Source organism: Antechinus flavipes, chromosome X, assembly GCF_016432865.1.
Source record: "Antechinus flavipes isolate AdamAnt ecotype Samford, QLD, Australia chromosome X, AdamAnt_v2, whole genome shotgun sequence".
In the NCBI taxonomy this organism is placed as follows: Eukaryota; Metazoa; Chordata; class Mammalia; order Dasyuromorphia; family Dasyuridae; genus Antechinus; species Antechinus flavipes.
Genome location: NC_067404.1, coordinates 11,781,539 through 12,346,994, shown reverse-complemented (window position 1 = coordinate 12,346,994; position 565,456 = coordinate 11,781,539). Strand labels below are relative to the sequence as shown.

General features: G+C 39.4%; 4 protein-coding genes and 2 long non-coding RNA genes across 8 annotated transcripts; 3 read left to right on the top strand and 3 right to left on the bottom strand.

Annotated features, from left to right (window-relative positions):
* The first annotated feature begins 59,241 nt into the window (after positions 1-59,241).
* LOC127542583 (uncharacterized) lies at positions 59,242-72,355 on the top strand. Its single transcript, XR_007948740.1, has 2 exons — positions 59,242-59,352; positions 68,681-72,355. It is a non-coding gene; the product is annotated as an uncharacterized LOC127542583 (long non-coding RNA).
* Positions 72,356-115,304: 42,949 nt separating this feature from the next.
* On the bottom strand, positions 115,305-128,267 carry LOC127542812 (uncharacterized protein C8orf48-like). The gene is made up of 4 exons (XM_051968641.1): positions 127,838-128,267; positions 122,446-122,739; positions 119,519-119,644; positions 115,305-115,456 (listed from the first exon to the last, which is right to left on the bottom strand). Exons 2-4 carry the CDS (start codon positions 122,735-122,737, stop codon positions 115,305-115,307), a joined length of 570 nt encoding a protein of 189 aa, XP_051824601.1. The 5' UTR covers positions 122,738-122,739; positions 127,838-128,267.
* A 15,285-nt stretch (positions 128,268-143,552) lies between these two features.
* LOC127542585 (uncharacterized protein C8orf48-like) lies at positions 143,553-164,516 on the top strand. Its single transcript, XM_051968314.1, has 6 exons — positions 143,553-143,647; positions 148,656-148,949; positions 151,757-151,882; positions 155,945-156,180; positions 159,391-159,543; positions 164,266-164,516. The coding sequence occupies exons 2-6, from the start codon at positions 148,658-148,660 to the stop codon at positions 164,368-164,370; spliced, it is 912 nt and encodes a 303-aa protein (XP_051824274.1). The 5' UTR covers positions 143,553-143,647; positions 148,656-148,657; the 3' UTR covers positions 164,371-164,516.
* Positions 164,517-191,050: 26,534 nt separating this feature from the next.
* ZC4H2 (zinc finger C4H2-type containing) lies at positions 191,051-202,441 on the bottom strand. 2 transcript variants are annotated; one of them, XM_051968342.1, is made up of 5 exons: positions 202,255-202,441; positions 196,751-196,922; positions 194,817-194,989; positions 194,193-194,355; positions 192,695-192,895 (listed from the first exon to the last, which is right to left on the bottom strand). In XM_051968342.1, exons 1-5 carry the CDS (start codon positions 202,305-202,307, stop codon positions 192,782-192,784), a joined length of 675 nt encoding a protein of 224 aa, XP_051824302.1. In that variant the 5' UTR covers positions 202,308-202,441; the 3' UTR covers positions 192,695-192,781. The 2 variants fall into 2 exon arrangements, with proteins under 2 accessions (XP_051824303.1, XP_051824302.1); XM_051968343.1 differs by lacking the exon at positions 194,193-194,355 and having other exon boundaries at positions 191,051-192,895.
* A 99,678-nt stretch (positions 202,442-302,119) lies between these two features.
* Positions 302,120-563,873, top strand: ZC3H12B (zinc finger CCCH-type containing 12B). 2 transcript variants are annotated; one of them, XM_051968988.1, is made up of 7 exons: positions 304,138-304,252; positions 304,349-304,442; positions 544,203-544,972; positions 548,285-548,424; positions 552,061-552,295; positions 553,140-553,246; positions 557,506-563,873. In XM_051968988.1, the coding sequence occupies exons 3-7, from the start codon at positions 544,377-544,379 to the stop codon at positions 558,954-558,956; spliced, it is 2,529 nt and encodes an 842-aa protein (XP_051824948.1). In that variant the 5' UTR covers positions 304,138-304,252; positions 304,349-304,442; positions 544,203-544,376; the 3' UTR covers positions 558,957-563,873. The 2 variants fall into 2 exon arrangements, with proteins under 2 accessions (XP_051824950.1, XP_051824948.1); XM_051968990.1 differs by lacking the exons at positions 304,138-304,252; positions 304,349-304,442 and adding an exon at positions 302,120-302,282.
* On the bottom strand, positions 527,912-534,420 carry LOC127543027 (uncharacterized). The gene is made up of 3 exons (XR_007949113.1): positions 533,811-534,420; positions 533,632-533,704; positions 527,912-528,184 (listed from the first exon to the last, which is right to left on the bottom strand). It is a non-coding gene; the product is annotated as an uncharacterized LOC127543027 (long non-coding RNA).
* Positions 563,874-565,456: the final 1,583 nt, after the last annotated feature.

Below are 565,456 nucleotides of genomic sequence, written 5' to 3'. Positions count from 1 at the left end.
ATTGCTGGAAAATGGCCAAACAACAACAAAAAGAACCTGATCACAAACAACTACTATGGGGACAGGGAAGCTCAAGAAACAAAGTCAGAAGAATTTAATGATTTGAAAACATCTCTAAGTAAAGACTCAAAGAAAATGCAGATTGAGCATAAACTCACCAAAAATTCCTAGAAGAAATAAAAAAGAAAAAGATTTTTAAAATTGAGAGCAAACAAAATGATTTTTAAAATCAAGAGCAGAAGAGGAAAAATTGGGAAAGAGGAGCTATGCTAGAAATTATGAAAAGAGATTTAACAGGTTAGTAAAAGAAGTACCAAAAGTACCAAAAGAAATAATTCATTTTAAGTCACAACTACCCCAATGATAAAAGAGGTACAAAACTTCACTGAACCTTAAAAATTGGAACTAATCAAATAGAAACTAATTATATCAGAGACATCAAGAAACAGTAAAACAAAGTCAAAAGACTAAAGAGGAAGAAAATGTAAACTATTTCATGTGAAAAACAACTGATCTGAAAAATAAATCAAAGAGAGATAATTTTAAGAACTACTGGAATACCTGAAAGCTATGAACAAAACGAACTGGCATCTTAGAACCTTAGTGCAAAGTAAAAATTGAAAAAGCAATTAACATCACACTCTGAAAGAAATTTCAAAATAAAAACTACATCTCATAAATAGCCTTTGAAGCATAGATTAAAATTAATTGAAAACTAAATAAACTAATGAGTGAGTCAAATAACAAATCATGGGAACAATCAATTTCATCAACAATAACAATTATGAGACAACATAGTAAAATTTGTGAGATGCACTCCAAGCAATATTCAGGAGGAAATTTATATTTCAATACTTAGAACAGTCAAAGAGTTTTCCTGAGATCAAAGAATCAGCAACAATAGCAAAAAAACAACAGACCCTAGAAAAACAAATTTAAAAGCCCCAAATAAACATCAAAATAGTAATTCTGAAAATCAAGGGAGAGATGAATAAAATTGAAAGTTTAAAAAATGGTCTAATAAAAACAGGAGTTTTTTTTTTTTTGTTATTGTAAAAAAAAAAAAAAAAGATAAACCATTTGTAAATTTGATTTAAAAGGGAGTGGGAGGACAGCTAGGTGGCAAGTATATAGAGTACCAACTTTGGAGTCAGGAGGACCTGAGTTCAAAATTGGCCTTAGAGACTTACTAGCTGTGTAAACCTGGGCAAATCACTCAACCCAATTGCCTCAGACTATCACAATATATCACAAAGATCATACACCATGACTATATGTATACCATGGGATGTATACCAAAAATGCAGGGTGAGTTCAATATTCTTTAGACTATATTATCAATAAAACCCAGCAAGAAGGGCAGCCCTGAAATCAGGAAGACTGGAGTTCAAATCTGGCCTCAGACACCTAACATTTCCTAACTGTGTGACCCTGGGCAAATCACTTAACCTCTATTGTCTCAGGGGAAAAAAAAAAGCAGGAAAGGAAAGAGAAATTCCATTTAAAATAATTACAGACAATATACAATGTTTGAGTCAATCTGCTAACACATATACATACACCCAAACTATATGAACACATTTATAAAACACCATGCAAACAAACATCTAAATAATTGGAAAAATATTAATTACTAACAGGTAAGCCAAGCCAATATAATAAAAATGACAGTACTACCTAAATTAATTTACTTAGTGTAATACTAATCAATATATTTTATAGAGGTAGAAAAAATAAAATTCATCTGGAAGAATAAAAGGTCAAGAATATCAAAGAAATCGATGACAAAAAATCAGAAGGGGGCTCAACAGTACCAGATCTTAAGTTATACTACAAAGTAGTACTTACCGAAACAGTTTGCTATTAGATAAAATATAATAATAGAGTGTTGAGTCAAATGTATAAAAATAATAGCCATTCCAAATTGTCAAATAGCCAAGGAATATAAACAGGCAGTTTTCAGAGGAAGACATCAAAGATATAAACAAACATGTAAAATGTTCTAAATAGCATAATTAGAGAAATATAAATGAAAATAACCTTAAGGTATCACCTTACATTCATAAGATTGACTAACATAACAACAAAAAAATGATATTTCTGTAGGGGATGTGACAAAACCGTTACATAATAATGGTGAAACTATGTATCACAACTATTCTGAACTATAAAAACATGCATGCCTTTTGACTTAGCAGTTTTGTTTATACCACAACGAAATCAAAGAAAAAGGACAGTGACCCATATGTTTAAAAATTATATAGTATCTCTTTGTGATGGCAAAGAAATGATAAAGGGGACGGTTCCACAGAAATATGGGAAGACTTCATGGAATAGATGCAAAGTGAAGTAACAGACTCAGGAAAGTGATGTACACAGTAACAGCAATTTTATAAAGATAATCAACTATGAAAGACTTTTGTAACTGATCAACACAATAACCCACCACAGTTCCAAAGGATTCATGATGAAGCATGCTATCCATCTCCAGATAGAACACCAATGGACTCAGTATAGACTGATGCAGATTTTCTTTCTTTTTCTTTTTCTTGTGTGTATGTGTTTTTTGTTTTGTTTTGTTTTGTTTTTCAGAACATTGCTAAGGCAGAAATTTGTTTTCAATGGCTTCATATTTGTTAAAAGTTTTGTATTTTTACCTTCTCATTGGATTGGGGAAGAGGGTGGAGGGGAGGGAAAAATTTTGAAAATGAAAATAAAACTGAATTTAAAAAAAAGAAAAGTAGAATTCCTGGGTTTGAAAATGCCTTTCAAGAGAACATATTGGAGAATTCTAGCTAGAACTTAGAATGGAGAATTTCAGTGATGGGATGGCAGTTCAGGCTTAAAGTATCAAAGAAACCAGAATGAGACTTTAAGAAGATATGTACAACATAGAATGTGTGAGCTTGGAGGCAATTTAGAATCAAGGGGACCTGAGCTAAATGGACCCTTCTGACTTAGAATATACCACTTGAAAGGGATTTTAACATAGAGAGTGGAGGTCAGAGAACTTGTTGGAGAAATTGATTCTATGGGTTGTGAGCCCAAAATGTAAGACCTGGGAGAAGTCTTAAAAAAGAATGTTAGAGCTAGCAAAACTTTTAGAAAGGCTATCAGCACAAGGAACGCCCTTAGAATATATAATTTCAGGACCAGCAGTAGCTATAAAACCAGTGTCAAAACTGGAAGGGCTCTTAGAACAAAGATGATCAGATCACAAATGGTTCTGAGAATATTAAATATTGCTGGAAAAGTCTTGTTCAAATGTCCAAGTTATGGGAGAAGCAAGTTAAATTTTAAAAGCATTTTTACAGCATGTTTATTATATAATATGCAACATATAGTTCGATACAATATCTGAGATCACAAAAGTGATCGTCTGAAATAAAACTCTTACCTTGAATTACAATAGCCAAAGTAGAAATTTGTATATGTAGTATCAAATCAGAAAACAGCGAAACGAAAAATAAATGACTAAAATGTTAACATATGCAATGTTTTCAAGGGGGCAGGCATACATGTTGTTGTTGTTGATGATGATGATGATGAATTGGGTGTATTTATTGAAAAAAAATAAGGTAAGTAATCAAGTTTCTCGAGAGAAATAATTTGTGATCTTAACCAATATGAAATAAACATTGTAAAATGTTTACTATGTGCCAAGCATCGTGTGGTTTGCCTCAGGGGTGCAAATACAAAAAGAGAAAGTCAGCCTCAGTCCTCTAGGAGTTTAAAATCGAATGTGGGAAGATTAAATTATAAAAGGAAGCCCAGAGGTGGGGATTTAGGAGAGAGAAGTTAGGAGCAGGTTGGGGAGGGGGAGGTACCAAGCCCTGGGGCATAGTGAAGTCTATCAGACTATCCCATCCAGGTGGAAAGTCTGACTTGGCACCTCTCCTGAAATGGGTTGGAGTTTATGATCTTGCCCTCTAATTAGAGAAGTATAAGTATTGGTGAGATCTCACAGGATAATCAAGGTCCAAAAGTCGTACAGCTAGGTGAGAAATCAATATACTTCTAATATATGTATGTCATTATGCAAAAACTGATTAAATAAGTGAAAAGGAAAAAAAAAGCCAGGCATATGAGTGGCTGGAATGGCTTTTGAACATAAAATAACTAAGATAGGATGATACTATACAGTGTCTGAGTTGGAGGTACCTTCCAAGAGAACACTAGAGGGTGGATAGAGTTTAGGAGAATTTCAGAGTTGGGATAACAGGCCAATACCTTCAAAATTGGGTGTGACATGGAAGCCAGAATATGAAACTTGAGAAGGTGTGTCCAACATAGAATGTGGACATAGAAACAATTTTACATAAATGAAGTCTGAGCCACATGGAACCTCCGACCTAGAAAATCAATAACTTGAGAGAAGGCACTTTGAAATTACACAAAATGAGACACAGAACAAAAATTGATTCCATGAGATTATAGAGTATCAATTCAATACGGAATATAACACATAGAATGTACAATCTGAGAGAAGAGAACGTTAGAACAGACAGGGCACATAGAAGAAAGAATAAAAGAACTAAGAAAGGCTTTTTAGAACATTTGATTTGAGGACTACCCTTCGCCATGAAGCTAAGAGAGAGCTGTTAGAATGTATATTTTCACTTGGTGCTGAGAAAATGCAGCCTCTTTTCTGGGAAAAAAATTTGTTTCTGTACATAAAATTATAGCTGATAAGCAGGCAAATTATCATGACAAAAATAAAGTTTATTTAGGGTATATGCCACCTCAATTTCAGCACATTGTGTTATCAGCAGAATTGAGAGTGATGCTTTCAATTAAAACTCATGTATCACACAAAGAAGTAAACATATGGTGCTTAACTTGAGAAAGAAATAAAAGGAAGAAAAGAAAAAAAAATAACCATTGACACATTAATTGGATGAAATGTCTTGAAGAATTAAGGCTGCTATAGATACCAATATTATTGTTACTCCTTAGTATTCATTGAAAAAAAATACCATACACAGAATTCAAAAGAAAAAGAACCTGTGCTCTCAAATAAGTCAACGAATCAATAAACATTAAGTTCCTACTGTGTACCAGGTACCCTGTTAAGTGCTGAGGATACAAAAAGAGACAAGAGACAGGCCCTGCTATCTAGTCGGGGGAAACATTGTGCAAGCAAATGTATACAAAGGATAACTAACTCAAAGAAAGTATTATAATTAAGGGGGGGTTGAGAATGGGTATTTCCATAAATGATGGGATTTTAGCTGAAATTTAAAGGAATCTAGAGGCAAAGCTGAGAAAGGAGACCATTTGAGTCTTGGAGGACAGCCAGAGAAAACACCAGATGCCTAAGGATGGAATGTCTTGTTTGTGGAACACGGAGGCAAGTGTTATTTGGATTGAGTACCTACTAGGGAGTAAGATAGAAGACAGCTGAGAAAGTGAAAGAGAACTAGGTTATGAAAACTTTATCAAACAGCATTATGTATTTGATCCTGGAGGTAATAGGGAGCCACAGGAGTTTATTAAGTAAAAGAATGAAACGACCAGAGATCTGTGCTGTAGAAGAATCGCTTTGGAGGCTGATGGGAGAATGATTTGGAATGGGGAAGATTTAAGACAGGCATGCCCATCTGCAACTATTCCAGTAGTCCAGGAGTAAGGTGATAACCAGCTAAACTAAAGTGGTGGCAGCATTAGAGGAAGGGGGGGGATATTGTAGAGATTAGCATTTCTACCAGTTTTGTCTATATCCTGGATCTGGGAGGTGAGAGAGAGTGAGAAATCTAGGAAGACTCCTAGGTTGTTTGTGACCCTGAAGGATAGAAAGGATAGTGTTGTCCTAGGCAGTAGTAGTAGAAATAGAAGGGGAAGAGAGTGTAGGGGTTAAGATCACGAGTTCTGTTTTGGCTATGTGTAGTTTAAAAAGTTAACTGGATAGCCAATTTGAGATGTCTGAAAGGCAGTCAGAGATGTAGCAGAGAGACTGGGTCAGGACTGGTAGATTTGGAAATTATCAGCATAGAGATGGCACTTAAAGCAATCACCAAATGGAGTTGTGTGGAGAGAGAAGAGGACCCAGGACAGAGCCCTGAGGGACACCTATGGTTAGATGGTATGATCTGGAGGAGGAGGAGGAGAATGCTAATACATATATGTAATTATATCTATTAAAACTGAAGGAATAAGTAAAAAGGAAAAAGCAATCCTGGAATATTGGGGATTGTATCCTTAAAATGATAGGCAGGGAAGTTCTTTAAAATGAGAATGCATGGCTTGGAGGTGCTTTCCAAGAGAATATTTGAACTGTACTTCAGGTTCTCAATATTAGAACTGTTGCCACTGAAACCAGAATATAAGCCCTGAAAGAGTGTCTATTACAGAATGTCTGAACTTGGAGCCAGAGAATAGAAATGATCTAATTCCATGGAATCTGAGCACTCATAATGTCAGTCTCGGAAGAAATCCTAGAGAAGGAATGTCAGAACTCTCAAAACCCTTAGAATAGGCAAGTTTAGTATGAGCTTTGACTACACAGTATCAGAATTGAGAGGATCTTAGAACCTTGGTCTCAAAATGGTCCTGAGAATCCACAGTGTCATTAATGAGAAGTTGTTTTGTTTCAGTGCTCAGAGGTTGAATTAAATTACAAATAAATTTAAAACAAAATAAAATATATTTTTTCTTTATTGTTCAATTTTTGGTTCCAAATTCTCTTCCTTCTCCCATACTTCTCAGCAACTGAGAAGGCAAAAAATGTAAAATCCATTATAAATATAGACACATGCAAAACAAATTTCCTTGTCAGCCATGGAAGCAAAAGGGTTCAATTTTCACTCTAAGTCTCTCTCTGGGGATGGATAGAATTTTTGCCCATGAGTCCTTTGGAATCATCTTAGATCATTGTACTGATCTGAGTTAAGTCTTCCACTACTAATTATCTTTACAATATTACTGTTACTATTTAAATTGTTTTCCTGATTCTGCTCACTTAAATTTGAATCAGTTCATGCAACTTTCCCCAGGTTTTTCTGAAACAATCCCCATCATCATTTTATATAAAACAATGGTATTCCATCACAATCATATAACACAGGAGATTCTGTAGAATGTAGAATGTTTAACTTGGAGATGCACTAAAGCAAAATATCTCAGAGGATAGAGTTTCAAATGGACAGTCTTTGCACTGGGATGGCAATCCAAGCTCAGGATGTTAGAAATCAAAATTTTTTTTATTATAACTTTTTATTTATAAAGCATATGCATGGGTAATTTTTTCAACATTGACACTTGCAAAACCTTCCATTCCAAATTTTCTCCTCCTCCCTCCCCCTCCCCTAGATGGCAGGTATCCCAATACATGTTAAATATGTTAAAATATATATTAAGTTCAATATATGTATACATATTTATATGGTTATCTTGCTGCACAAGGAAAATTATATCTAGAAAGAAAAAAATCTGAGAAGGAAAGCAAAAATGGAAGCAAACAATAACAGAGTGAAAATGCTGTGTTGTGGTCCACACTCAGTTCCCATACTCCTCTCTCTGAGTGTAGATGACTCTCTTCATTACTGAACAAGTGGAACTGATTTGAATCTTCTCACTGTTGAAGAGAGCCACATCCATCAGAACTGATCATTGTATAGTCTTGTTGTTGCCGTGTATAATGATCTCCTGGTTCTGCTCATTTCACTTAGCATCAGTTCATGTAAGTCTAGCCAGTCCTCTATGAAATCATCCTGTTGGTCATTTCATACAGAACAATAATATTCCATAACATTCATATACCATAATTTATTCAGCCATTCTCCAATTGATGGGCATCCGCTCAGTTTCCAGTTTCTAGCCACTACAAAAAGAAATCAATTTTCATATAGAAGACAGGATATCAGAACTGGGAGGGGCATATAGAATACAGAATGTCTGAGCCTGGAACTGATTAGAGCTTATGGGCCCCTCAAGTCATAATATCAAAGCTATAAGGGATTTTCAAACACAGACTGTGAGAGCCTGAGAAATGGAACAATTTAGTGAGAGGTGAATACTCAGAATGTCAGGCCTGGGAATGTCAGCCCTAGTAGAAGAAGGCATATCAGAGCCAGGAAAGTCTATAGGATTTCAGGAATAACCTGGGTCATAAAACTGCAGTATCAGAACTGGGAGGACTCTTAGAACATAGATGATGAGAACATGGATGGTCCAGAAAACAGTATCATTGCTGGGAATTTGTTTTGTTTTGGTTTTCCCTTGTGCTCAATATTGTGACTTATGGGGAAAGATAGGACTATGTAAACAAAAATTACAAAATATATTTAGGATATGAAATGCCACATGTATTTCAGTACAATTGATAGCATAATGGGAATCTTCTGAATTAGTTTTCATGATCTTCATTATACAATTAAATATGAAAGGTAAACATACAGTGGATAATCTGGTTCTAATAAGAAGAAAGAAAGGAAAAATAAGTGACAGTAATCTCAAAGGGTTAATGCTGCTAAAGATAGCACTGCTGTTGTTAATGAATTATCAGTATTTATTGAAAAAATAATTACAATTCGAAAGAATTTCTACTCTCCAATTGTTGTACATTATTAATACATATATGTAATTTAATGTAGTAAAATGAAACAATTGCCAAATGAAAAGAAAAAAAAAAACCTGTTTTAGACTATCAGATGACCCAGCTGAGAGGGAACATCGATAATAGTGTCTGAATTGGAGGTTCTTTTCAAGAGCACACACTGGAGGTTGAAGAAAGCTCAGAATACAAATTTCTAGCACTGGGACTGCAGTCCTGGCTCTAAATGTGAAAAGCAGGAATTGACAGAAAGCCAGAATATTAGAACTGGGAGAGAATGTAGAACATAAAATGAATCATTTCTGAGGCAATTTACAATCAAGAGTACTTGTACCAGAAAAGTGGAATCAAGATGGCAGAAGGAAAGGTAGAAATTTTGCCTTACTTTCACATTCTTCTCAATCATCTAGAAAATGCACCAAATTGGGGGCAACTAGGTGGCACAGGGGATAGAGCACTAGCTGTGAAGGCAGAAGGACCTGAGTTCAAATATGATCTCAGACACTTAACACTGTGTGTGTGTGTGTGTGTGTGTGTGTGTGTGTGTGTGTGTGAGAGAGAGAGAGAGAGACAGAGACACACACAGAGACAGAGACAGAGACCGACCCGAGGGCAAGTCACTTAACCCCAATTGCCTCGCAAAAAGAAAGACAGAAAATGCACCAAATTAAATTCTGATCAAAACCTCCCTCACCTAGCTCAGTGATTCCCTATTGACTCCAAGATCAAATGCAAAATGTTCCATTTGGCATTTAAAGCCCTTCATTATCTTGCTAAACAAGACATTCCATCTCTCCGGTCTGAGGATTTTCTTAGTCTGTCACCCATGGTTGAAATGCTGTTTCTCCTTTGCTGATGGTTGACTTCCTTGGCTTCCTGTAAGTCTCTACTAAGATTTCATTTTTACTGGTAACCTTCCTTAATCCCTCTTAATTCTGGTGCCTTCCCTCTGTTAATTATTTCTTATGTGTATGTCTTGTTTTATATATGTGTTCTTATGTTGTCTTCCCCTGAAAGGGATGGCCTTTTGCTTCATTCTGTAACATAATTGATTAATATATTGCTGGGAACATAGCAGGAAATTAAATGTTAATTGACTTGAAAGCCATGAAAGGGGAGGGTAGACATCCTATATCTAGAAACCACAAAGGAAAAGTGCCCCAATATCTAAGAATGAGAGGACAAATATGGGAATTTAAAGAAGCTGCCAATTATCTCCTAAAAGAAAAGACAAAATGAAAAATTCCAAATAATAGCCGACATCCAGAATTTTGAAAGAAAGGGAAAAAAAAGTACCCAGAAAGAAATAATCCAAATACCATGTAGCCACAGTCAGGATCACATGATTTTAGCAACTATTACTTTAAAGGAATTGAGGTCTTAGAATATGAAATTCTAGAAGGCAAAAGAATAAGGATTACAATTAAGAATTACCTAGCCAGCAAAATTTAGCATAATCCTACACTAGAACAATTGACATTTAATAACACAAAAGACATGAAGGATGAATTTTATAACCAGTAAAGAATTTAAAAAGCAATTCTTAGCTATTTTGCCCAACTATGTTGATGTAAATTGTGTCCCCTTAAATCTTTGGGGGTGGAAAAGTCAGAAAGGAACCTGGGGGAAGGGTGCTCCTGGCTCTCAAACACTCCTGGTCTCTGAGAGGGACTACACCCATTCAAGATAAGTAATCTCATTCAATTTTGAATTGAATTGAATTGAGAATCAGTCTCTCGGTTGAAATTGGCCCCTGACTTGGAGTAAAGAAGCCCCAGACCTCAGAAGGCTAATAAAAGATAACTGAAACCCCAATCTTTGTTAAATACCCCTCTTGACTTAGCCCACTGATGAAGGTATTTTCTTCTCAGTGTAAACCAATCTTTGCAAAATTATCCTAACAGGATTCTTTGCCCACTAAGAAAGCTGTCTTCTTAGTGTAAATAAATCCCCTTTTTGCCACAAACTTCATGCCTGTATTTATTGGGGTTTGTGAGTTTTCACAAAACCTGCCATCGGCCAAGGGGATCCCATTGCTGTTGGTGTATCTCTTACTCTCAATTCTTACACCTCATCAATATGGCAATAAAGCTGACAATCTAAATGAAATGGATGAATATGTACAAAAATAAAAACTGTCCAGGTAAACTATCTAGGCAACTAGCTAGTGTAGTGAATAGAGCACTGGACTCAAAGTAGGAATGTTGAGCAGCCTCAGATTGAGAGAGAGAAAGTGTGTGTATAAATAGAAAGAAGAAATAGAATATTTAAGTAACCCTATCATAGAAAAAGGAAATGAATAAACCATAAATTAGCTACTTAAGAAAAACTTTTGGCAAGGTAATTGGGGTTATGACAAACAAATTCTTAAAAAATCGAGTATTGCATCAACTGCTTGAAAAAATTAGGTAAAGGAGTCCTACCAAATCCCTGTTATATAAATATGTTCTTGATACCAACATCAGGTAGAGCCAAAAAAGAGACTGGATGGTTTACAAAAAGAATCCTAGAAAATCAAAGATACTAGTCAAAACAATTAACTTCAGCAAAGTTGCAGGATATAAAATAAACCCATGAAAAATCATCAGCATTTTTATGCATTGCCAACAAAACTCATCAGGAAAAGCTAGAAAGAGAAAGTTTTAAAATAGCTGTAAACAGTATAAAATACGTGGGAGTCTATCTGCCAAGACACACACATGAACTATGTAAACACAATTACAAAACACTCTAAATAAAGGCAAATGTAAATAATTGGAGAAATAGTAATTGCTCAAGAGTAGGCCAAGCAAACAGAAAAATGATATTACCTGAATTAATTTACTTATTAATTGCCATACCAATCAGACTGCTAAAGAATTACTTTATAAAGCTAGAAAAAATAACAAAATTCATCTGGAGGAATAAATATTCAAGAATGTTAGGAGAATCAAAAATAAATCAGAAGGAAGGAGGTCTAACAGTACCAAATCTCAAATTCTACAAAACTGTAATCATCAAAACAATTTGGTTATATAAATTTTTCTTATCCAGAAATAAGAAATAAGAGTGTTTAATCAGAGAAACAAGATAGGTATGCAATGTACAGAAGCAAAAAAGCACAAGTAACCCAGGATTTGATCAATCCAAAGATTGCAGCTATTTGGGACAAGAATTCACTATTTGACAAAAACTAATGAGAAAAGTGGAAAATAATCAGTCAGAAACAAGGCATAATCCTACCATATACAACATAAACTCAAAATGTACCCATTATTTAGATATAAAGTGTGATAGCATAAGCAGCCTAGGAGAGTATGGAAGAAATTGCCTGTCAGATCAATGGGTTGAGGAAAAATTTATGGTCAAACAAGAGATGGGGCCATGGGAATAAATTAATAAATAAAAGGAATAAATTTGACAGCATAAAATTAATATTTTGCATAAGTAAAATCAATACATCCAAAACTAGGAAAAAAGCAAAAACCTGGAAGTAGGTGGGGGGAGGGGAGAAGGAATTTGTGTTAGCAAGATTCTCTGATAAAGTTCTCCTTTTTCAGATCTGTAGGGAAGTAAACTAAACTTATAAGAATAAGAACCATTCTCCAATTGATAAAAAGTCAAGGAATATAAGCAGGCAGTTTTCAGAGGAAGAAATCAAAACTATAATATGAAAAAATGCTCTAAGTCACTAGTAATTAAAAAATGCAAATTAAAAGAATTCTGAAGTATCATTTCACTATCAAATTGGCTAAAGTAACAGAAGGAAAATGACAATTGTTAGAGGAGATGTGGCAAAATAGGCATATTAATGTACTACTACAGGTAGAACTGTAACTATTCTAATCATATGCACAGTAATTTGGAACTGTTCCCCAAAACTTATTAAACGGTACATACCTTTGGCTGCAAAATTCTATAAGGTCTATATGCCCAATGATCAAAGGAAAAGGAAAAAAAAAAACCTCATATATAGCAGCTCTTCTTGTGGTGGTGAAAAATTGGAAATTAGGGGATATCCATTAATCCCACTAATGGCTAGAAAAGTTGACTTATTTGAATCTGATGGAATACTATTATGTTATAAGAAATGATGAAGGGGATAGTTTCAGAAAAAAAAAACATAAGACATATATGAACTAATGCAAAATGAAGTGAGCAGAACCAGGAGAATATTGTTTGTCCTTCATTTTTGAAGAGGATCAGTGACATCATAGAGTCATGTCTTTAATTGTATATGAATTGGATTTAGGTGAGGTAGATTTGCACAAAGTTGATAGTCTCATTCTGTCTTCCCAAGTCATCAAAGTTCAATAGCAAGACAAAAGTCAAGACAACTGGCAATGGCCTAGGATAAAGTAGAAGATTTTGGAAGCTCTTAAGTGGTCCACAGTACCTGCTTCAGTTGCCTTCATGGCTGTTGGAACAAATTGTTCTCATCCATCCATTCTGCCAGGGCAAATTTTCACATGCTTGTAGTAAACATCCCCCAATTTGCCAATGGGTTTGAAGCCCATCAGTTACCCTCAACCTGATTTATCCCATCTGCCCAGTAGGTTTACCAGGGTATGGCCAATGTGCATTCTACAGGTTTCTGGAGCTTCAGGTGAGAACTGAGTGCTAGGTAGACAACAGACATGGATAAGCAGCCTTAAAAAAGAGTTCAAAAAGCCTCACACCAAAGGTGCTGGTCCTCCCTGATCACTTCATACATCCCACCAGGTGAACAATACACACTAACATCAATATTGTAAAGATAATCAATTGAAAGGCTTAGTGACACTGATCAACACAATGACCCACCACAGTTTCAAAGGACTCATAATTAAAAATATTACCCACTTCTAGAGAGAGAGCTGATGGACTCGGTGCTAAGTGAAGCAATTCTCTCACTTCTTCCCTCCCTCCTTCCTTCCCTCCTATGTTAGGAGACAAAAAGTTAAAGAAGGTCAGACAAAAAGAACAGAATTTGTCAGCTTTTGTGGGATTCATATTAACCTAATATTAGGAAGGAAGGAGATCTATCTATAAGGATAGTTTCAGAGAATGCAGAAGACTTAGAAGAAGAGATATCAGAGACCTTATCACAGGAACTTAAGAACAAGTTTTGACCATAAAATAGCAGTGTCAGAGGTCAGAAGGCTCTTATAACAAAGATTATTAAAGTTTGGATGGAGCTGATAACACAGGTTTTAGTTCAGGTAAGCAATCTTACTTTTGAGTTCAGAGGGCCAGATTACTGAGAAGGAAATTTAAATTAAAAAAAAATTAGGTACATTTAGGATATGAAATATAACATTCATGTTAATATATTTATAAGCACAATTTTGGACCTCTGAATTCAAACTCACAAACTAGAAATTTGAAGATACATTGCCAGATATGGATTAAAAAGAAAGAAAAAACTTGACAAAAATGTAAATGCATTCAGTGTCTTCACATAATATTAAAAAAAAATCCTAGTATAAGCATAGCAATAATAATAATATATTGTTATTGTTAATGAATAGATCATACTTACTGGAAAAATTTTGATAAGTACCCAGGAATCATAAGAGAAACAACTTGTCATCTTATGTAATTGTTTTGTTAATAAGGGGTAGCTAGATGGCGCTGCAGTGGATAGAATACTGGTCCAAGTCTGGAAGACCTGAGTTCAAATGTAAACTTAGACACTTAGCAGCTATGTGATCCTGGACAAGTCACTTAACTCTTTTTGCCTCAGTTTTCTCATTTGTAAAAAAAAGAAAATGAAATATCTGACTTGAAGGTACATTCCAAGGACAGTTATAGGATGGGCCTGAAAACACACAATTTCGGTGTTGGGAAGGAGGGCTGTATATGTACTCAGGCCTCTAAGTTATAACAAAAGCAAGTTAAATTTAGAAAATACTTTCCAGAGTATTTTGTTATAAAATACAAGGTATATGGAAATTTAATATTAGTAAGCATAATGATGATCCTCTGGATTCAAAATACCATCCTCAATCTACAGCCAAAGTAGAAATTTGAATATGTCATTCCCCATCTGGATTTTAAAGGAGGAAAAATAGGGAAGAAACTGATTTTAAAAAGTAATTGCCTGCAATGCTTTCAAAAGGAAAGGCTGATAGATATTTTATTGTTATTATTAATGAATGGCCTGTGTTTATTAAGAAAAAGGTAATTCACAGGGCTCACAAGGGAAGCAATTAGTGATTTTAAATAATTGTACTGTTGAGTAACCATATGCGGTCTATGATTAAAACTGATTAAACAAGAGAAAAGAAAAAAAGTAACCTATTAGATGACAGAAAGGCTTTTAAAAATAAAAGTTCCGGACCAGGAGGGTAGAAAAGAGGATATCTGACTTAAAGATGCCTTGAAGAGATAATAGAATTGAAAATTTGAGTGCTGGAATGACACAGTAGGCTCTTGATATTAGAACTGAGAGGAGGTAGAATATAAGACTTGAGAATGTATTTCCAGTTCCTGAGCTTGGAGGTAATTTGGAATCAATGGGGCCTCACATTGTTGGATTTTCAGGCCTAGAATATCAAACATGGGAGGGATTTTAAAGCACAAAGAGGGAAAGATAGAGACAGAACTGAAATTATCTGATTCCATGGGATTTAATTAAACAGTATGGCAGACCCAAGAGAAGATACAGAGAAGGATATGTAAAACCTGCCAAGGCAGGTAGAACAAGTAATGTCAGAGTCAGAAATGCCCTCAGAATGTATCATTTTCAAACTAGTTCTGCCCAGGGTTAGAACTGGAAGGACTCTTAGAACTTGGATTAATAAACTCAAAATGTTGGGAGAAAACACAATGTTATTCCTGGGAATAAGTTTTGGTTTTGGACTCAGATTTCTGTGTTAGGAGGAAGGGCAGGAAAATTTATTCAAAAAGAACCAAAGTAGATATAGGGCATGAAATCATACATGTCAGGATAATAAATACCAGCACAATGAGGATCCTCTAAATGAAAATGCATTTTCTATATCACCCAATCAGAGATGAAGAGTAATTGTATAATGCCAAAACTGCTTGAATCAAATACCCCTCCAAAATTTTTTTTAAAAAAGGAAAGGAAAAGATAATAGACTTATCATACCTTGAAAGATTAAAGCTGCTGTAGATGCCACTATAATAACAATATTTCATGAATGGTCAATTTTCATTAAAAAAGTAAACAAGTCAAAGGAGAAAAAATTTGTACTTTGAAATGATTAGACTGCTATGAATATGTACACATGTATAAATTAAAATGCATATGTAATTTAATACATTAAAACTGAAGAAATAAGTCGATAAAAAAAGTCAGAATATAAAAGGTGAGAGGGATGTTTAATCTTAAAATGATATGTAAGGGAAGGTTGTTAACAAAATTGAATGTCTGCCTTAGAGGTACATTCTAAGAGAATTTATTTGGCCTCATTCCAGGTCTTAAATATCAGAACTGAGTATTCAGCCTACTTGGAGGGGACACTCTAGTGGAGAATATAAAAAAATGGGAGGAACTTAAAACACTCAAAAAGAGCTGAAGAAAATCTTTGATTCCATGGGATTGAAGCCAATTGAATGACAGAATGAGAAGTCATAGAGAAAAGATTGTCAAAGGTGGAAGGTACTTAACAAGAAAGAATATTAGATTATGCAAAGTCCTCAAAACATGCAATTTTAGAATTAGCTTCGGCCATAAAACTACAGTATCAGAGTGTGAGGGTTCTTAAACAATTTGGTATTCAAGGGGCCTGACCTAGATGAGATCCTTTGCCATGGAATATCAAACTTGGGAGGAACTTTATATCACAGAAGGTAAAAGATGGTCAGAGCCAGATAACTGAAATTATCTGATTCTGAGTATTCTGAGCAGTTGGGCAGACACCTAGAAGAAAGGATATTTGACTTTGCAAAGCCTTCAGAAAATGTATTTCAGGATTACCTTTGGTTATACAACCACACAGTGTCAGAGTTGGGAGAGTTCTTAGAACATGGGCTGTCAGAGCTCAGATGAGCCCAAGAAAACACAATAGTGTCCTTGGGAAAGAGTTTTGTTTGCTTTATAAGGAAGGGCCAACAAATGAACACAACAAAACACAGTGTATTTAGGGTAGATGATCCTGTATATGTAGTACAATAGATACAGTGGGGATCTTCTAAATCAAAAGTCGTGTCCTGGATTACCTAGTCAAAAATAAAAGGGGAACATACATTACCAAAACTGTTTAATCAAAACAACAACAAAAAAGTGAAAAAAAGGAATAGATAATGGATAGCATTTATTAGTTATGGCACCTTGATGGTATGAAGTGGTCAGTAATCATTAAACAAAATGCAAAAGGGGCAGCTAGGTACTTCAGTGGATAGAACACCAAGCTCTTGAGTCAGGAGGACCTGAGTTCAAATTTGGGCTCAGACACTTACTGTGTGACTCTTGGGCAAGTGACTTCACCACAATTGCCTCCCCCCCCCCAAAAAAAAACCCATAAAGTATAAAAAAAGAAGAAAAATATAATAAGTACATATATGCCAAAAGAAAAATAATTGTGTTCTTGAATAATTATACTACTAATGAATATATGTAATTATATGCACTAAAACTGAAGAAATAAGCACAAATGAAAAAGCAAATGCAGAAAATAAAAGGTGGAAGGATGTTTAACCTTAAAATGACATGCAAGGGAAGGGTCCTTAGAAAAGCAAATGTTCATCTTGGAGCTGCCTTCTCAAAGAATGTCTTTGGACCTCATTCTATGCTCTGAACATCTGAAATCTGAAGCCATGCTTAAGAACTATATGTAACATAGAAGGTTTCAGCTTGGAGGCAACTTAGAATCTCTGGATTCTAATCCAGATGGTTGCATATAGTTTAGATTATCAACTGTGAGAGGAACTTTTGATCACAAAAAGTACAAGGTGGTTGGTTAGAAACAGAGATCAGAAATTGTCAGGCTCAAGAAAAGTCAGAGAAATGAGAATATCAAAGCCAGCAGAATACTTAGAAGATGGAATATCCGAGCCAGGAAAGCTTTTTGATCATAGATCTAAGAAGACTCTAAGAATAAAAATGATCGCAATTCAAATGGGCCTAAGAAGACACTATCATTGCTGGGACTTAGTCTTGGTTATGTATTCAGGGTTATGTGGAAATTATAAGGAAAACAAGTTTAATTTTTTAAAACATTCTTTTAGTTTCCAACATTTATTTTTATAAGATTTTGCCATTGTTTTCTCCTTCCCTCCTTCTTCCCCTCCTCATCAAGATAGCAAGAAATCTGATACAGCCTATGCATGTAATATCATATTAAACATATTTTTACATTAATCATTTTGTAAAAGAAGAATCAAATAAAAGGAGAAAACCACGAGAAAAAAAAAGTGAAAATAGTCTGCCTCAGTCTGTATTCAGACTCCATAGTTCTTCCTCTGGGTATGGTTAGCATTTTCCATCATAAGTCTTTTGGAATTAAGCTAAGTGAAACTTTTAAAACTTTAAAACATATGTATGGTATTAAGTGCAACATATATCAATATAATATCTATAAGAAAAATTGTCACACTCTGAATTAAAATTCACATCTTGAATCATACTGCCAAAGTAGAAATTTGAATATGAAGTATCTAATCTTGATTAACAAGAAAATGATTTTAAAAAACCTGCCAAAAATGATTGTGAGCTGTGTTTCCAGAGGATAAGACTGCTATATACATTGCTATTATTGTTGTTGAATATTTACTGTATTTCTAAAAATATTACAGTAAGTACCCAGAATTCACAAGGGCAAAAATTTGTGATTTTGATATTTTGTGATATTGCTAAAACATAGATATCATTTAACATACTAAAAACCAGTTTAATAAGTAAAAAAGGAGGGAATTCCTTTAGATATTTTGTGGGTATCTTTAGAAAATACAATGTCTGACTTAGAGCTGCCTTTCAAGAATGTATGCTGAAGGATAGATAGAGGATGAAAATAGAATAGAATGGAAAATATAGAATAGAAATTGTAGTTCTGGGATAGCAGATGAGGCTCTGACTATTAGTACTGGAAGTTCACATAGAAACAAGAATAGAAGACTTAAGATGATGTCTAGCATTGAATTTCTGAGCTTGAAGGCAATTTAAAATCAATATGCCCTGGGGTAGCTAGACAGCACAATGGTCCTGGAGTAATGAGGACCTGAATTCAAATCCAGCCTCAGACAGCTAATTTTTACTAGCTGTGTTTACTACCTGGACAAGTTACTTAGCCCCAATTATCTTGGAAAAAAAAAACTCTTAATATTAAAAAAAGAATCAATGTACCCTGAATTGTCTGGGGCCCTCCAACCTAGAATATCACACTGGGGAAGGACTTTAGCACATAGAGAGTGGAAGGTGATCAAAGCCAGAGAATTGAAATTGTCTGATTCTGGGGGATCTGAATATATAAAATGTCAGGCCCAAGAGAAGCTAGAGAGAAGTGAATGACAGAATTGGAAGGCCTATAGGACCAATGTTATCAGATATGGGAGAGTTCTTAGAATATACATGTTCAGAACTAGAAGTAGCCTTAAAACTTCAGGGTATCAGAGTTGGGAAGAAACTTAGATTATCAGTTCTAATGATCCTGAAGAACATAGCATAGTGGGACAGCTAGGTGGCACTGCAGTGGATGAAATATTGGTCCTGGAGTCAGGAGGACATGAATTCATATGTGGACCTCAGATACTGGACAAGTCATTTGATAGCCGTTTCTCCTCATTGCCTCAAAAAAGGGGGGAAAAACATATAATAACCCAGTTTAAAAGAAATTTTGTTTGATCCTGAGTTCAAACATAAAGGGATTGGCAGGTAAATTTAAAATATTAAATAAGTACATTTAGTGTAGGAAGATACAAAATGTATTTCAGCATAATTTATGTCAGCACAATGGTGACTATTAGTATTGGAATGGAAGTCCAGGCTCTGAACATCAGAAGTGGGAGATGACATAGAATCCAAAACATGAAACTTGAGAACGTATGTTGTGAGCCAAGAGTCAATTTAGAGATACTGGGGTCTGAGTTGGATGCAGCCCTATGATGTAGAGTAGCAAACTTGGGAAGAACTTCAGATCACAGAAAGTGAGAGATGATTGGAGCCAAGAGAACTTGTGTGATCTGAATGTGAATTGTGATAGAATATATTGGAAGCTGGAGAGAACTTAGAATGGGTGATTTCAGTGTTGAGATGGCAACACTGGTTGTTAGAAATGGGTATTCAAATGAAAACTAGAATTACAGACTTGGAAGCGTATGCAGATCTTAAGACTCAGAATGTGGAAGATATTCAAAACCTGACAACAGAACTTGTCTGATTCTGTTGGATAGAAGCACAATGTCAGCCTGAACAAAGCCAGAGAAAAAAGAATGTTATAACTGGCAGGGAACTTGGAAGGAGGGCTTTGAGAGCCAAGAAATGTCTCAAAACATGTGATTTCTGTACTAGTTCAGGCCATAAAACTACAGTATGAAAGGTGAGAGATCTCTTAGAATATTCAGGGGTCCTCAAACTTTTTAAATAGGGGGCCAGTTCACTGTCCCTCAGACTGTTGGAGGGCCGGACTATTCTAGAAACAAAAACTTTGTTTTGTGGGCCTTTAAATAAAGAAACTTCATAGCCCTGAGTGAGGGGGATAAACATCCTCAGCTGCCACATCTGGCCCACGGGCTGTAGTTTGAGGACCTCTGATATAGATGATCAAAGCTCAGATGATTCACAATATACAGTATCATTGCTGGGACTGAGTTTTGTTTCTGTTATCAGAACTGCAAATTATGGAGAAGTGCAGGTAAATTTAAACAAAATTTTAAAAGTTTATTTAGGATATGCGATGCAACTTCTATTACTGAATAATTTATATCAGCACAATGGTCCCTAATTAAAACTAATGTCCAGCATCTCTAAGTCAAAGATAGTGGACAGGGCATAATTTGGTTTATTTTTTTTTAATGAAAAGGGGAAAAATTTTCAATATCACAGTGATTACTAGCAATGTCTTGAAAGATTAAAACTTTGGTAGCTATGACAGTTATTGTTAATGAATAGTCAGTATTCATTTTAAAATAAATACAAAGAAATTCAAAAGATAAAGACTTTGTACTTTCAAATAATTGCATTACTACTGCATTATTTAATTAAATATATTAAAACTCAACAAATAAGTGAAAAGGCAAAACAACTTTAGAATATAAGGGGTAAGATGGAATTTAACTCACAAAATGATAGGTCTTTAGAAAATTCAATGTCTACCTTTCAAGAGAATATATTTAGAATGCATTCTAAGATGTGATTATTAGAATTGATCATTGACAAATAAAAACCAGATGAAGAGGCTTGAAATAGAATGTCAACTGAATGTCTCATCTTGGAGACAATGAATTCATATGAATTAGATGGGGCCCTCCAATCTAGAATATCAAACATGAGAGAAGCCTTAGATTACAGAAAGGAAGAGATGATCAGAGCCAGTGAACAGAGCTTGTCTAATTCCCAGAAAATCAATTCCTAGAGGAAGCATAGAGAAGGAATTCTAGATATAGGGGAAGAAATGTCAGAGTAAGGAAAGCCTTTTAAACCTAATTCCACATAGTATCAGAACTACCAGGGCTCTTGGAACTCAGATTTACTAGGACTTAGTTGTTTGTTTTCTGTGAATACAAATTATCACTGCTGGGAAGGAGTTTTGTTTCTAAAAGGTTCAATTTTGGGAGAGCCATAAATAAATTTAGGGACAGCAAAGTGGTGCTGCAGTGGATAGAGTGTTGAGCCTGGAGGCAGGAAGACTCATCTTCCTGAGTTAAAATTTGGCCTCAGGCACTTAACTGTAAGTTGTATGACCCTAGGTAAATCACTTTACTCTATTTATCTCCATTTTCTCATCTGTAAAATGAGCTGGAGAAGGAAATGGCAAACCACTCTAGTATCTTTGCCAAGAAAACCCGACATAGGGTCACAAAGAGTTGAACGTGACCGAAATAATGAACAACAGATAAGTTAATTGAAAAATAAATATCAAAATATATTTAGGGTGTGACATGCAACACGTTTCAATATAATGTCTATTAGTACTATACTGAGGATGTGACTTAAAAGTCAGGTCCTGAAACATAGCCAATGAGGAAAGGTAAAAAAAGCTAAATGGCTGGATGGAGAAAAAGAAAAAAAAATATGCTGGGGAAAAAATCCATATACTGATTTAATCTTGTTAGGTTGCTATCGATTTTTCAATTATTGGCAATGAATGGTGACTTTTTAACAAATTTAAGCGCCCAGTTTTACAAAGGAAGTCATTTGTGATTTTAAATATTTGTGTTGTTTGAACATCATCATACTGTATAAATAAGTAAAAATGAAAAAAAAAATCTTTGATTTGTACCTGAGGGCAACAACTTTGAACAAAAAAAAGTCAGAACTGATAGATTCTATAGAACATAGAACATCCATCTTGGAGTTGCCTTGAGTAAATATTCTGGAGACTGGAGAGAACTTAAAATGGAGAATTTTTACCCTGGGATGGAAATCTAAGTTCAACATGTTAGAAACTGATTTTCAAATAGAAGGCAGAATATCAGACTTGGGAAGGCTTGTGAAAGAAATTAAATTTAAATATGAGGGACCTTTAAAAACATTTTGTGATTCATTGAGATGTGAACAAATAGAATGTTGGGCTGGCTACTAATCCTAGAGAGGACAATGTTAGAGTTGATAGAGATCTTAGAAGAAGGGATGCAGAGCCAGGAGAACTCTTAGAACAGGCAATTTCAGGACAAGCATGGGCCATCAAATCACACAGCTGGAAGATAGTCTTCAAATAGGGACAATCAGAGCCCAGATGATCCTAAGGACATATACTGTCGTGCATGTACTTTGCTGAGAAAGAGTTGAGTTTCTGTACTCAAAGTAGCAACTTATGTGTAAGGACAGGAAATGTAAACGTCAAAACCAAAATATATCCCCTCAACAATGAAAGGTAAATATACACTGTTTATTCTAGTTCTAATTTTAAAAAGAAAGAAAGGAAGAGAAAGGAAAAAATAACTAAGAGTACATTAATTTCAAACAATGTCTTGAAGGGTTAAGGTACCTGTAAATATCACTATTAGTGTTAATAGTGATTGTTTATTGCAAAAATAAAACAAAGACTCAATTCAAAAAGGAAATAATTTCTGCTCTCAGATTACTGTATTACTTATATATGTGTGTATATATACATATATATATATATATGTGTGTGTATGTGTATGTGGTTTAATATAATAAACCTAAAGAAATAAATGAAAAGTAAAAATAACCTTAGAATATCAGAAGAGGAAGGGGACTTTGATCATAAAAAGACATTGCTGAGTATCCTTACATAGAGATATCTAATTTGTAAGGCCCTTTGAAGAGAATATATTGGAAGTTGGAGAGAGCTTAGAATAGAGATTTCCAGCATGTGACAGCAGTCCTGGATCTAAGTATGAAAGGTAGGAGTTGACATGAAAGCCAGAATATCAGACCTGGGGGAGAATATATAACAGAATGAATGAGTTTGGAGGTAACTCAGAATCAAGAATGCCTGAGTTAGATAGGGCCCTGCAATCTGAAATATCAAACATAGGCGGGATTTTAGAAATACAAAGTGAGAGGTGGTCAAAGCCAAAGAAAAGGAAATGTTTGATTGATTCTGAGTGATGAGTGGGGAGAAGCTACAGAGAAGAGATTTTTAGAGAAGGCACTTAGAAGAAATAGCAGAACAGGGAAAGCCATTAGAATATTTAATTTTAGGACTACATTAGGCTACAAAACCACAGTGTCAGAGTTGGGAGGGCTCATAAAATAAAAATAATGAGAGTTCAGATAGGGCTGGGAAACACAGTTTCTTTGCTGAGGACTCTCTTTATGTGCTCAGGGCTCCAAGTTATGGGAAAAGCAAATTAAATTTTAAAAAATTTAGAAATATATATTTATGATATTAAATGCAACATATATAGCAACATAATGCCAGTATGCACATTGGTAATCCTTTGAATTGCAAATCACACAGGCAAAGTAGAAGTTTGAATCTGCCATTTCCAACCTTGATTTAACCAAAAAAAAAAAGAAACTGACAAAAAATATATAATTGTCTATAGTATTCTCAAGGAGAAGGCTACTGTGCAAATTACTATTTGTATTGTTAATGAATGGGTCATAGTTTTTTAAAAGGCAAGTACACAGAATTCACAAGAGAAAAATTTATATTTTAAAATAATGATATTGCTAATATACTTATGCCATCTAATATTCTAAAATTGATTAAGAATTGAAAAAGCAAAAAAGTGTAGAATATTAGAGGATGAAAAGGTTTTTGAACATAGTCTTTAGAAAATAGGATATCTGACCTGGAGGTGCCTTTTAAGAGTATACTCAAGGGTGGATAGATCTTAGAATGGAGAATTGTAGTGCTAGGCTGTCAACACAACAAGCCCTGAATATTACAACTGTAATGTAAAGCTTGAGAAGATATGTGCAACATATAATATTTGAGCTTGGAAATAATTTAGAATCAATGGGGTCCAAGCTAGATGAGGTCCTCCAACCTAGAGAATATCAACTTGAGAAGGACTTTAGATCATAGAAAATGAGAAAGAATTGGAGGCAAAGAATTGATATGAGCTGATTCTAGGGGATCTGAGCACTCAGGATGTCAAGCCTAGGAGAAGCCATAAGGAAAAGACTTGTCAGAGCTGTCAAGTCACATAGAAGAAGGAATATCTCTTGGCCAGCTCTTAGGCCATGCAGTTTCAGGAATAACTCTGGCCATAAAACTGCACCATGTTAGAGAGATGAGGGCTCTTAGAAAATAGATTATCAAAGCTCACAGATGATCCCGAAGACACACAGTATCATTGATAGTTTCATTTCTGTGCTACGCAGTCCAATTTGGGGGGAATGAGAAATTAATTTTAAAATCATTGTCAAAATATATTTAGGAAATGACATGCCTCATGTTTCAATATAATTTCTGTAAATACTATGTTAAAGATCTGATTTAAAGATTAGATTTCAAATATTGACAAGTAAGGAAAGGTAAAAAATATTTTATCTGAATAGGATGAAAATTAGAAAAAAAATGATGAAAAAAATATTCCATGCACTTCCTTAATCTGTTAAGACTATTATTGACATTTCTAATATTTGAAAGGATAAGGGAGTGTTTTTTACACAAACAAGGTATTAAAGATCCAGTTTTAAAAGTAATTTCATTAGATATTTAAAATAATTATGTTGCTAAGATATACATAATTTAATATAATAAAATTTAATAAATAAATGAAAAGGGAAAAAAAAATCCTTGAATATCACTTGCATAAGGGGCCTTTGATGTTGAAAATGAAATGAAAGAGTCAGTAGATTCTTTTAAACATCAAGTATTGGGAGTGAGTTTAGATCATAGAAACTGAGAGATAATTGTATTCTAAGCAAATTATCAGAGAGATTGGCTTGAGCCTAGAATGGAGAATTTCTGCCCTGGGATGATAGCCTGAGCTTAAGATGTTAGAAATAGGTTTTCAATATTGAGAAACCAGAATTATAGCTTGGTAGGGGGCCTGGAGAACATAGAATGTCTGAACTTCTAGGGAATTTAAGATTTGGGGCATACAAGAACACACAATATCATTGATAAGAATGAGTTTGGTTTCTGTGCTCAGAGGGGCAAGTTGTGAGGATAGACAGATAAATATGAAAAAAAAAGGTTATTTAGAATATGTTACATTATAATTTCTATTGATACAGTGATTCCAATTTTTAAAAAAGAAAGGAAAGGAAAGGAAAAAAATAACTGAAAATGATTATAAAGCTCAAGTATCAGGCATAGGGGAGAATGTAGAACATAGAAAGAATGAGCCAAGAGGCAACTTAGAACCAAGCTAGTTGGTTCCTGAGCTAGATGGGATTTGAACATGGAATAACATGGGAAAGCTAGAACACAGAAAGTTAGAGATGGTCAGAACTAGAGAGTATAAAGTTTTGATTCCATGGGATATGAGTACATAGAATGGAGAAACTGGGAGAAAGTACAGAGTACAGAGTAATGAGTGTACAGAAAGTACAGAGTAGGGAGTGTTGGAATAGACAGAGCATTTAGAAGAAAGAGCTAAGAAAGCCCTTATAACCCATAATTTCAGGACTAGATTGAGCCACAAAACTGCACAGCCTCAGACCTGGGAGGGCTCTTAGAACAAAAATTATCAGAGCTTGGATGGTCCTAAGAATACACAATGTCAGTCCTGATGAGAAATCTTATTTATATACTTGGGATCCTGGTTTTCCAGGAGGCAAGTTAAATTTAAAAAAAAAAACACTGAAAAAAAGAATATCTATGCTATATATAGGCAACATATTTTTAATATAACATCAATAAGCACAATGGTGATCCTCTGAATTCAAAATCATGCCTTAATCACAGGCAAAAAGAAATTGTGAGTATTTTATGCCTAATTAGGGTTTAAGCAAGCAAGGAAGGAAGGAAAGAAGGAAGGAGGAAAAAGGGAAGGAAGGAGGGAGAGAGGGAAGAAAAAAGGAAGGAAGAGAGGGAGAGAAGGAAAGAAGGAAGGAAAGAAAGAAAGGAAGGAAGGTAGGAAGGAAGAAAAAGAAAGAAAAAAGATAATTAGTGAAAAAAGTAATTGTATGCCATGTTTTTATGGGGAAAGGCTGCTAAACACATTACTATTATCATGAATGAATGGTACATATTTTTTTAAAAAAGAAATGATATAGTATTCACAGAGGAAATGATTTGTGAATTTAAAGAATATATTGCTAATAAACATGAGCCATTTGCTATACCAGATATACTGATATACTAAAATTGATTAAATAAGTGAAAAGGAGAAAAAGAAATGTTGAAAATTAGAGAAACAAAATAGAAAGGCAGCATCTTTAGAAAATACAATGTCTGACTTGGAGGTTCCTTTCTAGAGAATATATTGGAAGATGGATAGAGTTTATTTTTTTATTACAGCTTTTTATTTACAAGATATATGCATAGGTAATTTTTCAGCATTGACAGTTGCAAATCCTTTTGTTCCAACTTTTTCCCTCCCTCCCCCACCCCTTCCCCCAGATGGCAGGTTGACCAATACATGTTAAATATATTAAAGTATAAGTTAAATACAATATATGTATACATGCCCAAACAGTTATTTTGCTGTACAAAAAGAATAGGACTTTGAAATAGTGTATGGAATTCTATGTAGTGGTTCATAGTCATCTCCCAGAGTTCTTTCTCTGGGCGCAGCTGGTTCCATTCATTACTGCTCCATTGGAACTGATTTGGTTCATCTCATCATTGAAGAGGGCCATTCAATCAGAATTGATCATCATATAGTATTATTGTTGAAGTATATAATGATCTTGTGGTCCTGCTCATTTCACTCAGCATCAGTTCATGTAAGTCTCTCCAGGCCTTTCTGAAATCATCCTGCTGGTCATTTCTTACAGAATAATAATATCCATAACATTCATATACCACAATTTACTCAACCATTCTCCAATTGCTGGGCATCCATTCATTTTCCAGTTTCTGGCCACTACAAAGAGGGCTGCCACAAGCATTCTTGCACATACAGGTCCCTTTCCCTTCTTTAAGATCTCTTTGGGATATAAGCCCAGTAGTAATACTGCTGGGTCAAAGGGTATGCACAGTTTGATAGTTTTTTTGAGCGTAGTTCCAAATTGCTCTCCAGAATGGCTGGATATATTCACAATTCACCAACAATGTATCAGTATCCCAGTTTTCCCACATCCCCTCCAACATTCTGCATTGGAAGATGAATATAGAGTTTAAAATGAACACTTGCAGGGCTAGGAAAATAGTTGAGGCTCTGAATATCAGGATTGAGAGTTTCTATAGAAGGCAAAATCTGAGACTTGAGAAAGTGTGTTTAACATAAAATGTCTGAGCAGAGAGGAAATGTAGAACCAATGAGGTGTGAGATAGACGGGGACTTCCAATCTGGAATATTAACCTTGGGAAAGACTGTAGAACCTAGAGAAGTAGCGATGGAAAAAGCTAGAGAAAAGAAATTGTCTGATTCCATAGGATGTGAGCACCCTGAGGGGAGGGCCTGGGAGAAACCATAATGAAGAGAATGTCAGACCTGGAATGAACATATAACATTTAACCTACTAAAACCAATTAAATAAGTGGAAAAAAATGAGAATATCAGAAGGTGGAAAGGTTTTGAACAATAAATATCTAGACTGGGAAAGTCTTTAGGAAATAGGATGTCTGATTTGGGGGTACTTTTCAACAAGTTATATCAGAGATAGCAAAAACCTTAGAACATGATATTTCAAGACTAGTTTTTGCCATAAAATCATAGTGTCTGAGCTGAAGGGGCCCTGAGGCCACAGGTTAACAGAACTCAGATGGTCTTGATAATATAAAATATTATTGCTAGGAAGAATTTTTTTCCATATACTCAGGGTTATAAGTTATTGGGAAGCCAAGCTAATTTTTAAAATTAAGTATATTTGTTGTATAAAATTATATATATATATATATATATATATATATATATATATATATGTATGTATATATATATATATATATCTCAATGTAATATTTATAAGCAAAATGATGATCCTCTAAAATTCATGTCCTCAAACACACAGCCATAGGGGAAGTTTGAATGTGTCATGATTAATCTAGATTTATGGGAGGAAAATAGATTAAAAAGTCCAGATCAGGGCAGTATATTCAAGGGGGAAAGACTGTTATACACATTACTATTATTATTAATTAATGTTATATTTATTGAAAAAAAATTAAGGTCAACCAAAAGAATTCACCAGAGAAAGAACGTGTAATTTTAAATTAACCATATTGATAATAAACATATAATATATATACACATTATATATATAAATAAATTAAATCTTAGAATATAAGAAATATTCACAAAATGATATGCCTTGAAGAATCTTTAGAAAACTGAATATCTAACTTGGATAGTCTTTCCAAGAGAATGTATTCTGGCTCTGAATATTAGAGTTGATTGCTAACATAGAAAACAGATAAAGACACTTAAGAGGGTACATCCTACACTGAATGTCTGAGTTTGGAGGTTATTTTGAAGCAACAGGGCTTCAACTGGATAGAACTCTTGAGCCTTGATTTATTAAACTTGAAAGGAACTTTAGATCACAGAAAGTAGAGATGGTCAGAAAACTGGTTTGCTCTGTTTTCCTGGGATAAATCTCCTTCCTCCCTACTGGGGGTTAGGTAGAGTTTCCAATGTAGAACATCTCTGCCTTAAGGTGATAGTCTAAGTTCAGGATGTTAGAAATGGGTTTTCAAATAGAAAATGGAATTGTGACCTTGGAAGAGTCTGTAGAATAAATAATATCAAATGGTTGAGAGAGGGATTTAAAACACCGAATGTGAGAGACATTCTGTGTCCGAGAACATGAACATACTGATTGAATGAGATGTGAGCACAGAGTATCTGCCCAGGGCGTAGCTGGAGAGAAGAGAAGGATAGAGCTGCAACAGAACTTAGAATAAAGGTTAGGAGAGGTAGAAAAGGGCTTAGACTATAGAAGTTCAGAGCTACCTTGGGCCATAGAACCACAGTGTCAAAGGTGAGAGGGGTATTAGCACAAAAGTTGTGAGTGGTCAGATGGTGTTGAGAAAACAATATTAGGGCTGGGATTTTGTTTATTTGATTAATTTTTTTAATTTAGGGTATAAAAGGTAACATATAATTCAATTTAATATTACACAGTGGAGATGCTCTAAAGTAAGTACACTAAAGGGAAAGTCTAATATGAATTTAAAGGGGAAAAAACCTCATAATAAATTCAATACAGTGTTTTCAATGAGTGTGATGCTCTATATAGTAAAAGAATGACCTGTATTTATCAAAAAAAAGTAAGCTAAGTACACAAGATTTACAAGAGATACAATTTCTGATCTTATTGATAATAAACATTTATTTTACAACATAAAATTGATTAAGTGAATAGGAAAAAAACACCTCTAGAATGTCAGAGATTGTAAAAGCTTTTGAACACAAAATAACTAAGGTTCAGGTTATTATTTCAATGACTAAGTCCCTTTTAAAGGTGTTTAGGAAATAAGAATTTCTGACTTGGAAGTGCCTTCCAGGATAATGTTTTAGAAGATGAATAGATCTTAGAATGGAGAATTTCAGGGTGTTGACAGAGAATCCAGAATGTGAGATTTGAGAAAGTATGTCTGTCCAACACAGAAGGTCTGAGCTTGAAGAGAATTTACAAACAAAGGAAGCTGGCTTAGATGGGACCCTCCAATCTAAAATATCAAACTCGGAAGAATTTTAATCATAGAAAATGAGGAAGAGAAGAGAAATTGTCTGTCTCTGTGGTATGTAAGCACATAGAATGTCAAGCCTGGCAGAAGCCATTGAGAAGAAAATGTCCTATGTGGCAAAGCAGATAGAACAAGTGATAATCAGAATCAGGAAAAAATCTATAAAACATTTAGTTTGAGGTTGAATTGTGGTCAGAAAATGGCCCATGTCAGAGCTGGGAAGACTCTTAGAATATCAATTATCAGAACTCAAATGGGCAGGAGTACATGCAATAACATTACTGGAAATAAATTCTATGCTGAAGGGTCCAACTAATGGCAAAGAAAGTTAAATTTGAAAGACATTAAAATTGTATTTGGGAAATAAAATGCATGTTACATGTGAATATTCTACTTATGAATACAGTGGTGATCCTCTGAATTAGAACTTGTGTCCTGAATCACACAGCCAAAGGGAAAATTTGAATATACAATACCTAATCTGGATTGAAAGGAAAACAATGAAAAGGAAAAAATGACTGACAAAAACATAAAAGCATATGATGTTTTTCAGGCTGCTGTATGCTCTTACTCTTACTATTAATTTACCATTATTCTCCTGTTTATTTTTCTAAATAATCATATAACTAATTTATATATGTCATTGAAAATATTAAAACAAATTAAGCGAAAAGGGAAAGATCTTCTAGAATATCAGTCAGATGTATTTTTAGAACATGTAATTTTAGAGCTAACTTGGGCCATCAAACTGCTCGGTGTCAGAATTGGAGGATTCTTCAAACATGGTTGATCAGAGTTGACATAATAGCACTGCTAGGAAGGAGGCTTTTTTTTTTTTTAATGTGCTCATGGTTTCTAGTTTGGGGGAAGGCAAGTTAAAATTGTTAACCGTTTAAAATGTGTTTTTATGGTTTAAAATATAAGTCTTTTGCCAAATATTATCTATAGGCCAAATGGTGGTCCTAAATTAAAACATGTCCTGAATCACACAGCAAAAGTGGAAATTTGAATAGAATGTCTTAATTTGTATTAATGGAAAACATTTTTAAAATGGCAACCAAGTAAAAAACGTGGTGTTTTCAACAGGTTCAACTGTTCATGAATGGGGGCATATTTATTGAAAAAATAGTATAAAGTGTACAGGATTTACAAAGCAAATAATATATGCTCTTAAATTATAGTATGGCATATATATGTATAAGTGTGTGTGTAATGTGTGTATGTGGTGTGATTGTGTGTGTGTATGAATCCCCTCCTGGATCACTGCCTTGCCGTGGCGGAGGGGCTTGTGTAACTCAATGAAACTATGAGCTATACCATGCATGGTTACCCAGTGTGGAGAGGTCATAGTGCAGAGTTCTGACAAAAAGTGATCCACTACAGAAGAAAATGGCAAATCTATTCCAATATCTTTGCCAAGAAAACCCCATGGACCATATTAAAATTATAAAAGATATGACACCAAAAATATGACACTCAGGTCAGAAGGTATCCAACAAGCTACTGGGGAAGAGCAGAGGACCACTACAAATAGCTCCCTAACTAATGGAGCAGCTGGGCCAAATCCCAAAGGAAGCTCAGCTGAGGATGTTCTTGATGGCAAAAGGACAGTCCGATGCTGATGCTGTACAGATTAATATTGCAAATGTATCTGGGATGTAAGATCTATGAACCCAGGTGAACTGGATGTGGGCAAGCAGGAGATAGAAAGATTAAACATTGACATTTTGGGTGTCGGTAGACTTCAGTGGGAAGATGAGAATGAGAGTTTGATTCAGATGACCACTACAAATAATAGTGTGGTCAAGAATCCTTTAAAAGAAATGGAGTAGCCCTTGTAGTCAATAAAAGGGTGATGAAAGCAGCATTGTGATGTCATCTCAAAAATGATAGCATATCAAAGCAAACTGTTCAACATCACAGTAATACAAGTCAATGCTCCAACCACTGATGTTGAAGAGGTCAAAGTTGATCAGTTCTATTACATTTTCTGGAAATAACACTCCAAATAGATGCCACATTGATTATAGAATATTAGAGTGTTAAAATAGGAAATCAAAAGATAATTGGCATAGCAGGAAGTTTGGCCTTTGAGTACAAAATGAAGCAGGCCAGAGGTCAGTAGAGTTTTATCAAAACAGCTCCCTGGCCATAGCAGATGCTGTTTTTTCAGCAACACAGAAAGTGCCTCTACATATGAACATTTCCAGATGGTCAAGAGTGAAAAAGAATCATGTATATACTTTGCAGGCAAAGGTGGAAAAGCTCTATATAAGCAAGTAAAACAAGAACTGGAGCTGACTGTGGCTCAGACCATGAGTTTCTTATTGCAAAATTCAGACAAATTGAGAAAGTAGGGAAAACCATCAGACCATATGGATATGGCTTAAATAGCATCCCTTATCAATATGAAGGGGGAAGTGATGTATTGATTTAAGGATTTAGGTCTGGTAGAAAGAATGCTTGAATAGGTATGGACAGAAGTTCCCAATATTGTACAGAAGGCAGCAACAAAAGTGGGAAACCAAAATGCCTCTATGATGAGGCTTTACAAATAACTGAGGCAAGAAGGAAAGGAAAAGGAGAAAGGGAAAGATAATGCCTTTCTGAATGCTGAATTCCAGAGAATAGCAAGGAGAGAGAAGTTTTTTTTTTTTTTTAATGAACAATATAAAGAAATAAAAGAAAACAATAGAATGGAAAGACAAGAGATCTCCTGAAGAAAATTAGAAATACCACAGGAAAGTTTCATATAAAAATGACCATGATAAAAGATAAAATGATAGGGAGCAATGTTAGATTTTATATTCTTGGACTCACAGATCACGTCATACTGTAACTAAAACCATTAAAAGACACTTCTTGGAAGAAAAGCTATAGAAAGTCTGCACAGTATACTAAAAAGCAGAGATATCATCTTGCTGACAAAAGTCCATATAGTCAAAGCTTTGGTTTTTACAGTAATAATCTGGGTCTGTGTAATTTGGACCATAGAGAAGCCCTGAGCTCCACAGAATTAACACTTTTGAATTGTGGAGTTTGAGAGTCCTTTGCACAGCAAGTGGATCAAATCTGTCTGTACTTAAAGAAATTGATTCCGGTTGTTCACTTGAAGAACCAATACAGACACTTAAGGTGAAATATGTTAGCCAAATGAAGAGAAACTAGGACTCATTGGAAAAGACCCTGAATTCTGGGAAAAATTGAAGATAAAAGGAGAAGGGGAAGACAGAGGATAAGATGGACATTATCACAGAAGCATAGTTTGGACAGACTTCTGAACATAATGGAGGATAAAAGGACCTGGTATGCTATGGTCCATGGGGTTATCAAAGCAAATATTTGTGTGTGTGTGTGTGTGTGTGTGTATGTGTGTGTGTGTGTGTGTGTACTTAAACACACATATATATGTCATTTAATATATTAAGTCTGAATAAATAATTGAAAAGGAAAAAATTTCCTCAATACTCTAGTGAACAGATTTTAAACATAAAAGGACATAGATTAGAAAGTCTTTAGTACTTCACTTGTCTGACTTGGAGATGTGTTTGAGGATTTTGGAACTGGTTAAAGCTTAGAATTTCAAATTTCTGCACTTGGACAACAGTCTAAGCCCAGGGTATTAGAAATGGATTTTCAAATAGAAACTGGAATATTAGACTTGGGTGGGATCAAATAGAACAAAGAACGTTTAAATTCAGAGACAGATTAAGATCCTGAGTGCCCCTGGATGGGGCCCTACAATCCATGATGCCACAGGTATGACACATTTCAAAAGAACTTTATGAGGGAAATTTTGAGACCCAGGGAAGAGAAATTATCTGGCTCCAGAGAATATGACCATTCAGAACGTTAGGACTGGAAGGAGTCACAGAAAAAACAAAAAACAGAAGGAACTGGCAAGGGCATTTAGAAGAAGAATATATGAGATGGGGGAAAAAAAGACTTTGTAAGATACAATTTCAGGACTAGATTTGACCATAAAGCCACAGTGTAAGAGGTGAGAGGGCCTTGGAAGTAGGCTCTATGGAGCACAGTCAAACATTAAAGATGCCAAGATCATCCATTGCATCCCAGGCCACCACAGTCCTCTTGACTTTTGTTTCTCATAAGTGAAATGAAAAGATCAGGAAAAAATACATGAAAACACAATAAATCCATGCAGTGTCGTAAAAGGTTAAAGATGCTATAGATGTAACTATAATTGTTAGTTACTAGGATGGTCACTTATTGAAAAAATGAATTATGTACATAAAAATCAAAAGATAAAATCTGTGTTCTTAAATAATTGTATTGCTAATATATAGATTTAATTCAATGTACTAAAACTGAAGAAATAATTTTTATAATTAATTTATAAATAATAAATCATTTTTATTTTGAAAAAGAAAAAAAGAAAAATATATGCTCAGAGTTCCCATTGAAGAGGAGGGACAGGTAAATTTAACAAATAATGACAAAATATATTTAGTGTAGAGTCAGTGCCATAGTGTACATAGCATTCATGTGGAGAAAAATGTGATTTTAAATAATTGTATTGCTAATATACAGATGTCATTTAACATAATGAAATTGAGAATGGGCTTTTAAATATCAAATGACAGGGCTGGGAGGGTCTTAAGAAAATACAGTCTTTGACTTAGAGGTACCTTTCAAGGAATATATTGAAGGATGGATAGAACTTAGAATGGACATTCACAGTTTTGGAGTGGCAGTTGAGGCTCTGAATATCAGCATTAGAAGTTGCCATATTATCCAGAAAAGGAGACTTGAGAAGACATGTCCAATGTCGGAATATCTTAGTTTGGAGGCAACTTAGAATCAATGAGGCCTGAATTGGATGAGCCCTTCAAATCAGAATGTCAAACATGAGAGGAATTTTCAAACACAGAAAGTTAAAGATCTAACCCAGAGAGCTAAGATCTGAGGGGAAATCATGTCAGGACCCAGAGAAGCCACAAAGAAGGGAATGTCAGAACTGCCAGGGCACTTATAACATGCAAAGCCAAACTTGAAAGGGTAGGACTTCAGTCCACAGAGAATGAGAATAGCCCAAGCCAGGAACAGAAATGCTCAGATTCTGTGGAATTGGAGCACATAAGATGATGGGCTCCAAAGAAGCCAAAAAGAAGGAAATTTCAGAGATGGCAAGAAAAGCAGAAAAGTTGATATCAGGGATAGCAAAGCACTTAAAACCCAGCCTTTAAGGACTAATTTGGGAAATCAAAACAGTGTTAAAGTGAGGAAGGCTTGTAGAAACATAGATCATCAAGGAGACATAGAAGCCCTTAGCACATACAATTTCAGGACTAGCTTTTGGCATAAAACCAAAATGTTAGAGATGGTGGGAGTGCTCTAAGAATATAGATTATCAGAGTTCTGAGTCCTGATTACATACAACATCCATATTGGAAAATACTTTTATTTATTTGCACAGGGTTCAATGATACAGGGAAATCAAGTTAAAATTTTAAAATATTTTAAAAGTATTTTATGATAGGCACTATATATGTCAATGTAGCATCAATAAACACAATAGTAATCCTCTGAAATAAAATAAAACTTATGCCTTGAAACACACAGCCAAAGTGGAAGTTTGAATTTATTATGCCTTATCTGGATTTAAAGGGAAAATACAGAAAAAAAAAAAAACCTGAACAAAAAATTAATTCTATGCAGTATTTTGAAGAGTACATTTGAAGAGTATTATGGTGCTCTGCATAGAATGATTATTGTTAATGAATGGGTTATATTCATAGAAAAATAAAATAAATGCACAGGATTTACAAAGTGTAGAATATCTGGGCTTAGAGCATATTTAGAATAAATAAGATCTAAGGTTGATGGGACCCTGCAATCTAGAATATCAAACTTGGAAGATACTTAATGACACATAAAATATAAGGTGATCAGAGTGAGAGAAAAGAAATTGTCTGATTCACTGAGATGTGAGCTCGCAGTTTATCAGTCCTGGGAAAAGTCAGAGAGAAGAAAATGTTAGAGGGGGAAGGCAAGTTTAAGGTTAGTAATTATCACAGCCTAGCAAAATCCTTAGAAGATACAAATTCCAAACTAGTTTCGGCCATAAAAGCATACCAAGTCAGAGCTGGAAAGGTTCTTCAAATACAGATTCTCAGATCTCAGATGATACTGAAAACAATAAATCAAGAAAGCTTAATTAAGTGCCTACTGTATGCCAGGCACTGTGGTAAATAGGAAGCAAAAGACAGATCCTTCCCTCAAAATGCTTACAGCCTAAAGGGGGAAACAACATATAAGCAAATATATACAAAGCAAACAATATACCCAGTAAATATGAAATAACAGAAGGAAGACACTGGAATTAAGAGGAAGACTTCCTATAGAAGGTAGAATTTTAATTAGAACTTAAATAAAAAAGGGAGGTCAGTAGTCAGGGCAGAGGAAAAAGAACATGGGGGATAGCTAGGGAAAGTATCTGGAGTCAGGAATAGAGTACCTAGTTCATGAATTCTAGTCAGTAGTCTGGGGTCACATGATTAAAGAGTATAGGTCAGAAAGAGAGCTTAAAAAAACTGGAAAAATAGGAGGGGGCTAGGTGATTAAGGCCTTTAAATGCCAAACAGAATATTTTGTTTTTATTTTTTTTTATTTTGAGGACAATGGGAAAAGCATCTTAAATTGGCTGAGAATGAGTTTTATTTCAGTGCTTAGAATCCTAATTTAGGAAGAGAGAGAAATTTACAAAACCAAAATATTGTATATTTAGTTGTGAGATGCAAGTAGCTATAATTACTGGAAATGATTTCTTTTACTATGCTCAGAATTTAAATTTATACAGAATGACAAATACATAGAAGTCACAACTGTTAAAATTTGTATCATTTGTATCAGTAAAATTGTGATCCTCTGAAACTTAATGTCCTGAAGAACAAAGTCAATGAGGAATGGTGAACATCAAGTATCTAATCTAGTGCCAATTTCTTTAAAAAAGAAAAATGCCTGAAAACAAAGAAAGTGCATATAATCTCTTGAAGGGTTAATTAAGACTTAAGTATCACTATACTTTTAATAAATGGTCACTACTGAAAAAGTATGCACACAAAAAACTGAAAAGATAATTTATATATGCAAAAAGGTTATTGTTTATGATAGATGTAATATAATACAAATGCATTGTATTTTTTGAAATAATTGATATCAGCACCATGAAAATACTCTTTTATAAATGCCAGGTACCGAAACACAGTCAATGAGAAAAGAGAAAAATATATTACTTTGGTGAGATGAAAATCCAAAACGAATGTTTGTATGTATATGCATATATGCAGCCTAAAATAAAGTCCCTATACAATATTAACCTCCCAAAACAACTGCTGATGATCTCAGCATTGAAAATAAATGATGAGATGCCTTTTTAAAACAAGCTATTAAGAACAACCTTTTAGAAAGTACATCATTTGTGATTTTAAATAATGGGTAATATCAATATGTAATTGAATAAAATTCATGAATACAAATTTTTGGTATATCCTTTTCCTTTTTGACTGATGGAAAAATTTATAAATTTTCCCTGAAATATTACTTGATTATCATCTCACAGATTTAGGATTTCTCATTTTTATCATTGTCTTTAATGAAATTATTGACTCCTCTAATCTTGGCTACTGTGCCTCATTTTTTAGGAATAGATTATTTGGTTTCTAACTAAATTTTAATGTATGCTTCAGAAACTCTTTCTTTAGTGTACTTTTCATTCATTATGGTCCCCAAATGGTGCATTTAATATTTTAATTTTCTACATTACTTTCTGAGGTGTTTATGCCCAATTAAAACATCAGTAATTGGGACGGTACCATGCAGAGCTGAGATAAAAAGGGATAATCATTTCTGTTGCCATTCAATATTCTTCAGAAGCCTAGCATGTCTCACATTTTTAAAATTCCATACCTCCTTAAACTTTTTCTTAGTTATATATTAGTTAAATATTTTCTTAGTTATTGTATTAACTCTTTCAAGGAAAAAATGGAGAGACCCTATCGTTAAAGCTTTATTGCCTATTTCTTGTTGTAAGGCACTTAAGCTTTCCTTTAAGCACTTGGATGTTGTGCCACTTGATGCATATATATATATATATATATATATATATATATATATATATATATATATATATATATATTCAGTAACTATGGCAGCTTAAAGAAAATATAGTTTCCCTGAACCTATCTTTGAATCGGATCTATTTGTACTTTTCTTTGTCTAAGATGATGCTTGCTAACTCTGCCTATTTTAATTCTGTAGAAACATATTAGATCCTGCCCCAACTCTTTCTTGTGACTCTGTGTGTCTTTTTGTTTCATGTCTCTCTTGTAAACATCGTATTGTTGGGTTCTGATTTCTAATTCACTCCATTATCCTCTACAATTTTATAGGTGAGTTCATTCACATTCACATTTAGGACTGCTAATGGTATCTTTCTTTCCATACCATTCTCTACTCTCTATGCTTCTCTTTTTTTAATCCCAAATAGGAAGTATTAGTAATATGAATTAACAATACAAAAGTCTATTTTGCTTCTGACCACTGCCTCACTTAATATTCCCTACTTTTTAATACACTCATGTCCCAGCCCCATCATAGATTTTGCAATCCTAATTCTGTTTTGGGAAATGCAGATGAATTTCTTTACTTAACTGTGTATGTATATATACTCTTCTCTCATTGAACTAGCTCAGATATGAGTGGAGGCCTCTGTCTCTTATTTTCCCTTCCATTGTAAAAACTCTTCTATGAGAGCCGCCATTATGTGAGTGAAATTCCCTATTTTTTAGGTTTTGTTCCCCTTCTCCTAGGGCATCTTTTTTAAAATCATCCTTCAATTCTTCTTTGGAGGTCATCCTAAAACAATATTCCCACATCCCTACCCACTGGTTAAGTAGACTCTTTCTCACTGACGTAATGATTGTGTTCTTATTGGTTTCATGTGTCATCTTCCATATGGAAATGTTAACCATTTAATCTGGGTAAGTGTTATGATCTCTCACTCTAAATTTTTCTTAAATCACTCTTGTTTTCACGACATTGTCTTCTGAGTTCATGCTCTGAGTTGTCCTTTCACCGTAGTAACTTTATGATCAGGGTTTCTTTTGTTTGCTCATTTCTTTAGTCTCCATCTTCACTTTGTATTTTGTGTTCAAGTAGGGCTCAGCTCTCCTCTAGAGGGGAGCACTGGCAGGAATTTCTATTATGTTCTGCTTTCACAAGTGGATCTATGCAACTGTCGGTTTGGGGTGCTTCCAACGTGGTGTGATAGAGGTCTTGTCACTGTCCTTATGAACTGGGCTGTGGTCATTACTCAGGTAGGACGCCTGCTTTAGCAGGACCACCACCACTGCTTTCTATCTTGGAACTGTAACTCAGAACTGTAATGGGTGACAGAGCTAATAAATGATACCTGATCCTGTGCCTAAGTGCTTGTAAAGGCATCCTCTTGGTAGTTTCCTTTCCATTTCTGAGCACTGCTGCTGCTGCTGCCACCACTACTGGTATACCTCACTGCTGCGTGCCTTCAAGCACCTTCTGGGGCCACACCTGCCAGGCCAAGAACAACTGTCACTCCAGCGTCTGCAGTCTTTCTTCCATCTTCCTCTTCTGCCTTATGTTGGAAAAAGGACTCACTGTGAGTTTTTCTTGCTTTCTCACTAAGAAATCTATTTAGTATTTTCTATGGTTTCTTTGTACAGGAGGTAAGAAAAAATTTAATGAAATGCAGTGTTTTCAAAAGGACAGGTAGTTTTACCTATTATTGTTATAAGTGAATTTGTATTTATGGATTATATTTATGGAAAAAAACAATGTGGCTATATGCGATTGAGAAGGGAAGCAATTTCTGATTTTAAATAATCTATATGTCATTTAATAAGCCAAAACTTGTTTGACAAAAATTTATTTAGGTTTTGAGATATAACATAAAATACCATATAATTTGTATCTGTAAAAAAAGTAATCCTCTGAAAATTTATGTCCTAAATGACATATTCAATGAGTTTTAGAATTAGCATCAACTTCCTTTTGTGATCCCAATTTTTTTAAAAACAGAAAAGAAATCCAAAAAGAAATAAAGCGTATGTGATGTCTTGAAGGAATAAGATATCTGTAGATATCACTATTATTCTTTAAGAAATCATTACTATTTATTGAAAAAGTTAGCACACAAAAATCCAAAAGATACAATTTATGTGTTTTAAACAGTGTACTGCTCCAAACATGGTTATAATTAAATATACTATAATTGAATAAATTAAAAAAAAAAAACAAAAATGCAAGTATTTGTCCCTGCTATGAGGAGAGACAGATGTATTTAACAATGAAAAAGTCTATTTTTTGAAAAATAGTAAATCAACACCATGCTAGTGCTCCTTAGTAAAAACCCAAGTCCTAAAACAGAGTAACTGAGAAAAGGAGAAATATATATTCCTTTGGTGAGATAAAAATATAAAATATACATTTGTATGTATGTTAATATATATGTACACATACAAAGAAAATAGATTGCTGCACTGCCTTAACGTGTGGCAAGACTTTTGCTAAAGTTCTCATTCCTATAAATACTTGAAGAAGTCTTATTTTGTTTGTTTGCATGTTTTTGACCAATAAGTTGTTCAGAATCTACTTTTATGAAATATACCATTTATGATTTTAAATAATGGCTAACACAAGATATAATTTAAAACAATGCATGAATACAATTTGTTGAAGTGTTCTTTCCATGTTTTATTGACATAAGCAGTTATAGTTACAAATGTTCCCTTAAGTATTGCTTTGTCTCCATCCCACATTTTTGCTATACTATTTCATTTGTTTCAATTTCTTTAATGAAATCATTGATACTTGCTATCATGGCTTCTTTGACTCATTCTTTCTTTAGGAGTAGATTATTTAGTTTCAAGTGAATTTTTAATGTATACTTCAAAGGCCCTTGTTAAATGTATATTTCATTGTATTATAGTCCCAAAAGAACTATATATAAAGCACTTAATATTTAGTTTTCTTCATTTTATTCTGAGGTGTTTATGCCCAAATACAAGGTCATTGTCTATGAAGCTATCATGTAAAGTTGTGGGGGAAAAGGTATACTCATTTCTATTGTCCTTCAATATTCTTCAGAAGCCATACTTATCTCACTTTTCTAAAAATATACACATCTCCTTAAGTTATTCAATGAATAAATTGAATGGTTCCACTGTGAAAACTGCTACCTTTTTCCTATTGTAAGGCATTTAATTTTCCTTCAAATATTTGAATGCTGTGCCATTTGAATGCATACATATATATATATATTCAGTACTGAGGTTAATTCATTATCTATGGCAGCTTTAAGCAAAATGTAGTTTCCATAAAAATCTCTTTGAATTGGGTCTATTTGTACTTTTCCTTAGTCTGAAATGTTGAGTGCTAATTTTGCCTATTTTATTTCAGTTGAAACAGACTAGATTCTGTCCCAACTCTTTATTGTAACTGTGTTTTTTTTTCCGTGTCTCTCTTATAAACAACACATTTTTGGATTCCGATTTCTAATTTTTTCTACTATCCTCTACCATTTTATGGATGAGTTCATCTATTCATATTAACAGTTTGGATTGCTAATGGTCTCTTTACCTCATACCATTCTCTACTATTTGTGCTTCTCTTTAAAAAAAAATCAGATAAGAGGTTATAATAATAGGAGGTAACAATACAAAAGTCTTGTTGCTTCTGACCACTGCCTCCCTTTTTCTTTACTACCTCTTATTAAGGCCTACCTACCTCCAAGGCCCCTTCTACTCCTACTTTTTTGTTGGTAAATACATATAAATTTCTAAACCCAACTGTGTATGCATATATATTCTTCCTTCACTGAACAAGTTCTGTTTTCCATGAAGGCTAAACATTACCCCCTTTTTTCCCTTTCTTTGTAAAAACTCTTCCATGAGAGCCTGTGTTATTTCAGTGAATGTTTCCCATTATTTCTCTCCTGTTTTCCATTTTCTAGGGTTTCCTTTTTTTCCTCCCTTTTCCATTGTTCTTTGGAGATTATCCTAACACAATATTCCCACGCCCATACCTGTTGTTTAAGTAGACACTGTCATAATGATGATTATGTTCTTATGGGGTTCATGTGTCATCTTCCATCTGGGAATTTAAATAGTTTAACCTTTATAATTGTTTGTGATCTCTTATTCACAATATTCCTTATATCACTCTTGTTTTCAAGCCATTGTCTTCTTCTAAATTCATGCCCTGAATTGCTCTTTCACCATAGTAGCTTTGTTTGCTCAGGTTCTCTTTTGTTTGCTCATTTTTCTAGCCCAAATGATTATTTTGGATTTCATGTTTGAGTTGGGCTGTGCTCTCCTCTGGATGAGAGAACTGGCTAAAATGTCTATTATGTCCTTCTGCTTTCACAAAATGGTCTAGAGGTCTATAAGTTTTTGGTATCTCCAATGTGGTGATAATTAGAGTCCAGTCACTGTCTTTATGAACTGGACTGTGGTCACTACTCAGGTAGGACACCTGCTTTATCAGGATCACCACCTTGGAAGCTTTCCACCTTGGAACTGCGATTCAGAACTGTGTAATGGGTGACAGAGCTAATCAATGGCACCTGATCCTGTGCCTAGTGTTTGTAAAGGCATCCTCTTTGAAGTCTCCTTTGCATTCCTGGGCACTGGTGCCGCTGCCGCCACCACCACTGATACACCTCACTGCTGCGTGCCTTCAAGCTCCTTCTGGGGCCACACCTGCCAGGCCAAGAGCAACTGCCACTCCAGTGCCTGCAGGCCTTTCTTCCATCTTCATCTTCTGCCTTGTGCTGGAAGAAGGACTCATTGTGAGTTTTGTTTGACTTTCTCACTCAGAAATTTAGTCTTTTCTGTTGTCTTTTTGTATCAGAGGTAGAAAAAGAGAAAATGTACTCCAGTGCAGTGGTTTTAAAAGGACAGGTTGTTTCACCTATTATTGTTCTAATGAATGAATAGGTTGTATTTATGGAAAAAGCATATAAGTATACATGATTGACAAGAGAGGTAATTTATGTTTTTAAATAACTTTCATGGCACTTAATCAACTATTACTGATTAAACCAAAATGTATTAAGTTATGAGATAGAGTGTAAAATACCATATAATTTGTATCTGTAAAGAGTAATCCTCTGAAAATGTATGTCTTGAATGACATATTCAATGAGTTATAGTTAACATCAATTTCTTATTGTAGTTCCAATTTTTTAAAAAAACAGAAAAGAAATCTGAAAAAGAAGGAAATTGTATATAATGTCTTGAAGGGATAAGGTTGCTGTAAGTATCAATATAATTTTTAAGAAATCATTACTATATATTGACAAAGTTAGCACAGAAAAAATTCAAAAGATACAATTCATGTGATCAAAACAGGGTACTGCTCAAACCTACATTTTTTTTCTTTTTCCTTGGACATGAAGTAATAGTAATAAGAAATGAAAATAAAAGTCTGTAATAAAATACACTAAAAATTAAGAAATAAGTGAAAAAAAATACAAGTGTTTTGTCTCTTCAATGGGTAGAGACAGATGCATTTAACAATGAAAAAGTCTCTTTTTTGAAAAATAGTAACTCAGTATTGTGCTAGTCCTCTTTAGTAAAACCCAAGTCCTGAAACAGAGTTACTAAGAAGAAGAGAAAAAATGTATTCCTTTATTGAGATGAAAATATAAAATATCTGTGAGTATGTAAATATGTATGTATACATGGATATAATAAATACCTGCACTGCCTTAATCTGGCAAGACTTTTGCTGAAGTTCTTGTCCCTGTAAATACTTGACAAGATCTTATTTTGTTTGTATGCTTGTTTTTTGACAAATAAATTGTTCAGAATTTACTTTTACAGCATACAGCATTTGTGAGTTTAAATAATGTCTAAGATCAATATAGGATTTAAAATAATGTATGAAAATGATCTGTTCTCTTCAGAGATAGCTTAAAATGTATTTTTCGTGACCATTGATTCCCAAAAGGTACATTTAATATTTTAGTTTTCTACCTTTCTTTCTAAGGTGTTTATATGCAGATATAAGGTAAATTTCTGTGAATCTACCATGCAGAGCTGTGAAAAAAAAAAAAAAGGTATGCTCATTTTTGTTGTTCTTCAGTATTCTTCAGAAACCAAGATCATCTCACTTTTCTAAAATTCCACATATCTCCTCAAATTCTTTCTTGGTTATTTTATGATTATATTTATCTAAGGCTTTCAACAAGTAAATTGAGAGGCTCCATTTTTAAAACTTTCCTAGCTTTTTCCTGTGGTAAGTCACTTAACTTTTCCTTAAAGTATTTGGATGTTGTATCATTGGAGACATATATATGTTCAGTATTGCTATGAATTCATTCACTAAGTCAGCTTTCAGCAAAATGTAGTTTCCTTGAACACCACTTGGAATTGGGTCGATTTGTAATCCTTTGTCTGAATTGATGATTGCTAACTCTGCCTATTTAAATTTTTTGGAAACACACTAGATTCTGGCCTAACTCTTTATTGTAACTTTATATCTTTCTGTTTCGTGTGTCTTTTGTAAACAACATAATGTTGGGTTCTGATTTCTGATCCATCCTTTTATCCTCTATCATTTTATGAGTTCATCCATTCTAATTCATAGTCAAGACTGCCAATGGCATCTTTCCCTCCATATCATTCTCTACTATTTCTGCTTCTCATTTTTTTCTTTTTCCTTGGATATGAAGTAATAGTAATAAGAAATAAGAGAATAAAAGTCTGCTTTGCATCTGACAACTTCCTCTCTTTATCTTTACTACCTCTTATTATATCTCCCTTCCCCCCCAAAGCTCTTTCTCCTCCTACTTCTATGTTGGAAAATACAAATGAATGTCTAAACCCAACGCTTTATGCATATAAACTCTTCCCTCACTGAATTAGTTGAGATATGTGTGGGAGGGCCAAACATTGCTTTTCTCTGTCCCTTATTTTTCCTTCCATTGTAAAACTTCTTCCATGAGAGTCTCTATTATGTGAGAGTACTTCCTCCTTTCTTTCTCTCCTGTCCACATTTTCCTAGGATTTCTTTGATTTTTTCACCTTTCTTTTTTCTTTGGAGCTCATCCTAACACCATATTCTCATACCCATGCCCGCTGCTCAAGTAGACTCCTCCTCACTGTCATAATGATGATGTTCTTATGGGTTTCATATGTCATCTTCCTTCTGAGAATGTAAACAGTTTAACCCGGGTATTGTTATGATCTCTCACTCCCAATATATCTTATCATTCTTGTTTTCAAGACACTGTTTTTTTCTGAGTTCATGCCCTGAGTTTCCCATTCATCATAGTAGTTTTGTATGCTCAGATTCTCTTTTGTTTGCTCATGTTTCTAATCTTTATGTTCATTTTGGATTTTATGTTAAGAGTTGGGCTCTGGATGGAAGGACTGGTCAGAGTTTCTGTCTATTATGATCTTTTGCTTTCCCAAGGTGAACTAGGTGTCTTCAGGTGGTGAATAATTAGAGTCTAGTCACTGTCCTCATGAACTGGGCTGTAGTCACTTCTCAGGTAGGACACCTGCTTCTTCGTGACCACCACCACTGCTTTCCATCTTGGAATTGCGACTCAGAACTGTGTAATGGGTGACAGAGTTAATACATGGCACCTGATCCTGTGCCCAGAGTGGAAAAGGAATTCTCTCAGTAGTCTGCTTTCCATCCCTGGGTACTGATGCGGCTGCCTCCAGCACCAGCACACACTTTACTGCTACATGCTTTCAAGCGCCTTCGGGGGCCACACCTGCCAGGCCAAGAGCAACTGTCACTGCAGTGTCTGCAGGCCTTTCTTCCATCTTCCACTTCTGCTTTATGCTGGAAAAAAGACTCATTGTGAGTTTTTCTTAGCTTTCCCAGTCAGAAATCTATTTTGTATTTTCTGTGGTCTCTACAGGAGGTAAAAAAATAAAAAAAAAAATAATGAAATACATTGTTTTCAAAAGTACAGGTTGTTTTACCTATTATTTTTCTAATGAATGAATAGATTTTATTTAAGGGAAAAAACAATATAAGTACACCTAATTTATAAGGGAAGCAATTTCTGATTTTGAATAATTTTTGTATGTCAGAACTAAAACTAATTAAACAAAAATGCATGTATGTTATGAGATGCAATATAAAATACTGTATAATTTGTATCCATAAAATAGTAATCTCCCGAAAATTTGTGTACTGAATGACATATTCAATGAGTTATAGTTAACATCAGTCTCTTATTGTGGTTTCAGTTCTTTTAAAAATGGAAAAGAAATTTGAAAGAAGGAAAGTACATGCAATATCTTGAAAAGATAGGGCTGCAGTAAGTATGAATATTATTTTTAAGAAATCATCACTGTTGACAGCACACAAAATGCAAAATACACAATTCATGTGTTCAAAACACTATATTCCTCAAACATAGATGTAATTAAGCATACTAAAATTAAAGAAATAAGTGAAAAAGAAAAAGACAAATTGTAAGTGTTTGATCTGTCATATTGGAACAGATAGATGCATTTAACAATGAAAAAGTCTATTTTTTTAAATAGTAAAGCAATTCCATGCTAGTGCTCTTTAGTTAAACCCAAGTCCAGAAACTGAGTCACTGAGAAAAAGCAAAAAATGTATTCCTTTGCTGAGATGAAAATCTAAAATACATATGTATATGTAAATATATACACGCACACATATATGAGGAAAATAAAACTCTGAATTGCCTCAATCTAGCAAGACAATTGCTATCTCATTATTGTAAATAATGATGAGGTGTTATTCTGTTTCTTTGCTTCTTTTTGACAAATGAGTTTTTCAGAATTTCCTTTTACAAAGTTTATACCATTTGTGATTTTAATAATGGCTAAGACAAATATATAATTTAAAATAATTCATGAATGCAGTATGTTGAACTCTTTGCTCCATCTTTTAGTGATATAAGCATTTTCAGTTACAAATTTTCCCTTAAATATTGATTTGTCTCCATCCCACATTTGTGGTCATGCTGAATACCATTTACCTCATACCACTTGCTATCATGGCTTCTTTGAGTAGATTATTTGATTTCGAACTAATTCTTAATCTATGTTTGAAAGGCCCTTTTTGTTAAATATATTTTTCATTGCATTATGGTCCCCAAAGGCTACATTTAATATTATTGTGAAGATACCATGCAAAGATGTGAAAAAGGGTATACTCATTTCTGTTGCCCTTTAATATTCTTCAGAAGCCAAGCTTATCTTACTTTCTAAAATTCCAACTTCTCCTCAGATTTTTTTTCTAGTTATTTTATGATTACATTTATCTAAGCTATTTTTGAGTAAATTGAGAGCCTCCCTCCATTGTTAAAAGTTTTACTAGCTATTTCCAACTATAAGGCACTTAACTTTTCCTTCAAGTATTTGGATGTTGGAGACATTGTAGAAATATTTGTTCAGTCCTGATATTAATTCATGATGTATGGCAGCTTAAAGCAAAATGTAGTTTCCCTGAACATGTCTTTGAATTTGATCTATGTGTACTTTTCCTTTGTCTGATATGATGATTTCTAACTCTTCCTGGTTTTAATTTTGTTGAAACAATTAGACCCCGACACAAAATCTTTATTGTAACTCTGTGTGCCTTTTCATTTCATGTTTTTCTTGAAAACAACATATTATTGGGTTCTGATTTCTAATGCATTCTTTTATTCTCTACCATTTTATGCGTGACTTTATCCATTCCCATTCACAGTTAGGACTGCTAATGGTAGCATTTGTGCTTCTCTTTTTTTACCCTGTATAAGAAGTAATATTACTATGAAGTAACTGTCAAAAAGTCTTTTTGCCTTCTGACCATTACATTTCTTTTTCTTTACTACCTTTTATTACAATCCTCCCCCTCCCCTACAGTCCTTTCCCCTCTTACCTCCTTGTTGGGAAGTATAGATAAATATCTAAACCCAAATGTGTGTGCATATATTCTCTTCTCTCACTGCACCAGTTCAGATATACATTGGGGTCAAACATTGCCCCTTTCTGCCCCTTATTTTCCTTTCCATTGTAAAAACTCTTCCATGAGAGTCTCTATTTTGTGAGTGAACTTTTCCTATTCTTTTTCTTCTGTCCCCCTTTTCCCAGGTCTTCCTTTTTAGACCTTTCCATTTTGAAGGGGGAGGTCATTCTAACACAATATTCCCATATCCATACCCACTGTTTAAGTAGACGCCTTTTCACTGCCATAATAATGATGATGTTTCAAGTACCATCTTCCATTTGGGAATGTAAGCAGTTTATCCCTGGTAATTGTTATGATCACTCACTCCCAATTTTTCTCATATCACTCTTGTTTTCAAGACATTGTTATGTTCTGAGTTCATGGCTTGAGCTGCCCTTTCACCATTGTAGCTTTTTATGCTCAGATTCCGTTTTCTTATTTTGCTCATTTCTTTAGCCTATATCTTTATGTTCAGGTTGGGCTCTGTTCTCAGAATGGTAGTACTGGCTGAAGTTTCTATTATTTCTTTTTGCTTTCACAAAATAATCTAGGGGTCTTTGTAATATTTTTGGCACCTGCAACATGGTATAATAATTAGAGTCTGGTCACTGTCCTTATGAACTGGGCTGTGGTCACTACTCAGGTAGGACACCTGCTTTATCAGGACCACCACCACTGCTTTCCACCTTGGAACTGCGACTCAGAACTGTGTAATGGGTGACAGAGCGAATAAATGGCTCCTGATCCTGTGCCTAGTGTTTGTAAAGGCATCCTCTTCTCAATCTCCTTTGCATTCCTGGGCACTGGTGCCGCTGCCGCCACCACCACTTCTGCATTTCTTCAGCATCTTCTGGTGCAATACCCACCAGTCCAAAAACAACGACCACCCCAGTGTCTGCAGGCTTTTCTTCCATCTTCTTCTTCTGCCTTTTATTGGAAAAAGGGCTCACTGTAAGTTTTTAATCTTTCCTATTCAGAAATCTATTTAGTATTTTCTGTAGTCTATATAAGAAATAAAAAAAATGAACAAGTAGTGGGATTTTTTAAAGGTTGTTTCATCATTATTTTTCTAGTTTATGAAGATGTTGTACTTATGGGAAAAACAATATAAGAACACTTGAGTGAAAAGGGCAGAAATTTCTGATTTTAAATTTTTTTTAAATTAAAGCTTATTAAACCAAAATGTATATAGGTTATAAGAGACAGCATAAAATACTGTACAATTTATATCTGTAAAAGAGCAATTTCTGAAAATGTAAATCCTGAATGATATATTCAATGAATTATAGTTAATATCAATTTCTTATCATGGTTCCAATAAAAAAGAAAACAAATATGAAAAAGAAAAATGCATGTAATATCTTAAAGGTATAAGGCTACTGTAGGTATCACTATGATTTTTAAGAAATCATCATTATTTATAAAGTTAGAACATAAAAAATTCAAAAGATACAATTTATGTTGGGGGCAGCTAGGTGGTGCGATGGATAGAGCACCAACCTTGAAGTCAAATCTGACCTCAGACCCTTAGCACGTCCTAGTTGTGTGACCCTGGGCTAGTCACTTGACCCCAATTGCCTCAAGAAAAAAAAAAAAAGATACAATTTATGTGTTCAAAACAGGGTACTGTTCAAACATAGACGCAATTGAATGTACCATAACTGAAGAAATAAGTGAAAAGGAAAAAACTCAAAGTGTAAGTGTTTTGTTTCTCCTACAGGGAGATATAGATGCATTTAACAAAGAATGAAAAAGGCTGTCTTTTGAAAAATAGTAAATCAATACCATGTTACTGCTCTTTAGTAAAACCCAAGTACTGAAAGAGTCACTGAGAAAAAGAGAAAAATGTACTCCTTTGGTGACTTGAAAATATAAAATATATGTGTGTGTTTATGTAAATATAGACTTATATGTGTGTGTGTGTGTGTGTGTATGTGTGTGTTTGTGTGTGTGTGTGTATACATGAATAAAATAAATTGCTGCACTGCCTTAATCTGGCAAGAATTTTACCAAAGTTCTCATTATCGTAAATACTTGATGAGATCTTATTTTGCTTGTTTGCTTGTTTTTGACCAATAAGTTGTTCAGAATTTACTTTTACAAAGCGTACCATTTGTGATTTTAAATAATGGCTAAGATAAATAATGGCTCTTGAACTGTTCTTTCCATGTCTTGTTGATCTAAGCATTTATAGTTACAAATATTCCCTTAAGTATTGTTTTCCATCCCATATTTTAGTTATACTATCTCATTTTTTCATTTACTTTAATGAAATTATTGACACTTGCCATCATAGTTTCTTTGATCGATTCTTTCTTTAGGAGCAGATTATTTGCTTTCAAACTAATCTTTAATGTATGCTTTAAATGCCCTTTGTTAATATTTTTTTTTGTTGCATTATGGTCCCAAAGGGATACATTTAGTATTTTCACCTTCTGCATTTTTTGAGGTATTTATGTCCAAAATACAAGGTTCCATGAACGTACCATGCAGAGCTGACAAAAAGTTATACTCATTTCAATTACCATTCAGTATTCTTCAGAAATTTATCATTTGTCACTTTCCTAAAGTTCCACACATCTCCTTAAAATTCTTTCTTTATTATTTTATGATTATGTTTAACTAAGTTTATCAAGGAGTAAATTGAGAGGACTCTACTGTTAAAGTTTTACTTCCTATTTCCTGTTATAAGGCATTTAATTTTTATTCAAGTATTTGGAGGTTTTTCAGTTTGATATATTAATTCATTGTCTTTGGCTGCTTTTAACAAAATGTAATTTCCTGCTTTTAACAAAATGTAGTTTCCCTGAACATTTCTTTAAATTGGATTTATTTGTATTTTTCCTTTGTTTGACACGATAATTGCTAATTCTGCCTGTTTTAATTTGTTCACACTATAATCTGCTCCAACTCTTTATTTTAACTGTCTTTCTATTTCATGTCTCTCTTGTAAGCAACATAATGCTGGGTTCTGGTTTCTTATCCATTCTTCTATCCTCTATATTTTTCTAAGTTCATCCATTCATGTTCATAGTTAAGACTGGTATCTTTCCCTCCATACCATTTTCTATTATTTTTGCTTCTCTCTGTCTCTCTCTCTCTCTCTCTCTCTGTCTCTCTCTCTCTCCATCTCTCTCTCTCTGTCTCTCTCTGTCTCTCTGTCTCTCTCTTTCTCTCCCCACTCCAGATATAAAGTTATAGCAATGTGAAGTAACAGTACAAAAGTCTGTTTTGCTTCTAGCCACTGCCTGTCTTAATTTTCACTCTCTCTTATTACAACCACCCTCCTCCCCAAAGCCCCTTCTATTCCTGCTTCCATGTTGGGAAATAAAAATGAATTTCTATAAGCAACATATGCATACATACTCTTCCCTCAGTGAATTAGTTCAGATATGAATGAGGTTCAAACGTTACCCCTCTCTGCCCTTTATTTTCCCTTCTATCGTAAAAACTATTCCATGAGAACTGAATTATGAGAGTGAAAGTTCCCTAATTTTTCTTTCCTGACCTCTTTTTTCAGGGCTTCCTTTCATTTCTCACCCTTCCCTTCTAACACAATATTCCCACATCCATGCTCATTGGTTAAGTAGGCACTCAATGCCTTAATGATGATGATGTTATGGATTTCATGTGTCATCTTCCATATGGGAATGTAAACAGTTTAACCTTGGTAATTCTTATGGTCTCTTGGAATTTTTCTTGTATCACTCTTGTTTTCAAGACATTGTTATCTTCTGAGTTCAAGTTCTGAGTTACTTTTTTCACCATAGTTGCTTTGTTTGCCCAGGTAATTTTTTTTTGCTCATTTCTTTTCCTACTTCTTCACTTTAAATTTTATGTTCAAGTTGGCTCTGCTCTCCTCCACATGGAAGGACTGGCCTTAATTCCTGTCTATTATGTCCTTCTGCTTTCCAAAGATAATATATGTGTCTGCAGGTTTTGGTTGCCTTCGCGTGGTGTAATAATTAGAAGTCTGGTCACTGTCCTTATGAACTAGGCTGTGGTCACTACTCAGGTAGGACACCTGCTTTATCAGAACCACCACCACTGCTTTCCACCTTGGAACTGCGACTCAGAACTGTGTAATGGGTGACAGAGCTAATCAATGGCACCTGATCCTGTGCCTAGTGTTTGTAAAGGCATCCTCTTTGAAGTCTCCTTTGCATTCCTGGGCACTGGTGCCGCTGCCGCCACCACCACTGATACACCTCACTGCTGCGTGCCTTCAAGCTCCTTCTGGGGCCACACCTGCCAGGCCAAGAGCAACTGCTACTCCAGTGTCTGCAGGCCTTTCTTCCATCTTCTTCTTCTGCCTTTTATTGGAAAAAGGACTCACTGTAAGTTTTTCTTACCTTTCCTACTCAGAAATCTATTTAGTATTTTCTGTGGTCTCTTTGTTAAGAATTTAAAAATATGAATAACATGTAGTGGGGATTTTTTAAAGGTTATTTTATCTATTATTTTTCTAGTGTAAGAATATATTGTACTTAACGGAAAAACAATATAAGAACATTTGATTGAAAAGGGAAGCAATTTCTCATTAAAAAAATTATATGTAATTAAAACTAAAGTGATTAAACAAAAAACTATGTAGGTTATAAGAGACAACATAGAATACTTTACAATTTGTATCTGTAAAAGATCAATCTCTCAAAATGTAAATCCTGAATGATATATTCAGTGAGTTGTAGTTAACATCAATTTCCTATTGTGATTACAATATTTAAAAAAAAAAACAGAAGAGAACTCTGAAAAGAAGTAAAGTATCTGTAATGTCTTGAAGGAATAAGACTGCTGTAGGTATCACTATTATTTTTAAGAAATCATCATTATTTATAGAGAAAGTTAGCACATAAAAAATTCAAAAGATCCAATTTATGTGTTCAAAAGAGGGTACTGTTCAAACGTAGATGTAATTAAATGTACTCTAACTGAAGAAATAAGTGAAAAGGAAAAAACTCAAAGTGTAAGTGTTTTGTCTCTCCTACAGGGAGATATAGATGCATTTAACAAAGAATGAAAAAAGTCTGTCTTTTGAAAAATAGTAAATCAGTCTTCATTTTCACTATCTCTTATTACAGAAAAATAAGACAACCATGCTAGTGCTCTTTAGTAAAACCTAAGAGATAGTTACTGAGAAAAAGAGAAAAATGTATTACTTTGGTGAGATGAAAATCTAAAATATATGTGTGTATATATGAGTATATACATAAAGAAAATTAATTGCTGCACTGCCTTATTCTGGAAAGAATTTTGCTGACCTTCTTATTCCTGTAAATACTTGACTAGGTCTTACTTTGTTTGTTTACTTGTGTTTGACCAATAAGTTATTGAGAATATATTTTTACAAAGTATACCATTTGTGATTTTAAATAATGATTAAGATTAATATATAATTTAAAATAATTCATGGATCCAATTTGTTGGGCTCTTTTTTTCCAACTTTTATGGAAATATGCATTTGTAGTTAAAAACGTTTCCTTAAGTATTGTTTTGTCTCCATCCCACATTTTGGTTCTACTATTTCATTTTTTATCATTTTCTTTAATGATATTATTGACACTTACTATCATGGCTTCTTTGGCCCATTTTTTCTTTAGGAATAGATTATTTGGTTTCCAACTAATCTTTAATCTGTGCTTCAAAAGTCCTTTCTTGAATGTATTTTTCACTGCATTATGGTCCCCAAAGGTTGCATTTAATATTTTATTTTTCTGCTTTTCTTTCTGAGGTGTTTATGTCCAAATATAAGGTCGGTTTCTTTGAAGGTCCCATGCAGAGCTGTGGGGAAAATCAAATATACTTATTTTTGTTGCTTTTCTTCAGAAGTCACATTTATCTTACTTTTCTAAAATTCCACACATTTCCTCAAATTCTTTCTTGGTTATTTTATAATTACATTTATCTAAGGCTGTCAAAGACTAAAGTTGAGGGCCTCCACTTTTAATATTTCCTAGCTTTTTCCTATTGTAAGACATTTAACTTTTTCTTCAAGTATGGGAATGTTATACCATTTTATGCACATATGTTCAGTCTTGATATTAATTCATTGTCTATAGCAGCTTTAAGCAAAATGGGGTTTCCTTGCCCATCTCTTTGAATTGGGTCTATTGCTACTTTTCTTTTGTCTGAAATGATGATTGCTAACTATGCCCGTTTTATTTCTGTTGAATTGTACTAGATTCTTATTGTAACACTGTCTTTCATGTCTCTCATGTAAGCAACGTATTGTTGGCTTCTGATTTATAATCCATTTTCCTATCTTCTATCTTTTTATGCTTGAGTTCATCCATTCACATTCATAGTTAGGTCTGCTAATACTATATTTCTCTCAATACCATTCTCTATTATTTGTGCTAATGTTTCTAGTTGTTTTTTTTTTTTAATTTTACCCTGGATACGGAGTAATAATGATATAAAATAACATTTTAAAAGTCTGTTTTGCTTCTGTTCATAGCCTCTCTTTTTCTTTACTACCTTTTATTATGGCCCACCCACCCCCAAAGCTCCTTCCATTCCTACTTTTGTCTTGGAAAATATAAATGAATTTCCATACCTAATTCTGTGTGCATACATATTTTTCCCTCACTGAACTAATTCTGATGTGTATATGAGGGCCAAATACTGTTCCCCTCTGCCACTTATTTTTCCTTTTCCTTATAAAAATTTTTCTGTGAAAATCTGTATTATGTGAGTGAACTTGTGCTATTCTTTCTTTCTTGTCCACATTTTTCCAGGATTTGTTTCTTTCTCCCTCCCTCCCTCCCTTTCTTCTTTCCTTTCTCCCTCCCTCCCTTCCTTCCTCCCTCCTTCTCCCTCTCCCTCCCTCCCTCCCTCCTTTCCCTCCTCCTCCCTTCCTTACTTCCTTCCTCTCTTCCTTCCTTCCTTCCTTCCTCCCTCCCTCCCTTTCTTCCTTCCTTCCTTTTTCCCTCCCTCCCTTTCTCCCTCCCTCCCCCCTCCCTCCCTTCCTTCGTACTTCTTTCTCTTCCTCCCTCCCTCCTTCCTCTCCTCCTCCCTTCCTTCCTTCCTTCCTTCCTCCCTCCCTCCCTCCCTCCTTCCTCTTTCCCTTCCTCCCTCCTTCCTTCCTTCCTTCCTCCTTCCTTCCTTCCTTCCTTCCTTCCTTCCTTCCTTCTTCTTTTCCCCTTCCTTCCTTCCTTCCTTCCTTCCTTCCTTCCTTCCTCCTCCCTCCCTCCCTCCCTCCCTCCCTCCCTCTCTCTTTTTCTTTCCTCTGCCCCTCCCTCCCTCCCTCCCTTCCTTCCTTCCTGTATTTATTTATTAAAGCTTTTTATTTTCAAAACATATGCAAGGATAATTTTTCAAGATTGGCCCTTATAAAACTTGTGTTCCAATTTCTCCCCCTTCCCTGCACCCCTTTTCTTAGATAGCAAGTAATACAAAATATGTTAAGCATGGTAAAAAATATATGTAAATCCAATATAGGCATTTTGTGTCCAATAATGAGCTCCAGTTTTGCTTTGGTCACAAATTACTTCCTTTTCCCCAGATCATACTATCCTATGTTCTTCTAATTTGCTTCTAATATCACTCTTTATGTCTAAATCATAAACCCATTTCGACCTTATCTTGGTATATGTGTTAGATGTGGGTCAATGCCTAATTTCTGCCATATTAGTTTCCAATTTTCCCAGCAGTTTTTGTCAAATAGTAAGTTCTTTTCCCAAAAGCTTGGGTTTTTGGTTTGGTCAAACACCAGATTACTATAGTCATTCATTATTTTGTCCTGTGAACCTAACCTGTTCCACTGATCAATTACTCTGTTTCTTAGCCAGTACCAAATGGTTTTGGTGACTGGTGCTTTATAATATAGTTTTAGATCTGGTACAGCTAGGACACGTTCATTGGCATTTTTCCTTAAAATTCTTGACATTTTGTGTTTCTCAGAGTTTCCTTTCTTTTTTCACTTTTCCATTCTTCTTTGAAGATCATCCTAACACAATATTCCCACATTCATGCCCATTGCTTAAGTAGACACTGTCAATAATGATGATTATGTTCTTATGGGTTTCATGGGTCATCTTCCCAATGGGAAGGTTAACTGTTTAACATTGTTCATTGTTATGAACTCTTACTCCCAATATTTCTTATATCACTCTTGTTTTTAAGACACTGTCTTCGTCTAAGTTCATAGCCTGAGTTACCCTTTCACCATAGTGGTTTTGTATACTCTGGTTCCCTTTTTTTTTTGCTCATGTTTCTAGCCTACATATTCATTTTGGTTTTTATGTGTGAGTCTGGCTCTGCAGTCCTAAGGATGGATGAAATGGCTGGAGTTTCTCTCTATTGTGTCCTTCTGATTTCATAAAATGTTCTAAGGGTCTGTGGGTTTTTTGGTGCCTCCAGGATAGTATGATAATTAGAGTCTGTAATTGTTCTTATGAACCAAGTTGTGGTCACTATATAGGTAGGACACCTGCTTATCAAGACCACCACCACTGCTTTCCACCTTGGAACTGCTACTCAGAACTGTGCAGTGGGTGACAGAGGTAATAAATGGCACCTGATCCTGTGCCCAGTGTGGAAAAGAAACCCTCTTAGTAGTTTGCTTTCCATCCCTGGGTACTGATGCCGCTGCCTCCAGCACCAATACACACCTCACTGCTGCGTGCCTTCAAGCTTCTTCTGGGGCCACACCTGCCAGGCCAAGAGCAACTGCTACTCCAGTGTCTGTAAGGCCTTTCTTCCATCTTCCTCTTCTGCCTCATATTGGAAAAAAGACTCACTGTGAGTTTTTCTTGGATTTCCCACTAAGAAATCTAGTCTTTTCTGTTCTTTTTTATAAGTGGTCAAAAAAGAGCAAATGTACTCTAGTGTAGTGGCTTCAAAAGGACAGGTTGTTTCACCTATTATTGTTCTAATAAATGAATAGGCTGTATTTATGGAAAAAACAATGTAAGTATATGTGCTTGACAAGGGAAACAATTTCTGAATTTAAATAACTTATATGTCATTTAATAAACTAAAACTGATTAAACAAAAATGTATTTCAGTCATAGATGCAACATCTAATTTGTATCTGTAAAAGAGTAATTATCTGAAAATATATGTCCTGAATGAAATATTCAGTGAGTTATGATTAACATCGATTTCCTATTGTGGTCCCAATTTTTCTAAAAACAGAAAAAGAAATCCAAAAAGAAGGACAGTGCATGTAATATCTTAAAAGAATAAATCTATTATAGGTAGCACTACTGTTTTTAAGAAATAGTCACTATTTATAGACAAAATTAGCATACAGATAATTCAAAAGATACAATTTATATGTTCAAAACAGGGTACTGCTCAAACAGAGATATAAAATAAATATAATGTAACTAAAGAAATAAGTAATAGAAAAAAACTTAAGTGTGTTTTATCCCTCCTATGTGAAAACACATAAGCATTTAACAATGAAAAAGTCGCTCTTTTGAGAAATAGTAAATCGGAGCCCTGCTAGTGTTCTTTAGTAAAACCCAAGTCCCAAAACAGTCATGAGAATAAGAGTAAAATGTATTATTTTGGTGATATGAAAATCTAAAATATATGTGTATGTATGTATGTAAATATAGAAATATATGTACATGAAAAAAAATCAATCACTTGCCTTAATCTGCCAAAACGTTTGTTGAAGTTCTTGTTCTTGTAAATACTTGACAAGATCTAATTTTGTTTGCTTGTTTTTGACCAGTAAGTTGTTCAGAATGTCCTTTTACAAAGTATATCATTTGTGATTTTACATCATGGCTAAAACCAATATACAATTTAAAATAATTCACGAATACAATTTATTGTGTTCTTTTTTCCATTTTTTTTAATATAAGCATTTACAGTTACAAATGTTTCCTGAAGTATGGCTTTGCCTCCATCCCACATTTTTGTTATAATATTTCATTTCTGTCTTTTCTTTAATGAAATTATTGATACTTGCTATTACGACTTCTTTGACCCATTCTTTGTTTAGGAGTGGATTGTTTAGTGTCCAACTAATTTTTAATCTGTGTTTCACAAGCCCTTTCTCGGATGTATTTTTCATTGCATTATGGTTGCCAGAGGATGCATTTAATATTTTACTTTTCTGCATTTCTTTCTGAGGAGTTTATGCTCACATACAAGATCAATTTCTGTGAAGGTCCCATGTAGAGTTATGGGGGGAAAAGGTATACTCATTTTTATTGCCCTTCAATATTCTCCAGAAGCCAAGCTTATCTCAGTCTTCTAAAATTCCACATATCTCCACTAGTTCTTTTGTGGTTTTTTATGATTGGATTCGTCTAAGGCTATAAATTGAGAGGCTCCACTGTTAAACTTGACTAGCTTTTTCCTGATGTACCTCTTCTAACTTTTCCTTCAAGTAGTTGCATTTTGTGCCATTTGATGCATATATGTTCAGTACTGATATTAATTAATTCATTGTCTTCTATTAGATTTGCATCTTTAAGCAAAATGTAGCTTCCCTGAACATTTCTTTTAATTGGGTCTATTTATGCTTTTCCTTTGACTGAGATAATGATTACTAACTCTGCCTGTTTTACTTCTGTTGAAACACACTAGAGTCTTATTTTTACTCCGTGCATCTTTCTGTTTCATGTCTCTGTTGTATGCAACATATTGTTGAGTTCTGATTTCTAATCCAATCTTTTATTCTATACTGTTTTATGGGTAAGTTCATCCATTCACATTCATAGTGAAAATTTCTAATAGTATCTTTTCCTCCACACTATTTTGTCCCAATTGTGCTTCTGTCTCTTTTTTTACCCTGGATAGGAAGTAATAGTAAGATGAAGTGATTATATAAAAGTCTGTTTTGCATCTGACACTGCCTTTCTTAATCTTTACACCTTCTATTACAGCCTCACCTCACTCCCAAGGCCTATTGCCCTCCTAATTCCCTGTTGGGAAGTGCATATAAATTTCTATAGGGAATTATGTGTGCATATACATTCTTCCCTCACTGAACTAGTTCATATGTGTGTGAAAGTTAAACATTGCCCTTCTCTGCCTCTTATTTTCCTTTCTATTCTAAAAATTCTTGCATGAGAATCTTTATTATGAGAATCACTGCAATCACTGCACTGTGTCAATCTGATAAAACTTTTGCTGAAATTCTTGTTTCTGTAAATACTTAACAAGGTTTTATTTTGTTTCTTTGCTGTTTTTTGTCTAAGACCAATATATAAAATAATTAATGAATTTTTCCATCTCTTATTGATATAAGCATTTACATCTACAACTATTTCCTTACTATCTCATTTTTGTCATTTTCTTTGATGAAATTATAGACACTTGCTATCATGGCTTCTTTGACTTAGTCTTTCTTTAAGTTATTTAATTTCCAACTAATTTTAAATCTATCCTTCAAAAGCCATTTCTCAAATGCATTTTTTCATTTCATTATGGTTCCCAGAGAGTGCATTTAATATTTTGCTTATCTGCATTTCTTTGCAGATTTCTTTGCAGATTTCTTTGAGGTGTTTATGCCCAAATACAAGGTCAATTTCTGTGAAGGTCCCATGCAGAGCTATGGGGAAAAAAGATGTATGCGTTTTTGTTGACCTTCATTATTCTTCAGGAGCCAAACTAATCTCATGAGTCTATAATTCTACACATCTCCTCAAAGTCTTTCTTGGTTATTTCATGATTACATTTATCTAAGGCTGTCAAGAATGAAATTGAGAAGCTCTACTGTTACAGCTTTCCTAGTTTTTTCCCATTGTAAATCATTTACTTTTTCCTTCAGGTAATTTAATGTTGCGCCATTTGATGCATATATGTTCAGTATTATTAATTCATTTTCTATGGCAGCTTTAAGCAAAATGTAGTTTCCCTGAACATAACTTTGATTGGGTCTATTTGTACTTTTCCTTTTTCTGTAATTATGACTGCTAACTTTGCCTGTTTTACTTCTCTTGAAACACATTATGTTTCATGTCTCTGTTGTAAGCAACATATTGTTGAGTTCTGATTTCTAATCTATTCTTTTATTCTCTACCATTTTATGGCTGAGTTCATCCATTTACATTCATATTTATGACTGCTAACAGTATCTTTTCCTCCATACCTTTTTCTGTTATTTGTGTTTCTCTGTGTTTTTTTTTAACTCTTAATAGGAAGTAATAGTATGAAGTAAAAGATTAAAAGTCTATTTTACTTCTGACCACTGCCTCTCTTAATCATTAATATTGTTTATTAAACCCCCCACCCTACAGTTCCTTGTCCCTCTATATCCTTTAGGGAAATACAGATGAATTTCTATATCCAACTGTTTGTGCATATATATTCTTCCCTCATTAAACTAGTTCAAATATGCCTGAGAGTCAAACATTGTCCCTCTCTGTCCCTTTTTTTTCCCTTCCATAGTTAAAACTCTTCCATGAGTGGCTCTATTATGTGAGTGAAATTTCACTATTTTTTTTTACTCCTATCCTCCTTCTTCCAGGGATTTTTTTCACTTTTCATTTATCTTTGAGGTCATCCTAACACAATATTCCCATACCCATGGCCACAGTGTAAGAAGACTCCTACCATAATGATAATGATGTTATTATAGGTTTCATGTATCATTTTCCATCTGCAAATATAAATAGTTTAACCTTTATAATTGTTAAGATCTCTTACTCCCAATATTTCTTTTATCATTCTTATTTTCAAGACGTTTTCTTCTGAGTTCATGCCCTGATTTTTTCGATCACCATAATAGTTTTGTATGTTCTGGTTCCTTTGTTTGCTCGTGTTTCTATTCTACATACCACTCAGCATGTGTGATAATTAGAGTCTGGTCGCTGTCTTTATGAACTGGGCTTTGGTCACTACACAGGTAGAACACCTGCTTTATCAGGACCACCACCACTGCTTTCCACCTTGGAACTGCGACTCAGAACTGTGTAATGGATGACAGAGCTAATAAATGGCACCTGATCCTGTGCCCAGTGTATGAAAAGGAATCCTCTTAGTAGTCCACTTTACATCCCTGGGTACTGATGCCGTTGCCTCTAGCACCAACACACTTCACTGCCACATGCTTTCAAGTTTCTTCTGGGCCACACCTGCCAGGCCAAGAGCAACTGCCACTCCAGTATCTACAGGCCTTTCTTCCATCTTCATCTTCTACTTTATGCTGGAAAAAAGACTCACTATAAATTTTTCCTGGCTGGCTTTTCCACTCAGAAATCTGTTTAGTCTTTTCAGTTCTCTCTTTGTAGTAGTTGGAGAGAGAGAGAGAACATACTTTTGTGCGGTGATTTCAAAAGGACAGGTTGTTTAGCTATTATTGTTCTAGTGAATGAATAAGTTGTATTTATGGAAAAAACAATGTAAGTACATGCACTGGATAAGGGAAGCAATTTTTGAATTTAAATAACTTATATATCATTTAGTAAACTAAAACTGATTAAACAACAATGTATTTAGCTCATGAGATGCAATGTAAAAATACCATATAATTTGTATCTGTAAAAGATTAATCCTCTGAAGTTATATCCTGAATGACATATTCAATGAGTTATGATTAATATCAATTTCCTAATGTGGTTCCAATTTTGTTAAAAACAAAAAGATATTTGAAAAGAAGTATCACTACTATTTTTAAGAAACAATCACTATTTATTGATAGCACACACAGAAGTTCAAAAGATACAATTTATGTGTTCAAAATAGGGGGCTGTTAAACACAAATTTAATTAAATGTATTGTAACTGAAGAAATAAGCAAAAAAAAAAGTGCAAGATTTTTGTCCTTATGGGGAGAGAAACCTGCATTTAACAAACAAGGTAAATTCTCTCTTTTGAAAAATAATTAATTAGCACTATACTAGTGCTCTTTAGTAAAATTCAAGTCCTAAAATAGAATCACTGAAAAACAGCAAAAAATGTATTTCTGCAGTGAGATGAAAAAATCTAAAATATATACGTGCATGCATGTATAAGCACACACACACACACACACACACACACACACACACACACAAAGAAAATTAATCACTGCACTGCCTTAATCTGGCAAGACATTTGCTGAAGTTCTCAATCCTGTATATAATTGATGAGATCTTACTTTGTTAGTTTGTTTGTTTTTAACCAAAAAGTTGTTCAGAATATAATTTTACAATGTGAACCATTTGTGATTTTTAAATAATGGCTAGGCTCAATATATAATTTAAAATAATTCATGAATATAGTTGTTGGGCTCTTTTTTCCATCATTTATTGATTTATTGATTTTCAGGTAGAAATATTTCCTTCAGTATTGCTTTGTCTCCATCCGATTTTATAGATACTGTCTCATTTTTGTCATTTTCTTTAGTGAAATTATTGGTGCTTATTATCATAGCTTCTTTGACTCATTCTTTCTTTAGGAGTAGATTATTTGATTTCCATCTAATTTTAAATCTATGTTTCAAAAGCTCTTTCTCAAATGTATGTTTAATTTCATTATAGTCCCCAACTTGTTTGTATTTCTTTCTGAGGTGTTCATTTGCAAATACAAATTCAATTTCTGTGAAAGTCTCATGCAGAATTGTAGGGGGGAAAAGTATAAGCATTTTTATTGTCCATTGATGTTCTTAAGAAACCAAGCTTATCTGACTTTGCTAACATTCCACATATCTCCTCAAATTCTTTCTTGGTTATTTTATAATTACATTTATCTAAGGCTGTCAAGGATGAAATTGAGGGCCTTCACTGTTAAAGCTTTCCTAGATTTTTCCTGTTGTAAGTCATTCACCTTTCCCTTTTCTTCAAGTATTTTAGATATTGTGCCATTTGATGCATTCAATACTTATATTAATTCATTATCTATGGCAACGTTAGGCAAAATATTGTTTCCCTGAATATCTCTTTGAATTGGGTGTATTTGTACTTTTGTCTGAGATGATTTCTAACTGCTTTTCTTCTGTTGAAACATATTAGATTCTTATTGTAACTCTGTATGTTTCTTTCTGTTTCATGTTTCTCTTTTAAGTATTGTCTTGTTGGGTTCTGATTTTGAATTCATTCTCTTCTTCTCTACCATTGTATGGGTGAGTTCATCCATTCACATTCAGTTGGGACCGCTTATAATATTTTTTTTCCATACCATTTTCTACTATTTGTGCTTCTCTTTTTCTCTTTTTTTTCACCCTGGATACAAAATGATACTGATATCAAGTAATATTTAAAAAGTCTGTTTTGCTTCTGACCACCGCTTCAAAATTTACTAACTTCTATTACAGCCCTCCTCTACCCCCACAATTCCTTGCCCTCCTACATCTGTATTGAGATGATGAATTTGTCAACTCAACTGTGTGTGCATATATACTCTTCTCTCGCTGCACCAGTTCAGATGTTCATTGGGGCCAAACATTGCCTCTCTCTGCCACTTATTTTTCCTTCCATTGTAAAAACTCTTCCATGAGAGTATCTGTTATGTGAAGGAACTTCCTCCATTCTTTCTCTCCTGTCCACTTTTTCCCAAGATTTCTTTTATTTTTTTACCCTTCTTTCTTCTTTGGAGTTCAGCCTAACCCAATATTCTCACACCCATGCCTATTGCTCAAGTAGACTCCTCCTCATTGTTATAATGATAATCATGTTCTTATAAGTTTCATATGTCATCTTCTTTCTGGGAATGTAAACAGTTTAACCTGGGGAATTGTTTTGATCTCTTACTCGTAATTTTTCTCATATCATTCTTGTTTTCAAGATATTATCTTCTTCTGAGTTCTTGCCCTGATTTGTCATGAAACCATATTAATTTTATATACTTAGGTTCTCTTTTGTTTGCTCATCTTTCTAGCCTACTTATTAATTTTAGACTTTATGTTCAGATGTGGCTCTATACTCCCATGGATGGGAGGACTGGCCGGTGTTTTTGTCTATTCTGTACTTCTGCTTTCACAAAATAATCTAGGCATCTGTGGGTTTTTTGGGCTCTTCCAGCTTGTTGTGATAGTCTGGCCACTGACCTCATGAACTGAGCTGTGGTTACTGCTAAGATAGAACCCTTACTTCTTCATGACCACCACCACCGCTTTCCACTTTGGAACTGTGACTCAGAATTGGGTAATTATTGAAGAAGTTTAGACATGGCAATTGAATCGGTGCCCAGTATTTGAAAAAGAAAAGGAATCCTCTTAGTCCACTTTCCCAAAACTAGGCACCGATTCCGCTGCCGCCACCACTACACACCTCACTGCTGCGTACCTTCAAGCGACTTCTGGGGCCACACCTGCCAGGCCAAGAGCAACTGCCACTCCAGTGTCTGCAGGCCTTCCTTCCATCTTCATCTTCTGCCTTGTGCTAGAAAAAAGGACTAACTGTGTGTTTTGTTTGGCTTTCTCACCCAGAAATTTTTTTAGTCTTTTCTGTTCTCTCTTTGTATCAGAGGTAGAAAAAGAGAAAATTACTCCAATGCAGTGCTTTTAAAAGGACACATTGTTTCCCCTATTATTGTTCTAATGAATGAATAGGTTGTATATAGGGGAAAATGTAAGTACATGTGATTAACAAGGGAAGCAATTTCTGATTTTCAATAACTTATATGTCATTTAGTAAAGTAAAATTGATCAAAGAAAAATGTATTTTGCTGAAGAGATGCAGCATAAAATACCTTATAATTTAGATCTCTAAAAGAGTAATTCTCTGAATATGTATGGCCTGAATGACATATTCAGTGAACTATAGTTAACATCAATTTCCACTGTGGTTCCATTTTTTTAAACAAGAAAAAAATCTGAAAAGGACAATGCATGTAATGTCTTGAAGGAATAAGGTTGCTGTAGGTACCCTTATTATTTTGAATAAATCACTTTTTATTGACAAAGCACACACAAAAATTCAAACCGTACAATTTCTGTATCCAAAACAGGTTATTGACTAAACATAGATATAATGAAATATACTATAATTGAAGAAATAGATGAAAAAGAAAAAAAAAATAATGTGTGATTGTTTTGTCCCTCCTATGGGGAGAGAGAGATGCATTTAACAATGAAAAAGTCTCTGTTTTGAAAAATAGTAAATTAGCGCCATGCCAATTTACTAAATCACAAATATAATTCGTCAAACCAAAGTGCTGAGTCACTGAGAAAAAGAGAAAAGTATTCCTTTAGTGAGATGAAAATCTAATACATATGTGTGTATGGAAATATATAAGTACATATACATGAAGAAAATAAATTGCTGCACAAGCTTAACCTGGCAAAACTTTTCCTGAAGTTCCTGTAAATACTTGACAAGGTCTCATTTTGTTTGTTTGCTTGTTTTTGACCAATAAGTTGTTTGGATTTTAGTTTTACAAAGTACACATTTGTGATTTTCCATAATATCTAATACCAAAATGTACTTTAAAACAGTTCATGAATACAATTTATTGAACTCTTTTTTTTCACCTTTTATTAATATAAGCATATATCGTTACAAATGTTCCCTTAGGCATTCGCTTTGTCTCCATCCTATTTTTTGGTTATACTATCTCATTTTTGTCATTTTTTAAATGAAATTATTGACACTTGTTATGTTTACCTTCTTTGATCCATTCTTTCTTTAGCAGTAGATTATTTTATTTCCAACTAATTTTAGTGTATATTTCACAAGCTGTTTCTTGATTGTATTTTTATTTCATTATGGTCCCCAAAGGGTGCATTTAATATTTTACTTTTGTGCATTTTTCCCAAGGTGTTTATGCCCAAATATAAGGTCAATTTCTGTGAAGAAACCAGGCAGAGCTGTGGGAGAAAACAGGTATTCTCATTTTTGTTCCCCTTCAATGTTCTACAGAAGACAAGTTTATCTTGCTTTTCTAAAATTCCATGTCTCCTCAAATTCTTTCTTGGTTATTTTTATGATTACATTTATCTAAGGCTATAAGGATGAAACTGAGAGGCTCCACTGTTAAACCATTCCTAGCTTTTTCCTGTTGTAAGGCATTTAACTTTTCCTTCAAGTATGTGAATGTTGTGCTATTTGATGTGCATATATGTGTGTGTGTGTGTATTTGTTCAGTACTAATATTATTAAAATGTCTATGACAGCTTTAAGCAAAATGTAGTTTCCCTGAACATCTCTTTCATTTGGTTCTATTTTTAATTTTGTTTTACTGAGATGATAATTTTAACTCTGCCTGGTTTATGTTTGTTGAAACATGATAGATTCTTATTGTAACTTTCAGTGTGTCTTGTTTTTTTTTTTTTTTCTCTTTTGTAAGTAACGTATTGTTGGGTTCTGATTTCTAATCCATTCACCTATCCTCTACCATTTTATGTGTGAGTTCATTTACATTCACAGTTAGGACTGCTGATAATATCATTCTCTCCTTACCATACTCTCCTATTTCTGCTTCTTTTTCTCTTTCTCTCTTTTTTATTACCCTAGATACAAATTAATAATGATATGAAGTAAAAGCACTAAAGTCTATTTTGCTTCTGACCAATGCCCTTCTTAAACTTTAGTACCTTCTATTACAGCCCCCCCAACTCCCAGCCTCTTTTCCTCCTACATCCATGTAGGAAAATACAGATGAATTTCTGTACCCAATTCTTTCTATATATACATGCTTCCCTCACTGAACTAGTTCTAAGATGAATGAGGAATAAACATTCCTCCTCTCTACCTCTTTTTTTCCTTCCATTGTGAAAACTCTTCCATGAGAGTCTCTAATATGTGAGTGAAACTTCCCTATTCTTTTTCTCCCCTACCCCTTCTCCCAGGATTTTTTTTTCTTTTTCACCTTTCCATTCTTCCTTGGAGGTCATCTTAACACAATATTCCCACACCTGTACCCACTACTTAAGTAGACTCCTCACTGCCATAATGAGGATAATGTTCTTATGGGTTTCATGTGTCATCTTCCATCTGAGAATGTAAACAGTTTATCCTTGGCAATTGGTATGATCTCTTATTCCCAATATTTCTTATATCACTTTTGTTTCAAGACATTGTCTCCTGAAGTGGTTTTGTATACTCTGGTTCCCTTTTTTTGGCTCATATTTCTAGCCTACATATTCATTTTGGTTTTTATGTATGTCTGGCTCTGCAGTGCTAAAGACAGGTGGAATGGCAGGAATTTCTATTTTGTCCTTCTGATTTCATAAGATGGTCTAAGGGTCTATGCTTCTAGCATGGTGTGATAATTAGAGTCTGGTCACTGTCTTCATGAACTGGGCTGTGGTCACTACTCAGGTAGGACACCTGCTTTATCAGGACCACCACCTCTGCTTTCCACCTTGGAACTGCATAATGGGTGACAGAACTAATGGCACCTGACCCTGTGCCCAATGTGTGAAAAGGAATTTTCTTAGTAGTCTACTTTCCATCCCTGTGTACTATAGCCACTGCCTCCAGCACCATCACACATCTCACTGCTACGTGCCTTCAAGCGACTTCTGGGGCCACACCTGCCAGGCCAAGAGCAACTGCCACTCCAGTGTCTGCAGGTCTTTCTTCCATCTTCTTCTTCTGCCTTGTGCTAGAAAAAGGACTCACTGTGAATTTTTCCTGGCTTTTCCACTCAGAAATTTTTTTAGTCTTTTCTGTGGTCTCTTTGTATCTGATGTAAAAAAAGAGAAAATGTATTCCAGTCTAGGGATTTTAAAAGAACAGGTTACTTTATCTATTATTGTTCTAGTGAATGAATAGATTGTATTTATAGAAAAAAATCTATGTAAGTACATGTGATTGACAAAAGAAACAATTGCTCATTTTCAATAATTTATAAGTCACTTAATAAACTAAAACTGATTAAAGAAAAATGTATTTAGGTCAAGAGACGCATTAAAATATGTATTATTTGTTTGTATAAAAGAGTAATCATAAAAGTTATGTCCTGAATGACCTCTTCAATGAATTATAATTCAGATCAATTTTCTACTGTGATTCTATTTAAAAAAAAAAAAAAAAACAGAAAAGAACAGTCTTATTGGAATAAGGCTGCTGTAGGTATCACTACTATTTTTCAGAAATGATCACTATTTATTGATTAATTTAGCATGCAAAAAATTTAAAAAATAGAATCTATACATTCAAAATAAGGTACTACTTAAAGATAGGTATAAGTAAATGTACTATAACTCCATATATAAGTGAAAAAGAAAAAAGCCCAAGTCTTAGTGTTTTATCCCTCTTATGAGGAGAGACAGATATCTGTATTTAACAAAAAATGAAAAATTTTCTTTTCAAAAATATTAAATCAGAGCTATGCTAGTGCTCTTTAGTAAAACTGAAGTCTTCAAACAGAGTCAGTGAGAAAAAGAGAAAAATATATTTCTTTGGTGAGATGAAAATTTAATATATATATATACACACATATATACATACACGAAGAAAATAAATCATGGCACTGCCTTAATCTGGCAAGACTTTTGATGAGGTTCTTATTCATGTATATATTTGATGAGGTCTTATTTTTTTTCTTTGCTTGTTTTTGACCGAAAAGTTTTTCAGAATTTCCTTTTACAAAGTACACCATTTGTGATTTTAAATAATGGCTAAGGCCAAGATATAATTTAAAGTAATTCATGAATACCATTTGTTGATCTCTTTTTTTCCGTCTTTTATTGATATAAGCATTCACAGTTACACATGTTCCCTTAAATATTGCTTTATCTCCATCTCACTTTTTTGCTATCCTATCTTATTTTTGTCATTTTCTTTAATGAAATTATTGACACTTGCTATCATGGCTTCTTTGACCCATTCTTGCTTTGGGAGTAGATTATTTGACTTCCAATTAATTTTTAATCTATGCTTCAAAAGCCATATCTCGAATGTATTTTTCATTGCATTATGGTTCCCAAAGGGTGCATTTAATATTTTATTTTTTTCTCCATTTCTTTCTGAGGTGTTTTTACAAGGTCAATTTCTGTGAAGGTACCATGCAGAGCTGTGAGAAAAAAAAACAGGTACATTTTTTGGTTGTCTTTCAGTATTCTTCAGAAGCCAAACACTCACTTTTCTAAAATGCCACACATCTCCTCAAATTCTTTTTTAGTTATTTTATGATTACATTTATCTAAGGCTGTCAATGATGAAATTGAGGGGCTCCACTGTTAATGCTTTCCTGGTCATTTAGCTTTTCCTTCAAGTATTTGGATGTTGTACCATTTGATGTATATGTGTTCAGTACTGGTATTAATTCATTTTCTATGGCAGCTTTAAGCAAAATGTAGTGTCCCTGAACATTTCTTTGAATTGAGTCTATTTGTACTCTTCCTTTGTCTGAGATAATGATTGCTAACTCTGCCTGTTTTACTTCTCTTGAAACACACTAGATTCTTATTTTTACTACGTGTATCTTTGTGTTTCATGTCTTTGTCGTAAGCAATATATTGCCAATCGTAAGTTGGGTTCTGATTTCTAATTGATTCATCTATCCTCTACCATTTTATGAGTGAGTTCATTCATTCACATTCATAATTAGAACTGCTAATAGTATCTTTAACTCCCTACTATTCTTTACTCTTTGTGCTTCTTTCTCTCTCTTTTTTTCACCCTGGATAGAAAATAATAGCAATATGAAGTAAGAGTACAAAAGTCTGTTTTGCTTCTAACCACTGCATCTCTTAATCTTTAATGCTTCTTATTAAATTCCTCTACCCCATGGTCCCTTGACCACCTACATCTTTGTTGGAAAATACAGATGAATTTCTAAACCCAACTTTGTGTGCAGATATATTCTTCCCTCACTAAACCAGTTCAGATATGAATGAAGGTCAGTTATTGTCACTTTCTGCCCCTTATTTTTTCTTCCATTTTACACACTCTTCTATGAGTGTCTCACTTATGTGAGAGAAATGTCTATGTTCTTATTCTTCTGTCTCCCTTTTCCCCAGTCTTCCTTGTTTTTACACTTCCTTTCTTTTTTGGAGTTCATCGTAACACAACCATATTAATTTTGTATGCTCAGGTTTCCTTTTCTTTGCTCATGTTTCTAGCCTATATATTCATTTTGGATTTTATGTTTGAATGTGACTTTGCATTCCTATGGACAGGAGGACTAGACGGAGTGTCTGTGTTTTATGTACGTCTGCTTTCATAAGATAATCTAGGCATCTGTGAGTTGGTTTTTTTTTTTGGCTCATGTTGTGATAATTAGAGTCTGGCTACTGTCCTCATGAACTGGCTGTGGTCGCTACTGAGGTAGGACCCTCACTTCTCCATGACCATCATCACTGCTTTCCACCTTGGACCTGTGACTCAGAACTGTGTAATGGCTGAAGAAGTTTAAACATGGCAATTGAATCAGTGCCCAGTGTTTGAAAAAGAAAAGGAATCCTCTTAGTCCACTTTCCCAAAACTAGGCACCGATTCCGCTGCCGCCACCACTACACACCTCACTGCTGCGTGCCTTCAAGCAACTTCTGGGGCCACACCTGCCAGGCCAAGAGCAACTGCCACTCCAGTGTCTTCACGCCTGTCTTCCATCTTCATCTTCTGTTCTGTGCTGGAAAAAGGACTCACTGTGAGTTTTGCTTAGTTTTCAGACTCAGAAATCTGTTTAGTATTTTTGGGGGCTCTCTTTGCGTAAGAGGGGAAAAAAGAAATGTACTCCAATGCAGTGGTTTTAAAAGGACAGCTTGTTTCACTTATTATTGTTCTAATGAATAAATAGGCTGTGTTTGTGAAAAAACTAAGTACAGGTGATTGACTAGGGAAACAATTTCTGCTTTTCAGTAACTTATATGTCATTTAATAAACTAAAGCAGATTAAGCAAAAATGTATTTTCAATGAGTTACAGTTAACATAATTTTTTTTTAATTGGGATTCCAAAGTTTTTAAAAGCAAAAGAGAAATCTGAAAAGAAGGAAAGTGCATTTAATATTTTCAAGGAATAAGGCTGGTGTAGATAAAACTATTATTTAAAAAAAATCATCATGATTTATTGACAAAATTAGCTCACAAAAATTCAAAAGATATAATCTATGGTTTTTAAATAGGTACTGCTTAAACATAGATGTAAGTAAATATATTTTTACTGGTGAAATAAGTGAAAAAGAAAAAAAAAAAACAAAGTGTGAGTGTTTTTCTGTCCTTTGGTGACAGACAGCTGCATTTAAAAAACAATAAAAAAGTCTCTCTTTTGAAAAATAGTAAATCAGCACCATGCTAGTGCTCTTTAGTAAAACCCAAGTCCTAAAACAGAATCACTGAGAAAAAGAAAAAAATATGTGCCTTTGGCGAGATGATAATTTAAAATATATGTGCGTGTATGTATGTAAATATATAAATATATATACACACAGACTTCTGCTGAAGTTTTCATTCCTGTAAATATTTGACAAGATCTTATTTTGTGTTTCTTCATTGTTCAGAATCTCTTCTTACAAAGTACACAATTTGTAATTTTTAAAAAATGGCCAAGAACAATATATACTGTAAAACAGTTCATGAATACTATTTATTGAACTCAATTTCCACCTTTTATTGATCTAAGCATTTACCGTTAGAAATGTTCCCTTAAGCATTGTTTTGTCTCCATCCCATGTTTTGGTTCTCCTATCTCATTTTTGTCATTTTCTTTAATGAAATTATTAACACTTGCTATCATGGCTTCTTTGACCTGTTCTTTCTTTAGTAGGAGATTATTTGGTTTCCAATTAATTTTTAATCTATGCTTCAAAAGCCATTTCTTGAATGTATTGTTCACTGCATTATGATCCCCAAAGAGGGCATTTAATATTTTACTCGTCTGCATTTCTTTCTGAGATGTTTATGCCAAATACAAGGTCAATTTCTGTGAAGGTCACATGCAGAGTTGTAGGAGAAAAAAAGAGATACTAATTTTTGCTGCTTTTCAGTATTCTTCAGGAATCAAGCTAATCTCACAATTCTGTAATTCCACACATCTCCTCAGAGTCTTTCTTGGGGATTTTATGATTACATTTATCTAAGACTGTGAAGGACAAAATTGAGGGACTTCACTCTTAAAGCTTTCCTAGCTTTTTCCCATTGTAAGGCATTTAACTTTTCCTTCATGTATTTGCATGTTGTGCCATTTGATGCATATATGTTTAGTATTTATATTAATTCATTGCCTATGGCAACTTTGAGCAAAATGTAATTTCACTGAACATCTCTTTGAATTGGGTCTATTTGTACTTTTCCTTTTTCTGAGATGATGATTGCTACCCATGCCTGTTTTAATTTTGATGAACTAAAATCTTCTTGTAATTGTGTGTCTTTCTGTTTCATGTCTCTGTTGTAGACAATATGTTTTGGGGTTCTGATTTCTAATCCATTCTGTTATCCTTTATCTTCTTCTGTGCAAGTTTATCCATTCACATAAATAGTTAGAATTGATAATAGTATCTTTCCCTCTATACCATTCTTTACGATTTATGCTTTTCTCTCTCTTTCTTTCTCTCTCATTTACCTTGGATAAGAAATAATAGTAATATGAATGAAGTAATCATACAAAAGTGTTTTACTTCTGACCAATGCCTCTCTTAAACTTTACTAACTTCTATTAGAGCCCCTCCCTCAGCCTCCTGGACCTTTATCCTCCTGCAGCCATTAGGGAAATAAAGATGTATGTCTCTACCCAACTCTTTGTGCATATATATTCTTCCTTTATTGAACTAGTTCAGATGTGCTTGAGAGTCAAACTTTGCGCCTGCTGACCCTTATTTTTCCCTTCCATTGTAATAACTCTTCCATGAGAGTATTATGTGAATAAAATTTCCCTGTTTTTTCTCCTGTCCTACTTCCCCCAGAATTTTTTTCTTTTTCACCCTTCCATTCTTCTTTGGAAATCATCCTGACACAATAATCCCACGCCCATGGCTACAATTTAAGTAGACTCCTTCTCACTGCCATAATGATGATGGTATTGTTATGCTTTTTCATGTGTCACCTGCCTTCTGGGAATGTTAACCATTTAACCTGGGTAATTGTTATTATCTCTTACTCCTAATATTTCTTATATCACTCTTGTTTTCAAGACATGGTTTTCTTCTGAGTTCATGCCCTGGTTTTCTCAGTCACCATATTAGTTTTGTATGCCCTGGCTCCCTTTTGTTTGCTCATGTTTCTAGCCTACATATTCATTTGGTTTTTATGTGCGAGTCTGGCTCTGCAGTCCTAAGGATGGATGAAATGGCTGGAGTTTCTCTCTATTATGTCCTTCTGATTTCATAAAATATTCGAAGGGTCTGTGGGTTTTTTGGTGCTTCCAGCATAGTATGATAATTAGAGTCTGATAATTGTCCTTATGAACCGAGTTGTGGTCATTACATAGGTAGGACACCTGCTTATCAAGACCACCACCACTGCTTTCCACCTTAGAACTGTGACTCGGAACTGTGTAATAGGTAACAGAGCTAATCAATGGCATTTGATCCTATGCCTAGTGTTTGTAAAGGAATCCTCTCAATAGTCCACTTTCCATCCCTGGGAACTGATGCCACTGCCTCCAGTACCACCACACACTTCACTGCCCCTTCTGGGGCCACACCTGCCAGGCCAGGAGCAACTGCCACTCCAGTGTTTGCAGGCCTTTCTTCCATCTTCCTCTTCTGCCTTGTGCTAAAAAAAAGGATTCACTGTGAATTTTTCTTGCCTTTTCTACTCAAAAATCTATTTAATCTTTTCTGTTCTCTCTTTGTATGAGAGGTTTTTAAAAAAAGGAGAAAATGTACGTCTGTGCAGTGGTTTCAAAAAGACAGGTTGTTTTAGCTATTATTGTTCTAGTGAATGAATAGGTTGTATTTATGGAAAAAGCAGTGATTACATGTGATTGAAAAGGGAAGCAACTTCCTATTTTTAATAACCAATATGTCAGTAAACTAAAACTAATTAAAGAAAAATATATTTAGCCCACGAAATGTAACATAAAATACTGTATAATCTGTTTTGTAAAACAGTAATTTTCTGAAAATGTATGTTCTGAATGACATTTTCAACGTATTGTGTTTAACATCAACTTCCTATTTTGGTTCCATTTTTTTTTCAAATCAGAAAATTAATCTGAAAAGAAGGACAGTGCATGTAATGTCTTGAAGGAATAAGGTTGCTGTAAGTATCACTACTATTTTTAAGAAATGATCACTATTTATCGATAAAGCACACACAAAAGAATTCAAAAGATATAATTTGTGTGTTCAAAAAGGATACCGCTGAAATATAGATATAATTAAATGTACTATAACTGAAGAAATAAGTTAAAAGAAAACCCTAAGTGTGAGTGTTTTTGTCCCTCCTATGGAGAGAAAGATGCATTTAATAAACAATAAATCTGCCTTTTAAAAAATATAAATCAGCAACATGCTAGTGCTGTTTAATAAAACTCAAATCCTGATACATTCACTGAGAAAAAGAGAAAAATGTGATGAAATGAAAATTTAAAATATATGTATGTATGTATATAAATGTATACATCTATACACATACACACACACACACATAGAGAGAGGCAATTGATCACTGAACTGCATTAATCTGGTAAGACATTTGCTGAAGTTCTTTTTCTTGTAAACATTTGATGAGCTCTTATTTTGTTTGCTTTAATGAAATTTTTGACACTTGTTGTCCTGACTTTGGTGACCCATTTTTTTCTTTAGGAATACATTATTTGATTTTCAATTAATTTTTAATCTATGCTTCAAAAGCTCTTTCTCAATTGTATTTTTCCATTGCATTATGGTCCCTAAAGGGTGCATTTGTTATTTTATTTTTCTGCATTTTTTTCTGAGGTGTTTATGCCCAAATACAGGTCAATTTCTTTGAAGGTCTCATGCAAAGTTATTGGGGGGAGGGGAAGTATACTCATTTTTGTTGCTCTTTTGATATTCTCCAGAAGCCAATCTTATCTCACTTTTTAAAAATATCACACATCTCCACAAATTCTTTCATGATTATTTTATGATTACATTCATTTTAGGTTGTAAAGGAGTAAATTGAGAGGTTCCACTGTTAAACTTGCTTAGCTTTTTCCCCCTTGTAAGGCATTTATTTAACTTTTCTTTCAAGTATTTGCATGTTATGCCATTTGATGCATACATGAATACTGATATCAATTCATTGTCTATGGCAACTATAAGCAAAATATTGTTTCTCTGAACATCTCCTTGAACTGAATGTATTTATACTTTTCCTTTTTCTGTCACGATAATTGCTAAGTCTGCCTGTTTTACTTCTGTTAAAACACACTATGTTTCATGTCTCTATTGTAAGCAGCATATTGTTAGGTTCTGATTTCCACTCCATTTGTTTTATTCTCTACCATTTTATGGGTGAGTTCATCCATTCACATTCATAGTTAGGACTACTAATAATTTCTTCCCTCCATACCATTCTCTACTATTGTTGCTTCTTTCTCTTTTCTTTTCTTTTCTTTTCTTTTTTACCCTAGATAGGAAAAAAATAGTAATATGAAGTCAGAGTAAAAAATAAAGTCTGTTTTGCTTTTGACTACTGCCTCTCTTAATCTTTAATATTCTTGTTAAAAAACCCCTATCCCACAGTCCCTTGGGTCCATATTGGGAAATAGATATAAATTTCTAAACTCAACTGTGTGCGCATATCTATTCTTCCCTCATTGAACTAGTTCATATGTATGTGAAAGCCAAACATTGCCCCTCTCTGCCCCTTATTTTTCTTTCCATTGTAAAAACTCTTCCATGAGACTATTATGTGAGGGAACTTTTCCCATTCTTTCTCTCCTATCCTTTTTTCTCCAGGATTTCCTTTCCTCTCTACCCTTCCATTCTTCTTTGAGGATCATCCTAACACAATATTCCCATACTCATGCCCACAGCTTAAGAAGATTGATCACAGTCATAATTATGATGATGTTCTTATGGGTTTAATATGTCATCTTCCTTTTAGGAGGGTAATCATTTTAACATTGGTAATTATTGGGATCTCTTACTTATAATTTTTCTCATATCACTCTTGTTTTCAAGATATTATCTTCTGAGTTCTTGCCCTGATTTGCCATGTAACCATATTAATTTTGTATATACAGGTTCTCTTTTGTTTGCTCATATTTCTGGCCTACTTATTAATTTTAAACTTTATATTCAGATGTGGCTCTATCATCCCGTGGATGGGAGAATTGGCCAGTGTCTGTCTCTTATGTGCTTCTGCTTTCACAAGATAATCTAGGTATCTGAGTTTTTTTGGCTCCTCCAACATGTTGTGATAATTAGAGTCTGGCCACTGACCTCATGAACTGAGCTGTGGTTACTGCTAAGATAGAACGCTTACTTCTTCATGACCACCACCACTGCTTTCCACCTTGGAACTGCGACTCAGAACTGTGTAATGGCTGAAGAAGTTTAAACATGGCAATTGAATCGGTGCCCAGTGTTTGAAAAAGAAAAGGAATCCTCTTAGTCCACTTTCCCAAAACTAGGCACCGATTCCGCTGCCAGCACCACCACTGATACACCTCACTGCTGCGTGCCTTCAAGCGACTTCTGGGGCCACACCTGCCAAGCCAAGAGCAACTGCCACTCCAGTGTCTGCAGGCCTTTCTTCCATCTTCATCTTCTGCCCTGTGCTGGAAAAAGGACTCACTGTGAGTTTTGCTTAGTTTTCAGACTCAAAAATCTGTTTAATATTTTTTGTGCTTGCTTTTTTGAGGGAAAAAAATGTATTCCAGTACAGTGGTTTCAAAAGAACAGGTTGTTTCACCTATTATAGTTATAATGAATAAACAGCTTATATTTATGGGGGAAAGTGTAAATACATGTGATTGACAAGGGAAACAATTTCTGGTTTTTAAATAACTTTTATTTCATTTAATAAACTAAAACAGGTTAAACAAAAATGTATTTAGTTCAAGAGAGGCAACATAAAATACCATAAAATTTATATCTGTGAAAGAGTAATCCTGTGAAAATGTATGTCCTGATTGATATATTCAATGAGTTATATAGTTAATACCCATTTGCTTTTGTGATTCCAATTATTTTTAAAAAACAAAAAAAGAAATCTCAGAAGAAGAAAGTGCATGTAATGTTCTGAAGGAATAAGGGTGCTTGTGGGTAAAACTATTATTTTTAAGGAATCCCCAATATTTATTGATAAAATGAGCATACAAAAATTCAAATGATACAATTTATGTGTTCACATTGTGATACTGCTGAAACATAGTTTTGAGTAAATATACTATTACTGAAGAATAAAAACCCATTATTTGAGTATTTTGTCCCTTCCTTGGTGAGAGGCATTTAAAAAACAATGGAAAAGTCTCTCTATTAAAAAATAGTATATCAGCACCATGCTAGTGCTCTCTAATAAAACCTAAGTCCTGAAATAGAATCACTGAGAAAAAGAGAAAATTTTCTTTAGTGAAATATATGTGTGTATATAGATAAGCATATATACATAAAGAAAATAAATCATTGCATTGCATTAATCTGCCAAGACTTTTACTGACCTTCTACTTCCTGTAAATATTTGACTAAGCCTTATTTTATGTATTTGCTTGTTTTTGACCAAGATATTGTTCAGAATCTCCTCTAACAAAGTATACAATTTGTAATTTAAATAAAGGTTGAGGCCAATATATAATGAGAAATAATTCTTTAATACAGTTTGTTGAACTCTTTCCCCCCCCCATTTTAATTGATATTAGCATTTACATTTAGAAATGTTTCTTTATGTATTACATTTGTCTCCATTCCACATTTTTGTTTATATTGTCTCCTTTTGGAGTTTTTCTTTAATTAAATTACTGACACTTGCTATCATGGCTTCTTTGACCAATTCTTTCTTTAGGAGCAGATTATTTGGTTTCCAATTAATTTTTAATCTATGCTTCAAAAACTCTTTCTCAATTGTATATTTCATTGCATTATTGTCCCTAAAGGATGCATTTAATATTTTACTTTTCTACATTTCTTTCTGAGATGTTTGTTCACAAATACAGAGTCAAGTTCTGTGAAGATACCATGTAGAGATGAGAGGGGAAAAAAGGTATACTCATTTTTTTTCCTGCCCTAAAGTATTCTTCAGAAGCCAAGCTTATTTCACTTTTCTAAAGTTCCACACATCTCACATTCTTTCTTGTTTATATTATGATTACATTTATCTAAGGCTATCGAGGACAAATTTGAGGGGCTCCACTCTTAAAGCTTTCCTAGGTTTTTCCCATTGTAAGTCATTGAAATTTTACTTCAAGTATTTGTGCCATTTAATGAATATATGTTCAGTACTGATAATAATTCATTATCAATGGCAACTTTAAGTAAAATATAGTTTCTTTAAACATTTTTTTTGAGTTGTGTCTATTTGTACTTTTCCTTTGTGTGAGATGATAATTGCTAACTGCCTGTTTTACTTCTGTTGACACACGCTACATTCTTATTGTAACTCTCTGTCTTTCTGTTTCATGTCTCTCTTGTTGTAATCAACATATTGTCCGATGTGATTTCTAATCATTCTTTTATTCTCTACCATTTTATGGGTGAATTCATCCATTGACATTCATGCTTGGGACTGCTTATAGTATCTTTCTCTATATACCATTCTCTTCTATTTGTGCTTCACTCTAGCTCTCACTCTCACTGTTTTTTACCCTAGATAGGAAAAAAGAGTAATATGAAGTAAGTTTCTTTTTGCTTCTGACCACTGCCTCTCTTAATCTTTATTACTTTCTATTATAGCCCTCTCCACCCCCACAGCCTACAAGCTCCTACAACTGTATTGGGAAATACAAATGAATGTCTAGACCCAACTGTGTGTCCATATATAATCTCCCCTCACTGCATCAATTCAGATGTACAGGAGGGCTAAACATTCTCCTCTCTGTCCTTTATTTTCCCTTCCATTATAAAAACTCTTCCATGAGTCTCTAATATGTGAGTTTTCCTATTCTTTCTCTCTTGTTTTCCTTCTCCCAGAGTTTTTTTCTTCCTTTTTCACTCTTCCATTCTTCTTTGGAGCTCATCCTTATACAATATCCCCACGCCCATGGCCACAGCTTAAGTACACTCCTCACTGACATAATAATGAGGATGTTCTTATGAGTTTCATGGGTCATTTTCCTTCTGAGATAGAAATCAGTTTAATATTGTTAATTCTTATGATTTCTTACTCCCAATATTTCTTATATCACTCTTGTTTTCAAGACATTGTCTTCTAGTTGCCCTTTCACCATATTAGTTTTGTATGCTCTGATTCTCTTTTGTTTGCTCATGTTTCTAGCCTACATATTCATTTTGGATTTTATGTATGAGTCTGGCTCTGCAGTCCTAAGGAAGGGAAAACTGGCTAGAGTTTCTGTCAGTTATGTATTTTTGATTTCACAAGATGATTTAGGTGTCTGTGGGTTATTTGATTGTGTGTGATGGTGTGATAATTAGAGTCTGGTCACTGTCCTTATGAACTGGGCTGTGGTCACTACTCAGGACACCTGCTTTATGAGGACCACCACCACTGCTTTCCACCTTGGAACTGCAACTCAGAACTGTGTAATGGATGACAGAGCTAATAAATGGCACCTGATCCTGTGCCCAGTGTATGAAAAGGAATCTGTTAGTAGTCCACTTTACATCCCTGGGTACTGATGCCGCTGCCTCTAGCACCAATACACACCTCACTGCCACGTACTTTCAAGCGCCTTCTGGGGCCACACCTGCCAGGTCAAGAGCAACTGCCACTGCAGTGTCTGCAGGCCTTTCTTCCATCTTCCTTTCTGACTTTTGCTGGAAAAAGGACTCACTGTGAGTTTTTCCTAGTTTTCTCACTCATAAATCAATTTAATCTTTTCTGTGCTCTCTTTGTATAAGACGTAAAAAAAGAGAAAATGTACTCCAGTGCAGTAGGTTTAAACGGACAGGTTGCTTCACCTATTATTATTTCAGTGAATGAACAGGGTATATTTATGGAAAAAAAAAAACATGTAAGTACATTTGAATGACAAGGGAAGCAATTTCTGATTTTCAATAACTTATAAGTAATTTAGTAAACTAAAACTGATTAAAGAAAAGTGTAGTTTGGTCAAGAGATGCATCATAAAATGTCACATAATTTGTATCTAGAAAAAAGTATTCCAGTGAAAATGTATGTCCTGAATGACATATTCAAAGAGTTATAATTAACATCAATTTTCTATTGTGTTTCCTTTTTTTTTTTAAACAGAAAAGAAATCTGAAAAGCAGGAGAGTGCAGGTAATGTCTTGAAGGAAGAAGACTGCTGTAGGTATCACTACAATTTTTGAGAAATTGTGACTTTATTGACAAAGTTAGCACACAAATTCAAAAGAAACAATTTATGTGTTCAAAACAGGGTACTACTCAAACATAGATATAACTAAATGTAGTATTAGGGAAGAAATAAGTGAAAAAGAAAAAACCCAAAGTGTGAGTATTTTGTTCCTCCTATGGGGAGAGACATGTGAATTCAGCAAACAGTGGGAAAAAAATCTCTTTTGAAAAATAGTAAAACAATACTATGCAAGTTCTGTTTAGTAAAACCCAAGTCCTGATACAGAGTTACTGAGAAAAAAGAAAAATATAGTCCTGTGTGAGATGAAAATCTGTAAATTATGTTTGTGTATGCACTTGTGTGTGTATATACACACACAAAGAAAATAGATTCCTGCACTGCCTTAATCTGTTGAGACATTTCCTGAATTTCTTGTTCTTGTCAATATCTGGCAAGGTCTAATTTTGTTTGTTGACTTGTTTTTGACCAATAGATTGTTCATAATTTAGTTTTACAAAGTACACCATTTATAATTTTAAATAATGGCCAAGACCAAAATATAATTTAAAGTAATTCATGAATACAATGTATTCTGTCCTTTATTCCATCTTTGCTGATTTACAGTTACAAATATTCCCTTCAGTGTTACACTGTCATTTTGAACCTTTTCTGTAATGAAATTATTGATACTTGCTATCTTGCTTTCTTTGACCCATTCTTTCTTTAAGAGATTATTTGGTTTCCAACTAAGTTTAATGTATGCTTCACAAGCTTTTTCTTAAATATATTTTCATTGGATTATGGTCCCCAAAGTATACATTTAATATTTGATTTTTGTGCATTTCTTTCTGTGGTGTTTATGTGCAAATATGTCAGTTTCTGTGAAGGTCCCATGCAGAGCTATAGGGAAAATCAGATATACTTACTTTTGTTGTCCTTCAGTATTTTTCAGAAACCAAGCTTATCTCTAAAATTCCACATATCTCCTCAAATTCTTTCTTGTTTTTTTATGATTAGATTTATTTAAGGCTGTCAATGATGAAATTGTGGGCTCTACTTTTAATGCTTTCCCAGGTTTTTCCCATTGTAAGGCATTTAACTTTTCCCTCAAGTATTTTCTTTTTGTGCCATTTGATACATATATGTTCAATATTAATTCATTGTCTGTGACAGCTTTAAGCAAAATGTAATTTCCCTGAACATTTCTTTGTATTGGGTCTTTTGCACTTTTCCTTTGAGATGGTGATTGTTAACTCTGCCTGTTTTACTTCTAATGGAACACATTCGATTTTTATTGTAACTCTATGTGTCTTTCTGTTTCATGTCTCTCTTGTAAGCAACATATTGTTGGGTTCTGATTTCTAATCTGTTTTCCTATCTTTCATGGGTGAGTTCATCCATTTACATTCACAGTTAGGACTTCTAATAGTACCTTTCCCTCCATATATTTCTCTACTATTTGTGCTTCTTTCTCTTTTTTATCCTAGATAAGATTTAATAATGATATGAACTAAGAGTACAAAAGTCTTGTTTAGTTTCTGAGCATTACCTGCCTTAAACTTTACTACCAGCACCATTCCACCACCACAGACCCTTGGCCTTCTACATCTGTATTGGGAAATACAGATGAATATCTAAACCCAAGTGTGTGCATATATACTCTTCTCCCACTGCACCAGTTTAGATGTGTGTTAGGATGAAACATTGCCTCTCTTTGCCTCTCATTTGTCCTTCCATTGTAAAAGCTCTTCCATGAGAGTCTCTAGTATGTGAGTCAACTTTCTCCATTCTTTCTCTCCTGTCTACTTTTTTGTAGGGTTTCCTTTATTTTCTTACTCTTCCATTCTCCTTTCAAGATCATCCTAACAAAATTTTCTCATACCCATGTCCAATGCTTAAGTAGATTTCATCATAATGATGATGATGTTCTTATGGGTTTCATATGTTCATCTTCCTTTTGAGATAGTAATCATTTTAACATTGGTAATTTTTAGGATCTATAACTCCCAATTTTTCTCATATCACAATTTTTTTCAAGACACTGCCTACTTTTGCTCCCGTTTCTTTTTGTTTACTCATGTTTCTAAGCTACATATTCATTTTGGATTTTATGTTCGAGTGTGACTCTGCAATTCTATGGATGGGAGGACTGGCTGGTGTTGCTGTCTATTCTGTACTTCTGTACACTTCTGCTTTGACAAAATAATCTAGGTATCTGTGGGTTTTTTGGGCTCGTCCAGTTTGTTGTGATAATTAGAGCTCATCAAATGAGCTATGGTTACTGCTAAGATAGGACCCTTACTTCTTCATGACCACCACCACTGCTTTCCACCTTGGAACTGCAACTCAGAACTGGGGCTGACCAAGTTTATAAATGGCAATTAAATCGGTGCCTAGTGTTTGAGAAGGAAAAGGAATCATCTTAATAGTCCACTTTCCCAAAACTAGGCACCGATTTCGCTGTCACCACCTCCACCACTACCACCACCAGGATCATCACCACCACACCCCACTGCTGCGTGCCTTCAACACCTTCTGGGGCCACACCTGCCAGGCCAAGAGCAACTGCCACTCCAATATCTACAGGCCTTTCTTCCATCTTCATCTTCTGCCTTGTGCTAAAAAAAGGATTCACTGTGTGTTTTGCTAAGGTGTGTGCATTCAGAAATCTGTTTAGTATTTTTGGGCTCTCTTTGAAAAATAAGTGCATTCCAATACAGTGGTTTCAAAGAAACAGGTTGTTCTACCTATTATTGTTCTAATGAATGAATGGGTTATGTTTATGGAAAAAAACAATCTAAGTACATATGATTGACAAGGAAAGCAATTTCTGGTTTTCAATAACTTAATAAACTAAAACTGATTAAACTAAAATGTTTTTAGATGAATTTTTAATCTGTAAAAGAGTAATCCACTGAAAATGTATGTCCAGAGTGACATAAAATGTGTCATTTAACATCGATTTCCTATTGTGGTTCCAATTTTTTCAAAAACCAGAAAAGAAATATGAAAAGACGGACAGTGCATGTAATTATTTGAAAGAACAAGGCTGCTGTAGGTATTATTATTTTTAAGAAATGGTCACTATTGACAAAGTTAGCACATTAAAAAATCAAAATATATGATTTATGTGTTCAAAATCGGTACTGCTCAAACTTAGATATAACTAAATGTAGTGTTACAGAAAAAATAAGTGAAAAAGAAAAAGCCCAAAGTAAGAGTGTTTTGTCCCTCCTCTGAGGAGAGACACATGAAATTAACAATAAAAAACTCTGTCTTGAACAATAGTAAATCTGCACTTGTGCAAGTGCTTTTTAGTAAAACACAATCATGATTTTACAATTTGCTGGGCTCTTTTTTTCCATCTTTTATTGATATATACATTTATAGTTAGAAATGTTCCCTTCATTTTTGTTATGCTATCTCATTTTGTTCCTTTTCTTTAATGAAATTATTGACATTTGTTATCATGGCTTTTTTGATCCATTCTTTCTTTAGGAGAATATTATTTGGTGTCCAAGTAATTTTTAATGTATGCTTCACAAGCTGTTTCTTGAATGTATTTTTCATTATTGTATAGTCCTCAAAGGATGCATTTAATATTTTACTTTTTTACATTTCTTTCTGTGTTTATGCCCAAATACAAGGTTAATATCTGTGAAGGTGCCGTGGAGAACTGTGGAGAAAAAAAAGTTATACTTATTTTTGCTGCCTTTCAGTATTCTTCAGAATCCAAGCTTATGTTATTTTAATAATGATTAATTATTAAATAATAATTAATAATGATTAATAATTCTTTTTTTATGATTTCATTTATCTAAGACTGTGAAAGATGAAATTGAGGGGCTCCACTGTTAAAGCTTACCTAGCTTTTTTATGTTGTAAGTCATTTAACTTTTCCTTCAAGTATTTGGATGTTGTTCCACTTGATGCACATATGTTCAGTACTGATATTTGTCTAAAACAGGTTTTAGTAAAATGTATTTTCCCTGAACATCTCTTTGAATTGGGTCTATTTGCACTTTTCCTTTGTCTGAGATGATGATTGCTAACTCTGTTTTATTTCTAGTGAAACACAAAAGATTCTTATTGTAACTTTCAGTGTCTCATTTCTTTTGTCTCTTTTGTAAGCAACATATTGTTGGGTTCTGATTTCTAATCCATTCACCTATCCTCAACCATTTTATTTGTGAATTAATCCATTTACATTAAGTTAGGACTGCTAATAGTATCTTTCCCTGTATCCCATACTCTTATTATTTCTGCTTCTTTCTCTCTTTATCTTTTTTTACCCTTGATACCTATTAATGGTGATATGAACAGAATACAAAAGTCTATTTTGCTTCTGGGCACTTCCTGTCTTAAACTTTACTACCTTCTATTATACCTCCACTCACCCCCACCCCCATAGTCCCTTGCCCTCCTACATCTGTATTGAGATGATGAATTTATCAACTCAACTGTGTGTGCATATATACTCTTCTCTCGCTGCACCAGTTCAGATGTTCATTGGGGCCAAACATTGCCTCTCTCTGCCTCTTATTTTTCCTTCCATTGTAAAAACTCTTCCATGAGAGTCTCTGTTATCTGAAGGAACTTCCTCCATTCTTTCTCTCCTGTCCACTTTTTCTCAGGATTTCTTTTATTTTTTCACCCTTCATTCTTCTTTGGAGTTCATCCTAACCCAATATTCTCACACCCATGCCTGCTGCTCAAGTAGACTCCTCCTCATTGTCATAATGATGATGATGTTCTTATGGGTTTCATATGTCATCTTCCTTCTGGGAGGGTAATCATTTTAACATTGGTAATTATTAGGATCTCTTACTCATAATTTTTCTCATATCACTCTTGCTTTCAAGATATTACCTTCTGCTGAGTTCTTGCCCTGATTTGCCAAGAAACCATATTAATTTTGTATATACAGTTTCGCTTTTGTTTGTTCATATTTCTGGCCTGCTTATTGATTTTAGACTTTATATTCAGATGTGGCTCTATCCTCCTGTGGACAGGAGGCCTGGCCAGAGTGTCTGTCTCTTATATGCTTCTGCTTTCACAAGATAATCTAGGTATCTGAGTTTTTTTGGCTCCTCCAACATGTTGTGATAATTAGAGTCTGGCCACTGACCTCATGAACTGAGCTGTGGTTACTGCTAAGATAGAACCCTTACTTCTCCATGACCACCACCACTGCTTTCCACCTTGGAACTGCGACTCAGAACTGTGTAATGGCTGAAGAAGTTTAGACATGGCAATTGAATCGGTGCCCAGTGTTTGAAAAAGAAAAGGAATCCTCTTAGTCCACTTTCCCAAAACTAGGCACCGATTCCGCTGCCAGCACCACCACTGATATACCTCACTGCTGCGTGCCTTCAAGCAACTTCTGGGGCCACACCTGCCAGGCCAAGAGCAACTGCCATTCCAGTGTCTGCAGGCCTTTCTTCCATCTTCATCTTCTGCTCTGTGCTGGAAAAAGGACTCACTGAGTTTTGCTTAGTTTTCAGACTCAAAAATCTGTTTAATATTTTTTTGTGCTTGCTTTTTTTTTTCCTCAAAAAAGGGAAAAAAATGTATTCCAATGCAGTGGTTTCAAAAGAACAGATTGTTTCACCTAGTATTGTTCTAATGAATAAACAGATTGTTTTTATGGGAAAAAGTGTAAGTGGGTGTGATTAACAAGGGAAGCAATTTCTGATTTTGAATAACTTATATGTCATTTAGTAAACTAAAACTGATTAAAGAAAAATGTATTTTGGTGAAGAGATGCAGCATAAAATCCCTTATAATTTATATATATAAAAGAGTGGTCTTCTAAATATATATGACCTGAATAACATATTCAGTGAACTATAGTTAACATTAATTTCCACTGTGGTTCCAATTTTTTAAACAACAAAAAAATCTGAAAAGAAGGCATGTAATGTTTTGAAGAAATAAGGCTGTTATAGAAATCACTACTATTTTTAAGAAATGGTAATTTTATTGACACATTTAGCACAAGAAAATATTCAAAAGATACAATGTATGTGTTCAAACCAGGGTAATGCTCAAACATAGATATATGTAATATAATAAAGAAGTAAATGAAAAAGAAAAAAACAAAGCATGAGAGTTTTGTCCTTTTTAAGGGAAGAGACAAATGCATTTAACAACAATGAAAAAGTTCCTCTTTTAAAAAATAGTAAGTCAGAACTATGGAAGTATGCTTTAATATAATCCAAGTCTAATATATAGTATACCCACACCCACACACACATATATATATATACAATATATATTTTTATATATTTGTAAAATATACATATGTGTATATATATGTACACACACACACACACACACACACACACAAAGAAATTAGATCACTGCACTGTCTTAAACTGATAAGACATGCCGATGTTCTCATTCCTGTAATACTTGGCAAGGTCTTATTTTGTTTGTTTGTTTTTGACGAGTAAGTTGTTCAGAATTTAGTTTTACAAAGTATACAATTTGTGATAATGGCTAAGATCAATATATAATTTAAAATAATTCATGAATACAATTTGTTGGGCTCTATTTTCCCATCACTTATTGATATAAACATTTACAGTTAGAAATGTTCCCTGCAGTATTGCTTTGTCTCTATCCAATATTTTTGTTATACTATCTCATTTTGGTCCTATTCTTTAATGAAATTATTAACACTTGCTCTCATGGCTTCTTTGACCCATTCTTTCTTTAAGAGAAGATTATTTGATTTCCAACTAATTTTAATGTATGCTTCACAAGCCATTTCTTGAATGTATTTTTCATTGCATTATTGTTCCCAAAGGGTGAACTTAATATTTTATTTTTTACGTTTCTTTGTGAGGTATTTATGCCCAAATATAAGGGCAATTTCAGGAAAAGTCCCATTCAGAGCTGTGTGGAAAGAAAGGTATCCTCATTTTTGTTGCCCTTCAATATTCTTCAAAAGCCTGACTTTACTAAAATTCCATACATGTCCTAAAATTTTTAGGTTTTTTATGATTACCTTTATCTAAGGCTGTCAAGAATTAAATTGAGGGGCTCTATTAAAGCTTTCCTAGCTTTTTCTTGTTTCAAGGCATTTAATTTTTCCTTCAAATCTTTGGATGTTGTACCATTTTGTGTATATATGTTTAGTACTGATATTCAGTCTATCGCAACTTTAAGCAAAATGCACTTTCTGTGAACATCTTTTTCAATTGATTCTATTTTTCTTTTTCCTTTACTAAGATGATGATTTTTAACTCTACCTGTTTTACTTCTCTTGAATTGGCTTAGATCCTTATTGTAACTCTGTGTCTTTCTGTTGTTAGCAACATATTGTTGTGTTCTGATTTCTAATCCATTCATCTGTCCTCAACCATTTTGTTTGTGAATTCATCCACTTACATTCATAGTTAGTAGTACTAATAGTTCCTTCTATACTATACTCTATTTCTGCTTCTTTCTCTCTTTTTATTTTTTTACCTTAGATACAAATTAATAGTGATATGAAGTAAGAGTATAAAAGTCTGTTTTGCTTCTTTGCACTGCCTCACTTAAACTTTATTACATTCTATCACAGCCCCCTCTATCCCCACAGTACTTTGCCCTCCTGTATCCATATTGGGAACTACAGATAAATTTATCAACTCAACTGCGTGTGAATATATACTCTTCTCTCGCTGCACCAGTTCAGATGTTCATTGGGGCCAAACATTGCCTCTCTCCGCCTCTTATTTTTCCTTCCATTGTAAAAACTCTTCCATGAGAGTGTCTGTTATGTGAAGGAACCTCCTCCATTCTTTCTCTCCTGTCCACCTTTTCCCAGGATTTCTTTTATTTTTTCACCCTTCTTTCTTCTTTGGGGTTCATCCTAACCCAATATTCCCACACTTATGCCCACTACTTAAGTAGACTCCTTCTTACTGTCATAATGATAACGATGTTCTCATATATCTTCCTTCTAAGAATATAATCAGTTTAACCTTGTTATGATCTCTTACTCCAAATTGTTTCTTATATAACTCTTGTTTTTAAGACATTGTCTGCTTCTGAGTTCATGCGCTGAGTTGCCTTTGAACTCGATTAATTTTGTATGCTCAGGTTCCCTTTTGTTTGCTCATGTTTCTAGCCTCCATATTCATTTTGGATTTTATGTTTGAGTGTGACTCTGCACTTCTATGGATGGGAGGCCTGGCCAGAGTGTCATTCTCTTATGTGCTTCTGCTTTCACAAGATAATCTAGGCATCGGTGAGTTTTTTTGGCTCCTCCAACATGTTGTAATAATTAGAGTCTGGCTACTGTCCTCATGAACTGAGCTGTGATTACTGCTAAGATATAACCCTTACTTCTTCATGACCACCACCACTACTTTCCACCTTGGACCTGTGACTCAGAACTGTGTAATGGCTGAAGAAGTTTATACATGGCAATTGAATCAGTGCCCAGTGTTTGAAAAAGAAAAGGAATCCTTTTAGTCCACTTTCCCAAAACTAGGCACCGATTCCGCTGCCGCCACCACTACACACCTCACTGCTGCGTGCCTTCAAGCAACTTCTGGGGCCACACCTGCCAGGCCAAGAGCAACTGCCATTCCAGTGTCTGCAGGCCTTTCTTCCATCTTCATCTTCTGCTCTGTGCTGGAAAAAGGACTCACTGAGTTTTGCTTAGTTTTCAGACTCAGAAATCGGTTTAGTATTTTTTTGTGCTAGCTTTTTTGAGGGAAAAAAAATGTACTCCAGTACAGTGGTTTCAAAAGGACACGTTGTTTCACTTATTATTTTTTTAATGAATGAATAGGTTGTATTTATGGAAAAAAACGATGTAAGTACATGAAATTGACAAGGAAAGCAATTTCTGATTTTAAATTACTTATATGTTATTTAATAAACTAAAAGTGATTAAATAAAACGTATTTAAATCAATAGATACAGCATAAAATACAACATAATTTGTATCTGTAAAAGACTAATCCTCTAAAAATATGTGCTAAATGACATTTAATGAGGTAGTTAACATCAATTTCTTATTGTGGTTCCAATTTTTTTTAAAAAACAAAACAAATCAGAAAAGAAGTACATGTAATGTTTTAAAGGAACAAGGCTGCTATAGGTATCACTATTATTTTTAAGAAATTGGCACTATTTATTGACAAAATTAGCACACAAAAAATTTCAAAAGATATTTATGTGGGGCAGCTAGGTGGCGCAGTGCATAGAGCACCAGCCCTGAGTCAGGAGGACCTGAATTCAAATGTGATCTCAGACACTTAACACTTCCTAGCTGGATGACCCTGGGCAAGTCACTTAACCCCAATTGCCTCAGCCAAAAAAAAAAATGATATTTATGTGTTCAAAACAGGAAACTGCTGAAAAATCGATGCAATTAAATATACTATAACTGAAAAAATAAGTGAAAAAGAAGAAAATCAAAGTATGAGTGTTTTGTAAAAAGCATGTAACAATGAAAAAGATCTCTCTTTAGAAAAATAGTAAATCAGCATTATACTAGAGCTCTTTAGTAAAACCCAAATCCTGAAATGAGATTACTGAGAAAGAGAAAAATGTATTCTTTGGTGAGAAGAAAATCTAATGTATATATATATATATATATATATGTGTGTGTGTGTGTGTGTTTTTATGTGTGTGTGTTTACATATGTAAATAAGAATATATATATATGTATACAAATAAAAGAATATATATATACAAATAAAATAAATTGTTGCTGTGCTTTAATTTGGCAAGGACTTTGCTGAAATTCTTGTTCCTGGAAATAATTGACCAGGTTTCACTTTGTTTCTTTGCTTGTTTTTGACCAATAGATTGTTCAGAATCTTCTTTTACAAAGTACACTATATATGATTTTAAATAATGGCTAAGACCAATATATAATTTTAAATGATTAATAAATGCAATTTGTTGAACACCTTTTCCCATCTTTTATTGATATAAGCATTTGTAGTTACAAATGTTCCCTTAAGCATTGCTTTGTCTACATCCCACATTTTGTTATACTATTTCATTTTTGTTATTTTCTTTAATGAAATTTTTTTACACTTCCTATCATGACTTTTTGACCTATTTTTTTCTTTAGAGTATATTATTTGATTTCCAATTAATTTTTAATCTGTATTTGAAAAGCTGTTTCTCTAATTATTTTTCATTGCATTATGTTCCCCAAAAGGTGCATTTAATATTTTAATTTACTGCATTTCTTTCTGAGCTGTTTATGCTCAAATACAAGGTCAACTTCTGTGAAGGTTCCATGTAGAGCTGTGGGGAACAAAACAGGTATACTCATTTTTACTTCCTTTCTATATTCTTCAGAAGACAAGCTTATCTCACTTTTCTAAAATTCCACGCATGTCCTCAAATTCTTTCTTGGTTATTTTATGATTACATTTATCTAAAGCTGTCAAGGACAAAACTGCGGGGCTCCACTGTTAAAGTTTTCCAGCTTTTTCCTGTTGTAAGGTATTTAACTTTTCCTTGAAGTATTTTGATGTTTTTGATGCATATGCTCAGAATTGATCTTATTTCATTGTCTATTGCAGCTTTAATTAAATGTAGTTTATTCAAACATTTCTTTGAATTGGGTCTGTTTGTACTTTTTCTTTGTCTGAGATGATAATTGCTAACTCTATCTGTTTTACTTCTGTTGAAACATAATAGATTCTTATTGTAACTCTATGTGTGTTTTTCTGACTCATGTCAACATATTGTTGGGTTCTGATTTCTAATCCATTCACTTATCTTTGATATGTTATAGTGAATTCATCTATTCACATTCATAGGTAAGACTACTAATAGTATCTTTCCCTCCATACCATTCTCTATTATTTGTGTTTCTCTCATTTTTTTCTTTTTTTTTTACCTTGGTTAGGAAATAATAATAATATGAAGTAAAAGTATAAAAGTCTGTTTTACTTATGACCATTGCTTCTCTTAAACTTTTCTACCTTCTATTTCAGCCCCTACCTGCACCCCCCAGATCTCCCTTTCCTCCTATATCTGTGTTGGGAAATACAGGTGAATTTCTAAACACAACTGTGCTTGCATATATATTTTTCTCTCACTGACCTTTCCATTCTTTTTTGGAGATCATCCAAACAAAATATTCCCACACACGCCCGTTACTTAAGTAGACACTGTCATAATGATGATTATGTTCTTATGAGTTTCATGTGTCATCTTCCAAATGGGAATATTAACCATTTAATATTGTTAATTGTTATGATCTCTTACTCCCAATATTTGTTATATCACTCTTGTTTTCAAGACATGGTCTTCTTCTGAGTTCATGCCCTGGTTTTCCCAGTCACCATATTAGTTTTGTATGTTCTGGTTCCCTTTTATTTGCTCTTGTTTCTAGCTTACTATTAATTTTGGTTTTTATGTGTGAATCTGGCTCTGTAGTCCTAAGGACAGGTGGAATGGCAGGAATTTCTGTCTATTTTATCCTTCTGATTTCATAAAATGTTCTAAGGGTCTGTGGGTTTTTTGGTACCTCCAGCATGGTGTCATAATTAGAGTCTGGGCACTGTCCTTATGTACTGGGCTATGGTCACTACTCAGATAGGACACCTGCTTTATCAGAACCACCACCACTGCTTTCTACCTTGGAACTGTGACTCAGAACTGTGTAATGGGTGACAGAGCTAATCAATGGCACTTGATCCTGTGCCTAGTGTTTGTAAAGGCATCCTCTCAATAATCCACTTTCCATCCCTGGGTACTGATGCCACTGCTTCCAGCACCACCATACACTGCACTGCCCCTTCTGGGGCCACACCTGCCAGGCCAGGAGCAACTGCCACTCCAGTGTTTGCAGGCCTTCTTCCATCTTCATCTTCTGCCTGTGAATTTTTCCTGGCTTTTCCACGTAGAAATATATTTAGTCTTTTCTGTGGTCTCTTTTGTAAACAAAAGAGAGAGAAAAAATGTACTCCTGTGTAGTGGTTTCAAAAAGACAGGTTATTTTAGCTATTATTGTCCTAGTGAATGAATAGATTATATTTATGGAAAAAGCCATGTAAGTACATGTGATTGACAAGGGAAGTAATTTCTGTTTTTCAACAACTTTTATGTCATTTAATAAACTAAAACTGATTAAACAAAAATGTATTTAGGCCATGAGATATACAACATAAAATACTATATATTTGTATATGGAAAAGAATAATTCTCTGAAAATGTATGTTCTAAATGTCATCTTCCATGACTTATAGTTAACATCAATATCCTATTATGGTTCCATTAAAAAAAAAACAAATGAAATCTGAAAAGAAGGACAGTACATATAATGTCTTGAACGAATAATGTTGCTGTAGTTATCACTAGTATTTTAAAGAAATGGTCACTATTTATTGACAAAGTTAACACACAAAAATTCAAAAGATACAATTTGTGTCTTCAAAAAGGGTACTGCTTAAACATAGAGATAACTAAATGTACTATAATTAAAGAAATAAAGGAAAAAGAAAAAAAAGTGTGAGTATTTGTTTTGTCCCTCCTATGGGGAGAAACAGCTGCATTTAACAAACAATGAAAAAGTCTCTCTTTTGAAAAATAATAAATTATCTCTTTAGTAAAACCCAAGTCCCAAAATAGGGTCACTGAGAAAAAGAGGAATTCCTTTGGTGAGATAAAAATTTAAAATATATGTCTGTGAATGTATATAAATTGATAATATATTTACATGAAAAAATAAATTGCTGCACTGCCTTAAATGTGGCAAAACCTTTGCTGAATTTCTTGCTCCTGGAAATACTTAACACAGTCTTATTTTGTATGTTTGTTTTTGACTAATCAGTTGTTGAGAATTAACTTTTACAAAGTATATGATTTGTGATTTTTAAATAATGGCCAAGATCAATATATAATTTAAAATAATTCATAAATGCATTTTGCTGAACTCTCTTTTCCATCTCTCTTTGATATAAGCACGTACAGTTAGAAATGTTCTCTTAAATATCCTTTTGTCTCCATCCCATTTTTTTATGTTATAGTATCTAATTTTTGTCATTTTATTAATGAAATTACTGACACTTGCTATCAAGGCTTTTTTGACCCATTCTTTCTTTAGGAGTAGATTATTTACTTTACAATGAATTTTTAATGTATTTTCAAAGGCCCTTTCTGTAATGTATTTTTCATTGCATTATGTTCCCCCAAAGATGCATTTTATACTTTACTTTTCTGCATTACTTTCTGAGGTGTTTATGTGAAAATACAAGGTCAATTTCTGTGAAGGTTCAATGTAAAGCTCTGGTGAAAAAAACAGATACACTCATTTTTGGTGCCCTGCAATATTCTTCAGAAGCTTATCATATTTTCTAAAATTCCACACCAAGTTCCTTTGTTATTTTATGATTTCTTTTATCTAAGGCTGTCAAGGTCAATATTAAGGGGTGCATTTTTTCCATTTGTATATCATTTAAATTTTCCTTCAAGTATTTAGATGTTGTGTCTTTTGACTGAACATATGTTCAGTACTAATATTAATTCATTATGTATGGAAGCTTTAAGCAAAATGTTTTTCTGAACTTCTTTTTGAATTGGGTTTATTTGTACTTTTTTTGAGATGATGATCCCTAACTTTGCCTATTTTACTTCTATTGAAACATATTCAATTCTTATAGTAATTCTCTGTGTATCTTTATGGTTCATGTCTCTCTTTTAAGTAACATATTGTTGGTTTCTGATTTCTAATCCATTTTTTAATTCTCTACCATTTTATGGGTGAGTTTACCCATTGACATTCACAGTTATGACTGCTAATAGGTGAATTTCTGTACCCCACTGTTGGTGCATATATAATCTCCCCTCAATGCATCAGTTCAGATGTGCATGAGGGCTAAACACTCCTTCTCTCTGCCCCTTCTTTTCCCTTCCATTATAAAATCTCTTCCTTGAGAGTCTTTGTTATGTGAAGGAACTTCCTCCATTCTTTCTTTTCTCCCTTTTCCCAAGGTTTTTTTTCTTTTTCATACTTCCATTCTTTTTTGGAGGTCATCTTAACACAATATTCCCAATATTGGCCACAGCCACTTAGACTCCTTCTTACTGACATAATAAAGAGGATGCTCTTATGGGTTTCATGGGTCATCTTTCTGAAACAGAAATCAGTTTAACACTGTTAATTTCTATGATCTCTTATATGGTATGATAGAGTCTGGTCACTGTCCTTATGAACTAGGCTGTGGTCACTACTCATGTAGGACACCTGCTTTATCAGGACCACCACCACTGCTTTCTACCTTGGAACTACAACTCAGAACTGTGTAATGGGTGACAGAGCTAATAAATGGCACCTGATCCTGTGCCTAGTGTTTGTAAAGGCATCCTCTTCTCAATCTCCTTTGCATTCCTGGGCACTGGTGCCGCTGCCGCCACCACCACTGATACACCTCACTGCTACGTGCCTTCAAGCTCCTTCTGGGGCCACACCTGCCAGGCCAAGAGCAACTGCTACTCCAGTGTCTGCAGGCCTCTCTTCCATATTCCTCTTCTGCCTTGTGCTGGAAGAAGGAAGAAGTTGAGTTTTTCCTAATTTTCTCACTAATAAATCTATTTAGTATTTTCTGTGCTCTTTTTGTATGAGAGGGGAAAAAATGGACAACAGTGCAGTGATTTCAAAAAGACGGGTTGTTTTACGAATTGTTGTTCCAGGGAATAAATAGGTTATATTTATGGGGAAAAGTGTAAGTGCGTGTGATTAATAAGGGAAGTAATTTCTGATTTTCAATAACTTATATGTCATTTAGTAAACTAAAACTGATTAAACAAAAAATATTTAGGTGAGGAGATGCAACATAAAGTACCATATAATTTGTATCTACAAAAGAGTAATCTTCTGAAAATGTATGTCCTGAATAAATACACACACACATACACACACACACACACATAAATATATATATATATATTCAGTGAGTTATAGTTAACATAAATTTGTATTGTGATTGCAATTTCTTTAAAAACAGAAAATAAATCTGAAAAGCAGAAAGTGCATATAATGTCTTGAAGGAATAAGTCTGCTGTAGATATCTTTAATTTTTAACGAAATCATCACTATTTACTCATAAAGTTAAGTGTACAAAAATTCAAAGATATAATTTATATGTTCAAAACAGGGTATTACTTAAACATAGATGTAAATAAATATATTATAACTTAAGAAATAAGTGAAAAAGAAAAAACTCAAAGTGTGAATATTTTGTCTTTCCTATGGGGAGAGATAAATGTATTTAAAAAACAATGGAAAAAACCTCTCTTTTTTAATATAGTAAATTAGCACCGTGCTGCTGCTCTTTAGTAAAACCCAAGTCCTGAACTATAGTAACTAAGAAAAAGAGAAAAAGATTCCTTTGCTGAGATGAAAATCTAAAATACATGTGTATATGTATGTATGTATGTAAATATGTAAGTATATATATACATAAAGAAAATCAATCATACACTGCCTCAGTCTGACAAGACTTTTGCTGAAGTTCTTTTTCCTGTAAATATTTGAAAAGGTTTTATTTTGTTTCTTTGCTTATTTTTGACCTTTAAGTTGTTCAGAATCTCCTTTAACAAAGTATACAATTTGTGATTTTAAATAATGACTAAGACCAATACATAAAATAAATCATGAATACAATTTGTTAAACTCTTTTCCCATGTTTTATTGATATAAGCATTTACAGCTACAAATATTCCTTACTATCTCATTTTTGTCATTTTCTTTGATGAAATTATTAACACCTGCTATTATGGCTTCTTTGACCTATTCTTTCTTTAGGAGTAGGTTATTTGATTTCCAACTAATTTTAAATCTATGCTTCAAAAGCCATTTCTCAGATGCATTTTTTTCATTGAATTATGGTCCCCAAAGTGTGAATTTAATATTTTACTTGTCTGCATTTCTTTCTGGGGTGTTTATGCCAAAATACAAGGTCATTTTCTGTGAAGGTCCCATGCAGAGCTGTGAGGGGAAAAAGGTATATGAATTTTTGTTGACCTTCATTATTCTTCAGGAGTCAAGCTAATCTCATGAGTCTATAATTCCACACATCTCCTCAAAGTCTTTCTTGGTTATTTCATGATTATATTTATCTAAGGCTATCAAGAATGAAATTGAGAAGCTTCACTGTTACAGCTTTCCTAGTTTTTTTTCCCATTGTAAATCAATATCTTTTCCTTCAAGTAATTTAATGTTGTGCCATTTGATACATATATGTAAAGTATTATTATTAATTCATTTTCTATGGCAAAATGTAGTTTCCCTGAACATAACTTTGATTGGGTCTATTTGTACTTTTCCTTTTTCTGTAATTATGACTGCTAACTTTGCCTCTTTTACTTCTCTTGAAACACATTATGTTTCATGTTTCTGTTGTAAGCAACATATTGTTGAGTTCTGATTTCTAATCTATTCTTTTATTCTCTACCATTTTATGGCTGAGTTCATCCATTTACATTCATATTTATGACTGCTAACAGTATCTTTTCCTCCATACCTTTCTCTATTATTTGTGTTTCTCTGTGTTTTTTTTAACTCTTAATAGGAAGTAATAGTATGAAGTAAGAGATTAAAAGTCTGTTTTACTTCTGACCACTGCCTCTCTTAATCATTAACATTGTTTAGTAAACCCCCCACCCCACAGTTCCTTGTCCCCCTATATCCTTTAGGGAAATACAGATGAATTTCTATACCCAAACTGTGCATATATATTCTTCCCTCATTAAACTAGTTCAAATATGCCTGAGAGTCAAACATTGTCCCTCTCTGTCCCATTTTTTCCCTTCCATAGTTAAAACTCTTCCATGAGAGGCTCTATTATGTGAGTGAAATTTCACAATTTTTTTACTCCTGTCCTCCTTCTTCCATGGATTTTTTTCATTTTTCATTCATCTTTGTAGGTCATCCTAACACAATATTCCCATACCCATGGCCACAGTGTAAGAAGACTCCTCACTGCCATAATGATAATGATGTTATAGGTTTCATGCGTCATCTTCCATCTGTAAATGTAAACAGTTTATATATTTTATAAATAGGTTATATTTATGGGGAAAAGTGTAAGTGTGTGTGATTAACAAGGGAAGTAATTTCTTATTTTCAATAACCTATATGTCATTTAATAAACTAAAACTGATTAAATAAAAAATATATTTAGGTGAGGAGATACAACATAAATACTCCCAATATTTCTTATATCACTCTTTTTTTTAAGATATTGTTGTCTTCTGAGTTCATGCCCTGATTTTCCCGATCACCATAGTAGCTTTGCATGCTCTGGTTCCTTTGTTTGCTCATGTTTCTATTCTACATATCACTCAGCATGGTGTGATAATTAGAGTCTGGTCACTGTCCTTATGAACTGGGCTTTGGTCACTACTCAGGTAGAACACCTACTTTATCAGGACCACCACCACTGCTTTCCACCTTGGAACTGTGTCTCAGAACTGTGTAATGGGTGATAGAGCTAATCAATAGCACCTGATCCTGTGCCTAGTGTTTGTAAAGGCATCCTCTCAATAGTCCACTTTCCATCCCTGGGTACTGATGCCGCTGCCTCCAGCACCAACACACACCTCACTGTCCCTTCTGGGGCCACACCTGCCAGGCCAAGAGCAACCGCCACTCCAGTGTTTGCTGGCCTTTTTGTCCATCTTCCTTTTCTGCCTTTTGCTGGAAAAAGGACTCACAGTGAGTTGTCCTTGGCTTCCCTACCCAAAATCTATTCAATATATTCTATATGGCAGGTTTTGATGAGGTTTGGCTATCATAACCTTTTCACTTTGCCACCTTCACTCTGTTCCTCAATATGGAATTGTGATTATATGATGCCTAATCTTAATGTAAACAAAAAAAAAATTTAATTATCAAAAATTTAATCAAATACAGTAGTTTCAACAAGAAAGGTAATTTTGCTTATTATTCTTGGTGAATGGGTCATATTTATAGAAAAATTAATGTAAGAACACATGATTGAAAAGCAAAGCAATTTCTAATTTTCAATAATTATACTTCTAATAAACACATGCATTTAATTACTAAAACTGATTAAACAAGTAAAAAGCAGAGAAACAACCCCATAATATTAGATGATCAAAAGTTTTCTTGCATAAAATAGCTATGGTAGCATGAAATTTAGAAAATACAATGTCTCATTTGGAGGTGCATTTCAAGAAAATTTACAGGAGAATGGAAAGAGCTTAGAATGGAGAATTTCCATGTTGGGATGAAAGTCTTTGAACATCAGAATGGGGAATTACAAAATATCCAGAATATAAAAATTCAAAGGTTATGGTCTACATAGAATATGGGAACTTTGGGGCAATTTAGAGCAAATGGAGCCTGAGCAGGATGGGATTCTCCTAACCTGCATCATTAAATTTGGGAAAGAATTAGATCATTGAAAGGGTTAAACGATCAGAATCAGAGAACTGAAATTGGCTAAGTGCGTCGGATCTGAGCACCCAAAATGGCAGGCCCAGGAGAAACCAAAGAGAAGGAATTTTCAGAGCTGGCTAGGCCTTTAGAGGAAGGAATATCAGAGCTCACAAAACCTCGGAATTTTAGGACTAGATTAGGCCATAAAACTAGAATGTCAAGTTGCTCATTTTCTTAGGGCTCGGGTTAGAGATCAGATGATTGTGATACTATATAAAATCATTGCTTTGTTTCTGTGATCAGATTTCCAAGTTGTTAGGAAGGACAAGTACATCTGAAGGAAAATTTATAAAGGATGTGAGATACAAGCCAAGTTATCCTATAATTTACACCTACCCAATGATGATTCTCTCCATTAAAACTTATATCCTAAATCAGCCTAAGCAAAATCTGCATATGTAGTCCATAATATGGTTTAAAAAGGAAACAAAAAACCCTAAAAAACAATAACAGCTTGTGATGTTTTCAAAGGGTAAGCTTGCTGCTTATATTACTATGGCTACTAATGAATGAGCTGTGTTTATTTAAAAATAATGTAAGGACACAGATTTCAAAAGGGAAACAAACTGTGACCTTAACAATGCTAATATACAGATGTCATTTAACTTGCTAAAATGATGAAATACTCTAAAAGAAAGAAGCACATGATATGAGAGTAAGGAGGCAGCTTTGATCATAAAATCCCTAGGCTGGGAGGGTTTTTATAAAGTATAAACTCTGACCATGAGTTGCCTTTCAAGGGAACATCCAGGAGAAAGGTTAGAGTTTAGAATGGAAAATTTCAAAATGCTGGGACTGTAATCTGGGCTCTCAGTCTAAATTGACATTGACACAGAAACCAAAATATGAAAAGTTGAACCATGGAATGCCTGAGCTTGAAGGCAATTTAGAATCATTGAGGACTGAGTTAAGTGGGGATCTCTAATTGAGAATATTGGAAAGAACTCTAGCAAATTGAAAATGTCAGAGTTAGAGAACAATTATGTGATTCTGAGGCTTGGGTACAGTAGGTTAGGCTACGGAGACACTATAAGGAAGAAAATGTTAGAGATGGCAAGTTAGAACAAGTGTTATCAGAACTGGCAAAGCCCAAAGCATATATAACTTTGGACTAATTATGAAATTACATACATACTGTTAAAGCTGAAAGGACTTTTAGAACATGAATTATAATACAACATTGTTGCTGAGAAGAAACTTTGCTTATATGTTCATGGTTACAAATTATTCAAAACAAAAGTTAAATTAAAAAAACATCAAAAAAGTTTATCATATAAAATGTAACATATATATATATATATATATATCAGCACAGTATCTATAAGCACAATGGTGATCCTCTAAATGAATATTCATCTCATGAATCACAAAGCCAAAGTGAAAATTTGAATATATAGTACCTAATCTAGATTAAAAAGATAGCACTGGGAAGAAAAAAAAAAAGTAAAAGCTCATGATATTTTCATGGAGTAAGGTTGCTGTGTATATTCCTAATGAATGGGCTGTATTTATTTTTAAAATTAGGTGAGTTTTCAGAACTCACAAGGGAAATAATTTGTGATCTTAAATAATTATATTGCAAATATAAAGATGTGATTTAGCATACTAAAACCAATTAAGTAATTGAAAAGAGAAAAAGAAACAGGATATCAGAGGAAGGAGGGAACTTTGACAATAAAATGACAGAGCTGAAAGGGTCTTCAAAAAAATACAATGTCTAACTTAGAGGTTTCTTCCAAGAGTGTGTGGGTATGTGGGATTAGATAAAATTGATTTTAGAATGGATAATTTTATTTTGGGATGATAATCTAGGCTCATAATATGAGAACTGGGAGGTGATATTGTTGAAAATAATGAGATTTGAGTGGGTATGGCCATCATAGAATGTCTGAGCTTGATGACAATTTAGGGTCAATGGGGCCTGAGCTGTATGGGGCGTTTCAACTTCAAATATCAAACATTGAAGTGACTTTAAATCATGGAAAAGTGAGAGATGATCAGTTACATAATGAATGTTGTCTGATTCTAAGGGCACACAGAAGCTATAGGGAAGGGAATGTCAAAGCTGTCAGGGCCTCAGAAAAGGAGATAACAGAGAAAAAATGCTGTAAGAACATAGACTTTCAGGACAAGCTTTGGCCAAAAAATGGTACAATGTCAGAGCTGGTAGGGCTTTTACATTATAGATTATTAGAGGTCAAATGGTCCTAAGACTACACAGAATCATTCTAGGGAATGAGCTTTGTTCTGTGCTCAGAGTTGCAAGTTATGGCAAAAGAGAGGTATATTTGGAACAATAATGAAAGTTAATTTAGGATGTGAAATGCAACCTATATTATTTTATAATTGGTATCAACACAAAGATTATCCTCTGAATTAAAATGCATGTCCAGCATCACTCAATCAAAAATAAAAAAATTCTGGTTCTGATTTGAAATGGAGAAAAAGAGAAAAAAGGAAAGAAGAAGAAACAAGAGGAGAGAAGAAGAAAGGAGATAAGAGGGGAGAGTGGAAGGGAAAGGAGAAGAAAATAACTGAAAACATAGTAATTGCATACAGTGTCTTGAAGGGTTGTCTGTAATGGATATTACTATTATTGTTAATGAGTAGTTATTAGTTACTAAAATTATACAGAATTCAAATAAAAGCAATTTGTGCTCTTAAATGATTATTTATATATATATTAATACAAATATTTAATTTAATACATTAAAACTGAAGACATAAGTGAAAAGGAAAAAAGAACCTTAGAGTCAGAGGAAGAAGGGGATTTTCACCAGAAAATGACATGGCTCAAAGGTATTTTCCAATGCAGAAGGCCTGAGTTAGATGGAACCCTATAATCTGTAATGTCAAACATGGGAGTGATTAGAGAGAAAAGAGGGGCCTCCCAGACAGTAACAGGTGGTCCAGAAAGTTTGAGTCCATGCCATGTGAGCCCATAGAAGGGAGAGCCTAGAAGAATCCAAAGAGAAAAGAATATTGGGGAAGGAAGGGAAACAAAGCTAGGAAAGCCCTTAGGACATAACATTTCCAAAATATTTTAAAATGTATGTTTATGGTATTGAATGCAACATATATGAAAAAATATATTTTATGTGCTCAGGAATCCAAATTCTAGAGAAGATAAGTTAAATTTTTGAAACATCTTAAAATATATGTTCCCAGCATATAATGCAATATATGCTTCAATACAGTATTTAACAGTCCAATGCTGATCTTCCAAATTCAAAATCGTGTCCTGAATCATATAGCTGAAATGTAAATGTAAATGTGCCATGACCAATTTTGTTTTAAAGGTTTTCGAAAAACTGACAAAAAATTAATTTCATGCATCATTTTCAAGAGAAAAGACTGCTGTACATATTACCATTATTGTTAATGAATGGACCATATTTATTAAAAAAAAAATAAGGTGATTGTAAAGGCTTCATTTTTATTTTAAGTTTTATTTTATTTATTTTAAATAATTGCATTGCATATGCTATTATATAGGCTAAAACTAATTAAATAACTGAAAAAGGAAAAGAAAGCCTGGAAGATCAAAGTAGGGAGAGGCTTTTAAACATAAAATCAGTAGACTGGAAAGATCTTAGAAAGTAAGATGTCTGATTTGGAGATGTCTTTCAAAATATTCCATTGAAAGGTGACAGAACTTAGAGTGGAGATTTTCTAGACTGGGATGGCAGTCTAGCCTCTGAATTTCAGAACTGGGAAGTGACCCAATCAAATATATGAGATTTGAGAGGATATGTCCAACATAAGATGCTTGAGAGCTTGGAGGCTATGTAGAATTATTGGGAACTGAACTGGATGGGACCCTCCAGCATAGCATAATATCAAAGATGGCAAGGACTTTAGAACACACAAAGTGAGAGATGGTCAGAGCTAGAGTATAGAAATTCCATGGGATTCCGTGAGCTATGTGCACAGAAAATGGGAGGAGTCATAGAGAAGAGAACATCGGAGCTGTGAAAGCCATTAGGACACATGATACTGTTGAAGAGAAACATCCTAACAAGATTGGTTGGTGGTGTGGGTTTGACAAAAGGATTCATACACAGTCTCCAAGTTAAGGGGCAAAGATTTACTATGCTACTTGATAGTGGGCTAATTTTCAAAGGAGTTTAGCAAAGGGTCAGAATCAAGAAGATAAACTTTATAGGAAGAAGAAACAAAGATTAGGTTGATATACTAATATGGTTTAGAGGTACAGTTGCAGAGAGGTAGGAATGGGGTAGTTCCCATCATTGAGTTCTACAGTTCACTGACCAACAGAATCAGTATTAAATTACTGCTATTAGCCAGCATTATTTGTGGGGCTCCCAAGGCCAGCTAGCCTTAGGGTTTCTCAGGCCTTGCAACTTTCTCAACCTCATCAATAACACAGCCAAGAAATCCCTTAGAACGTACAATTTCAGGAAGCGTTTTGGCCATTAAAATATAGTTTGGGAATTTGGAGGGTTCTTCCCACATAAATGATCAGTCTTCAAGTGATGCTGGGAACACACAATACCATTGCTGGGAATGAGTTTTGTTTCTATGCTCAGAGTTCCAACTTATAAAAAAAGCTAGATCAATATGCACAATAAAACCAATATATTCAGGGCATGAGATACCGATATATTTCTGTCTAATTTATATCAACACAGTAGTGACCCTGTGAATTAAAACTCATGTTCACAGTCATATAGGAAATGTAAACATACAATGCCAAATCTGGTTCCAAAAATTAAAAAAAGGAAAAATTAACTAACAAAACAATAATCACATGAAATATTTTAGATGCTATGGATATCAATGTTATTGTTGATAAATCATCAATAGTCATCCAGTCAGTCATTGAAAACAAAGTAGGTTTCATTGTTGGGAATGAGTTTTGTTTCTATGCTCAGAGTTGTAACTCATAGGAAATAGCAAATAAATATAAACAATAAAGATATACTTAGGATATGAGATGTGCCATATAATACAAAATTATTTATATTAACATAATGGTGATCCTTGAATTGAAAGTTGTGTTTTGCGTTATACAAAGAGGATAGGTCAAAATCACGTAACTAATTTAGTTCTGATAAGGTGCAAATGATGATGAAGTGCGAGAATAGAGAGAAAGAAATCCCCTAATACCAATGGGATCCCCTTGGCAGGTGGCAGGCTTTATGAAAAAATTCACAAACCCCAATGAATATAGGCCCGAGGTTTGTGGCAGAGAATGGGTTTTAACTACGCCAAGAAGCCAGCTTGCTAGGAAGTCAGCTTTCTTAGTGGGCAAGGAATATAGCAAAGGTGGGTTACACTGAGAAGAAAATATCTTCAGCAGTGGACAAGGTCCTGTTAGGATGGCTGTGAATATTTGGGGTTCAGAGTCTGTAGAGGGTCACAGTCAGTGGGGAAATTCTGGGTGAGGTATAAGACCAATTCCCAGAGGGAACCTGCTGACAACATCTGGTTTGACTCCCCATCTCCCCAGAGGGCTCTCAGCCTTCCTGAGAAGTCAGGGGGAAGTGGCAACCTGTGTTGTGATTGAAGCAGAGTGATACCAGGTGGCAAACATACAATAGCAAGTTGTTTATGTGGTCCCACATGCACAGTGCTGTTTTTGTTACATTATATAAAAGGAATAGTCCTTGAAATAAATGGACTCCATTTTCCCATCATCTTTGGGAGTTCTGCCTTATCACTTCTCCACTAGGAAGGTATATCTTAATCACTCTGGTAGAAAGCAGGACACAACATTTGGCGCCCAACATGGGGCTCTAGGTGAGGTCCTATACAAATCAGCTCAATTGACACAATCAGCCAAGTTCAGTGGAGAAGTCCCCATGACCTGGAATAGAGTAAGTATAAAAATAGGCAAGTGGGAAGAATCTGTAAGAAATAGTCTAGTCACTTTTGTTTTTCAGCCAAAACGGGGCAGATACTAAGAAAAGAGCCTCCCCTCCAAGGGAAGTATGTAGCATGCTTAGCTAGATTAACAGAGAGCAAGGTTTGTCGGTAACTCGGAAGCAAATCACTGAGTTCTCAGATGCTCTGGAGGGCATGTCTCTATGGCTTTGTAAGAAGGAGCATTTGGAGCCAGAGATGTAGAAGTTAGTGGGAGAACAACTAACTGAATACAATGGAGTAAAATTGGTTTTAAAAAGAGGGAAGATTTTAACTTGGGTGGTCAAACCAGGAAGTATGAGGAGAAAAATAAGCAGAGAGTTGGGGCTGTATCATGGAGGGTACAGCACGTGGGACAGAGCTAAGGAAGTTTTTTTTTTTTTTTTTTTTTAGTATTTTATTGATTTCACTGGCCAAAGATTATGGCAAACACCTATATGTCTGGCATAGGAGGATCAATAGCAGCTGACATTGGTACTGCTCCTTTGGGGTGGAGATTTGATGATAGAGCAGGGGATTTTGCTCCTTTTTTAGTGTTAAAAAAAAGGTTCTCCATCAATCTATGGGGAAGAGACATCTTAGAACAGTTAGGAAACAATTAAGTACTTCAGCTTTTTAGGCAGGGCTGCTGTAGAAGGCCTGCCAGCACTCTCACCTGTTCCCATTCAATGGAAAATTAATACACCGGTGTGGGTGGAACAGTGTTTCTTAATCAGTGAAAAAATTCAGGCCTACTGATACACACTCCTGAAATACAATTTGGTGATATTTATCCAGATTTTGACTCCCAACAACAGAATCCAGGATCAAGATGATCCTCCAAAAATAGAAAAGAAGGGGAGCCACAGATAACCCTAGAGAACTTCTGAATTTAACTTTATGTATTAAATTTTTTTTTGATTTTTGATGGAGATGCACTGGCTCCGGCAGATAGGTTTCATAACATGCTAGAAGGGCAGTGTCCAATGCAAGCAGCTCCACTATCTTTAGATGATCACCAGGTAATGTGGAAAGATACAGAAAGTGGTGAATGGAAGGTACCAAATAGGTTAACTGCTTGGGGGAGAGGGTTTGCTTGTATCTCAACAGATGGAGAAGGAACTTGATGGGTGCCAACGAGCCATATCCACCTTGTACATCAGAGAGAGATGGAAAACGAGAAGACTTTCAAAATGAAGAAGAGGACCCAAGAAACAGCAATGTTCGCATTGCTGACTGTGCCCACCATTGAAAGAGCCTGGAAGTTAGCCCTTTGTGTACTCATGAATATAAAAAAATAATTCTCTATGAGTGATGCAGGATTTGAAAACCTGCAGTAATCATTGGATTCCCTGACACATGAAGTGATGGACAATAGATTGGTTTGGGACTATCTCTTGGCTGCTGAAGGTGTATGTGTGGTTATGAATTGAGAGTTATTTTTTTATACCTTCCTTCTGGAACTCGTGGAAATCTTTTATCGTATTTTGTTTATTCATGTTGTTATGTTACTACTTGCTTGTATGATATTACAACTTGCCTGTGTGATTCCTCCTATACTATACTGATAGATTTAACCACTGATGTATACCTGCTTCAATTAAAACAAAAGAAAGGATGAGATGTAGAGGGTCACAATCAGTGGAGAAGCTCTGGATGAGTTGTAAGACCCTTCAGTTCAGAGAGAACCTGCCCACAATGTCTGGTTTGACTCCCCATCTCCCCTAAGGGCTCTTGGCCTTCCTGAGGAGTCAGGGGGTGGTAACAACCTGTGTTGTGATTGAGGCAGAGGGATAGCAGGTGGCAAACACACAATAGCAAGTTGTTTATGTGGTCCCACATGCACAGTGTTGTTTTTGTTACATTATATAAAGGGGAAGGTCCTTGAAATAAACAGACTCCATTTTTCCACCCTCCTCAGGAGTCCCACTCATCACTTCTCCACTAGGAAGGGATATTTTAATCACCCCGGCATGGGGGCTCTAGAAAGCAGGACACAACAAGAGTCGCCTTTTATTTAGCCTTCTGAGGCTGTTTTGGGGTTTTCCCAGGCCCCTAGCTGGGAGTATCTACTCCCAGGAACTAATCTCCAATTCATTAGAGGGTGGTGATTATGTCCCTGGCCAAGATCTCCAATTGAATAAGATCACTTAACTGGGTGTTTCCCCCTCCTAGGGGAGAACTTGAGACCTTGAATCAACCTTTCACAGATTAAAGGGGACACAATTTCAGGGCCCCCCAAAAATGGTTAAGAGGGACACAATTTACATCGGTTCCAATTTAAAAAATGAAAAGAAAAAATATCTGAGCACACATTAAGGCCATGCAACATCTTGAGATATAGGTATGTATATATGTATGTATGTATGTATGTATGTATGTATTAAGTGTCTGAGGCTGTATTTGAATTCAGGTCTTCCTGACTTTAGAGCCAGTGCTCTATCCACTGCATCATCTAGTTGCCCCTGCTGCTGATATTGCTCTTATGTTTATCAGTGATCACTAATTATTGAAAAAATAAATTAAGTACACAAAAGTCAAAAGGTACAATTTATACTCTCAATGTAAAATAATTTAATATGTGAAAATAATATATAAATAAACAAATGTATAAAAGAATTTTGTTTCTGTGTTCAGAGTTCCTATTGATAGGAAGTAAATTTAAAAAATAATAACAAAATATATTTTGTGTAGAACATGCAATAATTTTTTCAAAATAATTTACATCAGCCCCACCTTGATGCTCTTATGTAAATGTCAGGTCCTGAAACAGGTAATGATAAAAGCAAAAAAGGTATTATTTTAGTTAGATTAAAATTGGAACACAAAATAGCCTGAGGAAAAAAAAATTCCATGCACTACCTTAAACTGATATTCCTATTATAGGAAATGAAAGGGGAGGATTGTTTAAGCATATAAGGTATTAAGTAATGAAGGGACACCATGTGTAATTTTAAATAATTACATTGCTCAAACACATATATAAATCAATATAAGAAAAGGAAAAAGAAAAAAAAAACATTGAATATAACTGGAGTAAGGAGATTTTGAACCAAAAAACAACAGAGCTGAATCTTTAGAACACAGAATGTTCATATATTGCAAGGGAATTATCTTGAAAGCTAAATAGAGCTTAAAATGGAGAATTTCCATATTAGGACAGCAGGCTTGGGTCTGAATATCAGAACTGGAAATTCCCATAGAAGCCCATATATCAAACTCAGGAGCCCATGTGATGCGGTTAAACGGTTAAAGCACCATCACTGCCCCCTCGACCACCATCCATCTCCCTTTGGACGCTGACGGGGACCGTTCAGACCCCTGAGCCCCCGAGCCTTGGAAACAGCAGAGCTCTCTGCAGAGACCTTTCCACATCTTCCTGGGAAGCTTCTTGGCAGTGGCCCCGAGGACCCAGAACAGAAAGTTCTCCCCGCAAAGTCCGTGGCGGCGTTACATGGTTCAACATCAGAAAGTGACACGGTGAAAACCACCTTCAAGAAGAGGCACTGTTGCCACGTCTGGGCCACTCCATCCCAAGAACCATGGGACTTTTTCGCTTGATTGACCACAGAAAATGTCCCAGTGTCTTGCCTCCCCTGGGACAAGGTGAACTCCTTGATGGCAGGGACCCATTTTTTTTCCAGGATGTTTCCTGTTCTTGGAATATTCTTCTCCCTCTTGCGTGGTAGAATATAATCCCTTGAAGGGTGGGACCTCATGTGGCCTTTCACTCTACTTTCCCAATACACCCCAAATGTATTTTTATTTCTTATACTGCTTGTGTCCTAGCTCCCTACCAGGTTGCAGGTAAGGGAGAGGTGACTGTCTCCTCTGAAGAGGGCCTCCAACCCCGGCCCCACGGTGCAGCACGGGGCCGTGTGCCCAGGAGCTCCTTGGGGAGTCTTTGGGGAAGTACCCAGGTCTGCACAGAACCCCCAAGTGGACGTCCCTGCGTAGCTGCGGGAATAATGATAGGGAATCAAACATATGACAGAAACATTTGTTTATTGGCCGTGTCATTCTTAACAGCTAAATATCTAACATTCAGAACTACCAATAACAGGAAGAAGAGATTTTTTTCTGTTTTGAGAATGAAGAATGTTTCCCATCATAGTGGAGTTTAAGCACGTTCTCCACGTATGCGGCGTGCTAGCTGGATATCTTTTGGGCGGCATCGAAGGGCTTTAGGCTTCAGGGCCGAGGGTAGAGACGAGAGGGCCTATTATTGCAATCCAACCTCCTACTCTGGGGCCAAGCTGAACCATCCTCTACTCAACCTGACCTCGAGCATTCAATCTTTTCCAGATGGTCTCTGGGTCATCTGAAAGCCTGGGGAGGCTCTTGTGGATTTCCCCAATGAAGCTGAGAAAGTCCTAGAAGGCAAAGAGACAGGAAACCAGTAACAAGAACAAAGACCACGAGGACTTCTAAGACAAAGAGGAGGACACGGTCACTTCTCCTCCTTCAGTTCCCGGAGCACCAAACACTGATCAAACCTGCCGGGTCTTCTGTGTGAGCACCAGACGAGCCTTGGTTTATCCCTACAAGGATGGCAATTGGTGTGGAAGATTTTGGCCACAACCGTCAGGAAGCACTGCAAGGAAGGGGCAGGGGAGGAGCCTTTCCATGCGGCTCCTGGGGGCCAGATGCGGACATTCTAATTCCACAGAAGGCAAGTTCAGTGGATTTCTTGTTCTTCCTTCCATTGAAATCGTTATTGTCTATACTGGTTTCCTGATTCTCCTGACTTCCCTCTGCATCCATTCAGGTACATTTTGCATCGAGACTGAATTCCTCATACTCATTTGATGCAACCCACCAGCATCCCATTACTCTCCTACGTGACACCCGGGTGACCTGTATCACAACCAACAGGTACCGTCCCAGTTTCCATTTCTTTGTAACTCTACAAAGTGCTGCTCTGAGTGTTTAGTGAGAAAAAGTATAGATTAAAGTCAACAAGGAATCAGGGAGCAAAGGGAGAATAGAAAGGTGACTCAAGAGACAGAATAGGGTCAGGGATTGGTCAGAAGCAAAACACAATCTTACTCTGAAGGGAGGATCACAAACTGGAGAACAAAGAAAAGAGAGAGATGATAAGGATCTATAACCAGGGACAGGTTGAGAGGAAGAGGAGGGACAGAAGCAGACTGCACCATGCATATAACTCATTAATGTTCAGCACCTCCCCCTTCCCCACACCTTTGCTGTTAGTCTCTGTAAAGAAAAAGTGAGGTCAAAGAAAGGAAAAAGTATAAAAAGGATAGGGCAAAGAGAAATGTACAATAAATAATCATAGCACTGAATCAGAATGGGAAGAATTCACCTAGGAAATGGAGAAAGGGAGCAGAATGGCCTAAAGATCCAAAGATATTTTAGAAACGAGAAACACACTTAAACAAATTCCATCTGAGTTACCATAAGGGTCAGGAGCAAAAGGCTGAAAACGCAAAGGAGAGAATAACACAGCTGAAAGCAGCTCTTCTGCTGCTCTGAACTGACAAACACATAAGACTAGAGGTTGGGTGCGAAGGGGAAAAAATGATCCAAGGGATAAATCAGTACTGTATCTGCTTTATAGAGGAGAGAAAAAAGCCAAATGGCCAGCACAAACATTAAAAAGAACAAGTCAAAACAGATGATGGAAATCAGTGAAGATGATTTTTGTTCAACAAAATACAAATGAAATTGACAATTGATTACAACGGATTAGTATCCACATATAACTAAAGTAGTCCAAGTGACAGAACAAGAAATGAAGACTTTCCATAGCCCAATCTTTGAAAAAAAAAAGAAGTTACAAATGAACCCTGAATGAAAAATAAATTTGACAACCAGATGGATTTATCAGTGACTTCTATCAAGCATGAAAAAAAATATGATTACAAAAATGAGAAGCTTTTATACACAAAACAGTGGCAGTATTGCTTTGATTATTATTCCACTTCCCAGGAAGAAGTGGAAAGGGAAGGAGGTGTATATATAGTATCTGATCTGGATGGGATTCTTCAGACTAGCAGGTTACCGTGGCTGGGAGGATGGCAATATGTCCCAAGATTTCCAGGGTGGATAAGTGCAATGTGTGGTTTGGGGCCAGCTGGTTATCAAGAACTAAGAATAAAGCCAAAAAATCCTCTGGGAAAAAAATGAACACAACTAGAGTCTTGATACCTAAAGGAGAAAGAATCATAATCAGAAAAAGAAAACTATAGGCCAGTGTCCGTAGTGAATAGCAATTTTCAAATTTTTAAAGTAAAATATTAGCAAGCAGCATACAGCAATACATAAAAATAAGCCAGCAGAGAGATTGAGAACTTCAAAGAAATGCAAAAAAAGACTTGTAGCATCTTGTGATGTCTCTCACTTGGAAACTTGCTGTTTATCCAGCAGAAAGATAAACAAGAAGGAAATTACACAGGGAATATGGAGACTTTTGAGTGAGAATTTTAGACCACAGTTTTCAGACTCCAATGAGCCTAAAAGCACAAGTCTTAAAAATATCCTTTTTGTTTTTCATAATGTGACCCCAAAATGGTCACCAAAAATGCAAGTAGAAAGAAAAAGGTCTAAATGAGAGATGAAAAATGTTATCAATGATGGGGATATCAAAGATCAAATCACAAAGACAACATTAATGAGGATGAGAAACACGAGACAATGTCAGAATGTTTATGGGCTGAGACTTCAATGCTTATTAGAGGAAAATTAATACCTTAGCTTAGACCATCTCCATTAACATAAGAGTAAGAGAACACTAATGACTTAAGGGGCGCGCGATGACTTGAGCAGCACAAGGTCAGGGAGGGAGGGCAAGGCCGGGAGTCAGGGACACCTCTGACGTGTGTGGCCTGTCACGGAAACTCTCGGGGACCCAAGGGACTGTCTGAGACTCCAAGTTACAGCTGAGTTCTTGACTGGCACTTGGATAAGGACTTCCCAGGCTGAGTGTTCCCTATCCTGAGGAAACTGCAGCTGCTGATGACACATAAAAAGTTTTAAAGGAACTGAGCACATAAGCAGCGAGTTAATATTCCCAGGGGTGGCTTAACCTCCAGGACCAAGCAGACTTGCGAGTAATGTGTACCACACGTTAAAAAACCAAATCTCTGTACGCCACCGCCAAACGCTTTTCAAGAACAGAGGAGGAAGGCACCAACCTCCATCTAGAGGATACAGAAAGAACCCCAAAGTAATATAGCTTCATAAATACGGATGCATTAATACCAAACAGGTAAGGACACAGCAGCTAGAGATAGGGCGTATGTTTGTTTGTTTTGCTTTTGTTTGAGATGTGGCTAATAGGAAAATGCATTTTGCACGATTTCACATGCATGACTGATAGCATCTTGTTTGGCTTCTCAATGGGTGGGGGAGGAGTGAGAGGGAGAGAGAAAGTCTGTGACACAATTTAAAAAGGAAAGAATATTCAAAATAAATCGCAAACTTTTCAAACACTAAAAGGAGGAGGACACTGCAACTGCTCCTGCTAGCTATTCCTTCAGAACCTAGCGAGGACAGCCCTCCGGCAGCCGGCGAACCCCAGAGAAATACGGCTTATTGCCAACCTGCGCCCAAGGGCCACTCACTTTGGTATGACGATACTCGTCCATTTTCTCTTTGAGCAGTGCTGACTCGAGGAAGGTCTTTTTCTGGCGCACAAAGGTCAGCTGGGAGAGTTCTGCTCTCTTCTTGGTACACTCTGGGCACCGGGAACAGTCGTGCTTCTGAACCGCTGACACCTTGAAATGAGAAATTGGAAGGAGAAATGACCGGACGCCATCAGCCCTAGTTCCGTCGTCGTCCGACTCCTTTCTGAAAGTAACGATCAATAACCCATACGTGGAAGCAGAAGGAGTAACGACAGCTGACATCTTTATGGAGCCTAATGGGAAAGACGTACTTTTGCTACATTAATCCCCACCATTATCTCGTCAAGTGAGGAGAGTGGGTTTCCCCGTTTGACAAATGAACACATTGAGGGGAACCGTGTCCGCTGAGGTCACAGAGCTGGTTCAGAGGCAGAGATGAGACACGAGCCTAGGTCCCGGGGGTTGAGAGAGAGGCGAGTTATCCTCTGATAACAACAGGAGCCAGCATTCATACAGCATTGTTTGCAAAAGCCTTCCCAGAAAGTAGCCCAGGTTTTCCTTACAACAACATAGGCAGGGGGAGACTATCTCACTCTCCCCCTACAGGTGAGGAGCCTGAGGCAGAAAGAGGTAAAGTGACTTGCCAGGGTCACCCAGTTACTGAGTGTCTGGGCCTGGGTGCGAAATCAGGTCTTCCTGTCTCTAGGCCCAGCCCTCTATGTACCGGACCACCAGCTGCTCCAAAAAGGGAACTAGAGCACTGACTGCACCCTGCACCGGCCATTCTGACCCATACTGGCTACCGGCCTTTAATCCCTTTCGGAGGAATATGACATTGACCTCATCCAGCAGAGAGATGGGCAGTTGTCAAGGCAAGGTATATCTTCCTCGCATGGGGAGGGGTCTCTAGAAAATTTTGATCAGTACCGAGGTCCCCGGAAACAGACGAGAGAAGGACAAAATCTCCAAGTGGGGAAGGAGCGCCGAGTCTGTGGACTTCCTGAACAAGACGCCGCAATCTAGGCCCCTTCTCTCTTTGCTGCTTTTGGCCTTACTCCCCATCTTGCAGTCTTTGATTCAGTGACCCTGCCCTTCTGGCTATTGAACAAGACAGCCCGTTTCGTGATGCCGGGCGTAATTTCTGGCTACGCTCCACGCCTGGAATGCTCACCCTTGTCATCCCCGCCTCTCGGCTTCCTTGGCTTCCGTCAAAATCCCACCGTCGGCAGGAAGCCTTTCCCAACCCCTCGTGATTCTAGTGCCTGCCCTCTGCTCCACACTGCTGATTCATCTTCTACCCGGCAACGTGTTTGCTTAGTGTCCCTTCCAGTAGAGTGTGAGCAGGGGCTGCCTCTGCCTCCCTTTAGTTTCCCAGCACTTCGCACAGTGCCTGGCACATAGTAGGTGCTTAATCAATGTATACTAGCCAACCAACTGACCAGATTCACCTCCTCATTGCAGCCCCTACTCCCCACCTCCCAGGTTCCTTTGGGATCCTAATTCTCTCATTTAATGTGTGAGCTGCCCCTGTCAGCTTGGTCATCTACCCTCATCAGTTGAGAAAATAAGTCATTTGTGCCTTTAGCCAAAGCTTTCGGGAAAATGTTGGCCGGCACAGAGACAGCTGCAGACCCCGAGATCCTCTAAGAAAGACCTCGATCTGGGCTCCTAGCAAACCATTCTTGGCTGATGTCTGCCATTCAATCGGGCCCAGATCCACCCAACTGGACCGGCACCGAGCCAATACTTGCCCATTTCTTTCCCAAGAAGGCCTTTCTGAAGGAAAGGCCTTACAAAATCTGGATTCCAAGACAATAGGTAAGCAGACGTTAGCAGACGGCACACCCCAAACACAGACGGAACAAAACTCCTTTCCAAGATCCTTTGGTTGACCTCCTGGCCTTAGTTCATTCAAAGACTTAGGCCCTCTAACACTGTTCCTACATGCTATGCTTTTCTCCACCTTCTCTACGATTCACTGTTGCTTCTCCCCCCCAAAAACATAGTAAGTGAGGTAGCTATGGATTTGCATTGTTCTCTATGGACCACATCCTCTCTTCTTTCTCTTCAGAATTGTCAAAATTGAGCAAGAGCTTCCTAAAAGGAGCATTTTAGTCCTTCCTATCCCACAGATCCACTCTGACTCCTTGGAAACGTACCCCACCCTTACCAAGTCTAGGGTGCCTAGCAGCCCTGACTTGGCACTGCCCTCCTCCCTCCCCCAAATTCTAAGCTGGCTGGGGGTGGTGCCCATACGTGGAAATCCTGACAGAAGAGGGGCTGAAGCAGGTGAATCATTTGCGCTCAGGAGTCCTGAGCTCTGGTGCCCTGAGCTGATCCAGTGTCCAGACTATGTCTAACATGGTGAAGCCCCAAAAGCAAGGGGCCGACAGGCTGCCCGAGGAGGGACCCAGGTCAGAACTGGAGCGGGTCAGAGCCCCAAGCAAGATCGGCAGTGCCGTCGATCCAGAAAGGGGTCGCCTTATTTCCAGTCCAGGTGAGACTCGGAGGCCAAAGTCTCAAAATCAAACCAACCAACCAAAAAAGTCCCACTTTTAAGATGGGGAGGTCACTTCTTCCTATGGTTCCCATCATTCCCACCAACACACCCACTCGCTACCCCAAGCAAAGTTCCTGGAAAGAATCAGATCGGGAACAGAATTTCCCCTTGTAGGCGCTTTGGCCTTTGAAAACCTCTTTGTTGGTATCCCCTGCTTTCGTACAAACTTCGTTGCTAAAAAGTACATTTCCCTCTCCTCCCCTCGCCCCCCACACAAGTGGCCCTTGGAACAAAGGAGGACAGGAGGGTTAACGGGCAGTGGCAAAACAACCCAGACTCACAGCAGGTGAGTCTGACTGGACCTGCCCAATGTTCTCCCCACTGACACCCCACACACACCACCTAAGAGAAGGGAGGGAGGGACTGCATTATCTCAACTCTTCTGGGTCAAGCCAGAGCATCCCAATTAGGCAGAGCTCACTCTGAGCTTGCTGGGTGTGTCCTTTGATGCTCCTTCGGGATTCCTGGTAACCAGCCCCTTCGTCCTCACGATGACTGCCAGCCCCCCTCCCCCCAGTGTTCTTCCAGGCTGGCAACTCTAATGTGGCTTCCCTTTCCTCCCTTTCCTACACTGAGCAAGAAGAGATCAGCCATTCCTTGGTGACTCCAACTGTGCTGCGGGCCGCCTTACCTTGGGACTTCCTCATCCCCACCCCTCACCTCCATCTGCCTGGCTGTTTCCATGATTGGTTTTCATCAAGCCCAATGTCACAAGATCTGGGAGGCGGGAGAAAAACATGGGTCCCTTTGAGGATAAACACATCAGAAGGCTTTCCTTTTCTGGTGCTTCCAAGCTCCAGTCACTGTACCTGGCTGGGTGCGGCCCTCAGGTTCTGCTGAGAGATTCTGTTTATCAGCCGATGAGGAACGACACAGTCGTTCACCTCGTCCGTCACTGGCTTCTCCGCGACCAATCCCTGCGGCTGCCTCTGACGGCCGCTGCCGTTCGCCTCCCGGAGTTCAGCTGACGACGGAGCAGGTTGATCTTCGTGGCACAAAAAGCCTGCACGGCATCCCGCTCACTCTTAGGTGCTTCCGTGACATCTGTCAACAACACATGCCCAAAACAAAAATGTCAGCTACGAGCGCAGGTTCAGGAGGGTCACTTATTTTCTATCTTCAGCAGCTTCTGTTTTTATCACTTCGGAAGGAAAAGAAGAGAAAACCATAGATTTCCTAGAGTGACAGGCAGAGCGCACCGGAAGGGAAAGCATCATAACATGGCAGAAGAGACCCGGATACCCAGGTTTTGGAGGACCTGGGTTCAAACCTGGCTCTACCACTTCCTGGTGGGGGAGAGGGGAGAGAGAGAGAGAGAAAGAGAAGGAGGGGTGGTCAAGGAACACGTCACTCTCTGGCTTCGGTTCCCTCTTCTTCAGAATAAAGTGCCTACGTCACATGGTGGCTCACATGTCTATTCAACTCTGCCGGGAAGTACCCCAAAATGCCACAGAATCACATTAGGGCACCATCCGCATCCGACGGCCTCGGTCTCACTGGAATCAAGGTCTTCTCAGTCTTTTTGGAATAATCCTTGTTTCACCCATTCATTCAAGTGCCAGACTAAGATAATACAGCACATGTGTGTCATGGGAGGTGATCAAGCGAAGAGTAGGAAGAGATCCTGAGGAATCCAACTCTGCCTAGACTGGCAGGGGAATCCTTAGAAGGAGCTTAGGTCAGACAGGGAATGGCTGGTTTGGGGAAGATCTATCTCTGAGGCTGCTGACGCAACCCTTGTCCCACTCAAGAGAATAAAAGGTCCCTACACCTCAGTTCTGCACATTGCTCGGCCTTGTGCTTAGCATGCTGCCGACTGCTTCACGATAACTATCACTGTGAGGAGACGTTGGTTGGGGAAGAAGACCATTCAATTAGGGGGAGAAACATGGCTCACTGGATCTCCCTCCCAGCAAGAATGATTGTAGAACTCAACGAACTGTCTCTGATAGACATCATCCAGAAAAGCACGGGACGGTTGCTGTTTCTCTTCCGGGTGAAAGAATCCTATGGATCTCTCCCAGAAGTCATCTACACCACCCCTCCTCTCCCTCGCCGAGAAGGGCAAACTTTCTCTGTACAGTTCCCAGCCAAAATCCACCTCTACTTCCAACGAGCCAGTCAAGGAAAGCTCCTTCAGTTCTAAGGCTGCCCCTAAGGTACTCTCACGTTGTAAAACAAGAATGTTAGAGAATTTGGAGTTAATTAATGCTCACAGTCATGTTCCCATGTCCCTGAGTTCCTTGGAGCTGCCTTATGTGATGATCCTATGTTAGGGTCTGGTAGAGCTTTCCCAGACATTTCTCCATCACTGGGCACAGGTCATCAGCCCACTTGGTTACCCCAGAAGTACTGCTGGGAACGGTCTGGGGTGGAGACAGGGCCTTTGCTTTGGGCTTTATGGCACATACTTCCAAGTCTAAAAGGACATGGAATCACCCCTCTATCTCTAGTGATATTTATGTCTAGGGAAGAAAAGGGGATCGGAAAGGCCCAAATTTTACTCTTTGTCCATTCCTTGTGCCAAACGGTGCAGGCCTTTGAGTCACTGAACTTGACGGGCTTTAGAGAAGAAAAGGATGTCAGACATCAGCTGGCAGATGGATAGTTTTAAGGAGAAGGAGTCTGATACCATTGCACGCAGAACTCCTGACTCCTCTCCGCTGATTTCCTGCTGCCTTTCCCCTGTTCTCTCACACATTTCCCATGTGCTTAAACCTCACCAACGGACAGGGACTCTTCCATACTGACGCTGGCCTTCCTGGCTGCTCCACCACCAAGACCCTCCATCTCTCACCGCTGGCCATTATCTCTCCCTGTCTCCCAGCCCTAGAATGCATTCCATTATTCATTCAACTCTCCTCAAAAATACCAGCATCTTCAAGAATCCTTTCACGACCCCTCTTAATGCTAGGCCCATCCCCCTCTTAATTACCTCCTGGTCGGTTAGCCTGTATGTGTGATGTGTGCATGTCTGAACGGCAAAGTCCTTCAAGGCAGGGATGGAGTTTTGGGGACTCTGTGTACGCTCACGGCTTAACGGAATGCTTGGCACACGGGGGGTGCCCGAGAAGCGTAGATGGACGATGATATACCCACGGGGAAATGCAATCTGGTGCACAATAAGGGAAAAGAATGAAACCAGTTCTCTTCATGCAAAAGAGGAGCAGAAAAATTCTATTTCGGGTGGTCGATAGAACTAAAATCTAGGAGAAAGAATCCATGAGAATGTAGATGAAGAAGGCCGTGCAGAGGTCCACGAGGATGGCATCAAGAACAGGGCCATTTTTAAGATCATCAAGCAGAAAAGTAAGGAAATTCAATGCATCTTGAAAAATAAAGGCATGGCAATGTTCTTGGCTACGAGGGATAGAGGCTCACACACACTGAGAAGAGGAAGACAACCCACAGAAAGAACCCTGGATTCCGAGGCTGGACGCCTGCTTTAGCCACCTAGTATCTACGTGCCCATAAGCTGGTCACGGAGCTTCTGAGGGCTCAGTTTCCTCCGCCGGAGAACAAGAGGGTTGGATCAGCTGTCTCTTTGAGCTCTAAAATGTCAAAGTTTGTCCACAATGAGGAAATGGCTGATGCTTCTGGGCGCTTCCTTAAAGTTCACTCTGCGATACCTGGCCATTACCTTCCCTGTCACAGGACTTGCCCTGGGGTTCCAAGTCGAAACCACAAGCGTTTTTAAGGCTCACACGAGCCAACGCTGCTCTTCCTTTCTGAGAAGCGCACTGTTGCTTCCAGCCCCATTGGAAGTGGAGCTGATGGCATCCGTTCACGTATAAAGAGCAGGGGATGCTGTCTAAGGAGCATGTGCTTAACATCACCTACAGCCAGAAAGAGGGGATCGAGGCAAGACAATTACTGGACGTGGGTTTTCCTTTGCTGGAAGCAAGTGGCCTTATGGTCTTGGAAAGCGAACAGAGCAAAGCTGTTCATTTCCAGATGAAATCTATGGTTGTGTTGTTGTGTTGTGCACAGCAGGAAGGAGCCTACCTGCCATTTACCCAGAACAAAACAGATGGAGAAAATGAGCCACCCTGTGACAAGGGGGGTTTCCATACTCCCCGATCACATGCCTCACTCAACTAAGGAGAAGTAGTCAAACTGGTCCAAAACACAAACCCAAGGTCAAGAACACTTGGGGTGGGGGAGGGGCTGGGGAAGCTGACGGTAGCCAAGACAGTTTCCAAGTCGGCCGAAGCAGGCGTCCCTGGGCCACCAACAGAAGCCCGGGGGGACGAGGACCGCTGGCTGATGTTGGCATCAGGGCACCCTCCCCACAGCTCAGTGATGCATTTGAGCCAGGACTGGAACCAGATCTCCTGGGCTTGAGCACCAGGCCTCTTTCCACTCCATCACACTGCGGCCAAGCAGAGAACCCAAGGCCTCAGTCTCCAAATACGGTTCTATCGGAACTCGAGACGAGCGCCAGCACCGGAGTTACTGCAGCGCAGAGAGAGGAACGTGGGAAGGCCGAGCTAGGTTCGAGTCCTGAGTCTGAAGAGCCGGGGGACTCACAGGGGGTGGAATTCAGAAAGAGATCACCCATCCTCCACACTCCACAGAGCAGTGGAGTCAGGCCTCCTGGCCCTGCTCCTCACCACCCCCTCCCTGGGTCCTTTGCTATTTGCCAAAGCAAGGGAGGGGACAGGATGGTGCTACCATCGCATCCGTCCTCTGAAGGGATCACTCACGATGGCAACAAACTCTCCACTTGTGCAGGGAAAAAAGAAAACATCTCCCCGGTACCTCGCTACTCTTTCCTGGAGCATTTTCTCTGGTTCTGCCTTACCTGAAAGCACAAGAAAGCCAAAACCTCAGCATTTTGTCCCAGCAAAGAAGAAGAGGCACGGCAGCCTCTTCTCCACTTTCCTTCTGCTTGAGAAAGCAGGCGGGCTGACATTTCTATAACGTTTTCAGGTTTACAAAGGCTTGTTTCACGGCAGCCCCGGGAAGGGAGACAGCGCAAGGATACTGTCTGTGTTCCAGAGAAGAAACGGAGGCTCAGAAAGCCTAGGCGCCTCGCCCAGGGTCACACAGCTATGGACAGAGCAGAGGAGGAGCTGGTTACCGCTAAGTCAAGGCCAGGCTTACCTGCGTGGCTTGTGGGGCCCGCCCGGGGCTGTCCGTTGGCACTTTCTTTGGCCTTGAGATGCTGGATCCACCTCTGACTCAGTTTCTCCTGTAGAGCGGCAGAGTCCAACGGGTCCAAGGGCTCATCTAAATCACGACAGGGAGATGTCAGCTGACTATGGTAGAGGGCTAGCCGCCGAAGACCTCACAAGGAGGCTCTTGTCACCACAGTCTTTGAGGCCGTCACTGGTTCAACCTCAGGAAGCCATCATAAGGTTTGTCATTACTGGGATGAAGCTGACTCAGAACCTGATCGACCCCTCTGGGCGGCCTCCCCTCGGGGAGAATGAGCTTCCTAAGAGCAGGGCTGGTTGGCTTTACTATGTGCATTTTCTACAGTGAGGTGCACATGGGGAGAACCTGAAAAAGCCTTTCTGGCCCATTCTTTATGGCCATGGTCAGAATCTCCAGTAACTGAGTCGGAAGGATTATAAAAGTCTAAAGGAGAGCCACTTGGGGGCCGGGGTTATGACCTGCCTTCCTGGGAGGATCCCATGCAGGGCACTCTGCCCTCTGAGCCCACATTTGACTTCCTGAGGACATTCTACCCGGTGGGGAGCCCCAATCAATACGCTAGATCCCAGAACACTAAACCGCTCTTTAGTCCCCTGTTTGAGACATCCTAAAAATCAACACAAACAGCAGTATTGAGGAGTGCTTCCTTGCTGACTGCAATGAAAGGAACAGGCTCCCGCAGAGCCCCTAAATTGGAAAGTACCTCAAGAGACCAAGCACTTGAACGGAGAAAGAAGCAGACGCCACTCAGGAGAGGCGGCAAAAAGCCAGAGCTCAGAATGGCAAAGGTTAGAAAGGGCCAACGGGTGGGCTTTCTTTGCTGAACTGTACTTCTCTGATACCAGGGAAGGGGCTGTTGAGGTTGGGGAGATGTCACTGGGAAGGGATGGCAAGGGGAAAAAATCCATCATCCTTTTTGAGAAACTGAGAAATTTTGAGAAAAGATGTTCTCTCATCCCAGCGTCATCCTCCAGGCTACAGCGTGTACCCAGGTCCCACTGCCCAAAGAGCCAAAGGACGCCGGGCCCAGAACGTTGCCCTGTGCACCTCTTTTAGGACTCGGAGCCCTTGCCAGCCACTCGTTTCTTTCCCCAGTTGCCATTTGAACCTTTCTGCTTGGTCTGTTTCCTAAGGAGATGCAGAAATGCTTCTTTGCTCACTCAACCCTGAATTTTCTTGAAGTCCCCTATCGGGCCACGCCTCGTCATTCTTTCCCCCTCCCTGTCACACTGCAGAACTGTCCTGACAGACAAATCTCAAGGACTGGTGCCAGTGGAGAGAGTGGCCTGTGGAAACGGGTCATCCCAAATAGAAAATTCTCCCCAGTCAGTACTAGCCGGCCCTGGAACGAACCCCATCGTGTTCCTGGAGCAGGTTTGTTTTTTGGATTACCTTCATCGCATGGGAATATTCAACGTGGCCTGCATTCCCTGATCTAGAAGAAGAGAGTACGGCGTCATAGAAAGGGGACCAGACAGCCCTGTTTGTAGTGGCTAGAAGCTGGAAAATGAAAGGATGTCCATCAATTGGAGAATGGTTGAGTAAATTGTGGTATATGAACGTTATGGAATATTATTGTTCTGTAAGGAATGACCAGCTGGATGAATACAGAGAGGACTGGCGAGACTGACATGAACTGATGCTGAGTGAAATGAGCAGAACCAGGAGATCATTATATACCTCAACAACGATACTGTTTGAGGATGTATTCTGATGGAAGTGGACCTCTTCGATAAAGAGAGCCTTAATTGATCAAAGATGGACAGAAGCATCTACACCCAGAGAAAGAACACTGGAAATGAATATAAACTGCTTGCATTTATGTTTTTCCTCCCAGGTTATTTCTACCTTCTGAATCCAATTCTCCCTGTGCAACAAGAGAACTGTTTGGTTCTGCACACATATATTGTATCTAGGATATACTGCAACCCATTCAACATGTAAAGGACTCTTGCCATTTGGGGGAAGGGGTGGAGGGAGGGAGGGGAAAAATCGGAACAGAAATGAATGCAAGGGATAATGCTGTAAAAAATTACCCTGGCATGCGTTCTATCAATAAAAAATTATTAAAAATAAATTAAATAAATAAATGAATGAATGAATTAAATAAATAAATAAATAAAAAAGAAAGGGGACCAGATTTCAAATCAACAGAGGTGGACTCAAATCCTGCTCTTCTCAATATTATGCATGTGACCTCTTACAAGTCACTTCCCCCATGTGGGTCTCAAATGACTCATCTGTCGGTCCAGGGTTGGCCACCACATTGTGGTCCCCTTTACTTCTCGATCCCACGTAGGCCCCTAATGCACGTACAACTCACAGACGGGACCGCTGTCAGGAAGGGAGTGAAACCGAGATAGAAAGGGGATAGAAAGAAGGGTGAAGGACTTTGCTGCGTGGCAAGGGGAGGTGAGGAGGGAGGTAGATATCCACCTGAGGAGCTGCTGAAGTAACAACTTCTGGCTTCTCAGTGGCCTTCCCTGCCCCTCACTGTACTTTCTTCAGAAGAGCTGGGGCCTCTTCACCAAGGCACCCGGTGTGGACCTTTTATCTCTACTTGGCCCATGTTCTCTGAGGAAACAGAGAGCCAGACGTCTCATTTGTGGGGGGGTATGTCAGGGGTTGCTTCTGTTGCGGTCTGCAGGTTGCTGATGTCCGTGGTGAACCTGTCAGTGGCAGCAGGGCTGGCCTCCCGATACTAGAGAAACATGGGCAAAGGTGGGAGGTGGGAGGAAGTGCAACCCTGAGCTTGTGGCCAACAGAACTGACTTAGCACGGTGCCCGGCATGTAGGAGATGCTTAATAAATATTTGCCCATTGATGGACGCCTCACAGCCCTCTCCTGGCCCCTCCCACTGGGATTTCTTTACCTTCATCCTTGGAGCTCGGCATCAGCCACTTGCTCACAGAATGGCTCCCGGAGGCACTGGACTCAGTCTGGTCGTCATCGGAAGCCACCAAAGAGCCACAGGGTTTCCGCTGCGTCGGGTGACATTTTTCCTCTTCTCCCACCACCATCTCCTCCTCTCCTTCCTTCTCTGTGAAGGACTCAAAGCTCTCACTGGAGTAATTAGAAGGAACACTGCTATCCTCCGCTTGTGACTGTTGAGAATCATCTCTGGGCATCTCGGGTGAGGCTCCACCGGGGACCACGTAAGGCATGGCTGCAAGAACAAAAAGAAGCTCTTGGCCCTCTGCTCCCTGCCCCGCTCTGCCCACTCCCTTGGCACGACTAAGGAAAGAGAAGCATCACAGAACCAGCACCACTTATGTGGCCGGCGGAGAGGGACAAACACTGGAGACAACAAACGAGAGCTTCCCCGGCCGCGTCTCGTTAGGAGGCACATCTCTGGCATCCGCCTGAAACGAACACGTGCGAATTAGCTCCCAAGAAGATAAAAGACTTGGTGAGAATCGAGTCTCTGCCACTTAAGACTCTAGAGACAGTTGTGAAAAAATATGGGGATGTTCCTTTTTCTCCTAAAGTGAATGGGGAACAGCGAGGGCTGGAGTGAGGGTTAGGAAGCAAAGTGGCCCCATGGGATAAACAACTCCCAGATTTGTTTCCCTGCACCACAAGATCGAGGCTTAGTTTTCTAGTCGGTTCCCGGGGCCTTACAGCTAAATGACACCCACCTGCCCAACAGGAAGGGGTGGGTAAGAGGAGGGAGTATTTAAAGGAAGAAGAAGAGGGTCACTTATTAGGTAACTGGGTCCATTCAATTTCAGTAGATGAACTCTACTTTGAAGGTGAACCTCATCTTGCATCACAGGTCTTAAAGCATCCATGGTCTGGAGCTAGTGGGGGCCAGCGTGGGCCAGCAGAAAGTGGGCAAAGATACAGCTACAATATTTACTTCAGAAACCTTGACAAAGGGATTAAAATGGGCACATAAGTTGGCTGCATCTCCTGGACCTAATGGAAGCTAAGCGCTGAGGCTACAAATTCAGGTTTCTATTCTGAAAGTTACTTGTGTGGGAAGCCAGAGTACTTCCCACGGGCTAAATCTTGTCCCAAGGACAGCAGCGCTTGAGCCCTCTCAAGTTGAAACAGTGTTTTATGTACATTCTCCCAGTGGCTCCTCACACCGTCCCTGTGCTACCATCCCTCCCACAAAACTCCCTGATGTGATTGCTCATGATCATACAGCTACAAAGTCTCACAAGCAGCATTTGAATTTGGGTTTCTCAAGCACAGAGTCCAGCCCTATTACTCCCACACCACACTGCCTCCTCTCCTTACTAGATGTGAAAATGTGAATCCCCCAGAACACTCAATAACAACTTGTCCCATTCCTTTAGTTTTCTGGGCTGAAGGTGAACCAGGAAAGTGTTTCTGTTTCTACTCTTGGGGACAAAGTCTTCTCAACAAAATAAAAACAGTTCCCATTCCTGTCTTAGTTGGGACAATGATGATCTACAATGTGAAACTGTCTTTCGGTAACACAGAATGTTGCCCAAACACAAGGTCATCCTTCTGAGCAATGCTCCCCAGGCTCTATGTGGGGAGGGGGAGGCAAAGTGGACACCGGATCACCCCCTGTCAGCTCTTCCTGGGGGATGCCCTTTTTTCTTTATCTGGCCCTCATCTCGGCTCCTCTGCCCCACATCCCATAGGATAAAACGTCATCTAGTTATCCTTCTCCTTGTGCTGAAATGGGCAGAAGGGGAACAAAACTATTGAACAGTGGGAATGGGTACTGGAAAAGACCTCAGAGACGAGGGATTCTCTTTTTAAATCTTTTTTTCCCCCCTCAATAATGTTTTATTTTTTCCAGTTACACGTAAAGAGAGTTTTCAACATTCGTTTTGCTAAGATTTTGCGCTCCAAATTTGTTCTTCCTCTCTCCCACTTCCCTACCCCCTCCCAATTCAGCAAGCGATCTGATCAAGGTTATACGTGGAAAGTCATTTAAACACATTTCCACGTGAATCATGTGGTGAAGGAAAAATCAGAACAAAAGGGACTCACCACGAGAAAGAGGGAAAAAGTGAAAATGGTGTGGTTCAATCTGCCTTCAATCTCCACAGTTCTTTCTCTGGATGGCACCTTCCATCCCAAGGCTAGGAGAATTTTCTTGGACCACCCTGTTGCTGAGAAGAGCTAAGTCAATCATCACACAATCTTGCTGTCACTGTGGAAAATGTTTTCCCAGCTCTGCTCACCTCATACAGCTCATGCTGTTCATGTAAATCTTTGCAGGCTTTTCTGAAAGCACCCTGCTGATTCTTTCTTTTTCTTTTTAATTAAAGCTTTTTATTGTTCAATACACATGCATGGACAATTCTTTAACATGAGCCTTCGCAAATTCCCAATTTTGTGTTCCAATTTTCCCTCGCTTTCCCCACGCCCTCTCCTAGATGGCAAGTAGTCCAATATATGTTAAACATGGTAGAAATACGTTAAATCCAATATATGCATACATATTTATACAATTATTGTGTAGCACAAGAAAAATCAAATCAAACCAGTGAAAAAGAAGAAAAAGAAGAAGAAGAAGAAGAAGAAGAAGAAGAAGAAGAAGAAGAAGAGGAGGAGGAGGAGGAGAGGAAGAAGAAGAAGAGGAGGAGGAGGAGAGGAAGAAGAGGAGGAGGAGGAAGAAGAAGAAGAAGAAGAAGAAGAAGAAAAAGAAGAAGAAGAAAAAGAAGAAGAAGAAGAGGAAGAAGAGGAAGAAGAAGAGAGGAAGAAGAAGAAGAAGAGGAGGAGAGGAAGAAGAAGAGGAAGAGGAAGAAGAAGAAGAAAAAGAAGAGGAGGAGGAAGAAGAAGAGGAGGAAGAAGAAGAAGAAGAGAGAGGAGGAGGAGGAGAAGAAGAAGAAGAGGAAGAAGAAGAAGAAGAAGAAGAAGAAGAAGAAGAAGAAGAAGAAGAAAGTACAAGCAAGCAACAACGAAAAGAGTGAAAATACTATGTTGTGAGGCACTCTCAGTTCCCACAGTCCTCTCTGGGTGCAGATGGCTCTCTTCAGCATTGAACAATTGGAACTGGTTTGAATCCTCTCATTGTTGAAGAGAGCCACGTCCATCAGAATTGCTGATCATTTCTGACAGAACAATCATATTCCATTCCATTGTCCAGCCATTCCCCCCCTGATGGGCATTCCCTCGGTTTCCAGTTCCTAAAAAGGGCTGCAACAAACATTTTTGCACATGGGGGAGCTTTTCCCTTGGACGAGCTCTTGGGAATATCGTGGCACTGCTGGATCAGCAGCAGACCAGGCATTCTGAACCCGGGGCGCACAGACCTCATTCTCCAGAGTCCATCAATGGTCTGCAGGGGCTCTGTGAACGCACTTAGGGCAGGAACGAATGACACGTTCCTTTTCAGTAACTTCTACATGATCTTGAGCATCTCCTTCGACCAGGGATGAAGGCAACAAACTGGATTCAGAAAAGGGGCCCATCAGCTTCCCCAGACTGACTGACAAAGGGGTTCGTGACCCCAAATGGTGGGGGGCCCTTTCTCTACAGTCCAAGTGGCTACCTGTCACCTAGGAAACCTCTGAGAGCTTTGTTTAGGACTTCAGACCTAGTTCAGAGCAGCACCAACCCCAGGCCCTGCCTTCAGCCACCTCCCCTTTCTCTCCTGCTCTTGCTCCTCCTCCTCCTCTTTTCTCCTCCTACTACTACCCACTCTACTCCAAGTGTGGGGCAGTTGATTGAGTTCTCTGACCCTTCAAATGATTCTTCCAAGTTGTTGCCAACCTCTTCCATGACTAAAATGTGTGTGTGCCTTACAGCAGTCGGTACGTGACACAGTATTTTCCTTTCCCTTCTCTCAGGTGATCAAGATAGCAGCTCTCTCGCCAGCCACTTGACTTGGAAGTCCCTTTTTGACCTCAGGAGACAAGAGGTAGAAGAGCTCTGGGAGATCACCCAGTCGCCCTTCCGGGCACTGCACAAGGAGAAAGGGGGGCCCCCGCCTAAGGACTGGTGGCTAAGGACCAGAAGGGTCCTGGGAGCAGAACCCAGGGTTCCGGGCCCTTTCCTCCACCTCCGGCAAAACAGCCCCTGCAGTCCAACTCAGGCTGAACGAAGGGGGGAATGCCCAACAGCTGGTCAATGAAGGGCTCAACAAGACCCGGCGCTTCTCTGCCACAAGGAGTGATGATTTTAGAAACAATGTGGAAACACGTGCAGGAAATAACGAAGGCGGAATGAGCAGAAGCAAGGGAAAGTTTTCTGCACTAACAGCAGGATTGTTTTAGCCACTTTGGGCCACCAAGTCATTCTGATGTTTACAAATATCCAAATGAATGACGGGCCTAGGAAGCAAGAAGCATCAGGGAAAGAACCGCCACCCAGAGAGAGAGAGATGGATAGATCTGTGACTAACGGTGGCCACAGGAGGGCAGAGAAAGTGAGGTGATAACTTTCAAAGGGAACTCTGGACAGTATAGATCTGCGGGCTCAGGAGCAATCCTCTTTCTTCCTATTTCTCTTTGTTAGGGAAACGCTTGTTTTCTTTCTCAAGGTCAGAACAACAACAACAAAAAAGTTGTGGAGAGCCCAGCCAGTCTGCAAGCCCTCTCAGGGCCACAGTGGAGCCAGAGGGACCCTCACTTCCGGCCCCCTCCTGTCTCCCCACCCGGGCCCCTAGGACACCAAGAAGGACACACAAACCAAGGGAGGCGAGTCCCGGTCGCCAAAGGCTTATTCCTGTGGCTATGGGGGAGGATGGGAGGGAGGGAGGGAGGGAAAAGGGGAGGCTGAAAGAGGAGATGGGAGAGGGGAAGAGAGAGACTGGGAGGGGGTGGGAAGCGGGGATGGGGGAAGAGAGGAGCTAGAGGGACGAAGCGGGAGGGAGAGAAGGCTTGCAGCTGTTGCTTTCCTTCATCATGTGTCCCCCGAAATACCTAGTGGGGTGCAGCTGTTCCCAGGAGGGGTCTCTCTCCGCCTCCCCAGGAAGTCTAGGGGACTGGTGGGGGGCCCCGGGATCAGGGTCCCGGGACTGGAACAATTCCTCCCCTCACCCCCACCCCCTGTACGTTTTAGGAAACTGAGGCCCGGAGGGAGAAAGGTCCAGTTCGGGCCACACCGACCAGTTGCGGAGATCACCGGAAGGGCCGGGCCCGCAGCTTTGGGGTTCTGGGGGAGTAACTGAGGGGGCCCGGAACTGCAGGGAGAGGCCCCCCATCCGGAAGCCTGGCCGCCGGGGTCTTTTTCGGGGTCTGGGTGGGGGATTGGGAGATGGCCAAAGAGAGGACCAGAGCCAGAGGGGGCGGGGGCGTCCCGGGGTGTGAAGGGACGGGGGATACCAGGCCTACCGAAATCAGGTCCCGGGGCGAGTGGCGGGGGACGCTTCTTCCTCCCGTCTGGACAGCAGCGCCGCAGCTTCTTCCTAAGCTCCGTTTTCCCGGCAACTAGCAGACGAAAGGCCCCTCCCCTTCGCGAGGCACCGGCCGGAGAGGGCGGGGCTTTTCCTCGCGATGGGGGCGTGGCCCTAAGGGACCTCGGCTAGGTTTAGCCGGCCCTGGGGGCGGGGACTACGGGAGAACGGGGGTGGGGCCCAGGAGGCCACGGTTAGGCTTCGCGGGCTCTGGGGGAGGGGCTTATCGGAGGATGGGAGCGGGGCCTGGGGCTGGCGGGGAGGACCAAGTGAAGGAGCTGGGGCGGCCCTGCCCGGCCGTGAGGTCTGCGCTGAAAGCCGTCCTACCGGGCTCTGAGCCTGCTCGTCTGTCACTCCCTCCCTCCCTTTTTCGTTCGTTCCTTAGTTCCTTCCTTCCCTCCCTCCCTCCCTTCGTTTGTTCCTTCCTTCCTCCCTCCCTAATTTCTTTCCTTCCTTCTTCCTTCTTCCCCTTCCTTCCTTCCTCCCTCCTTCCCTTTCTGTGGCTCAGAATGATGAGGGATCCCCATTTAATAAAAGAGCTGGAGAGATCTCTAGGAGCAAAAGAAAGTTTATTGTGTGTTCTCCCGAGAAACCTGCGGCCCCGCAGCCCAACAAGCATTGGAAGGGAGGAGGCGCCTTTGGGCACAGGTTGGACACTTTAAATAGTCCCCAAGGCAAACGCCCCGCCCACCACTGACCCTCATCCTCATTGGCTGAGGTTCTTAAATGGTGGGAACTACCCAGGAAACTAAAGGTTGGCCAATAGGTACCTACCTGGCTGCTCCTATTGAATTGAGGAGGTAGAAAATGGTGTCATGGGAGAACAGCAGGAAGGGGACTTAGGGATGTCCTTGAGTCAATGCCCAAGGACTATCTTCAGGCCCACTGCAGCTCTGGGGTGATGAAGCCTTACTCCATTTTCACAGCTGTCTTGAGAGATCTCACTCCATTTCGTTCAGCTTTCCTTCGTTCTTTCCTTCTTCCCCTTCCTTCCTTTCTTCCTCCTTCCTTCCTTCCTTCCTTTTTTCTTGTTTCCTCCAATCTTTCTTTTCTGTTTCTCCTTGCCTTTTTCTTCCTTTCCTTTCTTTTCTTGTCTTTCCTTTTTTCTTCCTTCTTTCTTTTTCTTTTCCTTCTTCCTTCTCCTTTTCTTTCCTTTCTCTTTCTTCTTATTTCTTCCTTCTCTATTTCCTCCTTACTTCTTTCTTCCACTCCTGCTTTTTTCTTTCCTTCCTTACTCCTGTCTTCTTTGTTTTTTTCTTTCTTTCCTTCTTTCCTTTCTGTTTCCTTCCTTCTTTTCTTCTTTTTATTGTTTTCTCATCCCTTCTTCCATCCTTTTTTCTTTGTAAGTTTTCTTTCCCAATGGGGCAAGGAAGCAGGTTGGAGTAGGGGATGGCCACCAGGGAAACTGAGGCAGAACAGTTCAGGGAAACTGAGGTATTACAATTCAGGGAAACTGAGATATTACAAGAAGAGACAGAGAGTGAACAGATTGATAATCGTTTTATGAAATTATGAGACAGAGACAAAGAGAGAAACAGAGTCAGAGAGACAGAGACAGAGAAAGACAGAAAGGGAAAGTGAGAGAGACAGAGACATATAGAGAGAAAAAGAAATAGGGAGGATAGAGAGAGTGAGAGAAAGGGTGGGGAGATGGAGACAGAGGAGGGGCAGCGAGACAGAGAGAGGGAGACAGAGAGTGAGAGCGACAGACACAGAGAGACAGACAGAGAGAAAGTCAGAGACAGAGGGGGGAGGAGAGAGAGAGAGTGGGGAGATGGAGAGACAGAGAGAGAGATATAGACACAGACACACACGCACAACACACACACACACACAGACACACACAGAGAGAGGGAGGGAGGGAGAATTGGTTCAATCTGTATACAGACACAATTACTTCTCTGAATATGGATAAGATTTTTCATCACAAATGCTTCAAAGTAGTTGTGGATCATTCTGTTGCTTAGAATAGCAACATCATCTCAGAACATTGCTGTTATTTTGTATATAATACGTTTCACTTTACTTTAGCTCAATGAGGACTTTCCAAAGTTTTTTTCCAAGAGCAACTTGCTCATCATTAAGCAGTAATATCCCAGTGTGACGACCGCGCTAGCACCCCGGACACCCCAGAATCAGCCAGAGTCAGGATAAGCAAAAGTCCTCAGTCTTTCTTCTTGGTCTTTAGGGTTAGAAGTGAACAGGATGGAGGCAGAATCTCTGTGACCACCTTCTCCCTTGTCTACTGCCAAAGTGACCCTGGCTACTCTTACTCCAGCCTCTACTCCCTCCTACAATTCTCTATATACACCAATCATCGAGCCAGCACAGGATAGTGGGGAGGGCTATTTTCCAAGAATATGCCGGTAGAATATTGTCCAATCAGTAGTTAGCCTCAAGTGCTCAGCTGTCCTGACCTCAGTGCATTGACACAAGAGTTTCAGCCCTCTACATATCTGGACAATCACACACTACAATTTATTCCCCAGTTAATGAGCTTCCTTTTATAAGGGGCAATGGGGCACTGCTCTCTCTTTGAGATGTGCCACGGAGCCTGTACGCCACATCAGCGGGTAGGGAGGGCCCAGGAGGTAAAAAGGAGCTTGGCCTCTGAGGCAGGAGGTTGTGTCTGGCGGGAGTTAAAGCAACTAATAGGTATTTAACATATTCTTTAACATATTTCACATCTATGGCAAAGGACATTTGAAAGAACAAAAATCAGGTATATGGGACTATCTGCCATCTAGGGTAGAGGGTGGAGGGAAGGAAGAGAAAAGTTGGAACAGAAGTTTTTGCAAGGGTCAATGTAGAAGGTCACACAGTCAGTGGGGGATCTCTGGATGAAGTAGGAGACCCTTCAGCCCAGAGGGAACCTGCTCACAATTTCTGGTTCGACTCCCCATCTCCCCTAAGGGCTCTCGGCCTTCCTGAGGAGTCGGGGGACGGTGACAACCTGTGTTGAGATTGAAGCAGAGGAATAGCAGGTGGCAAACTACACACAATAGCAAGTTGTTTATGTGGTCCTACGTCCTCAGAGCTGTTTTTGTTATATTATCAAAAGGGGAAAGTCCTTAAAATAAATGGACTCCATTTTCCCACCCTCCTCAGGAGTCCTGCCTCATCACTTCTCCACTAGGAAGGTATATTTAATCACCCCAGTGTGGGGGCTCTAGGAAGCAGGACACAACATTCTGGTGGCCAGATGTGGGGCTCTAGGTGAGGTCCTGCACACATCAGCTCAACTGACGTGATTGGCCGACTTCAGTGGAGAAGTCCCGTGACCCGCAATAGGTAAGTATCGAAATCGGCAAACGGGAAGAATCTGTTTCAAAGAAAGATTTGGGCTGAGCTGCATAGGATGGTGTGTGATTCTAAAAAAATAACTATGTAGGGAGACATAAAAAGGAGTACTTAGATAAATGAGGTATAAAGGGAAGAACATCTACAGAAGAAACTTTAGGGAACAGGTAAGAGCAAGAGCAAATAACAGATATATAGATGTAGATAGAGATCTATCAATTGATAGATAGAGATATATAAATATAAAAAGAGATAGATAACTGCCAAGAGAGACAGAATAATATAAATGTAAAAATCCTTTCTGTGCAAATAAGATCAGATCTAAATAATTGGAGCAAAATTTGTTGCTCATGGGTAGATAGAGCCAATATAATTTTTTAAATGACAATTTTACCTAAGTCATTTATTTATTCAATGCATCCCAATTAGTTGACTGCAAAGTATCTTACTGAGTTCAAAAAAATAGCAAAGGCCATTGGAAAGAACCAAATAGCAGGAATTTCAAAGAAACCAGGAGAAATTTGATGTAAAGGAAGGAGAGTCAGCAGTATTAGACCTTAAACTACTGAGAGCATTAATGAAGTGTAAAATATATAATTTTGATTACTTTAAATGCAAAAAAAATTGTATAAATAAAGCCAGTGTATCTGAGAATAGAAGAAATGCAGAAAATGGGGAGGAGAACTTTCATAAGACGGTGTCTCAGACAGAATGTGATTGGTTTGGAATATTGCTGTGGTGTAGGAAATGATGATCTGGTTTATTTAGGAAACCATGGGAAGGCTTGAACTTATGAAGGAAGATGCTCTCCATCTGCAGAGAAAGAGATCATAAGTATGCAGAATGCTTTATCACATATATGCATGACTATATATGTGCGTGTATGTGTAAGCCTATACAAATTTGGGCAGATGTATATATCTCTGTGTTTGACTATAGCCTTCTTTAGGGCAGCAAGGAGGAAGGAGAGGGGAGAGTGAGAGGGAAAAACATAAAAGAAAAAGTGCACAGAAGACAACAAAATAAAACCTGCAAGGAAGTAAAGCAAAATTGGGTAGCTTCGAAAACAATGGGTAGTATTTATTATATAGATTTTCTTGACATAGAAATGCATTGTCTTCTATTGAATCCTCTCTTGTGTTCTGCTGTGACCATGGTAATGTTCTTTTAAAATGAATAAAAAATTATCCAAAAAAGTATCCCCCCAAAAAGAAATATGTATGTGTGCACATTCACATATATGTTGATGTGTCTATATGATGATCACCACAGTATTCATAGCTAACATTTGCAAAGGACTTGAAGGTTTGCAAAGGACTTTCCCTCGGGTATCTCATTCCATGCTCAAAACCACCCTGGGAGGTAGGTGCTACTGTTATCTCCATCTAGGAGATGGGGAAACTGAGGTTAAGAGAGGGTAAGGTGCTGGCCCCAGGCCACACAGATAATTAGTGTTTAAGGTAGGATTGGGAACTTGGGTCTTCCTGAGTCCAAGGGCAGTACTCTGTCCACTGGGTCACTGAGGCATCAGTTGTAATGTGGCCGGTGTGATGGCGGGATGGAGCTGCCGACGCAGTATTTCCAGCTCCGCAGGAAGCATTAAGGCTAAGAGAAAGGGTGGGGAGAGGTGCATCTTGGAAGCAGACTTCTTAGAGTCTACTAGGTAGGTAACTGCTTTCCTGTCTTGCCTGGGTTCTACTCTCAGAATCCACAGATGGAGTGGAGGGAGGGGAGAGTGGTGGTAGGAATGGGGCTGAGCTGGGACAAGAGATGCTGCTGTGCTTCTTTGGAAAGAAGGCAGCCTATTGCCTTCCCTCTCACCAGATTATCCTTTGCCACCCCAGGGCCCTGTCGGGATAGCAGACAGATACCAGCCATGGCCCAAGAAGTACCATATTGGAGGCCATCCAGAAAAATCAAGTTGTCTTGCTTGTCAGAAAGCATTTGGGAGTGTCGGTGTTAGCCTAAGAACTGAACACCTGCTGGAGTCCTTTGCATAGGAAATGAACTGGAGGAGACAAGGACCCCTCGTGGAACATCCATAGCCTACCGTGGGCCCAAGAACCTCCAGCCCCGCACCCACTTCCTTGGCCTGTCTGGGTCCTCTGCTCGGGACCCATGCACACTCTCAGCCAGGGAACAGCTTGTCCCTGAGAAAAGGGCAGACCTTTTTCCTCCCCCCCCTTTGGCTCGTGAAGGCCCTGCCACCTGCCACAGAATGTCCATGGGTCCACAGAAAAGAAGCGTGGCCTACGCCACTCTTCCAGACCAGCGTGCATTTGCCAGGCAGCCACTTAAAGATAATGGGTCTGCAAAGAAATCATACAAAAGGGAAAAGTCCCCACATGTACCAAAAATGTTCGCAGCAGCCCTTTTTGTAGTGGCAAGAAACTGGAAACTGAGCAGATGCATCAGTTAAGGAGTGGCTGAGTAAGTTATGGCATACGAACGTTAGGGAATATTATTATTCTATAAGAACGATCAGCAGGATGATTTCAGAAAGGCCCGGACAGACTTACATGAACTGATGCCGAGTGATGTGAGCAGAACCAAGAGAACATTGTACATGGCAACAGCAAGACTCTGCGATGATCAACTGTGATGGGCTTGGCTCTTTCCAACAATGAGGTGATTCAGGCCAATTCCAATAGAGCTGTGATGGAGAGAGCCATCCACATCCAAAGAGAGGACTGTGGGCGTCTGAATGTGGCATCACAAGGTACACAGAGGCACCCATGAGCCAGTGGAGTTCTCCCAGCAGGTGTGGGTCTGTTGCAGGGCCTGGCTCTCTGCTCTTACCAGCAAGGCAGCTGAGCTCCGCGGCCTGGATCTGGGAGGACGTGTCGTACCCGAGTCCAGTGGGGACAGAATGACCAAGGTCAGTCTGGGAGGAGGCACGGCAGAAAATAGCCATCAAGGGAAGGAGAATGGAATGATGGACAGATGGGCACTGGAAGGGCCCAGGGATGCTCTCACTGCAGAGGTGGCTCTGTGAAGGAGACAGATTTCCATTGATATCCCTGAGAACTTTGGCTTGGGGCCTGGATTGAGGTGGGCAGGGGTCAAGGTGAAAGAGGAGATGCCTCGGGGGCCTGAGGAGGAGGACTGAGGGCTCCCCCTCCACTGCACTTCAGCCACACACAAAGACGGCCACGTCCCGGGTCCTGCCACCCACAGGGATGGCACAATATATACTTCCAGGCACAAGGACTCGGAAATCCCCTTATCCAACTGGAAAAGAGACTTGCAAAGCCAAGGGTCTCATCTTGGCATGCCTGGCCCTCTTATCATATCACCGACTGCCCCCTTGCCAAGCCTCAGCCTCAGTCACTCCCACCATCCTGCACCTTCACTCCACCATATATGTGCTGCTGAAGGAAGATGGGGAACAGTCACACCCCGCTCTCTGGCAGGGCCCACGACCGACTTAGGCTGCACAACCTCATCTGTTTCCTTGCCACCACTAGGCAATCCCAAGTCCTCTGTTCCCTCTCCACAATGCCTCCTCCAAACCTTCTCAGGCCTCCTCCAGTCTCCCATGGCCATCCCCCCACCCCTCCCCCGCTGTGTTCTCTCAGCCGAGACCTTGGCCTTCTATTTAACAGAGAACTGAGGCCACTAGCTGTGAACTCCCTGTTCCTTCTCTCCTGTCCCTCAGATTCCTGCTGCTATTCTCTCCTCCATCACCCCTGCTCCGTGGGAAAAGGCCTGGCCTCACTCCTTATCAAGGCTAACAGTTCAAGTGATCCCATTCTATCCCATCTCCTCCAACAGCTTGCCCTCTCTGCCTGGGATCTCCAGTGCTCTCCCTAGCATCTGGCTCCATCCCTGCTGTCCACACATGTGCCCATCTTTCTCCCATCCTGGAAAAAACCCACCTCATTTCAGCCCACCATCCCCACTAACCACCACACTATGTCTCCCGCTCTTTGTGGCCAAACTTCTAGAGAAGGCCCTCCATGAATGGTGCCTCCACTTCTTCTCTCCTTCCTTCCTTCCTACCTTCTCACAACCTGCGTTCTCAGTCCACCATTCAAGAGAATTGGTTCTCTCCAGAGTTACCCATGAGCTCTTGATTACCCAAGGCAACACAAAGCACCTACAACATGCTAGGCATTGTGCTAAATTACTTCAAATACTGTTGATAAGCAGAAAGACAGTCCCTGACCTCAAGGGGCTTACAACCCACTGAAGGGTCATATGGCCTTCAGGAGGTGTGACAAAATCTTTTTTTTTTTTTTTTGGCATTCAAAGCCTTCACAATCTAGGTTCCACAACTCCCAACCCTCTTCCAAACTTCTTGCACTTTATTCCTGCCTTGTTCTTTTCTAGCCAATGATCCTGGCCTCCTATCTGGCTGGTCCACTCACAGGACCCTGCATCTCTCAGCTGGAGGCAGTCTCTCTGGCTGTCTCCGGGTCTGGAATGCTCTCCCTCCTCCCTTCTGCCCATTGACCTCCCTGGCTTCTTCTAAGTCCCAGTTGCCATCCAATCTTCTGCGGGAAGCCTTTCCCACCCTCTTCATTCCAGTGCCTTCCTTCTTCCATTATTTCCCATTTATCCTGCCTAGTGTCGTTGCATACATTTGTTTGCCGTTGTCTCCTCCCCCATTGAACCCGGAGTTCCTCGAAGGCAGGGATTTTTTGCAAGTCCCCCGGCATTTAATTGGTGCTTCCAAAGTGTTTGCCCATGGCTGAAGGGCCTTCTGCTCTCCTTGGGGATCTCACTCTGATGAGAAGGCCTAAGGTCACAATAGCATGAGATGCCTTTAGGACCCCAGTTCAGGGCAAAGGACTGGAAAGGGGGCATAGAATCAGGTCCTTGCCAGCCACTGTCTGCAGTTTTCTGTAGTGATCTAGGGGACCGGAGTCAGCAAGGCCAAAGATTTCAGTCTGGAAAGAGACGCTTGATTAGATCTCAGTAAAATGGCCAAGGCCAGTGACCACATAGAGGTCCCCAATAGATCTCCCTCTGTGCGAATAGACTAGCTAAGGACAGTGTCTGCATAGACAGGACACCAAGGGATCTTGCCTCAGAGAGGAATGGCCAAGGTCAAGGCTGGCCAAGAGGAGGTCTTAGACAATCATGGCCAAGGCCAGGGTCGGGAAAGCCACACCCTACCCCTCTCTCGGCCCTTCCCCCAGTTGCCAGTCTTGGACCAATGGCTAAGGTCAGTGTGGGACAACAGAAGTTTCAATAAACATGAGAATAGCCAAGGTCATGGTCATCGAAGAATCTCTCACTCCCTCTCATCCACCCCTCCATTCCCTGCCCTGCCCTGCCCCCAGGAATGAAGGCTTGGGGCCAATGGCCCCTCAAGAGTCTCCTGAAGTCCAAAGAGACACTCACAGTCTCATCTGGGTATTCTCACTGTGGTGAGAAGAGGGGAAAGGCTGAGGCTGGAGCCAACTCTGCATGTAGACTCTGAAGCCCTACTGGGAGGTCTAGTCGCCCCACAGTGCACCAGCAGGGAAGGCCCCATGTCCCACCCATCCAATGGACCAGCGTGGGGGGGGGAGGCCCTGATAACCCACCCCTACTCCTAATGATCCAGCAAGGAGGCTCTACGTAAAGGTAGGCCCAGATCACCTCTACATGGGCCTCGAAGACCCAGTGGCCCCAAGGTAGGTCTCTAGCACAGGTCACAGATCACCTCATAGGTCCCTCTCACAGGCTCTGCAAGCTTGGGGAAAAATGGTCCCGAGGCTCCCCAGCTCAGGCTGCTCTCAGAGTTTCTCCACCTTCTCACCCTCATGCTCTGAGGCAGGGCACCCTGAGCCATGTGACAAGCACACAGCACCAGCCTCTAGCTCCACCCCCAGGCTCTGCTTCCTGCTTCTGGAGTAGATTGGCAGATCACTCTGCCCAATAGGAAGACTTCAAAGCACCGAGAATGGAAGAGCAGCTAGGTAGGCTGGCCTGAAATGACATCTTCCTGAATTCAAATATGGCTGTGGCACTTTGAGCAAGGCAATCACCTCATCCTGTTGGCCCTTGTTTCCTCATCAGCAAAATGAGCTGGAGGAAGAAAGGGCAAACCCCTGGAGTTCCTTTGCTAAAATACTCAAACACTGACTGAAACCGACTCACAACAACCATAAGCAAAAAGTAAGGACAGGAAGGGATGCAGGAGAGGATGTCAAGGAGGGGAAGGCACACTAGGAGGAGAGGGACAGAGGGGGATGGGGTTTGGGATTGGGGGGAACAGTCCTGTGCATGTGCCAGGACTAAGCTTGCTCCTAGAGGGCATAGTAGAGAAGGCTCCTGCCCACGGCAGCCTTTGCAGAAATGAGGGGGCTCTAGGCGGGACACATACTGCCACACTCCATTTAGGAATTGGCCGGTTTGACCAAGCTTGTACAACTGCCATTTTCATTCATTTCCCTCCCTGGGCAGCTAAAGGAAGAGCCCAGGCAGGAACAAGGGACACAGGTGAACACAGAGGGGATAAGAGAAAGTACTTGTGCAGGGCTCTGGTAGAGGTATAAACCAAGCAGAACAGAATTTCTTTCAGACCCATTGGATTTTTGTTTGAAAATAGCCTTTTATTTTCAAAATACATGCGAAGATCGTTTGCAACAATCATCTTTGCAAAACCTTCTGTTCTAAAATTTGCTCCCTTCCTTCCCTCCACCCTCTCCCCTAGACAGCAATCAAACCAATATTGGTTGAACATGTGCAGTTCTTCTAAACATGTTTCCACAATTATCATGCTGCATAAGGAAAATCAGACCAAAAGGGGAAAAAATGAGAAAAAAACAAAAAGCAAGCAAACAACAACAAAAAAGGGGAAAATGCCTTGTGAGCCACGTTCAGGCGCCCACAGTCCTCTCTCTGGATGCAGATAGCTCTCTCCATCACAAGTCTATTGGAATTGGCCTGAATCACCTCATTGTTGGAAAGAGCCAAGCCTATCACTGTTGATCATCACAGAGTCTTGCTGTTGCCATGTACAATGTTCTCTTGGTTCTGCTCACATCACTCGGCATCAGTTCATGTAAGTCTGTCCAGGCCTCTCTGAAATCATCTTGCTGATCATTCTTATAGAATAATTATATTCCCTAACGTTTGTATGCCATAACTTACTCAGCCACTCCTTAACTGATGCATCTGCTCAGTTTCCAGTTTCTTGCCACTACAAAAAGGGCTGCTGCGAACATTTTTAGTACATGTGGGGACTTTTCCCTTTTGTATGATTTCTTTGCAGACCCATTATCTTTAAGTGGCTGCCTGGCAAATGCACGCTGGTCTGGAAGAGTGGCGTAGGCCACGCTTCTTTTCTGTGGACCTGTGGACATTCTGTGGCAGGTGGCAGGGCCTTCATGAGCCAAAGAGGGAAGAGGAAAAAGGTCTGCCCCTTTTCTCAGGGACAAGCTGTTCCCTGGCTGAGAGTGTGCATGAGTCCTGAGCAGAGGGACCCAGGCAAGACAGGAAAGCGGCTACCTACCTAGTAGCCAGGGCACTCTAAGAAGTCTGCTTCCAAGATGCACCTCTCCACACCCTTTCTCTTAGCCTTAATGCTTCCTGCGGAGCTGGAAATACTGCGTCTGCAGCTCCATCCCGCCATCACAATGGCCACATTACAACTGATGCCTCAGTGACCCAGTGGACAGAGTACTGCCCTTGGACTCAGGAAGACCCAAGTTCCCAATCCTACCTTAAACACTAATTATCTGTGTGGCCCGGGGCCAGCACCTTACCCTCTCTTAACCTCAGTTTCCCCATCTCCTACATGGAGATGACAGTAGCACCTACCTCCCAGGGTGGTTTTGAGCATGGAATGAGATACCCGAGGGAAAGTCCTTTGCAAACCTTCAAGTCCTTTGCAAATGTTAGCTATGAATACTGTGGTGATCATCATATAGACACATCAACATATATGTGAATGTGCACACATACATATTTCTTTTTTGGATAATTTTTTATTCATTTTAAAAGAACATTACCATGGTCACAGCAGAACACAAGAGAGGATTCAATAGAAGACAATGCATTTCTATGTCAAGAAAATCTATATAATAAATACTACCCATTGTTTTCGAAGCTACCCAATTTTGCTTTACTTCCTTGCAGGTTTTATTTTGTTCTCTTCTGTGCACTTTTTCTTTTATGTTTTTCCCTCCCACTCTCCCCTCTCCTTCCTCCTTGCTGCCCTAAAGAAAGCTATAGTCAAACACAGAGATATATACCTAGGCACAAATTTGTATAGGCTTACACATACACGCACATATATAGTCATGCAAATATGTGATAAAGCATTCTGCATATTTCTACTTATGATCTCTTTCTCTGCAGATGGAGAGCATCTTCCTTCATAAGTTCAAGCCTTCCCATGGTTTCCTAAATAAACCAGATCATCATTTCCTACACCACAGCAATATTCCAAACCAATCACATTCTGTCTGAGACACCGTCTTATGAAAGTTCTCCTCCCCATTTTCTGCATTTCTTCTATTCTCAGATACATTGGTTTTATTTATACAATTTTTGCATTTAAAGTAATCAAAATTATATATTTTACACTTCAATAATGCTCTCAGGAGTTTAAGGTCTAATACTGCTGAATCTCCTTCCTTCACATCAAATTTCCCCTGGTTTCATTGAAATTCCTGCTATTTGGTTCTTTCCAATGGCCTTTGCTATTTTTTTTTTAACTCAATAAGATACTTTGTAGTCAACTAATTGGGATGCATCGAATAAATAAATGACTTAGGTAAAATTGTCATTTAAAAAATTATCTTGGCTCTATCTACCCATGAGCAACAAATTTTGCTCCAATTATTTAGATCTGATCTTACTTGCACAGAAAGGATTTTTATGTTTATATTATTCTGTCTCTCTTGGCAGTTCTATATCTCTTTATATATTTATATATCTCTATCTATCAATTGATCAATCTATCTCTATCTACATCTATATATCTGTTATTTGCTCTTAAACCCATTCCCCACCTGTCCCCTCTAGTTTCTTCTGTAGCTGTTCTTCCCTTTATACCTCATTTATCTAAGTACTCCTTTTTATGTCTCCCTACATAGTTATTTTTTTAGAATCACACCATCCTATGCAGCTCAGCCCAAATCTTTCTTTGAAACAGATTCTTCCCGCTTGCCGATTTCGATACTTACCCCGTTCCGGGTCACGGGACTTCTCCACTGAAGTCGGCCAATCACGTCAGTTGAGCTGATGTGTGCAGGACCTCACCTAGAGCCCCACATCTGGCCACCAGAATGTTATGTCCTGCTTCCTAGAGCCCCCACACTGGGGTGATTAAATATACCTTCCTAGTGGAGAAGTGATGAGGCAGGACTCCTGAGGAGGGTGGGAAAATGGAGTCCATTTATTTTAAGGGCTTTCCCCTTTTTATAATATAACAAAAACAGCTCTGAGCACGTAGGGCCACATGAATAACTTGCTATTGTGTGTAGTTTGCCACCTGCTGTCCCTCTGCTTCAATCTCAACACAGGTTGTCACCGCCCTCCCCCCCCCCCCCCCCACTCCTCAGGAAGGCCGAGAGCCCTTGGGGAGATGGGGAGTGAACCAGAAATTGTGAGCAGGTTCTCTCTGGGCTGAAGGTTCTCATATTTCACCCAGAGATCCCCCACTGACTGTGACCCTCTACATTGACCCTTGCAAAAACTTCTGTTCCAACTTTTCTCTTCCTTCCCTCCACCCTCTACCCTAGATGACAGGTAGTCCCATATACCTGATTTTTGTTCTTTCAAATGTCCTTTGCTATTATTCCCATAGATGTGAAATATGTTAAAGAATATGTTAAATACCTATTAGTTGCTTTAACTCCTGCCAGACACAACCTCCTGCCTCAGAGGCCAAGCTCCTTTTTACCTCCTGGGCCCTCCCTACCCGCTGATGTGACATACAGGCTCCGTGGCACATCTCAAAGAGAGAGCAGTGCCCCATTGCCCCTCACAAAAGGAAGCCCATTAACTGGGGAATAAATTGTAGTGTGTGATTGTCCTGGGATGTAGAGGGCTGAAACTCTTGTGTCAATGCACTGAGGTCAGGACAGCTGAGCACTTGAGGCTAACTACTGATTGGACAATATTCTACTGGCATATTCTTGGAAAATAGCCCTCCCCACTATCCTGTGCTGGCTCGATGATTGGTGTATACAGAGGATTGTAGGAGGGACTAGAGGCTGGAGTAAGAGTAGCCAGGGTCACTTTGGCAGTAGACAAGGGAGAAGGTGGTCACGGAGATTCTGCCTCCATCCTGTTCACTTCTAACCCTAAAGACCAAGAAGAAAGACTGAGGACTTTTGCTTATCCTGACTCTGGCTGATTCTGGGGTGTCCGGGGTGCTAGCGCGGTCGTCACACTGGGATGTTACTGCTTAATGATGAGCAAGTTGCTCTTGGAAAAAACTTTGGGAAGTCCTCATTGAGCTAAAGTAAAGTGAAACGTATTATATACAAAGTAACAGCAATGTTCTGAGATGATGTTGCTATTCTAAGCAACAGAATGATCCACAACTACTTTGAAGCATTTGTGATGAAAAATCTTATCCATATTCAGAGAAGTGATTGTGTCTGTATACAGATTGAACCAATTCTCCCTCCCTCTGTGTGTGTGTGTGTGTGTGTGTGTCTATAGATCTTTCTCTGTCTCTCCATCTCCCCACTCTCTCTCTCTCCTCCCCCCTCTGTCTCTGACTTTCTCTCTGTCTGTCTCTCTGTGTCTGCCTCTCTCACTCTCTGTCTCCCTCTCTCTCTTGCTCCCCCCTCTCTGTCTCCATCTCCCCACCCTTTCTCTCACTCTCTCTCTCCTCCCTCTCTATTTCTTTTTCTCTCTGTCTCTGTCTCTCTCACTTTCCCTTTCTGTCTTTCTCTGTCTCTGTCTCTCTGACTCTGTCTCATAATTTCATAAAACGATTATCAATCTGTTCACTCTCTGTCTCTTCTTGTAATATCTCAGTTTCCCTGAATTGTAATACCTCAGTTTCCCTGAATTGTTCTGCCTCAGTTTCCCTGGTGGCCATCCCCTACTCCAACCTGCTTCCTTGCCCCATTGGGAAAGAAAACTTACAAAGAAAAAAGGATGGAAGAAGGGATGAGAAAACAATAAAAAGAAGAAAAGAAGGAAGGAAACAGAAAGGAAAGAAGGAAAAGAAAGAAAAAAAAAACAAAGAAGACAGGAGTAAGGAAGGAAAGAAAAAAGCAGGAGTGGAAGAAAGAAGTAAGGAGGAAACAGAGAAGGAAGAAATAAGAAGAAAGAGAAAGGAAAGAAAAGGAGAAGGAAGAAGGAAAAGAAAAAGAAAGAAGGAAGAAAAAAGGAAAGACAAGAAAAGAAAGGAAAGGAAGAAAAAAGCAAGGAGAAACAGAAAAGAAAGATTGGAGGAAACAAGAAAAAAGGAAGGAAGGAAGGGAAGGAGGAAGAAAGGAAGGAAGGGGAAGAAGGAAAGAACGAAGGAAAGCTGAACGAAATGGAGCGAGATCTCTCAAGACAGCTGTGAAAATGGAGTAAGGCTTCATCACCCCAGAGCTGCAGTGGGCCTGAAGATAGTCCTCGGGCATTGACTCAAGGACATCCCTAAGTCCCCTTCCTGCTGTTCTCCATGACACCATTTTCTACCTCCTCAATTAAATAGGAGCAGCCAGGTACCTATTGGCCAACCTTTAGTTTCCTGGGTAGTTCCCACCATTTAAGAACCTCAGCCAATGAGGATGAGGGTCAGTGGTGGGCGGGGCGTTTGCCTTGGGGACTATTTAAAGTGTCCAACCTGTGCCCAAAGGCGCCTCCTCCCTTCCAATGCTTGTTGGGCTGCGGGGCCGCAGGCTTCTCGGGAGAACACACAATAAACTTTCTTTTGCTCCTAGAGATCTCTCCAGTCTTTTATTAAATGGGGATCCCTCATCATTCTGAGCCGCAGAAAGGGAAGGAGGGAGGAAGGAAGGAAGGGGAAGAAGGATAGAAGGAAGGAAAGAAATTAGGGAGGGAGGAAGGAAGGAACAAACGAAGGGAGGGAGGGAAGAAAGGAAGGAACTAAGGAACGAACGAAAAAGGGAGGGAGGGAGTGACAGACGAGCAGGCTCAGAGCCCGGTAGGACGGCTTTCAGCGCAGACCTCACGGCCGGGCAGGGCCGGCCCCAGCTCCTTCACTTGGTGCTCCCCGCCAGCCCCAGGCCCCGCTCCCATCCTCCGATAAGCCCCTCCCCCAGAGCCCGCGAAGCCTAACCGTGGCCTCCTGGGCCCCACCCCCGTTCTCCCGTAGTCCCCGCCCCCAGGGCCGGCTAAACCTAGCCGAGGTCCCTTAGGGCCACGCCCCCATCGCGAGGAAAAGCCCCGCCCTCTCCGGCCAGTGCCTCGCGAAGGGGAGGGGCCTTTCATCTGCTAGTTGCCGGGAAAACGGAGCTTAGGAAGAAGCTGCGGCGCTGCTGTCCAGACGGGAGGAAGAAGCGTCCCCCGCCACGCGCCCCGGGACCTGATTTCGGTAGGCCTGGTGTCCCCCGTCCCTTCACACCCCGGGACGCCCCCGCCCCCTCTGGCTCTGGTCCTCTCTTTGGCCATCTCCCAATCCCCCACACAGACCCCGAAAAAGACCCCGGCGGCCAGGCTTCCAGATGGGGGGCCTCTCCCTGCAGTTCCGGGCCCCCTCAGTTACTCCCCCAGAACCCCAAAGCTGAGGGCCCGGCCCTTCCGGTGACCGCGTGAGGGACCCCCCGATCTCCGGGACTGGTCGGTGTGGCCCGAAGTGGACCTTTCTCCCTCCGGGCCTCAGTTTCCTAAAACGTACAGGGGGTGGGGGTGAGGGGAGGAATTATTCCTGTCCCGGGACCCTGATCCCGGGGCCCCCCACCAGTCCCCTAGACTTCCTGGGGAGGCGGAGAGAGACCCCTCCTGGGAACAGCTGCACCCCACTAGGTATTTCGGGGGACACATGATGAAGGAAAGCAACAGCTGCAAGCCTTCTCTCCCTCCCGCTTCGTCCCTCTAGCTCCTCTCTTCCCCCATCCCCGCTTCCCACCCCCTCCCAGTCTCTCTCTTCCCCTCTCCCATCTCCTCTTTCAGCCTCCCCTTTTCCCTCCCTCCCTCCCTCCCATCCTCCCCCATACCCACAGGAATAAGCCTTTGGCGACCGGGACTGGCCTCCCTTGGTTTGTGTGTCCTTCTTGGTGTCCTAGGGGCCCGGGTGGGGAGCCAGGAGGGGGCCGGAAGTGAGGGTCCCTCTGGCTCCTCTGTGGCCCTGAGAGGGCTGGCAGACTGGCTGGGCTCTCCACAACTTTTTTGTTGTTGTTGTTCTGACTTTGAGAAAGAAAACAAGCATTTCCCTAACAAAGAGAAATAGGAAGAAAGAGGATTGCTCCTGAGCCCGCAGATCTATACTGTCCAGAGTTCCCTTTGAAAGTTATCACCTCACTTTCTCTGCCCTCCCGTGGCCCCCGTTAGTCACAGATCTATCCATCTCTCTCTCTGGGTGGCGGTTCTTTCCCCGATGCTTCTTGCTTCCTAGGCCCGTCATTCATTTGGATATTTGTAAACATCAGAATGACTTGGTGGCCCAAAGTGGCTAAAACAATCCTGCTGTTAGTGCAGAAAACTTTCCCTTGGTTCTGCTCATTCCGCCTTCGTTATTTCCTGCACGTGTTCCCCCCTTTGTTCACCCTGAATTGGATTGCAGGGGCTGTTTTGCGGGAGGTGGGGGAAAGGGCCCGGAACCCTGGGTTCTGCTCCCAGGACCCTTCTGGTCCTTAGCCACCAGTCCTTAGGCGGGGACCCTCCTTTCTCCTTGTGCAGTGCCCGGAAGGGCGACTGGGTGATCTCCCAGAGCTCTTCTACCTCTTGTCTCCTGAGGTCAAAAAGGGACTTCCAAGTCAAGTGGCTGGCGAGAGAGCTGCTATCTTGATCACCTGGGAGAAGGGAAAGGAAAATACTGGGTCACGTACCGACTGCTGTAAGGCACACACACATTTTAGTCATGGAAGAGGTTGGCAACAACTTGGAAGAATCATTTGAAGGGTCAGAGAACTCAATCAACTGCCCCACACTTGGAGTAGAGTGGGTAGTAGGAGGAGGAGAAAAGAGGAGGAGGAGGAGCAGGAGCAGGAGAGAAAGGGGAGGTGGCTGAAGGCAGGGCCTGGGGTTGGTGCTGGCTCTGAACTAGGTCTGAAGTCCTAAACAAAGTTCTCAGAGGTTTCCTAGGTGACAGGTAGCCACTTGGACTGTAGAGAAAGGGCCCCCCACCATTTGGGGTCACGAACCCCTTTGTCAGTCAGTCTGGGGAAGCTGATGGGCCCCTTTTCTGAATCCAGTTTGTTGCCTTCATCCCTGGTCAAAGGAGATGCTCAAGATCATGTAGAAGTTACTGAAAAGGAACATGTCATTCGTTCCTGCCCTAAGTGCGTTCACAGAGCCCCTGCAGACCATTGATGGACTCTGGAGAATGAGGTCTGTGCGCCCCGGGTTCAGAATGCCTGGTCTGCTGCTGATCCAGCAGTGCCACGATATTCCCAAGAGCTCGTCCAAGGGAAAAGCTCCCCCATGTGCAAAAATGTTTGTTGCAGCCCTTTTTAGGAACTGGAAACCGAGGGAATGTCCATCAAGGGGGGAATGGCTGAACAATGGAATGGAATATGATTGTTCTGTCAGAAATGATCAGCAATTCCGATGGACGTGGCTCTCTTCAACAATGAGAGGATTCAAACCAGTTCCAATTGTTCAGTGCTGAAGAGAGCCATCTGCACCCAGAGAGGACTGTGGGAACTGAGAGTGCCTCACAACATAGTATTTTCACTCTTTTCGTTGTTGCTTGCTTGTACTTTCTTCTTCTTCTTCTTCTTCTTCTTCTTCTTCTTCTTCTTCTTCTTCTTTTCTTCTTCTTCTTCTTCTTCTTCTTCTTTTCTTCTTCTTCTTCTTCTCTTCCTCTTCCTCTTCCTCTTCTTCCTCCTCCTCCTCTTCTTCCTCCTCCTCCTCTCTTCTTCTTCCTCCTCCTCTTCTTTTCTTCTTCTTCCTCTTCCTCCTCCTACTCTTCTTCTTCTTCTTCCTCTTCCTCTTCTTCTTCCTCCTCCTCCTCCTCTTCTTCTTCCTCTTCTTTTTCCTTTTCTTCTTCCTCATCTTCCTCCTCCTCCTCCTCCTCCTCTTCTTCTTCTTCTTCTTCTTCTTCTTCTTCTTCTTCTTTTCTTCTTCTTTTTGACTGGTTTGATTTGATTTTTCTTGTGCTGCACAATAATTGTATAAATATGTATGCATATATTGGATTTAACGTATTTCTACCATGTTTAACATATATTGGACTACTTGCCATCTAGGAGAGGGCGTGGGGAAAGGGAGGGAAAATTGGAACACAAAATTGGGAATTTGCGAAGGCTCATGTTAAAGAATTGTCTATGTATGTGTATTGAAAAATAAAAAGCTTTAATTAAAAAAAAAAGAAAGAATCAGCAGGGTGCTTTCAGAAAAGCCTGCAAAGCCTTATATGAACAGCATGAGCTATATGAGGTGAGCAGAGCTGGGAAAACATTTTCCATAGTGACAGCAAGATTGTGTGATGATTGACTTAGCTCTTCTCAGCAACAGGGTGGTCCAAGAAAATTCTCCTAGCCTTGGGATGGAAGGTGCCATCCAGAGAAAGAACTGTGGAGATTGAAGGCAGATTGAACCACACCATTTTCACTTTTTCCCTCTTTCTCGTGGTGAGTCCCTTTTGTTCTGATTTTTCCTTCACCACATGACTCACGTGGAAATATGTTTAAAATGATTTTCCACGTATAACCTAGATCAGATCGCTTGCTGAATTGGGAGGGGGTAGGGAAGTGGGAGAGAGGAAGAACAAATTTGGAGCGCAAAATCTTAGCAAAACGAACGTTGAAAACTCTCTTTACGTGTAACTGGAAAAAATAAAACTTTATTGAGTGGGGAAAAAAGATTAAAAAAGAGAATCCCTCGTCTCTGAGGTCTTTTCCAGTACCCATTCCCACTGTTCAATAGTTTTGTTCCCCTTCTGCCCATTTCAGCACAAGGAGAAGGATAAGTAGATGACGTTTTATCCTATGGGACGTGGGGCAGAAGGAGCCGAGATGAGGGCCAGATAAAGAAAAAAGGGCATCCCCCAGGAAGAGCTGACAGGGGGTGATCCGGTGTCCACTTTGCCTCCCCCTCCCCACATAGAGCATGGGGAGCTTTGCTCAGAAGGACGACCTTGTGTTTGGGCAACATTCTGTGTTACCGAAAGACAGTTTCACATTGTAGATCATCATTGTCCCAACTAAGACAGGAATGGGAACTGTTTTTATTTTGTTGAGAAGACTTTGTCCCCAAGAGCAGAAACAGAAACACTTTCCTGGTTCATCTTCAGCCCAGAAAACTAAAGGAATGGGACAAGTTGCTATTGAGTGTTCTGGGGGATTCACATTTTCACATCTAGTAAGGAGAGGAGGCAGTGTGGTGTGGGAGTAATAGGGCTGGACTCTGTGCTTGAGAAACCCAAATTCAAATGCTGCTTGTGAGACTTTGTAGCTGTATGATCATGAGCAATCACATCAGGGAGTTTTGGGGGAGGGATGGTAGCACAGGGACGGTGTGAGGAGCCACTGGGAGAATGTACATAAAACACTGTTTCAACTTGAGAGGGCTCAAGCGCTGCTGTCCTTGGGACAAGATTTAGCCCGTGGGAAGTACTCTGGGTTCCCACACAAGTAACTTTCAGAATAGAAACCTGAATTTGTAGCCTCAGCGCTTAGCTTCCATTAGGTCCAGGAGATGCAGCCAACTTATGTGCCCATTTTAATCCCTTTGTCAAGGTTTCTGAAGTAAATATTGTAGCTGTATCTTTGCCCACTTTCTGCTGGCCCACGCTGGCCCACACTAGCTCCAGACCATGGATGCTTTAAGACCTGTGATGCAAAATGAGGCTCACCTTCAAAGTAGAGTTCATCTACTGAAATTGAATGGACCCAGTTACCTAATAAGTGACCCTCTTCTTCTTTCCTTAAATACTCCCTCTTCTTACCCACCCCTTCCTGTTGGGCAGGTGGGTGTCATTTAGCCGTAAGGCCCCGGGAACCGACTAGAAAACTAAGCCTCGATCTTGTGGTGCAGGGAAACAAATCTGGGAGTTGTTTATCCCACGGGGCCACTTTGCTTCCTAACCCTCACTCCAGTCCTCGCTGTTCCCCATTCACTTTAAGAGAAAAAGGAACATCCCCATATTTTTTCACAACTGTCTCTAGAGTCTTAAGTGGCAGAGACTCGATTCTCACCAAGTCTTTTATCTTCTTGGGAGCTAATTCGCACGTGTTCGTATCAGGCGGATGCCAGAGATGTGCCTCCTAACGAGACGCGGCCGGGGAAGCTCTCGTTTGTTGTCTCCAGTGTTTGTCCCTCTCCGCCGGCCACATAAGTGGTGCTGGTTCTGTGCTGCTTCTCTTTCCTTAGTCGTGCCAAGGGAGTGGGCAGAGCGGGGCAGGGAGCAGAGGGCCAAGGGCTTCTTTTTGTTCTTGCAGCCATGCCTTACGTGGTCCCCGGTGGAGCCTCACCCGAGATGCCCAGAGATGATTCTCCACAGTCACAAGCGGAGGATAGCAGTGTTCCTTCTAATTACTCCAGTGAGAGCTTTGAGTCCTTCACAGAGAAGGAAGGAGAGGAGGAGATGGTGGTGGGAGAAGAGGAAAAATGTCACCCGACGCAGCGGAAACCCTGTGGCTCTTTGGTGGCTTCCGATGACGACCAGACTGAGTCCAGTGCCTCCGGGAGCCATTCTGTGAGCAAGTGGCTGATGCCGAGCTCCAAGGATGAAGGTAAAGAAATCCCAGTGGGAGGGGCCAGGAGAGGGCTGTGAGGCAGTCCATCAATGGGCAAATATTTATTAAGCATTTCCTACATGCCGGGCACCGTGCTAAGTCAGTTCTGTTGGCCACAAGCTCAGGGTTGCACTTCCTCCCACCTCCCACCTTTGCCCATGTTTCTCTAGTATCGGGAGGCCAGCCCTGCTGCCACTGACAGGTTCACCACGGACATCAGCAACCTGCAGACCGCAACAGAAGCAACCCCTGACATGCCCCCTCCACAAATGAGACGTCTGGCTCTCTGTTTCCTCAGAGAACATGGGCCAAGTAGAGATAAAAGGTCCCACCGGGTGCCTTGGTGAAGAGGCCCCAGCTCTTCTGAAGAAAGTACAGTGAGGGGCAGGGAAGGCCACTGGGAAGCCAGAAATTGTTACTTCAGCAGCTCCTCAGGTGGATATCTACCTCCTTCCTCACCTCCCCTTGCCACGCAGCAAAGTCCTTCACCCTTCTTTCTATCCCCTTTCTATCTCGGTTTCACTCCCTTCCTGACAGCGGTCCCGTCTGTGAGTTGTACGTGCATTAGGGGCCTACATGGGATCGAGAAGTAAAAGGGACCACAATGTGGTGGCCAACCCTGGACCGATAGATGAGTCATTTGAGACCCACATGGGGGAAGTGACTTGTAAGAGGTCACATGCATAATATTGAGAAGAGCAGGATTTGAGTCCACCTCTGTTGATTTGAAATCTGGTCCCCTTTCTTTTTTATTTATTTATTTATTTATTTAATTCATTTAATTAATTAATTAATTAATTTATTTTTAATAACTTTTTATTGATAGAACGCATGCCAGGGTAATTTTTTACAGCATTATCCCTTGCATTCATTTCTGTTCCGATTTTTCCCCTCCCTCCCTCCACCCCTTCCCCCAAATGGCAAGAGTCCTTTACATGTTGAATGGGTTGCAGTATATCCTAGATACAATATATGTTTGCAGAACCGAACAGTTCTCTTGTTGCACAGGGAGAATTGAATTCAGAAGGTAGAAATAACCTGGGAGGAAAAACATAAATGCAAGCAGTTTATATTCATTTCCCAGTGTTCTTTCTCTGGGTGTAGCTGCTTCTGTCCATCTTTGATCAATTAAGGCTCTCTTTATCAAAGAGGTCCACTTCCATCAGAATACATCCTCATACAGTATCGTTGTTGAGGTATATAATGATCTCCTGGTTCTGCTCATTTCACTCAGCATCAGTTCATGTCAGTCTCGCCAGTCCTCTCTGTATTCATCCTGCTGGTCATTTCTTACAGAACAATAATATTCCATAACATTCATATACCACAATTTACTCAACCATTCTCCAATTGATGGACATCCTTTCATTTTCCAGCTTCTAGCCACTACAAACAGGGCTGTCTGGTCCCCTTTCTATGACGCCGTACTCTCTTCTTCTAGATCAGGGAATGCAGGCCACGTTGAATATTCCCGTGCGATGAAGGTAATCCAAAAAACAAACCTGCTCCAGGAACACGATGGGGTTCGTTCCAGGGCCGGCTAGTACTGACTGGGGAGAATTTTCTATTTGGGATGACCCGTTTCCACAGGCCACTCTCTCCACTGGCACCAGTCCTTGAGATTTGTCTGTCAGGACAGTTCTGCAGTGTGACAGGGAGGGGGAAAGAATGACGAGGCGTGGCCCGATAGGGGACTTCAAGAAAATTCAGGGTTGTGTGAGCAAAGAAGCATTTCTGCATCTCCTTAGGAAACAGACCAAGCAGAAAGGTTCAAATGGCAACTGGGGAAAGAAACGAGTGGCTGGCAAGGGCTCCGATTCCTAAAAGAGGTGCACAGGGCAACGTTCTGGGCCCGGCGTCCTTCGGCTCTTTGGGCAGCGGGACCTGGGTACATGCTGTAGCCTGGAGGATGACGCTGGGATGAGAGAACATCTTTTCTCAAAATTTCTCAGTTTCTCAAAAAGGATGATGGATTTTTTCCCCTTGCCATCCCTTCCCAGTGACATCTCCCCAACCTCAACAGCCCCTTCCCTGGTATCAGAGAAGTACAGTTCAGCAAAGAAAGCCCACCCGTTGGTCCTTTCTAACCTTTGCCATTCTGAGCTCTGGCTTTTTGCCGCCTCTCCTGAGTGGCGTCTGCTTCTTTCTCCGTTCAAGTGCTTGGTCTCTTGAGGTACTTTCCAATTTAGGGGCTCTGCGGGAGCCTGTTCCTTTCATTGCAGTCAGCGAGGAAGCCCTCCTCAATACTGCTGTTTGTGTTGATTTTTAGGATGTCTCAAACAGGGGACTAAAGAGCGGTTTAGTGTTCTGGGATCTAGCGTATTGATTGGGGCTCCCCACCGGGTAGAATGTCCTCAGGAAGTCAAATGTGGGCTCAGAGGGCAGAGTGCCCTGCATGGATCCTCCCAGGAAGGCAGGTCATAACCCCGGCCCCCAAGTGTCTCTCCTTTAGACTTTTATAATCCTTCCGACTCAGTTACTGGAGATTCTGACCATGGCCATAAAGAATGGGCCAGAAAGGCTTTTTCAGGTTCTCCCCATGTGCAGATCACTGTAGAAAATGCTCACAGTAAAGCCAACCAGTCCCTGCCCTTAGGAAGCTCATTCTCACCGAGGGGAGGCCGCCCAGAGGGATCGATCAGGTTCTGAGTCAGCTTCATCCCAGTAACAACAAAACCTTATGATGGCTTCCTGAGGTTGAACCAGTGACGGCCTCAAAGACTGTGGTGACAAGAGCCTCCTTGTGAGGTCTTTGGCGGCTAGCCTCTACCATAGTCAGCTGACATCTCCCTGTCGTAATTTAGATGAGCCCTTGGACCCGTTGGACTCTGCCGCTCTACAGGAGAAACTGAGTCAGAGGTGGATCCAGCATCTCAAGGCCAAAGAAAGTGCCAACGGACAGCCCCGGGCGGGCCCCACAAGCCACGCAGGTAAGCCTGGCCTTGACTTAGCGGTAACCAGCTCCTCCTCTGCTCTGTCCATAGCTGTGTGACCCTGGGCGAGGCGCCTAGGCTTTCTGAGCCTCCGTTTCTTCTCTGGAACACAGACAGTATCCTTGCGCTGTCTCCCTTCCCGGGGCTGCCGTGAAACAAGCCTTTGTAAACCTGAAAACGTTATAGAAATGTCAGCCCGCCTTCTTTCTCAAGCAGAAGGAAAGTGGAGAAGAGGCTGCCGTGCCTCTTCTTCTTTGCTGGGACAAAATGCTGAGGTTCTGGCCTTCTTGTGCTTCCGGCTAAGGCAGAACCAGAGAAAATGCTCCAGGAAAGAGTAGCGAGGTACCGGGCAGATGTTTTCTTTTTTCCCTGCACAAGTGGAAGGTTTGTTGCCATCGTGAGTGATCCCTTCAGAGGACGGATGCGATGGTAGCATCATCCTGTCCCCTCCCTTGCTTTGGCAAATAGCAAAGGACCCAGGGAGGGGGTGGTGAGGAGCAGGGCCGGGAGGCCTGACTCCACTGCTCTGTGGAGTGTGGAGGATGGGTGATCTCTTTCTGAATTCCACCCCCTGTGTGTCCCCCGGCTCTTCAGACTCAGGACTCGAACCTAGCTCGGCCTTTCCACGTTCCTCTCTCTGCGCTGCAGTAACTTCGGTGCTGGCGCTCGTCTCGAGTTCCGATAGAACCGTATTTGGAGACTGAGGCCTTGGGTTCTCTGCTTGGCCGCAGTGTGATGGAGTGGAAAGAGGCCTGGTGCTCAAGCCCAGGAGATCTGGTTCCAGTCCTGGCTCAAATGCATCACTGAGCTGTGGGGAGGGTGCCCTGATGCCAACATCAGCCAGTGGTCCTCGTCCCCCCCGGGCTCCTGTTGGTGGCCCAGGGACACCTGCTTTGGTCGACTTGGAAACTGTCTTGGCTACCGTCAGCGTCCCCAGCCCCTCCCCCACCCCAAGTGTTCTTGACCTTGCGCTTGTGTTTTGGACCAGTTTCACTAAGTCTCCTTAGTTGAGTGAGGCATGTGATTGGGGAGTATGGAAACCCCCCTTGTCACAGGGTGGCTCATTTTCTCCATCTGTTTTGTTCTGGGTAAATGGCAGGTAGGCTCCTTCCTGCTGTGCACAACACAACAACACAACCATAGATTTCATCTGGAAATGAACAGCTTTGCTCTGTTCACTTTCCAAGACCATAAGGCCACTTGCTTCCAGCAAAGGAAAACCCACGTCCAGTAATTGTCTTGCCTCGATCCCCTCTTTCTGGCTGTAGGTGATGTTAAGCATATGCTCCTTAGACAGCATCCCCTGCTCTTTATACGTGAACGGATGCCATCAGCCCCACTTCCAATGGGGCTGGAAGCAACAGTGCGCTTCTCAGAAAGGAAGAGCAGCGTTGGCTCGTGTGAGCCTTAAAAACACTTGTGGTTTCGACTTGGAACCCCAGGGCAAGTCCTGTGACAGGGAAGGTAATGGCCAGGTATCGCAGAGTGAACTTTAAGGAAGCGCCCAGAAGCATCAGCCATTTCCTCATTGTGGACAAACTTTGACATTTTAGAGCTCAAAGAGACAGCTGATCCAACCCTCTTGTTCTCCGGCGGAGGAAACTGAGCCCTCAGAAGCTCCGTGACCAGCTTATGGGCACGTAGATACTAGGTGGCTAAAGCAGGCGTCCAGCCTCGGAATCCAGGGTTCTTTCTGTGGGTTGTCTTCCTCTTCTCAGTGTGTGTGAGCCTCTATCCCTTGTAGCCAAGAACATTGCCATGCCTTTATTTTTCAAGATGCATTGAATTTCCTTACTTTTCTGCTTGATGATCTTAAAAATGGCCCTGTTCTTGATGCCATCCTCGTGGACCTCTGCACGGCCTTCTTCATCTACATTCTCATGGATTCTTTCTCCTAGATTTTAGTTCTATTGACCACCTGAAATAGGATTTTTCTGCTCCTCTTTTGCATGAAGAGATCTGGTTTCATTCTTTTCCTTTATTTCACACTAGATTGCATTTCCCCGTGGGTATATCATCGTCCATCTACGCTTCTCAGGCACCCCCCGTGTGCCAAGCATTCCGTTAAGCCGTGAGCGTACATAGAGTCCCCAAAACTCCAACCCTGCCTTGAAGGACTTTGCCGTTCAGACAGGCACACATCACACATACAGGCTAACCGACCAGGAGGTAATTAAGAGGGGGAGGGCCCTAGCATTAAGAGGGGTCGTGAAAGGATTCTTGAAGATGCTGGTATTTTTGAGGAGAGTTGAATGAATGATGGAATGCATTCTGGGGCTAGGAGACAGGGAGAGATAATGGCCAGCGGTGAGAGATGGAGGGTCTTGGTGGTGGAGCAGCCAGGAAGGCCAGCGTCAGTATGGAAGAGTCCCTGTCCGTTGGTGAGGTTTAAGCACATGGGAAATGTGTGAGAGAACAGGGGAAAGGCAGCAGGAAATCAGCGGAGAGGAGTCAGGAGTTCTGCGTGCAATGGTATCAGACTCCTTCTCCTTAAAACTATCCATCTGCCAGCTGATGTCTGACATCCTTTTCTTCTCTACAGCCCGTCAAGTTCAGTGACTCAAAGGCCTGCACCGTTTGGCACAAGGAATGGACAAAGAGTAAAATTTGGGCCTTTCCGATCCCCTTTTCTTCCCTAGACATAAATATCACTAGAGATAGAGGGGTGATTCCATGTCCTTTTAGACTTGGAAGTATGTGCCATAAAGCCCAAAGCAAAGGCCCTGTCTCCACCCCAGACCGTTCCCAGCAGTACTTCTGGGGTAACCAAGTGGGCTGACGACCTGTGCCCAGTGATGGAGAAATGTCTGGGAAAGCTCTACCAGACCCTAACATAGGATCATCTCATAAGGCAGCTCCAAGGAACTCAGGGACGTGGGAACATGACTGTGAGCATCAATTAACTCCAAATTCTCTAACATTCTTGTTTTACAACGTGAGAGTACCTTAGGGGCAGCCTTAGAACTGAAGGAGCTTTCCTTGACTGGCTCGTTGGAAGTAGAGGTGGATTTTGCTGGGAACTGTACAGAGAAAGTTTGCCCTTCTCGGTGAGGGAGAGGAGGGGTGGTGTAGATGACTTCTGGGAGAGATCCATAGGATTCTTTCACCCAGAAAAGAAACAGCAACCGTCCCGTGCTTTTCTGGATGATGTCTATCAGAGACAGTTCGTTGAGTTCTACAATCATTCCTGCTGGGAGGGAGATCCAGTGAGCCATGTTTCTCCCCCTAATTGAATGGTCTTCTTCCCCAACCAACGTCTCCTCACAGTGATAGTTATCGTGAAGCAGTCGGCAGCATGCTAAGCGCAAGGCCGAGCAATGTGCAGGACTGAGGTGTAGGGACCTTTTATTCTCTTGAGTGGGACAAAGGTCGCGTCAGCAGCCTCAGAGATAGATCTTCCCCAAACCAGCCATTCCCTGTCTGACCTAAGCTCCTTCTAAGGATTCCCCTGCCAGTCTAGGCAGAGTTGGATTCCTCAGGATCTCTTCCTACTCTTCGCTTGATCACCTCCCATGAGACACATGTGCTGTGTTATCTTAGTCTGGCACTTGAATGAATGGGCGAAACAAGGATTATTCCAAAAAGACTGGGAAGACCTTGATTCCAGTGAGACCGAGGCCGTCGGATGTGGATGGTGCCCTAATGTGATTCTGTGGCATTTTGGGGTACTTCCCGGCAGAGTTGAATAGACATGTGAGCCACCATGTGACTTAGGCACTTTATTCTGAAGAAGAGGGAACCGAAGCCAGAGAGTGACGTGTTCCTTGACCACCCCTCTTTCTCTTTCTCTCTCTCTCTCTCCCCTCTCCCCCACCAGGAAGTGGTAGTGCCAGGTTTGAACCCAGGTCCTCCAAAACCTGGGTATCCAGGTCTCTTCTGCCATGTTATGATGCTTTCCCTTCCGGTGCGCTCTGCCTGTCACTCTAGGAAATCTATGGTTTTCTCTTCTTTTCCTTCCCAAGTGATAAAAACAGAAGCTGCTGAAGATAGAAAATAAGTGACCCTCCTGAACCTGCGCTCGTAGCTGACATTTTTGTTTTGGGCATGTGTTGTTGACAGATGTCACGGAAGCATCTAAGAGTGAGCGGGATGCCGTGCAGGCTTTTTGTGCCACGAAGATCAACCTGCTCCGTCGTCAGCTGAACTCCCGGGTGGCGAACGGCAGCGGCCGTCAGAGGCAGCCGCAGGGATTGGTCGCGGAGAAGCCAGTGACGGACGAGGTGAACGACTGCGTCGTTCCTCATCGGCTGATAAACAGAATCTCTCAGCAGAACCTGAGGGCCGCACCCAGCCAGGTACAGTGACTGGAGCTTGGAAGCACCAGAAAAGGAAAGCCTTCTGATGTGTTTATCCTCAAAGGGACCCATGTTTTTCTCCCGCCTCCCAGATCTTGTGACATTGGGCTTGATGAAAACCAATCATGGAAACAGCCAGGTAGATGGAGGTGAGGGGTGGGGATGAGGAAGTCCCAAGGCAAGGCGGCCCCCAGCACAGTTGGAGTCACCAAGGAATGGCTGATCTCTTCTTGCTCAGTGTAGGAAAGGGAAGCCACATTAGAGTTGCCAGCCTGGAAGAACACTGAGGGGAGGGGGGCTGGCAGTCATCGTGAGGACGAAGGGGCTGGTTACCAGGAATCCCGAAGGAGCATCAAAGGACACACCCAGCAAGCTCAGAGTGAGCTCTGCCTAATTGGGATGCTCTGGCTTGACCCAGAAGAGTTGAGATAATGCGGTCCCTCCCTCCCTTCTCTTAGGTGGTGTGTGGGGGGTGTCAGTGGGGAAAACATTGGGCAGGTCCAGTCAGACTCACCTGCTGTGAGTCTGGGTTGTTTTGCCACTGCCCGTTAACCCTCCTGTCCTCCTTTGTTCCAAGGGCCACTTGTGTGGGGGGCGAGGGGAGGAGAGGGAAATGTACTTTTTAGCAACGAAGTTTGTACGAAAGCAGAGGATACCAACAAAGAGGTTTTCAAAGGCCAAAGCGCCTACAAGGGGAAACACTGTTCCCGATCTGATTCTTTCCAGGAACTTTGCTTGGGGTAGCGAGTGGGTGTGTTGGTGGGAATGATGGGAACCATAGGAAGAAGTGACCTCCCCATCTTAAAAGTGGGACTTTTTTGGTTGGTTGGTTTGATTTTGAGACTTTGGCCTCCGAGTCTCACCTGGACTGGAAATAAGGCGACCCCTTTCTGGATCGACGGCACTGCCGATGTTGCTTGGGGCTCTGACCCGTTCCAGTTCTGACCTGGGCCCCTCCTCGGGCAGCCTGTCGGCCCCTTGCTCTTGGGGCTTCACCATGTTAGGCGTAGTCTGGATACCGAATCAGCTCAGGGCACCAGAGCTCAGGACTCCTGAGCGCAAATGATTCACCTGCTTCAGCCCCCCTCCTGTCAGGATTTCCACGTATGGGCACCACCCCCAGCCAGCTTAGGATTTGGGGGAGGGAGGAGGGCAGTGCCAAGTCAGGGCTGATAGGCACCCTAGACTTGGTAAGGGTGGGTACGTTTCCAAGGAGTCAGAGTGGATCTGTGGGATAGGAAGGACTAAAATGCTCCTTTTAGGAAGCTCTTGCTCAATTTTGACAATTCTGAAGAGAAAGAAGAGAGGATATGGTTTATAGAGAACAATGCGAATCCATAGCTACCTCACTTATTATCTTTTTTGGGGAGAGAAGCAACAGTGAATCGTAGAGAAGGTGGAGAAAAGCATAGCATGTAGGAACAGTGTTAGAGGGCCTAAGTCTTTGAATGAACTAAGGCCAGGAGGTCAACCAAAGGATCTTGGAAAGGAGTTTTGTTCCGTCTGTGTTTGGGGTGTGCCGTCTGCTAACGTCTGCTTACCTATTGTCTTGGAATCCAGATTTTGTAAGGCCTTTCCTTCAGAAAGGCCTTCTTGGGAAAGAAATGGGCAAGTATTGGCTCGGTCCCAGTGCAGTTGGGTGGATCTGGGCCCAATTGAATAGCAGACATCAGCCAAGAATGGTTTGCTAGGAGCCCGGATCGAGGTCTTTCTTAGAGGATCTCGGGGTCTGCAGCTGTCTCTGTGCCGGCCAACATTTTCCCGAAAGCTTTGGCTAAAGGCACAAATGACTTATTTTCTCAACTGATGAGGGTAGATGACCAAGCTGACAGGGGCAGCTCACACATTAAATGAGAGAATTAGGATCCCAAAGGAACCTGGGAGGTGGGGAGTAGGGGCTGCAATGAGGAGGTGAATCTGGTCAGTTGGTTGGCCAGTAAACATTGATTAAGCACCTACTATGTGCTAGGCACTGCGTGAAGTGCTGGGAAACTAAAGGGAGGCAGAGGCAGCCCCTGCTCACACTCTACTGGAAGGGACAGTAAGCAAACACGTTGCCGGGTAGAAGATGAATCAGCAGTGTGGAGCAGAGGGCAGGCACTAGAATCACGAGGGGTTGGGAAAGGCTTCCTGCCGACGGTGGGATTTTGACGGAAGCCAAGGAAGCCGAGAGGCGGGGATGACAAGGGTGAGCATTCCAGGCGTGGAGCGTAGCCAGAAATTACGCCCGGCATCACGAAACGGGCTGTCTTGTTCAATAGCCAGAAGGGCAGGGTCACTGAATCAAAGACTTCAAGATGGGGAGTAAGGCCAAAAGCAGCAAAGAGAGAAGGGGCCTAGATTGCGGCGTCTTGTTCAGGAAGTCCACAGACTCGGCGCTCCTTCCCCACTTGGAGATTTTGTCCTTCTCTCGTCTGTTTCCGGGGACCTCGGTACTGATCAAAATTTTCTAGAGACCCCTCCCCATGCGAGGAAGATATACCTTGCCTTGACAACTGCCCATCTCTCTGCTGGATGAGGTCAATGTCATATTCCTCCGAAAGGGCTTAAAGGCCAGTAGCCAGTATGGGTAAGAATGGCAGGCGCAGGGTGCAGCCAGTGCTCTAGTTCCCTTTTTGGAGCAGCTGGTGGTCCGGTACAGAGAGGGCTGGGCCTAGAGACAGGAAGACCTGATTTCGCACCCAGGCCCAGACACTCAGTAACTGGGTGACCCTGGCAAGTCACTTTACCTCTTTCTGCCTCGGGCTCCTCACCTGTAGGGGGAGAGTGAGATAGTCTCCCCCTGCCTATGTTGTTGTAAGGAAAACCTGGGCTACTCTCTGGGAAGGCTTTTGCAAACAATGCTGTATGAATGCTGGCTCCTGTTGTTATCAGAGGATAACTCGCCTCTCTCTCAACCCCCGGGACCTAGGCTCGTGTCTCATCTCTGCCTCTGAACCAGCTCTTGTGACCTCAGCGGACACGGTTCCCCTCAATGTGTTCATTTGTCAAACGGGGAAACCCACTCTCCTCACTTGACGAGATAATGGTGGGGATTAATGTAGCAAAAGTACGTTTTTCCCATTAGGCTCCATAAAGATGTCAGCTGTCGTTACTCCTTCTGCTTCCACGTATGGGTTATTGATCGTTACTTTCAGAAAGGAGTCCGACGACGACGGAACTAGGGCTGATGGCATCCGGTCATTTCTCCTTCCAATTTCTAATTTCAAGGTGTCAGCGGTTAAGAAGCACGACTGTTCCCGGTGCCCAGAGTGTACCAAGAAGAGAGCAGAACTCTCCCAGCTGACCTTTGTGCGCCAGAAAAAGACCTTCCTCGAGTCAGCACTGCTCAAAGAGAAAATGGACGAGTATCGTCATACCAAAGTGAGTGGCCCTTGGGCGCAGGTTGGCAATAAGCCGTATTTCTCTGGGTTCGCCGGCTGCCGGAGGGCTGTCCTCGCTAGGTTCTGAAGGAATAGCTAGCAGGAGCAGCTGCAGTGTCCTCCTCCTTTTAGTGTTTGAAAAGTTTGCGATTTATTTTGAATATTCTTTCCTTTTTAAATTGTGTCACAGACTTTCTCTCTCCCTCTCACTCCTCCCCCACCCATTGAGAAGGCAAACAAGATGCTATCAGTCATGCATGTGAAATGGTGCAAAATGCATTTTCCTATTAGCCACATCTCAAACAAAAGCAAAACAAACAAACATACGCCCTATCTCTAGCTGCTGTGTCCTTACCTGTTTGGTATTAATGCATCCGTATTTATGAAGCTATATTACTTTGGGGTTCTTTCTGTATCCTCTAGATGGAGGTTGGTGCCTTCCTCCTCTGTTCTTGAAAAGCGTTTGGCGGTGGCGTACAGAGATTTGGTTTTTTAACGTGTGGTACACATTACTCGCAAGTCTGCTTGGTCCTGGAGGTTAAGCCACCCCTGGGAATATTAACTCGCTGCTTATGTACTCAGTTCCTTTAAAACTTTTTATGTGTCATCAGCAGCTGCGGTTTCCTCAGGATAGGGAACACTCAGCCTGGGAAGTCCTTATCCAAGTGCCAGTCAAGAACTCGGCTGTAACTTGGAGTCTCAGACAGTCCCTTGGGTCCCCGAGAGTTTCCGTGACAGGCCACATGTGTCAGAGGTGTCCCTGACTCCCGGCCTTGTCCTCCCTCCCTGACCTTGTGCTGCTTAAGTCATCGCATGCCCCTTAAGTCATTAGTGTTCTCTTACTCTTATGTTAATGGAGATGGTCTAAGCTAAGGTATTAATTTTCCTCTAATAAGCATTGAAGTCTCAGCCCATAAACATTCTGACATTGTCTTGTGTTTCTCATCCTCATTAATGTTGTCTTTGTGATTTGGTCTTTGATATCCCCATCATTGATAACATTTTTCATCTCCCATTTAGGCCTTTTTCTTTCTACTTGCATTTTTGGTGACCATTTTGGGGTCACATTACCAAAAACAAAAAGGATATTTTTAAGACTTGTGCTTTTAGGCTCATTGGAGTCTGAAAACTGTGGTCTAAAATTCTCACTCAAAAGTCTCCATATTCCCTGTGTAATTTCCTTCTTGTTTATCTTTCTGCTGGATAAACAGCAAGTTTCCAAGTGAGAGACATCACAAGATGCTACAAGTCTTTTTTGCATTTCTTTGAAGTTCTCAATCTCTCTGCTGGCTTATTTTTATGTATTGCTATATGCTGCTTGCTAATGTTTTACTTTAAAAATTTGAAAATTGCTATTCACTACGGACACTGGCCTATAGTTTTCTTTTTCTGATTATGATTCTTTCTCCTTTAGGTATCAAGACTCTAGTTGTGTTCATTTTTTTCCCAGAGGATTTTTTGGCTTTATTCTTAGTTCTTGATAACCAGCTGGCCCCAAACCACACATTGCACTTATCCACCCTGGAAATCTTGGAACATATTGCCATCCTCCCAGCCACGGTAACCTGCTAGTCTGAAGAATCCCATCCAGATCAGATACTATATATACACCTCCTTCCCTTTCCAGTTTTTCCTGTGAAGTGGAATAGTAATCAAAGCAATACTGCCACTGTTTTATGTATAAAAACTTGTCATTTTTGTAATCATATTTTTTTTTCATGCTTGATAGAAGTCACTGATAAATCCATCTGGTTGTCAAATTTATTTTTCATTCAGAGTTCATTTGTAACTTCTTTTTTTTTTTTCAAAGATTGGGCTATGGAAAGTCTTCATTTCTTGTTCTGTCACTTGGACTACTTTAGTTATATGTGGATACTAATCCGTTGTAATCAATTGTCAATTTCATTTGTATTTTGTTGAACAAAAATCATCTTCACTGATTTCCATCATCTGTTTTGACTTGTTCTTTTTAATGTTTGTGCTGGCCATTTGGCTTTTTTCTCTCCTATATTAAGCAGATACAGTACTGATTTATCCCTTGGATCATTTTTTCCCCTTCGCACCCAACCTCTAGTCTTATGTGTTTGTCAGTTCAGAGCAGCAGAAGAGCTGCTTTCAGTTGTGTTATTCTCTCCTTTGCATTTTCAGCCTTTTGCTCCTGACCCTTATGGTAACTCAGACGGAATTTGTTTGAGTGTGTTTCTCGTTTCTAAAATATCTTTGGATCCTAAGTTTTAGGCCATTCTGCTCCCTTTCTCCATTTCCTAGGTGAATTCTTCCCATTCTGATTCAGTGCTATAATTATTTATTGTACATTTCTCTCTGCCCTATCCTTTTTATACTTTTTCCTTTCTTTGACCCTACTTCTTCTTTACAGAGACTAACAGCAAAGGTGTGGGGAAGGGGGAGGTGCTGAACATTAATGAGTTATATGCATGGTGCAGTCTGCTTCTGTCCCTCCTCTTCCTCTCAACCTGTTCCTGGTTATAGTTCCTTATCATCTCTCTCTTTTCTTTGTTCTCCAGTTTGTGATCCTCCCTGCAGAGTCAGATTGTGTTTTGCTTCTGACCAATCCCTGACCCTATTCTGCCTCTTGAGTCACCTTTCTATTCTCCCTGTTACTCCCTGATACCGTGTTGACTTTAATCTATACTTTTTCTCACTAAACTCTGGGGGACGGGTGTATCTGAGGACGCACATGATGCACGTACCCACATGAATATTTGGAAATGTTCTTTGGCATGCAAAGCCCTTTATCACCCAACCCCCTCCTTCCTTTCTAGTCTTCTTTCATTTCACTGCCCAGCATGTACTTTTCTATCCGGTAGCCCTGAACTCCTGGCTGTCCCAGGAAAAAGACCCTCCATCTCAGCTTTAGGCATTGTATCTGGTTGTCTCTCAGACCTGCAATATGCTCTTCCTCCTCTGCTCCAACTCCTGACCTCTGTGGCTTCCTCTGAGTCCCAACTAAGGTCTCCCCTTCTTCAGAAAGCATTAATGTTTCCACCATCTTAATTTTAGGGTTTTCCCTCTTTTAATGATTTCCTATTGATCCCATACAGAGCCTTCTCTTTGTCTATTTTTGTGCAAGTTGTCTCCCCCATCAAACTGTAAGCTCCTTGAGGGCAGGGGCCTATCTCTCGCTTCTTTTTCTGTCCCCAGCCCTTAGCACAGTTCTTGGCACATAGGAGGCTCTTAATACATGTTTATTGACTCGAATTGAATCGAGCTATTGGCCGTGTGATGCCGGGTAAGTCACGTAGCCTTTGTCTGCCTAAGATTCCTGATCTATAAAATGGAAACGATCATCGTGCCTACCTCCTGAGATGCTATCTATAAAGCACTTGCAAATGTTAAAGTGCTAGAGAAAGACTATTTTTCCGTTTATTATTATTATTATTATTTTGATCAAGATGGTGGCGATGATAGGCCATCATTGGGTAGTGCTTCTGGTTCCCTGAGCTGCTCCTAGTGAATCTCTTCTTTACACAGCTGAGGGGTCAAGTTTTGGGAGATGGGGGGGGGCTTCCATGGGTTCATCCCAGAATTCTGTGATTCTCCCTGAGCTAATTCAGTTTATTGACAGGTGGTCTAGCAAGGGTCAAGGTATTCCCATGATTGGGATAGATTGGGATGATAAAATCGATCGTTTTGATCATGTGACTTTGAGAAGGTTTTGCACACACAAAACCGGTGAATGAGCACAAGGGAAGCATCCAAGTAGACGAAAATTTTATATCCAATCTCCCCACTCAGTAGCTGCTATCCATAATATGTAGACAACTGACAGAAATATGGAGGATCGGAAGCCATGTCCCAGCAGGGGAGTCGTCACAGGGTATAAATAGACAGTTGTCTAAAGAACTGTATGCTGTTAAAGCCAGCTGCCCCAAATCCCTCCCAGCAGGAGAAATGGCAGCCAAAGCTGCCCTGAGCTTTCTCTCCCTCCCCGGCAAAGGGGGTTACTGTTGGAAGGCTGCAGAAAGCCTGGCACACTCATGGGGTTTGTGGTGGTCTAGGAATCCATCGCACCATTTTGGAAAGCAATTTGGAGCTATGTGAAAAAAGGGACTGAAATACCTCTACCCTTGGACCTGGAGGTTCCCCTGCTAGGCACATACTAAGCAGATCAGTGCTCACAAGGAAGGCCCAAGGACAGCAAAACACTCAGAGCAGCACTTTGTAGAGTTACAAAGAAATGGAAACTGGGAAGGTACCTGTTGGTTGTGATACAGGTCACCCGGATGCCACGTAGGAGAGTAATGGGATGCTGGTGGGTTGCATCAAATGAGTATGAGGAATTCAGAGTCTTGATGCAAAATGTACCTGAATGGATGCAGAGGGAAGTCAGGAGAATCAGGAAACCAGTATAGACAATAACGATTTCAGTGGAAGGAAGAACAAGAAATCCACTGAACTTGCCTTCTATGGAATTAGAATGTCCAGGTCTGGCCCCCAGGAGCCGCATGGAAAGCCCCCCCCCCTCCGCCCTTTCCTTGCAGTGCTTCCTGACGGCTGTGGCCAAAATCTTCCACACCAATTGCCATCCTTGTAGGGATAAACCCAGGCTCTTCTGGTGCTCACACAGAAGACCCGGCAGGTTTGATCAGTGTTTGGTGCTCCAGGAACTGAAGGAGGAGAAGTGAGCGTGTCCTCCTCTTTGTCTTAGAAGTCCTTGTGGTCCTTGTTCTTGTTACTGGTTTCCTGTCTCTTTGCCTTCTAGGACTTTCTCAGCTTCATTGGGGAAATCCACAAGAGCCTCCCCAGGCTTTCAGATGACCCAGAGACCATCTGGAAAAGATTGAATGCTCGAGGTCAGGTTGAGTAGAGGATGGTTCAGCTTGGTCCCAGAGTAGGAGGTCAGATTGTGATAGCAGGCCTTTTTGTCTCCACCCTCGGCCCTGAAGCCTAAAGCCCTTCGATGCAGCCAGCTGTTAAGAATGACACGGCCAATAAACAAATGTTTCTGTCATATGTTCGATTCCCTATCATTATTCCCGCAGCTACGCAGGGACGTCCACTTGGGGGTTCTGTGCAGACCTGGGTACTTCCCCAAAGACTCCCGAAGGAGCTCCTGGGCACACGGCCCCGTGCTGCACCGTGGGGCCGGGGTTGGAGGCCCTCTTCAGAGGAGACAGTCACCTCTCCCTTACCTGCAACCTGGTAGGGAGCTAGGACACAAGCATCCATAAGTATAAGAAATAAAAATACATTTGGGGTGCATTGGGAAAGTAGAGTGAAAGGCCACATGAGGTCCCACCCTTTAAGGGATTACATTCTACCACACAAGAGGGAGAAGAACATTCCAAGAACAGGAAACATCCTGGAAAAAAATGGGTCCCTGCCATCAAGGAGTTCACCTTGTCACAGGGGAGGCAAGACACTGGGACATTTTCTGTGGTCAATCAAGCGAAAAAGTCCCCTGGTTCTTGGGATGGAGTGGCTCAGAAGTGGCAACAGTGCCTCTTCTTGAAGGTGGTTTTCACCGTGTCACTTTCTGATGTTGAACCATGTAACGCCGCCACGGACTTTGCGGGGAGAACTTTCTGTTCTGGGTCCTCGGGGCCACTGCCAAGAAGCTTCCCAGGAAGATGTGGAAAGGTCTCTGCAGAGAGCTCTGCTGTTTCCAAGGCTCGGGGGCTCAGGGGTCTGAATGGTCCCCGTCAGCATCCAAAGGGAGATGGATGGCGGTCGAGGGGGCAGTGATGGTGCTTTAACCGTTTCCTTCTCACCATTCTTTCTGGCTGTCGAGACTGGCCGGGGCCTCTTGGACACACAGGGTGCTTCGACATTAGGACATGGTCAAGATCTTGAGCCTCGCTGGTCTGGGGCTGCTTTCTATTTTTAAATGGGAAACCCATTCCCACCGAGGCAGTCTACACTGATTGTCTTGTTTGCAGGAAGCCTTGACCCGAAGCCTCCCCTTCCCCCAAGACAGGCCTGCCATATCGCTTTGATTAGTAGCCTATCTCCATGGCAAGGGAAGCTGCCCCTTACAGCTGCCCACTGCTTCTGGTTGAGGCCAGATGATCCACAGAAGGGATGGAGGAAAGGAGGCCCGGGGAGCTTCTTCTGTATGTTTGTTGGGAGCAGAACAGCCAGCAGTGTGGACCACTTGGATGTGGGTGTCATGGCACGCAGTGGCAGAGAGGTGCCCATTTAGGGCGTTCGTGTCTGGGGCCAAGACAGTGCCGGGTCTGCCCAGACTTTCTCACCTCCCCCCGTACTGCTGCTGCTCCCCCTGGACGCGGGCCCTCTGCAGGGCGGGTCGCTCAGCTTGCCCCTGCCCTGCCAGCTGCTAGCCCGAAATTGTTCCTCCCTGCATCCTGATAGGCTGGCTCTGCTTTGTACTAGGTGCAATGACTCCTGCTGGGGGACTTGTTTTCCACTGTGGCAGGGGTGGGAGGGGAATCCCCTCCATCTAGCTCTGCACTCTGAAAGAGGCCCAAGGAAGGCTTTTAGTCAACAGGCATCCATTAATGCACGGGCTCAGACTAGGACAAGACCGGCTGCCCTCAACGAGCTGACATTCTGATGGAGAAAGAACGTAAGAGGAAGCTGCCAAGTGAGGGATGGGTGGGGGATACTTTGGAGGGAAGGGGCATAGTGGAAAAAGCAGACCCGAGAGACAGAAGCGGGACCTGCAGAGGAACGACAGGGGGACCATGGTTGTTCTGGGCCATTCCTTCTAGGGGAGTCTCTGAGAAGAATGGACCAGACAAAGAGACACGATGGGAAGGGGGACAGAGGGATTTTCCAGAGGAAGAAGGCGCTGGAGCATAGTGGAGAAAGACACAGGGAGGAGAGGGATGAAGGGAAGCTGTGAAGAGTAGGTCCCTCTCGGGAACTAGTTCTTCCTCCACAGCTGCTTCTCTGGATTGCTACTGATGATGTGTGACTCCCACTCCCAGGATGTTGGTGTCCCCTCTGTAGAGATGATTGATTTTCCTTAAAAAAACTTCAGAAGGGCTCCTGAAGTCTTCCTCCAGTGGGCCAGCGGCTAAAGGAGCAACCTGGTACAAACTTCCTTTACCACGTGTGAAGGGCCACTCCCATTTCTGCCCCCTTTACAGTCTCCCTGCTGCTTGGTAGGCAGGTCACACAGGGCAGGGGTCACTTCAGTCTCAGTCCTCGAACTGTGAGTGCAGTCCCTCCTTCGTGTTCTCTGGGACCCTCATTTAATCAGAGTTCCCTGGTCATTCCTCTCTGCAGTGACATCTTCATTTCCACACAGAGACACACACAGAGAGAGAAGAGAGACAAAGAGAGACACAGAGGCAGGGACAGATGGAGAGAGAGACACACACACACACAGAGACAGAGACATACACAGAGAGAGAGAGATACACACACAGACACAGAGAGAGACAGAGAGACACACACAGACACAGAGACAAAGAGAGACAGACACACAGACAGAGACACACACACACACACACACACACACACACACACACACACATATACACAGAAAGCCCATCCACGATAACCACAGATCTGCTGAGCCTGGCAGCATTCCTAGTGTTCCCTGACCATTTTCACCCACTATGTAAATAAGTTTGGGGCCTGGCATTTTCTTAGCGACCTCGGGCCTGACTTGGTCATGATGCTTGCTGGATCCAGCCTCTTTTTGCCTTTGCTGTCCATTCCCCACCTTTGTAGCCTGTATGAAGGTTTTTCCCTAATCGTATTTCCTTCATGCTTTTGGTTCTGTCTTTCCACACTGCTGTAGTTTCCGTGCAGGTTGTTTTCTTGCTTCTCTCTGAATCAGTTCATGAAAGCGCTCCCGTGCTTCTCCGAAAGCTTTCTATCCTGAAACTTATTCTCTGCATTGAGAAATATGGGCGTAGGTTGTATTGCAGTGAAACATAGCTCTCCCGTGCACAGGGCCACAGAATGTGCTCAAGGGCCAGGGGACGGGTCCATGGTAATGGGGCCCTGGTTGTCAGGGGGCACGGCCTGTCCATCCTCTCTGTGTGCCCATGCTCCCAGGTGCTCTCCACATGGTAGTCTTCTTTTGAAGAGCATTGCAGGCAAGAAATTGAAGTGGGGAGATGAGAATCCCTGGGGGGGTTTCAGCTGCCCAACCCTTGCTAGCGAGCCAGAGATCTGGGCTCCTTGTCATTTTGGTCCACCCCCAGCTGTAGGGTGACAGGGAATGACACACAAGCTTCAAAAAGGTCATTTGTTGCTTTTTTCACCGTGTCCCAAACAAATTGTGTGAAACGAGCCAATAAGTCCTCAAATCTTGAAAAAATACAGGCGAAATTGCTCATCATCTGTCATCAAATTGTGGGACCATCCCCAGCAGTTTCCAGTGTTCCTAGAAGCGACGCAACCTAACGATAGGTTTGCTCTCCAAAATCGCGGCGTAATTGCCACTTCTCTACTTCTCCATTTCAGTCTGTTCTGTGGCATCTCTTTTTTCCATGGGGGGCGGGGGGGAGGCGTGTTATTAGGTGGGAGTGCACATGGCTCCAAAATAGGTCCCGGGGGACGTGTTTTTGCAGTGCAGCAGTTCCAAGACCTCCCTCAAACTCTTCCTGGTCCCTCTTCAGGTTTTGTTTGGTCATACTTCATTTTTAATCCATAAGCTTCTACTTAGAGGGAAAAGACACTGGCAACAGCATATAGAAAACAGGAAGTGGTTCTGTTACCTCATCCATTCAAGAGTTCCTTCAGTGATCCAAATCCTCATCCTGTGCCAGTCTGGCCCACTTTCTCCCACCGTTTCATCCCGGGGTGGGTCTCCCCTGCCCCGGAGCACTGGGGCCCTCCTTGATTTCTCATGATGCAGGAACCATTGAGTTTTTAATTGTTGTTCACTTTTTTTCAGTTGCGTATGACTCTCTGTGACCCCATCTGGGATTTTCTTCGCCAAGATCCTAGAATGGTTTGCTATTTCCTTCTCCGGCCACCAATTGTATATATAAGGAAATTGAGGCAAACTGGGTTCAGTGACTTGCCCAGGGTCATATGCTTTGTGAGTATCTGAGGCCAAATTGCAATGCCTATCTTCCTGACTCCAGGCCTGGCACTCTGAGCCACCTAGGTACCACAGGGTATTGTCAGCGCCTCAGAAATGGTGCTTAGCGATATGATCCGGGCCTCTGATGAGAGAAGAACTTTGATAGCTGTCTGGTTTTGTCATCTCTTGTTGAATGGAAGGATGAAAGGATCACTGAGTAGGCACTTACTGTATACCAAGAAATAATAACTAAGGCTGTCTCTGTTCATAAAGAGCTCCCATTCCAAGTAGAGGAGCCAGCTTGTATAGCAGAGCCAGCTGCAAAGTGGGTAGAAGCACTTGGCGGCCTTAAAGTGGCAGCTGTGAGGCTGACGGCAAGGCCCCTTTGTCTTTCTGGCTCTATTTGGAGCCCCCACTCCCTCGCTCTTACCATGGGAGGAAATCTAGTGCATGAGCATTGGCAGAAAGGTTGGAAGTGAGGCACGGGGAGGACATCCCATGACCCTGGCTTCTTGCAGGTCCTGCTACATGTTGCATTCAGGCAAAAAAACTGGAGCCCTTCTCCAAATGCAGGTAGAATTAGGACCTCCTAGAAGTGGATCCTAACAAGTCACTTTTTAAGGGTGACCAAAGCAGCTTAGGCTTTGATTCTCTTCCTGGTCTTGCGATCAGATGACTACACTTCTCCCCGGTGCTTCATGGGATGCAGATGTAGATCTCTCTTTCCAGAGCTATTCCAGAAACAGCGGTTTTAGAATGAAAGATGTTGTCAAAAGTGGCGGCACGTGTATCCGCCACTGACAGGGATGGGATTTCCCAAACGGATATGTCTCATTTTCCCAGCCGGGTGGGCCTTGTATATCCCTTTCTGTTGTTTGTTGTGATGCTAGACTTTTGGCTCAGATCTTGGTTGTTTAAGACAATCAGACTCAAGAAGGACCCAAAGCACTTGCCGTGCTCCAGACACTGTGCCTGCCAAGCACCGGGGATACAAGTGGAAGGAAAAAGAAAGTCATCCCTGTCCTCACGGGGTTTACATTGTAATGGATGAAGGCAGCCTGCCAAAGGGAGCTCAAAAAGGAGGGGGCAGGGGGATGAAGATACCCATTGCGCAGAGTGTGGAATTCTGGAAGGTTGAGAATGGAGCAAGAAAGAGAATGAAGACTGAGCCTCTCCACAAAATGAGGCTCTACATGGAACTCACCAATGATAAAAGGGACTAAGCTGATGGAAGTGTCTTCCAGGGAAAGGAGGCTGCAGCCTCAGCTGGGGGTTACAAGGTGGGCAGAGCCCAGGGTGATCCTGTAGATGAAGCATGGTCTTGAAATCCAGAAATTCTGAAACAGAGACAAGATTTCAACACAAAACTCATTGTGCTCCACTCCCCCCCTCTCAACCCACTCTTCTTCCAAACTTCCCTATTTTTTCCCTAGACACTTGCTTCCCAGACTCAGTTTGCAGCCTTAGTATCATACTCACCTCCTCACTTTCACTCCCCCAGGATACTGACTCAGTTGCCAAATCTTGTTGCTTCTGCTTCCACCTCTCTTTTATCCCTCCCCTACTCTCTACATAAAACCTTCATTGTAGCCTTCCTCAACAGTTCTCCTTGCTTCAAGGCTCTCTTCACGACAGCCACCAAATGGATTCAACTAAAGTGCAAGCCTGACTATGTCACCCCACTACTCAAAACTCTACTGGATACCTATGGCTTCTAGCATCAAATCCAAACTCCTCCCCAACTTGACTCCAGTTGACCTTTTCAGCATTATTACATATTACTCCACTTCACGGACTTGACAGTTCAGCCAAATTGGCCATCTTTGTTGGTTTTCACACACAACACTCCTTTCATCACTGTGTTTTTTGCCTTGGTGGTCCCCCTGCCTGATATGCCCTCTTTCCTCCCTGGGGGCCTTAGAATCCCTCCTTTCTTTCAAGATTCAACTCAAACACCATTTTCTATATCAAAGTGTGTTAAACTGTGGGTCGGGACCCCGTGGGTTCATATAACTGGATGTGCAAGTTGTGAGGCATCTGGCAATAGTAAAAGGTATCATTATTCCATCAAGATTTAATTCTTTTTTTTTCCTTAATAAATTTTTATTCCCTTTTCTTTTTTTAAAAATTTTATTACAGCTTTTTATTTACGAGACATATGCATGGGTAATTTTTCAGCATTGACCCTTGCAAAACCTTCTGTTCCAACTTTTCCCCTTCTTCTCCCCACCCCCTCCTAGTGGAAGGTAGTCCTATACATGTTAAATATGTTAAAATATATGTTAAATGCTATATATGTATATATATATATACATATATATACACACATATTTATACAGATCTTGCTGCACAAGAAAAATTGGATTGAGAAATAAGGTAAAAAATAACCTGAGAAGGAAAACAAAAATACAGGCGCACAATAACAAAAGAAGTGGAGATGCTACGTTGTGGTCCACACTCATTTCCCTGAGTGCTTTCGCTGGGTGTAGCTGGTTCTCTTCATTACTAAACAATTGGAATTGATTTGGTTCATCTCATTGTTGAAGAGGGCCACGTCCATCAGAATTGATCCTCACATAGTATTGTTGTTGAAGTATATGATGATCTCCTGATTCTGCTCATTTCACTCAGCATCAGTTCGTGTAAGTCTCTCCAGGCCTCTCTGTATTCATCCTGCTGGTCATTTCTTACAGAACAATAATATTCCATAACATTCATATACCACAATTTACCCAGCCATTCTCCAATGGATGGGCATCCATTCATTTTCCAGTTTCTGGCCACCACAAAGAGGGCTGCCACAAACAGTTTTGCACATGTGGGTCCCTTTTCCTCTTTTAGTATCTCTTTGGGATATAAGCCCAGTAGAAACACTGCAGGGTCAAAGGGTATGCACAGTTTGATAGCTTTTTGAGCAAAGTTCCAAATTGCTCTCCAGAATAGCTAGATATTTACAATTCCACCAACAATGTATCAGTGTCCCGGTTTTCCCACATCCCCTCCAACATTGTGCATTATCTTTCCCTGTCATCTTAGTCAATCTGACAGGTGTGTAGTGGGATCTCAGAGTTGTCTTAATTTGCATTTCTCTGATCAGTAATGATTTGGATCATCTTTTCACATGGCTAGAAATAGTTTCAATTTCTTCATCTGAAAATCGTCTGTTCATATCCTTTGACCATTTGTCCATTGGAGAATGGCTTGATTTCTTATAAATTAGAATCAATTCTCTCTATATTTTGGAAATGAGGCCTTTATCAGAACTCTTGAATGTAAAAATGTTTTCCCAGTTTGTTGCTTCCCTTCTAATCTTGTCTGCATCAGTTTTGTTTGTACAGAAACTTTTTAACTTGATATAATCAAAATTGTCTATTTTGTGATCAATAATGATCTCTAGTTCTTCTTTGGTCACAAATTGCTTCCTCCTCCACAGGTCTGAGAGGTAAACTACCCTATGTTCTTCTAACTTATTTATAATCTCATTCTTTATACCTAGATCATGAACCCATTTTGACCTTACAAGATTTAATTCTTAATGTAAAAATAAACAAGCACATCCATTTCGTTAGTATGCAAATTTTCTTTCATCTTTAATAAATGGTGAAATTATGTGTATCAAAGAATTGGTTTAAAATAAACTTCTTTCTGATTTATTACATCAGTAAGTGATTTTATTTTCTACACCTGTACCTCGAGTTGCAAAAAAATTTCCCAGGCAAAAAGAGTCATGAGTGGAAAAAGTTAAGAAGCCCTCCTCTACATGCAAACTTCCTTGATCTCCTCTGTTGCTCAGGCCTTCTCCTCCAGATCACCTTGTCTTTTTTTTTTTGTTTATCTTGGTGATGTCTGTGTATATTATTTCAGATCTCTGAGATCCTTGGTCATTTATGCCTCTTGTATTTACCAACCAATTCTAGCCATCTCCTCTTCATATTCGGTCTCTGCACAAATTCAAGGCATTATTGATGTCTGGTTTGGTCACAAATGAAAACCTCCTGATGTCTCAGGGATGTAGATGGGGGATGATGTTAGGAGGTGCGGTGCCTTCTGTTCCCACCAGACATTGTTGCCTCCCAGCCTTTTGCTGCAGAGTTCCAGAGGAGAGTGATTATGGCTCATTTGGTTATGGAAGTCATAAGATAGCCTCTTCTGCTTCTACAGAGGGTAAGTAGGCATCCAGCTGACTGGCTGGGAGTACCCATTTCCTTTACTGGAGGCTTTTGCTTTAAGCTTTAAGCTACAGCTCATTTCCCAGTTCAGACTAGGACATGGCCCTATGGTTCCTCCCAATGGGGATGCTCATTAAGAAGGCAAAGGCCGATAAAAGCTTTGATTTTCATAATTAGATCTGGCTTCTCCATAGGCTCAGTCTATACAAAGCCCTGCTAAACCAGCCTCCTGTTCACAACCTCAGTATACCTCCTCCACTCCCATCCTCAGTAGAAGGCCCAGAAAGAGAACAGCCTCTTTCAAAGGTGTGGCGCTAGAAAGCTGCAGAACTAGGCCTGGGACATCCTCTTTCTTTGACTCCTGACCCAATGTTCCTAGCATTGCACCCCACTTCTGTCTTGCAGGTTAGCTGGTGGGTGGGGGAGGGAGGAAGGGGAGAGAAGGAAGGGGACCCCTTTTTTGAGTTGTTAGGATCCTCTCCCTCTCCGAATTCTCGTGCAGCTTTCTAAGAGCTGAGAGTAGCCCAGAATTACCTTAGTGGTAGGTAGTGAACCTGCTAAATCTCTCCTGCCCGACCCACCATGGCCTGGGTCTGCCACCCCTAAGGGTCCTGTGGCCATTGCCACATACAGCTAGCCCCCGGGGACGCACTCTCCTCCTGGATCAGTGACAAAATGGACAAAGGAGATGTGTGCTGACATCAGTGGCAGCCGTCACCTGTTACATGCCCATGAGAGCCTCAGCTGCCGCCCTCCCCGGCCTCTTGTGGCTTCTGCTCCTCTTGTGCCTCCAGACTTTCTTCTATTGAACCGAAGCAGAAACATCACAGGCTTTCGGAGGTAGCGACCCTAAAACTGGAATCCTAGCTTGGCCACTTTCCAGTCATGGGGCCTTCCCCTAGCTGAGCCTCAGGTTCCTTAGCTTAGTGTCTGTAAATGAAATGTTATCGATTGCTGGCTGGTGTTCCTATAGTGCTGTGAAGTTTGCAAAGTACCTTACCCACATTAGCTCTGATCCTCACAACCACCTTGGTAGGTATGTGTCCTGTCACCCTCATTTGACTTGCTAATAACTGTTGGAGGCTGGATTTAAACTCAGGTTTCCCTGACTTCAGCCTAGCTGTTTCTACCCAGCTTAACAGACAGAGCTACCTCTTTGGGAAGCCCATGCATGTGTGACCCCCCATATCTCTAGGGCCCAAACCTGAGAATACTCCCCATCTTGTTGGAGTCCAGCTCCCATAGTGAGATGAAGGGTGTGATAATCAGGAGGCCGGGCAAAAGCATTCAGTTAGAACTCTTCCATTTTTATTGATTCGATACAAAGTCCACTCTTTTAAAATTCCTAGAGCCCAACAAAATCTATGATGGAAATGACTAAACCCCTTAAGCCCCGGATCTTGGGTACTTAGAGATGTGAATAGTTGAGATCCGCATCAGAAGAAAGTTTATGATGCCATCGACTCAGGTATCTTTCTCCCAAATACCTTTAGACTCCTTGTGGCCATTCTTCCCTGTCCCGAGTTCAAAGGTTTAGCTCCAATCAGTTGAGCAGTGTTGGCATTTTGTTTCATTTTATATTTATATATATTTATATTTATAGTATTACCCAGTATGTCTCTGCTATTAATAACAGAAAAGAGATGTTGGTGAGCCAAGTTAAGGTAAGATTTAAGGCCTGGCCTTAGATTTAAGATTAAGAAGGTTTAAGAATCTATGGATTCTTACCTCCTGGCCCTCTACACCATCTGCCCCAGGTCACCTAACAGTGAGAAGGAGCAGAGCAGGTCTGGGAAGCAGCAAAGAAGTGAAGGGGAAAGAAAAAGCATCTTTCTCTCTCACACACACACCCTAGCAATGCCAGAGAGAAAGGGGAGTGTACGGTGTTGTCATTATTACTGCGGTTATGTTTATCACTCTGCTCCGTCTGCGGCTGCTGCTAGAATGTATAATGGGGCCATATTTGGGCATCAGCACGCACCCACGTTGGGGGTCTGTTCAGTCCAGGGCTGCATTCACGCGTGAGTCTGGGGTAAAACCGGGCCCGGTCTGGACCTTAGGACTAACCGAGACACAGATCAGGTTTGATTTTGTGGCCAGGATTCAATGACAATTTGTCGCCAGCATCAAGCCTACCCAGGAGCTGGGGTTATGGTCCAGTCTGCTTAGCGTGAGCTCAATTAATCTAAGACAGGTTAGAGTAGTTAGAAGGAGGGTTCGATACTCCCTCTTTCTTCATTCTCATTAGGACTCAGCCTGGGTCCAGCGTTGTGGTTCGCTTTGGCTGTGCTTGGGGCGGTGACCCAGTCTGGGGTCCGATCCAGCCTGGAGTTCAGAGTGGGTTATGGTTTGTGTTCCAGGCTTGGGCAGCAGGCTACTTTTGTAATCAGTGAATGGGACTGATGGGATGAAGTATTTCTCGGTGTTGAGTCACATGATCCCTGTTCCCAGAACTGGGACCCTGGAGAGGTCATTGGATCTCTGGAGGGATGAACTTTGAACCCTGAGACACAGGAAGTTGCGGGAAGTGACATGCCTGTGGGAGGCAGCCAATACTGGTGACCATTGCTTTAAGGATGGTTACGTCCTTTTAGTCTATCCAATGAGAAGTCTCAAGTCTTTTGCTTTTAAATCCTGGCCAGGTTCCAGGAGTACATGATGGAGTTGAGATGGCTCCCAGGTGTGTCTGGACCTCTCCCTGCAGGGACTAAATAAACGCTTTCTCTTTGTATCAGATGATGTCTCTGATTAGTTCATTGGGAAGAGGGTCTTGCACCTGACCTGTCCCACACATCAGGACCCTGTTGAGCCTGCAGTGGCTGATTCTGGGCAGATTTCGGGCTGGCTTAGGGACCTGAGGCCCGGGTCTGCTAAATCTGATGCCCTGGCTTGGGAGCTAGGCCGAGACTAAGTGTTAGGTTTTAGTTTGTGGCCTGTATCGGGTGACAGGGTGGGGACCGACTTAAAGCAAGGTTGGTGGTCAAGACTTTGGGGGGGGGGCCCAGCCAGAGCTCATTCTTGGGCCTTTGTCATGCTTTGTCTTCAGCCTGGGGTGAGGAAACTGTCTGCAGCTTGGGTGTTACTGTGTGGTTACTTTTGGCACTCAGTTAAGTGTGCTTTAGGATTCAGGCTGGGGCCAGAAGTTTAGCATAGGTCCATCTTTTCCACCCTCTCAGGGCCACAGTGGAGCCAGAGGGACCCTCACTTCCGGCCCCCTCCTGGCTCCCCACCCGGGCCCCTAGGACACCAAGAAGGACACACAAACCAAGGGAGGCCAGTCCCGGTCGCCAAAGGCTTATTCCTGTGGGCTATGGGGGAGGATGGGAGGGAGGGAGGGAGGGAAAAGGGGAGGCTGAAAGAGGAGATGGGAGAGGGGAAGAGAGAGACTGGGAGAGGGTGGGAAGTGGGGATGGGGGAAGAGAGGAGCTAGAGGGACGAAGCGGGAGGGAGAGAAGGCTTGCAGCTGTTGCTTTCCTTCATCATGTGTCCCCCAAAATACCTAGTGGGGTGCAGCTGTTCCCAGGAGGGGTCTCTCTCCGCCTCCCCAGGAAGTCTAGGGGACTGGTGGGGGGCCCCGGGGTCAGGGTCCCGGGACTGGAATAATTCCTCCCCTCACCCCCACCCCCTGTACGGTTTAGGAAACTGAGGCCCGGAGGGAGAAAGGTCCACTTTGGGCCACACCGACCAGTCCCGGAGATCGGGGGGTCCCTCACGCGGTCACCGGAAGGGCCGGGCCCTCAGCTTTGGGGTTCTGGGGGAGTAACTGAGGGGGCCCGGAACTGCAGGGAGAGGCCCCCCATCCGGAAGCCTGGCCGCCGGGGTCTTTTTCGGGGTCTGTGTGGGGGATTGGGAGATGGCCAAAGAGAGGACCAGAGCCAGAGGGGGCGGGGGCGTCCCGGGGTGCCTTTCCCTCTCTTCAATTGCTAGTTTCATGCCCTCAGCTCACCATGAGCTCGCTGACCCTTCCTGAGATCAAGACACCAGGAGGAGAAACAGAGAGTGTCTCCTTGAGAGCACGCGGCATGTGATGGCTGTGGGGGCCAAGATGGGAAAAAGGTTGCTGCCTTCCAGCTCATCAGTGCCCTCTCCCAGCAGACAAGGAGCCTGATTCATCGCCTCCAGAGCTAGTCACCCAGAGGCTCCATTTCCAGAGAAGAGATGAAGTGGAGGAAAGGTCAAGCAGCTGCACGGGTGACCTGGTCTACACTGCATTGTTGAAGAACGAGCTTAGGAGCTAGACAAGGTATCCAAGACAAGTATCCAAAGTTATGTAACCTGTAGACCAGAGAAAGAACTGCATGCAGTTCCCTAGTACTAAGCACTGCAGACTCGGTGAGGACAGTAACGTCTCTGCGTTTTCCTTAGCCGCTGTCAGCAACAAAAGTCAGGAATTACGAACATCTGCATGGAAATCCAGCGGAGATGTCCCTGGAAGCCCTTCCCATTCCTTTATGGCCCTGAATTCCAGGATGACTTTTGCCTGAACCTACTGGACTGGTCTTCCTTCCCACAAGGTCCTCACTATTGGCTCAGGTACTTTTCATGAGTCAGGTGACCAAGTTCTATGACCTGCCTATAGGAAGCTATCGCATGACCTCTCTAGACTCGTCCAAAAGGGAGAGAACTTGGTAGCGATTGGTACATATAAAAACTGGGTACAGCTCTTATGGATGTAGTTGCAGGAAAGAAACTGTCCCTGCTGGTTCTGCCCCATCTTTTACGAGAAGACTTTCCCATCCTCTCTTAATTCTAGCGCCTTTCCTCTGTTCATTCTCATTCATCTTTGCATATAGGAAAAAGATAGTCCCTGTCCTCAAGGAGTTTACAATCTAACAGGGGAGACGTCATACAAACAAATCTATACAAAGCAAGTTATGCATAGAAAAATAGGAAATGATTAAAAGAGGGAAGGCACTGGGATGAAGTGAACAGGAGGAAGGTTTCCTGGAGGAGGTGGGATTTCACTTGGAACTTAAAAGAAGCAGGGAGGCCAATAGAGTAGAAGAACCTTCCAAGTATTCTTGGAGCTGAAAGATGGAACACCCAGGAGGTCAGTGTCACTGCATCAAAGAGCATATGGTGGGGAAGAACGTGAAGACTGGAGAGCTAGAAGGAATGAGGTGATCAAGGGCTTTGAATGCCAAACAGAACATTTTCTATTTGTTCCTGGAGGTAACAAGAAATCGATGGAGTTGAGTGAATAGGGGAAATGACATGATCTGATCCCTCCTTTGAAAAATCATTTTGGAAGTTGAATCAAGTCTGATTTGGGTGAGGAGAGACTTGAAGTAGGCAGAGCCACCAGCAGACTACTGCAATAGTTCAGGCCTGAGGTGGTAAAGACCTGTCTTAAAAGAGTAGCAGTGATAGAGGAGAAAAGGTGGAATAATAGGGAGATATTCCAGAAGTGGCTAGGCAGCCTTGAGCCCATCTACCTGAACTGTGGGTCGAGAACCCCGATGGGGTCTCGTAATGAATGTGGAGGTCATTAAATTAGGATTTATTATTAGTAAATGATTGGTATACTTATTTTATATGCCTACATACCCAACGTCATGTAAAAATTTCTCAGGCAAAAAGGGGTTGCGAGTAGAAAAAAGCTTAAGAAATCCTGGTCTAGAGGATGAATGGGCATGCAATAGAAAGGCAGCACACAGTCCCTCTCCAGGCTTAAGTTTTTTCTTTTGTTGACTGAGACTGTTGGATCAGTTCACCTCTAAAATGATCCCTTCTAGGCTGTGATCAAAATCCTAGGAAGGTAAAATAAAGGCAGGCCAGGGAGTATGGTAGAGACCTAGGTTAGCTAGAGATGGGGATCAGTAAAAGAAGCAACTGGACTCTAGAATTTGGATGGCCCAGAAACTGACTCAGTGCTTGGTTTTCTTCTTTGACCTTGGGCTAGGTTTTCCCCCCAAAGCAACTGCTCTTTCAGGTTAACTAGAAAGAATATAGACAAGTTTCTAGAGGGAGACCATATCTGGAAGTGTCAAAGACTCTGGAGGAACAGCTGGGAACTAGTGATATCGGGAGAAAGAAGGGCTATTTTGCTCTTTTCCAGCCCCTCAGGCTGCCCTAGTCTCAGACGTAAGCCTTGCCATTCCTTTCCTTCCCCACTTTGGAATCAGCAAGCCAATGAGGGCTTTGAAGAGCCCTCCCTCCAAACAGTGCTTGGGTACAGGGCAGACGTCTAAGCAGGCTCACCACGATTCCACATGGCTGAAGGCCAAGGTGCTTCTGCCTCTCATCAGGCCATCTGGAACTTGGGGCAAAAGGTCCACCAGTGGGGTCCCAATTCCAGGTCTCTTCCCTCCCCAATACTTAGCCATTCTCTGTACCTTGACCTCTAAGGTGCTTGGCTCCGTGCAGCTCCCTGGAGCGTAGTGGGCAGTGACCAACATACCAGAGACATGTTCATTGAGCCCAGGAAAGGAAAAAGCTAGGCAGACCTCTCCACCAGCCCCAGGACTTTCCAGCAAGAGAACCTGAAGGTTTAGGGGAAACAGTGACTTCCCCAAGATCTTCCTGCATGTTTGCACTTTTCTGTTGCTTCTAGTTGTGGATGTTGTTGTTAGTCCTTTATTCTTGAGGAGGACCAGTGTAGTGACTTCTTAACTTGCGAATGAGTTGTACCTAAGTGAGGCTGAGCTGGGCAAGGTCATCAGCCTCACTCTTCTCCAGAGTCATCACGAGTCCAATGGCAAGATATGAGTCAAGATGACGGTCAGTGACCCAGGATGCAGGGGGATACCTTGGGCTTTTTTTAAGCTAAGTCTTTCCTAGGTCTGTTGAAAGCAACACCCATTCAGTGATTTAAGGCTAGGTAAGAATTGAGGTAAAAGATGGCCTAGTTTGCCTTCCCTAAAGAATCAATTAGGGAGGGGAAAACCCTCAGTGTTTATGGCCAGGACAGAAACAATGGCTATTTAAGACAACCCTGAAGGTCTTTCATCAAGCAATTCACCCAAGGGCAGCCCCTAAGTAGAAAAAGCAACCCACCTTCTACAATTTCCCCTTCTCCTCTGGCCAAATCTGCAGCTACATGCAGCAGCTGTCCAGGCTTTCTTAGGAGGGGAAAGGCTTCAGCTTTCTCTTGGGAGCAAGGAAATAAAGAGAGAGGAGAAAGGGTGGTAAAGAAATGTGAGGGGAAGGGAGAAAAACAAAGGATCACAAGAAATCTGATCTTTGGACTTGGGAGATCTGGCTTAGACACTTATTATCTGGGGGACCTTGAACCACAGCAGCAATTAGCAGAGTTCCCAGGTCTCTACCCCAGATACCAATTGGGGGACAGGACGAAGGGTGCATTTGCTATGCCCCATTCACTTGGTCCTCCAGGGTCCCATGTGTCAGAAATGGATGGACATTTATTGGATTTCCATGGTTATGTAAATTAAATTGGAGAAATTCAATTTAAATTAGAAAATTGAAACCCACAAGGACATCAAAAAAGGTGAAAATTAGTTTTCTTCCCTCAAAAGAATGTAAGCTCCTTGGGGGCAGGGACTGACTCTTGTAATCAGGGGTGTTGGCCTGAGATGTGAAAAGAATCTTTTGTTCTTTGCCCTATCTCTTCCCCTTCTAGACTGGAAGCTCCTCGGGGACAGGGACTGGCTATGTGATGTGGGGTAGAGATTCAGATTCTGTAACTTCTATGACATACCATTAATGGGGAATCAGGGGAGGGACTTGTTTTTCAGGATAGGAAATAAAATCCTGCCTTTGGAGTTTCAAAGATAGGCCTATTAACTTAGGCACCTATTCTTGCAATAAATAGATGTAATATTTATTGCAAATATTCTTGCAATAAATATAAAATAAATCTTTCCTGCACTCATCAGTGAGTCAGTGGAGTTCTTGGTAAGATGTTTTGTTTCTTACACATGGCTAATCCATTTCCACACCTTCTCCCCCACCTCCCTTACCTGGGAACCCATTATGGGTAGAGTAGGTAGGGAGGACATAAATCAGGAAGAAAGAGGATGGCTGCTGCTATAGGCCCTCCCTCCTCAATAGCAAACTTAGCCTGTTTGATGAGGTTAGTGGCAGTGAAGAGAACTGTGGAAATCCCCTTTTGGTCAACGTAGGTCCTTCGTGAAAGACTTCACGAACCCAAAATATTAATGGCAAAAATGGAGGTTTATTGTTAGATAGAAGGCCAACTTTGCGAGGAAGCCTGACTTCCTCATGTTATGCCACAGTTTTATTTAACTGTCCTGACTCAGTTTCCTTGTACAAGTTTCCCTTATCTCAGTCTCCCTAACTATTCCCCTAAGCTGTAAATCTCTCTCTGGTCCATTAAGACTGAGGGCTATTTACTCTAAGATTATAAATTGTTACCAAGATAAACAAGAGAGTAGACCTCCTGACTCTTTTCTGTCCTCAAGAATTTACAATATCCCTCTAAAATATTTCAAGATATTTCACTGACATCTTTATGTCTGTGTATTCAGACATCCTGTTTCTGGGTTTTTTTGGGTTTATGGCCTCCCCCATCCTGACAGAGGCTTTCCCGCGTTTTCCCTCTTCTTAGTCTCCAAAAGGTATTTAAGAAGTGGGGGTTCCTCCATTCATTGCTGGAGGCTGGATTCTGGAGGCTGGATTCTGGATGCTGGATTCTTTGAGATGACAGTCTCCTCCAGCCCTGGGACCAACATGGATTCCTTGGTCCCAGTATATCTTTATCTCTGTCTGACTGGATCATTTGAGATGAGAGTCCTGTCCAGGCAATTATACTCTCCCATTAATAAAATATCAAAAACTCTCTAATCTCTCTCCTGCCTCAGTTTCTCTGGCATTACATTTTGTAGGTCCCACCGAGATGATAGAAACTGAGAAATGGATTAGAGATTAGAGACCTCTCAGTCTCCACCTAGGCCTGAGGAGGCTCAGGATCTGGGTCTGTTCCTTGGGAAAATATCAGCACTCTGGCTACCCCCAGAGCCTCCGGGGAAAAGGAAGCAGTTCTTCAGCCTCAGTCAGACCTATAGCGGACAACGAAATCGATTCGGCATTTGGGAGTAAGTCTTTCTGGGTACCTTTTGGGGTACCATCTGGTTCTGGTTATTCTGGTTCTGGTCTGGTCTGTTGCTAGCAACCTGTGGTCTCAGAATAAATACCGACTGGTTTAAAAGTTGTGAGATGGGTATTTTCTAGGACGCTGGAAAATATCCTCTGGGTATGTGTTATATGTTTGTTTAATGTTGGATCTGTGTAGTCTGTGTGATGTGTGTTCTATGTTCTGTGTGATTTGTCTGTTTTGTTGGTTGGAAAAATTTTTAAGAACAACATTGCAACTGTGCTTAGTAAAACGGAGCTCCACGTGTGTCTGTGTGTGTCTGTGTTAAAGGTTAGCAAGCTTGTAAGAGAGAAGGCTTCAGCCTCTGTGTTGCAGGCTTAGAAAATATCAAGAAGTTTGAAAAATCTTTCTCTCTCCTTCTGTCTCTGGCTGACTGCAGCAGTCTTGTGGGGGGAAAGGGAGAAAAGGGAGAGAAGGGAAGAAATAAAAAAAAAAGATAATAATAGATTGAAAGGGATTTGAAAGTTCGGAAAGTTAAAATCTATATAAAAGAGCAGTGTGCTAACATTTAAAGGAAAGAAGTTTGAATGGAATATCTAGGCATTCTCTGTCAAGGCAGAGAAAAGCACTAAACGGGCTTGGAAGTTCACAGAAGCCCCTTTGGATTCTGGAAGGGAATAAGGGAATTCAAGGTGAAACAAACTTCTCTCCCAGTGTGGAGTCCTGGAAAAAACCCCTAGTCTGTTTGCTGATTTAAGAGCTTTGTTAAGTTTTAAGAACAATGATTAAGGAAAATTTGCTTGTGATTTTAAATTTTTTTAAGGAAAAGCCTACTAGAGTAAAGAACAATAAAATTCAAGCTTAGTCTGGCCTGGGTAATAAAAAGCTCTGGAGATAAGATTCTAACAGCTGTTAGAAGAAATGTGGTGGGAAAAAAAAGAAAGAAAAAAAAAACTTTTAAAAACAGCTGTATTAGTTTGATTCAGTTTGTTACCTTCTGAAATATATTGTTATTTGTTCACATAAGTTATACTTTAAATCCAGCTCTGCTGGACATGTGTGGGTTTTGTGGAGGTTTGGGCTATTCCTTATAGTGTGAATCTTACAGGTTTTTGAAGGGAAAAGGAAAGAGGAGTGCAGGTGATTAGGAAGGACTGATTTGTAGGGGCAATCAGAGGTTTGCATGGTTTAGGAAGGTGAAAGAAAGACTTTGGGAGTAGGTGAAGAGGTGGGGGAGGGAGCCACCCATCTCCACTGTCTTCTGCTACTTTACCAAAGGAGAATCTGGTAGGAAAGTTCTTTAAGGAAATTGTTCAAGTATGTAGCCAGGGAGAAAGAGAAAGTTGGAAATGGGTAAATTTGGGAAGAAACCTGATGTTGGGAAACTGATGGGCTAAATCTTGAAAAGGATCCCCATGTAGGAAATTGAGTGGGGAACCTGAGGGAAGTTTTTCCTAGGGGGCAGGAGTGGAGGGAAGGGTGACCACGTGGAATCCTCTCCTAAGTGTGTTCCTGCCGTTTTCTTTCTTATCTGATTATGGTCAGTGCAGCAAACTGTGATCTTTAAGGGCATGCTTACTTTTAGGTTAATTGAGTGAATATTTGTTTTTTTGATACATAAATGTTTTCTTGGTTGAGGAATATGGTCATAAATGTGATCCATACTTTGGTAGGAATATTTCTAAAAGTTGAATTGCTATTTTTAAGAAACTTCTTGAATTCTTTTATGTGGAATTGGGTCTTTTGTATAAGTTTAAATTGATTGTATTGGATCATTCTGAAGTTATTTAAAGGGCCTCTGGACATAATAGTTTTTTTCTTTGTCCTTTTGGAAATGTTTCTGTTATGGACAATATGCAATTTGGGATGTTTTTCTATGTATTGGGTATTTTAAAATCAAAATGATTTGTATGTGTAATGTTCACTCATGTAACATCTACTTAGATATGATCATTGTTCTAAGTTGTGAACTTACTGAGACAGAATTTCTTTCTGTTGTTACTATAAGGTTAGGGGAAATCTTTGCTTAAGACTTATCAGAAATTTGATAATGAAATCTGTTATTGGAGGTAAAATTTCTTGGGTTTATAGTTAATTAGTTAATGCTATTTGGGAGTTTTAAAGCTCCACCCTCTGACAGTTACTGAGACAATTGATTGGAATAAAACTGGGTCAAGGCTATTTTATTCTGTATGTGCTGAAGGTTGAGTTTTAACTGCTTATGTTATAGTTATGTTTCTTGCATTTTTCCTTCTGTAACTGATCTCTCTGATCAGAGCAATGGTCAATAGAAACTGTTAATGCAATTCAATGATGTCACACCTTGCTATTTTCAGTCTGGTTCTATGGAATCATTGTGTCCTAAATGCTTGGGCAACTGAGTGTTTCGCCTGGTCATCTGTCTGGTACTGGATATTTGTGTTTTGTTTCTTTAAGGTTTCTACATGATAAGAGGACAATTAACAGGGTCTGTAAGACTGCACCAGCTTGCTTGGCCTATAAAACAAACTCATCTCTTCACATAGGAAACAATTTATTTTGGCCTCCTCATGTTTTGCAGCAGTCTGGTGAACTGAGTCTTTCTATCTGAGACTGATCTAATCTTTATGTGTTAGATTTGTGTTTTTGTTCTAGATTTTGGTCAAATTACAGATAGTGGCTTGCTTCTGGAACCTGGATCAGCTTGGATCAGCTTTGATTGTCGGCATGGCACACACACCCTCTGCATGGAATGCCATTTGTCACCCTGGAGCAGCAGTTTCTAAATGAGACCATGGGCTGGACCCTGCATCGAGTGGACTTTGGACTGATAGGAGGGACTTTGGGAATGGTTGATGACTGACTGTTAAACCTTGCCCGGATCATCTATGACTGTGTGTTTAAGATTTGGGATGGGATTTGTTAAAACTGTAATTATTGCTGTTATGTTTGAGGGCTTTTTTAGGAAATGCTACTGTACTAGTCTGTTATGTATAGGGATTTTGGTTCACCCTTGGGATTTATATGGGGAATGGTCATTTGATCATTCCTTTCGTGAAAAAAAAAGGGGAGAAAGAGATAGAACATTGGGGAAACTGGTGTATTTTTTTCAAAATACCTGAAAGAATGGGAACCTCTAGCTCCTATTCACTTGCCTTAGGCATTTCTGCCCCACCCCCTATCTCACTAGTTCAGATTGAATTTGGATGTTTTAGCTTTAGAATCCCTTATTTTGTTAAAAATGCCCTGGCAGACTCAGTTTTTTGGGATTATTTTTTTAGAAAAGTTTTAGAAATCGGACACCTGTCTTGGGACTGGCAGTCTCTGATCTATTTTTCCATTCCTGTAACCCCACTTCATTAATTAGTACTTCAGAAGTTCAAAGGACCTTGAAGTTTGGCATGAGGCACCTAAAAAGTTTGGAGTTTGCCTGCCTTGATGGTTTAACTGTGCATAATCTGCTCAGAAATCTGTATTCTAGTAGCAGCAACTCTGGGCGGGGACAGGTGAAGCTACTCCAACTCTTACCCTTCTCCCCTGGAGTGGGTTGCCCCTTTGAATGAGCCCTTGAGCCCTGCTGCTAGTTAAGTGCACAAATGATTACAGACTTAACTGTCCATCTCCAACTGGATTCTCTGGCTGAGATGGTGCTCCAGAACTGTAGAAGACCTGACATGCTTGCAACAAGGGAGCCTTTGTACAGCTGTTGACTCTGGGGTTATCAGGGAGAGACTTGCTCTTGCCATATGAGTCCTTACATTTTCCTAGGTTTTTTTTGAGTTGGTCAAAATTATAGTGCTAAGACCTCCTGGGTATCTAGAGGAAGGTGCTAAGATTCAAAGGTTTGAATATTTAGGAGAGAGAGTGTGGAATGTGATGCCACAGTTTTCTTTAACTGCCCTGACTCAGTTTCCCTGTACAAGTTTCCCTTATCTCAGTCTCCCCAACTATTCCCCTAAGCTGTAAATCTCCCTCTGGTTCATTAAGACTGAGGACCATTTACTCCAAGGTTATAAATTGTTAGCAAGATAAACAAGAGAGTAGACCTCTTGATTCTTTTCTGTTCTCAAGAATTTACAATATCCCTCTAAAATATTCCAAGATATTTCACTGACATCTTTATCTCTGTGTATTCAGACATCCTGTCTCTGGGTTTTTTTGGGTTTATGGCCTCCCCCATCCTGACAGAGGCTTTCCCGCGTTTTCCCTCTTCTTAGTCTCCAAAAGGTATTTAAGAAGTGGGGGTTCCTCCATTCATTGCTGGAGGCTGGATTCTGGAGGCTGGATTCTTTGGGATGACAGTCTCCTCCAGCCCTGGGACCAACATGGATTCCTTGGTCCCAGTATATCTTTATCTCTGTCTGACTGGATCATTTGAGACGAGAGTCCTGTCCAGTCAATTTGACTCTCCCATTAATAAAATATTAAAAACTCTCTAATCTCTCTCCTGCCTCAGTTTCTTTGGCATTACACCCAGAGGCAAGTCCTGTTAAGGAAGTGGGGTTAGCGTTAAGAGAATGTCTCCACAGTGTCCTACCTTGGACATTCTGCAGAGAATGAATTTGGAAATTGCCCTTTAAAAAAGAATCTTGAGACTCAGGTTTCAGGTTGAAAAGAAAGCCAAAATCCCCAGGCTTAGGTGCTTATCAATATCTGGCCCAGGTCTCCCAAAAGAATTTGAATGGGGATCTGACTATCAGGCTATCAATGGGGGTGATTTGCCTTAGAAAGGGCCAGCCAAGAGGATATGCTCTCATAGACTCCCTGGAGTCTGGGAGTGAGGAATCAAAGGGGACAGAGTTTCAGAGTGATAATTTTAAAGGGAACACATTTTTGGTTTTTTTTGTTTTTTTCACCGAGTTTACCTGCATCAAAGATAAGGACAATTTTTGGGGACTACTGCTGAACTGCTTATTCACCTGAGACCTGCACTGTCCAAAGTACTGACTCCATCTTAATCTCCTAAGAGGCTGGGCCATGTTTTTTTTTTTTAGTCTTTTAGCCACTTAGTGATGAAGGAGAACTCTGAGAGAAAGAAAATTATTTAGCCAGGGGCATACACTGAGAAAGTAGCAGAGTGAAAAATTACATACAGGTTCTCTAAGACCAAGGCTTTCCAGTTTAGGGGACTTTGAACCCTGGAGGGAACAGCTAGGTGGCATTGCAGTAGATAGAGGTCTAGAGTTGGGAATACTCATCTTCTTGATGACAAAAATAGCCTTTCTTTCCTCATGATACTTTGCTTCAAATTCTCCCTCAGATTAATATAAAGAACACTGGATTTGAAAATAGAAGGCCTGTATTCAAATCTCAGCTCTACCACCTTTTTGACCTTGGGCAAGCCCTTCAAAACTCCCCAAATTTGTTTTTCTTGTTATTCGATTGTTTTCAGTTGTGTCTGACTCTTTGTGACCCCATTTGGGGTTCTTGGCAGAGATACTGGATTGATTTGTCATTTCCTTCTTCAGCTCATTTTACTGATGAGGAAACTGAGGAAGACAGTGTAAAGTGACTCAGCCAAAATCATATAGCTAGTAAGTGTCTTGAGATGGGATTAGAAGTCAGGCTTTCCTGATTCCAGTTCTAAAGGTCACAAGGAACAAGCTGTCTGCCCTGTCCTGTCCTGCTCACCTCTTTCCACCCTTCCTTCCACTTTGATTCTTTCTCCTCCTCTTTCCTTTTCCCTCTTTGCCTTCCTAGGCCTCAGGTTTCCCAGGAGTATCCAGGGGTCTACCTTAGCCCTATTTTGAGGCCTTCAAAGGTGGAAAGTAGACTGACCGTCCATCCAGAAAGCTTTGGGTTCAGCTAAGTTCATCACTGCTTGTGGGATAAGGCCAAGGCTTGACAATTGGGACCAGGAAATTCTGAAGTGAGGGTCAAGTCAAAGAGCAAGCCAGGGCTGGAAAGAGCTGGAGGGCAGCAACCAGTCACTTCCCTTCTGTGGTCCTCTGTTTCCTCATCTGAAAAAATGGGATTGATTATTTACTATTCACAAGGGGAGCCCCAAAACACACACATACACACACACTCTCACTCTCTCTTGGACTTTGGGGGGAAAGCTTGACAAACTCCCTCAGAGAAGCTCTCCTCTGAGAGACCTGCCCCAAGGAATCAAGATAAAGTGCTTTCATTCTGTTATCTGGGGACTAATTGAGTCCAGGACCACTCCTACTTAGCCTGAGCTGGAGATCCAGATTTCTATGGACTTCTATTGAGTTGGAGATTAGTCCAGGGACGCTCATTTAATTCGAAGATTCTCTATTCTGATTCCAGCTCAAAATGCTCCCAGCCCCAACCAAAAGAGCTATCCATATAACAATCTTCCTTCAGCTCAATCCCTTGCCAAAGACCTAATCATGCCAAGGAATCTCTCTCTTCTTGGCATGGTTGTGACTCTCTGCCCGCTGAAAAGACATTCTCTTTCAGTGTTACTCCCTCTTTATCTCTCTCACCTATTTCCCTAAGAGGACCCTATTCACCTCTCTGTCAGGATAGCTCTGCTATAAACTTTTTTTTTTGCTAGAGGACTTCTCTGCTACCCTGCCACTAAGGAAGTCAGTCTCCTAGCAAAAGCTGATTTCCCAGTGCCAATAAACTTCTTTTGCCAGTTTAATTCTTCAGGTTTGTAAATTCATTTATGAAGGACCTGCGCCGACCAGAAGGGGGTTCCCACAACTTGCGCTGAATCTCATCACTACTACTAAGTTACTAGAAGGAAATGGAACTCCAATGAGTTACACAAGTATCATCTTCCCATATAGGAATGTATACTTTAACCTGATTAAAACCCTTTTGATTTTTCTTTCCTGTTTACCTTTTTAAACTTCTCTTGAATCTTGTATTTGAATGTCAAATTTCAGTCAGTGAAATAGAGAACTTTCAAGTATTCCTGATGAAAAGACCAGAACAGATAGCAAATTTGACTTTCCAAGACAAAGCTCAAAAGAAGCATAAAAAGGTAAACAGGAAAGAGAAATCATAAAGGACTCGATAAGGTTTAAGTGTATACATTTGTACATGGGAAGGTGATACTTGTAACTTCTAAAAACTTTCTCTTTATTTAGGGTAGTTAGAAAAAGTGTACATAGACAGAGGGCACAGGTGTAAGTTGACTATGAAGAAACAGTATCTAAAATATAAAATTAAAGAGTTAAAGGAATGTACTGGGAAAAGGGGCAAGGGAGGGGTAGAATGGGCTAAATTATCTGACATAAAAGTCATCAAACAGTTGCTGTAGTGGAGGGGAAGATGAAGGTGGTGGGGAATACTTGAACCTTATTTTCATCTGAATTGGCCCAAAGAAAGAATAACATACATACTCAGCTGAAATCCATCTTACCTTACAGGGAAGTAGGAGGGGAAAGGGATAAGAAAAACGGATGCTTATAGAAAGCAGGATGAATTGGGTGAGGCGGTAATCAAAAGTAACACTTTTGAGGAAGGGCAGGGTGAAAGGAGAAAAAGAATAGAATAAGCAGGGGAAATAGGATGGAGGGAAATACAGTTAGCACTCATAATTGTGAAAAAAATTTGAGCAAGCTTTTCTGATAAAGACTTCATCTCTCAAATATATAGAGAAATGACTCAGATTTTTAAAATTAAGTACCATTCCCTAACTGAAAAATGATCAAAAAAAACCAGGCAATTTTCAAATGAACTAATCAAAACTATCTATAGTGACATGAAACAATGCTCTAAATTACTACTGATTGGAGAAATGCAGATTAAAACAATTCTGAGGTACTGCTACACATCCATTAGATTGGTTAGTAGGAGAGAAAGGGAAAATGACAAATGTTGGATGGGGTGTGGAAAAATTGAGACACTGTTGGTGGAATTGTAAACTGAGTCAATTATTAGGTAGAATAATACGTCACATATACAAGGACACCCACCCTGTCCAGACATCCTCATAAAAGAAATCCCAATTGTTTCATCATTTTCATGTTTCAGCTCTCCATGGCCCCTTTTGGGGTATTCTTGGCAAAGATACGGGAGTGTCTGTGATGCAATCTCTCTTGTTCTGCCAACTTTGCCTATGACTGAAGCCTAACCATTTGGACCATGAGACCAAGATCCTGCCACTTACCTGGGAGAGGTATACCCCATCATAACCAAAGTACTAAAGAGGAAAGAGGTATCTCTGTGACTGAGATGGGTAAAAAAAAAAAAAAAAAGCAGGGGAGGGACACTTGGAGAGAAGATTCATTCTTTGCTAATTCAGAACTTATTAGGTTTCGATATTTTGATTTTCCCTTTTGGAACATAAGTTCCATTGAATCTAAGATCTAAAAAAACCCATCCTTCTTTTTGACTCTATTGCTATCTTCTCCCTTCCTCTTTATTGGAAGCCTTTTCTATGCCTCTCAGAGGTACCAACCAAACCTTATCCCCTTAGCTTCTTTCTCTGAACCTCAATTACCTTTCCGGGTTTCCCATCTGCCTTGTTACGAGGAATTTGCTAGTATCATGAAAAATGACTATCAGTGTTTCTGAGTGGTAGAAAGAAAAGGAGATTGTCCTATTTGCCAATAAAAATCGAAAGCCTAGAGAGCCAGATTAACTTGTTGAAAGTCCCACAACACCTAGGTTCTGGTGAAAATAGAATTAGATCCATTGTAGGCATCTACTTGAATACTTCCAGTGATGGGAAGATCACTACCACTGGAGGTAGGCCATTTCTCCTTCAGATATCTTTATTTTAGTCAAATTGAAATCTTCTTCTCTGCAATGTTCACCTCCTGCTCCTAGGTCTGTCCTCTGGGGCTAAACAGAATGAGAAATTGTAAGCTCTCTCCTACTTCACAGCTATCATATTCCTTTCCAAGTCTTACCTTCTCTAAATTAAACATCCCCAGTCCCTTCAACTCATCCTTCGATGGCAGGGTCTCCTGTCTTCTTATCATCCTAGCTGGCCTCCTCTGGAGACCCTCTGCTTTGTCATTGTCCTGAAGGCATGGTGCCCAGAACTGCCACAACTGCCCATTTGGGTATCTGACCACGGTACCAGGAAAGAATTGGCTCCCTCATTCTGGATGTTAAGCTTCTTTTCATTCTAACTTGAGATTTTTTGTTTTTGGGGGGGCCCTAAATCACTACTGACTCAGAATGAACCTCGTGGGCCACTCAAGTACCCAGAGAATCTTTCTATCAACTCATCTGTCCAACATCTTCCCTCATCTTTTACTTACACAATTGATTTTCTGGATCTTGGTTTAGGAGCTTTTATCCCGTTTAAATTCCATCTCATTAAGTTGGGTCTCTCTGATTTTCAAGATCCTTTTGGATCTTCTACTATTCAGTGTTTTAACTTGCTAGTGTCTTCAAATCCCAGCCAGCCTTCTCAAAACACAAACCTGGTAAGAAGAAGGAAGGATTACAGGAACCTGGAATGATGTTTATTTAATAAGATTTGTATAGACAAGAGATATAATACACATAAGTCCAAGAGGCAGAGGTTATGAACATATAGCTCCTGGGGGCAACTCACTAAAACTACTGGTAAACAAGGAAGGGGAAAAATGGTCCCTGCCAGGAACACGGCCAAGGTCTATCCCCTTAACACCAAAAAAGTGACCTGAATGGCAGTGAGGAACATGAAACTTTCTCTTCTACTTAAAGGAGGAGATGGTAAGTCAGGAGAGAGGTGTGCTCAGAAGCTGTGACCATGGTCCCCAGGGTGGGGAGCCTTGAGGACAGGGGTGCTTCATGTGGCTAATGGGATGGGATTTCCTTAAGGGAAGAAGACCATCCCAGAGGGTCCCTGCCCACTTCCATCTATCCTACTGACCCAAGCGTATGGGGTGGGAAGAGAGGGAGGGGTTGGGGGCCTACCAGAGAGGTTGACTGACTCACAATGATAACAACACATCCACAGCACAGCTCCAAAATGAAGATGAGGGTCGGGACCGTGGAAATATGAAACAGAATCTTATCCAGACTGAACTATCCAAGAGCTCCCGTGTCCTAGCCCCCCCGAAAAGCACTATTGATCAAATAGAGAGAAATTAGTTCTTCAAAGCTAACAGGCTGACAAATGTTAGTATCCCTTCCCAGGGAGTCCAGAACTGCAAATAGCCACTCAGCCAGGAGAAAAAGTGGTCAAGTAGGTACTTGGGAAAATGGGGTTTTGCATTCATTTCATTGCAAGGGATAAAGGGGCTAGGCAATCGGATAGGACTTTATGGTCCCAGTAGGGGGAAAGGGAAAGGAAGAATGGGCCAGCCACATTCTTCTGTGTCAGCATCTAGGCCCCTGGGAAATAGAGAAACAAGAGGCCACCCAACTGGACTGCTTCTGAAAGTGAAATAGGTGGGTTATGCAAGCTGTTTCCACAGCCTTAAAGAGAGTAGCACCTTTAAGACTGGACCCCAAGGAAGACTAGAAGTCATGGTGTGGGAGCAGAGTTAGAATGAAAAGAAGGCAGCTGTTCTGAGTGGTTAGGAAACCAAATGGTTGCACATGTCTGGCAACGGTCTGCTACACACAAATGCTACCTACCAAGCCTGAGAAGGGATGTCCTTGAGAAAGGGAGGGAGACAGGGAATATATTGTTAGCTTTCCAAATTCTAAAGGGACAAATGGCAATAATGACCTTCAAAGGTCCCTCTGCTGTAGCCATTGTTGATGAGTGACGTTCCCCTTCCCCCACCTCAATCTGGAACGGTGGTCTTCCTTGATTCCACGATCTCTTGAGCGCCAGCCCCATTTGTGACATGGGGTCCAATGGGTAACCGGCAACTTACCCCACCATCATCCACCATTGGCAGGGATGTTAGCCCATCAGGCCCCTGGACGACTTCTGCCGCCACCTGATATCCTGAAGTGCGGAGGGGGAAGGGAGGGGTAGCAATCAGGGATTGAGGAGCTATCAGACACACAGGCCTTAGTACCTGAAACCTATGTCTTCCTAACCCCAAATCCCAAGTGATGGAAGGAATAAGAACATGAAAAAAGAGTTGTGCTTCCATCCCACTAAATACAAGATGAGGAAGGGCAGAGGGAAGAAGGGAAAGAGGGGAGGAACGCTCACGCCTGGACATCAATCACTCTGGCCAAGGGGAAGGGGCTCTCTGAGCAGGGGAGCTCCGTGAGCCTAGTCTTCTTTTCATTCATCCTGTTTCCTCTTTGGCTTCTTGGGGTTCCGGGAACGGCTCTTGGCTTTGCACAGGGGGCAGATGGGGGCATTCCGGTGGATTTGCTGGTGACATGACAGGCAGGCCTGGGAGAACAAACCCAACAGAGGAAGTGAGTGGTCTTGTTTCACTTCAAGGGGAGCTAGAGTCAAAGCTCAGAGGCCTTCTGTCTCCCTTCTGCCTGACCAAATGCATAGGACTTGGGGGTCCCAAAGGGGAAAGGATGAATCAGCCCTAATCTGCTGGCCAGCCTCAAGATCAAAATTTGGAGAGGAGATGCCAATGGTCTCGGAAAAAAAATGGATGGATCAACTAAGTTGCTTTCTGGGCATAAAGGCAGCAAGGCACTGAAGGCTAGAACCTAGAAATATCGGCACTATTCTACAAGGAAGCCATAGAAAATCACACAGAGACAACTGTACTTTGATTTGGAATTGCCTTAGGTGAGGGAGAGCTATATTGTGAGGGGAAGGATGTATTGGGTGGAGAAGGGGTGTATTATGGGGGAGGGGTATATTGTAAGGAGAGGGGTGCATTGTTGGGGGAGGGAAATATCATAGGGAGGTGACTGTGGTCGTGGCAGCAATATGGGGGGTGAGTTTGATAAAAGCTGGGCTTAGCACAGGGCTACTTGGGTAGACGTCGATCAACTGACTTTGCTTGTAACCCAGTCCCAGGAACTGCTTGGGTTTCCTGGGAGACACATCACTAGGGGGTGAGACCTGGCCAGCCTATCTAAGGATAAAGGCTCATTTTTAGAGCAAGTCCAACCCGAAGCAGAGTTGGCAGGAGGGACTGGTGCCATGTTTCTCTTTGTAGCCTCAGTGTCTAGTATAACATCTGGCACACAGTAGCTGCTTAATAGATGTTTGCCAAATTGAACTGAATTGAAGGCGCCCTAACAGGCTGGCTTTGCCATGAACTCCCTGTATCCTGGGCAGGCCACTTAATCTCTCTAGGTAAACCAAAAAAGTGCCCTGGAAAGCTTCCACTCAGACTTCTTAGAGTTCCATCTAACCGCCCAGTCAGGGGTCCTCTCTGGGGATATAGAATACAGGGTTCAGAGGGTATAGGCCAGGGGCCTGTGGAGGCTCAGGATGATGTGAGAGTGAGGAGGGCAGGGCCCTCATGCTTTCCCAGATGACATCCAGCTCTAATCATCTACGTGTCTGTGAACCTAAGGCCTTAGTGTCCTCATCTAAAATCTGAGCATCGACATCCCAATTTCCCTCCCAACCTTGATATTCCCAACTCTAAGATTCCCTATTCTAGGGTGCTGCTAAACTCTCACACTGTTTTATAGGCCCTCCTATGAAATCCATACCTGAATCCATGCCCTGAGGCCATCTGGACTTTCCCAAGCCCACCCCTCACTGATCTCACCTTCATGGGTGGGGGCTGTTGTCTGAATGTGGCCGTCTGCCGAGTGTCTTGTTTCCTAGCCACTTGTAGCTGTTGGGCCGCGGCAGCAGCAGCAGCAAGGGACTCAGGGATGGGTGGCTCCTGAGGCTCCGTCTGCCACTCGGCCTTCTGCTTCTCGAAGTAACTTGGAAGGGGTGGGATGGGGGGAGGGGAGAAGTTGGCTGGGCTATTCCATGGTCAGGAAGAACCACTTTGATTTGTACCTTCTGCCCGAGGGCACAACTTGAAACTCAGAAGCTAGGGCCAGGCTGGACCCATTTTCCAGGGTCAAGAGGAACCACCTTAATCTTTATTCTAACTATTAGGCTATTGGGCAACAACCTGGACTTAGGTCATTGCTGATTCCCCAGTCTTGACCCCAAGAAAGGGTCAGACGATGGTGGCCCCCCCCACCGATGCCCCAGGAATGCCCACTCTGGAAGGGAACCGGGTATGATTGGTCTTCCTGATGAAGCCGTAGCTGAGATCTCAGAAAGATGAGACCCTAGTCCCCCAAGAAGCTCAGCCTTCTGAATCCCACCTCCCAAGTTCTCTGTCAGGGGGCTCAGCTACGGGGCAGGAAAAACCTAGGCTAGGGGGACTTACTCCAGGGACAGCTTCTCCTCCTCTTCACATAGGTCCGGAAGCCTCTGTAGGCCCAAGGTCATGCGGAGAGCATCCACATGCTCCTTCAGGGGCTTATATTCATCATGCAGCCGCCGTGTAGATTCCAATAACTTATTGAGGTCATTCTCTGACTGTTTGATGGTGTTCTCCATCTGGCCCAGGAGGATAGGGACAGGGGGAAAGAAATTAGCTGACCGTAAGACCATTAGCTTCCATTCCCAGCATCCCTCTAGATAACTGCGGCCAGGCCTCCCTCAAGCTGTCTGGTTTTTCACCTGTCAAACTAAATGCCGAGACAATATCCAGGGCCGCAGCTCAAAACAGAACTTAATCACAAAACAAGAGATGGTTGCTTGGCAAACCAAGCTAAGCCATGAGGAAAGGATGGGTTTCAAAAGCAGGAGATAGGCAAGGGCAGTGATATGTAGGTACACGAACAACATGAAGACACAAGGGGCAAAATGTGAATACGATCAATGCTGAAAAGCAATTCCTTAATTTCATAGACTCAAATGCTTTTTGGGATCTTTGAGGTTTTCTAGACAATTTTCCAATGAGGAAACCAAGTCCCAGAGGGAGAAAGTCATGTGCTCAAGGTTATCTAGATAATAAGTAGCAAAGCCAAGATTTGAACCTAAGTTCTTCGACTCTAATTTTATCCTAAGATTGAATTCGCTGGAGACTCAGATTGAGCTTGTGGGAAAAAAGATCCTCAGAAATCCCTCATAACAAGAAAATTAAAATGAAAAGAACTATGAGGTTTCAAGCCATACCTAGTAAATTGGCAAACATGACAAAAGACAGAAAGAGTTGATATTGGAGAGGTCAAAGGAAGATGGGCACACGAATGCACTGTTGGTGATACTGTCAGATGATTCAAATATTCTGAAAAGGAACTTGGAATTATGCAAATAAGATGGTGTCAACGTCTACGCTCTTTGACCCAAAGAGTCTATTGCTAGGCATATACCTTAAGGAGACTAATGAAAAAATGAAATTATTTATAGCAGCACTCTTTGTCGTAGCAAAGAGCTGGAGATAAAGCGGGCATCCCAGGTGGAGAATAGCTAAGCAAATGGCAAATTAATGTATGGAATACAACTCTATTGTAAGAGATGATGGATATGAAGAATGCAGAGAAGCATGGGAAGGCTTACATGAACTGATGCAGTGAGATTAGCGAACCAAAAATTAATCATCGGGATTGCAACCATGTAAATGGAAACAGCGAATAAAAGAACAAATCAAATGTAACAAAATTCTAACGGCCAAGAAGCTCAGCCCTGGAGAAGAGTTGAGAAAAAGCACCTCTCTCTCTTTTTTGCAGAGTTGAGAGGTTATGGGTAATAAATAATGCATAGACCATCAGGTACAATGGATGGGCTGGTTGGTTTGGTTGAAATGCTTTTTTTTCCCCTCTTCTTACTTTTTTATTCTTTGTAAGAAGGGTTGAATCTCTGACTAGGGCAAAGATATATTTGAAAATGAAGGTGATGTAAACATAAAGGGTATCGCTAAGTTGAACTACATCATTAGCATTCTTAAAATCCCTGAAGCACTTTCTAGTCCAAAGCTTTTTGAACTGTGTGGTCACAATCCTATGGGGAATCTCATAGCTGAATGTGAGGGGTCACAAAATTGTGATCTATTATCAGCAAATGTTTTATTTGGGTACCGATTTGATATATTCATACACCTGGGTTTATGTCAAAATTTCTCGGGGTGGGGGGAAGGGGTCACAAGTGGAAAAAGTTTAAGAAGTCCTATTCTAGTCAAGTCACCCCAGCCAAGCAAATCCCCTGTGCACAGGGAGCGAGGGAACCAAATACTGAGATCCAGTAATTCCAAGGAGAGCCCAGGTTCATTCTAGAGCCCACTGCTAGTCTGTCCTATGATCTCCGCCTACCACGTACCACATTAATATCAGCGTGGATCAGACGCAGTTCCTCCACATGGGCCATTTTTTCCTGTAGCAAGAGATCCATCTCTTGCTTATACTCCTTCAGATGCCGTTCCTCTGACTCTAGAGCTTCAAACTCTGCCTTTAGTCGTGCCTTAATCTTCTCCATCTGCATGGTCTTGTTCCTGCAGTATCAGAATATGGCAACAAGCTAAAAGCACAATGTTGGACCAAGAATCATAGACTAGGAAGAGCCCTCCAGGGGTGTTCAGAGGCGGGAACTATAGTGGGGAGAAAGAAAGTTTAGATACCTGGCTGCTCAGCACAGTACTTTGTTGTTCAGTCATGCCTGTTTTTCCAAGACCACATTTGAGGTTCTCTTGGTAAAGATACTAGAGTCATTTGCAACTTCCTTCTCCAGCTCATTTTACAGCTGAGGAAACTGAGGCAAACAAGATGAAGCGAATGGCCCAGGGCCACACAGTTAGTAAGTGTCTGAGGCCAGATTTGAACTTAGGAAGAAGAGTCTTCTTGCTGCCAGGCCTAATGCTCTATCTACTACGCCATTCAGCTGCCCAGAGTTGCCAAGTTGTAGGTGCTTAATAAATGCTCATTGCCTTCCTCTTTCCCCATGTTTCTGTGACTTTATGGCCAAATTATTTCCCTGTGCATAAATAATAACTCACATTTCTACAATATTCAAAGATTACAAAGAATTTGTCTTATAAAACTTAGAGAAGTATTATTTTATGGATAAGGAAACCGAGGCACAAAATCTTACTTCCCTCCTCTGAACAACAGGGTAGGATTACATATAGAAACGCAGAATTAGAATATCTAGTCCAACCAGAGCCTAAGCCAGAATACCAGGTCCAATATCCCCAATAAATCATCACCCAGTCTCCATTTGACCAGCTCTGACTCTCTCCCTACTGAGATAAGCCATTATGGCTGTACTCCTTAAGACCTTTTTCCTTACAGGACTCTGACTTCTCCCCCTTGTTCCTAGTTCTGATACCTCCAGCCTTTCTCTGGTTCTCTGATCTCATCTCCCACTTACTCCTGTTGGCAGAATTAGCCAAAAGAAGTATCTATCCACAGAGGGTGTCATTTTTTATGATTTAGCTTGTTTCATTTATTTTAATGAATTATTAATTAGGCAGATTATACTTTATGTTGTAAAGTGTCTTCTTTATTTTTATAGCTTTTTATTGACAAAACATCTGCATGGGTAATTTTTCAACATTGACCCTTGCAAATACTTCTGTTCCAACTTTTCCCCTTCTTCCCCCCATCCCCTCCCCTAGATGGCAGGCAGTCCCATACATGTTAAACATGTTAAAGTATATATTAAATACAATATTATACATACATACATACATACAATACATATTTATGCAGTTATCTTGTTGCACAAGAAAACTTGAATTTAGAAAGAAGGTAAAAGTAACCTAGGAAGAAAAACAAAAATGCAAGCAAGCAACAACAGAAAGTGCAAATGCTATGTTGTGGTTCACATTCATTTCCTAGTGTTCTTTCGCTGGGTGTACTTGGTTCTCTTCATCACTGATCAATTGGAACTGATTTGGATCCTCTCATTGTCAAAGATAGCCACGTCCATCAGAATTGATTCTCATATATGTTGTTGAAGTGTATAATGATCTCCTCTGGTTCTGCTCATTTCACTTTGCATCAGTTCATGTAAGTTTCTCCAAGACTCTCTGTATTCATCCTGTTGGTCATTTCTTACAGAACAATAATATTCCCTAACATTCATATACCACAATTTACTCAGTCATTCTCTAATTGATGAGCATCTTTTCTATTTCCTGTTTCGAGCCACTATGAAAAGGGCTGCCACAAACATTTTGGCACATACAGGTCTCTTTCCCTTCTTTAATATCTCTTTGGGATATAAGCCCAGTAGTAACACTTCTGGATTAAAGGGTATGCACAGTTTGATAACTTTTTGAGTATAGTTCCAAATTGTTCTCCAGAATGGTTGGATCCATTCACAATTCCACCAACAATGCATCAGTGTCCCAGTTTTCCCACATCCAGAGGGTGTCATTTTTGTTATCCCTAGCATATATAATATATATATTACATATAATATATATTACATATATAATAAACATGAACTCTGTAATGACTATACTATATATTAGAATTTCCCTTCCTCAAAGGGGAGCAGGGCAACCAGCCAATAACGAGAGGATCAGGAAAAAATGTTTGTAGTAGCCCTTTTGTGGTGGCAAGGAACTAGAAACTGAGTGGATGCCCATCAGGTGGGGAATGGCTGAATAAGTTATGGTATATGAGTGTTACAGAATATTATTGCTCTATAAGAAATGATCAGCAGGATAATTTCAGAAAAGCCTAGAAAGACTTACATGAAGTGATGCTTAGTGAAGTGAATAGAATCAAGAGAATATTGTACACAGCAACAAAATTATGTGATGCTCAATCCTGATAGGTTTGGCTCTTTTCAACAACGAAGTGATTCAGGCCTATATCAATAGACTTGTGATAGAGAGAGCCATCTGCATCCAGAGAGAGGACTATGGGAACTGGATGTGGTTCACAACATGGTATTTCATTTTTTTGTTGTTGTTATCTGATTGCTTTTTTTATTTCTCTTTTTTTCCTTTTTGACCTGATTTTTTTTTTGTGCAGCATGATAAATGTGGAAATATATTTAGAAGAATTGTACATGTTTAAGCTATAATGGATTACTTGTTGAATGGGGGTTGAAGGGAGGGAGAAAAATTTGGAACACAAGGTTTTGCAAGGGTGAATGTTGAAAACTATCTTTGCATGTATTTTGAAAAGAAAAAGCTAGTATCCAAATAAAAAAGGGGGGAGCAGGACAACCAACCAATCAGAAGGACTTTTGAAGCTCAGAGCTGCTTGACACTTTGAGAGTGAATTCTATCCGAATTTGGAGATGCTTGCAGCTGCCAGAACTCAGCCGTGACAGCTCAAAAAAGCTTTGGATAGCACTTGCAGACTCTGGACTTTCCAAACATCCTGCTACCTGGCCTATTTTATCTACAGACATTGCTCCCTAACCCCATCTCCCTGCTTGAAAGTTTCTAGAAAACCATACCTCATCCTTTTCCACTCTCCAGCTAACTCTCTTCCTCTCTGTTTCCTTGCAAGCTCTTCTCAGATAATAAATGCTTTTGAAATCTGTGATCAGATTCTCTCATTTAGGATCCTCTCTTTTGGACCCTTTCACAATACATACATATATGCGTGTGTACTTAAATTCTACGTATTTATGCTGTTGGGTTGGATTTTTCTTAATATTTTATCCCCAGCCCATTAAAAGGTTTCAAATCTATGATTTCATAGAGAACATCTTGGTGAGAAATTTCCCACCACAATTAGAGTTGGGCACAGAGAGGCCACGTGAGTTCCCCAGAGTCATGCAGACATTATACATGAAAGATGAGTCTGGAATGCAGGTCTTCCTCTTCTCCAATTGCAATGTTTCAGAGCCTCTTTATCAACTTATTTCTTTTTAAAAATGTATTTATTAAATGGTCAAAGGATATGAACAATTTTCAGATGATGACATTGAAACTATTTCCACTCCTATGAAAGAAGGTTCCAAATCACTATTGATCAGAGAAATGCAAATTAAGACAACTCTGAGATACCACTACACACCTGTCAGATTGGCTAAGATGACAGGAAAAAATAATGATGAATGTTGGAGGGGATGCGGGAAAACTGGGACACTGATGCATTGTTGGTGGGGTTGTGAACGGATCCAACCATTCTGGAGAGCAATCTGGAATTACGCCCAAAAAGTTATCAGACTGTGCATACCCTTTGATCCAGCAGTGTTTCTATTGGGCTTATACCCCAAAGAGATACTAAAGAAGGGAAAGGGACCTGTATGTGCCAAAATGTTGGTGGCAGCCCTGTTTGTAGTGGCTAGAAATTGGAAACTGAGTGGATGCCCATCAACTGGAGAATGGCTGGGTAAATTGTGATATATGAATGTTATAGAATATTATTGTTCGGTAAGAAATGACCAGCAGGATGAATACAGAGAGGACTGGCGAGACTTACATGAACTGATGCTGAGTGAAATGAGCAGAACCAGGAGATCATTATATACCTCAACAATGATACTGTATGAGGATGTATTCTGATGGAAGTGGATTTCTTTGACAAAGAGACCTGAGTTTCAATTAACGATGGACAGAAGCAGCTACACCCAAAGGAAGAACACTGGGAAATGAATGTAAACCGTTTGCATGTTTGTTTTTTTCTTCCCGGGTTATTTCTCCCTTCTGAATCCAATTCTCCCTGTGCAACAAGAGAACTGTTCGGTTCTGCACACATATATTGTATCTAGGATATACTGCAACATATCTAACATATATAGGACTGCTTGCCATCTGGGGGAGGGGGTGGAGGGAGGGAGGGGAAAAATCGGAACAGAAGTGAATGCAAGGGATAATGTTGTAAAAAAAAAAAACTACCCTGGCATGGGTTCTGTCACTAAAAAGTTATAATTATTTTTTAAAAAAAAGAAAGAAAAATGTATTTATTAGTTTTAAAATTTACTTTTATAATATTTTGATTTCCATTTGTCGTCCCCCCCCCCCCAGACAGCAATCAATCTATCAACTTCTTTAGGTTTTCAGTGAATCCCTTAAAAGCTGCAGCTGAAAATCATGTCCTTTGGTTCTAACCCAGATCCTTAGAGTTAGAAGACCTCCTAGATGCTCCTTGGTCCAACGCCTACCTGAACAAGAATGCCCCCCACAACATCCCCCGCAAAGTAATTGTGCAGCCTTTGCGATGGGGCACCCATTCCCATGACCTCTTGTTTACTCTTCGAGACAGCTCTAATTGCTAAGAGGTTTTCCCTGGTATCAGATCTAAATTGGCTTCCATCCACTGTCTCAGGTTTGTCCCTCTGAGATCAATTTCTTTCAGAAGCGGAGTTTGAGAGAGTGAAAGGTACAAGAGGCTTTTGAGATCACGTCCACTCCTAGCATCTTAAATAGGAAGGAAATGCAGCTCAAAGGAGGGAAATGACTTGGCCAAGATCACTTGGGGACGGGGTGAGGGGTGGGGGGCGGGGAGGGCCGCTGTTAATAGCAAAGGAAAATTTGAATTTAGATCTCTGGAATCCATTCATTCCACCTTGACAACGGGACCAATCCGCTAGCATTTCAGGGATTTAGATGCTCTCCGAAAGCCAGCAGTGCAGGAGTCGGGGCAGTACGATTCCTTTCTCCCGGGACCAGCGGGGTGGCAAGAGGTTTAAGTGTCCCGGGCAAGGGAGCATCTTTAAGAAAGCAGCCCTGCTCCGCCAGATGCTCCGGAGTACAGCTGGATCTATGTGGGCAAGCCCAGCCATCACTGGGCATTCTCCCTTCCCACCCCTCAAGCTCACATCTTCTTTCTCTCGGGGGCAGGGGCGAGGGCGGGAGGGGGCAGTTGCAGCCAGGGCTACTGGGCAGAGGGTCCCCCGATGCCCCTGTTGCTCACCTGATCTCTTTAATGCTCTCCAGCTTGCACATGATTTCCTGCTCATCAGCCATGCTTTTCAGGCCCGATTTCACAGTCCCGAGAAGGTCTCCCGAAGAGGCGGCCAAAAGCTACAATAGACACAATGTAGCCCCCTCCTCCGGGCAGGGGGCTTGGAGACTGTGATGGCAACCGCGGGGCTGCTTGGGACTTGTAGTCCCTCACTTAAAACCGACCGTGCCCTTGCCTGCCCATGAACTACAACTCCCAGAAGAGAGTGCGTGCTCTTCCCGTTCCTCTTCCTGCCACAGCACTTGAAATCAATTTGTCACAGTTAATTATGTCAAAGCTTGTGAGGAGTCCAAGGGAATGGGGATTTTCATTCGTTGCTTGTGCAGAAAAAGGAAAGCACCCTTTCCCCATCACTGCCACCCAACCTCTGCTCGGTAGGCTAGGGGAGCAGGAGAGAGAGGGATCGAGTCACCAGCTCCCAGCCCGACCACCCTGTAGTTGCATTGAGAGGTGAAGGGGCTGTAGTGCTCCCTAGCAGACACATAGTGCTTATTATCCCTGAGGGAGGCTTCAACTGGGCAGCCAGAGTCCAGGGATGGGCTACCCGGGAGCCTGTCTAAGAGACCTTGAAGTCAAAAAGGAGGGCACCTTTTTTTTCTGACTTTGTCAGGACAGTATCCAAGTTTGATCCCCAAGGGGACAGGTGCACTGACCCTGGAACCGAATCACTGGAAGTCACAGAAACAGGGGGCCTTAGAATAGGTCATGTGACAATTGAGAGAGACCTGAAAACACACTGTCAAAGCTGGGAGGGGTCTTAGAAGAGGGAATGGCAGAGCTGGGAGGCACCTTCACACATGGAATGTTATAGGAGGACACTTTAGAACACAATGTCAGAACTAAGAAGGATTTGGAGCACAGAAAATCAGAGCTGGGAGGGATATTAAAGCAGGGAATGTCACAGCTGGGAGGAACCTTAGAACAGAGAATGTCATAACTGGAAAGGACCATAGAAGACAGAAAATGTCAGAGCTCAGAGGTCCCTCAGAACATGGAATATCAGAACAGGAAAGGGCCTTAGAACATGAAATAACAGAGATGGGAAAACCTATAGAACACAAAATATCAAAGATTGGAATAGCCTTATAACACAGAAGGGCAAGTTTGGGAGGGCCCTTAGAACATGGAATGTTAGAGAAGGGAAGAATTTTAAAACCGGGGAATGTCGGAGTTGGAAGAGTTCTTAGAAGATTAAATGTTAGAGCTGGGAGAGTCCTTAGGAAAAGGTATATTCTTTTTTTTTTCTTTTAACAATTATAACTTTTTATTGACAGAATCCATGCCAGGGTAATTTTTTACAACATTATCCCTTGCACTCACTTCTGTTCCGACTTTTCCCTACCCTCCCTTCACCCCCCTCCCCTAGATGGCAAGCGGTCCTATATATGTTAGATATGTTGCAGTATATCCTAGATACAATATATGTTTGCAGAACCGAACAGTTCTCTTGTTGCACAGGGAGAATTGGATTCAGAAGGTAGAAATAACCCGGGAAGAAAAACATAAATGCAAGCAGTTTATATTCATTTCCCAGTGTTCCTTCTCTGGGTGTAGCTGCTTCTGTCCATCCTTGATCAATTGAAACTGAGTTAGATCTTCTCTTTGTCAAAGAAATCCACTTCCATCAGAATACATCCTCATACAGTATCGTTGTTGAGGTATATAATGATCTCCTGGTTCTGCTCATTTCACTCAGCATCAGTTCATGCAGGTCTCTCCAGTCCTCTCTGTATTCATCCTGCTGGTCATTTCTTACTGAATAATAATATTCCATAACATTCCTATACCACAATTTACCCAGCCATTCTCCAATGGATGGGCATCCATTCATTTTCCAGTTTCTAGCCACTACAAACAGGGCTGCCACAGACATTTTGGCACATACAGGTCCCTTTCCCTTCTTTAGTATTTCTTTGGGATATCAGCTGGATCAAAGAGTATGCACAGTTTGATAACTTTTTGGGCATAATTCCAGATTGCTCTCCAGAATGGTTGGATCCGTTCACAACCCCACCAACAATGCATCACTGTCCCAGTTTTCCTGCATCCCCTCCAACATTCATCATTATTTTTTCCTGTCATCTCAGCCAATCTGACAGGTGTGTAGTGGTATCTCAGAGTTGTCTTAATTTGCATTTCTCTGATCAATAGTGATTTGGAACACTCTTTCATGTGAGTGGAAATAGTTTCAATTTCATCCTCTGAAAATTGTCTGTTCATATCCTTTGACCATTGATCAATTGGAGAATGGCTTGATTTCTTATAAATTAGAGTCAATTCTCTATATATTTTGGAAATGAAGCCTTTATCAGAACTTTTAACTGTGAAAATATTTTCCCAGTTTGTTGCTTCCCTTCTAATCTTATCTGCATTGGTTTTGTTTGTACAAAAACTCTTCTATTTGATATAATCAAAATTTTCTATTTTGTGATCAGTAATGATCTCTAGTTCTTCTTTGGTCATAAATTCCTTCCTCTTCCACAAGTCTGAGAGGTAAACTATCCTATGTTCCTCTAATTTATTTATAATCTCGCTCTTTATGCCTAGATCATGGACCCATTTTGATCTTATCTTGGTGTAGGGTGTTAAGTGAGGGTCCATGCCTAATTACTGCCATACTAATTTCCAGTTTTTTCAGCAGTTTTTGTCAAATAATGAATTCTTATCCCAAAAGTTGGGGTCTTTAGGTTTGTCAAACACTAGATTGCTATAGTTATTGTCTATTTTGTCTCATGAACCTAACCTATTCCACTGATCAACTAATCTGTTTCTTCACCAATACCAAATGTTTTTATAATATAATTTTAGATTAGGTACAGGTAGGTCCTTTTCATTTGATTTTTTTTCATTAATTCCCTTGAAATTCTCGATCTTTTGTTCTTCCATATGAATTTTGTTGTTATTTTTTCTAGGTCATTAAAATAGTTTCTTGGGAGTCTTTTTGGTATAGCACTAAATAAATAGATTAGTTTAGGGAGTATTGTCATCTTTATAATATTCAGCTGGCCTATCCAAGAGCACTTAATATTTTTCCAATTATTTAAATCTGACTTTATTTGAGTGGAAAGTGTTTTGTAATTTTGCTCATATAATTCCTGACTTTCCTTTGGTAGATAGATTCTCAAATATTTTATGCTATCAACTATTATTTTGAATGGGATTTCTCTTTGTATCTCTTGCTCTTGGATTTTGTTGGTGATGTATAAAAATGCTGAGGATTTATGTGGATTTATTTTGTATCCTGCAACTTTGCTAAAGTTATGGATTATTTCTAATAACTTTTTAGTAGAATCTCTGGGGTTCTCTAAGTATCCCATCATATCATCTGCAAAGAATGATAGTTTGCTTTCCTCTTTACCTCCTGTAATTCCTTTAATCTCTTTCTCGACTCTTATTGCTGAGGCTAGTGTTTCTAAAACCCTATTGAATAATAATGGTGATAGTGGGCAACCTTTTTTCACTCCTGATCTTACTGGGAAAGGTTCCAGTTTACACCCATTACATATGATGCGTACTGACAGTTTTAAATATATGCTCCTGACTATGTTAAGGAAAAGTCCATTTATTCCTATGCTCTCAAGTGTTTTTATTAGGAATGGATGTTGGATTTTATCAAATGCTTTTTCTGCATCTATTGAGATGATCATATGGTTTTTGTTAATTTCGTTATTGATATAGTCAATTATGCTAATAGTTTTCCTAATATTGAACCAGCTCTGCATTCCTGGTATAAATCCTACTTGGTCATAGTGTATTATCCTGGGATGATTTTCTGTAACCTTTTTGCTAATATTTTTTTTAAGATTTTAGCATCAATATTCATTAGGGAGATTGGTCTATAATTTTCTTTCTCTGTTTTCAACCTACCTGGTTTAGGTATCAGTACCATGTCTGTGTCATAAAAGGAGTTTGGTAGGACTCCTTCAATTCCTATTTTTTCAAATAGTTTATTTAGCATTGGAGTTAATTGTTCTTTAAATGTTTGGTAGAATTCACTTGTAAATCCATCTGGTCCTGGGGATTTTTTCTTAGGGAGTTGGTTGATAGTTTGTTCTATTTCTTTTTCTGAGATGGGACTGTTTAGGATATTTACTTCTTCCTCTGTTAGTTTGGGCAAGCTATATTTTTGGAGGTATTCTTCTATTTCATTTAAGTTGTCAAATTTATTGGCGTTAAGTTGGGCAAAGTAACTCCTAATTATTGCTCTAATTTCCTCTTTGTTAGTGGCGAGTTCTCCCTTTTCATTTTTAAGACTAACAATTTGATTTTCCTCTTTCCTTTTTTAAATCAGATTTACTAAGGGTTTGTCTATTTTATTGTTTTTTTCATAGAACCAACTCTTAGTTTTATTAATTAATTCAATAGTTTTTTTACTTTCAATTTTATTGATCTCTCCTTTTATTTTTAGAATTTCAAGTTTAATATTTGACTGGGGGGGTTTTAATTTGTTCCTTTTCTAGCATTTTTGGTTGCAAGCCCAATTCATTGAGCTTCTCTTTCTCTATTTTATGCAAATAGGCCTCTAGAGATATGAAATTTCCCCTTATTACCGCTTTGGCTGTATCCCATATATTTTGTTATGATGTCTCATTATTATTGTTTTCTTGGGTGAAATTATTAATTATGTCTATGATTTGCTGTTTCATCCAATCATTCTTTAGTATAAGATTATTTAGTTTCCAATTATTTTTTGGTCTACTTTCCCCTGGCTTTTTGTTGAATGTAATTTTCATTGCATCGTGGTTTGAAAAGGATGCATTTACTATTTCTGCCTTACTGCATTTGAGTTTGAGGTTTTTATGTCCTAATATATGGTCAATTTTTGTATAGGTTCCATGAACTGCTGAAAAGAAAGTGTACTCCTTTCTGTCCCCATTACATTTTCTCCAGAGATCTATCATATCTAACTTTTCTAGTATTCTATTTACCTCTTTGACTTCTTTCTTATTTATTTTGTGGTTTGATTTATCTAATTCTGAGAGTGCAAGGTTGAGATCTCCCACTATTATAGTTTTGCTGTCTATTTCTTCTTGCAGCTCTCTTAATTTTTCTTTTAAGAAATTAGATGCTACACCACTTGGCATGTATATGTTTAATAGTGATATTGCTTCATTATCCATGCTACCCTTTAGCAAGATATAGTGCCGTTCCTTATCTCTTTTAATTAGATCAATTTTTGCTTTAGCTTGATCTGAGATCAGGATGGCTACCCCTGCTTTTTTGACTTCACCTGAAGCATAGTAGATTTTGCTCCATCCTTTTACCTTTAACCTGCATGTATCTCCCCGCTTCAGGTGTGTTTCCTGCAAACAACATATTGTAGGATTCTGGCTTTTAATCCATTCTGCTAACTGCTTCCTCTTTATGGGGGAGTTTACCCCGTTCACATTTATGGTTAAAATGACCAATTCTGTATTACTTGCCATCTTGTTAACCCCGGTTTATGCTTTTCTCCCTTCTTTCCCTTTTACCCCCCTTCCCAGTATTAAGCTTGTGAGCACCACTTGCTTCTCACAGCCCTCCCTTTTTAGTATCCCTCCCCCCGCCTTAGAGTTCCTCCCCCTATCTTACCCCTTTCCCTCCCAGTTTCCGTATTCCCTTCCGCTTAGCTTATTCCTTCCCTTTTCACTTTTCCCTTCTCACTTTTCAATGAGGTGGGAGAAGTTTCACCATAAATTGAATATTTTTCTCTTAAAGCCAATTCTGAAGGCAATAAGATACCCACTATATTCATCCCCCTCCATTCTTTCTCTCGGATATAATAGGTTTTCTTTGCCTCTTCATGAGATGTAGTACCCCCACTTTACCCTTTTTCTGGTACAATGTACTTTCCACATCTAGTTTCTAGAACAAGGTATACATGTATTCTTTATACATCTTTATATCAGAAATATAGTTCCCAAGATTAATCTTTACCTTTTTAGATTTCTCTTGAGTTCTATATTTGTAGATCAAACTTTTTGTTAAGTTCTGGCTTTTTCATCAAAAATAGGTGAAATTCGCTTACTTTGTTGAATGTCCATCTTCTTCCCTGGAAAAAGATGCTATTTTTGGTTGCATACCAAGTTCTTTAGCCTTTCGGAATATCATATTCCAGGCCCTTCGATCCTTTAATGTGGATGCTGCTAGATAATGGGTGATCCTTATTGTGGCTCCTTGATACTTGAATTGGGTTTTTCTAGCCGCTTGCAATATTTTTTCCTTTGTCTGAGGGTTCTGGCATTTGGCCACTATATTCCTTGGTGTTTTGATTTTAGGATCCCTTTCAGTGGGTGATCGATGAATTGTTTCAATGTCTATTTTATCCTCTGTTCCTATGACTTCTGGGCAGTTCTCTTTGATAATTTCCTGGAAAATAGTGTCCAGGCTCTTTTTTTCATCATGCTTTTCTGGGAGTCCAATGATTCTCAGATTGTCTCTCCTAAATCTATTTTCCAGGTCTGTTGTTTTCCCAAGGAGGTATTTCACATTTTTTTCCATTGTTTGATTTTTTTGGTTTTGCTTGACTGATTCTTCTTGTCTCCTCAAGTCATTCAATTCCAATTGTTCAATTCTGATTTTCAGTGAAGTATTTTCTTCACTCACTCTTTTAAAGTCCTTTTCTAATTGTCCCATTGAGTTCTTTTGTTCTGTGCAATTTTTTTCCATTTTGCCAATTTTGTTTTTTAGAGAACTATTTTCTGTTTCCAGTTCACCAGTCCTATTTTTCAAGGATTTTATTTCCTTATCCAGTCTCTCTTTAACTGAGTGGGATGACTTCTCCAGACTCTCTTGCCACGCCTCCCTCTCCTTTTCCCATTTTTCTTCTAGCTCCCTCGTGAGAGCATTTTTAATTACTTCTATGAGGTTCATCTGTGCTGAGGAACAGATGATCTCCTTCTTTGGGGATTCACCTGGGGACTGTCTGTTTTTAGTCTCCTCAGGATTTGGAGTCTTCTCTCTTTCTGTATAGAAGCTGTCAAGGGTCAAAGTCCTCTTCAGTTTTTTGCTCATTATGTCAAAGAATCAAAGACAAACTAGCAAAAAGAAAAAGAGAAATCACCCCTATTTTGGAGTCTGCTTTTTTGGGGGAGGGACTGAGTAGTGTTACTGAGCTTCCTCTACAGACTGCGGGGGCAGCAGCGAGGCACTAGCCCTACTGTGCTGCGCCTGCGCTCTGAGATCCCAGAGCGTGCTGAGTCACTGTTGTGGGGAGGGGGGAGGGTGGCCAGGTCCCGAGAGACTCCAGCTGTTTGGGGTTGTTTTCTTCTCCTCGGTGTTTTTAGCTTCTCTGCTGGGCTGCTGGCTTGCTGCCAGGGCAAAGTATCCAATCCTGTAGCAAAGCTCTCTCCACAGAGACGGCTGCAATCACGCCCCACCCCCTCTCCAGTCTGCTCGGCTGTGAGCCGCCTGCCGTGCTCTCAGCTACCTGCCCGCACCCTGCGCCCGATCCAAAACCGTCCCAGCCCTCGTGCAAAAACAGACCTTTCTTGGCGAATCTCAAGGATGGCTTCTCTTGGTAACTATTTGTGGTTTTTTTTTCAGTCAAGCATCAATTCAGAGGCTTGTAATGAAGTGGGTAGTGAGAGAAAAATGCAGAGCTACACAGCTATGTGCCTCCTCTCCGCCATCTTGGCCAGAAGTCCCGAGAGTGTTCTTAAAACATAAAATTTCAGAGCTGGGAGGGGGCTTAGAACAGAGAAGGTCAGAGCTAGAAGCACCCTTGGAACAGAGAATGACACATTTGGAGAAGGCTAAGAATACAGAATGTCATAACTGGGCAAGTTCATAGACCACAAAATGTCAGAGCTCATAAGGACTTTAAAACACAGATTGTCAGAGCTATGAGGGGTCTTAAAACACAGAAGTGAGAACTAGGAAGGTCCTTAGAACACAGAATATCAGATATGGGAGGGGTCTTAAAACATGGAATGTGGGAGCTGAAATTGCTCTTAGAACAGGGAATGCAAGGTGCCATAGTAAGTGCAATGTCTGAGGTGGGTGGGCCCTTAAAACACAAAATGTTAGAGCTGAGAGGTTCCTTAGAACACAGAATGTCAGACTGACAGGGGCCTTAAATCAGAGAATGTTGGAGCTGAGAGAGGCCATAGAACACAGAACATAACTGGGAAAGTTCTTAGAACACAGAATATCATAGCTGAAAGGTTCTTAAAATGCAGAATGTCATAGCTGGTAGAGGGCTTAGAACACAAAATGTCACAGATGGGAGAATTCTTCAAACACAGAATTTCAGAGTTTGGAAAGGTCTCAATCCATAAAATGTCAGATCTGTGATGTATCTCAGAACACAGGATGCTACAATTCTAGAACACAAAATGACAGAGGTAAAGGATGTTAGAACACAGAAGTCAGACATAGGCAAGGCCATTAGAATACAGAATATTGAAACTGAAAAGTGCCTTAGAACACAAAATGCCATATCTGGGAGGGTTTTTAGAATACAGAATGTTACAGCTTTCTTGGAATACAGAATGTCATAGCTGGTGGAGGTCTTAGTCCACAGAAGTTCATAGCTGAAAGAGTTTTAGGATACAGACTATCATAGCTGAAAATGTTCTTAGAATGCAGAATGTCTGAGCTGGGTGAGTTCTTAGAACACAAAATGTTAGAGTTGAAAGTGTTCTTGGAACGTAGAATGTCAGATTTGGTAGGGGCCTTAGAACAAAGAATGTCAAAGTTGAGAGGGACCTTAGAAGACAGAATACTAGAGCTGGGAGGGACTTAGAACATAGAATGTCAGAGCAGTGATGGTCTTTTTTATTAAAGCTTTTAATTTTCAAAACATATGCATGGATAATTCTTCAACATTAACCCTTGCAAAACCTTGTGTTCCAATTTTTTCCTTCCTTCCCCCACCTCCTCCCCTAGATGGCAAGTTAATGTGTTAAACATGGTAGAAATATATGTTAAATATATAGAGAGAAATATATGTTAAATTCAATATATGCATACATATTTATACAATTATTTTGCTGCACAACAAAATCAAATCAAACCAGAAAAAATGAGAAAGAAAACAAAATGCAAGCAAATAACAACAAAAAGAGTGAAAATGCTATGTTGTGAACCACACTCAGTTCCCACAGTCCTCTCTCTGGGTGCAGATGGCTCTCTTCATCACTGAACAATTGGAATTGGTTTGAATCATCTCATTGTTGAAGAGAGCCACGTCCATCAGAATTGATCATCATATAATCTTGCTGTTGCCATGTACAATTATCTCCTGGTTCTGCTCACTTCACTTAGTATTAGTTCGTGTAAGGCTCTCTAGGACTCTTTGAAATCATCTTCCTGATCATTTCTTATAGAACAATAATATTCCATAACATTTGTATACCATAATTTACTCAGCCATTCTCCAAATGATGGGCATCCACTAAATTTCCAGTTTCTGGCCATTACAAAAAGGACTGCCACAAACATTTTTGCACATGTGGGTCCTTTTTCCTCCTTTATGATCTGTTTGGGATATAATCTCAGTAGTAACCCAGTAAGCTAAGTCAAAGGGTATGCACAGTTTGATAACTCTTCGGTCATAGTTCCAAATTGCTCTCCAGAATGGTTGGATCCATAGTGACTGGTCTTAAAACACAGAATATAGGAGCTGAGAGGGTTCTTAGAATAGAGAATGTTAGGGGCCTTAGAACAATAAACTCAGAAATGGGTGGAACCTTAGAATACAGAATGTCAGAGCTGGGAACAGCTTCAGAAAACAGAATGCCATAGCTGGGAGTGGGCTTAGAACACAATGTCAGCTGGAAGCACTCTTAGAATTGATACTGTCATTGCTGGAAGAAGGCTTAGAACAAAGAATGTCATAGTTGAGAAGGTTCATAGAACAAAGAACTTCAGAGCTGCAAAAAACCTTAGAACACAGCAGATGATCAGAAATGGGAGGGCCCTTAAAACACAGAATGTCACACTTGAAAGTTTCATTAAAAGACAGAATGTCATAGCTGGGAGGTGGGTTAGAACAAAAATATAACTGGAAGAGTTCTTAGAATGCAGAATGTCATTGCTGGGGGACCTAGAATACAGAATGTCAGAGCTAGGAGGGGGCTTAGAACACAAAATGTCATAGGGAGAGTTTTTAGAACACAGAATGTCATAGCTTTGTGGGTTCTTAAAAAAAATAAGGTCAGAGATGGGAGGGGCCTCAGAGAATGTCAGAATGGGAGAGTTCTTAGAACACAGAATGTGAAAGCTGAAAGGAGCCACTGACACTGAATGTCAGAGCTGGGCAGGGCCTAAGAACACAAATTTTAGAGCTAAAATGTGCCTAAGAACAAAGAATGTCATAGCTGGGAAAATTCTTAGAACACAGAATGTAAGAACTGAAAGGGGACTTAGAACACAGAATGTCAGTGTTGTGATAGGTGTTAGAAAACAGAATGTCTGAGGTGGGAGTGTTTTTAGAACATTGAATGTCATAACTGGGTGAAGCCATAGAACACAGAATGTCAAAGCTGTGACAGGTCTTTAAACATTGAATGCCAGAGTTTTGATAGGTATTAGAACACAGAATTCTGAACTGGGAAGGTTCTAAGAACTCAGCATGTCATAGTTGGGAGCAGGCTGAAAACCTAAAATGTCTCCATTGGAAGGGTTTATAAAACACAGAAGTCAGAGTTGGGTAGGGCCTTAGAACACACAACGTCAGATCTGGGAGGGGCTTTTAAACAAAATGTCACAGCGGGGAAGAACCACAGAACATAAAATGTCATAGCTAAAAGAGTTCTTAGTACACAGAATGTAAGAGCAGGGAGGGTTCTTAGAACTCAGACTGTCATAGCTAGGTAAAGGGCTCTAGCCCACAGAATGTGTGAGCAGGAAGGGGTCTTAGAACACAATGTCAGAGCTGGGTAGGTTGTAGAACACAATGTCACAGAAGAATGGAATCTTACTTTTTTGTGACTTGTACAGAAATCTTTTAATTTGTTTTTATTTTCACACATTAAAAAATGAAATGGTTGTTTATATCAGATTACATATGGGTCCAATCAGACTTGCTCTCAAAGTGCTGCCAACATTATAAAGGCTGCCTATGAAGATAGCCAAATAACCGTAGGTATCCTTTTCACTATTAACACGTTCCAAATATTCTTTCTCAATGAGAATGTCAATAAATTTCTTAATCACTGGCACCAGAGGTTTGAATCTTGAGGACAGCTGAGTTAATACTTCTCCAAGCAATCGCTGTTGTTTCAGAACCTTTCTCATTTTCATAATCTGCACGATAGCAGCCTGAATCAGTAGTTTCCAGGCTTCCTCTATATTTTTGTGTGTGGTTTCTTGTTCTTGTTTCTGTAGTGTCTTCGTTGGCACATTGATGTTAACCCTCAATTTCTTATTTTTATAACCAAGGGATAATTTTATTAAGATATCTGGATTCAATTCCACCTCATTCACATTTGCATTTTCATCTTCCAACCAATAACTTTGACTTCAATAAAATCTGTAGAACTTGTGCCAAAATATCTGTTTTTTGTCTCATATAAACCTGTTGAATTCCAGCTCTGAGATCATCTCAAATCTGATCAAGACCAATCTGCTTTAGTCCATGTGGATTCTGACTCCTGTTGGATGACATTTTGATTATTGTGACGTTTTCCAATGAGCAATGTTTTATCTGAGATCTAGTTAATCCTCCATCAGATGAACGAACATATGCAATATCATTCCAAATTCAGTAACAGCAACTCAGAAGAGTTGTTCTTTATGTGCGAGGAATAAGGTCGTTTTCCAAGCGAACTCGCATCTTTCTCCAGGGTTGAGGAGGCTCTGCTGGCTTGGCCATCTGTCCCATAGGGTCTCTAGCGCGGCTCGGTCCTCGTCCCGCCAAGGACTGGTCGTGGACCACACTCCCAGGGGCCGCCCAGACTGGAGCTGCGTGTAACAGACACCCGCTCCCTCCTCCCACTCTCCTCCCACCCTGCAGCCGCTGCCGCCGTCAGTCACGCCCACCCTCCTCCTGCCGCTCAGAATGGAATCTTACAATACAGAATGTCAGAGTTGAGCAGGGCCATAGAACACTGGATGTTCGAGCTAGGAGGGGCCTTAGAACATATAAGGTTAGAGCACGGAGGGACTTTAATTATAGCACAGGGAGAGTTCTAAAAGCAAAGACTCTCATGGTGAAAGATTCCTTAGAACACAGAATGTCATAGTTGAAAATGTTCTTAGAAGACAGAATGTGAGAGTTGGGAGGAGTCATAGGCCATAGAATTGTCAGAGCTGGGCAGAACCTTAGAACCAAAAAATGTTAGAGCCAGGAGAAGTCTTTTAATACAAAATGTTGGAGCTGTCACTGCCCTTACCACACAAATTTTAGATCTAAGTGGTGGCTTAGAACAAAGATCATAGCTGGGATGATTCTTAAAACACAGAATGTCAGATCTGGGAGTTTTTAGAACACAGAATGTCATAGCTGGAAGGGTTCTTGGAACACAAAAGTCAGATCTGAGTAGGACTTTAGAACACACAATGTCAGAAGTTGAGGGACCTTAGAACACAAAATTTCACACCTGGGAGGAGCCTTAGAATATAGAATGTCAGAGCTGGAAGGGGCCATAGAAATCAATGTTAGAAGTAAGAGGTGACTTAAAACACAATAACATAGCATCAAGTGTTCTTAGAACACAGAATCCCATAATGAGAGAATTCTTAGAACACAAAATAACACCTTGGAGGATTCTTAGAACATAAAATATCAGGAAGATTGTTAGAATATAGAATGTAAGAGCTGGGAGGGTTCTTATAAATACAGGACCTAAGAACAAAAAATGTCAAATGGCTGGGTCATTAGAAAACAATGTTTGAGCTGAGAAAAACCTTAGAGCCTAATGTAATAGCTTGGAAGGGCCATAGAACAGAGAATGTCATCTCTGGGAGGGACATTAGAACATGGAATGTAGTACCTGAAAGTGTTCTCTTTTTTCTTTCTTTTTTTAATTATGACTTTTTTATTGACAGAACATATGCCTGGGTAATTTTTTGCAACATTATCCCTTACTCACTTCTGTTCCAACTTTTCCCTATCCTCCCTCCACCCCCTCCCCTAGATGGAAGACATCCTTATACATATTAAATATGTTACAGTATATCCTAGATACAATATATGTGTGCAGGACCGAACAGTTCTCTTGTTGCACAGGGAGAATTGGATTCAGAAGGTAAAAATAAGCTGGGAAAAAAAACAAAAATGCAAACAGTTTACACTCATTTCCCAGTGTTCCTTCTCTGGGTGTAGCTGCTTCAGTCCATCATTGATCAATTGGAACTGAGTTAAATCTTCTCTTTGTCAAAGATATCCACTTCCATCAGAGTACATCCTCATACAGTATCATTGTTGGAGTGCATAATGATCTCCTGGTCCTGCTCATTTCACTCAGCATCAGTTCATGTAAGTCTCGCCAGTCCTCTCTGTATTCATCCTGCTGGTCATTCCTTACAGAGTAATAATATTCCATAACATTCATATACCACAATTTACCCAGCCATTCTCCAATGGATGGGCATCCATTCATTTTCCAGCTTCTAGCCACTACAAACAGGGCCGCCACAAACATTGTGGCACATACAGGTCCCTTTCCCTTCTTTAGTATTTCTTTGGGGTATAAGCCCAATAGAAACACTGCTGGATCAAAGGGCATGCACAGTTTGATAACTTTTTGGGCATAATTCCAGATTGCTCTCCAGAATGGTTGGATTCGTTCACAACCCCACCAACAATGCATCAGTGTCCCAGTTTTCCCCCATCCCCTCCAACATTCAGCATTATTTTTTCCTGTCATCTTAGCCAATCTGACAGGTGTGTAGTGGTATCTCAGAGTTGTCTTAATTTGCATTTCTCTGATCAATAGTGATTTGGAACACTCTTTCATATGAGTGGAAATAGTTTCAATTTCATCATCTGAAAATTGTTCATATCCTTTGACCATTGATCAATTGGAGAATGGCTTGATTTCTTATAAATTAGAGTCAATTCTCTATATATTTTTGAAATGAGGCCTTTATCAGAACATTTAACTATGAAGATGTTTTCCCAGTTTGTTGTTTCCCTTCTAATCTTATTTGCATTAGTTTTGTTTGTACAAAGGCTTTTTAATTCGATATAATCAAATTTTTTTATTTTGTGATCAGTAATGGTCTCTAGTTCATCTTTGGTCACAAATTTCTTCCTCCTTGACAAGTCTGAGAGATAAACTATCGTATGTTCCTCTAATTTATTTATAATCTCATCCTTTATGCCTATTTTGAGCTTATCTTGATATATGGTGTTAAGTTTGGGTCCATGCCTAATTTCTGCCATATTAATTTCCAGTTATCCCAGCAGTTTTTGTCAAATAATGAATTCTTATCCCAAAAATTAGCATCTTTGGGTTTGTCAAACACTAGATTGCTATGATTGACTATTCTGTCTTGTGAACGTAACCTATTCCACTGATCAACTAATTTCTTAGTCAATACCAAATGGTTTTGGTGACTGCTGCTTTATAATATAGTTTTAGATCAGGTACAGCTAGGCCACCTTCATTTGATTTTTTTTCATTAATTCCCTTGAGATTCTTGACCTTTTATTGTTCCTTATGAATTTTGTTGTTATTTTTTCTAGGTCATTAAAATAGTTTTTTGGGAGTGTGATTGGTATGACACTAAATAAATAGATTAGTTTAGGGAGTATTGTCTATTTATTATATTTGCTCGGCCTATCCAAGAGCACTTAATATTTTTCCAATTATTTAAATCTGACTTTATTTGTGTGGAAAGTATTTTGTAATTTTGCTCATATAATTCCTGACTTTCCTTTGGTAGATAAATTCCCAAATATTTTATGCTATTGACTGTTATTTTGAATGGAATTTCTCTTTGTATCTCTTGCTATTGGATTTGGTTGGTGATGTATAAAATTGCTGAGGATTTATGTGGATTTATTTTGTATCCTGCAACTTTGCTAACGTTATGAATTATTTCTAATAGCTTTTTTAAAATAACTTTTTATTGACCCATGCCAGGGTAATTTTTTACAGCATTATCCCTTGCACTCACTTCTGTTCTGAATTTTTCCCCTCCCTCCCTCCACCCCCTCCCCCAGATGGCAAGCAGTCCTTTACATGTTGAATAGGTTACAGTATATCCTAGATACAATATATGTGTGCAGAACCAAACAGTTTTCTTGTTGCACAGGGAGAATTGGATTCAGAAGGTAGAAATAACCCGGGAAGAAAAACAAAAATGCAAGCAGTTTATATTCATTTCCCAGTGTTCTTTCTTTGGGTGTAGCTGCTTCTGTCCATCATTGATCAGTTGAAACTGAGGTAGATCTTCTCTTTGTCGAAGAGACCCACTTCCATCAGAATACATCCTCATACAGTATCGTTGTTGAGGTATATAATGATCTTCTAGTTCTGCTCATTTCACTTAGCATCAGTTCATGTAAGTCTCGCCAGTCCTCTCTGAATTCATCCTGCTGGTCATTCCTTACAGAACAATAATATTCCATAATGTTCATATACCACAATTTACTCAACCATTCTCTAATAGATGGGCATCCATTCATTTTCCAGCTTCTAGCTATTACAAACAGGGCTGTCACCAACATTTTGGCACATACAGGTCCCTTTCCCTTCTTTAGTATCTCTTTGGGGTATAAGCCCAGTAGAAACACTGCTGGGTCAAAGGGTATGTACAGTTTGATAACTTTTTGAGCATAGTTCCAAATTGCTCTCCAGAATGGCTGGATGTGTTCACAATTCCACCAACAATGTATCAGTGTCCCTGTTTTCCTACATCCCCTCCAACATTCCCCATTATCTTTCCCTGTCACTCTAGCCAATCTGACAGGTGTGTAGTGGTATTTCAGAGTTGTCTTAATTTGCATTTCTCTGATTAATAATGATTTGGGGCATATTTTCATATATCTACAAATAGTTTTAATTTCTTCGTCTGAGAATTGTCTGTTCATATCCTTTGACCATTTATCAATTGGAGAATGGTTTGATTTCTTATAAATTAGAGTCAATTCTCTATATATTTTGGAAATGAGGCCTTCATCAGAACCTTTGATTGTAAAAATGTTTTCCCAGTTTATTGTTTCCCTTCTAATCTTGTCTGCATTTCTTTTGTTTGTACAAAAACTTTTCAATTTGATATAATCAAAATTTTCTTTTGTGGTTAATAGTGATCTCTAGTTCTTCTTTGGTCATAAATTCCTCCCTCTTCCACAGGTCTGAGAGGTAAATTATCCTATGCTCTTCCAATTTATTTATAATCTCATTCTTTATGCCTAGGTCATGAACCCATTTTGACCTTATCTTGGTTATGGTATTAAGTGTGGGTCAATGCCTAGTTTCTGCCATACTAATTTCCAATTTTCCCAGCAATTTTTGTCAAATACTACGTTCTTATCCCAGAAACCGGGGTCTTTGGGTTTGTCAAACACTACATTATTAAAGTTATTGGCTGTTTTGTCCTTTGGACCTAACCTATTCCATTGATCAACTAGTCTATTTCTTAGCCAATACCAGATGGTTTTAGTAACTGCTGCTTCATAATATAATTTTAGATCAGGTACAGCTAGGCCACCTTCCTTTGATTTTTTTTTTCATTAATTCCCTTGAAATTCTTGACCTTTTGTTTTTCCATATGAACTTTGTTGTTATTTTTTCTAGTTCATCAAAGTAGTTTTTTGGAAGTCTGATTGGTATAGTGCTAAATAAATAGATTAGTTTAGGTAGTATTGTCATCTTTATTATATTTGCTCACCCAATCCAAGAACATTTAATATTTTTCCAGTTAGTTAGATCAGACTAAATTTGTGTGGAAAGTGTTTTGTAATTTTGCTCATAAAGTTTCTAGTTTTCCCTTGGCAGATAGATTGCTAAATATTTTATACAATCAGTAGTTACTTTAAATGGAATTTCTTTTTGTAACTCTAGCTGTTGGGTTTTGTTAGTGATATATAAGAATGCTGATGACTTATGTGGATTTATTTTATACCCTGCAACTTTGCTGAAGGTGTGGATTGTTTCTAATAACTTTTTAGTAGAGTCTCTGGGGTTCTCTAAGTATACTATTATATCATCAGCAAAGGGTGATAATTTGGTTTCCTCATTGCCTATTCTTATTTCTTTAATCTCTTTCTCAACTCTTATTGCCAAAGCTAGCATTTCTAATACAATATTAAATAGTAATGGTGATAGTGGGCAACCTTGTTTCACTCCTGATCTTACTGGGAATGGTTGCAGTTTGTCCCCGTTGCATATGATGCTTACTGCTGGTTTTAAATAGATGCTACTGATTATTTTAAGGAAAAGTCCATTTATTCCTATACTCTCAAGAGTTTTTAATAGGAATGGATGTTGGATTTTATCAAATGCTTTTTTTGCATCTATTGAGATGATCATATGGTTTTTGTTAATTTGATTATTAATATGGCCAATTATACTGATATTGAATCCTAATATTGAACCAGCCCTGCATTCCTGGTATAAACCCTTTTTGATCGTGCTGTATTATCCTGGGGATGATTTTCTGGAGTCTTTTTGCTAATATCTTATTTAAGATTTTAGCATCAATATTCATTAGGGAGATTGGTCTAGAATTTTCTTTCTCTGTTTTCAACCTACCTGGTTTAGGTATCAGTACCATGTCTGTGTCATAAAAGGAATTTGGTAGGACTCCTTCATTCCCTATTTTTTCAAATAGTTTATAAAGCATTGAGGCTAATTGTTCTTTGAATGTTTGGTAGAATTCACATGTAAATCCATCTGGTCCTGGGAATTTTTTTTAGGAAGTTGATTAATAGCTTGTTCTATTTCTTTTTCTGAAATGGGACTACTTAAGTAATTTACTTCCTCCTCTGATAATCTCGGAAGCCTATATTTTTGGAGGTAATCATCCATTTTGCTTAGGTTATCAAATTTATTGGCATAAAGTTGGGCAAAGTAACCCCTTATTATTCTTTTATTTCCTCTTCATCAGGGGAAAGTTCTCCCTTTTCATTTTTAAGACTACTAATTTGATGTCCCTCTCTCTTTTTTCTAATCAGATTTACCAAAGGTTTATCAATTCTATTGGTTTTTTCATAAAACCAACTCTTAGTTTTATTTATTAGTTCAATAGTTTTTTTTATTTTCTATATTATTAATTTCTCCTTTTAATTTTAGAATTTCAAGTTTAGTAATTGATTGGGGGTTTTTAATTTGGTCTTTTTCTAGCTTTTTAAGTCGCAGGCACAAGTCATTGATCTTCTCTTTTTCTATTTTATTCAAGTAAGCCTCTAAGGATATAAAATTTCCCCTTATTACCACTTTGGCTGCATCCCATAAATTTTGGTATGATGTCTCACTGTTGTCATTATCTTGAGTGAAATTATTAATTGTGTCTATAATTTGCTGTTTCACCCAATCATTCTTTAAGATGAGATTATTTAGTTTCCAATTACTTTTTGGTCTATTTACACCTAACTTTTTGTTGAACGTAGTTTTTATTGCATTGTGATCTGAAAAGAAAGCATTTACTATTTCTGCCTTCCTGCATTTAATTTTGAGGTCTTTGTGTCCTAATATATGGTCAATTTTTGTGTAGGTTCCATGAACTGCTGAGAAGAAAGTATACTCCTTTCTCTCACCATTCAGTTTTCTCCAGAGATCTATCATACCTAATTTTTCTAATATTCTATTTACCTCTTTAATTTCTTCCTAATTTGTTTTGTGATTTGATTTATCTAAATCTGAGAGTGCAAGGTTGAGATCTCCCACTATTATAGTTTTGCTGTCTATTTCTTCTCGCAACTCTCTTAGCTTCTCTTTAAGGAAGTTAGATGCTATACCACTTGGTGCATATATGTTTAATACTGATATTGCTTCATTGTCTATAGTACCCTTTAGCACGATATAGTTTTCTTCCTTATCTCTTTTAATTAGATCAATCTTTGCTTTTGCTTGATCTGAGAAAAGGATGGCTACCCCTGCTTTTTTGACTTCACCTGAAGCATAATAGATTCTGCTCCAGCCTTTTACCTTTACTCTGTATGTATCTCCCTGTTTTAAATGTGTTTCCTGTAAACAACAGATTGTAGGGTTCTGACTTTTGATCCAATCTGTTATCTGCCTCCTCTTTATGGGAGAGTTCATCCCATTCACATTTATGGTTTAAATTACTAATTCGGTATTTCCTGCCATCCTAGTATCCCCAGATTATGCTTTTCTTTTTCTTGCCCTCCTTCCCTTCTTCCCTAGTATTAAACTTATTGGTCCCACTTACGTCATGCAGCTCTCCCTCTTTAGTATTCTTCCCTCCTCCCTTTGAATCCCTTCCCCTTTCTTGTACCCTTCCCTTATTACTCTTTTTCTTTCTCCCTTTTCCTCTCCCACTTTTTAATGAAGTGAGAAAAGAATCTCTGTAAAACAAATATGTCAATTATTTCCTCTTCGAGCCAACTCTGATGAGAGTAGGATTCACACAATATTCCTCCCCCTCTCTAAGTCCCCTCATATATTTTAGGTTTCCTTTCCCTCATCGTGGCATGTAGTTTCCCTCTTTTTATCCCCCCTCTTCCCTTTTTCTGACACTATCCCCTTTCCATTTCTACTTCCCTTTTTTTATGTTATATCGGTAAAATCAAATTATACATATGGTTTTTATGTACATCCACAACAGAAATACAGTTTTCAAGAGTTCCTTTTACCTTTTTCTACTTCTCTTGAGTCCTGTTGTTGGAGATCAAATTTTTTGATTAAGTCTGGTTTTTCCCTTAGAAACAGATGGAATTCCTCTATTTCATTAAATGTCCATCTTCTGCCATGGAAAAAAAATACTCAGCTTAGCTGGGTAGTTTATTCTTGGCTGCATTCCAAGCTCTTTTGCCTTTCGGAATATCTGATTCCAGGCCCTTCGATCCTTTAATGTTGAGGCAGCCACATCTTGCGTGACCCTTATTGTGGTATCTTGGTATTTGAACTGTTTTTTCCTGGCTGCTTGTAAAATTTTTTCTTTAGTCTGAGAATTCTGAAGTTTGGCCACAATATTCCTCGGAGTCTTTATTTTAGAGTCTTTTTCAGAAGGTGTTCGATGAATTCTTTCAACGCCTATTTTCCCTTCTGGTTCTATTACTTCTGGGCAGTTCTCTTTGATGATTTCCTGTAAAATAGTATCTAGGCTCTTTTTTTTCATCATAATTTTCAGGTAGTTCAATGATCCTCAGGTTATCTCTCCTAGATCTGTTTTCCAGGTCTGTTGTTTTACGAAGTAAATATTTGACATTTTTTTCCCAATCTTTCATGTTTTTGGTTTTGCTTGACTGATTCTTGATGTCTCAATGAATCAGTCATTTCTATTTGTTCAGTTCTGATTTTTAGTAAGTTATTTTCTTCATTAGCTTTTTTTACTTCTTTTTGCATATGCCCAATTGAGTTCTTTTGCTCTATGGAATTTTTTTCCATTTCACTATTTTTTTTTAGTGAGTTATTTTCTTTTTCCAATTCGTAAATTCTGTTTCTCTGCACTTCTTGGGAGTTTTTTTTATCTTTTCCAATTCACATTTTAGGAAGTTGTTGCTCTCTTGCATAGCTTCTCTTTCCTTCCCCCATTTCTCTTCTAGCTCTCTTTTAAGGTTTTGAATAGTCTCTTCTAGGAGAGCCTTTTGTACTGGAGACCAATAATTGTCTGGAGACTGTCTGCTATTAGTCTCTTCAGGGTTGAAAAGCTGTTCTCTTTCTTTATAGAAACTATAAATCGTTCTTTTGATTTTTTTACTCATTTTGTTAAAGCCTGTAGTGTCTGCCTTCAGAGCCAGGAGGTTACCAGCTTCCTCTGCAGAGCAGTGAAAGGTATATGGATGGGGAGCTATCCTGCCAGCAGGCTACGAAAAGCAGGGAGGTACTGGAGTGCTCTAGGAAAGAGTTCCCCACCTGAGAGTAACTCAGGCCTGCAGGGCTGAGCTGGGAAAGTGCCCTGCAAAGATAACGACTGCCCTGTGGCTAGTCGCTGAACAGTGAGAGTTTCACTACCCCAAGCCAAAGCCTGCCCTGGGGCTGTGGGTGTTAGCAGTTGAGCAGTGAATGGATTTGCAGGGACCGGAAGTATCTGCCCGGGAAGCACAGTCTGCTGGGGAAGTTCTATTGCCCCAGGCTGAGCCCCACTCTGTGCAGATTAGAGGCTGCTCAGGCTGTGCCCCCCTGCCATGCAGATTAGTAACTGCCCCCGCAAAAGCCTCGAACTGCCGGATGTGGCCGCAGAGCTGCAGTAAAGTCTGCCTGAGTCACTTCCGGGTTTGAGGAGTTACAGCCAGATCTCCTTAGGTTCTGGTGTTTTTTAGAGGACCCTCTGTTTTAGGCTTTAATTTCTCTGCCAGTTTACTGCCTTGTAATCAAGGCAGAGCACTTAGCCTATAGCAGAGTGGTCCCTGTAACTTCTCTAGCCACAGAGATCACCCCCCGCCCCTGGTCTGCTCAGGATGCTAGCCTCTCGCTGCCTGTGCTAGTCTGTTCCTGGCTCTCAGGACAAACCTTTCCTCACGATCTTCCAGATTGACTTCGGCTGGTAAGTTGTAGTGCTTCTAATCTTCATGAATTTAAGCAGTGAAGAGCTATTTTTGAGGCTGGATTAAATAGTTGGTTATGAGGGGAATGAGAGGAGCTTAGAGAGTCGTGTGTGCCTTCTCTGCCATCTTGGCTCCGCCCCCGGAAGTCCTTAATAGCTTTTTAGTAGACTCTCTGGGGTTCTCTAAGAATGCTATCATATCATCTGCAAAGAGTGATTGTTTGGTTTCTTCATTACCTACTCTAATTCCTTTCATCTCTTTCTCGGCTATTATTGTCAAGGCTAGCATTTCTAATACAATATTGAATAATCATGGTGATACTGGGCAATGATGCTTACTAATGGTTTTAAATATATATATTCCTATGTTAAGGAAAAGTCCATTTATTCCTATGCTCTCAAGTGTTTTTATTAGGAATGGATGTTGGATTTTATCAAATGCCTTTTCTGCATCTATTGAGATGATCATATGGTTTTGGTTAATTTGGTTATTGATATAGTCAATTATGCTAATAGTTTTCTTAATATTGAACTAGCCCTGCATTCCTGGTATAAATCCTACTTGGTCATAGTGTATTATCCTGGGGATGATTTTCTGTAATCTTTTTGCTAATATTTTATTTAAGATTTTAGCATCAATATTCATTAGGGAGATTGGCCTATAATTTTCTTTCTCTATTTTCAACCTACTTGGTTTAGGTATCAATACCATGTCTGTGTCATAAAAGGAATTTGGTAGGACTCCTTCAATCCCCAGTTTTTCAAATAGTTTATATAGCATTGGGGTTAATTGTTCTTTAAATGTTTGAAAGAATTCACATGTAAATTCATCTGGTTCTGGGGATTTTTTTCTTAGGGAGTTGGTTAATAGCTTGTTCTATTTTTTTTTTTCTAAAATGAGACTGTTTAGACTATTTACTTCTTCCTCTGTTAATCTGGGCAAGCTATGTTTTTGAAGATATTCTTTCATTTCATTTAAGTTATCAAATGTGTTGGCATAAAGTTGGGCAAAGTAACTCCTAATTATTGCTCTAATTTCCTCTTCATTAGTGGCGAGTTCTCCCTTTTCATTTTTAAGACAAATAATTTGATTTTCCCCTTTCCTTTTTTAAATCAGATTTACTAAAGGTTTATCTATTTTGTTGTTTTTTTCCATAGAACCAACTCTTAGTTTTATTAATTAATTCAATTAAGTTTTTTTACTTTCAATTTTATTGCTCTCTCCTTTTATTTTTAGAATTTCAAGTTTAGTGTTTGACTGGGGGTTTTTAATTTGTTCCTTTTCTAGCATTTTTAGTTGCAAGCCCAATTCATTGACCTTCTCTTTCTCTATTTTATACAAATAGGCCTCTAGAGATATAAAATTTCCCCTTATTACCACTTTGGCTGCATCCCACACATTTTGGTATGATGTCTCATTATTGTTATTTTCTTGGGTGAACTTATTAATTATGTTTAGGATTTGCTGTTTCACCCCATCATTCTTTAGTATGAGATTACTGAGTTTTCAATTATTTTTTTAGTCTATTTTCCCCTGGCTTTTTATTGAATGTAATTTTCATTGCATTGTGGTCTGAAAAGGATGCATTTACTATTTCTGCCTTACTGCATTTGAGTTTGAGGTTTTTATGTCCTAATATATGGTCAGGTTTTGTAAGACCGTGTACTCCTTTCTGTCAACATTCAGTTTTCTCCAAAGATCCATCATACCTAACTTTTCTAATATTCTATTTACCTCTTTAACTTCTTTCTTATTTATTTTGTGGTTTGATTTATCTAATTCTGAGAATACAAGGTTGAGATCTCCCACTATTATAGTTGTGCTGTCTATTTCTTCTTGCAGCTCTCTTAATTTCTCTTTTAAGAATTTAAATGCTACACCACTTGCTGCATATATGTTTCATATTGATATTGCTTCATTATCTATGCTACCCTTTAGTGAGGTATAGTGCCTTTCCTTATGTCTTTTAATTAGATCAATTTTTGCTTTTGCTTGATCTGAGATGAGAATGGGTACCCCTGCTTTTTTTTTTTTTTTTACTTCAGCTGAAGCATAGTAGATTCCTTTTACCTTTACTCTGTATGTATCTCCCTGCTTCAGGTGTGTTTCCTGTAAACAACATATTTAAGGATTCTGACTTTTAATCCATTCTGCTAACTGCTTCCTCTTTATGGGGGAGTTTACCATTTATGGTTAAAATTACCAATTCTGCCTTACTTGCCATCTTGTTAACCCCTACTTATGCTTTTCTCCTTTCCTTCCCCCTTATCCCCCTCTGCAGTATTAAACTTTTGAGCACCACTTGCTTCTCACAGCCCTTACTCTTTAGCATCCCTCCTCCCACCTTAAGGTTCCTCCCCCTATCTTACCCCTTTTCCTTACAATTTCTGTATTCCCTTCTGCTTAGCTTACTCCTTCCCTTTTCACTTTTCCCCTCCCACTTTTCAATGAGGTGGAAGAAATTTCACCATAAATTGAATATGTCTAATATTTTTCTCTTTAAGCCAATTCTGATGGCAGTAAGATACACACTATGTTCACCCCCCTCTATTCTTTCTCTCAGATAGAATAGGTTTCCTTTGTCTCTTTGTGAGATGTAATACCCCCACTTTACCCTTTTCTGGGTACAATTTCCTTTCCACTTCTAGTTTCTAGAACAAAGTATACATGTGTTCTTTATATATCTTTATAGCAGAAATATAGTTCCCAGGCTTTCTTTTTACCTTTTTGGGTTTCTCTTGAATTCTATATTTGTAGATCAAACTTTTTGTTTAATTCTATTTTTTTCTTCAAAAATAGATGAAATTCACTTATTTCATTGAATGTCCATCTTCTTCCCTGGAAAAAGATGCTCATTTTGGCTGGCTAAGTTATTTTTGGCCGCATACCGAGTTCCTTAGCCTTTTGGAATATCATATTCCAGGCCCTTCGATCCTTTAATGTGGACACTGCTAGATCCTGGTAATCCTTATTGTGGCTCCTCTATATTTGATTTGGTTTTTTCTAGCAGCTTGCAGTATTTTTTTCCTTCGTCTGATAGTTCTGGAATTTGGCCACTATATTTCTTGGTGTTTTGATTTTAGGGTCCCTTTCAGTAGGTGATCAATGAATTCTTTCAATATCTATTTTACCCTCTGTTTCTATAGCTTCTGGGCAGTTCTCTTTGATAATTTCCTGGAATATAGTGTCCAGGCTCTTTTTTTCATCATATTTTTCAGGGAGCCCAATAATTCTCAGATTGTTTCTCCTAGATCTATTTTCCAAGTCTGTTGGGCCTTAGAACACAGAGTGTCAGATCTGGGTCTGGCCTTAGAACATAATACCTCACAGTTGGGAAGGGATATAGAACAAAGAATGTCAGAGTTGGGAGAGTTCTTATAACACAGAATGGCAGAGATGGGAGGGTTCTGAGAAGATAAATTGTCATGGAATGGATTGGGCTTATTTTGAACAAATATCCTCTGACCTGGGAGAGTTCTTAGAACACAGAACATCAAAGCTGAGAGAGTTCTTAGAAGGTAGAATATCATAGCTGGTAAGGGGCTTAGAAGACAGAATGTTGGAACATCCTTAGAACACAGTATGTCAGAGATGGAAGCATTCTTGGAGTACAGAAGGTCATACCTGAAATGGTTATTAGAACACAATGTGATGGGTGTGTGGAGTTAGGGAAGGAGAAGATTCTGGGAAGATTGCGCAGTAGTTTGATAAATTTCAATGTGTCCTGATTTCCCCCCAAACTGAACAAATTTATACCTTAGTGTGAACATAGAGGGATGAAAAATCACGAAGTCTTGGGGCAGAACAGGGATCCTCCTGATTTAACAGAAGAAAATCTGAGAAAGTCTCTCGGCTAAGGATTAACCTGTTTGAAATGCAAACACCTCCAGGCTACCTACAAAGAAACACCTAGTGGGGAACCCTGGGGCAAGTTGGTTGTAGCTGGAGCTTCAGCAGGAACCGCAGAGACTATCACCTCTGGGACTGTTGAGTGGGAGTTTGAGTCTGGGAAGACTGAGTGAACTTCTAGTAATTAGGAATGCTAGGCCCAGCTATGCTGCTAAAATGCAATCCTGGGTGAGAAGGAACTAGCACTTAGTGAATGGGGGCGGTGGGGCAGGGACACTGCTGGCTATGGGAACTTGCAGTAGGGTGGAGCTCTTAGTTTGGGGTTCCTGATCAGAGGAGAGAGCTAAAGGGAAACTTGAAATGCCATCTCCTTTGATTAAAAAAATGATTCAGCAAAGAAGAACCCAATCTTTGAAACATATTATGGGAACAGGGAAGACCAGGGTTTCTCTTCAGTGGAGGACACATTAGTCAAAAAAAAAAAAAAAAAAAGCTTCTACCCCAAAGAACAATGTGAAATGGTTCTCTGACCAAAGAGAGTTTATAGAAGAATTTAAAAATCAAATGAGAGACATTGAGACAAAACTAAAAAAGAAAAATGAAGACCATCCATGAAAAACAAGAAAATTATGAAAAAAAAAGTTAACCAACTAGAAAAGGAGGTACAAAGTTTCAAAGATGAAAATAATGCTTTGAAAATTAGAATCGGGCAAGGGGAAGCCAGTAAAGCTATAGCAGATCAAGAAATAACAAAACAGGTTATAAAGAATGAGAAAATAGAACAGAATGTGAAACATAAGAAAAATGACAGATCTGAAGAAAAGATCAAGAAGAGAAAATATAAGAATAATGAAACTGCCAGAAATTTGTGACCAAAAAGTCACAAGATTAAGTAATAGCAAGACAACTTATGGAGCAAAATTTAATTAAAGAATCAATAAGGATAGCAAAGATGTGGGTGTTATGTGGGGGGAGAGGAGTGTGTGCGTGTATATGTGTATATAAGTATATATTTCCATGTGTATACATAAATATGTTTCTCTTCACTGTAGCTTTCTTGGGATTGGTGGGGGGAATGGAAGGAGGAAAATATAGTAAAATAAATAAAGTGTTCATCAGAGAACCAAGGAACAATTTACAAGGCAGTAGAGAAAAAAATGGACATTAATGAATATAATTTCTTCTACTAATATGTATACTTTTTAGATCTGGTAATTTATTGTTATATATTTTGAATCCTTCCTGATACTCTGCTGAGCACTGGACAAAGTTCTCTTTTGTTTTGTATTCCTTTTTTAAAATTATTATTATTATTTCTTACTTTGTTTATTCAAATAAAATAAAAACAAAGTATGACAGTGCTAGAATTCTTAGAATTAAGAATGTTATGTTTGGGTACATCCTCAGAACACAGCGTATCAGAAATGGGAGTGTTCTTGGAACACAAAATGTCATAACTGGTACGGAGTTTAGTACAGGGAGTTTAGAACACAGAATGTTATAGCTTGGAGAGTTCTTGTAGATTGAAACATGCTATGTTCACTTCTTTTTTCTGTTTTTAAAAATCTCTCCCATAATTTTCCCTTATTGATCTGATTTTTCTCTCCCAACATCATTCAAAAAGCAATGTGTGGACAGCTAGGTGGTACAGTGTATAGAACACCAGCCCTGAAGTCAGGAGGACCTGAGTTCAAATTTGACCTCACACACTTAACACTTCCTTGCTGTTTCACCCTGGCCAAGTCACTTAACCTCAATTGCCTCAGCAAAAAAAAAAAAAGCAATGTATATTAAAAATAAGTAAATTTAATAGGAAAAAAGACATAATGTGGGAGTTCTTAGAGCACAGAATGTTATGGCTGGGAGGGTTTTTAGAAGATAGAATGACAAAGTGAGGCGTGTTCTTAGAACACATTATGATATACCGGGAGAATTCATAGAACACAGAATGTTATAACTCAAATGGTCCTTAGAACACAAAATGTTACACCAGAGAGAATTATTAGAACACAGAATAAGAGAGCTGGGAGAGTTTGTAGAACACAGAATGACAGAGCTGGGTGGGAAGAACACAGAGTGTCATAGATAGAAGGGGACTTAGAACATAGAACACCAGAGCTGTCAGAGTTCTTAGAAGGCAGAATGTCATAGCTAGGAAATATTTAGCTATCTCCTAATATATGTATGTATATATATATATATATATATATATATATATAATATATATATTTCCGTAATAAAAATCATGGGTCACTTTCTTACTTTTGTTCAAGAGGTTTAATTTCATTTTACTTTTTAATTAAAACTATTTCCACAACATACACATGGATAATTTTCAACACTCACCCTTGCAAAATCTTGTGTTCCAAATTTTTCTGTATCTTTTCCCCACTCCCTCCCCTAGATGGCAAGTGATCCAATATATGTGAAACATGTGCCATTCTTCTATACATTTTTCCACAAATATGCTGCACAAGAAAAATCATATCAAAAAGGAAAAAAAAGAGAAAGAAAACAAAATGCAAGCAAACAACAAAAAGAGTGAAAATACTATGTTGTGATCTACACTCACTTTCACAGTCTTTTCTCTAGGTGCAGATGACTCTCTTCACAATGAAGACTATTGGAACTGGCCTGAATCATCTCATTGAAGAGAGCCACATCCATCAGAATTGATCATCATATAATCTTGCTGTTGCCATGATTATTTCTTATAAAACAATAATAGTCCATAACATTCACATACCATAAATTATTCAGCCATTCTACAACGGATGGGCATCCACTCAGTTTCCAGTTTCTTGCCACTATGACAAGGGCTACCACAAACATTTTTGCACATGTTGGTCCCTCCTTTAAGATCTGTTTGGGATATAAGCCCAGAAGAAACACTGCTGGATCAAAGGGTATGCACGGTTTGATAACTTTTTGAGCATAGTTACAAATTGCTCTCCAGAATGGTTGGATATGTTCACAATTCCACCAACAATGTATTAGTGTACCAGTTTTCCCACATCCCCTCCAACATTCATAATTATCTTTTCCTGTCATCTTAGCCAATCTCAGAGGTGTGTAGTGGTGTCTCTTGCTGATGGTTTTAAATAGATGCTACTGATCATTTTAAGAAAAAGTTAGAGGAATCGGTTTTGGATTTTGCCAAATGCTTTTTCTACATCTATTGATAGATAATCATATGGGTTTTGCTAGCTTGGTTATTGATGTACAAAATTATGGTAATAGTTTTCCTAATATTGAAACAGCCCTACATTCCTGGTATAAATTTGAATTGGTCATGGTGTATTATCCTGCAGATGACTTGCTATAATCTTTTAGCTAATATTTTATTTAATATTTTTGTATCAATATTCATTAGGGAGCTTGGCTTATAATTTTCTTTCTCTGTTTTGACCCTACCTGGTTTTGGTATCAGCACCATATCTGTATCATAAAAGGAATTTGGAAGGATTCTTTCTTTCTCTATTTTTCCAAAGAGTTTGCATAATACTGGAATTCATTGTTCTTTAAATATTTTGTAGAATTCACATGTAATTCCATCTGATCCTGGAGATTTTTCTCAGGGAGGAGATTAATAGCTTGTTCAATTTAATTTTCTAAAATGGGACTTCTTAAGCAATTTATTTCCTCTTCTGTTAATCTGGGCTCTCTCTCTCTCTCTCTCTCTCTCTCTCTCTCTTCTCTCTCTCTCTCTCTCTCTCTATATATATATATATATATATATATATATATATATATATATATATAATATATATTCATATACATATATACATATTTATTTATTTATTAAAGCTTTTTATTTTTCAAAACATATGCATGGCCAATTCTTTAACATTAGCCTTTGCAAAACCATGTGTTACAATTTTCCTCCTTTCCCCCATGCCCTCCCCTGCATGACAAGTAGTCCCATGTTAGAATTGTTAGAATTCTTACAAAATGCTAAGTCAGTTATCTAATTTAGCATGGTACTTAACAGTTCTCTAGCTCACTAATGTATTTAGTACTCATTGGAGTTCTACAAGATTCACAAGTCAGAGAAGAGTCCAGGAGATTCACAAATCATAGAGGAGTCCAGGAGAGTCACAAGTCAGGAAGGACAAGCCCACTAACTCACAAGCCTATTCTTGGAGGCAGAGTCAGATTCATTCCATATTCCACCTTTGTGCTGGCTGGAGACATTGGGAGCGAGAGGTTGAAGCTGGCAGAGGCAGAGGCAAAGGCCTAGTGGGAAGAGCTCTTGGAACCAAGGAAAGAGATAGGCCTCTAAGAAAGCTAACCGGGCTATTTTGAAGGAAACAATAAAGGATCTGGACTTTAACTCCTGGCTGCATTTGAAGTGATTATTACTCTGAACTGAAACTAAGGCTGCCTCCAGAAGCTCCCAAGAAACCTGCTCCCAGAGAACAATATATTTTAGAGAAGAACATCGCAGTTCACTATATGTTAAACATGGTAAAAAATATATGTTAAATCCAATATATGCATGCATATTTATACAATTATTGTGCTGCACAAGAAAAATCAAATCAAACCAGTAAAAAAAAAAAAAGAAGCAGCAGCAGAATAAAATGCATGCAAACAACAATGAAAAGAGTGAAAATGCTATGTTGTGAACCACATTTACAATTCCTACAGCCCTCTTTCTGAGTGTAGATGGTTCTTTTCATCACTGAACAACTGGAACTGGTTTTATTCATCTCATTGTTGAAGAGAGCCATATCCATCAGAATTGATCATCATATAATCTTGTTGTTGCTGTGTATAATGATCTCCTGGTTCTGCTCATTTCACTTAGCATCAATTCATGTAAGTCTCTCCAGGCCTGTCTGAAATCATCCTGCTGGTCGTTTCTTACAGTACAATAATATTCTATAACATTCATATACCATAATTTATTCAGCCATTCTCCAATTGATGGGCATCCATTTAATTTCCAGTGTCTTGGCACTACAAAATGGGCTGCCACGAATATTTTTGTATATACAGGTCCCTTTCCCTTCTTTAAGATCTTTTTGGGATGAAACACTGCTGGATCAAAGGGTATGCACAGTTTGATAACTTTTTGAACATAGTTCCAAATTGCTCTCCAGAATGCCCAACATCTTCTTTTAAGAAATTATTAAGAAAAACTTACCTGACAGTCTAGAACCAGAGAGTAAAATAGAAAATGAAAGAATCCATTAATAACCTCCTGAAAAAGATCCCCAAATGAAAACTCCCCTGGATATTATACCAAATTCCAGAGCTCCCCATTCACGGAGAAAGTATTGCAAGCAACCAGAAAGTAACACTTCAAATATTATGTAGCCATAATTAGGAAAACACAAGATTTAGAAGTTTCTACATTAAAGGATCAGAGGGTTTAGAATATGATATTCTGGAGGGCCAAAGGGCCAGGATTACAACCAAGAATCACCTAACCAATAAAACTAAATTTTATGGGCCAGAACTTGAAACAAGGTGTTAACTCATTAGAGTTGATGGAAACAATGCTTGTGTGCTTAGGATTTACACTTTTGGGAGAATTCACACATTAGAACTCACACCTTTGAGAGTTCACACATTAGCTCACACATTGGAGTTCACAAGTTCGGGAGATTTACAAGTCAGAAACTCACAATCCCACTCTCTCAAAGGAGAAGTCAACCTTTGGGTGTGAACCTTTAAGAGATCATATATAAGAAGTTCTTAGAGCTTCAGTCAGTCAGTCAGTCAGTTTGGGAGAATGACAAGCAAGAGACTGCAGTTGGGCAGAATGAAGGATTGGGAGGAGTAGAAACAAGATTCAGAGAGAGCTGGAGGCTGAAGCTGGCAGACAAGCTGCAAGAACTCTTGGAACCAAGGAAGGAGATAGGCCTCTAAGAAAACTAACTGGGCTTTTCTTGGAAGAGACAATAAAAGACTGTACTTTAATCCCTGGCTGTATTTGAGGTGATTATTACTTGGAATTGAAACTAAGGCTGCCTCCAGAAAACCTCCTCAAGAAACCTGCTCCCAGAGAGAATCATCATATTATAGAAAAAGAAGAAGAACACCACAAGTAAATATAATTCTTCAGTGGAAAAAGTGAATAATTAGTAAAAAGGAGAAGTTTCAAACATTCCTTGTGAAAAGAACAGAAAAATCAATTTTCAAATACAAACTCAGGAAAAGCATGAAAAGGTAAATAGGAAAGACAAATCATAAGAAAGAATGGCAGAGCTGTGGAAGTTCTCTGGAAAGATCCCCACATCGGAAGTGACTCAGGCCTGGGTAGCACGGGCTGCTGTGCAGATTAGCGACTGCTCTGGGGTTAGAGGCTGAGCAGCAAAAGTGTCACTTCCCCAAGCAAAAGCCCACTTTGTGTATTAGCAGTTGCCCTGCCCTGCATGGTACTGGAAGTGTCTCTGCCCTGAGGAGCACAGTTGCACTGTGCAAGTTCTATTGCCCCAGGCAGAGCCCCCCACTATGCAGATTAGAGGCTGCCTCAGGCTGCACCCCCCCTGACCCTGCAGATTTGTGACTGCCCTAGTGAAAGCCGCATGTTGAAGAATGTGGCTACACAACTGTGTTCTGATCTATGCTGAGTCACTCACTTCCAGTTTTGGGTGGGTATAGCCAGATCCTGTTAGGTTCTGGCATTTTTTAGAGTACCCTCTACCTTTGGCTTTAATTTCTCTGCTGGTCTACTGCTTTGCAACTAAAGCAGAGACAGCCAACCTCTGGAAATTTTCCAGCCAGGGAAACCACCTCTGCTTGCCTCTCCTATCTCCCTGCTTGCACTGCCTTGCTCCTGCTGTTCAGGACAAATCTTTTCTGGTGATCTTCCAGATTATTATTGGCTGGTAAGTTGTTGTACTTCCAATCTTCATGAATTTTACCAGTCAAGCGCTATTTTTGAGGATGAATTTAGTAATTAGTAGTGAGGGTATGAGAGGAGCTTAGAAAGTCGAGTGTGTCTTCTCCAGCATCTTGGCTTCACCCCTGAGTCCTTTTTCTAAAACACTTTACCCTTATCAAGCCTGTGGAGTCAGTATTTGAAATATTGTCATCTACATTTCACCAGAGCATTCAAAAGTTAAGACCTTTGTGCACAGTCAAAAAGCTAACAAGGACCAGACCTGCAAGTGATGGGTTGGGCCCTGAGGGAGAGAGCCACCTTCCCCACAGAGGAATAACACAGAAACTTAAGAGGCTTATTTATACCTGTTATAAAATTGAATTGCTGAAATTTGTTAACTTCCCTGGGGCACCATGAAATGTCCCCAAGCAGGCAAATGATAGGAACTGAGCTGTGTCTCAAGGAAATAACTCTGGCCATGATGCCTAGGAGGGATGAGGAGAGGAGAATCAGGTTAGAAACTCCTGTGCAGGGATGAATGAGAGGCTGGGGGAGCCTGACCCATAGGTGGTAAAGAGAAAGAAAAGAGGGAAAGCTGCAGATGGCTAAGTTTGGGGACAGAGGAGCAGCATGCAAGGGGGAATTTGGTTCTGGAGACACCTGTCAAACAAGCGGCTGAAAACGTGGGCCTGGAGTCATGGCTCTGGGAGTCATTAGCACAGAGGAGATAGCTGATGTCACAGAGTGCGGAGAGAAAATAACTGACAGAACACCTGGGGGCTCCCCTCCCCCATTTATGAAGCAAAGGAAGAAAAGAAAGTATCAAAGGAGACAGCAGAATGGATCAGGAAGATCAGGAAAGTATAGTCTGGCAGAAGTCAAGGAAAGAGAAAGTTTCAAGAAGGGAGAAAAGGCCCAACTAGGGGAAGAGATGTTGTCTGTCACTATCAAACACTGTCCAGAGGTCAAGATAGTTGAGGTCTGAAACAACTGCTGGATCTGGTAATCAGGAGCTTGTGGTTGATTTTAAGGGAGAAGTTTTAATGCAGCAGACATACAGAGCAGAGGGTAGAGGCCAAGAGTATAAAGACAAGGAAGGAGCACTCAGGATGTGGGCAATCCAGAACAGGAGGCTCCACTGGAGACCATGGATTTGGAGCTGGAAGAAAATGCTCAGGTGACTGTAGATGAGAGGCTGATGGGCAGCGAGGCCAAGTGACTCATGGATCTCAACAGAGCCAGAGTTCAAACTCACTTTGGGAAGTCAAGTTCATCCAAGCCCTGTATTTCATCCACTCTGAAGGTGGATAAACAATATCTAGCTTTCCAGGTGATTGTGCAAATGCTTGGTGGTTTAGGTATACGGAGTAAAATATAAATTCATCGACAAGGCAAAAAAAGCAACCTTGGATCCAGGTATGTGGAATGAAAAAAATTCTGGTGAAAAGTCTGGCCTCAAGAAGAAAGCCCCTCCCACAACAGGCCAGTCTAGTTGGGACTCGAGGCAGGGGATTGCCCAGGATGGAGAGAAGCCTTGAATATCTGGAGACAAGTAAGTCAATGGACCTCAGTCTCCTCCTCTTTGAGAAGGGAGGCAGGGGAGGTAGGACTAGATCACCCAAAGTCCCTCCCAGCTCCATCTTTGGGGCCTAGGAATTAGAAGCCTGACCTAGGACTCAGGAGATCTATGGAGTCTGCCCTCCTCTGGGATTGTAGGCAAGTGTAGTATTACTCTCAGCTGATCAGTTACAGAGGAGTAGCTTCTCTGCATTAGAGGAGGGAATAGTCTCCCCTATCACCAACTCCCCATGTGGATGGAATCATATTTCTAGACCTGCCTGACCCCAGCATCTCCTAAAGTTCCAGATGCTGTGTCAGACACTGGGGATACAAAGGCAAAACTGAAAAAAGCTCACCCTAATGAGGAGGGAACATTCCCATTAGAAAGCACAAAAGACATGGGTTTAACCTGTGGGTGCCCTATCTTGTCCCTGACACATAATCACAAGGAAACACATAAGTCAAGCCTCTTGCACACCAAGGTCATACCCTCTGGGGCTGGTCCCCTGTATGACATTTCTCTAAGAGGAGATGCACTAAGAAGATGGATGCACATTTATATAAAGAGATTGCCACCATACCCGTCCCTTCTGTCTTCTGCCTTCCATGGATAAATATTTGTTTCTATTCTTAATATAAATTTGTGCCTTACATACTGTCTGGCATTACATTGGAAGAAAGCAGGGAGGAAGCTGAATAACAGGATGAAAAATTATGAACTAGTTCAGTGCTTGGCACACAGCAGGCACTTAACAAAAGCTTGTTGAGTGTTTCTGCAGGGTGGCAACTAGAGCAAGGTGACTAGAATTTTTCTCCAGGCATAGACAATACTTTCAATCCTTCAATTGCCCCTCAAACAACTGAGCAAAGTGCCTGATTAGCAAGAATAAATAGTTAAAATAGGAAGCTTCCAGATGATCTGAACTTCCTTCTTGGCCTGCCCTCTCCCCAGCCCCAACCTCCCAAGTGAACACCTTTCTAACCATCTACCCCCACTCTCTAGCACAGAATGAATGAATAAAAGAAACATTAAGTAGTTACTATGTTCTATTAGCTGGTGCTACACAGATGAAAACAAAGAGGTCTTTTTAACTTGGAAAGTTTTAGCCAGGTTAAGTGAAGTCCTGAGGCACGAAATAACAAATATCAGAATGTCCTTTCCAGAAGCAATACTAATTTGATTATAGGTCAGGAGCTGAACAGAGTTACGGACAAGGAAGTTGACTTGTGAAAAGACAGTTGATCTCCAGGAAGTCAAGTGAGAGGCTGAGCCAGAGCAGCCCTCCTGTTCAAGTGAGGCACACGCGCGCGCTCACACACACACACACACACACACACACGCAGCAGACCCTTGGCTGCATCTGAGATAAACAACTGCTAGTTGTGGTCTCTAAACCTTACCAATCTGTACTCATTGAGGCCTGACAAGAAAAAGGTTATCAGCTTTACTCAACTTTACTACCAACATATAGCTGATCAGACATTCTCCCACCCTCAAGGAAGCCTGTGTTCTTTCTCCCCAGCTAGGTCTTTTTGACAAACAAAACAGTCTCAGTCTCTCTTGCTAAGGAATAGGTTGTGGAATTTCTCTTTAAATGACTGGCTTCTAAAATATCTAAAACCATCAGCAAGCATCATATATAATGGGGATAAACTAGAACCATTCCCAATAAGTTCAGGGGTAAAACACGGTTGCCCACCATTACCATTACTATTCAATATTGCATTAGAAATGTTAGCTTTGGCAATAATAGAAGAAAAAAGAATTAGAGTGGGCAATGAGAAAATAAATTTATCACTCTTTAGCAGAGGATATGATGGTATACTTAGAAAATTGTAAAGAATCAACTAAAAAACTACTAGAAACAATTCACAACTTTAATTGCAGGATACAAAATAAATCCACATCTATACAAAGTCCAGTAGCAAGAGATACAAAGAGAAATTCCCTTTAAAATAACTGTAGATATTATAAAATATTTGGGTGTTTGCCAAGGCAAAGTCAGGAACTATACCAATGCAACTACAAAACACTTTCCACACAAATAAAGTTCGATCTAAAACAACTGGAAGAATATCAAGTGTTCATGGGCAGACAAAGCTAATATGATAAAAATGACAATTCTACCTAAATTAATCTATTTATTCAGTGCCATACCAATCAAACTGCCAAGAAATTATTTTACAGAGCTGGAAAATATAATAACAATTCATTTGGAAGAAGAAAAGGTAAAGAGTTTCAAGGGAATTCATGAAAAAAAAAATGGAAAGGAAGGCAGCTTAACTGTACCAGACCTAAAAGTGTATTGTAAAGCAGCAGTCATGAAAACCATTTAAGAAATAGAGTAATTGATCAATGGAATAAATTAGGTTCACAAAACACAGTAGTCAATGACTATAGAAATCTAGTGTTTGATAAACTCAAAGATTCCAGCTTCTGGAATAAGAACTCACTATATGACTAAGGTTGCAGGGAAAATTGGAAACAGTATGGTAGAAACTAGGCACTGACCAACACTTACCCTATACCAAGAAAAGGTCAAAATGGGTTCATGATTTAAACATAAAGGGTAATGCTATAAACAAATTAAGATAATAAGAGATGGCCTACCCCTCAGATCAGTGGAGAAGAAAGGAATTTATGGCCAAAGATAGAGGAAATTATGAAATATAAAATGGATAATTTTGATTATATTAAGTTAAAATCTTTTTGTATGAATAGAATTAATGCAGACAAGATTATAAGGGAAGCAATAAGCTGGGGAAAATTTTTACATTCAAGAGTTCTAATAAAAGCTTTATTTCTAAAATATATAGAGAATTAACTGAAATTTATGAGAATTCAAGCCATTCTCCAATTGATAAATGGTCAAAGGATATGAATAGACAATTTTCAGATGAAGAAATTGAAACCATTTATAATGAAAAAGTGCTCTAAATCACTGTTGATGAGAGAAATGCAAATTAAGACAATTCTGAGATGCTACTACACATCTCTCAGATTGGCTAGGATGCCAGGAAAAGATAATGATGAGGTTGAAGGGGATGTGGGAAAACTGTGACACAAATACATTGTTGGTGGAGTTATGAAATGATCCAAGCACTATGGAAAGCAATTTGGAACTATGCCCAAAGGGCTATCAAACTGTGCATACCCTTTGATCAAGCAGTGCATCTACTGGGTCTGTATTCCAAAGAGATCATAAAAAAGGGAAAAGGATCTACATGTGCAAAAATGTTTATAGCAGCCCTCTTTGTAGGTGCACGGTACTGGCAACTGAGTGGTTGCCCATCAGTTGGTGAATTGCTGAATAAATTATGGTATATGAATGTTATGGAATATTATTGTTCTATAAAAATGATCAGCAGGATGATTTTAGAGAGGCCTGTAGAACCTTACATGCACTGATGCTAAGTGAAGTGAGCAGAAAAACATGGAACACAGCAACAACAAGAAAATAATCAACTGTGGTGGATTTGGCTCTTTTCAACAAAGAAGTGATTCAAGGCAACTCCAATAGACTTGGGATGGAGAGGGCCATCACATCCAAAGAGAGAACTATGAAGACTAAATGTGGATTGAAGCATAGTGTTTTTTTACCTTTTTGTTGTTGCTAACCTATATCAGATTGCTTACTGTCTTGGAAAGAAAGTAAGAGAGAGAGAGAGAAAATTTTGAAACACAAAGTTTTACAAAAATGAATGTTGAAAACTACCTTTATATGTATTTGGAAAAATAAAATATTATTGGGAAAAAATAAATTGAAAAAATGTAAGCAGATGTTAAGAATATTTAAGTAGTTGTATTGGTGTTTAATATTAAGTTCATAATAAATCATTTTAAATGGGAAAAAAAATGAACCCTGAGTTTACTTTGTACATAGTCTGTAATGGGCTGAAGCTCAAATTGATGCACTGAGGTCCCAAGTATGTGAGGCTAAATAGTAATTGGACCATACTCTATTAATATATATGCTTGGAGAAAGAATGGCCCCTGCCCACTCTTTGTACAAGTCCTGATGTATTGTATAGGAAATGACAATTTTGGTAGGTAGAGGCAGAGGGGCAGAGGGAGAGGTGGAAGAGACTGCTGGCTGGCGTCTTGTTGCAGCTACTCACATTGTGATCGCTATCCTTCTTTACTTCCACAAAGAATAAAGATTGAAGATTTTCCCCTAACCTGAATTCCTGACTCCGGCTGATTTTAAATACGCGGTCATCACTTTTGGCGCCCAACGTGGGCCTGTTTTTCATTCCCTGTGGCAAAACTGTCCATTCATATCTTTTATAAGGCTCAGCTAAGTTAATGTGGGGCACTGAAGAGGCAAATCTTTTCATACCCTCCTTATCCAGAGGGATAGAATAGAAACAATCCTTAGTATCTGTGACCCAAAGAGGCCATTCTCTAGGCAATTGAGTAGGAGATGGAAGTCCAGGCTGAAGAGTTCCCATAGTTTCCATCTGTTCAATAGTCAATACAAGTTAATGAGTGTTTCATTAACTTGTATTGACTATTGAACAGATGGAAACTATGAGTGTTTCATTACTATTTGGGCATTCCACTAGGTGCTCAGATATAATTAACAGAGGCAAAAACAGGTCCTGCATTAAGGAATCTGTCAGTCTAGTACACTGATACAAATAAGCTGCCCACATACAGAGTCAAAGGAGGGTGACCTGAGAGGAAAGGAGCAGCAGAATAGGGAGGTAGAAGGCAAACAGGCAAGGCTGCCTGCAGAGGACGGATCTGAAACGAAGCTAGAAAAAAGCTAGGGAAACTCTTGAAGCTGAGGAGAGTGGGGCAGAGCCTCCAGATGAGAGGTGCGAGCAGGCCATCATTCCTGGAGCTCAAAGACTGGGAGTAAAATGTCAGAAGACCAGAAAGAGAGAAAAGTTGATGGCATGAAGGGCTTTCAACAGGTGATCTTAGGGGGAATAGGGAACCACTGAAACTCACTCACTGAGCAGGTAGCGAGGTTACTGAATCAGGAAATGACCTTGGCAGTTGAGTGGAGGGACTGGAATGAGGACTTCTATGGGGAAATATGTCTCCCCAACAGAATCTAGGCTTCCTCAGGGCAAATACATGCAGCAGATAAAAAGGAGGTACTATTTACTGGCTGCCTGTGGCAGGTTCAAAGGCACTGATCCCTTGGCTCTTTCTCACTTTCACCTCTAGGAAGTCTACCTTCCCTCAAGTTTCCATTCAGCATCCTATCATGACCCCAAACCAGTCACCCTAGAGGAGGTACCTGATATGTGATGGAGAGGAGCTTGCATCATATGCCCATAGATGAAATTCTATTAATAATATGCCAGGTCTATAAGTGTGAAGGAGGACTGGCTTCTGCTGATGTCAGTGTTCGGTTTAACAGGGATGCCCCACCTCCTTCTGGTAAGGCAGGCTCAGGGGTGCTGGGGGCCAGGGTCACTCTGGCTGCCTCTGGAATGTGCTGCTGGAGGGGGATGGCTGAACTGTGACAGTTATCTAACCCAAAGCACAGGCACACTAGCTGTGCTTAGCTGATAAAGAAGTAAAGGCTCAAGCTGAGGCAGAGGGGTGGATTATTACCTCCACTCTGCCCCTGGGCTCCTTCCCCTAAGAATCCAAAGAAGTTTACCTCCCTTGTGCCACAGTCGGGGTGTCCAGGCCCCTTCCAAAAGACCAGGCAAGGCCACAAGGCCCCTCCAGCTTCCCCTCATTCTCTCTGCTAAGTGCCACCTACTTCTTACTTCAGAATTCCCAGAGTAATTCTTCAGAATTCTCTGGCGGCAAAGTGGAAAGTGTTCAGGGTCATTTGTGTGGAAGGTTCTCTGATGCTCTGGGAGGCCAGAAGGCCCACTGCTTCCCCCAGGGCACACAGGGCCCGCTGCCACTTCAGATGGAGCAAGATCTTCAATCTAAGGCAAAAGGGCCATTGGGAGTCAGGGGACAGATACCAAAGCCTCCATGGGGTGCTGGGACCACCCTCCACTTCCAAAGGTGGAGCTTTTCTCTAGTCTGCACCATGGAAATGAAATGGACCCTGTCTCAATAATCCCAATCCCTCCTATTTCTATTGACACACTGAGCCACTGAAGGCGCCAGACGCCTGTGCTAAGACCTTGCTTTTAGAATCCCTAATTTCCTTCAATGGTCAGCTCCAGTCCTTCCTACCCACTCTTGAGTGAGGCCTTTCCTGTTCTACCCCAGCGGAAATTACCCTGGAATTTTTATCTGCTTATAAACTCTTATAAGTTGTCTCCCCCCCCCTCCATAAGGATGGAAGACCCTTCAGGTCAGGAATTAGCTCAGTTTTGAGCTGACAGGAAGCACTTAATAACCTTGACGATCTTGCCCATCTCCCTGGAATATTTGTACAATTGGGTCTGCCATTCCTGGAGCACCTGCCATATCATCAGGGCTCAGAAACCAAAATGCTACATTCTAACTTCTCTCCACTGGATCCAACTCATTCAGAATATGGGAAAACTTGGGCAGGGGTTAAGCTCATGTTTAATGCATCATCCACAAAGGGTTTGCTAAAGGCATGAAAAGTAAGATAAAACCCGTCTGTCCTCTTTCAACTACTCTGGCTCAGCACCTGAGAAGCATTCAATATACATGTCATCTTAATTACAGTCTTAAACAGGAAAGAAAGTCTTCTAGACAACACTCTCTTAAACTAGTTTTAGTAGTGTTGAGAGAGTTAAGAAAAAAAGCAAAAACTCATTTGTAACCCAAATCTTTTCCTATATCAGATTAGTCTTGTGTCCAACTGAGAGATGAAAGCTGAGCCGATGCTTTCTGAACTGCAGGCACTTGGGGGAGTTTAGTCCTGAAGGAATTCTCTGCTTGGCAAAGAGCTGGCTCCAGGGTCCACTGCGGAAGCAACTAATGGGTTCCGCATGGAGCCAACCATCTCTGCCTGTTTCCAGAAAAAGCTAGCTATAGACTGAACTGTCTGCTCCTTGGCCCTCTGGGGGAGAGGAAGAAGCTGGATGAAAAGGCCATGGATCCCTCCAGTTGGCACTCTACCCCCCAGCCTGTGGATGCAAGATTCCCAAAGAGGAGAGAAGCAGGGAGAGCATGCTGTTGGCTTCATATTGGCAGCTGTGTTCTGAAAACCCCTGCCCTTCATATCTCCCAAGCCAAATCTGTGATCCCATGGCCCCAACATTGATGGTTCTAACAGGCCAAGCCTCTGGAGGGGGAGGGCAACCCCAGTACAAGTGTAACTGTCAGTTACAATCAGCTGAGTGGGTACTGTTTAATGAGTGACACACTCCCCTGGCAGGGAGCAAAAAATGTCTTCAGTCTGATCCAGATCCCTCTTGAGGCACACCCACTGGCTGGAGCTAACCTTCCAATCAGGACCATCTAGGAGAAGGCCCTGCCTCTGACCACCCCTGCTCAGGATCCTACAGATGAGATGTCAGAGATGTCAGATGTCTGCAGAAGACGCTGGACTGCACTGACAGAGGGTGCTTCCTCCCACCAATGAGAATTGGTCCAAAGAGAATTTTCCTCTGGGAAGAGCCTGACCCTCATTTTCTCTCTTCTCAGAAGAGATGAAAATCCAGAAGAATGGAAGAGCCCTCAGCCATCTCAGACCCATGCTTTGCTCCTTGTATTGTCTCCCTCCAGACCTCTCCAAGTTCTCCACATCTTGAATACTGGCCCTTTTCTGGAGGAAGACTTGGCTAGGAAAGAATGGGGTGATCAAGTCCCTATGAGGTCCCTGCCCAGAGAGGTACCAGGGGAGATGACACGGGGTTGGAGCTGCAGGCCTCTGCCCAGATACATTCCTGACCACATCCCAGTACTGGTCTCGAGTGTAAAACTGCAGAGCAGTTCTGTGGCCCCCCGCCCAGCCTTCTCTACTGGGTCCCTAGTCTCTGGGTCAGTCTCCTGAGAGTTCTCCAAACTTGGATCTTTGTTCACAAAGACACTCTCCCCATCCCTCCTCACATTTCTCTCCTTCCCTCCTCCCTAGCACCCCTGATCCACTCATAAACTGTTTCCTGTCAAGAAAAAGTTCTGATTGTTCAGAGCTGCTCTTGGTCTGAGCTGCCCACTTCTGGGCATAAGCATCCACCTGGCTTTCAAATATTTCTGACACAGATGCAAAGTGGCTATCTGGATGCCACACATCTAAACTGGCATCAGAGCAAGGGAGGGCTTTCTTTACACACTTCTCCAGCTCTTCTCATTTAACTCATTCCCCATTTTTTACATATGGAATAGAAAACAGGTTATAAAGCCAGCAAATGGCAACCCCCATGGACCACTGTTTGGAGAATCCAAGGATTCGTCTGAATGTCACTATCCTAAGAGCACCAAAGTAGGACTGCCCACTCATTTCTATCTTCTCTACAATGGGAAAAAAAGGCCGGGTGGTGGGACAGGGGCCATGTGGTGCCTCAACACTTCCTCACTACCTGTATGACAGTAGCAGATTATAGTAGCCCTGGGGACCACAGATTCTCCACTGGAAAAATTGCTTCCTCTAGGTTACTATGAATATCCCAGAATGTCAAAGTTTGGGGGAGTTTCCAAGGCCAAGTTTGCCTTATACCTGAACAAAAATCCACTGCATAACAAGAATCCAGGTGTGTGTGTGTGTGTGTGTGTGTGTGTGTGTGTGAGAGAGAGAGAGAGAGAGAGACAGAGAGACAGAGAGAGAGAGACAGAGAGACAGAGAGAGACAGAGAGACAGACATAGACAGACACAGAAAGACAGAGATACAAATCACAAATATCTTCCTGGGTAGCTTATGCCATGTTTGGAAATTTTTCTTTGCAATGAATGAATATCAAATGCAGAATGTCAGTGTGACTAGTGCTGATGGGCCTGCATGGGGTCCATTTTGGATAAAACGTCACCCAGATGCTTTGATTTCCATATTGCCCAGAAAAGCAAGTCCAGTAAACCAAAATGTGATAGCCTTTGGATCACTTTGGAGCAAGTGACATCCCCTGCTCAGATGTTTCATAGGCCTCTGCCTCCTATCAGGAAACAAATGGGAACTGAATCTGGACCCAGGACCTGAGATCGAATTCCAGACCTGCAGCTGGGAAGGCCACCGAGTCAGATCAACAAGGTCCCAAATCTCACCTCTGATACATCTCAGGTTCCACTGTACTAGTTGGCCTCTGAGGTCCCGTTCTCACATTCTGGCCAGTAGCCACGGGGCAGAAAGCACTTCGTGGTACCTGGGGATGCTTTCTCTTTCCACATCCAGTTCTGAGAAAGCTCAGCTTCAGAAAGCTCTCTCACGAAGCCTTTTCTGACTGGTCCCCTCCATCTCCTATTACCTCCTATTATTTTGTAAATACTCATGGGCACCTGCTGTCTCCTTGAGCAGCCCAATAGAACCTGGAACACAAGTGGTATCTAATAACTACTGGCTGAGTGTGTCCTTAATATCACATGCTGGCAGCCCCTCCCCACCCAATGCCTAAACTGGATGGGTGGGCTTGTCCACAGAGGAGGGGAATCATTGCTGGCAGTGAGATGTATCCAAGAATCCCTGCCCAAACCCAAAGGGGGCAGATGAGGAGTCAGGGCAGTCGGCCACTCACATGGGTACATCCTTTCCTACTGGAGAGTCAGCAGCCCCAGCCCTGCTGTTAGCCACCAGCCTTTCCACAAGTTACTTTCATAGTCAAGGAAGCTGAATGGGAACCCCGTCTGGGCCAATCCACAACTCAAATGGAGCAGCATTTATTAAGCATCTTCTATGTACCAAGCACTGAGCTAAGTGCCAGGGACAGAGAGAAAGGGAAAAAGACCTGCTTTTTCCCCTGAAAGGGGAATTCAGTACCCAAATCAGAAGCAGGCAGAGCAGCCTCGGGATGGGGGGATGTCTTAGGCACCACATGATCACAAGCACTCAGCATCATGGGGATAACTAGGGAAAGCCCTGAAGAAGGACCATGCTTTGGAAATTTAAGCTGTCACTATTATATATCACTCAAAATGAGGATAAAAACTGTTCTTGACTCAAAGATGGGGATGGATAAAGGGAAGGCAAAGTAAGGGTACAAGCATTCTTGTGCCGGGCCTATGCTAGTTATGACATCCTGGTTATGGGTACTGCAATTATCCCCATTTTGTAGCTGAGGTGCTTGAGGCCACCTGGGAAGGCCTGGGGCTCTGCTAGTTGCCCCCCCAAATTTATGAACAGAAATTCAGACAGAGAGGGCAGAGTGGGGTCCTACTCCTGCCCCCCACAAGGAAGCAACCCAAGGGAAAAGGCCTTGGGCCTCAGACTGTCCCCACAAGCCTCTGGTTACAAGGAGTGTCAGGAAACCCAGCAGCCAGTTCCTTACCCTTATTGCTGTAGGGGATGTTGTTCCCACTGGAGGTGGCAAGAGGGAAGCTGCCTCCTTCTTCTTCCCATCAGGAAGGCTCCCTGCCCCATCCCAAGGGACTGAGAACCACCCTACCTTGTAGTTACTGAGGAGAAAAGGAAACTGCTTGGGCTGCAGGAACTGCATCTTGGGGATGTCCAGTCCATCTTCTCTGTACAGGAATTGGACCACGCTCCCATTGCTGTCACGCACTGTGAGGTAATACTGAACCACCAGCCTCTCCAGGTGTTTGATGATGCACATGCAAACAGAGGCACGCTCAGGCTCGGCCCAGATGGAAAGCAGAAGCAGTCAAGGGCACGAGGCGGTGAGGAGCATAGGCTCTGCTGGAGCCACTTGAGGGAGCCTGAGGAGCATCAGGAGGATAACAGCACATTACTCTGCTGAGGCCCAGAGAGAAGCTCAAAATCAAGCAACTGAATAATAAGTGAAGAAAAGTCCTCTATTAAGTGGCGGAGGCGGGGGACTTCAGAAAAATCTGGGGGGACATGTTGGAATTGATGAAGAATTAGAATTTGTAAAATATGCATAACATGAATTATATGGGGATGTTTAATTTGTTGATGTCTAAATATAAATAATTTATAGAATAAAAGAATATTATAAACAGAAACGATTTTGAAGAACTTGGGGATTCTGAGTGACACAATGAACCCCCACAATCCCAGAGGTCAAAGCAAATTTGTCACCAGGCTGTGGGGAGGGCACAGAAAAAGATATTTTGGGGTTGATGATTTTGTCTGACAAATATACATACTTAATAGCCAGACTTTTGCTTTTTTTCTCAATTAGGGGAGACAAGGAGGGCAGGGAGAAGGAAAGGAAAAGTTTTATTGATTAAAAATATTTTTTATTAAAAAATCAAAACAATCAAACCAGCCTCATCCTAGAGTGTCCTGCCTAATAGTATAAGATACATGGTCTCTAGCACAGGCCATTGCCTTCCAGGAAGTGGAGGACACAGCCCTAGAACTAATAGCAGCAGCTATAGTAGCCAGATGTACAGGCCAGGCCTTCCACCTCAAAAGAAGCTACCCTGAGACAACAGTCTGAAAGTGGAGAGTGGGCAGGGCTGTGGGGAAACCAGTGCTGGGGGGGGGCAGAGGAAATGATGTCTCTAACCCAGGGACCACAGGGTTGAGCCTAACGGGACTAATTAAACAAACAGTATGGTGACAGAGCCCGCTATTCTACCTGGCTGTATGTAGACTTACAGAACTGATCCCATTGTTCATTCTTTGAGCTCCTGGTCAGTATCTATGTAGCCCTTTGGGCTTTTCCAACAACAAATCTGGCAGCAAGAGGCCTCAGTGCTCTCATGCCCATTCTACAACTGAGAAAACTGAGGTGTACCATAGTGAGCAAAATCAGGTATGCTCACACAGCTGATGGTGTCACGGGGAGGGTGTGCACACCTTCCCCTCAGAAATGTTGGCATGCGAGCACCTATTTGAGCAGGGTCTCAAAGCACTAAATATGCATCTCCCCAAAATGTAGCTCCTCCATGACTTGGTCCTTTACCTCTGCAGGTATCCTGATTGGTTGCTTTTGATCGTTGTGTCTAGCAGGCCTTCTCTGCCTGCCATGCAGTGAAAGAAGAATTCCTGCAGGAAAAGATGGACCATAGGAGGTCAGTGCTGGAAGAGGCCCTCCCACCAAGCTCAGCTCCTGGGGGCGGGCTGGCCAACAGGCCCCTTCCTCATCTCTAGCCGGGGCTTGTTCCTCTGGTGGCTGAAGGGGCCCAGAATGCTCTGTGGTCATCATGAAGCCAAGGGATGTGATCCAGACTCTGCCAGACACAAGAGGACACAGCTGTGCTGGCCAACAACTGACCAACCAAAGGCCATACTCACAAAGGGTCATGACCCTTTCCCAGCTTCATCATAGTCTGGGTCTACAGCAGCAAAGGAGAAAGGGCAACAGAGGCTGACTAAAGACGAACCTGCTCCACTTAGGAGTCAGCCAAGAGCAGCCCCAAGGGCTCTGGTCAGCAAGGGTAGTCCCACATGACCCTCCACAGCCGCCTTTTGGGTGTCCTGGTGGGCATGAACAGAGCAATGATGATCAAACGTTCATCACAACTAATGAGTGCTCCCCTGGGAAGCATGTATGGCCACACGTGGGAAAAGATCTTCCCTTCATCAGGCAGCATCTGCCCCATTTCAATTGCTCTCCAAGGGGATATCCAACAGCCTGGGATCTGCTCTCCTGGCCTACTGCCATTCAAGAAGGAGTTGCCCGTTTTCAAAACAAGCCATCAGGAAAGGTGCAGACAACAGGAAGCAGAGTACCCAAAGCAGAAGTGCGGTAGTACCTATGGGAGGCTTGATGCCTATGAGGAAACTGTCAGTGATGAAGGCCCCAGATCAAGGCATGACTTAATAGGGCTTGATGCAGGGCAGGAACTTCCCAGAGGGCATCATTGGGAGTGTCTCTCTTCCAGCTCTATCTGGCCAAGCAGACAGGGAATCTGTGGGCCTGAGCACAGCACAGGCCATGGCCCTAGCTGGCCAGTTACTGGACACAAGCATGCTGGCACCACACACTCATTTCTCAGGAAAAGAGACCACAGAGTTTGGCAATAGAGAAAGGAACTGTGTGCTGGAAGAAGTCCCTACCCCCCACCCATCCCAGGGGTCAGACCTGCATCATGTTTACAGTCAATCATTTGGTTCCAGACTGGACCATCATCTGCAGATTGTTTTCCAGGAAGCCTGTGTGCAGACCAAAGGGCATGCAGGCCTGGGCAGGGCAAGGCAAGACAAACAGCAAACATAAGCTAGCACCCCCACTCCCAGCCCATACTAAGCAATGTGGACCACCTTCCTTCCTAGCAAGTCTGCAGCCGGGCTACCAACAGCAGAGCTGGGAAGAGAACAAAGAAGTGGGACATCCAGGGGGTGGACTGTGCAACAGGCCCCGCAAAGGACATACGACCAGCCAGCCCTGGCTACATACAGTGGGAGAGAGAGAGAGAGTGGGAGAGAGAGAGAGAGAGAGAGAGAGAGAGAGAGAGAGAGAGAGAGAGAGAGAGAGAGAGAGAGAAAGAGAAAGAGAGAGAGAGAGAGAGAGAGAGAGGAGAGAGAGAGAGAGAGAGAAAGAGAGAGAGAGAGAGAGAGAGAGAGAGAGAGAGGAAAGAGAAGGAGGGGGAAGGAGGAAGGGAGGGAGTAAGGGAAGGAAAGGAGGAAGGAGGAAAGAAGGGAGGGAGAAGGGGAGGGAGGAAGGAAGAGTGAAGGAGGGGGAAGGGAAAGATGAAAGGAGGAAGGGAGGGGGGAAGGGATAGAGGGAGATGGGAAGGAAGAGGAGAAAGCGGGGAGAGAGGAAGGAAGGGAGGGAAGAAAGGAGGAAGGAGAATGAAAAAAGGAAGGAAGAAAAAAAGAAAGAAAGAGAAAGAAAGAAAGAAAAAGAAAGAAGGAAGGAAGGAAGGAAGGAAGGAAGAGAGAGAAAGAAAGAAAGAGAGAGAGAAAGAAAGAAAGAAAGAGAAAGGAAGAAAGGAAGGGAGGGAGGGAAGAAGGAAGGAAGGAAAGAAAGGAAAAAAGAAAGAAAGAAAGAAAGAAAGAGAAAGGAAGGGAGCGAGGGAGGAAGGAAGGAAGGAAGGAAGGAAGAAGAAGAAAGAAAGAAAGAAAGAAAGAAAGAAAGAAAGAAAGAAAGAAAGAAAGAAAGAAAGAAGGAAGGAAGGAAGGAAGGAAGGAAAGGAGAGGAGAAAGGAAAAGAGAGAGAGACAGACAGACAAAGACAAGAGACAGAGACAGAGAGAAAAGGAAGGGGAAAGAGGGCAAAAGGAAGGAAGGGAGGGAGGAAGGTGTAGGCATGCTGGACTCAGGCCTGATGCTGCCAGACACATCCTCTCTTCTCCTCTGGGATGTCCAGAAGGCACTGGGTACTCTGTGGGCTGGACAGCCTAAGGCCTGTGCACAAAGACAGGCATTTTATTCAGGCCTCTGCTAATTGATTTGCAACAAAAAGCCTCAGAATCTGTCTGTGAAAGAAGATCAATGAATGAAAAGTCCAGAGACTCCTGGGAAGTGTGTTGGGGTTCCTAGTGTCCTGAGCCCCAGCTCAGACTCAACAATCCAAAGGAAGCCTTTCAGAATCCCTTGTCCCCTAGGGCAAGGACCCTGCGAGGGCATAAGCATGGCCTCTTTGGGCTTGGTAAACCCAGCTCCAGCTCAGTGGCTGGCACATAGCAGACACCTAATAAATGCTGCCTGGAGTGGATAAGATCGATATTGGACAAATGGTTTTAAAAAGTCCAGCTGGCCAAGCTGAGGGGTGTTGGGGATGCCATCCTGGCCCCCTCTGTGCACTGTAGTGGGGCAGGGGAGCACAGGGTCACCAGCACAAACCTTGTTAATCTCATTGCTGTAATGATTCACTTCCTCCTTGAACTTGAGATCAACCATGTTCAAGTCTTTGCTGAGATGGGCAACTTGCCATTTTGTTTGCATGTCCTCAGCTGATGCTATGTCAGGGAGACTGAAGGTGGCCCTGGTGGCCTATGACAAAAGAAGCGGCCAGATCAGTCCCACATGCATGCAGGGAAAGGGCAGCACACCACGACCCCTGCTCTTCCAAAGCCTGCCTTACCCAGGAGCTGCAGTGAGAGGATTCTTGGTGCCTGCCTGGAATCTGACTAGAATGTCTTCCACATCTGTGAGGTGAGGTAAAGCCGGGGGAGAGTGGGACTGTGTTAAGGGCTGGGGAGACACCTAAGCACTTTCTGTTCTCAAGAAACACACACACACACACACACACACACACACACACACACACACATATATATATGTATATATGTATATACTCCCAGGTGACATGTTAAATATGTTAAAGTATAAGTTAGATACAATATAAGAATACATGTCCATACAGTTATTTTGCTGTACAAAAAGAATCTGACTTTGAAATAGTGTACAATTAGCCTGTGAAGGAAATCAAAAATTCAGGAGGGCAAAAATAGAGGGATTGGGAATTCTATGTAGTGGTTCATAGTCATCTCCCAGAGTTCTTTCTCTGGGTGTAGCTGGTTCAATTCATTACTGCTCTATTGGAACTGATTTGGTTCATCTCATTGTTGAAGAGAGTCATGTTCATCAGAATTGATCATCATATAGTATTGTTGTTGAAGTATGTAATGATCTCCTGATCCTGCTCATTTCACTCAGCATCAGTTCATGTAAGTCTCTCCAGGCCTTTCTGAAATCATCCTGTTGGTCATTTCTCACAGAACAATAATATTCCATAATATTCATATACCACATTTTATTCAGCCATTCTTCAATTGATGGGCATCCACTCAGAAGAAATACACTTCTACTGTGGAGAGAAAATGGACAAAGGGGGTGCAGGAAGCCAGGCTAGGGCCCAAGATGGGGGCCAGAATAAAAGCTGCCAAGGAGCCCAGCTCTACACAAGATTGATGAGGTTTAGATTTGGGGAACCCAAATGAAATTAGGGTTTCTTGTGGTCAGGGAGTTAAATGATGTCTAGCAGCAGCACAAGGATAGGGAGTTTTGGGGAACTCCATTCTGGTGGCACAAGAAGTTCCCTGTAAAGGAATTTACAGACTTGAAAACCTAGATTGATAAAAGAGGTTTATTATGGGGATTGGAAGTAAGGTTAAAGTCTGGTTAAGAAAATAGGTGAGGGTAAAGAGAAGATGGCACTGGAAAAGAGTATTCCTGGATAGAAAGATCCTGGCTGTAAAGGGCACTGCCAAGGTCCATCTGTAAAAGACTTAGTTGATGGATGCTCATTATATTGGTTGTCTTTGTGGGGGTTGGGAAGCCCAAGTGGATCATCAGAATGGGGGCTGGGACTACTGGAGCAGATCAGAACCCACAGGGGCTGTGAGAGCCCAAGTTGGCTCAGATCCCATGGGGGCTCGGATAAGCCCAGATCTCCTATTAGAATTCAAAGGGGTACTTTTGACCAGGATTTGTGAATCAAAGGTCCTGACTTCCTGAACTGATCATGCATCAGCCAGGAGGGGCTGGGGATCAGAAAGGAATTACAAATCAATCTGAAAGGAATCACAAATGTAGTTTCTTAAAGGGACCACACCCCACTTCAAAATGAGCTTGCCTCAGGCCCAGTCACAGATGAGATGTTGCTTGACCCCTTCTTGGGGAGAGGGGCCCGCTGCTGTGGAGGTAGGAAAGGCACTCGGAGCCCAAGAAGGTGAATGGACCCTTGGTCATATAGCATCCACTGCATTTCCTGCTTCCATTACAAAATACCACCACCTGAAGCACATGCAAAGACTCCATTTCTGGTCTGAGCTGAGAGGCCTCAGGGTCCTGAGGAAATTAAAGCAAAAAGGAGTATCTCATTAGCCAGAGAAGATCTGGGTCCCTCTAATGTGGTAGGGGACTCTGATGGACCTTTCACAAGAACTTTCCCCCACCCCCTGCAAAGGTCCTGTCTGCTTCTTGGCCTGTGCTCACACTGACAAACTGGCAGAAGGAAAGTTCAGGGAGCTCACTCCTCTCGAGCCACCTGCCAACACACGGGGACTGGGGAGGGGGCTGAGATGGCTTGTAGAGCTTCAGATAGGCAGTGAAGAGGTGAGCCAGACACATGAGAACTTGGCTATTTGTTTCCCCCCACCCTCTATAGACTTCATAACAGCAGTGGATGAGGCCGTAGACAGAGCTGCCACAGTGGGTCTTGTCCAAAACTCCACAGAGCAGTTCCCCTTCTTGGATGATGACCTATGTGAAAGAGGAGGAACAGCCATGGATAATTCAACCTTAGTCAGGAACTTCCCAAGTGGGGAGGAGACCCTCTTCTACCAATGCAGATGGTGCCCAGTTCCATGTTTTGTTCTTTGAGCCAGAGAAGCCTTGGGTGCCAAGAGATTTATGAATGTCAGTTTGGGTCAGAGGTGAGTTCCTAATGCTAAAGCTGCGTCTCTACTAATACCGTCTCTCATATGCATCTCACCCTTATATAGACACACAAAATGCAAATGTACACAACATATATGCCCAACGTAACCTTCCCCATAAATAACTGCCACACACATCTTATATGTCTTTTGATGGGTCTATGTTGTATCTCTAGAGAGAATCAGTCTGGCATCTTGTATGCCTGCTGTGCTGCCCACTTCCTAATGCCAGGAGAATGACAAAGCTAAAGTGCAGACATGGTAGCTAATGTGTAGAGAATGCTAGGGCTGGGATCAGGCCAGACCCTAGTTCAAATTCTGCCTCACAGACACTTCCCAGTTGTGTGATCCCAGGATAGTCACTGAACGAAATTGTCTATTTCAGAGGATCACAGTCAGTGGGGAAACTCTGGGGAAGGTATAAGACTCTTCAGCCCAGAGAGAACCTGCTAACAGTGTCTGGTTCAGCTCTCCATTTCCCCTAAGGGCTCTCAGCATTCCAGAGAAGTCAGGGGGTGTGACAACCTGTGTTGAGATTGAAGCAGAAGGCTAGCAGGTGGCAAACTACATACAATAGCAAGTTGTTTATGTGGTCCCACGTGCACCGTGTTGTTTTTGTTACATTATATAAAGGGGGAAAGTCCTTGAAATAAATGGACTCCATTTTTCCACCCTCCTCAGGAGTACCACCTCATCACTTCTCCACTAGGAAGGTATATTTTAATCACCCTGGTGTGGGGGCTCTAGAAAGCAGGACACAACAGTGTATCTGTCTCAGTTTCCTCAACTGTTCCTACCTTGCAGGACTCAGCACAGTGCCTGGCACATAGAATGCTCTTTTTTTTTCCCCATAGAATGCTCTTAATGAAAGTCTCACTATCTTTTCTCTTTCCTTTCTTTACAATGATTGTATTTTCAATTTTTTGTTTGGAAAGAGGAGTTTGGGAAGTATGGACTGAAAGACTGATACAAACCCAAGCTAGGGATGCTGACAGTGATATCTGATAAAGGAAGGTTCTGGGTGCACAGGGCTACATTAAAAGCCTTTCCTTATTCATCATGTGGACTCCCCTGCCTGGGTACTAAATCACATTCTCCTGGACAAGTTCCTGGGCAGGCCTCAACATCCCCACAAACTCTCTGAGGAATCTCTGTGAACTGTAGGACAGGTGCTGAGCTGGACTCTTACAAATTTCTTTACCAATATTTCCTGCAACCAGTGAAATTCCAGGTCTGATAAATGTACCCATGACAGTTTTATTTCTGTTTAATGACACAAATAGACTGAGTTGGCCTTGACCTGAGGACTTCTTCCCTGGAACTACAATTCCTCAAGCTGAGAAGCTGGGAGGGAGTATAGAGAACCCACCAAAGTGGCAAACAATCCTACAAGAAGCATACCTCTTCTGACAAGTTTTGCTTTGCCTTTTAACTGTATTTAGGAACAGTGGCCAAAACAGATGGAGAAAAGCAATTTGAACCTGTGGAAGCTGTCCTAAGGCCTACTTCATAGCAATCTTCCCACAGGACACAGGAGACACTGCCTGGAAGAAGCACTCTCTCATAAGGGAGGGTTCTTGGGGCAAAATGCTTGAGATGCCAACCATGCTCCTTTTTAAGCTAACATTTGATATCACTTTGGGCCTAAATTCTCTTTTTCATCTCAGGCATCACTGCCTGGTTTTGTGCTCATCTGCCTGTCTGTTCTCTGCTATTTCTCATCAACTTGCTCCAAATGGGGGCTTGCCCCTACTGTGGAGAAACAACAGTTACAGACATACCTGACAGTCATACATAGTGTCCAAAGCACAACCTGGTGCAACTAGGGCATTTTGCTTGATACAGGCTTTCCCGCTGATTTTTTGCTTCCCCAATCAAATTCATGGGGATGTGATTCTCTGGGGTTTTGTTTACTAGCAAAACATGAAGACAAGCTATAAAAGAATAAAGACAGCTCAAGTAAATGAAGAAGTTCAATGACCCCTTTCCCATTTATCAGCAGCAACTACTATCAGGGAACAAAGTGAAAGTTATAGCGTAAGACTCTTGAAATGGCTCCTCTCCATCACTACACACTTCTTAGATTGGCTAAGATGACAGGAAAAGATAGTCACAAATGTTGGAGGGGATGTGGGAAAACTGGGACACTGATACATTGTTGTTGGAATTGTGAACATATCCAACCACTTTGGAGAGCAAGATGGAACTATGCTCAAAGGACTATCGAACTATGCATACCCTTTGACCCAGCAGTGTTATCCCGAAGAGATCTTTTGAATGTGCAAAAATGTTTGTGGCAGCCCCTTTTTGTAGTGGCTAGAAACTGGAAAATGAATGGATGCCCATCAATTGGAGAATGGCTGGGTAAATTGTGGTATATGAATGTTATGGAATATTATTGTTCTATAAGAAAGGATCAGCAGGATGATTTCAGAGAGGCCTGGAGAGACTTACAGAAACCAATGCTAAGTGAAGTGATCGAAACCAGGAGAACACTATACACAGCAACAACAAGATTATAGGATGATCAATTCTGATGGACGTGGCTCTTTTCAAGAGTGAAATGATTCAACCTGTTCCAATGATCTTGTGATGAAGAGAGCCATTGGCACCCAGAGACATGACTGTGGGAACTGAGTGTGGTTCATAGCATAGCCTTTTCACTCTTTTTGTTGTTGTTTGCTTGCATTTTCTTTTCTTTTCTTTTTTCTTTTTGCTTGCTGAGGCAATTGGAGTAAAGTGACTTGCCCAGAGTCACACAGCTAGGAAGTGTTAAGTTGTAGAGGACTGCAGATAGTGGGAGAACTCTGGGTAAGGTATAAGACCCTTTATCCCAGTTAAGCAAAAAAATATATATATTGTCAGATATTGCTGACAATATCTAGTTTGGCTCCCCATTTCTCTTGGTGTTCACACCTTTTCCTGAGAAATGGGCATGACCATCTGTGTTCTACTTGAAGCAAGGATACTTACAGCAGGGTGTTTGCTCGGTGTGACAGATGAGATAATGGTTCTCTAGTTCACATATACTTAGTACTTAGTGTGATGTAATGGTTCTACAGTTGGCACTTGCTCTGTGTGCTCTAGTGATGGAATTGTACTAAGGTATTTAAGGGCTGAGAGGACTGGAGACAATGTGTGTAAGTGAATGTGTGCTTGAGCTCAGACTCCAGACTCCATACTCTATCCCTGACCATCCTAGTGGTGACTCTCCTGCTAAGACCAAGGTTCATCCAGAGATTCTCCAGAAAGCTAGTCTGGACATTAGTTACATTAAGTGTCTGAGACCATATTTGAACCTCAGTCAGGAGGACTTCAGGGCTGGTGCTCTATCCATTGCACCACCTTCTGCCCCCTCACATTTTCTTTCTCATTTTCTTTCCTTTTTCATCTGATTTTTCTTGTGAAGCAAGTTAATTGTATAAACATGCTTACACATATTGGATTTAACATATATTTCTACCATGTTTAAAATATATTGGACTACTTGCCATCTAGGGGAGGGAGTGGGTAGAGGGGGGGAATTGGAACACAAGGTTTTGCAAGGGTTAATGTTGCAGAATTATCCATGAATATGTTTAGAAAAATAAAAAACTTTAATAAAAAAAATTATTTCTCTCCTTCATGACCCCCCCATTGCCCTCCACAGCCAAGAATCTGATCCTTCTGATCTTCGGTGCCCACTCTGGGCACCTATCTGCACACTCAGCCAGACTAGCTTTTCATTTAAGTGGCATTCCAAAATACAACTTTAGAAGAGAAAACAAAAAAAGAAAGAGAATACATCATGAAATATTGCACAAAATATGGCTTGTAGAAGCTTTCATATTTTCTTTGAAAAAAGGACTGGTAGCCACTAGATGTAAGAATAACAAAAACACAACAAAAACTGAAATAGATTATATTTTAACAGACAGGAAACAAGTTGTTAATGATTTGGAGTCATTCCTTTACCAGCTGTGTATGTACAGTCAAGACCACAGACTTGTCAGAGCAAAGATCAAAATTAATAAGAAACTAGAAGAAAAGAAATGAGAAAATGATATAGCCTGCAGTTAAGCTCCAAAGGAACCTATGTAAATGACATTTTGATGCCTTCTTCATGGGAAATAAGACAAACGCTAACACACTTTAACTATTTCTTAAAGAAATTATAAAGCTGCTCGGAAAGTTGGAAATCAGTCTGGCAGAAATTAGTTTGAGCAACACCTTGCAACATATGCCATGAATATTTCAGATGGATATAGAACCTACTTAAGTGGTTTATAAACATATTTAAAAAGTCAAATATATTTATATATTTATTATTTATATTTATATAATATATATATTTAATATATATTAAAGAGATGATTTTCACAAATACAAATGTGAAAAAGGTTTTTGACCAAACAAGGGATGGAAAGGATAACAGGAGATAAAATGGTTAAATCTTAATAAAATTTAAAATAGAAAAGTTTTCGTACAAACAAAATCAATAGAATAAAAAAAAATAAAGTTAATTAAGGTAAAAAAAAAAGCCTTTGAAGTCAATTTCTCGGATAAATGTTTAATATCTTAGAAATATAGAAATTTAATGCAACAAATATATTAGAACAAATGCAATTCCTTGAACAGTTCTAAAAACATTAAAAAACAGTTCTAAATCATTAATAAGGGAAGTCAAAATGTTAAGAACACCTCACATCCATTCAGCTCATCAAGTCTGATAACAGAAGAAAAACAATGGTTGGAGGGCCTGCAGAAGTAGAGGAGATGACACTGAAGAGGTGGCCCAACCATTACAGATAATAATTGGGAGCCAAATCTCAAAAGAGACTAACCTATGCCCATACCCTTTAATTCAGTTATACTCTGGTTAGGCTCATACTACAAAAATATCAAAGAGGAAAAGGACCCAAAAATATTTGTAGCAACTACTTTGTCTGACCAAAGACAAAATCAAAATAGATCTTAACTGGGCAAATGATTGCCTAAACAAATGATAGTGTACAAAAATAATGGAATATTCCTGTGGTATATGAAAGGGACAGATTCCAATGAAACTGGGAAGACAGATATGAGATGCAGAATGAAGCAGAGTCAGAATAACAACTTAGACATGCACTATGCTAGTTTATACAGGAAAAACTGTGGAAGACTTAAACTATGACAGACCCTCCAAAAGGCTGCTGACTAATCACATTTCCTATCTATTGGAAGTGAAGTGATGGACTCAAGATGCAGTTCTGATACAGCTAACGTGCAGATTTGTTTGTTGTGACTGTACATGTTTGTTTATGGAGGGTGAGGGAGAAAAGGTGACAATGAGAAAGAAAAAAAAGATGACAAAAAAAGAGTAAGAAGTTCAGAAGGGGAAGAACTATTATTTTGAACTACACACACATACACACACACACACACACACACACACACACACACACACTGAGGATCAGTGAGGCCATAGAGAACAGATTTATAGCATCCTACATAGTCTTCTCTGTTTATTTTTACTCGTTTGAGGAAATGTTCGTGTTTGATATATTTAACAAATTCATAATAAAAAAGAAATTAAAAATAAATGTAATATACATAATATTTATTATATTATAATACATGTTCTTTATATATTAGTACAAGAGCAGCAAATGGGGAGAGAAGAAGTTCTAGGCTCATTAGGAGGAGGAGGCAGAAAAGGTACCCTAGATCTGGACTGGCTGACAGGGTTGGATATTCTGAACCTTAGAGGATGAAAACTTGCCGAGGAGCATCTGGGGATGACAATGAGGGGGAAGACCAGTGCCTGGAGATCATAGGAAGGGTGGCCCAGAGTCAACCAGAGAATACCAAAAATGGAAGATCAAGAGAGAGTAGATGCTTAAAACAAAAGGAAGCTTGCTAACAATGCAACAGAAGCTGCAGAAACCTGGAGGAGACCAGGAAGGAGGGACTGCCCAGCTGAGCTTGGGATATGGAGGGGTATGGCAGAGGATTCAAAGTCATCCCTTCAGGTTGGGCTCTGTCATTTGTGAGGCTTTTGGGTGATGATGTGTAATATTCTGTTAATTTTCTGGTGGTCTCTGGACCAGCTTTCATTTCAGCAGATTGATCACCACAAGAATAGCCACAAGGTGTCCATGGGAGAGGCAGTAGGACCACCACGACGGTCTCGGTTTTGAAGTCTCCCTGAGTCTGTTCCAGTTCCCTCCTAGGTCTGATTCTGGCCTCTTAAATACTCTATTACAATTAAATCCATTCATTATACTGAGTATGAGCCTATCATCATATCACTAGGGAACAATTATTTGTTGTAAGATTAATTCAATCGTACTGAACTAGAGAACTATTCATCACAATGCGAAACTAGATAACCATTATCTTATCAATTCCACTGAGTTAACATCTTGTTTAAATCAATCATACAGAGTTTCAGCTCTCTACAATAATGTGTCCTCTTATGTGTTCTGTTATGTGGCTAGAGGAAGCTCTACTGAAGCAGCAGGGAGGCATCTGGGGGGATGGGGGTGGTGGCCCAGGGAGCACTCCAGGAGGAGCCTACTGGATGATATCTCAAAAGACTTTCCCCTAAATTACATTTACAAAGGGTTAAAAAGCAAGCAGATCAAGCCTGCCCACTGCTCAGATCACAGCAAATGACCACACGCAGAGCTCAGTTATTAGTCACTCTAAGGCAGCCACAAAGTATACTTTACATCTGCAAATCTAGTAATAATCCTGAGGTGTATATTACAGGTGCTATGAACCCCACTTTACTGATGAGGAAAATGAGATCCAGAGAGTGATTTGTCCTATCACAGAGTAAATGGTAGCATCAGCATTTGAACCTAGTCCCCTGACTCCAGCTCTGTCCAGCACTTATTATCTAGCTTCGTTATCTACAAAATGAGGGAGTGATCCAACTCAGGGGTTCTTAATGTGGGAGCAGTGAACAGGAAGTTCAGGAAGTCTAAAAACTTGGATGGGGACAAATCCCACATTTTTTTTTCATTCCCATTTAGTCTTTTTACTATGATTTTAGACGACAAACATGATTCAGAAGTGTTCAGAAACTGCCAAAGGGATCCATGATGTAAAAAACGATTAAAGAACCTCTGGTCTCAGCCTGGATGGCTGTAAAGGGCAGGAACTCTGGAGAATTAATTCTCTAGTTCAGTATGATTGGTTTAATCCTAAAACAAGATATTAATTCTGTGGAATTAAGATAACGATTCTCTAGTTTACATGTCCTTAGTACTTAGTATAGTACTACAAGATTGACACCTGTGATGATGTAATTGTAAGAGGGTATTTAAACTGAGGACAAAATCAGCCACAGAGATTCCATCTTTGATCAGCCTCATGGTAGCTCTCCTGCCTCCTGAACTTTGGGAGGGATTGGTTCAGACTGGGAGACTGAAGGAGTCAATAAAGACTTTGGACGTTATTCCTGACCATTCTCGTGGTTATTATTCTGCTATGAACAAGGCTGGTCCTGAGACCTCCAGAAAGCTAACCAGAACATTACAGATGGCTGCTAAGGCCCCTTCCCCTATTGTTCTGAGTCAAGTAGCAAATGCCTTCAGAAGGAACCAGACAGAAACACCAAAGCAGAGGAGAATTATCAATTTTTGTTAGTCTTTAAATACTCCCCGAGTCCTTACTCATGCTGAAGAAAGATTTTATTTCCCAAAGAGTCACAGAACAAAAATGGAAACCGAGAGTCCGACTGAGGAGTTCCAAGATGTCAACCTAGAACCAGAAACACTTGTAAATATCTTTGAAGTCATTTGAACACATTTAAACACAGGAGGCTTGGAGATACCGCTTCCCTTACCAAATGGTCACAGCCACAACAAATCAGGAAGAAAGGCACCCACTTATTCAAAGATTGAGGAGCAGGATGAGCCCCTGCTTGGAATGGGCATGTGAAAGAGACAGGGTAACAGGAAATGAGGCCATAGAGGTGTTCCCTTATCCCAAGGGCAACAGGGAGCCACCTGGGTATTCTGACCAGAGAAGGGACAGGGTCAAACATGTTTATTAGGAAAATGACTTGGACAGAAGCAAGAACAAACAGGAGGAAAATGTACAGGAATGGGAGTGAAAGGAAAAGAAATGATGTGAGAGTCGCTGCTGAAAACTAAACCACTGATTGATCAGGGTGGGGGGGTGGCAAGAATTGAACCCCCACCCCCTCAATGGGGGAGAAGGGGTGTTGTTTGAGCATTTGGAAAATGGGCTGAATTTGTGCCAGCACTGCCTGCCCATAAATGACCATAAGTAACAAGGAGCTAATGAAGGTGCCAAGGAAAGAGGATTTATCTAAAAACGTTGGGGCAAAGGAGGAGTGAGGGCAGCGGGAGGAGGGCATGGCACAGTGCAATAAGAAGGGCAAAAACACACACAGCAACCACCTCCATGCTAAGGACAAGGTCACTGTGTGCTGAGCAAGAACAAGGGACAGGATGTGGGGTCTGCTCTCAGGGGAATCTGTCACTCCCATTCCCAGTACCCTCATTCCCAGGCATGCAAGTAGGCACAATACTGGAGCAGGTAGGAGCCAGGAGAGGGGTGGGGAGGATAATTAAGCAATGGCATGGAACTGACCATTCTCTCTCTTTTTTAAATTTATTAAATAACTTTTTATTGACAGAACCCATGCCAGGGTAATTTTTACAGCATTATCCCTTGCACTCACTTCTGTTCTGATTTTTCCCCTCCCTCCCTCCACTCCCTCCCCCAGGTGGTAAGCAGTCCTATACATGTTAAATAGGTTACAGTATATCCTAGATACAATATATGTGTGCAGAACCGAACGGTTCTTGTGTTGCACAGGGAGAATTGGATTCAGAAGGTATAAATAACCCGGGAAGAAAAACAAAAATGCAAGCAGTTTGTATTCATTTCCCAGTGTTCTTTCTCTGGGTGTAGCTGCTTCTGTCCATCCTTGATCAATTGAAACTGAATTAGCTCTCTTTATCAAAGACATCCACTTCCATCAGAATACATCCTCAAACAGTATCATTGTTGAGGTATATAATGATCTCCTGGTTCTGCTCATTTCACTTAGTATCAGTTCATGTAAGTCTCGCCAGTCCTCTCTGTATTCATCCTGCTGGTCATTCCTTACAGAACAACAATACTTCATAACATTCATATACCACAATTTACCCAGCCATTCTCCAATTGATGGGCATCCATTCATTTTCCAGTTTCTAGCCACTACAAAAAGGGCTGCCACAAACAGGTCCCTTTCCCTTTAGTATCTCTTTGGGGTATAAGCCCAGTAGTAACACTGCTGGATCAAAGGGTATGCACAGTTTCATAACTTTTTTCTTTTCTTTTCTTTTTTTCTTTTCTGAGGCAATTGAGGTTAAGTGACTTGCCCAGGGTCACACAGTTAGGAAGTGTTAAGTATCTGAGGCCAGATTTGAACTCAGGTCCTCCTGACTTCAGGGCTGGTGCTCTATCCACTGCACCACCTAGCTGCCCCAGTTTCATAACTTTTTGAGCATAGTTCCAAATTGCTCTCCAGAATGGCTGGATGTGTTCACAATTCCACCAACAATGTATCAGTGTCCCTGTTTTCCCACATCCCCTCCAACATCCTGCATTATCTTTCCCTGTCATTCTAGCCAATCTGACAGGTGTGTAGTGGTATCTCAGAGTTGTCTTAATTTGCTTTTCTCTGATTAATAATGATTTGGAGCATATTTTCATATGTCTATAAATAGTTTTAATTTCTTCGTCTGAGAATTGTCTGGAACTGACCATTCTCAACCATTGTCAGATTTCCAAAGCCTGACAGAGTAGCTCATTACCCAGCACCCATGAACAGTCTCTCCCCAGCCCTTCAGCTAGCTCTGGTTAGAATGCCAACTCCCTGAGGGCAAGGCTGCCCTTCTCCATATAGTCTCAGTGTTCAACAGGGAGTCAGACCCAAAGGAAGCCCTTCCAAAAGGCCTCATCTTAGCCTGCTCCACAAGGGCATGCAGAGCCCAAGGCCACCTTTTCTACACCAACCTCTTCCAAGCTCATGAGACAATCTGTTCGACTTGTCCTTCTTCAGCCTGAACTTGGGACCATCCAGCCTTTGCAGCCCATCTACATTCTGGGCCAGTTCACATATGTTAGAGCTCACCTTGGCTGAATTAACACTGAAGGTGCTACTGAGCTTCCAAGGCCCAAATTAGAGGCCAGCTCCAAGGTAAAATTTCCCTGACCTCTCTGACAATGAACTCAACATCTCATCCCTCTAGAGCCTGGAGCATTTTGTGTATTTCTCTGGGCTGGATAATATTGCCATTTCCTTATTATGTAATTATACTCTGCTTTGAGACCTCCCTCCACTGCTTGATTCTCTCTGTTTGTCACTGTCTCAGAGTTTCTGTCTCTGTTTCTGCATCTCTGTGTCTCTGTCTCTGTCTCTCTGTCTCAGTCTTTCTGTGCCCCTTCATTCACTTACTGTTTTCCCACTGTAATGGTAACAGTCTGATACCCAGCTAGGAAGGAACATGTGCCTTCCTTCACTTTGAAGATGCAGGGGCTGAGAATGGGAACATCTCACACTGCCAGACAATCACCATGGAATCATGACATGGTGTTGAACAAAGCCAGGATATAAATAAGTAGCTGAGGAAGTAAAGGCAGAACCCAGAAGCTAAGGTCCCAGGCTCAAAATTGTCTTGGTTCAGTGCAACTCAAACTCCTCTGCAGCCACAGATGCCACATCAATCTCCTCAAAGGGATGGGATCCTTCAGCTGTGGCTGTGAACATACAGACTAAAGGCTGGCTGACCTGACATCGCCATGTGAGAGGCACAGGATGGTCTGACTTTCATGGACAGTCTCTCGCCACTGACCCTTTAAAAAGACTAGCTGAAAGGGCAGAGCCAAGATGGTGGAGAGGACACACACATCTATCTAAACTCTTCCTTGTTCTCAGACTACTTCTTTCATGAAACAGCCTAGAAATTAGTGCTTGACTCCACAAATATTGAGAGTACAACATATTACCAACAGAAGATATCCTCAAACTTTGCCAGAAAAGGTCTGTTTTTGCTCACAGGCAGGGACAATTAGACCAGGTGCAGACAGGCAGTGAGTGAGAGTATGGAAGGCAGCTCACACTGAGCACCCCGGAGTGGGGTGGGATGTGGTCTCAGCTGGGAAAAATTTGCGGGGAGAACTTTACCACAATGTGAGTTACCTTGCCCTGGCAGCAAGCAAGTAGATCAGCAGAGAAGCTATAAACACAGCGGGTAAAGACTATAACCCCAAAATACTAGAGTATCTTGGGACCTGGCCACACCTACCTAGTACCAGGAGTGACTCAGCATGCTCTCAGAGCCCAACAGTGGTGCAGACACAGCTCAGCCATTGTTGTCCCATGTTATGGGCCAGAACACTTGTACTTAAAACAGGGATTCTTACAAGGTGTTAAGTCAGTGGAATTGATAAATACAATGGTTATCTAGTTTAGCATGGTGATTAATAGTTCTCTAAGTTCAGTATGATTGATTTAATCTTACAACAAATAATGGTTTCCTAATGATATAATGATTGGTTTATACTCAGTGTAGAGCATATAAGCTAAGACAAACTTAGCCAAAAGAGGCAGAGACAGATTCATTCCATCATCCACCTTTGTGGTGGTTGGAGGCTGAAGCACAAACCCTTGCACTCACTCACTTCATCTCACATGACCATGGTGGTCTGTCCTCCTGAATTTTCGCCACTGAAATCAAGTTCCGTCTGAAGGCCACAGAAACTTAGCTGAGCACCAGGCGAAGGAGACAGTAAAGGATTTGGACTTTAACACCTGCCTATTCTTATGATGATTACCCTACTGAAAAGAAGGCTGCTCCAAGACCTACAGAAAACGAAAAGAGAACACTACAGTCCCACTGCTGCTTCACTGCTACTTCCTGTTTTCTGTAGAGGAGACTTGGTAATACCATACTGCCCAAAAAGCAGACTGCAGGGGTTTTTTTGTTTGTTTTGCTTGTTTCTTTTTTGTCAAAATAAGTAAAAAGTTCAAGAGAGCTCTAACTATACATAGCTTCTATACTGATAGAGAGCTGACTTCACACCATGAGGAGACTAAAAGCAGATTGCCTCTAGATGAAACCCCAAAGGGGAATATGATCTGGTACACACAACACAAGGTTCTCATAGAAGAAATTAAAGAAGCATTTACAAGAGAGCTAGAAGAAAAATGAGGAAAGGAAAGGGAAGCTTGGCAAGAGGGTCTGGATAAGTCATCCTACTCATTAAAAGATACAGTGGATAAAGAAATCAACTCCCTGAAAAACAGAATTAGTGAATTGGAAAAAGAAAATAGCTCTCTAAAAAATAAAATTGGTGAAATGGAAAAAAATTCCATAGAACCAAACAACTCATTTAAAAACTCAATTGGACAATTACAAAAAGAAAATTTAAAAGTTAATGAAGAAAATAATTAATTAACAATCAGAATTGAACAAATGGAAATGAATGACTCAAGGAGACACCAAGAATCAGTCAAGCAAAGCCAAAAAATGAAAAAAAATGAAAAAATGTTAAATACCTACTTGGGAAAACAACAGACCTGGAAAATAGATCTAGGAGAGACAATCTGAGAATTATTTGACTTCCTGAAAATTATGATAAAAAACGAGTGTAGATACTATTTTTCAGGAAATCATCAAAGAGAACTGCCCAGATGTTTTAGAAACAGAAGGTAAAATGGACATTGAAAGAATTCATTGATCACCTACTGAAAGAGATCCCAAAATAAAAACTCCAAGAAATATTGTGGCTAAATTCCAGAACTATCAGACCAAGGAAAAAATACCACAAGCAGCTAGAAAAAAACAATTCAACTACAGATGAATCACATTAAGAATTACTCAGAATCTAGCAGTGTCCACATTAAAGAATCGAAGGGCCTGAAATCTGATATTCCAAAAGGCTAAGAAACTTGGTATGCAGCCAAGAATAACTTACCCAGCCAAAAGGAGCATTTTTTCCAGAGAAGAAGATGGACATTCAATGAAATAGGTGAATTCCATATATTTCTGATGAAAAAATCAAAACTAAACAAGAGAAACACAAACAGGTAAAGAGAAATCTTGGGAACTATATTTCTGAGTATACATAGAAAATACCTATATAATTTGGTTTTACTGTTATAATATAAAAACGAAGCTACAGGTGGAAAGTAAATTGTATCAGAAAAAGGGTAAAGTGGAGGTACTACATCTCATGAAGAGGCAAAGGAAACCTATTATATCTGAGGGAGAGAAGGGAGAGGGATGAACATAGTGTGTATATTACTCTTATCAGAATTTGCTTAAAGAGAAAAATATTAGACATATTCGATTTACAGAGAAACTTCTCCCACCTCATTGAAAAGTGGGAGGGGAAAAGTGAAAAGGGAAGGAGTAAGTTAAGCGGAAGTGAATACAGAAATTGTGAAGAAAAGGGGTAAGAAAAGGGGAGGAATTCTAAGGTGGAGGGAGGGATCCTTAAAAGGGAGGGCTATGTGAGGCAAGTGGTGCTTTAACCACATAAATGTGAATGGAGTAAACTCCCCCACAAAGAGGAAGCGGTTAGCAGACTGGATTAAAAGTCAGAATCCTACAATATGTTGTTTGCAGGAAACACACTTGAAGAAGGCAATACATACAGAGTAAAGGTGAAAGGCTGGAGCAGAATCTACTATGCTTCAGGTGAAGTAAAAAAAAAAAGCAGGGGTAGCCATCCTGATCTCAGATCAAGCAAAAGCAAAAATTGATCTAATTAAAAGAGATAAGGAAGGGCACTATATTTTGCAAAAGGGTAGCATAGATAATAAAGCAATATCAATATTAAATATATATGCACCAAGTGGTGCATATAATAGTGGGAGATCTCAACCTTGTACTCTCAGAATTAGATAAATCAAACCACAAAATAAATAAGAAAAGTCAAAGAGGTAAATAGAACACTAGAAAAGTTAGGTATAATAGATCTTTGGAGAAAACTTTGGAGACAAAAAGAAATACACTTTCTTGTCAGCAGTTCATGGAACCTATACAAAAACTGACCATATATTAGCACATAAAGACCTCAAATTCAAATGCAGAAAGGCAGAAATAGTAAATGCATCCTTTTCAGATCATGATACAATGAAAATTACATTCAATAAAAAGCCAGGGGAAAATAGACCAAAAAATAATTGGAAACTAAATAATCTCATACTAAAGAATGATTGGGTGAAACAGCAAATTATAGACATAATAACTTCACACAAGAAAATGACAATAATGAGACATCATACCAAAATGTGTGGAATGCAGCCAAAGAGGTAATAAGGGGAAATTTTATATCTCTAGAGGCCTACTTGCATAAAATAAAGAGGTCAATGAATTGGACTTGCAACTAAAAAAGCTAGAAAAGGAGCAAATTTAAAAACCCCAGTCAAACACTAAACTTGAAATTCTAAAAATAAAAGGAGAGATTAATAAAATTGAAAGTAAAAAAAAACTATTGAATTAATAAATAAAACTAAGAGTTGGTTCTATGAAAAAACCAACAAAATAGATAAACCCTTGGTAAATCTGATTAGAAAAAGGAAAGAGGAAAATCAAATTGTTAGTCTTAAAAATGAAAAGGGAGAACTTGCCACTAATGAAGAGGAAATTAGAACAATAATTAGGAGTTACTTTGCCCAAATTTGTACCAATAATTTGATAACTTAAATGAAATGGATGAAAACGTTCAAAAATATAGCTTGCCCAGATTAACAGAAGAAGAAATAAATTGGTTAAATGGTCCCATTTTAGAAACAGAAATAGAACAAGCTATTAATCAACTCCCTAAGAAAAAATCCCAGGACCAGATGGATTTACATGTGACTTCTACCAAACATTTAAAGAACAATTAACTCCAATGCTATATAAACTATTTGAAAAACTAGAGATTGAATGAGTCCTACCAAATTTCTTTTATGACACAGACATGGTAATGATACCTAAACCAGGTAGCTTGAAAGCAGAGAAAGAAAATTATAGGCCAATCTCCCTAATGAATATTAATGCTAAAATCTTAAATAAAATATTAGCAAAAACATTATAGAAAATTATCACCAGGATAATAACTATGACCAAATAGGATTTATACCAGGAATGCAGGGCAGGTTCAATATTAGGAAAACTATTAGCATAATTGACTATATCAATAACCAAATTAACAAAAATATATGATCAATCTCAATAGATGCAGAAAAAAACATTTGATAACATCCAGCATCCATTCCTATTAAAAACACTTGAAAGTATAGGAATAAATGGACTTTTCCTTAAAATAGTCAGGAGCATCTATTTAAAACCATCAGTAAGCATCATATGTAATGGTGATAAACTGGAACTGTAAAAAATAGTGAAACAAGGTTGCCCATTTTTATCATTACAATTCAATATTGTATTAGAAATGCTAGCCTCGGCAATAAGAGATGAAAAAGAAATTAAAGAATGAGAGTAGGTAATGAGGGAACCAAATGATTGCTCTTTGCAGATGATACAATGGTATACTTAGAGAACCCCAGAGATTCTCCTAGAAAGCTATTAGAAATAACCCACAACTTAAGCAAAGTTGCAGGATACAAAGTAAATCCACATAAATCTTCAGCATTTTTACATATCACTAACAAAATCCAACAGTAAGAGATACAAAGAGAAATTCCTTTTAAAATAACTGTTGATAGCATAAAATATTTGGGAATCTATCTGCCAAGAGAAAGTCAGGAACTATATGAGCAAAACTATAAAACACTTTCTTACACAAATAAAGTCAGATCTAACCAATTTGAAAAATATTAAGTGCTCTTGGATAAGGCGAGCAAATATAATAAAGATGACAATACTACCTAAACTAATCTATTCATTTAGTGTCATACCAATCAGACCCCCAAAAAACTATTTTAATGACCTAGAAAACATAACAACAAAAGTCATCTGGAAGAACAAAAGGTCAAGACTTTCAAGGGAACTAATGGAAAAAAAATCAAATGAAGGTGGTCTAACTGTACCTGATCTAAAATTATATTATAAAGCAGCAGTCACCAAAACCATTTGGTATTGGCTAAGAAATAGACTAGTTGATCAGTGGAATAAGTTAGGTTCACAGCCAAAATAGTCAGTAACTATAGCAATCTAATGTTTGACAGACCCAAAGATCCCAACTTTTGGGATAAGAATTCACTATTTGACAAAAACTGCTGGGAAAACTGGCAATTAGTGTGGCAGAAACTAGGCATGGACCCACACTTAACACCATACACCAAGATAAGGTCAAAATGGGTTCATGATTTAGGCATAAAGAATGAGATTATAAATAAATTAGAAGAACTTAGGATAGTTTACCTCTCAGACTTGTGGAGGAGGAAGGAATTTGTGACCAAAGAAGAACTAGAGATCATTATTGATCACAAAATAGAAAATTTTGATTATATGAAGTTAAAAAGCTTTTGTACAAACAAAACTAATGCAAACAAGATTAGAAGGGAAGCAATACACTGGGAAAACATTTTTACACTCAAAGGCTCTGATAAAAGGCCTCATTTCCAAAATATAGAGAGAATTGACTCTAATTTATAAGAAATCAAGCCATTCTCCAATTGACAAATGGTCAAAGGATATGAACAGACAATTTTCAGATGTTGAAATTCAAACCATTTCTACTCATATGAAAGGGTGTTCCAAATCACTATTGATCAGAGAAATGCAAGTTAAAACAACTCTGAGATACCACTACACACCAGTCAGGTTGGCTAAGATGACAGGAAAAGATAATGATGAATGTTGGAGGGGATGTGGGAAAACTGGAATACTAATACATTGTTGGTGAAGTTATGAATTGATCCAACCATTCTGGAGAGCAATCTGGAATTATGCACAAAGGGCTATCAAACTGTGCATACCCTTTGATGCAGCAGTGTTTCTACTGGGCTTATAGCCCAAAGAGATCTTAAAGGAGGGAAAGGCACCCACACGTGCAAAAATGTTTGTTGGCCACTTGTTTTGTAGTGGCAAGAGACTGGAATGCCCATCAGTTGGAGAATGGCTGAATAAGTTATAGTATATGAATGTTATGGAATAATCTTGTTTTGTAAGAAACGAACAGCAGGATGATTTCAGAGAGGTCTGGAGAGACATACATGAACTGATGCTAATTTGAATGAGCAGAACCAGGAGACCATTGTACACAGGCAACAGTAGTATTATATGATGATCAATTCTGAGGATGTGGCTTTTTCAACACTTAGATGATTGAGGCAAGTTCTGATGATTTTCTAATGATGAGAGTCATCTGCACTCAGAGAATGGACTGTGGGAACTAAGTGTGGATCACACCATAACATTTTCACTCTTTTTATTGTTTGCTTGCATTATTTTTTTCTTTCTCAATTTTTTTCCCTTTTTGATGTGATTTTTCTTGTGCAGCAAGATAATTATGTATATATATTGTATATATATATATAAGAATTAATTTATTTTTAACATGCTTAACATATATTTTATTATTTGCCATCTAGGGAAGGGTGTTGGGGGAAAGGGGGGAAATTGGAAAACAAGATTTTGCAAAGTTCAATGTTGAAAAATTATCCATGCATATATTTTGAAAAGAGAATGCTTTAATAAAAAAAAAAAGAAATCACCCATTATGTCATTCTGTGTGCTAAGAGTTTTCCCGGGATGACAAAATGGGTTGTAAGAACTCTTCCAGCTCTGCATTCTGCTTTTAAAGAACTCCCTCAAGTCTGACATTATGTATTTTGTAGCACTTCCCAGCTGAGAATTTTTATATTCTGAGGTCCCTGAGACCTCTGACACTCTCATTTTTAAATATTCTAGCAGATATGATATTTTGTGCTGCAAGCTCCCTATCAGTTATAGTATTCTGCATTCCAAGAACCCTCCTAGCTCTGAAATATGACGTTCTTTTTTCTTAAAGCTTTTTATTTTCAAAGCATATGCTATGCATGGATAATTTTCAACATTTACCCTTTCAAGGTTTTTGTGATCCAAACTTTTCCCTCCTTTCCCCCAACCCCTTCCCCTAGATAGCATGTAACCTAACATGTTAAACATGTGCAATTCTTCTATACATATTTCCACAAATGTCATGCTACACAAGAAAAATCAGATCAAAAGAAAAAATACTGCAAGGAAACATCAACAAAAAGAGTGAAAATAGTGTGTTATGATTCACACTCAGTTCCTAAAATCCTTTCTATGTTTGCAGATTGCTTTCTTCATTGAAAGACAATTGCAACTGTCCTGAATCATCTGTTGTTGAAGAGAGCCACATTCATCAGAATTGATCACCATATAACCTTGCTGTTGCCTTGAATAATGATCTTCTGGTTCTCCTTATTTCACTTAGCATGTGTTCATGTCTCTCCAGGCCTCCCTGAAATCATCCTCCTGTAATTTCTTAAAGAACAATAATAGTCTGTAAAATTCACATATCGTAACTTATTCAGCCATTCTCCAACGAATGGGCATCCACTCAATTTCCAGTTCCTTGCCACTATGAAAAGGGATGTCACAAACATTTTTGCACATGTGGGTCCCTTTCCTTCCTTTAAGATCTCTTTGAGATATAAACCCAGTAGAAACACTGCTAGATTAAAGGTTATGCACAGTTTGATAGCCTTTTGGGCATAGTTTCAAATTGATCTCTCAGATCAACTATCAGAATAGTTGATCCCTTCACAATTCCACCAACAATGCATTTGTGTCCCAGTTTTTCCATATTCCCTCCAACATTCTTTATTGTCTTTTCCTATCATCTTAACCATTCTGACAGGTATGTAGTGGTACCTAAGAGTTGTCTTAATTGACTTTTTTTTGATCTATAATGATTTAGAGCATCATTTTATATGACTAGAAATGGTTTTAATTTCTTCATCTAAAAATTGTCTGTTTATAACCTTTGACCATTTCCTAATTGGAGAATGGCTTGAATTCTTATAAATTTGAGTAATTGTCTATATATTTTAGAAACGATGACTTTATTGGTATCCTTGAGTGTAAATTTTTTCCCAGTTTATTCTTTCCCTTCTAATCTTGTCTGCATTGGTTTTGTTTGTACAAAAGCTTTTGTACAAACAAAACCTTTTTAACTTAATATAATCAAAATTACTTATTTTGTGATTAATAATGATCTCCAGTTCTTCATTGGTCACAAATTCCTTCCTCCTCCACAGGTCTGAGAGGTAAACTATCCTGTGTTCTTCTAATTAGTTTACAATATCATTCTTTATGTCTAGATCATGTATCATTTCAGCCTTATCTTGGTATATGGTGTTAGGTGTGGGTCAATGCCTAGTCTCTGCCACATTAGTTTTGAATTTTCCCAGCAGTTTTTGTCAAATAGTGAGTTCTTATCCCAAAAGCTGGGGTCTTTGGATTTGTCAAACACTAGATTACTATAGTCACTTGTTATGAGAGCCACCTGCTAATGGCTGCTGGGGAGCTAATTTTGACCATTAGAATAGATCATGTCATGTGAGAGGATGATAATGATACAAAAAGATATATATATTTAATGAACCTGCCTGCCCTGATGGTACAATCCCCTTTAACCTTTTAACAGGCTTTCTGGTTTCTATCCTTAAGGATGGTCCTCAACAGTCACTAACTATTTTGTCCTGTGTCCCTAATCTATTCCACTGATACTCTATTTCTTAACCAGTACCAAATGGTTTTCTTTTTGATTGCTGCTTTAATATATAGTTTTAGGTGTGGGACAGCTAGGTTATCTTCATTTGCATTTTATTTCATTAATTCCCTGGAAATTCTTGACTTTTTTATTCTTTCAGATGAACCTTATTATTATTTTTTCTAGCTCTGTAAAATAATTTCTTGGGAATTTTATTGGTGTGGCACTGAATAAGTAGATTAATTTAGACAGTATTGTCATTTTTATAATATTAGTTTGGTCTATCCATAAATACTTGATATTCTTCCAGTTGTTTTAGATATAACTTTATTTGTGTGGAATATGTTTTGTAATTGTGTTCATATAGTTTGTCTTGGCAGGTAAACTCCCAAATATTTCATATTATCTACATTTATTTTAAATGGAATTTCTTTTTGTATCATTTGATGTTAGGTGTTGTTGGTAATATATAAAAATGTTGATGATTTATGTGGCTTTATTTTGTATCCTGCAACTTTGCTAAAGTTGTGAGTTGTTTCTAGTAGTTTTTTTAGTTGGTTCTCTAGGATCTTCTCTGTATACCATCATATCATCTGCAAAGAATGATAATTTAGTTTCCTTATTCCCTTCTCTAATTCCATTAATCTTTTTCTTCTCTTATTAGCAAAGCTAATATTTCTTTTTTATTATCACTTTTTATTTTCAAAACATACGCATGAATCATTTTTCAACAGTGACCCTTGTAAAACCTTGTGTTCCAGTTTCCCCTCTTCCTCGCATTCCCTCCCCTAGATGGCAAGGAATCCAATATATGTTAACCATGATAAAAATATATATTGAATCCAATATATGCACACATATTTATACAATTATCTTGCTGCACAAGAAAAATCAGATCAAAAGGGAAATTCTCTCATTAAGAATTCTCCCACTATGACATTCTGTGTGCTAAGAACCTGCCAAGCTCTGACATTCCTTGTTCTAAGAATACTTGCAGATGTCATTCTGTGTTCTAAAAACAACAATAACAACAACAACAATTCCCAGATATGGCATTCAGGGCTTGAATAATTCTACTAATATGACACTTTGTGGGCTAAGAGCACTCCCACCTATGACATTCTGCATTCAAAGATGCCTTCCAGCTGTGACAGTCTGTGTTTTACAAACTCTACACTCTCTAATATTGTCTTCTATAACCTTTGTTTTTATGTTCTAAGCACCACCCCACCTCAGATCTGACATTATGTGATCTATCTCTTCTCAGAAGTGCTGATATTTTATGTTCGAAGAACCCTCTCACCTCTGACATTTTTTTTCTAAGTACTCTACCAAATATGACATGCTGTGTCTTATAACCCTCCCATATATAAAATTCTGTGTTGTAAGTATTCTCGCACTATGGCATATTGTGTTCTAAGAATCTTCCCAGCTCTGATATTTTGTGTTCTAAGGCCAATCTCTTGGAAGGTTCTTAGAACACAAATTATCAGAGCTGTAAGAGTTCTTAGAACATAGAATTTTAGACCTTGGAGGATTCTTAACATATAGAATGTCAGAATGGAAGAATTCTTAGATGACTGAATGTCAAAGTTGGGAGTATTTTTATAACATAGAATGCCACAGGGGGAAGGGTTCTTTGAAGATAAAATCTCACATCTAGGAAGGGCAGCAGGACACAGAATATAGCCTTGAGGATTCTTAGAACATAGAAAATAGACTTGAGGATTCTTAGAACATAGAATGTTATTGCTGCAATATTTTTAGAATACAGAGTGTCTTATGTGGGAGATTATTTAGAACATAAAATGCCAGAGTTGTAAGGGGCTTTGGAACACATGATGTCAGAGCTGATAAGAGCCTAAGAAAATAAAATCTCATGAATAGGAATGGCAGTAGAACACAAAATTTCAGTGAGGGCGGAGTACTTCAAAAATAGAATATCATACCTGCGAAGGATCTTAGAATAAATTATGACATCATGTGAGAATTATTCAAACACAATTTTATAGCTGGAATGCATCTTGAAATGCAAAACATTATATCTGGTAGAGTACTATGAAAAGAGAATGTCAAAACTGAGAAGGAACTTAGAACACAGAAGGTCATAAAAGGTAGGGGGCTTAGAATTCTGAATGTCAGATCTGCAAGTGTTCTTAGAACAAGGAATGTAAGAGTTTTCAAAGTTCTTAGCACATAAATTGTCATAGTGGGAGAATTCTAAGAATACAGAATGTCACAACTAGGAGAGTTTTTAGAACACAGATGGTCATAGAAGAGAGAGGGCTTAGAACAAAAAAAGTCAGAGTCAGAATTGTTCTTAGAAGGTAGATGTCATGAGTAGATAGATTAGTCATAGAAGAAGTGGGGCTTAGAACACAGAATGCCACCGCTTAGCATTTTCTTAGAACACAATGTCACAGCTGCAGGATTCTTAGAACACACAATGTCAGAGCTACGAGTGTTCTTAGAACAAGGAATCTCAAAGCTTGGAGGGTGCTTAGCACACAAAATGTCATAATGGGATAATAAGACTACAAATCTGGGAGATTTATTAACACAGGAGATCATCGATGGGAGAGTTATTAGAACACAAAACATCAGTGCTGGCATAGGTCTTTAGAGACAGATGTCATTGGGGCTTAGAACACAGAATGTCATAGCTACCAGGGGACTTGAACAGAGAATGTCATTGCTGGGACATTCCTTTGAACATGGAATGTCACACTAGGAAGATTTTTAGAACACCATATGCCATAGTGTGAGAATTCTTAGAAAACAGAATTTTATAGCTAGGAGGGTTATTAGAACACAGAATGTCATATTGGGTAGAGTGCTTAGAAAAGAATGTCAGATGTGAGAGGATTCTTTGAACACAAAATGTCAGAGCTGAGAAGGGCCTTAGACCACAAAATGTCAGTGTGGAGGGGGAGTGCTTAGAAGAAAAACAAGCAACTGGGAATGGCTTTATAACACAGAATGGCAGAGAGGGGGGAGTTTGTAAAGCACATAATTTCAGAGCTTGGAGATTTCTTACAATAGAGAATGTCACAGCTGCCAGGATTCTTAGAACACTGAATGTCAGAGCTGAGATTGGTGTTAGAATATAAAGGCTCACAACTAGGGAGGACTATAGAAGACAGAATGTCACCGTCGAGAGAGTTCTTAGAACATAGATTTTCACAGTTTAACAGGTTCTTAGAACACACAATGTCATAGAATGGAGATGTCTTAGAACAGAAACCATCAGAGCTCAGAGAGTTCTTAGAAGGCGTATATCATTGATAGTGTGTGTTTTAGAACACAGAATATCACAGTTCAAGCAGAAGCCTTCTCTCGGAGGCAAGACAGATTCATTCCATCTTCCACCTTTGTGCTGGCTGGAGGCTGAAGGGAGCAGAGGCAAAGGACTAGCGGCAAGAGCTCTTGGAACCAAGCAGAGAGACAGGCCCCTAAGAAAACTAACCGGGCTATTTTGGAGGAAGCAATAAAAGATCTGAACTTTTAACACCTGGCTGCATTTGGAGTGATTATTGATCTGAACTGATACTAAGGCTGCCTCCATAAAACCTCCCCAAGAAACTTGCCCCCAGAGAATGATTATATTATATAAAAGAAGAGATCACCACACATAAGTGTTCTTATAACAGAAAATGCCATTGCTGGAATATTTCTGAGAACCCAGAATGTCAGAACTGGGAAGGTTATTAGAACCCAGTATGCCATAGTGCAAGAATAATTAGAATGTCATATTTGGTAGGTACTTAGAATGTCAGAGCTAGGAGGATTCTTCAAACACAAAATTTCAGTCGTAAGAAGAGCTTTAGACTGCATAATGTCTGGATGGGGTGGAGCTTAGAACACAAAGATAAATAGCTGGGAAGGTCTAGGGAACATAAAATATCAGAAATGGGAGAATTCATAAAACACAAAATGTCACAGCTGGGAGGGATCTTGGAACACAGAATATCATAGCTGGGGGGGAGGGGTTCTTGGAACCCAGAATGTTATAGAAGTGAGGGGGTTAAGAGTGCAGAATATCAAAGCTTGGAGGTTTCTTAGCACAGAGAATGACAGCTAAAAATAATTCTTAAAACACAGAAGGTCAGAGCTTAGTGGAGCCTTAAAACAGAGAATGTCAGAGCTGCAAGTGCAATTAGAACAGGAATGTCAGAGCTTGGAGGATTCTTAGCACACATAATGCCATAGTGGAAGAATTCTTAGACCTCAGAATGTAATAGCTGATAGATTTCATAGAACACAGAAGATCATAGAAGGAAAAGGGCTTAGAACACAAAATATCATAGCTTCCAAGGACCTTAGAACAGAGAATATCACTGCTGGGGGATTTCTTAGAACATAGAATGTCAGAACTGGGAAGGTTCTTAGAACATAGTTTGCCATAGTGTGAGAATTCTTAGAACACAGAACTTTATAGCTTTGGAATTTCTTAAAACACAGAAGATCATAGAAAAGAGGTGGTTTAGAATACAAAACGTCAGAGTTGGGATAGTTCTTAGAAGGCAAGATTCATAGAACACAGAATGTCAGAAATGCAAGTGTTCTTAGAACAAGGAAAGTTGGTGCTCTGAGGGACTTTAGAACATAAAATGTCACAGCTAGGAAGAGCAGTAGAACACAAAATGTCAATGCTGCGATAATTATTAGAACACAGAATGTCACAACTGGCAGAATTCTTAGGACACAGTATGTTAGAGTTTTAGGTGCTTTAGAACATAGATTTAGAACATAGAACATTAAATGTGAGATCTTTGACCATTTTTAGAACACAGAACATCATAGAGCATGAATTTTTAGAGCACAGAATGTCAAGATGGGAGAATTTAGAACACATAATGTCATAACTAGGTGTCTTCTTCAAACAGATAATGTCAGAGTTTTGAGGATTCATAAAACACAAAATGTCATAGGGGATGAGTTTATAAAACACAGAATGTCAGAGTTGGCAATATGTTTAAAAAATAGAATGTCTGAGATTTGAGGACCCTTAGAACAGATAATTTCACATCAGAGAAGGGCTGAAGAACATAGAATGTCAGAGCAGAAAGAGTTCATAGAACACAAAATGTCAGTGCTGTACTACATTTTATAACTCAGATGAGTCAGAATTAGAAGGTGTCTTAGAGTAGAGAATGCTATATGTGGGAGAGTTCTTAGTACATAGAATGCCAAAGCTGAGAAGTGTCTTAGAAAAGAGAATATCAGAGATGAGGAACCTTAATATGTTGTGGCCATCTTTTAGGGCATATGTGCCCTTTGATCTTAGAGGTGAAGTGAATGAGGCAGGAGACTTGTAGGATATGAAAAGAGCTCCAGTTTATTAATGCTGTACAGCCTTGTTGATATACATTTTTGCAAGCGTGATCAGCACATGAACAGTAGATAATACCCAATAACCATGGAGAGAAGCAGTTTGTGGATATTGCATATGCATGGTATCTACCAGTGGGAGGAGAGCCAATCCAGCAATTCAGTAGCTTGCTCACAGGTGAGAGACCCTGTCCAGGCATCCCTGTTCACATAGCCACTGGCTGTGACCCTCGGCTTACATTCGAACCCACAATCACAAATCAATGCTCCTTGCTTAACAAGGGCATTTCTGCAACATGGCAGAAAACTTATTGTGCATCAAAGTCAAGGTGGCCTCGGTACTCCCTCTCAGCAGGGTCCCATAATTCAGCAATTCCCTTTTTATTTTTTAGATAAGAAGTCCTTTCTTGAGCTGCAACCTCGGAAAGGATGGTGGAGAAAGATCTATAAAAGCATCCTAATATTACAGGGCAACAACAAAGCAGTAACAACATAACAACAAACAGGGCAATCCATGATTCTAATTTTAACCACCATGAAGAGGTATAATTTTTTTTAGCAGTTTTATCTAGATTCAAATCTTCATGAGAAACTTTCTCTACATCAGATGCTAATTTATATAAACTTTCTATGTCACCTTCAATTGTGTTATTGAGAAATAAGCCATTCAAATGTCTCTCGATACTGTCCCAATCATAATCTTGACTTGTATGATTATACAGCAAAGAAGTTACACAAATTTTGTATATCTATAGTCACCTTGTAATTGAGCCTGCAGTTTCAATAATTCCACTTCTACTCCTATTTCGAATGATACTTCTCTTAAATATGATACAATTGTTCATCTTTCTTAACTTGTCGGGCAAAACCCACTGAGACATTCCTTGTTAGTTCCTCTCTATATCTAGCTCGTGCTATGTTATTTTGTACATTAGATATGGACATTGCAAGAGAGACTGATGAAATATAAGTGAAACCAACATAGTAATACCTGATATGACACAGCTGATACATTTCTTTTTTCTAACAGGACTAAAGTCTGTTTTCTTTTTTTCTGTTATGGTATTGAACATATGACCAGTCTTAGTCCGATACCATTTCTCACTTTTGACAGGAAGCATTGATACATGATTTCTAGTGATCACAAACACAGTCTGATTTTCAATTTTAGTATCCAAGCAATCACTAATTGTACAATTCCACCAAGTAACATTGTAAAAATCTAATGTTTCTTTGGTAACAGTTACAGACTCTCCCCATATGAATGCATATTTCCCTCCCAAACAGGCTTTACTGTAGAACTGATATCCAATTTCCATGCCATTTGTCCAAGATCCAGGGCCCAAGATGTTTTTCCATGTGTCAAACTGCCAGCCCGATTCTTGAGTGACAAGAATGTGTCCCATGATGGCTTGTGCTTTTCATAAACCTTTCCAGGCATTGCTTTTGTAAGGTCGCCAAACAGGTACTGGGAGACTCCATAAGTCATCTTTTTAGCTTCATGCCATGATTGTAATGTCCAATTTGCAATTGTATAACAAGTACGAGTGTAGGCCCAGCATGCAGATATGAGGGGCCAGCCTGATGACCTCTTTATGTAGACACATTGCTGCAACCCTCCCACACAGATGAGGGTGTCGCTATGACAGGGTGTCCCCTGCATGCCCAGCATGTGTGTCACATGATACCCCATACCCAAAGCTGGTATTTGTAAAGTCACACTCTTCACTTGTGCCCAATAGGGACTATTCCTTCATGACCAGCACCAAGGAAGCCTATTTGCAAGTCCAGCAGAGTTGTACTTTACTTTTGTCACAGTTCCATTGTATTTCTCAAGGTGAAATTCGTCCCCAATTATTTGGGATGCATTTCCTGTTAGCGCTACATCTGGTATACATTCCCCCCATGAGACAATTCTAGGCCATGGTGGGTCCATCATGATAGCCCACCTTTTGGCCTGTATTGCCAATCCTGATCATCTGTAGCACAAACATATATACATATATACATATATATATATATATCATATTGCTAGTGATGTTGAGGGCATGTCTTCTCCTTTTTGGATGGTCGCCTTTTCTTCCTTCTTTCCCTCTTCTGCTCTATGGACAACTCTGAGATGTGTGGTGGGAATTCACTGTTGAAGGTTTTCTCCTGTGGAGATACAAGCATATCCTGGCCCCACGTTAGAACCTTATAGGGTCCCTCCCATCCTTCAGGACCCTTTTTCATTACCATGCTCTTGTTCTTAGGAGGCTTTCTTAATGAAGATAGGGTGTTATCTTTGAGTGATTCTCTGTCTATGTTCACCAAAGAATATTTCATAGCTGGACTTAAATCATTTGAATCAAATTTTAAGTAATTTATTGTATACACTGTTTTATCTACATCTTTCTGAGTGACCCTATTCCATCTCCCTCTTTTTGATAAATCTCTTGAGGGTCTGATTAGTTCTTTCTACAGTGGCCTGTTCTGAAGGGTTGTAAGGAATCCCCAAAATATGATGTATGGAGAATTTCTGTAAAAAACAACTTTTAATATTTTTGAAGTATATGAGGGTGAATTATCAATTTTGATGGTGTGTGGGATACCCATAGAGGTAAAGTAGTGAAATAAGTAATTTATTACATATGAAGCAGCTTCCCCTCATTGAGAGGATTCAGATACAAAGCCTGAATAAGTGCCAATTGTAATATGAATACATGTTTTTCCCATATGTGTAACATCCATTTGCCATATATAATTTGGCCTGTCACCTCTGGGATTAGGCCCCAGCCCTACAGATCTTTGAGAACAGAGTACACAAGCTACACATCTTTTTACTATGCTTGCTGCTTCTTGCCGGGACACCCATACAATCTCCAGAGAGATTTGGCAGACAGATGCAAATGTGCATGAGCCTTTATTGCTTGATCTAGAGGGCAGAGAAGGATACATTGTGTAAGCAGACCATCCACTATTTTGTTCCCTTCGAATATAGGTCCCAATTCATTCTTATGAGAATAGATGTGCATTATATAAAAAGGATGGACTCTCATTAATGAGAAAATAGGTCCTGTTTGAGCCTTTATATATGCTTTTCTCTATTTTCTGCATCATCCCAACTGCATATTGATAATCCCAAATGATATTGATGGGATTTGTCTATTTTCAATTCTTGTATAATGGCATACAGCTCATTTTGCTGTGTAGAGGTGTAAGGTGTAGTAAATACATTAGAGATGCCCAGTTGTGGGGAATATATGGCCACTTTATTTTGCTTGGTGGCATCAGTGAACACATTAGGGCCTTTAAGTGGATGTGTTTTTGTTTTTGTGGGAAATATCGGAAATATCCATTGCCATAGAATGCCATAGAATGGCAACTGGGTCAGGATTTTTCCTTCTCTTATTTCTCCTAATCCTAACAAAATGGTCCAGGTTTCTTGAGTAGCTACTAAGCAATCTAACCTATGCTTGTCTATGTTAATCCATATAATTCCTATTTCTCCTGCTAATTGGATAATTCTGAGCAATGTTTTCTTTGCTATTTCAGCCATCGTGTGTGGTGTTCTCTTCTTTTCTAAATTATAATGGTTCTCTATGTTCAGAGTAATAATCACTCCAAATGCAGCCGGGAGTCAAAATCCAAATGTTTATTTTCTCCTTCCAAGTCTTATCTCTTTCCTTGGGCTCAGTTAGCTTTCTTAAAGGCCTCTCTCCCTCCTTGGTTCCAAAAGCTCTTGCAGCTTATCTTTTGTCGCCTCCAGCTCCCTCTGAATCTTGGTTCTCCTCTTCTGAATCCTTCATCCTGCCCCAACTGCAGTCTCTAGCTTGTCAATCTTTCAAACTGACTGACTTCACTGACTCAGCTCCTTTTTGTGCTCTCTCAAAGGTTGACTCCTCCTCCGAGGGTGGAATTATGGGAACTTCAGAAGAAGCCAACTCTCAGAGGCACAGACAGATTCATTCATCCCATCTCACACCACCATGGTGGCAGGCTCTCCTCCTTCCCTTCTCCACTGAAGATTCAGAGTGGAGGAGCCTCAATTTGGAACATTGCCAGGAGTTGGAGAAGAGCACTCTGGGAGGAAGCCCACAAGCCCACTCTTGGAGATGGAGTCAAATTCCTTCCAATTTCCACCTTTGTGCTGGCTGGAGGCTTAAGAACAAACCTTTGGATTTGGAGACATTGGGAGGGAGCTCTTGGAACTCCCAGAGTTAGGGATAGAGATAGGGAAACTAGGGGCTATTTTGGAGGAAGCAATAAAAGATCTGAACTTTTAACACCTGGCTGCATTTGGGGTGATTATTACTCTGAACTGAAACTAAGACTGCCTCCAGAAAACCTCCCCAAGAAACCTGTTCCCACAGAGAACCATCATCTATTATATAAAAGAAGAGAACACCACAATATGGGTAGAAATAGTTTCAATTTCATCATCTCTTCTAATCTTGTCTGCATTAGTTTTGTTTGTACAAAAACTTTTCAATTTGATATAATCAAAATTTTCTATTTTGTGATCAATAATGATCTCTAGTTCTTCTTTGGTCACAAATTCCTTCCTCCTCCACAGGTCTGAGAGGTAAACTATCCTATGTTCTTCTAATGTATTTATTTATTTATTTGTTATTTTATTTTATTTTATAATAACTTTTTATTGACAGAACCCATGCCAGGGTAATTTTTTTTTTACAACATTATCCCTTGCACTCACTTCTTTCCGATTTTTCCCCTCCCTCCCTCCACCCCCTCCCCTAGATGGCAAGCAGTCCTATATATGTTAAATATGTTACAGTATATCCTAGATACAATATATGTTTGCAGAACTGAACAGTTCCATCAGAATACATCCTAGTCTATTTCTTAGCCAATACCAAATAGTTTTGGTGACCATTGCATTATAATATAATTTTAGATCAGGTACTGTTAAGAGCCAGAACTTGATAAAGTTCTCATAAAACTTAAACATAAAACATAAAGTTCTCATGAAAGTTATCATAAAGTGATAACTCAAAGGAGATGTTAGAATCCTAGTGTTAACTCAATGGAATTGATACAATGCTTATTGGTTTACACATCAAAGCCAAATCCTTACAAGGTGATAAGTCAATTGCCTAATTTAGCATGGTACTTAGCAAATTCTCTAACTCACTAATGTATTTAAGTACTCACTGGAGTTCACAAGTATGGGAGATTCACAAAGTTAACTTTGTAACTTTGTGAATTCACACCTCCCTTAATCCCTCCCTCAGAGGAGGAGTCAACCTTTGGGAGATTATATATATATAAAGAATCTCTTAGAGCTTCAGGTTAGTTTAGTTCAGTTGAACAGAATGAGAGGGGAGCATGAGTCAGTTCAGAAGAAGCCACCAGTCAGAGTTGAGCTAGAGCCAGAAGTCACTTAGGAAGATTGACAGAGTGAAAGTTCAGTTCAGGAGACTGAGAAGCTAATCTGCAGTTGGGAAGAATCAAGATTCAAAGAGAGGCTGAAGCTAGCAACAAGAGCTCTCGGAAAGAAAGCTAACTGGGTTATTTTGGAAGAAACAATAAAGAACTACTTTAACACCTGGCTGCATTTGGAGTGATTATTACTCTGAACTGAAACTAAGGCTGCCTCCAGAAAACCTCCCCAAGAAACCTGCTCTCCCAGAGAACCATCATATATTATAAAAAAAAGAAGAGAACATCACAAGGTACAGCTAGGCTGTACCTTCATTTGATTGTTTTTTCATTAGTTCCCTTGAAATTCTTGACCTTTTGTTCTTCCAGATGAATTTTGTTATTTTTTCTGGGTCATTAAAATAGTTTCTTGGGAGTCTGATTGGTATAGCACTAAAAAAATAGATTAGTTTATGTAGTATTGTCATCTTTATTATATTCGCTCGAGCTATGCAAGAACACTTAATATTTTTCCAATTGGTTACATTTGACTTTATTTGTGTGGAAAGTGTTTTGTTGTTTTCCTCATATGGTTCTTGACTTTCCCTCGGCAGATAGATTCCAAAATACTATTGATAGTTATTTTAAATGGAATTTCTCTTTGTATCTCTTGCTGTTGGATTTTGTTAGTGATGTATAAAAATGCTGATGATTTATGTGGATTTATTTTGTATCCTGCAACTTTGTTGAAGTTGTGCATTATTTCTAATAGCTTTTTAGTAGAATCTCTGGGGTTCTCTAAGTATGCCATCATATCATCTGCAAAGAGTTATTATTTGGTTCCCTCATTACCTACTCTCATTCCTTTAATCTATTTTTCATCTCTTATTGCCATGGCTAGCATTACTAACACAATATTGAATAGTAATGGTGATAGTGGGCAACCTTGTTTCACTCCTGATCTTATTGGGAATGGTTCCAGTTTATCCCCATTACATATGATGTTTGCTGGTGGTTTTAAATTGATGCTACTGACTATTTTAAGGAAAAGTCCATTTATTGCTATACCCTCTAGTGTTTTCAAAAGGAATGGGTGTTGGATTTTATCAAAAATTTTTTTGCATCTATTGAAATGATCATATGGTTTTTGTTAATTTGGTTATTGATGTAGTCAATTATAGTCAATTATGTTAATAGTTTTCCTTAGGTAATGAGGAAACCAAATGATCACTCTTTGCTGATGATATGATGGTATACTTAGAGACCCCCAGAGATTCTACTAAAAAGCTATTAGAAATAATCTACACCTTTAGCAAATTTGCAGGATACAAAATAAACCCACATAAATCATCAGCATTCTTATACATCACTAACAAAATCCAACAGTTTAGAGTTACAAAGAGAAATTCCATTTAAAGTAACTACTGATAGTATAAAATATTTAGGAATCTATCTGCCAAGGGAAAATCAGAAACTATATGAGCAAAACTACAAAACACTTTCCACACAAAGTCAGATCTAACCAATTGGAAAAATATTAAATGCTCTTAGATAGGGCTAGCAAATATAATAAAGGTGACAATACTACCTAAACTAATATATTCATTTAGTGCTATACCAATCAGACTCCCAAAAAACTAATTTAATGACCTAGAAAAAAATAACAACAAAGGTCATATGGAAAAACAAAAGGTCAAGAAATTCAAGGGAATTAATGAAAAAAAATCAAATGAAGGTGGCCTAGCTGTACCAGATCTAAAATTATATTATAAAGTAGCGGTTACCAAAATCATTTGGTATTGGCTAAGAAATAAACTAGTTGATCAGTGGAATAGGATAGGTTCAAAGGACAAAACAGTCAATAATTTTTAATAATCTAGTGTTTGACAAACCCAAAGATCCTAACTTTTGGGATAAGAATTCATTATTTGGCAAAAACTGCTGGCATAACTGGAAATTAGTATGGAAGAAATTAGGCATGGACCCACACTTAACACCATATACCAAGATAAGATCAAAATGGGTCCATGATTTAGGCATAAAGAACGAGATTATAAATAAACTAGAGAACATAGGATAGTTTATCTCTCAGACTTGTGGAGGAGGAAGAAATTTGTGACCAAAGATGAACTAGAGACCATTATTGATCACAAAATAGAAAATTTTGATTATATCAAATTAAAAAGCCTTTGTACAAACAAAACTAATGCGAACAAGATTAGAATGGAAGCAACAAACTGGGAAAATATCTTCACAGTTAAAGGTTCTGATAAAGGCCTCATTTCCAAAATATATAGAGAATTGACTCTAATCTATAAGAAATCAAGCCATTCTCCAATTGATAAATGGCCAAAGGATATGAACAGACAATTTTTAAATGATGAAATTGAAACTATTTCCACTCATATGAAAGAGTGTTCCAAATCACTAATGATCAGAGAAGTGCAAATTAAGACACCTCTGAGATACCACTACACAACTGTCAGATTGGCTAAGATGACAGGAAAAAATAATGATGAATTTTGGAGGGGATGCAGGAAAACTGGGACACTGATGCATTGTTGGTAGAGTTGTGAATATGACAGCAAATTCTCAAGGTTTTGAGAGAACTTGATTAAAGAGTTTGGCAACTAGTAAAAACAACAACTAGGAAAAAATAGCAATTTTTTGTTAACCCCTCTTTGACTTCTATCTTGTCTGGAGTTTCCTTTTACTCCATTGGGAAAACATTCCAAGTGGGATTAAGGGTAGACCTACTCTACAGCCCTGATCATTCAGCTGCTCTGCTCCCCAAAGTCCTTAATACATATCAGTTGTAAGGATTGCTAACAAGATCAATATAGCCCAAATCTCTCTGTTTGTTAACTTCTATCATCTCAGATCAGATTAAGAAAAGAGAATGCTAAAATATTGTAGGGAAACTCAAATTCTGCCTCACCTATAAAAATAGGAAAAGCAGCCATAGACATAGAGAATCCACATAACCTTGTTCAAACACCTCCCCAACCTACCTTGGCAGAATTAGGATAGAGTAGGGGTCAGGTCCCATGGCCAGCATTCCCTGAGCCCTGGCACCTGAAACTACAATCAAAGGGAGATCCTGGCACCAGGTACCCCAGCCTTCATCAAGTTCTGTCCAGGAATTGACTGGAGAGGATCTGGGTGCCCCTAGCACCATCCAGCATGACAATGTGAGGTAAGAAAGCTACTCAGCCTCTGTTTTCAGTAAATGCACCATTCTCTGTTTCAGTTACAGAAAAATATTAACTACATAATTTATGGCAAATTATTTTATCTCTGCCGAGTTTTCTGATTTGTAAAGATAACTAATAATGATTGTTGTTGTGAAGATCACATGATTGCAAATGTGTTTAGCATAAAGCAAATACTATATGGATGTTAACTGCTTTATTGGATAAAATTGCTTCATATATGACAATTTTATATAGGTTTTTAGATGTGACCAACAGACAATGTCAATATTTTGATAAATAATTTTGAGTGTATGTAAATTAAATTAATCAAAGTCAATTAAATTAAGGTCTCACCAGGAATTTCTCTTTCTTTCTTCCTTCTTCCCTCCTTCCCTGACTGGAAGAAGAGGTAAGAGGAAGAGAAAGAAAAATATACATAATTCAGTGAAATTTGTTATTTGAGATATGATAGTAAAAGCAGCTTTAAAAGAGCTCTAATCAAAGCCCACTAAAGAGATATGTAAATTGTAATCTATTTGCACTAACTGTATTTATTTATTTTTTATTTTTTAAATAACTTTTTATTGACAGAACCCATGCCAGGGTAATTTTTTGCAACATTATCCCTTGCACTCACTTCTGTCCGATTTTTCCCCTCTGTCCCTCCACCCCCTCCCCCAGATGGCAAGCAGTCCTTTACATGTTAAATAGGTTACAGTATATCCTAGATACAATATATGTTTGCAGAACCGAACAGTTCTCTTGTTGCACAGGGTGAATTGGATTCAGAAGGGAGAAATAACCCGGGAAGAAAAACAAAAATGCAAGCAGTTTACATTCATTTCCCAGTGTTCTTTCTTTGGGTGTAACTGCTTCTGTCCATCCTTGATCAATTGAAACTGAATTAGCTCTCTTTATCGAAGAGATCTACTTCCATCAGAATACATCTTCATACAGTATTGTTGTTGAGGTATATAATGATCTCCTGATTCTGCTCATTTCACTGAGCATCAGTTCATGTAAGTCTCTCCAAACCTCTCTGTATTCATCCTGCTGGTCATTTCTTACAGAATAATAATATTCCATAACATTCATATACCACAATTTACTCAACCATTCTCCAATTGATGGGCATCCATTCATTTTCCAGCTTCTAGCCACTACAAACAGGGCTGCCACAAACATTTGGCCCAGTAGAAACACTGCTGGATCAAAGGGTATGCACAGTTTGATAACTTGCACTAACTGTATTTAAAGAAGATTTAAGAATTTGGAAATTTAGAAAAACAGAAAAGCAGTTCACCCCTACTTTAAAAAAAAAAAAACTCTGCCAGCAAACAGTCTGAGTTATCTAGAGTCAGATTTCTCAGTGCCCAGTCACAAAAAATTGACATCATAACTCTTTCCTGGCTCACAAAAGAAATAATTTGTGTGAATTAGACAATAATGAAAAATAGCAATTCATTTTGTTTGGAACATTTAATTATAATTTAGGAAATGTCATGAACTAAAATAAGTAAATCTTAAATTTTGTTTTATCTCAATTAAAAAAAAACGTCTTTTTTCTGCCTAAAACAAAAAGGAAAATTATTTAAGGAAATGGAAATCCTCCCTGAGAACTTCCCAGCTCAACAGCTTGGGGACAGAATAGATTTGGCAACTAAATGAAGGTGGAAAGTTTAGTTAGTCTTGCTAATCCTGTTTTAAAATATTTTATAACTGTAATTTAGGGTATTAGGTATTTTCACTCATTGCTAGAAAGTTAAGAGGAAATTACAACTAAGACTATCTGACTATTACTTAGGAAAAGTTCTCCTGATCATTTAAAAAAATAACAACTTGTTAGTATCTACCTCTACTCCTGGAGTGAGGGGAATGATGCTTCTGGCTCAGGTCCTCCTTCCATTCTTTCCTCTAGCCTAAAACTGAAACCAAGTACTCCACCTTCCTGTAAGTACTCAAAGTCAGCAGTATGCCTGCCCTACTGCTTCTGTACTCACCTTGAGTGTGCTGGTTCCTTCTCATCCAGGGCCCTACTTCTGCAGCACAGCTGGACATCGAATACCTAATCAGCAGAGATTTCCTTCCCTCAGTATTTCTGGACTCAATCCCAGTACTCCCCACACTTTCCTAGAGGTGCAAGTTACTATGATTTGTCCCTCAGACTGTTGGAGGGCCAGACTATAGTAAAAACAAAAACTTTGTTTTGTGGGCCTTTAAATAAAGAAACCTCATAGTCCTGGGTGAGGGGGATAATCGTTCTCAGCTGCGCAGCTGACCCGCGGCCATAATTTGAGGACCCCTGTTTAGATTATTCAAAACAACTAAATAATATACTGGTTGAATGTTGCTGTGGCATAGGAAATAATGATTGGCAGATATAGAAAAATATGGAAAGACTTGGATCTAAGAAGCAGATGCTATCCACCTTCAGAGAAACAGAACAAATAAGCATTTTATAACCTTATATAGATATATATGAATATATATTCATATGTATGTATGATTATAGGTATCTATATATATGTATATGTATGTGTGTATGTGTATGTATATATACACATCCACATACATAAATATATCTATGTGGAATAGAGAGAAGGGGAAGAACTTACAGGAATGTATGAATTCTTTTTCTATATTTTATTTTCATTATTTCTGTGTTTCCCCTATGACCTGTATATGTGCAGGCCCGTATTTACTTGAGCCTTGGCCAGCTATAAGCATATTTACTTAACTTGAGCTGATGACATTTATCAGTATTTGACATTTATCGATATTTTAGTCTATTACCTTGACTATTATTTGCTTGATTAAGCTTGATGGCCTGATTTTCTGTTTCCTAGAAATCAGGAGATTTTGGGGAAACAGAAACCTTTCATTCCAATCTCTCCGAATAGCAACAACCAATTAGATGCCTCCCCCTCCCCTTCTCAATGCTCTGTTACTTGTGATGTAATCTCTTGTATAAAAGCTGTGTATCTTTACTACTTCTTTAACCTCCTACCCCGAGCTTTCTCTTCCTTATCTCGTGATGGGATGGCTCATCCTCTGGAGGTTTTCAAAAAACAGCTTTTCTGTTTTTTACTGAATGATCCCTGAGTAGTCATTTGGGGTAAGGGTCTTCTACATCCCTCACATATCCATGCTTAACTGCAGCCTGCTTGGAGCGGGGTGGGAGAGAAAAAATGGGAAAAATGGATAAAGTAAAAAATGCACAACAGAGAACAAAAGAAAAGCTACAAGGAAGCAAAAATAAAGAGTTCTAAATACAATATTCTATTATCATATATGTTTTCTTGTTTATTGTTACATATTTTGAATCCTCATGTTCTACTGACAATGTTTTTCTTTCTTTTTTCTATTGTCTATTTACGTTTTAAATAAATAAATATTTTTCTTAAAAAAAGCTTCTTTAGGGCAAGAATTCTTTTTTTTTTTGTATTTGTTGTCCCTGTGCTTAACACAGCACCAAGCACATAATAAGTACTAAATAAAATCTTTTTCATTCACTCATTCTTTCGTCATTCATCAATTTATTGATTTATTCATATAAAATAATTTTGAGGACAACTTATTTTTTTGGGTGGTGGTAGTAGCTAAATTAAATTGGAGTAGGCAAGCTATAAATATTCATTATGATTTGCTTTTTTCTTGTTTATACTTAACACGATTTTAGAATATTGAAGGTGCTATGGTGGTAGTAGTCTGGGGTGAGTGGCAACAATGGAGGAATAGAGGACAGTCTAACCGTGTACTCAGATGCTCTGGGAAATGTGGGAGAAGCGGTGGCCTGGCAACAGAGACCCAACTGTACCTGAACAGGGCATGAACAGCCAGAATAGTATATAGAAGGAAAAGATTCTGGAGAATGGTGATAAGCTCATAGAGGAAGAATTGGATAAGGGAGCACAGAGTTGGCCAGTAGAGAATGTGGTTTCTATATCACTACTGAAAAGAAATGTGCCTCCCTCTATATTGGAGCCTTGGGGAAAAGTCTCAATTGCCACTGCCCTGGTTTATAGCTCTGAGGATTTCACCTGTATTGAGGCTTCCAGTACTGGTACAGATTCCAACCTCTTTGTACTTTAATAAAACATTTCATAAATTATTGTAATCAAAGGAAAAAGACAAGGAATCTCTAGGTAGCAAGGCTTTACATAATGAGCCTCTCTGAAATTAGCTAGGTTGGTATTTAAGTAAAAGACACCTAGTCTATCATTCAATACTCCTTAACTTTAGTTTTTATTGTTGTTGTTGTTGTTGATTTGTTTCAGTCATGTCCAACTGCTTGTGTGACCCCACATGAGTTTTTTTTTTTTTTTGGCAGAGATACTGGAGTGGTTTTCCATTTCCTTCTCCAGCTCATTTTACAGATGAGGAAACTGAGGCAAATAAGTTTATGGGATTTGCCCAGGATCACTTAACCAGGAAGTGTCTGATGCTAAATTTGAACTTAGGAAGATGAATCTTCCTGACTCCAGGTTTGGTACTGTCCACTGTAATAGCTGACCCAACTCAAGATTGTATTGTGACTAAGAAGGCCTGAATTTAAATCCTGGCTCTATGATTAACTGGTTGTATATCTTTGGGAAATTTACTTTTATTCTTTAAAGTTTTTGCTTCTGTAAAATCAGAGGTTTAACAGGGGTCAGCAGTACCTGTTGCAGTCTTCCTAGGTAAGGCTCCTGGGACAATTTGCATGGACTAGGAACCTGATGGGAGTTGAAAGAAATTTTCTTACTTTCCTTTCAAAGAATAAACTAAATTCAAAATAGAAAGAAACAAACAGAAAGAAAAAAAAAGAAAAAATATAAGAAAATAAAAAGATGGACCCAACATATAAGGACTTCTCTAATGCTTTAGTTTCTTTTTTTTTTATCAATTTCTCATATAAGAATACAAATAGTTTAACTTTATTGAGATTCTTCTGCTTGCTTTTTCATGTTTTCCTTTTCATGCTTCTCTTGAGTCTTGTTTTTGAAAGTCAAATTTTCTCAGCTCTAGTCTTTTCATCACAAATGCTTGAAAGTTCTCTATTTCATTAAACACCCATTTTTCCACTAAAGGTTCACACTCAGTTTTACCAGGTAAATTGTTCTGAGTGACTTTTTGTAGAGCTGAATCAAAAATTGCTGAGATAGCTATGAATTAAAAAAGCTAAAATTCTCTTCCCCCGTAGGGAAAAGGTTGCAATTCAGCAGAGAAACAGCAAGTGGGAGCAAAGAAAACCTAGCATAGAACTAGCATATGGCAATATAGGTGAGAGATTAGATCAGCAGAAGACCTTGCAATTTATGCTTCAGAGGTAGATAGGCCCCAGGAGGGACAGAACCCCAAGAGTGTGAGTTGTTTCCTATACCTATGCCTTTTCCACATGTGTTCTAGCTAAATGTTCCTTCTCTGACTAGTAGCATGGCCATCTTTCTGGAAAGTCTGGTTTTAAAAAATGCATTAGGTAGTACTACAGTGGATAGAGTATTGGGCCTGAAATTAGGAGGATTCATTCTTATAAGTTCACATTTGGCCTCACTTACTTACTAGTTGTGTTACTCTGGGTGAGTCACTTGACCATTATTTGCCATATTCTGGAGTAGGTAGGTGGCACAGTAGATAGAGCACTAGCCCTGGAGTCAGGAGGACCTGAGTTCAAATACTTAACATTAAACACTAACTAGTAGTGTGACTCAGAGCAAGTCACCTAACCCTAATGGCCTCCTCTACATTTTTTTTTAATTGATGAGGAAAAATAAGATCAAAAAAGGAAAAAAAAATTGATAACTTATAAATTGGATGCATACATTGAACATAGGGTAGCTTTCTTTTTTTCATTAAAGCTTTTTATTTTCAAAACATATGCATGGATAATTTTTCAACACTAACCCTTGCAAAACCCTGTGTTCCAAATTTCCCCCTCCTTTCTCCCACCCCCTCCTCTAGATTTCAGATAATCCAATATATGTCAAATATGTTAAAAATATATGTTAAATCCAATATATGTATACATATTTATATAATTATCTTGCTGCACAAGAAAAATCAGATCAAAAAGGGAAAAAAATTAGAAAGAAAACAAAATGCAAGCAAACAACAACAAAAAGAGTAAAAATGCTGTGTTGTGAGCCACACTCAGTTCCACAGTTCTCTCTCTGGGTGTAGATGGTTTCTCTTCATCAGACCATTGGAACTGGCTTGAATCATCTCATTATTGAAGAGAGCCACGTCCATCAGAATTAATCATCATATAATTTTGTTGTTGTCATGTACAATGATCTCCTGGTTCTGGTCATTTTACTCAGCATCAGTTCCTGTAGGTCTCCCCAGGCCTCTCTAAAATCATCCTGCTGGGATGAATACAGAGAGGACTGGTGAGACTTACATGAACTGATGCTAAGTGAAATGAGCAGAACCAGGAGATCATTATATACCTCAACAACAATACTGTATGAGGATGTATTCTGATGGAAGTGGATTTCTTCGATAAAGAGAGCCTTAATTGATCAAAGATGGACAGAAGCAGCTACACCCAAAGAAAGAACACTGGGAGATGAATATAAACTGCTTGCATTTTTGTTTTTCTTCCAGGATTATTTATACCTTCTAAATTCAATTCTCCCTGTGCAACAAGAAAGCTGTTCGGTTCTGCACATGTATATTGTATCCAGGATATACTGTAACCTATTCAACATGTAAAGGATTGCTTGCCATCTTGGGGAGGAGGTGGAGGGAGGGAGGGGAAAAATTGGAACAGAAGTGAATGCAAGGGATAATGTTGTAAAAAAATTACCCTGGCATGAGTTCTGTCAATAAAAAGTTAATTTAAAAAATAAATAAATAAATAAATAAATAAAGGGGAGAAGTAGGAACAGTGCAAAAAAAAATCATCCTGCTGATCGTTTCTTATAGAACAATAATATTCCATAACATTCATATACCATAATTTATTCAGCCATTCTCTAAATGATGGACATCCACTCAGTTTCTAGTTTCTTGCCACTACAAAAAGGGCTGCCACAAACGTTTTTGCACATGTGGGTCCCTTTCATGGGGTAGCTTTCTACTCTTGAAAAAGGGACCAGGCTGTATACCCATTGAGTTTATTCTTTTTATGATTTTTAAAATATGTATTTTTTATACTTCACTCCTTCACAAAGTCCTATTCTGACAGCTTATAACAGCCTATAGGTGACCCTGGCTTCTTGAAGGCTTTAGCAGTGGAATACTATGCTTGAAAGCCTCTGAGCATGAGTTCAGCAACCCAGGGAGTCTGCTTTCCAAGAGCCAGCCTGGTTAAAGCCAGAGAGGCTCATTATGAGTAGGGGATAATTTCTTTTTGGCAACCTATAAACAAAGAATAACATCTAATTGTCTCCAGTTTTTTGGAGCCCTCTTCTGTCTCTTCAATGATGGTAGCAGAGTGGTGGAGACATTGAACTAAAGGAGCTAAGACATGCTGTTTTTGGCTATCCACACATTTTAATTTAGCTGAAGGTTCTCTAAATGTGAAGATTTCTGTCCATCGACACACAGCTGGAGGAACATAATCATAGGAATCTTGACATTCTCACTATAAACAAAATCAGAAGAAAGGAAGATGTTGCATCTACATGGAAGGATGATTCCCAGGGTCTCGTGGGAGAGGTCAACAAAAGGATTTGGACTCTAGTACTAGACATATACTGGCTATGGAACAGTGAGCAAGTCTTAATTTTTCAGCTCTGCAAGAAACTCTAGGACTCTTAAAGTTGCACATCTGGTGCTATTGGTAGAGCGTGTTTTCTAGGTAGCACCATAATGGATAGAGCATTGAGCCTGGAGTCAGGAAGAACTGAATTTAGATCCAGCCTTAGACATTTCCTAGCTGTGTGACCCTGGGCAAGTCATTTACCCTGTTTGCCTCAGTTTCCTCATTTATAAAATGACCTGGAGAAGGAAATGGCAAACCGTTCCAGAATCTTTGCCAAGAAAACCCAAATGGGGTCATGAAGACTGGCATGTAACTGAACAACAACAAAAGTCAGCAAGCATTATTAAGCTATTACTATGTTCCAGGAACTAAGTGCTAAGTTCTAGAGATACTAAGAAGGGGGAACATAATCTCTGCCCTCAAATAGTTTACAATCTAATGGAGAGACAATAAGCAAACAACTATGAACAAAGATATGCATAAGAATAATTTGGAACTAACATCAGAAGGAAAACACCTAACAAATATTTTAATAGTATTTTATTTTTCCAAATACATGCAAAGATAGTTTTCAACATTTACCTTTGCAAAATCTTGTGTTCCAAATTTGTCTTCCTCTCTCCCTCCCTTCCCCAAGACAGCAAGCAATCCAATATAGGTTAAACATGTGCAGTTCTTCTAAAATATATTTCCATATTCATCATGCTGCACAAGAAAAATCAGATCAAAAGGGGAAAAATGAGAAAGAAAAAAAAGCAAACAACCAACAACAGAAAGGTGAAAATACTATGCTCTGATCCACATTCAATCTCCATAATTCTCTCTCTGGATGCATTGGCTTTTTCCATCCCAAGTCTATTGTAATTGCCTTGAATCATCTCATTGTTGAAAAGACTACATCACAGTTGATCATCACATAATCTTGTTGCTGTGTCCAATGTTCTCTTGGTTACTCACTTCATTAAGCATCAGTTTGTGTAAGACTTCCCAGGCCTTTCTGAAATCAACCTGTGTAGGGAGCCAGAACTCTGGAGAAGTATACTTGAAACAAAGTGTTAACTCAGAGGAATTGATGATACAATGGTCATCTAGTTTATATATATACTTAGTACTTAGCATGGTGATGTAATGGCTGTCTAAGTTCACAATAATCAGTATGCTGTAATGATATAATTACAATAAGGTATATAAGAGCCAACAAGGACTGGAAGAGAGACATTCCATCTCCCACCATCCTGGCAGCTCTCCTGCCTCCTGCATTTCTCCACTAAGACCAAGGCCCATCTGAAAGTCCCCCAGAAAGCTAGCCTGGCCCCAGGTGAAGGAGACAGACTGTGAAGGAGATAATAAAGACTTTGGACTTTATTCCTGACTATTCTTGTGGGGATTATTCTGCTGAAACCAAGGCTGATCCCAAGACCTCCAGAAAGCTAGCTCAAACATTACATTTTGGCACCCGAATGTGAACTAAAGACCTACGATATGATTGTGAGTTCAGTGGAGAAATCCCTGTGACCCAGAAATAAGGTGAGTACAAAAATAGACAAGCAGGAAACTTTGGTAAGGGCTAAACTAGTGTTTCAGCTGAAATGGGGCAAATGTTTAGAAAAGAACCTTCCCCACCCCAAGGGAAGTGTTTAAAAAGCATAGTTAGGCTAATTAAAAAAAAACAAACAAGGTTTAATTGTAACTTGGGAGCAGATTGGTGAACTCTTAGAAACATTAGAATGCATGTCCCCTTGGTTCTCCAAGGAAGAAGAATTAGAGGCACATAAATGGAAACTAGTGGGAGAGCAACTAATTGAATATTATAGTGATAATGGTTCTGATTCAATTCCTGAAGAAACACACACACACACACACACACACACACACACACACACACACATATATATAACAATACAATTGGCTTTATGAAATTACATAAGTATTAGAATAAGGAAAAAGGAGAAAGAGTAGGAGAGGAATGGTATTGACAAAATAGCTGAAAATCATAAAGAATTCGACAAGAAAGAGTTAAGTACAGTACTGATGAAATTAAATAGAAGGATGGTACTGATAAAATAGCTGAAAAGCATGAAGAATTAGACAAGAAAGGAGTTAAGTACAGTGTTGATGAAATTAAGGAGTGTGGTGCTTCACAACAGGAGCCATTGGGAGTTCCCCATACCCTGACCCACCCCCCTCAATTAGCCCTTCATGGGTGGAGGGAGAAGGAGGAGGGGGAGGGGCAGTGACACAATCAGCAGCACCCATGAAGCAGCTTTGTCCACCCCCTATGACAAGATTACAAAAGGCACTAGCTAAAGCTAAAAAAAGAAGGACAGGGTATATTTGATTTAAGAATAAAAGCATACCCTCTGATTGAAGAATTTGATTCTCCAGGTCAAGCCAGGAGAAGATACACTCCTTTTGATCTGGAAATTATCAAAGTTCTGAAAAAGGGTTGCACTCTTTATGGGGCTACATCATCTTATGTTAAGATGGTATTAGAGAATCTGGCTTTTGAAATTTTAACCCCTAGTGATTGGAAATCTACATCAAGGACATGTTTAGAACCTGGACAAAACTTGTTGTGGTTTTTGAAGTACAGTGAACTCTGTAGAATATAAGACCAATGAAATAGGCAAATTGGGGTTAATATACAAATCACCTTTGATCAACTAGCAGGTGTCATGCAGACACTTCAGCACAGATTAATTACCCTTTGATAGCATATGAGCAAATTGCTGCTGCTGCTGCTGCTTCTCTCAAAGCATGGGGCACCATCCCAGGAAAACAAGATTGAGGGGAAGCCTTCACAAAAATAGAGCAAGGTCCAAATGAACCCGTTGCTGATTTTGTGGGACATCTGCAGACAGCTGTCATACAAAGTATTGGTGAAAATGCAGCAACAGGAATGTTGCTAAGGAAAATGCTAATAAGGTTTGTAGAAGAATTATAGTAGGACTACACAAGGATGCTCCTTTAGATGAGATCATAAGACACTGTGCCACAGTGAGCACAAATGCCTTTTATACCCAGGCTATGATGCAGAACATGGAAGACAGGGTCCCTTCTGGCAAGAGACTTCCAGAGAGACTCATCAGTGCTTTCAGTGTGGTAAAATAGGGCATCTGAAAGCTCAATGTTGGCATAGAGAAAGAGTGAGAAGACAGCATGAGAGAACAAGACTCAAAATCCTATGTCCAAAATGCAACAGAGGCTTCCATTGGGCATCAGAATGTAGATTGACTCAGGGAAACCAGAGGGGGGGCCCATCTCCAGGGCATAGGCCAAAAAGAGGTGGGGCATGATGGCAGCCGATGTTACACCCAGAGAGTCTTTAGAAATTCAATATTCAGACATGATCAATCAGCCAAAAAGTAATCTGATGGGAGAAAGGGATTACAATTGGGGAGAATACAGGTTTTATAACCCAACAGAAGGGCAGCTCCAATATAATCGCCAGGTGATGTGGCGAGATCCAGAAAGTGGTGAATGGAAGGGACCAGATAGGTTAACTGCTTGGGGGAAGAGGGTTTGCTTGTATCTCCACAGATGGAGAAGGAATCAGATGGGTGCCAATGAGTTGCGTTGTATTCCCATTGTTAATTGGAGAGAGACAGAAAAAGAGAAAAAATCTCGAAACAAAGAAGAAGACCTAAGAAACATCTGACACTGAAAGAGCATGGCTGATAATGAGACTGTTGCAAGGACTTCAAAACTTGCAGTAATCCTTGGATTCCCCGACACATGAAGTAATGGACAATAGATTAATTTTGGACTATCTCTTGGCTGCTGAAGGAGGTATATGGGTGATTGTTATTTATATACTTTCCTTCTAGGACATGTATAATTCCTCATGTTGTTTGTTACATCACTACTAACCTGTATTATATTACTATATGCTTGTGTAATACCTCCCATGCTGATGGATTTATGTATACCTGTTTCAAGTAAGACTCTTCAGTCCAGAGGAAACGTGCTAACAATATCTGGTTTGGTGCTTTCACCTCCCTCCCTGAGAAGTTAGGGAGGGCATGACCACCTATGTTCTAAAACAAAAGAAAGTGGGAAATCTGTTCATCATTTCTTATAGAACAATAGTATTCCATAACATTGATATACCATAACTTATTCAGCCATTCTCCAATTGATAGGCATCCACTCAGTTTCCAGTTTCTTACCACTACAAAAAGAACTGTCATAAACATTTTTCCTCATGTCTAAGTCTCTTTCCCTCCATTATGATCTCTTTGGGATATAGGCCAGTAGAAACATTGCTGGATCAAAGCATATGCACAGTTTTATAGCCCTTTGAGCATAGTTCCAAATTGCTCTCCAGAATGGTTGGATTATTTTACGACTCCATCAACAATGTATTAGTGTCCTAGTACTAACAAACATGAAGTTGACCAGGAAAAGCTTCTTAGGGAAAATTGTAATGCCAGAGAAACTGAGGCAGGAGAGAGATTAGAGAGTTTTTAATATTTTATTAATGGGAGAGTAAGATTGACTGGACAGGACTCTTGTCTCAAATTATCTAGTCAGACAGAATTAAAGATATACTGGGACCAAGGAATCCATGTTGGTCCCAGGGCTGGAGGAGACTGTCATCTCAAAGAATCCAGCGTCCAGCTTCCAGCCGCCAGCCTCCAGCAATGAATGGAGGAACCCCAACTTCTTAAATACCTTTTCTCTAAATAAAGGAAGGGGTAAGAAGCATGGGAAATTTTCTGTCAGGATGGGGGAGGCCATAAATCCTAAAAACCCAGAGACAGGATGTCTGAATACACAGAAATAAAGATATCAGCGAGTTATCTTGGAATATTTTAGAGGGATATTGTAAATTCTTGAGGATAGAAGAGTCAGGAGGTCTACTCTTTTGTTTGTCTTGCTAATTTATAACCTTAGAGCAAATGGTCGTCAGTTAATGGGCCAGAGGGGGAGTTTACAACTTAGGGGATCATCGAGACAGAACAGTTAAGGAAACTGAGACAAGGGAAACTAGTACAGGGAGACTGAGTCAGGACAGTTAAAAAGAACTGTGGCATAACAAAATGGGATTTGAGCTGAGACTGTCCATGTATGGACATCAGGTATGGAATCAGAGGGCCTGGATTTGAATCCTACCTCTCCCACTTTCTACTTGTCATTTAATCTTTCTGTGCCTCAGTTTTTTTCATCTGAACCCTCAGCAGGGTTGGACTAGACAGTCTCTAAAAGCTTTTCCAGGCATTGAGGTGGCCTGCAGTCGATAAAGCTTGCAGTTCTGGAGATCTGATTTCAAATGTAGTCTCAGACACTTACTAACTGTGTAAGTCACTTAACCCTGTCTGCCTCAATTTGCTAATTTGTAAAATGAGCCAGAGAAGGAGATGGCAAATGATTCCAGTATCTCTGCCAAGAAAACTCCAAATGGGTCCACAATAAGTTGGATGCTACTGAACAACAAAAAGCCCTTTCCAGCTCTCAATTTTATGAAATGATGTAGATAGAAATAGGAAAGACATATATAGTGACTATGATAATCTTGATGGGAAGACCAAAAGGAAAAAAAAAAACGATTAAAAAAAAACTTAACACAAAGTTAAGTTTGACCTTAGGAAAAAAATGAAAAAATACCTTTCCCCCCCCTTCTTTTTTGCAGAGGCAGGGACCTATGGGTGTGGAGTATTACTTGCTGGTTATGGTTGATGAATTGGTTGATTGCTTTTGCTGGCTTGCTTTTTTCCTATTTCTTTTTCACCTGTCTTTGGATGTGAGATAAAGATGAAGATAGTTCAGGCTCCTTTTAATTAATTAGCCCATGGGGGAGGGGGTCTGTTTTTGAGCTCAGGTACATTTGTAGCTAGGGATTATCTCATGCTGTATGTAATTTAGTGGAAAGAATACCAATTTGAAGTTGGCTGTGCTTTTCAGGCCACATGTGTTCAAAGATTCAAGGGCCTGAAGGACGCCTAGTCCAACAGATGAGGTAACTGAGGCCCAGATAAGTGTCTTATTTGAGGCCACACAGCTAGCAAGTGGCAGATTGGTATTTAAACCCAGTTCCCCTGGTAATCAAGTATACTACAAAGAATCATGTTCACATAGAATTGAAAAATAAGGGTTTTCAGGGGGTCATTTAAACTCTCTTCGGTAAAATAGGTCTATTACTACTTTCCTCCAGTGGGTTGTGGTCAGGAAAACTTTAAAGGGTTTTTGAAATGCACATCCTTACTGCCTGAAGGCAGCAGTTTAGGAAGCCCAAGTCTGGCTGGGAGCACCTGGGCAGGCACTACTAGTAGTAAACCCGATAAAGCTAACCCCAACAAATCCTGTATGCAATTCCTGGATCATCCGTGAACAGCCCCAGTGACCTTCAGCAAATGACTGGTCTCTAATGTCTCTTTCAACGCTGAGATCTCAGCGATTCTTCGACTTTGGACCCCAGACTGAAAGCTAGAAGGAACCTCAGACGGTAAAGGAGGTGGCCACCTCTCAGAGGGGGAAACTGAGGCCCAGAAACCGGGATGAAGTTTCCCCAAGGTCACATATAGGATCTTGGAACTAAAAGCTGGAACGGGCCTCAGAGGCTATCTGGATTTACCCCTCTTTTTTAGAGAATAGGAAACTGAGGTTCAGAGAGGTGATCTGTCCAAGGTTCCATAATCCTTATAGGAAGCATCTGAATCCAAGTCCTCTGACCCCCAGGTTCGATGCTACTCTGTACTGGAAAATCAGAGCTTCGCTTCCAATCTCTCCTCCGCTGTCTACGCATGACCTTGGGCAATTTGTTTCCTCTCTGTGGGCCTCAGTTTCCTCATTTTTCAGAGTTGATCTCAATGATATCTCATATCCCTTCTAGCTGTGCCGTTTTATGACAGAGCAAGTCCACGTCCATCCGTACGTCCGCGACAAAGGAGCCCCCTAGCACCGCCTCCCTGCCCTCCTTCCTCCCCCCCCCCCCCACCCCCCGCTCCGACCTCCCAGTTTGGATCCTGGGCAGCGCTTCGTAGCTGGGAAGCAAGGGGAGAGTGGAGAGAAGACGCATGCGCGCAGTTGCTAGGCGACGGCGGCCAGGGAGCCGCGGCGGCCGCCGCGGCGGCGGCGGTGGCAGCGGCAGCGAGGCTATGTGTGTGTGAGTGTGCGCGCGTGTGTGTATGTAAGTGTGTGAGTGTGTATGAGCCTGTGTGTGCGAGCGTGTGTGTCTGCTGAGGAGGAGGCAGGAGGCAGGAGAAGGAGGAAGAGGATGCGGCTGCGGCCGCGGGCCCGCGAGGGAACCGCCGCCGTTGTGTGGCCGCCGGGGCCGAGGGCCGGGAGCCGGGGCCCGAGGGCGAGGGCGCAGCCGGCGCTCCCGCCCGGGGCTCGGGCCTAGGTCCCGCGGGAGGGTCGGGGCAGCCGGCCGGCCGGCAGCCGCCCCGCGTCCGTCGATGGTGCTGGCTTCGGTAGTGCCGGCGAGCGCAGGGCGCTTCCCTCCCCTGCGCGCCCGCCCGCCCGCCTGGGTGTCGCGGCGCGCGCCCGCAACCTGCGCGCGCCCCCGCGCACTCCTCGCACTCCCCCAGCCCGGCCCGGCCCGGCCCGGCCCGGCCCGGCCCCCTCCCAGCTGGCCGCCCCCTGCACTCGCCCGCGGACGCCAGAGCCGCCGCCTCCTTCCCTCGCCCCCGCCCCCGCCCCCGCCCCCGCCCCCCTGCTGGGGTTGCCGCGAGTGGGGCGACGACAGGGACGTAGGAGAGCGGGGGTGAGTAGCAGCCGCCCCCCTCCCTCTCTCCCTCCCTCCCCCGGCCCCGAGGGCGCTCGCTCACTTTTCCCGGCTCTCCGGGATAGCGAGCTGCTGCGATGGTAGCTGTGGCAACAACCCCGTCTTCTGCCCCTCGCTGTCCCCGGGGCAGCCCTGCCAGCTTCGAGGCCTCTGGCACTCGTTTTTGGAGTCCAGTGGAGGTGACTTAGAGATTAGAGAATGTCAGACCTGGAAGGGACTCGGGACTCTTGGCCTGGAGTGTTTTTCGGACCCAGTGCCCACGGAGGACCTGCTTAATAAATGCTAGAATGCTTCAGTTGCCTTGCCGTAGAATGTTAGAGACGTTGTGGGCACAGACCTGAACACAAAACTCAGCAGGTCAGATATGGTGAAGGGATCTTAGGACCCAAGAGCTATTATCGTGTCGTCCAACTCAAGGTGATGGATTGGGATTTTTGATTTTCGTTTTTGTTTAGGATTCGTTTTAGGTTTTGTTTCTTTAACATGCCCAAGATTACACAACTATTTGCTGCCAGAGTCCCTAGTCCCCCGATCTGGTACTTGTTTCCCGAACATCCTTGCTTCCCTGTTCTTTGGAAGCCTTAGCTATTGCTGCTGCCCGGCCACTGTTCGGCCTCTCACTTTTGAGGGCAATCGCTACCTGTGGACTTTCTGACAACCGCTTCTCCTTCAGTAAGATTTAGGAAAAACTCAGCTCTCTTCTTGAGCCCTGCATTTTGGCCAGGTTAGAGTTGGCTCTATTGGAGTTGTCATTTGGGAGTTCCAGGGGAAAGGTAGCTACGCAGATTGCAACTGCATTTGACTTGATGGATGAGTCCTAGGGAGTTGTTAACAGAGACATCAAGACCTGCCTGGATAGATCGTTTAATAGGTGCCTGAGATGGCATTTGGACCCAGGTCTTTTCAGCACACTAAGAAGCCAGATTGCCTCCCAGAGCATCATATGACTGAGAAGAATAAATAAAGAAAACAAAGCAATACAAGGAGAAACGAATTTGAGTTTCCTTTAAAAGTGTTAAGGTTTTAAAAGGATGGGTGGCTTTTGTGATGAGGAATCTTTAGTGGTTCTGTCAAGTCTGCCAACACCCAGATAGTTTTGAATTAAGATGCTTTATTTTGGCAGCTTTCATGTTGCATGAGGTCCTCCTGGGTACTGTCTTGAGAACACTATACTTCTGGTACACTGCCTAGTAAGCCCAGAGCTTCTCCAATATCTCTTATTCTTGCGCTAATGACTCGACTTGCTTGTAATCACTAGCTGCCCAAGTTATTGAGGTTTTTGTTTTGCAAATAGAACGTCCTAGTCAGAAGGGACCTCGGAACCTAGAATGTCAGAGAGGGGAAAGAATCCCGGACCACCCAATATTAGAGTGGGTTGGAGATCCTCTAGTCCAAAGTCCCTCACTTTAAGATGAAAAAGCAGACCCAGAATGCTTAGAGGGGGTATGACTTGATCAAGGTCACAGCATTGTAAATTTGTAAAGTGATGGAGAGGAATCCAGCTCTTCTGACTCATCAGCCTGTTTTCATTAGAGGCTACCGCATTGTCTAAATTTTAGAGTTTGTGTCAACATATAATACCCGGCAGGATTTTTAAAAACAAGATCCTTGGGGTATGCTTTACTTGCATTTGTTTTTCAGACTCATGCTGCCCCTAGAACACCATTTGGAATTCTGTTGTTAATGAGTATGACAATGAAAATGCCATTCAGCTAACCCCCCATGGGTTTTATCCATTATCCTGCATTTTTACCGGGGAAGTATGTGTATTATTGTACATGACATTGTTAGGTAATGGTGATCATTCATTTTGCTGCTATTGTCAAAGCACTTAGCCTGTGAACTCATTCTCTCTTCTTTTATTATTGAAAGGCAGATATCAGTCTATCACTCCAAAACAACAACAACAACAACAACAACAACTACAAAAACAGCTGGGTAAGGACCAGGTACTGTGTTAGTTCTCTGAAAATGATTAAGTTGCCCCCACCCCCACTTCCTTGGTGAATTTCAACAAGCTTTTAACTATCCATTTCCTACTACAGGTTGAGGAGAGGGATGTTATGCTAGTTGAGAAAGTATGATTCCCAGCCTTGAGGCATTTACAATTCAGTGGAGTCGACAAGTTATCCACATAAGGTAATTGGCAAATGGTTCAAGAGAGTATAAAAACAAATGTGTAAAAATATAAATGTTATAGACATGCAAAATAAGGAGGAAGATCCTGCTGATCTGAGGTTAGTCTGGGAAGACTTTATTGTGCAGTTGCTATTTGAAGTGGTCTTTGAAGGAAGCGGAGACTTTGAATTAGGGGGCAGAGGTGGAGGGAAGAAGCATGAGCCAAGGATCCTTAGTTGTGATGTTAATCTTTGTGTTTATTTTTTGTCCTCTAAAAAAAAAAACTGAACTCACATCAGTGGAGATAAAATCCACTTGTATTATATATAGCTCCTTATGTGAAGTCCAACTTTGCTAGATGTTTACGGATGTTTAGGCTGGAGATTCAAGGGGAACATGAGTGCTACCTCAGGGTAGTAGAAGAGTGAATTGTCAAGTAAAAGAGGCATTAAATTGGTTCTGCTTGGCCCCTGAGGACAAAATTCGGAACAGTGGATTACTATTGCACAGTTAGATTTAGACTTTGTGTAAGGAAAAACTTCTTCCTAATTAGAGCTCTTCAAAGTGCATTGAACTGTTTTGGGAGGTGATGGGTCCTATCTCAGTTGAGGTATTCTAAGCTAATATCGGATGACTACTTGTGGGGAATATCATGCAGGTACCAGCAATATTAGATGGCCTCATGTCAGCGCTTTCATATTTAGTGATGGAGAGTTCAGTAAATCACTAGGACGCTATAAATATCAACCCTGAAATCCTAATCTCAACTCCTAGAAGAAATGAAAATGTTTTCTGGAGAATTGATTTACTCATATACTACACCTACACTCATACCCTACATCCATATACACACACACACACGGATGCACACACATTTGTATATATAGCGTTTGAATTCTGCCCCTAACTAGTTGTGTAATTGGGGGGTAAGCCCCTTTCCCTCTCTCCCAGTGAGTTTCCTTATCTCCCAAATGAGGATCATAAGGTAATTAATAGACTAGAGTTATATTTGAAAAGTGTTTTGTGAGCCAGATGTGTGTTCTTATTATAATATGCCATAGAACAGGCAGTGTGGCCTAGAGAAAGAGGGTTGGCCTTAGAACCAAAAAGACCCAGGTTCAAGTCCTGCCTCTGATCCACTCTGGCTGTGTTACACTGGGCAAATCATTTAACCTCTAGGTTTTCCAGACAACTCTTTGAGACTCCTCTGAGACCTCCAGAGAAGGTGCCTGTAACGTACTGGTAGAGGGAGTTTTCTCATGTAAGAATTTGTATGTGAGTGAAATCACAGGCAGTTCTTATCTCATGATAATTTAACCTCCAGGGCTATGTCTTATGTGAGCTTTCTATAAAATATGGCTGCCAGAGTTGTGCAGGTTGGCATTTGGATTTTTCCAAAATGTTTTTGCAACAAAATATCAATATTTCAAGTTTGATTATAAAACCGTGTAGTTTTCTTTAAAAGTTGCTTTTATTGACTAAAGATTTTTTTTTAAAAGCAGTTCAGCAAAAATATTTGACACAGCAATTGTGTATATAATATTCCATACCTATAGTCCCTCACCTCTCCAGTGAAAGGACGGAAGTACATTTTCTTCTTTCCTCTCTGGAATCTATTTCTTTTTTTTTTTCTTTGCAGTCACTGTGCATATAGTTTTCCTGGTTCTGCTTCCTTTATTTTGCATCAGTTAATTCTTCCCAGTTTCCTTAAGTATTCCCCATATTTGTTCACTCATTGCAATCACCCACTATCATTTGTTTAGATAATTCCATAATTGATAAGTACCTACATTGTTTCTAGTTCTTTGCTACCACAAAAATTGTTCCTATGAATAAATATATATATATATATATGTATATATTGCATCTACATCTATATCTGTATGTGTATATATATAACCTTTTTATGTCATTGATCTCCTTGGGTATGGACACTTTAGTCATTTTTTTGGGAGAAAGTTCAAATGATTTCCCAGAAAGGTTAGACTAGTTCACAGCCCTAGTAGCATTATTTAAGTTTGCCTTTCTTCAATTTTGACTATTTCTTTCTTTTGTCACCTTTGCCAGTTCGTTGGGTATGAGATGAAACATCATTATTGTTTTATTTAATTTTAATAAATTTAATTTAATTTTTAGGTTTCAATTCTGTTAAAAACACTTCATGTTCTTTGACCATTTAGCTGTTGACAGTAGCTATTGTTTTTATATATTTGTTAATTTCCTATAAATCTTAGATGCCAAATCTTTATTAGAGATACTTACTGCAAAAAAATGTTCCCTATTTGACAGGTATCCCCTCTTATCCAAACTATGTTGTTTTTATTTGTGCAAAAGCTTTTCAGTTACAGGTACTTGAAGTTGTCTATTTCATCTTTTATGATCTTCATCTCTTGTTTCACCCATGGCATGTGTCTCTATCCATTTTCCTCCAATTTTTTTTTTTAAAACAGTGATTTAAAAAATATTCCTATCATGTCTATTTGGAGCTTTTTTTTTTTTTTTTTTTGGTCTATGGGGTCAGGTGCTAATCTAAACTTTTTTTTTTTTTTTTGCTTAAGTGGTTTCCACTTTTCCAACAGTTCTTAATGAATATGAAATTTTTTTTCCCCAAAGGGTTTTTGTTCTTGGGTTTACCAAACATGCCCCATTGACTTCACTTGTTTATGATACTTTTTAAAATTATTATATTCCACTGAACTACTTCAGGGTTTACTTTAATGAATCTATTTTCTTGAGTCTTTTGAGTAATTATTTATGTTTTAGGTCAACCATCAAAAAAATGCCATATGTACATACCTATATGTATATACACATGAATATTAGTAGGATAATCAGGAGACTCTTCTGATCATTTAGGCTGGGGTACCTTTTATGGAGTTGAGTATACATGTCATGGCTCTGTATAGAAGGATATATGTTCTGGCTTCTTGCTAAAGGATGGTTTATGTTTTAGGGTCTCCCCTAAAGTGGATGAATGGATTTCCTTTTAGATTCTATTATTTAGAATAGCTAGCAGATATACGATATCTGTTTTATTCCTTTCTTCTATCACAACAGAAATACATAAAACACAAAAGACTCATAAGTGTGGATACATAATACTTTAAATACTTAAAACGTGAAGCAGTCACCTATCACTCCTATTATATTCTCCTGGAAGATAAAGATAACTTTGAAGTACTGCTCAATAGCTATTTCCCATTAACCTCAGATCTGTACTCTCTGAACAGCTTAGAAGTGCAATTGATCTGGCTTGAGTCCTTTCAGAGTTCTAGCTGTGGTCCCCTTCTCTTCCTAGAAGCTGTTGTAGAACTTAACTCCTATTAGACAACTAGCTCCAATTTTTTGAACTTGTGAGGTTACTAACAGGGCTGGAAATATCCATTTTCCCCCAAGATTGCTATATAACGAAGGTGGGTTGGCCATCGGGCCAGCCCTTGAGCCAATAAAAGATATTACCTATGTGAGTCCAGTCCACAGAACTATATGGAAGCTTGGGGAAGTATATTTCCAGCTGTGATAATTCAGAGGCTTGTCGAGTTTATGTTTTAGGGTGGGAAGAAACTTTTTTTTTCAGAGCACCTACTATGACCATCACTGCTGCTTCCAGCCCAGTATTCACAGGCATCATTTGTGACTCTTTTGTAAAAGAGGCAGACATCCCCACCAACTGCCAGCCAGTTGCCACCTATAGGGCAAGAAAGCCAGCCTAATTGAAATGGCAAGACATTTTGAGGGAGATGCAGGAAAAATCATCTGCCAAGCAAATCAGATTACCATCACCACCTTGACCACTATTTTCTTTCAGACCTTGATGGAGACAGCCCAGACTTTAAAATTAAAAAAAAAATTGAAGAATAGAGTTCCCTTAGCCATCATCCTGGGAAGCAATTTCTGTGTATATTTCTGTATATTATCTAGCCTGTCAGCAGCTATTAAAGACCCAGAAAAGAAAGTTTTTACAACCTAAATCCTTGGCACTGTCAAATGTTTCAACATAGGAAACTAATGTGATTTTATTATCAGTAGAAATAACATTAAAGAAAAGACATTAATTAATATCTGCTTTGCTGCTGCTTTTTATGGATTGTAGGACCTTTCCATCTAACTTGCAGCTGAAATCTTCCATGTATATTGTTTATCCCATTAGAATGTGAGCTCCTTGAGGGCAGCCCCTGTTTTTCTCTTTGTATCCCCAACACTTAGTGCTGTGCTTTGCACATAGTAAGCATTTAATAAATACTTCATTTATTCATTCATGAAGAATCTCCAAAGAAATAAAAGACATTAAAATCATGCTGTTCCAGAATTGTGAGTTGCGTTGGGTTCCATGTTTTCCCTACATGTATGCCTCGCTTGCATTGTACTTTAGAAAATGTGCCCACTCCTCTCTCATTCCCCATAGATGCTGTGTATTTATGGGAACATATGCCCCACCCCAGATTTTTGGTAGAAATTTTTTGTAATTTGCTATCCCATTTGAGTAAATGCCCTTTTAAAAAAGTTAATTAAGTCTATTGATTGATTGTTAAGAGGACCCATACTAGTAGAGGCTGATAAACTATGCTTTAGGAATCTATCCACAGTGTTGCTACTAGAACCTAGTGTGGTGAGTTGGTGGAGTGAGCCCAGAAAGAACGCTATAACTGTTTGGTGACTTGGGCCCAGAGAAAGAAACATAAAAACAGAAAGGATCAACAGGGACTTGTAATTGCCTCCTGATGGGCTAGCATTCCAATTATACTTTCCTGGAAGGTAAAGACAACTTTATAGAACTGTTCAAGAGATTTTTCACATTCACCTCAGATCTCTACTGTTGGAGCAACTCCTAAACACAGATCATCTGCCCAGCCAGGCGTGACTCTAGTTCTTTCATCTCCAGAATCCTAGCTGTAGTCTCTGTCACCTCCTTGTTGTTGTAGAAATAACCTCCTTTTGGCAATCAATTCAGTCTTTATCAATTCATAAGCTTACTTGCATGCAGGATTGGAAATGTCCATTTCAGGATTGCTGTGATAGACTTAAGGGAAACAGAAGTGAGAGTCAAGGATTTTGAGGATCAGTGTCAGAAGCCCTTAGGCATCTATATGTTCTTGGCTATGTGCTACTGAGGGGGGGGGGTCATGAGATATAGGAAGAGAAGCCCTCTCTTTCCTTCCTTCCCCCTTTGCCGGAAGACTAAGGAAGGACTGGTATTGATTGTGTCCCAAAAGAAAGACCACCTTTAATGAAGCCAAAGTGATGCAGTTAGGGAACCAAATGATGTGGTGGTGCAGAGTTGTAGGAACCCCTCTTTGGATGGCACAGGTCCAACGTGAAAGAATTCATGAATCTAAAATATTAGATTGGCAAAAAGGAAATTTATTGTTGGCACTCCAGAAGTCGGCTTTTGCTAGGAAGACTGACTTCTGAATGACAAAGTCCTGGCAGAGAGATAAAGGTCCTAGCAGAGAAATCCGGGCAGAGAGATAAACAGAGGTGTTAACACTGAGAAGAGAATGTCTTCACAGCAGGCAAGGGTCCTGACAGGCAGCTATGCCACTTTGGACCTCTGCGAAGAAATAAGTTTAAAATTGCCCTTTAATAGGAAATCTGAGACTGAAGTTTCAATGGAATAAAATTCAATGTTGTCACTGCCCCCAGGCCTCGATTTCCAGTTGAATAAGATTACTTAAGTTGGAGCTAAGTAGGAGTGGTCCTGGACTAATTTTCAGCTCTGTAGAGGGGACAGCCAGCTACTCAGTAGAAAAACAGGTCCAGAGCTCCTCCTAAATGAGACCACTTAAGTCTGAGTTAAGTAGGGAGTGGTCCTGGGCCAATCTTAATGAAACCACTTAGGTGCCCTGAAGGGTGGGTCCCTGTCAGGAGAGTTTCAGGGCTCACCCCAAAAGTCAAGGACAGTTTCAGGGTTAATCCCCATCAAAAGGACATCTCTCCTTGTAGCCCACTGAGTGGCTGGTTTTTCTTACCTCAGGGGCTTTGACACAGCCCCTAGTCACAGGGACACAGGAGCCATGTGGAACAGCCCATCACAAGTATTATTTTAGCAAAGGGCTATGTCCCTCTGCATGAAAACAAAGCAAGTATGTTCAGCATATAAGGAACTTCTGATCACTTCTGTGACATATGGAAAAATAGCAATAAGAGAAATAATTAAAATGGATAATATAAAATGCAAATGGATCCCTCACTTAACAAAGATTTATTGCCCTTAATTTCAGACTTAAGTGTTTGATGAATTCTGCTAAAGAGTCTCTCTAAGGAATAGTGTTCTTCAGACTTCAGGAATTTAGAATTGCCGTTGCAACAATTTCATACCTTTCACATCACTCCCAACGATAGGAATGCCTTACTTACCTTGTGTGGTATTAATAAACGCCTTTTAAAAACACTCAACAATTTCCACGCTCAACTAATTTTGATTTACAGACAGCCTATTACTTACAGATATTATCCATTAATGAATGAGTAAACTATCAGTTTTGAAACAGAATTCCCCTCAGGAAAAAAAAATCAGCTAATTTGATGGTAATTGGTGAGCTTATACTGCTAAGAAAGAATACTACATTTCAGTTCTGTTTACTGAAATAAATTATTTCTAACTGACAGGAATCTTAACTATCATGTTACAAAACCCACATTTCATACGTTTCATAGATGAGGTAACAGGCCCTACGAGGCGATTTCTTCTGGGTCATGCAGCCAAGTAAAGGGCCAAGCTGGACTTTGACTTACACCATTTATTCGGAAGTTGAAAGACATATGGAAAGAAGCAAGTAAATACAAAGATGAGAAAGTACTCCCAAAGTAAAGATGGCCTTGGATGGACAGTTAGAAATGTTCAGGCAATTTGAGCGTGAGTCCATGGATCATTGAGCATGAATTAATAACTGCACTTTACAACTTTCTTCTGATGTGAAGGACATAATGGGAGGCAGGAGGGGAGAGGAAGAAGAATATTCATGAGAAGCCATGAAGTTCCTGTCACTGGAATGTTGTCTTGCATTTATTGACTTTTATTGGCATTGTGGAGTCATTGTATATTGTTTTACCAGAAGTTGTGGTGATTTTTTTTTAGATAGATATTTGAAAAAGTTTGCTGTGTTCTACAGTATAATTGTTTTTGGCTAAGGACTTCAATTTTTTTAATGGAATATATATATCAGATGTTTATAACAGAAATTGATAGAAAAAGTGGAATTCATTTAACAGAAATTCTTTTTGCAGCTGACTTTAGGTAACAGATTTTAGTTTACATAAAAAAGCAAAACAATCATTTAAAATGTCATGATAAAATTTATAATATGTATGCATGCATATTTGTGTATACATACATATATAGTGCCTGGTACAGAGTAGGTACTTCATAAATGTTTATTGAATGAATGAATTGAATGAATATTCAAATATCAATATCTATCTATGCTAAATATATCTATCCTAAAACCAAAAGGTATAGGGGGAGGGTTAGTTGGGCCAAAGCAATGGGGGTAAGAAACAGAAAAACAGAAAAACAGCCTAGAGGTAATTTGGCTCATTGGAATCATGCAAAGAACAATGGATTGGGAGTTAGAAGGCTAGACCCTTGCTGTTCTTCTTCTGGATCTATTTCCTCCTCTTGTAAAAGGAGGGGATTGCTCTAGGTTATTTATAAGATCTCTCCCTAATGCAAATATTTTATGTTCTCTTTTCTTTTCAAAGGTTCTGTCCACTTCCAGCATTCTAGGTCTAAGGCCACATCTAGCTTTGACATGTTTCTCAGTGTCTCTAAATGTACTTTGAGATCTTAGGTCAAATCCTTGCTCTTCCTTTAGCTACTGAGGCCTCTCAACCTCTTCTAACCTCAATTCACTCCTGTGTGAAACAGAGAAATTAGGATTCATTGATCAGTAAAGTTCCTTCCAGAGTTGAATAATTTAAGGCATTTAGCTTGATTTTATATAAGGGAAATCTTCCTGCTAATAAGAGCCACCCAAAAGGGGAACTGACTTCAGCAGTTAGTGAGTCTCACTACACCTGTCAGGGTTGTTGTTGAGTCAGTCTTGCTTAGATATGGTTTGGGCTGCATGAACTCTGTAGTTCTTTTCAACAATTCGGTTAAATGAAGAGGCACCACCAGCTAATGGGGTAAGGTCCATTTTCTTTCTTTGAATGTGAATAGGTAAAGGTGGTTATAATGTTGCCTTCTGGGGGCAACTAGGTGGCATAGTACATAGAAAGCTGGGCCTGGAATCAGGGAGACTTGAGTACAGATTTAGTCTCACTTAGTATTTGTGTGTCCTTGGGTAAGTCACTTACTGTTTCCCTCAGTTTCTTCAACAGTAAAATGGAGCTAATAATAGCCTGATTCTCTGGGTTGGTTTGAGTATCAAATAAGAATCAAATAAGGTATTTATTACTGTGCCTTGAATACATTAGACGCTTGATAATGCTTATTTCCTGGTGTAAAATACTAAATGCAGGTGCTATTAATTATTTAATTATAGGAATTAGCCTTCTGGGCATTCCTCAAACAAGAGATTCCATCTCTTGGCTCTAGGCATTTTCTCTGATTGTCTTCCTTGTGTGGAACAGCCTCCTTCCTCCAGTCTGCCTACTGATCTCCCTGGTTTCTTTTATTGGAAGTCTTCTCCATCCCCTTTAATTTCTAGGGCCTTCCCTTTGAGCATTATTTCCTACTTATCTTGTATATAGTTTGCTTTTTAGATATTTATTTTCATGTGATTATATCCTGGAGCTAAGTCGCCCTTGAAGCATATTTAGACCATATATAGAGTCGACACATAGTTATACAAAACAATACCTCCCTAGGACAAGGTGGCATATTTTAAGTATCAAATATGAATATTTATTCAATGTATTATAACAGCATAAACAATACTCTTTACTTTGGTAAACTTAGTTTACTATATACTATATTATATATATATATATATATATATATATATATATATATATATATATATATAATATATATATATATATAAAATTATAGTAGATCCCCAGATTCATCACCTTAAGGATGATAAATTTCTCCAAATTTAGCTAAGCTGGTACTTTGATGAAAAGGCATAATGCATAACTTAGTGCTAGATCAATAGCTGAATCCTTTTAAGTTTAGTGTATGATGTGATCCAGCTTAGTTTTTCCTTTCAAGAACCTGGATTACTGCTCCATCTATGTTGGAGGGGTGTTTGAGTGGAAGATTATGCTTTAAGATTCTAAAATTCACTGGTGAATATTGATCACTATGAATAGTGAGGTCCCAAATAGTGGAAGGAAGGGAAGATACTTTATTTAGCGGTGGTTATGTTGAGGTCTAGATTCGGGGTACCTAAATGAAATTAGGGTTTAGTTGAGGTCTAGTGGCAGGTTTGGGGTACAGGGAGTCAAATGGAGCTCCCCTGCAACCCCCTTGCATTTGGCGCAAGGATACGGTGGTAAATGAGGTCTAGTAGCAGCATGAGTCCTCAATAAAGGCATTTATTGGCCCGACAGCTAGATTGATAAAAGAGGTTTATTATTGGGTTTGGAAGTAAGGAGATAGGTGAAGGTAGAGATAAAGAGGGCACCGGACAGAGGGTCCAGTGGACAGAGGGTCCTCACATGGCTAGCATGTTTGGAATCTCTGCAAAGAGGGGGTCCCAGTGTCTCCCTTTTATAATGGGAGATTTAGCTCGAGGGACTTTTGGGGGTAGCCCCAAAGTTGGCTCAGATCCGGGTGGGGCTGGGACAGGTCCGGATCTTCTATTGGAATTCAAAGGGACCAGCATTTATGAGTCAAAGGGTAATTACATTAACTAGAGGGGTTTGGGAATCAAAGATAGGAATCTTTCCCACATCAGTTACAAAGAAGACTTAAGTGTCTACAAATAACCTACCATTTGGTAAAAGGGACCAGCATTAGAAATGCCTTTCATTTTCTTCCTGCCTATTTCCTCCAGATGATAAACAAATAACATGTTCACCTTCTCTTAGGGTCCTCCAGTAGCTGTCTATGGTATTTAAAAAAAACATAGCTATGGTTTTAAGGGCATAAGAATTGAGAACACTTTACAGCACTGTAATTATTTTGTCCCCTGTCCTAAATCTGGGGGTAGTGTCCTCCTGTTTCTTATATTTCTTGCTTCCACTTCCTGTAAGAGTCTCCGTAGTGGTTTGGTCTCACTGCCACTTTTCTAGCTCTTCCATGAATTGTGCCACTTCAGTGGCAATTATACAAAAACTTTTTGTATTACTGTCTCTAGTAAGGAATTTTAAAAAGTGCTTGACTCAAACTTCATTTGAAACTGGGCAAACTGAGTAAAAATTATAGCTGGCAGGAAACAGACCTTTCTTCTTTTGAACTTTACTCCAGAGGAGTCTTTAAGTTGTATCCCCAGTAGGGCAGCTGGTACTGACAACTCACAGGTTGTTGTAAGCCTTTAATCAGAGAGGAGAAAAAACCAAGGGAGTTAAGAAGGTTTTGTTGCTGTTCAGTTGTGTCTGATTCTTTGTGATTCCATTTGGTGTTTGCTTGGCAAAGATGCAGGAGTGATTTGCCTTTTCCTTTTCTAACTCATTTTACAGATGAGGAAACCGAGGAAGACAGAGTTAAGTGACTTGCCCAGTATCATAACACAGCTAGTAAGGGTCTGAATTTGAACTCAGGTCTTCCAGTCTCTAGGGCTGGCACTCTACTCATTATGCCACCTAACTGTCAAATTGAGAAGGTATCAAGTACCAAAAACTATGTCAATCAGCATAGAGATGAGATTTCTGGTGATCAGCTTATTGTGGGATAAGGCATGATGGTTTGCTGATGGAAAATGGAGAGTTAACCATAGTTCTTAATAGTTCTTAAAGTGTTTGATAGAATTTGCTTTACATTCATCAGGGTTTTTTTCCTTTTGAAAACTCATCTATGACTTATTCCATTTTCTCCCCTCCCCTCAAAGATGGAGTTAATATCTCACTTTCTAATTTTGTTACTTTGAACATTTTCTATTTTTATAGATATCAATTTCCTTTAAATTCTCACTTTTGTTGACATATACTTGTGTGTAGCACTTTCTGATAGATAGTTATTTTGTTTCCTCCCTTGTTGTGAATACAACTTGTTAATTTTTAATTTTGAAATTTAATTTTCCTCTCTCTGTCTTTTTTGATCAATTAGGGCAATTGTTGATAGCTTTTGTTAATCTTTTTTTTAAAACTCTATTCATTAACTCTATTGTCTTTATTTTTCAAGTTTCTCTATTTATCCTCTAATTTCCACAGTTTTTTTTAGTTCTTGTTTTAGAGTTGCCAATTTATCTTCTAGTCTTTCTAATTGCATACTCAATTTATTGACTCAATCTTTTTCAATTTTGTTAACATAAGTTTTCTGAGAGACATATTTTCCTCTGATGTCTACCTCTGATACATCCCCAAAGTATTGGTATATTATTCCATTATATCATCACCATCTTTAACATAATTATTTATTATTTTTATGATTCATTCTTTTACCTTATAATTATTCAGGACACTCATTACTTCTGTATATTTTGCTCCTACTTCCTTTACTTATTACTAATGTTATTGTGTTTCGGTCTGTAAAGAATGTTTAATTTTATCCGCCATTTTAATATTTGTTTATGCCCTTGCATAATTAATTTTCTGTAAAAGATGTTGAGAAATATATACATTCTCTAATTTTCCATCCAGAAGTCACCAATAAATTCTAGTTTCTCCATATATTTATTCAGGTCTGTATTTTTCTTCTTGTTTATCTTTCTGTTGGATTTATCCTGCTCTGAAATTAAATTCTCCTACCTTATTATATTCATCAATATGGTCTTGAATTTTGCCTAGCCTCTCCTTTAAGAACTAAGACCTCTGTAGTATTAGGCACATCTACAATTAATATTTCTATTTTTCATTGGTTTTGGTGCCTTTAAGCATAATGTAGTTTTCTCATTTGTTACTATTAATTGTCAATTTTTATTCCTTTATCTGAGATCATGGTTGCAAATTCTCTTTTTTTAAGGGTTATTTTTACCCTCTTCTCTTCCCAACTTAGAGGTGTTCTTCTATATTATCCTACTATCTAAAATATTGATTTCTTAATGAAAGAATGAGATTCTTTTCCCCTGAAATATTCTCTTCCTCCATCTAGTCTGATTTTTCCTGTCCACCCCCCACTCCCTTCACCTTTCTGTGGCTGCCTTTCTTCCTATAGTCTTTTAATTATTTTTAATCTCTTCCCTCCTATACTTTGTTGTTCCCCAGGCTCCATACTCTGCAGTGACACCCTTTCCTTCTCAACATTTAGAGCTAGTCTGATACAGGTATTACAGCTTGCTCCAATAGTGGGGTTCTTGCTGTGATTGTCAGAGGCTTCAACTCCAGAAACAGTGCTATGGCTGTAGAAAATTCAGCAGGAAAGGGCCTTGAGGCCTCTGCTGTCCTGGGAGTGGGGTCCCCTCTGGCAACCTGAAAAGAAATTAACTTCAAAAACCAGGTTCCAAAATTTCAGCAACCATAGGGATCCAATCAAGCTGGGGACTGCTGAGTACAATACAAAGGTCAGGCTGCTGATTTGATCTGTTACTTTTTTTTCTTCAGAAATTTGTTATTTCCTCTTCAGGGAACCTTGTGGAAAGTTTTTTCCTTTCATTTTCTTGTTATTGGTGCTCTGGTTATTGTTTTATTTCTAGTAGTAAAAGGAAGCTATCCCTCCAATACCTTTCACTATCACTTTCCAGGTTCTGGATCCTGGAATTTCAAACTGGAAGGGAAAGTACCTTGAAAACCATCTGTTCCATCCCCTTCTTTTGGAAGGGATTCACCTCAAATTGCACAGGTCGAAGTGTCAATGCCTGGCTCAGTCTTCTTTCTGCTCCAGTGAGATACTATTAATAATAAAAGCTAACAGTTATGTAACACTTATTATGTAGCAGGTCCTGTGCTACAAGCTTTACAATTATTATCTCATTTGATCCTTCTCACAACCTTGAGAGATAGGCATCAATTTTATTCCATTTTACAGTTGAGGAAAACTGAGGCAAACAAGTTAAATGGCTTAGCCAGAGTCACCTAACTAGTAAGTGTCTGAGGCCAGACTCAATCTTCTAACTCCAGGCCCAGGACTCTACCTACTATGCCACTCGTTGCCTCTGAAGTATTATTATTTTAGGGTCAAATCTCATACTTTGTTGTGAAGACTGAGTTAGCACCCTGGATACCTTAGAATCAGCCAGAGTCAGGATAAGCAAAAGTTCTTGGTTTTTAGAGGTAGAAGTGAATTGGATGGAACAGGATCTCCACGACCTCTCCTCTTCTTCTCCTGCAAAAAAAGTGACTCTAGCTAGTCTTACTCGACCTCCTAGTCCCTCCTACAATTCTCTGTATACACCAATCATCGAGCCAGAACAGAATAGTGGGAAGGGCCATTTTCCAAGCATATGCTAATAGAGTATTGTCCAATCGGTAATTATTCTAAGTGCTTGGTTGTCCAACCTCAGTGCATCAACTCAAGAGTTTTAGCCCTTTACATCTCCCACTTTCTTTTGTTTTAGAACACAGGTGGTCACGCCCTCCTTGACTTCTCAGGAATGGAGATGAAAAGCACCAAAGGGAAATAGGGATTGCTAGTGGGTTTCTGGGCTGAAGGCTCTTATTAGAAACAGGTATGCACAAACCCATCAGCATGGGAGATTTTACACAAGCACATAGCGATAAAGCACAGGCTAGTAGTGATGATTCTCCCCACAGCCGGTGCAGGCTTAATGTGGTGTAACAAACATGAATTGTACATTCAAGTAGTGATATAACAAACAATATGAATCAACATGGTGTTGTAAAAGATTTCCAGAAGTCCTAGAAGGAGAGTATGTAAACAACAATCGTACATATGCCTTCTTTAGCAGCCAAGAGAGTCCAAAACCATCTATTGTCCATTGCTTCACGAGTCAGGGAATCCAATGATCCCCCCAAGTTTTTGAAGTCCTGCCACTGTCTTTTTATGTATTAGGGAATGCAGTGATTCCTGAGGGTTTTTTTTTTTTGTCCATGAGTCAAACGCCATAACTGCTCTTTCAGTGGTGGGCACAGTCAGTGATGAACCACATGATGTTTCTTGGGTCTTCTCCTTCATTTCAAGGGTCTGCTCCATCTCTCTCTGATGGAGAAGGCGAATACGGCTCATTGGCACCCATCTGATTCCTTCTCCATCCCCCAGGTAGTTAACCTATCTGGTCCCTTCCATTCACCACTTTCTGGATCTCTCCACATCACCTGGCGATTATCTAAAGATAGTGAAGCTGCTCGCACTGGACACTGCCCTTCTAGTGGGTTATAAAACCTGTCTGCCAGAGCCAGTGCATCTTTGTCAAAAATCAAGAAGTTAATAGTATAAAGAGCTAAATTTAGAAGTTCTCTAAGCTTGCCTGTGGTTCCTCTTTTCTTTTCTTTTTGGAGGAGTGTCTTTATGTCTCTGTTTCTCCTTTCTACTATTGCCTGTCCTTGAGGATTAAAAGGTATGCCAGTGGTGTTTAAAATTTTATACTGTGCACAAAAGTGTGCAAAATGTTTAGAAGTATATGCAGGTCCATTGTCTGTTTTTATTGCTTGTGGCACACCCATAATTGCAAATGCTTATATAAGGAATTCAGTGACCACTCGGGCTGTCTCTTTTGCTGCTGGTATTGCAACAGTGAATCCTGAAAAAGTGTCTACCACAACATGGATAAAAGTCAGACGACCAAAAGATTTATAATGGGTCACAGCCATTTGCCAAATTTCACTGGGTCTGAAACCACGAGGGTTCTTCTCTAAAGGGAGCATAGGGGCATGGAAAGGAAGGCAAGCATACAGGCTTTTACTATGCTCTTCCTCTCTCATTATCCCAAACTGTAAAGGTAAAGCTCAAGCAGCCTGATGATATTTAGAATGAGATTCTTGGGCTGATTGAAATAAAGGAGTATTGGCCAGCATAGTTAGAAGGCTATCTGCCTTTGAATTACCATCAAAAAAAGGACTTGGAAGTCCACTTTGAGAGTGGACATGCAAAATATAAATCTTACCTGGATGCTTTCTCACTTGCTCTTGAAGTTCTTTAAAGAACTGATATATATTAGAGGCTACAAATTTTATTTGGGCTGTAGCAATTCTTTGTACCACACCTACTGAATAGGCTGAATCAGATATTATATTTATATCTCCTGGATAATAAGTAAGAGCTAGAATGATCACATACAATTCATTCTGCTGAGTGGACTGAAAAGGAATTCTGACTACTCTACAGCACAAATATTATGTTTGGATGCATCTGTAAAGATGGTCCTTTAAGAGGAACTTTAGTAACCTTTTCTTCAAGAATTCATCGCCAATTATGTAATAGTCTGGTTATCTTTAATGGAGACCCGTTTGTAAAGTTTGGAGCCGTGGCTAATAAAATTTACCACTCCGGGATGGTTTCATAGCATACATTAATTTGTGCATTAGTATAAAAGGTGTATATCTTGTCAGGTCTTGTCCCAGATAATTGTACTGCTCGCTTAATAGCCTTTAATAAAATTCTAGCCACAAGCACTGGGTAAGAAGTCTTTGTTCTAGTTGTGCTGGGAGGCTCACCCATTCTCACACTGTCTCCTTGATGAAGGACTGCTGTGGGTACCTCTTGTGTAGCAAAACTGATATTTCCAAGAGTTTTTGAGTGACTCTTTCGACCACATTGGATAAAGCCTGTTCAACTTCTCTCAAAGCCTCTTGAGCTTCTTTTGTAAGCTGGCGTGGTGAGTTTAAAGCACTGTGTCCCCTTAAAATGTCATATAATGGTTGTAATTGATAGGTAGTCAAGTCTAACACTGGACGCATCCATTGGATATTTTCTCCTATCAATTTCTGAAAGTCATTTAAAGTATTTAGGTTCTCTGTTCTTAAGGAAAGACTTTGTACTGTAAGCACCTTAGGGTATATTTCATATCCTAAATATTGAAAAGGAGCATGTCTTTGAATTTTTTCTGGAGCTATGTGCAATTTGTAGTTCCTTAGTGTTTCCATGGTCTTTTGCAGACATGCTTCTAACATTTGTTTCTCAGGTGCACATCACAATATGTCATCCATGCAATGTAATAACATTACGTTTGGAAATGCTTTTTTTACAGGAGTAAGAGCAGCAACAACATGCATTTGACACATAGTAGGGCTGTTTTTCATTCCCTGTGGGAAAACTGTCCATTCATATCTTTTATAAGGCTCAGCTAAGTTAATGCTGGACACTGAAAAGACAAATCTTTTCATATCCTCCTTATCTAGAGGGATAGAATAGAAACAATTTTAAATGTCTATAACCCAAAGAGGCCATTCTCTAGGCAATTGAGTAGGAGCTGGAAGTCCAGGCTGAAGAGTTCCCATAGTTTCCATCTGTTCATTTGCCTTTCTTAAGTCACCATCCTCCATTTTCCAGATTTCTTTCTTACAACAAATACTGGGGAATTCCAAGGACTTAGAGAAGGTTGTAAGTGCCCTTGGTCAAGTTGCTCCTGTGCTATATCTAATAAGGCCTGAATTTTATTGCTACCTAAGGACCACTGTTCTATCCCCACTGGTGTATCACTTTTCCATTGGATATGAACAGGTGAAAGTGTTGGCAGGCCTTCAATAGCACCCCTGCCTAAAAAACCGAGGTCATCATTTTTAATCCTAATTGTTGTAAAATGTCTCTTCCCCACAGATTGATGGGGATTTTTTCAACTATAAAAGGAGTAAAAACTCCTGTTTCACCTTCAAATATCCATCTCAAAGGAGTAGCACTAACTTCAGCTGCTATTGATCCCCCTACACCAGACATGTAGGTGTCTGCCTTAATGTTTGGCCAGTGATGGGGCTAGTTGGCACCTCTAATGACTATACGATCTGCACCAGTGTCTACCAATCCTTCTAATGGTAGACCATTTATATAGATAGTGAGCATAGGTTGGTCAGCTGTCCAGAATATTCCTGGATTGTGGTGTTCTCTTCTTTATAATATAAGATGGTTCTTTCTGGGAGCAGGTTTCTTGGGGAGATTTTCTGGAGGCAGCTTTAGTTTCAGTTCAGAGTAATAATCACCTCAAATGCAGCCAGCTGATAAAATCCAAATGTTTATTTCTTATCTCTTTCCTTGGTTCCGAGAGCTCTCGTTGCTAGTCTTTGGCCTCTAGCTCAACTCCGAATGTCTCCAGCCAGCATCAAGGTGAAAGTTGGAATGAATCTGTCTTGCCTCCGAGAGAGGGCTTCTATCTCTCAATCTCCCAGAGTATTCTGTGTCTGCCCCAGAGTGTCCTTTGACCCTGGGAGCTTCTTGATTATATGAGCTCTCTAAAGGTGTGAACACAAGCATTTTTTCTATCTGTTCCACTTAGTACCTTGTTTCAGGTTCTGGCCCATAACATTTCCTTGTAAGATCAGATCAATCATAATGAACCATGCTAAATTAGATAATTATTGTCTCTATCAATTCTAATGACTTAACAGCTTGTAAAGATTCTAACACTGGATTCTGTTGCTTGGAGTCAGAATTTGGGCAACTGTCACCAGCTTGCCTGTTAGTATCAGTAAACCTGATGCTACTACTTCTCCTGGGTGATAAGTCACACATTGTCTACCTGTATTAGTGACTGGGATATTATCTACACATTCCTCAGTTTCCCACATCAGTGTATGGATGGGCACTGTTTTGTACATACTCTCGGAAGGTGAAATGGTCAAGCCTACTGTGCCTAGAGGCAAGGGATCCATAGGCTGGAGAGGAACAGATTTCACCTCTCCAGGGGGTATCTCAGTTGTCCCAGCTGCATACAACTCTACCCTCCCCAATTGTAATCCCTTTCTCCCATCAGATGGCTTCCTGGCTGATTGGTCATGTCTGGGTACTGAACGTCTAGGCACTCTCTGGGTGCACCATTGGCTGCCATCATGCCCCAAGTATTTTTTGTCTTGGGCCCTGGAGCTGGGTCCCTCATCCTATTTCCCTGAATCAGTCTACATTCTGCTGCCCAATGGAAGCCTCTGTTGCATTTTGGACATGGAGTATTGCATCTTGTTCTCCCACCCTGTTTTCTCACTCTGTCTCTATGCCAACATTCAGCTTTCAGATGCCCTACTTTACCACACTGAAAGCATCTACGAGTCTCTCTGGAAGTCCCTTGCCAAAAGGGACCCTGTCTTCCCATGTTGGGATCTTGGGAAGTCTGCATCATAGCCTGGCTATAAAAGGCAGTTGTGCCCACTGTGGCACAGCATCTTATGAGCTCCTCTAAAGGAGCATCCTTGCGTAGTCCTAGTATAACTCTCCTACAAACCTCATGAGCATTTTCTTTAGCAAGTTACCTTATCAAAATGTCTGTTACTGCATTTTCACCATTAGTTCGTACGACAACAGTCTGCAGATGTCCCACAAAATCAGCAAAGGGTTCATTTGGCAATTTTTGTGAAGGCCTCACACTTGTTGTTTTTATTGGGGAGAAAAAGCCCACGCTTTGATAGCAGCAGCAGCAATTTGTTCATATGCTGCTATGGGTTAATTAATCTGTACTGAAATTTCTGCACAAGAACCTATACCTGTTAGTTGGTCATAGGTGACTGGAGGATTAACTCCACTTTGACTATTTTGTTGGACTTGTATCCTACAGAGCTCACTATATTCAGAAAGCCACAACAAGTTTTGTCCAGGTTCCAAGCATGTCCTTCCTATAGATTTTCAGTCCCTAGGGGTTAAGACTTCATAAGCCAAATTCTGTAATGACATCTTAACATAAGCTGATGTAGCCCCATAAAGAGTGCAAGCCTTTTTTAGGTCTTTGAGGGTTTCTATATCAAAAGGAGCAAATCTTCTACTTTCTTGACCTGAAGAATTAAACTGTTGAATCACAGGATACATTTCTAGTTTCAAATCACCTATATCCTGCCCTTGTTCTGTGGCTTTAAGTACTGCCTTTTGCATTCTAGGAGGGGGTGAATGCTGGGGGGGAGGTGCTGGTGGTGTCATTGCCCCTCCCACTACTCCCCCCCATCCTGAAAGGGGAAGTTGATGGGGGCATATCAAGAACCAGTTCTGGTTTAGGCGGGGTTTAAGCTACCTTGTGAGAGTGACAATCACCACGCCCTTCATCCTCACTTAACTCCTCATGCCCTCCATTCTTTGTCTTCCTCTTTTTCCTCACATTTCCTCATCTGGCTGTTCTGAAAATTTTTCTTTTTTCTATAACTTGCAGGATTCTTTAAGGCCAATTATATTATGTTCTATATATAGAATGTTTCCTTGGAAATTGAACCAGGACCTTTATCATTGCCATATTCACATTGTTGATCTCCTGTTATCTGTCCCTATATCTTCTTCCTTTAAGAACCAAGGGGATGTGCATTCTAATGTATCCAAGAGTTTAGCAATCTGCAACGAAGTTATAATTAAGCCTTGTCCCTTGATCAACTTAAGTATGCTTTCTATAGCACCCCCTCGGGGCAGGGGCATCCATGGGGCTGGGGCTGGGGGAGAATCTTTTCCTAACACCTGCCCCATTTCAGCTAGAAAAGGTTACTAGTTTAGCCCTTAACAAAGTAAATTCCCTGTTTGTCTATTAAAATACTCATCCTATTTCCTGGTCACCAGGGACTTCTTCAGTGAAATTAGTGTCCTTGGTCCACATGTTGGACACCAAATGTGAAGACCGAGTTAGCACCCTGGATGCCTTTGAATCAGCCAGAGTCAGGATAAACAAAAGTCCTTGGTCTTTATTCTTGGTCTTTCGGGGTAGAAATGAATTGGATGGCCGCAGGATCTCCACGACCTCTCCTCTTCGTCTCCCGCCCAAAAAGTGACTCTGGCTTACTCCACCCCCTAGTCCTCCTACAATTCTCTGTATACACCAATCATCGAGCCAGCACAGAATAGTGGGAAGGGCCGTTTTCCAAGCATATGTTAATAGAGTATTGTCCAATCGGTAATTATTCTAAGTGCTTGGTTGTCCAACCTCAGTGCATCAACTCAAGAGTTTCAGCCCTTTACACTTTGTAATGTATTGTATATGGATACTGTTACTTATTGCAGGTTTTATTTTTAACTATTTCTATATAATTCGTATCAACCCTACAGATAATTTTGCTTCTGTGCATTCTCAAGGCTGTCACCTTAATTAGTCCACTTGTGTGAAAAGTGCTCTGTAGATTTTGAAGCATTATATAAATGTCAGCTGTTATTATAGTCTATAGCTATAATTATCCTCATAGGTTGTAGGTATATTACTGCCAACCTCTAATGAACATATTTGGCATTAGGATAACCAGCTTCATTGGGGGCCAAGGGGAGAAAAGAAGCAAATGGGGGAAGGGAAAGGAGATTATAGATTATATATAGATATATTCATCATCAAACATTACTATATAGAATAGTAGAGACAGGGTTGGAATTGAAAGAGCCTTTCAATTATACATAATATATATTTAAATGAAATACTTAAAACCAGATTGTCAAAATTCGTATAGTAAGGTATTAGGAGTAAATCTGATCAGTCTGGCATCCAATTTAGATTTGACATTGGAATAAAATGAGGCACTTGGGTCACTGAATAGTTAGTAAAAAGAGATTTACTGGGGCCTAACATAAATGATATTCAACAAGGATATAGTACCACTTGACTCAGATAGGTGTAGGTTACTTTGCTGATCTGCTGATCTGATGCGAGGGTTATAGCTTTCCCCAATAGTAAGGTTCCTGATGTGACTCTCAGAGGCTTTACTCCAGAAGCCAATTTATGGCTGTGGCTGTGGGTATAGAAAATCTGTCAGCAAAGGGAATGTCTCTGAGGCCTCTACTATCGTAGGAGTAGGGTCCCCTCTCTGGCAACCTGCAAAGACATGTCTAGTCAGCAGGTAGAGTGTGGTGACTTCTGTGTTTTTAGTACATTTACCATCCCCATTGTGGATGGGCTTTTATGCCCTTAGATGAGCAGGAAGCTACATGAATAACAGCTGCATCCAAAGTAGTGTAGCTTTATCCTTGCCCCACCCATGGGACAAACAAGTCTCAGCTTTGTCACCATTTAGGGTACAAATCCATAATTCACATTGGGGGTGGGGTGAAGGAGAACCCCTGTTAGATACTGGTCCTATTCATTGTGAGTCCTAAAGAATCTATCTTAATGAATATATTTTGTTTGTAGGATGTCAAAATAGCTGAAAACTTTGGTGAGGAAATGAGCAGCATCGAATTTGGGGGACAGGTGGATTTAATAAATCTTAGTTGCCCAGCGTTCATGGGCTTTCCTCTCCCGAATCTGCTATTCTGGAACTGACAGGTAGTTATTATGAATCTGAATCACTAGTATTTTGAGGTTGGCAAATGATTGTTGAATACTGTGCAATACCCTACTGGGAAGTTGTCAGATTTGCTTCCTGGAGAGCATGCAAATGAAAACTGGAGACCCAGGGTTTCCTGTGGATAGAAGGCCAGTGTGCTGCTTGAGCTGGAAATGTCAGGAGAATCACCTGCTGGTGAAGAGCCTTGGCAGCAGAAATTCTATACTTCCATCTCTTTGAATAGTATGGGTGCAGAGTTGTTAGCATAGACCCCAGACCATTGCCTCCTTCCTTTGAATGATGGGGGAGATCAAAACTCTAGTCCTCTGGCAGGAGAAAAGTGGAGAGTCATCTGCAAAGGGTGACTTCATTTAGGAATTAATTCTCCAGGCCTGCTTTGATTCCAGAAAATAGTCTGGGTCTCCAATTTTCAGTAGGAGAAGAAAGTTACAAGAGTCTTGGAAAGAAAAGCTAGTTTGGAGGGCAAGGGCTGTTTTTTGCTTTTCTTCATATTCCCAGTGCTTAGTGCAGTGCTTGGTGCCCAATAAATGCTTAATAAATACTTGTTGGCTGTTTCCTGACTGAGATTTTAAGGAAGTGGCTTTATTTGTATTATCTGGCCTTTTGACCTAGAGCATATTAAATGTCCTCATGTCTATGTCTAGTTGCTCTGTTGCTCCTAGCATATGTGGATTCAAATCTAAACGTGGACACTTTTTCATCCTTTATCTCTCCCTCTATAGGAATGAATTGTGAGGTAGGAATAGTAATGGGTACAGTGACATTTTCTTCCAATGCTTATCAGGGTGGGGAGATTTCTGGACAATCACAGGTTTTGTCAGTGGAGTAGAAATTCTGATAGCTCCCATGACTCACACAGACACACACACAGCCCACAAACAAATAGAGAGGGCTAGGGAAAAGAATGGAGAAGAGAGAGAGAAAAATGGAAGGACAAAGGATAGAAATGGCGAGAGATGTAGAAGAGGCTCTAAGGCAGGAAAAGGGAGAGGGGTTTGGGGATAGATTTGAAGAGGAAGGAAGGGTTGGAGATTTTGGGGGAGGGAATTGAGAAAGGAAAGATGGTTGTCAGGAATGGACTCTGTATGGCTTGGAAAAGTAGAGAACTGTGAGATTTTATCATCAAACTGGGAGTTCTTCAGAGAAAGAGATCAGCTACTAACAATAGTTGCCCACAATGGCTGCTTCTGTTTCCTTTCCTCTTGCTTACAGGCCCTTGCAATCAGATTTCCTTCCATACAATTCAGCTGCTACTGCTGGCTCTCCAAGATTACCCACAATTTCTTCCTGTTAACTCCAGTAGCTTCTTTTAAATCTTCTTTCTATCTGACCAATGTCCATAGAAACTGGCCATCCTTTGCTCACTGGCCACATTCTCCCCGACTTCCATGATACTGTCCTCTTGGCTCTTTTCCTGCCCTTAGGAGGAGTTAGTATCCTTTAGCGTGACTATCTCCCTGGACCTTGTCTTGGGCCCTCTTCTCTCGTTACCTCTCTCCCTGGGGATAGATCTTCTTGGTTCCGTTGGATGTGTTAGCAGATACCATTTCAGTGCACATAACTCTCAGATCTACATACCTAGTTCTCATCTTTCTGCATGTCCACCTAGATAGTTCTCAAACTTAACAAAAATAAAATGAGGCCAAATTTGAACCAAGGTCGGTCTCCTTGTACAAAGTCCTAGCACTTTGTCTATTCTACCACTTTGCTACCAAAAAAGGAACCGACATGCAAACACTGGTGTACTTACAAAAGCTATACAGTACACAGTGACAGGTGGTCTCAGAGGGAGGACTCTGGAAATGGGACTGATCTTGGGATTTCAGCTGACTTAAAGAAAACCAGAAGTTGGAAATAAAAAGGAAGAAATTTCCAGGCCTGGCAGACAGCCAATGAAAAGGCAGAGATTAGGGAAATAGACCATCATATTTGAGCAACAGCAAGGAGGTTAAGGCCATTGGGTTTCAGAGTTTTGTAGAAAGGAGAAAGAGTGGAAATAAAGGGTCCGGATTATCAAAGGGCTTTAAAAGGTTTGTTTTTTTATAGTTGAACCTGGAGGTAACAGGGAACATTCGAGTTGGTGGGGGTGCGGGGTTATATGATTAAACCTGTACTTTAGGAAATCCACTTTTGCAGCTGAATGGAAGATAAGACTGCAGTAGGGAAGACTTGGAGCAGGGAGGTCTTATAATAATCCAGTGTGAGATCATGAGAGTGGTAGCTATGTAGTAGACAAATACCAGAGAAGCTGTAATGTGGAAGAGATAAGACTTGTTGGCAGATTCCTCTTCCTTCTTCATACTACCTCACTCATCAGCTCCTATGGATTTAATGACCATCTCTATGCTGATAATTCTCAAATCTACTGTTCCTGTTCCAATCTCTCTGTTGACCTCTGTTCTTATCTCCAATTGCCTTTCAAATATCTCAGACTGAGTATTCAGAAGACAACTTAAACTCATTCTGGCCAAAACAGAACTCATTCATTATCTTTCCTTTGAAACTCTCTCACCTCGAAACTTCTCTATTACTGTACACCCTATCCCTCGCACTCATGACCTAGGAATCATCCTGGACTCCTTACTCTCTCAACTCCCCCCATATTTTGATCTTCACAATAATGCTGAGAGATAGGTGTTATTATTGTCCTCATTTTACAGTTGAGGAAAACAAGGGAGAGAGGTTAAATGCCCAAAGTCTGTGTCTGAGGTCATATTTGAACTCGGGTCTTTCTGACTATGGGCCCCATGCTATTCAACTACCAATTTAAATCCCATCTCTTACAGAAAGTCTTCCCTTATCCCTCTTAATTAAAATAGTATCTTCCCTTGATTATTTCCTGTTAATTCTGCCTATAGCTTGCTTTGTATATATTTATTCATATGTTGCTCCTCCCCTCCCATTAGATTATAAGTTCCTTGAAGTTAGAAATTGTTCTTTACCTTTTCAAGGTGGCTACAAGGTAGTCGGTGATACAGTATTAGATATCTGAAGAGAAACCAAGGCTGACTATATTGACCAATTTGTATAGGGTAGACAGGCAAGAAGAGGTCCAAGAGAGCAGTTTTAATTGCATGATGCAGCAAGGCACCTTAAGAGAAAGACAAGAGGCAGCATGTTCCAGGCCAATCAGATTACCATGACAACCATTTCCCCCAGACCTTGATGGATGCAGGTCAGGACCCTGATCCCAAATCTTGGAAATAGCACATCCTGGTAATCAGCTCCTGGAAGTTCAACCTGGCAGTCCTCCTCATGCATACTACAGCCATAGTTACTGAAGACCTAGAAAAGAGAGTTCCTTGGCTCTGTCAAATGATTCTACATCAGAAATTGACATGATTTTGTTAGCAGAAATGACATTAAAGAATAAGCATTAATATGTGCTTTGCTGCCTCACCCTAAGGACCATGGAACCTTTCCATCCAACTTGCATCTGAAACCTCCCCTAAGTGTTATCTCCCGATTGAGACCAAGGAGACCATCTTACTTTTCTATTTGTATTCCTAGTGCTTGGCATAAGTAATAATGCCTTTTTTTTTTCAGATACTTTTCAGTTTTTTTTTTTTAAATTTTATTTTATTTAATAATAACTTTGTATTGACAGAATCCATGCCAGGATAATTTTTACACGACATTATCCCTTGCAATCACTTATGTTTCGTTTTTTCCCCGCCCTCCCTCCTCCCCCCCCCAGGATGGCAAGCAGTCCTATATATGTTAAATATGTTGCAGTATATCCTAGATACAATACATATTTGCAGAACCGAACAGTTCTCTTGTTGCACAGGGAGAATTGGATTCAGAAGGTAAAAATAACTCGGGAAGAAAATCAAAAATGCAAATAGTTCACATTCATTTCCCAGTATTCCTTCTTTGGGTGTAGCTGTTTCTGTCCATCATTTCTCCAATGAAACTCAGTTAAGTCTCTTTGTCAGAGAAATCCACTTCCATCAGAATACATCCTCATACAATATCGTTGTCGAAGTGTATAATGATCTCCTGGTTCTGCTCATCTCACTTAGCATCAGTCCATGTAGGTCTCTCCAAGCCTCTCTGTATTCATCCTGCTGGTCATTCCTTACAGAGCAATAATATTCCATAACATTCATATACCACAATTTACCCAGCCATTCTCCAATTGATGGGCATCCATTCATTTTCCAGTTTCTAGCCACTACAAACAGGGCTGCTACAAACATTTTGGCACATACAGGTCCCCTTCCCTTTTTTAGTATCTCTTTGGGGTATAAGCCCAATAGAAACACTGCTGGATCAAAGGGTATGCACAGTTTGATAACTTTTTGGGCATAATTCCAGATCGCTCTCCAGAATGGCTGGATTCATTCACAACTCCACCAACAATGCATCAGTGTCCCCGTTTTCCCGCATCCCCTCCAACATTCATCATTGTAATAATGCCTTTTTGATTCATCCATTCATTTATGATGAAGTTGAAAGCTAGATTACAGAGGATTTAGAAGAGAATAAGAAGAGAGAAAGTGGAGGCACCCAGTATAATTGGTTTTCTCAAAGAGTTGAGCCTAGAAGAGGGAGAAAAGATATAGGATGAGAGGTGGAGTGGTAGGATCAACTGAAGAGGGTTTTTTTTAATATAGGGGAAACATGAATGTTTTTATAGGCAGCAGGGAATAAGCCAATAAGTGGAGACAGTATTAAAGAGGGAATACAGGTGATAGAAGTAGAAGCCTGCTAGAGAAGATGGGATGGTAATTGGATCAAGGGCACATAGACAAGGGTTTGTGTTGGAAGGGCATGGGCCACCTGTTATGTCAGTAGAAGCAAAGAAGAAAATAGTGGAGTCAGACATATGGATAATGTGAGATGAGGAGGTAAGAAGAGGGAGTTTTTAGTGAATGACTTCAATTTTTTAGTGAACTATTAGGTGAGTTGAGAGGGCAAGGAAAGAGAATTGGTGTGGGAGAGGCTAAAAGTATGAAAATATTTGGAATAGTCACTGTGATGAGTGGATTGGTTAGAGGAGTATAAAAGGATCGATTGCCTTGTTGCAGTGAGTGACCAGTTAAGATTCTGAAATAACAATTTGTAAGAGACTTAGCATTTTCATGACTTTTTCCAGGTTTGTTCATTCCATGAACTCTCCAAATTGATCATTTTCATCTTTTGTCAACTTTGTCAATCTCATGAATGTTGAGTTAAAACCTCAAAATTGTTTTGATTTGCATGTTTCATTAATATTGCTCTAAAATATGTTTTCTTAGGTTGTGAGCTGGGAGCAGTGGGCTTAAATTTTATGTAAATCAATTTAAACTTGAGATAATGTTCAAATTCCTAACATTAGAGCTACCAAAAGTGGAATAGACTGTCTTTGGAGGTCCATGAGTAAAAGCTCAATGAACACTTGCTGATATGTTGCAGAGATTTCTTTTTTAATCTGAAGATTTTTATTACGAGATCTGAAATTCTGTAATTCTTCAACGTTAGAGCTAGAAGACCCTTGAAACACTTGGAAGAGTAGAATGTAATGACAGAACAAATGGAAGGATCTTAGAACTTTTTTTCGAACCAGTAAGTCAATAAGCATTTATTAAGTGACAACTATGTGCCAGGCCCTGTACTAAGAACTAGGAAATTCAAAGAAAAGTAAAAGCAATCCTGGCTCTCTAAGAGCTCACTATCTAATAGGGGAGAGCCAATATGCTAATGACCACTTTCTTACCTATAAAATGTCAACTCCATCCTATGTAACAAATGAATATACTAGGGATAAATGAACTTTAGTCTCTTGGAAATAAGAAATATGCAACATAAGTTGGAAATAATCAACAGAGAGAATGCACTTGAATTAAGAGGTATCAGAAAAGGCTTCCAGTAAGAGATAAAATCTTGGCTAGGACTTAAAGGAAACCAGAGAGGCTAGAAGGCAGAGATGAGGAGGGAGAGCAGTCAGTAAAAATGCCTACAGTTGGAAATAGAGTATCTTATTTGAGGAAAAGCAAGAAGGCCAGTGTCAGGGATGGAAAACCTGCATTTCAGGAAAATCACATTGATGGCTGAGACTTAAGGCTAAGGTCAGCAGATAAGTAGATTTAAGAGTATAGAGATGACAGTTGAATACATGGAAGCTAATGATGAAATCACCAAATAAAGTAGTGTGGAAAGAGAAAAGGACCCAGGACAAAGTCCTGGAGGGCACCTATGAATAGGGTGTATGATCTAGAGGTGGATCCAGAAAAGGATACTGAGAAGTGGTACCTATAGGTAGGCGGAAAACCAGGAGGAATATGTCCTTAAAACCTAGAGAGAAGAGAAGGAAAATCAACAGTGTCAGTGAGAAATCAAGAAGGATGGGGATTGAGAAAAGGCCATTCAATTTGACAAGAGATCATTGTAACTTGAGAGAGAGAAGTTTGGGTTGAATGATTTAGTCAGAAGCCAGTTTACAAAAGATTTAAGAAAAGAATGGGAGGTGAGAAAGTGGAGGCACCCAATATAGACAGCTTTTTCCAGGAGTTTAGCCACATAAAACAGAAGAAAGCATGAGAATGGGGAAGGAAGGATAAAGTGAGAAGATGAGAGAGGCATGGGCATTTTAGTGATAATAGAGAAGCCTATAGGCAGGGAGAGATGGAAGATAAGTGAGAATGGGAATAATACAAATCAATCTCTTAGAGAAGACTGGAAGCAGATATGATTGGTAAAGTGAAATCACTTTAGAGCATAGAACGTGAAATGTTCAAGCACTGAAAGGAACATTAAAACAAAGAGTATCAGGGCTCTAAACCAGGGTTCCTTAAACTTTTTCTACTCATGACCCCTTTTTACCTGAGAAATTTGAGATGCCGATTGGATGCTCAAATGGAGATTCCGATAAGGAGTTTACTCTCTATTGAGGGATGATTTGGACTGACTAGAGAGTTCTAGGTGATCTGTGTAGAACAGATAAGATAAAGAATAGAAGGCAAAGAAGAGGATGCACCTAGGAGAGAAGCTTGGAGTTTAGCCATGGGTGGGAGTAGAAGATGGATGATGAATTAGCACAGGAGCCTGAGAACAAGTGGCCATACAGGTGGGAGAATCAGGAGAGTGGAACGTCAAGGAAACAATGAAAGAGAGAGTATCCTTGAGAGAGGGAATAGTCAAGAAGTATCCAAGCCTTTCCTTACATTAACCCTGTGAGCTAGCTTTGTAGTGCCATTATTATTTTCATTTTATAGATGAGAAAACTAAGTCTTAGTGGTTAGGTGATTTTGGGTAGCATGTGGCCAAACTAGGACTTGACTCTGGGTCTTCTGATGTCAAATTCAGCATTATTTCCATGGTCCCTTCCTTCTTTAACTGAATTATTGGTGGCATTTCTAGATAAAGGTGACAGATTATATCATAGCATAGCTTCATATTCCTAGCTTATTGGGCATTTGTTGGAAGAAGGGAATGGTTTCAAAGAGTCCTGATCAGGTGGATGACATCTGTTCTGTGTGACTCTGTCATCGAAGACCAACTCCATAATGGTATTCTTTCCATATTTCAGGATAGCTGAATCATGTGGTCACTAAAGATACTGTAAGGCAATCACAGTTCCTTCTAAATGTCCCAGCAGGATTCTCAGGAAGGAAAGCTCTTGGGACCCCAAAGCATGCCCCAGCCATGTTGCCTGCAACAAGAGGGACCTAATTGTGTGCCTCTCCTTTCTCTGAGGTAGTAGAAGGGGCCACACAACAAAGAATTCTTTGCTTCTTTTCTTACAAGTGCCTCCCACTCTTCGTGTTGAAAGACCTTAGCAGTCTCCCGAAGTAGATAGCCACCCCAAAGGAATGGCTACTTGGAATGATTCCTTTCTCTTTGGTCACATATTAAATAGATGCTGTGGACAGAGCATTTTGGTATACCATGGAGAAGGAACAAATTATAGATAACACAGTTCTCATCTGAATGATAAGTTAACTCAATATGGTTCGTTATGTCCTTAAAGACTTCCTGTACTGGCTTGAAGATAGTCAACATTTTTGTCCCTAATCTTGTTAGATAACGCCTTAGTTTGGTCTGTTCTTGACCTTGTAGTTTTAGACCTTGTAGGGATAATGAACTGGAGTGATGAAACATGAACAGCATCATTTTGTATAATTTACAGTCTGAATGTATACCATTTTACCCTTTAAGGGAACCTCTTTTCCAAGGCGTGGCTTATATCGGGCCAATGCTGAGATTTGGATGAAGTGACTCAAGGATTTTTTATTTTGGGAGGGGAGAATTTAGAGGCAGTTTCCCTTTCTTCTTCTTTTTATATGATAGACCTGGAGCCTGAAGAACTGAATCTAAATCCCATCTCAGCCATTTAGTACCTGTATTTCCTTGGTAAGTCACTCAGACCCTCTTGACCTCTTTCCTCCTTTGTAAAATGATGCTCTAGATGAAGCCTAAGCTCTCCCCTGCTTCCAAGTCTTTGATCCTGTGAGCCTGTCTCAGAACCATGCGAAGTATTGTCATTCATTGTTATTGAAGGGAGGATTGCATTTCTGAACCACAACTATGGCTGGTGCTTCCTTGGATCTTAAGAGGAACTCACTTCAGGGGGATGTAAATTGCCAAAGAGAAGCCTTCCTTACTTTTTATAAAAGACTCTTTTCCTAGTATATGGAGTTCAATGTTGGAAATGAGGACAAATGATCAACCATAATATAGACTTAGTAGGATGGATGCCTCCACCCCATCCAAAGATATTTTGTTTATTGTGCCTAAGTTAAAGTTCACAAGAGCTACTGACAAGATACTGTTTCTGAAGTTGAGGCCTCTGTCTTGCTGTTCCGCTCTGAACATTGTGCTAGAGAAAGTAGAAAGTGTTGAATCTGGAGCTGTAGGATCTGGTTTAAAATCTTGACTTTGCTTCCGGCTTTTAAAAAAATTCTGGACTTAGCATGACAAGTATGGAAATATCTTTAGAAAAAGTGCACAAATTTAACCGATATCAGATTGCTTTCTGTCTTGGGGAGATGGGTGGAGGAGGAGAGGGAGAAAAGTTTGAAACACAAAATTTTGTGAAGGTGAATGTTGGAAAGTGTTGGAAAAGCATTTTCCAAGTATTTGGAAAAATAAGATCCCATTAAAAAAATTCTGAACTTGCCCAACACTCAGTAAAATGAGCATTTCCACATACAAAGTTAGAACAGAAAAAGTATTAGAGCTGGAACTGCAAGTTTCTGTGATGTATACCTTCCTTTTCTTTTTAAGTATAGAAAAAATTCAACATGCAACTTTCAGCTGCTTCTCTGTCTTTCCTTCTGACCTTATTTCTGTTTTCTTCTGTGTATTTAGAAATATAATTTCAATTTTGGGGGACAACCCTATCACTATCCCCTGTCTTCCTTCTTCTTTCCATTGCAAAAAAGGAAGAAGAAAGGAAAATAAAACTATTTTCAATAAGAATATGCACAGTTGAGCACAACAATATAAATTTCTGCATTTGTTATCTCTCAAGATAGGTTTTCTGCCTTGCAAAAAAATTGTTTCCTTTTGTGCTTTAGATATATAACTTCTCTGTTATGTTGTAGGTAGCCTGCTTCGTTCAATAATGAATTCTCTATAATTGTTATTGGTCATTGCATTAATGATGTCTGTCACATTGCTCTCTAGTTTTCCTAGATGGTTTTGTCAAAGAGTGAGAACTTACCTCACTAATTGGATTCTTTGCATTAGTCAGTGAACTAATATTTATTAAGAGCTTATTATGTGTTAGATACTGTGCTAAAGCTCTGTGGATATTAAGAAATACCCCCACAAATTCCAAAACCCAGTCCAAGCTCTCAAAGAAGTCACAATCTATTGGGGAAGAATTATATATGAGCAAGTTATATAAAGGATAGATTGGGTGTAATCTCAAATGGAAGGCACTAAGAGTAAAGATGGTTTAGGAAAGGCTTTTTACAAAAGGTAGGAATTTGGCTAAAACTTGAAGGAACTCGGGGAAGCCAGGAATCAGAAATGAGAAGGGGGCCAACCAGTGAAAATGCTTAGAACAGAGCTAAAGTTTTGTATCTGAAGACCATGGAACCACTATACTATCCTGGTTTTATGTTTGAGTGTTGTGATCAGCCTCTCTATTTTTTAACCAAAACCAAATAGTTTTGATAATTAATGCTTTTTCACTTTTTCACAGTTTCAACTGAGATTCTTGACTGTTCCTTAAGATGAATTTTGCTATTGTTTTTTTCTAGCTCTATAAAGTAAGTAATTCTTTGGTAGTTGGCCTTGCATAAATAAATTTAGGTAGCATTATCATTTTCTGATATTCACATGGCCTAACCATGAATATTTCATATTTATCTATTTAGATATCTTTATTTTCATAAAGTGTTCTGTAGTTGTATAGAGTTTCTGTGTGTCTTCACAAGTAGATTTCTAAATATTCTATAGATTCTGAAGTTATTTTGAATGGAATATCTTTTCCTATCTCTTTCTTCTGGGTTCTTTTGAGAATATGCAGAAATACTTGTGATTTATGTGGGTTTATTTTATATTTTTCAACTTTGCCAAAGTTTTTGGCTCAAATAAATTTTAATTGATTCTTTAGGATTCTTTAAATAGATTATGATATCACATACAAAAAGTGATAGCTTTGTATCTTAAACACTTTTCCTATCTGTATCGTTTTGATTTCTTTTTCTTGTCTTATTGTTATAACTACTATGTCTAGAACTATATCAAATAATAATGTTGAAAATGGACATTCTTGTTATTATCCCTCCCCTTTTTTATTGGAAAGGCCTCTAATCTTTTTATATATAATATTAGTTCTTAGTTTTAGATAGCAGCTATTTACCATAATGAGGATTCATTTAGTCTTGTGCTTTTTAGTGTTTTTAATAGAACTAGATATTGAATTTTGTCAAAGGCTTTTTCAGCATCTATTGATGTATATGGTTTTTATTCATTGATCTATTCTTTCTCTCTGGTCATGAACACCTTTTGAAATATAAAATTTCCCCTAAGGATTGCATTAACTACATTCTAAAAGTTTTATTATGTTGTCTTGTTATTTTCTTTGATAAAGTTTTCTATTTTTCTATGATTTGTTTTTTTTTAATTATTCAGAATCATATGATCTCCAATTAATTTTTAATCCTTTATTGAAGACCTTTTATTGAATATAATTTTATTACATTGTGGTCAGCAAGAAATCAAGTTAAAATTTTTACTTTTTCTGCATTTGTTTGTGAGGATTTTATGCCCTAATATACAGTCAGTTTTGTAAAAATACCATGCACATCTGAGAAACATTTTCATTCCCATTCTGTAATTGCCAGAGATCTATCACATATAATTATTCTTAATTTCTATTAGGGGCTTTAATTTCCTTTCCTTTCCTTTTCCTTTCTTTTCTTTTCAGATTTGTCTAATTCTAAAATGAATACATTGAGTCCCCCCACTGTTATAATTTTATTGTCTATTTCTTCCAATAAATCAACTAATTTTTCTTTTAAATTCATAGATGTGTTATTTTTATTGCCTATTTCTTTCAGTAAAGCAATTAATTTTTCTTTTAAATACTTAGAAGATGTATTATTTAGGTCATAGATATTAAGTGTTGATATTATTTTATCATCTATGGCCATATCCTTTATCAAATTGTAGAAGAGACAAATTAGAAAGAAACTCTTATATCAGCAGATTACAGAAAAGATTAAGGGAGAGGATCAGATGTTTGCAACCTGCTCAGATTAACTCTACAAACAACCCAAAAATGAGATAAATGATAAGGGATTAGGGATAAGTATTGTGTCCTTATTTATATTTTTAATCTTTTCTGGTTTTACTGTTGTCCTGTATGAGGTCATAATTGCCCTCCTGTTTTTTTGTTTTTTTGTTTTTTAGTTCCCCTGAAAGCACAACAAATTTTGTACTTATTAACTCTGTGAATCTTTCTGTTTTGTGTTTCTTGTCAACAATTTGCTTGCTAATCCATTTTGTAATTTTATGGGTGAATTCATCCCATCAATATTCATGGTTATGACTGCTAATTGTGTTATTTCCCTCTAGCCTATCCTCTTGTTCTTTTTTTTTTCTCTTTGCATCCCACCTGTCTTTACAAAATAGAAGATCTTGACAGAAAATTGTGCTTACTGCTAGTGATCTGTAAATTGTTTGTTCTCATTTGTACTTCTTGTCTTTCCTTCATGTTGCATTTTTATCATGAACTTTTACTCTTTCTTTCTTTTGAATTCCTCCTTCATTTTACAGCCACTGACACAAATCTGTTTTACTTATGTTTATTATATCTTAAAATATAATAATCAGACTTTATTTTTGTCATGACTTTAAGGCAGACTGCTGGTTCTTAAATTATTTCTCTTTGATCTGTTTTCCAGATCAGTTTTTAAATAGCATGTACTTTACATTTACTTCTATTTTATTTTAATATTTCTTGTCTCATTCCTTTGGTGATCTCATCAGTTCCCATAGATTTAGTTGTTTTCTCTATGCAACTATCTTCAGCCTGTCAGCCAGGTAATATTTATTAAACATTTCATCCTCATGTTTGAATTATTGCAATAATCTTTTATTGGTCTCCCTGTTTCTCATTTCTCCCTTCAATCCATTTCCCCCTTGGTTTCCAAATTGATATTACAAAACACAGAACTATGTTACTCTTCTATTCAAAAGTTTTTAGTGATTCCTCCTCGGTCTGGCATTTAAAATGTACTTCACCTCATTTGTACCTTTTCCCAGATAGTGTCTGTCTGTAATATTCTCCATCTTCTTCAAATACAGTCCAAGTGCTAGTTTTTACCAGAAGCCTTTACTAATCTTCTGATCTTTCTTAAAATCATATTTATTCACTTAGAAATTATTTGATGATACTCTCTTTTTACATTACTGTCCTTTTTCAGTGTCCTCCCTCTACCTGTACCAGTAGAACCATCCCTGACAACAAAATACAGCTAAGTAAAGTAAATGAAAAAGTAGGGACACAATACTTATCCCTAAGAAAGTGAAAGAAATGAAATGGTCTTGCTTGACAGAGTTTGCCTTGTTCTTTATCCACTGGTGTTTTGCTGAGAGGGAGAGAAGCATACTTCATGATAAATTCACTCCAGTCATGATTAATTGATCAGACTTCTGTTGGTTTTCATTTGTATTTATGTACACATTGTATTTCCAAGTCAAATGTGAGCTTCTTGAAGGCAGGGACAATTTTATTTGTTTATTATAGTCTTTGTGACTGTGTATACTTGAAATATGTTGGAGGGACATTTCCAACTGATACTGCTTCATAATCAGCTTTTTCCAAGCCTACAGAAAAGCAGGCTTACCAATTAGTTGATTAAATAATGAAAACTTGAGTATAATATATGATTTATCTATCATATGGCTCTCAAGTCACCAGAAAAATAATTTGTCAGAGGGCACTGGCATGGACTTCCTGAAGACTGCAACACCTCCTACAGGGTGATCAGCCCACAGATTCTCAGCTTGCCTCCCTGTCCCACTTCCCAGAGCCTGGTTGTACATTAAGTAGAGAAGGTACAGGGCCAAAATTTAACAGCACTAAGAGAAATAATGAACTAAATAAGACAATTTATTGCTCTGGAGCTCTCATCCTTTACATTTCCTACCTTTTGTTAACTAGACTCATTCACAAGACTTAGGCAATTGAGTCTTCACTGGCCATATCCTTTATCAAATTGTAGAAGATTAAGGGAGAGGATTGGATGTTTGGAACCTGCTCAGATTAACCAAAAAATGAGATAAATGATAAGGGATTAGGATTAGTCTGTCTGCCTGATTTCACCAACTGCTGAGGTTTTTGGCAGCTGTTGGTTTGGTCCCAAATTGTTAGACTTGTCCCTCACTGGTCCACCTCACTATCACAACACATTGGTCTTAGCATAGCTCTCTAGAATCTTTCCCAACTCTGCCTTCAATTTGGGTTGATGTTCAGTGACAGCATTAAGAGTTGCTGGTAGTTGTGTGATCTGATGGAATAAAAGGGTTCTCCAGTCCCTCTAACCAGAAACCAGGAGAAAAAAGGCAAAGGGGAGGGGTCAAATTATTCACTCACATCCAGAATCTCACTGTGCTACTGACCTCACATTGCTTTGTTCTTCTTCTTCAAGCAATCTTGTTTCCAATGTCAACTCTATGGAAGCTTTTGGTATTCATCTGGCTTCCAAAGAGATGAGACTCATTGTAGACAAATAAAAATGCAGTCATTCTTATTTCTAGTATCAAGCACATAGTAAGTTCTTTAAAATGCTTCAGTGAAATTTAATTGTAATTAAATTATGGGTTTACTAATTGTGCTCTGGAGATTAAAGGTTGTTAGAAATGCATACTTCTTTACATACTTTGAAATTGAAATTATTGCAACAGTGCTCATTTTACACACTTTGAAATTATTGTAATAGTGCTCATCTCAAAGGTGGCCATTTTTCTGTGCATACTGAGATCAAGTATGCTGAGCATCTGCAAGAATTGATCTCTCTCTCTCTCTCTCTCTCTCACACACACACACACACACACACATACACACATATATGTGATAAATTGTTGATAGAATGCCAGTTTAATCTTTAAAAACTGCTCTGTAGTCTAATAAAACATTCAGTGGAATTATCTTGTATTCTCAATAAGATATGAGCATACTTTTATTATTGTTGGGAGATTATCATGTACTAAGTTTTCATGTTGTAAAGTTATCATAGAATTCTAGAATCAAAATTTTACCAGCTGGGAAAGAACCTTCGAGACAGAGATCATCTTGTCTGAATCCTCTCATTCTGTGGTTGAGAAACCTCAGTTTTCCAGCAAGGGAAAATGATTTGCATAGCATTGACAGTTAATGAATGACAGGATCAGAGTTCCTATCTATTAACTCTTTCCACTGTATTGTTTTGCTTGATAGTAATTTATTGAATAGAAACTTAGTTATTTAGTTAGATCCAGAAGTGGTACTTCAGCAATTGGTGACAGTTCTAGTCTCTTTGTATCTCTTTCTCTTTCTCTTTCCATACATCCAGAATAGAATAGGGCTCTCTGGAAAAAAACCCAAAGAAATAAAAAAAAATGTTATCAAGGGGCCATACAATCAGAAGAGGAGGTAGAATGATGATAAGACAAGACCAAGAGATGGAAAGTCCAGTGCTCAGCTGATTTCCTTACAATGTCAGAAGAAAGCATGCTGGGCAGTAATCTTTTAGAGAAACACAAACAAGAGTCATACAAGTTCTCTTCCTCGTCAAAGGGAATTCCAGACTCAGGGTTCATTTGATTATTGACTATTGCTTTTCCAGAATTGATTTTATGCTGTTATATTTCTTCCATCCACTCTGTGTCTTTCCATTGCCCTAATTGAGTTATCTGCTCAATCTGAATGCCCATGTAAGATTTTTATATCCACCTGAGTTGACAAAATAAATAGACACAATTCCAGCAGTTGCATGGATAGCTGACTCAAATCTGACCCACCTTTCTCCAAGGGAGATATTTTCCTTAATGGAAAGCAGAAAAAAGGCCATGGCTGGTAACTTGCTTCCTCCCAGTCTGTCTCCAAGAGGGGTATCGTGCTAGATTTGTATCTTTCTGCCTCTCAAATACTGCTAGTCTTGGAGTACAATTTTAGAAATTCACAATAAACTATTCCCTTGGGTCTCTCTTGAGGGAGACAATAAATAGCCCAAATTTACACCCATCGGCTTGATCCCTTCCCAACAAAATACAAAAGGCCATCACAAATAGCAAATAACTAATAAACTCATTTATCCTAGGAAACAGAAATCAGAGAAGGTAAAATTTTGGAGGCAAAATCTATAGTTCTTGTCAAGAGATTAACTATGGGCATTATACAGAGTAGTTATCAGATTAGAATATATCAGAAAATATACATAAGTGAATAAAGTTTTTGTTTTGTTTTGTTTTGTTTGCTGAGGCAATTAGGGAATTAGGGTTAAGTGGCTTGCCCAGAGTCACACACCTAGGAAGTGTTAAGTGTCTGAGACCAGAATTGAACTCAGGTCCTCTTGACTTCAGGGCTGGTGCTTTATCCACTGTACCACCTAGCTGCCCCATGAATAAGTTTTTAAAATAAGTGAAATATGCTCTCAGATCAACCAAAAGAGGCTTTAACATTACCCAAGGGAAAATTCTTTCTGAAGTCTTTGGAGAATCTAGCTATAAACCAAGCACATGTTGACTATAAGCTTTCCCTTAGATATCTGTACCTTCCAACATGTTTTTATATGTGTAACCCCAATCCCAAAGCCCATTAGTATGAGCTCTCCTCATTGGTGATTATCAGTGGCCAGAGTGGGGAGGGGAAGCAAAGTTGTCAAGAGTAGGAAAATGGAGAGCTCTTCAGTTTTGTTCAGATTTTTCAGTCACTTAGGGCACTTCTGGTTTCCAACTTAGAGAGACCAGATGGATGATACCAACACTACTTCATGTTGCTGAAGGAAAAAATTGTGGGAAGAAGCTGACATGAGAGAAGTTGGCAGTCTCCATCATATCCCTATCCCCACTCTTGCTACCCTAGAGATTTTGGGAAATTTCCTCTTGGGCGAGATCTGGAAACCTCTTCCTCTCCCTCTCCCCTCCCTCTTCTCTCTTCTCCCTTTCCCCTTCCTCCCCTCTCCTCTCCCTTCCCTGTACCTACTCCTCTCTCCTTTCCCCTCCCCTCACCCCTTCTCTTCTCCCGTCTCTCCTCTCCCCTTTCCCCTTTCACCCTCTGTATGGAAATAGAGTACAATGTCACCTGAGACTCTGTTCTGGACAATGTAAACAAAGCTAATGTTTTTCTTTGTATATATCTGACACAAGTTTCCCACTTTTTGGTGACATCTATATCCATCTTGGGCCAGTAAGATCTGTTTCTTCAAGTGTTAGTTGAAAGGTATTTGTATTTATTCTTTTTATTCATTAAGTAAATACCCATTTGTAAAAGACAGTTGATGTTAAGTAGTTAAATGGAACTGGAAGATGAGTCACTGGCCTCCTAAAAACTGGGACAAATACAGCTGATGGCGAGTTGAGGCCATGGCAAATAAAAAAAAAACTACAAACCTGAGAGTTCTGAGGAGTTGTAGCAGATCTGATCATGAGAGGGTCAAGGCACACGTGTTCCATTTGGGCCCGCATTTTTAAGAGAAGCTGCAAAATGGGCACTTGTCACTTGATAGCTTTAAATTAACCTCTTCCAGTTGATTCAATACTTTGATTGTTCTTTTCTTCTGCTCCTTCAGTGTCTTGCCAAAGACAATCACAAGAACACTAACACTTTCAGAGAACTGATTTTGTTAACTTCTTTCTCCATCAGCTATTGGAAAGTGAATGGTATCTACAACATTCCTTGGAGCTTATCTTCAAAAAAAAAAAAAAAAAAGCAGAATTGTGATACAGAGCATTTATATAGTAATTTAAGATAAGATTTCCACAAATTCAAGACTGAAAACCACTGGCTGCTTAGCAAACAATTCAGGGAATCTTGCACTAGTAGCACTTGGGTTCTTTTATCCAGAGGCTGGTAATCTACATATATCTGAATCTTTAAATTTTTTTTCACAGAATTACTATGGGCGATGCATAAAGGAGACTGGATTTTGTAATGATTCCATTAACCAGCATTTCCTTCAGATGCTTTCTCAGGTATTGTAGATAGAGGAATCCTCTAAGATCCTTTTCTGAATGGTTGAGAATTGTACCTTGAGCACATTTCATATCCCTATTCATGCAACGAGAATGTTCCTTTCTTTTTTGCTAGGTTTTAGCCTCAACCTGTTCTTTTACTCTTTTAATACTGGCTATTCCCAAAGTAAAATATATTAGGATTCAGTTTAGAGGTTGAACAGATGGTATGCTTTATCTCTATCCTAGGTATTTCATTGCAGCTTGTCCCTTGAAATATTCATCTGGGATTTTGGAAAGAATAAAATTAATTCCAATAAGTGTTGATACTCCAGTGAATGTTGGAGGGTCTAGATGTGTTAGAGCCACAGAAAGATGTACTACTTTCCTATTGGTAAGTCTTAGGGACTTACTTAGGGAATTTTAAACTTGCTTTGGATCTTCTTAGCTGGATCTTAATGTTAATATTTTAATAAAAGAAGCTAGGCCAACTCAGGAAGTTTTCCTAGCTGTACCTGAGAATTTTGATGTTGAACTAAGGAAAAATTCTCAAGAATTGACAGTAGGGCGTGTGCCCATTGAATTCCTTCTGAAGAACTTTGAAGAGACTTGGACTTAGATTTCTCAGGTATTGCTAGAAAAACTTAATGAGTTGTCCTGTTTTCCTTTACGTTAGTGATTTCCAGTATACTCTCTTTCAAGCCTTTCACTTTTCTGAAAAAAAATCCTTAAAATGGCCTTGTTCTTTTCTTAAGGTCTAATATATTCCTATTATTAACTCCTTTTCAATTGTAAACACACAATACTACTTCAACCAATCCCCTTTAACTATTCCAGTTTCCATCTGTTTTAGAGCTTGCTACATGTATAACCACATTAATACACGAATACACAATAAATGTGTAGTATTAGAGGAACCATTGTTAGAGCAATGACTATTTTAGCTTCCACTTCCTGAAAGCCAAGTATGTTTTATTTCATTCCTCCCTCAGACTTCTCTGGTAGTCTCAAGGGGGTTGTGAGGTATCTATTCTCTGCCATTAGCTGAAGCCCCCAGTGAGTATGTTCCCCAAATTTAGGAGTCCTCTGCACTCAAGTTCCATTGAACCACTTAACTAGTCAGATTAGCTTTTAAGATGGAATATTTACTTCATATGTTTAACAAACATGATCCTCCTCCTCCCCCCCCCCGCCCCCCCCATCTACTTCAGAGGGCATAATACCTTTATAGCCTTGGATCTCTGGGAAAAGGGTTGAGATTAGGGTCATAAACAAATTCAATTCCTATATAGCATAGTTCCACCAAGTTCTAAATCTAAAACTCCCCCTCTATCTTCCCTATAGCTTCTGGCTTGCATCTTGGCACCCTAGTACCCTGGCATTTAGCCCTACTAGGCTAACAAAATTTTTCCTGGATTCTGGCTTTAGGGTCACCATGTTTTGAGCTTCTAGGGCTGGGGACTCTTTCCTGAGCCTAGAACTGAAAAGGACAAACAAATGAGACTAAAACCTGAAGCCTGATTCTTGGGGCCACAGGGCTTAAAGACACTGAAGTATGGACCTTCTTCCCTCTCCTCCAGCCCCCAGTTTAGTGTATGATGCTCCTGCTTCAGGTAAACTGACTTTTATTTCTTGGATACCACCAGAAAGAGAGGGAGACTGTCTCAATTACAATTCAGTAGAAAGTAGATAATTGCTTCTATTGTAGAGGAACCCAGGATACCCAGAAGGAGATCTTGCAGTCTCCCAGATAGGTTCTTCTATTTTACATAATCTGGGCATGTGCCACTCCCACTTACAGGCTGTAATGGATTAATATGCTGTGCTTAAGTTATAAAATATCACAATCAGTTATCGATTCATACCACAAAAATTAATTAATAGATAAAAATTAAATATACTATGTGCCAGGTACTACAAAGTGGTAGGAATACAAAAAGAAGCAAAAGACAGTTGCTGCTCTCAAGGATTTTCCAATCTACCAGAGGAGACAAGCAGACATTTGTGCATGCCCTATGTACAAATTAAATAGGAGATAATTAACATAGGGAAGGCACTGGAATTAAGAGGGATTGGAAAAGGCTTCCTGTAGGAGGTGAAATTTTAGCTAAGATTTACAGGAAGCAAAGGAGGTCATTAATCAGAGAAGAGGAGAGAGAGCATTCCAGACATGGGGGACAGTCACAAAAATATCCTGAGCTCAGAAATAAGTAATCTAAGGAGTAGCCACAAGGCCTGCAGTGTTGAATTGAAGAGTGCACTTTAGGGAGTAAACTATAGGTAGGAAGGGTTTAGGTTATAAAAGGCTTTGAATGCCACATTGAGGATTTTGATCCTAGAGGCAATAGGGAGGCAGTGGAGTTTATTGAGTAGAGGAGTGACATGATCAAACCTGTGCTTTAGGAAAATCATTGCGGTAAGGAGTAAGGCCATACTTTTTCACTTGAGACAGGGGTGAAGGAAGAAAGAGTAGCACAAGGAATTTGAGTGACAGGAGATAAGGAAGAGGGGGAGAAGAGGGAATTCACAGCCAGTGACCTCAATTCTTTCTATAAAATAGGAGGCCAAGGTCTCAGCTGATAGAGGAAGGGTTGGAGGTTGGGGGGCATAGGAGATTGGAGGAGGTGACAAGATTTGAAAAAATCATTGTCAAGAGGAAGAGGGGCAGTTGATAAGGGAATAGAATGAGATTGCCTATCAGCAGTGAGGAAATAGGTGAGGTTGTGTAACATAAGTTGGTCATGGATCTACTTAGAGAATAAGGATGTGATTGTTCCCCATCTTATTTCAGCAGCACGTATGTAGAAGTGAAGGTGGAAGATGATGAGATTGACCAAGACTGAGACTGTGCTGTGTGTAACCCACAATATGATATAGAGAAGCAGAGTTTCCAGAGAGGACGACAAGCTAAGACAGTAGCAATGTCTTTTTCATGTATCAGCATATTTTGGTTGAGTATGCATACAATAGTATTCAAAACTGGCTTGTACAGCATATCCAAACACCGCCCCCCCCCCAGCAATTTCATAATATTATTTTCATGCTAGCATCAAGTAGTTTGAACAAGTACTTTATGCCACTAGGAAATAAAATAAAAAGTATAAAAGAAATAATTCCAGGGTATAACTAGAAAGCAAACAAAATTATTCATGCTTCAAAGAAAGTCTGCTCATTATAAACTAGAAAAAAAATAATGCAAACAAAATGTGGTTTACAGAATGGAAAGGTAAAATTCCCTTCTGTGGCCAAGCAAAACAAAACATTTGAAATGAAAACATACTCTATCTACCCCTCCCCCCACAATGGGAAAACCCTCATTCTTTTAAAAACCAAGTTGAAAACTGCCTTCAAATCCCTGTCAGAAAAGCAGAGAGCATGCAAATTTAAATTGTGAGCCCTGCAGTGTGAAAAAGAGAAAATCAGCCCTATTTCAAAAAAGCCTGAAAAAATTTAAAACAACCTAGCAACCTAAAATATTGGCTCTTTTAGAGCCATTTGAAATAGTATATAGAGGAGAAGACCAAGAACAGAGCTTTGTGGAACACCCATGGTTATTGGGCATGACTTATAGATACAGCATAGGAGTATGTGAAGCTACAGTCAGAAGAGAGTCCTGGCAATTAAGAGATCATTGATAACTTTGAAAAGAGTAATTTCAATTGATTGATTGGATCTTAGAAAGTTAAGAATGAAAGGAAAGAAAATGGAAGAATTGATTATAGATGGTCTTTTCAAGGAGTTTACCCATAAAATGGAGAATAGATATAGGATGATGGCTAAATGGATGAATGGATCAAATGAGGGCTTTTTATGGATGAGGAAGACTTGGGTGTGTTCTTAGGTAATAGAGAAGCAGCCTGGTAGACAAGGAAGAAATTGAAGATAAGTGAGAAAGTAAGATGAAAGAGAGGCCAATCTGGAGAAGGTGAGATGGAATGAGATCATGATTGTGCAGGTAGAGAGGTTTGCCTTGATAAGGAGAGGGCCACCTCTTCTCCTAAGACAGAGGTGAAGAGTAGAAAATGGCAGGTGGCATCAATTGGTGATGTCATGAGATGGCGTAGACAGTGGTTCTCAAAATCTGGTCCAAAGCATCCTCAGAATCTCTGAAATCCTTTCAGAGAGTCTATAAATTCATAATTGGTTTTTATTTTTAATGTGATCAATATCTATAACTATAACCCACATAAACAAAAACTCTTTAGACAGATCCTCAATCATTTTTAATTGGATAAAGATAGTGAGAACAAAAGTTTGAGGACCACTGGTGTACAGTATTAGGGGGGAGATTGGAAGAGGTTAGGAAAAGCCACCATAGTGAGTGGGAGTATCAATGAGGGAGATATAAAAGGACTGCCTTACTGCAGTAAGGGGTCAGTTGAGATGAGATAACATAACTTGATAGTGAACCCAGTCAGCATAGTTTCATCATTTTCTCCTTCTCCTTTCAGAAGTATTTGAGTAAGAACTGAGTCAGGAGATGATAGGAGTAATCCCAGGCTGAGGTTTGGAAGGGCAAACTCTTTGATAGGATAAAACAGTAAGGAACTCAAGAGAAGATGATGTAGAATGGAACTGTTTCACTGAAAGATCAAGATGGGGATGGGGAAGGGAAGAGAATATACAATGTAGCCTGGGAAAGATCTCAGGGGTCAAGAGAGGGGTTGGAGGTTTCCATGAGGATGAAGAATAGGTTTTGTGATTGTAAGGCAGAAGGAAAAATGGAATAATAATAGATTGTATTTAAGTAAGGGAATTTCAGAATTCATGAACATGGAAGTGGTGCGTTTATGAGTGATATCAAGATCATGGGAATCTTATGTTTAGCTGAGGTAGTTTCCCAAACATCCAGCCCAGTCTCTTTTTCTTATTTATTTCTAGGCCTAGCTCATTGTGAATATAATAGTCTCTCTCTCAGATACCTGTATTAATGCATATACAAGTACACACACATGTATATACATTCATACATATGTAAGCATATATGGGCAAACTCAGTGTTCTGCTCATTTAGTTCCATATTATAATCTTGCCACAGATTTTTTCTCTCTATTTTGATTTTCCAGTGCAGATGTTCAAGTCAATCTCTTTAAAACTATAGGAATTTAGCATTAAATAATTAGATAGAATTTTAAGTCTCCTTTGATTATATTCTTCAGTAAATGTAATTGCTTTCTCCTCCCTTTTGTCATTTGCAGTGTGAATTGTGTGTTGGTAATGTTTCCATGTCTCCTTTTCTTTAGATAAACCTGTTCATTTATAAAAGCATCAAGTTTAGAATTCTAGGTAGTGCCAAGAACCATAATTTACATAGCTTAAGAGAAATCTCATTGGATTTCTCCAGAAGTAGAAGGCACTTAGATGGCATCTAGTCCAATGTACACCTAACAAGAAATCATCTAAATTTTGCTTGAAGTCCTCTAGATACAGAGAACTCAGCCCTAATGGTTAGGAAATTTTTTCTTTATATAAACTAAAAAGCATCCTCTCTTCTTATCCTGATATAGAACATTGGGAGAATTTTTGAGAGAAGCCAAGTGATCTTTAAGTATTATTTGTTCTATTTAGTTCTATTTGTTCCATTCTGTAAAATATTTAATTCATTTGTTATCTTGATCAGTCAGTAAATATATTTTTAAATATTCTGCCTACTATGTGAATAAGTGTTAAGTGCTGGGGATACTTAAAGAGACAAAAATCCTTCCCCTGAAAGAACTCACAATTTCATGGAAGAGACAACAAGCAAACATGTACAAACAAGCCATAATACAGGATAAATAAGAAATAATTAAGTTATTAAACACTAGAATTGAGGGAAACACTTTTTGTAGAATATTAGATTTTAGTTGAAACTTGAATGAAGGCAGTAAACAGAAATGAGGAGGGAGAACATTCCATGCATAAAAGACAGCCAGAGAAAATGCCTAAAACTGAGAGATGGAATGTCTTCTTTGAGGAACAGAAGAGTACACTATGGGGAAAAAGTTAAAAAAAAAACTGAAAAAATAGAACCTGGAACCATAAAACCCAAGGCCAAATCCAAATTCCAATATTTATGTGGCCTATATACACAGGGACAAGTTGTTTCACCTCTTTGAAAATGTGGATAAATAGAGCTGTTTAGTTCTTTTAGAAAAATGATTTGTAATTATTAAACTATGTTGTAAGGACAACATAAACATGTGTAATGTTCCCTGATTTGCTGCCCTGTAAAAAGAAAGAAAATTTCCTAGATTGGTTTTGTTTTGTTTTTGTTTTTGTTTTGTTTTGTTTTTTTATTTTGGAGCACCAAGGCCAAAAATGACTCCATGTTAGAGGATTGGAATGTTAAAGTAGAAACTCAAAAGCTAATTGGAATAACAGGTAAATATGGCCTTGAAATAGGGTAGAGACTAGTAGAGTTTTATCAAGATAACTTGCTGGTTATAGCAAATATTCAAAAGCCAATTCTACAACATGGGCATAACCAGATGGTTAATATCGAAAGCAGATTGATTATATATTTTGCAGTCAAATATGGAAAAACTCTATAGTTTCTTATAGATGATCTTATAGATGGTCTTCTCAAGGTGTTTAGCCATAAAATGGAGAATAGATATAGGATGATGGCTAGCATGGACGAATGGATCAAATGAGGGCTTTTTATGGATGAGGGATATTTGGGTGTGTTTTTAGGTAATAGAGAAGCAGCCTGGTAGACAAGGAAGAAATTGAAGATAAGTGAGAAAGTGAGATGAAAGAGAAAACAAGACCTGGAGCTGACTTGGCCATAAGTGTTCATAATATTGTAGAGGTGGCAGGAGCAACAACAACAACAAAACATTCCAAAGAAAAAGAACAACAAAAAAGCAAAATGGCTATTTGATGAAGCTTTATAAATAGCCCAGGAAGGAAAGAAAGTGAAAGATAAAGGAAAAAGGGCAAGTTATACCCAACCCAATGCTGAATTCCACAGAATAGCAAAGAGAGATAAAATTTTTTTTTTTAAATGAACAATGCAGAAAAAAGAAGAAAACAAAAGAATAGGGAAAAAAGAGATCTCTTCAAGAAAATTAAAGATATCAAGGAACATTTCATGCAAAAATGGACATGATAAATGACAAAAATGGTAGGGATTTACCAGAGGTAGAAGAGATTAAGAAGATGAGGCAAGAATGCATAAGAAAAATCTTAACATCACCAGGTAACCATGATGATGTGGTTATGGATCTAAAGCCAGACATCCTGGATAATGAAATCAAGTGAGCCTTAGGAAGCATTGCTAACAGTAAGACTAGTGGAGGTGATAGAATTCAAATCGAGCTATTTAAAACCCTTAAAGATGATGTTAAAGTGCTGCACTCAACATACTAGCAAATTTGGAAAACTCAACAGTGGCTTTTGAATTGGAAAAGATCAGTTTATATCCTATTCCTAAAGAAGGACAATGTCAAAGAATGTTCAAATTACTAAACAATTGCACTAATTTTACACACCAGCAAGGTTATGCTTAACATTTTGCAAGCTAGGCTTCTATAATATGTGAACTGAAAATTACCAGAGGGGCAGACAGATTTTCAAATAGATGGGAATTAGAGACAATTGTCAGCATTCACTGAATTATGGAGAGGAGTTTCAGAAAAACATCCACTTCTGCTTCATTGACTATATTAAAGCCTTTGCCTGTGTAGAACACAACAAAATGTGGCAAGTCCTCAAAGAGATGGGAGTATTAGATCATCTTTCTGAGGAAACTGTATGCAGGAAAAGAAGCAATCAGTATGACAAAACAGTATATTGTCACCTTATTTAACTTATATTCAGAGTACACCATGCAAAATTCCAGACTAGATGAATTAAAAGTCAGAATTAAGGTTGCCAGGAGAAATATCAACAATCTTAGATATGCAGATGATACAAATCTGATGGTGGAAATTAAAGAATTAAGAAGCCTCTAGATGAGGGTGAAAAGGGAAAGTGTAAAATATGGCTTGAAAATTAATATAAAAAACTAAGAGCATGACAATTTGTCCCATCACTTCCTGGCAAATAGAGGGAGAAGAAATGGGAGCAATGTCAAATTTTATATTCTTGGGCTCAAAGATCATTGCAGAAGACAACTGCAGATGTGAAATTAAAAGGACATTTGTTGGAAAGAAAGCTATGATAAATTTGGATATCATTTTGCTGACAAATGTCCATATAGTCAAAGCTTTGGTTTTTCCACTAACAATGGCTGTGAGAGTTGGACTATAACGAAAGCTGAGTACCACAGAATTAAGGCTTTCCAATTGTGGTGTTGAAGAAGACTTTTGAGAATCCTTTAGATAGCAAAGAGATCAAATCTATCAGTACTCAAAGAAATTAATTCAGATTATTCATTGGAAGGCCAAATGCTGGCAGTGAAGCTTAAATACTTTGGTCACACCATGAGAAGACAACTACAATGAAAAAGCATGCATCATTGACACCAGTAGTCTATTTCCTGTCTGGTGAGAGGTGAGAATCACATTTTGGCATCTGTTTTTTGAAGTTACTATTGGGGGTGTTAATCAGAGATCTTGCATCTTTGGGTACCATGTTTTTCCCCCCAGAGTAACACATACTTAGTCCTTAATTAAACAAAAAACAACTAAGGGATGATGCATTTGATATTCAAAAGTTCAAGAATTTTGAGTAACAAATGTAAGTTGTAAATTGAAGTATACCTACCATGTTAAACTAAATAAAATTCCTCGCCATTTAAGATGATATCTATAATGCCACAACAGTGGCATCTCTGTATTGAAGTGCATCTTTGATCTCATTTTTAATGGGTACTTTCTCTACTTATGCATATTGTAACTCATCCATACTGTCTTGTCCTATATGATCTTTTTTCATGTCTTTCCATAAGACATACATAATGGATTTAATAATGTGTTGGAAGTATTCCCCTGCTTCATTTAATAACAAGTAGAAATCATTGCAATTCTTGGAAAGTCCATTGGCTATGACTAGCCTACCTTCTTTCATAGTCATATATGAAAACCTTGACCAAAGGGTTCCCCCTCTCACAAGGAGCTACAACTCTAGATTCACATGGATTAAATTCATTCCTTGGGAATCCTGACCTTAAAAAGAAGAGAGTAAGCTTTCTTCATATTCACTGGCTAATTCTGCTCCTATTATAGAGTTTTGGAGAAAATCCCTTAAACCTTAGATATGGCTAGAGTCTCTAGGATCTCTCCTCAGAAGTAATTAACAGGCTTTGTACGTAGTGTACAAAATAGATTTCTGTTATGAGAGTTCTCCAATTCCTCTACCATAAAAATGCTTAAAACAGAAAAGACTCATAATAATGCATTAACAAATACTTTAAAACATAAACATAAGCCATCATATCCATTATAATATCCTGAAAGATAACAGTATCTTGGGGATTGCTAAACAGACATTTTTTACTTCCCACTGACATGACCTGTTTGCACAATTTGTAAATCCATTTCTTCTGGTAATAGAGGCATAGTTTGGACTTTTTGTAGTACTTTCAGCTACAGCAAGCTTTTGACTGTTCCTTCTAGTAGGGGTGCGTTTTCTCCTTTTAAAAGTAGTATAGTTGCAGGAAGCATTTCCTCTTAGATAACAAATTCTCAACTCAGAAACTCTCTAATTCATGACATCAACATAAGTTTGTATAAGTTGGTATAAGTAACCAAAGTCTTTGTCTTTGTCTTTGTCTTATACTCAGGGGAAAAAAGACACAAAACAGAATAAGCAGGCTGGAACTCGAAACCCAATCTCAGGCTTGCATAGACAAGCACATACTTGGTGTCATAGCTACAATAGTCTGGGAGGAAGGGATGCAGACAGAAAGAAGAAAAAAATCTCTTCTTATCCTCTCAACCTTGCAAGTCCAAAGAGGAAATGAAAGAATTATAAATGACTTTCTTAAAGGAGTGAAAGCATTTTCTTCTCAATTTCTCTTAAAGTTTACTGAATGGGTAGTTCTTTCTGACTAATGTACCAATAATCTGAAACAGGGAACAAGGAAGCAACTGGGAACCATTGATCTCACATGACTTTTAACAAAGGGCTAGATGCATGCCCATTTCCATGAGAAGTTGCTCTAGTCCATCAACTCCTACTTCATGTACTTGTTGATATCTTTTATGCCATTTCTTATGAGCATATAATCATTAGTAATGTTGAAGTCTATTTATCTTACACTTGTGTCTTTCTGATACCTTTTGGATTACCTGAAATTTTATTCTTGGAGATTTTGGTTTTCCATGATTTATGGCCATATGACCAGGAGAATATTAACATTGCATTGAGCTCCAGAACACTTGGTTCATTATTTTAGTAAACACTTATTGTCAACACTGATTTAATAACTATAATGTATAGTATTACATAAAAAAATACATTAGAAAGTTAAAAAACAAAATTCAGTAACCAGTGAGATGGTTGCTGATGGGAGTGATTAGGTTCAGCACAGGGCAGGGAGTTGTGGGAACCCCCTTCTGGTGGTGCAGGTCCTTTGCAAATGAATTTACAAACCTGAAAAGTTAAACTGGCAAAAGAAGTTTATTATTAGAACTGAGAGATCAGCTTTTGCAAGGAGGTGTAATACTGGAGAAACTGAGCAAAATAGAGATTAGAGAACAATTTAATAATTTGTTTAATGAAGAGATATACTGGAACCAAATGCATCCATGGTTTGGTCCCAGGGCTGAATGAGACTATCATCTCAAAGAATCCAGCAGTAAATGTTGGATACAAGATTCTTTTATAGGGTAACAAGAACAATGACATAATGGGGGAGGTACCTGGATGGGGATAACCTAATGGGGGGGAGGCACCTAGGATGACAATGGAGGGAGGTACCGGAGAGGCTTTTGATATTCTAATGATGTCTAAAATGGAGAAAGACCTTTATCCTGTCAAACATTAAGAGGGAATGGTTATAACCTGAGGCAGAGTAACTGAATAGGACAATTAGAGAAACTGGGTCGGGACATTAAAAGGGAACTGTGGCACAACAGAGGTTGACTTCATTAGTGTCAGGGTAGCACAGAAATCCTCTAGCAGAGAAATCCTGACAGAAAGGTGAATAAGGTCTTGTTAGGGATATAGGTGAGAAAGATAAAGAGGGAGTAACACTGAAAGAGAATATCTTTCAGTGGGCAGGGAGTCCCTCACAGGTAGCTATGCCAAGGGAGATCCCTTTGCCTGGCACGATTCCTGCTTTGAGGTCCTCTGCTGATTGAGCCCAGCTGCCCCCTTTTATAATTGAAACTTTGGCTAGAAGCTGGGGGCAGCCTGAGCTGAAATCAGACCAAAATCTTTCAATAGAAGTTTCAATTAAATGAGATTACTGCCCCAGGCCTAGATTTCTGGTAGTTTGGGACAGTTTACTGGGAGTGGTCCTCAGCTAATTTTCAACTCAATAAAATTGGATAGAAATCTGGATCTCCAGCTTGGGCTAAGTAGGAGTGGTCCTATAGAATCAGCAAAGATTCTCATAAAGAAGATGGCATTTGAGTTGGACTTTAAAGTATGTATAAGAATTTAACAGATGCTGGGATATTCTATTCATAGGGAGTGATGAGAGTATGAAATATATAGAGACAGGAAAGCTCAGGGTATATTTGATGAATAGAGAATATTATAGTTTTGCTGACTCTTGGAAAAGAGTAGCATGAGATAAGGCTGACCAAATAGGGTGGTATGAGAGTATGGAAGGCCTTGAATGCTAGACAAAGACATTTGAATTTGCCTTGGTAGACTTTAATGAGACATTGAAAAGTTTTAAGTAAAAGAGTACTGTGATAAGATATTTATGTGTGTGTGTGTGTGTGTGTGTGTGTGTGTGTATATATATATATATATATATATATATATATATATACACACGTATATATACATATATAATTATATATATAACATAATTATAAATAATATAAAAATTATATAATATATGATATATTATATATATAAAAGAATGATAGCAGAAGTGCCAAATTAGAAAGGAATAAGATCTAGAGCTCCAGCCTTGTAAACAGAAAGACCTGAGTTCAAATATCACCTCAGTCATTTACTGGCTGTGACCTTGGGCAAGGCAACCTCTTTTACTTCCATTTTTCCTTGTGTGAAAAATTCCTCCTAGGAATCAAATGAGAAGGATGTATTTGTAAAGTTGTTTGTAGACCTTAAAATGTATAAATGTTAAATATTATTGGAGGGACTCTTGCTTGTTAGTTATTATAGTAGACCCTTGCTTAATCCTTATCAGCAACCTACCCAGGAAGTGATACCATACCTAGGAGAGGGCAGATTTAGAATACAGCTGAAGCAACTTGCTCTGCAAAGATGCTGATGAGGACACCAGGAGACAACAAAACATCAGAGCCCTGATAAGCATAAAAATCATCCTGCTTGTAGAGATGTTCAAATGGGCAAATTTTACCTTGCTGATTAGAATTTTTATTTTCATTTCTTGCTACTGATGGCTCACTGGGTAAGGAAGAGAGTAGAGATATATTCAGAGGTGAAAGTGATGTAAAAACAAATATAGCACCGTCTCTAAACTGCCCACGGAACTCGTTACTCACAGGTTGAGCAGACTAGGATAGAAGGACCACTTCAAGGTCAAGATACTCTTTGACCCTTCCAACTGAATTAATTCTGTATCCTTGCTGAATATTCTTTTATGCTATTATTAAGTAAACTTTTTGTTAAATGTCTTGTTTTATTTTAATCCTAAACTTGAACCATTGAATCTGGATCTGGATAACCTGAATCTGGACTGCTGGTATTAGTCCATAGTATCGGATTGGAATGTTTTTGTGGATGAACTATGGGGGAAAGGGCATTAAGGAAGAGGGGAGTTCCAAGTGATCAGAACAGAAGGACAAGAATCTCAAATGTTGTGACTACGTGTTCCTAAAAATGATTTTTACCCACTGACCCAGTCAGATTAAGAAGTAAACTGACTACAACCACTCAGCAATTAAAGACCAATGTAAATATATTCTGCATCTTTTTTTAAAATAAATTTTTATTGACTTCTATTTCTTATATCATCATAATTATCTTAAGTAACTCTTATGCTCCTCCTTCCAGAGAGTCATCCCATATAATAAGTAGTAATTTTAGAGAGAAAACAAATCAGCACAACTGATCAATATATTTAAAAAGTCCAAAAATATGTGCAATGTATAACACCTGTGTACCTCCTACTCCCCCCCAAAATTTGATTGAGATATGTTTTCTCTTATGTTTTCGCTTGAGTTTATTTGCTCATTATAATTTTGTTACATTTACTTTTGACTTTTTGGAGTGTGGTTGTTATTCTATTTACATTGTTTAAGTCAACATATTTTACTGCATCATTTCTTATAGCTCTTTTCAGGCTTCTCTGTATTCAAACTCCCAAGGTTGTTGTATGTCAAACGAAGTAATATTCTTAAAGTATGTAAATGCTAATATTATTGATGATATTTACAGAGTAAGAAATAGAGCATGAAGAGGGAGTAAAGGCATGAGCTTTCACAAAAATGAGTTTCCAGGAGAAAATCATTAATTGAAGGAGGGAGTTGCCAGGACAGAGGGATTTCCTAAAGTGAGAAAGCTGCAAAGACCTTTAATAGATATTAGCCATTTGGAACAATTAATAAACCTATGTTAGCTATAAGAGAGAAAATATAGAGAAATTCATACTGCAAAATAGTTTCCCATAGTGGATCATTTTCATCATTATTCCTTTCAGTATGATCTTTAATACTAGATGTCATCTATTAGAATGCATTATGATCTAAGTCCAATATTAGCCTGGCTGTTTTTCAGTTTTCCTAGCAATTTTATCAGATCAGGAGTTTTTTCCAAGGTAATTTATATTTTCTACTTTATTTATTGTACTGATCTATTGCTCAATTTTTAAACCAATACCAAATTCAGGGATGCATATCAGAGCATGAAAATGAACATGTCTACTTTAAGAAAGTATTTACTTCCCAAAAATATAATTTGTTCATTTTTGAATCTATGCAATATTTTTCCAGATTTCAGGAATCTTTCTTAGGTGTTTTTGGTATTGCCATAGGTCTTATCTAAATAATATTATGAAATCATTTATTTAGCATTGGTACTACTCTTCAAAATTCAATATCCTTCCCTAAATAGTCATGTTTTATCTTCAGCTATCCACATTGTGACATTTACCCTACCTAAGAAATATTTCATTCTCAAAATCTATTCATCAGAATTTATCTCTCCTCTGATCCATATCCAGATGTCCACTCTCTCACAATCTAATAAACAAATTATTGTTAATAGATTGATAAGTGACAATAGGTTTATATGTTATTGATCCTAGGTAATACCCTGGCATTTAATAGGATTTACTGAAGACAATTACTTAACTTAGGAGAATAAAATTTCTGACACTATAATTGAACTGGAGAAATGTTTTGAAACATATTCCTTTTCCCATTTTTAAAAGACTCATCTTATATTAGCAATCTCATCAATCTTGTCTGTAAGATTTAGAACTACTAGTAGTTAGTAGTAGAGATAATGCAGTCAAATCCCTTTATTTTTACAAATTCTTACAGCAGAGTACTATCCTATTACAATCACATATCACAATTTGCTTGATCATTCTCCAGTTTATGGGCATCTACTTTGTTTCCAGTTCTTAACTATCACAAATAGTACTGCTACAAACATTTTGGAGTGTATATATATACTTTGTATTGATGGCCTTCTTGGGGTATAACATACATAATATACATTCTCCAACTGGGGATCCACTCAGTTTCCAGTTTCTTCCCACTGCAAAAAGGACACATATACATACACACAGAGAAATTGTTTGTACGTCTTGGATACTAGATCCTTGTCAAAGAAATTTGATATATTCGATCACTTTTCTTCTTATCCTAGGTGAATTAATTTTTATCTGTGTAGAAAGAAGCCTTTCAGGTTCATGTAATCAAAATAATCTATTTCATCTTTTGCAATTGCCCCTATTTCTTGTTTGGTTAATAATTCATCTCCTACCCATAGCTTTGAGAGGTATGTGATCTGCTTCTCTTCTAATTTTTTTTAAAGTATGATCTTTAATATTATTACATCTATTTAGAATGTATTATAGAATATGGTGTAAGATATTGGTCTAAACCTAATTTCAGCCAGACTATTTTCCACTTTTCCTAGCAATTTTTATCAAATAAGTTTTTCCCTAGGTAAATTATATTTTCCACTTTTATCCAACATTGGGCTATTGAGTTCTTTTATTTCTCATTCTCTTTGTAGCTACATAGATCTATTGCTCGATTTTTAACCAAAACCAAATAGTTTAGATGACTGCTTCTTTATAATATTGTTTGAAGACTGGAAACCATTTCTCTTGATGTTCTAGATCTTTTTGTTTTTCCAGATGAATGTCCTTCTTTTATTAGGTTCCATAAAGTATCCCAAGTTGTTGTTATTGCATTGTTATTTTTTTTGATTTCCAATTTATCTACTTACTCTTCAGTTTATAATATCTGCTCTTTTGTGCTTATTTTAGATTTAAAAAATTGTTGGCTTTCTAATTTGTTAGATACATATTAAATTCATTAATCCTCTATTTTGTTAATGTATGTTTGTAAGGATATGATTTTCCCCCTGAAGGCTGCTTTAGCTGTATCATAAAATTTGATTGATATAGCATTAAAAGTGTAAATTAAACTTGGCATCATTGTTTTTATGATATTGGCAGAGCCTGGCCATGAGGACTGAGTATTCCTCCAGCTGTTTACATTTCTTTAAGGAGTACTTCGTAATTGAATCTATGCAAGTCTCGTGTGTGCTTTGATAGGTCAGTTCCCCAGATATTTCATGCATTTTGTTATTTGGAGTGAGATTTCACTTTCTATGATCATTTCTTGTGTTTTGTTGTTATTATTATATAGAAATAACATTGATTTTTGAGAACTTATTTTGTAGTCTGCAATTTTGTGGAAGCTATTTATTGTCTCAGTTAGCTTTTTTGCTGATTCCCTAAGTTTTTCTGCGTAAACTATCATACCATTAGCAAATTAGGATAGTTTAATATCCTCTTTACTTATATTTATTCCTTTAATTTTTTTCTCTTATCCTATTGCTTTTACTAGCATTTCCAGAAATATATACTAGAGGAAAGCATTAAAAGAGCTTTGAACTTGGTCAAAATTTTTTCCTGCATCTCTTGAAATGATCATATGGTTTTGGGTGTTTTTGTTTTTCATATGATTAATTATGGTTATTTTCCTAATATTGAACTACCTTTGCATCTGTAGTATAAATCCTACCTCCATATTAAGGCCTTCTTCTTTCCTCCTTAGAGGAGACTTAGGTAATCTCTTGAGTCAATGCTCAAGGACCATCTTCAGGCCTACTCAAACTCAGAAGTAGACAAAGCTGTACTCGATTTTCACAACTGTCTTGAGATATCTCACCTCATCTCGTTGAGTCCTCCTCCATTTTTACTCTCACTCCCAGCTCTTACCCACTTTCCTACAGGATCTTCTCTTTATGAAAACATAGGGGTCACCTTCCCCTTATTGTTAGATCCTGATTTGACTTCAACACATCACATATTGCTTTCTATCCCCCTCTTCCTTTTACCTCTACCCCTTCATGTACCCTTCTATATTGTAATGGGGCAGTGAATAGTGTAAGTAGTATATACATGTTAGCTTTTATTATGTTTATTATTAATGTGGTCCCAAAGCACAGAAAAACATTGATTCACATGTAGCGGGATGTCACTAGGAATTGTCCATAATGCTTCTTCACTGTTACCTCTACTAGATTTTCACCTTCATCCTATTTAAAAAGAAGTCTCTTTAGTTTCTCTCCTGTCTTGCTATTGCTGTTGTTGTCCTTGATTGCTCTTTTATTCACTCCTCCAGTATTTCTGTTGCTTGAGGTGTTTGAGAAGCAAGCAATCTTTTCATTTCTGGTTTTTTTTCTGAAAGTATTTTAAAATATATTTTTATTGTTGACTATCTATACTTTTTTATGTGTGGTTAAACTCAGATTTTCAGGTAAGTCCCCCCAGGGGGAAGCCTATGTGTACTATGCACTTTGGAAAACATTATTTCCTCTTGCATTTTCTCTTGAACATGTTCCCTTTTCACCTCTGCTACTGTTACTACCTTAATGCTGGCCTTCATTCCCTTTCTCCTGGACTGTTGCAATAGCTGCTGGAAAGGGTGTGGTTCTGCCTGCGTTAAATCTCTCCACATTCCAGTCCATTCTCCATTCAGTCACCAAAGTGATTTTACTGAAGTCGGGGTGTGAACTTGTCACTTCCCTACTCAATAAATTTCAGGAATTCCTTGTTACTTCTAGAAGCAAATAAGAAATGCTTTGTTTGACATTCAAAGCCCTTCATAACCTAAATCCCTCCTACCTGTACTGTTTTCTTATACTTTACTCCCCCAAAGTATACTCTTCAATCCAATAGTACAGGCCTTGTGGCTATTCTATAAATAAGACATTCCATTTCTCTGCTCGGGGTATTTTTTTTGTGACTGCTCCCTATGTCTGAAATGCTCTCCCTCTTTTTCTCTGATTACTGACCTCCCTGACTTCCTTTTAATCCTAGCTAAAATCGCATCTCCTATGGGAAGTGTTCCTAACTCCTCTTAATTCCAGTATTTCCCCTTTGTTCATTATTTTTTCTTTAGCTTGTATACAGGGGGTGAAGAAAAGGCAGAAAGTTGCCTGAGCTGTCCCCAGCTTTCCTCAAAACAACTTTAAATTATTACTCAAAACAAGTTCTGGAGTGACAGAACCCACAAAAAGATAGGATAAAACTATTTTTCCAACCCTAGAAAACTTAGAAGAACTGCAGGAATTGTCTGTCTTAGGTAAAAAGGGAGCACAACCCAATGCAGACAGTGTCTGGACAAGCCAGTGGGAGGCTCCTAGCCCTAGCATAGATCAACAACCGATGCACATGGTCTTAGCTCATTATGACAGTGGCATAGTGGACCAGTTGTGAATTCTTGGGAAAATAAATGAGACTTATGCAAGAGAATCATGAAAAAAGAGTCAATAGTTTAGAAAAAAAAAACTTCTTAAAAAGTAGAATTGATCAAATGGAAAAGAAGGTACAAAAGCTAACTGAAGAAAATAATTCCTTAAAAATAAGAATTGGGCAAGTGGAAGCTAATGATTCTATGAGACATTATAAATCAATCAAGTTAAATCAAAAGGATGAAAAACAGAAGTAAATATAAAATACCTCACTAGAAAAACAACTGGACATAGATCCAGGAGAGATTAGTTAAAAACTTTTGGGCTACCTAAAAAGCATGACCAAAAAAAGAACCTGGATGGCATCTTTTAAGAAATTTTAAGGAAAAAATCCCTGATATCCAAACACAGAGGGTAAAGTAGTAATCAAAAGACTCCAACTGGTTACCTCCTGAAAGAAATTTCAAAATGAAAATTTCAAGTAATAGTATAGCCAAATTCCAGAACTCTCAGGTCAAGGAGGAAATACTGTAAGTAGACAGAAATGATTCAGACATCAAGGAGCCACAGTCAGGCTCACGCAAGATCTATCAGCTTCCATGTAAAAGGATCAGAGAGCTTATAATATATTTTTGAAGGAAAGAGAGCTTGGATTAGAACTAATAATCAACTACCCAGCAAAACTGAGCATAATTGGGAGCAGCTAGGTGGCACAACTGATAGAGCACCAGCCCTGCAGTCAGGAGGACTTGAATTCAAATCTGGCCTCAGACACTTAACACTTCCTAGTTCTGTGACCCTGGGCAAGTCACGTAACCCTAATTGCCTCAGCAAAAACAAAACAAAATAAAACCAAAAACTCTTTCAGAGGAAAAAATGAACATTCAATGAAATGGGGGACTTTCAAACTTTTCTGATGAAAAGACCAGAACTGAACAAAACATTCAATTTTCAAAAGAGAAGCATAAAGCACTATATAGCAGAGGTGATTCATTGTGGGCAGAAGAAGCTGAAGCAGGGCTGCAGCCAGGAGTTGCTGTGAGCCTCTACAGTATGAGCTTCAGTGCCTGGACAAAATCCACTAGAGCTATTGGAGGATCAAGAAAGGTTTCATGCTCAATATACAGGTAAAAGAAATATTCTGTGTGAATGATTCCATTGAGAAATTGTTGTTTGAAGAGTTAAGAAACGGAGATATTTGGAGACTTCCTACCAGCAATGAAACAGATTGGCAATGTGGCTGTCTTGTCTGGAATGGTTCATAGATAATTTATTATCTTCCTGATGTCTATTCTGATTATGGATTTACTATTGGGAATATGACTGCCTTTGATATAATAACTCAGATATAGTCTCCCCAGATGGCATCAGATTTGACATCAACTGTGGGACCTCCTTTCTGAGAACCAACCTTAATAAAAGTAATGTCCAGACTGTGAAGGAGCAACTTGCTTAAGTCATGTTTGACCACATTACTGTTGAGGTGGAATCAATAGGAGGCTTTGGAGATGGGAGTGTTCTAGTCTCTATGAGAAGGCTATGCCTGGGTTGATAATAAGGAGCACTGTGAGGAATATGGGTATGGGCATAGGTTGACCCCAGTAAGGTCTTCCTCAGGGCTAAGAAGGGAGGCCTTCCTCCACTTGGGACCCTAGGATCAGGATATCATTATGCTGAAATTCAAGTTGTAGATGACATCTTTAATGGGTATGTTGCTAAGAAGATGGACATTGACTACAAGGGACAAAGATATGTGATGATCCACAGGGGAAGCAGAGGAGAGGGACAACCTGATCTGTGCACATGCCAACTTATTGTAACTCACAATAACTTTGTCTCTCTTCATAGCTTTCTCTAAGGCTACTAGCGGATCTGTAACTACTTGAAGACCCAGGCCTTAGGGACAGGGATGGGGATAGTCTTGCCTTTGTGCTTAGCAGAGTGCTTGGCATATAATAGATGCTTAATTAATGTTTATTGAATTGAAAAAATTGAATTGGTACAGTCTTCTGTTGTTTGAATTTCCTTTCCTTAGTATTTGAAGGTCTTTCTTTTGATGGCTTGTGGAGCTTGTTTCTGAATTTAATTCTTAAATCAACCATTATATGTCTTGGAGGTGGCACACTTGTTTTTTCCTGAAGGTGGTCTGTAATTTTTTTCAATTGGTATTTCATTTTCCTGTGACCAGAAGTTCTGCTTAATTATCTTGTATTATTTCTTGAAATATGATATTACAGGTTTTCTAACCTGTCATGTTCTTTTGGAAGATGTCATCTTTACATTGTCCCTATGCATGCTGTTTTCAGATCAGTATTTGCTTGCAAGTGAGCTTAATTTCTTTTAATGATGATTTTTGTTTCCCTTTTTCTAGATTATCCTTCTCTTCTGTATATTTGCATTCCCAGTCTATTGCGCTCTCTCTCTCTCTCTCTCTCTCTCTCTCTCTCTTTTTTGTTTGTTTTTTGGTGAAACGCCCTCGCAGATTCAAATTTGCCCATTATTTTTACAGCACAGGCCATTAATTTTGCCCTTACAGTTTGCCTCACGTTCCACAGACTCCTTGTCCATCAAATGTTCCATGATTTTCTTTTGTTTTTCAGTATTTATTCATAGATGTCTTAACTTGTTTACAAGCTCTGGATATCATATTTCTTTCTGTTGTTAATGTTTTCCATATTTACTTATCTGCTTATGTTCAAGGTGTTTGATATTTCTTCTTCCTGAAATCTTTGTTCATCACTGTCTTATTTTTCCTCTTGATTTCCCCTATTCGCTTTCCAACTCTCTCGATGATGATTTCCTTGAGGACTGTATCTCAAAGTGTCTCAGCCTCCTCTTATGCTGAGCAATTCACAGTTCACCTGTGTAGATCTCAGTGTGACTTGTGGGTGGTCAGAACTGACCCTAGCTGGATACCGTGCTCTTTCCCTCAGTCTTGAAGTGCTGCACAATCCCACACATGCATAGTGTCCTGACCTGGTGTCCTGTTCCACACCAATTTACTTAATTCCCTTGGCTTGGAACCAGCAGTTCAGAGCTTTCATCTTCCAGAGAGCTGTCACACTGGTGCTGTGACTTTATGGCCCCTCCAGGCTTTTACTCCTGATGTGCTCCGGCTGCATGGCTGTCTGTCATCGCAAGGAAGGATTTTTGCAGCCTGTAGCCATGGTGTCCACAGTTTTGGAAAGAAGGAGAGGGAACCAGGTTGTAAGGGTTGGGGCCTTGGATTTGCTGGTGCATGCTTGCTTCATGTTGTGTGAAAGGTAAGGGAGGGGGTGTTAAGTGAACTCAAGGTCAATAAGCATCAGGTTTTGGATTGGTTGGTTTGTTTTTCATATTGTTTTGGATTCTGTATATCCTCAATCATGGAGACAGATGAAGATTTGTTTGTTTGTTTGTTTTTGATATATAATTTCTGTTTTGAAGAGCTTTGAGAGATTGTGGGGATCAGAGAAAACTTTGTCTGCCATTCTGCGACTCAGAAGTTCATGTGCTAAGTCTTTAACAGCCATGTCCCAAAGTTGATAAATGTCAATAGTCATTTGTGGAATTTGCTTAACTTTGTATTTGGGATGATTAAAATGTTGAGTCACCAATTAAAATGGATCAGGGCTCTTCCTAACAACTGGAATTTGGGGATTGAATTGTGATTCACTGGAGAACTGGCTTTTCAATCAATTTGCAAATCCCAGCTTTGTTACTTGCTATCTGTCAAATCATATCTTGGGTTTCAGTTTCTTTCTCTATAAAATGAGGGGAATGGACCTGATGGACTTGATGCTTTTTTTAGATATTTTTCAGTTTTAAATTCATGATCCTATGTTTACTTGGGACTTTTTATATTAAGAACTGGACTATGTAGATTTTGTTAAGATTATTTAGGGGAAGTTACTTCAAAGGACAGTGCCGGAACCTCCCCAAGATCCTAGAGACCTTTGCTGAATTAAAGACATGGACAAATGGACCACACACAATTTTCTGAGGGGAAGGATTAGGGGTAGGTCCATTTAAAAGTAGAAAATAGGTTTTATTTTCACTCCAGAGCTATAAAGGCTACTTCTTTTTCTCTGTGGTACTTGCAGTGAAAAGTGGGTGAGGGACCTCAGGGGAGGACCTCCTAGGACAGACTACTGGGTATTCTTCCCAAGCTCAGCAGAAATGGTGACTGTTCTCACATGACAACAATAGTACATATCGTTTAACTTAGCTAAGTTTCTGATTTCCTCTTTTGCTTTTTTTCTGTCTTCAAGCATAATTGAGCAAACAGTGATCCTACGATAGCCATTCCCAGCATCAGTGTCTGTGCTCAGGCTTTGGCACAGTAAGGAAGCAATACTGGGCCCCAGCATGGGGGGAAGCACTCAGCCTAACAGTGGCAGGATAGAAAAGGAGGGGCACTGCTAACTCCTCTTTCCTCACTGAAAGGATACAGAGTTTGGCCTGGGTGGGGGAGATGTTTGGATTTTGGTATAGTGGGTTAGGAGAAGCACTCTGCCCTGTTCTAGAGTAGCAGGACTTGTGATCCAGTGGCAGTAAAGTGGACAGCAATACACATTCTACTAGCAATGGAGTAGTCCTAGCAGCAGTGGAATAGCCAGTGGCAAATCTAGCATAACGCTTTGCTTGGTATAATCTGAAACAAATAATGTCCTTCCACATTGATGCCAGAGTGGCCGATGTATAGGTAGCAAAGAGTAGGATGTTTGGGAGATGCCTTGCTTCTAATGACAAAAAGGAGGTAACATTATTTGCCCGGTCCCTGTGGAATAAGGGAGAAGTGTCTCAGCAAAGGCTCCCAGATGATGGAGACCAGTTCCAATGATCTTGTAATGGAGAGAGCCATCTACACCCAGAGAGAAGACTGTGGGAACCGAGGGTAGATCACAACATAACATTTTCACTCTTTTTGTTGTGGTTTGCTTGAATTTAATTTTTTCTCCATTTTTCCCCCTTTTTGATCTGATTTTTCTTGTCCAGCAAGATAATTGTATAATTATGTATGCCTATATTGGATTTAACATATATTTTTACCATGTTTAACACATATTGGATTACATGCCATCTAGAGGAGGGGGTGGGGAAAAGGGGAGAAATGGGAACATAAGATTTTTCAAGGGTCAGTGTTGAAAAATTATCCTTGCATATGTTTTGAAAATAAAAAACTTCAAAAAAAAAAAAAAAACAAAGGCTCCTAAAGAGTTAAAGATTTGGTACTTCCTTAATGGAACTCCCAGGAAGGAAGGGTGCTGGCTAGTGGACATAGGGCATACTAAATGAATGGTCATTCAGGGCAGTGAGTCTGAAACCTGGATGGGTTTTGTGGAAAAATTACTTAGCTATTTTACTATAGACAATCTCCACTTGTAATAAGGATGAGTGACTGTGCTGAAGTATCATCATCTGCGTGGTGGCCTTGATGTTCCTGGAATTGTTTCTGTTCAGCAGACTGCTCAGATCCAGTACTAGTCTTTCTGAAGGGGAAAGGTGAAGTCTTGGATTTTTACTCTCCATTCTCCTCCATAGTTGGTCACTTCTTCATCATTGCTTCTTGTCTCTTTTGCTGTCTTTCTGTTTTTTTTTTAATCTGCTGCACTAAGCTCATACTTCAATGTCACTTATACTATGTTCTGTCTAGTAACAATCCAAAGGCCATAAAAGAGGTGGAAGAGCCTCTAAAAATCTTTAGGACCTTACCACCAAGGCATAGATGTAGAGGCAATATTTACCCCACTTAGAATTAGCCAACTTTTCCTTAAAAGTTAGCTAAACTGTGCTTAACACATAATCACTCCAAAGGACTAAACGCTGCAAACACTGGCAGAGCTTTCAGGCTGCTTAAGATTCAGGCTTGATATGAAATATGCTTTTGATCATGTCAAATGGCATGTCACCATGGCAAATATGGAGGTATGGAAAGCTGTGCCTGACTGAATCAATGCTGTGTCCTTGGAGAATATCCTTCTCATGCTATTATTAAGTAAACTTTTTATTAAATGTTTCATGGTAATTTCATTCTAATACTGAACTTGATTCACTGGACCAGCTTGAATTAGGCCTGGCCCTAAAACAAGTACATTATCAAAGAGGAATTGGGTAGGAGAAGTATGATGAAAGATATCATCAGAATCAGATTTATAATTGGAAGAAAAGATAGACTCTCTTTTTTATAGCAAGAGGGAAGACTCATTGGTAGCCTTGTGCTTCATTGGTATCCATGCAATGTCAAGAGAAGGCCTTTCACATGTTGGTAGATCCTCTCTGGAGGATTTAGAGGGACATTTGGACAAGAGTTGCATCAGATGAGAAGGTGTGGATAGATTGTGATCTGCATTATTGAACTACTGTCCACATCTATGAAATCACAGATATATCGGAAGGCCAAAGTAATTTCCATATGAGGTAGGTAGCTCAAGAGTTATTTTAAGAATGAGGAAAAACATTCAGTGAAGGAAAATAGATTTTCTGGGATCACAGAAGTCATTAATGATATAACCTACACTTAAATCTAGGTTCTAATTTCAAATTCATATTTCCACAATACCATACTGCGGATCTGGGGAGTTGTCATAGCAGAGTTGACACCTTAATTGGATTTGAAGGAAGAGAAGGATGTCAACAGATGTTTTGGGGGAAAGCAAAGGGGAGGTATTCAATTCAGCCATGGTCAGAGCCATAGAGATAGGAGAAGGTAGGATAAGGGGAGGAAATAGTTCTTTAGTTACTTTGTTTTTCATGAGATTTTGTTCACTTAGGTTTAATAACAATAACAGTTCACATTATATAGAACTTTAAGATTTACAAAGCATTTTCTTCACAGCTTTGTCAGAGTGTAAATCAGAAATTATAAGCTGCATTTTACAAAGCAGGAAGTTGAAGCTCAAATCACTTTGTCTGATTTGAAGTCTAGTGTACTTTCCCCTAACCCATGTTGTCTCTCAATCTATACAATAGATTCACTTTACATATTTGGTTAATTATTGTTTAGTTTTTTTAGTCATGCCTGATTCTTTGTGACCCCATTTGGGGTTTTCTTGGAGGATACTACGGTGGTTTGCCCATCCCAGGTCATTTTACAGATGAGGAACTGAGGCAGATGGGGTGAAGTGACTTACCTATATCACACAATTAGTAAGTGTCTGAGGCTGGATTTGAACTCATTTTCCTGACTGCAGGCTGCTATTATATCTACTACACCACCTAGATGCCCTGTGGGCAATTGAGGTTTGGTTAGTCTACTGTAGTAATAGTGTAGATGTGGCCGTAGAAAAAGAACGTATCGAAATATATCTCATGAGGCAGTATAGAAAAGCTCACTGAGCTAAACATCTGGTTGAGTACTATGAGTCCTCCTTGTGTGCAACCAATTTACTGGGTACGTAATTTAATCCACAACAATCGTTTCCTCACCTATCAAATGGGAAAAATATTGATGAATTTTGTCAAATGCCTGCAGATATGAATTGCTTGACAAATACTTATGAATAATGATCTTTAGTAACCTACCAGCAATATAGCAGTTTTTATGAAAGGATTAATTTTTGGAATATTGTGAATGTTAACTCTAGGCATTCACTACATTTGCAAATATCCTTGTTCTACTCTGCATTCACTATTGCCAATCTCTCCTAATTTCCAGGCCCACAGAGAAATCTCTGGTCACTGTCTTTTGCTGTGCTTAAACCAATTTTACCAAGCTTACCTCTGTCTGAGGTCTTCATAGATCTCTGGCCATCATTTCATAGGAATGATAGTTTAGATACATGGTAGAACACTGGAGAACAGTCATATGCAAGCTCAATATCTTTTATTCACCTGTTCACTTCTTGCCTAGCTGACCTCCTGCTGACTCCTACTGAACACCAGGTCAAAGAGGGAGACTTCTTCCTCCCCACACCTTAAATAGGGTCTATGAGTTCACATGGACAGCCAATCAGAGAAGGAGACACCTCCTGTTAACGATGCCATCTCAATGTGGCCAGAGCTCCTGTCCATTAGGCAGCCTCTGTTTACTCACAGAAATCACTTCCCGAAGTCTCAAGTATTATTGCCTGTTTACTTCCTATTGCACTTGTATGCACCTATCTCATCTTATCATTGTGCGAAAATTACTTTGTAAACATTAAAGTGATATATAAATTTGATGTAATAAATGTTGTCATTATTAAGTTTGTGCTCACATGGATCTTCTTAGAGTTGATACCTCCCCATCTTCACTTTTGACATTTTTCCTGGAGTATTGTAGAAAGCTCATGAGATTTGGTATCAGAAGACCTGGGTTTGAGTCCTAATTTTGCCCCTCATTATTTGTGTGAGTTTTAATTAGTAGCAGGACTTTTAAATTTACTTGTGAGGCACAGAAGGACTTGAGCTAAACAAGGAAGAGAAGGAATTTTGAAGATGATTTTAAGAGGTCTAAAGTGGTGAAGAAAACCATCAACTGAATTTGGGAAGGGGAGGATTGGGGGAGGACTTCAAAAGTTTGAACTGAGTAGAATGGTATTGGTGAGACAAAGGAAAGGAAGTATATGGCTGGCACTATGCTGACTTGCTGAGGAGAGTGACAGCTCCAGAATTGGGGACCCCCCAAAAGCAATTTGGCATAAAGGATCTGCAGGAGAAATTCTATCAAGAATGGTAGAGGACTGAAGTCTTATTTCTGGGAAGTTCAGAGAGCAGGAAGACTATCACAATTACTTTCATAGGGTATGGGATGTTCCTATTTATTTATTTGATATTTTTCCCCAATTACATGAAAAACAATTACCTGACCACTCCCTCCCCTAATATGCCCTCTCTTTTATCACCCCTCCTTCCCATATCTCATTCCTCTCCTATTTTCCTGCAGTATAAGATAAATTTCTGTACCCCTATCGAATATGTATATTATTTCTTATTTGAGCCAATTCTGATGAGAGTAAGGTTCACTCACTCACCCTTTCCTCCCCCTCTTCCCCTCCATTGTAAAAGCATTTTCTTGCCTCTTTTTTATGGCAGATAATGTGTACCATTCCACTTCTCCCTTTCCCTTTTGTCTAGTACATGTCTCTCTCACCCCTTAATTTCATCATTTAAAAAAAAAAAGATACTATCTATTCACATTCAGCTCACACCTGTCTGTTTATACTCCTTCTAACTGCCATAATAATGAGAATGTTTTAATAAGTTACAAATATCATCCTCCCATGTAACATTGTAAACAGATAAATCTTATCAAGTCCCTTATGATATCACTTTCTTGATTACCCCCTTATGCTTCTCCAGAGAAAACCTTGATCATGGGACACATGGATCAGCATGATATGTGTGATGACTTTTACACTGGCATAAAGTATTTTTTTTGTCCCCAAGTTAAGTAATCAAGACATTTTAATATTTAGATACTTCAAAAGTTCAATGATTTCATCAGGGTGGCTATTCCACTCTTGAATGAGTTACCTCTATAACAACAAATTCATTGTGTATGGCCCAATTTTATTCTATTCCATATATATATATATATATATATATATATATATATATATATATATATGTATGTATGTGTGTATGTGTATATATATATATATACATACACACACACATACACACACACACACACACACACTCACACACATATATATGTTTACAATTTCTTGCTACCATGAAAATTTCTCCTATGAATTTATTGATTTCATGTATATGAATGTATGTATGTATGAATTCTTGACTTCCTTATAGCAAATGCCTAGCATCTGGGTCAAAAGGTAATGCATTAGAGAAGGACTTGAGTGAAAAAAAAAGGATTTTATTAAAACCACAGCCAACAATACATCAATATAGTCCTACACAAAGATGAAAGTTAATTCGAAGAGAAATTCCTTCATTTAAACCCATGTAATTCTGTTATTTTAAACACAATTGAACAGTAAAAATTTAAGCATGTTACTAGTTAGGAGATAGTGTGATCTAGTACATGGAGATCATCTGGCTAAAACTCTAAGTTACAAACTAGTTACTAATCTGCATTGTTGGAAGGAGGTTTTACACTAGGATTACACTGAGCATTTCCTACAACAGTGAAATCATAGATGGGAGTCCTATGTACTGGAGACTGGGGAATATGGATGAAAAAAAACCTTGTCCCTTCCCTCAAAGATCTTGTATTCAATGAAAAGATAGAATATGCACAAGCAACTGTGAATAAAATGGAATTCAAGAAATACAAAGGAGTGGGCCAAAGTGGTCTGACAGATTCTAGGGAAAAAAGATCTTTTCCAGCTGGAGGAAGTAAGAAGCTACATAAAATCACGGGATGATTTAGCAGGGAAGATCATGCAGTTCATCCTCTTCTTTGTAAATGAAAGCATTGAGACTTAAACACAAGACTTCTGCCTCCAAATCCAGTTGATCTTTCTAAAAGGTGGGACCCAAGTTAGGCCTTAAAAGAAATGGAGGGATTGTACAAGTTTATTTTTAAATTGATTGTTTTTTTTTTCTTTTAAAAGCTAATTTGAGCAACATTAGTTATCCTTTAAACACAAGTGCCTTTCCTAAGCAGACAAACAAAATTTTCTGTTGAGGAGTACAAGTTGTTAAACTGTGGAACACAGAGCTATTTGTAAGCTTTGCAGGACCATATTTCACTGTGTGGGTTTGTAAGCTGAAGCAGTCCTTGTTGCTATGAGACCAGTCCCACACCCTCTCTTATCTCTTTGCAACAGTTTTATTTGGTATTGCCTTGTTTTTTTTTTTTTTTACAATGTATTAAAGAGACCCCTCAAAATAATTCAGTTACTTAGAGAATTAATATTTCTACTTTAAAGAATTTGTGAAAATGTTTTGGTCTTTATTACTCAGAGCTTTAGATCAGATTATAGGTCAAACTTCATAAAGAAGATATTTTTTGTTGTTACAGTATTCATTTTTTTTATTGTTCTCTCATATTATATTGCTGAAGACGTGTTTATTGTTTGCCTGGTTCTGCTTTCATCACTGCATCACTTCATAAAAGTCTTCCCATGCTTCTCTGGCTAATTCTTATTATTCAAATTCATAATGTATGGCCCAGTGATATTCCATTCCCTATCTGATAGGCATGTATTCTGTTTATAATTCCTTGCTAGCATGAACATTTCTGCTCTGAACTTATTGATACACACACACACACATACACATATGTATACATATATATACACACATACATACACACACGTACACATACATAATATGTATGTATGTTATGTGTATGTATGTACCAACTTTCTGTGATTTCCTTGTGGTATATGCCTAGCAGTAGAATATCTGTGTCAAAAGCTTTGAGCATTTTAGGTCCTTTTTTAAAGGGCCTAATTCTAAATTACTTTCTAGAATAGTTGGGGCAATTCACAGCTACACCAATAGTATATTAATGTGTCTGGTCTGCAGCAATCCCTTCAGTATTGACCATTCATATATTCTTGTCATTTTTGCCAGTCTGTTAGGTTTGAGGTAAAAGCGCATAATCATTTTGATTTAGCTCTATTTATTAAATATTTGAAACAGTTTTTCTTATGGTAAATAGCTTTCATTTTATGAGAGCAATTTTTCATTTAAATACGTTTTCATTAATATTTTCTGTTTCTTAAATCATTATAGTATCCAATGTATCTCTTCCCTTTTCTTCCCAAATAGTCATCCCATATGATAAATAGTATATTTTGGAGAAGAAAAGGGAAAAAAATGTTAGCACAACTGATTGATACATGGAAGCAACCAAAAAATGTATGTAACAAAACACCTGTGAACTTTCCACTTCCATGAAGGAGTAGCTTGGGAGCATCTTCATTCAAGTCCCATTTGTTCTTTATAATTTAATTATCTTTACTTTTGATTTTGGCGTGTGTTGTTCTTTCTATTTACCTTATTGTTATCATTGTGTGTATTGTTGTCTTGGGTCTGCTTACTTCATGCTATATCAGTTTCATTTAGGTCTTTTTGTGCTTTTATGTATTCATCACAAACATTTCTTATAGCTCATCTTCATCTTTTGTCTTGTATGATGAAACTCAGATTTATAGTTACATCACCTTAGGCTACCTCCTGAGCTTCAGGACTCTTTGGAACACATTATTTTATTTTCTTATACTTTTTCTAGTGGTTGTAGAATTATAATGTTCTTCTCTAAAATATAATGTTCTCTGGGAGCAAGTTTCTTGGGGGGCTTCTGGGAGCAGCCTTCGTTTCAGTTCAGTGTAATCACCCCTAATGCAGCCAGGAGTAAAAATCCAAATCCTTGATTATCTCCTTTTAAATCTTGTCTCTTTTCCTGGGGCCCGTTTAGCTTTCTTAAAGTCCTTCTGTAGTCTTGGTTCTGAAAACTTGAGCTCTGGCTTCTGAATCTCCCAGACTCCAAAAGTTTCTGCTTCAGTCTCCAGCCAGCACAAAGGGAGAAGATGGAATGAATCTGTCTCCTCCTCTAAGACCCTCTAGTGGGCTTCTCCTCTTTGGTCTTGAGAGCTCCTCCTTATATATGCTCTCTTAAAGGTGTGAATCTTGTGGAATTATAGTAAGTACTAAGTACATGTAAATTAGAGAATCATTATCTCATCAATTCCACTGACTTGGCACCTTGTAAGAATCTTGAATTATTTGAATATCTTTTCCTTTGTATTTGAAGATCTTTTTCTTCATAGCTTGCAGAACTTGTTTCTAAATTGAATTATTAAATTAAACCACTATGTGTCTTAGAGTTTGCAACTTTGGGTTTTTTTCTGAAGGTGATCTGTGAATTATTTTAATTGGAATTTTGTTTTCACTGATTAGAAATTTTGGCCAGTTGTGTTCTTTTAAGAAATCTATGGACCCTAGCTTGTCTTTGTGCATGCTGTCTGCAAGATATGTTTTGCTTGTATAGAGCATATTTTATTTTAATGGGCTTTTTTTGCTTCTCTTCTTCTAGGTTATTTTTCACTTCTATGTATTTATATTCCCACTCTTTCATTCTTTCTTTTTTTTTTTTTTTTGGTGATGTTTGGCATTGCAGATTCCAGTTTTTCTATTATATTATTTTTACTTTTCAGGACATAAATCTTACTCTCATAATACTCATTTCTTTTTTAAACCACTTTGGAATTTGTTGTAGTTCCATGCTCTCACATTCCAAAGGGTCTTCTTTCTCATCAAATTTGGATTATTTCCCTTTATTTTTCAGTATTCATTTAAAGAGTGCTGAACTTGCTTAGTAGCTTTGAAGGCCATATTTCCTTCTTTTGTTACTGTTTCTTTCTATTAACTATCTTCTTATGTTTAAGGTCTTTGATGTTTCTTCTTCCTGAGATCTTTGCTACTTTCAATCTTACCCCTCATTCATTTTCCTTATCAGTCACTTCCTGACTCCCTCCCCTCTGATTATAGTTTCCTTTAGAGTTAAACCTCAAAACTCTCAGCCTTCTCACATCATAGATAATTCATCATTTATTAGATGAAGCATTTGCCCTAAGTGAGTTTTGGATGGTCAGAAATGACCCCAGCTGTATGCTGTGTGCTTTCTCTTTGGTGGAGTGCTATACAACACACTCCATATGCACAGTGTCTTGTCTTGGTGACCTGTCACAACTCCTCCTGTTATTCAGTTTTCTAGCCTAATACAGGTAGTTAGTGTTTTCTAGCACTGGCATTTCTGGATTGCTACCTCTGGCAGACTGATATGGCCAAGCTGGCTGTCAAGGCCCAAGTAAATTTATGCTGCCTGGAGCGGGGGTTTCCACAGCACCTGAAAAAGGGAAGGGATACCAGGGTGCAGAGATAATTTTTGAGGTAAGCTTGTTTTGTGTCCTGTAGTCTGTTAGTGTGGCTTCACAGCCAATGTTTGGGGCGGGGGGGAGGTGGAGTAGAAATAACTGAGCTCAGGCTCAGTGACCATCAATTCCTGGACTTTTTTGGGAGGGATAGGGGTTACTTTCTTTTGGATTCTGGGTGTCCTAGACCATGTTGATTGCTGAAGTTGTCTTATCTTTAGAACATAATTTATGTTTTGGAGAAGTCTGATAGTTCATGGAAATCAGAGAAAATGTTCATTCTGTCATCTTGCTGCTCACATCAGAACTGGTTGTTACACAGTTTGACCACTTATCCATTGGGGAATGCGCTTTAGTCACTTATGTTTCCTATGTTTAGGTTAATTTCATATCTGTCTATCTATATATCTATCTATTTATTCATCCATCCATTTGTCTGTCTGTCTATTTAGATAGCAGATTCTTACCGGGAATATTTGATGCAAAAAAAATTCCCCCAATCAACAGTTTCCCTTATCCTAGTGAGAAAAAGCTTTTTCAATTTTATATAATCAAATGTTCTCTCTTATTTTTTTGTCATCATCTCTATTCCTTCTTTGGTTAAGCATTTTCCCCTCTAGATATGACTGAAAATTACTGATGTCATTATTTTCTAATTTTTTTGATAGTGTGACTTTTGATATTCCAATGGTTTTCATTGTGAGCTTATTGATCATTTGATGTAATATACTGATGTAAACCAAATTTTTGATAAACTTTTCTAGTTTTCCCAGCAATTCTTGTCAAATAAGGAGATTTTCCCCAGGCATTTTATATTCTTAAGTTTGTCAAATATGGACTATCAAAGTATGATTGCATTTGAGTTTTAGGTAGTTTTCACTGCTTTGCCTTTCTTTTTTTGTAATTAATACCAAACAATTTTTATAATTACTGTGGAATGATATAATTGAACATTCCCACTTCATTTCTATTTTTTTCATTATTTTCACTGAGAAGTTTTTGTTCCTCTGAATGAATTTTATCATTATCTTGTTTAGCTTTTAAAAGTTCATCCTGAGTACTTCAATTGTTATAGCATCAAATCTGTAAGCTAATTTATAGTGTCATTTTTTTATATTGGTGCTGCTTCAAAATAAATACCTCTCCAATTCTTTGTCATGCTTAATATTCTTAAAGATAGCTTTAAAATTGTACTGATATAAATTGAGTGCATCTTGCTAGATGGCTCACAGATGTTTTATGCAGTATGCAATTATTTGAATGCCATTTTTAATGTTATTTCCTCTTGTTTCCTTCCTATTAGTTACTGTTATCTAGAAATGCTGGTGCCTTTTGCATACTTATTTTGTTTTCTGATTTTAGTGTTACTATTAGTGGTCTCAGTTTCTTTGCTGATTCTCTAGAGTTTTCTAAGTTTGTCATATGTAAATATGGATCTCTGTCTCCTCTTTGTTTGCATTTATGCTTTTAATTTTTATCTTTTGTTTTATTGCTATTTCTAGTTTAACACTAGTGGATATGTCCTTCTTACTTAGTTCAGCAAACCCTGAGTAGAGATGAGGAGGCGGGGCTGATCCCACTGCTTAAGCTGTTTACCTATTGTGGCTCCACTACTTCCTTTCAGTTTCTCTTCCTTCAAATTATTAAAGTCTCTTTAAAAACTCTAGGACATGACTTAATTCCTTCTAGAAAATTGTGATGCTCAGTTACAAATCACTTCTCAAGGCTTAGAGAGTACTTCTCCATGTGAACTAAAAATCCTATGTCAGTCAGTTTTCAAAACTTTTTCACAGCATTTCTAGAACTATGTCAAATAGCAGTGGAGTAATCTTGTTTGATTACTATATTTGTTGGGAAAATTCCTAAAATTTTCCATTGCAAATAATACTACTTTTTGTTTAAGTTATGTACTTTTTATTGTATTTAAACTGATTTTCTTGTGTAGTGCTTTTTAGAGTTTTCATTATAAATTAATGTTATATTTTTTTCAGGTTTTTTCTTAATATGATCATATATAGAGAGCTGAAAGGAACCTCAGAGGTCCTCTAATCCAAATATTTCATTTTACAGATGAGGAAACTGAGGCCCAAGGAGGTTAAAGTGGGCTTTAAACCCAATTTCTCTGACTTCAAAGTCTGTGTTCTTTCCATTGTATCATATGTATGTACTAATATAATGATATAATCATATGGCTTTTGTGTATTTTAGTTATATGTTACTTATTTTTTTCCTATTATTGAATCATCCTTGTATCCCTGGTTTAAATCCAAATTGTTCATAGTGAATTTTTGGGGATTTATTGCTGTAATCTTTTTGCTAAGATTTTATTTAAGATGTTTGCATCAATATTTATTACTAATATTGGTATATAGTTATGATTCTAAAAAGATAAAACAAAGAAACATATTTGTCTCAAAAATGAGTCTGGAAGAAGAGCTTTCCCTCTCAATTTTGAATAATTACTTATGCAACATAGGTATTAAGTGCTCACTACATGTTTGATAGCATTCCCCCATAAATCTATCTATACTAAAGTTTTTTTATGGCTTTATGGAGGAGTGTGATGTAGGATCTAGAAAGTCAGTATCAGTCAGTTATATTCATATATGTATTGCTAAATGGTTAAAACTGGCTCTCTGAAAAAAAATGAATCATGTACACATGATATACTTTTAATTTTAATATGTATAATTGACATTTTCTCCATCACTTCCTTGAGTCTAGAGCATCAACTAAACACTCAATCAAGCCCTGGTTTGTAGTATTTGTCAATTTATGAGGTACAAATTCTCACACTGAGGTCAGAGCTGGCTCCAGCACATTCATGGATTTCTACTTTTTCCTTTATGAATTGGGATGCTATCTCAAATCATTTGTATGTATATATCTATAGCTAGTATTTGGTTGTGTCTTTCCCAACAAGTTTTCCTTTTATTTCTTTTTCCTTATTTCTCTTTCTAGTCTAGTGTAGAATTGAACTGACCAGTTACTAATTCTCTACTCCCCCTCCCTTCACCTAGTTAAGACACTCATTTCTGGTTTTTACACTTTCTTTCTCTCTTTTTTAAAATTCCCATCCCCACCCCGTTATGTTCAGAATTCCAAGGGTGACATTTATTTTGTTTATGACTATTTCCTCCTTGATTCTCCCCCTCCTCCATATCAAACTTCTCTTTCTTTTTCTGTTTCCCTGTTAAGTTTAATGAATTTTTATGCTAGTATTTGAGTGTTTGTGTGTGTGCATGTATGTGTTGTGTGTGTTCTTCCCTCCTTTGTCCACTTCTTATATGATTGAGGTTCATAAGATGCCTGCTTCTCCCACTTCTTCCTTCATATTTGTATTCTCTTCTTTTCATCTATCCCACTTAAGTTTATATTCCTTCCCAATATATTTCTTTTCCCTTTATTTCCTCTCCTAAAACCAACAAAATAGAAAAAAATGCACAAAGTTCTATTTTATTATTTAACTCCCTCTATGATTATTAGACAAGTTAAATTCTCAAAGGAGATTTGTCCATTTTCATAATTAAATATTAAGCATTTTATCATTTAGCCCTTTCCAGTTATTCTTATGTAATTAATTACCTTTCTAAGTTTATCTTGACTCACATGTTTATATTTCAAAGTTTCTGCCCTGCTCCAATCTTTTCATCAGGAAGGTTTGAAAGTACTTTCTTCTATTATTTTTATCTTGTACTATTAAAATTAAATTAAATTAAATTCTTTCACCTTGGTCAGTAGTTTTCAATAGTAGATTCCTTATATTTCAAATTTTTTCTTCAAATTTTTTTATAGTATTTTGAATTTGTTCAAATATTTCTAATTTTATGGAATTATGAATTTCTGATTACTTTTTCTATTTTGCAGGAACTCCATTATTTTGGTAAGGTTTTCTATTTTTTGTTCTAAAGTATTTATTCTTCTACTTCTTTTTCAAGAGCCTTGTTTCAATTCTAAGTTAATTTTTATTTCTTGCTTCATTTCTTCTTACCATTCTACTAGTCTTTGTGGCCAAGGCATCGTTTCTCTGTGGCTTTACTAGTTTTTGTTGCAGACTTATTTTCTTAACTTCTCTAATCTCATAATTTTTTTTTGTTATGTTTAGTGGGGTTTTTGTGTTATGTCATATTTTCTCTGTTGTGACCCTTCTTCCCAAGTTCACAGGTTTTTGTTCCATTTATCAGGTTTGCATTGGTTTCTTTGGTAAAACCTCTGTTCTGGTTATTACTGCCTTCTGGATGTCTTTTTATATTGCTCTTCTGGACTAATGGACATGCTTTGGCTTTCTTGTGGTGATGGTGGTGGTGGTTGTTTTTATTGCTGTTTTATCTGAGGTCTTAATCATTGCTGAGATATGGATTTCTCTACATTTTGTGATGCCATTAGGAATGGATTGTGTTAGATCTGGGGACAGGGGAAGCAGATATATGCTGACAGCCTCTTGGGGGTTGCTTTGTCATGGGGTCTTGGTGGTAGGTAATGGGAAGATGGAAAGTAGGTACTTGTGTGTAATATTCTCTCTAAAATGTAATGTTCTCTGTTGAGGTTTTCTTGGGGTCTCCGGAGGCAGCCTTTGTTTCAGTTCAGTAATCACCACGAGAGTAGCCAGGATTTAAAGTCCAAATCCTTTATTGTCTCTTTCAAAGTCTTGTTTCCTTCACTTGAGGCTTGGCTAGTCTTTCCGGAGGCCTATCTCTCTCCTCGATTCCAAGAGCTTAAACTCCCACCTGCCTTCTCTGGCTTCTGACTCTCCCCCACTGAATCTTGGCTGAGGCTCCGAGAGCTTCTAGTGCTCTTGTTTTCTTTGACCCTGAGAGCTTCTAGCTTGTATGCCCCACACTGAGTATACACCAATCATTATATCCCTAGGAAACCATTATTTATTGTAGGATTAAATCAGTGCTAAACTAGGTTTAATCATTGTCTTCTTAATTCTACTTAGTACCTTGTTTCAAGTTCTGGCCCATAACATCTCCTTGTAGGATTAAATCAATCATTCTGAACCATTCTAAATTAGAAAACTATTGTTTCTATCAATTCCACTGATTTAGTACCTTATAAGAATCCTTTGTTTCAAGTTCAGAGTTCTGACCCATAACACTTGTGGGGCTGGGTATAATTTGGATGGTGGTAGGTCAGGTACAAGCAGGAAATTGGAAGTGGGGGGCCTGCAGTTCAGCTTTCACTGACTGCATCAGAATCTGGGTCTAGGTGATGGTGATGATAGAGGAGGTGAGAATAGAGAGCCTTCAGGCCAAGTACCTAAAGTTGTTTCATCACCAAGTCAGGGACCAAGGGATGGTAGGTTGAGGGAAGGCAAGAAATGGAAAGCAAGGGTCCATAGGTATAAGGTACTTAGGGATACTTGTTTTATCTTTTCTTTCTAATTGTTCTCTTGTACCTTCTTTGTGTTTCTCTTATTTGGAGCTAGCTCCATGAGGAAGCTGCCCTGGCTGTTGATTGAAAGATGAATAAATCAAATTCATTTCAACATTCTGTAACCAACCAGGACCCAAACTGGAACCCCTCCACATTCTAACTCCTGAGTCTGACTAGCTTATACTTTAGCTATATACCTTTCTACCACTTAGAGATAATAATCAAGATAATATTATTCTGTTAGAAAAAGTATAATAATCAATGCATTATGCTCATGGCTCTACTTAAAATACTAGCGAATTAGAGTTATAGCTTACTTAGGAGTCAGCTTTCTCCTTGGCTACCATTCCCTATTCCTTCATAACATTCCATGTTAGCCCTAACCTTTCTTTGTACCTATGCATTGTGCGCTGTGGAACACCTGTTCTATTGGTTTTTTTTAAAACAATCATTTCTATGTTTTATTTTTAAAGTACTTACATTATATTTATACATTAAATCATTTGATTCTAGCTACAAAATTATTACATAGTTCCTATAATTATTATCACCTCCAATTTATATAAGAGAAAGCTGAATATCAGAAAGGTTTTATGATTGACTTGTCTATGGAAATTTAGAGCTAGCTAAGAAGTAAACAAGGAGGTATTCAAACTTAATTTTCTCCTGACTTCAAGTCCTGTGTCCTTTCTAGTATACCACACTTCATATAAAGAAGTGTGTACTTTTTTTATAACTTTTTATTGACAGAACATATGCATGGGTAATTTTTTACAACATTATCCCTTGCACTCACTTCTGTTCTGATTTTTCCCTTCCCTCCCTCCACCCCCTCCCCCAGATGGCAAGCAGTCCGATACATGTTAAATATGTCACAGTATATCCTAGATACAATATATGTGTGCAGAAATGAACAGTTCTCTTGTTGCACAGGAAGAATTGGATTCAGAAGATAAAAATAACCTGGGAGGAAAAACAAAAATGCAAGTAGGTCCACATTCATTTTCCAGTGTTCCTTCTCTGGGTAGCTGATTCTGTCCATCATTGATCAATTGGAACTGAATTGGAGCTTCTCTTTATTGAAGATATCCACTTCCATCAGAATACATCCTCATACAGTATTGTTGTTGAAGTATATAATGATCTCCTGGTTCTGCTCATTTCACTCAGCATTAGTTCATGTAATTCTCTCCAAGCCTCTCTGTATTCCTCCTGCTGGTCATTTCTTACAGAATAATAATATTCCATAACATTCATATACCACAATTTACCCAGCTATTCTCCAATTGATGGGTGTCCATTCATTTTCCAATTTCTAGCTACTACAAAAAGGGCTGCCACAAACATTTTGCACATACAGGTCCCTTTCCCTTCTTTAGTATCTCTTTGGGGTATAAGTCCAGTAGTAACACTGCTGGATCAAAGGGTATGCACAGTTTGATAACTTTTTGGACATAATTCCAGATTGCTCTCCAGAATCGTTAACAACTCCACCAACAATGTATCAGTGTCCCAGTTTTTCCACATCCCCTCTAACATTCATCATTATTTTCTCCTGTCATCTTATACAATCTGACAGGTGTGTAATGGTATCTCAGAATTGTCTTAATTTGCATTTCTCTGATCAATAGTGATTTGGAACACCCTTTCATATGAGTAGAAATAGTTTAAATTTTATCATCTGAAAATTGTCTGTTCATATCCTTTGACCATTTATCAATTAGAGAATGGCTTGATTTCTTATAGATTAGAGTCAATTCTTTATATGTTTTGGAAATGAGGCCTTTATCGGAACCTTTAACTGTGAAGATGTTTTCCCAGTTTGTTGATTTCCTTCTAATCTTATTTGCATTAGTTTTGTTTGTACAAAGGCTTTGTAATTTGATATAATCAAAATTTTCTATTTTGTGATCAATAATGATCTCTAGTTCTTCTTTGGTCACAAATTCCTTCCTCCTCCACAAGTCTGAGAGGTAAACTATCCTATGTTCCTTTAATTTATTTATAATCTCGTTCTTTATGCCTAAATCATGGACCCATTTTGATCTTATCTTGGTATACGGTGTTAAGTGTGGGTCCATGCCTAATTTCTGCCAAATTAATGTCCACTTTTCCCAGCAGTTTTTTGTCAAATAGTGAATTCTTATCCCAAAAGTTGGGATCTTGGGTTTGTTAAACACTAGATTGCTGTAGTTATTGACTATTTTGTCCTGTGAATCTAACCTATTCCACTGATCAACTAGTCTATTTCTTAGCCAATATCAAATGGTTTTGGTGACTGCTGCTAAATAGCTTTAGATCAAGTACAGCTAGGCCACCTTCATTTGATTTCTTTTTTCATTAATTCCCTTGAAATTCTTAACCTTTTGTTTTTCCATATGAATTTTTTTGTTATTTTTTCTAGGTCATTAAAATAGTTTCTTGGGAGTCTGATTGATATAGCACTAAATAAATAGATTAGTTTAGGTAGTATTGTTATCTTTATTATATTTGCTCGGCCTATCCAAGAGCACTTAATGTTGACTTTCCTTTGGTAGATAGATTCCCAAATATGTTATGCAATCGACTGTTATTTTGAATGGAATTTCTCTTTGTGTCTCTTGCTGTTGCATTTTGTTGGTGATGTATAAAAATGCTGAGGATTTATGGGGATTTATTTTGTATCCTGCAACTTTGCTAAAGTTGTGAATTATTTCTAATAGCTTTTTAGTAGAATCTGTGGGGTTCTCTAAGTATACCATCATATCATCTGCAAAGAGTGATAGTTTGGTTTCCTAATTACCTACTCTAATTCCTTTAATCTCTTTCTCAACTCTTATTGCCGAGGCTAGCATTTCTAATACAATATTGAATAGTAATGGTGATAGTGGGCAACCTTGTTTCACTCCAGATCTTACTGGGAAAGGTTCCAGTTTATCCTTATTACATATGATGCTTTCTGACGGTTTTAAATATATGCTCCTGACTATTTTAAGGAAAAGTCCATTTATTCCTATACTCTTAAGTGTTTTTATTAGGAATGGATGTTGGATTTTATCAAATGCTTTTTCTGCATCTATTGAGATGATCATATGATTTTTGGTATTTTGGTTATTGATATACTCCATTATGCTAATAGTTTTCCTAATATTGAACCAGCCCTGCATTCCTGATATAAATCCTACTTGGTCATAGTGTATTATCCTGGGGATGATTTTCTGTAATCTTTTTGCTAACATTTTATTTAAGATTTTAGCATCAATATTCATTAGGGAGATTGGTCTATAATTTTCTTTCTCTGTTTTCAACCTACCTGGTTTAGGTATCAGTACCATGTCTGTGTCATAAAAGGAATTTGATAGGATTCCTTCAATCCCTATTTTTTCAAATAGTTTATATAGCATTGGAGTTCATTGTTCTTTAAATGTTTGGTAAAATTTACATGTAAATCCATCTGGTCCTGGGGATTTTTCATTAGGAAGCTGATTAGTAGCTTGTTCTATTTCTTTTTTCTATGATGGGACTGTTTAACCAATTTACTTCTTCCTCTGTTAATCTGGAAAAGCTATATTGTTGAAGGTATTCTTCCATTTCATTTACGTTATTGAATTTATCGGCATAAAGTTGGGCAAAGTCACTCCTAATTATTGTTTTAATTTCTTCTTCATTAGTGGCGAGTTCTCCCTTTTTAAGATTAACAATTTGATTTTCCTCTTTCTTTTTAAAATCAGATTTCCTAAGGGTTTATCTATTTTGTTGTTTTTTTCATAGAACCAACTCTTAGTTTTATTAATTAATTTAATAATTATTTACTTTCATTTTATTAATCTCTCCTTTTATTTTTTGAATTTTTCGGGGTTATCGTCTTTACCCTCTGTGTTTATAGCTTCTCTGCTGATCTACTGGCTTGCTGCCAGGGCAAAGTAGTCACACTGTGGTAAAGTTCTCCATGCAGAAACGGCTGAGATCACACCCCATCCCCCTCAGATCTGCTCAGTGTGAGCTGTCTTCCATACTCTTACTATCTGCTGTGCTGCCGCTGCCTGTCTCCAGTCTGCACTTGATCTAACCTTTCTCGCCCATAAGCAAAAATAGACCCTTTCTGGCAAATTTTGAAGATATCTTCTGTTGGTAATCATTTATGGGTTCTTTTTTTAGTCAAGCACTAATTCCGAGGCCTTGTTATGAAAAAAATTTTCTGAGAGCAAGATGGAGGATGTAGAGAACAATTGCTAACTGGCAACTTTGTTGTTCACAATCACAGATCCAGTGTGGACTGAGGGAAGGGCTTATGCCTAGGAATAGCATTACAAGATGTATAGAAGTCTAGTACTTAGACTATGTACTGAGTGAGGAACAAGTTCAGAAGCAGACAGTAACTCTGTGATTCTGACTCCAAGAATTAATCAAGATTTCAGATTCAGCTTCCAGCTCAGTCTGGAACTGGCAGCAGAATAACCAGCACATGGGGCAGCTGGGTGATGCAGTGGATAAAGCACCAGCCCTGAAGTCAGGAGGACCTGAGTTCAAATCTGGCCTCAGACACTTAACACTTCCTAGTTGTGTGACCCTGGGCAAGTCACTTAACCCTAATTGCCTCAGGGGAAAAAAAAGAATAATTAACACAAGATTCCTAGACCAAAGGGAATGTACATCCCAAACCAGGTCAGGAACTTGCAGGGTTCAAAGCAGGGCTACAATGAGACTTTGCTCCAAATCAGATCATTTTGGGAGCATTGAAAGCTTGCAGATATCCAACTTGAGCTGTCCCTGAGGTACTAGAATAACCCAAAATTCAATATCCCTCAGAAAGCAGAAGAATGACTCAATAAGACAAAATTTCAGCTCAGATATTCCCTGCAGAAGTGCACAAAGCTTTGCCTTGAAGTCAGTAAGTAGGCTAGAAAAAAGAGCAAACAAAAAAAAAGAATCCTAGCTGACAGGGCTGCTCAAGATGCAAACCCAGAAGAAGAGAATGTGTCTTAAAGTCTTAAAGAAGTCGAGTCTTAAAGAAAACCACAGTAAGATAGCATAGAGGGAACAGAGGAGAAAGCACAGGACAGAGGCCTTGGGGACATCCACAGCTTACAGGCATTTGTGTAGGCAGATCCAGCAAAGAAGACAGAAAATGAGTGGTTAGGCAAGTAGATGGATCATCAATGAGAGAAAGTATCATGGTTGAGTGATGCTAGAAAGCTGTTTATTTATGCTTCTGCATCTTGCAAGAAAATTTCACTAACTCAGAGATCTTTGGAAGTGAAGGAATCACTTGCCATTGGTGGGCCCAAGTAGGTCTTATCATAGTCTACTTCTGATTCAATTGTACTTGAAATGCTCAGGCATTAACTTTTGGTATTGAGCACAGATTTACCATTCCTGGCACTAGGGACAACAGAGTAAAAGAAAGTAGAGGTCTGATTCATCTATTAGCTATGCCCATGTGAGAACAGAGGGATCTCAGGTAATTATATCTATCTGGTCATAATTGAACTCAGGACAAGCAAAAGCATACATTGGCTAAATCCTCTCCTAATTGCATCAGGTTTCACTTCTATTATGATATTGGATGGTCGTATATTCTCAGGTTTTACTTCCCTTTTCTTAGGTTTCCTGTAGCTGATCCTTGATGTCTGTCAGTATTCGAGATTCCTACCATGAAGGGAGAGATCCCAGGCATTTGTAGACATAATCTACAGGGCCTAGAAAATAATACCCAAGTCTCTAAACCATCCAAGGAGGCATCCATTACTCTAGTCTAAGGCAGGATTTTTTAAACTTTTTTCTACTTGTGACCCCTTTTTGCCCCCCAAATTTTTGTGACCCCGGGTATAGGTAGATATATAAAATAGATATACCAATAAAACATTTACTTTCAATAAATCATAATTTCATAACCCCCATATTCATTTATGAGACCCCCATATGGAGTTGCAAACCACAGTTTAAGAAGCTGGGGTCTAAAGATAGGCCAGCTCCCAAACTCAACTATACTCAGAGACCTTCCATGGATGCGTATCATAAGTCACTACAATCTATGCTTTAGTCTGACCCCTTCCGACTGCCTAATACTATGTAACACAACGATGTGAGGGATCCGCTCTGGCATACACGTAGGGTGGCAGTGTTGAGGTTCCTTTATAAAGCCAGCTCTGGGGAAGCTATTCTAACCAATCCCAACCTGGCCAATGTTAACCTCTCCCTTCATGGTTGGAATCTCTAATGCTGATAGACATTCCTATGACTAGATGTTAGGAGGACAGTGTGGTAGCAGTGAGAAGCTTCTCTGTGTCTGCTGAAGAGAAGGCCATGACTTGCCACAGGTGAGTGGAATCTTGATATGTTGTGCTGACATTGTTGAACCAAGTATTCATTTGATAACTCGATCCAGCATACATTGTTTCTACTCAACAACAGAGTCATTCTGGACAGGACCAATTGTGGGTGACTTGGGTTGGAGAATTCCTAGAATGGGATGAGGAGTTCCAGATGGAGATTAGCCATATGGCCAGTGTACTTTCCCTATCACAGAGCAGCAGCAGACCAGGAGCTGGCTTTGAACAGTGTGTACTTTAAGGCCTGACTGGAAGGGCAGCTGTTCACTGCCTATTGCCACAGGTTCCAGTCACAGTGTGTTTTAGCAGCAGGACCTCAAGGACGTTGGAGTCATCTGGATGATAGAGGCCCAAATTCAATGCAGTTTGTGACTTTCACAAACCTGAGGATGGGGAAGAAATGGTCATGTTTGTAGACAGTAGTGAGGTAGGTCCTATGAGTTGCTGCCTATTTCAAGACTTTTACTGGATAATACGCTTGAGGATCTGCTGTTTTTCTGGGTCTCATTAGGGTAAGTGCAGTAAGTCATAAATGAGAGCCCGGGTAAGAGATAGGCACCCCTCCCCAATCCAGAGTCTAATGAATGAGATGGCTAGCTTCCTTTTTAAACAAAAGCTTCTCCCAGCTGATTGTAGAAAGTCATAACTGAGGCTATCCAACCAATCTCTTTGAGTTTGAATAGCCATAAAGGTAGCCTGGATCACTTCTTCTATAGCCTCTTAAACAAGATATATGTCATCAATAATCTAGTGGACTAGGAAAATACTGGGAGGTAGGGGAATTGGAGTTTCAGTAGCCCAAATTAAATCGGGAGTAATTGCTGAATAAATATCTTTGCAGCAGGTTAGTAAAATTCTCTATTGCTACTGTCCTCAAGTGAAGGAAATAATCATACTAATCAGAGTGGATAGACCCAGGAAAAAAAAAACTGACTATTCTCCAGAGGTCCTGCTTATACACCATTGAGATCTGATCTGGGATCATGGGAAACTGCTGTTTAGTTGAGAAATATTTATATTTTTCTTGTTACATTTAAATATACCTAGAATCTTGTTTTATTGTTAAATCCTTAGGCTTTGCAAGCCTATCAGGGTAAATTTTGCCTGTATACCTAGAAATCCCAAATAATTAGCCCATAGTGCTTTAGGAATCCCCTTACCATAAGATTATTGAACTGTTTGCTCTTTTTGCAAACTGAGCCTACTTACCCTGATGGGTGAGGTAGAATTCTAGTTTAGCACTCCAATTGGGGAAAATTTCAGATGGTTTTGAAATAATGATCCAGAAAATATTTACCTGTAGCTCGACTATGATATAAGGATCCCTAGAGAAATTTGGTTGTGCCCTGTAAAGAAAGGAACATGAAATTTTTTTTCTAGGCTATTTCAATGGCCTTCTGCACCGAGGGAATCATGGAAAGATTCTGTCATCCAGGAAAAATGGTTTCCTATGAGTAAATTGCTGATTCACTCTGAGATCTCACAATCTAGAGAAAGCAAACAAATATATACAAATAAGGTCTATACAGGATAAATAAGAAACAATGAATCTTTAAAGGAAAGGCACTGGAAAGGCGGGGAAAAATGAATTCACTCAGCACTGCTAGAGCTGTATTCAGTGCACATGTAAACTAGAAAATAAACAGCTCTTTCCAAGAAACTGCACGTTTCCCAATAAGGTGTGATCTGTTATTCCTTATCAATGATCATTCCCTTTCTATGTGGAAATAAAACTGCCTATTTAAGACTTGATTCACATTTATTCTCTAGGTACCTTTGTTTATTTTTTTCTCTTTCCATTCCTCTTACCGGAGAGGACCATTTAAATAAAAGCCCAAAATAAAAATATTAAGATGAGATAGGCATAAAATTCAAGTACTAGGAGCCTAGCACTGTAATGAAGAAATGGATAATTCCAGAGTAGACCCAAAAGTAAGCCATGAGAGCAGGTAAAGTACTAGTATTTGAAAAGGTCACCAACTCCTATAGCCACAGCCTTGCAGTGCCTGTTGTTTGTTTTAGATAGTTTTTGAAAATCTAAATGGGTTAATGATTTCCCTGTACATTTATCTATATCAATCTCCTTAGAACACTCTCATTTTCTCTTTTCATTAGAATTATTTACTTTGGTGCATTTAGAATTGCATTCTTGAGAGTTTCAACCCTCTGAAATCTCTTCTCCCAAAATCTAGGGTAAATATCTGATTATGCCTGGCTTTCCTCCCCTTCTCTGTCATAAACTCTGGGACAGAACTGTCACTCCCCCCCCCCCCAAGTTCCTGTCATCTTCAGCTCAGCAACCAGTTTCTTCCTATTACTGAGAAACAGATCAAGAATAAAATTTCCCTTTGAGGTTCTTCTACCTTTTGAAGGATGGAATTATAATTAAAGCAAGTCAGGAAGCTATTAGCTGCTGTGCTTTTGGCAAAGAGGGAGTTCTAACAGACATCTGAATAATTGAAGTCCTTCACCATTATATTATACTTCTGGGCCAGACTTGTGATCTGTTTCTTAAATTTCTTATCTTGTTTTCTCGATTTTGTCCAGATGATATACTCTAGTGACAAAATTGCTTCATTTTACCTCTCAGCTAATCTTTAACCAAAGGTTTTCCACCATGCTTAGACAGCCTCACAAGTATCTTATTCATATATAGTACTGCTCCACCCACCCTTTTATTTATCTTTTTTTTCCTTTGAAATAAGTTATACCCATTCAGTATCATATTTTAGTCATAGGTTTCCTCTCACCAAGTTTCACTGGTACCTATGAGATCAACTTTGTCTCCTTGGATTCTCCTTGCTTACACTTTCTTGTTGCCTAAACTTTGGACATTTGAGTATAAACATTTGAAGAGAGGCAGCTTACAGATGGCTTCTTCCTTGGATTTTATCTCCTCTGAACTCCTGGATGTGTGAATTCTCTTCTTTTTTCTTCACTGTACTCATTGCCTATAGATCTTAACTTTGTGGATATAGATAGGCAGGTTTTTTTTCCCCCTTCATCATTAGTTTTTTTTTTTAGTTTAAAATCCTTTCTATTAGTTTTATTAGACTCACTCTCTTTTAAGTCATGGTCCAGGAATCTAAATCCCATTCTTAGACACTATCTTTTTAGCTAGATTCTCACATTCCAAATATTTTTTTCTTCAATATCCCTTGCCTTCAGTGAATAACAGTGAAGAAAAAAAGAGCCTGTGCTTCTGGTCTTCAGTTTCTTGCCTAAAACTTTATCTTTGCTGATACTTTCTAGATTCTCTTTAACAGTGTCATTTGTATTCATATGAATCACCCAGCAATGGGCAGTAGTCATCAGTTTTGATAGACCTCGCTTGGGAAGTTTTCTGTTCGTCTTGGATAAATGTCTCAGGAAGATCATAGACTTTTCTAGTGTCATCGGGTCATCAAATGTCTGCCTCAGTACCCCTGAGCAGGATGGTTCTGACAACTACAATTTTATTCCTCTTCCTCTGACCCTTATTGGATGATGTCTAACAAATGTCAATTTCTTCAATTCTGCTTTCTGATTTGAAGTGACTGCCCTTCTCAGTGTATCCAAGTTAGTTTTTCTTCTTCAAGGTGATCTTCAATTTAAAAAAAAAATTTCCTTCCTTTCCTCATCTATGTGTTATTTCTTTACTCTCTAACCTCTTTATGAGAATCAAAGTTCCAGTCTCCCCCTTCATATTGCTTTTTTTCCTTCCTCACTGGAGTCTTGTTTTTGCTGTAGGAACACTTTCATTGCCACTGATAACTGGAATCATGGAGAAGTATTTCTCCCATTCCTTCACCCTTTTTTCTAGGAGAAAGGCCTGCTTTTAGAATAAATATAATAGCCTAGAAATCCAGGCAACACACTCTTCAATGCAAGGTACCTAGTTCTTCCCAAACTAATGGTTTTCAGCTTTGTTTTGTTAATTACTGATAGATGTTCACGTCTTACTTCCTAAGAGCCTCTTAAAGGTCTTTATAACCTTTAATCAAGCTATATACGATTTTCTTTATATGAACCCTAACTTTATCACTCTATTTCCCATTTTCTCCCTAACCACTCATTTATTTTACTACTTTGTTTGACTTACCATTTTCCTTATTCAATTTGTTTCATTTAGCTTGCTTACCTAGCTACCTTGAATCCTTCTCTTCAGGTCCTTATCACTTGATCTTTTTCTACCTTTGGCTTCATCTACTATTTTTGTTTTGTTCATCTTTAACCCGCTTATGTAATAGGTATCATTATCGTTTTCTGTGTATCATATCACAAAATTAGATTGGAAGTTCCTAGAAGTCAGGATGTCTTCTTGTTTTAAAAACTCAGTAAAGATCTCCTCCAATATCTAGCGCTGTATGTTATGGGCATTGTAAATGCTTAACGGATCTTTGGTGAATTCAGTGTCTCAGTACAGTAGTTGTGCAATAGCCAGATTCTTCCTTAAAAAGGAAGAAAAGGATCTTAAAGATCCTATATGGGATCTTGTAACCGAATATGGGGGTTATGAAATTATAATTTATTGTCAGCAAATGTATGATTTGTGTACCTATTTTATATACCTATATATGGACAAATTTCTGAGGTGAAAAGGGGTTGTACATGGAAAAAGTTTAAGAAGCCTTTTGCTATAGAAGTAACTGCAGCAGAAAGAAAAGGGAAGGATAGATGGATGAGAAAGAAGATCCCATTTCTTAAAAAGCTAATATAAAATGGAAATTTTCAATAGAGGAGAAACTTTAACACAGAGAGAGCCTCTAACTTCATTTCCACAGTTGCCCTTCAAAGCTATGCAAAAAGTGGGGCAAAACTTTATATAGTGCCTACTGTGTTCCAGGTACTGTGTTAAGTGCTTTTATGGGTGTTATGGGTATCTTATTTGATACTCACAACAACTCTGAAAGGTAGGTGCTATTTGTATCCCCATTTTACAGTTGAGGAAACTGAGGTAAACAAATTAAAGCATTTGCACAGGACTACATAGCTAATAAGTATTTGAGGCCAGATTTGAACTAAGATTTTCCTGCCCAGTGTTCGATGCACTTAGCCACTAGCTACCTCTAAGAAACGGTACAGATTGGTATTTTGTTTTCCCTTCTCTTCCTTAACTCACTGTTTTAAAATAAGGCAAAAGTTTGTGCCACTTTTTGTATAAAAACACAACTTTAGAAAATAAAAAAATCAAAAACTCCCATAAAACAAATGAAAAAAGGTGGGGCAGCTAAGTGGCACAATGAATAAAGCACAAATCCTGGAGTCAGGAGGACCTTAATTCAAATCCAGTCTCAGTTCACTCAAATCCACTTACTAGCTGTAGGACCTTGAGGAACCTTCCGACTGGCCCATTGGCCTATTTATGCTCCTTCCAGAGAGAGGGATTATGGGTAGTTCTACTTAGTACCTTGTTTCAGGTTCTGCCCAAAACATCTTCTTGTAAGATTAGATCAACTCTAATTAGTTAGCAGTTAGTAAGGATTCCAACACCTGAGCTCATATACGTGCAAACACAGGCTGTGGGACTGACTGAGAAGTCACAGGCACAGGAGGTTGCATTAACCCTCATTTGTTCCTCATAGCTCTGCCTGCCTCTTTGAAACTTAGACACACAGCACACAAACATCCTCTGGACTGCTAAAGGCCTTCAGATTCCCTATGGGGCTCAGGATGGTAAGGGAAAGTCACATGTTTCTACTGTAGCAGTTGTTTGGCTTTTTCATTTTTAAAAAAAAATTAATCGTTTTTATATCATTTACCTCTCCTGTTATATCTTCTCCCTTCCCCCTCCACCTTCCAGAGAGCATGATTTAAAATGTTTATGAGAAAGAAAAAAACAAGTTTCATCTAACCAAAACAGTCTAATTGTTTCTGTGAAATCTCCATGCCAATGGTCCCCCAGTTCTATAAAGAATCTGTTCAGAGGCTTATTTTCATATCCAAAATTGGTCCTTACAATTTTATACCATGACATAAAGAAATACTTATTTGCCCACATGTAGTTGGGGTTTTTTGCATGTGATCATTAATTGAAGTTTTCTTTGGGTCATTAGTGTTTTGGGGGTTTTGAAAGACAGGGGGGATAGCAAATAAGGAGAAAGAAGGATTAATCATGTCTTGGGATATATTTTTATAGACTTTATAAATGTATAAGCTTCAATACTCATTCCACTGAAGGAGTTTTTATTATCTTCTTTTTGAATATGCTAACCAGGTTCACGGGCATTGCCTGTTAAGAGTTAACCCAAGGAAATGATGAGCAAGATCCTCTCAAGAAAAAAAAAAGACAACTTGTAAAGTCCTTCATGAAGTCAAGCAAAGTGAAATGTACTGTATACAAAGTAATAGCACTGTTCCGGAAAGACCAGCTGTAAATAAATTTGCCATTTCCAGTAGTACATGACTGTTCTGAAGTGTAGTGTTCTCTTTGGTTTGGTTTCTTTGGGGTCTCTGGGAGCAGCCTTCGTTTCAGTTCAGTAATCACCACAAGTATAGCCAGGTGTTAAAGTCCAAATCCTTTATTATCTCCTTGCCTGGGGCCCGGGCCAACTTTCTTAGGTCCTCCTGAATGTATCTTAGTTTCTGTGGGGGAGGCAGAAGGACCACCACCACCATGGTCTCTTTCTTCCCTAGTTCTGATTCTGGCTGAGTTTGTTCAAGCTTATATGATCTCTTATTATAGGTGTGAATCTTGTAGAACTATATTAAGTACATGTACTGAACTACCATTGTCTTTATCAATTCCATTGACTTAACACCTTGTTTCAAGTTCAGAGTTCTAGCCCATAACACTGAAGGACTTAAGATAAAAAATCCTATCCATACCCAGAGAAGAACTTAATGTGTCCTAAAACAGAATGAAGCACTCTTTCTCTCTATCTCTTTTTTTTAACTTAATTTTTCTTAGGGGTTTTTATTTTCATTAGGATAGGAGATCCATGTCTCCTTTTATGGAAATGTACATAACTTCACAAGTGGTTTCTTTTTTATGGCTGGGGATAAGGGAGAGAACCTAGAAGTCAAAAATTTTAAAACAAAAAAAAAATGTAACTGGTGGAAAAAATTAAACAAATAAATAAATCAAATATTAGATCAATCAATCAAATCAAATCTGAACCGAGTTAAAAACAAAAACAAAAAAAGAAAAGAAAAGAGTTAACCTAAACAAGAATAGCCATTCATTTGAGCCTAGACATTGCAGACTCTTTAGATGATGATCTCCTGTAGGCTTTGAGCAAAGAGTGGCAGTTAAAGTCAAATCTGAACTGAGTTAAAAAGAAAAGAAAAGAAAAGAAAAGAGTTAACCTAAACAAAAATAGCCATTCATTTGAGCCTAGACATTGCAGACCCTCTAGATGATGATTTCCTGGTAAGCTTTGAGCAAAGACTGGCAGCTAAAGTCAGTTTTTTTCTTGGCCAACTTCTCTGAGGTAAGGTAATTTTTTTGTTTAAAATTTAATTTCTAAACTGACAAATTGCCTTCAAAGTGACAGTGTTGAAACTTCAGACTAATGTGTTGAGACTGACATCACATTACTTTTTAAAAATCCATTAAATGAAATCAAAATGTTCTCCTATGATTCTAATTTTCCAGGGACTAGAAGTTCTCATTAGTGCATGAAGCCCCGTATTGACAAGTACAGTTTGAGTTGCACAGATACTTCAGGGACACTGACAGTTTGGGGGGGAGGGTGCCCCTTTTGCCGTTCCTTTCCTTTTAGAACATATTATCCTACAGAGAGATGAGGACAAATGACTTTCTTGTCTTGGCACAAACAGTATTTATTGTAATGAAGATGATAAAAGCAATTTTTTCCCTGGTAAAGGTGAAAGATATTTTAGAGTTTCCAGTATCTTTCCTGAGGTGAACTAAAATAATGTTTTCTAAAGATTCTTTCATATGTGGGTCTCAAAGGACTTCAAAGATAAACCAGCAGCCATTTTTCTCTCTCATAAAGTAACCTTAGTACTGAGTTTAAGACAATTGCTTAAGTTTATGTGGCAAAACTGGGTAGAACTGGCAGTAGGAATTTCACCTACTTGTGTCTATGTGTAGGTCAAAAGGATATACAACCTTAAATTGACTAAAGACATAGTGGAGGAAATTTAATGACCACCCACATGTCTATCATGTTTTAAGGTATATTTATAAGGTACTTTCCTCCCAAGAAACCACTGGGATGGTTTTCTTAGAGTGGTGGGTTTAGAAGCTAGATCAAAAAAAAGGTTTTAAAACTGGAGAGAGTTGAGCATGTTTTTGGGTAGAGGGGAAGAAATTAGTAGAGAGAGAAGGAGAAGGAATAAGTGATGGGGTGAGCTTCTAGAGTAGATGGTGTATAATGGAGCACAAGTAGAGGATTTAGCTTTGGTTAAAAGAAGGGCCCCTTCTTTAGAGACTGGAGTAAAGCCGGAGGGGATGAGTGAAGAAATAGAAAGATTTTGAAATGAGAATGTGTTGGATATCTCAGTTTGGGCAAGGGAGTATTTTTACTTAAACTTTCTTTTATTATAAACTTAATCAACAAGTAAGAACATTTCAGTATGCAAAGATGAACAAAAAAAATGAAACTGTGAACTCCTGTTCCCTCTAGTTTGAAGGTTTTTTTAAAAAGTGTATATTAAAAATGTGAATTTGTTGTTGTTGAGTTGTTTTTTAGTCATGTCTGGCTTTTAGTGTACCCATTTGGTGTTTTCTTGGCAAAAATGCTGCAGTGGTTTGCCATTATCTTCCCTAGGTCATTTTACAAAAGAGGAAACTGAGGCAAACAGGGTGAAGTGATTTGTCCAGAGTCTCATAGCTAGTAAGTATATAAGGCCAGATTTGAACTGACTCCAGGCCTGGTCCTTTGTGCATTATGGTGCTACCTAGCTGCCCTTGTTAAACTTATGGTGTTAAAAAATTTCCTTCATTGTGTCCTCTGCTAATAACGAGAGGAAGGTGATATAAGTTGTTTGAGGAGAAGGGAGAAGATACTACAGGAAGTCATAGAAAAGTAAAAGGGTGGCCGTGTAGCACTGGGGACCTCGTTGAAAATAAATAACATGAAGTTAACATAAAGTTATAGCAGCCCACTTGCCTGACTTCCAACGAATTCAGCAGCACAGCTTGGGCAAGGCTGATGGTTAAAGTGATTCATGGTGTTGGAAATTGAACAATAGAAGGGCAGGGGCTAAGGACTTAAAGCATGGAGGACGTTATGTAGTTGACCAAACTGTGGCTATAAATGAATTGAATTAAATTGGCTAATTATGGGGTGAAACTATGAAGAAAAAAAGTCAAATTAGTGTAGAAGTGATGGACTGGCAATGAAGATCAAGATTAGTGTTGGAAGAAGGGAGAGATTCAAAGACAGGAGATAATTGGTTTCAGAGTTCAAAATCAAGAAGGAAATACATTTTTGGGTGATGGTCAGTTCTAGAGTGTGTTCATCCCTCCAGGTGCCTGAAGTAAAGAGGGAGATCAGTAGAATGGAATAGTCTGATAACGTGGGAGGTCAAAGACAGTGTGGCAGCTGAAGTTTCTGTGTCTGAGGGCAGAGTTTAGGGGAGAGAGAGGAGATTGGGAATCAGATTCTGAGCTCCTCTATAAAAACGGAAAAGTGATCTGAAGATCTGGATCATTTGGCATAGGGAAATTAAGGTGACTTTAAAGAAAGAGAGGTCCCAGAGGTAATATTGCAGACTGAGGAGTATGAGGGGAGCATGAGAGAAGATGAGGGAGCCAGGATTGAAGGGTCATCCTGAAAAAGCTGAGGTGTGTAAGGATGCAAAATTCAATACAGTCGAGTTCAGTTTGACACTATGCTAAGCACCGGTGATACAAGGACAAAATGACAGTTCCTGTTACGTAATAAGCATATGAGCAATGCTTGTTAACTTGGTGCAGTGCATAGAGTGCTGGGCCTGGAGTTGAAGATCTGAGTTTACATGCAGTCTCAAACCAGCTAGCTGTGTGACCCTGAGCAAGTCACTTAACCACTTTATGCCTCAGTTTCCTCTTCTCTTAATGAGCAGGAGAAGAAAATGGCAAATCGGTCCTGTATCTTTGCCAAGAAAATCCCAAAGGGGGTCACGAAGAGTTGGACGTGACTGAAATGATTAAACAACTATGTGTTTAGCTAGCTAGTGATGTGCTTATTAGAGGAGGAGAGATCAGGAAAGATCTCATGGCACTTGAACTGAGATTTGTTGGGAGCTGTGGATTCACAGAGGTGAGAAGGAAGAACATTCGTTGCACAGCTAATAAATAGCCTGTTCAAAGACATGGAGATGGAAGAAGGAGTATTGTCTATGGAAATAATTAAGTAAGCTGGTTTGGTTGAGATATAAAGTCTGGAAGGGACTGGAGGCTGAGTAAAATTAAATCAATGTGGAAAGATCCAATGGAGCCAGACTGTGAAGGGACTTTAAATGCCCTTTAAATAGTAAAGGGTTTTGTATTTTATCCTAGAGGCAAAAAGAAGCCCTTGGAGTTCCTTGAGCAGGAAGAGAGATGACATGATCAGATCTATACTTTGGGAATACTAATGTGGCCCCCGTGTAGAGGATAGATTGAAGATAAGAGAGAGGAGATTCAGGGAGACCGTTTAGGAGGCTCTCAGAGCAGTCTGAGTGACAGCTAGTGGATGAAGACCTGAGGCAGCATGGTTGTGATCTAAGTAGGGAGAAAGCAATACATGTGGTAGACGGGGTAAGCTTATGGCATCTTATGTTAGCCCTGGAGAGGATACTCCAGATGGTGGAAGGAGTACTGGGTTTGGCATCAGAAGCCCTGAGTTTGTGCCATCTCCGCCACTTCCAGAGAGTAGGGGCTCAGGTGTCGCTTAGCAGTAGTGTGTGTGGCAGTGTGTGGCCCCTGCCTCTCCTTAGCCAGCTTCCTGCCTGCATATATACCTTTGGTGCTTACTGAAGGCTCAGGCATTATTATTCCAGACTCCCCCAAGACTACAAAGAGAGCTGGGGTTTCTGTTTTCTCATTGAATATGGAGCATGACAAAATGCCGATAAGCATTTTTCTCCGGCACTTTAGGACTGACAGTACTTTTTTCATCTTGAAGGAGGACATTGGTGGAGCTCTCATTGTATAGATGAAGAGACAGGCTTGGGGAAATGAAATGTGGTTAGGAAGTAGCAGAACCAGGATACAAACCAATGGTCTTTTGAGACATCAGGTATTCTGAACCATTTTTGTGTCGTGGACCCCTCTGGCACTCTGATGAAATGTAGAAATTCTTACTCAGAAGAATGGGAAGAGTAGAAAGGATATAAGCAATTATTAAGCACTTATTATGTACCAGGCACTGGGCTTTCCAATCCTCACAACGATCCTGGGAGGTGGATGCAATTATTCCAATTTTACAGTTGAGGAAACTGAAGCAAACAACATTAAATACCTTGTCTAAGGTCATGCAGCTGGGAAGTGTCTGAGGCAAGGTTTGAGATTCATGTCTTCTTGACTCCACACCCTGTGCAACCCTAAGCACCCTAAGCAACTGCCTCTGCTACCAACTGCCTCTGCTATTGTTTTGAAATGTATAAAATAAAATACAGATGCTTTTAAAGGAAAGCAATTAGACTGAGATACAATCATCAGTGTTTTTTAAGTTCATAGACCCAGCTCAAGAAACCTTGACTGTAGCATGCAGCCATCATGTGCATGTGTTGGGGGCAGAGGGGGAGGAGGGGAAGGCTTCCCATCAAAACATCAGCCAGTAAACAGAGTGCAGCAAATAGTGCCTTGGAGCACCTTGTTTGTAGTTTGGAATCGTGGCCAGTTCCCACAGTGCCATGGGCCTCTGACGGAATAGGTCATAGGCTCATTGAGACCTAGAATGGATTTTAGAGGTCATTAAGTCCAGCTGCCTTATTTTATGGAAGAGGAAAGAGGCCCAAGGGGAGGAGGTGATTTGGCCGATGTCACCCAAGCAGAGGCAGGATTTGAAGTTGGATCCTGTGACTCAAAGATGAATATTCCACTGAATCACAATAATGATCATAGCTACCAAAAATATTTTATTCTTAATGGGAGCTCTTCAGCTTGGTTTTGGCATGGAAAAAGGAATGTTTTCATGTATTTCAAATTTACATTTTTAAATTGAGCTAAGATTAAGATATCAATTTCTATTTCTTTTTCATGAATGTCACTTCAGTGGTGACAATTACCAATAATAATAGTTGTTATCTCTATAGTATTTGGTTTTTTACAAAACACTTCGACTGCTGATATTATCTGATCTTTCGAATACTGCTGTGAGGTGAGGTGTGTGAATGTTATTTACCTCCATTTTACAAATGCAGTCACACAACTGGAAGGTTACATAGCATGCATTTGAACTCAAGTTCTCCAATTCCAAAACCAATCTCAAAACATAAACCTACATTTTCTTTCTCATACTAGAAAATACTCATCATGATAAATTTGTATCCAGGATGAACATTTTCTTTACTATGATCTTGATTGGTTATCTGGATCCCCAAAATCTTTCAATTTCAGATATGAGAGATTTTAAAATGGAAATTCTCAACCTGGAATCTAGGAATTAAAAAAATCATAACTATTTCAGTGTAATCGATTTCCTTTTTAATCCTAGGTACTTTTAAAAAATGAGAAGAGAGCCATCCATACAATTCACTAGATGGCCCTTTTCGGTCTCCTACGCAGCCAGGATATGCCTTGCAAAAATAATTTTAAAAGAGGGAAACTAAACAGTTGAATCTAGTTGGATTCTTCATATTCATTGTTTCTTAGGATACAGTAATAGCCTATTACATTCATGAAACTGTTTTCACCATTTCCCAATGATTGGACTTTGTTTCCTATTCTTTGGTACCACAAAAAAGTGATATTAATTTTGTCATTAAATAGCATCTTTTGTTCTCTTTGGGCCTAGCAATGGTATCTTCAGGTCAAAGGATATTTAGACAACTTAATTACTTTTAAAAAGTATTATTTCAAATTCATGGTTGGATCAACTGACATGTCTACCAGCAGCATTACTTTGGGGATTTTTATCTTTCCAGCATTGACTATTTCCATCTTTTGTCGTCTGGGACAATTTCTTGGGCGTGCAGTGAAAGTCTAGATTTCTTTTAATTTGCATTACATTTAAATATGATTGCTTTGGAACACTCTTTGTCATGGTTGTTCATAATTGCCTCTTGAGAACCATTTGTTCACATTCTTTGACCACTTATCCATTGGCCATATATATTTGTGATAATTCCTTACGCATATTGAATATTAAATCCTTATCAGAGATGTTTGATGCACAGATTTTTTTCCTCCAAGCAAATTATGCTTTCTTATAGCAGCTGTACTGGTTTTATTTGCTTAAAAGTTTTTCAATTTCATGTAATTGAAATTAGTTGTTCATTTCCTATGATTGCCTCTATGTTCTGTTTGGTTAAGATCTATCCCCATGGCCATATGGAATGTTCTAATAACAATTCAGTACTCAGTGGAGCTGTGACTTCATCCGTGTGGTTACTTCTCCACTGATGCATATTGTAACCACTCTGCCTTCACTAGTCTCACTGAGTGAGTCTCAAGTGACCTGCTTTTCTTCATTTAAGTGGAATGGTCCTTAGACAAAGTCATTACCTCACTGGTCCTATTCTCAGAGCTTTAGGCCTTTCCAGCTTATAGTCCATGACTACTGCCTTTGAGAACCTAAAGGTCATCCATTATGAGAAAGATGTTAGAGTGCAACTCAAATAGAGGAACAATAGTGACAGACAATAACATTTAGTAGGGACTTACTGTATTCCAGGCACTTTACTAAGTTTTGAGCTTGCAAATATAAGCAAATAAGATAACCACTGCCCTCAAAGAGCTTACAGTCTACTGGGGGATGGTAACAAATAAAGGGGGGAAATGAAAGGGAGGGGCTAGTTGACTTGGTGACATGAGGTAAACATGAGCTAAGAAATGGCATAGAGGCCTGTTTCTCAGCAAGATGTGGTTTAAAAAACAAACAAACAAACAAACAAAACTTACCCAGCAGAGCCAGGTTGAACTCCAAAGTTCCAGTGATTAGGAGGGATAGAGAGAAGAGAGGCATTAAGATGATGGCCAGAGTATAGGCAGCCTAGTGTGGAAATGGCCAGATAGTGTCACATTTTGCAAAGTGTTCTTCTTACATTGTTCTTGCTAAATAAGTAGAGTAAGTAGTGGGCTGTTCATTTGACTACATATTATAGTCCAGACAATACATGTTTTTTTCCCTGTGTGGATTATTAGGGTTGGGCCAAACTCTTGAGTGATTATGTATCTTATTTCAGAGAATCCCCAGTGTTTCAGAGTTTGAGGCAATCAGCAAAATGTCACTGGCAAATATGAGCATCTAGAGGACTTTGCCATCTCTGAGGTGATAGAGCTCATAATCCTTCTTCCATTTGGGCTCTGTGTCATATACCATTGATGAACATATGTCTTCTTTTGCTTAATATTCATCATTAGAAGTTTGTTAAAGTTTATCTCTGTTGTGTCTTTCAAGGAATCTTATGTGATTTTAACATATGCATTGGGGGTTCCTAGGTGGACTGCTATAAAGGTGCATTTAAATATTTTTATTCTTCACTAAATAAAATGAACATTCCCATATGCAAAGTAGAGCACATAACAAGAATTGCACAGGAATCTGTGAATCTAGATTGCATCCCAGCTGCTTTTCTTTTTAAGTATATAATAAATTCAAAACATTACTTTCAGAGCTATCATACTCAGTTGTATTTCTAAAACTACATTTTGTATTCCTGAATCAAATGTTTTTTAAATCAAGAACTAGTGAACACAGTGAGATCTTGTATTTTATGTATCCTTCAAATCAGTTGTGTGATTGTAAAGATATGGTCTGCTGTAGACAATCATTTACAAAAGTCTTCCTGTTTCATGTTCATATTTTCTTTAATGGTTTCTTAGATATGTATATAGATTATTCTGAAAGATTTGACATAATAAGTATATGGGCTGGTAGTTCTAATGATTCTAATGATTGCCTTATTTCCATAGCAGTAACATCCATGGTGTTTTTCAGTTGCTCCTTTAGCATCCTCAAGATTCTGTTGCCAACTGCACAAATCTCTCTGTTGTATACTCAGTATGTTTTAACTGTTAGGCATATCCTGGTCATATTGGGGGTGGGGGAGACTCTACCCTGATTGGAAGAATTAAAGAAACAGATAAGGATGGTAGAGGAAAAAATGGGAAAAGAAATGAGAATGATACAAGAAAATAATGAAAAGAGAATTAACAACTTGGTAAAAGAGGCACAAAAACCCACTGGAACAAAATTCTTCTTAAAAAGCAAAATTGGCCAAATGGGAAAAAAAGGTACAGAAGCTCAATGAAGAAAATGATTCCTTAAAAATTAGAATTGGGCATGTGGAAACTAATGACTCCATGAAACATCAAGAAACAATAAATTAAGTCAAAGGGATGAAAAAATAGAAGAAAATGTCAAATATTTCATTGGAAAAACAATAAATTGAAGAGAAATAAATTAAGAATTACTGAACTACCTGAAAACCATGATAAAAAAGCCTAGACATCGTATTTCAAGAAATTATCAAGAAAAACTGCCCCTGATATCTTAGATCCAGAGGATAAATTAGAAATTGAAATAATCTACCAGTCACCTCCTGAAAGGGATCTCAAAAGGAAAACTCCCAAGAAGACAAATTCCAAAATTCACAAGTCAAGGAGAAAAAAAATATATATATACATATACATATATATACATATATATATATATATCCCCAGAAAAACAAAACAAAACAATTCATATATTGTGGAGCCACAATGAAGATCTGGCAGCTTTCATGTTAAAGGATCAGAGGGCTTGGAATATGATATTCTAGAAGGCAAAGAAGCTAGGGTTATAATCAAGAATAACCTACTCAATAAAAATAAGTATAATCCTTTAGAGAAAAAGTCTATATTTAATGAAATAGAGATCTGTCTCTCATCATTCCTAATGAAAAGACCAGAGCTGAATAGAAAATTAGACATTCAAATAAAAGAAGAGAATCATAAAAAGGTAAAGTTAAACTATTTACATAAATATGAGATGATGATGCAAGTAACTTTCAAGAACTTTATCATTATTAGGGTAGTTAGGAGTATGAATAGACAGAGGGCCTGAGTGTGAGTTAATAATGTTGGAATGATCCCCAAAACAAAAAAATAGAAGTGAGAAAAGGTGGTGCATTTATGGAAGTAGGAAGGGAGAAGTAGAATGGGAAAATATTTCTCACATAATAGAAGTACATAAGGAAGAGCTTTTATAACGAGGGGAAAACATGCGAATGGGAGGCAATGTTTGAACATCACTCTCATTGGAATTGGTTCAAAAAGGGAAGAATATATATACCCACTCATTTGGGTATAGAAATCTATATTACTCAATAGGGAAATAGAAGGAGAAGGGGATAAAAATGGGGGTGAATGATAAAAGGGAAGGGAGGCTAATGGAGGCAGTAATAAGAAACAAAACAGACTTTTGAGGGGGATAAAAAGAGAGAAAGATGAGGATAATCAGAAGAAAATAAGATAGAGGGAAATTAGTAATCATAGCTATGAATTTGAATGAAATGTGGTTACCTTTAAAACAGAAACAGAAAGCAGAATGGATTAGAAACCAGAATCCAATAATATCTTGTTTATAAGAGACATGCTTGAAACAGAAAGACAGTTAAAATAAAGGACTAGAGCAGAATCTGTTATGCTTCAGCTGAAATAAAAAAGGCACAGCTGTTGCTGTAGCAATAGTGATCACAGACAAAAGAAAAGTAAAAATTACTAATTAAGAGAAATAATCAGAGAAACTAAATTTTGTTAAAAGATACTATAGACAAAGAAGTAATAATATACAAAAATTTATGGCAAGTTTCTCTGGTAAAGGCCTCATTTCTCAAATATATAGAAAACTAAGACAAATTTATAAAAATAAGAGCAATTCTCCAACTGATAAATGGCCAAAGGAATAAGCAGTTTTCAGAAGAAGAGCTCAAAGCTATCTAGAGTCATGCAAACAATGCTCCAAATCACTCTTGATTAAAGGAAGGCAAACTAAAACATCTCATACTTATCAGATATTACAAATGTTGGAAAAGATGAGGCCAATTCATTATACCTCCAACAGTTCATTAATATACATACTGAGGGAAAGTATGTATATTAATGAACTGTTGGGGGTATAATGAATTGGCCCAACCATTTTGGAGAACAATATGGAACCATGCCCAAATGGCTATAAAGTGCCTACCTTTGATCCAGCAATACCATTACTAGGTCTGTGTCCCAAAGAGATCAAACAAAAAGGACCCAAAAGTATTTCTAGCAATTTTTTTTTGTGGTGGCAAAGAATTGAAAATTGTTCAGTTCAATAATGGCTGAACAAGTTGTGGCATATGATTGTGATGGAGTACTATTGTGCCATAAATAATGATGAATAGGATGCTGTCATAAAAACCTGGAAAGACCTATGTGAATGCTTGCAAAGTGAAGTGAGAAGAATCAGGAGATCACTGCACACAGTAACAGCAATATTGTCATGAAGATGAACTAGGAAAGACTTGGCTACTCTGATCAGTACAATGATCTAAGATGATTCCAAAGGACTTGTGATGAAATAGCATATTTCATTAAGACCTCTGAGTGCAAATTGAAATTTGATTTTCTCACTTTTTTTGCTGTTTTGTGATATGCTAATATTAAGTTATGTTTTGTATGATGTCACATGCATAATTGATAATTATTTACCTTCTCAGTAGGTGGGAGAGGACTAGGAAAGAGGGAAATAATTTGGAACTCAAAGTTAAAAAAGAAAAGAAAGCAAAAATAAATAATTTTTTATTTAAAAAATCATATCTAAGGGGAGGGGAGGACTAGCAGCTAGAAAGATTAGGAAGAACCTGTAGTAGAGCCAAAGACTTGAAGGAAACTGGGCAGGGGTAAGGAAGGATTGAGTTATAGGCAAGAGGCATAAGAAGCAGGAGACAACAGGTTGTCAGAAGGCAAGTTTGGCTGGATTGTAGAGTACATAAAGGGGAACAATGTTTCTTAGTCTGGAAAGACAGGTTGGAACCAGATTGTGAAGGACTGAACTTTAAAAAATTCATTTTTATTGCTATCTTTTATTTTAACATCTGTATTTCTGACTCTGTTCTTCATTCCCCTCCTAAGAAGCCATCCGTAAAGGATGTAAAAACATTGTAAAAATGGAGTATGGATAAAGGAAGAAAGTGGGGGGGGGGAACTTCACAAAACTACATTCCATTTGTCAAAATTTTCAGATGTCCCAAAGAGGAGTTTCTTTTTGATCCTAGAAGCAAGAAGGAACCAATGGAGATTGATTCTTAAGCAGAAGAGCTAGATAGGCCTACACTTTAGGCCTGTTACTTTGACAGCTGTGTGGCAAATCCATTCTATGATCTGCTACAAAGGCCTGTTTATTATTCCTATCTGTATGCATTTGCCCTTGTTCTCTCCTAAGCCTGTGATGCTCTGCCTCCTCACCTCTGCCTCTTAGTTTTCCTTACAAGACTTATAAAACTCAGCTCAAATCCCACCTTTTGAGGTAGACTTTTATTGGTCCTCTTAACTTTTAGTAACTTCTCCTTTTAGATTACCTTCTATCTACTCTTCATGTATCTTATATGTATTTGAACTCCTTGAAGTCGGAGATACTGGTTTTGTCTTTCTTTGTACCCTAGTGTTTAGCACATTACTGGGTACACAGTGGTTGCTTAGCAAAAGTACTGGGTACATAGTGGGTGCTCAGTAAATATTTGTTGACTTGAGGCTGAGAGACTAATTGGGAAACTGTTACAGTAGTCCAGGTAAGAGATAATGATCTCTTAACTTAGGCTGCTGGTTGTGTGAGTGGAGAGAAGGGGGCAGATGGGAATATTTGGGGAAGTTGAAGTGACAAGATTTGACAACTCATTGGATTTGTTGGGTGAAACAGAGAAAGATTAAGGATGATGCCAAGATTGCCACCATGGTAATTGGAAAGATAGTTTTGTCTGATAGAAACAGAGAATTTTGGAGGAGGGGAAAGTATTTTTTTGGGGGTAAAGATAAGTCTTATTTTGAACATGTTTAGTTTGCAATGCTGGACTGGGACTCAGGAGAGAAATCAGTCCTAAGAAACTTCTCCTATTCTCCATGATTTTTCAAAGGAAAAAATGACAATGGCTCTGCAGTTACATCCTCTGGTTCTTTAAGTGCTGTGGGATATATTCTGTTAATTCAGATTTGTCAAAGGCAGCTAAATCCTCCCTTTCTGCCTTCTCACTTCTACTGGGGATCAGCTCTATAGTAGCCATTTTTCTTTTTCTGTCCTATCCAGGACAACAATTCTTCTCCTCGACTTAGAAAACACAAACAAAATGAGACTTGTAGCTCTGCCTGACCTCTGCAGTAAATTAACCTATCTATGCCTGAGAAGAGCTCTCCTCCTTACTTTGATCTTTCTATTTTCTCCAATTTAGCTTAAAAAAACTCAATAAAACAAGTCCAAATTGTTATCTTCAGCTTTTCTTGTTGATCCAAGCTCATTTCAAGTTTTATGACTCATGGCCCTGTTTCTCACAGGGCCACATTTTTGGATTTGCCCCCTGAACCTGTCCTTGTTTCCATCTTCTGATCATGGCTTTTAAAAATCCAAGCTGGTTTCTCTCTGCAATTTTTTCAATCTTTTAAAAGACTTACCCTTTTCCCTCCACTTTAGATTTATTTCTCTTTGTATGTGTATATAGAATATTCACTCCCTTGGTGACCTCATCAGCATGGTCCCATGGGTTCAATTATCATCCCTATGCAGATGGCTTCCAAATCTCCATCTAGCACCAGTCTCTCTCCTTACCTCCAATTTCCTACCAGTTTCTCCCCCCAAAAGGTGGAAATGGAATAGTCACTTATCTACTTTAGAGTACCAATAGTTTAGTTACTATTTATAGCTGATATAAAGCTGTGGGAATCTTAGTATTTTGCATTCTTTCTGCCATTATCTCTGGAAAAGTAGAAGGGGGTCATTTGTATTTTTCTTGGGTCTCCATAGTTGAATAATTCATCTCCTAGTTGCTAGTTTACTGGTGATGAACCTCTCTGTCTTAGTTGGACTGGGTCTCTTACAGCATACACAGGTCTATTGCTAGGATCAGACTTTCTAGAATGGTAGAACCTGGTAAATCATGCATTATTTTGGCTTAGACTTCAAGAACTCAAGAGTCCTGTGAAGACCATGCTGAAGTATGGACTTTTAGGAATGTATATTGTGTTGCTTTTGTGATACAGTAATTCAAATAAATAATTTGGGTCTTCCCAATCGTATCTCTGACCTATTTTACCCCTTTAAGAAGTTAAGTCCTTAACAATCTGGTTCCACCCTATCTTTCCAGACTCTAAAACATGATTGCCTTTTATGTACTCTGTCTTTACCCTTGTTCCTTTTTGTAAGTAGGCTTGTCAATCTTGGCATCAGCTTCAACCCTTCACTCTCTCACTCAACAATATCCAATAGCCCATGTAATTCTATGACCTTTTCAAGGTATATAGGTCCAGGTATTCAATAGCTTACCATATTAGAAATAGTATTGAAATAAGATATTTATCTAGGATAAAAAGGCCCAGTAATACAATCATAAATAGTTACTCCTCACGTTTTCAAAGAGCATAGTCTCATTTCTCCTCCTTCCAGAGTAGTTTAGGTCTCAGACCTGCTGCAAAAATTGTTGTTCTGATAAGTAATGTCTGAATGAAACCAATCTGTGATGGGAAGGGTGGGGCAGAATTGTAAAATTCACTCTTTGCAGCTTCTTACATCTGTTTACTGTTGGCATCTCTTTGCAATTAGGTGTCTTCTCTTCTCTCTTTGGACCATGAGATTTGTGGGCCACTGTCATTTCAGGTTTCTTGGACTTTATAGATATTCTCCCCAAATATCCCTTACTTCTGTACCTTTAACCTCTTGCAGAAGGTTATGTATCTTCCATAAGCTTCCCCCCAAACTTCTTCAATTGTGATTGGTCGAGACCCCATATGGGATCATGCAAGTGAATTATGGGAGTTGTGAAATTTGGCAACAGTAAAAGATATCAAATATTCCACCAAAATTTAATCCCACCAAGATTTAATTCTTTATGTAGAAAATAAACAAGCATATCCATCTCATTAGTATGCAGATTTGCTTTCGTCTTATAAATGGTAAAATTATATGTATGACAAACAATTGTTTTAAAATAAATTTCTGTATGAATTATTATCAGTAAATGTTTGGTTTGTGTATCTATTTTATATGCCTATATGCCTAGGGTCATGCAAAAAATTCTCAGTTGAAAAGAAATCCTGAGTAGAAAAAATTTAAGAAGTGCTGTTCTAGTCCACTGACTGGGGTAGCGAGGTGGCATTAAAGTGGATAGAGTGCTGGGCCTAGAGTCAGAAAGATAAGTCTTGCTGAGTTGAAATTCAGCCTCAGACATTTACTAGTTGTGTGATCCTGGGCAAGTCACGTAATCCTGTCTACCTCCATTTCCTCATCTGTAAAATGAGCTGGAGAAGGAAATGGCAAACCGCTCTAGTAACTCTGCCAAGAAAACCTCTAATGGGCTCCCAAAGAATCAGACATGACTGAAAAACAACTGAATAACAAGTACACTGACTTGTAGACCCACTTCTGGGCCTGTGGTTCTCACTGACTGAATGTTACTTCTTCCCACCTCTAAGGAGTTGGGCTCTGTAGGTGGCTCCTGTTCCCCCAAGGCTCCACAGCTAGAGTTTCAGACATGCAAGAGAGTCTTTGGATTTAGCACTCCAACTTTGTTAGGGCTGAGGTTTCTCTTTTCGGCTAGAGCATCTTTCCCAGCATTCTTAGCTCCCAGAATGGTGTGAACATTTTCATCTCAATCTCTGGTAAATTGTCCCCATGTGGACCGTTAGCTGCAACCACTGTTTCTCTTTGTTAGGGAGTATACATTAGGGAAGATGGTAGTTTAACAGTAACAACTGGCATTTATAGTGCTTTGACATCTGCAAAGTGCTTTACAAATATTATCTCAGTGGCTCCTCACAACAATGCTGGGACGAAGATCTCGACCAATCACAATTGAAGAAGTTTTGGGGGAAGCTATTATTATGCGCATTTTACAAATGTCAGCCGTTCACAGAATTAAGTGACTTGTCCAAGATCACACAGTCAATAAGTATCTGAGGCAGTCTGGGTTTTCCTGACTACAGCCAGGGCCAGCACTATATCGGCTGTGTCACCTAGTTGTGACACACCTACCTAATGTGTTATTTTTGCAGAGCCACAAACATTCTCCCAGACTTTTGTAGACTAGAGGATCACCCAATCTTTACTTTAGACGGGGTGGTCTTCCAATGTCCTTCTCTCTTGTGTTTTTCTGGGAATCAGCTTTCTTAGGGCTATCCTCTCTCCTGGCTGGAGTTCCTGACAATAAACTTGTGCATCATTCTGTTGCTTGTTCTTCTTTGTGTTCTTATGAGTTTAGTTCCAAGTTAGGTGATAGGATCCAAGCTCCAGAAATGGAAGATTCCTTAAAGAATACCTAGTCTAACACCTTTAGGAAACCGAGGCAGACAAGATTGACTTGCCCAAAGTCATACATAGACTCAATCATAGATCTAGAGCTGAAAATGACCTCAGAGGTCATACAGACCAAACTCTTCATTTTTACACAGGGGAAAATGGAAATCAGGGGAGGGAAAGTTGACTTACCCAACATCAGTCAGGTAGTAAGTCGCGGAGCAGAAACAAATATAGGCCTTCAAACTCCAAATTCAGCATTCTTTCCAATAGATAAATAAACATCTACTGTATGCCAGGCACTGGGGATACAAAAAGAGACAAAAAACTCAATTCCCTCAAGGAGCTTACAATATATGCTATGCCTCTCTTTTCCAAGGGGTGTCCTTGTCATGCATCTTCTCTCTCTCTTCCAAGACTTCAAGGTAACATCTTTGGTCTGGCATCAACAAGAACAAAGTCAAAATCCCTACTGTTCATGGTGGCATTCATACATTAAAAAGGCCACATAGGGATTCACCCTTCTGCTGAAGCATCAGGATTCCTGTGTTCGGTCAGGTGTCATGAAAATTCTGATTTTGAATTCTCCGGTGTCATTGTAGAATTTAAAAAAATCCCTGCTGAATACCTCCTGGAGTAGTTTACCTCTAAAATGTAACCTATGTCCCCAAACAGCTGTGGATTCACATAGACCCAGGTTTATATCTTGGGGTTTCTCAATAACTAATTTCTCTGGTTTGTTTCTTTTTAAATTTTCATCCAGATAACTCTGGTTATTTGCGAAGTTAAGTTAGTCCCAGGTATTTAGTGGCTCACCATAACTTTGAAATAAGAAGACATTCATTTAAGATAAAACAACAGAAAGTTATCATTACCTATATTGATGGTGAAGGATATCATTCCCTTCCTCTCAAAATAATCTGGGCTTTAAACCTCTCTAAAAACTCACCATTCCACTGTAGAACGCTTGGGGAAATCCTTGTTGTTAGAGTGTGGAGTTGGAAAAGCCAGTTGTATGTGTTTGGGACGTGTCTCCTACTTCATCCAAGTTCGGTGACTCTGCAGCCAAGATGTCTTCTCTTCATGCGCCATGGAACCACAGGATTGCTCTAAGGATCTGGGGTTTCTCAACACTGCGGTGGTAGTTTTTTATCCTTCCCAGAAGACTTTAATCTCTTCTCACACGATAATATCAATAGGTCTGCTGGGGGCAAATGGAAAATGGGAAAAGGGATCCGCCTTCTCTGGCAATGAATGCTTACGATCTGGGCCATGGTGTCATGGGAAATGTAGGCCTTTTCTGATCAGACATGTCATTTATATATGTGTTGTTATTTTTAAATATTTTTAGATATTGTGATGAATGAAATATAAATTCATGTAAAGGCTTTGTGGTAGTAGCTTTTTAATCATTATGTATGGCTCTGTTCTGCTATAAAGACCCATGAAATTTTATGATATTAAAAAGGAATTCTTATGCTTATGTCATAATCCTTCTGGCTCCATCCTAACTGGTGTTTTTAATATCCCCTGAAAAATCTCTCCCAATGCCTTTGTTCTTACTTATTTAAGAATAGTTGTGGGGTAAATGTTTGGCTGAAGAGGTGAACTAACATCTCTCCTTCTCTCTCTCTCTCTCTCTCTCTCTCTCTCTCTCTCTCTCTCTCTCTCTCTCTCTCTCTCTCTCTCTCTCCCTTTCCTCCTCTTCCCCACCCCCATCTTCCCCTCATGTGGGCAGCAACACTCTTTCCCAATTCCTCCTTCCAGGTGTCCTCATGGGTGTGACTTTTCCCTTATTTGGCATTCTCACTCTACTCTGAGATTGGGGAAAAAAGATGGGGCTCTTTAATTTGCTGCAGTGAAAGGGGTAGGGAAGGAGAAAACACTAGAGGGAAACTACTGCCATGGATGAGCTTTTTTTTCTTCCACTTACCAGGCCTCCTTTAATCCAGCAAGCTATATTTTTGGAGGTATTCTTCGATTCCATAGGCCTCCTTTAATCCGAAAACCACTGATGGTTCATTCGATAGCCAGGTCTGGAGTCTAAATTTCTTTCATCTTTTCCCTGCTTTGGGGGGACTATAATAATATATATCAATAAAATTTATTTTGTTCAACTTGAGCCTCCAGCTGGAAAAAAATTCTCCCGATCAGAAAAAAAAACCTCCCTTTTTCTCTTTTTTTTCTTAGTTGAACACAGTCCCATTCAGCAGCTTTTAATCCCCTCAAAGATATAATATTCCATAAACAATATCTTAGAGAAACAGGTTTCTTTTGAGATCACGTGGTCAAAGCAGATCATGTGACCAGCAAGATGGGAAACTAAGCATTTTTCAGTCTCCGTGAACACTCAAGTTCCTCCCCCCCCCCCAAAAAAAGGAAGTATATAACCAGAGACAAAGCAATTACTTTTGTATCCACAGGATAAGAAATCTAGAAGTTAAATCAGGTAAACAGCTTAATGAACAGTGGTAAATGCTAATCCCTAGAACTACCTTCTCACTCTGCCCCTCACCAGCCTCCTTAACTCTGGTAGGTTATAACACTTGAACCACCAGCTTGAGCTCTGGAAATCACTTTGAAAATTTCCTGCCCCTGCAGTGTCTGCTAGCATAAGTCACTGCTGACCTTACTTTAGCATTTTGTTGTAACCATCAGCAGAACTTAACTGTATGTAGACAGGTAGGGAACTATAGGGCAAAGTATAAGAAGGGTGGGACTGAACTACCTGTTCACCTTCCCTCTATACTGGAAAAAGCCACAGACACAAATTCGGCCTTTCAGAAAACTAAAGATTGAACTGATGCAGAAGGACTAGTATTTGGGCCTCAACTAGGCCTGAAGAACAGGGGGCTGGCATCTATTTAGACATAGTCATAATGATGTAAATTGTGTTCCCTTTAATCTTTGGGGGAGCCCTGATGTAAACTGTGTCCCCTTTGGGGGGAAGGGAGCTCCTGACTCTCAAACTCTCCTGGCCTCTGGAAGGGCACACACTTCCCAGACAACTCCCAAGATAAGTAATTGCATTCAATTTTGAATTAAATTGAGTTGAAAATCAATCTTTCTGATTCATCTGGAGATTATCCCCTAAGAATTGAGGGTAAGAGATCCCCTAACAGCAATGGGATTCCCTTGGCCAGTGACAGGTCTTACAAAAGAATTCACAAACCCCAATAAATACAGGCCTGAGGTTTGTGGCAAAAAATGGGTTTATTTACGCTAAGGAAGCAGTACGCTAAGAAGACAGCTTTCTTAGCAGGCAAACTCCAGACGCTGGGAGGGTTTGAGAGTCAGGAGCACCCTTCCCCCCAAAGGGGACGCAATTTACATCATTTTACCCCTCAAGCAGTCCCCCCCCCCAATTCATTTGGGGCAAAGGAACAAAGGTCTCATTTTCTGTAGCTGCTGACAAGGGTTGTAGAGTTGTCCCTATGTTCAATGGGGGTTCAGGCCATGAGGGGAAGTACAAGATCTTCACTGAATACATCAGCAGTGGCATCTAGGAGATGGGGAGTGTCCCATGATCTTCAGGCTGAAGGAGTGGTTAGAAGTTCAGAGCTTAGAGCCTGAGAAGTAAAAGCTGGACTATTTGTCGCCCTACAAGGAGCGAGGCAGGTTTAGATGAGGTATGTTCTCTTTTAGCAAGCACCTTGATACCTCCTGAGACTGAGAAGTCCTGCAGGGAAAAGCTTCTACCCAAATAGTAAAGGTGTCAATAAAGACAAAAAGCAACTTGAAAACCAATCTCCCCCAGGTATGTGCCCCTTCTCCCAAGGGGCTTCAGGAGAGGGGGAGGTTTTAACCAGCCAGAAGGAGAAAGGCTTTATTCCTGTGGGCTATAAGAAAGGATGTAAGAATCAGGAAGGTGGGAGATTAAAGGTGCCTGAGTGAATGAGTGAATGAGCAGCAGCTTTAGCTGCAAACCCATTCCCCTTGACTTGAAGTGAATCTCCTTGCTGGTGTCCTTTACCAAATATGGCTGAAACCTCTCTGGGTTTATGGACAGCCTGTAGTAGCTGTAGAATTTGTCCTACATATTCAATAGGAGAGTTCTTTGCTAACAAAAGTCCCCTTTCTTTTCATATAGCCCTGTGAGCACGCAAATATGAAAAGTATATTTGGAGTCAGTATAGCTGTTTACGCTTATACCCTTCCCCAGTTCCAAAGCTCTGGTTAGGGCAATAAGTCCAGCTTTCTGGGCAGAAGTCCCAGGAGGCAATGTTTTAGCTTCAGGTCAGGTGTATATAGTGGGAGAACCTTATATAGTAAGTCTCCCATTAGTAAACCACTGATGCCCTTTGGCTTCTAAATGCTCTGGTGCCCTAGGGTAAATTTTGAGGCTTCTTCTCTAAGGCACAAGAGCCATTCTAGGGAAACTGAGTCCATTTCCTTTGAGAAATAAGCAACCAGTCTGGGATCTCGCAGGGTGTCACCCTGCCTTTTGGGACTGCAAATCAAGAGAAGACTGCAGTTAAGTGGCTCCAAATCTCTTAACTCTTTAGCTAAAAGTTTGTGCTTAAGAAATTTTTCAATCCTGACTAAGGCTGGAGTGGCCCAAACAGGGGAATCTATTTTCTCCCAGATTTCAGAGGGAATATGAGAGGGCTTTGAGAGCAGCACAAAAGATCACCTGGAGGTCTGAGAAGAGAAAATTGGGCCCCCAATTTCACCATTAAATCATGCCTCAATAAGGGAGCAGGACAGGAGGGAATAATAAAAAGGAGTATTTAAACAACAGGTCACCAAACTGGCAAGGCAGAGGGAAAGTCTCCAAACAATTCTTAAGTTCCCCTGCAAGCCTCATTCTATGGGGGGAGGAGCAAGTGAGACCAGAGGGCCAGAGCAAGAATGCAGAGCCCCCCCCCCCCATAGCAAAAAGAAATTCAATGGTCTTACCAGCCACATCTGGGTGCTGGAGGGCAGGACATTGGGGGGGGCAGCTTGTCGCCTGTCGGGCCATTCATGACACCAGAAGCACAGATCTCTATGGTTCTCAGAAATGTCAGCAGCCAAAAGTAGGGACTGTTTCCCATATCTCACTTTAACTCTGCAGTCTTTTTCCTCTGCTGCAGTGTGATCCCTATCATTAAAAACTCAAAGAGCCATTTTTCACAGTGGAGTGGAAGAAACTTGAAGGCTCAAAATCAGCTTCTGCAGCTTCCTCTGTATATCTGGGTTAGATTGTTTAATACTAACATCTCCTCGGGAAAGATCAAGGAGGGCATTGGCCTTGGACCCCTCAAAAAACTGGGCGGGGTCATCAGAGTAATGGCCGGGTTTTTCCTTAGTCTGGGAGAGATTTGACATTGAAAGAGGCACCTCTGCTCTGAATGTCTCTCCCTGAGAGTCTGCTGCTTCTCCCAGGGGGCAGAAGTTAAAATCAGTATGCTGAGGAGGAGACATCAGGGCTCCCCAAAAGATTAAAGGGAACACAATTTACATCAGTTCCAGGAGTCACTTGGGGCAAGGACCACAGCGGATGAAAAGTGAATTTTCCAATGGTAAAGAAGGCTGAGATAGCCATGAGGACCAACCCTAGGGAGAGATCTCTTATGAATGGAGTCAGAAAGTGACAGAAGGTCATAAAGACAAACTCTAAAATCACCCCAGAACTCAGGAGGAAGAAAACTCAGTTAAAAACCAAGAACTTAGCAGTTAAATCATTAAGGAAGATACCAAAATCAACAAGGAAGATATAAATATCTGAAGATAAAATGAGTAGCTAGATTTCTAAAGATTGCAAACCTCTCTAAATAATGTAAGACAAAGAATATTGAATGGATACACAATGAAACAGAACCTTTGTTTTCTAGAAATGCGGCAGGATGTTCCATAATGGTTTGAGAGACAATCAGAACCTTGTGAATCATTTAGATGAAGAAAAAGGATAGAATTTATGACTTATACAGCAGAAATACTTGAATCCATCATGACAAATCTCTCAAAAGAAGTGAAAAAGGAAGGGAAGCTAGGTGCCACAGTGGATAGAGCATTTACCTTGGAGTCAGGAGGATCTGAGTTGAAATCCAGCTTCACACTTGACACTTACTAGCTTGATGACCCTGAGCAAGTCACTTAACTCTGTTTGCCTTGTCAGAAAAATGAAAAAGAGAACAACAGATTGGGAATACAAATATACTGAAGTAAAGGGCAATTTGAAAGAAGGGAAGAAAAACACAATAATATTAGAAGACTATATGACTGCTACAGAAACAAAGCACATTCATTTCAAAGACAGGATGCATAGACATGATTTAAGGATGGTAGACCTTCCAGAAGGACGTGACAAGTGGAGACATCTGAACATCATAATGCTAGATATAATACAAGAGAACTACCCAGAATTTCTGGATAAAGAAAACAAAAAGTCAAAAAGAAAAAATACACAGATTATCTTCAGGAAAACAATAATAAAGCTTCAAATTCCAAGACCCATAGAAGTTAAATTTAGCAATTCCAATCATAAATAACAAATTTTACTAGCAAACTGGAGGAAGACTTTCAAATGGAAAAGAAAGGACATTTGAATAACACCAGCTATTCAGTACCTACTGGAAACTGAAGCAGAGAATTGAATAATACATTAAGAAAAGCAAAGGAGTTCTAGTTGCAACTCAAAAGGTCGTGTCCAGCAAACTCAAACTACTTATCAATGAAAAAAGGTGGATACTCAGTAAAAGAAAGGTTTGAAGCATTCTTTTTTTCCCCATCTCCCTTCCCATTCCTCCCTCCAAAAAAATAAACTTGACAGGAGCAAATTATTTAACTTGCAAATACATCAAACAAATGAAAAACAAGAACAGAAGATAAGTAAAAAGAACTGCCAAGGAAAGCACAAATAACTAATTACCCCATCTCTAGAAATTATTAAAAGAAAAAAACAGGAAAGAAAGGACATAGTGATAAGGCTTGGATTTGGGGTACCCAAATGAAATTAGGGTTACTGTGGTGAAGGAGTTAAATAAGGTCTAAATGAGGTCTGGTGGAGGCTCAAAGATAGGGAATTCTGGGATTTCCTTCTGGAGGCACAAGAGTTCCCTGTAAAGGAATTGGATTGGAAGTAAGGTTCAAGTCTAGTTAGTAAAAGGTGTTAGGTGAAGAGAAGAGGGCACTGGAAACAGTATTCCAGTGGGCAGAGAGTCCTTGCGATGCCTATAATGGCATAGCTGGCATGTTTGGAACCTCTGCAAATAGATGGTTTTAATTTGGCTCTTTTAGAATAGGGGGCTTTGGCTACAAGCTGAAGGAGGCTCGTGGGTGGAGTCCCAGGTCGGCTCCTTGCTGGATTTTGGCTAGGGTTAGAAATTGAATTGAATTCAGTGGGTTTTGGGACTGAGCCGGCCCCACCCAGATAATAAAGATGAAACTGTACTTGGGGTGGAGTCCCCTCACTGAGAGTCGAAGAAGGTTTTCTCCTTTAAGGATTTTTCAGAGTTTGGGGGCTCCCTCTTCAATAGGACATATAGGAAAACAAATAAACTCTTACTTCTTGACTCTTCCATGTTCAGACCCCCCCTATCTTTCAATGGAGTGTCTACACTAATTGGAACCGATTCTGGTTTCATCAAGATACTGCCAACAAGCTGGAAACACAAGACTTGCCCATTTCAGCCATCCATGAAGCCTGTGCCGTCCATATAGCCAGTGCAGAGGTAATCTTGAAAAAATATTTTTTTTTTATTACACAGAACCGGAAGAGTTGGGGCAGAAGGTCAGCAAGAGGACAGTTGTGTTCTCATTAAATGAATCAGATGTGAGATGTGCCTAAGGAGCAATCTAGGGCATGTAATTGACATCTGGGAACAATTTAAGAAAATTCCTTGGTCTGTGATGGATGACTTTCAGAGACCATCCCTATATTAAGAACATGCCTAGTCAATGTCATCATCACACACTATTGCAACTCATATATATATCAACCGGTGGCTGAAAAGAAAACTGGAAAGTTGCATATGTGGTAATAATAATAGCAAACATTTATAAAGTGCTACTTGTAATGTAATGCTGGAGAAACTGAGGCAGGACAGAGATTAGAGAGTATTTAATAATTTATTTAAAAGGGAGAGATTTACTGGGACCAAATGGATCCATGGTTTGTGCCCAGGGCTGAATGAGACTATCGTCTCCAAGAATCCAGCAAACAGAGTTCTCAATGACCTATATACACGTGGCTCAGACTCAGGGGGTAGACTGAGGCAGGGGCAGGACTCTGACAATCCGGTTCTGACAGGGTGAGAGGAGGCATGTGGGGAGGAACTCCTGACATGAAGAGAGGCTTCTTGATAAGATGGCATCTGACATTCTGGTAGCTTGTGATGGGGATGAATGCATTCTGATATTCCAAAACATAAAATCTTTTATCCTTGTCAACTATTCTGATAAAGAGGGAGGGGAGGTTTTGCAGGATTGAGCTTTGAGCTGAAGCAGAGAAACTGAGTCAGGACTGGGTCAGAATAATTATGGAAACTGAGAACTGTGGCATAACAGTGATTACAACTATTATATCATATTATCCAAATGACAATTCGGGGAGGTTCTTGCTATTATTGTTCCCATTTTACAGGTGAGGAAACAGAGACTAAATGATTTGCTCAGAATCTCATATCTAGGAGAAAATCTGAAGCAGGATTTGAATTCAGCTCTTCCTGACTCCAAGTCTAGTGCTCTATCTACTGTATCACTAGCTGTCCCTATGCAGTAGACCCCAGCTTCTTAAATTGTGATCCGTGACCCCATATGAATTCTTGTAACTGAATGTGGGAGTGGCAAAATTATGATCTATTGTCAGTAAATATTTGATTTGTACACCTTTCTTATATACCTATATACCCAGGGTCATATAAAAATTTCTTGGGTAAAAAGGGAAAAGATTAAGAAGCCCTGGTGTAGATTACAGGCCATTAACACCTTACCAAGAGTACAAGATACCTTGGAATATCTCTTAAGACAGCCAGTGGCAATTGGAGCTACATATATGCAGTGTCTACAATCAGATTCCTCTGGTAGATCAAGACAAGAAAATTGCTTTCATTTGCCCTTCTGTATTTGATTAGTTTGAGTGTATGCCCCAAGGCACCTAAACTTTGACCATTTCTTTACTCTGTCCAAATCTTTTAAATTTATTTATTTATCTTTAATTGATTCCATATTACTTTAGGCCTAAAATAGAAAATACTCAGCCTGGCTATTGTTGTTGTGCAAATAATATTTTTATTCCTTTACTTATTGTTTTATTAGATTTTTAAAGTTCTGAACAGTCTCTTTCCCTCCCTCCCCACCCCTATACCTATGTAAAAGCATATTATGCATATTTCTATATAATTAGTTCCGATATAATTAGGTCCTTTGTAGTTGATTTGAATATTTGCGATTCCCAGAATAATTTAGTTGTTCACGATTGTTCTTCGAACAATTTTGCTGTTATTCTGTATCAGGTTTTCTTAAACTTTTTCCACTGGCAACCCCTTTTCACCCAAGAAATCTTTACGGGGCCTCACGTATATAGGTATATAAAACAGGTATACGAACCAAACATTTATTGATAATAAATCATAATTTCATGACCCCCCACATTGTTATGAGACCCCATATGGGATCATGACCCCCAGTTTAAGAAACTTTGTTATATACAATGTTCTTTTGGTTCTTCTCATTTGGCTCTTTATTATTTCATGCAAATCTTTACGTATTTTTCTAAAATAACCTCTTCCTCATTTCTTACAGCATAATAGTATTCCATCTTGATCATATACCACAACTTATTCAGCTAGTCCCCAGTTGATTGGCATCTCCTCCATTTTTAGTTCTTTTCTATCACAAAAAGAGCTGCTACAAATATTTTAGAACACATAGGTTCTTTTCCTTTTTTCCTCTTCACCTTTTGAAACAGATCCAATAGTGATATTGCTTGGTCAAAGGATGTGCCTTCCAAAATAATTGGATCAATGAACAGTTCCACCCATAGTGTATTAGTATTCCAATTTTTCCATCTCTGCCACATTTATCATTTCCCCCATTTTAACCAATCCAATAGGTATGAGATGGTATCTCAGAGATATTTTAATTTCTATTTCTCTAATCAATAATGTTTTTAAAAAGCATTTTTATGTGACTATATATAGTTTTGATTTCTTCATCAAAAAACTGCCTGTTCATATCCTTTGACTATATATCAGTTGGGGAATGACTCATATTCTTAGAAATTTGACAATGTTCTCTATACATTTGAGGTATGAGATCTTTATCCAAGAAACTGTCAATAAGAATTTCCTTCCCAATTTTCTGTCTTCCTTTTCATCTTCACTACAGTGATTTTATTTGTACAAACTCCTTTTTCGCTTAATGTAATCAAAATTATCCATTCTGCTTTTCATAATGCTCTCTTTTATTTATTTACTCTTCGTTCTTTAATTCCAGCCTGATTTTCTTTTATATCATTTCACGTACTCAATGTTCCAGCCAAATTGGATTCCAAATTGTAGTTTTCTGATCTCATCCTGTCCTCTCCTTCCTGTCTGCATTCATCTGGGTCATTCATTCCCTCAGTTCCTGGAATGAGCTCTTTCCTCCTCTCCACCTCTGTTGAAATCCTCTTCCCCAAGGCCTAGCAGAACACTAGCTCCTTGCTGAAGCTGCCTCCTCTGCAAATTCTCTCATGATTCCCCCAATTGACAAAGATCTCCCCCCCCCTACTTTCCTGGATCACTTTGGTGAATTTTTTCTTATATTGTGATCATTGTACCATATACTTATTTGAATATGTATTATATTCCTGAGGTTTAGTTCCCCTGAGTGCAGGTAGGGTGTCACTTTTTTACCTCTGTATCCTGCTTATCCCCACCCCACTCCTTTTTGTAAAGGCTGTAGCACATAGTAGGTACTCAGTTATCTTCTCTACTTGAAAAAAGAAAAAAACGGAGATATCAAAAAGATCCCTCAACCTTTCCCTTAGCCCTGTGTTCTTCTTGCTAGAACATTACTAATTCTACTAGGGGCTTGCAACACCTCCACACTCTGCCCCATCAGCCAAAAATAGCCTTATCCATTTAAAAAAAAGCTAAAATAAAAAAAAAAAACATTTAGTGTATCTCTGAGCATAGAGAATCATCAGCTCATAAATCTAGAGCTAGAAGGGAATCGGGCCATTTCATCCATTTCTCTCATTTTAGAGAATAGGAAACTGAAGCCTAAGAAAGGAAAGTGACTCAACTAAAGTCATACTTATTCAGTTGTTTCAGTCATGTTAGACTTTTTGTGACCCCCTTTTGGGCTTTTCTTGACAAAGATAGCAGAATGGTTTGCCATTTCCTTCTCCAGCTCATTTTAAAGATGAGGAAACTGAGGCAAACGGTATCAACTGACTTGTCTGGGGTCACATAGCTAGGAGATGTCTGAGGCCAGATTTGAACTCAGGTCTTGCTGACTCCGGAACCAGAACTCTATCCACTATGGCACCATCTAGCTACTCCCAACATCACACAGCCAGCTTATTACTAGTAGCAGAATTGGGATTTGGACCGAAGTTCTCTTTATTCCAAATCTAATGTTCTTTCCATGGCTTCATGCTACATCCTTAATTAAATTCATTAATTCTGAGTTCCAAAATTTTCATTCTGAGTTCCTTGGGGAGCAAGAACTATAATTTTTCATTATTGTAAGCTGAACACTATTAGCTGCTTTGCTGATTTGAATTGGTCAGACTCACTTTGTAGACATCCACTTCCCCGGCACTTAATAAAGCCCATCTAGGAATAGTTCACATAGTCGGTGTCTCTAGAGCACATCTGAAGCATCCTGCCCATTGCCCATTTGTGTATTTTTGCTGGATCAGCTGTCACTACCAAATGTTATACCAAGTTGAGTACTTAGAAACTTAGAAACGTTGTTATCAATCAATCATCAGGGTTGATTTCACACAGGAACACCATTACCATTAGAGTATAAATCAGAAAAATACTTTATAGCCTGAGCTCTGTTCTAAAACATGGCTATTCTGTTAAATAACTGACATACTAAAGTAAGGCAAAACTACATTTTATATTATATTACTGCATGTTTTGTTTTATCTTGCTTTATAAATATATATATATTATATGTACATATAATATATATATATAAATATATTCTTTCAATCAGGCCCATAAAGCAAGGATCTTATTATAACTGTCTTCTCTTATATCTGTCATTGATGCATAGATTGTTACACCAGGAAGGGACTGGAAGGGATCTGGTTGTATCCACTTTGTTTTACTGATAAACTGAGACCTAGAGAGAGAAGTGACTTGCTTAATTACGCAGCTAGCTAGTGCCACAGACTGGACTCCCAACCCACTATATTATGCACACAATCAAAATTCAATGAAAACAAAATTTGTATCTCAACCAAAGTAATTGAGCTGTGTTCCCACCCTCCTCCACTTTGATCCTAGCATTGACCTCTAAATTATATAGCTATTTGATAGATCTGTTATTTGGTATGACATGGGTACTCCCTTCATAGGTGCTTCTTCCAATTCTATGCAATTCTTTTCCATGATTTTCTAGAAATACTGAATTGACTTGATATAATCAGCAGGCTGCAAGTTGTTCCCTAATTCTTTGAATATTTCATAAATATGACTGATGCCATTGAAGCGTAGTAGATAGAAAGATGGTCTTGAAACCAGGAAGGTACAGCTTCATCTTGCCTCTGACACATACTGATTGACAAGTCACTTAACCTCTCAGATTCTGACTTAGAGAGAAGGGACTAACCTGCATCATTTAAAGAAGTGTTCTCAGCTCGGGGTTCCGTGTCTGTGAGCTCACAGGTCCAGGCTGTGGTAGAGGATAGAATCACTCGTGTTCTCTTTGTTCCCATTGCTCTACTGGGACTATATACTATATCCCTTACTGTAAAGGGCAGTATACTTAAATCTCAGTAGGATTGATTTAAACAAGGTGTTAACTAAGAGTTCTCTAGTTCAGTAGGATTGATTTAATCTTACAACAAATAATGGTTCCCTAGTGATATTACGATTGGTTTATACTCAGTCTACTGCATATAAACCGGGACAAACTCAGCCAGAGAAGGTCTCAGAGACAGACTTGGAGAAGACAGAAGACTGGAGGTTGGAGCACAAGCTCTCAGACTGAGTTAGACTTCAAGGCAGAGACTGTCATGGTGGTCCTCCTGCCTCCCCCACAGAAACCAAGATACATTCCGGAGGACCTCCAGAAAGCTAGCCTGGGACCCAGGCAAGGAGACAAGACTGTGAGGCAGATAAAGGATTTGGACTTTATCCCTGGCTATTCTCGTGGTGATTACTCTGCTGAAATGAAGGCTGGTCCCAAGACCTCCAGAAAACCAACCAGAACACTACACCTTACTCTTGCTATCTGGCTGCTCTATGACCTTTCATGGGATATATTTGTCCTTGATAATGTGGCTTATGTCATTTTTTGGCAGCCAAATCATCACGTGCCCCAACCCCAATCTTTCAGTTGCCTTTAGAGCTACTTACTTGTCTTTGGATTTTTCCAGGTGCCATACTTCAACCCCAGGAGAATATTGTTGATACCAAGAGGGCCTTTTGTGGAAGTAAGCACTTATGTATGATTGAATGCACTAGATGATTTCCCAAATGAGACAATGCTACAATCTTATCCCTACTTCCACTCCCATGATCTGAACCCCCAGTTATTCCTTGTGCAGCAGCCTTAGATGTAGAAGAACATAATGTAATATTGATGTTCATCAACATGTTGCTCAAAAGTTTACATAATGTTTTCTTCACAAAAGATTCCATGAGGGTATAAGATGCAAGTGATGTGGTTTGAATGCTCTCAATTCCTGGTGGTCAAGAGGTTAGTAGCAAAAGAGAGCTGTTAAGAATCCCCTTTAGACTGGCTGCAGGTTTAGGAGTGAAAGAATTCACTTATTCCCGAATGATTAGTTGAAAAATGAAAGTTTATTGTTGAACAGTAATCAGTTTGCTAAGGGACTGACTTCTATAGTGGCAAAGATATATTGGGAAATGGAGTTTGGGTGCTGAGAATGCTTTCTCAGTGGGCAGAAGAGTCCTGGCAGCTGAGCAAGCTACCTAGGGCCATCTGCAAAGAATGAGTCCAGATACTACCCTTTTTAAGGAGTCTTGGGACTTCAGGAGCCAAGGTTCCCAGGCTTACATTCTTCTCAGTTTTCAGCCCGGATCTCCTATTGGAATTAACAACACTTCAAAGGGGGGCTTTTTGACCAGGATTTCGAATTGAATCAAAGGCTCTGGCATCCCAGAAAAATAACTTATCTGGGGGGATATGCCTTCTCCGGGAGAGGCTGAGACTCCAAAAGGGATCACAGACCAAAAGGAAATACAGTTTCTTAAAGGGACCACAACTTATAGTAAAGGAAACAGTTCCCTCCCGCTTCACAAGTATTACTATCCCCATTTTCCAGAGGAGAAAACTGTGTTTCCAAGAGGTACAATGGTATTCTTAGGATAAGAAGTAGGATTCAACTCCCAAGTCTAGCATTTTTTTTATTTAGAGCTTGAGGAAACTTCACAGTATCTCACAGTTGTAAAGAATCTCAGAGTTCATATAATTCAAGTTTTTCCTGATGAGGAAAAAGCCCTCCATAACATCCCTAGCCTTTGTCTGGGGACCTAAACTGTGGGCAGGCAGATTGCCCTCGAGGCAGTCTGTTTTTCTTACATATAGCTCTCATTTTTAGAAAGCTACTTAGAATGAACAGCAATCTGCCTCTTTGCAGCTTCTACTTAGTTCTGCCCTCTGGGATCAACTAGAATAAGTGTAATCCTTCTTCCATATGGCCACCTTTCAGCTACTTGAAGTGTTAGGCACCCTCCTAAGATTTTCTGCAAGCTGGAATCATCATTCAACCCAACAGAGACCTAGTAAGTGCTCCTGCTCTGTGCCAGGTACTGTTGCAGACTCCGGGGCTACCAAGGTAAAAGTGAGGCTATCCCTACTCTCACAGAGCTTACAGTCTACTAGGACAGGACCAAGTCAAGACAGAGTCATTTCAAGAGATAGAGAGCAAACACTGGAACTAGGAGAGGGCACCCAGAGGAGCTGGCCCCTGAGGTGTGCTTTAAAGGAAGCCGAAGATTGATTCTAAGAGGGAAGGATGAGGATGAGGAGTGCATTTGAGACATGGGGTCCCATCTCTGCAAAGGTACAGAGGTCAAAGGTGGAAAAAGATCTGCTTCTTCCAAATCTATGTCCAAGTTAAACAGAATTAATTACAAGCAGCAGCCAAAGTGCTTGCTAATGTGTTATTGTTATAAATAGAAAGTCTTCACAGCCATTTCATTGCATAATGTTGAGCTCACAGAAGATTAAAGTGGAGCTTTATTTTTAGATGTTGGAACAACATGAGGGAGTTTCCTAGTAACCTTATTTTACATACTGAAAATGCTTGGGTTTTTATGTATTGTTTATTTTTGTTTGATTTTTGGCTCTAGGTGATTGCCTTTAATTAGTTGGAATTGCAGAATTTGGGATAGAGGGGAGATAGAGCTTCTCACAGAAATGAACAACCAGTTAAGAAGATAGTGTCTGAGAGGGGAACATGAATTTCTGGACCATGATTTAAAATATAGGATTGACAGGCTCCTGGCCAGGAATGGAGGGCACCTCACTGGGGCTGGTAAGAATGTTTTTGCCAAGTCTTGTAAATCTACTCGAGTAGCTTTGAAGGGAAGAGAAAGGGGGAGGGAGAATTGCCTTCAAATTCATCAAACTAGATGCCATAGAGAATGGCTATAGTATTGGGAGGAAAATTGCAGTAGAGGCGTTTAGAAGTTCATCAGAGACAAACTCTGAGAAAGAAGACATTAATAAAATCCATGCCCTCCAGGTGTCTCTACACAAAGTATGGGTAACAAGAAAGGTGAACTAGAAATCCTGGTGCAAAGGGGCAAATCAATAGACTTGTTGTGATGTCAACCATGATTAGAATATGGCCTTTGGGAAGGGTATACCTTATTGTCAATATGGATTGGACAGTGATCTGAACAGTGATTGTTAAAATTATGGGAGCAAGAGAGAAAATAAAGAGACATAAAGAGAAATGATTCTGATGAAGAAGGAAAGAGAGAGTTGTAGACATACTGAAGGGAATACATAGGGAATTCATCCAATGACTTAGATTTTAAAAAGACACATACTGAAAATAGAAGCAAGGGAGATGGGAATAGATAATAAAGAAGAAGTACAAAACTGTGGGATGGTCCTAGAAGAATAGTGCAATAATTAATAATTAGGACACCTAATTGGCTACCTAGTTTGCACTGCAGTGGATAGAGTACTGAATCTGGAGTCAGGGAATCCTGAATCCAAATCTAGCCTCAGACACTTCCTAGATGTGTGATGCTGGGCAAGTTACTTCACTTCTCTCTGTCTTAATTTCCTCATCTATAAAATGGGAATCATAATGGTACTTACTTTCCAGGATTGTTGTGAGGATCGAATGATGAGAGAATGCTTGTAAAGTGTATTGTACAAGGTGGTTTTATAAAAGCCAAATTGAAGTAATGGAAAGGATCAAAGACTGCTGCTTTCAGTGGATGAAATGATGATAAAATACCAAAAAGAATTAACAGAGTTTCCCAAGTCCTGTTTTGCTTCCTGTTTCTTTGCCAAGCTGAATGATTTAGATTGAAAACAGGGTAGAAGACATATAGTTAATAGGAATCAGTAAAAAGAGAGTAAGCAAGCTCCTGGCTGCCCTTGATTAGGTCAAGTTAGCTGGCTGAGATGAACTATATCTTTGGGTCAGGAAAAAATTGGAGGATATGATTTCTGACCCACAGTCATTCACCTTTGAAAGAAGTGGTGTAAAGGAGAGGTACTTCAGAATCGGGAAAAGGCAAGTGTTATCCCAATATTCAAGAAAGGGAAGAAGGGGGTCTACAAACAAAGTCACTCATCTTGTCTTCAGTTCCTGACAAAATCAACAACTTATTACTAAAGTAATGGCTAGCCTGGTTTCATCAATACCAGGTGACACTGGATGAACTATCTCTTTGGAAAGAATTCCTAGATTAGATATGATTTACCTAGATATTAGCAAAGCATCTGTTTTATAGTTTCTTATATTATTGTGTAAAAGAAGGCACGCTAGGAGATTGAGTAAAATTAGGTCAATTAAAGTACAACTTCATCCACTTAGAATCGGTTGAGTGGCCAAACTGAAAAAGTCTCCAATGAATTGCTCCAGACATCTGCGTTTGGCCCTGTGCTGTTTGGCAGTTTTGTTAGTGACTCAGAAAAACAGACAGCACGCCTATCAAATTTGCAGGTGGCACAAAACTCAAAGGACAGCTAATGCACTAGATGACAAAGTTAGGATTCAGAAAGTTCTTGACAAGTTCAAATGGTGGGATAAGCATAATAATAATAATTTTTCCAAAAAATTTATTGATATGTCTTTTCTTTTCCCAATTCTAGGACTAGGGATTGGAACTTTAATTTTATTAATATAGAAAAACACTGGGTAAGAAAAGCCCCTTTACAGTGTCGTATGGTATCTTCTCTACCACTAAGTTACAATGTTAAGAAACTGCCTAGAACACTAAAAGATTTATGGGATTTGTCTGGGGTCTCATAGCCAGTATGGGTAAGAGGCGGGACTTGAACCCAGACTTTCCTAGCTCCAAGGCCAGCCCTCTATCCCAGGCTGTTTCTCTTTCCAGTTTTTTGAACCACATTCATTTCTCAATATATACCCACTCCATTGAATGCTTTCCCTTAACAAAGAAAAACCAGTTAAAATCAACTGACAATGTTTTGAAAGGTTGTAAAAAGAAGGTCACACTAATATGTTGTTGTCAGAGCTGTGGAGAGGTTCAACTCTTCTGGAAAGTGATTTGGAATTATATGAAGAAAGTGACTAAAACATCTATATTCTTTAGAGCCAGAGATTACAATGCTAGCTTTATACTCTAAGCAGGTCAATGAAAAAAAGAAACACCACATCTACACCAAAATATTTATATATAGCAACCCCTTTTGTGGTGGCAAAGAATTGGAAACAAAGTAGATGCCCATTGATTGCAGAATAGCTAAACAAATTTGTGCTACATGAATGTGATGGAATATATTATACTTTTAAAAATGAAAATGATGAATAAAAAGAAGCATATAATAACATATGAAAGGATACTAGAAAAACAAAATAACTACAACAATAAAACAATAGAAAGAACAAGAACAAAATGATTGAAACTCAATACTGCAAAGTTATTATTATGATAATTATCTTTCAATTTGGCCCCACTGCTTTTTGGGATGGAGACGAAACCACTTTAGTATTTAACCTTTAACCTTGCAGATAACATCAGACTTTTAAAATATGTTGGTTATTGTAATTAATCTGAGTTTGGCTGCCTTTTCAGTATTATTTTCATGTACATTATTGTAGTCATTTTTTATATTGTTTTCCTGGTTCCATTTATGTTACCCTATTATCTTATCAGTTCACAAAAGTCTTCCATTATTTCTCTGAATTCCTTACATTCATCCATTTTATAGCGTATTGCTATTTTACTATATTTATATACCACAATTTATTTTGCTGTTCACTAATCAATGAGCACTTATTTTATAATAGCAGAAAGTTGGATATGAAAAATGCTGATACAAATAATTTGGTATACATGGGATCTTACTCTTTTAATAAGCATTTATTAGTCACCTACTGTGGGCCAAGTATTGTACCAAATGCTTTACAAATATATTATTTTATTTTCAGAGAAGCCATCCGAGGCATTTGCTATTATTACCCCCAATTTATCTATGAGGAAACTGAGGCTCTGAGATATTAAATGACTTATCCAGGATTACACAGCTAATAAGTATCTGAGACTGAATTTGAATTCAGGTTCCTTTAACCACCTTGAGATAAATGCTCAGTACTGACATTGTAAGATCAAAGAATATAAAGTGATTTTCCTCATATAATTCCAAATAGTTTTCAAGAACAGAGAGATTAAGCCTTACTTTCATGTTTTTCTCCTCCATGACATTGAAAGCTCCTTGAAGGTAAGAACCATTTTTATCTTTCTGGATATGCCTTGCACTTAGCCCAGTTATCATATAATAAATGCTAAATATAAATACTTATTGACTAACAGGATGTCAAATATAGAAAGTATGTATACCATAGTATTCATAGCAACACTGTGATCGCCAGGAATTGGAAATAAAGCGGGATACGTATCATATAGGTAATGGTTAAACAAATTTTTTATGTGAATTTAATGTAAAATGACTTCATTGTAAGAAATGATAATGAGAAACAGGACAAAAATTATATGACTTGACAAGGAATAAAATAAGAGAGATATATAATGACTATAACAATGCAAGTAAAAAAGAACAATAAAATGAAACGGAGTGCCTCCTAATTATAATGACCAAATTAGGCCCCAGAGAAGAGTTTAGGATATGCCTCTCCCTCTTTTTTTGGTGATGGGGTTTTTAGTTATAATGTACCATTTGTTTACTATATAGAAGACTGCATATACCGTCAGACAGAGTTGATATGTTTTACTTAATTGCTTTTTTTCTATCATAATAGAAGACTTGAGGTAGATATTGGGTTGAAGGAGGCTATCTGGAAATGACTGTGAGGTAAAAACAAAAGGCATCAATAATACCTTAAAAAGAAAAAAAGAAAAAACAAGAAATGTCTCTTTTAAATGATCTTATACACCTCTATTTTGTATTTATTTATATTTACTCTGCATATATTTATAGATGTCCTCGTTGTCTCCCTGAGAAGAATGTAAGTTCTTTGAAAGTAGGGATTGTTCTGTTATACTGTTTTCATATCCAATATGAATAATTATAATTTGGTATACATGGGATCTTACTTTTTTAATAAGCATTTATTAGTCACCTACTGTGGGCCAGTGCCTTACGTGGTACTTGTCACATAATAGGTGCTTAATAAATGTTTGTTGATTGAAAACAACTGAACCAATTTAAAGCTCTACTAAAAGCATATTAATATGATTATCTTTCCATAGACACATCTTTTCATTCTTTCTCTTCTTTGTCACTATGATAGGTGTGAAACAGAAACTCAGATTTTTGTTTTATAGCATTTATTCATTTTGTTTTTTTTTTAATTATTGTACTTTTTTGCTTTTACATTACCTTCTTCTCTACATATATTCCTGTCCCTCATTTTATCAAGGAACCATCTTTTTGGTCATTATAATTATTCAGCATTCAATTTCATTCTATGATCATTTTTATTTACATATACCCATTTTGCATATCATTTTCTTGTTTCTTCTTAGGATTATGATGGCAAATGTTAAACAACCAATTATCGTCCTCTGTCTCTCCTCCCTCCCAAAATAGGCAGAGTACACTTCTCAGTTTCATCTGCATGATTCACATTTTCTCCATCATTTTCTTAAATCTAGATGATCAACAAAGCAATAAATCAAGACTTAATACATGTAGGTTTTGCCTATTTCCCATATTTAAATGCTCACACTGAAAATCTAATGATTGGCTCTCTCTAATCATTATGAGTTGGCTCCTCCAGCACTCCCCTATGCTTCCTTTGATCTACATCAGTTCGATCAACAAGTATATATTAAATATCCACCAGGCACTGTTCTCAAGTGTTGGGAACATAAAGACAAAAACAAAACACTCTGTCTTCAAGGAATTCTGGCTCTAAGTGCTGACAACTTTTGCACATATAAAATTCATACAGAACATATCCAACATAAATTGTAGGAGGTGGTATAATATCTGAGGGAGTCAGAAAAGGCCACATGGGACATAATTTAAAATGATCTTTGAAGAAACCCTAGTTTTGGAAAGTACAGAGAGTTCCTTTCAAACATGGGGTTATCCAGTGCAAAATCATGCACCTGGAAAGAGTGATGCTATGTGTGAGGATAATATAAAGGCCAGTTTATCTGGACCATATTAATGCTCAAAGGTGAGTAATGTGGAATAAGGCTGTAATTGCAAACTGGGTTTGGATTGTGAAAAGCTTTCAGGGCCAAACAGGAATTGATATTTAATCTTCCAGGCTTGAGGGAACCATTAGTTTATTGAGTAGGAAAATGACATGGTCTGATCAATGCTTTGGGGCAGTTACTTTTACAACTTTGTGAAGAATGGAGGGGGAAGATACTTGAGATAGGAAGGCCAATTAAGAGGTTTTTGCCATAGGTAAATTTAGTGGTGATAAGAGCATGAACTTGAGGAGGGGTTAATTGACTAATTCTGAGTAGTGAGAAAAGAGTAGCTGTAAGAGATGTTGGGGGTAAAATCCTTAAGACTTGGCAACTGATTGTATATAGATATTGGAGAAAAATATTAATACTGTACTCTGGGGTTTAGGCTCATATCTGCCAGAAACATTTAAACATTTAAAAAAATTAAATCATTATTTTGTCAATCCATGTATTGTCTAGCTTACAGGGAGAAATGTCCAAACTGACATATTTTCTCCCTACTCATGTCTTTGGAGATCTTTTTTACAGAGATAATTTAAATTAACCTTAAATCTTACTCAGGAAAAAGATCACAGAATGATACAGTTTAGGGACAACATTCTACTTCATCTAATATACTTAATCTTCTTCTAAAACCATTCAATTCCTTCTCTGTAAATAATCAAAAGGACCTTCTCCCTCTAATCAATACTTAATAACCCTTTCAGAATGGGGAAAGGGAGAGGACTGCCCTTAAATAAGTCATAATTCTAATCCCTTCATAGTATAGAAAGATCCTGTTACAATAATTCATTTTTAAGCCTAGGAGGCCTATAAAGTCCACTCAGTTCTTTCTTTAGCTTTCAGGGGTTTATTGTAAATGAAAAGTTCTGAATTGATACAATTGCTCTGAGCCCTCACTCGGGAAAATTTCTTTCTTTGCCTAATCTTACATTTACATGCATCTGTAGATAACTACTGGTCTCTTTGTGGTTGAGAAAGAATTCATTTTACTGGAAATATTTAGGTCTCAAAAGTAGTAGATCACATATATACAGACGCCAAGAGGAGACATTTGGGAAAGAGACAATCTTTTCTTGGAACTTCCCTTGGTCCTTGAGGAGGGTCCACCAGTAGCATCACCCCTAATTTTCTCTTCTGAGATGCCTTGGATTTCTTTTGTATTCTGATCTAGATTGTGGATAGTCTGTTGCCAGGCCTGTACTTTTCCTCATGTAGTAAATATTCTCTAGCACAGTCTTCCAGAATCAAGCTGCTCCATTTGAACCTCTCAGTTCTACATTTCTCTTTAGGATTTGTTGAGTTTCTCTTTTCTTCTGCCATTAGTTCAAACCACCACTAGCTATAATCCTCTGCACACACACACACACACACACACACACACACACACACCCCAAGGTCACCCAACTATAATTAACCACTTAATATAAATTAGCTTTTACAAAAGCATGTCTACTTCAAAGATATATCAAGAACAAACTATAGATATTTCCTACAGATTTCTTATAGATAAGTTTTTGTCTTAACTTCCTCTGTCCTGGGACAAGAAGGACATTCCTCATTCCTTAATGTTGGCTGGCTACAAAGTCATATTATACAATGCCAGGATGTCAAGGTACTCTCTGGGCCTTTCAAAGTTTACAAATTCTCAGAGATTCCACTATCTTTACTTAGAATGGAAAGGAACATGCAGAAATCACACATCCTTAGAAGGGCACAAGGCCTCAAAGCTTCTTCCCTTACAGCCTGTACATATTGTAAGCAAAGGAGTCACCAGATGAAGGTAGTAGAGGCAGTTGAAGCAACCTCAGGTCTTTTTAAAATTTTTTAAATTTTAAAAATATTTTTATTTTAATAACTTTTTATTGACACAAGCTATGCCTGTTAATTTCTTTATAACATTGTCCCTTGCACTCACTTCTGTTCCGATTTTTCCCTTCCCTCTCTCCACCCCCTCCCGCAGATGGCAAGTAGTCCTTTACATGTTAAATATGTTATAATATATCCTAGATACAATATATGTGTGCAGAACTGAACAATTCTCTTGTTGCACAGGGAGAATTGGATTCAGAAGGTAGAAATAACCCAACCTCAAATCTTTTTGAAGATGCCCTCAGTTCTGTCTCATCCCAGCCATGTGGAAGACTTTCAGGAATCAGTTACAAGATGCCCACACATTCATTCTCTCCAATTTCCAGTATATGAAATCATGACTCTCCTGGGAGCAAAGTTCTTGGCTTCTCCATATGAGGAAGTCACATCAGATGAGTACCAGGCCCCTGTCATACTCACATTGAGTCAAAATGCGCCTTCTCCATTGCGTCTAGATCTGCCCTCTGGGAACCAATGGAACAAGGCTGAACCTTTGGTTGAAGGACATCTGGTATTTCTACCTATTTTCTATTCCGCCAAATATTCTTTCTCTAGGTTAAATGTTTCCTATTTCATCAATTCATCCTTGTATAAGGTTCTCGAATTCAGCCCCTTTTTTCACAGAAAAGGAAACTTGTGCCCAGAATAGAGCAGTGACTTGCCCAAGGTCACTTAGATAGTAAGAACTAGGATTCAACCAATGGAGCTTTCTAGGATTCTCTTTGGATCTTCATTACCCAAACACAAGTTCATTTATTGCCATTTATCATTTTATACTGTTCACTATCTTTCTGATTAGTTCCTTAACAGTGGTGAGAAACTCAAATAGAAATCAACAGAAAACCCCACAAATTCACATTATCTATGTTGTATTGTATTTTTATTTATTTTAATTACATTTTAATTTATTAAATTAATAAATTTAATTATTTAAATTATCGGGGCCTTGGGACTAGGAATTTGACACTACTGATATAAACTGTAAGGTCCTTGAAGGCTAAAGGCCATGTCTTATTCATTCTTGTATCTCCAATAGTCCTTCAACACATGGTTTTATATTTGTGCCATTGGACTTAGGAGAGCTGGGTTTAAAATCCTGATTTTGCCCCTTAAAGGAGCCTCAGTTTTCTTATTTGTAAAGTAAGGAATGGTAGGTAAGTGGTTCCATTTGTCTGGAATATAGAATGTGTTCTATTTTCCAGCACCTCCTTTGGCTTTCTTCCTCTTATTTGCTCTTTTCCATTGTAAATTTAGCTGCCTTTGGAGACCTGGGAAAAATTATAAAAAAATAACCATTTGGGGATTTTGTGATTCTGCCAAATAATTTTTGACCAGTTGCCAGTTCTTTAATACACAAACTTGAAGTGAACAGCAAATGATTTGCATTTTTTAAGACTTAGCAGCATCTTATATCTAACAATTATAATGTCTGTATTAAGCATATTTTCTATAAACCTTCTGTCAAGTGTTCTGGGAGCTCCATTTTAGGATTTCTGTACCATAATCCACCAATGTTTTCATCAGAGTGAAGTGATTCTCTATAGTTCCATGTTCACCTTGATTTTATGTCTCCCTCATGTTCTCTATCACCATTGCTGGGTTGGAGATGTTCATTTATTGGTTTGTTTGTCCATTCATTTATTAAGTTGTTATTCATCTCTTTTTTGTGAACAGCATTAGGGAAGATATCAAAGGGAATAAGACTGTAGCCCTGCCTTCAAGGAACCTAAAACTTTAGTAGGGAAAATGAGGTTCAAAGACAGATAAGAGCTGTGTAAAATCCACCTGTCTGTGTCTATGGTTAGAAACAAGACATTGGGACTCAGGGAAGGAAGAAATGGAGAGTTACTAGTAGTACAGTTTATCTAAAGCTGAGGTCTGTAAAGTGAGGCCCTAGCCAGACCTCGGGGCAGGGTGGGGATTGTGAATAACGAATCTGAAAATGGAAACATGGATCACGTCTCATCATCCCAATAGGACAGGCATTGGCCCCTAAAGCCAGTTACATAACCTGTATAGGTGTCATTGGAAAAATGCTCTCTCCCTCCCTTGGTGGCTGCAACAGAGTCCTCTGGGATGTAGGTCCTTGCTTGCATAAAAGCCCCACCTCCTCCCTTTACCCTTTTGGGTAGGAGAAAATGATTCACACAGGGATATACAGGCATGCATGAGTTGTGATGTGCAGCTCTGATCTAATTACATTCTTTCCCTCTCCCAACCCTCCCCTCTTCTGAACTTCCCTATTTTGGTCAAGGGCTCCATCATTATTCTGGTTACCTAGCTTCCCAAGCATAAGCTTACCCCTTACCCCACACATCCAATCAGTTGCTAAGTCTGTTATTTCTACCTCGGCAACAGCTATTATCCCTGTCCCCTTTTTTCTGCTTACACAACCATCTGTTCAGGCCTTCATTGCCTCTCACTTGAAATATTAGAATAGCCTCTTTACTGGTCTCCCTTCCTCAAATCTGTCACCTCTTCAGACCATCTTTGACTTAACTGCCAAAATGATTTTCCTAGAGCACAGGTCTGACCATGTCAATAAATTGCAATTCCTCCCTATAGCCTCTAGAGTCAAATATTATTTCACCTTTTTCTTATTGTTTTGAAATTTCAAGTTTGTTTTGTGATGTGTGTAATCATTCGTATAACATAGGTAAACATACACATAATTTGAGATCCATAACTCAAAATTGTTTGACAGTGATGTAGAATCAACAAAAGTTGGAGGCTGCTGATCTAGCGCAGAGAGTCTTTGGGACAGGAGGAGAAGACTAGTGTAGCACATTGAAGAGGCCTGGGTTTTTACTTGGAAGACCTGGATTACAACCCTGGTTCTGCCATTTCTGTCTTGGGGAAGTTACTTCATCCCTCTGAACCTCAGTTTCCTCATTTGTAAAATAAAGGGGTTGGACTCAATAACTTCTATCCCTCCATCTCTAGATCCGAGATCCTTTTTGTCACCTAGAGTAGTTAAGTGCCCCAGTGAATAGAGGACACCAAGTTTGGAGTGAGAATGATTCATCTTCAAATTCTGCAGTAGATACTATAGGCTATGTGGCCCTGACCTTGTTATTTAACCTGCATGGGATTCAGTTTCTTCCTTGTAAAAATATGGGGGCTGTAGGTCATCTATAGCAATGATGTGAGACTGAAATTGAAATAGGGCCACTAAATTGTACCTTACGATCCCTGCCAGCAACATTTTGACTGGAGAGGAGGTAACCACAAATTAACATTATCCATATTCCAATGTATTTTCTTTATTTTGTTAAATAGGTCCCAATGACATTTTTAATCTGAAACCACATATTAATAGTATCTGTATCGTATTTCATTTTGTTAAACATTTCCTAACAACGGTTTGATAAGATTACTTCAGAGATTTTTTCAGGGCCTGTAGAAGGAGAGTTTGACACCACTAGCCTTAAGTGCCAAAGCAAGGAGTTGATCTCCTTGTTAGTGCTCTGTGTCTATATTCTTCTGGCTCTATTTTAGGGACTGAGGGAAATAGATTAACCAGGTCATTCACTTTTCATTAAATCTAAAAAGGAATTTTCTCCCTTTGGGCAAAATTTCTGAAGCACACTACATTTAAGGTATGTGTGAATATACATATATGTGCACTTAAGTGATGCTCCCCAACTACAATGAACTCTAGTAATCTGTTCATAGGGAATTGTAATTCTGGAAGCGAATATTCTCCCATAGAATGTATATAATTTAAATTTTTGATCCTTTTTATCCTTTAAAATAATGTTCTTTCTTATTCTTCAGCCTGGGACTTGGGCTTCAGAACAATCCATGAAAATAAATGCCCAAACTTCCCCTTAGAAGGTAAAACACCATACTATGGTGTTTTGTTTTGTTTTTTACTATGGGCCTTAAGTAACTCATTAGTTCCCAAGACTGACTGGGTACAAAGCTGCTAAAAGAACCTCTTTGTTGAAGCTGAAGATGATTGGGAGGAAAATTGAACTTATAAATTTTAAAAGGGTAAACAGTGTTTCCTCTTGCATCAGCATAAGATGCTTGCACCCATTTCAGGCCATTTTCTGGCTCTGTCCCCAGGTATAATGCATGAGAGTAGCAGGAGGGCTCCATGGAGAGCCCGAGGGCCTGGGTTTGAGTTATTTGCTCTGTGATCATGGATAAGTTACTTGACCTTATAGCTTATTTTTGTAAAATGAATGGGTTAGCCTAGAATAGAGATTCATGACTTGGGATCCATGGATAGATTTCAGGGGGATCTGCAAATTTGGACAGGAAAAAAGCAATTACATCCTTAGCTTTACTCTCTTCTACCTGAAAATGAACATTCCTTTCAGTTATTTAAAGACATTTTTTTTAAAGAAAGGATCTTTGGGGCATCCTCACAGGGCTTGGCAAAGAGTGGAATATTCTTCTCTAAAATGTAATCTTCTCTTGTTGGGGTTTTCTTGGGGTCTCTGGAGGCAGCCTTCCTTTCAGTTCAGTAATCATCCCAAATGCAGCCAGGGATTAAAATCCAAATCCTTTATTGTCTCCTTCACTTGGGGCTCGGCTAGTTTTTCTGGAGGCCTTCCGGATCTTGGTTTCAGTGGAGAAGCAAAGGAGGACAGCCTACCACTTCTCTGGTCTTCCCTTGTTCAGATTCTGACTGAGCTTGTCCCGAGTTTATATGCTCTCTTATCCAAGGTGTGAATCTTGTAGAACTGTAGTAAGTACTAAGTACACGTACTGAACTAGAACACCGTTAAGCACCGTGCTAAACTAGATAACTATTGTCTCTATCAATTCCACTGACTTAGAACCTTGTTTCAAGTTCTGGCCCATAACAAAAGGGATCTATTATACACAAAAAGTTATGAATCCTTTGACAAAGTGATCTCTGAGATCCCTTCTATTTGTAAGATCCTATGTCTTCCATAAGAGAAATTGCTACCTTTGGGCTGAGCTGGATGGGCTATTTGGAACAAAATTTTGGCTCAACTCTGCTAGTTCTGCAGGGCATATCAGCACTTCCTATCTCCTCACCTTCCTTGCTTATCCTTCTTTGGAAGCATAGGACAACAGAATCAAGTACTATGATATTATATGATGTGTTTATTAATTAGTATTTACCCCCTTTACTCTTCTATGTCCACCAGGGGGTGCTCCAAGAGCATGTATACCTCTAATGAATTGGAAGAGCTTATAGGATGGCCAAATAATTTCTCCCAAATCTGGAATCAGGATCATAGATTTGGAGTTGAAAAGGAACCTTAGAGGGCATGTAGTCTACCTTTTTTTACATTTTACAGATGAGAAAACAGAATCCCATAGTATTCAAACAACGTAGCCAGGATCTCCCAGATAGTGTTTAAAGTGGAATTGGAACCCAGTCTCCTAACTCCTATCAGTAATTTCAATGTGTCACAAATATAAGGCTCTTTCTATCTTCTACCTGAGCATTTGTGGCAGCCCTTTTTGTAGAATAAGTTACGGAATATGAATATTTTGGAATATTATTGTTCTATAAGAAATGATCAGCAGGAGGATTTAAGAGAGGCCTGGAGAGACTTACATGAACTTACATGCTCAGTGAAATGAGCAGGACCAAGAAATCATTGTACACAGCAATAGCAACATTATATGACGATCAATTCTGTTGAATATGGTTCTCTTCAACAATGGGATGATTGAGGCCAGTTCCAATGGTCTTGTGATGAAGAGAGGCATCTGCAACCAGAGAGAGGACTGGTTCTGAAGAGATCGCCAACATAGTATTTCCACTCTTTCTGTTGTTGTTTGCTTGCATGTTGTTTTCTTTCTCATTTTTTTTCTTTTTTCATCTGATATTTCTTCTGTAAGCATGATAATTGTGGAAATACGTATAGAAGAATGGCACAGGTTTAACATATATTGGATTACTTGCCTCTAGGGAAGAGGGTGGAGGAAAGGGAGGGAAAAACTTTGGAACACAAGCTTTTGCAAGGGTGAATGTTGAAAACTATCCATGCATATGTTTTGAAAATAAAAAGCTTTAATAAAAAAAGAAAGATACCATTCCCTATACTCCTTAGACCTTTCTGTGTTGGCCCTATCCCTTCTCTATGTCCCTATCCAACTCTCACTTCCCTTTTCATTGTGCCCTATGAAACTCTTCACTATTGCTAATAAAACTTACTTTTCCTTTTAGATCTTTTCCTGTTATACGTCTTCTTTTTGCAGTTGTGGAAACCTTGCTCTGTCCAAAAGATTTTGTGTCAGTGGCCTTTCTCTCTAGTGTTGGACAGCCTTCTTTCATGCCCTGCACCATCCCCAACATGCCAGGCAAGGATGAACAGTAGGCATGTTTCTTCCTCACTACCACAGACAGATCCAGTGCCTACTGTCAATTCAGTATCCCTTCCTATGTCCAGCTCCATCACTCTCCCTCCATCATGGTGGCAGTTACTTTTCCTGCCATCAGATTTTCATGGGGTTCAAAACTGTTCCCCATTTTTCTCTCCTCATCCCTGGTGTTTACTGGGAGACTTACAAATTTATAAGTGGCTAGCCCCTCACACACTCTGGCTTCCCTGTCTCCAATCTCCTTCACCCTAGCTCAGCCACATCCAGAGATGTCCTTCTTTGATCTCATCACCCTAAAGCATCTCATCTTCTCAGTCTGCAATTCTTCTGTCTATGATAGCCTTCTATCATTCCATCTCTCCTTGGGCCTCACCCCTTTTTATCCTTCTCAGAAGTTCACTTTGAATTCCCAGCACTTTCCCCCTCCCTCACTTCCCATGTTACCTCCCTTACTCTGGCCTCATTTCTTTCCTTTCAAAATCTTGACATATGCCCTGATCTCTAACCCTTAAATCCCTTGCCTTCTTGTCCCTTCATTCTTTTCTAAGCCTCACCTCTGAATTAACTCCCATTAACTGTCTTCTTTACTCCTATTTGTTGCAAAACACTAAGAGGCAGTTACATAATTGTGTAACTGGTTTGGCTACAAATTTGTGTTTTCCAGTCTTTACTGGACCCTTACTGCTGCAAAGTAATTCTTTTATTCTTCCCTATTAGACCCCCCCCCTTTTTTTTTTTTTTTGCTGAGGCAACTAGAGTTAAGCCCAATGTCACACAGCTAGGAAGTATTAAGTGTCTGAGGCCAGATTTGAACTCAGGTCCTCCTGACTTCAGGGCTGGTGCTTGATCCACTGTACCACCTAGCTGCCCCATGTTTGGGCCTTTCTTACTCTTCACAATATCTGTTCCAAATCTTCTTTTCTGTCTTTTCTTTCCCTCTCAATAGAATAACTTACTTGAGATTTTACTGAAAAAATTGAGGCCATCAGGACCTTTTTCTCCCCCATTCTATACATCAAATCCCTTCACATTCATCCCCATTCTTTTCTTCATTTGGGCTAGTCTCAGAGAATTGAGATAGACTTCTTTGCCAGAGTCAGTGTCCTTAATTCCATTTCCTTCCATCACCTCTGGGAGAGCACCTCTCATTCACCCCCTGTCTCCTGAATTTTCAGGACTCTGTCCTAGAATAAGAGTGGTACAATAGCTCTAATTGTAGACATGGAGGTCTGATATGTTGGGTTCAAACACTGCATATGATGCCCAATCCTTGTACAAACTTTGACAAGCTCTGTGAGCCTCTTTGTAAAATAAGGGGTTGGAGGCCTCTGAGATCTCTAGCTCTAGGCGTGTGATCCCACGATCCTCAGATATCTCTCTCCTTAAAATAGTTTCATTAGCCTCCTATCCCCTTAAATTTTCATCCTATTTCTTTCTCCTCCCTTTTAAAGCTAAACATTGGGGTGGAGTAGAGGATGCTGATTATACTTCAGGCCTCTATTTTTTCCATATTCTTTATATACTTCTTAATCCCTTGCTCTATGATTTCTGGTCCTGCCATTAGAATAAAAAGGCCCTTGGAGGCTTTAACAATGATTTCAATTGCTCTTTCTAGTGGCATTTTCACAGTGTTCCTTGTTCTTGACTTCTCAGTGGCCTTTGATATTTGACCACCTTCATTTCCTGGAAAATTGTTTCTTTTTGGACTTTCAAGACATGCTCTCTCCTGGTTTTTTTCCTACTTGGCTGATCATGTCCCTTGTAAGAACAACATCTATAGATGTGCATGAGTGTCCCTTAGGATTCTATCCTAGGCTTTCTTCTCTGTCAGTTATTTCATTAATTCTCATGAGTTCGAATGTTATCTCTATTCATATAACTCCCAGATCTATACCTCCAGCCCCCATCTGACTTCTGAGCTCCAATCCCCTATTGCCAAAAGTAATGGCAATAAAAAATGATAACGGAAGATAAACATTTGTTGTTTATTTCCTTTTTATTAATTTCTTTTTGTTATTTTTAATTTTTTATCAAAGCTTTTTATTTTCAAAACATATGCAAGGATAATTTTTCATCACTGACTCTTGCAAAACCTTGTGTTCCAATTCCCCCTCCCCTTCTCCTTCCCCTAGATGGCAAGTAATCTAATATATGTTAAACATGGTAAAAATATGTGTAAATCCAATATAGGCATACATATTTATACAATTATCTTGCTGCACAAGAAAAATCAGATTAAAAAGGGAAATAATGAGAAAGAAAATAAAATTCCATCAATCAATAACAAAAGAAGTGAAAATGATATGTTGTGATCCACCCTCAGTTCCCACAGTCCTTTCTCTGAGTGTAGATGGTTCTCATCATCCTAAAATCATTGGAATTGGCATGAATTGATCATCATATAATCTTGCTGTTGCTGTGTACAATGATCTTTTGGTTGTGCTCATTTCACTCAGCATCAGTTCATGTAAGTCTCTCCAGACCTCTCTGAAATCATCCTGCTGGTTGTTTCTTAAAGAACAATAATATTCTATAACATTCATATACCACAATTTATTCAGACATTCTCCAAACCATGGGCATCCACTCAGTTTCTACTTTCTTGCCATTATAAAAAGGGCTGCACATGTGGGTCCCCTTCCCTCCTTTAAGATATCTTTGGAATATAAGCCCAGTAGTAACATTGCTGGATCAAAGGGTATGCACAGTTTGATAACTTTTTGAGCATAGTTCTAAATTGCTCTCCAGAATGGCTGGATGTATTCACAATTCCACCAATAATGTATCAGTATCCCAGTTTTTCCACATCCTCCCCAACATTCTTCATTATCTTTTCCTGTCATCTTAGCCTATCTGTCATGTGTGTAGTAATTCCTCAGAGTTGTCTTAATTTGCATTTCTCTGATTAATAGTGATTTAGAGCACCTTTTCTTTTTTTTTTAATATTTTTTTATTATAGCTTTTTTATTTACAAGATATATGCATGGGTAATTTTTCAGCATTGACCCTTGCAAAACCTTCTGTTTCAACTTTTCCCCTCCTTCCCCCCATCCCCTCCCCCAGATGGCAGGTAGACCAATACATGTTAAATATGTTAAAGTATATGTTAAACACAATATATGTATACATAGCCATATAAAATCAGACTTAGAAATAAGGTAGAAATAACCTGAGAAAAAATCAAAAATGCAAGCAGACAAAAGCAGAAGGAGTGGAAACTCATTTCCCATAGTTCTTTCGCTGAGTGTAGCTGGCTCTCTTCATTATTGAACAAATAGAACAAAACAGAGGGTTTGGAAATGCTATGTAGTGGTTCACACTCATTTCCCAGAGTCCTTTTGTTGGGTGTAGCTAGTTCTATTCATTATTGATCAAATAGAACTGTTTATTAATTGGAGAATGGCTTGAATTCTTATAAATTTCAGTCAGTTCTTTTTTTTTATTTCAGAAATGAGGCTTTTATCAGAACCCTTGAATGTAAAAATGTTTTCCTAATTTATTGATTCCTTTCTAATCTTGTCTGCATTAGTTTTATTTGTATAAAAACTTTTGAACTGAATATAATCAAAATTCTTCTTTGGTCACAAATTCCTTCCTTCTTCATAGATCTTAGAGGTAAACTATCTTATGTTCTTCTAATTTGTTTATAATATCACTCTTTATGTCTAAATCATGAACCTATTTTGACCTTATCTAGGTACATGGTGTTAAGTGTGGGTCAATGCCTAATTTCTACCATACTAGTTTCCAATTTTCCAGCAGTTTTTGTCAAATCATGAGTTCTTATCCCAAAATCTGGGGTCTTTGGATTTGTCAAACACTAGATTGCTATAGTTATAGACTATTTTGTCCTGTGAACCTAAACCTGTTCCACTGATCAACTGCTTTATTTCGTAGCCAGTACCAAATTGTTTTGGTGATTGCTGCTTTATAATATAGTTTTAGGTCTGGCATACCTAGGCCACCTTCACTGGAATTTTCTTTCATTAATTCCCTTGAAATTCTTCACCTTTTATTCTTCCAGATGAACTTTGTTATCATTTTTTCTAAGTCTGTAAAATAATTTCTTGGGAGTTTGATTGTTATGATTACTGAATAAGTTGTATTTGGGTAGTATTGTCATTTTTATTATATTCACTTGGCCTACCCACAAGCACTTGATATTTTTTCAAATTGATTAGATCTGATTTTGTGTGGAAAGTGTCTTGTAGTTGTGTTCATATAGTTCCTGACTTTGCCTTGGCAGATAGATTCCCATATATTTTATACTACTGATGGTTATTTTCAATGGAATTTCTCTTTGTATTTCTTGCTGCTGGACTTTGTTGGTAATATATAAAAATGCTGATGAGTTATGTTGATTTATTTTGTATCCTGCAACTTTTCTAAACTTGTGAATTGTTTCTAGTAGTTTTTAAGTTGATCCTCTAGGATTCTCTAAGAATACTATCATATCATCTGCAAAGGGTGATAATTTGCTTTCTTCCTTACCTACTCTAATTCCTTTAATCTCTTTTTCATCTCTTATTGCCAAAACTAACATTTCTAATACAATATTGAATAGTAATGGCGATAATGGGCAACCTTGTTTCACCCCTGATCTTATTGAGAATGATTCTGGTTTTAGACTGATATTCTTAAAGCATGCATTTGATCATCACTTTCTTGCTCAAGAAGCTTCAATGACTTCCTACTATTTCTACAAAAAAATAAAATTTCCTCTTTTTCATCAAGTCTGGCTCCCACCTGTATTTACAAGTTGATTACATATTACCTTTTTCCCTTCTCATCCTTTTCCCCCACCCTTCATGCTACACACTTGCTATTCCAGCCAAAATAACCTAGTAATACACAATATTCCATCTTTTTCTTCTTGCATCATACAGATTGCATCCATTCATAGAATGTTCTTTCTCCTTATTGAATTAGTCCCTTGGAAGCCCAAGTTCCCTTCAAAACTTAGCTTCCTTGTTGCTTCCTAAAAGAGACCTTTCCTGATTCCTTCCAATTTTCAGTGACCTCTGGAAATTACTTGCAAAGGACTTTCTATATATTTCGTATTTGCTTACCTGTGTACCTAAACGAGATGATTCTGAAATACCCTTCCAGCTCCTGCAAACTATAAATCAAGGAAAAAGAGCCCAGGAAAGAGGAAAAATATAATGGTACGGGGAAAAGCCCATGAAAAAAGCGGAAGCCTTTCACAAGTGTTTGCTTTTTTTCTGCAAGACAAGTAATAAACCATGAGCCAGTCATCAGAAATTGTAGCAACTTAGTCACCATCCCATTCTCAACTCCCCCACCCTCCCCACTCCCCACTGCAGTTGTGATCTCTAGAGCCCTGAAAGCAAAAACATTTATATGGAATGAAAAATGGAAATAGACACAATGGAAAGAGTTTGTTCTCTGCTCCTTTGTTCCTCAGTATTGATGGAGTCTGTAATGACTAATCAATAAACAAATATATCTTAAGGTATTGATTTGAAACAGGCCGTGAAATTAGTGACAATTTAGGTTAGATCATTTCCAGCTGGCATTGCCAGAGACCCTTCTAGTTCTAATGGTCTGTATTCTGAGATTCTTTCAACCTCAAACTGCTCAGATAAGGAGATGAATGAGAGTACTGAGGAGTAGAGAGGAAGTGTCTAGGTCTGAGGAATCAGAGACAGGGAAGTTGGGTTCGAGGCCTGGCTCTGCGAGTGATTCCTGGTAGTCTTTAACAACCCTCCCCTCTCCTGCATTCTACTCCCCTTCTTCACTGGGCTTCACATTGCTCAGAAAAGTGAGAATAGATGAGATGATCTTTAAGGTTCCTTCCAGCTTTAAGTGGTTATGATGAGACCCAGCACATGAAGCAAAAAAGTTGCTGAACTTGAAGTAAGAAGAAAGTGGATTCAAATCCTGCCTCCAGAATTTATTAGCTCTGTGACCCTGGACCAATAACTTCCTATTTTTGTCTCTCTATAAAACGAGGAGAGTAGCAACATGACTCAGATGAAATTATGTTTAAATGGTTGCACATGTATAACCTATATCAGATTGTTTGCTGTCTTTGGGAGGGGGAGTTAAGAGAAGAAGAAAAAAAATTGAAATGCAAAATCTTACAAAGATGAGTATTGAAAACTATTTTTACATGTAACTGGAAAAATAAAATACTATTTTTAAAAAATGAGGAGGATGGAATTGATGGCCTCTAAGGGCCCTTCTGTCCTACGGTCCTGTGTTGTTCAATTGATTAGTCATGTCTAACCCTATGGACCACAGCTTGTTGTCTTCCACTATCTCTCCAAATCTGCACATGAAAATATCTATCCATCTCTTCCTCTACTGTCCCTTTATTTTTTGCCTTCATTTTTTCCCTACATCAGAGGCTTTTCCAGTGGATTGTACTGAACACTTCCCAGAATGTTTTGGCTTCAACTTCAGTATTCATCCTTCCCATGAATAGCCTGAATTAATTTCTTTAAGTATTGACTGATTTGATCTCCTTATCTTCCAAAGGTCTCTCAAAAGTCTTCTCCAGCACCATAATTCAAAAGTATTGATTATGCAGCTCTCAGTTTTCCTTATAGTTCAATTCTCACAGCCATATACATTGCTACTAGAAAGACCATAGCTTTCACTATACAGACCTTTGTGGGCAGGATGACATCTCTGCTTTTAGTATGCCGTCCAGATTTGCCATAGCTTTCCTTCCAAGGAGCAAGCATCTTTTAATTTCATGGCTGCTATCACCATCTGCAGTGATCTTTGAGCCCAAGAATATAAAATCTGACATTGCTTCCATTTTTTTCTCCCTCTATTTGCCAGGAAGCGATGGACCGGTTGCCAACATCTTAGGTTATTTTTTTAATTCAAACTTCAAGCCAACTTTTGCACTCTCCTCTTTCACTCTCATCAAAAGGCTTTTTAATTCCTTTTCACCTTCTGCCATCAGAGAGGTATCGTCTGCATATTTGAGATTGTTGATCTTTCTCATTGCAACTTGGGAAAAAAAAAACCCAGATTTTGATTCACCCAGCATGCCATTTTACCTGATGTACTCTGTCTATAAGTTAAATAAAGAAGGTGACAATATGCTGCCTTGTCATACTCCTTTCCTAATTTTAAACCAATGAGTTATTCTATGTTCAGTTCTGTTATTTCTTGAGCCACATACAGGTTCCTCAGGAAATAATAAGATGAGCCAGTACTCCCATCTCTTTGAGGACTTGCCACATTTTGTTGTAATCCACACAATCAAAGGCTTTAATATAGTCAGTAAAGCAGAAGTAGATGTTTTTCTGGAACTCCAATGAATGTTGGCAATTGGTGTCTAGTTCCTCTGCTTCTTCAAAAACCAGACTCCTCTTCGGGTAATTCTTGATTTGTATCCTGTGAAGCCTAGCTTGAACAATATTAAGCATAATTTTGCTGGTAATATGAAATGAATACCATTGTTCAGTAATTTGAATGTTTACTTTTTGGCATTGCCCTTCTTTAAGATTGGGACATAAACTGATCTTTTCTAATCCAGTAGCCACTGTTGAGTTCTCCAAATTTGCTAGTATGTTGAGTGCAACATTTTAACAGCATTACATTTTAGGATTTTGAGTAGCTCATCAAGAATTCTATCGCTTTCCCTAGCCTTATTATTAGCAATGCTTTCTAAGACCCATTTCACTTCATTTTCCGAGATATCTGGCTCTAGATCTATAGTAGATATCAGTGATGTTAAGATCTTTCTTGTATAGTTCTATTTTGTATTTTTGCCACTTCTCAATATCTTCTGCTTCTGTTAACCATTTTGGTTTTTTATCATGTCCATTTGTCCATTTTTTTCATGGAATAGTCCTTTGATATCTCTAATTCTCTTGAAGATTCTCATTGTATTGTTTTCTTCTATTTCTTCGCATTGCCCATTTAAGAAAGTCTTCTCATCTCTTCTTGCTATTCTCTGGAATTCAGCATAAGGTTGGGTATATCCTTCCCTTTTTCCTTTACCTTTTGTTTGCTTTCTTTCCTCAGCTATTTTTGTTATTTTTCTTTAGGATGCTTTTTATTGCTGCCTCCAATACAATATTGTGAACCTGTATACATGGTTCTTCAAGCACTCTATCTACCATATCTAATCCCTTAAATCTATTCATCACATCCACTTAATATTCATAAGGAATGTTATTTAGATCATACCTCTACAGTCTAATGGTTTCCCCTTTCTTCAATTTAAGTCTGAATTTTGCAATAAGAGTCTCATGATCTGAGCCACCATCAGCTCTAGGTCTCATTTTAGTTGAGTGTATAGAGCACTCTATTGGGGTTATTAAAAAAGAATGTTTGCTATGATCATTGAGTTATGTTGACAAGGCTTTATTAGTCTCTTCCCTGCTTCTTTTTGTACTCCAGGGCCACACTTGTTGGTTATTCCAATTATCTTTTGATTTACTACTTTACCATTCCAATATCCTATGATGAACATGGCATCTTTTTTGGTGTTATTTCTAGAAGATACTATAGGTCTTCATAGAACTGATCTACTTGGGCTCTTCAACATTAGTGATTAGAGCACAGATTTGTATGACTGTGGTACCGAATGGTTTGCCTTGGATTCGAACAGATATCATTCTGTCATTTTTGAGATTATACCCTGCTACTGCTTTTCTCAACCTTTTATTGATCATGAAGGGTACTCCATTTGTTTTGAGGGATTCTTGTCCACACTAGTATATGTAGCAATCTCCTGAATTAAATCTACCAATTCCTTTCCATTTAAGTTCAGTGATATCCAAGATGTCTGTTTAATCTTTCCATCTCTTGTGGACCACATCCAGCTTGGTTCATAGATCTTACGTTCCAGGTTCCTTTGCAGTCAGACATTGTTTGTCACCAGACACATTCACAGCAGAGCTTCCTTTGACCAGCTGCTTCATCAGTACTGGATGGAGCTGCTTTTAGTTGTCCATGCTCTTCTCCAACAGCAAGGACTATTGTTATCTCCTTTATCATTTTAATACTGTTCATAGGGTTTCCTTGCAAGGATACTGGAGAAGTTTGCTATTCTCTTCTCCTGCAGATTGCCTCTTGTCAGAACTCTCCACTATGACATGGTTGTCCTGGGCAAGTCTGCATGGCAGAGGCCATAGTTTGAGCTCTGCAATGCTCTGTCACTATTAATACATAAAAATCCAGTGATCTTTTGGATAAATAATGATGCAAATGATTACCCACATTTTACAAAGCTCTTTAGTCACAACCACCACGTGTAAATCTTATTATCTCTGATTTTACAGAGAATGAAACTGAGATTCTTGAAAGCTGCGATTTGCACATATTCATACAACTCAAAAATGTCAGAGTCAGGACTCCACTCCAAGTCCTCTGCCTTTAATTCCCATGTTTTTCAAACCACAACACACTGAGAAAGTCCAGATACATTTCAGAGGCAAAACTCTTGGTCAGCAGACAAGAGGATGAACAAAATTGAAAAATGGTGTGTGTATTCTGATTGCTCCACTGACCAGCTGTTCTTGTATCCCTCTCCTTTTCCTTGGGCTTCCCTATTCCCCGAGGCACAAAAATAATGAAATTAGGCCAATTAATAACCCTACAATGGCTTCTTAAGTATTTAAGAGAAAGGAAGAATCAGTCAATGGACAAACTTCATTATTATATTACTTTAAGATATTGTCACAGCTGCCGCAACCTTTAGTAGCCACCATCCTGGTCCATCAGCAACCAAGACCATCCACCAGTAAAAAAATTATGACTTGCTCAAGGCTCAAATTATAGTTTATATTTTTAGCAACAAAGTATTTTAAAATTAAGGTATGTACATTTTTAGACATAATAATATTATTGTACACTTGATAGACTATAGTATTTTATATGCACCGGGAAGTCAAACAATTCATGTGAATCACTTTATTGTGTTATTCACTTTATTGGGGTGGTCCAGAACCAAACCTACAACATCTCCTAGATATGCCTGTTTTTTTCAAGGGATTATATGTTGCAGCCTGTTTATAACTATTCCATACTTTTTTGTCGCCCTCTGTGTGATACTGATTTTTAAGTCTCTGTAGGCCATTAAGTTCCATATCTCACTGCCCTATACCCTAGTGCAAAGTTCTAATTAGAAGGATAGGTCTTTACTTTCATGGGAAGTTTAGATTATTAAGAGAGCTTTGCAATTTCCTGAAGGCCATCCAGCCTGCTGTCTTCCATCTTCCAGGCCTAGCCTGTTGTTCCCTGCTCTTTAGGGGTGTCCACCAAAATGCATTTTGTAATCTGAGTGGCAGACGTTCTTTATCCACTTGTGGTTTCCCTTGTGGATGATCAGGATCCACACCTTTAAGTGATTACGCTCTCTTCCAGGAAGCATTTTCTTTGTTAGAGCTTTAGAACAGAAGAAGATTGAAGAGAATCCACTTCTCCAAAATTCTTTCTATTACGTATCAGCATTATTTTCCATCATTCTTAATCTTTGTCACTACATATTTGTCTTTCTTTGTTTAATAAATAGTCTCATCAGTTTTGTACAGTTGGCAAAACCGCATACTGTAAAGTCAGAATGGCAATCACCTGTAGCGGCTTCAATCACTACTTAAAATCTGAGATTGCTTAGAACTCTGCTCCTCACCCTTTCTTTTTGGTTAAAAAAAAGTTCTTCTATATGTTAATCATCAGATGAAGAAAAAAAATAAAATCCAATCAACAATTATAAATCACCGAGAGCTACCTTTCTGTACTTTTGCAGTTTTCCTAGTGATATATTTCCATCTTTCCCATTCCCATGAATGGTTTTGAAAACACTATGTTCTTTCCAGGCTTCTTGACGACTTTTCAATATTGAGTGGTATGAGATGTGTTCTGGCCAAGCTGACATTTCTAGTCCAAGGCAAATAGGATGAACAGTCTCATATGAAAAGAAAGTCATATTCAAAATATACTTAACATTCCTTTAATAATGGCTCTTTCTTTTAAATCATTTGAAAGTGAGAAATAAAACAAAATCGTAGAGGCCTCATAATATGGCAATTGGACAACCCTTTGAGATTAAATTAGAATCGTAGAAAGTCTGTGCTGGATGGGACCGAGAACATATGGCTTAATAGATTAAAATTGGGAAGAACCTGAAAACGTAGATTATTAGAATTGAAATGGACCTGAGAACAACGGCTGTTAGTGGTGAGTGTGACCTTAGAGTTCATCTCTGCCAGTTCACTCAGCAGCATCCAGACAAGATCAGCTAGATCTGCTTGAACAAATTTCATCATGTGGAACTTAGTGCCTCCTGAGGCAGCCTGTCTCAGTGTTTCACAGCTCTGATTGCTGCAAAACTTTTGCATGTGAACCTAAATGATACCCTAATAACTTTTACCCACTGGACTTACTTCTCCTTTGTGGACACTTAGAGAATAAGTTTAAGTCAGAGGGCCTAATTTTGAATCTCAGATCTTTGTGACCTGGGAAAGCCATCTCATCTCTAGTCTGGGTGACTCAGTGGTTAAGGCCTGAGACTTGGAATCAGGAAGACTTGAATTTAAATCCTGCCTCAGCCACTTACTCTGTTACTCTGGACAAATCATTTAATTGCTGTCTCAGTTTCTTTATCTAAAATGGGAATAATAATAGTACCTATATCCCAGGGTTGTGAATATCAAACGAGATAAGATATGTAAAGTGTTTTGCAAACCTTGAAGTACTATATAACTGCTCATGATTATTATTAGCTGTTACTACCTCATTTCTCATAGCCTCAGTTTCCTCATCTCCAAAACTAAGTAGTTGTCCTAGGTGACCTCTGAGATCCTTTTTCAGCTCAAAAATATATTCTCCCATCATCTTAATCCCTCTTTTAGACACAGTCTTTCAAATATTTGAAAATGATGAGAGATTCCCTTTTAAATCTTCTCCAGGCCACCACTTGAAAGAAACATCTACACAGTAGTACAAGTCATTGGTTCTGGTAGCATGTAGCATGTAACATGTAGCTCAGTCTCTTGATCACCAGCTCATTCACAGCCTTCTAAGCACAGGTCTTGTTCTGACCTTGTTGTGAAAGATCTATGCCAGTGGATTATCTATGTTACTGATTCCTTGTTTGGAAGTTCTTCCAAGCTAGAAAAAGGTTGTAAGTCAGGGTAACTAAAATCATTCTCCCTATTCAAATCATTCCCCTGTTCATTCTTCTAAAAAAACAAGATAGCATTCATTAAGTTGAATCTGCTAGTATATAAGGAATCATTGTAGTACACACACACACACACACACACACACACACACACACACACACATATATTTAAATCAGTTTACCTCATGAAGATGAATCTTACCAAAGAAAAAATTATATGAAAATTCAGCTTAATAAAATACAAAAAAGTTTTATTTTTTCAAGTATAAGATGCAGAAAGTAGTTTGTCTGAAAAGGATCTGGGGAGACACTTGACATTTGCTAGCTGTGTGATCCTGGGCAAGTCACTTAACTTGATTGCTTCAGACCTTCCCCTCCCCAACCCCCTGAAAAAAAAAAGAGGATCTGAGAATCTGAGTGGATCAAATGGGTCAGCAAGGTGATGCGTCATCACCCCACAAAGCTAATGAGATCTTGGGCTATATTAAGAAGGCCATAACTTCCATCTAGAGGAAATAATCTCACTGTACTCTACCCTTACTTGGATTTTTTCATATGTGGGTTGGACTGGGTAGCTGCCAAGGTCCCTGTCAACTCTTCACTTCCAGGATTCTGTGAAAGCAAGTAAATTGGTGTGATTCTTTGCTTTTGAAAATATTGTGCAAACTATTGATTAGAAAAGTGCAGATTAAAATAACTCTGTGGTACTACTTCACACTTATCAGGTTAGCTAATATGAGAAAAAAGGAAAATAACAAATGTAGAGGGCATGTGGAAAAATGGATGTTCTAACGCTATTGGTTGTGAATTGATTCAACCATTCTGGAGAACAATTTGGAACTATGCTCGTTTGTTCTATTTCTTTTTCTGAGATGGGAGTGTTTAGGATATTTACTTCTTCCTCTGTAAGTTTAGGCAAGCTATATTTTTGGAGGTATTCTTCTATTTCATTTAAGCTGTCGAATTTATTGGCGTAAAGTTGGGCAAAGTAATTCCTAATTATTGCTCTAATTTCCTCTTCATTAGTGGTGAGTTCTCCCTTTTCATTTTTAAGACTAACAATTTGATTTTCCTCTTTCCTTTTTTTAATCAGATTTACTAAGGGTTTGTCTATTTTGTTGGTTTTTTCATAGAACCAACTCTTAGTTTTATTAATTAATTCAATGGTTTTTTTACTTTCAATTTTATTGATCTCTCCTTTTATTTTTAGAATTTCAAGTTTAGTGTTTGACTGGGGGTTTTTAATTTGTTCCTTTTCTAGCATTTTTAGTTGCAAGCCCAATTAATTTGGAACTATGCTCAAAGGGTATTGATTAAGCAATACCACTACTACATCTGTATCCCAAAGACATTAAAGAAAAAGGACTCGTGTACAAAAATTACAGCTCTTTTATGGTGGTAAAGAACTAGAAAGTGAGGGGGTGCCCATTAATTGGAGAATGATTGAACAAGTTGTGATAGGAATGTGATGAGATTTTGTTCTATAAGAAGTGATGAACATAATGCTCTCAGAAAAACCTGGAAAAAACTTATATGAACTGAAGTTGAGTGAAACCAGCAGAACCAGGAAAATATTGTACATGGTAAGAACAATATTGTATGATGATCCGCTGCAAATGAGTTAACTATTCTCAGCAATACAATGATCTGAGACAATTCCAGAGTACTCATGATGAAAAATGCTATCTATCTCCAGAGAAAGAACTGATGCTATCTGAATGTAGATTGAAGCATAGTTTTTTTTTTAACTTTCTTTTTCTTTTTGCAACATGGCTAGCCTAGAAATATTTTTGTTTGATTTCACATTTAATAATTGATATCCTATTTTTTGCCTTCACAGTGGGTAGGAGAAGAGTAGGAGGAAGGGAGAGAATTCAGAACTCAATTTTCCCCTCAATAGTATTTTATTTTTCCAAATACATTTATTTTTGTAAAACTTTGTGTTCCAAATTTTTCTCCCTCTCTTCCTTCCCTCCTCCTTCCACAAGACAGCAAGCGATCTGATATAGGTTAAACATGTGCAATTCTTTTAAACATATTTCCATATTTGTCATGCTGTACAAGAAAAATCAGATCAAAAGAGAAAAATCATAAGAAAGGAAAAAACAAGCCAACAAACAATAACAACAAAAAGGTAAAAATATTATGCTTTGATCCATATTCAGTCTCCATAGTTCTCTCTCTGGATGTGGGTGGCATTTTCCATCTCAAGTCTATTGGGATTTCCCTGAATCACTTCATTGTTGAAAAGAAGTCCATCACAATTGATTATCACATAATCTTGTTGTTACTGTGTACAATGTTCTCTTGGTTCTGCTCACTTCACTCAGCATCAATTAATGTCTCTCTAGGCCTTTCTGAAACCATCCTGCTGATCATGTCTTATAGAACAATAATATTCTGTTACATTCATGTACCATAACTTATTTAGCCATTCCCCAATTGATGGGCATCCACTCAATTTCCATGGAACTCAAATTTTAAAAAAATTCTTGAAATAAAGAATAAATTTTTAGAAGAAGAAAAGAAAATATTGTGTAAGAAGACAACTTTCTGGAGATTATTTACTCTCTGTAGAAAATTAGAAAAGCTCTTTTCAGTTGAGTAAAAGCAAAGCAAAGGATTTTGAATTCAAAGCTGAGGAATTAGTTTTTCCAGAGACAATAAAGAACCACTTTCTTGAGCAGAGGAGCAACATAGACAGACTTATGCCACAATAATAAAATTGGAAAGCTATGTGTCAGGTGGATTAGAAAAGAGACTGGGAATCTAAAAGAGGGGGTTGCTGTAATAGTGCAAGGAAGAGAGAATGAGACACTGAACCAGCATGGTGTATGTGTGAGAGGAGAGAAGATAGATATGGAATAATGAAAAATTTTTTATTGAATATGGAGGGTGAGAGAGAGGGAAGAGTTTGGTGCTCTCAAAAGGTTGGAGAAGATGGGAGTTAGGAGGGAGATGAGTTCTGAGTTCTGTTTTTCAAGGAGATCATATTCATATATATATATATATATATATATATATATAATATCATATATTATATATTATATAAGCATGGGTAAAGCCAATCCTTGTTAGAGAGGGAGAAAGGGCACCTGTAATTGGGGAGGACTCAGAAAAGGCTTCATGCAGAAGGGGGTCTTGAAGGAAGTTAAGGATTCTCTGAGAGTACCATGGATGGGGACTACAGAGAGACCAATTTGGTTGGGCCATAAAATGTGGAAAATTGATTAATTTGTAATGAGACTAGAAAGCTCAGCTGAGGCTATGAACATTCTTATGCATGGCTAATATGAAAGGAAAGTCCAAGTTACAGGAATTGAAGACTTAGTGAAGTGGTGATGATGGGGATTATGAGGGGATCTCATCTGTATATTGAAATCCCCAAGTATAGAGGCAGGAATTGGGCTAGAGACACAGACTGAACCAGGTGCTGAGCTCCTTGAGAAAGAACTTCCCTAGCAGGGAAACATCATGACCCAAATATGGTCTGAATAGGATGATGTAGAGTTTATATCATCTAGTAGAGAGGGAGAGTAAACATCAAAGGAAGAAAGATTGCTGGATGTGTGTGGAAGAGGCAGGATCTGAAGATGGCAATGAGGATTGAGCAGTCCTGCTGCAATATTCAGGACATTTACTGGGAAGGGTGGTCAGGGATACTCAGTCTTTTCTTTTTAGTCATAGATGGATGGGACCTCAGATGTCAGGTCGTCCCAGAGTTGGCAAACTATGAACCTAGGGCCAAATCTGGCTGTCTACTTTGAAATGGCCCAAAGCTTTATTTTAAAATGTAAAAATTATTCTTAACCTCCTGGACTATATAAAAGCAGACAGCAGGTTAGATTTGTCCCTAAGGTCCATAGTTGGCCAATACCTGTTCTAGTCCAACTCTTTCATTTTCCATAGGAGGAAACTGAGATCCAGGGAGGGGAAGTAACTTACCTTTTGTTTTTGTTGACTTGATTCAGTCATGCCCAACTCTCCATGATCCCACTTGAGATTCCCTCCCCTTCCCTTCCCTTCCCTGTTTTTTTTTTTTTTTTGCTTTTAAGGAAATCTAAAGAAGAATATATGTAAGACAATATACAAACAAATATATACAGAGTATATATACATTAGACACATATACAAGACATATGCAAGGCAAGTTGGAGATAATCAACAGAGGGAAGGCACTAGAATTATAATTTTTTGTTTGTCTATTGTTTTTTTCTACTTTTAAATTTTTTTCCAATTACATGTAAAGATAGTTTTCAATATTCACTTTCAATATTCAATATTGACTTCCCCATTTTTTCCTTCCTCCTTTCCTTTCCTTCTCTTTCCCAAAGATAGAAAGCAATCTGATATAGCTTATGCATGTACAGTCATTTTAAACATATTTCTATATTAGTCATGCTGTGAAAAAAAATAAAAAGGATAAAACATGAGAAAGGAAAAAATAGGGAAAAAATGGTTAAAATAGTATGCTTCAATCCACATTCAGTTTCCATAGTTATTTCTTTGAATGTGGTTGGCATTTTAAATCCATTTGGGGTTTTCTTTGCAAAAATATTGGAATGGTTTGCCATTTCCTTCTCTAGCTCATTTTATAGAGGAGAAAAATGAAGCAAATGGGTTAAGTGACTTGCCCAGGGTCATGGAGCTAGCAAGTTTAAAGTCACCTTTGAACTCAGGACCACACTGCAGCGCCACCTAGCTGTCTATAACTTGCCTCGGGACGCATGTTTCCATGAGTACAAGCAGATGGAGTATGAAAGGGGAGTCTAAAATATAAAGGAAACTTTATATCCTCTGGAACTCTTTCTTAACGATGGAAGAAAGGGGACTATAACAGAACAGGCACAGAGGATTGATTGAGGTGAAGTGGCTGGGGATGAGTAGAGTGCTGGAGCAAGGTAAAAGGGAATTTGTGCCTAAACAAGGAGCAAACTGTAACCCCAGGATTAGGGGACGAAGAGGTGAGTGTTTGCTAGGCATTCGGTGAATAAGGAGCTTCTTCAGCTGCACAGCCCATTAGTGAACCTATATTAGAATGAGATCCAGTTTGGGAGAACCTAGTAGAAAGTGTGGCTTACTAGTCTAATCTTTAGAAATGCAGGCTGCCTCCTTGCCACAAAGGGATACTGAAGGAGAACTTAAGTGGGAGATTTTTAATAGGAACATATATTTACAGAGACACATGATGTAGTAGATTGAAAAGGGGGCCTTGGAGCCAGGGAAACCTGGGAGATCTGGGTTCAAGCCTTCTTTTATAGGTAACTGTTTATGAATACAAATTATAGAGAAAATGCCCTCACATTGTCTTGGGCAACTTCCAACATGGAGAAATCACATTTGTGAGAAGAGTGAGGTCATTGTGCCAGTCTGCTTTAGTTACATTTGGATTGGAGCTCTGAGTTCAATTTTGAACATTGCACAGTATTTTTAATTGGAGAATAGGCCCAGATGAGTAAAGGGAAGCGGTCATAATGGGAAGAAAAAATGGTGGGGACTAGGAAGGCTCATAAATATCTAGACGGGACAAAGAAGAGAGCACAATGATTTATTCTCTGTTCATCCCCTAGTATGGCCTATTTTCTTCCTGGGAATCCAGGAAGCTTTGGGTTAGTGTGGTGCAGAATGGGAAAAAGTCTTGTACTGGAATCAGAAGCCATGGCTCCTGGTGCTGGATCTACCAGGAACTGGCAGTGCAACTTTGGAAAAGTAACTTTTCCTCTCTGGGCAGACATTATCTTTTCTGTAAGCTGAAGAAGTTGTACTAAATAATCTGGTTTCCCTTGCCCTATTCCCAACACTGACATTCTCTGTTCTAAGTCCCCTCCACCTCTAACATTCTGTGATATTTTGTCCCTCTTGCTTTTTTTCCCCTTTGACCTTCTCCATTTTACCCACAGAAATACAAGAACACTTACATTCTTATACTTCAATACATGCCAAGTAAGTACTGTTCTAGAGACCTTCAACATCCCTTCCATGTCTCGATCCAATGGGCCTCTGATAAAATCAGTGATAGTTTAGAATTCAAACAATTCATAGATCTTCAGACTTTAGGTGTGGAAGGAACCTTAGTGACAAACAGAGGTATCAAATATGTCACGTGGAGCTCCCAACACTCATAATGGGGCTCAAACCAGATTAAAATGTAGTTACGATCTGGTTTTTATGTGTTGATGTATTATGTTAAAAAAAAGTCTATAAGCATGTTGAGTTTTCTAAGTCAAATACACAACTGACAGGAATTGTTTTGTATGATTTAGTGGCCCCTGTTTCTATTTGAGTTTGACACTATAGCCTTAGTGGATCTCCCTCCTCCCTTTATAGAGGAACAAATAGGCCTGGGAGGATAAATGACCTGTCTGAGGCCATACAGCTAATACATCTCCAAAGTAGGATTCAATTCTAGGTCTTATAACTCCACAATCAGTGCCCTTTCCTCTGTACCATGGAAAAGAATAATGTGGAGGGGGCAGGATAAACAGCACTTGCTGAGTGATTTGACTAATATCAAGTCTGAGGGAGGAATCAAAGATGACTCTGATATTGAACAGTATGAATGACTAACACAATCATGTTATTACTCACAGAAATAGCCAAGTTAGGAGGGGGTACTGATGTTGGGGAAGAAGATGAATGTTCAGTTTGAGATGCTTTGAATTTGAGGTGTTGATGAGACATGCAAGCCCAGCAAACAGTTGTGAATGCAGGACAGAAGAAAGGTCAAGATTGGAACTAGAGGGTGGCCGTGACAAAGAGATGACCTTTGAAGATAAAATAGAAACTCCTATGTTTAGCTTTTAAAGCCCTATATACCCACTATCTTTACTTCCTTTCCTCTCACTCCTCCACCCTTTTGCATTTAGCTTCAGACCTCATCACTCAACTGAAATCCCTCCCTCCAAAGCCATCGATTTCTGAATTGCCCATTCTGCTGGTCTTTTTCTCAGATTTTACTCTTCTTGATTATTGCTGCTTCTGACACTGTCAGCTACCTTTGGTTCTCTCTGCATTTTGGGTTTTGGGGATTCTTCTCTTGGGATTCTTCTTTTACCTGTCTGACTGTGGTTAGGTCATCTTCCACATCAGACCTCCTAAAGTGAGTATTCCCAAAGACTCACGCTAAGGCCCTCTTCCTTTTACCTTTACACTCACTCTTCATCTTCTGTGGGTTTAACAACTTTTTCTATCTCCAAATCTTTGTCCCTGGAGATTTCTCCCCTGCCCTTCGATCTTTGATCACCAACTGACTGTGGGCCTTTTCAAAGTGGATATTCCAGAAACATCTCAAAATCAAATTTCTGAAACTGAACTCATGTTGTTTCCCCCCATCTCTCCCCTCTTTCAACCTCTCTCTTAGTACCGAAGGCACAGCCATTTTGCCAGCTGGAACATGATACTTGACCCCTTGTTCTCCCTCACTCCATCTAGCCAATCAGCTGCTACATCTTGCTATCACAGCCTTGTTGCTGCTCCACAGCATCTCTTGCATTGGCCCCCTTTTTCTCTAGTCACACAGTACCACCTGCTCAGCTCCTCATCCCTCCTCACCTGCCATGTTTCAATAGTTTCCTAATGGGTCTTCCTGACTCCAGTCTTTCCCCCTTCCCATCTTTCCTTCACTCTGCTGCCCAAGTGGTTTTCCTTAGGTGCAGATTTTTGACCATGTTACTCCCCAATTCAGTTAACTCAAGTAGCTGCCTGTTGCCTCTAGGTTAAAGTATAAACTCATCTGTTTAGCATTAAGTCTGTTTTCATGCCCCCAATTGTTAATGCCCTCTCCCTCAGATTATTTTATCATTTATAAGCTGTATTCCAATAGAATGTAATTACTTTGAGGATATTTCCATTTCTGTCTTTACATTTCTTGAATGTAGTCCAAGACCTTCCACATAATAGGCATTTAATAAATGCTTGCTGAATTAAATTGGGAAAAACAAAACAAAACAAAACAAAAAACAACAAAAAAAAAAAATTAAAAAATAAAGACTTTAATGACTTGATCAGCCTCTTTCCAGTCTCACGGGATATTACTCCCCTTCCAAATTCTAGGATTCAGCTTAACTGGCCTTCTCCACAGGCTGCTGTCTCCTGTTTCTGTACCTTTGTATTGTTGTCCCTCATTTCTGGGATGCACCACCCCCTTATCTCTAGTCAAAAAATCCCTTTCCTCTTTCAAGAGGCAGCTTAAGCACTGCCTTCCAGTGCCCTCCTTCCCAAACGTCCTTAAGCTTTTTAATTTTAATTTGCATTTATTCTCTTTATATTTATTCCACATATACTTTTTGGTGCACATTTTTATGTACTTGTTGTCTCTCTCATTTTAAACAGAATCTTTTCCTAGCACCCAACACAGGGCCTGGCATATAGTACATGCTTTATACATGCTTGTTGATTTGGGGACATAGAAATAGGTGAAACTACCAAGGGACAGTGTCCAGAGTGGGCTGAGCCTTGGCTGCATCTAGCACTTTATACCTCCCTTATATGCTCAATACTTATTATTCTATATTATAATTACATGTGTGCATATCATTTGTCTGCTAGACTGTAAGCTCCATGAGGGTAGGTTTTGTTTCTTTCTTTTTCTTTTCTTCTTTCTTTCTTTCTTTCTTTCTTTCTTTCTTTCTTTCTTTCTTTCTTTCTTTCTTTTCTTCTTTCTTTCTTTCTTTCTTTCTTTCTTTCTTTCTTTTTTTTTTTGCTGAGGCAATTGGGGTTAAGTGACTTGCCCAGGGTCACACAGCTAGGAAATGTTAAGTGTCTGAGATCAGATTTGAACCAGGTCCTCCTGAATTCAGGGCTGGTACTCTATCCACTGAGCCACCTAGCTGCCTTTTCAGGTGTTGTTTCTTACCTAACTGTGTGGTATGAATTGAATTGCCTAAATTTAAGTGAGAAAAAGAAATTGGAGAAAGAATTATGTCAGAGGTCAGAGACGAGCCAGGAGAGTATCATATTTTAAAAGCCAAGGGAAATGTCTTTCAAAATCAGCAATCCCAGAAAAGAAAATTTGAAATAAAGAACATTGGATCTAGCCATTGAGTCATGGGTGATCCTTGTGAGTGTACTATCAATGATAGCAATACCTTAGAGAAATAGAATAATTTACAAAGTGCTTCTCATCCTCAAAGCAATTCTGCAAAGATGGATGGGACAAGGATGATCATCCCCATCTTAAGAATAAGTAAATAGATCCAGAGAATGTGACTTACTTAAGACTACATAACTAGGGTTAGATAGAAATAGAGGTAGAATCTGAGTTTTCCAGTTCCTAATCTAGTGTCCTTTCCACCACAGCTTGCTATCTAATCAGCAGGAAGGAAGAAAGGAAGGGAGTAAAGCTAGATTTCAGGAAGAGAGATCATGTATGTGGAGGCAGTAGCTAATTCATCTGGTAAGAGGAGGGAAAGGAGATGCTAACTCGGTCAAATAAATGTTTTTTTCAATGTAAAGCTACCTAGAAGAATGGAAGGCAGAGAGTAAGAAAAGCTTGGAAAGGAAGAGATCACTCAAAGGCCAAAGGTATAGGAGGGATTAGAGTTGAGGGCACAGCTGCAGGGGTCAACCTTGTGGGAAGATCGATACAGTTTTCTATGGCCACGAAACTTCATTCCCTGGCGACCATGCTTTTGGTTATTCCCTTCTCTGCATCTATCTAAGCTGGACCTCAGAGGACAGGCATAGAGGACATTCCCAGGTCCTCTGTTAAAGCTTTTCCAGTGCCTCTATCAGTTTCTGGGCCTTATCAGGTGATTTATAATTATTATTACAATCCATCATTGACTGATTAAAAGAGAAAGTTTCTTGGCAAATGCATGTTTGGAAGTTATTTCCAGGACTGGGGAAGGAGTAAACCCAGGAATGGGTGAAGAACATCCTGGTCTACTTGAGAAAGGAGACAATGTTCATATGATAGGAAGAGTTTTGTGCTTTTAATTGTTAAGAGATATTGTTGGGGAAATAGAAAAAGATAAATAAAACTCCTACACTGCTCATAGATAAGGAAATGAAATGTTTCTTGCTTTCTGATAAATCCCTAATCACAGTATTATGTAGTTCCTTTTACTTAGTTTGGGATGTAATTTAGCATTGACTTAAGGCTTGACCTTGATCAGAAATGTGTAATTAGAGCCTGGATATAATAGCGAAGGGAGGGGTCCCTTATGTAATAAAGATTAGATGAATGAATTTAAGGAAGGCCTCTACCTAAGATACTTTAAAAAGCTGAATTGTTTTGAAACTAGCAGGGAATTTGCAAGTACAAATACCCTTCAGAACACCATTAATTGGTTCTACCAGAACACACTCATTGGGGAAAATGACCTCAGGCGGGCTCAGTTCCATAGGAGCACCCTTGGACATAGACAGCAAACTGCTGTTATAGAAAGCTTTTGCAACTGTCCAGTGAGGCTTGGCTATTATGTTTCCCTGCTAAATCCCTTGGTTAGGATGACCTTATTTATGCTGAGTGTGTATGTGTTGAAGTTGAAACCGGGAGAGTTTTTATTTCTGAGGCGAATCCATTTGTTGCCACTTCAAGCTTTTCCATGTATGAGCAACATGCTAGTACTTTGGAATACTTGCTCTTTTCGGCTTCATGTTATCCATGCTACCATTCAGTCGTGACTCTTGTGAAAGGGGAGACTGGGTTGCTAAGCAGTGGGCCGCCAAAGCTTCAATTCTTAAAGCCGTAAGTTACCTTTTTTAGTCATTTAAGTTATAATAATCATCTGACACTGACAAGATTGCAAATTAGAAATTGACAGCATCTGTATCTCTTTGTTAAAAATGGGACTTTAGATTTTATTATCAATGGTTATAACTCTGAAGAATTGTGTATGTTTAGAGATGGAAGAGGACCTCTGAAGTACATAAGAGCAGAGATATGGAGATGGAAGGTTTCCTTGAAGTTGCCCTATCTAGTCCCTAATTGATGCACAGATTCTCCCTCTAACATCCCCCCTAGGTGATCCTTAAAGAGTGATAAAGGCCTCCACTACCTTTGAACGCAGACCATTCCACTGTTCGCTCCAAATATCAGGAAGGGCTTCCTATAGGGAGCTAAAATGTATGTCTTGGTGACTTCTCTCCATTGAGAGGAGTCTTCCTTCTCAGGCCAGTAAAGCATGTCAAGATAATGTATTTTTTCCATGAGAGAGCATCCATGCTATTGCTTATGAAATGCCAGAGATCATCTTAAGCAGAGGCCCAATTCAATACACACGCCACTGGGTAAACTCTGTGACAATTTCTAGTCACTATTTGACAGGTTACTCTCCAGAGTCTTGGTGTTTTCTTTAACCTCCATGAAACTAAACAAGTTGAATCTGTTATTAAAGTTATTAATCCTCCATTTTCTAAGCTCTCACACCGATAGGGTATGGACCTTAAAAAAAGATCACTTATCCCTTCCAACTAGTATGTCACTGAGAAGAATGGGTTGCCTAGGAAAGCAATTAAACAGAATCTGTACTTGCTGGATGTTCTCAAAGCCTCTCTTGAGAAAGGGAGGTTAATAACCCCAAATACGAAAGAAACTGGGTTTTTAAGCAGTTTATTTTGGTCCACAAAGCAAAGTCAAACTGAGATTGTAAATTTGTTATCAGACTAATAAGGTTCATATGTGCTTTTGAGCTATAAAATCTTCCACCATCAGTCACTGGGCAACCCCACGTTGTTCTTTGGTGGCATAGGAAAAAGAGAGAGGAAATAGAGCCTAGATTTTCAAGAAGAAATTAGAGAAACTAGGCTAAAGATGCCACAAAATCTCAGCTTATTAGAACACTTGCTCACCTCTTATTTCACCCTGAAGTGTAAACTGCAAATAGCTAGGGTGATTGGTTGGTGGCATGTGGAGATTCCACTGAGAACAGTTTTTGGAAGAGTTGAATTTTTAACTGGAGTGTGAGTTGGAAAGAGGGTCCTAGTTTAATTGGAAATTCAAGATAAGAGAATAGATTATTTAGAACTAAAAGAAATTTTAGAACATAGAATGCTTAAGCTGGAAGGCCCTTGGAGATCCCCTAGTTGAACCCTTTCATTTTACAAATGTTCTGAAATGAAATCTCTGTAAAGGGAGAAGATCGGACTATATGGTCTCCATAGTACTCAGCTTTGACATTTTGAGGCTGAGAGTAGGGAAATAACTTGGATAACAAGTCAGTGACAAAAGTAGGACTAGAGGTGGTCTTGTCCCAATTCCAGCCCTTATGAACTAATTGTTACATTTTCAGTGTGAGCACTCACAACTCAGAAACTGGCAAACAATACAGATCAAAGCATAATTTGTTGTTTTGTTGATTATCTAGACTTAAGAAAGTGATGGAGAAAATGTTAAAAAGTGCCGATTTAATTTTTTTATTATACCTTTTTATTTACAAGATATATGCATGAGTAATTTTTCAGCATTGATCCTTGCAAATCTGTTCCAGCTTTTCCCATCCTTTCCCCCACCTCCTCTCCCAGATGGCAGGTAGACTAATACATGTTAAATATGTTAAAGTATATGTTAAATACAATATACGTATACATATCTGTACAGTTATTTTACTGCACAACAAGAATTGGACTTTGAAACAATGTAAAATTAACCTGAGAAGGAAATCAAAAATGCAGGCAGACAAAAACAGAGGGATTAGAAATGCTATGTAGTGGTTCACACTCATTTCCCAGAGTTCTTTTGCTAGGTGTAGCTGGTTCTATTCATTATTGATCAAATGGAACTGATTTGGTTCATCTCATTGTTGAAGAGAGCCACATCCATCAGAATTGATCATCATATAGTATTGTTGTTGAAGTGGATAATGATCTCCTGGTCGTGCTCATTTCACTCAGCATCAGTTCATGTAAGTCTCTCCAGGCCTCTCTGAAATCATCTTGCTGGTCATTTCTTGCAGAACAATAATATTCTATAACATTCATATACCACAATTTACTCAGCCGTTCTCCAATTGATGGGCATCCATTCAATTTCCAGTTTCTAGCCACTACAAAGAGGGCTACCACAAACATTTTGGCACATACAGGTCCCTTTCCCTCCTTTAAGATCTCTTTGGGATATGAGCCCAGTAGTAACACTGCTGGATCAAAGGATATGCACAGTTTGATAACTTTTTGAGCATAGTTTCAAATTGTTCTCCAAAATGGCTGGATGTATTCACAATTCCACCAACAATGTATCAGTGTCCCAGTTTTCCCCAATCCCCTCCAACATTCAGCATTATCTTTTCTTGTCATCCTAGCCAATCTGAGAAGTGTGTAGTGGTATCTCAGAGTTGTCTCAATTTGCATTTCTCTGATCAATAATGACTTAGAGCATCTTTTTATATGGCTAAAAATAATTTCAATTTCTTCACCTGAAAATTGTCTGTTCATATCCTTTGACCATTTATCAATTGGAGAATAGCTTGATTTTTTATAAATTAGAAACAATTATCTATATATGTGGAAATGAGGCCTTTATCAGAACCTTTGACTGTAAAAATATTTTCCCAGTTTATTGTTTCCCTTCTAATCTTGTCTGCATTGATTTGTTTGTACAAAACCTTTTTAATTTGATATAATCAAAATTTTCTATTTTGTGATCAATAATGATCTCTAGTTCTCTTTGGTCACAAATTCCTTCCTCCTCCACAAGTCTGAGGGGTAAACTATCCTATGTTCATCTAATTTATTTATAATCTCCTTCTTTATGCCTAGATCATGAACCCAATTTGACCTTATCTTGGGATACGGTGTTAAGTGTGGGTCAATGCCTAGTTTCTGTCATACTAGTTTCAGATTTTCCCAGCAGTTTTTGTCAAACAGTGAATTATTATCCCAAAAGCTGGGGTTTTTGGGTTTGTCAAACCCTAATTATTGACTATTTGGTCCTGTGAACCTAACCTCTTCCACTGATCAACGAGTCTATTTCTTAGCCAATACCAAATGGTTTTTTGGTGACTGCTGCTTTATAATATAGTTTTAGATCAGGTACAGCTAGGCCACCTTCATTTGTTTTTTGTTTTTGTTTTTTTTTCATTAGTTCCCTTGAAAGTCTTGAGCTTTTGTTTTTCCAGGTGAATTTTGTTGTTAATTTTTTCTAGGTCATTAAAATAGTTTCTTGGGAGTCTGATTAGTATAGCAGTAAATAAATAGATTAGTTTAGGTAGTATTTTCATCTTCATTATATTTGCTTGACCTATCCAAGAGCACTTAATATTTTTCCAATTGCTTAGATCTGACTATTTGTGTGGAAAGTGTTTTGTAGTTTTGCTCATATAATTCCTGACTTTCCCTTGGCAGATAGATTCCCAAATATTTTATACTATTGGCAATTACTTTAAATGGAATTTCTCTTTATATCCCTGTTAGATTTTGTTAGTGATATATAAGAATGCTGATGATTTATATGGGTTTATTTTGTATCCTGCAACTTTGCTAAAGTTGTGGATTATTTCTAATAGCTTTCTAATAGAATCTCTGGGGTTCTCTAAGTACATCTTCATATCATCTGCAAAGAGTGATAATTTGGTTTCCTCATTACCTACTCTAATTCCTTTAATCTCTTTCTCAACTCTTATTACCGAAGCTAGCATTTCTAATACAATATTGAATAGTAATGGTGATAGTGGACAACCTTGTTTCATTCCTGATCTTATTGGGAATGGTTCCAGTTTATCCGCATTACATATGATGCTTACTGATGGTTTTAAGTAGATGCTACCGACTATTTTAAGGAAAAGTCCATTTATTCCTATACTCTCAAGTGTTTTTAATAGGAATGGATGTTGGATTTTATCAAATGCTTTTTCTGCATCTATTGAGATGATCATATGTTTTTTGTTAATTTGGTTATTAATATGGCCAATTATACTGATAGTTTTTTTAATATTGAACCAGCCCTGCATTCCTGGTATAAATCCTACTTGGACATAGTGTATTAACCTAGGGATGATTTTCTGTAATATTTTTGCTAATATTGTATTTAAGATTTTAGCATAAGTATTCATTAGGGAGATTGGTCTATAATTTTCTTTTTCTGTTTTCAACCTACCTGGTTTAGGTATCAGTACCATGTCTGTGTCATAAAAGGAATTTGGTAGGACTCCTTCGATTCCTATTTTTTCAAATAGTTTATATAGCATTGGAGTTCATTGTTCTTTAAATGTTTGGTAAAATTTACATGTAAATCCATCTGGTCCTGGGGATTTTTTGTTAGGAAGCTGATTAGTAGCTTGTTCTATTTCTTTTTCTAAGATGGGACTGTTTAACCAATTTAATTCTTCCTCTGTTAATCTGGACAAGCTATATTGTTGAAGGTATTCTTCCATTTCATTGACATTATTGAATTTATTGGCATAAAATTGGGCAAAGTAACTCCTAATTATTGTTCTAATTTCCTCTTCATTAGTGGCGAGTTCTCCCTTTTTATTTTTAAGACTAACAATTTGATTTTCTTCTTTCCTTTTTTCTTCATTCTCCTTCTGTCAAATAGTTAATTATCTTTAAAACATTGGACAACTGAATCCTATTTGGAATTTCTCCATAAATTCTTTTGTAAGTAGAAGTATCTTTCTCTAATAAGAACAATCATTTCTTTTTTCGGCATGGGTTTTCTTTAAAGCACGCCACATCCATAGTTTAAAAAAGGTCAAATCTGCTGTTGTACAAACCCATTGTTTTAATTTTGGAAAAAATCTTAGACTTTAATAGAGAAGAAAGCCAACCAAGAAAATACCAACAACTACCAATCTCTATTTTCCTATCTATCTAAAAGTTTTATGAGAATCTTTAGTACATGTGTTCGGGGCTTCCTTAATTAAAGTTTCAGAGGGAAACCACATATAGACTTTCACAAGTGATATTCTACACTAAACCACAGTTCTGTGGTTATACAGTTGAGATAAAGATATAGAGTACGCAAAATCTCACTATGCTTATTGTTGGCTGATTATGAAACATTTGTATTTGATTAAGTAGAATAAAACACAGCCTTTCTTCCAACAATGCATCTCCCAAGCATTCCTCAAAATCTTTCCAGATTCTTTGGAAGGTTTAAATAGAGATGATCTTGCTTGATGACCCTCTCCTCATAAAAGTCAGAGAAGGGATAAAACAAATAGGCTTAAGTTCAACCCAGGTGTTTGCCATCCTAATGGAAGAGATTCAGTGTAGAGGCCAGGTGGAAGAGAGCTTCTTAATAAGTGGTGAGGTCCTCCAAAGTTGATTCTGAGCTCCATATTTTAGCAAGGACATTGAGAAGCTGAAGAGAATCCAAAAGAGATCTACCATGACTAGTGAAGGGCATCGAGTCCATGATGTATCAAGATCATTTGGAAGAATTAGGAATGAAGACAAGACTTGGGACAGACATCATAGCTTTGTACAAGAACTATCATATGGAAAAGGGAATAGGCATGTGTTATTTAGCCCCAGAGTGCAGAACCCAGAACAAAGAGAGGGTGAAGAAGAGAAGGAGCTCAGAGTTGCAAAATGGAAAATTAAGACTAGATGTCAGGAAGCAACCTTTTTCATAGTATTTTTTCAATTATATATAAAGACAATTTTTAGCATTCATTTTTGCAAAATTTTGAGTTCTAAATTTTTCTCTTCTTCCCTCCTCCCAAATCCTCTTCCTAAAATGGTAAGCAATTTGATAAAGGTTATATATGTGCACTCATGGAAAACATATAGGAAAAACTTATTAATGATTAAGTGTCCAAAAGTAAAATGGGTTGCTTCAGGAGGTGAAGATTTCCCTTTACTGAAGGTCTTCAACCAGAGGCTGACTACTTGTTGACTGTGTTAAAATAGGGATTCCTTTTTAGATGTGATAGAAATTCAGTGGCCATTAAAACTAGTTTTGTGACTCGAAGGTTGTGAATCTGGGTGACTGGAAGCATGGTGAGTGGTTTCCTCCAATAGTATTAAGGAAGTTTTGGGGAAAATATGAGATCTTTTTGGTATATAGGTTGTTTGGGATGCCTGAGGGATACCAGATGGAGCTGTCCAGCAGGCAGTTTGGCAGTGTGAGATAGAGTTCAAGATTGAGAGATACAGATTTTTAAGAGTTATCTGCAGGTGATGATAATTGAATTGTGGGAACTAATGGGAATATCAAGGAAGAAGAAGAGAGAAATGAGAAAGGAAGAAAGGACCCAGAACAGAACCTTGAAGGATACCCACATTTAGTGGGTGGGAGAGAGATGATACACCAAAGGAGCCTGAGAAGGAACAGTTAAACAGACTAGAGGAGAGCCAAAAGGAATTAGTTCTGTGGGAGCCAAGGGAGGAGAAAATGTCCAGGAGAAGGGTGTGGTGAGCAGTATTGAAAGCTACCAGGAGGTCAAGGAGGAATGAGCAAAGGCCAGTAAAGAGATTTAATGGTAAAGAGATAATGGGGAGAAAACACAAAGAAGTAGAACAGCTTTGAAAATTACACATTAAGTTTATTATATATGTAAAAACAAAAGCAAGCTGGTCATAATTCAGCCTCCCAGCTTCATTTACAATCCTTTTTCTTTGTTCTACCCTGAAGAGGAAAATGATCTTTTTATTTGGATTTGGTTTAGTTTCAGATGAGTTGTGGGGTCTGGAACCAAATTGAATGGGACTGAGAAGAGAATGGGATGTTGGGAAATAGAGAAATAGAGGCAACAGGGATGGGCAACCCCTTTTTAGGAGTTTGGCCGTGAGTGCCCAAATGCCAAAGCATTTATACTTATATTTACTGTGTGCGAAGTACTATACTTAGTGCAGAAAGAAACCAAAAGAAAAACAAAACAGTCTCTTCTCTTAAGGAGGTTGGCAAGACATATGGGAAGTGTCAGCTGTATTTTCTCCTTTGTACCACAACACCCTGTTCAGACCAGAGGAACAGGAGAGGCAGAGTATGTTTAGTGCCACCAAGAACAGCAGCTTGTCACTAGCTGTCCTTAAACAGATACCTCTATGGAATGTGTCCGAGAAAGAATGCACTTGGTATCTTTCCTGCTAAGTCTGGTAAGGTTGATTCTGTGTCCTGGTTTTAGAAGCTGAATTCTTTGTAAATTAGAAAAACAACCATTTATAAAAATAAAGTTGTCCTTTAACTATTGACATCTTACTATATAATTCACCCTGCCTGAAGTTAGTTTCTCATAATATCCAGAGAATTGATCAGTTAACAAGTTAACAATTAACAAGCACTTATTAAGTGCTTACTCTGCGCCAGGTTAACAGACATTTATTCATTGTTTATGGTGCCAGGCACTGGATAAAGGCAAAAAATGGCCCCGTCCTTCAAGGATCTCACATTCAAATGGGGAATACAGTGTGTAAATGAGTAGATTCAATTAGAGTCTGATCACAGAGGGGAAAGCACCAGAAGCTTGAGGGAATCAGAAAAGATGTCCTGCAGATGATGGGACTAGAACTGAACCTTGAAAGAAAAAGATGAAGCTAAGAGGCAGAGGTGGGGGAACAGAGCTTCCCAGGCCTGGAAGACTGCCAGTGTAAAGGCTCACAGAGAGAAGGTGGGACATCATGTGAGAGGAGGATTAAGTTTGACAGTATCACTGGAGCTTATAGTATGTGGAAGGGAATAAGGTACTGTAAAAGAAGGTTGAAAAGGTACTTAAAAGCTAGGTTAAATAGAGTTTTAAATGCCTAAAAGAGGGTTTGGTATTCAATCCTGGATGTAGTAGAGGGCACTGACTCTCATTGAGCAGAGGAGTAGCATGGTTACCTGTATATTTATTGTATATACTGTATTGTATAATAGATATGTCTACTATATTGTATAATTGTATATACTTTTAATTTTTAATTAATTAGAAACAAAGTACAAAATATAAAGCAATAAGTTTCCATTTCAAGAAAGTCTATATCATAAATACTATACATTGTGTTCAGTGCTTTCTACCTTTTCTTTGCTTCCTTGTAGATTTTTTTCTGTCCTCTGCTGGGTACTTTTTATTTTATTTTTTTCCCTTTCTTCTCCTTCTATAAGACTATAGTTAAGTACAGATATATTTATATTTACATACATGCACACAGATATCTATAATCATATATGCATATATACAAACATGTACATTCATATGCATTTATTTAAGACCATACTACATTTGTTTCTCCTCTGTTTCTCTGAAAGTGGATAACATTTTTCTTAATAAGACTAAGTCTTTCCATTTTTTTCTAAATATACCAACTCATCATTTCCTACACCACAGCAATATTCCATCCTTAAATGTCTAGAAATTTTAAATATTTTAAAACAATATTGATTAATATGGTTAATTAATTAATGATCAATTAAATTAACATGGTAATTAATAATGGTTAATTAGTATGGCATTGTTTCCCTAATTCTTTTCTTTTTTGAGTTTTAGCTTTGTCTGTAATCATGATTACTACCCCTGCCTTTTTTACCTAATAAATTATACTCCTGATCTTTATTATGATATATATGTGTATATATATATACATATATATATCTTGTTTCTTTCCCTCTTTTCTTCTCTATAACTTTTACCCACAACCTTGCCCTCTTATTACTTAGCCTACCCTCCTTCCAAGGATCTCTCCCTTCTATCGCCTTCCTATTCTCTTACCTTCTTATTTCTTTCTGAATTTAGATTTAGACAGATTTCCAAATATATCTGTATTGTTTTCTTTTTAACACATTTCTGATGGCAGTAGGGTTTTAGACCTACCAGCCCTCCTCCTCCATCTGATTCCTCTGTGAATCAGTTTTGGTCTTTTAGAATCACATCATACTCATCTTTATCCAAGTCTTTCTATTGAACTACCCAATTAGTAATGATGGTTTTAGACATATAGTTTATATTAATATAAACTGTTTGTCCTTATTGAGTCCCTTATAATTAATCTTTGAAGTTTACCTTTTATTTCTCTTGTATTTTGCCTCTCAAATTTTCTATTAAGTTCAGCTCTTTTTGCAAATCATGAAAGACTGACAATTCATTAATTATTCATTTTTTTGTTCAGGATTATGCTTAACTTTACTAGATATGATATTTTCAGCCATAACTCTAGTTCTTTTATTCTTGACTATATAGTGTTCTAAGACCTGTGATCTTTTAATGTAGCTGCTGTTAAGTCTTGTATAATTATAATTGTGGTTCCACTGTATTTGAATTTTTTTTCCTTGTGCATAATATTTTCTCCTTGACCTGGGGGTCAGCTATAATTTTGAAAAATTATTGGATTGGAGTGGGGAGAGACGAGTCAGAAGACCAATTAGGCTATTGAAATTATCCAGGAGAGAGAGGTGAGACTAGTAGCTAAGTGGTATAGTGGATAGAACACTGGGCCTGGAGTCAGGAAGACCCAAGTTCAAATCCAGCCTCAAACACTTAGCTGTGTGACGCTGGGCAAGTCATTTAGCACTGTTTGCCTCAGTTTCCTCATATATCAAATGAGATAAAGAAGCAAATGGCAATCCATTCCAGTATCTTTGCCAAGAAAACTTCAAATGGGATCATAAAGAGTTGGACAGAACTGAAAAATGACTAAACAACAACAGCAAAGAAGTGATGAAGGCTTGAATTAGGATGTAACTTTGTAAGTGGAGAGTAGGAGACACATAGCAGAGATGTTGGTAAGGTAGGAAAAAAAAAAAGATTTGGCAATGGATTTACTAGGTGGGAAGAGCATGAATAAGTAGTTGAAAATGTCATCAGGATTGTGAACCTGGATGATTTGGAAGGTGTAGTATCCTTAACAAAAATAGAGAAATTTGAAATCAGGGAGGAGTCAGAGAGAAAGATTAGGTTTTGATGTCTTGACTCTAGAGTACCTATGGAGCATCCATTTTGAGATGTCCAGAAGACATTTGGTGATACAGGACTGCAGGTCCAGAGAGAGATTATTGATCGATATATAGATCATGTGAATTTAAGACTAAATAGAAATTTAATTTTAAGAGAATAGAAATTCACTTCTTCTCTTCAGTAAGCATTATGAGTAAAATGAAGAACTTTTGCAGTTGGAGGAGATATAAGCACGACTGTACGCCCGGCAGAAGGAGCCAATGGAAAAATGGGCAAATTTCTCATCCACTCTATGCCTTAGTTTCCTCCTCTGTAAAATGAGGATTCGGGTCCTTTCCCTTAAGTTATTTACAGATTATAGACTTGCAGTCATTTTACCTCACACAACCGGAATTCCAGAGAAGCTACCCTTCACCCACATCCTCCTCTGCTTGTACTTCTCTTGGCCTGGGCCCTTCTCCTGGAAACAAACCTTGGTGGTGAGCCAAGGCACTTAGAAGTAACTTAAAACCCTGAATGATACAAATTGGTTTTCCACCCTCTGGCTAGGTTGTTAACTAAGCCAGGAACTCACTTTCGAATATGCTCAACCCTAGGCTTTGGCCCAGCTCTACTCAGGAGTCCACTGTTTACCCATATGGACTAAATTATTGATTTGTACTATTTAAGAACTGAGGAAAGTTAATTGACTAAATCTCCTGGCCACACTTATTCTTCTGCAAGAACCACATGGCTGAATATTTTGCTTTATCCTTAAGCAGGCCCTGGCAACAGCTACCATTTGGCTGGGGTTTATCTTTGGCCAGGTTTGTTTGGGGGGTATTTTAGTTTATCCTCAAATTTGAATACATTTAGTCTTCTTTGTCATTTCTAGACAGCCTGATCTGACTCTTCCCCTGGAGCTTTTCCAAGCAGCGACCAGAAGCTTCAGAGTCCTCAGAAACTTCTTCCCAGCATGTCTGATCATACACTTGGCAGCAGTTACTACTGAGGCTCCGGTTCTCTCATCCATGTACAATTTATTAATATTGTCCTTTCCTCTTGGCTGTTTAAATAGGTTTGAGTTTCTCTCCTTTGCTTTGTTTAAGGAAAAAAGCCATTTTATTGGAGCTTTTGTTCCTAGTCCGAGAAGAATCACATCTCCTACAACATTAGAGATAAAGGAGACATAGAAGAGACAGTGTCAGAGGTGAGTGAAACTAGAAAAGGGACCTTAGAGCAGAGGATTTAAAAACTGGGAGGAAACTTAGAATTCCAGATCAAATAGGGAATTTAGAACACAGTGTTTCAGAACTGTGAGGCCTCAGAACACAACATATAAAATCACAGAGCAGAAAGGGACCATAGAAGATGAATATTTGAGCTGGAAAGGCCCTCGGAACATAGAATGAAGGAGCTGGAAAGAATCTTAGCACATAGAATATATAATGTTATACTTGGAAGGGACTTGAGAACATTAGGGCTGGAAAAAAAAACTTTAGAAATGATCCAGTCCAACCCTTTGATTTTGGAGGGGAGAGGAAGAGAGGAGGAACCCCAGAGACAGTCAGTGATTCCCTGGACTCACACCACTAGTTGGGGCAAAGTCAGTACTAGAAAGTCAGATCTCCAGGCTCCTATTCCTACCCCAGGCTCGTGTCTCCTTTCTTCTCCACTGCGCAATCATCAGCCTTCTGTATTACCTAAGTGACTCGACTGTCACCTCCATATTACCATCTTCTCACTTCATACCTTGGGACGAGCAAAGATAGGGGCAGCCATTTTCGTACCTCTGTGCCAGGTATGTTTGTTTCCTAATGTTTCCTTATTTTAATCTGTTCTTTAATGGCCTGCTAGGTTTCTTCTCTTCAGTGGGAAAGTACATGAGAGTGTTTAAGAATCTTTGAATGTTACTTGGAATGAATTCCAGCCCTGAGTGAAGAAATCTTTACTCTTATCCTATGTATTTATATTATGCCAATTAAGAGGTTCTGTTAGGTTTTTCTCGGGGTACCCTCTGGCAAGAATACAGTTCATCTTATAGAGGCTCAAGGTGGCTGGGACTCGTTGGTTGTCTCCTGGATCTCTCAGGTCTCCTAACCTAACTAGGTCACTCAACCCTTAACGTAGGAATTGAAAGGAGCAAAGGCATTCATTATAGTATTTCTTTGAAATTGCATTTCTAAAATGTATAAGGAGGCTAAACTTTTCCACTTGGCTGGATGTTAATGCACAGCCTTTGAAGTAACTTACTTTTTAGCCAAAGTAAAGCAGAGCAACCAGCACAGTGTTTTCTGTACATGTGTTAGAGCCAAAGATTGGAAAATGTTAGCGTGAATGATGGCTTAGTGTCAGCCCTTCAGAAGCTTCTGATCTATACTTCTTCCTGCAACTAGACTGGATTTGATTTTGCCCACAAATTCAGTGGGAGACAGGTTTTCAACCTGGCCTCTGTCATTAAAATACATATATTACACTAGACTGCTTTTGTAATTACCAGAGGATTTCAAGCTAGAAGGGAATCTGTGAGATCATCTGGGCCCCTCCTATTACAGAAGACAAGACTGCACCCTAGAGAGGGGAAATGACTTGCCTTGCCCAAGTTTACACAGCTTTCAAGTGGCAGAATTTGAATGATAGGATTTCAGCCCTGGAAAGAATCTAGAAGCCAACCCCTCTCCTTTTACAGACCAGACAACCTAAGATCCTTAGGGTGTAGAATATGGCACGACAAGCCTTAGTACTTAGATTGTGGCTGAAAGGGGCCTTAAATATATGGATTCTTTATCTTTTGGGGTTATGAACCTCTTTGGCAGGAGTGAAATTTTCTCTGAAAAAATGTTTTTAAACACATTAAATAAGATTGCAAAAAAAAAAAAAAAAGAACAATTATTGAAATATAGTTACCAAAAAAACCAAGTTCCCAGACCCCAAGTTAAGATGATTCAGAACATAGAATGTTAAATCTGGAAGAGACATTAGATATCAGAAATTTAAACCTCTTATTTTACAGACGAGGAAACCAAGGCTTAGTGAGAGAAGCAACTTGCTCCGTGGCACTTAGCAAATGAATGAGAAACTCCATCTTTGGATTCCCGGTCTCCTACCCCTTTCATAGTTAATTTCTGTGTCTAATCAATAAGAGCTGCCGTGTCAATAGTGTGTTCCAGGTTATAAGGCCTTCATCTCAATAGCTCTGGGAAGTAGGGAGCACACAGGTTTTTAGCTTCATCTTACAGAGAAAGAACCTTGGCATGCTAAATGAGCCCAATTCCTTTGATTCTTCCTCTTAAGGTCCTTCCAATCCTGGTCGCCCTAGTCTGGGTGCCCTCCATCTTAGTGATACCCTACCCTTTCCACAATGTGGTCCCTAGAATAGAACTCTATAGGGTTCTCCAGGTAGTCTCTGACAAAGTCAGAAGCTAGCAGGACTATCCTTTTCCTAATTCTGGATACTCCGCATCTCTTAATTTGGCCTAAGGTCGCATCAGCATTTTTGGTTGTCATATTGTAGATACTGAGGTCAAAGAGTCTGTGGAGAGCAGTGAAGTTTTTGGAAGTTAGAGTCCCATCTCAGTTATCTTGGCATTCATTGAGAATTTTTACATTTTTTCTATTCGGCAAAACCTCTTAGGCTATTAGGTGAAACCTCACCAGTCCATGAGGCACTTGGATTTGCTTTAATACACAGTTGCCAGCCTTTAAGAAGTGATCTAGCCATCTCTAAAGTCAGTCCGGAAAAGAGCCACATAGAGAGGGAACTTTCAGCTTCTGATTTGCCCTTCATCTTACCTCTCATACATTTTACAGAGTGCACCAAGGTGAGATGGACTGAGAAGTCAAAAGTTCCCCAGAGATCATTCTACATTGCCAGTAGAATGGAGGAGCCTAGAGGGTGGGGGCTCTTTTCTTTTTGTCTTGAGGATCTAGCATAGGGCCTTTCACATAGTAGGCACTTAATAGATGTTTGTTTAATTGAATAGACCACAGAATGTCAGCTTAGAGATCTTCTGGTTCAGGGCTTCTGAATGTTTTTGTGTATCAGCCAACTCCTTGTAGGATTTGATTACTCTCTAAACCTACAAATGAGGCAGTGACAACCATCGTTTGAAAAAAGAATCAATAAAAGATTTAAAAATAATAAGAAGAAAAGAAAAGACAAAAGAAGAAAGAAGGGAAGGAAGGAAGGAGAGGAGAGAAGAAAGGAAGGAAGGAAGAAAGGAAGTTAGGAAGAAAAAGGAAGGAAGGAAGGGAAAGAAAAGGAAAAAAGAAAGAAGGGAATAAAAGAAAGGAAAAGAAAGAAAAAAAGACAAGTAAATGAAAGATTCAGGGAGAGGAAAGTGGTTTTCTAGAAATTCTAGTAAGGTAGTAAGGTAGATGGCTGATTCACAACTAGAGCCTAAGTGCTAACCTGGCAAAGCTAATTAGTGGTTGTTCTCCTTCATGTTCAAAGAGGACCAAAATGACATCACTGTGTTGGGTCAAGGTACAGTGTGTCCAACTGTGGCTGATCAGATCAGTCTGAACTCCCATAAGTTGGGCACAAACTGCTGTAAATTCAGTTAGACCTCCACTATCATGGCTAACCATAGACTAAAAGCCAAAGTCAAATCAAGCCTAAACTTCTGTGGAAAAAAGTCAGAATTTTTACCACACTTTAAACTCCTGATCCATGATGTTAATTCCATCCTTGAGGCTACTAAGAACCTCAGCAATGAGCAATGAGAAGAATTGCTCAGAATCATAGAGTTGAAAGAAATCTTGGCACTCATGGAATCTAGCCCTTTTAGTTTACAGAACAGGAAACTGAGGCCAGAACCATTTTCTGAGGTAGTTTTTGAATGGAGAGTCTTCCTGACTCTAAGTCCAAATGCCTGAAGTTTGGGAAAGTCTTAGACAAATTTTGCAATTTAGGAAAAACATTTTTGTTAATAGATTAGCCAGATGTCTTACCTATCACAGAGGGACACTCAGTTCCTTATTTATCACCTCTTTGAAATCCAGATCAGTAAGGAAACTTCTCCTTTGTTGAAGCTGTTGTTTTGGCTTATTTCTCAATATATGTGTTCACAAAGAGTGCGGAAGAAATCACAGTTTGGAGAATTTAAGAACTTAAAACCATATAATCGTGGAGTTTTTCATGTAAAAGGGGTCTTTGACTCTGGGCAATATTAGCAAGGCTTCCTGAAGGTAATGTTGGTGCTGGTGATGCTGTTCCCTCTAAAATAATCAATAGTATGTTTTAAAAAGTGTAAATTCCATACCCTGTTGGGGAGAAGATAGGAAAATAGGCTAATTTTCTCTATTGTACTCCTAAGTTTTACCTTCCATCCCCAGCCCCAGGAAATGGAGTTGATACCAAAACAAGATTTTAATGAAATTAAGGAAACCAGTGTTAGAAGAAAATACTTCTTTAGAACATGAGCATCAGATGTTAAAGTTGGAAGGGACCTAGCTGGGAGAAATCTTCAATTATTAGCAACAATAATAAAGATGATAGAGATAGAAGAACCCATAGGACACAGTGTTTTGCAGTTCAAAAAGCATTTATCAAGTGCCTAATAGGCACCAGACACTGAGGAAACCAGCAAAAATGAAATAGCCTCTTACCTTGGGTCTTGAGATGTTTTCTTAGCAGACCAAACTGAGAGATCAAGGACTAAGGGACAGAAGAGAACAGGGGTCCTTATTTACCAGAAATGTAACTAGCTGGAATATGAGCTTATTCAAGCATGGAAGATTTGTTGATTGGAGCTATTTTCCTGCCCCCCAAATTTGAGTTGAGGCAGCGTGAGCTTGCTGTGACCTCCAAACTGTCTCCAGACTTTTCCAATTGGCCTCAGAGAAACTGCTGAATGAAACAGGGCGTAAGTAGTGACCAGGGACAACATATGAGACTATCCCATCTGAATTTAACAAACTGTGATCATTAATAAGCAAAAGAGTAAGGGAACAGATTATGACTGTTCCAACCCTAGTCGTGAAAAGTCCGACACCTTAGATAGGAGATGAATCCATTTCCAACTTTTTCAATTTCAAAAATTCATATTTTCATTATTCAGAATTACACACAAAGTTTGCAGGGATGAATGTTGAAAACTATCTTTGCATGTATTTTGAAAAATAACAAGCCATTATAAAATTAAAAAAAAACAAAGTTACATAAAGAACATACAGTATGTCTACCACAGTATTGCTGTGCCATCTTGATGCATGCAGTAAAAGTGGACCTTGTTTCCTCATCTGTAAAATGTGTGGTTTGGATTAGATAATTTTTATGTCCCAAGAACTCTTTTAGTTGTGCCATTCAGGATTCTATCTTCTTAGACCCCTCCCAGATATTCTACCCCCCTGTTCTTAGACCCGTCCCATGTTTGGCATTCTCTATTCTAAAGGTTCAGATCCTCTGCTCTTTTGAAGGTGCCTTGTAGCTCGGACACTCTCCTGTTCTGTGAGACCCATTCCCAGTTCTGAAATTCTATGTTCCCAAGATCCATCTAAACTTCCTTGTTTTTTTGTAACATTCTTTGTTTTAAAATCTCTTTTGGCTTTGATATTCTTATTTGTTCCAAGATCTCCTCTAGCTCTGTTATCCCTTTTTCTTTAGTCTAAGATTTCTGCCACCTCTGGCATTCTGGGTCCAGTTGAAATATTCAGCCTCTTCTTTGTTCTCTTGTAAGGTACATCTCTGCTGTAGCTTTCCATTCTGAGGTCGTTTCCAGTTCTAATATTCTCTACTCTATTCTCTAAGATCCTTTTCAGCTCTGATAATCAATGGAAATCTCTGTTTTTACAAGGCACATTTTCTTCCTTGCAGCAGCAAAGAAGTAGACTGAATGTTCCAAAGGGAAGTCATTCAATTGAGTGTTCTCAGCCAGGATCCTTATTACCAAAAAAAAAATATGATAGAATGAAAAGAATAAGTGAAAATACTTGCCAGAATGAAATTTCACTCACCAGGAAATTAGTCGATATTTGGTATTATCCTCATGTCCTTTCTCCTGCCCAACCACCCCATCTCCCAGTTGTCTTCAATATTCGGTCATCTAACAATGTAATAGAAGGGATATCAAAAACTATTCTTACCTGTATGTACTACCTTTGATGATCCAAGGTTTGAATGGGCATAGTATCACGGGTACAATTTCACAGGATCCTCACGATTTCCTCTTAGGGGTTGAGAACGCAAATATGATTATCTCCATTTACAGATGAGAAAACTGAAGCTAGGGGGCATGGGGAGAAGACCTTATTCAAGGTCCTTTGGCTTGTAAGTGGCAAAGTCAGAACTCTGAGTTTGGAGACTAGATTTTTGTATTATGTGTCTCTTACTAACTCACCCTGCTGGGACCCACTTTTTCAGACTCTAAGCTTTGTACTCTTTCCAGTACATTACGGTGCTTTCCAACAGGTAGCACTCGGTCCCTGGAAAAATCAGGCCAATGAACAATGCCCAGATTTAGGCCAGCCAATGCTTCTTGTCACCAAATGTAAGAAGGGATCTGAATGCGATGATTTTGCCAAAAGAAATACCCACCACTGAGTTTGGGACAGAGCCAGCTTTCAACATCTAGAGGGTTTGTAAAGAATTAGAAATTTTGTCTTCTAGTTATTTCACACGATGTTTGTTTTTCTTTCACTTTTCTATTTTAAGTAGAATACCCCCAGGACTCACTTACCAAACTCATACCACTGGCAAGCTTGGCTGTTACTACTCTCGGAGTTCTAGGGATAAACTTGTAGGTGGTTGCAAGTCCATATTAGTATGTTTCCCCTTTTATGATTTGCCACTAGACTCAATTCTTTAGCAAAGGCATTTACTCAATTGCCTGTAAGAATACTAATCACAAAGCATTTTCTTCAACATTAAGGGCAAATATGCCCAAGAGTGTCTGCCTGTAATACACCCAAAGTCCAATATGAAGGAAGTGTGAATTTGAACTTAAAGTGCAATAACAGTGAGGTACATGTATAGCCAACATATAGCTCAAAGCAACTCACAACTCTAAAACTGCAAAATTTTGATATACATTTTTTCACCACCAGAGGGTCTTCATAAAATTTATTGAAAATCATTCCGCTGTTTATCTGGGCCCTCTGAAAGATCATGCTGTCACTAGCCAGGAGCTGTACAGGAAGACCATTGCTCTGCTTCTAGGTAACTTCTGCCAGGCTGGGCTGGCCAGGTTCCTCGGTCACTGGACTCTTCTCAGGACAGGACATCTGTTTTATAGTGGTCAGTCTACTTTTGGTCTTGTTTTGGTCTTGTTTTCCATGGGCAACTACAGTCTTTTTGTACCTGAGGTCACTAGCTTGTCTGAGTGGTACTGGGCTATTTTCAGGTGGAGTGTGAAACTGTAAAAGATCTGTAAAAGATCTCTTTCATCTAGGGCAACAACTCTTACCTTACAATCAGCAGAAGTTTCTTCCCTTTGACTTCCCGAAAGCCTCCTCATGCAAAAAGTGTTCAAGCCTTCCACCCTTTCTAAGGGGAGAATTTCTACTCTGCATCTGCAGTATTTTCCCCTTTCCATTCCCATGTCTTTAGTTTTTAGCCTCTGTAGACTTTTGCCTTTGCTAAAGTCTCACTGATGATCAGTATAACTTATTTAACAGACATTGTAGACATGAATTATTAAGTGTAATTGTATCATTTACTCCAAATAATTAAAATTAAATAACTACTGTTCAGTAGTGACAACTAATAGTGATTTATGTTTCTATAACAATTTTTTTACAAAAGCACTTTCCTCACAACATTTCTATGAGATTGATAATAAAAATATTATTAGCCTCATTTTACAGATGAGGAAACTGAGGCCCAGAGAGATGTCATGCTCTATGAGCTTGTTCCAAAAATCAAATCAGGTTTTCTAACATCAAGTCTAGTGCTCTTTCCACAACACCACGATGCCCTTTTGTATAGTGGGGAAAAATGTGAATTTGGGACTTGTGTTCAAGTCCCACTTTTGCTACTTAGTTGCTGTATGACCTTAGGCAAGTCACAAAAAGAATCACCGATAATCAGAGTATCATTGAGTTGGAAGATACTTTAAAGGTCATCTTCTGTAAACTAGAAAAAAGTCTAATTTGTTTTTTTTTTTTCATTTCCCTGGATCTTAGCGCTCTTTCTCCTAGCAAAGTTCTATAAAGATCATGTGATTGAACAAACCAATCAAATGATTTCATTCCATTTAAACGTGATACAAAAAAGATGCTCAATCAATCCGTCATTTTTAATCATAGCTATTAGCTTTAACCAATCAGAAACTTTAGGCTAAGTGCCAAAACGTCTTTGGAAGTGGACTGGCATGACACAGGAATTGTGTTCAGATAGACTAAAGATAGACTCATCATACACAAGAGGTTTTATATAAATCATCTGGCTCATTTAGCATTGAAGTCATTCAAGATATTAGAACCAGCATGGTGTTCTAATAAACTCTCTTAGGAGGGAGTAGGTCAGGGGATGTTGATGTTGGTGTTGGCCTAGGCCTTTATCCTTTGCCCTCTTTAGCCAGAGGAGGCCCTCAGGAGCATCGAAATCTCCAGAAGATAATAGGCTTCCCATCTTTCCATCAGTATCCTTGTTGATAGCAGCGTCTGCATTGGGAGACAATGACAGACTTGTGATAATAATAAATGATAACATTTATGTATCGCTTAGTTTTACAAAGCAACTTATATGCTCACAACAACCCTAAGAGATAGGTTCTGTTATTACCCCTATTTTAGGTAGATTCACAGCTCCACAAGAAGGCCAGCAAAGCAACTGCACTATGCATAAGGGGAGTTCCTTGAGCAACCCACAAAGGGGAACCCAGCAACGAGGAGACAGTTTCATGTGTTCTCTGATCCTGAGACCACTTTCTCCTGGACTCTGTATGTTCTTGTGAGAGAGGGTGCCACAGACTTTTAGGAGGTATTTTGAACTAATCTAATAAGTAAATAACTCCTTTCTAAAAGCTACATAAAATGGGCTGATTAAAATTATTCTCAGCTGATGCTATTAAGGGGAAGTTTAGGGTGGGGAAACTAGATGGGGACTAGAGACAATGACATTAGTGAATCGCCTTCAGAATCCTAAAAAGCACCCTTTAAACCCTAATGTGGAAATGTAGCCTGGTTCTGGCACCCAATCCAGTTTACCAATGGTTTTCCTAACTGTTGTACCAAGAATTGAATACAATACTCTTGAGGTCATATGAAGTCTAAGCAGAGTAGAAACTATCATTTCCTTATTCCTAGAGGCTATGCCTCTCTTAATGCAGTCTAAGATTTTACCGCCTACTTTGGCTGCTGTATCATATTACTCATGTTGAGTGAGTAATGCACTAAAAACACTGGGTCTTTTTCAGCACAGCTACTCTTGAAGCATGCTTTCCCCATCTCATTCTTGGGAAGTTGATTTTTTGGACCCCAAACAAAAATTTATATTTATCTTTGAATTTTACCTTATTTGATACATTCCAGTGTTCCAACCTGTTTTTGACTTCTGATAGTATCATCCAGTAGGTTAGCTTTGTGTCATCTACCAATTTGATAAGCATATCAGCTATGCCTTTATCTAAGTCATTGGTAAAAATATTAAACAACACAAGACCATAATCCACTGGAGACCTCTTGTAATGTTGGCATGGAACCATTAGCAACTATTCTATCTAATTGCATTATCATCTAGTCCATATATCTCTAGAATTTTTTAAAAATCAAGAATATAAAATCTAGGTAAGCAATAGATATACATATATGTATATGTATATATTTTTATATATAGGTAAGCCATATATATGTGTGTGTGTGTTTTACATATGTATATATAATACACACACATACATTTACACACAGCATTCCTCTTATCTCCTAGTTTTTTAATTCTGTTCAAAAAGGAAATTAGCATTTATTCTCATGGAAGCCATGCAGGATTTTTAAAATCAGTTTCCCTTTCTAGAAGTTTGTCAACCATCTTGGCAAACTTTTAATGTTCCCTTTTAGACTTTTCTCAAGAATCAAAGACAAACTCACTGGCCTATAGTTTGTAGTTATCTTCCTTCTCACCTTTGTAGAATTGGGACAATATTATTCCAATATTGTGTAACCTTTTCTCCATTTGAAGATTTCAGATATTGAAGTCTGTGGTTGAAAACCATATCTCATTAGCAACAACTTCCTGGTGCTAATTTATCATTTCCCTTTCTACAAATTATTTAGGAACCATTTGAAATGGTCTTGAGCTTTAAATACAAAGTAAATGTAGAAAGTGGTAATGTCTGACATGAGCATCAGTCTTATTTTTATGAGATGTACTTTACTTTGGATAAGGATATATTTATGTGGTAATCAGTCGTATACTTGGCTTTTGGCTGAAACGTCAATTCTTCAAACCCATCTTGGGATGATGACTTAGGGAGCCACGATTTATACTTGTCATTTTCCCCCTAAATTGTAAAGCTCTATGAAGGAGACACTGTGTCTTAGCTAAACTTCATCTCTGCCTAAATTTTTTTAAAATTTAGAGTTTGTCAAATGAATAGAGAATCAATGATAGAAATAAAAATGGACTTGGGCCCAGTTCTGCTTACCAATAAAAATTTCATGGCCATATTAGCTTTTCATCGGTGGAAATATGGAAGCAGGGTTAGTCTTGCGTTTGCCCAATTCTTCATGACCTCATGGACCATATCACTCTAATACTGTCCATCAGGTTTTCTTAGCAAAGATATTGGAGTGATTTGCCATTTCCTTTTCCAGTGGGTTAAGGCAAACAGATTAAGTGACTTGCCTCGTCACATAGCTAATAATTGTCTGAGGCTAGATTTGAACTCAAGTTTTCATGACTCCAGGGCCAGGTATCTGTGCACTATGGTACTATATGCCCATGTAGGACAGGAGTTGGGAAAAGGAGGAAGATGCTTAGCCAAATCTTGGTCACCCTGGAAAAGGAGGAAAAGTGACCTGACTACCAGTGTATCAAGGCACTGTTATTTAAATTAGGTTTTAAAATTTTTATTATTAAATTTTTATATTTATAAATTTATTATATTTTATATTATATTATATTATTTTATTGTATTATATATTATATTATAATTTCTATTTATAAATTAAAATTTTAATTTAGCAGACTGCAAAGGAAGAAAGGCAGCTGAATGATGACATGAAGGGAGGGAGATGGCAGTGGGGGAACTTTGGATTGTTCTGTCTCTCCCTCCCAGTCCAATGTCCAAGGTTCTAGATTCAGTGCCCTTTCTACCACCTCTTAACAAAGAAAAACATGACCCAGCTCTTGCCCCACAGAGAATTCTAATCCATTTAGAAATTAGGAACAGCATCTTCCTGTCATAAAATCCAGATGAGAGAACATGGAATATGGAACCAGTGATGGAGAAGATAACATTGGGAAGGAAACCAGGGAGGATTTTAGATTGAATTATTAGAGAAGAATAGACTTAGAGATGAAAGGGACATTAGATGCCATTAAAACTATGCCCCTCGTTTTATAACTGAGGAAATAAGGGCATAGAAAAGTGAGAAGTTATTGAATTTCCCGGGTTCAAACAAATATTAAAAACGTCTCAGGTAGAATTTGAATCCAGATCTTCCATCACTCTCTTTACTATTCCATCTCATGTCTCAGAAGTGTGAGATAAAGGAGTTCTGGAGGAAGGGATTTTTGTTCACTATGGAATAAGAATTCCAGAGGGCACAGTGGAACAGGTGGTGGCAGATAGAGTGGGGCGTGGATGGGGTAAAATTGAGGAAGATAGAAATAAGAGAGAGGGAGATGGGCATTGGGCATAGTTTGCTCTTCCACTGACAATAATTGATTCAAATGGGAATAGGGAGAGAAATAGGAGGTTCGAGATTGCTAGTTATAGTGCCCTCCCTCTCCAAACTACCTTGTATATATTAGGAATATACTGATTTATACAGGCTTCCTTGGTAGATTATAAACTCCTTGAAGGCAGGAAATACCTCTTTTTCTTTGTCACCCTAGTGCTCAGTAAAGTTTCTGGCACATAGTAGGTGCTTAATAAATGCTTGTTGATTGATTGGCTAATGAGTCTGCTTAGGCCCAAGGGCGGAACTTGAAGTTGTCCCAAAGTGGGATCAACTGACTTTGGTGGTAGAGATCCTTGTTACCCAGGTACTTCAAGCAGTCTAAACAGATCCTTGAACAGAGGATTCCATTTTAAAGAGGAAGTGGACAAAATGTCCTCCAAGTTTCTCCTCCAGCTGCCAATCACCAATGCCCTTTGTAAGAGCAGAAACAAATATTACCATGAACCTAGCAAAAGCCAATGATTTGTTTTGATTTCAACTGGAGCAGTTGCACATGGTGGTTTAGAGAGACCCAAAGATTCTAACTAGATTTAAAAACCCTTGTAAGGCAGGAATGGGGTCTTAATTTTTTTTTTTTTTTTGCTGAGGTAATTAGGGTTAATTGATTTGCCCAGGGTCACACAACTAGGAAATATGTTAAGTATCTGAGATCAGATTTGAACTCAGGTCCTCCTGACTTCAGGGCTGGTTCTCTAACCACTACACTAACTAGCTCCCTCTTAATTCTTTTTAAGAAATAGTAGAATTTGGAGTCTGAAGACATACCTAGAGTGCCAGTCCTGTCACTTAACTGTACAACCTTGGGCACATCCGCCTGGCTCTTGGAGCCTTCATTTCCTCATCTGTGAAATGCAAATAACAATAATGACACTGCATATGTCATAGGGGTGTCCTAAAGTTCAAAACGAGATAGAAAATATAAAGTACAAAGGGCAGCTCGAGAAATGCTCACTTATTTTTTTTTTTTACCATGGGTTCATATATCACTCTAAGCACCCAGGATGGGTCCTTGACCAGAGTAGACCCTTCATAAGTATTTGAGTACATGATTGAGCACGCGCGTATCAACAGATGCAACATGGGAAAGAGCTGAGAGGCTCTTCAAGTGATCCTAGTCAAGTGGTCTTTTCAGATGTATAAAGTTCTGAGCTAGATTTGGAAGAAGTAAACAGCTGTGGATTGTTGGAGAAGTTCTTCAGAGCTGGGGGTTTTAGAATGGAGCCAGTCAGAGATGTGGAACAACAATCTACATTTGGAAAAGACAACAGAGGAAATTGTAGCTGGAAGGGCCTTTCTCTGTCATTCCTGAAGCCTTCCCACAGCTTCCGTGATCACACCTGAACTTCGTTGGCAACATCCACAGCTGGAAAGGCTGCTTTCCCCTGGGTCTGGATAGTAGGGCTTTTGAAACTTTTTCCACATGTGACCCCTTTTCACCGGAGAAATGTTTATGCGACACAGCGTATATATATAGTATATATATATGTATATAAAATATATATATATATATATATATGTATATAAAATAGATATACAAATTAAACATTTACTGATAACAAATCATAATTTCACAACTCCTCCATCTCATATGGGGGTCGCAACTCACAGTTTAAGAAGCTTTGTTACACCAGATTAAGATTGGCTAGGTTTGTGTGAAGAAAAACTCAGTTCTGTGGCCACAAACCACCCCTTAACCCTGGCCAGTCATCACCCAGATCGTAGGACAAGGTGAGAGATTGTGGTTAGCCCGCTGCTACTGTCAAGACAATAACTCAGAGCCTGTTTCCTCCCTAGAGTAGGTCCATAACATCGTTTGTTTATCAGTCATTTTTTTTTTTGATCATGTGAGAGTCTTTGTAACTCCTTTTGCGGGGTTTGTAATTTCCTTCCCCAAATCATTTAACAGATGAGAAAACTGAAGCAAGCAGGGCTAGGTGACTTGCCCAAGGTCACATAGCTAGTGTCTTGAGGTCGGATTTGAATTCAGGTCTTCTTAACTCCAGTTCCAGAATTCTATTCACTGGACTGCTTAGCTGTCCCTAATAGCATTATATAAAAACTGCTACAGCATCATGACCTCTTTGTATTTTTTAAAGAGCAGCATGATACAGTGAAAGGGACATTGAATTTTGAATCAAAGGATTTGGACTTGAATTCTTGGCCTGCAATTTCCCAGTCATGAGACCTTGAACAAGTCAAACACCTCACTAAGTCAACTTCCTCCTCTGCAAAATGGAGCTAACAACAGAAGTACATTGTGAGGCTCAAATAAAAAAATGAATAGAAATAGTTTTTAATAAAATGTTAGACGAATGTGAACCAGTATAAGCCCAATAATAGAACTAGAAAGGAGCTCTGAGTTCCTTTGGTTCAACCCCTTCATCTTCCATATGAGACACAGGCCCAGGACGGAGAAGGGACTTGCCTGAGATCCCCCTAGACAGGGAGCCACAGAGCCAAGCTACTCACGGTGTTACGGAGAGACAACATGAAAAACAACTCTGTACGAACAAGCGAGGCAGTTAGGGGGCACTGCAGTGGATAGAGTGTGAGATCTGAAATTAGGAAGACATGAATTCAAATCCAGTCTCAGATACTTACTAGCTATGTGACACTGGGCAAGCCATTTAACTTTTGTTTGCCTGATCCACCGGAAAAGAAAATGGCAAACCCTTCTAGTATCTTTGCCAAGAAAACCCCACGGACAGTAGAGTCCACGGGGTCATGGAGAATCAGACACGACTGAACAACAAAACTTGACATTATTTATCCTGTCCTAGTTCTGGCTCTTTGAAAACCTTATACTGCTGCATAGATGTGGGTTATTATCACTGGAAACTATTCTGATGTAACAGGTACTCGCTCACACTAACTACTTCTAAGTAGAAATTAATGATTTCCAATTGGTTAATTGGACAATGTTGTGGTCTAGGGAAAAGAGAAAGGCCTGTGTCCCATTCGTGGCTCTGCCACCGACTGGCTAAGAGACCTTGATAAGTGCTGTATTCTTTCCAGGGCTTAGTAGCACTCCCCTCTTAGCTGTAGGACCCTCATCATGTCTCCCTCCTGTCTGGTAAAGACATGCAGATGGCTTTATAATCACAATCCCCATACCTTGCTAACAAAATCCAGGCAGAACTAAGATGACAATTTTCCTTTTAAGCCCAAACATCTGGGTAGAGCTCAAAGGCCGACTTACAGATAAAGAGCAGGTTTAGGGTTGGTCTTAGACACACTCAAGATCTGCTTTGACGTCTCCATCTCCTCCTCAGATTTCATTCTGTGTTCTTATATTCTTCCATCTTGAACTTTGTGTTCCAAGGCCATTGAATCATTAGTTCAGCCCAGATTTGGACCTGACAAGTGTCCTTGAAGACCTCCAGTGACAAGGAACTGCTGCCTCTCGGCACACTCCCTTCAGCTTTTGGAAAATGGCAATGGAATCAGGAAGACTCCTATTCCTGAGTTCAAATCCAGCCTCGGGCGCTTACTAGGTGAGTGGTCCTGGGCAATTCACTTAACCCTATTTGCCTCAGTTTCCTCATTCATAAAATGAACCGAAGAAGGAAATGGGAAACCATTCCAGTATCTCATCGAAGGACTGAAATGACTAAATCACCACCACTACCACCATCACAACAAAAACTTAAAGGTATCTGGTTGTCTGAGAGCCTGCTGTTAAACGTTTATCAATACAGCCCTGGGAATGACTGAGCAATTCACCTATAGCCACTGTTGCCTTCTCTGCAAAATTGGAATATAATAGCACCTACTTCACAGGGCTCAAGTAAGGATCAAATGAGATAATTTATATAAAGCAAATCTAAGTGCTATGGCAATGTGTGCTTTTATTACTATTTCAGATTGTGAAGGGCCTTGAATGCCACTAAGAAGTTTAAACTCTTCTCCTTGGAAATTGGGAGCCACTGAAGGCTTTGGAACAAAAGAGTAACCTCACTACATCTATGCATAAAGAAGGCAAGTCTGAGAGAAAATGAAGAATGGCTGGGAGGGAGACCTATTAGATGACTGCGACTGTCCAGACAAGAAAGTCTATAGTGGGCTTTGGAAAGATGGAAAAGGAAAGGGAGAGGGGAAAGGCAAAGATGGCACCAAAGTTTCAAATGTGTGCCACGGGCAGGAATGGTGAAAGCCCAAGTCAAAACAGCTTTGGTGGGAAAGAGCAGGAACTTGATTTTAGTTGACTTGGAAATGGTGGTAAATTATCAAAACGGAAACATTCCATAAACACGTGGAGAAATGAGAGCCTGGAGCTTATGAGAGAGGCCAAAGCAGGAAATGGACAGACATAGAGAGATACACATTTACACGCATGTATAAAATGGACAGACATAGATATAGATATATATATATATATATATATATATACACATTTACATGCATGTGTAAAATGGACAGACATAGATATACACATGTTTACAATAATGTATAAAATGGACAGACATATAGAGATATACACACATTTACACACATGTACAAAATGGACAGACATATACACACACATTTACACACATGTATAAAATGGACAGACATATAGAGGTATATACACATTTACACACAGGTATATACATATATACTTGGCAGGTAGAAGGGCCCATTAACATCCAGGGGAAAGAGAGATATCAGAGAAAAACTTCATGTTGAATGTGGTACTTGAGCTGAGCTTTGGAAGAGGCTCAGAATTCCAAAAGGCAGAGGGAGAAGGAAGAGTATTCCAAGCATGAAGGACAGTTTGTACAAAAGCATAGAGGCAGGAGATGGAGCGTCGTGTACAGGGAATGGCATGGAGATCAGTTTGGATAAAACATAGAGTGCGTGAGGGAGAATAATGTGAGAAGTCTGGACAGTCAGGGTGGAGCCATATTATGAAGGGATTTAAATGGAGAACACGGGGGGGGGGGGTTGTTTTAGAAGTAACAGTCACCGAAGCTTTTCCATCAAGAGGGTTCCATGGTGCGTCCTGTGCTTTGAGAACATCCGCACGGCAACTGTGCAGAGATATAGCGGAAAGAGAATCCAGATTCGGGAAGACCAATTGGGAAGCTATTGAAGTTGTCCAGGTGAAGATGATATAAGAATCTGCCCTGTGCTGGTGGCCTGTGAGTGAAGAGGAGATGGATGCAAGGAATGATCTGAAAGTAGGGTCCACAAGACTTGGCAAATTCCTGGACACAAAGTATAGGAGAGGGGAGGGAGACACAGGTGATTGTAAAGTCACAATCCTGTATGAGTGGAAGGATGATAGTACAGTATTCCCAGTGGAACTTGAGAAGTTTGGGGAGTTATCATCATAAATGCAAACCCCAAAAGGGGATAAAACTGAAACAATTCCATGAGCAGAAACAGTTTCCTGACTTTATATGCTCTACTATCAACCACCTCACCTATAGTAGATCTGTGCTCTATGAACAAAGTACAGTTGAATTAGCTCAGAAGTGAGATGTGCAAAGTTAGAGTCCATAGCCGATGTTCACAGGGACTCTTTGTGTCCGACCTGCAGCAGAGCATTCTGAGCTCGTATCGATCTGATCAGCCACAGTCGACACAGCGGAACTTGACTCTGACCCAGTGATGTCATTTTGTTTCTCTTCGAGAATGAAGGATAGCAACCAGCCATCCATAATAGATAACACATGCTCGTTGGATTGGATTAGAGGATCTTAAGGCCCTTAACTGTCCTTGTTGCTTTGACTTAGACAATCTCCAGTTTACACTGGTCTTTCTGTATACGGTGGGCTCTGGAACTGAGTTCAGTACTCAAGAGTGCTCTGTTCTGAACAAGGCAGGGAATGACAGCACTGTCCACATCTTATTTTCCCATTCCTCCCTCCATTCAGTCAAAGAGGATATTAGAGGATCTTGACTGCTGTAGCACTTTGTTGACTCAGTGAGCTTGCAGGCCACTAAAGCCTTCAAATCTTTACTTTAGTTAAACTGTCTAACCAAGACACCATCTTGGACACCATAAAGTTGCTTTTGTATAAGACTATGAAATTTCAATTCATTCGATTTGGGTCAATGGTCTAGATCAGTGGTTCTCAAAGTATGGTCTAGAGAATCCTGGGGATCTCTGAAATCCTTTTAGAGGGTCTACAAATTCAAAAATCGTTTTTATTTCCAATGTAGTAAATGTCTATAAATATAACCCAGATAAACAAAAACACTTTGGAGAGATCCTCAATCATTTTTAATAGGATCGAGATACTGAAAACAAAAGTTGGAGAAACCACTGGTCTAGATAGCCAATGAAGATCTTCTTCAATCCTGACTCCCATTCAGTGTTATTGAGTCTTACAGCTAGACCCAGAACAACCTAGGTTTTAAGGCATCTTCCTGTGTGACTTTGGGCAAAGTATGTAAAACCAGTGGTTAGATAACCTTCTAGATCAGTGCCTTGGAGCTCCAAATCTGTTACCCTGGAGTGGCTGCTTTTGCACACGGTGTCCAGGAATAAGTTGTTGTCAGGGAGCTCCATATACAAAGATAATTAAGACAGGATCTTTGCTCTCATGGTGCCATATAGGCTTTTCTCAAGGCACTGATAAAAATTAAAAAGAGCCTCAAATGAACACTGAATAATTGATTTTCAAATTGACATCAAATAGTTAATGACTGCAGTTCCAAATTTCTCTGACTGTCCTATTATTGATTCTTATCCACAGTAGATGCAGTGGATAGAGCACCAAACCTGGAGTTAGGAAAACTCATCTTCCTGAGTTCAAATCTGGTCTCAGGTATTTAATGGTTGTGTGACTTTGGCAAAGCACTTCACCCTGTTTGCCTTGGTTTCCTCCTTTATAAAATGAGCTGGAAAAGGAAATATCAAGTATCTTTGCAAAGAAAATTCCAAATAAGGTTATGACACACAGGTAACATTGAAGCAAGTTGGAAAGGGTTTGAGTCAAAGCTGTCTCGCAGTTCACTGGATCTCCTAGCTGAGGACCGGCCCAGTTCAGTCATCAAAAGGTGATTTTTTTTTAACCACAGCAATGCACGAAACTTCCTACACATAGGTAAGATGACAAATCAAAAATATGACCGAGGCCTTGTTGATTCCATCAGGGTATATCGCGTACTAAGGAAAAGATTACTTCAGAAGGATACATTCACAAGTGGAAGAAACTGATGGTAACTGTTTTAAGTAATCTTGTACAACAAAATTTAAAAAAAAAATTTTTAAAAAAGTAATCTTATGCAGGCTGAGGGGGAAAAAAGAGGTACTTTTGTCTTTTCTGAACCTTTGGGGAGAGAACTATGGGAGGACATGAGCAGGACAATAAGAAGGTCTAATATGGGCACTGGTGAGGGAAATGGACCTGTAAGTGGGATCAGGGATCCATTGAGCAATTTATTCTAATAACAACATATATTTGATTAATTCAGCTATATGATGATCTATTTACAGGTTGTAGAATCCCAGTAGCATATAGACAGCTTGAAACAGAGATCATTTTGTTGGTTTTGACTGTTTCCAAAGCCTAGAGAGGTAAAATCTGGATCCTTTGAAGCGTCGTATGTATTGTACTTTGACAAGTATAAAATTTTTATTTCGTCTTTGAAGCTCAAATATTCAAAACAAAATTAATTCACCTTGAATTTTATAAGGTTCTGCTTGCCAGCAGCTCTTAGCAGATAGGTGGGAAACCATAAAAAGAGGGAACAAACTGTGATGTGATTTGGTCCGGGGATGATTTGGTTGTGCTCTTTTATTTGTTAAAGGGAAAGTTTAATTAGTGAGTATAGTGGAAGCATATTGAGAAATGGCTGTGCTATAAACATAGGCTTTAGTGGCCTACAAGCTCACTTCATAGGAAGTTTCATGCATTGCTGTGGTAAAAAAGCATCAGTACTAAATAAAATAGGTATACAAATCAGTACAACTAGAAAAAAAATACAGAATCTAGGCTTCAACCTGACTGTGTTTGCAGGTTGGAAAGTTAGCAAATAGTTTTCTCCAGGCTCTTGGACTCTGAAAGTCAATTTTGTATGAAAATGAATTTTCCTTGAGTCACTTAAGATTATATATTAACTATGGAAAGCAGAAGTTTTGCAAACTACCTCATCAAAGAAAATAAAAAGTAGCTATGTTGTTTGTCTTCCTCTTAGCCCACAGGACACCTTCCCCCCGCCCTGCACACACATACTTATACACACTCCTGCTTATGACTTAATGGTTTTTGTTTTTTCCCAGAAGAGTTACAAATTGAGTCAGAAATTATTGCTAAAAGCAAACCTTATTCTGCCATCTCTTAGCTGTGTGTTCTTAGATAAGTCAGTTCATCTCTCTGAGCCACATATTCCTCAAATGTAAAATGAAAGTGTCTTAGCTGGCTTACTAATAGACTTAGACATCAATGATCCACCTTTCCAATAAGAAATAGAAAGTCACTCTAAGTTTTTATTGTTTAGGGAAAAGATCTAAATTATTTCAACTCCGAATTTATGTTTAGCTTTGTGTGATGGCTTTCATTAATTGATGGATGAAAATTGTCACAAATTGCTTGTTTGGCAGCTATTTCTGCTGTTGTCTTAGAGGGTATTCTCTATCCTAAGCAAGACCGCTGAGAGAATATTTCTTTCAGCCTCAATCCAATAGATAAGAGCTGCTTAAGCTTTTTCCACTTGTGACCCTTTTTGTCCTAGAAATTTTTACATGACCTCGGGCATTTAGGTATGTAAAATAGGTATACGACTCAACCATAAATCATCATTTCATGACCCCCATATTTGGTTATAAGATCTTGGGTGAACCCTACACTATTTCAACTGTGTCCAAACCACGTGCAATGGCATCCATCCCATTTTTACCCTTTGAATTTTTCACCAAAAATTGACACAAATAGAGGTAGCGAGGTAGCACAATGGGTAGAGTATAGGCTTTGAAGTCAGGAGGACCTGAGTTGCCTCCCCCACCAAAAAAAAAAAACCTACGCAAATAATTTTCTTAGCTTGCATTTTATCCAAACAAAATTAAGAATTTGTTACATTTTTATGAGTGCAACAAAACACATTTTAAACATATAATAAAAGTAAAGCAGTATACATAGATAATTACTGCTGACAAAATCATTTGTAATGTTTCTATTTATAACTTGTAGAATCACATGATGCTTTTTATTGCAAACTCTCTTGAAACATGGCATTATTAATATCAAGACTCGTAATACTTTTTCAACCACCAATTAAGATTGATGTTTTGTCTTAGACTATAACTACGACAGACAACCCCCCTTCCCACAAAAAAGAGATATTAGCCCCTGTAGTACCATGTGAATTGCTTTGTTTGAAAGCCCAAGAGAGTGCCTGGACCCGAGATTTCATTGTTTAAAGAAAATTACCAAGTGAGGAAATACTCTCTACCAGTGTAGGTAGCACCTTCTCTACAACTTGTAGACATGGGAAGTTCCCTAGAGCACCAACGAAGAGGTTAAGTTACTTGAGCGACATCGCCCAGACACGGGTAGGATTGGAAATCCAAACTTCTTGGCTCTATCAGATATGCACTGTGACATCTTGTTAAATCAGAGAATTCTTCACCCACTCATAGCCTAAATATAATGAGATTTTGCAGGTTCAAATGTGTGCTTCAGCATGCTATTACAAGACAAGGCTATTAATCATTCTTGTTAGGATGCTGTAAGATAATGTGTTCATGTTTGCCCATGACAAAGGGGTTTCTTAGGCATTCCTACTTAGAGATACCCATGTCTTTAAATTAAAATGGGAATTGCATCTGTGGATCAATCAACTGATCAATACACAGGTCTTTGCTTCTATTTCATTTGCAGGATCAGTGTTTTTAAATTGGGAAATGTCAAAATATTGTTTTGTAAATTTATTGTCTATAACTGGATTTTTTCCTAAATATAGTCACTTTATCTTTGTGAATCAGATTATGAATTTGAGAATTTCACATTGATTTATGTAGAGTAGTCAGTTCTTCAAAAATGTCCACGTAACAATCGAAGTTTAGAAATTATAAAATGAATTTGCTTCATCTTTATTATCATTACTAATAAAATGGGCTACTTCTTCGTTTAACTCAGTGACCCTCCAAAATGCTTTGACTCAAGATAGCCTGAGCAGTTTTGCAATAATATAAAAGTGCATTATGCTCTGATCCCATATTGTTACATGATTCTCCAAAGGACTTTCCTTTTTATTCATTATCTTTTTATTTATAAATATTTGTTACTTATTTTTAGTATTTAAAATTTTTTTGTGGGTTCCAAATTCTCTCCATTCCTCTTGCCTGCTCAGAAGGCAAACAATATATTGGTTATACATATGAAAAACACATATACATATTACATAGTAACTATATCGCACTCCAAAAAGCAAGAAAAATAAAGTAAGAAAACTATACTTCAATTTTCACTCAGAGTTCATCAGCTGTCTCTATCAAGGTAGATAGCATTTTTCATCATGAATCCCTTGGGATTTTCTTGGATCACTGTATTGATCAGAATATATAAGTCCTTCACAGATGATGATTATTATAATATTTCTGTTACTATAGACTATGATCTATGAATTCTGCTTACTTCACTTTGTATGAATTTGTATAACTCTTCCCATGTTTTTCTGAAACTATCTCCCTTGTCATAGCTTATACCGCAAGAGTATTCCATCACAATCATATGCCACAATTAGTTTGGCTATTCTCCAAGTGATGGGCATCCATTCAATTTCTAAATCTTCGCTACCACAAAAAAGAGTTGCTGTAACTACTTGTGTACATGTGGATAATTTTACTTTTTTTATTTCTTTGGAATATAGACCTAGTGGTATTGTTGGGTCAAAAGGTGTGCAGTTTTACAGCCCTTTAGGCATAGTTGCAAAGTGTTCTTTAGAATGGTTAAAACAATTCACAAATTCATCAACAATTCATTAATGTATTTATTTGTTCTTATCTCCTTCAGTATTGGTCATTTCTGATAGATGTGAGGTAATACCTCACAGTTATTTAATTTAAAATTTTATTTAAATTTCTCTAATCTGTAGTGATTTTGAGCATTTTTCATATGACTATAGATAGCTTTGCTTTCTTCTTCTGAAAACCACCTGTTCATATCCTTTGATAATTTATCAACTGGGGAATGGCTCTTATTTTTATAAATTTGACTCAGTTCCATCTGTATTTGAGAAATGAAGTCTTTTTAAATTTTTTCTGTTTATTTAAAAAAGGAATAGGGAAAAAAGAAAAATAGAAAAGCAAAAAAATCGACAAAACAGAACAGAACATTGTCATATGCCTAGCGGGACATCAGGGAGGATTCAAAATGTATAACAATAAATCATTTCCAGTTCAAGAAAGGATATATAATAGTAGAAGAAATTATACTCATGATTATCCATTCTTTTCTTTGCTTCCTTGTAGGTTGTTCTTTTGTACTCTACTGAGCACTTTTAAGGCTTTATTCTTTTTCCCCCCTTTCATCTTCCCGATCTCTCCCAAAGTGGCTATAGTTAAACACAGATATATTTAATAGATACACACACACACACACACACACACACACACACACACACACATCCACAGATCAACACACATATATATCTATCCATATTCATACATACATACATAGAGCTAGCATACAAATCTACATATATGCAGACATATTTATACATACACATTTAGTTATATGTAAACATGAATCCAAAGCAATATAGCTACATATAATGTAGATTTCTGTCTTGATTGAATCTTTAAGTTTAACTTTTCTAAGATATATGATTACTAGCTGTACTTTTTTTTTCTAATAAATTTGACTCCTGATGCTTGTTGTGAGAAATGAGGTCTTTGTCAGAGAAACTTGCTGTAAAAATCTTCACATAAACTTCAGTTTCTGTGGTACTTTTTAGCAAAATGCGGTTTCTCTGATTTATCTCTTTTAATTACATCTATTTTTGCTATTGCTTTGAGATCATGATTGCTATCACTGCCTTTTTTTTTCCTTTACTTTAGTTGAAGCATAATAGATTTCACATTATCTCCTTATTTTAACTCTGGTTGTGTCTCTCTCTGCATTTCAAGTGTGGCTCTTGTAAACAACAAGATTGTTGTTTCAGATGTCTATTGTTGGATTCAGATGTCTATCATAGCACTGCTCCTCTAAAATTCAATTAGAAGCATAATTTCAAAGTTGTTTAGAGAGTAATATTGGAAGATTTTGGCTAGGTTGTAGCCTCAGATTCATCCTATTGGCCCCACCACAAAATTTCCTTTCAATGGACTGTTTTATATAAAGTTTGTTACTCTTAACAATTTGAAAAAAATTGTGTAGCTCTTCGTTCATATTTCTCAATAGCAGTCATCTATGAGACATGCAATAAATAGGGCTATATTTTACGAGGGGCCAGGCTTTTAACTAGAGCTTGTTGACCTGTGTTTCATCCATAAATTAACTGAGCTCCATCAAGGCAGAGTCCAATACAAATCTCCCACATTACATAGTGTATGTTTTAAAATCTGTCAATTCTATTGAAATTTAGTTGTAAAGTAAAATAATAAATGATCCCTTAAATAAATTTCAAGAACATACTACCAATGCCATCAAATGAGCATCTTTGACTACATATGTTGGTTTATCAACTTGCAATGAAAAAATGGAAGTTTATAGATTCTCAGTTAATTGATTCAGATGTTCAGATATATAAGCAACTGTTTTTCATGTTATTATTTGAAAGTGGGACCCCTGGAAGTTGTTTTATGCAAGCTTATTTCAGACATCATGTTGGCAATACCAGTAACACCAATATTTCTCCTATCAAATGAAGGTTAATACTTTTATAAGTAGCTTTATATAATGCAAGCAATCCCTTTGATGACAGATTTTTTTGAAAATTTGTTTTTTCTTATTAAGAGAATTCATTTTTTTTTCTGGAAATGTTTTCTTACCAATGTATTTTACATGTACACTTTCAGCATGTCATTTCAGCTTCTTAGGTTTCATATGATTGGCAAATAAAACATTTGTCCAAAATAAACATCTCTCTCTTTTTATCCTTAAGAGTACTTAGAAACCCGGTGATAAATAGGATAGATCAAATTCTCTAGATCTAAACATTTAAAATTAGAAACTAAAATTTTAAGATACTCAAATTTAGTCATCAACAATTTCAAAAAGAAATTATCTATTACTGTTCTTGAATTATTTCAGTTTTTTAAGCGCGACTTTGGAGGGGGAAACTACCTTATTATATTGTACTTACCAAAATGAACAACCCTGAAAAATGTCAGATATTATAGTCTTTTTCACTCCCACACAGTTTGTTTACATTCGAGTTTACATACTTCATATTCAGATGTAACTAGCAGTGGGAGGACACAGTTCATCTGTCTCATGAACATCCATCTACCAAGTAACACTGACAGAGACAGATTGTACCTACATCAAGATCTGATACACACCAACACATTTGACCCACCTTATTAAATCACATCATTGCACATATCGTCAATTGGAACACATTTGCTACACTTCAGTCTTGCTTTTATTGAGTTTAATTTGATTTAGTTTCATTTTTGAAAGTGGCCATATTTATTTGAGAGTTGTACTAATAAACACCCAGTGATCTGGGTCATTGTTTGGTACCTCCTGATGCTCACTTCTGCATGGGGCAGGCCTCGTATTATGGAAAATGCAGAATCTTAGAATTAAACAGTGATAAAGCCTTCAAGTCACTGAAGTATGAAATCTTCAAATCACGGGACCAAAAAATTTAGAGTCTTAGAACTAATGAACTATATAATAATAACTATATAATAAAATTATCATAGACTCTTAAAATCATTAAATTATGGAGCTTTCAAATTAGAGTACCATAGAATATTTGAATTAAAAAGGACATTAGAGGTTATATAATCCAATCCCTTTTCCAATACGATTCCCCCTGAAAGATTCTATAAAATCCCTGAAAGATGTTCAATCAACCTGGTTTGATTTAAGACTCTTTCAGCTAATTTTTTATCAATAATAGTGGAATTAGTGTATGTTTTTGTAATAAACACTAAAGAATTAACACCAATTTCCACATGTACAGTTTTTCCATTGTGGGCATTGTTATTTTTCTTAATATTGCTCAGCCAAGCCCTTTGAGTCAATGGTTATCTCTGAAAAAAATCTTGGTTTTCAATTTTGTTTTCTTATACTGAAAATGTAAAAAGTCTGGAACAACCTTCCCATCTGAAGGCCTGAGTTAATAGCTAACTTTTCTGGCATTCTTCAAGAGCTGAATCTCTTTTGCTCATCTACTCAATTGAATACAGGAGGTTAGGGTTGGGAGAAGGCTGGAAAGAATGTCATCATGAATAATTGTTGCCTTTAGTGTGCATTAGTGATATTTATGCTCAGTTGTTAGCTTTGGAAAAAATATCTTTTGAACTCAGTTGCTTGGCTTCTGGCCTCAAGTAAGAGATTTTTGGCAATCGACTCTTTAGTCCATCTGCTGCTATTGCCCAGCCAAACCAGCTATGGTCTTTTGACTGGTATGTGTCTTTATTATGAGAAAATACAATGATTGCTAAGCTGCACACAGCTTGGGCTCCAAAAATTGTTCACATTTAATATGCTTGCTTGTTTTGTAAACTTTACAGCAGTAATTTTATTTTTCATAAGAAGGTGAAGCAAAACTCTATTAAACTAATCCCACCAAAGGAAGAAAATAAAGGCAGATCAATGTCATTTGCCCCTCTGTCATTACCTTTTGTCCTCTCATCTTCATTGTTTCCATAGCCACAGGCTCTTGTCCTACTGCTTATAAACAGCTCTAAAAAATCCTCCCTTACCCCTGCCATCCCTTCAAGCTTCAATTGTATATCTCTTCTGTTTTTTCACATCTGTACTCCTAAAAAGGGTTGTCTACACCCATTGCCTCCATTGATCTCCCTCCTCCCACTCCTTCCAGTTTGACTTCTGATTCCACCACTTTTCAAGATCATTCCAACAATCTCTATAGCACTAAATCCAATGTCTTTTTCTCAGGCCTCATTCTGCTGTGCCTCTTGGCAGCTTTGGATGTTGCTCTTCCTGTATTCTTCCTTCTCCCTTAGTTGCTGGGACATTGCTTTCCTTCTCAGTTTCCTGCTCTGTCCTGAGGACTTCTCCCTGCATCCTTTCTTTTAGTGATCTAAGTTCCTATGAGTTTAACTATCAACTCTATATGCAGATGATTCTGTGTGTGTGTGTGTGTGTGTGTGTGTGTGTGTGTGTGTGTGTGAGAGAGAGAGAGAGAGAGAGAGAGAGAGAGAGAGAGAGAGAGAGAGAGAGAGACAGAGAGAGAGAGACAGAGACAGAGACAGAGACAAAGAGAGACAGACAGAGACAGAGACAGAGACAGAGACAGGGAGAAACTGGGAGAGAAAGAATGATACCTAGGTGATATTGGGCAGCTAGGTGGTGCTGCAATGATACAGTACCAGCCAGGCTTGAAGTAAGGAAAACTCATCTTTATGAGTTCAAATCTGGCCTCAGACACTAGCTGTGTGAACTCTGGAAAGTTATTTAACCCAGATGGCCACAATTTCTTCATCTGTAAAATGACCTGCAGAAATAAATGGAAAACCCTTCCAGTCTCTTTGCCAAGAAAACCCCAAAAGAGTTCAAGAAGAGTTGGACTCAACTGAAGATTTAAACAGCAACATAGATATGCATTGCCAACAGCAATATCCCTCCTGAGCTCCAGTCTCAAATTACCAACTGTCCATTGGACATCTCCATTTGAATATCTCAGGATTCTCAAACGCCATATCCATCTTAAACCTTTTCTTCCTCTGAACTTACTTATTTCTATTAGAATACCTCAAAGGTTCACAACCTTGGAGTCATCCTTCCCTGTTTCTTCTCCATTAGCACCCTACATGCCCAATCAATTGCCAAATCTTATCATTTCTACCTCCACATCTCTCATATCTTCCCCCTTCTCTCCACTCATAACCACCATCTTACTCCAGATCCTTATTCCCCCTTATCTGGATTGTCACTTCCTAAGTGATCTCTTTACATCTATTTTCTTCCCTCAAAATTTCATCCTCCACAAACTGAGAAACTGATATTCTAAAGCACACATCTGACCATGTCACTTCTCTACCCCAAAATTGTCATGTTGTCTTTAAGATAAAATTTTAAAACTTCTCAGTTTGGTATTGAAAGCTATTTACTCTCCTATCACCATCTACCTTCATAGTCTCATTTTTTCTCCTCCTCTTCCTCCTCCTCCTCTTTCTCCTCCTCCTCCTCCTTTTCCTCCTCCTCATTTATATACCACTTTAAGATTTTTCAAAGTACTTTACATATTTTGATTTATTTGGTTCAACAACCATGTAAGAGATGCTATTCTTATCCATATGTTACACTTGAAGAAAATGAGGCACAGCATAGTTAAGTGACTTGTCCAAATTCACACAACTAGTGTCTGGGTCAACATTTGAACTCATTGTCTTGACTATAGGACCTGGCCACCCTCTCCCTCATATTCTCTGTTCTAGTCAAACTGGTCTGTTAGTTATTCCTCATTTATACCATTCCATCTCTTCCATACTTTTTCATAAATGGATCCCTATATTTATAACACACTCCCTACTTCTTAGAATCCTTAGCTTCCTTGAAAACCCAGTGCTGCCTCCTACAAGATTTTCCCAGCCTCTCCCCTAGTCCAGTTACTAGAACTCTCTACCTCAAATTACATTCTATTACTTACTTGTGAACATGTTTTATCATCCAGTCAAATGTAAATTACTTGACCTCAGGAAGTATTCACTTTGTCCTTTGTATCCCGTTCCTAGCACAGAGTTGGTGCATAAAATATTTGTTGAGCTACTGAATGTAGCACATACTTGAATACTTTGGGGCTCTGTGAGTTCACTGGAGCCTTGGTGTCTGTCTGCACTCATTCTATTGACACAGATCTAGCCCTCAGCCTATTTAGAGATGGGCAACAAATGGCTGATCCTTCAATGACGACACTCTATTAAAACCTCTCCTGATTGGTCCAACTTGCCACAGTTTACCTGGAACAAGTTTCAGAAATCTCAGGTCACCTCCTCCAGTGAGGCATTTTGGGAGTAGAACTTTATTGGCTGTATATAACACTAAGAGCTAGGACGTTGTCTTTTAATCTGCTCGACTCATTTTAACTCAGTGGTTTGGTAAATCTTAGAATTTTAAAATAGGAACAGACCTTGAGATCATATATTATCTTCTTCTTCTTCTTCTTCTTCTTCTTCTTCTTCTTCTTCTTCTTCTTCTTCTTCTTCTTCTTCTTCTTCTTCTTCTTCTTCTTTTCTTCTTCTTCTTCTTCTTTCTTCTTCTTCTTCTTCTTCTTCTTCTTCTTCTTTTCTTCTTCTTCTTCTTCTTCTTCTTCTTCTTCTTCTTCTTCTTCTTCTTCTTCTTCTTCTTCTTCTTCTTCTTCTTCTTCTTCTTTTCTTCTTCTTCTTCTTCACAAACCAATAAGTTGAGACCCAGCTATGATATTGCAAGGTCACATGATTAGTTAGCAACCATGCTAGACCTAGAACCACAAAACATTGGAGCAAGAAATAACCTTAGAGGTCATTTAGTTTAAGCCCTTCTATTTATAAATGAGGAAACTGAGGCCCAGAAAAGAAAATTTGATTTACCTTTCCAAAACCTCCTCCCAAAACATAGCTTGTACTTATTTTCTGTACTCAAATTATGTCACCCCAAACTGTAAGTTCTTTAAGGGCAAAGACTTTTTTCATTTTGGTCTGTGTATACCCAGGACCTAACATCCATAATACTTGATCCATAGCAGGAAGGTAACATAGTAAGTGGAGCCCTGGATCTGAAGTCAGAAGACACGAGTTTAAATTCTGCTTCAGACACTTACTGGCTTTGTAACCTAAGTCAATTCAGTCACAGTCAGCCAATAAACACCTGTTGAGTGCCAACTATGTATCTGCTACTGAGGATTCAAAAAGAACCACAAGATAATCTCTATTTTCAAGTAGTTCACAGTTTACTGGGGGGAGCCAACCTGCAAACACCTATATACAGACAAGCTGTAGACGGGATCTACTGGAAGTAATCAACAGGGAAACTATTCTCCACATCATTTTTCACATCTGTAAAACAGTTATTATTGTGAGGATCAGATATGATAATATATATATTTATAAATCTTAAAATTCTATAGAAATGTGAACTATTCTTAAAAAGTGTCTAATAGATGCTTATTGACTGATTGATTAATATTTCCCAGCTGGTTAATAGCTTAGCTGGAAGTAGAACAATCTCCAGTTTCCAAGTACCTTGAAATGCCAAGGTACTTGCCACCACTTCTACCTTAGGTATTTGGTTCTGTTTTGTTTTTAAGAAGAGAGAGGGTTAGAGAGTAGAAGAAAGGGATTATTTCCTTCCCTTAAAATTGTCTCTTTCTATTTTTGTCACTTGATTCAGAGGTCTGATGATCTGGCCTTCCTTGAAAGTGAAAACAGGAAACAGGTGTGTTAACCCCGCTGCCTGCCTCTGAAGGGGCCTGGCTGGACCTTCCTAATGAGTGCTGTGGTTTTGTTCTGAGAGGTAGATTTTTTTCCTTGTTATCTTAAGTTGAGGCTGTCCACAGGTGACTGTTATACTCTCGTGTCTCTCTTTGTGGACAAACCATGTTGATTTTTGCTTGCTTTCCTTTTTTCCTTTTATGGTCAATTTGGCCAGGCCTTTGGGAAAATAAACTCTCTGCAGGGGCATTCACAGTTAGTACTCAACATCGTTTCCTCTCATATATAACCCCATTCTTACCCCCAGCAGCACAAAAAGATAGCCTAAATAGATAGTTTGTAACCTCTAGGCCCATGGGAAGGTGGGTAATTTCTACCATTATACATGTCACTGTTGATGCTATTGGGTGGCTCCCTCCAGACTTCTTCCCCATTGGGTCCCACTGGGTCCCTCTGGACCCAGAAGTTAAGCATCTGCCTTCAGGAAATTATCACTTTTCAACAGCATTGTAAAGATTACATAGGAAGATTTGGAAAGGGGGGAAATAAAAACGGTGCATCCTATTTACAGATAGTAGAAGAAAATCATGAAAAAATATTTATCTTGGTAGAAAGATATTCCCAGATTTGAAGGGCATGTGCCTTGTATATGAGACAGAGATTATGGTTGCTCAGAGAAATCTAGAAATCATAAGGAGGGGAGCACTAGAAGGGTGGGAACCTCTGTCTGCCAAGATAACAGCAACGACTGGACACTGCCACCAATGAGCAATGCTGGGAATTCTGTGAGATCATTGATTCACTGATTAGAAGCACCCAGAAAATTTCATGATTTGTGTGCATGTGAGGAACACCAGGGGGGCACCTAAGCATCAATGGTCACATGATTCCCTCACCCTGACAGCCAATAAGTGGCTTGGACTAGTTTTCTTTTTTTTTTTAATTTATTTTTTTTTAAATTTTATTTAATAATTACTTTATATTGACAGAATCCATGCCAGGGTAATTTTTTTTACAACATTATCCCTTGCACTTGTTTCTGTTCCAATTTTTCCCCTCCCTCCCTCCCCTAGATGGCAAGCAGTCTTATATATGTTAGATATGTTGCAGTATATCCTAGATACAATATATGTTTGCAGAACCGAACAGTTCTCTTGTTGCACAGGGAGAATTGGATTCAGAAGGTAAAAATAACCCGGGAAGAAAAACAAAAATGCAGATAGTTCACATTCGTTTCCCAGTGTTCTTTTTTTGGGTGTAGCTGCTTCTGTCCATCATTTATCAATTGAAACTCAGTTAGGTCTCTTTGTCAAAGAAATCCACTTCCATCAGAATATGTCCTCATACAATATCATTGTCGAAGTGTATAATGATCTCCTGATTCTGTTCGTTTCACTTAGCATCAGTTCATGTAACTCTTGCCAAGCCTCTCTGTATTCATCCTGCTGGTCATTTCTTACAGAACAACAATATTTGGACTAGTTTTCTTGAGTTGAATGAGATTTACTTTCTGGGGTAAAGATCAGCACACTACAGGGGAGGGACCGCTGTGAAGATGCTCTTCTGGACTCCAGAATCAATTGATTTTTAGTTCATTTTTAAATTAACAGTATTATTGGTAGACTTTGATAATTTTTCTCTGAGTTTTTTTAGTTATAATTACTAATTGAACTTCTTTCACGATAGAAGTATCTGGGGGAGCAGTGGGTAGGAAAAATGGTCCAAGTAGGTCAGGCAGAAGCCTTTCCTGGACCTTAATACAATAGAATACCAGAACCACAGATAAGTGTGCTCCTGAAAAGTGACCAGCTAAGCCCTGCTTAAAAACCTGTAATTATGACTATCTAGTGATCTAGTTCATTTTGGAGTGTTGGAAAGTTCTCTCTTACATTAATTCAGCAAGATATATATTAATTCAGCAAGATATATATATATATATATATATATATATATATATATATATATATATATATATATATATATATATATAAACAAACACACCTGTGGGTTTCAACTAAAGAATTCTGGTATTATACTTTATATTATAAAAAGATTATAGTAACTTTAACTTTTAACTTTTAAAACTTTTTGATGAATTTCACAAATAATGATAAAAATGAACATCCCTATGCCTCCCCACAAAAACAATAGAAAAAGGATCATATGTGGAACCACGTATTATTCACGTGATGCAATTCTTAAAGATAATCAATTTAACATTATAGTAACCACACTGCTTTATTTATCCTTTAAAATATTTGGATAAGCAGGTTATGACTTTTCTTGAGGAGGATGGGATGAGGAAAAAGAAGATTTGACTACATTTTCTCCATCTTGGGTTTTCAGTCTCTTACTTTCCCTTTTCTGTTTCCAACTGTATCCATGTCATAAGTGGTACATGGTGAAGTCTGAATTACTTGAAAAATGAATGTGTCAGGAAATGATATTTTAATAGATCCAAATATTTCTCAACTCAGTGTGCTGAAGGCAGAAAAGCCCTGTAGTGCTAACTCTGTAGCTCATCCTCCCTGACACGGAACCTATCACAAGCTTAGTGGGAAAGGAGCCACATCTCAAAGGCAGCAAGGTCTTTCTCTTACTGTATGTGGGACTCCACACTGGAGCTTGCTCCTCAGGTGGTGGACTCCTTTTGACATCTTTGCCTCAGCAGCAAAGGATGAAAGCCATTTTTTGATGAATAAGTGTAAAAAATATAGGTATGGATCACAGGTCTCCTGAGAAGACTGAGCTCACTGCCAGTTGATGGTAAACATAAGGATAATTGAGTGACTAAGTGGTGGGTAACCTTTTTCTTTTTGTGGGGAAGGTAAGCTAGAGGAAGAAGGATTTCTCAATAATGTGAACAGTTGAGACATAACACGGTAGTAAGCTAGACACTCTTCAAAAAAAAATTAGTAATGCATTTTATTTTTGCCTTTTATTTTTATATCACTGTCCTTTCTGGATTTCGTAACAAAGAAAACTAGTTAAGCAAAAACAATCAACATAGTGACTTGTGTATGATAATGTATGTTTGTGGTGTTTTGTCTTTGACCTTCTACCTCTCCACTGAGAGGAAGGAGGTATATTTCCTCATCTGTTCCCTTGATTTTCCAGTTACTCGAACTCAGATTCATTTTGTGCAAATATGGTTGCTGTTTGTCTTATGATTCTACCTACTTTACTCTGCGCATCCATATAAAGAAATCTTCCCTTCCTCCCTCTCCATCTCCTTTGCTGGATTAAAACCATATCTCACCCTCTATCTGTGAGTGACTCCCAACACTATACTTTGGACTTGCTTATCTTTTTTTTAAACTGTCCTTTTAAAATTATGAACTTAATAAAATTCAACACAGACTTTTCTACATGCAAAGAATAGAAAAAGGAGCCTGCATATGGGGCCTTGAATTTCTACTGCTTAGAATTTGGGTTTCTTTCTTATTTATTTTTTCATATTTTAGATTTAGCATAGTACTTCCTACATTGCCCTCCTTATCTGTGTCTTCTTCTGAACTTTTTTCTGTTTTTTTCTACTTAATTTTTAAAATGTATCCCCAAATTTTACTACTAAATTTTCATGAATACTATTTTTAATAAAAAAACTTTTTCAATCTGATAACAAAATACAAAGAGCCATTTTAGACTTTCAATTTCAATGTATCCCCAGCATGCACATACACACAAAATTGCACACATACACACACACAAACACACATACATACCATATCCCAAACAGAATTGTTACACTACAAAAAAAATATTTGCTTTAAAATACAACCAAATTTCACAATTCATCCTTTTTTCTTTCAAGGAAAATTTTATTTTGAACTTTGACACAAAAAGAGTATTTACAATAGATGAATAAAATATGAGAAGAGCATTGTATAAAACCTCAAATCTATTTTATCCTGCTAACTTAAAAATACTAAAAATGAAGACAATAAATTTTACAGGTTACTTTTTTTTAATTATAACTTTTTATTGACAGTACATATGCATGGGTAATTTTTTACAACATTATCCCTTGCACTCACTTCTGTTCTGACTTTTCCCTTCTCTCCCTTCACACTTTCCCCTAGATTTCAGGTAGTCTTATTCATATTAAATATGTCACAATATATCCTAGATACAATATATGTGTGCAGAACCGAACAGTTCTCTTGTTGCACAGGAAGAATTGGATTCAGAAAGTAAAAATAACCTGGGAAGAAAAACAAAAATGCAAACAGTTTACACTCATTTCCCAGTATTCTTTCTCTGGGTGTAGCTGATTCTGTCCATCATTTATCAACTGGAACTGAATTAGATCTTCTCTTTGTTGAAGAAATCCACTTCCATCAGAATACATCTTCATACAGTATCATTGTTGAAGTATATAATGATCTCCTGGTTCTGCTCATTTCACTCACCATCAATTCATGTAAGTCTTTCCAAGCTTTTCTGTATTCATCCTGCTGGTCATTTACAGATTACTGTCAAAACTATCTTGCTTGTCTGTGCTTCCTTCTGACTTTCTTTTCTATTTGTATTAGTGCATTTTAAAAAATATGTCATCGGCCCACTATTGCTAACTTTTCCTCTTCATCTTCCCTTCCCTCTTCCCCCATTGAAAACCAAAAAAAAATCTTTTAAAACATTTAAGTATAGTCAAGCAAAATAAATCCACCCACAGGCCATGACCCAAAATATGTCTTTTTCTGTACTTTGAGGCCATCACCTCTGCCAGAAGATGGATAACAAGCTTCCTCATTGAACCTCTGGAGTCATAGTTAGTCATTATATTGCTCAGACTTCTTAAGTCGTTCAGAATTGTTTTTCTTTTCAGTCTTTTTGAACTTGTATAAATTGTTTTTCTGATCCTGCTAACTTCAGTGTGCATTAGATCATATTACCTAAGATTCTCTGAAATAATTTCTTTTGTCTTTTCTTACAGCACAATCTTGTTCTATTTCATTCACATACCATAATTTGTTCAATCATTTTTCCAATCAATGAGTAACTCTTTAGATTCTAGTTCTTTGCTTTTCTTTTTTTCCCTTTTAAATCTCTTCAACTGAAAAAATCATCTCCTTCAAGGGATTCTCCCTGCTCTTACTTGACACATTTGGTGCCCCCATGGCTTCAAAGATCATTACTTAGGAAGACTCCTTAAGCTATATATTCAAGCCTAAACTCTCCTGAGCTCCAGACCTATAATGCCAGCCATCTATTGGACATTTTAGTTAGAATGTTCCAAAGGCATCTCAGACTCAACTTGTCTAAAACAATATTCTTTAACTTCCCCATTGAATGCCTACGCCTCTTTTGAACACCCTTATTATTGTCCAGGCCACCACCAGCCTCCCAGTCAAACCAGTTCTCAACCTTGCTTCCGTCCTCAATTTATCTCTATCATTTACCTCAGATAACCGATCAGATGCCAAATTTTTGTCATTTCTACCTCTACAATATCTTTTGTATCTTTCCTCTTCCTTCTTCCCATATGGCCTTCAACTTAGATCAGCCTATCACCCTATTACTTCTAGGACCAAATATAAACTCTTCTCTTTGGCATTTCAATTCCTTCACAATTGTTCCCATCCTACCTTTGTAGCCTTACTCTCTTTCACATATACTCTTTGGTCTTATTAAACTGGCTTATTACTATTTTTCATATATAGCAATCCATTTTTTGTCTCTTTGCCTTTTGCTCAGGCTTTCTGTCCTCTGTGTGTGAAATGTACTCTTTCCTCACCTCTGCCACTTAGAGTGCTAAGCATTCTTCAAAACTCCTCTCAAGTACTCCCTTCTACATGAAGCCTTTCTTGACTTCTCCCCTCCTCTAGTTTCTGGTGCCCTCCTCCCAAATCACTTTTGCATTTTAGATGTATACAGGGTTTTCTAAAAGTCTTAGGGACATTTTAAGCTTTAATGATGACAGTATATAACTTTCTTGAGGACAGGATCACCTTTGCACCTCTGTCTATCTATGTTATTCCTAGCTTCTAACACAGTGCCTGGTGTACCATCAACACTTAGTCCATATTTGTTTTTTTTTTCCCTCAGTAGTATTTGTCCAAAATATAAAGATAGTTTTCAGCATTCATTTTTTAAGATTTTGAGTTTCAATTTTTTTCTCCCCTCCTCTCTTCCCTCCAGTATGCAGTGTTCCAAATCCCTACTCTGTTTCCTCTTGGACCAAAAAAAAATCGGTGTCGGGGTGCCTTTTGTGTCTTTTCTTTTGGAGCAGAATTGGTTATTATAATTTCATAGCATTCAGATTTTGATTTGATTAAGATTAATTCAGTTTTGCTGTTTCCATTTACATTGCTGTATCATTTTACTCATTGTTTTCATGGTTCTGCTTACATTGCTATTCATTTATTCATGTAAGTTTTCCTAGGCTTCTCTGAATTCTTCATATTCACTGTTTCTTACAGCACAATAATGTTCCATTGCATTTATGTATCACAATTTGTTTAGCCATGACTAATCAATAGGCATCTCTTTTTATTTTTCATCTCTTTCCTTCTACAAACATATTATAAAGAATATTTTAGCATATATGAGATTTTTCTCTTTGTCATCAGTCTTCATGGTGTACATGGGATCTCTCGGTCAAAAGCTCTATAGATATTTTAGTTATTTTCTTAACATAATTCATAACTGAGGTGGCTAGGTGGCACAGTGGATAGGGTTCTGGGCTTGACATCAGGAAGATCTGAGTTCTGTCTAGCCTCAGACACTTACTGTGTGATCCTAGGTAAGTCATTTAACCTCTGTTTGTCTCAATTTCCTCAACTATGAAGATAATAATAGAGCCTACCTCCTAAGGTTGCTATGAGGATCACATGAGATCATATTTATAAAGTACTTAGCACAGTGCCTGGCACATAGTAGGTACTTAATAAATGTCTATTCCTTTCCCTTCCCCATAGTTCCAAATTGTTTTCCAGAATGGTTAGACCAATTCACAGTTCCACCAACAGTGTCACGGCATGCCCATCTTTTCACAATCCTTCCAACATTAAATATTGTCATCTTTTGTCATTTTGGGCAATCTGTTGAGTGTGAGGTAAACTTCTGTTCTAATTTTCATCTCTCATATTATTAACAATCAAATATATGCTTCTATATGATTGTTAATAGTTTACAGTTCCATTTTTCAAGAACTGCTTATTCATATCCTTTGACCAGTTATTTTTTGGAAATGGCTTCTGATTATATATATTTCTCCAGATTTCCTATATGTCTTGGATATTAGTCCTTTATCTAACATTATTGATCCCCAGATTTGTCACTTGCTTCCCTTCTTATCCTACTTGCCTTAATTTTGTTGATGCAAAATCTTTCCACTTGATATAATTGAAAATTTCTCTCTTATTGTTTGCAATATCTTCTCTTCCTGGTTTGGTTAAGAATTCTTACTTGACCTAGCCAGAGCTAGTGCTCTTCTAATTTGGGGGGAGGGGTATAATTGTAAATATTTTTCAAATTCTATTTTGTGTTATTTGTAATGTATGATATATTAGCCCTAATTTTAGCCATTCTGCTTTCCCTTCTTCCCAGCAATTTTTGTCAAATATGGAGTTATTGTCTAGATAATTAATATTTTCAGATTTATCAAAGACCAAGTTATTGAATTCAATGCGGGGGGGGGGGGAGAATAAGCATTTAAATAGCATCTACTATGTGTCAGGCACTGTACTAATCACTTTATAAATGCCATCTCATTTGCTCCTAACAACAACCCTGGAAGGTAGATGATATTATTACCCACATTTTACAGATGAGAAGACTAAGACTGAGAGAGTTCAAGTGACTTGTCCCGAGTCATTCAGCTAGTAAGTGTCTGAGACTGGATTTGACCCCAGGTCCAGTGCTCCACTGTCATATGATAACCAAACTAATTGGGAATGAATGACCAGGGATTATTTCCCAGTATTTAAGATGAAAATATATGAATGGAGAGTTCTTAAGAACACCACAAGTATTTAATGACCGAATTAAAGTTTGCTCCAAATCACGGCTAATAAGAGAAATATAAATATAAGAACAAGAGGTATATTCAACAGATAAATGATAAAAAATGAAAGACTTGAAAACTATGAACAGCCATGTAGAGGATTACACCAATAAACTAAAAATAAGAAAAATGTGAAACCTTATACCCTTAAAACTGGCAAAAATGTAAAGATGGAAATAGCTGATTTTTGGCTTGATGTTGTTACATCTGTGAATTGGTCCAAACGTATCAGAATGCAATTTGGAATTATGACTTTGACCTAGAGTTCTCACTGGTTCCATATATACCAAAATATAAGTAGCAGCACTTTGTATGGCAGCAAAAGATGGAAATGAAGCATTATGTTGTAATGGGTATAGAATCAGGAAGACCTAGATTTGAATTCCGCCTTTGACATTTACTAACATGATCAGATACTTTTTAAAATTTTGCTGGGCCTCTTTTTCCTTGATACATGAATATAGTGGAATATAATTGTATTGTAAGAAACAATGAATAAAAAGAATTCCAAAATGTATGGGAAAGCATATGAACAGATGAAAGCAGAACCAGGAAAAATGCCCTGTTAATTATTACAACATAAATGGGAAAAACAAAGAATGAAAGCTGATGCACTTCTAATGACCAAAGTTGGCCCTGGAGAAGAGTAGAGAAGATATATACATATATATATATATATATATATATATATTATATATATATATATATATATTATATATATAATTTCCTTCATATATAGGTGGGGGACTATATATATATATATATATATATATATATTATATATATATATCATTTCCTTCATATATAGGTAGGGGACTATATGGCCAGACACAATGCATTTCTTACTTTTGCTGAACTGGTTTTTTTAAAAAAATCTCTTTTATTTCTTTTTTTTCCTTTTTTTGTAAGGTAATTGAGATTAAGTGACTTGCTCATGGTTACACACTAAGTGTCTGAGGCCAGATTTGACTTCAGGACTGGTACTCTGTTCACTGTACCATCTAGCTGCCCCTGTTTCTTCTTTCTAAAAATCTCTGTTGCAAAGGGTGGTTTGCTGGGTAAGGGGTAGAGAATGCATGTATTCAGAAAGAAATGTAATGTGAAAACAAAAGTAATAATAATATAAAAAAATAAAAGACAGCAACCATAGGAACTTGGCATTAAAAAGTTCCATTTTTCAAAGAAGGAAACTGAGGTTGAAAGAAGTGACTTGACTTGCTAAGAACCAGAGCTAGGACTTAAACCCAGTTCTTCTGACTTACATGGAACAAATGCAAGCTTTTGGGAAACCAGATGTGTGTGTGTGTGTGTGTGTGTGTGTGTGTGTGTGTGTGTGAGTGTGTGTGTGTGTGTATGTGTGTGTGTGTGTGTTTAGGTTAGACAAATGGTTAAAAGTAAATGAAGACTATATTAGTGCATGGTAAGAAATGATAAAGATGACACATAAAAGTAAAGTCATCAAGACCAAGAAAATAATCTATATTTTGACTAAATAGCCAAAAAACCTAAATCTGAATACTAAGTGATTATAATGACCAAGTTTGGCCCCAGAGAAGAGATATGAGAATTCATTCTTTGCAAGAGTAGGGGACTATGGTTGCAGAATATTGTATATAATGTGGAACTTGGTCATTATATTGCATGAACTATTTTTTTCTCTTTTTTTTAAATTCTTTGTTACAAGGGATGGCTCTCTGAGAAGAAGAGATGATACATTGAGAACTATAGGTTGGGCAAAAAGAAGAGATATCAAAAATGTATCTTTTAAAAAGTGAGCTAAGACCCTCTTTCCATAGGTTTTTTGGAAAGAAATAGATTTTTACTTTACATATTCATCCAGTAAGATTTGCCACAGATTCAATTATGCTTTCAAAACAGAGTTAAGCAACTCCAGCGAGTCTGTGATCTCATCAATTGGCTTGTTTCCTCCAGTGGTGCAGATGATCACCTGTGTATCTGTCTCCATCCTCTAGGACCCTTGTCTATGTTTTCCCATCATTTCACCAACCATGCTGGACCAACACCTCCACTTTCACCCCTGAGCCCATGCTGTCTCTTTTCTCCAATCCATAGTAACAACTAACCGACTAACTCTGTCTCTGTCTGTCTCTCTGTCTCTCTGTCTCTGTCTCTCTCTGTCTCTCTGTCTCTCTCTCTCTCTCTCTCTCTCTCTCTCTCTCTCTCTCACACACACACACACACACCCCTCCAATCTATTGATTCTTTCCCTGATACTTAATAACTCATGCAAGTCTCTTTCCTGGAAAAAACCCACTAAACAATATATCCCTTTAAACTCTTGTTCACTCTTCTCCCTTTCACAGCTAAATATCAAGAATAAGCTCCACTTCCTCTCCTCCCACTCCCTCCTCAAGATCTCCGGTTTCTTCATTAACCTGAAAAAGTTCTCTACAGTGTTCTCAATGACCTCCTAAATTACCCAACCTGGTAGCTTCAGTCTTGAAGCTTGACCTCTCTGCAGCATTTGGCATTGTTAATCATTCTCTTTTCCTGTATAATATCTCTCTCTCTCTCTCTCTCTCTCTCTCTCTCTCTCTCTCTCTCTCTCTCTCTCTCTGTCTTTGTGTCTATATCTCTGACTCTGTTTCTCTATCTCTGTCTCCCTCTCTATGTCTCTCTCTTTCTCTGTCTCTCTCCTTTCTTCACACTGTTCTCTTGGTCCCCTCTTACCTATCTTCCTTCTCTATTTTGCCTGTCATACCTTCCGTGCAGTGAATGAACCTCCAAGTATTGAACCTTGGACCCCTTTTGTCTCAATGCAATTGATTTCCAAATCTATATTTCCGTCCCTAACCTCTCTTGAGCTTCACTTGCTCATCTCTAGCTACCTGTTGAACATTTCGAGCCAGATGTTCTATAGGCAGCTCAAACTTGATTTATCCAAAATTAAACTCCTTATTTCTACCCCCAAATCACCTCTTAGGAATTTACCTGTCCTTCTATCAAAAGTACATCAGTCCACCTAGTCATCCAGATTTGCATTGTGAAGTTATCCTCATCTTCTTCCCCTTGAGCCCTTTCCCATATCTAAGTAGTTGTCTAGGCTTGTTGATTCTATTTCCAAACACCCCTACCATCTGTCCCTTTCCTCTCACATGAACACCACTTTAATTCAGGACCTTAGAACCTTTTACTTGAATTATTGCAACAAGCTTCCTTTCTAATGTACTCACCAATCTCACCCTTCCCCACTTTTCAATTGAAGCCATTAAGTGACAAGACATAGCTTTATTTAATTGGGAGGATTTTACCGTATTCTTCATGGCATTTCTTGACCTCGCCGTCCTCTGCAATGATGTTGCTACATAAACTGCCCATTGTTTTCTTGGTGGTCTTTCTGGAAATACTGATCCTGAGTGAATACTCTGATAAAAGCTGGCCAGATGACCTGTGAATCATTGGAGCATACAAGAAAGCCTACTTCATTGTCTCCTTTCTAAGCTTCTCCTGGCAGGCTGGGAGGCCACCAAGCTGGTGGCTTGGTTGGATTTTAAAACCATTAGGCAATTGCTCTTTTTTGGGCCCCTTTCAGTCACTCACTTGGCATTTTTCCATAGACCAAATGGTCCAGTCTGGGAGGGGAGGTGGAGTTGATCAGAGAAGTCCTTGATCAATGCAGTGAATGCCCCAATCAAGAGAGGCAGTGTGGCTTAGTGGGTGGAGAGAACCCCCCGGAAAGCTTGGATTCTAGTCCTGCCTCTGACACGGCCTGACTGAGTCATCCTGGGCAGATCATTGAAGTAGTGCTGTAGCTTACTCTCTAAGTTTATAAATTACAAAAAAGAGACTAACTTACATTGATAGGGGAAGTTTCTCATTGGGAGTTCTCTATAGAAATGAGTCCGTTCTTAGCCCTACCTTTAGTCAACCCTATCAAATTACAGGACACCACCTTTTGTTTGGAGGCAACTGAAAGGCAGCTTCTCAGGGTGCAGAGCATGATCCCTAGCTCCTTGTTGGTAGAATACAGGCAACTCCTGAGGTCTGGCTGAGCCTTGGATTCTTGTCAAAGGAACCGCCACTCTCTGGCCTATACAAGTGAGCTGGAACACCAGCTACTCACTGTCTCCCTCCCACACTTTTTCTGGATTTGGATGGGACATACCATCCTATAACAGAAGGGACCTGGGTTCAAGATGGGGAGAGATGAGGAACCTGTCTCCAGGCACAGTTTCCACATGCTTTCCAGCAGCAGTTGATGGCAACTTGAAACAGGCACGCACATGAGCAGAGGGAGATGTGTGATTGCATATGACCTCAGAGGGTAGTTCAGGAGCAGTTGTCCTTCTGTACAGAGGAGAGATCATTTTGAATTTTTAGGTAATGTAATCCCAGTTTCTAGATTTCTAGCTAGAGCGGGGCTTCTTAAAACTTTTTCCTCTCATGACCCCGTTTTGCTTGAGAAATTTTTACATGATCCTGGATTTATAGGTATGTAAAATAAGTATATAAATCAAACATTCCCTGATAATAAATCACAAATTTATTTTAAAGCAATTCGTTGGTATATGTCAATAATTTTATCCTTTATTAAAGATGAAAGCAAATTGGAGTACTAATGTCTATTTTTACACAAAGAATTAAATCTTGTCAGAATATGTAATATTTTTTTACTGTTGCCAAATTTTTTGCAAACCCCCCCACCCCGTGTATTGATCTATATAGGGTCATGACCCAGAGTTTAAGAAACTTTGAGTTAGAGAAGGAAGGTTTCCTGGGCATTATCATATTTAGGAACTGCTTCATGAGTAGCCCCAAGTTTGAGAGTTTGGGAGTCAGACTTGAAATCTGAGAGACTGAAGAGTCAGACTAGAATTGAGGGTCTTAACTTTTTTATGTCACGAACCTCTCTGGCTGTCTGGCAAAACATTAGGTTTGTAAATAATTGAAAAAATGCCAAATTTTAGTTATAGGTTAAGAAAATTAAGATGTCATTTTTTTCTACCATTCAAGCTCCCAATCTCTTCTGAAATCTATCCATGGAACACTTTACCAGGTGGAGGACCCCTATTGAAGATAATGAAAGGTCCTGATGTAGTGCGCTCTTAGGAGAAAAAAGGCAGCAGTCTTTTTGGAGAATAAAGCCAGTAAGTTATTTGGATAGTGCAGGTCTGGTGGGAGACTTATTTCTACCCCCAAATCATCTCTTATTTTTGAGGTGGGAGACTGATGGCTCATTAGGGAGCTTCCAAAGGATGATTACCTGTAAGAAAGGCTCTAAACCAAATGGCAGGACATTAAGTCTTGGAGGGAGGAAGACTTTGTTCCAACACTAAGGGAAAAAAAAGTAGCATCAAAGAGCTGTCCTGACTGTAGCTGGGATTCAGTTCTATTCTGAAGGGCGTTGATGGAGTCTCAAGTGCCCGAGTGAGTACCTAAGTGTTTTTCTATCTGTTGTTGTGCTCCCTGTCTCCACTGTGTTACTTAGAATCCTTCTATCTTCATTTTCTGTGGAGTAAAATGTTGTCTTGTACTTGATTCAGATTTGGAACTTTGAGTGCTTGTCTGGGAGCTTGGAACATCTTTTACCTGCCTTTGGAGAGATCTAGACACGAGTCATATATGAGCTTTATTTTTGAAATTTCTGGGAGTCACTCCAGATGAGACAATGAAACAAAAAGAATAAGAACCTTGTGGATTCGGTTCCACAAGATGGACCCGTGTGTGTTCAGGAGCCTTGGACCCATTGTGGGAATGGGGCTCTTCCTTGTAACAGTACAAGTAATGCTTTGCATTTTTAGAACCGCTTAATTTGTTGAATCAAATAATCAGCCTGGCTGATTGGGTGTTTTTGTACCATGCGTTGGAGGCAGTTGTTTCTACTGGGGAAGTCTGAAAGTATTTTTTGACTTTACAAACTTCAAGTCAATGAAAAGGGAAGGTTGGGTTAGTTGGAAAACTGTAGCACCATGGACTTAAAAGTCACATTGAAATCCCTGTACCTAATTTAGGTAGAGCTGTTTAATTTGGCTGCTTTTCTCTCCCCACGCCCACCAAAAAAAATTATGAAAAAAGAAATATGAAATGTGAATAGCAGTGGTTAATAACTACAAGAATTTTCAGATTTGTGTGGCCTTTTATTAAAATACGACACACTGGGGAAAAATTGCTTTGGAGTCAGATAACTTTTTTGTGTGTACTTGGGCCCTCGTTGGTACTCAGTTTCTGAGTCTTTAAAATTAAAGGGTGGACTAGATTATCTCAAAGGGCCTTTTTGTCCCTGGAATGATGTTATTCTATGATCTGCCCAAGGTCATACAGGAAATGAGTGGCCAGGATGGGAGAGAACCCAAATGGGCTGATGCCAGGACCAGTGTTCTTTCTCCAACTCCATATTGCTCATGATATAGGATGATCATTTGGTGGTAACTACTATTTTCCAGTTTTCAGTAATTTTACCCAGATTATAAAAAGAGGAGTTTTCTTATGAAGGAGTAAAATGAAAGTATAAAGATTTTTTCCAATTGATTTTTAATAACCAAAAAAAAAAATCTGCTTCTTATTTAGACTCCAGCTTCTTAAACTGTGGGTTGTGGCCCTGGATGGAGTCTCATAACTGAATGTGAGGGTCACAAAATTATAATTTATTATCAGTAAATGTTTGGTTTGTATCCCTGTTTTGTATACTTATATATTCAGTGTTATGTAAAAATGTCTTGGATGAAAAGAGGTCAAGGGTGGAAAAAGTTTAAAAGCCCTGATTTCTACTGCCAAAGGACTTAGCCTTCCTTGAGTCTCAGTTCCAAGGACCCTTCCAGTTTTGGCAGTCTAGGTTCAGAGGTCTTTTAAACCTCTGACAGGCTCTTTTCTAAGGCCCCTCCCAGCTCTGATATTCCCTGTTCTAAGGTTCCTTTAAATTCTGTCCCACCTAAGTCCCACCTAGTTCTAGGTCTCTCAAAAGTTTTGTATTCCATGTTAGCCTTGGCAAGCAAATGTGTGCATTAAGGAATATGAATACATCTTCTTGCTCCCTTGAGATGATAAAAGGATTAAAAGTCCTTGCATAAATCACTTTGTGCTCAATGGGAACAAATAGCTATTTAAACATAATATGTAATTGTTATCTTGAATTATAATCTATTGGAATTTAGTAGAAAGGAAGGAAAGAATGCGTGTGAACAGCAAATTATTTGTTTAGTGGCCCCCAAACTCTTCCATGCCACATGTTTGCCCCAGCTCTCCTCTCAGCTGCTTTCCTTTTTCTCTCCTCTCTTCCTGTCTCCTCTCAGCCTCTCTCCTAAGATGGAGAAGGTTAAAGGTGAAGGATTTATGTCTGGGTTATCTTCTCTCAACAAAGTGACTGGTTACTGTTCCAAGGTGTCATTGCAACAAAATGGAATACAGTTATTAGTGGAGATTGTAGTGCTGGCAATGTTTTATTATAATGGTAGGAGAAAGCCAGTAACTTCTGGAAAATGTGGAGCCCCAATTCCCGAGGGTTTCTTAGACGAATGAGTACCTTGAAGCTTTTGAGAATCGATGTTTAGTCACCTAGTCACCAAAGCTTAATCTAATCCTAATAAAGGCATTCAAAATCATGATGTCCAAGCATCACAGGCAGATGAGACTTCAGCTAATGTCAGAGCTAGAAAGGGCTTCCTAAATCAGATTGCAGTGCTCTCTTTTTATCGAAAGGATTGAATGGGGCGATTTTTATTTTGTTAAATTATGTTCCCATTTTCTGGGAAATAAACCTACATAGTTTAGAAAGAAGATTCATGAGCTTCATATTATTATTAATTAAGAGTCAGAGGATGAAACTGAGACTCAGAAAATCAAAACGTGTGCCTAAGAACACATATTGATTGGATCCTAGCTCTGAAGTGAGATTGATCCTCAAAGGTGATCTAGTCCCATCCCCTCATTTTATTGAGGAGGAAATGGAGGCTGAGAACAGGAAAAGGCCATGCCCAAGATTGGGCCTCTTATCTTTCTGTGGGATAACATACTAGTTAGATTAAGTGTTCTCTGATGGTCCTTCCAACGCTGAGATTATAATATGAGGTCCAAGTCTTCTCCTTCAATCGATAAGCAAGTATATCTACTATGTTAGTCTATTTTGGTTTTTATATATGGGCAAATACTAGGAGCTAAGGCTGGAAAGCTATATTGGGACTATATTGGGGAAAGATTCAAATGCTGCGCTAAGGTACTGGAACCGTATCCTAGAGGCAGTGAGAAATTATTGAAAATTTGACATGATTAGAACTGTGTTTCATGAATATTAATCTGATAATCTGTATGAAAATAAATGGACACAGAGAGAATAAATATGAGGCCTTAGCAACAGTTCAGTAAAAAGGTACATGAGAGACTATACAAGTAATGGAAACAGAGAATAGAATGAAAGATATGCTGAAGAAATAGAAGGGACTTGATTCCTTAACTGATAGATTAGTTATGGTGGAGCACAGATGAAGAAGAATGGCAGCTAGTGGAAAAAGTGCCGGGTTTGGAACCAGATGATCTGGGTCTGAATCCCAGCTCTGCCATTTACTTCCTCTTTGACCTTTGGCAAGTCACTTCCATCCCTGGGTCTCAGTTTTTTCCTCTGTAAAATGAGGGGGTTGGACCAGCTGGCCTCTGAGGTCCCTTCCAGCTCTAAATCTACATACTATTACTCTTTGTAATTCAAAAGTTGTGCCAACATTTGAAGTCCAAGTGACTTGGAAAGTGGGGTTGTCATCAGCAGAAATGGCATGGGGATGGTAGAAATGGCAAAGAGGCAATAGAGAACCAGGAGGTTAGAAGACAGAAATGATGGGACTTGAACACTTGAGAGGGTTGGATTGTTTGAGCAGGATCTAAAGATGATTGTCTGGCTTGGAGCCTGGATAAGCATTCCCATACATTTGGGAAGGGAGATGATGAGTTCAGCTTAGGGCATGCTTAGCACACCTTGAAGTGCCCAGCAGGCCGTTCAGATCTTCAGGAGTCCCCTTTCCAGGCCCTGGTTAGGGATTCTTTCTCAAAGAAATGGTCTCCAAGTAGGTGATAGTTCAAACTGTGAAAGTGGATGAGGGGAGAAGAGATGGAGCATGTGTGTAAGGAAAGAGTAGAAAATCAGGGCAATGGAGAAAAGAGCTTAAATGCCCAGATGAAGTGGTTGACATATAGCAGTGGGGATCCATTGAAGGAAGAGGAATGTGATCAAAATGAGGTACTAGGAAAAGCTTGGGCCAGCAGTGTATAAGAAATGCATTGATGGGGGAAGAACCCGGAGGCAGAAGACCAGTTAAGAGGCTGTCCCGGTAGTTCTGTAACAGGTGAGGTATAATGTTCTCTCTAAAATGTAATGTTCTCTGTTGAGGTTTCCTTGGGGTCTCTGGAGGCAGCCTTCCTTTCAGTTCAGTAATTACCACAAGTAAAGCCAGGTGTCAAAGTCCAAATCCTTTATTGTCTCTTTGAAAATCTTGTCTCCTTTCCTGGGGCCCGGTTAGCTTTCTTAGAGGCCTACCTCTCTCCTTGGTTCCGAGAGCTTGAGCTCCTGCCTCCTTCTCTGCCCTCTGAATCTCTCCGAATCCAAAGGTTTGTGCTTCAGCCTCCAGCTACCACGAAAGTGGAAGATGGAATGAATCTGTCTCAGCTTCCGAGAGCTTCTAGTGCACTTGTCCTTTTAGCCCTGAGAGCTTCTCCCTTATAAGCTCCACACTGAGTACACACCAATCATTCTATCACTAGGAAACCATTATTTGTGGTAGGATTAAATCAGTGCTAAACCAGATTTAACCATTGTCTCCTCAATTCCACTTAGTACCTTATAAGCATCCTTTATTTCAAACAGTGAGGTGGTGGCAAAAGATACTGCAACAGAGTAGAAGGGTTTGAATCTCAAAGTCCAAAGACCTGGTTGCCATTTACTATTGGCTCATGTTCCATGATGTAGAGTAGGGCCTCTTAAACTTATTCCACTTGAGACCGCTTTTCACGCAAGAAATTTTTATGCAACCCCAGGTAAATTGGCGTATAAAATAGGTGTACCAATCAAACATTTACTGATAATAAATCATAACTTTAGGACCCCCGTATTCAGTTTTGCAACCTCACATAGCATTGTGTGTGATCCACAGTTTAAGAAGCTTTGATGTAGAGGGCCTTCCACGTCTAATACCAGATCTTCCATTTCCTGGCTGTCTGAGCCGGGTCAGGTCACTTCTCCTCTCTGAACCTCAGTTTCCCTGTGGTAAAATGGGGTTAATAATTCTTGTACACACTATCTCCCAGGATTGTTGTGACAAAAGAACTTGAAAACAGAGAAATGGGAACTCATGTGATTAAGATATCAAATCTACAAGTAAGAAAAGGAACGAGCTGATCACAAGGGAGGTGTTTCTTATTTCCTGTGTTTTAAAGCTTGTTGTACACTTTGTTTTATCCCCTTCATTTTCTAGCAAATGAGGTAAGAGAAAATGCAATGAGCTGATTTGGCTCCAAACGCTCTCTTCCTTCATACTCCTGTTGACCCAACTGCTTTGACCTGACTTGGAGAGAAAAGAGGCCTATAGGCTACTTGACTATGTTGGTATCCTGAGTGGGGAGCAGAGCAGAGGAGCAGCACACCCTAAGCCCTTCTCACCTGACAGCTGCTCCCCACTGCTGCGATGTCCCCATTCACCCCAGTGTTTTCTGAACTTGGATAGCTAGGGTCATCGTGAGGGGAAAGATGAAAGGATTCATGGATCAGGTCAGTAGGGGCAGAGGGTAGGGATGAAAATGTACACAGTGAACGTTGATAAAGTGAAAAAGCATCACCCCAAGAGTCAGAAGACATTCGTTCCAATCCCAGCTCAACTGCAAACTCACTAGGTGATCTTGGCCAAGTCCCTACCCTCTCTTGGTCTCAGTTTCTTATTTTCTACACTGCAACTTACAATATTTGCCTGATCTACTTCACAGGAGATTTGTGAATTTCTCTATATGTAAAATGAAAGGTTTGGACTCAGTGTGTTCTGTGATCCCTTCCACTTTTGAAATTATCACACTATGAGGAGGCATTGTAGAGTCATCCTGTCACTTCCTTGAGCCTCTGTTTCCTCCTTTATTAAATTCAGGCTCTAAGTTTACATTCATTTTTCAAAAGTGTTTGAGGGAGTGGGGTTACCATTAATGGAGAGAGGTTTGGATCAGTGGGAATAATAAGAAGGTAGGAAATGGGAGAAATGGAAGGTTTTAGAGATAGAATCTATAGACCTTGGGCAACTGATTGGGTATAGAAAGAGTTCCAAGAATGTTCCAACAGTCTGGAGACTTATAGTTGAGTCCCAGCTCTTGTCACTTCCTGGATGTATGGCTCTGGAGAAGTCATTTCCTTCTCTCCTTCCCAGTTTCCTCCTCTGTACAATGGGTCAACACTTTCCCACCAGTTGTTGCAAAGCTGATAATGTAGAAGTGATTGCTGAGTCTCTTTCAGTGAACCTTGAAAGGATGTAGAGCTCAAAGAGATTCCATAACATTAGAAATAGGAAAATGTCCAAATTTTCTTCTCAAAGGGGAAAACTACAGGCCAATGAGTTTATCTTACTTTCCTGGCCAAATGATAGAATATTAAAGACATTACCAACCAGTGCCTGTCTAGAAAAAAAGTCTCATTTTGGCTTCATCCAGGACATATCATGTCATGCTACCCTCCTTCCTTTTTTGGACAGTAGACTGATAGATGAGCAGAATGTTGTGGATTTAGTTTACCTAGATTTTAGCCAAGTATTTGACAAACTCTGCTCTGCCCAAGAAAAGATGACAATACAGTTAGACTGGATCAGAACTGGTTGAATGGCTGGACCCAAAAGGTAATATTGAATGGTTCACTCAATGTCAGTTTCAAAGAAGCTTCCCAGTGGAGGGCCTTAGGGCTCTCTGCTTAGCCCTGTGCTCTATGATATTTTTAGCAATGGTGTAGCTAATATGATTTACTTTTTTTTTCATTTGTGCTGACCCAATGGCTAAGAGTCAAGTCAAAAAGCCGATCAAACATATAAACAATCTTATTGGGCTAGGAAGTTGGGACAAATCTAAAAAGATGAAACTTCCATCAAGGATGTGTGATTTTGCCGGAATGGGAACTTCTTCCACCAACATGGCTCTCAACTCAATCTAAAACTTAAAGTCTTAGTAGCCTGAGGCTTATAAAAGATAAACAGCTTGTTCATGATCACATAGCTAGTTAGTGTATGAGAAGTGGAATGGATTGGCAAGGCTTCTTGGCTCTGAGAAGGGAGGGGATGCTCTCTACCATGCGAGTCTTAAATTTGAATTGAAGAAATCAACTTTACAAGTAGCACGTGGAGGAGATGTGACTTGACACCAGCTCATCTGAAAAAGATCTGGTGTTTTAGTGATGTGCAGTAAGCTTATGAAGCCATAGGGCAAGATGGCACCCAGAGAAGCTAGAGTGGGGACACTGTCGAGGAAGGTTGAGGGAGCTTTAGTCCTACTAGTCTCTCCTTGGTCGGAACTGCCTCAAGAGTATCTAGTTCACTTAGAGCCTCCATATTTTCCTGTCTTGGTGATCTTCATGCGAAAGCTGGATGACTACTTATTGTGATGCTTGATCAGGTGGGTGTTGGATTAGCCAACCTCTGAGGTTTCTTTCCGCTCAAAGATTCAAAGATACTATAAAGTTTCATGGAGATGTGAGTTCTGAGCTTTGCTTGTATGGATTTCTTTCCCTGAGGCAGCCCCCAACCTGTTACACTATATAGTAAACAGTTTTTTGAGCTCCTGTGGCCAAAACCATCCACATCTCTTGATCAACCTTCCAGTAATGAGCCTCGATGAACAAAGTCTGTCATATCAGAGGTATTGAATCAGTATCCAATTGATCAGAGGATTTTAAATTTAGAGCTGGGAGGGCCCTCCAAGGGCCATCAAGTCCAAGCCCTTCATTTTACAGAGAAGGAAACTGAAGTCCTGAGAAGTGATCTGTCTAAGGTCACACATAGGCTTCTAGAGCTTTGTTTTACAGAGGGAAACTGAGGTCTAGTAAATAAAAATGGCTTGCTCAGAGGCCCACAAGCAGTAATCGGAGGCACTGAATGAATTAGCCTGGCCCTTGAATTTGGTAGGAGCTTCCAAAGTTCCTGACCTCCTGGCATCCTCTTCTAGAACCCAGAGCCACCTTTATGCCATGGAGCAACATCCAACTTACTGTTACTCTCTATGTGGAATAACGTGATGATAGCTCTTTGTAACCCCAAACCACTGTGCATTTACATTATCTTTCCATACTTCCTTTCTGAATTATTATTAATAACTAGCACTACTAACTTTCCCTACACATAAAATGCCCCTGCTGCTGCCTGACATTTTTGATCCTTAAAGTTAAGGAAACCGAAGCCCTTACTGCTTTCAATGAAATCAACTTCGGATCTACTGATTAAAGACGTTAACTAGGGAAAATTCATCACCACGTAAATTATTAGTTATCAGAGATGTCTTGCATTGCAAAAATAGACTTTTAAAAATTTGGTTTTAGAAATGATTCACTGCTTATAATCTATAGCTGAGCAATCATTGAACTGGAAGAGAGGAGCTGACAGGATCCTTCTGTGCACATTAGCAAAGGCCTCCGAGAAACGAGGCAAAAGAGAAATGTGATTTTTCCACCCCAATTTTGCGTCCAACTTTATGGCAAAGATACCCCACTTCTTCCCAGGATGGCTTTCTTGCTCTGACAAATGTTTTTGAGACTCATAGATCTCGTGGTAATGTTCTTAATTATATACTGGTCACAGTGCCGATCGCCTCGAATAAATTCATTTTCTGGCCAATGAGGATTAGCTAGAAAAACTTGATTTCAAAAAGTATTTCTAAGCTATATATATATATATATATATATATATATATATATATATATATATATATATAGAGAGAGAGAGAGAGAGAGAGAGAGAGAGAGAGAGAGAGAGAGAGAGAGAGAGAGAGAGATTTAATCTATAATTCTATCAGTGCATTTTTCTGCCTTAGTAAGTATGGTATAGTAAACCTTACTTTAATGACTGACGGTGGGGTAGTATGTTGAGAAGAGAATAAGGATTCCGAGTCAAAAGACCTAGATTCTGATTCTGACTCTGCTACTTGCTGCCTGTGTAATCATAGACGATTCACTTCCCCATTTGGGGCCTGAGTCTCTTCATTTGCAAGGAGAAGAATACAGACCAGATAATTTTGAAGAGCCCTGCCAGTTCTAAATCCTGTGATCTGATGCTTTTATACTGCCTCAAAATCATTGTTCTGAACTTTGTCCATTCACTTTAAAAAGAGCTTTTGAACACCATCTGCTTGAGAGAAGTGAGGCCTAGTGCTAAGAACTGTAGGAGATGCCCAGATGAGTCACTCGATTCTTGTCATCAAAGCTACAATCTAGAAGAAAGGACTAAGAGGAGTGTGCAAAGAGCTCTAATATAAAATAGATTTCCCAGATGCCTGTTGTTGTGTAAATGCGATGGAGTAGCAGTGGAGGGAGGGTCATGTCTGCTCAGGAGAGGAGGCACTCAAATTGGAATTGGGCTTAAAGGGTGGGAAGGATAGTAATGGATTGAGAGGACCCAGGGCAGAAGAGGGCAGATGAGAACAGCTGACAATAACAGTCCAGCGTGAATAAAAGGGTCATTGCATAAGAAGGGAAAGTGTGAGGTGGTGTTAAGTAAGTCAGAACCAAATTGTGGAGGACCTCATTTGATTTTTTTAATTAAAGCTTTTTATTTACAAAACATATGCATGGGTGATTTTTCAACATTGACCCTTGCAAAATCTTCTATTCCAAATTTTCCCCTTCTTCCCCCACCCCCTCCCCTTGATGGCAAGTAGTCCAATACATTAAATATGTTAAAATATATGTTAAATCCAATATATGTATACATATCTATACAGTTATCTTGCTACACAAGAAAAATTGGATCTAGAAAGAAAAAAAAACCCGAGAAGGAAAACAAAAATGCAAGCAAACAATAACAGAAGGAGTGAAAATGCTATGTTATGGTCCACACCCAGTTCCCACAGTCCTCTCTGGGAGTAGATGGCTCTCTTCATCACAATATCATTAGAACTATCTCATTGTTAAAGAGAACCATGTCTATCAGAATTGATCGTCATATAGTCTTCTTGTTGCCATGTACAATGATCTCCTGATTCTGCTCATTTCACTCAGCATTAGTTCATGTCAGTCTCTCCAGGCCTCTCTGAAATCCTGGTGGTCGTTTCTTACAGAACAATAATATTCCATAACGTTCATATACCACAATTTATTCAGCCATTCTCCAACTGATGGGCATCCACTCAGTTTTCAATTTCTAGCCACTACAAAAAGAGCTGCCACAAACATTTTTGCACATGTGGGTCCCTTTCAGAGGACCTCATTTTAAATGCACCAGAATGGGAATTGGAGACAAGTGGGGGCCAGAGAAGGTCTTTGAGTAGAGGAGTAGTGACTCATTATAGCATTAGGAAATCAACTTAACAAATCAATTAAATACCTCCTACAGATGGGGCCCTTTGCCTAGGAAGATTATGGAGAACCTTGAATAACCTACTGAAGAGTCTGAGCATTACTCAGTAGGCAACAGGCAACCGACCACTGAAGAGTTGTCCATCAGGGCCTACCTTTCCTTGAGTCTTGAGAGATAATTCGCCCCCCAACTCACCTCATTAAACAAAGCTCTCTGCTTCTCATTTAAAGCACCATGAGCTTTTCAGGGCAGGTCAACTCCATGATATAGGTGATGAGCAGAAGAGGCCAACTAGGGAAGGACAAAAATCAACATGAGATGAGGTCATCAGGGCCACCTGGGCCTTAACATAAAGGTACAGGAAAGGCAGTCCAGCTGATAGGTGAAGAGGACAAATGAGTCTGCTGAATGGAGGATCGTAAGGAGCCCAATAAAGGGAGGAGAGATTGTTTGTGAAGTGACAGGCTTGGCTTCAGTCTCTAAAAGTGACCTCCCAGGCCTAAAGCTGATGATTTTCTGACGGTCAGACTAATGAAGCTGGCCTTTCTCCTGTCAGTCCTAGGGAGTCACTATAAGTTGTTGAGCAGAGGAGTGACAGCATCTAAACTGTTGTAAAAGAAGGCTAATCTGGCAGCAGGATACAGGATGCATCAGAGGGAGAAAGATTAGAAGCAGGGAACCAGGTAGGAGGCTACTCCATCTGGAGGTGACATGAGAAGGAGATGTGAGAATTTGTTTTCTTTTTCCTCAAAATGAAATGCTAAAGAAGGATGGATTCTGGGTAACTGAGGGTTCTTCTCCCTTATACAGAAGTTATGCAATAAAGTTGGGCCAACAATGAGAATCTGTTACTCTTCCTGGTTTAGGTTACTATAGAAAGGGAGATTTCTTGTAATCTTCTAGAGATAGAAGCTAAATCTAGTGTCCAAAAAAAGAAAACTTGGATCATGATCAATTTTTTTTGAGAAAGAAGAATCCATTAGGAAGCATTTATTAGCTATTTACTGTATCCCTAAGCTCGGTGCTGGGGAAATCGGGACTGGCTCTGGGATTTCCTTGGTATAGAAGACTCCCCCAACCTATGCAGGTTGGAGCCTTGTCTGCACCTGAACATTTTAGAGTGACTTGGATCATTGAGAAGGTAAAGTTCCCTGTGCAAGGTACCATGGGCAGGATAGGTCCAAGTAATCAGGGTTCCCTGCCTCAGAGGTTGAAGTTTGTTCTTTTTCTCTGGGAATAAAGAAAATTCTAATGGAACAGTTTGTGGCCTTCAAGACTTACATTCGAGTGAGACACTGCATTTGCCACCCCAAAATTAGTGGTAGTAAATTAAGCAAAGATGTGTTTCATTTTAGAATTTGAATTTATGTAATTCTGGATCAAGGTTGGTAATGTTTCCACTGAGCGGAGTTGGAGTCAGGAAACCTTCCTTGGAATCCCACTTCTTTTGAGTCGCATTGTTTTTCTGTTGTGTCTGACTCTTCTTGATTCCATTTGGGGATTTCTCGGCAGAGATACTGGAATGGTTTGCCATTTCCTGCTCCCGTTCATTTTACAGAGGAAGAAACGGAGGCAGACAGGGTGAAGTGACTTGCTTAGGGTCACACGGCTAGTGTCTGAGCCAGATGGGAACTCAGGAAGGAGTCTGACTCCAGGCACTCTACCCACTTCAGCACTACGGTTATGTCCACCCCAATTCTACTACTTATTATACCATACCTGTGTAACCTTGAGAAAATTATGGGATCGGATTAGATGTTCTCTAAAATTCTTTCCACAAACTTGTTTTTTAATGAATGTTTAAAAGATTTTTTCAAAGAGAAAAGAAATTTATTTTGCATGATTTTACATGTATAAATGACAGCACATTTCTTGCTTTCTCAATGCGGTGGGGGAGAAAATTCAGAAATCAACATAAAAAAAACATTAAAAAGTGTTCAAATAAATAAATAATAGGGTTTTTAAAGAGTGAATTTTTTTTTCCAGATTTAAAACTTAAGAATCCTGTTTGATATATTAGGCTTTGGTACTTGGTGGTCCTCACTAAGTCATTTTTCCACTCTGGGCTTCGGTTTCTTCCTCTGTAAAAAGGCCATAAAAATATGGGTATTAGCTACTGTAAGAATCAAATAATGCGATATAAGCATAGTGTATTAAGGAACTTAATAATAATTTATCAGTAGGAGTTGTGACTCATTGATACAGAGGTATGAGGAGTCTGAGCAAGGAATTCTAGATAGCACAAAGACAATTTACCCCTTCAAGTTGTTTGTAAGTATTCTAAAGTCAGTGAGACCAGGCAGATTGCAAAGTCACCTTTTGTTATTGAAAGTGAAATTAATGACTTGTTGAATACATTATGGGGTATCTTTGTTCTCGGGTATTCTAGTTACTTATTTAGCATAAATGCCTTTCCAGGAAAAGAACTGATTCATTATTGTTTTAACCTCAGAAGAGTTTGCAGAAATGAAGAAATGTCATAACCGGGGCTTCAAGTTATAGAACTAGCAAAAGATTTCATGGCATAAAAGCAATTACAAAAATCATGGGCATCATTGCTCCAAAGACATTGTTTTCCCTCTTTGAGATGACTATTGTGCAAAATTGTCTTCTCCAAATGAGCTACCGGCCAGGAGCTCCTAGCAGATGTTTGAAGGCAGCCTCTGCCAGGCCTGGTGACTCACGAGAAGCTACTTTAACCCAGCTCACTGGTTGACCCCAAGCTCCCAATACTATCCACTCTATAGTTCCCATCATGCCAATCGATTGGAATTGATGAAATAGCTTGGGGAATGAATGTGTCACAGGCTGCAAGGATACTGGCATCAAGGAACCTGATAAACAAGGAGTCAACAGAGAATGACAGAAGAGAGGTGGCAGGAATTGTAAGACAGACATATATGTGAAGTTAGAGTGTGAAGGGCCCTGGGACAGAGAATATTTGACTTGGGGGTGGAGCTTGTAACAGATCACGTGATGGTTTCCAGCATGACAGGGATCTTAGAATCCAGAATGCCAGAGCAGGGAGGGCACTCCAAAGAAAAAACTTTGAAAGAGAGGGAAGACCTCACAACAAATCTAGTCCTGGTCCTAAGTGAAATCCAGAACAGAAAAGAGACTTGCCCTAAATTCCACAGCATTTTCTGGAGCAGAGTTGAAACTCAGTCCAGTGGGGTTCCTCATTAGAGTTCCCCAAGTGCTGTCTGCTGGCCACACCCAAACCCTTTCCACCCAGTCCAGCATCTTCTCAGCCTTTCACCTTCCACCTCGACCCCACCTTCTCCATCTCCTTACCCCTTCAGCCTCACCGTCACCCTCCTCCCCTCCCCTGCATCAGGTATCCCTAATTAAGTAATTTTGTGCTTTATTGGCATAACATTTTCTAAGTCACATCATTCCTCAGGATATCCTTACATGTGATATCATTACAGTGATTATGACGTCCTTTTTTTCTTCTAACTGGAGCTGTGATTTTATTTCTATTAAAGAAGCCTATGTGAGGAAGCACCTCTCCCAAAGCTGAGGGGTAAGGAGTAGCCTGGGGGCTATTTTTTGAGGGTGTTTTTTGGATTTTTTGAATTTTGAATTATTTGTCTTCTTGTAGTAGCCCCTTGTCAGTAGCCCCCATACTGACAAGGGGCTACTACAAGAAGACAAATAATTCACCCAGCCTCCCAGCTAGTGTTACCGTTAGAATTTGCACCCAGAGCCTTCTGACCTTGAGATTAATTCTTTATCCACTACACCAAATTGCCTTTCTACTCATATTTTATAAATGAGGCAACAGACCAGAAGAAGTCAGGTAGGATCAACCAGTAGACATTTTTAAACACCTACTATGTTCCAGGCACTGTGTTAAACGTGGGGATGATGAAAAAGTCAAATTCATGCCTTATTGGAACCAACAGAAGAAACTGGGGATGTTTCCCCTGAAAAAAAAAGAATAATAACCGCCAGAAAGGGAGGGCAGTGCAGAGCACACAATTGCTCTGCAAAAATTTGAAAGACCAAACTGATAATGAAAAGAGAATTAAATAGAAGAGAAAAGAAAGTATTTGAAAAACTGTCTAGTGTGGGTGTATTCGACTTATTGACTCGAGAGGGAAGAACCTAGTGGAAGGGGCCAAAACCCCCCAAACAAACAAATTTAGGTTTGAAATCCTGAAAAACTTGCTAACAATCGAGTTGTCCCAAAGAAGTATGGGCCAACTTGAGGAATGATGTTGACTTAGCCTTCCCTGGAGGTCTCCTATTTTAACCTTCCCTAGAGGTCTAATTAGCCTTTCCTGGAGGTCTAGTTTAGGATCTCTGGAGGTCCACTGCAACTTTTGCTAATTGGATAACTGTAAAGTCAAAGTAGAGTAATATGGGCATAGAATGGCAGAATTATATCAAGAAGACCTGAGTTAGATCCTTTGACTAGAAACTGTGTCCCCATCCAATCCTTAAATTCTTCATCTGAAAAATGGAGATAATACTTTTGGTGCTTTCTTCATGGGACTGTTTGGATAATCCAATAAGATAAAAGATGTGGAATACTTTGTAAGCTTAAAAAGCACTCTCTACAGCTCAGTTATTATGGTTGGGGGAAGGCGAGTGTGATGACCGCGTATTTGAAAATCAGCCGGAGTCAGGATGAGGGACAATCCTTGATCTTTATTCTTTGCGGAGGTGAAGGGGAATGGCCATATCAAGTGAGAGCAATCGCGCCACGTATCTGGCCAGCAGTGCTCTGCCTCTCTCGCTCCACCCGATCGTCTACGCGATCTCCTATACAACACGTCAAACTTGCACAGAGAGTGGGCGGGGCCATTCTTTCTCCAAGCATATATTAATAGAGTATTGTCCAATTGCTAATTAGCCTCAAGTGCTCGAACTCAGTGCATCTGCTCAGCTTCAGCCCATTACACTTAAGGACACTGATTAGCTGGAGTGTGGCCAGGATGGTTAAGGGCCTTTGGTCTATGACATATGAGGTTGGTTGAAGTAACTGGGTATATTTAGCCTGGGGAAAGGAAGATTTAGGAGCAATATGATAGCTGTGTTCAAGCATTTGAAGGGCTGTCATGTGAAGGAGGGATTAGCCTGGTTCTGGTGGCCCCAGAGGGTGGAACTTGGAGCAGAGGCTGGAAGTTACAGAGGTCTGGAAAGAGCAGCTGGAGAATCTGAGCTGGCCCCAGATGGAATTGCCTGCTTGGAGAGGCGCTTGGCTTCACCCTCTCCGGAGTGTGCGGGCTGAGGCCGGACGCCCACTTTTGGGGTATGTTATCATGGGATTTCCTTTTGTGTCTGGGTTGTACTGGGGGCTCTGAAGTTTTCTCCCGGTTTTTAATCCTATGACTGTGCGATTGGGGAATTATTCCTATAATTGAGTGACTTCCTTAAGGTCACACGACCAGTAAGTAATACATCCTGGCCCGAGACCTTTCTGGCTCAAAATTGAATGGATTTCCTACGAGGCAATGCCTTGAGGCTCGGTACTATTTTGGAGGTACTGACTCCCAGAATCAGAATACAAAGTGACCACCAAAGTGACCCGGCCCCCTTCACTTTACAAGATGGGGAAACTGAGACCCAGAGGAGGAAAGTGACTTGCTCCAAATCACATGTAAGATCCCCAAGCTAGGCCTAAAAATGACCATCAAGTTGGATCCTCTTAAGTCACTGAGGAAGTAACTAAAACTCAGGGGGTGGAGACATGACTTGGCCAAGAATACACAGCTACGGAATAAAGAGCCAAATGGCCCCCTCTCCTTCTTTCCGAGGCAGTCCCTCCAAGATTCCAAACCCAGCCCTGGGGATTTGCTGGGATCCTTCACGTTTGGCTAAGAAACCACAAAATGTATGAAAGAAATGTAGGCAGTCGGCGGATTCCCCCAGCCCCTGGGCTTGAGCGCCCGGCACCCCTCGGGGCTCCCACCCCCACCTCGATCCCGAGGCCATGCCCCCAATTGCTTTCTGGTCCCCTTGGGAATAATTCGGATCGGCTCGGCCCAGCGGCCTTCGTGGGACGGTGCTGTGTCCTCGGTTTCGTTTTCACCAGGGACAAGATGTGTTCTGAAAATGCACCCGGTTCCATCCAAGCAGCCTTTAGTGAGCCCCTCTTTGGTGCCAAGGGCTGTGCTAAATGCTGGGGACATCACAGGAAAAAGGAAGCAGCTCTTGGCCTGGAGGAGTCGCTTCCAGTCTTAAACCGGGCCCCCGGTTAAGTAGGGACAAGGGGGAGTGAGATAGGTCAGAAGGGAAACTCAGGTGAATACTGAAAGCAATCCAAGATGAGAGGGTGCTACTGAAAGGAGGGAGCTTGAGTTTCAGCTCTTCCCCCAGCAAGTGGATGTGGGCACTTTCCTCATTTGCAAAATGAAGCTAATGATTATTTGTAGTGTGGCTGGTGTGGAGAGGGAGCCCACCTTGAAGTCAGGAAAATTTGGGTTCAGAAGCTGCCTTGAATGCCCAAGCAATGCTCAAAAGCTAGAAATTTCCCCACTGGTGCAGGGAATGGGGCTTTGGTAGAGAAAGTTTTCCTCCAGGGAGTTGCTGAAGAAATTGCAGGTCCGGCCCTCCCCCTCACTCCCTTCCCCCCCACCCCAAAAAGTTACTCCCTATCTCTAGGGAGTGGTGGAGAGGAAAGTGCTTTGTATTCTTTGCAAAGCTATGGAAAAGGAAAATTGTTTTTATCGCACTGGGTTAATCTATCAATCTGTCAATAAGTAACATTTTAAAAGCAGCTGCTGTGGGCTGGGTGCTGAGGAAACAGAGAAAAATGAAACAATTCCTCATAGTATCAGTGTGCCTCCGACACCTTCCCCCGGGTGACCCTGGCCGAGTCATTTAGCTTCTCACTATGCCCAGCCCAAAGCAGAGGGGAGGGGTCATCGGTATTAATGAAGGGAACTCCCACTACAGCACCACAGCACCAGGTCTGGACCAAAATACATGTATGTGTACGTACGTGGGTGGATATATACAAATCCATTTGAACAAATGGCCCCAGACTGGGGGCGGGGGGCGGGGGGAGGAGAAGTGACTTGGCCAAAGGCACTTAAGCTAGAAAGTAATGGGCCTGAGAGGGTTTCCAGCTTGTCCTATCTATTCATTACTCGTGGTGATATTGCTGGGAAGCCCCTCTTGTCCTGAAGGATTCCGAAATGATGGAAAAGCCAGATCTGCTCACGAAACCCCCTCCCTTGTCACAGCAGTCCAGCTGCTGCTGAGCCAGAGCACAGGAGCTGCAGAAAAGGAGAGACATCAAGAGAGAGCAGAGACAGAACACAGAGACAGGGACAAGAAAGAGATGGAAAGAAAGGCAGGGAGGGAGGGAAACAGACAGAAAGAAGCAAGTGTCCCCCAGCCTGAGGAAGGAAGTCTAAAGAAACTGTATGTTTGAAACAAGGGGCAGAATCTAAAGCTTCTGGGAGAAGGGTCCCCCTGAGGTCCTCCAGTGGGCCCCGCCCTCCCTGGTGATGTTCGGGGCATTCACTGGCCAGCCCATCTCCCGTTTGTTCCCAGAGGTCTGAGGCTAACTCACCTAGAGTCGGCGGATGGCATCCCAGCAGAAGTTCCTTGTTCCAGGGAGATGGGCTTCATCTTTCCCAGAGTCCCTGTCAGGAAAATTTCTCAATTGGCAGGAAAACTCAGCACATACGCGCGCGCGCGCGCCCGCCCGCGCGCCCGCACACACACTCACACACTCACCAGAGTTCTTACCTAAAAGAACAATAAGTTTGCTGATTTTAAAAATCATTTTAAAAAGTCACTCCATTTTCCTCCGACTTGGAAGGGTGGGATGGCCCGGGCAAATTTCCCCTGTGGCTTTCTACGGTCTGAAAGGGAGAACTTCAAGAAAGAGAGGAGAGGAGGGCGACGGAGGGGAGGGGAGAGCAGGAGAGAGGAGGGGAGAGCAGGAGAGAGGAGGGGAGAGCAGGAGAGAGGAGAGACAGCCAGAGACAGCCAGAGAGAGATGGGAAGGAGGGGGAAAGAGGGAGAGACTGAGAGATAGAGGAGGGGGAGACGAGAGATAGCGAAACTCCTTCAGTGAGTCATGGAAGTGGGCGTGCTCTCTGGAGAAGTAGCTTTTATAACACCTCTCCAGGCCGTCACTAGTGGCCGGAGAAGCTCCATTCACTGCAGTTGCTCCCAGCAGCAAGCAGACCCGCCAGGGCACACCGCGGTGGATTTCCACAGCCTTCTTTCCGTCCCTCTCTCGCCGATTTGGGAGGAAAAGTGAGTATGCAACCTGGTTCTCCCGGGGGAGCCAGTGCTCGGGTTACTTTGGCGCTGGACGCGTTAGCTACAGATGAGTTCGAGACAACGGAGACTTAGAAGGATGTTTGGTTAGATCAGACGTAGGCTGGGAAATGGAATCACTCGCGGCGCTTGTCATTTCAAACCCAAGAAATATGAATGGATGGGAAAGTTCCAGGAACGTGTGCAAAATGTGCCCAGCAAATGTTCTGGCAGACGATGGGGGGGGGGGGAAGAGAGGTAGAGCAGAAGTGCGCAGGGCCGGGGAGGAAAGTCGGACTCGCTGGCAATCCGATTTTCCGGCTTCATTTTCTGCTGTGTTCCCACATCCTCTAAGATCACAAACAAAACCCCTCACACCTAGTATGCGTCTGCTGGAGAGGGAAGGCTCGTCTCTGGGGCTGCTCGCCTTTGTTTATACATGAATGCAATAGCAGACTTGAAGGGGCTTGGAGAGTTGGGATAGAGTGACATCTTTTTTTTTTTTTTTTTTTTTTTTTTTACAAAGCGGAGCCAGAAAAAATCCGTCTCTTCCTTGCTGTTATCCCCCAGTGTTACTACCTGGGAGCTGGGAGCGTTCTCCAACACGGGAGGTGGGCGGCTGGAGTGGGAGGGAAAGGGAATGGGGGAACACACATTGGTCTTCTTTGTGGTAGAAATATTGGTGGCTAGGATGAGCTTCCTATGAATTAAAAGGGAGAAAGAGTCGCCTAATTGGGGCTTTTCAGAGATTGACTCGATTTTTCTGGTTTTCAAATGAGGAAGAGGCTCCTCGCTAGGAAAGGCTGGACGGAATCTTTGCCTCCCAGTCCCCTCCACGTGAGGAGGCTTTGGTCCCCGTGTGCAGATCTCGGCCCTTCTTTGACCTGAGGTGAGGAGGCGCGCTCACCCCTTAGTGGCCCAAACCTAATCAGGTTAAGCGGGTGCAGCCACAGTTCAGAGGCCACTTCTCTTTTCTCCATTTTATAAGGTTCAAAACGTTCCTAGGGGGGCTCTGCTTGGTTTTTTTCTTTTATAAATAAAGTTCTCTTTGTATCCGATGGGAACTGATGTGGAAGACCAGAGCAGTGGATATTAGTGGCGTAGAATGTTACACCTGGAAGGGACCCTCATTAGAAGTCAACCACATAGAGTGTCCCAGCCCCAAGGGAGATTCCTAGAAGGAGCGTCCCAGCTGAAAGGGACACAGCAGTATATCTTAAACCTAAACTAACAGCTGGAAAAGAACCTCTGAATACAATGGCAAAACTAAAAGACACCTTGGAAGATAGAAGGTTGGAGTTGGAAGTAAGTTAGGGGGAGAACTTGAATTTGCACCCGGGTCACCTGCTCTCAGGTCTTTTGGTCCTTTTCCACCTTTTCCTCCTAAGAGCAGCAACTCGGGACAGAGCAGTGGATTTTCCTATGACAAAGCATGCTGTTCCCCCTCACACCCTCTTAGCTCTAGGTCACCAGCCTGCTGTCTGGTCCCGTGCACAACATCCCATTTTCTAGCTCTGCCCTTTTCCCGGCCTTCTGACCTTCTCCCCTGGGCTGCCCTCGCTCCTTACCTCTGCTTGAAAAGACCCTGAGCTTCCCTGACAGTTGGGCTCGTGAATTACCTCCATAGGAGGCCTCTTGATTCCTCCCAGTTTTGAGAATTCTGACCCTCTTGAAATTAATTGCTGTGTTTAGAGATACCTATTTTTATACATGCATATATATTTCCACACAGATATGTAGATATCCATACACACACACACACACACATATATATATATATATTATACAATACACACTATATAGATACACATTATGCATATACACATATTTACATACACTATAAACAGTATTTTCACAAACATGCATGCATGCATGTACACATAGATATAAACATATTTGCATGGACACACAAGTATAGGCACTATATATGTTACATATATATTTACATGCACACACATTTGCATTCAGTGATCCATGTAGAATCTAAGCTCTAGGAAGGTAGGGAGTATTTCATTTTTGCTTTTGTATCTCTAGTACCTTGTCTATAGTGGATTCTTAATAAATAGGGATCCAATCAGCTTATCTAGGCTAAGAAAATTGTGCAGTGGCGTGGAAATTCACACCAATAGAAATCACCCAGAAATCTCTTGTTGTTGTTGTTGTTGTTGTTGTTGTTGTTGTTGTTGTTGTTGTTGTTTGTTTCTTTGCACAGTTGAGATAGAGGGAGGTGGCCTTTAGTGCTATAGTGTTTGGCTGCTATTTGAACATTTGTGTTCCCTGGGCTCATCGTCCACCTGAGGATTGTAAGTGGGCCATAGATCATCTACTATGTGAAAAATACTCAGTTGGATCTTTGTTTTATACCTATTGGGGAGTGAAGAGGAGGGATTGGGGGGGGGGGGTGGAGAAGCTAGTTGTGGATCTGGGATCATTAGTCCTACTGGCCCCATTCTTGTGACTCCTTAGTTCCCCAGACACTTAAAACTCTTAGCCAAAATGTTCTGTCCCTATATAGATTATTACTCAGCATATTTTTTAAAAGAAAAGTTCATTTCTGTAGTAGCTTCTGAGCCTGTGAAATTACTCTGAATGAATGTGTGATGAACAGACTCTATTTTAAGAATGAAGGCTTGGGGCTGGGCTGGGTTGGCTGTGTAGGGAGGCGACTGGCCCATCCTGCAGGGGAGAGAAACAGTTGGACAAATAATAGGGGTCCTCTCCCCGCCTCAGTTGGTTTTATGGAAAAATTGTGTATGTGTGCTTTGATTTCTGGGAAAGTCAGATCTGTTTTGCCTGTCTTTTGTTTATTTTGTTTTCCTTTATCATTTTTTCTGACACAATGAAAACTTAATGACCGTAGCTTATGATAGGCTGATAGAATTTTGCAGAACCCTGGATGGAAGGCACCTGAGAGGTCATCTGGTCCAATTTTCTCGTTTTAAAGGATGGGAAACTGAGGCCCAAGGAGGGTAAATGCCTTGTCTGAGGATGACACGGATGATGATGATAGGACATAGAACTTTAAAAGAAATGTGTTTTTCCTCACAACAATTCTAGGGGGCAGGGATTTATAAATTTGATAAATTTATCCATTAAAATGATTCCCATTTTACAGAAGAAACTAATTCACAGAGGGGAAGTGATTTGACTCAAGTCAGAGGAATACTAAGTTACAGAACTGGGACTTGACCCCAGAATGTCTGTCTTGAAGTTCAGTGCTCTTAGCTCTTTCCCGTGCTTCTGACAAAGCCATTGATACCTTAAAACAAACTCTCTACAGTCCTAGAAATTCATATGACTGAATGTGACTTAGCCACATGTGCTAGTCCTTCAAGATTTCTTTTCAAATGTTTTTAGCCAACAATAATCAAAAATGACTTGTACTTGACAGCATCTGCCATAAATCAAGAGGAAACCCCCCATTCATCTACATATTTGTATAGTTACTCATTTCTCTTTACCCGTATTCATTTACTTCATTTGTCAACTACCTCTACAAATGGTTATATTCAGTACGAGTTCCTGACAAAAAGAGTAGAAATTGTCTTTCTCTTAATCTAAATAAAAGAACCAGAAGAAGGCATCCGGCACCTTTGTAGGAGCCCTTATAAATGTGTTACAGAAAGACATCAGCAAGAACCACACAGCACCAGAAAGCCTACTCCAGGGGATGGGGGAGCCTCATCAATGAGAGCCCGAATCCACCGACCTGTCTATGGGCTCAGTTTCCATAAGGTTCACATCCTAATGTGTCCTTGAGATTTCAAAAATCCTAGATTTAGAGCTAGTAGGGGCTCAGAGGCCAGCTTGTCGGACTTTCCTATTTTATTGATTGGAAAACTGAAGCCCACAGAGTGTCTTTCTTTGATATGAGTACGTACAGCTTCTGTTAATCCAAATCCCAACCTCTCTGTACTTTAGGAGATGGTCTTGGTGAATTATTACAGTGGCTAAAAGAAATCTAAGCATTGAGGCAGCTAGATGGTACAGTGGATAGAACACCAGAGCAGGTGTTCACACCTGAAGTCAGGGGAATTTGAGTTCAAATCTAGCCTCACTTACTAGCCGCGTGAGCCCGGGCAAGTCACTTTACCCCAACTGCCTAACAAAAAAATAAGAAGAAAGACATCCAAGTAATGGTATTCCTGATGCCTTCTCTTGAGCAGGATTTAATTTAATTTAATGATTTAAGCAGGAACTGGGAAGAATCCTGTCATGGCAACTTAAATTCTTTAATTTCCTTCCCATTAACATTCTGTGAAGGGAAGTGTCCCCATTCCCTCCCCATAGAATTAATGGTCTAAGGAAAGGATCTTGCAACCTAAAATATAGAATTCTAGAACTGGAAACAACTTTAAGACATTTAATGATGGAGTTAAAAGGCTCTTAGAAACCATCTAATCAAGTCCTCGATTTTTACAGATAAGGAAACTGAGGCCTAAAGAAAAAAAAAAGAGATCGTTCGATGGTCACACAGAAAATTAGTGGCAGAACTAAGACTAGAACCTGGGTCTCTAATACTTAGTCCACTACACCAGACTTTCCAAAGTTTTAATAGTCTTAGGTCTCTTTGTTATGCTTGGGGGTTTTAAGACAAACAGCTACTGTAATTTTAAAAAGATATACGGGATCAGGCAATTCCAATAGACTTGTATAGAGAGAGCCATCTGCATCCAGAGACAGGAGGACTGTGGGAACTGAGTATGGATCCCAAACATAGTATTTTCACCTTTTTCCTTATTATTGTTTGCTTGTCTGTTTTTTCTTATTTTTTTCCCTTTTGATCTGATTTTTCTTGAGCAGCAAGATAAATAGAAATATGTTTAGAAATAGAAATGGAAATAGGTTTAGAAGAATTGCACATGCTTAACCTATATTGGATTACTTGCTGTCTGGGGAAAGGGAGGGGGGAAAATTTGGAACACAAGGTTTTGCAAGAGCGAATGTTGAAAACTATCTTTGCGTGTATTTTGAAAAATCAAAAGCTATTCTTATTTTTGTAAATAGTGGTTCGAGGCCTCTGGTAGTGCTAAATCCAAGGTCATTTATTGCATGTACTCTTGCTCCTTGCTACTTCAAAGGTATGTGGCAGAAAATATTGGGTTGTACCTCGTAGGAAGATCAAAGGATTGAGAGTTTTCTCTTTGGTGGGGTTTCCCTGAGGTTTGCCTTGATTATCGCACGTGTCACACTCTCAACAGGCTGTTGGCCTGCAGGAAGAGGCAAAGAAGCACTACTTGGCTTTTCTTGTTGACACAAGGGAAAACTGAGCAAAAGAGAAAGCAATTTGATTACTGTGGGTATTAATAGACTTGAATGAAGTCTTCAGTAACTAACCAGGGACCAGCAGTGCTTCTGGGTGACTGTCACGTGTGAGGGGCGCTGCTTCCCATCCCTAATGTACATAAATAATTGGCGATTGCTTTAGCCCCAGTATGCAGGGCAGATTGCAGAGTGGCAGAGCCAGACGTTCCCTTGGAGCAGAGCTGCTGAGCCTTCTCTGCTGCCCAGACTCCTGGAAGGAGGCCTAGATACCTTTGCTCAGAATCGTATTTTATAAAATGTTTAAGTACAGCTTTCCAGAGGTTTTAAAAACAAGTTTGTGGACCCCGGCCTCAGAACCTCCTTCTGCTGAGAAAATGGAATGGCCAACATAAAAAGGATCTTAAGGCTTAGAACCCAGAACAAGAGGAAGAACTGATAGGGATATTACAACAGAGAATATGGGATGTGCAGACCAGAAGGACTCTTAGAACATAGGATATAGAACGTCAGAGCTTGAGGGATTTCAGAAGGATGAGATGGATGGGACTTCAGAACATAGAACACTAGAACCGGAAGGAGAAACTTTAGAACATCTAATTTGGGAGATCTGAGCTAGAAAGGACCTTAGGCTGTCTAGTCTGAAGTCTCCCATTTCCCGGAGTAGGAAATTGAGGCCCAGAGAGGGGTAGTAGCTTGTCCTGAGTAACACAGGCAGCAAGTGTGGTAAAGCTGGGACTGAAGCCAGGGTCCCCCAACTGCCAGCCCGACACTCTTTCCACCCCCCCTCCCTTCCTCCTCATGGTGCAGTGCCGTTTTGACCAGGCCCTGTAAATGTCAAACAAACTGAAAAGGGGAAATATGCCTCAGATTTTGAATAATCAAGATTGATGGAGAAGTGAAAGTGAAGCAGTGTCTCAGAGAATTTGTGAATTCTTTATTAGAAACTTCTGAAGTCATGCTAGAGACCTCCCTGGTTTTAGGGGCACGGGACAGACAGAGCGAACGTCCACTTTGCTCATAACTTCTCCCGGACCGCGGCGTTAACTCTCTGGATCCGTGGAGGGTTTCCAAAATAACTCTTCTTTACTAAAGAAGACCCAAAGCTACCCTTGGAGATCCCAGATGCTGTTGGCAGTATTACTTCCTGTTTATCCAAACTTGACTGAAATGAGGGAAAGGTAATTAGAAATCCCCAACACATTTTGTTAGTAGAAAGAGTCTTATTTGGGCCTAACAAATTGTGGGTCTGTTGGGACTCGTGAGGGCTCTCCAGATGAGACTCACCAACGTGAAATTTGGGGGGAGGAGGGGGTCAAAGCATATATCTTGTCGGTGGCTGACTAAACATTATAGAAATCTGGGTGTCTGTAGTCTATATATGTAATATGTGTGTATCTGTGTATGTGTATATTACATTGTGTGTATTCTGGGATTTGAGACTTGAGTCCAAATCTGCCTTAGACAGTAGCCACGTGACTTGAAACACACATGTAACATACATGTTCCGCCACACACATAACATACAAGTACAACACACAAGTCCTGGAATACATACATACAAATATACATTACAAAAGACTTATGCACACACACATGAACATGTAAGTCACACCCTGTGTGGTATACATATAAGTCACGTGCACATACCTCACGAATATATCACATAACTGCATGCATATACATACAAGTCTCAGATATACATGCATATGATATAGACATTGTACTCCTCACACATATAACACACATGTACAACCCTCAAATCCCAGAATACACACAATGTAATATACACACACATATTACAGATACAGAGGAATCCCTTCATTTGGTAATTCTCTACCAATGCAAAATGGCAATGATTTGGTCTTAGGGTTGCCGATGGAACTGAGAAGGGAAGTGACAACCAGAGTCACACAGTCAGCATGTATTGAAAGCTGTCTTCTTGGCTCCAGTGCCAGCTTACTATCTGCTCTGGCACACTGTTTCTATATTATGTCATATTACTTTACTTCAAGGAGAATTGTTGACAATTCTCTCCCTTTTTTCCCCAGTGGTTGTAAACGGTGGGTACAGACCATCGCACATGTTGTCAGATTTAGAAGCTATATTTGTTTCACTAAATTTCATTTTCCGTTCTTTTCTTGTTTGTTACATAAATTGTATCAATGGGTTCAGAAGGGTAGGAAGAAAGAAATTTAGAAATGAAGGTGAAATAAGAACAAAACACATTAGTAAAAATTAAAAAAAAAACTCTTAAGGAACTTTCTAAATGTTAGAAATATTCTGTTTCATCCTATATTAAGATACGGTAGATTCATCAAAAGCATCATAGACTCTCAGAATCAAGAAGGCCCAAAGTCCACCACCTGTGACCCTATGGAGATATTCTGTCTCAAACGTCTCCAATAAGTAATCATCCTTTTTTAAGCTCAAACCTGGAAAGCGATGGAATGGAACAACAACAACAAACAATGACAATATTAACAGCTGCTTAGCATTTATGTATAGCACTTTACAAAGCTCTTATATATATTACTCATTTGAGCCTTATCAAAACCCTATCAGGTATTAGGCCCATGTTACAGATGGAAAAGATGAGGCATGAAAAGTTAAATGATTTGTTTCAAGTCACGTGGCTACTGTCTAAGGCAGGTTTGGACTCAAGTCTTCCTGACTCCAGGTCCCACGTTCTATCTAACTAACTACCTTATAATGGAAAGAGTCAGAGACCCTGGATTCAGATTCTGGTTCCTCCCTTTACTGGATGTTTATGAACAAGTCACTCAGTGTTTCTGGGCCTCATTTTCCTGGTCAATAAAATGAGGATTGAACTCGTAAGGTTCCAATAACCATTTATTAAGGGCTTATCACGTGTGAATAAGACACTGGTTGAGTGCTGGGAATCCAACAGAGTTTACAAGGTAACAAAATTCTTAGTTGTTATTGTTGTTTCAATCTTGAATCCAAATTTGTTCCCTGCCCCCTCTAACTTTACCTGTTGATTTTTGTTCCTTTGAGAAGCAAGGACTCTTTCCCCTCTACTAAACAAAGCTTGAGATCTTGAGTCTTGGCTTTGTTGCTGACAAGTCACTCTTTCCGGGACTCAGTTTCTTCCTCTGCAAAATAAGAGAGTTGAACTAAGTGATCGACCAGTTACCGTTAACATTTGGTATGATATATTGTTCAAAAGTTCTTTAAATTGTTGATGTTATAATATATGGCTCCAAAGTCCTTTCCCAATCAGACATTCTGTTTTCTAAGGTTTCTCCTAGCTCTGACATTTTGTGTTCTGAGGTCCCCATTTCAAGGTCCCTCCCAGTTCTGTGTTCTAGGGTCTGAGGTTTCCTCCAGTTCTGCCATTCTTAGAACTTAAGTTTTTTTCCCAACTCTGACATTCTAGATTTTAGGATCCTTTGCGGCTCTACCAGTTTGGGCTCTGAAGTCCCTTCCAACTCTGAAAGTTTTTGAATTTGAGTGATCTCCAGCTTAGACTCATTGACATGAATGCTTGAGGATATCCCATGAGTGCTCACATATTTTTCAAATGCAACAGTAAAACCAGGATTGTGTCTTATTTATATCTCTACAGCATGAAATTGTTGGTATTAACTCATGAGCATTTTTTTCTTTTGGGGGAGGCAATTGGGGTTAAGTGACTTGCCCGGGATCAGGCAGCTAGGAATTATGAAGTATCTCAGGTCAGATTTGAATTTAGTTTCTCCTGACTTCAAGGCTGATGCTCTGTCTACTGCAGCACCATCTAGCTGCCCCCCGTGATCATTTTTTTAAAAAAAAGTTTTTCATTTTCGTAAAACAAGAGGTAGTTCTTTTGCCACTTAACGTGCTTATTCTCTCATAACAAGTTGAGAGAAAAAAAGTAAAATGTTTTTGACTGGCACTGGTGGGACATGAAGAAGCTCATGAATTCTCATAAGGCCTCATCATCTTTTATGAATTATTATCCACTTGGTTTGATATCCCTCCCAATCTATATTTTGGTCTATATTTTGCTTTATATATTGGGCTTTCTCCTGTAACTGAACAATTTAAACAAATAAGCCCCATCCAAATAAGATGGATGCTCTGCCTTGTCTGGAATTCCCCCCTTTATTTATTTACAGACTATTTCACATGGAAACAGTTTTATCGACTTGCCCATCTTCCCAAATGAAGCTCTCTCTAGAGGAAACGTAGATAGAAGGTTGTAACCTTTTGAACGCTAGGTCTCGTCTTAACCAGAAGGGGTAGATATAGAAACTAGTAGAAAAGCAGGTAGATTTTCCAGAAATCTGTTCCTGCTTGGACTTGAGATACCATGTTTCCCATTCCCTAAAGTTGTTACAACAAACACTTAACTTCAGGTCTGAATTTACTCTGTGGGCAGAAACTCAGCATCGTTCAGCCACTACTGAAATTTTGTGTGTCCAGGGTTATTGGGCAATAAGGTGACGTGGAGATTTCTATATTTTATTTTACTTTAAGGATGATTCCAGACAGTTTAAGCTTAGAAATCAAGAGTCGTAGGAATTATAATATCTTAGAAGTAAGTCTCTGCATTCCAGACCTTTTCCCAGAATGTATCTCAAGTTAATTGTTGCACATGTGTGTTAGTTTTTAGGAACCTTTCGTGGGATCTGCGTACACTCAAACAGACTGAGCTGGAACGACAAATCCCTATCCATACCGCCCAAGTATTCGACCTAGAGAATGACCTCGGCCGTGAAGCCAAAACATTTTGGGGAGTGAAAAGGAGGAATCGGTACCCCTGGCTGGCAGCTGAACGGGATGACGGTCTGGTTCCTGGTGAAGATGCTAAGAATGAAGAAGAGACCTTCCAAAGAAGGGAAGAACCCTCAGCAGGGAACTACTGAGGACTGTAGCGTTGACTCTGATGACTGGACCAGCTCTGAGAGTGAGCCAGAGCAGCTGGGCTTGCGAAATCCCAGCCATCCCCAATGGCAAGAACAAGGACCACCTCCCAAGCCCCATCCACAGCTCTGCCGCTCGCCTTGTCTGGACCAGCCCAGCTTCTCTCAGAGCAGCACTCTGCAGGACCCAAAACTCGAAGAAGACAAGAAGCCCTCCGTGGACAAGGAGTACCAGGCCAAAATGGACTTTGCTTTAAAACTCGGGTATGCTGGGGAGCAGATTCAAACTGTTTTGAGCAAACTGGGTCCAGATGCCCTCATCAATGACATACTGGCTGAACTTGTGAGACTAGGGAACAAAAGCGAGGAAGAGGGTCAAAAAGCTGGAGGCCCGGAACACGGCCACACGGCCAGGGATGTGACTAGCCCGGAGCTGTCCCTGGAAGGTGAGATCACAGACAACATCGAGAACCTGAGACCTGTTGTGATAGATGGAAGTAACGTGGCCATGAGGTAATGCTAACATTTATTTTCTTCTCTGACAGCAATCCAGGATAAAGAAATGTCATTAAATGTGCAAGGCACCGTGTTAAGTGCTGGAGATAAAAAAAGAGGCAAAAGATAGTTCTTGTTTTTACAAGAAGCTCACAGTCTGATAAGGAAAAATCCATGCTACTATGGAAAGTATACCCGATGGGGACTTAGGAGTCCTGGATTTGAGTCCCACCCTGCTACTTGTCACCTGTGTGTCCTTAGCCAAGATACTTCCTACTCTGTGCCACAGTTTCTCGCTCTAAAAGGAGGGGATAACACTTAATCTGGCATGATTTCAAGCTTAAGACCATCTAACTTTATAGAAAAGGAAAGTTGAGATAGGTTATGGGATGGGCATGTGATCTTTCTGGGTCAGTGAACACGTGAGCGGGCTAGAACCCTTGGTTTGCTAGAAAGCACAGTAACAATGGGAACTCCTTCATGGTGCCATCTATGTCATCGATACAAGTTCATGTTGGCAGGTTGTCAGAATCTAAATCTCTCATGCTGCTGCCACCTCTCTTTTAAATTCTTTCTCCTAGAAAATTGTTGCCGATTTTTTTTCAGGCATTCTGAAATTACCCATAAGCCATAGATGACTCAGTGGTCTCTGGTCTGCCTCTGATCCATCCTCTAGACCAGACTCATTTTTCTAACACTTCTTTTGTGCTATCATCCTATGCCCCGTGACTTACCTTTTTGATCAGCAGGCAACCAGGAGGCATCCCCATTGCCAGTGGGATGTTGAAAGAACCCATTGGACTAGAGTTCAGAGATGCAGGTTCCATTTCAGGCTCTGGCTCTTCCTAGGTTGACTTTGGGGAATCTTCTTAATTTCCCTGACACTCTGACCCTCATATTTCACAGGATAGGGGAGAGGGAAAAAAGTGCTCCATCCGCATGAATGGGAATTGTTATTATTCTGAGTAGATCTCTTCCAGAATGCTCTCCTTGGCATGTCTAAGGCCCTCCATAAACTGTTCCCAGCATTCTCTATCTAACCTTATGTAAAACTTCATTGGTGCCCCAATCATCTTGGGCACTTCTTTTTACCTCCCAGAGAGGGGCCTTAGAATGCAGAACGTTAGAGCCAGGAGGGCCCTTAGAATATATAACTTTCTACATCTTAGAAGGGTATTTCATTCAAAGAATTAGAGATGGAAGGGACCTTAGAATGTTAAATGTTAGAAAGCTAGAAAGAGCCTTCGAGACCAACCAGCCCAACACCTTTCATTTTCCATCAGAGAAGATTGCAGGACCAAAGTCAGCAGTGATATGGCTGAAACAAAAAGCTAGTTCTCTGATCATCTCAGTTCTTTCCATTTCTTCTAACTTCTTTCACTGAGGAATCTGAACCCTAAGCAGCCTGGAAATGGGAACAAAAATCTTTTTAACAAAGTTTTGCCGTCAATGAATGGATGGCCTTCTGTTGTCTTCTCCAGGCTCCCTTGGCCTTCTAAACTAACTGCCATGTTAGTGTATTTCTCTTGTAGCTTGATGATTGATGAATCCAGGACAGACCTATGATCCCGGTATTGCATAAGCTTTGTCACTTCCTGGAAGGCTGCTCTACATGTGACGCTATAAGGGAATTTGTTCACATGCACCATCCCAGTCAATTCAGTGGTGTGTGTGTGTGTGTGTGTGTGTGTGATACTCACTGATTCTTTGAGACAAAAGAGATCTTAGAGTCTTTGGACCTTCAGTCTAAGCCCAAGCCTCTCATTTTCTAGATGAAGAAACTGAGGTCCAAAGAGAGAAAGTGACATGTGCTCAAGGTCATGGAACAAGTCGATGCAGATCCAGGACTCGAACCCAGATTTCCATGGCCAAGACTCACATGTATGACATGGATTCCCCCTCTTCCACCACCCAGTTTTTAAGATGATGGCAACAAATTCAATCCTTTTCTTTTCTTTTTCTTTTCTTTTTTAATAACTTTTTATTGACAGAACCCATGCCAGGGTAATTTTTTACAGCATTATCCCATGCACTCACTTCTGTTCCGATTTTTCCCCTCCCTCCCTCCCTCCACCTCCTCCCCCAGATGGCAAGCAGTCCTTTACATGTTAAATAGGTTACAGTTCAATCCTTTTCTAATCCATCTCTTAAGTTTTTCATTGTCCGATTTTTCTTTCTAACTACTAAATTGTGTCATGGTGCTCATTCTCCCGAGTAGCTGGGTAATTAGCATTTTACATTTCCTTGGGTATTGTATAAACAACATGAGTATTTATGAAGGATTCTCACCAGTTCTCCCTCTATGGAGATAGCACCTGCCAGCCTGACCTGTTAGTGCTCTTCAGACCCAAGACAACTGTTGTCAGTTCCCACTTACAAAAGCTGTGAATACACAGAAAACTGTAGGCCTTGTCATTAATGGCAAAGTGCCCAAAGTGGAATACGAAGACCCGAGACTGGTATGTAGTAGGTGCCTAATAAATGTTTGTTGATTGAACTCCAGCCCCACTTGTACCATCAATACAATACCTAACTGATCCTATAAACTCCACTTTCCCCACATAGAAGGCTCTTAACATAGTCTATCTAGAGAGTTATTTTTCATTAGTGAATGGAGAGCCGGCTTCAAAATGAGGAACCCCTGTTTCTGCTTCTGACACATCCTGGCTGTATAATCTGGGACAAGTCACAAGGTACCCGCCTGAATAGGTAAAGGCATTTCCTTCTCCAGAAATTCCCTATCTTGATGAAATCACTTGTCTAGTCCCCTTCCTTTACGTATATTTTTCTACAACAATACATAACACATAATATGTATATAGAATAGAAAATATTTAAAATATATGTCGAGTAAATATTATATATATAAACTATATGATGTATTATCTGATTTATTATATATAATACATATTCTATAATATCTATTATATGTAACCGATATAATAGATGTTATATATATTCTTTTACCCTTTTACAAAAATATACAGTTTTAGAAGTGTGGTCTATATTTTGACCAATAGGACAATTCCTGGCCTATTTAACTCACAGGGCTATTAGAAAGATCCGTGGAGATAATGGAGGAAAAAGGGCTTTGTAACTGAAAGCAACAAAGAAATACACCGATTAATTGAAGATATGTTGGATTTAATTAAAAACAAAATAAAGCCAAGTTGTCCTCCTCCTCGCTGCCTTCCTCCCCTTGTGGTTTGCTTTCCCAGACTGAGAACTCTAGCTGGGCTAAGCCTTTGTAAGTAAGAAAGACTGACATCTGTGTATCCATTTGCAAATTGCTGTCTCTGCTCTCCCCTATTACTTCCCATATTCTTTCAGCCATGGGAACAAAGAAGGCTTCTCCTGCAGAGGAATACAATTAGCTGTCGACTGGTTTCTGGAGAAAGGCCATAAAGATATTACAGTCTTCGTACCTGCATGGCGGAAGGAGCAGTCTCGCCCTGATGCACCAATTACAGGTAATGCATCTGAAAGACATTTGTTCCCCGGCTTATGGCTGAGCTCGCCTTGTTGGCGGGGAATATGTGTAGGGAAAACTGGCCGGTCTGCTCCATACCCTTCCCCCAGGCTCCAGGACCTAAAAGAGCAAGGGTGCTGGCTTGAGCAAAGAGCCTGCTGGGAAGGAAAGCTCACATGACTCTCCTGTCTGCACATCTTCATATCTATTCTCTGTCTGCAACTCAGTGAGGTAGGTTAAGTATTATTCTACCTTTTTTACAGATAGGGATATTGAGACTTAGAGGGGAAGGGAAAACCTGTGTTAAAGCTAGACAGCAAATGGATTTTGCCATTTCTACACCCCTTTGACATGTGTCTTCTCATTGGACAATTATAACACCCCCTCCAAGGTGGGAAGTTCGAGTATGACTATCCTTATTTAACAGAAGAAAAGACTCAAGTTCATAGGGTTCAAGGAGTTGATCTAGGTCAGACAGTAGAAGAATCCAACTTGAGCCCAGACTTCCTGACTCTTGACCTAGGAGTCTTCCCAATATGTCATAATAGAAGGAGTGCCCCTGTATCCTGGAAAGCCCAAAGGTGTTGCTTCAGATTGCTCCTGAAATACCTACCATCAGAATGGCCTAATGGGCAAATCATTTCACCTCCCCCAACCTCAGTTTCCTCTTTTGTAAAATCACAGAGGACCAGGATGGGAAGGGGATGGGAAGGCTATGGGCAGGTTTCTGCTAGATAGCTCAAGGTCCCTTCTAGCTCCATTTGTGATCCCAACTAAATGTTTTGCCACCAACTAGCTCTGTGACTGGGTAAATCACTCCCCCTCTCTGAACCTCAATTTCCTCATCTGTTAAATAAGAGGATTAAACTAGACATCTTTGAAAATCCCTTACGCGTTGAACTTTCTAATACTGTTCGGAGGTGCCTCTCTTAGGTCTGATATTCTGTGTTCTAGAGTGTCTCCCAGCTCTGATAGTCTTTATTCTCAGCTTCTGACATTCTGACATTCTCTGTTCTCTGGCTCTGTCTAGCTCTATCATTCTATATCCTGTGTTCTAAGGCCCTCCCGGTTCTGTTCTAAACTTTTCCGTGTTCTAAGGTCCCATCAAGCACTATTTTACATTCTCTGACTCTCCAAGTAACCAGGGGACCAAATATTCCCTCTGCTTTCTGCTTTGGACTGGGCCTGTTTTCGGTCCGAGTGGAGAATGTTGAGGCTGGAGTGAGTGACCTCTGCAGCAGCGGGTGGCCACAGCCCCTTGGGAAGCCTAAGCAAAGGCTGCTTAGAAATCTTGAGGAATGACTGCAGCTGCAGTCCAGGAGGAAATAGGGGTGAGGGTCCTATTGCCTTTGCCCTTGATCCACGGAATTATGTCAAGAGGCTCGTGTGCAGATAATTTCTTAACTCTACTATAGTCGTGTTTTCTCCTGGCTTTTCCAGTATGTTGACATTCAGAAGCATTTCTTCAGGAGGGTTGTAGCAGCTAGCCACTCTCGCTCATGAAGCTGACCGTGCCCGTCATTGTTCACTAGAGTTTCTTCTTTAGTCCCCTGGAAATCTTACTAAAACACAGGACTAGACACATGACATTTTAAATGAAGTCTCAAGATTAATGGAAAAGTTCTGCTTTCGTTGGATTTATAACCATAGAATGTCAGAGCTGGGTAGGACCTTAGAACATGGAATATCAGAGCTGGAAGGGCCCTTGGGACAAGAAATGTAAGAGCTGGGAAGGCCCTGAGAACAGAAACTTTCAGAACCTTCAAAAAGAAAACACACACCTTAGAGATCATCTAGTCCCTTTGTTTTCCAGGAGAAGAAGCTGAGGCCCAGGGACGGGAAAAGATTTGGCAGCAAAAACTTAATAAGTGATAGAGGTAGGACTCGAACTCAGGGTTCCTGACTCCCAGGGCAGGAGTCTTCTTGCTGCCCAATGGAGCACACATGTAAAGTTCATGTGTGTGCTATTTGAAGAAGCTGCTTCCCAGCAGGCAGAGGAGAGGGGTGGGAGATCTCGGCAGCTCTTCTGCTAGCCAAAGACAGGTGTTTGGGGAGAAAGAGCATGACTCCCAGGGTGGGAACGGGCAAAGCTGCTTGAAGTGGTTTTAGCCTGTGATGGCGAGTCATTTGCTACTAACCCCAGATCTCTTCTCTTTGGTGCTTTCTCATTTACAAAAATACTTTATCTTCCCCCAGACACCATCCCTGGGACCCTGTGGTGCTTCAAGGGCTATCATCTGTCACAACAGATGGGTTCATAAAGGGGGAGGCAGAGGCATCATTTGAACTCAGCTCTCTGGACTCATCTTGCCACCACCCCATATTACTTTGATATTCCTTTACTGTGGGTACTCCCTCCACCAATGCAGATTACAGCCCATCTCTGACATACCAGATAACTCCATGAATTTTTGTAACTAAAACTCCTCTAAACTAAGTTTCTGGCTTAGTGACTCTGTTCCTTGTATGGCAGACTTGTTCTGGGGCCCCCCTGTCTCAGTCTTCCGAAAGTCAGTGATCGCCCACATTTGGAGAAAAGACTTGGAGTGTTTCATTTGTATTGCTATTTTTGGTTTTTAGTCTTACCTTCATTTCGAAGTTTATCCTGTCTCTTCTTTATCCTTGGAATGAAGAGTAAAAAGAAAAGTCAAAGCAAGACTACAAAACGAATCCACACATTACCTGAGGCTGACAGTATACGCTGTATTCCATACCCATATTCCCCCACTGGAAAGAGAAGAGGAAGATCCATTTTCTCAGCTCTTCCCTAGGATCACACATAGTCGTAATTTTTTGGTATTTTATTGTATTTATTGGGTGGGAGAGGAGATTCTACATTCGGAGTAGCCCAAGTTCACCAATAACCACCGACTGGTGCTTCTCAGTGTAGGAAGGAGCTCCTCCCCACTCTCACTGACATGTGCTGTGTTTGATCAGCCTCCCGAGTGAACTATATGTTTATACACCGAGGGCTTTGTTCTGAAGGGGTCTTGACTCACTCCATCCCTGTTCCTGCACCTCCTCTCAAGCTTGCTTTTTCAATAGCCTGTTCTTCAGTTACTAGGCAACCCGGGGGAGTGAAATAAGCATTGGCTCGGGAACCTCGAGACCTGCCTTTGCGGAGCTGGCAAACCCTCTGTCTGGCCATCTCCTCCCCTGGAAAAAGGGAAGATCCCCCTTGGATGCCTCCCTCCCGGAGGTGTCCAAATGTCCAAGGAGAGGGTGGACAGGAAAGGACTGACCTTCCCATTTATAAAGGGGAATCTGGATTGCCATTAGGGGGAGAAATTCTGTGACCTTCTACAGATTCACCGCTAAGCAGTGGCGGTGCTAGAATTTGCACACTGGTGTTTTCACTCCCATCTCTCCATTCCATTCCTATATATGGATTGTGACTTAGAAAACACTCCAGAACTATGGCCTGTCTCACTGATGAATTGATTGGTTGTGCCAAAATTCTTTACTATTATCAGGGAACAGCTCCCTGGGAAGGAAAGGGAAAAGGGTCTCTATTTGCAAATGGAGAAATTCTAAAAACAAAAGATAGCAATAAGAGAGAATTTCTTAAACATATAGACAATAGAACAGTCTTGGATTTCGGTTCCGGACATCTTATAGCATCTAACTCGTTTTGCAGATCAAGATATCTTACGTAAACTGGAGAAAGAAAAGATTCTTGTCTTTACTCCATCTCGAAGAGTACAAGGCAGGAGAGTCGTCTGCTATGATGACCGTTTCATCGTCAAGTTGGCTTTTGACTCCGATGGCATCATTGTGTCCAATGATAACTACCGGGATCTTCAGAATGAGAAGCCCGAGTGGAAGAAATTCATCGAAGAGAGACTACTGATGTTTTCTTTTGTCAATGACAAGTAAGTTCTGGGCCCGGGAACCCCAGACAACTCTATTTTAAAATTAAAAAAATTTTTTTTTAACATTTCAGTTTTAAATATTTTGAGTTCCAAATTCTCTCCTTCCCTCCAGCCCCATCTTAACCCAAAGAGAAAGCAAGTAATATGATATCAATTATGCAGGTGAAGTCATGCAAAACACATTTTCATATTAGCCTCGTTGAAAAAATAGAGTAAAAAAAGCAAGCTTTGCACCCTAGAGCTTATACGTTCTCTGGGCTCAGAGAATTTTTGAGCCCCAGTCATCACAAGGAATGCATTCACACCTTTCTATTATGACAATTTAAAAGGTTCAAGAGACATCATTTCCAGGTAATTGAACAATTTAATCAATAAGGCCAGCATGGTATTAATAAAGGGATGAGGGTCATTTGGCCTCATGGAAGTGAGGAACAATTTTTATGCCTTTCAAAGAGTAGATGTTCCTACTTTGGGTGGCAATCAACTCTGATTGGTTAACACAATGAGAGGTGGGCTGTCCTAGGGTTCATGACTTAGATTACTCAAATCTTGGCCAAAGAGATAATCGATTTCCATATCATTTGTTAAGCCAAAAGACAGTATCTACATTTTCCTACACCTGTCTGGCAAACACAATGAGCAGGAATATACCCATTGTTCAAACTTAGAATTTTTTTATTTTCTCATTTAGATCTTGCTTTGGGTAAATCTCTCAGAGAGATTTCCCACACAGGTTAGTTTCTGGATGAGGAAATAGAAAAGAGAAAAATTCTTGATCCTGATTCATTAATTAGTTATTAAATATGAGAGAAATAATTAATTAATTTATCACACTATCTTCCAGGTTTATGCCTCCGGATGACCCCTTAGGGCGTCATGGTCCAAGTCTGGAAAATTTCTTAAGAAAGAAACCTGTGATTCCTGAGCATAAGAAGCAGCCATGCCCTTATGGTGGGTACTCAGCTGGAGAACTAAGTTATCTGCCAAAGAATCCTATTCATACTAAGAGTTCCTATGATTTTAACCCTCTGTGGTATACCACGAATTTCCCTATAACAACCTGGGAAGGGATTTGATGTAGTATCATTATCTCAGTTTTAGAGATGAGCATACTGAGACTCCAAGAGATATGTGATCAGTGACTGCTTTTGAATTTGGCATTTTTATTCATTTTGATATCATTATGATACCAATTGTTGCTTTGATGATAATTAAGAATAACAAGAACTCGTGTTTCTCTGGTGCTTTTGGGTCTTTTGAGTAACTTTTCTCATAATGTCCCTTTGAAGTAGGCAGTACAAAGGTGATTGTCTTCATATGACAGCTGAGGGAATTGAGGCATAGTGAGATGAAGTCATTGATGAATAATTCTGTGGATGTTTTCCTCCTTTTGATTATTATTAATATTCCAAGAGGGGGTGATGTGACCTATTGACCAACCTTGGAGGTCAGCATGCTCAGGTTCAAGTTTCTCCCATGAGACCCAATGGCACCATGATGCTAGACATGTCACTTAACTTTCAGTGCCTTGGCATTAGTTGTAGAGTATTTGCTAATACTTGTTGGTAGACCTGTTCCCTAAACCAGATGAAACGGGGAAGAGCACAGATTAAAAGTCGAGGATATGACTTCTAATCCTGGCATGACTGTGACTTTGGGAGGGTCATCGATCCTCTCTGAGTCTCAGTTTCCCCATCTGTAAAATCTAGACTTAGATTCGATTGCCTCGAAGATCCCTTCCCACTCTAGATCTAGGGTCTTATGTGTGACCTTGACCAAATTGTTTAACCTATCTAGGGCTCAGTTGTTCCATTTGTTAAATGGTCTCAGAGGTTCTCTAAGCTGTAGATTTAGGATCTATAGGAGAGTTATGGAGTGACTCCCTTACTAAGGGCAGCTTTGGTAAAATGTACCTCCAATGCCTCAATGCAGTATGCAAGTAACTGGCACCTAGAAGGCTCAGATAGGTCCTTCCAAGTTGGAGGAGCTTTAAATTAAGGCCCAGGGATAGATTGGATGGCTGTCATTTAAGACCTAGCTTCTTCTTTCTTTCTTTCTTTTTCTTTTTTTTTCTTTTTCTTTTTCTTTTTCTTTTTTTTTTTTGCTCAGGCAATTGGAGTTAATTGACTTGCCCAGAGTCACACAGTGTTTAAGGTCAAATTTGAACTCAGGTCCTCCTGACTTCAGGGCTGGTGCTCTATCACTGCACCACCTAGCTGGCCCTAAGACCTAGCTTCTTTAAGCCTAGAGAGGACCATCAGTCAATCAGCCAATAAACATTTATTAATGGCTTACTATGTGCCAAGCGCTGTTCTAAGTGCTGGAGATACAAAAAGAAACCAAAGACAGGGACTTACAATCTAATGGGAGAGTTAACATGCAAACAAATATATACAAAGAAACTAAAAAGGACACATAGAAGAAGATAAACAGAAGGAAGATACTGGAATAAAGGGGCCATAGGGAAAACTTCCTATAGGAGGTGGAATTTTAGTTAGGTCTTAAAGCCAGGCAAGTCAGTTGTCAGGGCCAAGGAGGGAGAGTGTTCCAGGCCTGGAGGAGCAGCCAAACAGAGTGTCTGGAGTTGAGAGATGGAGAGTCTGGTTTGTAGATCAGCCAACAGGCTGAGGTTGCTGGACCAAAGAGTACATGTTGAGGAACAAAGTGTGAGAAGACTGGAAAGGGAGGAGGGGATGCCTGGATTATGAAGGGCTTTGAATGCCAGAGTATTTTGTATTTGTTCCTGGAGACAATTGGAGTTTATTGAGTATGGGGGATGACATGATCTTTCCTGTACTTTAGGAAAATCACTTTTTTGATTTGGTGAGTGGAGAATGGATTAGAATGGGGAGAGAACTGAGGCAGGCAAGACACCTCTCCTCCCCAGTAGCTATTGTACTAGTCCAGGTGTGAGGTTGGGAGGACCTGCACCAGGATCAGATCGGTGTGAGAGGAGAGAAGAGGGAATATTTGAGAGATGTTACAAAGGTCAAACTTTCGCCGTGGCAACGGTTTTGGATATGGGTAAGAGATAATGAGAAGTCCAGGATGACCCCCTGGGTTGTGAATCTGTGGGACTGGGAAGATAGTGTTGCCCTCTATAGGGAAGAGAGGAGGAGTGAGGGTTTGGAGGAAAGATAATACGAAAAGAAACAAAAGACAGGGACTTCATTTTGGACATACTGAGTTTAAAGTGCCAACTGATCGTCCATCAAGATATTTGAAAGGCAGTTGGAGAGAGGTTAGGGCTGCATAACTAAGTCTAAGAATGATTATCATAGAGATGGTAATTAATCCATGAGAGTCAAAGAGATCACTCTGGAGGAGTGGTAGCGGGGGAGGAGGCTTTTTTGGCCCCAACAATTCATGAAGACCATCAGCCAGATCATGATCTGTCCCAGGCAGTGCAGCTAGTAGATGTTGCAGTCAGCACTTAGAAGGCTCCAGCCTCCCACTTCCACTGTCCTTCCCACTAATCATGGTCTCTGGATGCCCTTGTATTAAATTCTGCCTCTGCTTCCTTTTTTTACCTTAAGGAGAATGGTGGACTCACGACTCTTCTAGCATCATCCCCTTTCCAACAGAATGTTCTCAGTGTTAAGTAAAGACTTTAGTTAAGTAAGGACTTTAGAAGAGAAGGTTGCTGTTCCCTGAGCAGAAGGGAATGAGGTTAGTCCTTGAGTTCCTAAGAAAAAAATGACCCATCTGGTGATTGATACTCACCTGGTACTTGCCATGTTAGGCGTGAGGGTCTTCTTGTGGGGATGTAGGAGAGAGTCCAATACTCTATCCCGCCCTTGACATTTGACCCTCGGTGAGAAGTACCCACTAGCCTATTGCTAGGCTGTCATACAGGCATAGAATCTCAGAATTAGAAAGACTGACTCAAGAGTTAGGGAAGTCCAGCCCCTTTCCTAACATAAAATCTCTTCTACAGAATCAAAAACAACTTCTTGTTCCCATCCATCTCCCAAGTTCAATGAAGAGACATTTGAACTTAGAATCCAAGGCCCCAATTTCCATCCTGGCCAGATGATCCCGGGCAACTTATATCCCCATTCTGTGTCTCACCATCTTTGTCTGTGAAATCTGAATAATAACTCCCATGCTGCCTGCTTCACAAGCTTGTGGAGAAGGAAATCTTTTCTAACAGCCTTACAATGCCAAGGACAAAAAACATCATCATTCATGGTTGGTGGTCATCTTTTCTCCTACCAAATACCATCTAATTTCCATTTAACAACTTTTTCTGGCCTTTGAAATCTAACCTTCTAAAGGTCTTCTTGTGATACAAAATTCATAGGATTCAAGGTTTGCGGCGACCTTAGAGGGCCAGCCCTTCGTTTTATAGACCAAGGTCTATGGAGATAAGATGATTTTTATCCAAGGCCAACTAGGTAAAAAGCTTCAGAGGTAAAATTTGAATCCAGATCCTTTGAAGTCAGAGCCAATGTTTTCCCCCCACATCATGGTGCTTCCCCTCTGCTTGCCCGATCTGGAATGGTTCTTAACCTTTATTGAATATGGCTACAGTGTGTGGCCTATCTTCAGAGTAGCTCCTGAATCACTGGTATAGGAAGCTAGCTAAAAAGTTTGAGATCTATAAGGAACATCTAATCCAACCTTGGCCCAACCCCTATTTTACACATGAGAATGCAGAGAGATAAAGTGAGTTTCCCACAGCTACACAGGAAGCAGTCAGGATTTGAATCCAGATCCTCTGACCCCTAATCTGTGTGCTTTCCATTGTGCCATAGGATTGAGATCTCCCGATATACACGAGGCTGTGGGAGATGGTACTTAGTTTTTGTTTTACTCCAATGGGGAAAGAGCTGAAGGGAAACACATTTCATCTTCCCCTCGGGATGAGAGTGGACATGAGGAATGTTGGGATATTTTGTGTGTGTGTGTGTGTGTTGGGGGGGAGAACGGTAGGATTTCCTACCAAGAGTTATCCAAATGATGGTGTAGACCCTGGTCTTTGAGGCAATGAACTCTCCATCACTGCTGATGAAGCTGCTCCTGCAGGGCTAGGTGACTGTCATGAATTGTCCAGGCAGGGCATTAGACTGGATGACCTCTGAGATCTCATCTAGTTCAAAATACATCTAGTTCAAAGGTGGTCTGCACCTTTGAAAATTCTGGGGGAGGGCCTAGCTTATTGCTCCAATCTAGTGGAGAGAATCTTACTCCAAGCCATTGTTTTTCAGGTAAGAAATGCACGTATGGCCACAAGTGTAAATACTACCACCCAGAACGTGCCAACCAACCACAGCGGGCAGTGGCAGATGAGCTCCGCATCAGTGCCAAACTGTCAGCTATCAAGACCATGAGCGAGGGAGCGTTGCCCAAGGGTGGCAGCGCGGCGCCGATGCCCGCTTCCAAGAGCGAACCCGGTTCCGAAGGGAAGCGTGTCGCTCCCAAACGCCAGTCAGATCCCAGCATCCGGTCTGTGGCCGTGGAAACCGAGGAGAGGCTGCCTATCATTCGTAAGTCTGAGACCAACTCCACCCCCTCCCTGGTGACGGCCTTGAGTGTCCCCACACTTCCTCCTTCCAAAAGCCATGCGGCAAGTGCCCTGAACACCCGCTCTGCAAGCAGCCCAGTGCCTGGGTCCTCACAATTCACCCATCAGAAATCTTCCCTGGAACACAGAACCAGTATGCAATACCCACCCATCCTGGTCACTAATAGCCATGGCACCTCTGTTGGCTACACTGAGCAGTACCCAAAATATGACTCCCTGGGGGATCGTGGCTACTACTCACTGATGAGCGACTTCTCCAACCTGAGCATCAACAGTGGCCATGGTGCAGACTATTATGGGGCCGAGCCAGACCGTCACACGTGCAGCATGTACGCTCGCAATGTCAGCCCCTGCCATGACAAACACATGAGCCATACGAGTAGTGACCCTTATTCCTCATACAGCGATTTGTATTTGGGTGTAGTAGAGGCTAGTCAGGAAGATGCTTTGAAGGTGAACCGATCGTGCTCACAAAACCATCTTCAGCCTTTTTCACATGGTTACCATGAAGCCTTAACAAGAGTTCACAGTTATGGTCCAGATGAACCCAAACAGGTTCCCCACAAACATCCAGCGCCCCGATTAGTGTTGCATGCCCAGCCTCACCACCCAGTAGTCGGAGCCCGATCTAGTTGTCCCGGAGATTACCCTGTGCCTCAGGGCATCCACCCCCCAGGTACGGCTCCGCCAGGCCGAGCGTTGGTGATGACACGGATGGACAGCGTTTCTGATTCCCGCCTCTATGATGGCAACCCGATGAGGCAGAGGCGGCCACCCCTGTGCCGGGAGCAACATGCCAGCTGGGACCCTCTGCCCTATCCTGCTGCTGCTGACTCCTACAACTATCACTCGTACCCTTTGAGCACCAACCTCATGCAGCCCTGTTATGAGCCGGTCATGGTGAGGAGCATGCCCGAAAAGATGGAGCAGATCTGGAGGAATCCTTGGGTTGGGATGTGCGGCCAGCCGAGGGAGCATCACATGATCCCTGAACACCAGTATCAGACCTATAAGAACCTCTGCAATATCTTCCCGGTTGGCATCGTCCTCTCGGTGATGGAGAAGAATCCTCACATGACCGATGCACAGCAGCTGGCAGCCATAATTGTGGCCAAGTTGCGCTCGGGACGCTAATGGATGATTCTTCTTGGCCCTTTCTGGAATGAGCGATCCAGGGAGAGAAGATATGGGGGAAGGCGGCTAAGTGGAAGAAACCCTTCCGGGAATTTCCTCACTAATATACGCTTACTCATTGATTCTGTACTGGAAAAAGTATGTCAATGCTATACTAAAGGCAGAAGCAAGAGCACCCACATCAGACTGTGTTGTACATAGGTTTAATGTTTTAGGGTTGTTTTAAAGTAGGAATTGCAAAAACTGTGTGAAAGGAAATGCCTATCTTATTGCATGGATAGTTGGCCATCCAATATCCTTAATGAAACAAATGGGATCACAGTTTACCCTTGAATGCTGTAAGTGCAAATCTATTGTCAGCAGTTATGTTGCACGTTTGAATGTATATTTTCTGGGGTGCATTAAGTGTGTGTATGTATGTGTGTAATATATATGTGATGTATATACACATATATACACATAGATGCACACACATAATATATAAATATATGTAAATACTATTTTCTATTGAGTTATAGATGTACCCATCTATATCGGGGTGTATGTGTGTGTCTATGCCACATGTGTATAAACATATATACATATATGTATGTATGTATGGAAACACACACACACACACAGTCTTAGAAAATGAAAACTCTGCATGATCTTGAACCTACACTCAGCCATGTAGGTAGAGAGGCTGACCAGGCCATCTTTGGTGTATCTCACATTAGCAGAGTATCAAACTGGAAAGGGCTAACCAGCAGTGGGGAAGATGGCTGGGTTTAGTGACGGAACAGACCAGTTTCTACCCTTTGCACTTTTTTCAAATGTCAACGCTTATTGACATTTCTTTAACGATGAAAGTCTTTCACTGGTTTCATTTGATAAAGCCGAGGTCAAGTTGCAGCGTCCCTCTTCGGAAGAGCTGATGGAAGCGAATTTTGTTCCCTGGAGTCCCACACGGATGCCATGGAGTTCTGGCCTTCAAAGGCTTCCTGTCAAAATCAGGTACAATCTCATGACCTGGTAGGTAACTGCCTTCCGGCGCAAAGCTTCACATTCAGAATGATTGGCATTTCAAAGAAGTAGTAAAGCTTCGCTGTCAAACACACCCTCGTTTGGCTGGCCAGCTCTGTGTTGTTCGCCCCTCTGGAAACGAAAGTGAGGAACCGTAGACTCCTCAACGGGAGAGCTGCGATGGCCCTTCAAACATGGAATGTGATTGCCGGAAGGAACGATCAGAACATTGAATGTCCACTTTGGAAGGGACCTCAAAAACTATCCAGTCAGCCCCTTCGTTTTCTGTATGAGACATCTGGGGTCCTGAGAGGAGGCCTAAGTTGTTCACAGTCACACAGTTTATAATAAGTGGCAGCAGAGCTGAGACTGGATTCTGTTTCGGGTCCCGATCTTTTGCTCATCCCTCTCCACTGCCTGATCTCTCAGTTAAAACTAATTTGTATATTAGTCACTAGGCAACCAAACCAATCACTTGTGGCACGGTACTCTCCTATAGATGCAAAGTAGGATATTTTCCGGGCAGGAACAAGCTAGCTTTGAGAAGAAATGTCTCATCTCCGACTTGCCATCAGGTAGCTTAGCCTCTCACTCTAGGTCCTCACACCAGAGGTGTACAATTTGCCTAGTGACATTTTTCAGATGCATTACTTGGGAAGGGGGGTGGGGGTGGGGAGGGCATGGCTTGTGCAATTTGTATTTTGCTCAGGGTGGAATCCATTGTAGTGAAAAGCCTCCAGCAGAGGCAAATCCATTGGGGTTTTTTTTTCTTAAGCTGCACTGAATGGATGCCCTTTTTTGAATCTAATATATTTTTCATCATTTTAAGCCAGCTCTAGAGTTTGGGAGCTGGAAATCGCTGACTTCCTACTGTAGTTTTTTCATGAAAGTTGAGAAGGCCTTACCTAGGTCTTTTGTCTCTTCATGAGAAGGTGTGACACTGCCTAAATGTTTCTTACTGTGAAACACACGGATCGTGAGGCTGCCGTTAGGGTTGTTTCTGGTGTTTTGATAAAGGCTTTGTGTGCTGCTTTCTGGTACTCTCTCCCTGTCCTGAGCAACAGAACATATCACTCCCGCCATTTACAGAGAAGGCTAATCCGTTCTAATTCCGATTCCTTTCCCAAATTCGTGTATCCATTCCATCTATCACCCTAAATAAATCACCCCTCAGAATGTCATTCATGTACAAAATAGATTTTTTTTGTCCAACGATGAAAGAAGCATGTGAGCTGGGGTCTAGATCCAATTCTGACGACTTACTGCGTAACGATGGGCAGGTCGCTTTACTTAACTGGTCCTCGTTTTCCTCACCTGATAAACAGCAATACTCGCACTTCCTGCCTCGCAGAATTGTGATGAAATCGATCCACTTCAAATCTTAAAGTACAGGAACAATGGGATGAGATTGTTAATGATTCTATGAAAACTTACCGTTATAACTCACATGTTATAGTTTTCTCATTGATGCCATTTCATATAAGATCAATCAATTTAAGTCTGGTGCCTCCAGCCAACAAAACTGAAAGACGATACCGCCTTCACGCCTAAACCATTGAATTTGTGAAATTAAAAATCAGGAAGTTTTGGCTGGCGGAGCATGGGCACCTCTAATAATCAAAAGATCTGTAAGACCCAATTCATCCTATTAGCTATCATTCTTGAAAAGGCCAAAGGCATTGATTAAAAACATTTAAATTCACTGCCTCGTGCCCCACCCCTATACCCTCCTTTTCTTTCTCCTGACATCTGTATTTCTGACCTTCAGCTACTTCATTCCCACCTCCTTCTAGCTTCCTCCCAACATCCCCAACATCCTCACAGCATGTCCGGATCCAAGCGGCTGAGAGCAACACCTCAAATATCCAGAAATGACCTTTTGTTTGTTGATACAAATTGTATCTCTTTTTTTCTTGATTGTATAAAACAACAAGCTTGTACAAAACTCATCTCTAAACTAATTTCAGTATCTCTTGTTCCCACCTGCGATGTTTGTGACACTGTGTGTCACCCTGACCTGGTGCAGGGGTAATTTTTATTTACAAGGCTTTTTCTTTACAAATGGCACTTGTAGCTAAGAGACAAACTGAGACGACTTTTCCAGTACCCTTTAGTACCATGTTCACAGCTAGTGTGTATATAGTTTTGAGCATAATATCGTCAAATTCTCTCTATTCAGCTCAATGTGATCCTTGCAGAGGGATTCTCTGTAACAAATGGTCCGTGCTAATGAATCATCCATCTGCAGGTGTTTAATGATCACACTCTATAGCCACGATAGTGACACGTCTGGCTTGGATTCTCAACAGGTGGGATTTCATTGCAACAGGGACTTCTTGATAAATAAGCATGTGAAAGAGCATTTGTCCCCCTCAGCTCATTTGATTATATGATCGAGCTCGTGGCCAGGGGCCTTCAGAGCCCTTTCTTTTTGCTGCTCTGAAGGGGTTAATACATACGTGTCCTTCGGACCTTGTTCTGGGACATGGCGGGGGGGGGTCTAACTTTTTCCCTCCTACGCCTCACCTCTGCCTGACAGGATGCTCCAGCCTGTTTAGGCCTTTGCTTTGAGGGTGTAGGATCTTTGGGGTTTATTCTTTCTCCTCTCCTACTCTTACAACACAGGAGAGAGAAGTGGAGATCTGGAACATCCTTCCTGAAGTTGGGGTTCTCTTTTGCTAAGCCAGCTGAGAGAGGCCAGGAACCTTTAAAGAGGCCTTGAGCCGACCCGCCTGGTTGGAGTGAAGGCAGCTGCAAAGGATGGGGTTAATTTAGAGACACTGTCCAAACAGCTTCTCTCTCCCCCCATCTTCTCTTTTTGGAGTAGCAGTGGAACATACCTTATCACTCTTTCTCTCTCAGTGAATCCCATTTTTCTATTTTCAGAATAAATCTCTTTATACATCCCCAGCAACTTGACTTCCAACTCACCCCTTAGCATTGGGGTCTCTTCTAAGGTAGAAGAGAGAAGAGTTGATCTCCAGACCCCCTCAGTCAACCATCTCAGCTCCCCTGTAAATATGGGCCTTTGTATAGACCCTCTTTTTTGGAAACTCTGGTATCAAAATACATTTTATTTCTTTATTATGTGCACCAGGTCCAGGAGGTAGAAAACATGAAGTGTGCTGATTTATCTGAAGAACCCTGCTCAGCTCTCATCACTAAGCTACCTTTACTTTCCTTTTTAACCTTCAGCCTTTCCTCGTACCTCTTAGCATTTGAAGAGCATGGGTGATCTTCTACGATAACAATACTAGAGGGACTAGAAATTGGAACTGAAAACTACTTTCCTGGATTATCCTCTTGCCACCAACCCGATATCTTTGTAGAACTTGTCCCCATTAGTTATGCAGCGTCCCAATAACTTGCAGTCACATGTCCTCGTATTATAGCTTTAGTGCATTGTGTACGTGGACACATAATCTGACGATGATTGGTCCTGGTGCTTGTTTCCTTGAGCTCTGGTGTTTTTGCTTGCTCCACCTGTTAAATTAAATGTTACTGTGTAATTGTTGTAAACTTTTATGAAACCTCTTTGGGTTCTTTGGTCAACCCAAATATAATGTAAGTCTCAATGACAAGAGCGATGATGACAAAGCCAAGCACGTGCACACTCCAAAAACCGAATTGCCCAAACACATACAGAGGTCAAAATCGCAACCCATAGGTGAGTGCGAATGACAGTGAATTGAACCCCGACTATGGTGTTTGTAAATCCCTCTGACGCATGCGTGGCAAGGCTTTTCCCCCATTACTGCATGGCATGTTCCCACTAGCCTGGATGTGCTGTGAGTGCTGTTTCGCAAGGTTTCTAATTTGTTTTAAGTTTTCATGATGGAGAAATACTGTATGGTTGATGACAACGATGAACCATGCTGCTCCTACCTATCATATAAAATTTTTGGTTAAAATTTACTGACTTCTATCTCTGCTTTTTTTTTTTAAATGAAAGGTGGATGGGGGAACCACATAGGCTTACCTCTGACCTTAGGTGGGCAGAGGTCAAATAAGTACCATTGAATAAAACTTGAAGAAAGCATTTTGCAAAGCTAAAGAAATACAATTAGACAAGTTCATCACAGATCTAGAGTTGGCAGAAACATCAAAAGCCTTCCATCTAATCCAACTCTCATTTTACAGATAAAGGAATCAAGAGCTAGGATTGTTGAGTATCTTTCCCTTGATCTAGAGTGAGATTATCCCTACACATGACAAGAGTTAAACCGAGTCCCACGGAACGTAACACAAACCAAGTTGTGACTAGTTCTCCTGATGTGCGTTGCTGAGGCCTTTCCACAACTCCCCAACCAGCATTGGGATAATGAAGTCACTATTGCTGTGGGTGCTTTTCCTACTGCCAACGACCCCTGCCTATCCCCTTCTGCCTCTACCGGTGCTCCTGGGCCCTTATCTTGTTCCAGAGACAATGGCTCCAAGTCCTCAGTCTGCACTGAGAGCAGGAAGGAAAATGAGGGGTCTTCTGGCCCCAGACACAGTCCAGACTGGATCCTTAGCTTGGGCACAGCTGGCTCACAATGCTGGTTTACACTCTGTGTGTACTAAGGTAAATGAAGCTCAAAGCCTGCTCTCAAGGAGCTTACAGAATAGTAAGAAAGGAGAATGTTCTATGACATTCATCATCAATGTGGGGCCTCCTTCTATTGCAACTCATACTCCTCTTAGACAGTTATAAGGATAGATACTGCCAGTGATCTCATTTTTATCAGTATTTGTGATTTCCAGGTATACAAATACTCTACCAGTGTAGGTCCACACCTTCTCTGCAACTTAACCAGAGAATTGTTTAGAGAACACCGAAAAGTTTACTTTCCCAAGATCACCCACCAGTGTGTCAGAGGTAAGCCTTAATCTCAGATCTTCTTTACTCTAAAAACAGCTCTCAGAAATCTTTTAAGATACAGTTTTATAAGAGAAGAAATAAATGTCCACAATGTCCACTTCTGGTAGCCAACATCATGGTGATGGAGCGCCTTTGAGCTTAATGATGCTAGGATGACCAATATACAATCTGTTGCTGAGTCTGAGTGCAAAGATGGCCTTCAACTTGGTAGGGTGGGTATGTACCCGAAGAACTAGAGTACAACTAACTGTTGTATGACTTGGTGACCAGATGAGAAATGTCAGGCACTCTTCTCCCCGAGTCCCACCCCTTCCTCCACTTGGGACATGGCACTTCCCCCTTGGAAGGTTTCCTTTTGGAAGGGTAGGAGAGGAGAACAAGGGATGCTCACAGTCTGTTTACCTTACACTTCCCCTGGTAAGGGTATTCTCTCTGCCCGGAGAAAGTGTGAATATGAAACAAGCCAAATCATGTTCTGGAAAAATGCCACAGGTCTGTATTTGTCCCCCTCCTAGGCATCCTGAATTACCCTTCTCAATTCAAAGAGTGGCACAAATAATTAAGCAACACAAATAATAATTTGGCAAATTTTCCAGGTTCAAAAAACTAAATTTTTGAGACATGTCAATAAGCCTCT

Excerpts from the sequence above, each read along its gene's own strand:
- LOC127542812 (XM_051968641.1), bottom strand. The coding sequence starts at position 122,737 with ATGCCTTACGTGGTCCCCGGTGGAGCCTCACCCGAGATGCCCAGAGAT. Across the intron at positions 119,645-122,445 it reads GCCGAGCTCCAAGGATGAAG|ATGAGCCCTTGGACCCGTTG; the intron begins GTAAAGAAATCC and ends GTCGTGATTTAG. Across the intron at positions 115,457-119,518 it reads GGGCCCCACAAGCCACGCAG|ATGTCACGGAAGCACCTAAG; the intron begins GTAAGCCTGGCC and ends TGTTGTTGACAG.
- LOC127542585 (XM_051968314.1), top strand. The coding sequence starts at position 148,658 with ATGCCTTACGTGGTCCCCGGTGGAGCCTCACCCGAGATGCCCAGAGAT. Across the intron at positions 156,181-159,390 it reads TGAGGGCCGCACCCAGCCAG|GTGTCAGCGGTTAAGAAGCA; the intron begins GTACAGTGACTG and ends TCTAATTTCAAG. Across the intron at positions 159,544-164,265 it reads ACGAGTATCGTCATACCAAA|GACTTTCTCAGCTTCATTGG; the intron begins GTGAGTGGCCCT and ends TTTGCCTTCTAG.
- ZC4H2 (XM_051968342.1), bottom strand. The coding sequence starts at position 202,307 with ATGGCTGATGAGCAGGAAATCATGTGCAAGCTGGAGAGCATTAAAGAG. Across the intron at positions 196,923-202,254 it reads GAGAGCATTAAAGAGATCAG|GAACAAGACCATGCAGATGG; the intron begins GTGAGCAACAGG and ends CTGATACTGCAG. Across the intron at positions 192,896-194,192 it reads AACAGCCCCCACCCATGAAG|GCCTGCCTGTCATGTCACCA; the intron begins GTGAGATCAGTG and ends TTGTTCTCCCAG.
- ZC3H12B (XM_051968990.1), top strand. The coding sequence starts at position 544,377 with ATGACGGTCTGGTTCCTGGTGAAGATGCTAAGAATGAAGAAGAGACCT. Across the intron at positions 544,973-548,284 it reads GGAAGTAACGTGGCCATGAG|CCATGGGAACAAAGAAGGCT; the intron begins GTAATGCTAACA and ends ATATTCTTTCAG. Across the intron at positions 552,296-553,139 it reads TTTTCTTTTGTCAATGACAA|GTTTATGCCTCCGGATGACC; the intron begins GTAAGTTCTGGG and ends ACTATCTTCCAG.